This window comes from Canis aureus, chromosome 22 (genome assembly GCF_053574225.1).
Source record: "Canis aureus isolate CA01 chromosome 22, VMU_Caureus_v.1.0, whole genome shotgun sequence".
Classification (NCBI taxonomy): domain Eukaryota; kingdom Metazoa; phylum Chordata; class Mammalia; order Carnivora; family Canidae; genus Canis; species Canis aureus.
The window spans coordinates 21,604,669-22,158,759 of NC_135632.1; the positions used below are offsets into that span (position 1 = coordinate 21,604,669).

General features: G+C 43.0%; 6 protein-coding genes and 4 long non-coding RNA genes across 22 annotated transcripts; 7 read left to right on the forward strand and 3 right to left on the reverse strand.

The window, feature by feature from the left end:
* The first annotated feature begins 1,279 nt into the window (after window positions 1-1,279).
* RYK (receptor like tyrosine kinase) lies at window positions 1,280-90,099 on the forward strand. 4 transcript variants are annotated; one of them, XM_077865082.1, is made up of 15 exons: window positions 1,280-1,517; window positions 32,731-32,852; window positions 44,808-44,907; window positions 47,026-47,160; window positions 49,248-49,301; window positions 53,134-53,278; window positions 56,946-57,046; window positions 60,829-60,963; window positions 62,442-62,528; window positions 66,148-66,217; window positions 71,765-71,897; window positions 73,162-73,271; window positions 73,435-73,594; window positions 88,574-88,710; window positions 89,657-90,099. In XM_077865082.1, the coding sequence occupies exons 1-15, from the start codon at window positions 1,280-1,282 to the stop codon at window positions 89,766-89,768; spliced, it is 1,839 nt and encodes a 612-aa protein (XP_077721208.1). In that variant the 3' UTR covers window positions 89,769-90,099. The 4 variants fall into 4 exon arrangements, with proteins under 4 accessions (XP_077721208.1, XP_077721209.1, XP_077721211.1 ...); XM_077865083.1 differs by having other exon boundaries at window positions 60,838-60,963; XM_077865085.1 differs by lacking the exon at window positions 1,280-1,517 and adding an exon at window positions 7,558-7,612.
* Window positions 90,100-126,555: 36,456 nt separating this feature from the next.
* On the forward strand, window positions 126,556-134,415 carry LOC144293870 (uncharacterized). The gene is made up of 3 exons (XR_013361246.1): window positions 126,556-129,619; window positions 131,285-131,390; window positions 131,802-134,415. It is a non-coding gene; the product is annotated as an uncharacterized LOC144293870 (long non-coding RNA).
* A 28,136-nt stretch (window positions 134,416-162,551) lies between these two features.
* LOC144293872 (uncharacterized) lies at window positions 162,552-182,540 on the reverse strand. The gene is made up of 4 exons (XR_013361247.1): window positions 182,362-182,540; window positions 179,191-180,241; window positions 163,651-163,799; window positions 162,552-162,690 (listed from the first exon to the last, which is right to left on the reverse strand). It is a non-coding gene; the product is annotated as an uncharacterized LOC144293872 (long non-coding RNA).
* SLCO2A1 (solute carrier organic anion transporter family member 2A1) lies at window positions 181,140-261,989 on the forward strand. Of its 2 annotated transcripts, none has more exons than XM_077865088.1 (14): window positions 181,140-181,259; window positions 218,020-218,157; window positions 223,752-223,914; window positions 240,941-241,168; window positions 241,975-242,073; window positions 244,176-244,312; window positions 246,071-246,149; window positions 246,729-246,893; window positions 247,959-248,148; window positions 250,051-250,216; window positions 252,549-252,712; window positions 255,903-255,967; window positions 258,689-258,812; window positions 259,981-261,989. In XM_077865088.1, exons 1-14 carry the CDS (start codon window positions 181,164-181,166, stop codon window positions 260,099-260,101), a joined length of 1,935 nt encoding a protein of 644 aa, XP_077721214.1. In that variant the 5' UTR covers window positions 181,140-181,163; the 3' UTR covers window positions 260,102-261,989. The 2 variants fall into 2 exon arrangements, with proteins under 2 accessions (XP_077721214.1, XP_077721213.1); XM_077865087.1 differs by lacking the exon at window positions 181,140-181,259 and adding an exon at window positions 185,383-185,442.
* Window positions 261,990-282,745: 20,756 nt separating this feature from the next.
* Window positions 282,746-342,991, forward strand: RAB6B (RAB6B, member RAS oncogene family). The gene is made up of 8 exons (XM_077865089.1): window positions 282,746-282,925; window positions 308,976-309,034; window positions 330,581-330,634; window positions 330,826-330,931; window positions 332,666-332,777; window positions 333,878-333,971; window positions 336,803-336,869; window positions 338,512-342,991. Exons 1-8 carry the CDS (start codon window positions 282,856-282,858, stop codon window positions 338,574-338,576), a joined length of 627 nt encoding a protein of 208 aa, XP_077721215.1. The 5' UTR covers window positions 282,746-282,855; the 3' UTR covers window positions 338,577-342,991.
* Window positions 342,992-346,411: 3,420 nt separating this feature from the next.
* On the reverse strand, window positions 346,412-399,520 carry LOC144293874 (serotransferrin-like). Its single transcript, XM_077865090.1, is given in 24 exon segments — window positions 346,412-347,687; window positions 357,387-357,441; window positions 358,567-358,703; window positions 363,931-364,013; window positions 367,535-367,612; window positions 368,418-368,512; window positions 370,007-370,195; window positions 370,198-370,314; window positions 375,404-375,593; window positions 376,771-376,955; window positions 380,129-380,193; window positions 381,295-381,439; window positions 383,716-383,871; window positions 385,453-385,491; window positions 386,154-386,244; window positions 387,794-387,948; window positions 389,344-389,521; window positions 390,285-390,463; window positions 391,008-391,063; window positions 391,899-392,046; window positions 392,784-392,954; window positions 393,749-393,857; window positions 397,237-397,409; window positions 399,349-399,520. Coding segments are annotated over 24 exon segments (3,051 nt in total). The 5' UTR covers window positions 399,392-399,520; the 3' UTR covers window positions 346,412-347,473.
* LOC144293875 (uncharacterized) lies at window positions 370,152-374,278 on the forward strand. Its single transcript, XR_013361248.1, has 2 exons — window positions 370,152-370,384; window positions 373,963-374,278. It is a non-coding gene; the product is annotated as an uncharacterized LOC144293875 (long non-coding RNA).
* Window positions 399,521-423,278: 23,758 nt separating the features above from the next.
* LOC144293877 (inhibitor of carbonic anhydrase-like) lies at window positions 423,279-479,048 on the reverse strand. Of its 3 annotated transcripts, XM_077865101.1 has the most exons (18): window positions 478,806-479,048; window positions 477,882-477,923; window positions 454,347-454,519; window positions 450,635-450,743; window positions 449,565-449,726; window positions 448,175-448,334; window positions 447,315-447,370; window positions 445,293-445,471; window positions 443,556-443,727; window positions 442,504-442,646; window positions 439,709-439,799; window positions 438,496-438,537; window positions 435,473-435,628; window positions 432,477-432,618; window positions 426,639-426,703; window positions 425,915-426,099; window positions 424,459-424,645; window positions 423,279-423,485 (listed from the first exon to the last, which is right to left on the reverse strand). In XM_077865101.1, exons 3-18 carry the CDS (start codon window positions 454,428-454,430, stop codon window positions 423,451-423,453), a joined length of 1,968 nt encoding a protein of 655 aa, XP_077721227.1. In that variant the 5' UTR covers window positions 454,431-454,519; window positions 477,882-477,923; window positions 478,806-479,048; the 3' UTR covers window positions 423,279-423,450. The 3 variants fall into 3 exon arrangements, with proteins under 3 accessions (XP_077721227.1, XP_077721226.1, XP_077721225.1); XM_077865100.1 differs by lacking the exons at window positions 477,882-477,923; window positions 478,806-479,048 and adding an exon at window positions 462,023-462,169 and having other exon boundaries at window positions 448,175-448,331; XM_077865099.1 differs by lacking the exons at window positions 477,882-477,923; window positions 478,806-479,048 and adding an exon at window positions 462,023-462,169.
* LOC144293878 (uncharacterized) lies at window positions 438,731-453,384 on the forward strand. The gene is made up of 3 exons (XR_013361250.1): window positions 438,731-438,893; window positions 439,210-439,265; window positions 453,289-453,384. It is a non-coding gene; the product is annotated as an uncharacterized LOC144293878 (long non-coding RNA).
* Window positions 479,049-479,193: 145 nt separating the features above from the next.
* Window positions 479,194-540,009, forward strand: TOPBP1 (DNA topoisomerase II binding protein 1). Of its 7 annotated transcripts, none has more exons than XM_077865091.1 (28): window positions 479,194-479,344; window positions 479,924-480,014; window positions 482,114-482,248; window positions 483,695-483,838; window positions 484,902-485,083; window positions 486,176-486,372; window positions 487,803-487,982; window positions 488,659-488,828; window positions 490,474-490,637; window positions 490,785-491,032; window positions 501,640-501,956; window positions 502,615-502,787; window positions 506,084-506,295; window positions 508,115-508,401; window positions 515,811-515,984; window positions 516,075-516,184; window positions 520,619-520,742; window positions 521,296-521,442; window positions 521,565-521,667; window positions 522,784-522,976; window positions 524,595-524,815; window positions 525,861-526,027; window positions 526,251-526,362; window positions 529,657-529,820; window positions 530,807-530,944; window positions 532,627-532,716; window positions 532,890-533,051; window positions 539,271-540,009. In XM_077865091.1, the coding sequence occupies exons 2-28, from the start codon at window positions 479,931-479,933 to the stop codon at window positions 539,412-539,414; spliced, it is 4,542 nt and encodes a 1,513-aa protein (XP_077721217.1). In that variant the 5' UTR covers window positions 479,194-479,344; window positions 479,924-479,930; the 3' UTR covers window positions 539,415-540,009. The 7 variants fall into 7 exon arrangements, with proteins under 7 accessions (XP_077721217.1, XP_077721220.1, XP_077721221.1 ...); XM_077865094.1 differs by having other exon boundaries at window positions 488,674-488,828; XM_077865093.1 differs by having other exon boundaries at window positions 479,195-479,344; window positions 525,864-526,027.
* Window positions 540,010-554,091: the final 14,082 nt, after the last annotated feature.

Sequence of the window (554,091 nt, forward strand, 5' to 3'; positions counted from 1 at the left end):
TTTAAGAAATAAAAATTCGTAACGTGTAAGGATAAGGTCACTAAGCTTTGCTGAGCAGGATCTTTTTGGAGAATAAGTGCACGTAGTATTCTATCCATGGGATAGTGACACAGGAAGGTTAATGTGGACCTCCCGATGGTGGGATCAAAGGTGCTTTCTATTTTTCACCATTTTCTCAGTAAGAAGAAACAGGTTTGGCAAACTGATTTTTTTTTTAAGATTTTATTTATTTATTTATTTATTTATTCATGAGAGGCAGAGACACAGGCAGAGGGAGAAGCAGGCTCCATGCAGGGAGCCCGACGTGGGACTCGATCCCGGGTCTCCAGGGTCACGCCCTGGGCTGAAGGCGGCGTTAAACAGCTGAGCCACCCGGGCCGCCCTGGCAAACTGAATTTAAATAAAATATTAAAAAAGAAAGAAAGAGGGGATCCACCTGGGTGGCTCAGCGGTTGAGCGCCGGCCTTTGGCCCGGGGCGTGACCCTGGAGGCCCGGGATCCGATCCCATACCGGGCTCCTTGCATGGAGCCTGCTTCTCCCTCTGCCTGTGTCTCTGCCTCTCATGAATAAATAAATAAATAAAGTCTTTAAAAAAATAAAGTAAAAAATAAAAAAGAGAGAAAGGAGGGGAAAATAGTTTCCCTTTTGCTCCCGGAGCGGCTGCACGCAGGCAGTCCCTCGGCCCCCGCGGAGCCGGCTCGGCTGCAGCCGCGGCCCGGGCCTGCCGGTCTGGACTGTGTGTCGCGGGGAGCGGGGGTGCTGCAGACAATAGACGTGCAAACATCAGGTTGGTGACAACGAGGGGCGGGGACCGGCTCCTTTCGGAGGGTGCCCGGAGAGCCCCTAGCGCGCGCGGCAGCGCTCGGAAAATCAAAGCGCTCCCCTGCGGGCCCGGCCCCGCCCCGGCCCCGCCCCGCCCCGCCCCCGGCCCCGCCCCCGAGCGGACGGCGCGTGCGTGCGCGCTCTCGGGGGGGGGGGCGGCGTGCGCGCGCACGCGCTCGCCCCCGGGCCGCCCCCTCCCGTCCCCTCCGCTCCGCTCCGCTCCGCTCCCCTCCCCTCCCCTCCCTTCCCCTCCCCCGTGCAGCGGAGGATGCCGCCGAGGAGGAGGCGGCGGCGGCGGCGCGCTCCGGCGGTCTGAAGCGGCGTGCGGCTGCCACGGGCCGGCGGCGCGATGAGCTGGGCGGCCGCCCCCGGCTCGGAGCTGTGAGGGGCTCGGGGCCGGGGGTGGGTGGCGGCGGCGCGGCGGGCGGCCCGCGCTCCTCGGCGGCGGCGGCGGCCATGCGCGGGGCGGCGCGGCAGGGGCGGCGGGGCCGGGGCCGCCTCCCGGGGACCCGCGGCCTCAGGGCCCCGCCGCCGCCGCCGCTGCCGCTGCTGCTCCTGCTGGCGCTGCTGCCGCTGCTCCCCGCGCCCGGCGCCGCCGCCGCCCCGGCCCCGCGGCCTCCCGCGCTGTCGCCCGCGGCCGCGGGGCCCAGCGTGAGCGTCTACCTGAGCGAGGACGAGGTGCGCCGGCTCATCGGTGAGTGGGGCCGCCTGCGTCGCGACGGGCAGGTCGGGCCGACCCCGGGGCTTCCGGCCGCCCGCGGCCCAGTGCAGCCCGCGCCGCCGCCCTGCGGACCCGCCGCGGAGCCCGCGGCCACGCCGTGCCGCCTTCCCCGCGCACGGCCTCCAGCTGCCAGCTTCTCCGCCCCCCGCTTGTCATCCAGGGCCCCGGTCCCGGGCTCCTCCAGGTTTTACGCGGACCAAACCTGCAAGCCCTTTGCCCCAGTGCAGGCCAACGATGCTGTTGCTCTTGCTTTCTGGTTATCTTACCTTTCTTTTTTTTTTTTTTTTTTAAGTATTTATTTATTTATTCGTGGTGGACACAGAGAGAGAGGCAGAGACACAGGCAGAGGGAGAAGCAGGCTGCACGCAGAGAGCCCGACGCGGGATTCGATCCCAGGACCCCGGATCAGGCCCCGGGCCGGGCCGAAGGCAGGCGCTCAGCCGCTGAGCCCCCCCCCCCCCCCCCGGGCATCCCGTTATCAATACTTTTTAAAAACGAGATGGGGAGGAGCGAGAGGTTGGAAGGGCACACTAGGAGTTCGTGGCAGTCTCCAAACCTTGTGACAGATAAGCATATTTTTTAGATCGTGGGTGAATCTCCGGGTAGCAGACCTGTTAGCGTCGTTCGGTTATCTTTTTGGTTTCTTGTCTTGGATATGTTGGGCCGTGGGCCACCCTCGTATTCTGAATTCCTTGTAGGGAAAGGAGAACTTAGTTTTGGGTCAGTTGGTTGTTCCATTCCACCTAATTAGCTTTGTCGTTTGGGGGATTAATTTGAGAAATAATGGTGTCCTTGTACTGAGACTGGATTCTGGAAATGAGCCCTCAGAGGGAGGTCTGATAAAAATGGCCCCAAATGGGAAGTCTTTGGTAGTTAGGGGTATCTGGACATTCTTGGCGTGTTAGACTTTTGTATGTTGTGGCACTAAATATTATTCCTCCTCCTCTGAGTGATGGGAGGGGAAATTATTATTATTATTATTTTTTGATCACCCATTATCTATTTTTATTTTTATTTTTTAAGATTAGAAGACTTTCTTGAAGTCGATTCAGTGTTGAATGGTGTTGCTTTTAGCAGTCTGTTGAGACGTTGTTACATATATGGGTTTCTAGTCTATAATCAAAGGAGAATGCTGTGTTTTTGTAATGTCTTGCCCCTCTTAGTCCCCTTTTCCGTATAGCTGAATTAGCTAAATTTTGTTGAGATGAATTAAAACTGGAAATTAGGTTAGTACTCGGAACATAAAACTAAGGTTTAGGAACGATAATGAATGCTCACAGATAGACTTGTATCTCACGATTATTTTAAAAATATTAATGCATTCTGCATGATTTTAAAGGTTTTTTGGTTAAAAGCTTGTATATGATTTGTGACTTTGTTCATATGTAAGAGTACATGTTAGAAACCTGCCAGGTGGGGGTAGGGGGCTGGGAACAACCAGGCTGACATTGATTGAGTGCCTGCTATTTACCGGCCTCTGCATGTTTTATACGCATCATTTCCTCTCATTTTCTTGTGACCCAGTTAAGTAGATACCATTATTCCCATTTTATTAAAAACATTTTTTTTTCTTTTAAAGATTTTATTTATTTGACACACAGAGAGAAAGCACCAGCAAGGGGAGCAGCAGAAGGAGAGGAAGAAGTAGGCTCCCCTCTGAGCAGGGAGTCCAATCCAATGAGGTGCGGGCCTTCTCCCCAGGAAGGCAGGATCCTGACCTGAGCCCAAGGCAGACGCCTAACCGGCTGAGCCACTCCATTATTCCCATTTTAGAGTTGGAAGAAAGTGAGGCTTTATGTGACTTTCTCAAGGTCACACAATTCATAATCATTAAAGAAAAAAAATTAAACATAGTGTTGACATAGGCCACAAAGTTTTATTAATTGTAATGAAGATATTGTTTACATAGAAGTTTTATTACAGCGTGGTGGAAAAGAAGTCATTACTAATTAATACTTGAAATAATGTGTATGTATCTGTCACCTGACTGAAGAGGATCCAGTTTATGCCAGGAATGGGCTGTTGGGAGGAGGGGAAGGAGGAGTGCCTCACTGATCAACCTCTGGGGCAAGAGAGACCTCCAGTGGTATTTTTTCTAATGCAGAAGGAGTTGACCTGTTACAGTATGTCTTTTTGACTCCCCTTCTTGCCAGATTCAGGGGCATCTCCCTCATCCACTGTACCTTTAAAGTTTCTTGGCTGCTCCTGTTTGGGGAAGAACAAGTGGATAGGACTCAGATGTCTACCAGGCATCTTGAGTTCTCAGACTGCAGTTTCTCACAGAAACCCTTGCGGTGCTTAAGACTACTTGAAATAATAGTTTGTACTATATTTCTTTTTTTTTTAAATTTTTTATTTATTTATGATAGTCACAGAGAGAGAGAGAGAGAGAGAGAGGCAGAGACACACAGGCAGAGGGAGAAGCAGGCTCCATGCACCGGGAGCCCGACGTGGGATTCCATCCCGGGTCTCCAGGATCGCGCCCTGGGCCAAAGGCAGGCGCCAAACCGCTGCACCACCCAGGGATCCCTGTACTATATTTCTGTATCATTGTGGGTTAAATGCCTCTGAAAGCTGACTTGAGAAACTAATCATCATTTTAAAAATATTTCTAAGACCATGAGTTTGGAATTCCTAGTAAGAAAGTTATAAATGAACTTGATAGTGACGGCTTTATAAATTGAACTAATTACACTTGATATGAGAATAAGTTGTTGTTTTAATCCAATTAATATGTGCACACAGCTTAAAAATCAAATGGTGCTAAAAGGCTTAACATAAAACACAGCAGTGTCCTACCCTTGGCCCTTTTATCCTCTAGGTTCTACTTTCCAGTGGAAGCTACCATCTCATACTAGTTCTATTTATTTATTTTCCCATTTTTTACTTTCATATTTTGAAATTAATGTAGAATAAGCATTTGATTTCCTAGTATCATAATTCAGCACTTGCCCTGTTCTCTGGCCCAGTCCCTCAATATAGCTACATAACAATTTTTGGTAAAACCAACAATCAGTATTTACATTATTGCGTATATATGTATTGCTCACTTCTGAGTTAAATAGTGATGCCAGATTATGGGATTTTTCCTGTACTGTTTTGTTTTCACTGGAGCAAATAACTGCCTTCAACCTTTTGATTAGTTTTCATGTATCTATGGCTACGTTCCTTAAATACTCCCAAGAAATCTATTCAGTGCCTTTTGGTATTTTTTTTTCTAGGTAGCACAAATCATCTCTCAGTTCCTCTTAGAGACTCCCTACTTGGGAGCCTTCCATCCTCTTCTCCAGTCTGGACAGTAGGATTGTTTTTCCTGTGATTTCTGTTCCTTTCTCTCTTCCCTTGGAGCCTGTTTCCTGGATCACTTGCTTTCTTTTTCTTGGTTTGCTTCATTTTGCTAAAGGGTATCCTCAGTAGCTTCCTAAAAAGGGATCCATTGGAGGTAAATTATTTGAGGCCTTGTAGTCTGAAGGTGTCTACTGCTACCCTAGATACTTTATGGATGATTTATAAATGCTTATAGATGATTTGCCAACATTTAGAATAGTAGGCTGAAAAAATATTTTTTCCCATAATTTTGATGGCATTTTCACAGTTTCTGGATTTAAGGGTTTCTTTTCTTTTCTTCTTTTCTTTCTTGATTTTATTTATTTAATTATTTATTCATGAAAGACACACGGGGGTGGGGTGGGGAGGGGGGGATGTGCAGAGGCAGAGGGAGAAGTAGGCTCCATGCAGGGGGCCTGATGTGGGACTTGATCCTGGGACTGTGGGATCACGCCCTGAGCTGAAGGCAGATAATCTACTGCTAAGCCACCCAGGCATCCTGGATTTAAGAGTTTCAAATAAAAAATCCAAACTCATCTGACTTTTGTTTTTATTGAAGCTCAGAGTCTTTTTCTCTGGCATTCTGAATTTTTAAAAAGATTTTTAAAATTTATTTATTTATTTATTTGAGAGAGAGAGCACAGAGGAAGAGGGAGAAGCAAACTCCCCACTCAGCAGAGAACCCAGCAGGACTCAATCCCATGATCTTGAACCTGAGTCAAAGGCAGATGCTTAACTAACTGAGCCACCTGTTTGCCTGTTGTTTATTTTGTTTTAGTAGGCCCTTTGGATCTAGAAAATCATATTCTTTAGTTTAAAAAAATATCTGTTACTTTGATAATTTCCTACCCTTTGTTTTTTGTTTTTTCTTTCTGAGATATCTATTGGTTTGATTACTATATCTCCTGGAATTGATCTTCAGATACTCTTAACCTATGTTTCTTCTTGTTTATATCTTTGTGTTTGGAGATGGAAAGTGTGTGGGTGGGGATCTTCTTAATTTTGTCTTCTAAGCTTTTATTTTTAAAATTTTAATGATGTTTTTAAGTTACAGAAGCTCTTTTTGTTCTGTCTTCATTTCCATTTATTTTTTTTAATTTTTACTTTTTAAAGATTTTATTTATTTATTCATGAGAGACACAGAGAGACACAGGCAGAGACACAGGCAGAGGAAGAAGCAGGCTCCATGCAGGCAGCCTGATGTGGACTTGATCCCGGGACTCCAGGATCACGCCCTGGGCCAAAGGCAGATGCTTAACTGCTGAGCCACCCAGGCGTTCTACATTTCCATTTAATTGCATTTTCTGTTCCCATTTTATTCTTTATGGATGTATTATCTCTGAGGTGTGTGTTTATGTATTTTTCATTTTTTTGTATGTTTAATATGTTTTTAATGTTTCTTTGCTTTTTCAAGTGTGCTTGTTAATTTCAGAATTCTTTTTATAGTTTAGATCATAAACATCTGGTGATACTTGGCTGTCTGCAATTAAGAGTGAGATGCTAAAAAGTTGATCAGGAGAGTATTTGTGCTGGTGATCTAGTGACTTCTTTTGAGTACAGGTAGTCTTTTCATTGGGTGTCTACCCCACATGTCAGCACCTTCACATATCCCTTGAGAGCAGTCAGTGTCTGCAGAGAAGATACCTCCAGTAGCCTGCCTCTGGTATGTTCGGTAATACACTGGCTACCTAGGTTTGGGATATCAGGTTGAGGAGGGAGATGAAGGGTGCTACCATTCAAGCTGCAGACTTTGACTTCTTTTAAGAACCAAATTCTCCTTTTGAGAATTGAGAACCACAATTCTCTTGCCTCTGTGGTTCAGTTTCTTCAGAAAAAACTTAGGGTCTCTTGCTGGATCTGAAAGTCCATCTCTTTAGAGGCTCCCCCTTTGTCACTCCTAAGCCTCAGGCAGCCCTTTGGTTGCCTCAGGGTCCTGATGAGAAAAGACCATTTCAATCTATCTCCTCTTTTGGAAAAGTTTGTTGAAATGTCTATTGTGTTGTTGTCTTCTTTCCCTTTCTGTCTTTGTGGTTTAATGTCTTTGTGATTTCATTAGTATCATTCCCATGAGTTTGGGGGAGGAAATGGGAATAAAGGCTAGGGATCATTCCACACATGTAAATTACATTTAAGTTTGGGCTTTGACTATTGAAGAGCTGTGGATGTGTAACAGGAATTTTTTTTTTTTTTTTGGTAATAATATTTAGAAGAGTAGTAGTTGATACTTTTTAAAATGCTGCTGGCATGGGATCCCTGGGTGGTGCAGCGGTTTGGCGCCTGCCTTTGGCCCAGGGCGCGATCCTGGAGACCTGGGATTGAATCCCACGTCGGGCTCCCGGTGCGTGGAGCCTGCTTCTTCCTCTGCCTATGTCTCTGCCTCTCTCTCTCTCTCTCTGTGACTATCATAAATAAATAAAAATTAAAAAAAAATTAAATGCTGCTGGCATGGAGCAGTCCTTTGCTTCTGGCAGGCACAAAAGTAATTCCTGTTTTAAGTATATATTGTTTCCATTTTATAGTTGAAGAAACAGACTTGGAGGAAGTATGTAACTCACTCAGTTCCTTGATTGTAGGGCATACATTCCTGAGGAAGTCTTATCTGTACAGAGACTCCAAAAGCCTCAGGAAGCTTTACTCTCCATGTGGCATCCCTGTATCCCCCAGTCCAGTGAATGCTCTCATTTACTATTTACTCTTCATAATGGGCTGCAATGTAGACATCCACTTCTGCATTTTCACTGGTAAGGACTTTGATTTGGGGTCCTTTGGGCAGTGAGTAGAGGGTCAGGTCTTGACTCAGTTCTGCCTGAATCCAGAATCCATCTTGCCTCTTTGTTAGCTCTGGAGTTGTGATTAAACAAAAATACTCAAGAAGTAGAATTTGAAAGCCTGCTGCCATGTGTTTGTGCTTTTGACTATTATCTGCATTTTCCTATGTTCTCTCTCTAATTGATCTAATAGTATTGAGTTCCCTGAAAATCCAGGGCTTGTGAAACTGTTATATGGCTGGGGGCAGTGCTAGGAGTTTGTTCCTAGCAAAATCCTGAAGGGTAAGGGCTGTGGTATAAACTGGTTATGGCAGCAGTGGTGATAGTGATAGGGACTCTGTAAGGGTCTGGGGTTTTCTAAGAATAGACTGCCTTCTACCAATTAGACATTCACTTTGGGTAGCTTGCTTTTTCTGTTAAAATAAATATCTCTGGAAGATTTAAGCATTGTTCACATTTTATTTGGAATCAGTTGAATACAAGTTGAGATTGATGCTCCTCAAATCAGTCCAGTAAAAAATTTTGAAGCCCAACCAAGTACCATATATTGTAGTAGAAAATGGTGACTCAAAGTTATTAAATTGCTTTTCTGGAGGATCTCAGAATTTCATAGGGGAGACTAACCATTGTATCGAGGACTGTACCACTGAGATAAGAGTCATACTGCTGATTGACATAAGTTATTGTAGGAGTGATTACTTTGGACTTAAGAAAGGAGAAAGAACCTTAGAGAGTTTAGGGAAAGTGTTCCAGGAACGGAGACATTTGAGCCTCATCTGGAGGGTGAGTTTGATAAACAGAAAAGAGGAGCAGTTCTTGCCAGGTGAGAAAACAGCATGAAAAGCTATAGGTGTATGGAAGTGGGGTGTGAAATCAAGTAGGAAAAACCTAATGTGGCTAAAAATGAGAAAAATTGGCAAAGTCAGGGAATGGTAGGATATAAAGCTGGGAGGTAGGTTGAAATTGGAGTTGGAATTTGAACTTCATCTTGTAGATAATGAGCTGTTGAATTTAGGAGAGGAGAATGCACAAACAGGACTGGGTTATAGAAAAAATGACTTTGGCCCCAATGAAGGGCTTGGAGAAAGACAAGCTGGCTTTGGGATCAACTAGGGTAGTTGCAGGAGTGGGATGGATTTGTGCGAAATGTACAAGGAGTTTGGAAAAGACTTAGTGGAGGAGACCTGACGGTTAAAGAAAAGAGAAGTCGTTTTGGGCTGCTGAACCAAGGGACTCTTTCCATTTGGGAGGTAGTTGAGGAAAAGAAAAATAAGATGAGCCATGTGTTCCTCTCTTTCCTGTTAAACTTTATTTTTTTTTAATTTGTTTTTTGTTTTTTTAAAGACTTATTTATTTACTCATGACACACATACACACAGAGGCAGAGACACAGGCAGAGGGAGAAGCAGGCTCCTCGAAGGGAGCCCGATGCAGGACTCGATCCCGGATCCTGGGATCAGGCCCTGAGCTGAAGGCAGACGTTCAACCGCTGAGCCATCCAGGGATCCCTCCTGTTAAACTTTAGGCCAAGTGCTTGGGGTGGTGGTGAGGAGGGCAGTGACTGTTCTCTCTACTTCTGTGTCTGGCATAACCTGTGAGGTGTAGGGTGCTTGCTGGTGGAGTTGGGTTAGCATCCTGCAGCAAACTCTTAATCCTGGGCATTTTGGGTGGAGTTGGTGGCATTGATGGAGGATTAATTTGAGTCCATGTGTTCTTCATTGGGAGAGCAAGGCTGAGACATTGTGCAATTGTGGGTTTTGCGTTTTTTTTTTCCCCACTTCTTCATGCTACACATGTGGGAGAACTCTATCCAATTATGGCTAAACCTGTCCCCTATGAGTCACATCCTGAGTTGACTAGTCAGTTCTGAAGGTGCTGCCTAAAATACTATTTGGATTTTAAGGGTCACTTTAGAAACAAATGAAACATGAGGGTATTTTTTTGAGTGTCCTGAATTGCGAAGTTCCATAGCGTTACTTTTGTGGTTTTAATGCATTTATGCCAGTGTTGTGAAAAAAGTTGCCAGCTATACATACTAAAGCAAAACAAAAAGACTGGGGCATGAAACAGAGCCTTTAGCTACTCTGAACTTATATTACACTTAAAAGTACTTTTTTTTGTGTTATCCTTGTTGATGCAAATCAAGTACGATGTTTTCTGATCAAAATGTTTATTAAACAACTTTCATTTATGTGGGACCTCTTAAGATGTGATGTGCCAAAACAAACGTGTGTGTATTGCTGAGTTACATAATAAATACTTAGTGAATGATTGTTTTTACTATGCCCAGCAAATGTTACTGCTGAGTGGTAGAGTATTTCTGAAACGTAATGTAATATCATACATCTCATGCTTGTTCATAAGGTAAATATGTTATTATGTCTTGTTTATGAATAAATATGTTACTTAAATGTGTGTTTTATAGCAAGAAGTATACTTCTTGCTATATGCCAAGTATTTCACATGTGTTCTTTTTATTTTATCAACTATACAGAGTAGGTGGCATTGACATTTTTTTTTTAATAGATAAAGCTGAGGCTTTGGGAAATTACACAATTCACTGGAGGTCACAGAGATGTCTGGGGCTTTGTGACTCCAAAGTGCATGCTTTCTCTTTGCTGCTTCTGAAGATTAGCAGGTTACTTAGTCTTTATCTAACCAGAATCATCTGAGAGGCTTAAACAAAATATGGATTTCTCCTAGACTTATCCTGAGCAATTTATTTACGAGATCAGAAATGGGGCCCAACTCATGAACTTTTTGAGTGCCATGTTTCATTGATTATAAGATGTAGTTTTCCCATGTTTGAACATCTCTATAAAATTGGAACCATTTTATAATCAGTGGTGAGTCATCAGTTAATTGACAGTTTTTTTTTCTTTCTTAGTGGCACAAAAAATAATGTTACAGTTTAGACTAAATGAAATACAGTGTGGTAAAAGGATTGCCACCTTTCCTTTTTTTGAGGGGGGGGTACCTGTCAGCTCTCTTTCAGAGATGTAAAATTCACTAATGGTATTTATTATTTGCTTGTGGTAATGGCTGTGTAGTAATGATGGCAGTGAGATATTACCATTAAGTTTACAGACAATAGTAATAGTTTTCAGCTAGGAAGTTGCTGGCAAAAGAAATAATCAGCGGTTAAGGTTGAAATATCAACCTTATTTGTGAAAGTCTTCTGGCCTTTCCCTAGACAAAAACATGGATACTCAGTCTATTAAAGTTTTGCATACTGTGCTGACTTTGACTTTGGGGGCTTTGTAGGGACCTCTGATGAAAGCTTATGATGGTGCATCTTGTGTTCCACAAAAGCTGGCTCTGGAAGGGACATATTACATTCTGTATTTCATCCTGGTATTCCCCGACCTCCTTACATGAATTTTTAAAGATTTGCATATATTAAGATTCACTTTATTGTGTTATATGAATCTTGATGGATGTACAGTGTTAAGTATCCACCATAATATCATATAAAGTAGTTTTATCATCCCCCCAAAATCCCGATTTATTTTAAATAAATTTGCTTTTAAAAATGTATTTATTATGGAGAAATTCAAATATTCAAAAGTAGAATAGTATAATGAGCCTATGTGTACCCATCATCCAGTTTCAACAATGATCAACTAATGGCCAATTTTTTTTTTTTGGTCTGTACCTCTCTATACCCCATTCTACTCCTTTGCCCTTACTGCCCCGATTCCCTATTTGGATTATTTGAAGCAAACTCAAACACATAATTTTGTAAGAAAAATTTTAGTATGTACCTCTGAAAGATAGGGACTCTTTAAAAATGTACAGTAACCATTTTTACACCTAAGAAATTAACGGTTCATATGTATCAAATATCTGTATGTTCAGATCTTTTTGATTTATAGATGTTTATATGGAGACTCTTGCCTGCCACCTCTATCCTCTCTTAATCCCCTCCACCCTTCCATGTGTTTAGTTCCTCTGATTGCCAAGCTGTTTTTCACCTTAGGGTCTGCATTTGGTGGTTGCTTTGCCTCACATACTTTGCCCAGATTTTTACATGACTGGAGCCTTCCAAGTCTCAACTTAAAATGTCACACCTCAGAGAGCCTTGCCTTTCTAGGGTTGACCCCCCAGTGCCACTTTGTTCTTATCACCCTGTTTTATTTTAAGCATGTGATACTTTTGTTGTTTCTGTCTCCCTCTATATAAAAGTTTGTTCTGTTTGAGTAGAGACCTTTTATATTATTCCACTCTAGATCTCCAGTACCTAAAACAATATCTAGCATGTAGTAGATGTTCAGTAAAAGTTCAATGAATGAATAAATGAATAAATCATACTCTTTTTAGGGGAGATTCACTATCTTATGCCTTAGGGAGGTCATCATTCTCTTTATCATTTCCCATTACCTGCTGAGTTAGTATCCAAGAAGGGAGTTCAGCTGGACTTACTTATATTTATGAATGGGATTTTTTTTTTAAGATTTTATTTATTCATGAGAGAGAGAGAGAGAGAGAGAGAGGCAGACACAGGCCACAGGCAGAGGGAGAAGCAGGCTCTATGCTGGGAACCCAATGTGGGACTTGATCCCAGGTCTCCAGGATCACGCCCTAGGCTGAAGGCGGTGCTAAACCACCGAGCTAATGAGCTACCCGGGCTGCCCTGAATGGGAGTTTAAATAAATTAGTTTTTAATACCTTATTTTCTTTGAGGTTGCTTAATTTTCCCAAGTCTGTTCCTTGTAGCCCTCTTTCTGGTAAGGTGTCCCCCATGTTGGCTTCCATAGGTCTTACACTCTGACAAACAAATCAGTATTACTATACTCATAACATTCTGTCTTTCCCATATACTGCATTAAGGTCATCCCATGGGTTGACACATAGCAGGCTCCCAGCAGACTGTTGGTCTGCAGGACAGTTGAAAGCTGCAAAGTATTCAAGAGAGATTCTGGCAAAAGCCTTTTCCAGTTATTAAAAAATGGGAAGTGCAGTTTCTCATCCTTTCTTCTGAAATGCTTGAGCTACTGTTAGTTCTATCCAGTGCATTTTTTCATTATACACAATGTAGTTTTCACCTCTGGAAATTTGATTTGGGTCTCTTTATATCTTCCATGTCTCTATTTAACTTTTGACCGTGTGAAGTATAGTTCTAATAGTTGTTTAAACATTCTCATCTGCTAATTCTAACATCTGTGCTGGTTCTGAATTGATTTCAATTAATTTATCATCTATTTATTTATTTATTTTCCTTCCTTCCTTCCTTCCTTCCTTCCTTCCTTCCTTCCTTCCTTCCTTCCTTCCTTCCTTCCTTCCTTCCTTCCTTATTTTAGCATGCCTGATAGGGTTTGAGTGGATGGCAGGCACTGTGAATTTTACTCTGGTGGTACTGAATATTTTTGTATTCTTGGGTTTTGTTCTGAGACTCAGTTGAGTTACCTGGCAACAGTTTGACCCTTCTGATCTTGCTTTTTGGATTTGTTAGATAGGACAGGAGCAATGCTCAGTGTAGGGCTAATTATTCTCCCGGTACTGAGTTAAGAACCTTTTGTGTACTTTTCTCTGGTGACCTGTGTGAATCATGAGGTTTTCATGTCTGGCTAGTGGGAATAGTGGTGATATTCCAGATCCTACACAAGTAGAATTGTATATTTTATCCTTTCTCTGTCCTTGTGCAGCTCCTTTATCCATACTGTGAAAGACTGGAGGGCAACTGTTACATGCAGATCTTGGAGGTTTTCTGTGCTTTCTCCTCTCTGGTACTTCATCCCACTTACTCTAGCTGTCTTTGTCTGTCTGAACTCTCATATTTTGTATGGTTCTTGGTGATCTCAGACACGAGAGTTAGTCTGGTCTATCTTGTCTAGAAGTGGAAATAGGGATTATCTTTATGATTATTTGCATCTTTATGATTGTATCTATTCTAATTTAAATCATTTGTCAAAGGAGAATTTAGTTCAATTTAAAGAAAAAAGTTTTATTTTTTAAGATTTTATTTATTTATTCATGAGAGACACAGAGAGAGAGGCAGAAACATAGGCAGAGGGAGAAGCAGGCTCCCTGTGGGGAGCCGATGTGGGACTGGATCCAAGGACCCCGGGATTACGGGATTACAACCTGAGTTGAACGCAGATGCTCAACCACTGAGCCACCCAGGCGTCCCTAAAGAAAAAAGTTTTAGTTTGTATATGTGTGCATGCACATGTACACAAATGTGGGAATATAGTAGATAACATGGTATAGGACAGTACTGAATTCTGCATTTTTGAGTTTTAATTCCATTTTATGATATATGTGTTTATTAATGTGTTGGTTTCTTCATATATAAGACAAGATGCTTTTCAACTACAACAGGGTATCTTTTATCACGGTCGATATGATGTATATGAAAATGTTACATAATCTTCAAAACAACTTAGTTATTGGTGGGAGAGTTGCATGTTTTTGGATGAAAACTAAAATCATAGAAAGTTTGAAAGACAGGTCACTTAGATATTAACCTGGTTGATTGATCATCTTTATTAGCAACACTTAACTCATACTTCAAAGAGTTCTTTATTGAATGTTTACTAGGCCTTATTTTAGGGGCTTAATATATTTTAATAAATTAGATAATATTTTAATAAAATGGATAAATATCTCTCCCCTCATGGTTCTGAGTTCTAGCAAAGAGCTAAATGGCTTGCCTGAGAAGAGAATTTATATAGTTTTGGAACTGGACTTCAGATTAGGACTTTGCAGTGCCAGTTGCTGGCAGGAAGAAGTGATGTTTGTGAGTTCTTCATTATGCTTTCCTGGACATAACAGTCAATGCTAAGTTACTAGTGGCATCCATGGCTGGCTGAGATCAGAGATCATGTTCCTATTAGGAGTTGGCTATGAAGTTGAATGGTGATCATGTCAAATGGTAATTTATTCCATCTTTATTACAGAGCTGTACCTGCAATGCATGTTTGAGCTAGTCAGATTATCTTATTTAAATAGGACAGGAACTAATGACATTATTTTCCAGAGTATCTTTTGACCAGCTACTGGAGCATTGTAGTACTATGGCACCTCATGTTTCATATGTTATGCTATAGTGCTAGAGATTATGGGTTGTCACTTATTTTCCTTGGATAGGATTTGGGAAGAATTTTACGATCTCTGCAGTTGTGGCACAAATCACATCTTTGGGAGAATTCTTTTATGGATTTTGTTTTAGATGACAAGTATGTTAATTAGACCTGAAATCTTGTTCCTCTATTTCAGTGTCTAGCTCTCTTTATAATTTCTTATTCATCTACTGTAGTATTTTCAGATGGGGAAGGTGATAGTCCATCATTTGAGTCACCCACTTGAAATCAAAAGTGACCTTACTCTACCTTTGATTCTACACAGGTGATATCATCAAAGGTAGTAGAGAGATAAACCTGAGCACAGTATTTATGATGGATAGCTTTGGGTTTCCATTTTCAGGAATCACAGAATTACAGTGAAAGCTACTTTCTGAAAGTAATCTCTAAAGGATAGGGGAGGAGAGATGCTTAGTAAATGGATCTTTGCACCCTGTAGCTTCATGATGTGTTATAAATCAGTGGCAACAAATAGCCACTTCAGGGGATTGTTTTTAGGTAAACTGTTGATTTTGACCACATTGTCATGTTTTCTTCCTGAAGTGGCAAAATAAGGAAAGGTGCTCTGTGATTGCAGATGCCTGGCTTTTCCTTGGGAGGACCAGGAGATTCCCTTCCTTGAAGTTGACCATTTAGCTACCTCTTAGGGACGGAGAGGATGGGTCTGCTTTCCTTTCCTTCAAGCAGGCCAGTTTTAGGTAGGAGATGTGGGAGCAGCCTGGAGGAAGGGAATGGAGGGAGGGGGCATATTTACACTGTCTTCTGTTGTCCAATAGGCATATTGTTTTCTCTTCAAAGCTCACTTTTATTCTTTTTATACTCACTGTGTATCTATATATGCTCTCAGCTGTGTTCTATGGAGATGCTTAAGGTTGCAGGAGAAAGATTGGAGAAAAATGATGAATTGGTAGAGCATTACATGAAAAATCTTATTTAATCTGTAAGATTATGGTTTTAACCATTATAGAGATTGAGGATTTATATGCTTTTTCTTTTGTAATTATGAGGAAAGGATTCTCCTTTCCTATAGTCTAATATTTGTAAATTCATTGTCTTATAATGTAGTTAAATATTAGGTCTCAGCCAATTTTCTAGTTAAAATTTGACTATAGTTAGATTTATTAGATCTTGATGGACAAATTATTTTATTGTATCTATTTCCACTGACTAGTTTCTATAAACTAGGAATATTTGGAATATGATCTTACTTATTTTTTTTTAGAATTGATTAAAATGTATTTAGTGGTTTTATACCTAGTAAGTGATGTTGGCTTTTTTCCTCTGGCTCATGTACTGGACTGTACTCAGAACTTAAATTATCTTGACTAAATTTTTTACTTAAGTTTTGACTAGCATTTAGAAACTGGATGATATCATAGAATATAATAGAGGTTTGGCTGACATTTGGAAATCATAGATGATATCATAGAATAATAGAATTTTGTGGCTGGGGAGGGACATTAACATCATCTGGTTTAGCTCTCTTGCTTTATAGTTGAGAAAATTGATGCCTAGAGAAAGTGGTTAAATAATTGATTCCCAAAGTTCACTCAGTTACTTATTAGCAAAAACTCTGCTTTAATTCTGTTTCCACAACATTACTTTTGTTTTCCTCCCTTAACTGATTCCTGATGTTTTCTTTAAAATATCATTTCCCAGGACACCTGGGTGGCTCAGTGGTTGAGCATCTGCCTTGGACTCGGGTTGTGATACCGGGGTCCTGGGATCCAGTCCCTGCATCTGACTCTCTGCAGGGAGCCTGCTTCTCTCTCTGCCTCTGTCTCTGCCTCTCTCTGTGTCTCTTATAAATAAATTAAAAAAAATCATTTCCCTTAAAATTCATCTTTGATGTAGTTGATTTTTATCAACAGGCTGCCATTCATGCATCTAATATTTGAGTAGCTACAAATATTCGAAGACCCCAGTCCTGCTTGTGAGGTGTACACAGTACTGGGGAGTACAAATGCATGAACAGTTCTCTGGAATGTATTTTTTTTTTAAGATTTTATTTATTTATTCATCAGAGACACACAGAGAGGCAGAGACACAGGCAGAGGAAGAAGCAGGCTCCATGCAGGGAGCCCGACGTGGGACTTGATTCCGGGTCTCCAGGATTACGCCCTGGGCTGAAGGAGGCGCTAAACCGCTGAGCCACCAGAGCTGCCCCGGAATGTATTTTGTTAAGTGCTATAAGGTAGCTCTAGGGAAGCCTGGGTTGGCTCAGTGGTTGAGCATCTGCCTTCAGCCCAGGGCGTGATCCCAGGGTCCTGGGATCGAGTCCCACATCAGGCTCCCTCCAGGAAGCCTGCTTCTCCCTCTACCTATGTCTCTGCCTCTCTCTGTGTGTCTCCCATGAATTTTTTTTTTTTAAAGGTAGCTCTTTTTATAAAAGGAGATGGTTTGCTCATTGGCACTATTCAACTGTTGTTGTGGCCTTGAGAAACCAATTGTTAACCTTTAAAATTATTTGGAAAATTTTTTGAACTAGTGAATTATTTGAACATGAGCTAGACAGGGCAGATCATGTAGGACATAGGCCTTGATTAAAGTTTGAATTTAAGATTATATAGGGAAAAATTAAATTTTCTTGATGGGAGTTGAGAGTTTTGAGGAACAACTTTGGTTTCTTGGCTTGGAATTTAGTTTGTTTAAAAATAAAGTTTTGGACAAATGCCATAATTTCTAATAAGAGCAACATTCCTACTTTGCTGGAGTTGATAATGAAAAATTAAGTCTGGTTATTGTATCGAAAAACTGAAATATTTTTCGTTTTTTGTTAGAATAGAAAAGTTATACTTATTCAGATAACAAAATACCGCCTCTTTGGTTGATGGCTGTTTACTCTTGCTCCTATTTGCCTTCTAGCAGGGCCCCTTTACCCCTCTACTCACTCTACTTTGTCTGGTCTATCCTCTTTTCTGCTGGCCCTTTCACTTTATCTTGTGGAGCTCCAGTTCAGTTTTGAGGTCTCTTCTGACTCTTTTCATAGTCTCTTTATCTTTTCAGCTTAACTAAGACCTGGTTTTCTTTTGTAAGTGATAGTTTCCTCATAATTCTTTCCAGTCACTGAAAGCCAATTTTATTATACACCCTCCCCATTTATGGGGCAGAGGCTAGCTCTTTTTCTTTCCTTTTTAAGAAATAATAATTTGTTGAGGTGAAATCCATGTAACATAAAACTAACCACTTTAAAGTGAACAATTCAGTGACATTTAGTACATGTGCAATATTGTGCAACCACCACTTTTCATTCCAAAACATTTCCATTACTCCAGAGTAAAGACTCCTTACCCATTAAGCACTCTTCTCCCCACCCTCCTGCCCCCGTCAACAACCAATTTGTATTCTATCTCTCTAGATTTATTTATTCTGAATATTTCATATAAATGGAATCCTACAATGTGAAACTTTTGTGTCTGGCTTGTTTTATTTAGCATAATGTACTTCATTCCTTTCTGTGGCTGAATAATATTCCATTCTATATATGTATCAAAATTTATTTATCCATTTATCTGTTGATGGACATTTGGGCTGTTTTCACATTTATACTATTATGAATAGTGCTCTGTGAATGTGTGTGAGTGTACTTGATTGAGTGTCTTCAATTTTGGATGTATACCTAGAAGTGGTATTGTGAGTTATATGGTAGGTTCTATGTTTAACCTTTTTCTTTTAAGTTACCTCTACGCCCAACATGGGTCTTGAGCTCACAACTCCAAGATCAAGAGTTGCATATTCTACCAACTGAGTCAGCCAGGTGCCTCCATGTTTAACTTTTTGAGGAACCACCAAATTATTTTTCACAGTGGCTGAATCATTTTGCATTTCTATCAGCAATGTATGTAAGTTCCAATTCTCTACATCTTTGCTAACACTTTCTTTTTTCTTTTTTTTAATTAAAGCTGTCCTAGTAGGTGTGAAATGATACCTCATTGGGGTTTTGGTTTGCATTTCCCTAATAACTAACTAATGATGTCAAACATCTTTTTATATGTTTGTTGGCCAATTTTTATATCTTTAAAGAAATATCTACTAAAGTCCTTTGCTATTTTTGTATTGTCCTTTTGTTGTTGAGTTGTAAGTCCTTTATATGTTATGGATACTAGACCTTTATCAGACACATAATTTGCAATATTTTCCTTCATTCTGTAGGTTATCTTCATCTTTTTGATAATATCTTTTGATGCACAGAAGTTCTAAATTTTTATGAAGTCTAGTTTGCTTCTGTTGCTCATGCTTTTAGTGACATATCTAAGAATCCATTGACAAATTCAAGATCATAAAGATTTTCCCCATGTTTTAGTCTAAAAGTGTTATAGTTTTAGGTCTTATATTTAGGTTGCTGATCTATTTTGAATTTCTTTTATATATGGTATGAGGTAGGGGTTTAATTTCATTCTTTTGTGTATGGTTATCTAGTTGTCCCAGAATAATTTGTTGAAAAGGCTACGCTTTCCTCGTTAAATGGTCTTGGCATCTTTGTTAAAAATTAGTTGGCTAGAAAAATAGGTTTATTTCTGGATTCTCAGTTCTATTCCATGGGTCTACATGTCTGTTGATACCATACTGTTTTGGTTTCTGTGGGTATGTGGTGAGTTTTGAAATCAGGAATTGTGAATTCTTCGACTATGTTCTTCATCAAGATAGTTTTGACTGTCAGGAGCTATATGTGTGATTCTGTATTAATTTGAGAATCTGCTTTTCTATTTCTGAAAAAAAAAGAATTTTAATAGAGTTTGTACTGGTAGATCCATTTGGGTAGTATTACCACCTTAACAATAGTGAGTCTTCCAATCCATGAAAATGGGATGACTTACCATTTATTCAGATCTAATTTGTCTCAGCAATGTTTTATAGTTTTTGTTGTTAAGCCTTTGTTTAAATTTATTGTAAAGTATTTCATTCTTTTGGATGCTATTGTGAATGGAATTGTTTTCTTAATTTCCTTTTTTTTTTATTTTATTTTATTTATTTATGATAGTCACACAGAGAGAGAGAGAGAGAGAGAGAGAGAGAGAGGCAGAGACACAGGAGGAGGGAGAAGCAGGCTCCATGCACCGGGAACCCGACGTGGGATTCGATCCCGGGTCTCCAGGATCACGCCCTGGGCCAAAGGCAGGCGCTAAACCGCTGCGCCACCCAGGGATCCCTTAATTTCCTTTTTGGATTGTTATTAAGGCACCAGTTTTATCATGCATTACATCCTTCTTTTTCTATTTTTGATTGTTTTGCCCCAAGACCGTGACGCCACATCTTCCTTTTGATTCAGCGACAGAAAGGAATGATATTTACTTACCTTAGGGTTGTTGGACTCCCCTGCCCTCTATAAGATGATCCTTCATAACTTCAAACCTTGACTTGTTTTTATTTCCCTCTCTTTATCCCTGGATATTAAAACCTGCTGTGACTTTCTTCTCAACTATTACTCCTTTGTACGAGCTGGTATTCTAGTTCCCAGCTCTCTTTTCCTTTTTTTTTTTTTTTTTTTTTTTTTTTTTTTAATAATTTTTTTTTTATTTATGATAGGCACACAGTGAGAGAGAGAGAGGCAGAGACACAGGCAGAGGGAGAAGCAGGCTCCATGCACCGGGAGCCCGATGTGGGATTCGATCCCGGGTCTCCAGGATCGCGCTCTGGGCCAAAGGCAGGCGCCAAACCGCTGCGCCACCCAGGGATCCCCCGCCAGCTCTCTTTTCCAAATAAGGCGCTCATAGAAATGGCCACTTTAGACTTGGTCCTCTTAGCTCTTGGAACTTTTCTCACCAGGGCACACCAACCTTCTTTCTCAGTCACTTCCTTGTACTGAAACCAGGCTGTTTCTTCGTCTCTTAAAGAGTTACATAGTTTCTGGCTAGTTGTAGACTGGCTCAATAAAGTATTACTAAATAGATTGCTTCCCTCATTGCCTATCTAACCATTCCTCATTGCCCACCTTACCTCTATGGAACCTACCACATTACTTGCAGACAATGATAACTCTTGTTATCTGCTACCCCTGCTTTGAGACTGCATTTAATTGCTTTGTCATATTGACACACTAATAATAGCGATTAGAAAAGAGTGTATTATCTAGATTGCATCTTCATTTGTCTTTTTCTTAATTTTTTTTTTTTTTTTGTGAGCGTATGATGGGCAAGGAAAGAGAAAGAGTATATTCAAAAATAATGCATGATATTCTTGGGGCATCTGGGTGGCTCAGTTGGTTAAGCTTCTGCCTTTGGCTCAGGTCATGATTTGGAGCCCTGTGTTGGGCTGCCTGCTCAGTGGGAAGTCTGCTTCTCCCTCTCCCTTTACCCCTTCCCTTGCTTGTGCTTCCTCTTTCTCTGTCTCTGGAATAAATAAGTAAAATCTTTTTTTAAAAAATATTTTATTTTATTTATTTATTTATTTATTTATTTATTTATTTATTTATTTATTTATTTATTCATGAGAGACACAGAGAGAGAGACAGAGAGACAGAGACACAGGCAGAGGGAGAAGCAGGCTCCATGCAGGGAGCCTGATGTGGGACTCGATCCTGAGACCCCAGGACCACACCCTGGGCCAAAGGCAGGTGCTAAACTGCTGAGCCACCCAGGGATCCCCAGTAAGTAAAATCTTAAAAAAAAAAAAAAAGCATGATATTTACCACAGATTTTATCTTTTCCAAAAAATCAGCTTGTTGAAACTACTTTTTATCTTATTAATTTTATTTTCTGATTATGTGGGTAAAAATTTATTTAGGTTATTTGGAAAGGATATAAGACCATAAAGAAGAAAAGTATACATTATTTAACCAAGTATTGGTAATTTTTGGTAAATAACTTTACAGTATTTTTTACATGTTCTCATATTTTTTTAATGTAATTGAAGTCTTACAAAATAGGAATATAGATAACTTTTTGAGGTAGATAATACTTCAAAATTTGTAGTGTTAAGTTTTCCCTCCCTCTCTGCTTCCTTCCATTGGCCACCCTGTGGTCAGAAGGTAGCCTGCACATTTTCTACTTTAAGAAATTGATTGTGCTTTCTTTATGGCTGATCACTTTTTGTAACTCTTACAAAAGCTTTGAAAGAATTGAATTTCCTATAAAGTGCTGTCTTGATGTGTCAATATGTCTATCATATTAATCATAGCTACATATATGTAAATTATGTACTCCACATGCTAATATCAGTCATAGACTAATAGTTCCATACCATGATTATACTTAACATTGGGTTCTCTCCATATTTCTAATATTTGGGGATGATTGTGCTTCCATTGGATTCTCTTTGTATTTCTAATATTTGAGGGTTTTTGGATTCTTGACATTTTTTTAAAAAATTTTTATTTATTTATGATAGTCACAGAGAGAGAGAGAGAGAGGCAGAGGGAGAAGCAGGCTCCATGCACCGGGAGCCCGATGTGGGATTCGATCCCGGGTCTCCAGGATCGCGCCCTGGGCCAAAGGCAGGCGCCAAACCGCTGCGCCACCCAGGGATCCCTGATTCTTGACATTTTGATTTAGAGCTGTAAAGATTCAAGATTATAATACTTTCATCATGAGGTATATATCTTCCCAGTATACAAAGCTTCTTTATCGCCTGTTAAAAATAAAACTATTATTAATGTCTCAGAATATTTTGGAGTAATTTTGCAGGGAAGAATACATAATTGGTATATTTTCTGAAGCCTTCTGAGAATCTCATGTCTTTACATATGATTAGAATTTGTTTGGGATTAGAATTTCCTGGCCTGCTTGCTATTCCCTTGAAAAATGTTGCTTTATTGCATTCCCTGTCGTCTTCAGAATTTCCCGTATTATTGTCATTCAGATGGTGAGCCTGTGAGTATTCCAAGAATTGTCTTCTCATTTCAGCCCCACTGTTACCGGGGTTGTATGTGAAAATTCTTTGATCTTCTCTTTCCAGTTCTTAGTGCTTTGCCAAGTTTTACTTTTTGGTGTACCTGGATATTTGTAAGGGAAAGAGGAAGGTGTTTTAGTCAGTGATAATTTATCATTACTAGTATTAATACTGGTGTATCAGAGATTTATCCTTGCCAATGTGGTTTTTGTTGAATTTCATTGCTTGAGGGCCTTCTCGCTCTTACTAACCTTCATGGATTACTTTAGGCAGTTACTAGATTTTTGTTCAGTAAATTGCTGCAGATATATATGTATTTCTTTAAACATGTTTTTGAAAACCAGTTTCTTTTTTTTTCCGGTTTAACTTTCATAGGAAATTTAATAAAAAGAATAAAAGCATGCATAAAAATAATCCATAATCCATAATTTATGATCAACCACTATTAATATTTGTTGATATTTCCTTTCTTTTCTGAGAAATGGAGCACACACATCATGTATATACTTAAATATTTAACTTTAGTTCACTGAACATTTATCAAATACTTCTTACATTGAGGATGTATTCTAGGTGCCAGACACTGTTATAAAAATTTGCTGTATATAGTTTGTATCTTGCCTGTTTTTATTTTATGTTACAGTCTAAGCAAAACCCAGTTTATTAAAATTTATTTGTAACAACTCTATTCATGACTTTGTAGTCTTTTCCAGTGTTTTTTTTAGTTACTAAAACCTGTTCTCAAAAGGGGACCTCAGTATATCACATAGATGAATTGGGAGAGATTTGATTAAAGAGGTATAATGACTTACCACCTCTCGCCTTCTCCAAAGAAAGAAACTTTTGAAAACTATTCTCTGTTATGGATGTACAGTATTATAGTTTATTAATTGCTGCTTTATTGCTGGTCATTTATTTTGTTTCTTGAATTTAAAATATTACTTTGATTAATAACTTTATAAAGTTTTTTATCTACATTTGGTTTCCTTAGGGTGGATTTTTAGAAGTGGAATGACTGGATCAAAGAGTATAAATTTTATAAAACTTTGATATATATTCATAAACTGTTTGCTTGCTATACCCTAACATTCAGTATTACAGTTAAAGAATATAAACGTTTCTGTTACAACATCAAATGCATTCCTAAACAAAAACTCTTCAGGATTGCCTGTTCACTAAAAATAGTAGGACTTATGGGAAAAATAAGGTTAAAGGCAAACCACTCAAGACCTCTGCAGTTTTCAAACCAAGTACTAACAAAAGCATAATTGGTACCTTATGAGATAACTTGGACTGTGCAATCAAACTTAGCACAGCTGAGGCTGCTTTAGAGGAGAGTTAAAGATATTAAAATATAATAGGATGGAAATCACTGGCCTGCATAGTCTTGAGGTAATGCAGATGTAAGTAGATTTCTAAGCCAGTGGAGCTGCCATAGAGGTAGACACACAAGAGGAAGTTCAGCTTGCTGTGTTCTAGGAACTGTGTAGGCTGGTGGTGCTCCTCTGAGTAGGAAGCCCTGGGTGCAGGTGCTCATTTTTAGTTTTCTTAAAATAGGGCAGAGAGGGGGTGCCTGGGTGGTTCAGTGGTTGAGCATCGTCTGCCTTTGGCTTAGGTAGTGATCATGGGGTCCTGGGATCGAGTTCCCTATCAGGCTCCCCCCACGGAGAGCAGAGAGTAGAGAGTAGGGGAGAGAGGGCTCCTGCCTGGCAGGAATTGAGACTTGAGTGAGGGTCTTTTTCTTTTCCACAGAAAGTTATAATTCTTTACCTCCTATTCCAGTTCCCCTCGCCTGGGAAAATTCAAATGTGAACCATCATAATTTTTTGTGTTATAGTGGCATTGTTATTTTATTAACTAATCACTTATAAACTAATTGGTGTTATAGGAACCTGTCTTATGACAAAACAGACTTTTTGCTAATTTTATAGGCAAAAATTTGAATCTCATTTTAATGGTTTCTTCAAAAAAGTTAAAAGCCTTTCAAACTAGGAATTATTAACCTTGGTCAAAACAAATGTTTTCAAAATCTTTAGTCAGAAAATATCAACTCTGTGTAACTGTCACATTAGAATTTAAACACCTTAGGGTAGTAAATTTCCAATTTCCAATTTATTTTGATGGCCATTAAGTATTTATAGATATGGATCATAGGACTCCAAACTCTCAGCAGCTTATGAATATTAATTTATTTGTTGAGAGTAGAAGACATGGCTTTGTAGTGACTCTCATTTGTGGGAATGGCTTCATCCAGGATTATGCAGTGTTCACTCAAAGTACCAGAGAAGACAGAGGGTAGGGGAGTCAAGTCAGTTCAAGACTGCCTGGTTTCTAGGGTTGAGTGTACATGTCTACCATAGGCAGAAAGTGATGGGAGAAAGTTGAGGGTACTAGTAAGAAAGTGATTAAAGTAATTGGGGTTGAGGCCAGTAGGAAGAAAATGAGGAAACGATTGGTATAATAAAATGGGAGAAACAAGAAGATTTTGGATATGGGAGGTCTTATGAGCCCAGAAAACAGTTGTTATAATAATAAAGGGAAGGAGCTGAAGAGCTACTAGCTATTGAGACATTACATTTCAAGATTTTGGAGGTAGAGCTATTTACATATTGCTGCTGTCCATAGAAATGGGTTGCTTTGGTATAGGTGGAGGTTGTTGGGAGTTGAGGATCAAAAGGCACATTGAAGGACAGGTTGAGAGTGCATTGGTCTCAAGGACATTGGAAACCTGCTATAGTAAGTCACAGAATAAGTATGTACAGAAGTTTTATAAACTAGTTCTAGAGTCCTTAATGAATGAGGTAGCTAAGATACTGAGAAGATTAGAGAGTGGCATAGTTTGATAGTGTATGTCTGAAAGGAAACAGGACTTTTTTTTTTTTTTTTAAGATTTTATTTATTTATTCATAGGCACAGAAAGAGGGGCAGAGACACAGACAGAGGGAGAAGCAGGCTCTATGCAGGGAGCCCGATGTGGGACTCTATCCTGGGTCTCCAGGATCATACCGCAGGCTGCAGGCGGCGCCAAACCGCTGCGCCACCGGGGCTGCCCAGAAACAGGACTTTTAAAAAAAAAGATTTTATTTATTTGTTCATGAGAGACACAGAGAGAGAGGCAGAGACATAGGCAGAGGGAGAAGCAGGGTCCCTGGAGGTAGCCTGATGGGAGAATCCATCCCAGATCCTGGGATCACGACCTGGGCCAAGGCAGACACTCAACCACTGAGCCACCCGGTGCCCTGAAATAGGACTTTTAATAAGAATACTTAAGTAATCATCAGAAGTGGTTATAGAGATTCAGGGCAATACCCATTAAGGGGGTAGAATGGGTCTTTCAAGGCTCTACAAGGCCAGCTATGCCTCAAGGGGTGGAAGTTGGTTGAAGTTACAGTGGTACTGGGGGATGACAGTATAGAAAAGAGTCATTGAAGAGAAGGGGGGTCATGGATGGATGAACAGGTTAATAAGCATGCCAGCCAAGTTGAGGTCCAAATAGGCTTTAGAAGCTTGAGAAAGTTAGCAGTCCAGTCTTTGCTCAACCTTCTATTGGAATATTGTAGAGAATTTGCTCTCGTGTCTTCAAAGAGAATGTTTTCTAGTCAGGAACCTTGGTTTCTGTCTAGAGTTTGAATTGGTAGAGCTGGAGAGACCTTGAGCAATTTGGGAAGTACAGATGCCCCTAGGATGTTGGAAAGGGAATTGGCCATATCCCTCAGTCTCATCTTTTGAGAAGTTAAGAACTCAGAGAATTTTTAGTACGACTAAAATCACAAATTATTAAGGACTGCATGCATGGCTTGAGGATGTGCTTGCTTTTTTGTTTTTCTTTTCTGTGTTTATAGCTCGTTTTCATCTGGCTTTATAAGGAGTTGAATTTACAGAACCCCTAGACGTTTTTGATATTTTGAACTGTGTCTGGAAAACTTAAATATTTACACATTATTATTACTACTAGTAATAGCATCATAACTATTATTTATTAGGAACAGAGTTCTTTATTTCCCTGAAAGATGTTTTAAGTTTAAATTCGGAAGATGTTGATTACTTAAGATTATTTTTTTCTACAACTTTCTTGTTAGTGCTGATTATATACTATGGTCTGCAAGCTTTTTGAGATTAGAAAAGAAAGGTAAAACCTATTGACTTTTTTCTTCCTCTTTTGAAAAATTTAGGTTAACTTTACATACAATGATATTGCAAATTTTTTTATTTTTTATCTTATTTCTTTTTTTTTTGTTTTTTGTTTTGATATTGCAGATTTTAAATGTATAGTTGATTGGATTTTGAAAAACACATATACCTATGTATACACTGTCTCAGTTAGATCTAGAACATTTTTATTATCGGAATAATAAAAAGTTCCTGTGCCTCTTTGCAGTCAATTCACCGATCTCTCCCACCCTCTTTCCCAGACTATATGGTTTGATTCTATCACCATATAGTCTTCCTGCTCAAGGATTTTATGTAAATGAAATTATATAGTATGTAATCTTTCATACATAACTTCTTTTCCTCGTGTAGTCTGTGAGATTCATCCCTTTTGTTACAAAGTCTCAACAGTTTCTTTTTATTGCTGAGTATTTTGTTGTATGAATATACCACAATTAGTTGTTCATTCATCTGATGATAGACATTTGTATTATTTCCAGTTTCAGCTCTTCTGAATAAAAGTGTTATCAACATTCACATACAGATTTTTTTGTGGACATATGTTTTCATTTCTTTTGGGTAATGACCTAGGAATATAACTATGGGGTCATAGGCTATGTATATGTTAACTTTATATACAAAATTGCCAGTTTTGTAAAGTAATTTAACATTTTTACACTCCCAGCAATGTGTAAGAGATGCAAGTGCTCCAGCATGTTTGCCAACCTCTAATAGTTCTTGTAGGTAGAAATGATACCTCGTTGTTGTTTTAATTTGTATTTCTCTGATGACTAAGGATGTTTAGTCCCTTTTCATATGCTTATTTTCCATTTTCATGTATTTTCTTATAAGATGTGTGTTCACATCTTTTGCCTAACTTATTTAATTGGATTATCTCTTTATTTTTAGTTTGTAGGCGATCTTTATCCTAGAAACAAGTCCTTTTTTTAAGAATGATGTGCTGTGAGTGTTTTCTCCTGGTTTTTGACTTGAATTTCATTTACTTAACAGTGTCTTTTAGGAACAGTTTTTAATTTTGATGATGACCAGTCATCTATTTTTTTTTTGTCTTTTGGTTTATGTTTTGTGTGACCAGTCTAAGAAATCTTTATTTATCCTAGATTGTGAAGATATTCATTACATATTCTTTTAGAAGTTTTATAATGTTACCTTTTACATGTAGGTTTATAATTTATTGCAAATCAGTTTTTGTGTGATATGTAAGATAAGGGTGAAGATTCTTTTCCCCTTTACTTTTATCCAGTTGCCTTAGCATAACTTCAATTGAATTGCCTTGGTGCCTTTGTTGAAATTCCATTGACCCTATATTTGCAGGTTTGTTTTTGGATTCTGCTCTCTTGATACATGTCTTTTTATCAGTACCACACTGTCTTGATTACTGTAGTTCTCAATTATGTTGTGAAATCAGGTAATGTGAGTCTTCCAACATTATTTTTTCTTTTTCAAGATAGTTTTGGCATTTAAATTTCATTTTAGAATTAATTTGTTTCTTCAGAAAACTTTTGGAATTTTGCCTAGGATTACTTTAAATCTGTACATCAGTTTGAGAAACTTGACACCTTAAGAGTGTTGAGGCTTATCTAAAAGAATTATCTCTCTCCACTCATTTAGGTCACCTTTAATTTTTTCTTAGCCATGTTTGGTAGTTTTGTGTAGAGGTCTTATATCTTTAGATTTATTTCTAGGTACTGATATGTTTCGATGCTACAGTTTTGATTTTTAAATTTTATTTTCCAGTTGCTAATATATAGAAATACAGTGCATTTTTTTTTTATATTGGCCTTGTATTCTGAGACTTTGCTAAAGTCATGAATTGGTTTTAGTAGTTTTTTAGTAGATTTTATAGTGTTTTTTACACAAATAATCCTATCAGCTGTGAGTTTGAGTTCATCCACTCCAGTTTTTATGCTTTTTTGTCTTGTCCTTATACGTTGGTTAGGACCTCTAATTCAAGGTTGAATAGAAGTGGTGGAAGTAGACATCCTTGCCTTGTTTCTGATCTTAGAAATAAGAATTTGATAATTCACCATTGAGTATGATGCTAATTGCAGGGTTTTTTAAAAAAAATATTTTATTTAAATTCAGTTTGCCAACATGTAGTATAACACCCAGTGCTCATCCCATCAAATGTCCTCCTTAGTGCCCATCTGAGGGGTTTTTTATAGATGCTCTTTACCAGACTGAGAAAGTTTATGTCCATTCCTAGTTTGTGAACAGTTTTTGTCATTAATTTTACCAAGTGCTTTTTCCACATCTACTGAGATGATCCAGGTTTTTATCTTTTATTCCTTTAAGGTGATGAATTAATGATTTTTTTGAATTGGTTATTTTTCAAAATTAACTTCTCATATACACTTAATCATGATGTAATTATCCTTTGTGTATATTGCTGGCTTCAGTTTGCTAATATTTTACAGAAAATTTTATGTATATGTTCATGAAGGATGTCAGTCTGTAATTTTCTTATGTTTCTGTCTGGTTTTAATATCAATGTGATGCTGGCTTTATAAACTGAGTTAGGAAGTATTTTCTTTGACTATTTTCTGAAAGTTTATGCAAGGTTGATATTATATCTTCCTTAAATGTTTTATAGAATTCTTTTGGACCCAAGCTTTAGGGGGAGATTTTTATTATTTGGATTTTTAACTTCTTGTCAGTTTTGGTAAATTGTGTTTTTTCTTTTTTTTTTTAAATTTTTATTTATTTATGATAGTCACACACAGAGAGAGAGAGAGGCAGAGACACAGACAGAGGGAGAAGCAGGCTCCATGCACGGGGAGCCCGATGTGGGATTCGATTCCGGGTCTCCAGGATCGCGCCCTGGGCCAAAGGCAGGTGCTAAACCGCTGTGCCACCCAGGGATCCCTAACTTGTGTTTTTTCAAGGATTTTTCTAAGTTATTGAATTTATTGTCATAAAGTTGTTCATACTAAGTTGTTTTTAACATCTGTAGGATTTGTAGCAAAGTTCCTCTTCATTCTTAATATTGGTAATTTTCTCTTTTTTCTTAATCAGTCTTGCAAAGGATTTAATATTCATTTATCTTTTCAAATAATCATCTTTTGGCTTTATCCTTAACTTATAGTTAATTTCTTTATTATAACATTTGATGGAGAAGGTAGCCTTTATTATGTATAGTTAGAATCCATTTTTTAAAAATGTGTATGGTCTAACTCATGATTAACATCGTGATTAATACCCTGATGGGTGTTAATCGTATGGAGGGGCTACCAGTTGTGGGGCGTCCCAATTGGGTGGTGGTTGGCAGCGGGAGCGATGAGGTAATTCATTCAAGGCAGAACAGAAGAGATAGAAGTTTATTGAATACATGCAAGGGGGACAGTGAGGGTCATGACAGCAAAACTGAAACTGTCTGCCAGGAGGCAGTGGTGAAGGGCCACCGTGATGAGGGCAGAGTGAGGAAATGTAGGGACATAAAGAATTTCCCTTTTTGATAATCTGAGGAACTGTACTGTGCCTGTTTGTAATTGGTCAGTTAGGGCCTATGTCTATTTTGAGGTAGGTCGCTTAATAAGCCTGTGTACTTTGAGCTAAGTGGTCTCTGTGGGCCCTTTTCCTTGCTTAAGTTTCCATTGCTCAAACCTGCTGCTTAAAAGAGCCTCGATAACCCCCTTGTTTCCTGTCCCATAATTATATTGTTCAAAGAATATCATAACCAAAGTAACATTAGTTCGCACCTTGGTGAGGTAGAGACTACACCAGGTGGAGTTGTCAAGAAAGGAAACTATTTTTGCAGCAAATAAGGAGATCACGGGGAATAACTTCTAAAGCCGTGACTCCCCAAGCAAGGGTGAATGGTTCCTTTTATTTTGGGTTAGGATGAATATTCAGAAAGGGCAGCTTTGTCATCACCTTGTGGAGGTGAGCTTAAAATTGTGCCTGCACCTTAAGGAAACCTGCGTATACACACATTGCCTGTCTTGTTAATGAGGCTTGTGCCCATCCTGGGGTGAATTTTTAGCATTATAATGAGGTAAAAGTAACTGTCCCTTCGTGGCCACCTCCAATCTCTGCTGGTGTGAATTGGGGTTAAGCTCAACCTGGTCTGGGTGGTCTGGGCCTGCCAGAGCTTCCTTTGAGCAGTCATTTTTGCTTGAGGGGTAGTTTTGGTTTCCATCATGGGATGCTATGCCCATGGCATTCTTTGCCTGAGTTAGAAGCTGGAATGAAGAGCTTAAAAATGTGGGAAAAGGTGGGCAGTAGAGGTTAGGCTTTGGGAGTCCAGCTGGGGACAGAATAGCCACTCTAGATTTTTATGTTTTCTGAAATGATATTAGTCTCCAACTATGATTATGGATTTGTCTCTTTATTATTGATTTTTCCTGTTGTTTTTTGCTTTCTATATTTGAGATTCTTTTGTTAGTTACACAACTATAGCGTCCTGTTTTTTTTACTAATGCCTTTAATATAAAATCTTTTTACCTTGCTCTAGTTTATCTCATGTCAACACTGCTCATCTACTTTGTTTTTCTTCCTTTTTAAAAGTTTTGTTCCAGGTGTACTTCTTGTAAACAGCATCAGTCTCGACTAGAGTAAGACGTGACTTTTTTTTTTTTTTATAAGCACGTTTAAGCAGTTTACAATTATTGTGATTGCTGATGTTTTCTTTGTTCCCAGCTTTCTTGTTGCGTTCCCCCCCCACCCTTTCTCTCACCTTCTTAATTTTGTTTTCCTTTTCCCCTTTCTCCAATACCACCAGTCCTCCCTCCCCATGTCTGCAGCGCTACCTGTCCTGCCAGCAGGGAGGGTCTTTTGTAGAAAACCCCAGAGTTTGTCCCATTGCATTTGGTACCTCTATAGGATAACTAAAGCAATGCCACCCAAAAAGTGCAGCTTTCCCCTAGGTAAGCCTCAAATCTCATTTCTGAATTAATGATTTTAGATTCAGTTGAGAAATGAGAAAATTAATTTTACGGGAGAAATGCCTGTAGCAGAGTTATTTGTTTCTATATCTTAGGAGGTGTAAGATCTCCATCTTGACCTCTGCATACCGCAGGTTTTCAGGCTTATGGTATAGATTCAGTAAATAGGAGATTGATATTTTGATTGGTTCAGCCTGTACCCTTTCCTTCCAATGTGTGGAATATATATGTTACACATCACTAGAGGGACACCTAGATACATCTTTAAATACCAGCAAATCAGTTGAAAGAAAGAAAGTAATTCTACTTTTATTCATTCAGTTCTTTTGGATTATCATGGAGAAAGCCTCCATTTGATTCTTATATCAAATACAGGTAGGACGAAAGGGAATGACAGAATTAAAGAACATGGTATGTTTGGAGGTTGGATGTGGCCTTAATAGAAAAGGTATGGGAGTGAATGAAATTTGGAAATTGCTTCTCTAGCACTTCTTAGGTGTCTGGTTATTTCTGCTTTATCTGCAGAACTGACTTGTTTAACATATGTTTACTGAGCATCAGCAGAGAATTGTCCTGAGAATATGGGGAAAGAACATGTGTTGATGTGGCAACTAGTGTGAGTGTATGATGGTAAATGCTGTCGGAGTGGCCAGGATGTACTTGCCTATGAGGCAAAGGAGAGATCATCTCTGGCCTTGGGTCAGACTAATATTTTCACGAAACTACATGTCTTTCTCCCTTTTATTTTGAACCTCTCTTCCTAAATCTACGTCAGTTTTGGGGGAAGAAGGGGCTCTTGTTTATAGGTATTACTCTGAGAAGGACTGTGTCTGAAAGGAGAAGTCACATTGGTCCTCAGAAGACAGAGTGGCTCCCAGAGTTCTAGATCTAGCATACCTGTGTTTAGCTGGATAACTAAATTGTTTAGAATCCCAAGTTCTTCATCTTTATTGATGATGGTGAAACCCAGAGTCCTACCTGATTCATTAGATAGCATATGTGAGAGACATTTGTGATGTACTTTCGTACATCCTATTTTCACTCTCAACTTGTATTTGAAATATTGGTGGTTAATGATTTTGAGTGCATTTTAGATATTTAATTCTTTTTTTCTCTTTTTTCCCCCTAGGTCTTGATGCAGAACTTTATTATGTGAGAAATGACCTTATTAGTCACTACGCTCTATCCTTTAACCTGTTAGTACCCAGTGAGACAAATTTCCTGCACTTCACTTGGCATGCAAAGTCTAAGGTAAGAGAGTGGTCAACCAAAGATGCCAAGACAGAACCACTCAGGCCCTCTACGTGAGGGATGGTCTGCCCTCTGTACAAAAGGGTCTGTGGCTGGTGGGTTGTAGCAGTACTGGGTCTTTTCAGATTTATATTTTAAGTCTTTAGCCTATTCTGTTAGACTTTCTCAAGTCCTTTAAAATGAAGGTAGCCATCATTTATTTATGTGACTAGCTAATGACAGAACGCTTACATCCTTTCAGGCTTTTCAGGCAAGGATGCAGATCTGGTTTGAATAGGGAACAGTTGGATCTGCTAATGACTGCTGTTACTCTGAGCTGATAGGAGTGGTGGATAGGAAAATTGGTGAGATAGGTGTTTGGGGCATGTTTGATGTAATGGATACAGTTTTGCCATTTCTGGAGAAATGGTACAAGTGAGATACATCAGACACACGACACCCATGTGTGCTGTGGCTAAGCTCCTTTAACGGTAAGGAGCCTTCTGTCTGGCTACTTACTGATGAATTCTTCATACTTTCTCTAACTGACTGAACTCCATGAACATGGTAAGTTTTCTCACAAAGAGTGGGAGCTTGAGGGTAGAGCCCACCTCCTCCAGTCAACTTTAATTTCTTTTATTATCATTATATATAAACTGAGGAGGATTTTATTTGGGAAATAAAAATAGTTTTAATACTAAAATCTCTTCTAGAGTTTTTTTTTTTTTTAAGTATTGTAAATTGTTGTCTGTCCTGATATTTGTTGCAAGTCATTTAAATTTGATGACTTTAATATAGATATTTTTTTTTTAAACTTTATTTATTCATGAGAGACACAGAGAGAGAGAGGCAGAGACACGGGCAGAGGGAGAAGCAGGCTCCATGCAGGGAGCCCGACGTGGGACTCGATCCCGGGTCTCCAGGATCAGACTGAAGGCGGCACTAAACCGCTGAGCCACCCGGGCTGCCCCTAGATCATTTTATCTACTTAGAAAACAGTAATGAGTATTAGGAAACTTCAAGTATTCATAGAATTACTTTAAAAACTGTTGAGACTTTGTTTAGGTCTAAACCCCAAAATAATCATTGTTTATAGTTTGGTATACTTCAAACTCAGTTTTCTTTTTTTATGTTTTAAACAAAAAAGGGGAATTTATTCCCCTTACCTATTACTGTTTCCTGGCATCTTTCCATGTCTCTACTTATACATCTAACTTATTCTCTTTAATGGCAATATAGTATGATACTGTATGGATGTATGATTATTTTTTAAGTGCCTCATTGACACATGAATTTTTGATAGCATTTCACTATTTCAAACAATGCATCCTTTTATTGTTAGAGATAGTTTTCTTCACTTCATCTGGTAGGCAAGATCCATGGTACAGGGATAGCAAAAACAATTGGTAGTTCATATTTGTTGCTGTTTTTACCTTTGTTATTGATGAATATAGAAACGTAGAAATATATGTGCGCATATGTGTACTTGGGTGTATGTATATATGTGTGTACATTGAGAAGTTTTTGTGCACTTGTGGCATTATTTTTGAATCGTAAGTTATTGCCAAGTTGTGAAATGGCAGAGTCAGAGTGTGAATGTTTAAAATTTTGGTTGGACATTGTCAAATTATTTCTCCCTTCCTCTTCCAAGATGGTGCCAATGAACTAACATTCCTTACCAACCAAGTGAATAGGAGTGCTTATTTCTTCAATTCACTACTTAACACAAAATATTTTAAGTATAGTTGTTTGCTAACCAGATGAGCAAAAATGATTATGTAACTGTCCATATTTTCATATTATTACGGTTGACCCTTGAGTAATGTGAGGGTTATGGGGCATGCATGTCCCCCTGCAGTTGAAAATCCATTTATAACTTTTGACTCCCTCAAAGTATAATTACTGATTGTCAATTTTTTTTATTAAAGATTTATTTATTCATGAGACACAGAGAGAGAGAGAGAGAGAGAGAGAGGCAGAGACACAGGTAGAGGTAGAAGCAGGCTCCCTGCAGGGAACCCGATGTGGGACTTGATCCAGATTCCAGGATCATGCCCTGAGCCGAAGGCAGAGGCCTAACCCCTGAGCCACCCAGGCATCCCACTAATGGTCAATTAATGCATATTTTATGTGTTATATGTATTATATGCTGTAATTCTTACACTAAAGTAAGCTAGAGAAAAGAAAAATCATAAGGAAGAGAAAGAAAATCATAAGGAAGAGAAAATCCATTATAGTATATACAGTATATACAGTATTACACTATAAAAAAATTCATGTAAGTGGTCTTGTTCAGTTCAAAAACCATATTGTTCAAGGATCAGCTATATATATATATATATATATATATATATATATATATATATATATACTGAAGCATACATTTAGAGAAATGTGTACTGAATGTATACTAAATGCATACTGAAGCATACATTTAGAGAAACATTATATACACATATACAAACAGGCATTAAAATAGAGCTACAGTAGTGCAATTAATGTTGACTTAGCTTGGATTCTGGGTAAAACATATATGCCTTGTCATCTGGAGCACTTTGACTATCCAACATTGTTACCTTGGGGTATCCAGATACGGGGCTGCTTTTTTAGTGGTGGATTATCTCTTTAGGGTAAAAACTGCAAAACAGAGGTCAAGAAAGAAAATTCATGTGAAATAATTAAGAACATTTAAGAACATTGGCCACAGGTAAAAGAACATTTATCAACCTTCACTTGGTTGGTAAGGAATAATGGCAACATTATTGCCAAAGTAAATGGTAGAAATGATTCAGAAAAGGTTCATATGAGACATTTTCATCTGAGGTTCATCAGTATCAGTGAGTAGGACCTGAACTCTTCAAGGAAACTATGCTAACACATTTTTCAGTATTCTTACATAATATTATATGACCTTACTACTTAGGGATCAGGGTAACTTTTAATTTTGATATAATTTCAAATGTAAAGAAAAATTATAGTAGTACAGAGAATTCTCCTACATCCTTCATCCAGATTCACTGGTTGTTATTAGTTTTCTTCCTGTGCTTGCTTTATCATTCATTCTTTCTCCCCACCCTCATGCACGCATACTTTTTTCTTGAACTATATGAAAGTGAATTGCAAGCATCCTGTCCCTTTAGCCTTAAATACATCAATATATATTTTCTAAGAATAAGGGCATTCTTTACATAACCAGAGTACAATAATCAAAATGAAGAAACTTAACATTTATACAATATTATTATCTAATGTATAGGACTCACATTTCATCAGTTATCCTGATGATGATCTTTATAGTTCTTTTTTTCATCTGATTTAGAATCATACATGCAGTTGGGTGATGAAACTTTAGTCCTCTGTTAATCTGGAACATTTCTTTGGCCTTTCTTTGTGTGTCTTGACCATGACATTTTTGAAATGTCAGTTTTTTTGTAGAATGTTCCTCAATTTGAATTGTCTGAGGTTTCCTCATGATTGTCTCAGGAACGTCTCCTTGCTAGTAACACCCAAAAATACTGTCCTTCAGAGTGCACATGATGTTAACTTGTCCCATTACTGGTGATCTCTGATCACTCAGTTCACCAAGTTTCTCCACTGTAAAGGATTCTTCTTTCTAATGAATAAGAAATTGTGGGGAGATTTTGTGAATTACATTTTCAAAATATTCCTTATCATGCTTTCAACTACTAGTTTTTGCCTCTATGTTTAGAATTAGTTCTCACTTTTTAGCCAGTGCTGTCAAAGAGAATAGTATGTTCCCTCTCATTGGAAGAGGTCATCTCTACATTGGGTAAATATTTGGTGGGCATGTTGTAGAGGGAATGGGAATTTAAGCATTTGTGGAGTAATTGGTCTTTCATTTTAAGTTCCCTTGCAACTCTGAGTGTTTCTGTGAACATCTTTCAGGCAGAGAAACTTCTTATGTTCTCCAAAAAATTGATAATCTTTTGTAACTTTTCCTACTTTTAATGTTGATAAATATAAAAACAATACATGTATTTTGAAGTAGTGAAAAATCTAATGAAATAGTAGAGAATCTTCTGTAGTACTCTACTGACCTTGAATAGGGTATGATTATGTCTGGGCTCAGAAAAAATAATGATATATCATGAGAATGGTTCTTGGGCATGTATATGGGTAGGATTTGTGAATAAAAAGGCAGTGTGGCATGTGGCAGTTAGAACTGAACAGAATTAAACCTTCCCCTAAAATACATTCCCTTTTTAAAATATACATACATCGGATGTTTTTATTTGGAGTGAGTTTCAGGGATCTGATATTGCTGATAATGGATGTCTGAAGAATTTTAGGAGCCTGTCACAGGAAGAAGTTGGAGTGGAGGAGAGTAGAGAGAGGAAAGGGTTCAGATAAATATATACATTTGAATGGGAAGCAGCACTGGCCTGGGCACATGTTGGGTCAAGAGGAGCCCTGCTATTGCTCTAGGTCCTTCCATATTCTTCATGAATAATTTCTGAATTACTTCAGTGGCAGGTTTTAAATACCATCATTATTGCACATTTGAGCTACCATTGCTAGTATGATATTCCTGGTGAGGCAGAAAGAAGTTCTCTGACTTGTTGGAGGGCATCACCACTATTACACATCTAAGCCAGAATCCTAGAAGGGCCCCTATACTTCTCCTACATTTGCCAAGTCTAGTTGATTGTCTCTCATAATTATACTTTGAGTTCATCTTCTACCTCTCTCTGGACATAATATGCCATCTGTAGTTTAAGCCTTAGTTTTTTCTTAACAAGATATGGAAATAGTTTTATAACTGGTCTCCTTGCCTCGGGACTAACTGCTTGCTGCATTGCTGCCCCACCTCACCGCTTAATCTCTGCTCCCAAAAAACTGCTCTAGGGCTCTCAGTTGCCACCAGAATAAATTTCTGATTTCTTAGGAAGTCTGTATGATCTTGTCTCTGCCTTTCTTTTCTACTTTCTCTTCAGCTAGTTGTTTAGTCTCGTTTTGTTTGACAATTTTTTGAATGCCTTGGACTCTGTTACATTGCTGCCATTAGCAGTGCTAGAAATGCCCCTTCCCCATTGACTCCTGTTCATCTTATAAATCTCAAACCTGGTATCACCTCTCTTTTGGCTGTGCCAGGTGTTCCTTTCTGTACTGTGGCACCCTTCTCTTTTCTCCCTCATCACCATTGTCATACTCTTAAGAATATCATATGGTTGATCTTCCTTTCTATCTCCCTCTTAGATGCAAAGCCTTTCAAAGGAAGGAACTCCTTTTCGTCTTTGTGTTCCCTGTGCCTGGTATATAGCACAGTGTACTATACCGGGTACCTGGTACTTAGTTATAGGTGCTCTTTTACTGACTACAGAAGAGATGGAAGAAGATGGTGGAAGCCACAGGGCACAGCTCAACATACAGGGATCTTCTGAGTGGTTAGAGCTCTTTAAAGTTGGAATGTGGTGAACTTCCTGTTTCTAGAAGTGTGAAACATAAGTTGGGTACACTTGACACTGGTTGTCCACCTGGGATTTGTCAGGTATTTCACTGTGAATAAACTTATAAATTGGAAGAAATGAATGGGATTCATAGCTAAACTAATTTCACAAGTTCATCTGTAATAGGATTTAGAATTAGGGGAAAGTAATCATCTTCTATCTTAAAAGGTTTTACAATAAAAAACTAAGGAATATGTGTGTGTTAATCCAGTTTCAGGCTTTGGCTACCATTGCAACCCCTAATTCCAGTATTAGGTTATAATCTCTTTGGTAATTGTAGCACAGTTGAGTAATTGAACTTTGCTTATTTTAAAAATTAATCTTTTGAGCATTCAACATATGCATACGGTACAACACTCAAAAGGCATAAGGGATATACAGTGAAAAATAAGTCCCCTATACTTTCCTAGTACCATCCCCAATCAATCTAGACACTGAGTTGCCCTTCCAATGGCAACCACTGTTACTTGATTCCTGTCTCCCATTCTAAAGCTAGTCTGTACATGGATAAGCATCTGTGTGTGTGTGTGTGTATTTTAACAAGTAATATACTGCATACTTTGTGCAGTTTGCAGAGCACTGAATATATATTGGTAAAGGGTTTATAGAGTTGAATGCTTTCTCTTTCAAATCACTGAAAAATACATTATATGGTTGCAGTTTGGTTTACTGATCAGTTAGTTATTATGAGGGAAAAAAAAATAAGATCCAGATTTGGGAAGGGACTTGCTCAAGGTAATAGTAGAAGCAGAAGACATAGGTGGTAGAGGTGACTTGAAATGGGAAAGTCACACAAGGGGGCAAGAGAGACCTGGCTTCTTTACCTGAGAAGACACAGGATTCTTCAACTGATCATTTTGGCTCTAGGATGCAGTCATGAACTTTCTGGAGGAAGGCCACACCTCCTGAGCTCTAACTATTTATCAGAAATTCTCAGTTCTTACTTTTTTAAGGTATGCCAGGAGGTAAATAAAATGTTTGCTTCCAGAGATCTCCAGGCTCTCCTTGATATGCCCATTCACACTGTAGATATTTTAACATTGGTTTTCATGTATCAAAGCTTTTTGCTAATAGTGCTGTTTGTCAGTGTTTACTTGGTTGTTTTGTCTTGCCAAATAGACTGTGGTCTTCTCAGAAGTGAAGCTGTATCTTATTCTTGACATCTGTTGAGTAGTAGTTAAGTACCATTGGTTAATTGCATTTCCAGGTGGGATGAGAACTCTGGTATTTCTTTTCTTTCACAAGACCACATGGTCAGAAAAGCAAAAACTGCTGGGTGGTTTTAACAAAGAATTAGTTTCTTCTATATTCCAGAACATTCTCTGATATCTGGGGGAAAAGCATGCCACTGCATCTGTTAAATGTCAGTAGATATTTTAGATAGCTGGAAGGCAAAAATATACCAGAGTAGCAGAATACTCCCCCAACTCCCGTCCACTCTGTAGCTGTTCTCTGGTTTCAGGAATTCTTCATCATTGTCAGGAGGGTCTGCAGGGAACTTGTCCAGAGTTCCTACAGTATCTCCTGCAGAGTGGGATTTCCGTGAAGAAGGCAGCACTTTTGGTAAATTCAGAGAAATTAAAAGACTGTACGGCTGTAGGAAAATGTATTCACTTTAAATCTGTACTGTGTTCCAGAAGGAAATGGCTTTACTCATCAGCTGCCTATTTGGAATTGCCATTTGTTTCCAAGTAAGGGAAGATTACCAAAAATGTTTATTTTTTAGCTTATTCAAATATTTATATTTTCTCTAGCTTCTTTTCTGAAATATTTTGGCTTACTCTTTTCTGATAAACAACTGCTGTTCAGATTTCCTTTGTTCCATTAGGTTGTGAATGTTAGCTTTAGAACGGATCTGTTTTTTCAGAGGATCATGGGCAAGTGAGACTCCACATAGATCGGTACATGGCAGAGTAAAGAAAATTGTACTGTGACAACTGGCAGTTTGTTCTCTGACCCCCAAAACTACAATTTAAAAATTAATATTCTAAGAATTTCAGAGAGAGAAGAGAATGTCTTGTGAACATCTCGCATGTTTAGATAGTCCCTCAGAAAGGGAGCCAGCAAAGGGCAGGCTTCTTTCTGTACTTTCATACTCCTTATTCCTCTAGGTTGCTTTTCTAGTCAAAAGGTCAGCCTTCTCAAACCTCCCACCCAGCCCCTTCACCACCTCTCTCCAGCTCCATTTATAAGCTCATTTCCCTCCCCTTTGCATTTCTGAGATACTTGGATGCTCGTCTTGTCCCCTGCCTTCTGCATTGCAGTTAAGGCTTTTGACCCCATTTGCCATTCTCTGCTTTCCTAGAAATTCTGGTCTCTGGTTAGCTCTGCGTCTGCTTACAATAACTGAGACCTAGAATAAAAGAGCCAACAGGTGTGGGGAAACATACATTTGTCTTTGAATCTGTTAAGTTTTGAGAGCTGTAAGATTTATAATATACTTATGTTTAGTAAGTAATTTGGCATATGGGAGAGATTGAAGGTATAGGAGAGTGAGACCAGTGAATGATAAGAGATCCCATTGGTGGTGAAAATGGGCTAGAACCTTGTATAGTAGGAGAAGAGGATATCTTTCCTTGGGACCGTAGTACAGAGGTTAAGTGCTCTAACATCTGAAAACAATGACTTCAAAATGGGGTTCCTGTGGGCTAGCAGAAGAAGATGAGGACATTGTCTGAAGAGTGAGGAAGTGGGGAGGGCAGCAGATGGTGATGTCCTGTGACATTTGGAATGAGTAGACTAGGGAGGGAGAGGAATCTGTGAGGAAAGGCTTGCTGACAGCATTAAGGGCCTACCTACCCTGAGCCTGGAAGTCATCTTTGTGTAGAAGCACCCTTCTCTCCAGGGATGTGATTTCCTCCAGCAGTGCTGAGCAGCAGTAGAATGAGAGGTTAGGGTGCTGGTATGGCCCCCTGAGGGTATGGAGGGGAGTGAACCAATTGAGGGTACCAATATGACTGTCAGTAACATAGTCATCTCTGGGGCACAGGCTCTGGGAAAGTGAAACCAAGTCACAGAACTGGTTTTGTAGGAATCAAAGTTAGTGATGGGATCTTTGATAGGGTAGGATTTGTGCATTTGTTTTGGTTTTGGCGTAATTCTTTATCATTTAGCAATACTGAATACTTAATATTGAAGCTACCAGGAAGATGGCATGAGACAAAGTGAGCCAAGGGCCAAGGCCTCTGCAAAGTTTTTGTTTGTTGTTGATGTTGATGGTATGAGAAACAGCCATCGTGAGCTTTGGGGTATAGAGGATTTTGCACAAGGGAGGAATGTCTAGAGAGGACCTAATGATCCTAAAAGAATGCTGACCCTGCTGCCTAGGCCCTGGGGGTTAGGTATTGTAAGAACTGACTGATAGGCAGGGGAAGAGATGACTTCTGAGGAAAGCCAGGTTGCAGGAGAAGGTGGGGAAGACAGTTGTGAAAAGCTTAAGCATGTAGTAGGCTGTTTAGAATAGTGGGGGTCCCAAAATGGGGAACAGAACAGAGGGCTGCAGCAATGTCCTTAGCACAGCACAGAAGGCTTGTATCAGAATCTCTAGGGTCAGTAGTTAGCTGGTGCTTATGGGGAAATGCAGTGGGGCAGTAGGATAGTTATTCTGGAATGATGCCACCGGGGTCTGTGTTTACCAGGGGCCCTGTGCCAGACTGACAGATGTGTTGTATTAAGTATCCTATTTGATCCTTGTAATGTGTTGTGTTAGCCTCATTTTTCAAAAACTGAAACTCAGAAAAGTTAATAATTTACCTAAGGATCACAGTCTCATGGTTCCAGTCTACTTCTTGGTTAATTTCTTTCCTTTCCTTTCCTTTCCTTTCCTTTCCTTTCCTTTCCTTTTTCCTTTTTCCTTTTTCCTTTTTCCTTTTTCCTTTTTCCTTTTTCCTTTTTCCTTTTTCCTTTCCTTTCCTTTTTCCTTTCCTTTCCTTTTTCCTTTCCTTTCCTTTTTCCTTTCCTTTCCTTTTTCCTTTCCTTTCCTTTTTCCTTTCCTTTCCTTTTTCCTTTCCTTTCCTTTTTCCTTTCCTTTCCTTTTTCCTTTCCTTTCCTTTTTCCTTTCCTTTCCTTTCCTTTCCTTTCCTTTCTTTCCTCCTTTCCTTTTTCTCTTCTCTTCTCTTCTCTTCTCTTCTCTTCTCTTCTCTTCTCTTCTCTTCTCTTCTCTTCTCTTCTCTTCTCCTTCCTTCCTTCCTTCCTTCCTTCCTTCCTTCCTTCCTTCCTTCCTTCCTTCCTTCTTCCTTTCCTTCCTCCCTCCCTCCCTCCCTCCCTCCCTCCTTCCCTCTTTCCTTTCCTTTCCTTTTTCCTTTTTTCCTTTCCTTTTTCCTGACCTGACCTGACCTGACCTGACACAGAGAGAGGGGCAGAGACATAGGCAGCGGGAGAAACAGGCTCCATGCAGGAGCCTGATGCGGAACTTGATCCCGGGATTCCAGGATCACGCCCTGAGCCAGAGGCAGATGCCCAACTGCTGAGCCACTCAGACGTCCCCTTGCTTAATTTCTTTTGTGCACTTGCCCTTCGTGTATTGTCCTGTTCAAAGATAGTAGGAATATAGGAATATAGCTAATGTATTCTCTTAGTCAATGAGTATGGCTGCTTGCTCCTTGGCCCACACTTAGCCAGGCTGCTCTAGCACCCCCTGGTGGCATTGACAGTATTGCAGCATGCTAAGGTAAGTGAACACTGACAAGCCCAAAAGTACCACTAAGTCAGTGATATGCAGCAGCAAAAACATTTTCTTTGTCATGAACATAGCACTTACCAGATACAGACTTTAACAGTTGTTTGTATATGTATCTTAACTGTGAAGTAATACTATGATATTTGTATACCCCTAACAGTGTTCAGGGACATTCGAGTATGAAAGTGTGAAAAGAGATCCATAGGGAGAGTTAAATTCATTGGCATGATACTTACCATGGGTAGACAGACACCCTTTGCCCCAGACAGTCCCTTTTCTCATAAGCTAGGATGATACTCTCTTCCTGTTTACTTTAATCTTTATTACGTCCCATTTCATTGGCTTTTTTTTTTTTTATTTTTTTTTTTTATTTATGACAGTCACACAGAGAGAGAGAGGCAGAGACATAGGCAGAGGGAGAAGCAGGCTCCACGCACCGGGAGCCCGACGTGGGATTCGATCCCGGGTCTCCAGGATCGCGCCCCGGGCCAAAGGCAGGCGCTAAACCGCTGCGCCACCCAGGGATCCCTTCATTGGCTTTTTTCATTAGCATACAAACACATTATAATACCTCCCATTGAAGAAAGAAAGAAAAGCCTCAGAATCTGTCTCCTCGTCCCTCCAACCTGGCTCCATTTTTCCTAGTTAAGTTTCTTAAAGAATGGTTTCCTAAACCTCTTTTCTACCCCTCTTTTCCCATCCCACTGCCCCCTTGGCTTCCTCCAATTCTGGCTCTTCACCAAAACCACCCTTGTGACCACTAGATGGGAGAGAAGTACCATTTTTATCAAGACCCCTGCAGGCTATACAACGAGTGATATGAAATATAAAGCTTCATTAAAGGGGACAGCCCCGGTGACGCAGCAGTTTAGCGCCGCCTGCAGCCCAGGGTGTGATCCTGGAGACCCTGGATCGAGTCCCACGTCGGGCTCTCTGGATGGAGCCTGCTTCTCCCTCTGCCTGTGTCTCTGCCTCTCATTCTCTCTGTGTGTCTCTATGAATAAATAAATAAAATCTTTAAAAGAAATAAATAAAGCTTCATTAAAGGTCTTGAAGGTGGCAGCTATTCCAAATTTCAGCTATTGTTTTACGGTTTGAGCTATTTCTTCCATGACCATCAGTCTAATGATAGGGCTGTATTTATTGATGCTGGTTGGTTATGTTAAGCCACCTATGTAGGCCAGGTATTGATAGTTAATATTGCTGTCGATAGTTAATATTGGTGTTCTAGTGATATCTTCATAATCACCTCTTTTTCTTTCTGGATTCTTAATTACTTGAGAAGTAGATTCAGAAATTAGATGGGTTTCCAAACATAAACTTTATGGTGAAAGCTGGGCTAGAGTCATTCTATGAGAAGTTTGTGCTTTGTAATCTGCTTGTGGAGTGAGTGGATCTGTAGATCAGATTTTCATCCACTAGCCACATGGAAGCCCTCAGACCTGGCATTTATCAATCAGAGAAGACATTGGTGACTAGTCAGTGGTCTGTAAATTACACATGTCAACAACTTGGCTCTTCATATCTGTCTCTCCAGGGCCTGTCAGTGGCTGTGTAGTTCTCAGCAAGATTTCTGAATCTTAGAATACAGGTTTTACAGGAGAGTGGTGGTACTGTTCTGGACATGAAATAGAGAGTGGTTTACTGAGTTGAATTTTTATCCAGTTGAAATTCCTAGGACCGTTTCTAGCAATTTGGATTTTTTTATAGGTAGATTATTTGTACATATGAAAGGCTCATGCATTTACTAGTTAATGAGCTAATCAGTGAAGTCAGACTGTGTCCTTTCTGTTATCACAGATTCAGTTTGTTTATGTCTATATTTTACAGGTTGAATATAAGCTGGGATTCCAAGTAGACAATTTTGTGGCTATGGACATGCCCCAGGTCAACATTTCTGCTCAGGGGGAAGTTCCACGCACTTTATCAGGTGAGTCTGAAAGAATTAACAATCTGTTTTCAGTTGTGTTCCCCATGTCCAAAAAAGAATAGTTTTTTTTTTAAATTTTTTTATTGGAGTTCAATTTGTCAACATATAGCATAACACCCAGTGCTCATCCCACCAAGTGCCCCCCTCAGTGCCCATCACCCAGTCACCCGAACCCCCTGCCTACCTCCCCTTCCACTACCCCTTGTTCACAAAAAAGAATAGTTTAATAATTGATGTGTAGTGTATCTTAGTTGATAGGCATAAGATGTGTAAGTACTTTTAAAAATCGGATTATTTACACTGTGTTTTAAACCATTCCCTCTTCCATCCCTTCCAGAACTGTCTGTGCTCACTTCTTGTCTCCTTTTCTGCATTGCTGGCCTTGGCCTCCACGTGTGTCTCTGTGTCTGGTCTCGTTCCTTTGACTAATTCCTACACCGTGGCCTGGATCATCACTGAACATTCATATCTGACCAAATGACACCAGGTCCATTAGGGCCTCCTACCCCCATCAACTGCATACATTGTAGACTCTCCAGCCGTGTGCTGTATGTTTATCATCTGCCCCTGCCTGCCTGTCTGGCCTTGTTGCTGCATTTGCCCCAGCATTCCAGTGGTACCATACTACATGAAGTTTTGACATCCTTGCCTTTGCATGTGTTGGTCTGTGTATATGAAACTGCCTTTTCCTCTTTTCTGCTTATAAACTCTAATTCGTACTAAAGATTCTTCGAGATTCAGTATCTGCACTGTCCTTTTCTTGCTTCCTTCTGTCCAGTTGTTAACTCTTTCTTCTGCTTCCTATCCTGTAGGATCTTGTAATTTGACTGTTTTTGAACTAATTATGTTATCTTGTAATTCTTTGTGCTTGTCTCTCCTTGCTGGCCTGTGGCTACCTACCCTGAGCGCTGGAGCTGTCTTTTTTAGCTATCTGCCCTTGTTGCCTAGCACAGCATCTGCACAGGATAGTCATGTAATACATGTCTGACCAAATGATTAAAGGGTTATATTTACCCAAATTTAACGCCTGTTGAGTCAGCCTTTTGAGAAAGGCTCCTGAAGATATGAGATTTTAAGAAAGGCAAAACAAACTTCTTAAAACTTGAAAGCATAAGCTGTGTACTTTTCACAATATAGCAGTATTGTAGAACTCTTCCTGGCAGTCTTAACCATTGTTATTAGTGACATACATTAAGCTTTAGGAAAGCATAGGGGGCTTCCTCTTTTTTATGAGTCAATAAAGAAATTCAGAAATGCCCATATTTTTCATATACTCATACAGATGATAGAATGATACTCTAAATTTGTAAAAAAAAAGAATCTTAAACTGAAAGATTAAAAAAAAATGATGTGCACCCATGTCTGTTCTCTTGTTGCTATAGTAATTGTTTAAAGCAAGTTTCTGTTTAGAAAGGTTTTTATACTGTTAGATTCATAGTTACTTAATCTATCAGGTTTATCACTTTACAGCTTTATATTTAATCTCTTAATTAAGAGCAATACATAATTACATTTTGGTATAGTGAATTGTTTTTCCTTTTTATCAAGTAATCATTCTTATGCTGAAGTGACTGGTAAGGTAGCAGGGTTTGCCTTTTCTGTAGCTTTAGTATATAATAATAAGAGGACTTATGAGACAAAGTGATCTATTAAAAATCATGAGCAAAAAAAAAAAAATCATGAGCAAAAGTTGAAAGTAGGGACGCCTGGGTGGCTCAGCAGTTGAGTGTCTGCCTTTGGCTTGGTGTGATCCTGGAGTTCTGGGATTGAGTCCCACATCGGGCTCCCTGCATGGAGCCTGCTTTTCCCTCTGCCTATATCTCTGCCTTTCTCTTTCTGTGTCTCTCATGAATAAATAAATAAAATATTTTTTAAAAAGTTGACAGTAATCTTTTCCTTTATGTCTTGGTTTGTTCTTTAATGCTAACTTTTATATCTATAATGGATGAAAAAACATTAATGTCTAAAGCTGTGTAGTTTGAAGGTAAGTTCTTTGAAAATTTTTGTTTAGTGTTATGTAAATATTATTTTTAGTTTTAGGCAACAAAGAATTCTATAATACTAGAATGTTGATTTTTAGAAAATTAAAATATCTTTTCTTTTTTGTTTTTTAAACAGTGTTTCGGGTCGAGCTTTCCTGTACTGGCAAAGTAGATTCTGAGGTTATGATACTAATGCAGCTCAACTTGACAGTAAATTCTTCAAAAAACTTTACAGTCTTAAACTTTAAGCGAAGGAAAATGTGCTACAAAAGTAAGGAATTTATTTACCAAAGTTTGTTTTATATAGATGTGATAAGGTCAAAAATAAGTTTTGTCATTTTTCTACAGATTTGTGACCAAATCTTGATAATAGTTGCAAGTGAGAAAAAAAAGCACTAACAGATGAAATTCTAAGATAATCACCAAGTAGCCTGTTGTCAGGAATCTCCCTCAGGCTCTGCAGTCTCAAAATCTTTTATCAGAATTGCTAGGGTGTTTTCCATTAGGGATGTGAAATAGTACTCAAGTGGCTGGTCACATGATTCTGATAAGGGCCCCTAGTGTTGACTGTGTTTTCCTTATGGAGGTGGTGTTGCACAGAAGCATTACCTGGGGCCAGATAGACTGGGCTTGATATGGAGACAAGTCATTTAACCTAAGTTTCAGCTTTTTCATTTGTAAACAGGGCATAATAAACTTTTAAACTCTTTTAAATTTTCTTTTAGACTAATTGAATCAGACCTAAATCTCAGAATACCATGTGTGAGTACTTAATAGATGTTACTAGCTTTGGTTTTGAATAATCAGTTACTCAAGAAATTACAGTGGCTATGAGAATTCCTAGCACATAGGCTGTAGATGAAAGAATTTTAGAGTTCTCCTTAAAGGTTATCTAGTTCAACTTATTTTAAGTTGCACAAAGGTAAAATGATCTGAATTTGCACCGTCACTTTGGTTACTATCTAAGATAGGGAAAATAAAACCTTCTAAACTTATTGAGTGCGTACCATTGAATTCAGGTAACCTTTACAATGACTCTAGGTAGCAGTTCCCTCATTACTTCCATTTTCTCAGAGGGAAGCTGAGGCTGAGTGCATCTGACCAACTTGCCAAAGTCAGACAGGCAGGTGGTGCAGCTGGATGCAAACTGGTGCTCTTAGCTCCATTGTTAAACTCTCTCTTAACACATTTCCTAATTGAAGTTAGTGCTGAGTATTATGAAAGTACCTGAGGTCAGCAAGTGAGTTATAATGGCTGATGTCCAGATACATGCCAATAAAAAAACTGTACTGCATTAGAATGGACATTTTTTTAAATGGAAAGTTAGCAAGCACCTTTTAGCTCTAGTGTTTTGATATATTTTTCAGTTCTAGTATATTCAGTTATGTACCTAACTTTCATGTAATTTTAGAGCCAGAGTTGACTTTAGAGTCTCTCTAGTTCAACCTAGTCATTATATAATTGATATGAGGAGAGTGGGCCCAGAGAGACCACCTAAGCTGGCACAGCCAGTGAAGAGTGTCGAAAGCCTGGTTCCTGATCCCTAAAAAGAGGCTATGGCGGTACCATGGTCTAATGTCTAAAGGCAGGATCATGGCCAAATGTGATGTGATCGATGGAACCCACCCCTGTTAGTTAGCTGCTGAGTTTAATGATCAGCTGACATTCAGAATGATCCCATACTTTCTCTGTTTTCTATAATGTGTGTGTGAAAATTAACACTAAAATACAGCTGGTATAATTTTGATTCTGTTTTAGACCTAATATAGTGCCACCCTTTCCATTTGGTCGTCATACTTCTGGCCACCCCAATCATCCAGTTCATGACTCTTACTTTAATATGTCATCCTAATGCGTCTGTCTAAAAAATGTGTTTTTTACTCTACTACATTTAAAAAATTGCAACAGAAAACATCTGTCCTATATCGAATATTAATCGGTGTTACTGGCAAGAAAATATTCCTTTATGTGTGAGTGGGGACTGCTTGATTAGATATTTTTCATTACTTAAGAACTCCTTAGAGCCTTTATACTCTGCTAATGTGAATTATGTGTCTCCACAGAGGTTAAAATATTTCTTTTCCCCAAACTTCTAGACCACAGAAACCCTTTTTCATTGAACATCTATAAGCAACACTCATAGACTAGGGATTGGTGGTTATAGTGATCATTATCAGAGTAGCAACATAGTATTTATTATCTTGCAACAAATACCTTGTTACTTAGTTCAGGCAGTGTTCTAATAAAACACAAAACTATGTTAGAGAAAAACTCAGAAAAATGTGATTAAGGTATTTAAGGATTTACATGGAAAAGGAAGAATTTCTAAAATGTCTTTTTCTTTTTTTTTTAATTCAGAACTTGAAGAAGTTAAAACTTCAGCCTTGGACAAAAACACTAGCAGAACTATTTGTAAGTGTTACTGTTACCTTTTTCAATCTCCAGGGAAGAAAAATGGCTGATTGCAAATGCACATTATTGTATGACTTGAAGGTCTTGTAGTGTCCAGTTTGTCAAAAGATAAGTGAGGTCTTGCTATTTATTTCACTGATGTATTGTAGATTGGTATATATAGAGTCAGGTGAAATGATTAGAATATTGAAATTTTTGTGAAGCAAAACTCATACATATTTTATAACATGATCTATAAGCAAGAATTTATATCACATCATTTTGAATGGTTATAATTAAAGTATGAAAATGAAAACATGTATAAGATCCTTATCTCAATAGCAGAAGTTTAGAAAGTCTGATTTTTGGCTTGGACTGGTTAATTTCATCCAGCTGAAAAGTAAGGATACTTAAGATACTTATTTAAACCTACAGAGCAGAAACTCAAAAGTAAATTTTTATTTTTTTGGTAATGGTTATGTTTAAAAGGTGTAACTTAGACTTCTTTTTTCCTTTTCTGATATGGATGCATCATTGAGTCTTATACTTCTTTTTTTTTTTAATATTTTATTTTATTCATAAGAGAGACAGAGAGAGGCAGAGACATAGGCAGAGGGAGAAGCAGGCTCCCTGCAAGGAGCCCGATGTGGGACTCGATCCCAGATCCCGGGATCAGGACCTGAGCCAAAGGCAGACACTCAACCGCTGTGCCACCCAGGCATCCTGAGTCTTATACTTCTTGAGATACTTTTAATAGCACTATATTAAAAGGATATTAGATTCTCTTCATAGAAGTAAACTTAAAATTTGTGACTGGAGAATTTCAAATCTGCAAAAGATGACAGAGTGCACTGATGACACTGCATATGACCATTACCCTACTTCAGTAATAACGTTTTGCCAGTGTTGTTCCATTGATTTCTTCCTCCTTTTTTGGATGGATAGGTGGGTGGGGAGGGGTAGAGTATTTTAAAGCACAATCCAAGCATCCTTTCATCCATAAATATTCCAGTATGAATTTCTTTTTAAAAAGATAATTAAGGGGCGCCTGGGTGGTTCAGTCTGTTAAGTGTCTGCCTTGGGCTCAGGTTAGGATCTTGGCCCACACTGGGCTCCCAGCTCTGCAGGGAGCCTACTTTCCCTTTCCTTTTGCTCCTCCCCATTCTTGTTGTGCTCGTTCTCTGTCAAAATGGATAAATAAAATCTTTTTTTTTTTTTAAAGGTAATTAAAGAAATAACCCACAATCACCCAGGACCTGTTCACTTGTATTTGATATATTACATTTAAGAAAATTAACAGTAATTCCTTAATACTAATAGCTAGTTCTTGTTCATATTAACCTGATTATCTCAAAAATATCTTTTTATAGTTTCTCGTCTGTATTAGGATCCAAATAAAGCCCACACACTCTAGTTTGTTACAAATTTTTGTTTTAATTTATTTATTTATTTATGATAGTCACACACAGAGAGAGAGAGAGGCAGAGACACAGGCAGAGGGAGAAGCAGGCTCCATGCACCGGGAGCCCGACGTGGGATTTGATCCCAGGTCTCCAGGACTGCGCCCTGGGCCAAAGGCAGGCGCTAAACTGCTGCGCCACCCAGGGATCCCTGTTACAAATATTTTATATTAATCAGAAATCACACCCCCTTTTATATCACTTTTTTGTTGATGAAATTGAGTCATTTATCCCATCAGATTTCTTATATCTGCATCTTTGTGGTATTAATGTATTTTTCTTTCTCCTAGATTCTGTACTTGATTAGATTTAGGGCCAATTCTTGGCAGGAATAGTTCATAGATGAACTGAGGGACCTCCCTTTTCTGCCCCTTCCAAGATTGAACAGCCTGTGGCATCCTTGAGGAAAGTCCGGCCTTCATTCAGTCTGTAGTAAGGTCTAGCTGCCCTGGAATCTGTTTGGTCTCTTTGATTTAATCTGTTCTGATTTACTGTTTGTTGATCAGTTTAAATTTTAGAAAGCCATCTTTCAAGTTTTTAAAAGCTAATAGCTTTTATCTTTTGTCCTTAACCTATCCTCAGAAGTCCACATTTGTATTTCTGTCAACTTGATACCTCCATGTAGATGTATACTGGGTACTCTTAGATACAACACAACTGTTGATTCTCTTTCTTTTCCCAACCTCCCTTTTTCCCCCAGTTTTTGTAAAGGTACCATTAGCCACCTAATTCTTTAAGCCAAAGTTTTGATTCCTCTTTTCCTTTTACCCGAATATCATTCATTAGCAAGGTCTGTTGACTGTGCCTCCAGTCCGTTATACTCTTGCCCACATCCCTGCTGTCTCTTTTTTGGACTACTATAGTAATTTTCTAACTTGTTCCCTGCTCCTGTTCTTGCTCAATCCTCAAAGCATTCTTTACACAGCATGCAGTCAGTTTTGTTTTGTTTTTTTCAAGTCTCCTCATGTATATCATTCCTTTGCTTAATAACGATTTCCTGTCTTATGTAGGATAAAACCCAGATTCCTCAGGTTTTATTCAGTAGAATTATGATGTGAGTACTCATCATTAAAACTTACTTGATGCCTTGGTTACACCAGTTCTGCTTCTATTTCTCTGTCTTTGCCTGTGCTTGCTCAGATCGTATGTATCTCTATCTCTGTGCATCTAGATCTTCCTCAGTTTGTGTGTGTGTGTGTGTGTCTGTGTCTGTGTCTGTCTGCCTGCCTGCCTGCCTGCCTGCCTTTGAGTCACTTTCCTGATTGCCGAGGTTTGTTTTCTCTTTCCCTCTGTTTTGAATAATAGGAAGTTGAATAGTATTTCATGAATGGGGTTTTGTTATCTTGCCCTTACCTTTAAAAATAAATAAGCAAAATAATCTGTTACTCTCATAAGAGAAAACGACTAAAAGTTTGTTGCTTTTTAAAAATGTGTTGGTCACTCTGTTGTATATTTCTTCTGTGAGTCAGTGATTGGCAAAAAGATGTCTCACCTTTCCCCTCTAGATATCACTGTTGAAGAGATGTGAAGCATATATAGATCTGTGCTGTCGATTTTGGTAACTACTAGCCACTTATGGCTACTTAAATTAATTAAAATGAAATAAAATTAAAACTTCAGTTCCTCAGTAGTACTAGCTGCATTTCAAGGGCCTAATAGCCACAAGTGACCAGTGGCTACTCTATTGGACAACATACTACAGAACATTTCTGTAACTGCAGAGATTTGTTGGACAACACTGCTATACATACATCTAAGATTTGTGACTTTTGTACTCATTAATGAAAAGTTTTCTTTAAAACCCTTTTTAAAAGCTCCTTCAGGGATCCCTGGGTGGCGCAGCGGTTTAGCACCTGCCTTTGGCCCAGGGCGAGATCCTAGAGACCTGGGATCGAATCCCACGTCAGGCTCCCGGTGCATGGAGCCTGCTTCTCCCTCTCCCTCTGTCTGTATCTCTGCCTCTCTCTCTCTGTATCATAAATAAATACAAAAAAGACTTAAAAAAAAAAAAAAAAGCTCCTTCAAGGGAGCCTGGTTAGCTCAGTTAAGTGTCTTCCTTCAGCTCAGATCAGGATCCTAGAGTTCTGGGATTGAGCCCCATGTTGGGCTCCTTGCTCAGCAGGGAGTCTGCTTCTCCCTCTCCCTCTGCCCCTCCTCCTGCTCATGCTCTCTCTCAGATAAATGAATAAAATCTTAAAAAAGAAACCCTCCAACAATATTTTAAAAATTATGAGAACTTGTATCAATACACCACTGGTAACTCATCAAAGAGTGGGTACATGAGATGAAAGTATTTTTTTACAGAGAGTAGGATACCCATTGTTTATATTGGTCATAGAGAAATTGATAGTATTTGTTTAAAAAGCTTAATGTGCTTTTCATTTTTATTTCAGATGATCCTGTACATGCAGCTCCGACCACTTCTACTCGTGTGTTTTATATCAGCGTGGGAGTTTGCTGTGCAGTAATATTTCTTGTAGCAATAATATTAGCTGTTTTGCACCTTCATAGTATGAAAAGAATTGAACTGGATGACAGGTATTATATCTATTTGGGGAAAGGGAAAAAAGTAAAGGGTTATTTGCATTTACATGGGAGCCCATGCACACCCATGCATATGGTGCACAGGGGAAGAAGGAAGGATAATCAGGTCTTGCCAAAAGAAAAATGATTCTCTTTGGGATTACTGTCATTGTGTTTTTCTGATTTTATTTAAAATTTTTTTTGAACAGAAATTACAGTTTCTTAGTTGGTAGATCACATTTTGCTCCCATCCCCTTTAAAAAGTGATTTTATTCCAGACTCCTAGTACCTTTTTAAAATAGCCCTGTTTCTTCCTCCTCATTCATTCTTCTGTCATTATCCATTCATCTGTCCATCCATCCAGTAAACATTTATTGAGAACCTGCTGTGATTTAAACCATTGGTTCTCAACCTGGTTGCACATTATAATCATGGGTAAGCTTTTAAAACATGGGTGCCACCTTTCAGAGCTTCTGAAGTAATTGGTCTGGGGTGGTGTTGGGGCATCAGCATTTTTCTTAAAGTTTCCTGGATGGTTCTAATGTGTAGCCTTGGAGATATGCTGGGTTAGATATACTAAGTGCTGGGAATATAAAAAAATTAATGATATACTTTATAGCTTTAAGTATTCATCACTGACATTAACCTATAATTATAAAAGTTTATAAATTTGATGATTATGATTTGTGTAGTATACTGTCAAAATAGAAAAGGTGCTTGCCCCAGCCTAGATGGGTCAGAGATGATAGGGAGGACTTTATAGCCAAGATAGGGTGAGAGGTATAGATAGAATGACAGGTTTACTTTCCCAGTACATAATTCTCATTTTCCTCCTCAGTGATTCCCACTTGGTTACTGAAAGATTCCAGCTTCATGATTTGGCTTTCAAAGCCCTCCATTATGTGGAGAGGTATCTCCCATACTTGTTGAACCTTTCTTACTGTACCCCTACTTATGCTACAGTCACATGATTATGTGTTCCACACTTTTGCCCCATAATTTGCCCTTTAGGACTTTAGTCATGCTTTCCCCACAGAGGTCCCTGCATTTTCCACCAGTCCAAACATGTTCCTTCTTCAACTTTCAACTCCCTATTGCCATTTCTTTCATGAAGTCTTTTCTAAGCCTCCCAACTGCCCATTTGTTCCTTCTCTGTTTCTCTACCTCTCTCTCTCTCTCCTATCCTCTGCCTCTCCTTCTCCCTCTTTCCCTCTCTGTCTCTCTTTGGTACCAGTTATCGTACTTTATTCTCCTGTAATAATTTTTTGTGTACTTGTCTCTCCTACTAGACTGTAAGCCTTTTCCAGTTAGGAAGCCGAATGTCTTACTCATTGCTGAATCCCTAGGCCTACACAGTGTCATATGCACAGTGGATAGGCATATTTGTGGCATAAACAGAAACACAAGGAGACAGGGAACTTGGTTGGATTCAATACCTGCCCCTCTGTTTTACTTGCTTTATCTGAGCAGAGAAGGAAGAGAAAGGAGATAAGAATGAAAAGAGAAATACATGGGTGACATGTTTCAGAATAGGTTTTGTGTATATGATGGTGTTGAAGTTAGCATTGGGGTTTATAGAGGAAGAAATGGCATTTAGAAGCTTCTGAGTGGGAAGTAAGGGAACAGGAACATTTAGATAGAACTTTGAGAGGATACCAGTACAGTTAAAGGAGTCACTGAGGAGCATAGCATATAGAAGTTTAGATAGACACATTTTCCTTGAATGTTTACATGTGTGCTAGGGCTGTGAAGACACATAGGCCAGAGTTGTGCAAAAACTGTCAGATTCTATGGGACATGTACCTCAGCCCGCTAAAATAATCAGTTACCACTCATGCATTGGGGATTCTGGTTCTTTCCATTTTCAGGTAAAGTTTTCTAGACATTGCCTGAATGAAAGCAACTTACAATATTGCGTGTTTTCAGAGTATAACCTAGTGGATAAGACCATCAAAGAGCCAAAATGTCTCTGAATTCTCTAATCAGTTTTATGGCTTCTTGAAAAGGTACTCAACATCTTTGTAGGCACTTCAAGAATTCTGAGGTGGTACAAGAGTGCCATCTACTGTTCAGTTACTGGGGAGAAACAACCAGTAAATAGTTTTGAGTCTGGCCATTTATATCACCATCAGGGTCTATTGGTTGCAAGTAATTTTTAAGGAATAGTTTTACATTTATTATATAACTGGAGCCTCAGAAAAATCCTGGGAGGTAGATTTTCTTAGTCCTGTTTTATGGGTAAGTAAATTGAGGTCCTTTATTTTCCCCTTTTGCGGGGAAGTAATATTTCTCTTCCCTCCCCTGGACTTTTAATATTAATTTTTAGTCTGATCATTGAGTAGTACTTAGAACTCTGAAAACAGTTGCTCTTTAGTTCCTTATCATTTTAAGGATTGAGGATACATAATATTAGTAATAATAAAAGTAAATGATAATTTATTAATGTATGTTTGAAGCCAGTGTATTCTTCTAAATGCTTTACTTATATTATTTTTCACATATACCTTTTAGCAACCTTGTCAGGAGGTAGAATTAGGCTCATTCTAAGCATGAGGAATTTGAGGCTACAGAAGCATTAGTTTGCCTGAGGTCATACAGCTAGTAAAAGGTGATTTTGGCAGTTTTGATTTCAAGGTTTAAGCTCTTCACTGGACTGCTGCATACCCACTACATGTGTAGCCTCACATAGATCAGTTCTCAAATAGCAGCCTTTTGTCATTATGTGTTTTTTAATCACTGGGTTTTGAAAATTTAGAACAGTTCTGTGAGCTGTGGTCAGATAAAAGATTTTGCCTTTTTAAGAAAGTTGGGAGCCTTGAGTTGGACTTTGGTGATCCTATAGCTAAGACAGGCATGAGAAGCCTATCCTGACAGTCTGGTATGACTTCCTGCCATCTGATTTCATTCTTCATGCTGAATTTCTATCCTTCACTTCTCTACTACTACAAAATTAAGAGCTGAGGTAGTGAAACTCAAATATGGCCAAGTGTAACCTGGGATAAGGCTATTGCCCACTGAAGAGACAGAAGTACATACTTAAGAGGTATTAATTTGTGGTAATCTTGAGTAAAGGGTTAGCAATTACTTGAGCCTACCATCTTCCAGATCTCCCATATTATCTAAAGAATGTGGTGTAATGGAATGTTTCAAGTACTAGAGAATTCTGATAAGTTCCATAAATTCTAAAAAGGTAGGATTGAGGAAGAAGGAAAATGTATGTGATTCAATTAACTAGAGCTAGATACGATAGCTCTTGAGCATGTTGGCCTATTTGATTTTGGACCATTAGTGAAAGAGGCCTGTAATTCTCCTCCTTTTTAAAAAAGCAAACTAATTGGGATGGGTTCTTTTCCTAAGGGATGACCCATAGATCCCTAACATGTCTTTGTGTGAGGTTCAGGACTGCTGTCTATGGTGTCTGAGGACTAATACTTGCATTTCTGAATGACTGATAAGATGAAACTGCTTGATATTGTGGAGCTAGCAGAGAAAAAAAGCTCTACTTTATGGTATTAAAATTTCAACATGGAATGTTTGTGACGGACATCCATGCGTTATTGTGACTGCCATCAAGATTTTAAGCTGGTTATAATGGCTGCATGCATTTTTGAAGATACAGAAAAAGGAAATTTCTCACTGAAGCTGACTTATCAGTTATTTCTCTCTTAAAACTTGTTTGCAGCATCAGTGCCAGCAGTAGTTCCCAAGGGCTTTCTCAGCCATCTACCCAGACGACTCAGTATCTGAGAGCCGACACACCCAACAATGCAACTCCTATCACCAGTAAGAGTTAATTTAATTCTAAAGATGATATAGTAAAGTTGTCTGTGGTCTTTTTGCCAGCAGTACCTGTGTTGTTAGTAATTTGTGGGGCATGTGTACCATTCTGTGTAGTACATGCACAGGATTAGGCCTGATCTTCAACTTCTGCTTTCTAGAGCATTGAGGGGAACATTCTAAAATTGGAGTAGTAAAAATATAATTTATGTTTAATTGCTAGAATTAATTTGGGGGAGATTTCCATAGATTAATTACATTAAAAGGGATACTGAATCACTTCTAGAGAAATTCAGAAGGAATATTTTCAAGTAGTTAGAATATGCCATTGAGCTGTATGAAAACTGTTAGATTTTAATAAATTGTTTGATAATCTTAAGGGGTATGGACTTTACGTCATTGTTTAAAGATTTTATTTATTTGAGAGAAAGAGCATGAGGGGTAGGGAAGGGAGGGGCAGAAGGAATGGGAGAGGGACAAGCAGACTCTGTGCTGATAGCAGAGCCGACCGATCTCAAGACCCTGAAATCAAAAGACCCTGCTTAACTGAGCCAGCTAGGCACATTGTTTTTTGATTATGATAGGAAGCTAGCTGCCATTAGAATTGAGAACATGGAATCTGATTTTCTTTTAAAGATTTTATTTATTTATTTGACACAGAGAAAGAGAAAGCATGAGTCGGGGCAGGGGCAAAGGGAGAGAGAGCTCCCTGCTGACCAGGAAGCCTGATGCGGAACTTGATCCCAGGATCGTGGATCATGACCTGAGCTGAAGGGAGATGCTTAACCTTTTTTTGTTGTTTTCGAACAGGATTTTGGTGAAAGTTTTTATATTCTAACAGGTTGATGTTGGGGAAAATAATCATTCTTAGTAAACAAGTTAGACATAATGAAGAATCAGTCTTCACACAAATAAAACACAACATAATCATCAGGATAAACAGTGGACCACAAATCAGGGCTCAATTCAGTAGTGTTATTGATTAATTAGGTTCTTACAGGCAGTTATCTTCCTTGGGCTGGCATTTACTTTTAGGTAAACTAAGATTATCTGCCCTTCATCCAGTGCCCTCTTGTGGTCTTTCAGTACTGTTTCCCATTAAAAAGAACTAGGATTCTTTAGGGAAGTGGACGATTTCAGGACTAAGTCAGGAATGGACAAGATAAACCTGGGCCACGTAGAGATGGGTCATTTGAGCATCAAAAAGAATGACTGTAGTGGATTGAAACATTGAATATGTAAAAATCTGTAAGTTTGTAATGATAAAAGTTGATCATTATGAGAGGTAACTAAGGCACCAATAATACCTCATTCTGATGACTGGCTATATGAACTGTATTTCATATATCAGCAGTTTCAGTGTAACCGTGTAGTGCTGGTTGATGAGGGAAAATGCTTGCTTACAGAAGAATCCTACCTAGTAAATGTGAAAGGAGCGAAAGGATAGAATTAGAAAGTCAGGGACACCTGGGGAGCTCAGTCAGTTAAGCCATCTGCCTTTGGCTCATATCATGATCCCAGGGTCCTGAGATTGAGCCCCACATTGGGCTCTTGTGCTCAATGGGAAGCCTATTTCTCTCCCTCCTGTTCCCCTTGCTTATGCTTTCTTTCTCTCTGTCAAGTAAATCTTTTTTTTTTAAAGAAAATCATATTTGCAACTTCCGTTAAAATATTTGATTCAGGAAAAGATCATCAGTGTTTAAAATCCTGTGAACAAAGAGAAATCAGATTGTCACAGCCTGATTCTGCTAATGAAACTTTGCATCACTAACAGTAGGACAACTAGATATTTTGTACTCCGACATGTTATATACCACCCATGGAGTACTTTGTCTCCCCTCCCCACTCCAGGAGTTAACCTGGACCTAATCACGGCTGTGGAACTGACTGGCAGTTTGCAAGAAATTAAAGGGATATTTATTTGAGAGAGAGGGAGAGCATGAGCAGGGTGAAGGAGCGGGGGGGGGGGGGTCGGGTGGAGAAGCAGACTCCCCATTGAGCAGGGAGCCACATGCCCAGGATCCTGAGATCATGACTTCAGCTGAAGGCAGCCACTTAACCAACTGAGCCACCCAGACATCCCACGAAATACAGGGATAGAGGAACAAGTTAAATGATACTGGAAGAAGCAGATGTTAGACATTCCCCAGGATAACTGAGCTGGTTTCTTTAATAAGAGTGGCAAGAAAAAGAAAAGGGGGAAGAGGGAATGCTTAAGATTAAAGAATTTAAAAGAAATCATAATAGTAGTTAGCATCACTGCCAACGAAAGAAAGAATTATATGTTCTTCAGAAGATACGATCATAGTTATGAAAATAGTTCGGATTATTCAGAAGAAACACATCATTGCTTTTAGTGTGCAGATGTCAAGCTTTGCTCATTAGAGTCAATTTTTGATTGTTACTATAATCTTGAAGAAGTAGATTCGATTATTCTATGCTAAAAGCAAAATACTTTTCAAGACTCAGTTGAAATTATTTATTAAACTTTTTAGTTACTATCGATAAGAAATATACTTATTTTTTATGGACATTATCTTGAGATAGATCGTTCATTTATTTTATATGGCAAAAACAAACATTTTTAAAAAATAAAATGGAAATCCATTTTTGTACAAATAAAAAACGACAAAGAAAGGAGTAAAAAACTGTTTGAAGACATAATGACCAAGAATTTTCCAAAATAACAAAAGACAGCAGACCACAGATCCAAGAAACTCCGAGAATTCCAGGTAGGATTAAACATAGACAAATACAGACACACACCTGTAAGTATCCTGTTCAGACTGCTGATCGGTGGAATCAGGTGTTGTCAGCCTAATCTGTTGGTCACAAAGCTCCCAGGCCTATCATCTAGATTTTGTAGCAGCGTGTTGGTGACCATCATCTAGGTCTGCTAACTCTTTAGGGAGTTTTCTTCCCGTATGTTTACCAAAGTGCATAAATCTTAGAGGTACCATTCAATTTCTACTTGCTGATACGGAATCCTTTTATTCTAACATTTTTTTCTTGGAATGAAAAGTTTAAGTTATGGTTAGATTCTTTTGTTTTTGTTGTCATCATGGCAAGAATGAGAAATATGGGAGCTGAAAAACCAATGTATCTCACAGTGATACGACTAGGCTGTATAAATATGAGATTGATTAAGTTGATCAGGTGTTTTGTTAGAAAAGGTAGTTTTACGAGCATCTTTTCATTTGAAAAGTGTTTCCTAGGAGACTATACTAGAAACCCTTTGGAAGAAAACAGTCCATAAAAGGGATTGAGTTAAGTCCTGTGAGTCAGTGCTTATTTCTTTTCTTTTTTTTTTTTTTTTTAAGATTTATTTATTTATTCATGATAGACACAGAGAGAGAGAGAGAGAGAGGCAGAGACAGGCAGATGGAGAAGCAGGTTCCATACCGGGAGCCTGATGCGGGATTCAATCTTCAATCCCGGGACTCCAGGATTGCACCCTGGGCCAAAGGCAGGCGCTAAACTGCTGAGCCACCCAGGGATCCCCAATCAATGCTTATTTCATGGCTGAAAGGCAGCTGAAGTGGTGGTCATGGTAATATTCATTGTTTCATAGTGTTTCTTCTTTTAATTACTCATTTTAAGATTTTGGGGTAGGTGAAAGTGTTTCTTTAAAATTTAGTGTGGCCGTTTTAAGTTCATGTGCATGCCTTCTTCTTTTTATGATTCTTACATTTATTTATTCCTGTGACTTGAGTCCTGAGGTTTTGACTGAATTAGTTGACCCTGATGGCATAATAAGGGTATTTATATTTCTTGGTCTGGCTTTGTTGGCTCCTCAGGTTATCCTACCTTGCGGATAGAGAAGAACGACCTGAGAAGTGTCACTCTTTTGGAGGCCAAAGCTAAGGTGAAGGATATAGCAATATCCAGGGAGAGGATAACTTTAAAAGATGTACTCCAAGAAGGTATTTATTATCTCAAAATCAGTTTCTCAAGGAAAATTTAGACTATAAATTTTTTTTATTTCAATTTTTAAGAATTTTATCTCTTTGTGTCTAAGGATAGTTAGAAGTACACAATTTATTTCCTTTATAAAACTGATTTTCATTTTCTCTTTCTTTTGATCTTTAATTTGCCTTAATATAGCTTTGGCATAATTCTTAATTTTCAAGTATATTAAAGCATTCATGTTATATTAGCCTTTATTATCTTTAAATATATTTTTGTTCTTGTTTAAAGATATCACTACCTAGCAAACCTGTTTGCTGTGACAGATAGTATGGGGGCTCTAGCAGACAGAGCAAACATGGGTTTTGGTGTTACACCCAACTTCCAATCCTAGTCTCACAATTTATCATCTGTGTGACCTTGGAGAAATCATTTAGTGTCTTCCATGTCCAATTTCCTCTTCTCTAAATTTGGACTATGATGTCTGTTCTTGAACTGGTTGTGAAGATTAGATGAAATGATATACATTAAGTGAACTAACACACAGATGTTTGATAGATGTTATTACCCTCCCCTTCCCCAGTTGCTGGTCCTTGTTTTCTTTCTTGAGTTTTAGGTTATTAATTGAAGAGATGCTGACAGAAGAGTATAGAGATTAATGATAAAGTACCTCATTGAGCCCCTCAAATTGTTAAATAGAGAATTACCTTTTCTTTCCCCCTTCCACAAGCCAGTTTGGAATGTTTTGAATGCATATGAGTCACTCTGAATTCACCTCTTAGTTGAGATGCTTATAGGTCAATCACAGCAAAGAGAGAGGCTTGAACTACCACCCTCAGTGACAAATAGTAATTAAAGGAAGCACATTTTTTGGACTGTTTTTGAATATATGAGGGGAGTCCATTTTTCTCTTTGTTATTATTCGAAGCTAAGCCTAGAAATTCATAAATGCTTCTATGGATACCCCATTACTGATTTCCAGTGTTCCTGGCTATATCATTAGTTTATTTAGAATAATTCAGAAAGAATTTTCATATATTTAGTTTAAATATGGCATTTTAAAAGCACATTAAAGCATTAAAGTATTTCTTAGTTACAAAGAATTTTTCTTTTAAAAATTTATTTTATTTTTAAGTTTTTATTTATTTGGCAGAGGGGAAGCATAAATGGGGTGGGGGCAGAGGGAGAGGGGCAGAGAGCTGAGCAGAGAGCCCAATACAGGGGATGCTGGGTGGGTGAGGGGATGGCTCAATCCCAGGACCTTGGGATCATGACCTGAGCTAAAGGTAGACGTTTAACTGACTGAGCCACCCAGGTGCCCCAGTTACTAAGTATTTCTAATAGTCATTTAAAAAACAAAGATTGGTTAGAGTAAGGTTGTTGATCACGTATGCCCTTGTTATGTTTAAGTTATATTGTGCCAGGTAATTTCGTACTTAAAATTTTAGGAAGGTTGTCATACAATGGTCTCATTAATTATTATTTTTCCTTTTAGGTACTTTTGGACGTATTTTCCATGGGATTTTAGTAGATGAAAAGGATCCAAATAAAGAAAAACAAGCATTTGTAAAAACAGTTAAAGGTAGGATTTTTTCCATTTTAGAATGCTTTCCTAAGGTGAATCATGCCAGTGAAATTCTGTCTCAAATTCTCAGTCTTTCCCAGACCTTTAAGTCAGTCTATGTTAATTTAACTCAATAAGAGGAAATTTGAGTTGTTTTTGTAAGGTATAGAAAATAGAAGTCTAATAATTTAAGATGTTAAAACACTTACTAGGTATTGCCCAGGCTTGTAGTTTAATTATATCCATTTGACCTCATTGTTGCTATATTTAATATTGTATTTTTTTTCTAGGTAAAATTCTTTGTTTTTTCCCTCTTAAAAACATTGTTACTAGTTTTTCCTCCTTTCCTCTTTCCCTCTTTCCCTTCTTCCCACTCCCAATATTGCAGTCTAATAAAGGATTTTAAAAAATAAAAATAAGGTACTATGAGTCTGAAAGTTAGAAGGTGCATAGCCTTGCTTACCTTTCCCCCACTCCCCCTGCCTTTTTTCTGCTATTATATATAATGCTGCAGAAAATACCCATGTGTGTATATCTACTTCTTGGCTTAGTTTTGTAGGTATGACTAAGTTGGCATTGCTGCCCCAATTGTATTTACATTTAAGATTTTGATAGATATTGTCCAGTTGTTTGTTAAAGGGTAGCACTAGTTTATGTTATCATGAACAGAATACCTATTTTCACATAATATCCTTTTGGAGAAATATGATGTTTACTTTTTTACTTTATAATCGATATTTATTTATAAAAGCTTAAATCTTAGTTAAATCTGTTTATTCATTTTAAGAGAAAGAAAAATGTGGTAATTTATAGGGTGCTTAATGTCTGACAGTGTATGATATAGACTGAGATGACAAGATGTTAATTTTGGAAAAACAAATTTAGCATTTTGATGCAGAAATTGAGAGAAAAATTAAATTCAGTTTAACATGTAGGAGGTGACAATTTTATGAACTTTTTAAAGTTAATTTATAAGAACTTAGGTTTCTAAATCTTCTTAAATGAATTCATGGAAAGTATGAAGGATTTATGTTTATGGTTTCTAAAAAGTTGTACTAACCTAACAAAAAAATGTGGGGATCCCTGGGTGGCACAGCGGTTTGGCGCCTGCCTTTGGCCCAGGGTGCGATCCTGGAGACCCAGGATCGAATCCCACGTCAGGCTCCCGGTGCATGGAGCCTGCTTCTCCCTCTGCCTATGTCTCTGCCTCTCTCTCCCTCTCTCTCTGTATGACTATCATAAATAAATTAAAAAAAAAAATTAAAAAAAAAAATGTGGAAGTTGATTTCTTTTAATTTAGCAAATTGGTTCTTTAAGGATGCTGCAAATATATACACAAACACACACTCAACTTTTATGTTTTCTAAACAAATGGTTTAACTTACTATACTGTTCAGTATGTATTTTATTTACCTACTTCTTCTAGCCTGAAAGCACTTTTAAAGAGTAATATTTAAGTTAGGTCCACTAGGTTTTCTGACTAGTTTTGAAGGATATTTTACATATTAGTCTTTGAAAATGTAAAATTTGAACCCTCAGTTTAATAGCTGTTGACTTTTGTTACATTTTCCCCCATTTTTTTTTTCTTTTTTTTTTTTCTTTTTTTTTTTTATTGGTGTTCAATTTACTAACATACAGAATAACACCCAGTGCATTTTCCCCCATTTTTAAGGAAATATTTCTCTGTAATTTTAATATTTCTTCTGGGGTTTATACATAATCTATGGACAGTTTATAACCCAGCTGTTACTAATTTGTTCTGAATGAATCTTAAATTAGCAGAAGAGCTTTCTGTACAGAATTGGATTGATTTAAGGTTGGAAGGGGGGAAAAGGGGAAATAATAGTGATAAGAAAACACAATGCGGATACTGGAACTGTTTCACAAGATAAGATTTCCCCCTCCGGATACACTTGAAATTGTAGTCCCTTGGTTGTTTCTGTGCCTTACCACTGTAATTATAGTGTTCTTTCTGAGCTAGCCGGAAACAAGAGAAAGCACAGTGAGTCCTTAGCCAGGATATGGTTACGGTTTGCATGAGAAATAAAGAGGAAGTGCGCTGACCGCAGTCCTTGCCTCAACTCCATACAATTGAGTATCTATGAGATTTATTCTTTTGGAATTTTTTTTTTTTTTTGAAGCTATGTAGAGCTGACCAAGGTCGTTCACAAATCCATATACTTTGTTACATGCCACACAGAAGTGCAGCTTAAAATGCAAGAATTAAGTGTTTAGAAGATTATTGCCCTTTGCTTTTAGACATAAGCAAGAAATTACAGTTTGGCTTCTTAAAAAATTCATAAATTTGCAGACTTAATGGACATTCCAGTAGAAATGTACAGAGATTGAAATTAGGAATCTGAATTTCACACAGTGAATATTGTGAAATTGAATTCCATAAAATTAATTAATTTGAGGCTATTGGTGTTAAAGCCTTGTTTTATAGCTGCTAATATATTGCAGTTTAGAAATAAGTATTTTTTATTTCTTTTTTTCTTATAATTTTTGGAATGTAAACATTTTATAGTATATTTTTCAAATTTATACATCTTAAATCTTTCAATATTTAAAATTAAGACTTGAACTAGACTAGGAAAGCAATCCAGAAAAATGATTTTTTCTTACTAAATGGATACAATTATTTTTTTCTCCAATCCATAGTATTCTTAGATCATCATCCAGTTCAAGTGTCCTCTGCTTAATAGAATATGCTCTTTAAAGTTAAGAATTTGAAAAAAATTATACATAAAATGACATGCCCTAAAAAATTAACTTTTACTTCTGTCTTGGTACCAGTTGGCAAGAAAGTAAACAATTACTAACTTAGGTGTGGACTTCTAACTATTACTAGCTTGCAATCTGTAAAAGACCCTCCAGTTCTCAAATCGCCTTGGCCATAATTTAATTAAAATTTATTTAGATTACAGAAGGAGAAATAAGGACACATTCTGCCATTCCTAGATGATTCTAATTTTTGAGCAGTTTTTAGACAACTAGAGTTTATTCTAGTAGACATTGGTGTGAAGCACCTTTTCCAAAGAAGTACAAAGTCTTTCAAGTTCTTGCTCTTTGTCCACCCTTTTTACATTCTTTCAAAGGTTTTAAACTAAGTGAAGTTGTCTGGAAAAGTGGACCTGCTAGCAAGCATGGAATAGAGTGATTCCAGTTAGTTTTAGAATGAAATGAAATTTGTGATTTCTTAGCTTCAACAGCTCTACTTTTAAGGAGTGAATGTGACACAGACTCATAGTGCCTGACTGCAGTGTCCTGGATTTTACTCTTGGTTCAGTATTTTATTAGGTAGGCCTGGGATGTGGATCTTGGATCTGCCAATCTTTGTATCTTTTTCTCGGTCTTGTAGCATTGATCAGAACCTTTAGGGATCCCTGGGTGGCGCAGCGGTTTGGCGCCTGCCTTTGGCCCAGGGCGCGATCCTGGAGATCCGGGATCGAATCCCACGTCAGGCTCCCGGTGTATGGAGCCTGCTTCTCCCTCTGCCTGTGTCTCTACCTCTCTCTCTCTCACTGTGTGCCTATCATGAATAAATAAAAATTAAAAAAAAAAAAAGAACCTTTATAAAATATTATTACTACTGTTTTTACTGTTGACATACAAATTAGTCTTTTTCTTTGTATAGATCAAGCTTCTGAAATTCAGGTGACAATGATGCTCACAGAAAGTTGTAAGCTACGAGGTCTTCATCACAGGTGAGAGAAGAACCCTACCCAGCATTAAAGTGTTAAGCATGGTAACATTGTTTGCTACATTTTTATAATAAGAATGTTGTGATATGTTCTGAATTGAAAGCTTTTTGGAATAGCTTATTTTTTTTAGAATATTAAAGTGAAATGCATGCTCAGTGCACAAAATTTAAAAATGAAGTATAAAGAAGAAAATAAAGTAGAGTATGTAAGTCCACATCTGGATAAACATAGCTAAGCTTTCAAGAGAATTTTTACATATTTTGTGTACATGTTTTCCTTTAAAAAATAGAATAGTAAGATACATATATGTATATACTAAAAAATATCTATGAGATTTTTTTTTTTAACATAGAGTACCAAAGACAAGCATAATTAGCACCAGTAATCCCATTTCCTAAATTCAGTGATAGTTTTAACATTTTGCCTTTTCTGTTTGGTGTATATATGTATGTCCACTATCCATCCAGATGGTACATAGCTATTTATGAGTGTAGAAATATTTTAAAGTAAACTGGACATCTCAACATTTTCAATTCACTTCCAGCATGCAATCCTCCCTCCCCACAATGAGAATGTTTGCATAAATAATCATAACAGCATTATTATCTTTAACAAGGTTAATGGGCTTTTCAATATAACAAAACAATGTAGCTAACTCTTCATATAAGTCACTATGAATTCATGTTCTCATTTAAAAAAGATATATAGGGATCCCTGGGTGGCTCAGCAGTTTGGCACCTGCCTTTGGCCCAGAGCGCGATCCTGGAGTCCCCGGATCGAGTTCCGCATCGGGCTCCCTGCATGGAGCCTGCTTCTCCCTCTGCCTGTGTCTCTGCCTTTCTCTCTCTCTATGTCTATCGTGAATAAATAAATAAAATCTTTAAAAAAAAAATAAAATAAAAAAATAAAAAATAAAAAAATAAATTATATAGCAGTTCATTGAATGGATGTACTGCATTTTATTTAACCACTGTCTTGTCATTAAATCATGTTATGGTTTTGAAAAAATACTGTAGTTCCATATAAAGAGCTTTTTAAAAAAATCTTGATTATCAGTCCTCCTCACAGAGCTATAATGAAAGCTTCTACATTCTGAGACAAAAAGGGCTTAAATATAGTATTGCAGTATACAGCAGTATCAGTATTTTGGCAGGGCTTTTGTTGTTGTTTTTTTTAAACAGCATATAGAGTCAGCTTTGTTTATATGCTTATTACAGATTTGGTTGTGTATGTTTAAAAAAAATGGGACAGTGACCCATCCTTTTTGGAAGATATTTATAAACTTCTGGGGATAAAAGCACATGGAAAAGTGATGCATGCTGCCTTTTGCATGCATTTTAATTTCTGTGTACTTTGAGCAGTTACTTGGGTTCTGCCAAAAAATAAGATGACTGTGCAGAGTTTCATTTTTGAATTTTGTGTATACTTTGGTTCATATTTGAAAGAATTTGAGAACCTGAAAAGAAAGCAGCAGTAGTAAGATCAATAAAATGTTAATGAAAATCAGACTGAGTTTATGGCATTGTGATGATGTAAGAGGAAACAAGCCAGCAACAAAGATACAAATATTTTTGCTGTGATTGAACATAAAAATCTCTTAGCTTCTGAGCAATTAAGCTTGAATAACAATTAGAAGTTGTTAAATCTCAGTATTAAAAGGAAAGAAGTGTAAATGTTCCTTGGGGGAGGAAAAAAGGTTTTCTAGGGTCAAAGTCTGAGGCAGATGCCATTAAGCTTATACCTGGGACATTGATTAATATAATGAACAGATAAATTTTCTGGTTTCACTGAGCATAAGAAAGCCCAAGGACCTTTGAAAAAATTGAACATATAGTATTGAGAGACTGAAGATGTCCTGTTGAAGGGTTAAAGACAAGTGGTTGAAAAATGTTATCTTCCATTGGCCTGATTCAGTCCAAGTGTAGAACTTAACAGAGGAGAATGGATGGATAACTCATCCCTAAGATGGTATTTTCTATAAAAACACATTTTGTTTCCTCTGAGTAACAAAACAAGAAATAGGTAATGGTCATTTGGAAATCTCTTTGGCAATATTGGAAGTGCTTGAAATTCTTTTATGCTGACTCTATGGGGCAGAGCCAAAAGTGTTTAATATTAGTATGTGATGTCAACTTAGAACCTCTGTACCTACCTCGTATTCTTACCCTGGTAAAAGGTTCGCACCACTTCACAGAAGTGAGAGAAGGACAAATGTAGACAAAGCCAGGATTTTCCCAAGAAGCAGTTTTTTATGTACTGTAGCCCAAAGATGCTTTGGCTGGAAAATGTTCAGAGCAAGTATTCGCAGCATTTCTCATGTGACTTTCAGCTGTAGGGTTTTCCAGCATCATATCAGAATGAATTAGCAGCCCTAGAACACCCTTAGGTGATGGAATTCCACATGGTGAATGGGGTTGATACTGAACATTCAGTGATCAGGGAAAGTCTTCTAGAAGCAGATTATATAGTTTGGTCATAGTTAATTATTCTTCCTGCCTATACAGTAATACCAGGACTCTTAGGTTTTGGGGTTTTTGTTTGTTTGTTTTTGTTTTTGTTTTTTTTTTAGTAGGTGGCATGCTCAGTGTGGAGCCCAGTACAGGGCTTGAACTTGGAACCTTGAGATTAAGACCTGAGCTGAAATCTTGAGTTGGATGCTTAACCGACTGAGCCACCCAAGTGCCCTAGGACTCCTAGTTTTTAATGAGTAGAACACCTTGTCAGTTTATAGAAAAGTACATTATTGTTCTTTCCATTCATTGTAACAGTTTGTTTTATCTTTAAGAGGACTGAGGACTAGGGCCTATGATGCTTTACTTTTTGACCCCTGGTGTCATGGCTGTGTCTATAAATTTATTTGTTCATTCTCTTATTCTAAACCACGAGTGCCAGTTTTGCACTTGCAACTCTGCTAGGCCTGAGGGATAAAAATGAACTAATGAGCTTTAGTGTTCATGTTACAAAACTGATCAAGCAAATGTAATACAGTCAATTAGAAATAATACCTCGTTTCCGAATTTAATTTTTTAGAACTAGTTGTAGTATGTAATTCCACATGTGAAACATGTTTATTACTTCATGTTTCAACATTCCACAAGTAAGAATTGTAAAGTGTTGAAATACTTTAAATTATTTTGAAATTCTTTTTATTCCTTTTTCCACTGGAATTTGTGAGAATAATTTTTACTCTACATTAAAATAGCTGTGTAAACAAAATTTATTTTTATTTAAATTACATCAGAAGTACTTCGTAACAAAGGGCTCTTGAGTTATTTCTCCTTGTGGTTTGGCTCTCCACTGGCCCAAGTTTCCTGATGGCGACTTTCTGAACACTGAGTGCCTCCCAACTCTCTCTCTGCAAGGACACTGGGCAGGACAGGGAACTGGATGTAGTTCTTGTTCCTTATCGCCACAAAACCTTCCCTTCCTCTGCCTTGTTCTTGTCCACAGCACCAGTTTCTGCTCTCATCCACCCTACATCTAGGTCTCAGATCTTCCTCTTTATCTACTTTTTCTTTATGAAATGGGCAGAACGAAGACCAGCCACTTGTACTTTAAAATATGTTCATGCAGCTTGTTACTTCTTCTAGACAGCTTTTAATGATTTGATCTCAAACAGCACCAAAATACCTTTAACTCTGCTCAGTGGATTTCAGACATGAGGAGAGGAGCAGAGGAGTAATCTTGGGAGGGTTAAATTGGGTAACTTCACATTACTAAAATCATGGTGTGCTCAGTTGCCTCTAAAATGCAGACCTGCTATAATCATTTTATTGTGCGTGGGACGTGGTATGAAAAGAGGCTTTGTCACTTTTCATGTATTCCTTTTTTGCTCTCCTGGAAGAGCATATCCAGTGGTCCAGGGGAAAGCACAAGGGTTTCTGGAATCAGATGAAGCTTTGAATTTTTTTCTCTGTGCACTTTTTGTCCGTCCTTGGCAGATTACCTAACCTCTCTCTGCATGGGTTTCCTCACTAAGTGGCACTAATCAGCACTGCCACTGTTAGACTGTAATGCAAACAGAAGCTATACTAGAGGGGGTTACCTTGAGTCCTCATTTTCCAGCTTCTCAGGATCAGTGCTTTCCCTTTTAGTAACTCCTGTGTAGCATGAAGGGAGCCCCTAGCTTTCACTTGTGCATTGTTGGACCAGAATTGTGTGGGTGTGGTTTTAAAAGAGACATGCTTAGTTGAGACAATTTAGAAAATACAGAAAAGGCAAGGTAGAAATGGTCTAAAGCCCTGCAACTTAAAGACAACAACTTTTAATTCTTGTCATATTTTTGTGGAGTTTTACTATTTTTTTCCATGTTTGGAATTATCCTGCAAACATATATTAATTTTGTATCTTGCTATCCTATAAGATAAACATGTACTCCTGTTCTCTTTACATCTCTTTGTGACCATTTAATTGTCATATACTATCCTGTTATTTGAGTGTACTCTTTCCTTACATTTGCACGTTGAAGTTGTTTGCAACTTTTTGCTATTAATATTGTATTAACTATCCTTGTTCATGTAACTTTTTAATGTTTAATATTATTTTCTTATTAAATATCCTTAGAGGCAGAATTTGCTAAATTAAAGAGTAGGAATGTTTTTAAGCCATATTACTTGTGTTATCAAATATTTATTAAATGCTTATTTTTTCTGGCACAGAATGCAAAACATTGGGCGTAAAAATAAGAATTCATCTTAGTTTTTGTCTTCTAGAAATTTTCAGCATAGTGGGGAAAAATAAGATAATTATGTAAAAAGGTACGTAACCTTGGAGAAAATTAAATTATCTCCAGATATTAGTAGAAAGAGGTGTCATTAAGTGATAAGATGGAAGTATTTATGTGTGCTGTGGAAATTTCAAAAGAAACAAAACTGTTTACTACATGCTTTGGCTTTATTCATAACGAATTTTATGGTTGGTGTGATGCCATAAAGGTATGAGACTAAGGCCAGGAGAGAGTTGCACAGACTATCTATAAATGGTAAATTTAGGATTTAGAAATCAGATTCTGAGTCCCATATGACCAGCTAAGGACATCTTGCTTTTCTGACAGTTGCAGCCTCTTTGAGGCCTTCTTGATGATCATATTCTGGTCCATAGTCTGCATGGGTTTCCACCCCCTCCCCCATTGTATTGATGGACTAAAGGGCATGATATAATACACTCAGAATGTGTCAAGTCATTTTTTAAATGTCTCTGATTAACTCTTAATAGTAAAGATTTAGTGTGGCTAGAATGTATCTTCAGAGAATCCAGTCCATAGGAAACAACTTTGCGTTTACAGCTCTTCTCTATCAGGAAAGTGCATATGTGAAAAATATTCAAGTCTAGTTTCAAAGGGCATTTATAATTTTATTACATTTTTAATGGTAATCATTTTTAAGTATGTTTGAGATTTTCTTGTTTTGTTTTAGTTTACATTTTTAATGGTAATCATTTTTAAGTATGTTTGAGATTTTCTTGTTTTGTTTTAGGTTATAAAATAAGCCCTTGAGATTTTAGATTTCACTTCTTCCTGATTTCTTCTTCTTCTTTTTTTTTTTTTTTTAGAAATCTTCTTCCTATTACGCATGTATGTATAGAAGAAGGAGAAAAGCCCATGGTGATACTGCCTTACATGAATTGGGGGAATCTTAAATTGTTTTTACGGCAGTGCAAATTAGTAGAGGCCAATAATCCTCAGGTGAGAAAAATTTGCCCAAATATCAATAATTTACCAGGAACTTCTGATAGTTTCCTTGAAAGTAGATGTTAACTTTCTTATATATAAACTGTGTAAAACCCTGCAAAAAGGAACTCAAAATGAGCCAGAAGGTATTTATAACCTGTTGATTTAGAGGAAGATGATTTATGATACCTGTTTTGAAGGTTGCACTTTACTGATGCTGAAGTTTTTCCATTTTATCCATTATATGTTTATTTATAATTACCTCAGACTCTCTCTTAACACCATCTCAGTCATTTTCCTGATAACTCTTTGAAGGCACTGATACTAGATCTCCCTTCTAGGAGTGGAAACACACTTGTCTGAGTCATTTGGTTCATATTGTATCAAAAGCCGGTGGTGACTAGAAGTCTGAATTATGGGGATAATTGGATCTGTTTTTAATATCCTTGGCTATGTCAGTCATCTAAGAGTTTTCTTCTCTTTATTGCTTGTGTACATAGCTGTGGAGCATTTGGTTACATTCCAGGCACATGATGGTAGATGTCTTAAAGCCTAGCTGATGTTTTGTTGCCTATTGTAACTTGTAGCCACATTTAGTTTATTTTAGGGTTTATAATAATGTACTTACTACAGTTGCCAGGAGAAAGTGGCTTTGAAAGCTGTATTGAATATTTGACTTAATACATCAGGACACTTTGTAAATTGACAGGATTAAAGTCAGGTTTCCCAACAAGTTGTTGGAGGCTGTAGCCCATCAGCATCACCTGAGGAAGAATTTCATTCCCCAGCCCACAGACTGGCATGCTGACTCTAGAGGAGTATAGCAGTAGTGAGAGCTGTAGACCATTAGCTTGAAAATGGTCTCCAGAGATCATCTCCTAATCCAAACTATTAGCTTTTAAGAAAAGAACAGGTTATCAAATAATAAGCAATTAAATATTACCTTGAGAATTTGGCATTTATGGAACAGCTGAATTACAGAGCAGCTGCTGTATGTCCTGGGTGTTGGGGAGCTATTCCCAATATGAGATGAGAGAGGTGGTAAAGTAAATGGTAAGTTACATTGCAGAATGGTAAGACTATAGTAGATACAAATATAGGGAGCTATGAGAACGTATTCTTGTCGAAGAAGTAGCTTTTTAAAACTCTGTGTGTAGGTGTAAAGAAGTATTTTGGGATGGAGTAGGATTGTCGAATAAAATAAGCAGCTGGCTGCCATCATCATTTTTGTGCTAACTGCAAACAATGTCTTTTTTTTTTTTTTTTTTTTAAACCACAGGCAATTTCTCAACAAGACCTGGTACACATGGCAATTCAGATTGCCTGTGGAATGAGCTATCTGGCCAGAAGGGAAGTTATCCACAAAGACCTGGCTGCTAGAAACTGTGTGTAGGTGTTCTGAGCTCGTCATTGTCATTCATGTTTGGTTTTCTCTGGATTTGAGGTTGTCTCCAGGAGTTACAGTGGGCATTGTGTTGTATTTAAGAGTAACTGTGATCCAAATGTTTTAAATACTCTGATTGTATTTGATGTTCATGTCTTTACTTTTCAGCATTGATGACACACTTCAAGTTAAGATCACAGATAATGCTCTCTCCAGAGACTTGTTCCCCATGGACTATCATTGTCTAGGGGACAACGAAAACAGGCCAGTTCGGTGGATGGCTCTGGAAAGTCTGGTTAATAATGAGTTCTCCAGCGCTAGTGATGTGGTAAGTGCTGGGACTCTTGCATATCAGTAGAATGGAGAACAGGCTTTATGTTTTAACTATTTTTCTATTTGTTTTAATCTAGTAAGTGTACTTCCTTGCTTCTTCCAGCTTAAGGTGACTGTTTGCATCCCTCCTGGCTACATCTCTCTGCTTCATGTTCACATCACCTTCTCCTCGTTTATGTCTATCTCTTAAAACTCCTTCTGCTTGTCTCTGGTAAAGATACATATGATTGCATTTAGGACCCTCCTGTATAATCCAGGATAAGCTTTTTTGAGGGGAGGGAAGGGTTACATTTTTGTTTTTGATTTTTCTCAAGTAATATAAAAAGAGAAAGCAGAGTTTGATTTTAGGTTAGCACACAGCTGTAAATTGAGTATCATTAAGGACCAGTTGTACTATTATTGATATGGTACTAGTTTTGAGGAGTTGCCAGATCTTTATTTAGAAGTTCTGAATTGTAGCTGGAATTCTTTACCAGCTCCTACATTAAGCAAAGCTGTTTTCATGGGGTGCAAATGAGTTTAACTTTGGTTTTAGCACATAACTTTAAAACATAGTATCAGTTAAAGTAGAACTATATGGTTTTTCAAATCTACTAAGAGAGATAATCGTGGCAGAGATAGCAAGAGAAAGGACAAGCAGGGAGGAGAGGAAAAAGCAAGTTCCCCAGTGAACAGGGAGTCCAGTGTGGGGCTGGATCTCAGGACCCTCAGATCATGGTCTGAGCTAAAGGCAGATGCTTAATCAACTGAGCCACACAGGAACCCCAGCATTTAAAATGGCTGTGACCCAAATTCTTCTGGCTGTACTTAGAATGTGATGGTGAGAGTACCCATTGATTTACATTCAACATGGTTAACTCATAAAATGTTCAGATTTTTCTTCTTTAGATTCCTAGTAATTCATTTCTTTTAAAATATATGTGTGTATATATATTTTTTCCTTAAATATCTTTTGCCTTGGCTAATTAAGATTAAAGGAATGGGAACACTGTTCTGTTTCCAATGACTGATAAAAATATTAATGTAAAAATCCATTTTTCAGTTTTCTGGGATTGAATACTTTTTGAAATCTTTTTTTTTCTCTAAGATTTTATTTATTTATTTGAGAAAGAGGGAGAGCACAGGAGAGTGAGAGGGAGAAGCCGACTCCTCATTGAGCAGAGAGCCTGCCATGGGGCTCAATCCTAGGACCCTGAGATCATGACCTGAGCTGAAGGCAGATGCTTAACCATCTGAGCCATCTAGGCAGCTCTGCTTTTTGGAGTTCTTATATTAATACATAAATGTTTAAGATTGTGTTTTAATATTTGTATTAAAAATATGTATGTATAATCATTATTCTCTGTTCCTGCTTTTCCTTTATGGATGGAGTTGGGGGTTTAAAAGCTACAGTTAGGGATCCCTGGGTGGCGCAGCGGTTTGGCGCCTGCCTTTGGCCCAGGGCGCGATCCTGGAGACCCGGGATCGAATCCCACGTCGGGCTCCCGGTGCATGGAGCCTGCTTCTCCCTCTGCCTGTGTCTCTCTCTCTCTCTCTCTCTCTCTCTCTCTCTCTCTGTGACTATCATAAATAAATTAAAAAAATAATACTAATAAAAATAAAAGCTACAGTTAATATGCTATTTTGGGGCTGAGAAACTTTATACATAGTCATATGCAAAATAAGTAGTGTAATCCCACTCTCACCAGTCTCTGCACATGTAAAATAATTTCAGGTGTAAATATAGCACCTAACAAATGATATTATTGCCTTGGAGAGAGTATTTTCTTTGTTCTTTAAAAGATCGTTAACATTTTTGTATTTTTTTTATGGTTGAAAGTTCTATGTGATTTGTTTGGAAATACATTAATGTTTTCCATCTTAAAAGTAATACATTGCATCTCTTGCTTGTGTTTTCACAATTTTTACTGGAAGGATTCAGTACTTCAGTATGTCAAGATTCTTATAATGTTAATATCAGCTTTTAACTGTTGAACTTAGGAAATATGCACAACTAGATTTTGACTAGTTATAAATCTCTTTTATTATTCCAAGATATGACATCATCTTAGGCATTCTTAAGAATTTCTGGATATTGTTTTTATTGTTTTCATCACATGTAGGGTACCACCATAGATTTTTTTTGTGTAACTTTCTTTTCCTTTATTTGAAAATAGATTTCTTGATTTATATCTTCTTTCAATTATTTAGGTAATTATAGTAGCTAACATAATTCTGCTGTTAAGAGACTATATCCTATTAAGAGACTCAATGCAATCAGGAATGCACAATTAAGAGTTTCTTTCTTAGTGCTTTTTTGTCTTTACAGTGTTACATTGTGTTTAAAAAACATTTTCTTGGGAAAAACAAGTCAAGGAAATGATTTCCATGCTAATCTTATCAGTATGGCTTGTGGTAATGAGATTCTTTAAGGTATTTGAATAGTTTTTAGGGTGTAAAGTAAATTAAAATATGTTCCTGTGCCTTTACAGTATTTATTTTGTGAACATAAAAGATGACCTAGAAGAAGGAAAGAAATCTATAAAATTATCCAGCTGTTGTATCTACAGCAAAGTGCTTCTTACTACGCTTGTTTGCCCAGTGCCATGGGAGGTCATTGCCACACCCTGAGCAGACTTGAGCAGGAGAAACTCACATTCATAATATGCCCATGAAGAGTGGTCGTTTGAACTACTGTGTGATATCAAAGAGAAAGGTCCAGTTTTCAGAGAATGCTTCTTAGTTGTAAAAGTGTGGGAAAACTTTCTATTTTATATTGTTTCTTTATTAGTCATTTTAGAATAATGCTTAGGTTTCCAGCATTTATTTGCTTTCACTATGGTTGCAGGTTTTACACATCAACAAAATCTTAGACTAATTATTTAAACATAAAATTCACATTTTAAGAGAAATAGCATTGTATGGTGACAGATTGTAGCTAATACTTGGGAGTGTAGCATAATGTATAAACTTGCATAATGAATCGCTGTGTTGTACACCTGAAACTAATGTACCATTGTCAGCTATACTTCAATAAGAAATAACTAAATAAAAATTAGCATTTAGATGAATTACTGTAAAGACATTAAAGAAAAGCCAGAGAGGTGAAAGGATTATTCAGACATTAGGAAATAAAGATTTAAAGTTTAATATTACTAATATTAAAAAAGAATTTTTAATTGTTTAAAAATTTGGATCAGTTGCTGTCTTGTGATCAGGTATTGCCCTTGATGTATTTTCTGTATTAGACTCTCCTTAAGAATAGATGTTTTCCTCAAGAGATCTCGTGAACATCCCTTTTCCTTTCCTTTCTTGTACTTATCATTCTATTTAACATTACCTTCAGATAGCCTGTGTTCTGATGGAGCAGTGTCGAAGCATCTAGTGTAATAGAGGAAAAGTGTCATAGATAGATACATGTGATGGCCTGGTAGGTATCCAATATTTGTTCTTTTCTCTTTTCTAATCACAGATTCTAGGGTAGATACATAGCAGAAGTGGTCTCTCTCTCTCTCTTTTTTTTTTTTTAGAAGTGGTCTGTTTTCAATCATGTATGACACTCTGTGCCTAAAGATTGTTGACTTTTGAAGTTGAATTAGCAACATGTACTAAATTTTTTACCTGATGCAGTCAGTACATTTTATGTATAGTCATTCTATATCTAGGTTCATTTATTTAGCTGGAATAAAAAATATTTCCACAGTGATAAATCTGAGGAGTATTAAGATTTTTAGGTAATAGTTAACCTTGGAAGAACTGCTGAAAGATCCACTTTAAGGGTCATGAATATACATTTATTAATGAGGTCTTAAATTTTAAATAGTAAAGCTTTCTTAAAGTAATATACTCCTTCTTAAAGATGTATATTTCAGTTTTGGTTATTGAAAAAGCCTAGAAACTATGTCTGAAAACTTAAAATTCATAGGATAATAAAAGCTTTGAACATTGGATATTTAGGATGGGATATATATATAGTAAAAAAAAAAAAAATATATATATATATATATATATCAGTAAAGCCTGTACTTTGTGCACAGTGATGTCACTTTTAAAAACTTGTGAAAATCAATCAATGTTAGTTAGGTGAACTTAAGCTTTCACTGCTATGAATATTCCTCCATGATATTTTGATCTTCAAATTGAACTTTTTTTTTACTTCAATTTAGTTAACATATACTGTGTTATTAGTTGCAGAGATAGAATTTAATGATCCATTAGTTGCATACAACACCCAGTACTCATTACATCAAGTGCCCTCCTTAATGCTCATCACCCAATTGCCCCATTTCCCCGCCCACCAGCCCCGCCCAGTGACTGACTCCACTCAGTCACTGAGTGACTCTCAGTTTCCTATAGTTAGGAGTCTTTTATGATTGTCTTACTCTGTTTTCATCTTATTTTATTCTTCCTTCACTTCCCCTATTTTTCACCTGTTTTGTTTCTTAAATTCCACAAATGAGTAAAATCGTATGGTATCTGTCTTTCTCTGACTGACTTCTTTCATTTAGCATAATACCCTCTAGTTCTATCCACAATATTATAAATGGCAAGATTTAATTCTTTTTGATGGCTGAGTAATATTCCACGGTTGGGATATGTGTGTGTTTGTGTGTGTGTGTGTGTGTGTGTGTGTGTGTATACATCTTCTTAATCCATTCATCTGTTAGTGGACATCTGGGCTCTTTCCATATTTTGGCTATTATGGACATTGCTGCTGTAAACATTGGGGTGCATGTGCCCCTTCAAATCACTATGTGTGTATCCTTTGGATAAATACCTAATAGTGCAATTGCTGGGTTGTAGGGTAGCTCTATTTTTAACTTTTTGAGGAACTTCCATACTGTTTTCCAGAGTGACTGCACCAGTTTGCATTCCTATCAGTGGTGTAAAGAGGGTTCTTTTTTCTCCACATCCTTGCCAACATCTGTTGTTTCCTGAGTTGTTAATTTTCAAAGTGAACTTTTATTTATAGGGAGTTGATAAAGAAAGATCCATACTCCTTCCTCTGGTTTGCAAAGCCTTCTGTTTCTTACCTTACCTTCCTGTTTTAGCTTTATAATTTCCATTGTGCATTTCCTTATATTTTGCATTTCATCCAATCTGGAATTCCTCCTGGATCCAAAGACACAAGTTACTTTTTGCCCTTTGATTTGGTCTTCTTTGGACCCCCAGAGAATTTTGTACTTACCTAATGGCACCTACCACTGATGCCTTATATTTTTATGCATAAGTTATTCTTCCTAGAATGGGCAGTGGAAACTCTGCTTTCCTTCTTTTTTCTTTAGCAGGTGTTCCACAGTTACAGACTTGAAATTGATGTACATATATATACCTTTTGGGTCATTTATTTTAAGAACATTCACAGCCAGCTATGTTAATCTTATCCCTGCAGAGCTGTGTACTTGAATTTGTAAAAGGATCCTGAATGGCTCACACTGACCCCTTATCCTCTGTATTTCCATGCTGAATCTCACATTTCTCCTTGTCTTATTCCCACAGACTTGACTTCAGAGATTCCATCTTTTTTGACTATAGTTGTTATTTATGAGTAAATTTATTAATTGACCTTTGTGCACTGAGGCTCCCCTCTTACCTATTAGATATATTGCATAGATATCTACTCTGCCTTTCTTCCTGATGCCCATGTTTCTGAAAACTTCAGTGCAATCTTTGATCTGTACTTTTCTTTAGTTCTGTGGTTGGAGTAAATCTGTTTTTTTTTTTTTTTATTGGTGTTCAATTTGCCAACATATAGAATAACACCCAGTGCTCATCCCATCAAGTGCCCCCCTCAGTGCCTGTCACCCAGTCACCCCCACCCCCCGCCCACCTCCCTTTCTACACCCCTTGTTCCTTTCCCAGAGTGAGGAGTCTTATCATGTTCTGTCTCCCTTTCTGATATTTCCCACTCATTTTTTCTCCTTTCCCCTTTATTCCCTTTCACTATATTTTATATTCCCCAAATGAATGAGACCATATAATGTTTGTCCTTCTGCTTGGAGTAAATCTTAAGTTAGTGTGAAGATATAACACAGTTGAAGACAATAGGTAGAATATCTGGTTTGGGGAAAATAGGATTGATTTGATATGAGGCATATTGAATTCAGGATATTAATGGATGGAATGCAGGTCTGGAATTCTGGAAAAACATAGAAGCAGGATATTAGAAATTGGAGATCAGCTTCATTAAAGTGGAGATTGAATGAACAGAAGGGTTTGATCCCAGAGGTAGTGAATATATACAGAGGAGAAAGCCAAGGGAAGAATGTAGGGAATATGTAGTTTCAGTTAGTGAGAAAAGAATGATGAATGAAGAATTAAAACAAATTGAATGCTGTGTCATCGAAGCCAAGGAAAGAAATAATTTCAAAGAGACTTTAATTTGTAAACATACCTGCAGTGGTCAGAAAGGGTGAGGAAATCATTCAGGGCATTTGAATTAGTGGATTTAGTAAATCATTAAGGATAGATGTGATTGTGGGTTTTGTGGGAAATGTTCAAGGGAGGGCAATAAGTGGATTGTCCTTTGAAGAACAGCTATGAAGAGGAGTGAAATGATTTTAGTTTGATGGGATGGCAGGATTAAGTGAGGCTTAATTTTGTTACTTTTCTGGGGATTTTTTGTTTTGTTTTGTTTTTTAATTGGATCCATTTGGTTTGCTTTTTAGGCCAGGGAAACATGGGGAGAAAGATTGGATGTGTGGTTTTTGGAGAGGATGTCCAAGAGATAATAGGTGAATGGGCTCAAGAGGCCAGATAAAGGTGTAGTCTTGGCGTGGGAGGAAGAGTACTTTTCTTCCAGATGGGAGTAAAGCTCTTGAAGGAGAGAGAAGATACAGGAAATTCTTGAAGAAGGATCTCTCATTGGAACAACTTCACATTGCTGAATATATGTGCAGTTGGGGTTCACAGAATGAAGGGGAGGGATAGAAAAACTAAGAAAGACTGAGATGTTTCCACATTTGGTGAAAACTATAAACCCACAGATTTTAGAACTGAACAAACCCCAAATCCAAGAAGCAAAAAGAAACTAAACCACAGGGATCCCTGGGTGGCACAGCGGTTCGGCGCCTGCCTTTGCCCCAGGGCGCGATCTTGGAGACCCAGGATCGAATCCCACACCGGGCTCCCGGTGCATGGAGCCTGCTTCTCCCTCTGCCTATGTCTCTGCCTCTCTCTCTCTCTCTGTGACTATCATTAAAAAATAATAATAATAAAATAAAAAAAGAAAGAAACTAAAACACAGTGCATTATAATCAAATTGTTGAAAACTAGTGATAAAGAGAAAATCTTAGAAGCAGCTGGGAAAAAAATGTTAATATACAAAGGAAACAAAAAGGATGACAACAATTTTCTCATTGGAAGCAGTGCACAGGAGAAGACAGTTAAACATTTTTAAAGTAACTGTAAGAAAAACTCCTATAAACATAGAATTCTATATCCAGTGAAAATATCTTTAAAAAATGAAGGGGAAATAATGACTTTTTAAAGAAATACCAAAGCTGAAATAATTGTCATAAGCAAACCCACATATAAAAAATATTTTAAAAAGTCCTTTCAGAACCAACGATACTAGATGGAAATATGGAGCTATACAAAGGAACAGAGAGCACCAGAAATGGTAACTATATGCATAAATATGTACTTTTTCTTATTTAAATCTCTTTAAAATAATTGAACATATTTTAGTGCCCCCTCTCTCATTAATAAAATAGAAAATTGTTAAGGAGAATATTTATACTATTAAACCTCAATATTAGAAAAGAAGAAAAGTCTCAAATCAGGGACCTTAGTTTTTACCTTAAAAACTAGAAAAAGATGGGCAGCCTGGGTAGCTCAGCGGTTTAGCGCCGCCTTTAGACCAGGGTGTGATCCTGGAGACCCGGAATTGAGTCCCACATCGGGCTCCCTGCATGGAGCCTGCTTCTTCCTCTGCCTGTGTCTCTGCCTCTCTCTCTCTATGTGTCTCATGAATAAATAAATAAAATCTTTAAAAAAAAAAAAAAACCTAGAAGAAGAGCAAATTAAACCCCGGGTAAGTAGGTGAAAAAAAATAATATAGACAGAATTCAGTGCAATATGAAATAGAAAAACAATAGAGAAAATCAGTGAAACCAGTGCCTAAACTGTGAGAATACTTATGATAAATCTCTCACCAGACTAAACAGGAAAAAAGATGTTGCAAATTAACAATGTAGTGAATGAGAAAGGTGATAGCATTACAGATTCTCACAAGTATTTGGTAGTAAAAATATTATGAACTTTTTCCCAGTAAATTCATGCACTTAGGTGAAATGGACAAATTTTTTGAAAAATAACTTTCAGAGCTTAAGAAATTGATGATCTGAATAGCCATGTATCTATTAAGGAAATGGAATGTTTAGTTAAAAACCTGCCTGAAAGAGAAAACTCTGGGTCCAGAGAAATTTTAGGTCACTGGCATTCCAAACATTTAAAGAAGAAATAGTACAAATTCTATACACTCTCAGGAAATTGAGGAGAGAACATTTTCTAATTCATTATATGAATAATACTCCGTTGTGTATATGCCACATCTTTGTTATGCATTCATCAGTAGAGGGGCATTTAGGTTGTTTCCATATCTTGGCTGTTGTGAATAATGCTGCAGTCAACATAGGGGCGCATTTATCTCTTCAAAATACTATTTTCATTTCTTTCTTTTTTTAAAAAAATATTTTATTTATTCATGAGAGACAGAGAGAGGCAGAGACACAGGCAGAGAGAGAAGCAGGCTCCATGCAGGGAGCCCGACATGGGACTCGATCCCCAGGACTCCAGGATCACACCCTGGGCCAAAGGCGGCGCTAAACCACTGAGCCACCCAGGGATTCCCCCTATTTTCATTTCTTTTGGGTATACCTGGTAGTGGAATTACCAGATCTCATGTAGATCTATTTTTAATTTTTTGAGGAACCTCCATATTGTTTTCTTCCCCTAAGTTTTTAAAAAACATAAAAGGATCCAAAAATATGAAGTTCTTGGGAAATATCTGAAAAAAATATGAAATATCTACACAATGAAAACTATAAAACATTATTTGAAAGAAATTAAGGACCTATATAAATGGAGAGCTATCCCATTGTTTATTTATCAGAAATCTCAATATTAAGATGTTATCTCCAAGTTGATCTATAGATTTGACACAATCCCAAAGAAAAGTTTTGCAGGCTTTTAATTTTGAGGGTAAAAATTGACAGTTTGATTCTAAAATAGATAAAGAAATGCAGAGAACCTAGAATAGCCAAAAGAGCTTTAAAAAAAAAAGTTGGAGGTCTGATTTAAAGTTACAGTAATCAAGACAGTGTAATGTTAGCATTAAGATAGACAAGTTAAACAGAACAGAATACTTAAAAGTTGATCCGCATATGTATGGACAGTTAATTTGCAAAAAAGGGCAAAGGCAATTTGGTGGAGAAAGGATTGTCTTTTAAACAGTCCTAGAGCAGTTGGATATGCAGCTACAAAAAAAATGAATTTTGATCCATACCTAGCTCCATATATACAAAAATTAACTCAAAATAGATCAGAGATTTGAATGTAAAATCTAAAACTATAGCAATTTTAGAAGAGAACGTAGGTGAAAATCCTTTGGAACTTTGTGTTAAGGAAAGATTCCTTGGGACCAAATCAAAATCCCTGGGAGAATAAATCAAGCTATCAAAATTTTCAACTTGTGCTCTTTGAAATACAGTATCAAGAGAATGAAAAGACAAGTCACACTCAGAAAATATTTGCAAATCATACACATCTGATAAAGGAAATACATGAAAAATATATAAAGAATTCTTAAAACTTAGTAACAAAAATGGGCAAAATATTTGAAGATATGCTTCACCAATGAAGATATACAAATGTCAAATAAGCATATGAAAGTCAAATTCATTAGTCATCAGAATGCAAAGTAAAACCACAGTGAGATAGCATTACACACCCATTTGTATGGCTAAAATTGAAGACTGAAGTGTTAGCAAGGATATGGAGAAACATAGCTTTCTTATGCTGCTTGCTGGTGGGAATCTAAACATATGGTACATTCACTTTGGGAAATGGCTTGGCAGTTTCTTAAAAAGTAAAACATCTGAAGCACCTGGGTGGCCCAGTCAGTAAGCTTCTAACTGTTGATTTCGGCTCAGGGTCATGATCTCAGGATTGTGAGACCCAGCATGGAGCCTGCTTAAGATTCTCTCCCTCCCTCCCCCTCTGCTTCTCACCCCCCAGAAGCTGAATATACCTACCATATGCAATCACTTCGCTTCTAACTTAATGAAAGCATGTATCCTTACCAGTACTTGTACACAGATGTTTATAACAATTTTCAGTAACTAAACCTGGAAATAATCTAAATGTCCATCAGTAGGTAAATGGATAAACAAGCCACTGTATTCATATAATGGACTACTATTCAACAATGAAAAGAATGAACTGTCAATATATACTATGTCATAGATAAATGCCAGAATCATTATTCTAAGTGAAAGAAGCTAGGCAAAAAAGTATATTGTTTGAATGGTTTCCATTTATATAAAATTCTAGAAAATGCAAACTCATGACAGAAAGCAGATTAATGGTTACTTGGGGATGATAGGGGTGGCAATGGGGAGAGGCAGGAGGGAAGGATTCTAGAGGTGATGAATTTGTTCATTATCTTGATTTGGCGATGGTTGCAGGAATGTATACATAAACATATATGAGCTTACCAGATCAAGCACATTATGTGCATTTTATTGGATGTCAGCTATACTGCAATAAAAAATAAAAGCTATCTTTGTTATCTGACCACTGCTGCTAACACGTAGAAGATTAATTTCTAAATTTGCTAGATCTTAAGACAAAGATTTGTTTAAAACACACCTTAGATGATTCTTTTCATTAGTCAAGCTGGGAAAGCACTTGGCCCAGATTAAATTAATGGGTCTTTGGTCATCTGAATCCATTTCCATATGTGAGAAGGAAATGCTAGGTTTCTAGTATTAACAGAAAAGTCAGTCATAAAACACTTCATTGTGATGCTTTTATTGTGGTCAGATGGGAGACCCTTTAGAAAAGGATAAAATTCTTTTCTCAGCAGAGTATATAGTATACCGAGGTCAGCCTTGCCTTATAAGTTCCTGAAGTAACAGAATGGAAATCTCCTAATAGTCCCAGCATTAGTTAATATTCCATTAAAGAGTAAAAAAAGAATTTTATTTATATACTTTGACAACTCAATGAGTATATGTTGCTAGTGAAAAAAAGTTTCATATCCTACATATTAAGAAGCTATAAAATAACACAAATTGAGAGAAGAGGACTAAGATGAAAAAAAGAACGTTGTTATTCTCTAAATGTGCTTTAAACGGATGTAGCAGTAGCCTTTCATAAAACTCTGGAAAAAACAGCTTGACCTTCTTATTGCCCCTTTTCCAACGACGTCAAACAAAAGGAAATTATAGAATAAGTCTGTCTAAATTTTAAATGGCTTAGTTATCGGAAGACTTTGGAGAGCAGTTTTTCCACAAATCATCTTTTTGCTGTTTGGTCTTGATATTTTTTAAAGAGTTAGCGAGCCAACATATAATTAATCACTTTTGTTGGCTTTTAAGGAAATGAAACTGCAATGTACCCTTCGGGTTTATTGTTCTTTTTTGTGTGTGTTTATTAGGGTTGCAATATATAATAGACCTTAGGTGGGTGCTCAGTGTTAATAATGTGGACAAAACAGTGTGAAAAAAATAATTTTTTAAAGTCAGCTTATATACATTATACTATTTTCATACCTGTGTACCTTCCATATCTCAGATACCAGCAGCATTACTGTGAAAGTCCCTTATAGTCAGAAGTTGTCAGAGTGTACCTCCCTTGTCAGTGAATGGGGTTTGTCCACTGTGTACAATATGGCAGTACCCACTTTTTATTAATTCCCATTGTTTCTTCCTCCAAAATCTGGTTTGGACTGATTATTCCTTATCCATAGCTGCTGCCACAATCAGTGAATAAGAACAGATCCATCTCATTTCATGAAGAAGGGGTAGGAACACCCAGCCAGTTTTATTACTTTTTTCAACTCTATTTCATCAGAGTAGTGCACTATCTTCCATAAAGAAATTAGACATGATTTTTTAAATTAAGCATTACTAATCATTGTCATTATTAAATGTTTACCTAGAGTGTGCTTTTAAGATAGACAAATACCTGGATGTATGCAGGTACCTTCCTTTAACTTTTATTAATTTGAAATCATTTTCCATTTTTAAACCAGTAGTTTTAGGGAAAATTAGTAGGCTCTGTCTCCATGAGATTTTTTTTTTAAAGATTTATTATTTATCTCAAAGAGTGCGTGAGCACATTTTCAGGGGCAAAGGGAGAGGGAGAGAATCCCAAGCAGACTCTGCACTGAGTGCAGAGTGTGATGTGGGTCTCAATCCCAGGACCCTGTGATCACAACCTGAGCTGTAAGCAATACTCAGATGCTTAACTGACTTTGCTGCCTGGGTGCCCTTCTATGGAGATTTTAAAACTATACATCTGTCCCCATCTGTTCCTCTCTTCCTTTTCTCCCCCGCTCCTCTTCAAAAACAGAGACATCTGGGATGGGCATTGCTCCACCCTAATGATCTGTTAATGAAAAAGATACTAAATTCCAAAGGTTTAACTTTTGGATTTTGGTATTTAAGAGAATCCTGCCTTTAAATGGAGTTGGGGGATCCCTGGGTGGCGCAGCGGTTTGGCGCCTGCCTTTGGCCCAGGGCGCAATCCTGGAGACCCGGGATCGAATCCCACATCAGGCTCCTGGTGCATGGAGCCTGCTTCTCCCTCTGCCTGTGTCTCTGCCTCTCTCTCTCTCTGTGACTATCATAAATAAATAAAAATTTAAAAAAAATAAAAATAAAAAAATAAATGGAGTTGGGAGATATTTTTCTTGCCCTGTTTTTGAAAGAGTTTGTGTAGGATTGTGTTGAAAGTTGAACTGTGCCCTCTGTAAAAAATAGGTTGAAGTCCTAACTTCCAGTACCTTAGAATGTGACATTATTTGAAAATGAGGCTATTGCAGATATAATGTTAGGATGAGGTTATGCTCAATTAGGGTGGACCTTAATCCAGTATGACTAGTATCCTTATAAGAAGAGACACAGACATGTGAGGGAAGAATGTTCGTGAAAACAGAGGCAGAGAATGAAGTGCTGCTTCTACAAGCCAAGGCCACCATCAAAAGCTGGGGGATAAGCGAGGAAGGATCCTTCCCCATGAGTTTCAGAGGGTGCAAAGCCCTGGTGACACCTTGATTTTGAATTTCCAGACTCCAGAATTGTGGGATAATACATACTGTTGTTTAAGCCACCTAGTTTGTGGTGCTTCATTGTGGAAGCCTTAGGAAACTAATAAAAATTTGTCCTGTTTTTTTTTTTTTTTTTCTTTCAAGTTTGATGGAATTCACTCAGTGAAATACGATGCAGTTTTCTTCGTGGAAAGATTTTTAACTATGAATTCAATTTCTTTTCTTTCTTTTTTTTTTTTTTAATTATTTGAGAGAGAGCATGAGTGGAGGGGCAGGGGGAGAGGGAGAAGCAGGCTCCCCACTGAGCAGGGCTCGATTCCAGGACCCTGGGATCATGATCTGAGTCGAAGGCAGACACTCAGCTTACTGAGCTACCCAGGCACCCTGAATTCAGTTTCTTTAATAGATATGGGCTACATAAGTTTTCTACTTATTCTTATGTCTATTTTGGTAATTTGTGTCTTTTGAGAAATTTGTTCTTTTCATCTAAGTTACTGAATTTATTGTCATAAAGTTGAGTCTATTTTTTGATGTAATGATGTTCCCTCTTTCATTTCTGATAACAGTAATTTGTGTCCTTTATTTTCCTTGATTAGTCTAGCTTAGTGGTTCTCAAGGGACAGTTTTGTCCTCCCCATGAGGGAACATTAGGTAATACCTGGAGATATTCTCAGTTATCACACTTTTGGGGCATCTAGTAGATGCCAGGGATATTGCTAAACATCCCACAAGGTACAGGATAGCCTCTCACAACAAAGAATTTTGCAGCCCACAATATACATAGTGCTGAAGTTAAGAAACCTGTCCTAGACTTTACAATGTATACCTACTTCCCATTGTTGTGAAAATTAGATGGAGATAAAGGATTCAAAATGTCTAGAACAGAAGGGACTCGTAAACATGATACCTTCCTCCTCTTCCAGCTTCAGCTTTGTTGACTTCAGGTTCGTGAGTGGCAGTGGATCATCAGGAGTCTCTGCTCTGAGTCTTTTCTGGCTGCATGGCAGTAACTCTGTGTAGATACGTTGCCTGCCCTCTGCACAATCCCTGTGAGCGAGTGTAAGCACAGCTGGGCCAAAATGGGGAGCCCTGGTTGGACCATGAACAAATATTCTTGCCACAGCTTATGATTTCTGTTCTTACCAATAGTTCACATGCTGATTTTAAATAAATCTGATCTTTTACTCAAGCAAGGTTGGAAGGTATTTTTCCAGCTTACTTTCGTCTGGTAATATAAATTATTTGAATGTAGTAAAAACCCATGACATCTTATATTTTACGTATACATATTTAACTTACTCAGAATGTTCTTCCCTCCAGTTAGGCTAAATTTATACTCATTTTCCACTTCTCAATTTTGCAAACTAGCTATGGTTATTTAATGTAACAGATTTTTCATATTAGGAAAATCTTAGATATAATTAGCAGTTTTGGATGGTTGGTCTTGTAATCAATAGTAAAAACAGTTCTTTCCAAGGGATCTAATTACCTTAGAATATGTAAAATGATATTCATTTTAAACAGTGCCTTCATTAAGATGTTCTTTTCTGTTCCAACAAGAGAAACTAACTAGTTATGGTAGACTTTTTTTTTTTTTTGTAAATAATAACTTGCTTTCCTTGAGGGTTGAGTGCTATTTTTGGTTCATACCTGGTCATGGGAAGCAGCACTCTGACAACTGTTTTAAATCTTCCTTCATTGTGTTTCTCCTCTCCTCAGTGGGCCTTCGGAGTGACGCTGTGGGAGCTCATGACTCTGGGCCAGACGCCCTATGTGGACATTGATCCCTTTGAGATGGCTGCATACCTGAAGGATGGTTACCGAATAGCCCAACCAATCAACTGTCCTGATGAGCTGTGAGTTTCTCTGAGCTTAAAAGACATGGGTTTCATTCCCCTTTATGATAGAGGGATAAAAGAAGAAGAGCTAGTGCCCAATTTCATACAGAGACTTCCTTTGGAGAGTAATGACTCTTTGGATTTGAATTAGACTCATGGAGAACCAGAGTCAGCCAGACTCATTCACTCTTTAACACATTTGAAATTAGAACGTCTTGTAGTTCTTACATTTGTCATGCTTAGTCTAATCTGAGAGACCAGTAATGTACATAGTAAGAAAATATTGAATATTATGTCAGTTATTCTATGTAGAGTGAGTATCCAACTTTCATTTATACAGCCTTAGTTGTAGAAAGCCTTTCTCATTGTCATCTTTCTTTGCTATTTGGTGTCAACTGATAGGTTAAGGAAATGTTGCAGGCTGAGACAGTTCCTGTTTCCTGTCTTTATCATATAGCTAATCTTCCCATAAAAAGGGAGTAGGGTGGGCAGGAGGCTATTCAGGTGATTGAGTGCACAGATGACTGTGGTCTTGGTTCCTGAATCCCCTGAAGGTTTCTATACCATGGTGTGGTGGCAACTTTTGCACTAATTTTACTGTAGATCCAGGGTGCTTAGAGCTCAGATTAGATTAGTCATCCTCTTCCTCCAAGTTCTTTTGCTCCAAAATCATAGATTATTATTTTGTCTGTGTTTTAGGTATTTATGTGAAATTTCTGTATTTGCTGATGTATTTTGATATGACATCATGAAGAATTGAAATCCACACATAAAATCCAGAAAACCTGTTAGTTTTTTTTTTCTTTCATTTCAGAACTGCCAACATATAGTAATACTCATTCATTTTTAAGTCATTGTCCCCACGCCTACCTTTAGGGAGAGACATAACTGGCATCAAATTGACCAGAAGATTAGGAGTACTGAATCATCATTAGCCCAATTTCCCATTTTTGTCACTCTGCAGATTTGCTGTGATGGCTTGTTGCTGGGCCTTAGATCCGGAGGAGAGGCCCAAGTTCCAGCAGCTGGTACAGTGTCTCACGGAGTTCCACGCAGCCCTGGGGGCCTATGTCTGATTTTACTCTCACAGTCCCATGGCATCAGGAGTACGGTGCCTGTCGGGGCTCACTTGGAACCAGTCATGGATGCTTCGTACGTCATGCAACACCAGCAGAAGCACATTAAGTCTTCCAGAAGACCGTGCCTTAGGAATGCTTTAGAATCTGAGCTTTCTTTTAAAGACAGACTTAATAATGTGGAATATTTTCTAGATATCATTTTTATTAGGTTGAACTGAAAAAGTTTTTGTAAATTTTTTGGCCCCAAATTTTTTAAAACATAGTTACTTTGGACTAGGGGTACATTCTTACAAAATAAATAAACAGTTTTTAAAATTGTTTAAACACAGATACTTGGAATAGTTATCTTAGTGCCAACTGCTTTTTTATTTTTTTACTTCATCAAGGTAATGTAGGTGATTCACCTTTAAAGTTTTGGTGTTTTGCTTTTTTTTTTATATTTATCATTAGTCTTGGGATTGGTTTGTCTTCAAGATACATTTCTCTTTCTTAAGAAAAGGAAAACAGCATAAAAAGATGTCTGGTTTGCCTCGTGCAGGAAAAGGCAGTATTGGAGGAAGAAAACTTAAAGAAAAGCTGGGGGGAGAAACAACTTAGAAACAGAGGCTGTCCTTTCGTAGGAAACGGCTTCTTTTTTATTTTTTTAATGAAAGTTATTTCTGCTTTCTTATTTTGGGGGAAGTAGAAGCTGAGTTCGTTGAAACCTCTTAAACTTGACAGGAATTAATATATCCATAAGCCAGAAATAGGCTTGTGGCAGGTCAGTTGTAAACAATGGTGATCTAATTTATTTTTACTCTCTGGGAAAGGAGATAATACAATTTCAGAAAGTGAAATCATGCTTCTAAGGTTAAGAATCCCTTTTATTGCACCTAGAATAGTGCTATGCACAGAGTGGGTACTTGAGCTGTTCTGGGTAGTGTAAAAAAAAAAAAAGTAAACATAAATTTTGTGTTTATCTTAAAGTTGGCTTAAGTATAAAGTTCTTTTTTAAGACACTTGAAAAATTAAAGGATTTCTTTTATATTATAGTTTTGAAAATATTGGTCATAAAGAATGATTGGTTGTTTTGGTAAGTCTTTGAACATGTACCTGCTAGGTCAATACCCATGTAGTCAGGCTCCTAAGCCCTAACACAGTTATAGCTGACTCTACTCAACCTCCAAATTCTAGTAAGAAGTTGGGATTGTTGTTACAAGGAAGTGTTAAAACATTGAAACTTTTCTCCAGAGCCATTAAATGAGGGGTATATATGTATTTATGGTTGGTTGTAGTTGGCCTAAGGTAGAGTTGAATGGGCCTTCTAAATAGTTAGGCCCATTGGTGCCTGCCTCTGCTCCCGTCCTCATAGGTATATTAGGAAAAATGCATAGCAGTTGGAGGCTTTTGCCATTCTTAAAGAAGTTTTATGAATCAGAACATCTAGAAAAATTACTCACACAGCACTTGCTCTGTCAAAAGCAGGCCAAAAGCATGTTTTTTCTGAGTACCATTTATTAATAACACTGGTTCTTTGGTTTTATGAAATACTCAGCCCCTTGAATGTCTAGTTTTTTAAAAGCTCTTTGAACAATTTGTAAGTTACAAATGTTTTTGTTCACAACCTGTAATCTTAAAGAAGGCATTCAGTTAACAAATATTTATCTAGTTCTTATGTGTATTATACACAGAGAATGGTTCAATTCTAGTTCTAGCATCCCTTCCAACATTCAGTGCATTCTGTTTTGTGTTTGGGTTATTGCCTTGTTTAGAAATCACAGTTCTTTGTACAAGATCAGTTCAAAAGAAAAAGTGCTGACATCTGACTTCTAACCCCTAATTAGCAGTTGCTCTCAGAGGTGCCCTCAGTTTACTGGGATGTGTGATGCCTTTAACCTTATCTTTTTATGTTTGTAAGCTGTTTGTTTTATGTATGTGCATTTGTTTTAGTAGGTGACGTAAGTCTTTAAATAGATTTTTCTTGCTGAGCTACTTGGAGTCATTGACTTCAATGAAAAGAGCAGTTCTAAGATTTCTGTGGCTGGTCTTCCAATTGTTTTTGCTGTAGGGTGTGAATATTATTGAAGAGATTTTGCCGAAAATATACTTTTTATAGGAAAGAAGCAAATTAACAAAGCACTGATGTGGTATTATAAGCTGGCTCTAATGACCTAGAGCTCTATTACAGTCTTTCCTTCCTTATAACACCCCCGTTGTAAGAAAATTTTATTTGTAGAAACAAGGAGGATTGGGTTATTCATTCAATACATGTATATTTATTGAGTGCCTACTTGTATGTCTGGCTTTCAAGATATGCAGGAAGTAGGACAAATGAGGTTCCTCCCTTTCTAGTTTTATATTCTGGTTGGGAGAAACATATAATGAACATAAGTAAGATTGATAAGTGCTATGAAAAACAAAAAGAGCAGTATTATAGAGAAAAACTTTAGGTGTAACACTTAGCTTCTCTGAGCAGGTGGCATTTGAGCTGAGATCTGAATGACAAAAAGCTGTCTATGAGAAAATCCAAGTTGAAGGAACATAATTGCAGAGACCGTAAAGCAGGAACGAGCTGCCCTCTAGACTTGGCCGTACCTGCTCATTTTTCAGCTGCTGCTGCTGCTGCTGCTGCTGCTGCTGGAAGAAGAGGACAGAGACTGGTGTGGCTAGAATGTAGTTATGGATGGGAAGGTACCAGATGAGGTCTGAGAGACAAAGGAACAGAGAGCAGTAGGGCCTTGTAAGCCACGGTGCATATTTTATTCTAAATAAAATGGAATTTTTCATTCGGGATTTTTTAAAGTAAGGAGGTGACATGATCTGACTTGTCATTTAAGAAATACTATGCCAGGTCTTTTGTAAAGATTGAATTGTAGGGAGGCAAGGGGAAAGTAATAAGACTCTTCAAGAAACTATTGGATAGTTTTGGAAAGACAGTGGTTTGGGCCCAATTTAGGCAGTGTGGGCGATTGGAAGGGGCAGATTGGAGGCACGTTCTGACAGACAGGACCTAGATGGATGTTGGAGGGTTGGATCGAGAATGAAAGAGAATAATCGGATGACTAGTTGGTTTGGGGCTTGAGCATCTGGATGTATGGCCAAACTATATACTTAGATGGAAAAAAACTTCAGAAGGAACAGTATTTTGCTTTGGCAGAGGGAATGAATCAGTAATCTGTTATAGGCCATGTTTGAGTTGCCAGTTGGTTATCTAAGTAGAGAGATGAGAGTCTACACCCCAGGGAAGAGTTCTCATTGAACATATTAATGTAGGAGTGTGACATGTAGACTATCTTTAGAGTCATGGTACTGGGTAAACTTACCTCTGGAGAGAGTTTAGATGGAAGGGCATTTTAGGACTGAGTCCTATACTCTTTAATGAAGGAAGAAAAGATAACCAAAAAAAGGACTGAGAAGCCACTGTAGTTGGAAACAGCAACAACAAAAACAGAAAAAGAGGTGTCATGGAAGCCCAGGAAAGTAAGTATTTCAAAATCGAGAAAGAAGCCTCTATGGGATTTGGCATTATGGAGGTTATTGACAAAAGCAGTAGGAATTGGAGCAAGCTGAAATATGATACAAAGTGGGAAAGAAGAGACCTTCCCTGCTGTAGTCAGTGCTATTGAATAGTTCTGTGATGAAGGGAAATGGAGCTGTTAACTACAGATCAAAGAAGTATTTGGGGCTGTGGGTTGGGGGACTGGAAGGAGAGCATGTTTGTTTTCCAGGCGAAGATATAGCACCGCAAAACGTTTCCAAGGCTAATTGGAATGATCCAGTAAAGGGAAGAAATCCCTTTGGGGGTATAGGACACTTTTTTCTTGTCATTTGGTCTACAAAGTGTAAAAGACTCTCTACTCTAGCCCCAGTCCCTTTGGTTGTGGTAAAGGCTATGTTTTTATTGGGGGGAAAATGTGAAGGGACAGGGAGGTAGTACACAGATTTTAAATGTCTCCATTATATGAAAATCAGCCCCTGTTGAGTTCACTTCCTTAGGACTTCAGACCCAAGGTGGTCATCTTGCTTGCCACCATAATCTTTTGCCCCATTGCCTCCATAACTTCTGGACTTGCTTTGGCCCTTAACCAACCAACCCACCCACCCACCCAGCCAGCCTCTGCCAGAGTACTGCTTTTCTAACATAGAGCTACTATCCTGTTTACCCTCTTTAGCATTTTCCCAAAGCCTTCGGGATAGAATTCTGAACTGTCTAGAAGTCTCCATTCTTTGCAGTTTCACCTCCTGCTTCTTCACCAACTCACTGCTTTCTGTCTGCACGCAATGTGCCATTTCATGTGTCCTTTCCTTTGCATGTGCTGCTTTTAGAGTGCCACACTCCACTCCAGATCACCGAGGCGCCCAGAAGACTGTTCTGACACCTTACCCTGTTCCTCCAGGCTTTGTAGTTACTTTTCAGCCTTGTTCCTGGGTTTGTACTCAGACAAAGGTAAGATGTAAGCTTATTTTTACCACTTGGCTGTGCATTCCTTGAGGATAGCGATTTGTATGTCACTCATGTCTAAATCTCGTATTTGCTTAATTAGTGCTTGACACGTGGCAGGGCTGAATATTTAATGAATTGAGTAAAAACATCTTTTTGCATGCAAGCAATTAAGTTTTAAAAAAGTCTGCTGATTATTTAAAAGCATTATCTCTTATTTAAACTACTCTTATGTTATCAGTGTGGTATTTTGGTATTTATATGCAACTTTGAAGAGTTTAAGTTTTATGTAATACAAACCAATATAGCATAAAATAAAGAGACTGGTAGGGAAGGCTATATCACACCCCACTGGGGGCTTAAAAGGAATTCCCCCCATCCCTTGGCCACCTGTCACTTCATTTTTCCTGCTTTTTCTTTGGTCACAGGAATAATTAGCCCAATGGCATATTGTTTCACATTTCCACAAGGTCAACTTTATTTGGAGTTCTATATGAAAATAGTTATCCCAAAGGAAATAATCCATTGACTTTCGTGGTAGGATGTTTTCCGGGTCTGCCCCTCATGCTCATCACTTCATATAATAAAAAGGAGGTGATATAATATATGAAGCTAGAAAGGAAAAATACTTATTGCTTATTAAGCTAATAATTTTTGTTCCTACATTCATTTTTGTGCTTCATATTTTAGGGTAACATTGAACTTCAGAACACACGAACATCCTACATAAGGATGTATATATATTTTATATATAAGTGAGCTGAATCTGCAGGCCTCTGTTTGCTCTCTGAGTACTGTTCTTTAAGGGCTTAATAAGAAATGTCTCCTAACCTTTCAAAGAATAGATGTTAGAGACTTACTAAAAAAAAAGAAAAAAGAAAAAGAAATGGGAATGATATTTGAAATTATTTTTTGAGCAAATAATAATATGCCATTTGTTTATACTTGGTTTATCCCATATTTCAAAACTAAAGCATTTCTTCTTAGTGATTTATTTTTAGAGAGGGATAAGCACTCCTATGGGGATATATCAAGATTGGGGAAAACATGTATGGTTTGAAAATAAAATAACCATTTACCCTTAAAGAAAAAAAGAGAGATTAAATCTCACTTCGTGGTGCCTGAATGTTACATTTGGAATCAACTTTTTTGCACCTTTCTGAGTCTACTTTTATGCTTTTTGTCTTCTTAGCTTCAAGAATAAGCACAGGCTGATAGGAATGCATCATAAGGTATAGAATTTGGGGGATCCCTGGGTGGCGCAGCGGTTTGGCGCCTGCCTTTGGCCCAGGGAGTGATCCTGGAGACCCGGGATCGAATCCCACGTCGGGCTCCCGGTGCATGGAGCCTGCTTCTCCCTCTGCCTATGTCTCTGCCTCTCTCTCTCTCTCTCTCTCTCTGTGACTATCATAAATAAATAAAAAATTAAAAAAAAAATTAAAAAAAAAAAAAAAAAAAAAAAAGAATTTGGCTAGAAGTAATAGAAATCTAACTGTAATCACTTAACCAAATACACATTTGTTTCTTTCCCATAACAAATCCAGAGAGAGGTAAACCAAGCTGGTATAGTGATTCTAGGATATCATCTATTACCTGGTCTTCTCCGTTTTTGCCGCTCTGCCATCTTCAGCATGCTTTTGCTCTCAGCGGCCTCCCCACCCCAAGGCCTAGACCTAGTAAGAGGGCAAAAGGATAAAAGGCAAAAAGTCATGAGTTAGCTGAGTTCTTTTTATGACACTATTAACTTTTCCATGGTATATTTCCACCAACATCTTACTGGCCAGAATTGTAGCACATGGGCAGCAGTTAGGCATTGTGGGAAATTAGATTTTATTGGGCTTTTTTTCAACAGCTTTATTGAGGTATAAATCACATATCACCTATTTAAAGGATACATATTAATGATTTTCATTATATCCACACTTTTTTTTTTCATTTTTCATTCCAAACAGAAGCAGAATTCATTTTTACCATTCCAAACAGAAACTCCATACCCATTAGCATTTCCCACTCCTTGGCAACTACTAATCTACTTTCTGTCTCTACATTTGCCTATTCTGGACCTCTTTATAAATGGAGTCATGAAATATATAGCCTTTTGTTTGTAGCTTCTTTTACTCGACATAGTGTTTTTACAGTTCATGTCGCAGCATATATCAGTACTTACTTCCTTTTTATTGCCAAATAATATTCCATCACATAGATATATTCTCTTCATCATTGTGTGAGTGTATACTATTCATTCATGAGTTTATGCATATTTGAGGAAATTCTGTTTTTAATTGAGCATATTCTGACCCTGAGCAAAACTGGGTTTGCATTAGTACGGAAGCACCATCTAGTTGTCTATGGGCAGCTAGCAATGCCTGTCTCAATGCAGAAATGGAGTAATGGACTGGAATCTTGTCTCCTGTAACAATATATTTAATGCTTCAGAAGTTCTGTCAAGTATGAGAGGAAGCGCAGTAATTGGGAAGTTTTAATGAAGGGAATGCCCAATCAGCTTCTTTTAAGGTTGGTGAGTACTGCCGTGTTTGAGGAGAAAGCCTGATAGGGATTATTACCTAAACTTTTAACCTCTATGTCCTGAAAACCTGCTATTCTCTATGATTGCTGTTACTTTGTCCCCTGGCCCTACTGTTTTCCACCAGTCCATAATTCTGCTACCACTTTATAGATTTGAGCTTGCAAGGATATTTATTTGTAGTGAGTATTTAGCCTGCAGTATCTTCTACCAAGTGCCTTTCCTGTAGCTTCATGGTCTGATTACCTAGGGCCTTTGGAACTAAGTCAGAGATTGGCTACATGTTTCCATAAAAATTCTTATTAAAAGATCCTAAATAAACATTTATTTATTTAATGCTATATCACCTGAATTTATTGAACTATATTTTATATGCCTTTATTCAGAGTATTTGCATTCATATAAGATTTGTTAATTTTTGGAGCTAAACTATTTGGCCACCACATTACTTACTATATATACATTGAAAGAATGCCCTAGAAGTTGTTTGTATAAGTCAGGGGACAGGATACTCTGGATATTCTGATAGACTTGAGGAATTGGTCATAGGTCCTGGTTCTAGAAAAACACCAGAATTAGTATTTTGAATCAAGTTCCTTTAACTCTCACTTTGTTCAGAATGGGTATGACTTGACCAGAATTTCTTCATCAGGAAATGCAGTGTCTTGATAGACTGTGTTTTAAGTTTTGTGTTGGAATCTCTAGGCAGTGCCCCTCTGGCCTTTGCTCTTTTTGTTCCCCCAGAAATACCTACAGATGACTTAGCTGAAGAAAGGGCAGCTTTATTTGACCTGACAAGCATTCTTGGTCAGCTAAGCAGACTCTTGTCTTGTGATAAGTACTCCCTAGGGTTCTTCTTGCTTCTTCTGGGAAGGCAGGAAAAGGAAGAGACAGGAGGCTGCAGCCTGGTGCTGCCAGGCTTTGTGCAAACCTGGGACTGGCTCCTCCCTGAGGACCTCCCTGTCTCCACTGTCCTCTCTGGCTACTTTGGACCTCTTCCCATTTTCAGCATCCCTTTGTTACCAGCCTCACCATCTGGCTCTTGTATCATCTCTCCCTCTCAAAAGAGCCTCATTGCCTTTCCACAGGATGCAACATTTCAAGTGCATTTAAACAATATAATAAGATTTAAAAATAGATATAAAGATTGCTTTTTTCCCACAGCCATTTTAGATAGCATCACATTTTAGAGCTAAAAAGAGGGTAACCTAACTATATTATCTTACAAGGGAGGAAACTGAATTCAGTATCATTTCCCAGACCCAAGATGAAAAATAGGCTCTTTCACATGTTGGTGATTTTTAAGGAGATAGGCTTTTTCAGGAAGAGGAATTAACTAGAGTAGTTATTAATACTGCAAAGGTGGGCATTTTAGTATATATCGAATGAGTAAACATTGATTTTATTTTATTTTTTAGATCTGTGGGCAAGTTTGGTATCGGAGCATAGTGTTCAAGACAGAAAAGTAGGGGCACCTGGGTGGCTCAGTTGGTTGAACATCTGACTCTTGGTTTTGGCTCAGGTTATGATCTCAGTGTTGTGAGATTGAGCCTTGAGTTGGGCTCCATGATGGATGTGGAGTCTGCCTAATATTCTCTCTTTCCCTCTGCACTACCCTCCCCCCTGCCCCCCGCCACCACTGCCCATTCACTCTCATTTGCTTGCTCTTTTTCTCAAAAAAAGAGAGTGGCTAAAAAGAGATTCAAAGGGTAAATGGCTGATGTTGCATGAAGGGCCTCAGATTGAGAGGTTTGGATTTTGTTCTATAGGTGATAGAGATTGAGGGAAGGGCTTCCATGAAGTGATGTGGTCATCTTGTAACAGTATTATAGCAGGTGGCCATTGCTTACTGTATACTAGTGTGCTAGTGCCTTTATATGCATTATCATTTACTCATTTACTCATTTATTATAGCAGGTGGCCATTGCTTACTGTATACTAGTGTGCTAGTTCCTTTATATGCATTATCATTTACTCTCCACCATCCTGTCAGGTAGTATCATCTCCATTTTACTCCTGAGAAAAGGGAAACTGAGCTAGGTTCCAGAGATAGTATATAGTGGAGCTGTGATTTTAATCCAGGGAGTCTGACCAGAGCACAGAGAAAAGGACATCTCTACTGTTAGGGTAAGAGGAGAGGATTGCAGGGGTGGCTGGGACATGGTGGGAGACCCTGGTTGGTGGTCTTAGCATTTGTAGTGCCATTAAGAAACAGTATTGTTGATTGAAAATGAAAGGTTGGACAGAGCCCTGGTAAATATCATGAGAGTTTGTAGCCTTTACTGAGTGAATTTGTAAAGTTGCTGACCAACATCAGTTGGAAGTGGAACTTGGCTGAGGTTGGAGACAAGGGATTTATGGTGGTACTGTCCTAATTGGTGACGGCATTTTTCTCCACATATTTGATGATAGAATCTGCTGTAACAAAGAGTAGATTAAATAAATGTTTATTTCTCTCTCACATTACAGTCCAAAGGGAGGAACGTGGTCCAGGCTAGTGGAGTGGCTCATTTTCTAGGTCCACTCAGTGTTCTAGATCCCTTCTATCTTGTTCTGTCATTCTAGGCTGGGCTCATATGGCTGCATGGCCAGAGCTAGATCTCTACCACCTCAGTGTTCCTGCTCCTGAAAGGGGCTAAGAGCAGAAGTGGAAAGCAATAATTTCTTTTTAGGTAAGAGAAAGAGAAGTTATGCACATTACTTCTGCTCTCCTTTTATTGGTGAGAACTTAGGCACTGCAAGGAAGTCTGGGAAATGGATCCAGCTGGGCAGCCATGTTTCCAACTAAAACTCTTGTAATGTGGAAGAAGATACAGATTTAGGGGGCCAGACAGCAATGTGCCACAGAAGAGAAGGCTGAGTGTGAGGTTGATAAGGGAGTTGGGAGTTTTTCTAGACAGGTGGGAGAACAGCAGTGTGAGAGACTCTGGGGTTTTGATGAATGTAGTTCAGGTGGTCATTTGAGCTCTAGCTGGGCAAGTAAATTGAGGGTCTAGAGTCCTTGAGTCTAGGATGCTGCAGAAGATGTGAGACTAAAGGAGAGAATGGTTGGAATAGGAGTTCATGGTCTGGTTAGAATGGGACCTGGGTTTGGGTCTAGAGATGGCTTAGTTCTGAGAGATGACAGGACCTGTGGTAGAGCCAGGGATTTGGGAGGTGGTTGACAGGGTGAGATGGAGATTCCCAGATCTGAGATGGTCACAGAGTATGTTTGGTGTCCCCAGCACAGTGTTCAGACTTCTCATCCTAGCATACAGTAAGTACCCTTTACCATCTGGCCCCTAGCTCTCTTTCCCCTGCATCCCTTCTTTCTATCCAAGAATCTGTTTCTTGGAAAACAAATACTCCATTTCCCAGAGGTAAAAACCAAAAATGCCATCTTGTAGAAAGCTACATCATTTTATATCAAAGGAGATTCCTCTTCTCGGGTTCACGAAAGGAGTCTGGTCAGACCTCCAGGCCCAGACTGCCATGATGCACCCAGGCTGGGAGCTGGGAGAGGCTAGGAGGTCAGATCTGAGGTGGTCTGATAGAACCACCCACTGCCTCTCCAGAGCTGGCTCAGAGATTTTGGCCCTGGATCTTTTAGGAAGTCCCTGCAGATGCAGGCCATGAAAAGTGGCCCTCTCATATTCCCATTCCAGAGGCCCTGCCCACTCTCTACTCCCTCTCAGGAAAATGGTACACTTCCTCTCAGGAAGGGATATACTTGGAAGTCTGCTGTTCAGATGAGAACATTCAGTGCTCCTCAATATGAGACCAGCCTTGGTTCCTCTATTTCTCACCCCCATACTCCACCCACTCCTTCTAAATGTGTCTCTGTGCTCCTCACTTCTCTTTACTCCATCACCACCCATCTGGTCCAGGCTTCCATCACTTCTGGACGACTCTGACCCCTTCTTACTGGGACTGCCTTCTAGCCTCCCCAGTCCACTTTCACATCAGGATGTGAGATGAACTGATGTGAGGTCATCACACGATGGCCAGGATGTGAGCATTCCCCATCACAGGCTCGGGCCATCCTGTGATGGGGAATCCTCTCAAACAAGGGCCTGTCTGCATCCTCATAGTGGACAAATATGGCATGGCTTGATTCTCCAGAATAGCTGGAAACCCTATAAGCCTGGACAGGAATTTCAGAAGGAATTCTGAGGCATCACTGGAGGCATCTCCTCCCTCTCCTGGAAGCTGTGGGTGAAGGGAAGAAACTTCTAGAAACAAAGCAAGGCCAGGGTGGTTATACCAGACAGAAGGACTTCCTGGGCTAGGGGTGTGAATAATGTTCTCAGAAAAGAAACCACCACTGGTGGGGTGGTCACATGTAGTCCTTGAGATCCCTGGGGCTCAGGAAAAAGGAAGGCAACCTTGGACTTATTTTCTCTGCAGCAGACTAGGCCAGGGGCCCTCTCAGAATCTCCAGTGTTTGCTTGTCCTAAGTTGACTTTGTGCTGTGGCTTGGCCAGCTGGTATCCCACATACTGTCTTCACTGTGCCTGTCTTACTCTGACCTTCCTGTCCTCTTCATCCTTATCTTTAGCCTTCTTCTGATTCAGCCCTATTCAGCAGCTCTTTTCTCTCTCTTTTTTACAATTGTATTTTTTTATTCATGAGACACACAGAGAGAGAGAGAGAGGCTGAGACACAGGCAGAGGGAGATGCAGGCTTCACACAGGAAGCCCGCTGTGGGACTCAATTCCGAGACTCAAGACCATGCCGCGAGCCAAAGGCAGACGCTCAACCACTGAGCCACCCAGCCATCCCTCTTTTTTTCTTTCTCAAGTGCATCTTGGGCTCCTGGGACATGCCTCCCTTCTTTCAGAGAAGCTTTCTCATCTTACTCTCCCTCTTGCCAACACTACTATCCCCTCCCACCCTGGACCCCTTAGGCTGTATTCTATTTATGGCCCTCATTCCCTTTGATTTTCCCATCTTTGGTGGCTTACTCCTCTGTCTATATGATATGGACCACGACTTCCCTCTTCTCTTCATTCACTCTCTCCCCTGCCTGGTGCCATCACACCGCCCGAAAGAACTGATGGTTCAGCACCCCCTGGTTCATCTCTTGGCTTGCCTGGGGTGTCAGCAACCCCCAGCCTCAGACCAGTGTTCTTTCTGTACTTTCGTGTTTATTTTCTGGGGCTGCTCCCTCTGTAGGTCCTAAGACTCCCGGGGCTGCCAGATTCAGGGACCTTTGCTCTTACCTTCTATGCAGGCTTCCACCTCTCTCCCATACCCCCAAATGTGGGGGATCCCTAAGGTTCCTATCTCAGTCTTCTTTCTCCATCTTGCCCCTCAGTGACTCCATCTATGCTCAGATAACTGTGCACGGCACCCACAAACCTAGATCTCGGCCCATGCCTTTTTGGTTTTTTTTTTTGTTTTTTTTTTTAATTTTTATTTATTTATTTTATGATAGTCACAGAGAGAGAGAGAGAGAGAGAGGCAGAGACACAGGCAGAGGGAGAAGCAGGCTCCATGCACCAGGAGCCCGACGTGGGATTCGATCCCGGGTCTCCAGGATCCCGCCCTGGGCCAAAGGCAGGCGCCAAACCGCTGCGCCACCCAGGGATCCCGGCCCATGCCTTTTTGAATATCTCTTTCTGGATATCCCCACCAGCATGTCACACAGCCATCTCAACCCCGATACAACCAACACAAAACTCATCCTATCCCTTCTCAGCCTTTTCCGAGGGCCTCCCCAGGGAGCCACCTTCACTCCTCCTGTTGTGATTTTTATAAAGTTATCTAGGGGAAGAATTTTGGTTTTCTGACCAGGCTTCTCCAGTCCCTGGAGTTCTGCAGTCCTGAGAGTGTCTGCAGGGTAGGTTGGGTCAGACTCTTCTATTCTCTCTATACCCTTCCTCAGACTTGGGCAATAACATCCTGTTTGGGCCTCTTGACCCCATTTTCTTCCCAGTGATACCCTGACTACAGAAATTTCTTTTTCTTTTTCTTTTCTTTTTTTTTCTTTTCTTTTCTTTTCATTTCTTTTTTTTTTCTTTTCTTTCTTTCATTTGAAAAACACTCAAGCATTTATTCCAAACATTAAAAAATTATCATGAAATGTTTTCCTTCAACAGATGTGGATGCATAGAATCATATCGATATGAAAGAGGTTTATTTTTTTAATCTGTTCCATTGTAAGCCCCCCCCCCCAAGCAAAGAAGGACCATTCTACCCCCTTTTCTGCAACTTCTTCTAGCACTTAGGGTTTTTTAAATATAATGATTTCTTAGAGCAAAGAGTAATTTTATTGACAAAGGTAATCCTTCCGTTCCCCGCTGAAAAATATACACATACGGAATTCATTATTCCAAGAGTTTTTACTGGTAGAAAAAAACCTAAATATATTCAAAAGGCTTGGAGAAAGTTATGCCCAAGACAAGGTTACTTTCTAAGACACACATTCCTGAAAGAAACAGAGATGGACTTAATTGTTAATGTTATCTTCAGGGTAATAAGGGCGTGTGTAGGGAATTTTTACATGAACCTCATTGATGAGCTATCTTTCCCACAGTTATATCCCCATGGTATTGCTTAGTGTCTAGCTCATATGTTCTTGTATGCAGTCAACCTACATTTATGCATGTACACGATCCAGCTAAAGTCCCTGGAGTTTCTTTCAGCAGTGGTAACAACAATGGACCTGACCTCTAGACCCAGATCTGAGACCACAGGGCGCCTACTGGGGTTGGGCTCCAGCCTGTGGCTGTGAGCCACTAAGGAAATGACCCATGACCTAGACATCACCAACTCCCTGCTCTAATTCACCAGCATAAACACCACCTAGAATCTCAATCTGAAGAGTTGACACCGTTGGCTGATCTACCATGAAAGGGATGCCCTGGCAACTGCCATGGTGACTTCATGACAAATGACCTTCCCTCACTCCTTCCTGCCCCAGGAATTCAGTTCCTTGATCTTTTTTTTTTTTTTTTTTTTTTATTGTTATGCAGTGGAACTAGGAAGTGCATAGTACTTTCATTACAAATATACTTTCTCATTTAGGCAAAGGATACTCACAAGTGGCCTTGAAATTATTTTTGCAGATTTAAGAAAAAAATTTTTTTTAAAGATTTTATTTATTTATTCGTAGAAACACAGAGAGAGAATGAGAGGCAGAGACACAGGCAGAGGGAGAAGCAGGCTCCATGCAGAGAGCCTGACGTGGGACTTGATCCAGGATCTCCAGGATCATGCCCTGGGCTGCAGGCGGCGCTAAACCGCTGCACCACCGGGGCTGCCCAGGAAAATATGTTTTTATAACAAGTATACCTGTTATATAGTAGGCATTTGATTAGCTCTTTGTTGTCTGGGAGAAAATGCCAAGTGATGGGTATAGAACTAGATTTTGTAGTTGGATTAATTAAACCCTAAAATAAAAGGAGAAAAAAGTCTTTTTTTTAAAAAAAAAATGTTTATTTATTTTAGAGATAGTGTGTATGTGCAGAGGGAGAAGGGAAAGTCTTAAGAAGACTGTGCTGAGCATGGAACCTGATGCAGGGCTTGATATCATGATCCTGAGATCATAGCCTGAGCTGAAATCAAGAGTTGGATGCTTAACCCACTGCATCACCCAGGTACCCCCAAAAATGGTCTTTTTGAGAGCTAGTATTGCCTCTTCCTGTTCTATCTTCCATGTCTCTTCATCTCTCTTTACTTTTTCCCCCTTATTTTAACTTTCTATACTGCATTCTGAGTAGTTTTTTTTAACCTCCTTTCTGATTCACTAACTCTTCTTTAGTTGTGGTTCTGCTTAATGGATTTGGGTTTTAAATTTCAATGGATATGTTTTTTCATTTTTAAAGTCTTTCTTTTTTCTTATAAAAGTTTATCTCTTTTTACCTAAGTAATTGCTTATATATTTTTTATTGTATCTTTTGTTTCTTTAACCATTGTACACGTGCCTTTTTAATAATCTAGTTAGTTTAGTTCCATTAGTTCCACTTCTTGAAGTTCTTGGCAGTCTAAAGCTGCTAGTGCTTTACTGACTCTCATTTATTGTGTCTTCTATTTTCATATGGTCCATAAGTTTGGGTTCTGACCTCATGTTCTGCTTGACCTTCTTTGTCAAAATCCCGTGGGACAGTAAGACTTGAACAAAAAATAATATTGGGGGAGCAAAGATTATGATTATTTACAGATGATTTCATAATGTACCTAGAAAATACAGGAGATTCAGTGATAATTAGAATTAATAAAACTTGTAGACAAACTTAGAATTAATAAAAAAGCAAAAACAAGCAAGAAACAAAGAGGCCTAGTACAGAATAACTTACCAAAATCACTAGCCTTCCAACAAGCTAATAACCAAAATGTCCAAGGATATGAACAGAAAACTTGCAGAAGAGAACATATAGATGGTCAACAAACAAGAAGTCACCCCACCTAAAGTCTGATGCAGTGGAATGCAGCAAAAAGCATCTTTTATTTTTACCGACATTTATCAAGAATTAAACTCACTTAATACTATCAAGTATTGATGAGGGAAATTGGTATCTTCACACTGTTGGTAGAACTGAAACTTAGTATAGCATTATTTATAACTGTAAAAAAACAAGATGCAGATGAAGTATGGATAGTATATAGTAATTAAAGGAAATCTACAGTAAATGATTGGGAGAACTTCCTGTTAAACACAAAAGCTAAGTTGCAAAACATGGTGTACAGTAAGGTGAAATTTATGAGAAAAATAAGCCACAAACAAAACTATATTTATGCAGGTGTAGAGAACAGTCTGGAAGGATACATGCCAAACACAAAACAGTGATGAGGGTAAAAACAATTACTGAGTGCTTGCCTTGGGCTGTGAGTAGTTACAGATTTTTTTTACATCTATTAATTCAAATCTGCCCAGCAATTCTGAGGGGATAAAACTGAGGATCCTCAATCTAAAGATTTTATCTTTTTAAAAAGATTTTAATTAATTAATTAATTTGTTTGAGAGAGCAAGTGAGAGAGAGAAAAAACACAAGGGGAGGGGAGAGGCAGAAGGGAGAAGGCAGAAGGGAGAAGCAGATTCCCCGCTGAGCAGGGAGCCCGATGTGGGACTTGATCCCAGGGCCCCAGGATCATGACCTGAGCCAAAGGCAAATGCTTAACCAACTGAGCCACCCAGGTGCCCCTAACGATTTGTATCTTAAGTTGACATTTTCTGAAATCTGTATTTGATTGTGTTCTCCCTGTAAGTCTCTGTCTTTCCTTTCCATAGCTCTTCGTCAGCTGGTTCTCTGGGTTCTTAAATTTTTCTCTCATGTTTCTCACCTCTTTGTCTTTTTGTTTTATGTCTTAGGTCAGTGGTTCTCACACTTGAGGTGCATCCCAGTCTCCTGAAAGGCTTGTGAAAATGCAGTTTGCTGTGCCCCACCCCCAATTTAAGATTTATAAATTCAGACTGGAACCCAGGAATTCCCACTTTAAAAAGTTCCCAGATGATGCTAATGTTGCTGGTTGGGGGTCACATTTTTGAGAACCTCTGTTCTCAGTATTTCTTTCATTTATTTACAATTTTTTGTTTGATAGTTATATTTCTTAATTTCCAAGAACATTTTCTATTTTCTCTTTTCCAATGACTTTTTTTCTTGTTTTTTTTTTTTTTTTTTTTGTCTTTGGAAGAAAAGCCTCCTAGAATCTCACTTGAGGATTCTAAGTAAATTTTTTAAAAGATTTATTTATTTTTAAAAAAGATTTATTTATTTATTCATGAGAGACACAGAGAGAGAGGCAGAGACATGGGTAGAGGGAGAAGCAGGCTCCTCACAGGGAGGCCATTGCAGGACCCGATCCTGGATCCTGGGATCACACCCTGAGCCAAAGGTAGACGCTCAACTGCTGAGCCATCTAGGCATCCCTAAGTAGATTTTTTTTTTTTTTAAGGTTATTTCCTACTCTTCAAACTATGTCTATTTCTCTTGGATTTATTGTTTGTTTATCTTGGTTTATTTGGGGGCTGTTTTACTCAAAGATCTAGGAGTCATTGGCTATCTATTTTTATCTGTGAATGAAGGATTTGTAGTTTAACATAGGTAGTTGGTGTTGGTCTTCAGTACCATGGTGTGGATCTGTTTCTTCAACAACCCTCACCTCCAGGTGGGAGCCTTATGCATGTTGACTGGCCAGATGCCATTTGGGGGCCATTGCCAGGATACCATCCACCCTACTCCTTGCCCCAATAAAATGGGAAAGCCTTTTCTTATGATGCCAACACAGACACTAGGAGCCTCAACCTTCTCAGAGATCCTATCAAACTTCTTTTAGAGGGTACCCTCAGGTTCCATCTCAGCCTGTTGTTCTGCCTACACAAGACAGGCACGTATATGGTAGACGTGCTCTTGGACACCGCTCTTTCTAGATTGACCTAGGACTCCCCTTCATGTCTTCTCTCTACCAACTCTTTGCCCTCTGTGCCTGTACCTTCTGACCACAAAGTCTTCCCAGACCTCCCATTAGCAGTGGCTCTCATCCTAGACACCTACCTCTGTGTAGGTACCTCTGTGGCTTTCTCCTCTGCTCTTATTTGTCCATCAGAATAGTTCCACCTGATTTTATTCAAACTGCTGGTGGTCCCTTTTCATGGTTAGTGCTGTGATTTTTATTTCCTTTTGCCATTTTTAAACTAGTGTCATCAATGTTAAAATGGGATTCTTCTTGTCTCATTCAGTTTGAGTAAATCACTGGTGTGATAGATTCCTAGCAAGACTAGGAATACAGAGTTCATAAAGCCTACCACATGCAGAGTTTATTTAAAAAAATGTGCAAGGAGTGTTCCATTTCAAGAATATGAGGGAAGAGCAAGGAAGAAAGTGTTAGAGGGAGTTTCTTTGGAGATAGTCTTTTCAGAATCCTAACCCACTTGCCTGCAGGCCAGCCCTAGAAGTTCTGGGGCCATAATGTGCAAGTGGGAGGATGAGGAGCAGAGAAAGAGAAACTGACCAGCTCTCTAATCCTACTCCCTCTGTTTTCCTCCTACTGCTCAGTAGGAGGACCAGGAAACAGCTGACCTCCAGACACTTTGCTTTGTACTCTTTCATGGGAAGGCTGGGATCTGGAGAGCTTGCCCTTTGCCTTCTGTCCTCCACTGTGTTGTCTCCACTCTCCCTTTCTCTCCCACCCTGCCTCTTCCATTTCGCACTTGCATTCCTTGCCTCCCCCCACTGTTACTGCAGATAATGCAAACCTCACATTGGTAAATTCCACAATCATTTATAAAGGACCATTACATTCCTTTCTCTTTCTGCTTTTTTCAGCAAACAGCACTGCAGAATGTGATGGTGGATCTCAGGGGACAATAAGAACACACAAGCAAGCAGTGGGGTTAGGCTCCAAGAGAGAACAGCACAAAGGATGGGCCCCAAGTTCAGCACAGAGGTGCTAGGAGGTCTGCCCAGGAGCCACATTGTGAGGAAGAGTAGAGTTGGTCAGGGGAAGGGGATTTGGGGGGAGTTTGCAGGCCAGAGAGAACATTGTGTGCAAAGTTTAGAGACACACTCCAGGGCCACATATTCATGAAGTGACAAGCTCTGCCACTTTATCCCCCTTATTTTACATCTCAATCCTGTGAGATAAGCAGTGCAGTGTAAAGTAACTGTTTCAGGATCAGGAAATCTGCTCAGAGAATCCATTCCACAAGAACTTTTAGAACAGCACTATTTGCCAGGCTGTGCAGGAAAAGCTGACAGTAAAGAGAAGGATTTGATTACTGCACTAGATTGGTCATATGAATTCTAGGATCCTTGAGACTAGAAGCATGGGGCCTTTTGGAAGTTTATGGAGGGATAGGAATAAGATGGTTTCTGCTTATACTCTCTTTATTACCACTTGTTAAAAGTAAAGAAGAAATTCATTACAGTGAGTAAAAAAAATCCACTGAAAAGGATGCAATGCTCTGAGAACAAAAAATGGAATGACCCCACCCATGTCAGTGCGAGAATGTCTGGGGGCTACATTCTGGGTGGAGGGAACTGGGACTCTTGTCATGAAGCTGAGTTTATGTAGCAGGTGCTTTTTTCTTCCTTTGATATCACAGGTCCACAAAATAGCCAAGTTTCTAAAGGCATTTAGAGCCGTACCTTACAAAATACTGAGAAAACCTCCATTGTCATATGATTATCTCTGTTGGGATGGAGTGGGATGGTTTGTGGACGTGAGGAACTTAAGGCGTACCTGCAGCAGTGCCGTGTCTTCATGACCTGGAAAGGAGATGCCAGAAGAGCAGATGTGCCAGCCCATGAATCAAATGTGGGACCTAACCGTGGGTGGCATTGGGTCCTCTGTTGGAAGGAGGCTGGGCTGGGAGCCATATAGACTCCTGATTCCTGATAGCTCTGGGACCTTGGGAAAGTCCCATGGCCACCCCAAATATCTGCCCTGAGAGGGTATAGTGGTGCTAATGGCCTGGGTTTTTGATAGGCTTCAGTGTGATGATGTCTAACAACACACTTGCACTTTTCCATGGGAGCACCTGAGTACCCCCAGTGGAGTAAACCCTGGGGATCTGGAGGTATTTCCTAAGAGTCCCTAGAAAGCATGGGAATTCTCAGTCTCTTGGTGCATCTAAATTCAAGGAAGTTTGCTTTTGCTTTATATTACATTTGTGCTTAACATTAAAAGAAAAAGTTCTATTACCTAACTTTCCCCCTCTTAAATCTTTGAGCAAAACTGATGTCAGAATGGCACAGAGATGGAGCAGGGGCACAGGGCCCTGGGGGTTGCAAAGCTCAGTCTAGGAAGCCGAGTGATGAGAGAGCCTTGCTTGGGAAGCCACGAAACACTGGATGCCTGTTGCCAACTAGTTTATTGCTACAACCCAGAAGAGGGAAGGTGTGAGAGTGAGAGACTTACCAAGGTTTCTGAAGAAAGTGGAACAGGTGCCCAGATGGGTGGATCAATTAGGCTTCCTGAAGAGGTGTAGCCAGACCTTAGGAGATGGTACAGATCTCTTTTTCTGCCCACCCAGGATTCCCAGCCCTCCCAAAGCTGACATGACCCCCCTGGGCCTGCAGAATAACCTGGCAGTCTCACTTCCTGGTGATGAGAATGTTGTCACATCTGCTAGCCATCAAACCCTGGTACCAAAGTCATTTTTAGCTGCAGTGGCCTGCTCATGTGAGAGAGGCAGGCTGCTCTATGGCGTACGAGGGCTGAATTAGGTTCCTAGGAGCCATGCTTGGAGGCTGATTTGAGTTACCACAAGGTATATTTGCTCCAAGGGGTAATTAATGATCTTGTGGGGCAGGGCCTAGTCAGACCCTAGAATCTCCACCTGGCTTCCTCCCAGGTCCTTTAGATTATGAGGTCCCACCACGAGACACAGAAGAGGCATCAGGTATTCACGTTTCTTCCTCAGGCAAGTACCTATTGACCTCAGTGTAAAGAGTTCCTTTCCCTCTCCAGATCTTTCTATAAGCCTCCTGGCTAAGAGTTGGATTTCTAGCTGCAGAAAACTGTGGATTGGAAGACATTGAACCATGTAAGTGGAGGGATGCCACAGGGAGCTGGGTACCAGTGTGAGCAGTGATGGAGCAACACAGGGAAGGTATGAGGAGGAAGCACCTGCAGGGTATGGGGTGGATTGATTGGATGAGGGAGGAAAGAGGATGAATGTTGGAAAACCTCTCCTGCTCATCTGCTCTTGCCCAGGCTTTCATCATAATCCTGAGGACATTGCCCATTAATCCCACTTTCATGTTCTTTTAACACCTGACCAGAATAACTAACTTTGCAGTGTACAATTTGTGCCTTTTCTTGGACCAAACTTCCCATCCTGTGCTTGGCTCCCTGGCTCTAGAAGGGTCTTTCTGGGCTTCTTTTTCCCCAGCTGTCATAGCCTTGATGGGCCCAGCTACATTCTTTCTGTGAAGGACTTTTCATCAGCATCAGTGCTAATACCAACACCATCACCAACCATCTACCCTCACCAGCCTCCACTCCCCTAACCTGCTGTAGTCTCCCGCCATCTTTGTCATCAACACTGTCTACTCCACTAGCACCATTAACCATCACCATCACCATTGTACCACCACCACCCACCACACCACCCCCATTCTAAGGACCATTGGTACCATCATTATCACTGTTCATTACATTTAACCAATGCCTAAGTTGGCATTTCTCTGCTCTATTACCTGTTCTAGAATTCTGGGCCTCCTGTTGGTCTAAATCCCTGCCAGGAAGCCTGCATTTGTCCCTTGCTTCCAAAAGTAGGAAATCTCTCTCAGATTATTTGTTTCCTCCCACTTTTAGGAAGAGATAAGAATGTTCCAAATGCATGACAAGTTGCTTATTTGGATTAAAATGTAAAACAACTGATTCTACTTGTTCCTTTACAAATTGCCTTGGCATAACTAAAGGAACCATAGCCAGCCTTTCTCTCATATTTCAATTAGCAACAACCATTAATTCATCACACATATTGGGCAAGACTCTTTGTTAATTGGTTTTCACAGTTAATAAAAGGCTACCTTGTCCAATCTGCCTTCCCCTGTGAAAGGCCCACGTTAGTGCTTGAGGAAAAGGAGGAAAACTTTCTCTGATGTCAAGGGACGTTTTTTTTTTTAAAGATTTATTTATTTATTTATTTATTTATTTATTCATTCATTCATTCATTCATTCATGAGCGACACAGAGAGAGAGGCAGAGACACAGAAAGAGGGAGAAGCAGGCTCCATGCAGGGAGTCTGACGTGGGACTCGATCCCGGATCTCCAGGATCACGCCCTGGGCTGAAGGCAGCACTAAACCACTGAGCCACCTGGGCTGCACAAGGGACCTTTTTATACTCTTCATGAAGGATGAATCAATGGAAGGGAATTTCAGGCTCTCCACCTTAGCCTCCAAATGTTGTTCCCAAGAACTAGGCCAGTTCCTTGAAGTGCTGTTTACATTTGAATTTGCATTCACGTGGGATAACTGGCTCTCTGCAGTTGCTGGGCAGACTGGCTGTAAGCCAATGAGTTATTCCGGCATAGCCTTGATATTTCCCATAATAGGTTATCACTGTTTATTTGTTTAATATGTATTCTGTTCTGCAATTTGACCTTTTCGTATTCTGCTGTGCACTGGTAATCTTTCTGTCTCACTGGTCTTGTGAAACTTTTACATTTCAACCAGCCAGATGGGAGTATAGTGGTATCTCATTGTGGTGGTTACTAATGAGGTTGAATACCTTTTTAACTATTGGTCGTTTGGGTATCCCTTTCTAAATACCTGTTCAACCCTTATGCTATTCTTTAAAATTATTTCTCTGCCTTTGTCTTTATGAATTTTAGGAATTCTTTATATATCAGACAGGTAGCCCTTCGTCAGTTACATATTTTGCAAAGAGCTTCTCATACTCTGCTTGCCTCTTCACTGCCTTGATGGCATCTTTTGGTGAACAAAGTTTTTTCCTTAATGTAGTCAAATTTATTAATCTTTGCCTTTGTGGTAGTTTTTTGTTTTTTAAGATTTTATTTATTTATTCATGAGAAACAGAGAGAGAGAGAGAGAGGCAGAGACACAGGCAGAGGGAGAAGCAGGCTCCCCGTTGAGTAAGGATCCTGATGAGGGGCTTCATCCCAGGACCCTGGAATCATGACCTGAAGCTGAAGGCAAATGCTTAACTGAGCCACCTAGGTGCCCCTTTATGCCTTATTTTAGCATAAAATCTTTATCCTTCAGTTGAAATATATCTTCTATTTAATCTAAAATCTTCATTGTTTCGAATTTGACATTTAGGTCCATAGTCCACCTGGAATTGACTTTTGTGCATGATTTGATACAGGAGTTCAATTTCATATGGGTGTTTTATAGTTGCATGATAATTTATCAAAAGGCCATTCATTCTCCATTGTTTTGCAGCACAACTATTATCTTATATGTGTTAATGGGTTCCGTATTCACACTGTACAACTGCTTTGCAGTGTCTTAATATCTGATAGGGCACACTTTTCCACTTTAAGAGATCGTGTCTCTTAGACCTTTGCATTTGTCTATATATTTTGGAATCAGCTTATCAAGTTCCACAAAGAAAATTAAAAAAAAAGCATAGTGTACGTTTTGATTGGTAATGCATGAATCTTAAAATCAAATTGGAGGGATCCCTGGGTGGCACAGCGGTTTAGCGCCTGCCTTTGGCCCAGGGCGCGATCCTGGAGACCCGGGATCGAATCCCACATCGGGCTCCCGGTGCTTGGAGCCTGCTTCTCCCTCTGCCTGTGTCTCTGCCTCTCTCTCTCTCTCTCTGTGACTATCATAAATAAAAAATAAAATAAAATAAAATAAAATAAAATAAAATAAAATAAAATAAAATAAAATAAAATAAAATAATAAATAAAATTGGAGAGAATGGACATACTTTTACTTCCAATATTTCTTCTGTTTCTCTTCCCCATCAGGTATTCTCATTACATGTATGTTTTAACCTTTATGATTGTCTCACAATTCATGGATATTCTAGGGTGCTTTATTTTTCATTCTTTTTTTACTTTTTGCTTTTCATTTTAGGAAGTTTCTATTAATATATTTTCAAACCCACGGATTCTTTCCTTGGTCATGTCCAGTTTACTGATGAAGCCATCAAAAGCATTCTTCGTTTCTGTTAGAATGTTTTTGATTTTTTTTTTTTTCATTTATTTATGATAGTCACACAGAGAGAGAGAGAGGCAGAGACATAGGCAGAGGGAGAAGCAGGCTCCATGCACCGGGAGCCTGACGTGGGATTCGATCCCAGGTCTCCAGGATCGTGCCCTGGGCCAAAGGCAGGCGCTAAACCGCTGCGCCACCCAGGGATCCCTGTTAGAATGTTTTTGATTTCTTGCATTTCCTTTTGATTCTATCTTGGAGTTTCCATCTCTCTGCTCATGTTACCCTTCTTTTCTTACACGTTGTCCTTTTTCCATTAGAGCCTTTGGCGTATTAATCATCATTATTTTAAATTTCCAGTCTGATAATATCAAAATCTCTCCCATATCTGCGTCTTGTTCTGATGTTTTCTTTGTCTTTTCAGACCATGTTTTTGCCTTTTAGCATGACTTGGAATTGTTTTTGAAAGCCGGACATGATGCATTGTGTAAAAGGAACTGATAGGGCATTACTACGAGGTGTTATGTTTATCTGGCCAAGAGTTAGACTCTATTTACTGCTTGCTGTACTTGTGGTGTCAGAGGCTAAAATTTCTTCTAGCGTTCTTGTTTTTGTCTCCCCTGTTGTCTTTGGGTTTCTCTAGGATTCCTTCAGGAGGATCTGAGGCTTGCAGTCTTTTAGCTGTAATCTTGTTACTATATTAGGAGTTCTGTTGATGTGGTGGTAAGGTGTGGGGAAAGGGAGAACACTTTTTAGTCCTATGATTAGGTCTCAGTCTCAGTGGGTGTGTGGTCCTGGGTTTCACCAGTGTGTCTTAGCTCCCTTACACCTTAAGGGAGATAGGAATGGTAGAGGAACTGGCTTTGGGTATTTCCCTTTCCCCAAGTTAGTTAGACTTTGTCAAAACTCAAGTCATTAAGCTCTAGTAAAATAGTTTCTCTTGAGGGCAGACCATGTTAGGAGAAGAGAGAATTCTGGGCGTATTCCAGAATGGTTACTTTTCCTCTCTCCACTGCCAGAAGCACAAAGGGACCCTTCTCCAATGTTCATAGTGAGAGCCTGATAAGCACCAAGAGGTAAAACTCATGAAGGTGTTGTGTGGGGATCCCCAGACTTCCCTCTGCAGAGTTCTTAACTCTCCAGCTTGTCTCTGCTGAGCTTCCAGCAATTTGTCAATTATTGTTTAAGTGTTCCTAGCAGTACTGGCTCCAGCTGTGGACTTTTGCTGCTGAGATTCTTCTGGTAAGCTATGGTTCTCTGTATCTGTTTTTCCATTTTTCAGGGCAGTAGTTTACCCTATGAACCTCAATTCTCTGTGGATCTAAAAACAGTTGTTGATTTTTCAGCTTATTCAGCTTTTTTTCTTGTGTGAAGGTGGAGATGATGACTTCTAAACTCTGCACACCAAGCCATCCTTCCCATAGAATTTTTTAGCTAGTGATCATAACATTTCTTTTTTAGGTCTTTTGATAATCTTTTAGCAAATTTTTGTCATTTTGTATAGAGAACATCTTTCAAATACTCTGTTAGATTTATTCCTAGGTATCTGATATTTGTTCATGTTATTATAAATATGTCTTTCATTAAAATTTAATTTTCTAACTATTAACTGGTATAGAGAAATAATGATTTTTAACAACTTTATTGAGATATTTTTATAACAATATTCACTTGTTTAAATAATGAACATTATAACAGTTCAGTGATTTTGTGCAACCATTACCACAATCTAACTTTAGAACATATTCATAGTCCCAGAAAGAAACCCTGTACCCATTAACAGTCATTCCCCATTCTCTCTTCCACCCACATAGGCAACCACTAACTTTTGTCTCTACAGATTTGTCTATTCTTGACATTTCATATAAATGAGATCATATAACATGTAGTCTTCTGTGACTGGCTTCTGTCACATAACATGTTTTCCAGGTTCATAAATGTTGTATCATGTGTCAGTATCAGTATTTCATTCCTTTTTACAGCTAAATAATATTTTATTATATGGATATACCACATTTTGTTTATTAGGTCATTTTTTGGTGAATGTTTGGGTTATTTGCACTTTTGGATATTATAAATAGTGTTGCTACAAGCATTTGTGCACAAGTTTTTCTGTGGCCATTTTATGTCTCTTGCGTAGATACACAAGGAGCGGAATTGCTGGATCATGGGTGACTCTTTGTTCAGCATTTTGGAGAATTTCCAAACTGTTTTCTGAAGTGACTCCATCATGTTACGCCCAGTACCAATGCATGAGGATTTCAGTTTCTTTCTTTCTTTCTTCTTCTTCTTCTTTTTTTTTTTTTTTTTTAATTCATGATAGACATAGAGAGAGAGGTAGAGACACAGGCAGAGGGAGAACAGGCTCCATGCCGGGAGCCCGACATGGGACTCAATCCCGGGACTCCAGGCTCGCGCCCTGGGCCAAAGGCAGGAGCCAAACCGCTGAGCTACCCAGGGATCCCCGGATTTCAGTTTCTTCACATCCTCGTTATGGTCTTTCTTTTTGCCATTACTTTATTTTTTTAATTTTATTTATGTTATTTTTAAGATTTTAATTCTAGTATACTTAGCATACAGCATTGGTTTCAGGTGTACAATATAATGATTCATCAATTCTATTTGTTCGTTATTCGGTGCTCATCATGAGAAGTGAACTCTTAATCCCTGTCACCTGTTTCACCCATCCTCTACCTCCTTCCCCTCTGGTAACCATCAGTTTGTTCTCTATAGTTAACAGTCTGTTTTTTTGCTTTGTCTATTTTTTTCTTTGTTCATTTTTGTCTCTTAAATTCCACGTATGAGTAAAATCATATGGTCTTTGCTTTTTCTGATTGACTTTTCACTTAGCATTACACTCTCCAGATCCATTCATGTTGTTGCAAGTGACAAGAGTTTATTCTTTTCTATGGCTAAATTATATATGTATATATAATACACACACATATATATATCACATTTTCTTTATTCATCTATCAATGGACACTTGGGCTGTTTCCATAATTTGTCTATTGTAAATAATGCTTCAATAAACATAGGTGTGTATACATCTTTTTGAATTAGTGTTTTCGTATTCTCTGGGTAAATACACATTAGTGGAAGTAGTAGATCATATGATAATTCAATTTTTAATTTTTTGAGGAAACTCTATACTATTACGCATGGTAGCTGCATCAGTTTGCATTCTCACTAACAATGCATGAGGATTCCTTTTTCTCCATGTCCTTACCAACACTTATACTTCTGATTTTAGCCATTCTGACAGTTTTAAAGTGGTTTTGATTTGCATTTCCCTGATGTGTGTGATGTTGAACATCTTTTCATGTGTCTGTTGTCCATCTATACATCATCTTTAGAGAAATGTTCATTTATGTCTTTTGCCTAGTTTTAAATTAGATTATTTGTTTCTGGGGGTATTGTCTTGTAGGAGTTCTTTATTTATCCTGCATCCTCACCAATACTTGTTGTTTTCTGATTTTCTTCTTCTTTTTTTGATAGTCATCATTCTAATGGTTATGAGGTGATATCTCACTGTGGTTTTGATTTGCATTTCTCTGATGATTAATGATGTTAAACATCTTTTCATATGCTTGTTGGCTATTGTGCATTGTCTCTAGATAAATGTCTATTCAGATTCTTTTCCCATTTTCTAATAGGGTTATTTTATTTTTTTCATGTTGAATTGTATGAGTTCTTTATATGTTCTGAATAATAGCTCCTTATCAGATAATATGATTTGCAAATATTTCCTTTCATTCTGTACATTGTCTTTTCATTCTGTTGATTATGTCCATTGATGCATAAAAGTTTTAAACTTGGAGACAATCCCATTTGTCTATTTTTCCTTTTGTTGCCTGTTCTTTTGATGTCACATCTTAGAAATCATTGCCAAGTTCAATGTCATGTAGCTTTCCCTAATGTTTCCTTCTAGAATTTTTATAGTTTTAGGTCTTACATTTAGGTCTTTAATCTATTTTGGGTTATCTTTTTAATTTGATACACATTAAGGGTTCAACTTTATTTTTTTTGCATGTGGAGATTTCCACCACCATTTGTTGAATAAACTGTCCCTTCCCCACTGACTGGTCATAGCACCCTTGTCAAAGATCACTTGACTATATATATGAGCATTTATTTCTGGGATCGCTATTCTGTTCATTAGTTTATGTGTCTGAATTTATACTAGCATTACACTGTTTTGATTACTGTAGTTTTGTAATATGTTTTGAAATCAGGAAGTGTGAGAGCTCCAACTATGTTTTTCTTTTTCAGAATTGTTAAGCTACTCGTGGTCTCTTGAGATTATATATAAATTTAAGGTGTATTTTTCTATTTCTCCAAAATGCTGCTAGGATCTTGGTAGGGATTACATTGAATCTGTAGATTGCTTTGGGTAGTAAGAACATCTCAACAAGATTAAGTGTTCTAATTCATGAACATGGGTGTCTTTCCATTTATGTCATGTTTGTTTTTTGTTTTGTTTTGTTTTGTTTTTTTTATTTATGATAGGCACACAGTGAGAGAGAGAGAGGCAGAGAGAGAAGCAGGCTCCATGCACCGGGAGCCTGATGTGGGATTCGATCCCGGATCTCTAGGATCGCGCACTGGGCCAAAGGCAGGCGCTAAACCGCTGCGCCACCCAGGGATCCCTCATGTTTGTTTTTTTCAGCAATATTTTGTAGTTTACAGTATGCAAGTCTTTCACCTCCTTGGCTAGGTTTATTACTATATATTTTATTCTTTTTGATGCTACTGCAAAAGGAATTGTTTTTTAAATTTCTTTTGAGATTGCTCATTAGTATATAGAAATGCAACTGATTTTTGTGTGTTGGGGTTTGTATTCTACAACTCTGCTGAATTTATTCTAACTTTTTTGGGGAATGTACATTGAATGTTTAGGGTTTCTACACATAAAAACCTACACATATATATCATCTGGAACAAAGATAATTTTACTTCTTTCTTTCCACTTTGGATGCCTCTTATTTCTTTTTCTTGACTGATTGCTCTGGCCAAGACTTCCAATACTATGTTGAACAGATGTGGTCAGAGTGGGCATGCCTACTTTTTTCCTGGTCTTAGAGGAAAAGCTTTCAGTTTTTCACCAGTATGAGTATGATGTTTAGGTGGGCTTATAATAAATGGCCTTTGTCGTGTTGCAATAATTTCTTTCTATTCTTAGTTTGTTGCATATTTTTTCATCATGAAAAGGTGTCAAGCTTGTCAAATGTTTTTTTCTTTCAGTTGAGATGAGATAATACATTGTTTCTGTCCCTCATTTTGTTAATGTGATATATTACGTTGGTTGATTTTTTATATGTTGAACCATTCTTGCATTTAAGACATAAATCCTATTTGGTCATGATGTGTTATGCTCTTAATATGCTGTTGAATTCAGTTTGCTGCTATTTTGTTGGTCAGGAATAATTAATCTGTACTTATAGTGTGTTTGTCTGGCTTTGGTATCAGGATAATGCTGGCTTCGTAGAACAAACTTGGAAGTTTTCCCTCCTATTCAGTTGTTTGGAAGAGTTTCAGGAGAATTGGTGTTAATTTTTCCATAAGTATTTGGTAGAATTATCTACTGAGCCATCTGGTGCTTGCTTGGCTTTTCTTTTTGAGAAGGTTTTTGATTACTGATTTAATCTTTTTACTCATTACTGGTCTGCTCAGATTTTCTGTTTCTTCATGGTTCAGATTTGGTATGTTGTGTATTTCTAGGAATTAGTCTATTTCTTCTAAGTTCTCCAATTCACTGGTATACAATTAGTTTTTTATAACTCTTTTTATTTCTGTGACATCATTTGTAATATCCCCTTTTTCATTTCTTTTAGTTATTTGAGTCTTCTCTCTTTTTTCTTAGTTAATCCCCCTAAGATTTTTGTCAATTTTGTTAATCTTTCAAAAAACAAACTCTTAATTTCATTGATTTTTAAAATTACTTTTCTGTTCTCTATTTCATTTATCTCTTCTCAAACCTTTATTATTTCCTTGCTTCTCCTAGCTTTGGGTTTGGTTGTGGGGTTTGTTTGTTTGCTTACTTCTTTAGGTGTAAATTTAGGTTGTTGAATTGAGATCTTTTTAAATTAACATTTAAAACTAATTTCCCCCTTAGCACTGCTTTCACTGCATCCTGTATATTTTGTTATGTTGTGTTTGCATTTTTATTTATGTCAAGGTATTTTCTAACTTCTCCTGTGGCTTATTCTTTGGTAGTTTAAGATTATATTAATTTCCACACATTTTTGAAGTTTTCTGTTTCCCTTGTGCTCTTGATTTTTAGTTCCATTCTACTTGTATTGGAAAAGATATTTGTATAATTTCAATCTCAAATCTGCTAAGACTTGTTTTGTGGTCTAATAATGTGGTCTGTTGTGGAACATGTTCTATGTGCACTTGAGAAAAATGTCCATTCTCTTGTTATTGGGTGGAATGTTCTATATATGTCTGTTAGGTCTAATTGATCTATAGTGTGGTTTAAGTTCTGTTTTCTTTTTGACCTCTTTGTCATTGCTTTTTATTTTAAGCATCATGATCTGTCAATTTCTAAGAAATTTGAGAGAAACCAATGAATATTTCTGGGCTTTTATTACTTTTTATTTCATATATGGCAAAACACATTTTTAGTGCTTAGAGTCTAGTTCACAACTGCCATGTTTTCTTTTTAATAAGAGGTGCTATCCTCATATCATAACTCTTATCAAATATTCTTCCCTGTTCCAGTTTGTGATTTTTACTCTGAATTCTATTTTGACTGATGCTAATACTATATACCTGCTTTCTTCTTATAAGCATTTGTAAGATACATCTTTGCCCATACTTCTACTTTCTGCAGTGTTTTAGTATGCCATATTTTTAAAAAGAATACTTTCTTTTTTAAAGTGTAATCTGACAGACTTTTTAAAATCAGTGAACTTATTCTTGTTATATTTATCATTATTATTGAGAACTCATCACAGTTATTGATTCCTACCAGCCAAAGACCACCAGAAATACTTATGTGGTCAAACAAAGTTGTATTTATTGGTACTTGTTGCAATAAAGCCAGTGCCTCAAAGGTTCCGCATGATGTGTGGTCTCTCTTGTTGCAACAGACCAATAACTTTGTTCAACTAGCAATATGTTTCTGGTGGTCTTTGTCCTCAAGGTAAAGAGGTGTGTGTGTTTATCTTTCTCTCCTATCTCTACCCCATTTCTATCTCTTTCCCAAATCATGCTCTCTCTCCAAATGTGCCTTGCTATCTAGCTACCTTGAGTCTGTTTCAATTTCTTTGTCTCTACTCCCATAACTCTCTGTTTCTGTTTCTGTGTCTGTTTGTTATGCGTGCGCGTGCACACCCACAACTCGACTCTGCCACATTTACTAGCCAGAAAAATTTATTGGCCTGAAAAATGACTGCACTCTGAGCCTGGGACTAGGGGGAGAGCAAAGATGTATCAAGAGTTTTGCTGATTTAAAGAACAGAATGGTCACAAGTGCCATCTCTCATCCTGATTGTTTTTGATGGCTGATGAACCTGTAATAATATGGGTATTATCACATTTTTATTGCTTGGATTTGATTAATCTATATAACTAGGATAAAAAAAATACTGTTTGTACTTTCTTTCCTATCTTCTCTTCCTTCTGCAGCTCTAAATCTTATGTATTACAGAGCCAGGACTTTGACTTGTGATCTTTGGAACACCCTTTGCATGTTAGGTCATCAAGAGTCAGACTAGAAGGAAGAGTGTGGGGACTTGGGGAAGATGAGACTAGGCCTTGGACCAGAAGCCAGCATGGAGTGGCTTTGCTAATAAGCTCTCCTACCTATATCTAGTCATTATTAAAATGCCTTCCCTTTACACTGCGTACTCACAAATGATTAAATTATATGTCTCTCGCTTATTGAAACAACTCTGTGAAGTAGATAGGGAAATATCAGTGTATGCATTTTTTTGATCAGAGAAATGTGACTGGATGTACACCTTGTGCATTGACTGTGCACACCTACTGTGTGGCTCATTATGTGCCAAGCCTTAGTGTTCAGGGATGAATTGAGCATACTGGCTGTCTGGAAGAGCCAGGTAAGGGAAGCAGACCATCAAAGTCTACAGGAATGACCAAGGCTAACACAGCACAGGTTATGCTGGGAGTAGGGGGATGGCAGTGGAGGGTGGGCAGACTTACTGAGCCCCAATCCCTCTCTCAGGGATCCAGAAGGGCTGTGAGCAGGATTTTATTTTTTTTAATTTTTTAAAAGATTTTATTTATTTATTCATGAGAGACAAAGACAGAGACAGAGAGAGAGGCAAAGACACAGGCAGAGGGACAATTAGGCTCCATACAGGGAGCCTGACACGGGACTTGATCCCAGGTTTCCAGGATCACACCTTGGGCTGAAGGCGGCGCTAAACCACTGAGCCACCCGGGCTGCCCTGTGAGCAGGATTTTAAAGGGTGATATAGTATCACAAGAGAAAAGGAAGATGGGCAGGAAAATGTTTAGGCAGAGGAAACAGCAAATGTGGGATGGAATGGAGGTGGATCCAGGTGCTTTCTGACAGTGGTTGGAGATAGGGCAAAGAGGCTGAGGTCACCAAGCTGGTGAGCTACAGCGGATGCTGGAGCCCTAGGTGTCTGTCCCCATTCTTCTGGCCTATGCACTCTGATAGCCTCTGGCTTTAGGTGTGTTCAAAATGATTCCAGGTGTATTCTTCATTCACTCTCCATCCCCCTTTCTGTGCTCCCTCTCCCTGTCCTAGAGCTCTCGCCTAGTTCTAGGGCCAGTTCTGCCCCTCAGCATTTTATAATATAATAAAGTCCCTTGGATTATTTAAGCCCTATGAGTTAGATTTTTGTTTGCCTTTGTCACTTGCTACCAAGAGAGTCCCAAGAAACCTCTGGACAAGTACGTGATACCCTCTAGTGCAAGCCATTTTGAAAACAGCTATATGGAGAAGGAGGCCTAGGCCCCACAGTCCAAGTGAATCTAAGATATCTGTCAGGCAGAGCAGGCTCAGGTAACTCCCCAGCTCCACTGCAGGGATGGAAGAGATAAAACAGCACGGTATGGTCAGACCTACCTGAGGAGGAGGAAGAGGTGCCTGGGTATGCCTGAGGGAGTGGAGTGGGGGAGAGTATGGCCAAAGTTGACCTTGAAGACCAATGAATATTCTGAGTTCTGACCAGGCAGGATAAAAAGTCTCTCTTTGAGGAGCTAAAAATTAGGGAGGAGAAGCAGAAGGTTTAAAAACAAAACAAAACAAAACAAAACAAAAAACCCACAAAAAACAAAACACAGAAAAGTTCCCCAACCAGAATTTACTTTATTTATTTTTTTTATTTTTTATTTATGATAGTCACACAGAGAGAGAGAGAGAGAGGCAGAGACATAGGCAGAGGGAGAAGCAGGCTCCATGCACCGGGAGCCCGACGTGGGATTCGATCCTGGGTCTCCAGGATCGCGCCCTGGGCCAAAGGCAGGCGCCAAACTGCTGCGCCACCCAGGGATCCCCCAGAATTTACTTTAAAAGAAGGGATGTTGAGGGAACACCTGGCTGGCTTTGTAGGTGAAGCATGAGGTGTGCGACTCTTCATCTTGTAGTCATGAGTTCAAGCCCCACACTGAGTGTAGAGCATACTTAAAATAAAATATATATATATGTTAAGGGAAGGGAGTTTGGATCAGAGATCCTGAGAGGTGGTACAGATCTGGGTTCTGTGAGCACCAGGGCCAAGCCCCATGGAGAACACCTCTAAACAGGGAACTCTGGCCCCTTTGCCCCCGCTATAGCCCCATTGCCCACCATGGCATTTGGCTAAGCTCAGGGAAGGCCCTGCGTAGCCTTGTCTTTGGAGGGAGGCCATGCTGTGCTCCTTGCTGCCTGCTTTGCTATCTCACAGTGTGGTTTGTAGTCTGCTTCATCAGCATAACCTGAGAGTTCCAGAATCCGAATCTGCATTTTAACAAGAGCCACAGGTGATGTCTGCATGTTAAAATTCAGAAACACCAGTTGTCCCTTTGGGTTTTACTGCATGCAGCCCTGTCTTTGTCTTTGGGCAGGTTTTATTTGGTTGGTTTGTTTTAGCTCAGGTTTCCCATGGGAACCTTTGATCAGCAGGCTAAGATAGAATCAATCATTTTCCTATGTGTGTGCTAGAAGGTGTGTTTTCAGGGGCACCAGACTTTGAGGTGGGCCTTTGGAGGGGAGCAACAGATGCTTGCACCAGAACAAAACTGGCTGAGAGGTCAGAGATGGGTAAGGAAGGATGGTTGTGGGGAAAGGGCCATGGTCCTAGGGGCCAGAGTGATGGGCAGCCTCCCAGCTGCCACCTGCTCCCCCAGGAGTCACCCTGGGCCTCAGTCTGAGGACAGTCCCACCAAGCCCCGGGGCGGGGGGGTTTCAAACACAACTCCTTACCCTTGTTCAAGACCTTGGTCAGAGGTTGGGTGGCATGTAAGAGACAGAGGACAGAAGCCAGTCCAACTCATGATACTTGAGGAGATTTGATTGGTGTCCACCACCTCACAGTGGTAAAGCTGTAGTAGAGCTCTCATCTCAGGGGAGACCCTAAAGCTTATCTATATTACAAAAGCCCCTTCTCCACTGAGTCATATTGAAAACAGTTTCACCTCCATCATCATCACCACATCCCACAGGTATTACTGGGGAAATCTGTTAGGTCAAGCACACAAGAGCCACAGCCCCATGTGCCAGAGGAAAAATGAAAACACCAGTTGTGGGATCCCTGGGTGGCGCAGCGGTTTGGTGCCTGCCTTTGGCCCAGGGCGCGATCCTGGAGACCCGGGATCGAATCCCACGTCGGGCTCCCGGTGCATGGAGCCTGCTTCTCCCTCTGCCTGTGTCTCTGCCTCTCTCTCTCTCTCTCTCACTGTGTGCCTATCATAAATAAAGAAAAAAGAAAAAAAAAAAAAGAAACACCAGTTGTCCCTGTGATGGTGGCCCCTAGGTTGGAGAGTTTTGCCCTCAGGTGGTTCCTGTGAGCTCTTGGCATCTTGTACACACCCCAAGCAGCGAAAAAATTCCAGATCAGTCTAATCATGGCACTGAGGGACTTACAGGTCAGACACTAGAGAATTATTCTGGTGATTCCTTGGTTGTGCCCTTAACATTGGAAACCTTAGAGAAGAATGTGTTTCAATGGGGCCTTCTGAAGGGATAAGTACACACTTGGGAGTCTAGAATATGATGCCAACACTTTTCATCTTTCCTAAATCGTGTATTAGCCTTTGCCTATCCAAGACATTTTGAGAACAGCTGTGGGTAAGTTGGCTTATGGCTCATCCAAGCTTGGATGGGCATAAGATGCCACCGAGATTAGGTTTGTCAAAGCTATTGGTCCATCCTGACAGATACAGAAAGTGGGAAAGGAAGAGGTGTATTACTGGAATAAAATTGTACTATATGGCATTGGCTTAGAGTTAGGTGGTAAGCAGTGAGGAAGCTATATTGAGGGCTGGAGAAGTAGAGATTCATGTTGTTAGTGAAAAGCTATTTGATAAAATGATGTTTTTGTTTTTTTTTTTTAAATGTAAGAGGAAGACCACATACCTAATAAGTCCTCAGGTCCAGAGCAAAGAATGGAGAGTGGGGTCTTGGTTTGTGTGAATGTTATTGGCTGTGATGACATGGTACTGCAAGAATCCTGTGTGTTCAGGAAGGACTCAGCTGGTGTAAAAGTAAAAATGAAAGGAAGTTTCAGAGATTCCAGAAATGTGGCACCTTAAAGGGAGGGAAAGCCCAGTAATTGGAAGCCCCAACTAGGAAGAGATAAGATTTTTAAAAGATTTGACCTATAAAAGCTCAGTAGAACTTAGCTGGATAAAGCACTAAGGGCATACAGCTTCATTTTGGCCTTTTAGTTCAAGCTGGTAGCTGGTAGGCTGGTAACTGCCTTTACATCAAGAGAGAAGCAAGGGAAGGGGTGAGAAAGCACTTTGAGATTTGAGTATTAGGACCAGGAAAGAACCTTGATGATGATTAGTACATGGAACTGAAAGCAAATAGATTAGCAACATAGTATCTGGAGGAATTAAATTTTGTAAGGAACAGAAAACCTGGCCCAAAAACAGTTTTGACTGTTCAAGACTTAAACAGTTGTCAGAGTGGCAGTGGTGTGCAGTGGGAGGCAAGCTTAGGCCTCACGGTCTTCCATACACGAAACATCCTAGGAACTTGTCTTCTCTGTCAGCAGCCAAGCCATTTGCTAGTTCTCAGGAAATGGACACAATGAATTGAACAAATTGGATAACTAATAGACATTTCATTTCAGATTTACAATATCGAAAGGTGAACATTTGCAACTTCTGATTCTGACCAAAGTGGACTAATAGACCAGGTTTACTTCCACCCAAAACAACTAAAAAATTAGACAAATATATAAAACAATGTCATTAAATAATTGGCAATGAAGAAGCAATGAAGAAGGGTGATCCCTGAAGGATGAGAAGCAAATGAAATGCACCCTGTGATGGCCCCAGCCTTATGCCTGGAGGGGAAGACCCAGGGAGAGCTTGGCAGTCTCCTCAAGTTAAGGTGATAGAGCTAGGAGGCCAGAGTGGCTTGACTTTGCCAGGCCGATCATCAGAAAGGAACAGTTGCACAGAGAACTCTAGAAATCTAGAGAAGGTCCCTGGAGTGTTCAGCTGAGTACTGGCCATGCATGTGTATGAGGAAATTTCATAAGGCAGGGGAAAGTATCACCTGAAAAGGGCCAAAGAGAAAATCCCTGTAGTTCACACAGAGACAGACAATGCCTGTTCCCACAACCCAGAGAAGAAAGTTTCATAAGTCACAGGGCATCAGATAGAATGTACAGAAGAGTTTACTTCAGTTGGGAGGGGGGGGAAGTAGACCCATACTAAACACTACCTCTCTAACAAAGCTCAAACCAAGACCCAAAAGAATTAAACTGGTTTCAAGTAACTTAATCATGCCCAACAAGAATCAAACATATTTGTAGGAATACAAAAATATCTAGCACCCAAGAGGGTAAAATTCTAAATGTCTGGCATACACTCAAAGATTGCCAGGTCTGCAAAGCAGCAAAAATACGTGATCCATAATGAAGAGAAAAATCAATTAACAAAAACTAACCCAGAGATTATGTACATGATAGAATCAGTAGGTTGGGATTTTAACACAATTATCAGAACTATGATCCATATGTTCAGGAAGATAGATTAAAGCTTGAACATGTTAAATAGACATGGAAGATATAAAGAATAACCAAATTAAACTTAGAGCCATGAACACTTCAATGCCTGGGATGTAAAAAAGACACAGGATGTTACATAAGGTAGATACTGGAGGAGAGAAGATTAGTGAATTTGAAGACAGAGTGGTAGAAGTAACCCAATATAAAACACAAAGGAGAAATACTCCAAACAAAGCATCAGTGGACTCTAGGACATCAGGCATCCTACTATACATGTAACTAGAGTCGCTGAAGGAGTGGAGGGGAGAAAAGAGATGAAAAACATTTTTTTTCAGCTTTATTGAGATATAGTTAACATATAACATTATATAAGTTTGATGTGCTGTTTACAGTGTGTTGTTTTGATACACATAAGTATATCACATAAGTGTATACACATAAAGATATATTGCAACTGATTATTACCACCATAGCATTAGCTAATACCTCCATCACATTGTATGATTACTGTTTCTTTTTTTGTGCTGAGAATGTTTAAGATCTACTGTCTTAGTAACTTTCAAGCGTACAATACAGTACTGTCAACTATAATCACCATACTGTACATCAGATCCCCAGGATTTAACTTGAAGCTAGAAGTTTGTACCCTTCGACCAACATCTCCCCATTCCCCTACCCACCAGCCTCTGGTAACCATCATTCTGGCTTTTTATTTTTTAGATTCCACAAATGAAGGGTCATAAGTATTTGTCTTTCTCTGCCTGACTTATTTTACTTAGCATAATGCCTTCAAGGTCCATCCATGCAGGATTTCCTTCTTTCTCATGGCTAAATAATGTTCCACTGTATGTCGATACATACCCAGAAGTAGGATTGCTGGATCCTATTAGGATCATCTGGTAGTTTTGTTTTTTTTTGTTTGTTTTGTTTTTGTTGTTGTTGTTGTTGCCTTTTATTTTCCAAACTAGATGAAAACAATGAACTTAGATATCCAAGATACAGCAAATCTCATACAGAAGAATACACTAAGATGCTCCATAAATTGCTTAAAACGAAATAAAGAAAAAAAATCTTAAAAGTAGCTAGAGGGGGAAAAAGATGTATATTTCTCATTGCAATAAATGCAAAATAGAAATATAATCTAAAAACATTGTTTAAGTGCCGAAAAATAAGAACTGTCACCCTAGAATTTTTTACCTAGTGAAAATATCTTGATGTGATATAACACCATTTGAAAGTAGACTGACAAGTATTATATGTATGCTATAAACTCTAAAGCAACAACTAAAACAGCATAGAGTTATTGCTTATAAGCCAACGAAGGAGAAGGAGATAAAAAAAATCCTTGATTGATCCAAGAGTAGGCTGAAAAAGAGAGAAAAGAGAACAAAGGACAGATGAAATTTGGCACTGTTAGAACAGTGCCAAACTATTTACCCTATCCTAAGTAATACAGGTGAATAAGTAGGCAAAGAGGTGGATATGATATAGATGGTGGGAGTGGGTGGTAGGTAAGTAGATGGGTAAGTGAAAAGTTGAAGGTCATGGAGTGCATACATTTATCTCCAGGTCTTAGATTCTTCCGGAGTTTGGGGGGCCTTGACCTTGGTTCCTGATATACCTAGTGACTACTTAATTTCAGCCTATTTTCTTCCCTGGGAAAGACCTGTAAGGAGATGTATCATGAAAGATGGATTGAATTTAGACACCAAGAAAGAGAAGGGGATGGTTTTTCAGGAAAAGATAAAAGATAAGCAAAGATAGTAGAGAAAAAAAAATCAGAGACAGCTAGAATACCCATAGGAATTGAAAGAAGGTATAGGATCAGGAGGGTATGAAAGCAAAAAAAGTTGAATGCCTAACCCTAGTACAGTTACTTCAATGACTGCTATTACTGTTAGTTTATTGAGTAGTTACTATGTTCCATAAGGTTTGCTAGAGGTGGTACATATCTTGTAGCTACCCTCTGAAGTTGGTATTATTACCCTAATGTTATATGTAAGTATATTAACAAAAAGAGATAGATTAACATGGCTATGGACACATAGTGGGTAAATGTCTCAGCTGGAATTCAAACCTGGACGATTGGTGACCCCAATCTGGTCCTTTTGTTGCCTCATGGAAACAATCTTCTCCCTGGGTGGACTATGTAGTAGTTTGAGAGGTCTTACTATCTTCATAGGCCCTCCGCCTTGGGATGCTATATTTTCTTCAGGACTTGTGATCCTTAGAAATAAGTCCAAAAACATCGTTTGACCTGGGGTGGTCCTGGTACTGGGCCTCAGAAACTCAGGAAACAGAGAGTGAGTACCTTAAAGGGGGCACGGCTTTCTCTCATCAGTCTTGCTCACTCTGGGCAAGAGTCCCCCTCCTCTTAGGGACCCTGGAGATTGGGGGAGAGCTTTCTGTACTGGCTTTGAATCCCAGGTCTCACCAGATGTATGACCCCAGACTAATCCCTTTATTATTCTGAGCCTCAGTTTCTTATATATATATATATATATATATATATTGGTGTTCAATTTGCCAACATATAGAATAACACCCAGTGCTCATCCCATCAAGTTGAGCCTCAGTTTCTTTATTTGTAAAAAGAGAGTATAGGTCTTAGCTCTTGGATGAGCAGGTGTTATCAAATGCTCCACCAAGCTGGGTCATTTCTCCCTTAAACAAACAAACAGACAAACAAACAGACAAACAAAAACAGTGAGAGGCTGGGAGGGGTGGCTGGCATCATGCAGGGACTGGCTCTGGTTGCACTGAACTCAGGGTGCTAAGATAAAGTGAGAGGAGACAGGATAGGGACAGCCTTTAACCTCAGACAGTGCAGGGTTCTGTTCCCCGCTCTGCCACCTACTGGCTGTACTTGCACTTTGTATAAGTTCTGAACATTTCTGAGATGTGGTTTCCTCAGCTCTGAAGGGGGATAATCATGGGGCCTACCTCAAATGGAGTATCAGGAGAACTCAATGACAAGTGTCTGCCAGGGCCTGGCCTGGAGCTGGGGACACAGCTATTTTGTGCTATTTTTGGGACATTGTGCTATTTTTAGCACAGTAACACAAGGGGCCTGATGAGGGGTGGATTCCTGGCATACAGGGCAAGCAGCTCCTCTCCTTGCTCCTCCCAGCCTAGCGTTTGGCTAAACAATGTCAGGGTTGGCAACTAAAGACAGAAGCATGAGGGTAAGGCCTTTTTTCTTTTGTGACTAAAGCATGTTTACTAGAGAACAACCAAGGGTACCAAGGGTTAGGTTTCCCTAGCCCTGGGGAATGCTCTGGGGGTCTTGGAGGGAGCCCTGAAATTAGCAGTGCCTGGCTAGGTCTGAACCTCTCCCATGACCCTTGACCAACTCAACACTGCTTCCTGAACCTTCTTTGCCGCCTGTCTCCAGGGATCAGGGTTCCTAGGAGCTGCTGTTTTTGCTACTAAGAATCTTACTATTAAAACTTCTGGGGAATTGGGGGCTGGGCAGCACCTGGGTGGCTCAGTTAGTGAAGTATCTGCCTTCAGGTCATGATCCTGGGGTCCTGGAATTGAGCCCTGTATTGGGCTCCCTGCTCAATAGGAGCCTGCTTTTCCCTCTCCCTCTGCCTCTACCCCTGCTTGTGTTCTCTCTCTGTGTCAAATAAATAAATAAAATCATTTAAAAAATCAAAAACATTAAAAAAACTGTGGGACCCCAGAGGGTCCCTTTCCTAATCTGATAGATGAAGTATTGGTATATCAATGTTATCTAAATTTCAGATGTTTGCGTATTATCTGTGTGTTGGGCTGTATTTGTATAGAATCTGTTCCATTATTTACTTAACACTCTTCTTTAAAAAGACCTATTTAAAAAAAAACCCTTAAGTGTAATCATTTTATATATATATATTTTTTTAATTATTTATGATAGTCACAGAGAGAGAGAGAGAGGGGCAGAGACACAGGCAGAGGGAGAAGCAGGCTCCATGCACCGGGAGCCCGATGTGGGATTCGATCCCGGGTCTCCAGGATCGCGCCCCGGGCCAAAGGCAGGCGCCAAACCGCTGCGCCACCCAGGGATCCCAAGTGTAATCATTTTAAAAGGCAACTTAACATATGTCTATGATAAATAGAAAACCTGACATGACATGAGTAAGAAGTGTCATAAATATAAGTAATATGCTTAGAACAACAATGTGTGTCCCATCCTATATACAGTGATCCCACATATCACACTTAGAAAATGCAGGGCTAGATCCTATGGCTCCTCCCAGCTCCATGCTTCCCTGACCTCTGTCTCTTCCTCCTTTCCGGGAACACAGCCGAGTTGGGGAACACACCCCCACAGTCATTATTCTTTGCCCTGCTGTTATCTCTGTGGACCAGCAAATCCTCCTTGTGATTTTGCAGGGTAAGGGACAGAGGTCTGGAGCTCCTGTGTCCAGAGAGGCCTCTGATGTTGGGACAAGCAGTATAATCCAAAGAGGAAGTCCCCTTTGTTATTTAGTCCCACCTAAAGAATCTCAGACATTCTCTGAGAAGAATAACAGCAGAGATTACATCAGCAGCCTGTCCTCAGGCCCCAGGGGACACAGGCATCCCCTGGGCAGCCGCAAAGAGACAGATAGCACACCCTCACTTGGGGACTAAGAGCTGCTCTCACTTTCTGAGGCCAGCTCTTTCGAGAATGTCAGGAAGAGCAGGGCAGGAAGGTAGAAGCCAGGGACGTGTGTGTGCTTAGGTCATGTCCAGAGCAAAGAAGCGGCCAGAGGGCTCTATGGGGCTTCTTTGTTGCAAGTATGACATCTAATATTGATTGAGGCCTGGCATGTGTTCAGGCCTTGTCATGAATGATCTCATCAGGCTTTATCTCTTTCATTCAGAGATTGGTTTGAGGAGGAAGAGAGCTGGTGAGGGGCAGAGGAACTCCAACCCAGGACTGTTGGGACTGCAGCACTACTACCTTGCTTTCCTGAGTAATGTCTCTGGGTAACCTCTCTCTTCTCATCATTTCCTGTTATTCCTTCCTTCTCCATCACCTCTTGATTTATTAAAATAATTACTGACAATTTATTGTATGCTAATCCTGGACTTTGCATGAACCACAGAGAACTTCTCCCACTCTGTACTGTCTCTAGTTCTCCTATTCTCTCTTAATTTTTGAAAATCTATTTTATTAGAGTAATTTTTAGATACTATAGATTTACATACAATAAAATGTATCCTTTTTAAGTATTTTAAAAATGTATACACTTGAATAGCCAGAACTCAGACCAACATGTAGAACATGTGCATCACCCCCAGAAGTTCTTTCCAGTCCCTTTGTAAGCCAATCCCTCCCCCACCCCAGGAAAGTACCAGTCTATTTCTGTCATTATAGATTAGTTTTTCCTTTTCTAGGACTTCATATAAATGAAATCATACACAGGATCCCTGGGTGGCTCAGCGATTGAGAGTCTGCCTTTGGCTCAGCGCGTGATCCTGGGATCCAGAATTAAGTCCCACATCGGGCTCCCTGCATGGAGCCTGCTTTTCTCTCTGCCTATGTCTCTGCCTCTCTCTCTGTGTCTCTCATGAATAAATAATTAAATCTTAAAAACAAATAAATGAAATCATACAGTATATATTCTTTTATGTCCAGCTTTGTTTGCCCAGCATAATGTTTTAGAGATTTAGTCCATTTTTATTGCTGAGTAGTATTCCGTGGTGTGCATATACTACAATATGTTTACCCATTCATCTGTGGAATATATCTGGTTTGTTTCCAGTCTGGGGCCTATTCTGGTACAGCTGTCATGAATATTTGTGTACAAGTTTTTTTGTAGACATATGTTTTTATTTCTCCTAAAACCTTGGAGTGAGATTGCTAGGTCATATGGCAAGAATGTGTTTTACTTTATAAGAAACTGTATAAAACTGTTTTTTACCATTTTCATTCCCATGATGTATGAGCAATGTCTGAGAGTTTTGGTTGCTCCACATTCTCACCAACATTTTGTGTTGTCTGTTTTTAAATTTTAACCATTCTTGTGAGTCATTGCATATATAGTGGTTTCTCATTGTTGTTTTAATCCATTATTCACTGATTACTAATGGCTTGAGCATCCTTGCATGTGCTATTCATGTGCTATGTCATTCATAAGTTTTCTTTTATAAAGTATCTGTTGGAATCTTTTGCCCATTTAAAAAAATTGGGTTGTTTGTATTATTATTATGATTATTATCATAATCATTATTATTTTGAAAGAGAGAGCATGTGAACAGGGGGAGGGGCTGAGGGAGAGAATCCCACACAGGCCCCATGCCCAGTGTGGAGCCCAATGCAGGTTCCAATCCCATAACCCCAAGATCACGATCAAGCTGAAAACAAGAGTCAGATGCTCAACTGACTAAGCCATTCTGGATGCCCCTATTTGTCATCTTACTATTGAGTTGTGAAAGTTCTTTATATATTCTAGATGCAATTTTTTTTCTAACATGAATATTTTCTCTTGGTTTGTAGCTTCTCATTTTCTCAGTAGTATCTGTTGAGCAGAAGTTTTTAATTTTTATAAAATCTAAGTGATCACTTTTTCTCTTCTAGTTAGTGCTTTTTGTATCCTGTTTAAGAAATCTTTGCTTTTCCCTAGGTCACAAAGATTTAATCCTATATTCTAGAAATTTTATAGTTTTGGCTTTTACATTTAAGTCCATGCTCCAGTTCAAATTAATTTTTGTATATAATGTAAGGTAAGAATTGAGGAGCCTTTTTCCCTTTACAGATATTCAGTTGTTCCAGCATTACTGAAAAGATGATATCATTTGTGGAATATCAATTGACCATTTATGCATAGGTTTATTTCTATACCATCTAATCTGTCCATTGATCTTACACCTATAACACACTTTTTTGATTACTATAGCTTTCTAGTATATCTGAAAATCAAGTATAGTATAAGTTCTTCAAATTTGTTCTTCTCTTTCAAGATTATTTTGATTTTTACATCCTTAGTTATTTCCGTATAAATTTTTTTAAAAGATTTTATTTATTTATTCATAGAGACACACAGAGAGAGGCAGAGACACAGGCAGAGGGAGAAGCAGGCTCCATGCAGAGAGCCTGATGTGGGACTTGATCCAGGGTCTCCAGGATCACACCCTGGGCTGCAGGCAGTGCTAAACCGCTGCACCACCGGGGCTGCCCTCCATATAAATTTTCATATCAGTTTTCCTATTCCTATCAGAACTACCTTCTGGGATTTTGGTTGGAATAGTATTGAGTCTATAGTTCAAATTGAAGGAGAATTGACATCTTAACAATGTAGGGTCTTCCAACCATGAATATAGCATATCTCTTTGTTTTTTAAAGATTTTATTTAGTTTCTTTTAATAATATTTTATAATTTTTAGTGAACAGGATGTGTTCATACTTTGTGAAATTTATCTCTTTCATATATTTTGATATTATAATTGGTAGTTTTAGTTTCATTTTTCAGTTCATTGCTGGTATATAGAAATAAGATTGATTTTTATATATTGACTTTGTGTCCTACAAACTTTCTAAATTCTCTTATTTCTTCTAGTAACTTCTTTTGGTAGATTTCTTAAGATTTTTAACATATATGAGCATGTTGTCTGCAAAATAAAGACAGTTTGGCTTCTTCCTTTCCAATCCTTATCTTTTTATTTCTTTTTCTTGCCTTATTACCTAGGCTAGTACCTCCAGTATTCTGTTGAATAGAAGTGGTAAGAAATACATCTTAGGACCATTCTTGGTTTCTTTCTTGATTTCCCACATAATGCCATTATTAGATCTTATGATTCTTCTTTTGAAATATGTCCAGAGTCAGATGACCTCTTATATACTCTATATAGTGAGCTAGTTAAATGCACGGACTCTAGATCCAGAATGCCTGAATTAAAATCTTGACTTTACCAGCTACCTGCTCTGTATGTTTGGGCAGTTACCTAACCTCTTTGTCTCAGTTTTCTGATTTATATAAAGAGTATGTATAATTATACCTACTTCATAGTTTGTTTTTGTTGTTGTTGTTTTTTTGCTTTGCTTTGTTTCTTTGTGTAAGGATTAAGCCTTGGCTCATGGGAAGTGCACACTGAATATCAGTATCAAGTAGTTCTGTAAGTGATTTCACACTTCCAGCTCTGCCCCTACTTCAGGCTATTCTCAACGTAGAAACCAGATGGATCCTATTAAAAGGTAATTCAGAGCATGTCACTCTCCAGTTCAAAACCCTCTAGTGGTTCCCATTTCATTCATGGTAAAAGTCAAAGACTTTACAATAGCCTGCTAGTCTAGGTTATGTAGGCTTAATGAAACCCCACACCTCACTGTTCAGACACTCCCCTCTTCAGGGAGTGGACTACAGGAAGCATAGTAGCTCAGCCGGAAATTGCATGAGTGGTTAGGGGCAGGTAAGAGTAGCTGCCCACTCCCATTGTGGGGCTGCCCTGCCCTTCAGGAAGTGTATTCTTGCCCAGCCCAAACTCTTGTTCCCTCCCTGAGATAACAGGGACTTGTCACTGCACACAGGCTAAATGAATGAGTGAGCTTGAGAGGCTGGGGAGAACAGCAAGGTCAGCCTATTCAAGTTGACTAATTTCTTCTTTTTTTTTTTTTTTTTTAAAGATCTATTTATTTATTTTCGGGGAGGGGAGAGGGGCAGTGGGAGAGGGAGAGAGAAAATCTCAAGCACATTCCCTGCTGAGTGCAAAGCCCAATATGGGGCTCAATTCCATGACACCACCTGAGCCAAAACCAAGAGTCAGATGTTTAACTGACTGAGCCACCCAGGTTCCCCAAGCCTGATTTCTTAATGAGCTATGTATCATGCCTAGATGGTCATGGAGTCAGAGTAGTCCAGCTGTAGCCTCTTTGGCTTCTGAGAGGGAAGGGTATCTCTCTGTGCCATCTGGAGGACAGGGTCCAGCCTGATGTTTGAATGTTCTCATTCCTGTTTGAGGCCCAGTGATGGTACTGGAAGGTCCCTTGTGCTGGGTGCCAGTGATTCAGTGATGAACAAGACCCAGCCCTGCCCTCCCGGGGCTCATCATCTGGCAGGGAGACAGACGTGTAAATGCCCAGTGGGACAAGTATTAGAGCTGCAGAATTGTGAGGAGGGTACCGACACAAACCTGGGGGCATGACAGGCACTCAGAGAAGCCTTCCAGGGAAGAACACAACCCAATTTCTCAGAAATAAAAGCTGTACAAGTCTTCACTGATTTTTTTAGGAATGGAGACTCCAAGGATTGCCTTTCTAACAGATAAGGCAAGCACTGTCACCCACTTCTTACCACACCTGCACCGATGTCATCTAGCCATCTTGTGTGAGTCGGCATCCTTGGCTGGAAGCCAGGCCCAGGGTTGTGGTTGTCACATCCCTAGCAGAAGGGGATGAAAAGGGGTCCTGATGAGTGTTAAGCATCCACTGTATGCCCCACGCTGTGCTGGGCACATTGCATGCATGGTCTTGTTGTTTGTAGCACTGCTCTGTGAGATCAGTATCATTACTTCCATTTTATTTTATTTTTTTAATTTTTATTTATTTATGATAGTCACAGAGAGAGAGAGAGAGGCAGAGACATAGGCAGAGGGAAAAAAGCAGGCTCCATGCACCGGGAGCCCGACGTGGGATTCGATCCCGGGTCTCCAGGATCGCGCCCTGGGCCAAAGGCCCGCGCCAAACCGCTGCGCCACCCAGGGATCCCCATTACTTCCATTTTAGAGATGGAGAAACTGGTTCAGAGGGCTTTAGTTTTGTCCCAGCCATGCAGCTAAGAGGCCAAACCTGGATTTTTTTTTTTAAGATTTTATTTATTTATTTATTTATTTATTTATTTATTTATTTATTTATGAGAGTGAGAGACCATGAGTGGCGAGGGGGGAGAAGCAGGCTCCCCACTGAGCAGGGAGCTCAGGGCAGGGCTGTGTCCCAGGACCCTGGGATCATGTTCTGAGCTGAAGGGAGACACTTAACCAATTGGGCCAGGCGCCTGGATTTGCACACAGACCTGTCAGCCTTCAAGCATGAGTCCTCCCCACAGAACTCAGGATTTACCTTCATGCCCTCTAACACTCCTGAGAAAGGGGGAGAATAATATCTGCAGTGTCTCCTTCACAGCCTCCAGGCATTGGAAGTGTTGTAGAAGCCAGGGCTATGACCAGTAGGTTCTGTAACTATCTCCAAACTTCACCTCACTCAGACTTCTTACTCAGCCTCAAAGGGAGTCTTGGGCAGGGCAGTTCCCGTGACAGATAAAACTTTTCCCTTACCACCTGCCTAACAGGAACCAGCACTTTTGTTGCCCAGTCACAAGGAGACAGACTGACCAACACTCCCTCCCTAAAGATGGCTCCCCTCCTTATGCAAGTAACATGTTAGGGCCCACATTGATATTAATGACACTCTCCAGGTATCAAGCCCTTTCTGGGTGCCAGGCCACATTGGAGACCAATCATTATATCCCTCATCTCAAATCTCTGAGGCAGTCAGAATTTCCATCCTCATTTTGTAGAACAAGCATTTTTTTTTATAGGCTCAGAGAGGTTAAGTCATTTTTTCAAGGTCAGTATCTGATTTTAAACCAAACTGACCCAAAGTCAGTCCCTGATCTGCCCTAGAGAAACCAGAAGTATAAGGTGGGGAGAGGGTCAGAGATACACTAGAAATTCACGGGTGATTCTAAGTGTCTTTGAACAGATGTATTGGGGAGCTAGACTCACAGGGGCTCTTTCTTGGGGACCTAGTGCTCCTCGAGATCGCATCCACCCTGCCTATGCTGCCACTTTGGGGGTATTGCCAACTTGAAGATGGATGTTAGAGAGTCAAAAGCATTGGACTCTCTCCATGGCCAAGCTCTGCCAACTTTTTCACTCAGTCCCTCATCTAGGAGCATTTCCTATTTGATGGCTCTTCCTCTCTGCAGGGGCCCAGCTTGCCCAGCTGTTTGCCACAGACAGGAGTTCTGGGGAAGCCCTTCATTTCTTCTCATCTGTCCTGATATCACTGTATTTCCAGCCAAACTTTCCTAGACAGGAGTTTGATTGCTGGGAGAGGGGTCTATGGCCTTATTGTCAAGGTTTGGGAAGCCTGAAACACTGACAGGTGGCTTCTGACAAACCATGGAGCTCTTGGGGCCAGCCCCCAGGAGCTCTGAGCTCTAATGGAGGTCCCCCAGGCATCAGACTCTGTAACATCTTCTAAATAGGGAGGCTTTAGCTGTAGGACTACATCTCAGGCATTGCAATTCAGCCAGGGTCTCTCACAACATCTGCTTCCTGAATAATGAATCAGTAACTGACTGGCTCTCTTCCCCCAAGCTGTCCCTCCTTCTCCTTATTCCAGGATCCCCACATCCTTGCCCTAGCTTACTAACAGTCTCTGAGTGAGGGCCTGCGACTGTCGATCTGATCATTGTCTCCTGGACTCCTCTTTAACTCTATGAATATTAGCAGACTGTGCCTTCCTGAGAGGCCTTTACGCCCATCCTTCTCCTTTACCACATGCTCTCTTATGCTGACCTCTTCTCTGTCCCTTCCCACTCCATGTGCAATTCTTCATTTTTCATCAGGAGCAGAGCCCAAAGAGCACTGGGAAGGCTCAAGTGGCTCCAGCCTGGCCAACTTCCTAGGAAGCCACCATAACATTGGAGCTATTGTGGGCTTGCTGTTGGGCCCTAAGAACACACAGAAGGTTGCCTTTCTGGGTAGGGGTGAAGGAAGGTCTACCTGAAGACCCAAAGGAGGAAAAGTAAGGATGGAGGGGGAAGACATGCGGGGAGGAAGGGGTCAAAAATCATGGCCGTTCCCTGTAGTCTGGGAGGACTGAGTCTGCATCCTTGTGGGCAGATTTACAATAGGGCAAGAGGCTTCCCCTTTCCCATACCATGTCACATACGAAGGACTGCAGGCCTGGACACATTGGCTGTAGAGTGTTGGGCAAGCAGAGACAGAAGGGAGAAGGACCAACCTGAGTGAGCTGGGCCCAGGAGAGCCCAATGGCAGGTTTATGCCACAACCTGAGAGGCAGAGTAATGGTACCTAGTGGATTCAGGGATGGGGTGAGAAGTTGGGCTGGAGAAAGCTGACACATCTGAGAAGAGACATTTCTGCCTACTCCCAGTCCCATGGGTTCCAAGCTTTCCAAATGTGTGGACCCTTTTTGATATCCAAAAATCTGACGTCTTTCACATGATTGACAGTATTTTTACTTTTTCTTTATGGTAATAATTCCCAAAAAGTAAATTTAAAACAGGCTATCTATTTAGGTATGGGCTTGGGACAAAATGTTCCTGAATGCTGTTAAGCATTCTGCTCACAACCTTTAGAAAAGCAACTTCATTTCAATAGGATTAATTCCTTCTTCTCAGATTTGATGTACTGTTCTAATTCTGCCAAATACATAATTATTATGTATTTGGATTTCATTAGTTGCATTATTTAAGAAGCCTAAGAATAGTACCATTTTGCTTAAAAATACTTTTTCACTCTGGAAAATTTCAATCACAAAACTAAAGAAAATAGTAAAACAAATCCCCATGTGCCCATGACCTGCTTTAATAATGAACACATGATAGATCTTGTTTCATCTCCAACCTCTCCTCCCTCTCCTCCCCCTCTTCTCCTGCCTCTGGCCACTGGGTTATTTTAAAGCAAATTCCAGACTCATAACATTTCATCTGTGAACACTTCAGTCTCTAAGAAGGACTCCTCTAACACCTAGAAGTTAACAATTATTCCTTAATATCATCAAATATCCTATCTTATTTAAATTCCCCAATTGTCTCATGAATGGCTTTTTACCGAGATAGTTTGTTTAAATGAGGGCCCAGAGTTCACATATTGATTGCATTTGGTTCACATGTCTCTTAAATCTTTCAGTATCTAGTAGTTCTACCTCTTTTTTTTTCCCCTGGTCATTTGTTTATTGGAGAAACCAAGGCATCTGTTCTATAGTTTCCAATTTTCTAGACCTTGTGGTTTGCACCATCTTGGTGTCATTCATATGTTTCTCTGTTCTCTGTCTTTTCTGTGAATGGTAGTTAAGTCTGAAGGTTAACTCAGATTCATGGGCAATATTCTATAAGAACATTTCATAAATGGCATAATTTCCTATTTGATTACAGCAGGAGTCACATAATGTTTGTTATCTCTGTTTCCGTGAGACAGTTCTTTATAGATTGGTGCACTGTAGAGTTTTCTACCAACATTCTAGCTAGTGGTTTTAAAAGGCAGCCATTAGTGAACATTGCCTAAATTCATTATTACATTAAGGTATGCAAAGTGATGATTTTCAAATTCTTTCCACCTCTTCTGAACTTATTAGCTAAAATTCTCTAACAAAGATCTTTCCTACAGCAACTATTTAGTTACCCTGGAATATGGTTTGTGCAGGGATTATACTTTCTTTTCACTAATTTACAAAATAATAAGCTGATGTCCTAATAACTGCCAAAGGTGACAGGTGAGATGGGTGTCTAAGATCTTATGAAAATTCACCAAGTTAGCCTGCCACAGTCTCATGTCTCATGGATGTCAGCTTAAGACTGCAACTGCTAAGGTAGCCTGGGTGGCTCAGCGGTTTAGTGCTGCCTTCAGCCCAGTGCCTGATCCTGGAGACCCGGGATCGAGTCCCACATCGGGCTCCCTGCATGGAGCCTGCTTCTCCCTCTGCCTCTCTGTCTCTGTCTCTCATGAATAAATAAATAAAATCTTAAAAAAAAAAAAAAAAGGCTGCAACTGCTTGGTTAGAGACAAAGGACTTTATTATTCATGGCATGGCAAGGAACATGAACTTCATGTTCACTTCAGTTTCCTTGTCCCAAGTCCTATGGGGCAACATGGAGTGCCCCAAGTGGATGCTGTATATGCAGGAGGGTTGTATCACAGTAAGGAGTCACCTTTGTCCTAGAGGGAGAACTACTCATCCCCTTAAGGTTACTCGCTGCTAACATAACACTGATAAATGGCCTGGATATAGAATGATCAGGGCCTGGCATTCTTTGCATATCCAGCAAGAACATGCAGGGATGCTCAGGGCCCATCGCCTTTGTCTGACAGTGTTTTTGTTTCTGTATTATTATGCATGGGCATAATATTTTAATATATTTGATGTATTTTATCCCATTGCAGTCATTATTCTTTTTGATGCTTAAATTGTCCCATGTCTGGCCAGTGGCACTTGCCTCCTGTGATATTTGTCATGACCCCAGGACTCTTGGATAGCATCCTTGCTTTCTAGTTTGACAAAGTGGTGCAGCTCACCTTGTAAATTTCCTGCTTCAGACCTTCAGACATTTCCCCAAGAAGCTCTTTATTGGGAGACTGTAATTTAGAGACCATAATCTGAGTGCTAGAAGTGCTCATTGCTACTGAATGGATCATTACTTCTAGGTCTTTGCAGAGGACAGAGGTAGGAAATAGGTGTTTGTTTTAAAATATAAAAGTAAATTATGAGCCAATATTAATATTTTAGATTAAACTTTATAAAATTTGACTAAAATTTAAAATTTTATATTTGTATCTCCTTTCTCTTACACTGAAAATTTTGATTCCTATTAACACTAATGTAATTACTGATTTTTTCTCCTGCAGAATAGTTTCAAAATGATATTACTAATATTATCACCACAACATGATTACTGAACTAATCAACTTAAGATTTCTTTGCAGTTTATTTAGCATATGTCTTATTTGGAATATTTGGCCAAGTTACTGTATTTTAAAGTAACTCTAGGATGCCTGGGTGGCTCAGTGGTTGAGTGTCTGGCTTTGGTTCAGGTCGTGATACTGGGGTCCTAGGATCGAGTCCCATAGCGGGCTCCCCCTGGGAAGCCTGCTTCTCCCTCTACCTATGTCTCTGCCTCTCTCTCTGTGTCTCTCATGAATAAATAAAATCTTTAAAAAATTTTTTTAAAAGTCACTCTAATAATTCTGTATATGGTTAAGCCACCAATTTGATGTTTATTTAGGCTATTTGTTTTATTTTGTATTCAGTTTTTATGTATATTTTATTTTGTTCTAATTTTCTTCAATTCTTTATATTTTCATTTTAAAATTTTTAATTATTTAATTAAAACATCTACATGATTTCAAAGGCAAAACTATAAAGTAAGAGAAATTTAGAGAAATTCAGCTTTCATTGTCCTTTCCTAATTCTTTTACACTCCCCCATGTGGGAAACTTTTCATTTCCTCTTCAGCTGTTGTTGCATTTGTTTTGAAATGTAGACAAATATGAATTTATTTATTTACTTCTTTATATTTCCCTAGTTCACATAAAAAGTCGTGTCTTATACACATAATTCTACATTTTGCCTTTTTCATAAACAATATATGCCCTGTGGATTTTATCAAGAATGCAGAAACTCTCCTTATTTATTTTTATAACTATATAGAACTCCATTGTGGCTGGAGTGGCTTATTAAAACAGTCTCTGATAGCTAGAAATGTGGGTTTCTAGTATTTTGCTCTTATAAGGAGTGCTTCAGTGAGTAGTCTTACAACATGTCATTTTGGTTTTGCTAGTGTGTCTTTGGAATAGATTCCTAGAAGTAAGATTGCTGAGTAAAGGGGAAACAGTTATGTAATTTTGCCAGATATTACTAAATTTCCCTCCACAGAGTTTGTGCTATTTTGCATTCCTATCTTGCATACATTTTAAAGAGTAATGTGATAGTTTTGTTTAATATTTACAGTGTGTCAGAAATTATATATATTGAGGGGCTCCTGGGTGGCTCAGTCAGTTAAGCATCTGACTCTTGGTTTTGACTCAGGTCGTGATCTCAAGGTCGTGAGACTGAGCCCTTCGTGGAGTTCCACGCTGAGTGTGGAGTCTGCTTCAGATTCTCTCTTTGCCCTTTCCCACTGTGCATGAGCTCAATATCTCTCTCAAATAAGCATATTTTTTAAAAACTTTATATATATTGAGAGCAATTTAGACTTATGATAAAATAGAGTTAAATTTTGAGGGAGTACAGTATTTCAAAACATTTTAGGGTTTCTCAAGGAAAAAAGTGTTAAACTATTAGGTGATATAAGAGACTAAAGAATGATTGGTTTATAGTCATATTGTTCCCAGTATACCTTTGACATGAGGTACACCTGTGTCCCTATTCCTGCCTGTCCACCCATTATCTGGGTGACCCTGCACAAGTCACTTAACCTGTCTGGGCCTCGTGGGGAAGACATTTGTGGAAGGTGCCAGATGAGATAATATATGAAAAGCCTTTGGCACGGAGTCTGGGGTAGGTGGATGACCACGGGGGAGAAATTATTATTATTTGACTGTTCTTGCCAGGACCACGCTCCCCTTCCCTCTCCTTGTGGATCTGCATCGAGGAGGCAGCTATGAAAGGACTGAATGGGCCAGGGGTGGGCTGAACAACTTGTCCAGTTTGCCTCAGATTTTTCTGGTTTTAACTTTGAAAGTCCCATGCTCTGGGAATTCCCTCACTCCCAGGCAATCTGGAACAGCTGGTCACCCTCTTGGGGAGAGAGACCTGGCTTAAGGGCCAGAGAGTTAGAGACAGCTCTACCCCTCTGTTCTCAGTCACATAGCCGAACAAAACAAGCTACTCACATAAGGAACCAAGAGCTGTTTTGAAGTTAAAATAGGGACCTCAGCTTGAAAGGCTGAACCACCAGGGGAAATCAGGCATGCCCAGCTCCTTTCTCTTAGTCTGTAGTTGGGGATGGTTTTTTGTAAGGCCTTTGACCTTTTGGTGTCAACTGTAACTGAAAACCCCCTTACCTGTCTCAGAATGGTTGAAGGTAATATTTTATTGATAACAATTGTGAGGTGTATAGTTAGCCTATTGGCTATTATGAAATATGGATTTTAATGTAATAAGAAATCCTATGAAGCTGTATTTAATCTTCTGTATTCATTGGAGTAAGTCATTGTTTAATATTGATGAAGCGAGTAAGAACACTGGTATTTGGCAGCCTGAGCTTCAGGACTCACGGCAGGAATTTTCATGCCAGATTTATGTCACTCAGCTCCAATTATTCCAACATTTTCATGAAAGGAAAATGTCCTTCCATAGATTGCAGGGTGCCCCAAGATTGCCAAGAAGTAGGCCAGTCAGCTAGAGAGTTGAGGAATATGCTGGGATCTACTGACCCACCTCCAACCTCTCGGGCTGCGGAGCTTCCCAGGGAGCTCTCTGGTCCCTGCGAAGGGCCAAGGAACAGTCTCAGGGTGTGGCACCACAGGCGCTCTGAAGATTTAGCCCCATTGGGCTTATAACATGAGTCATACAACCAAATCCAGTTAATTGCCTCTGAAAGTGTAACTTTTGTCCAGAATAGTTTCCCAGTTTTCAAGACCCAGGATTCCTTTCTCTTAGCGGGTACTCTGTCAGTGCGAAATGTGGGCCATCTCCTGTGGCCAGTTACTCACTCTCATGCTTCCTTTGATCTGAACATCCACCATGCCATTTTTTTTAACCCTGTAGTTTCTTTTTTAATTTTAATTTTTATTTACTTATTTGAGAGAGAGCATGAACAGAGAGAGGGGCAGAGGGAGAGAGAGAAGCAGACTCCCCGCTAAGCAGGGAGCCCAACGTAGGGCTCGATCCCAGGACTTCGAGATGATGATCTGAGCTGAAGTCAGACACTTAGCCGACTGAGCCACCCAGGCACCCCTACCCTATAGTTTCAGGTGCATTGTGTTCCATCATCCCTGTGGGGATGTTCAGCCAGTTGTGGCAGCCTGGCATCTAACAGCTCCCAGTAAAGTGAATAAAGCCTCCTCACTGTGGGCAGCCCTAGTTAGGGGTGATCCCAGGGATGTGCAGGATGTCCACTCATAGCCCCAGGCACTTCCATTGTCACCCTGATGCAGCCTTCGGTAGGCACCAGACCAAAGATTGGTCAATGGGACTCCCTATTCTGGGACCTTGATTCTCCAAAAGAGCTCTGCAAGGACTGAGTGGACAACTGGACTTGAACCCATTCAGATGCAGCTTAGCTCTCCAGGCCCCAGCCTCTACAGGCTCCCATGTGTCTTCCTGCCTGGGTGCTCTGTGCACAGGCTGGAGCCTGTGGCCTGCCTGGGGCTACAGCACGCAAGTGGTACATAATGATGAGGAAGACCTATGAGCCACCATGCTTGGGGACTTGCCTACCAAACAGACTGCCTCCTCAGAGCTGGGGATTAAAACATTTTTAAATTAATTCCTCATTTTGATTAAGTAATACATAAATCTGATAATAAAATGCAATAAAAAAAGTTTCTCTCTGACTCCTGTCCTCCATCCTGTCCTGCCAGTGTCTTAGTTTCTGTCCAGAGCTAACTTACATGTCCTTTATTATGATGACTTTTAACATCACAAATAGAGTCCACCTACTTATAAACTGCCCTGCACCCCACTTTTTTCCACTAACATGTCTTAGAGTCTCAATATTTCTGATGGGAAGAAGTAATTGGGTGTCTTTGTTGGAAGGAACACGGACCTCTTCAAAGGATTTGTTTTAAAGTGAGAGGCTGGCCTCCAGGGAACCTCCAGACAGGAGCGGGGAGCAGCTCGAGTTGCTCTGCAGATCTTTTAGGACCACTGCCTATTCTCTGAAGAGAAACTTTTGACAAAGGCCATTGAACTATCTCCTCCCAGTATGCCTTCTTGTATGTGTGGGTGTACGTGTATGCACACGTGCATATTTCTAACGCCCACTGCCTTGTGTGGGATGTGATAGGATGGGGAAAATCAGCCCTTGTCCATCTTATAGCGCTGAGCACAGGGCCTGGTACATAGTGGATACCTGAGAAACAGCTGATGGTCTCCTCCTGGTCCCTCAGCCTAACTCCTATACTTTAGCCATGATACACCATTGTTTTCCCAGCTTCCCAGCCCCTGCTTAGGAAAAATTTTGTTGTTTCTTGTGATATTTCAACTCTTCTACCTGGAGTATCTTCCTGAGTTCGTTATCATCCATTGAGGTTGTGAACATGCATTCTGGGCACCCTTCTCTGGAAAGCTTTCTCTGACCAGCTGGGCCAGCCAAAGGCCACTGAAGGCATCCCTCTGTCTCACACAGGACTGCCCCAAACCCTAACACTTACTCACACACAGCAGCCCCACCCTTACCAGAATCCCAGCGCTAACATCAACACCAGTGACACGGTATCATACATGTGGAACAGTGCCTCACGGGGCCTGAAGGCTCTCAGTGGCACCTGGAACCAGAGAGTTCCCAACAGCCTAGGGTCCCATCTGTGGATCTGCCATCCTTCCAAGGTGAGCCATTGTCTCTTCAGCTGGGAGCCCTCAATGGGTAATTTCTTCTTCATGCTCTCTCTTGCCTATTCTTTTCTTTAAACTCCCGAGAAAGAGGAAGCTGGAGACAAATATGGGAACAGGTTGTACAAGCCACAGAAAGGACTTTAGATTTTGCTCCAGTGAACTGGGAAGGGTTCTTTGGACTCTGAAATGCTCTAGAAGAGTGACAACATCGGGCTCACATTTTAAAAGACCATTCCACAGCTGTGTAAAGAACACATTCTAGAGAGACAAAGGCAGAAGCAGGGAGACTGGTGAGGAGGCACGGCAGTAACTCAGGTAGGAGAAGATGGTGCTCGAACTGGGAGGCAGCCATGGAGTTGGTGGGGGAGGTGGTCTGGTTTGGTCTGGACAGAAAAGTGAAAGAAGAGCCAGCAGGAGATGTCAATGAATGGGGGACATGGAGGGAGACAGGCACCAGTAGAAGCCCAGGGTTTTTGTCTTGGGCTCCTGGAAGGTGGGATCGGTAAAGCTATGGGAGGGGCAAGTGCTGAGCAGCTTGACAGGGTCAGACCCTAGGATACCCACTGGGTCACCATCTGACCCAATAAAACAAATCTTCGCCACGACAGGCTTCAATTTCTTCTAAATAATCGGTGACTGGAGACACAGGCTTGCAGAAAACCCAGTGTGTTCCCCTTCTGGGGCCCACTGTGTAGTGCAGTGATGGTGTAAGGCCTTCCAGTAGGGTACAGAGCCCGGGGGGCTGCTCTTTCTACTCCAACAGCCTGATGACACCTGCTCCAGTCTTTGCAAGAACACCATCTGTGGCAAGTAAACTCAGTTATTGTGTTTAGGTCTATATCCTCCAATTCAATACTACAAGATAGTTTCTAGACTGCAAGCTGGCTACTTTGGTTAAGTGATGACTTTTGTTGTAAACAAATAGCGCAGCCAGGCAGCCTCAACCGCAAGGCATGAGGAATTCTGACCCCATCCCACCATTGTTGTGGGAAATGTCCACTCTGTGTCTTTTGAAACAATAGAGCCCTCTGAAATGTAAACAGTGCCTTTCCCCTTGGATGTCCCTCCTGGGCCATCCTCCCCTCCCCCTGGGTCTCCGCAAGTGAGTAACTTCTGCAAGGAGACTCTCCCTCTGGGAGGTCAGGGCTGAGCCTAGAGCTCCTGTGTTCTTCCCGGGCAGGACTCGGGCTTTCAGTGAGAAGTGGGAAGACCTCTCTGGGTCTCTGCATCTGTAAGTTTGGGTAAGCAGATCATCAAGCGTCTGAGTTTCTGGACATTGTTGCTTGAGGCTCTGTTCCGGGCACCTGGCAATGCCTCCCAAGAAGGTGTCCATTGCATGGTGGAGGCACTTCCATGTTCTTCCTTTAAGAAGTCATGACAGGGGGATCCCTGGGTGGCGCAGCGGTTTAGCGCCTGCCTTTGGCCCAGGGCGCGATCCTGGAGACCCGGGATGGAGTCCCACGTCGGGCTCCCGGTGCATGGGGCCTGCTTCTCCCTCTGCCTGTGTCTCTGCCTCTCTCTCTCCCTATGTGACTATCATAAATAAATAAAAATTTTAAAAAAAAGAAGTCATGACAGGGCTCTGACCTATGAGGGGGAATAAGGACCCAATAACCAAGAGGCAAGTAGGTGTCCTCCAACCCGTTCTGGCGTGCAGGCTCCTGGACACTGCAGGAAGATAATGATGGTGGTGGCTAACATTTATTGAGGGGCTTGCTCTATACATGACACTGTTCTAAGCACTCGATATAGATGATCGTATCGTCTAATCCTCACAGCTACCAAACGAGGTGGGTGATGTTATTGTTGCCATTTTGCAGTTGAGGAAATCTAGGCTTGGCAAAATTAGGCAAGGTGACTGGGTCACACAGCCTGGGAGGGCTGGGGCTAGGGGGGAAGCCCGTGTAGCCCAGTTCAAGAGCCTTCATGGTGATGGCTGCTCTTAGGCAGGGTAAGAGAGTACCTTCACACAGTGGGTACGGGATCGCCAGTCACCATAGCATAGAGGCCTTGCAAACACATGTAAGCTTGCTTTGGGGGTTCAGAAATGAATGGGACAAAGTTCCTGCCATTAGGGAACTTACGGCTTTGCAGAGCAAGGACCATGTGCAAAGCCCACCACCCTGACCAGTGCCCCTGCCCAGTCATTGTTTTATAATGTTCCCTGGGTAATGGGTAAAAATACAGAACCTTGCTCTGCTGGGATGCTAGTGTTACTGGGCTGAGACACCTGCCTTTGGGGGCTTAGACACTATAACACACTTCCTTACAATGTTAATGGTGAATTTCAGTGGGGGTGAACCATGAGGCCAGTGTCTATTGTGTTCATGGGTCTAGCACGGGGCTTGGCACATTGTAGGTAACCTGGTGAGGCTCCAGTTAACAAAGAGTGTAGATTGTTGAGAGGAGAGAGGCTGCTGCACCATCAGCACGGCAGAGCCGGCACCCGGGTCACCCGATGAGGCTCCCGAAGTCACAGGTGGATTCTGTGGATGACTCCCCAGGGCCCTATCCTGTGCCCTGGGAAGTGATAGTGCTTTGGAAATATTCTTTAGCCTTAGGAGCTGTCGGTGAGTGTGCCATGGAGGACCAGCCCCAAGGAGGCCTGAGTAAGGCTCTTCGTGGAGTGCACGGGAGGCTGGGAGGAGCCTTCAGAGATGGATGGGAAGAGTAGAGGCCCGCTGCATGCTGGGTCCAGACTGTCACTCCCTGACCAGAGGATTTGGAGAAGGGAGGTGTGCCGGGAACGTCCAGATCCTCCTTTGAAGGAGCCAATCTCCCATGAATGGGTGTCCAGGACTTCCTCAGGTGGGAGATGACCAGCCAGACCAAGAGCAGCGTAGCAGCACAAGGCAGGGGCTCCCAGGAGAGTTACCCACCTTCCTGCCCTCCAAAAGGTCAGAAAGAACTTTCAGCCCCTCAAAGACATTGGGCATAAGTGTCACTTTCATTCGGTGAATATTTAATGAGCACCTGCTTTTGTACCAAACCCCTTCTTCCATAGAGCCCACGCCCCACTGGGATGATGAGCCCTCTTTCCCATACACTGAGAATTCTCACTTAGAGAGGCCTGCGCCTCTCCCTGAAGCCAAGAGGGTGGCCGAATGGCATGGACTGGAGCTGGAAAGTCAGGCTGTCAGAAGCATCAGGAGTAGCAACTAGGCCAACTGGTTGCAGACTTTCTTAGCTACGGATTTTTTTTTTTTTAAATATATCACCTGGAATCCCACATAAAGTGTTTTACTAAGCATAACTTTATTTGTTGCCTTCCTGTTTGCGGTGTGTGCTTACTAAACCAATCGGTGAGAACAATAAGACAGATTTGATCAACATAACCACTTGAAATCCAGGGTTATGGAAATCAATTGGAATCATGCCAACCTAGGCATCTAGCGCCTTCCCACATATCAGGGATTCTCCACCTCAGCACTGTTGACATGTATAATTAGATATTTCTTCATTGAAGAAATGCTCAGGGCCTGTCCTGAGCATTGTAGGATGCTTACCACTCTCCCTAGTCTCTACCTACTAGATGCAAGTAGTAACACTCCCCTCAGTAGTGAAAACCAAAAATATCTCCAGATATCGTCAAGTGTCCCCAAGTGGGGAAGGGGAGCGCAAAATCACCCCATCTGAGAACCACTGCCATCTATTTTAATTGAATATCAAGAAAATCCTGTTTCACATGGGGAAGTACTTGTATTTGGGAAGAGTGTATTTTGGGTTTTTTTTTTTAAATCAGCTCGCTGGACTCTCCTAGGACCACATTTAATTAATGTTTTATTCTAAGGTCCGTACCAAAAACAAAAAAAGTTGAAAAGCAGCAGCTCAAGTTAATGTGTTGGTAGTTTTCAATGTACTAAAATTTGTATGTAACACATTTGTGTGGGTGTGTTGTTTTTATTACAATTTTGAAGAATAGGAAAATCTTCATATTAAAAACATTCAGACCAAATGTTGGCAGGTCCCCTAAGCCCTCTGGGAGGCACGTTCAGAGATGCTGGTTTCACATTAGGAGGCAGCTGTGGAGAGGCCAGGTTGGGCAGTAGGGCAGGGTCATGGTGCCCCTCTGCTGCCCCAGAGACCCCAAGACTTCATTGGGCGATGCTTGGAGGAGGTAGGAACGGTGTGTGGAGGCCTGGGGGCCTCTCAAGATCTAGAATTGAAGAGAAGAAAAAATAAAGATTGAGTTAGGGGTGAAGCCTCTCAGTTCTAAGAAAGGGCCCCCTAATCTTGGTGACGCAGGGCCAGGAGGTTAAACCCAGAGCAATCATAATGAAAACAATCTGTTTGCACCATTTGATGCTTCCAGAAATTTTCAGGAGCAAGTCCAAGGTGGAGAACCCAAGTGGAAGCGCTGCTGGTTGGAACTGAGCAGGCGGTAGTGAATTAAAGGCTGGGGGACAGCATCTCTCCCAGCTCCCAAGGAGGAGGGCACTGGCCACCCGGGGATGACAGGGTGGGGGCCCACAGGCTGCAGGAACAACAGCTGGCTTTAATGTTCTGGCAAAAATAGGCCTTCCCTGGAATCAGTGTTTTCTCCCTCCTCTGAAATTGGGAGCCAATTTCGGGGCTTGCTCCTGGGAAATCCGTCTCAAAGGCGATGGGACAACTGACCACAGGCTAGAACTCACTACCCCTGTGGGGACTGAGAGGGAAACGTGGCAAAGGCTTGGCGAGGGGGCTCATGACCCTTGTTGCTGTGTCCTCAGCTTCCGCTGGGGCTCTTGGGGGCAGACTTGCTGCCCGGGGACCCGCTGGAGCCTGGGGTGCAGAGGCACGGTCAGGGTGCCCTGAGCTCCCTCCTCCCCTTTCCCTGCCCCACGGTCACTCTGGGGAACTTGGTTCTTACGCCCCAACTGGCCACTTGCAGGGTGCTCAGCCCCAGCGCCACCGCCAGAGCGCCTGTCGTCCCGCTGTGCCTCAGTTGCTGACCGTGGGGCTGCGGTCAGGGCGAGGGCCGGGCCTGGCAAGGTGAGCGCTGGGGCAGCCCCGGGGTCTGAGGAAGGTGCCCGGAGGCTCGGGACACGAGGTCCATGCGGGATGCTCAGACTGTCGGGGTGAAGAGAGCCCGCGGGAAGGGGCCTGGGCGGCTGGAAGACCAGGGGGCGCTTGGCCAAGGCCGATGGTGCGTGTTGACGGGGCGGGCTGATCCGGGGCACCGGTGGTCCGCTGCCAGACATTATGAAGCGCCAGCTGTGTACAGGAGCTGTCCTGGGGTCTAGTGACAAAGGTCCAGGGGACTTGAGAGTTGACCAAGAGATGATTCTGGTCCTTTCCCAATACCCTGGGAGGCCCCACCTGGTGGCGTGCACAGTGACTCCCCAGAGCCTGGAGTCCCTCCCTGGGACCTGCCACAGGGAGGCCATGGGGGGGGGAGAGTGACCACAAGACGCAGTTGCGAGGGCCTTGCGGCTGCCTGGGAGGGGCTCCTGCCTCGTTCTCAGCGCCTTGCCTAGTCCTGGCTCCTAGACCCCAGCCCAGGAGGCCTGCAGGGCTCCTGTGCACCCCCACCCCGGGGGCTCTGAGCTCCCAGCACCTGCGGGTGTGCATCCCCTGGCCCCCTGAGACTGTCAGGGACCTCCAGCGAGGAACCACTGGCCCCCACGAGCCCACGGCTTGCTGTGCAGCGTGCAGAGCTCAGTCAGGGGACAAGAACCCCGGGACCTGTACTTCAAAATCACGGATGCAAAGAAAGGCCCTTCTGCACCCCAGCTCCTCATTCTGTGGGGCCCCTTCCCGCTGTGCCCTTGGAAGCCCCGCAACTCTGCGCTCTCCGCTGAGCGCTGTCCCTGGCTCGCCTCCATGTCTCTCCCCTGGGATGACTGGACCCTGAGGAGTCTCACGTCGGAGAAGCACCTCACGGCCTCCTGTGACCTCAAACCTCTCTCGGCGTTGGCGGAGCAACGGCGGCTTCCATTTACAGTGGAGGTCGTGGAAGCTTGGAGAAGGTGAGTATGGTGCTTGAGAGTGGGCTGCCCCCGAAGCCGATTGCCCTTCCCAGGCCTAGGCCCGGCCCCGCAGCTTTGCTCGCAGCCCCTGCTCCTTCCAGGACAGCAGGCCGCTGCCCTCAGCACACAGGCCACGTGGGCTCTGCTCCTGTGCAACTGGAGGGACTTCCCAAACCAACTGTGAAGTTTCCTGAAAGGTGCTGCGGGGCCACCAGCCTCAAGGGTTCGGCAGAGCCCTGCCCAGGAAGCACCGAGCGCCCTCCCCGGGCCGTGTACTTGTGCTAACCCTGGCCTCAGGGGCCTTGCTCTCCTCATTCAGGAAGGATGCTGGGGAGGCGGACGGAGGCTCTGGGGAAGGCCCAGCCCTTCTGGGAACCATCCTGAGGGAAGTGGAAGCTCCTGGGTGGTCCTGCCCAGCACTGGACCGCACCCGCCCTTGGCTTCAGGCGAGCTTTGGCGCTGGAAGGACCTGGAAGGACAGGGGCTCAGCTCCTGGGCCGGGCAGGAGGCAGAGGTCAGCACACTCCAGGCTTTACCTTTCCACCCAGAAAGCTCCCTGTGGATGGAAGGCCCGGGCCCCTCCCAGGCCGTGCTGGAAGGCTGAAGGGCGTGGAGCGTGGGGACCAGGAGCCTCTGCTCTGCCAGCAGCGCTCTTGGGGCTCCTGGCCTCTGCTGAGTGGGAACTGAGCTGGGAACTGTCCTACCCGAGGGCATTTCTGGACCCCAGACCACTGCCCACTCCCAGTGTCTGGGTCCCAGGCGTTGATCCAGTGAAGGAATGGGCCTCTTTCTTTGCTGGTGGATGAGACACACCAATTAGAATCCTGCCTTTCTCTCCAGACTTCCTAAGCCCCTACCTGGTCTCCCCTCGAGGCACACAGGCCTTCTCTGTCCTCACATCTCTGCCCCACTCTCTGCCAGGAATGCTTTGTCCTCATGTCTCCCCTTACTGACTCCTGCTCATCCATCAGCCCCATCTTTCCCCTATATCCCCAGATGCCTTCACGGACCCGGTCCCTCTATCCCATGCCCAGGCCTTTCCCTCCAGAGTGCACCATGTGGTCACAGTTAGTGACCTGAAACTGAGCCCTTGACTTCCCTTCCCCAGCCGCAGGAGGACTAACGTAGTGCCTGTCACTTGTGTGCCAGACCAGACACAGTGGGAGCTGTCTAGCTGTGTTTATGGGGCAAACTGAATGTCCTAGCAGGATTGGGGTTGTCAGAAAGTACTGTTATGTGAGCCTGTACACACCTGCAGTAGGAAGAGGCGTGCATGGCCCAGAGAAGATTCTTTAGGACAGGGCAGGGCAGGAAGCATTACAGGGTTCATACTGAGAGGGCAGGCCAGGACAGGGTGCCAAGGTTGGTGCTGGGCTGGAGGATTAGGGGGGATGGCAAGTCTTATCACAGGTTTGCAGAGGAAGAAGAGACCTGTAGGGGATAGCCAAAGGCAGATCCCCTTAAGCCTTCGGGCAATGTCACCAAGGGGTCCCCCCTGACAATAGAACTTCCTCCTTGTAGGGAGGCAGCAGTGGATTCAGGGGCAATGGGCTCAGACCTACTCCTTGCCATGTCTTTCGATCCCCACTCTCCTCATCTGTAAAGTGGGAAGGGTAAGACCTAACTGATGGGGTTCTTGGAAAGTCAGCTGAGGGAAAGGTGAATCAAATGTCATTTTGCTTTTCCCATCTCTGCAGAATCACGGGCCAGAGGTGAGGGCCAGAGGAAGGGAGTCCTCCTGGCTTGTGGGAAGCAGTCCTGCTCCTGTGACTCACGGCTCTGGGAAAAAAGCAGAAGTGGATTCCTGTGACTTTGCAGAGTTGGGGAGAGTTTTTCTTGCCCTTTCCAGCCCCATTGGTCAACAAACACGTACCAAGCTTTTACCAGGGGCTGGGCACTGTGCAGGTACCTGCAAACGCAGATGGAACGACACATCTCTGCCTTAGAGGGCTCCTTCTCTAGGGCTCAGGGAGGCCTGACCCAGGCCTGAATGAGGGACAGATTTGGGAACCAGGGTTCATTTTCTAGAGAGCCCAGTGGCCTGTTAGTGTGAGGGAGCCAGGGCCTGGCTGTCACCTACACTCACTCCTTAGGAATCTGTCCACAGTTCCTGGCTTTCAGTGCTCTGTGTGTCTCGGCCCAAATGTTCTGGAATGCCAGCTTCACATGGCCAACTACCACCAATCCTTTCCCACATGGGGGCTATTTGACAGCTCGAAAACTTGTCCAAACCTGAGCTCTGGAAGCCCTTTCCAACTTTGTTCCACCCTGATCTCGAATGATGGCAACTCTGGCCTTCTAGCCCTCAGGCTAAAATCTTGATCACCCTCCCTTTTTCCCACAGCCTACCCCCAATCTGTCAACAGTCCTGTGACTTCTACCTGAAGTAGAGCAAAACCTAATCCATAGCTGTAGAAAGCTGACTATGGTTGCCTGGAGTTGGGGGTGAGGGAGATGACAAAGGGACACAAGGACACTTCTGGAGGTGATGGTTTAATGGGTATGTACGTATTTTAAAATGCACCAAATCATACATTTTGTATGCGTATGATTAATATGTATGCCAAGTATACTTTAATAAAGATGTTTGTTGTTTATTTAAAAAAAAACAACAGATGTTTCCAGTGACTTCTGCAAGTCCTTCTATAAGACCCTTCCCTCTTATAGACTCAGTTTCCCCACCTGTGAAAGGAGGGTCTCTAAGGGACCTTCCATCTGGACCGTCCATCTGGACCTCCTACCACTGTAATCACCTCCCTCATCTCCCTTAGAGGCATCACACATCTTGAGGAGACAGAGTAAGGCTGTGTGGCCTGGGTTTGCCCCAGGACTCTGATCGCAGCTCAGATCGCCAGTGCTCCATGTAGAGTTGGCTCAGACCAAAATAAGAGCTTAGTTAGGGAGAAGTGGATGCCAGGAAATAGGGCCAAGTCATGTAGGAAAATAAGGAAATGAGTAAATCCATGACTCTATCACTGCTCGGGTTCTTTTCAGGCCCAGAAAACTTCCAGAAAGCTGGACAGAAGTACAGACATTTTGCCAACATCTGCATTTGATGGATGCAGAAACTAAGACCCCGAGAAAAATCTTTTTTCAAGTATACTGAGCTGGAAACTGGCAGAGCTGTTACAGAAATGCAGGTTGCTGTTAACTGGACTTACTGTGGTGATCATTTTGCAGTATATACAAAAATGAAATCATTAGGTTGCACACCTAATACTAATATAATAGTTTATGTCAACTATATCTCAAAAAAAGAAATACAGGTTGTTGGACTCCTAATCCAGTGCTCATTCCAGCCCCTCCCCTGGGGGTCAGAAGACATGAAGTTCATCCACAGGTCCCTGAGCCTCTCTAGGCTGGCTCCCCCTGTGGCCTCGGCCTCTGCCCCTCCACATCACCCCCCAGGGCCTCACGGAGGGCTGCACCCATTTGTGAGCACCCCCCCCCCAACAGGGGGAGAGATCGCACAGTGCCACGTGCCCCGAAGTGCTTCTGTTCAGAGAATTATCTGTACCTGCCTCCTTTGGGGGCAGGAGGGCAGGGGCTGAGAGCCCTAATCTGAGGCAGGTCTCAGGTGTGGAGTCCGGAGGGCCTGCAGAGAACCATCTGGAACTGAGCACCTGTTACCCGCTCAGCACCTCGCATCCATCATCAGAGGTGGTTCCCAAACCGCCCTGTGAGGCTGGTACTGTTAACTCCATTTTGCCCTGTTTTCTAAATGAGAAAACTGATGTTTGGACAGCCAAAGCAGCTTCCTCTGGCCTCCGAGCTGCGACCTGGGAACACCAGGGCTGGACCGAAGTAAGCCCCATTCCCCAGACTTTCCAGAAAGGAGGAAGAGGAGGAGACACAGCAGCAGCGGCAGCAGAGTCTGGCACTTCCTGCGCCAGGCCCACCTTGTCCAAGCCACTGGACCTTTTCAAAAGCCTCTTAACTGGTCTCTGCGTCCTCTTTGTTCCTTGCAGTCAGCTCTCAGCACAGTAGCTAGAGTGATACGATAGGAAGGCCACACCCTGCCCCCCTCTGCTCGGAGCCCTCTGGTGGTCCCATTTCTGAGAAGAAAGCCCAAGCCTTGGCCGTGGGCTGTGAACCCAACACCAGCCGGCCACGCTATTCTCAACTGGTTTCATCCCCTGCACTCCCCTCCCCTTCTCAGTCACTCAGCCTCCTTGCCTTCCCGCAGTGCATCAGACACACTCCTGCCCCAGGGCCTTTGCACTTGTTCTCTGCCTGGAATGCTCTTCTCCAAACATCCACATTGCTTAATTCTTTCATTCCTTTGAGTCTTTGTTTAAACATCACCCTCTCCCTGAGGCTCTCCCTGACTACCCTAGTTAATACTACAGCTTATGCTCTCTCCAGCCCAGGATTCCTGATCATCCTACCCTACACCTTTTCTTTTTCCATAGTACTTCTCACTTTCTAATGTATAACACGATTTACTTATTTATTGTATTTATTGTTTGTCTCCTTCGGAAGACTATAAGCTCCATAAAGCCAGGGATCAGTGTCTGTTTTGTAAGCTGATGAATGTCAAGCATATAGAACAGCACACTGAACAGCGCCTGGGGAAAAGTGGGCCCTTAATAAACACATGAAGAAGTTTTGGGGAGGTCACGACCCTGGAAAGAGCACGAGCCTCTGCATTACCTTGATCTGGTTTCAGAGCACTCCTCCAGCACTGGAATAGCTGCTTACTTTTATCTCCTTAAGCCTCCACTTTCTCATCTCCAAAATATGATTTATTTTGAGATATAATGCACATGAGTTGCCCAGCGGAGTGCCTGGCCCACAATAGCCATATGAGAGCCAACTGCAGGGAGAAGTGACTTTATTTAGCAAATAAATGTTATGAGATGAAGCTCTGGCAAATTAAATAGGACAAGTAGAGCGGGCTCCCACAAACTTGATTGGAGTGTGAGGCTCTTCTCAGAGGAGATATTTTCTTCTCTCCTTGGAGAGAGAACACTTGGAAGTGTTCTGGTCCCAAACAGTGAGTTTGAGAGAACGCTACAGAGGAGTGAGGGGACCAAGTCTCAGCCCCGCTCACTCACTTCCTGGCAGGGGCACTTAGGACCTCTGGCTTTGCTTTCAGGCATTTCATTTATAAAATAAGATGAGAATGCCTTTTGTGCTGACTTTGGGGGGAATTAAAGGGATTGAAGGAGAAAGCGTGTGTGAGCATGCTTTGTGGGCAATGCAGGATTGCCTTTATGAGAGGGGTGCACAGCTGCTTATATGGGATACGATGCTGGCTGCTTTCAGAAGGTGTTATGGGCTGGATTGTGCCCTCCCAAATTCATGTGTTGAAGTCCTGACCCCGAGTATACCACAGAATGGAACTGTACTTGGAGATAGGGTCTTTAAAGAGGCAATTAAACTAAAATGAGGTCATTAGGGTGGGTTCTAATCCTATGTGGCTGGTGCCTTCTAAGAAGAGGCATCTTAGACATAGACACATACAGATGGAAGATGACGTGGAGACACAGGGAGAAGATGGTCATCTACAAGTGATGGAGAGAGGCCTCCAAAGAAACCAACCCTGCTGACACCTTGATCTTGGACTTCTAGCCTCCCGAGCTATGAGACAGTCCATAGGTGTGATGTAAGCCTCCTAGCCTGTGGTGCTTGTTACAGCGGCCCTGGGACACCAATGGATTAGGTCTGGATGGGACTCCCTGAATATTAGCAAGCTCAGGGAACCATGCTGCTCTGCTCCTTTCCCGCTCACACACATACTAGTCCCAAACATCAGTTTCCAGAGTGCTCCATGGTCCACTCCTGCCTCCCTGGGTCCCAGAGATGTCTAATTAGGTCTTTCAGCCTGAAGAACCTAGTCACTCAAGAGGAGTCCCGATAGTACCATGGGGGCCATCACTGGGCAAAGACCCTCGAGAACATACACTGTTGCGATTCCATGAGGAGGGGGTTTCTGGAAGGGTTGGTCCCGTTGATTGGGATGGAAAGTGCAGTGTCTTCTTTCCTTTTTTTCCTGTTGGCAGAGGAGAGAAAAATATCTATTCTCCAGAAAGGGCTGGGCATACATCCAGGGCCCTGTGCCCAAACCCCCTCGTCCCTCTACATGCTCCCAAAGTCCTGTCTGGACATGCTGGGCTGTTGGGGTTGGAAGATCTGTTTGTGTCACGCGGTTGCCTCTAAGCTATGGTGTCTCAGATCCTCTCAGCGAGAGCCCAGGGCTCCGGGAAGCTGCCGGCGGATGGCCTTCCCGTCTCCTCTCCTCTCCTGCACTAGGTTTATTAAGTCACGAGATGTGGTGGGGTCCACTTGCCTTCCCCAGAATCACCTCGCCCTATCCCCCTTTCAGGACAGGTGGCCCCTGTATTTTTTTTTTATTATTTTAAAATTTTATTTAAATTCAAATGAATTAACATAGAGTGTAGTATTGGTTTCAGGAGTAGAGTTTAGTGATTCCTCACTTACATACAACACGCAGCACTCAGGGGTCCCTTAAACTGCTTTGGTCAACAGTACAGGCCAAAGGCCAAGGGAATGAGACCCACATATCAGTGAGGTGAATGCTGACCCTCTTGGAGGAGTTTCCAAGTCGGGTGCTAGGGTACAAATCCTATTAAAACTTCATAGGAAGTGTCATTTCTTCTGCAGAGTAACAGGAAAAAATAGACAAAACATGGGTTTTCTCGGCAAAACAAGGCCACCCACATATACTCCCCTTAAATCTAGCCCTGCCTGGTGTAACTGCGAATGTTGGTCTGTTGTCATGTAATGGTCACACTGCAGCACGTGGTCTGAGGCAATTTCCTCATTTGACTGGCTTCTGACTTCAGAAAACGGGAGCTCCCAGGCCCCTCCCTGGCTGACGCACCCTCGGGCCTACCGGGAGAAAGCTCTGAACTCCAGCCCCATAGCCCTGGTTCCGGTTGCCTCTGAATTGAAGGCTAAAGTTCAGCTGCCCTTGGTCAGCTGGGGTGTCGAGCCCCAGAGGAACAAACTGTCCTGTAGAAGCTTGGCTTCACAGTAGCTACTGGCATGTGGTGTTTCAGATCCACAGGGAATCCTGTTTGACATTGGACAGAGCTCAGAATCCACACTGTAGCTTTGGGTGTGAATATTCAGTCCTGACCAAGTATTTTCAATGAAGGGTTTTGGACTTTTGCTCCATCCTTCATGCCTCTCCATAAATATGGATGCTTTCCCACAGAAGCTGGACAACATGCAGATGTCAAGTTCTATGGCCTCTAATCTATTTGTGCAAAGGATCAAACTAAAATGGGCTTTTCTTGACAGTTCCAAGAGTGGATTAGCAGCCTGTGCTTGTGGGTGTTATGAGGCCAGAGTGACCTGAGACCCCCACCTTCTGTCCTTCTGTCAGGAGAGGAGCCTCCTGGGAAAGGAGATGACTGAGGAGCTGGCCCAGGTCCCTACATGTCTGAGGAGTCCCTGAAGGCCCTCAGCAGCCTGAGCTGGAAGGTCCTGGAAGGAGGAAGCTTCATCCCATGGGGCCTGCCTACATTTGCAGCTAAGAGCATGATGCCTGATTTCACGCGAACCCAATGCCAGGGAATTTCCTTCTCATTGTTGCCTCCACATTGAGGTGAAGGCAAATAACCAATCAGGAATGTATTTTTTAAAGATGTTTAGGGAGTTTCCTGGCTGTGGCCACACATTCTCTCTCTATACCTCCTACTTTTGCAGCCTGATCCAGTTGGAATTCAGAATGAGATGAAGCCTCAGGAATCATAAAATCCTGACTGATTTCTTTTTAAGTCAAACTATGCCTACTAGATGATTCTTACAAAGTCAGGAAATGAGAACTATGTTTAGTAAAGATTTCCAATAAACCACACTGGACAATCTGTGGTTGGTAGAGTGCCTACTCCGCCCACAGGGATTCCTATGTTGACCGACTGTGATCAGCCGCCCTGACCATAGCTGACTGTCCTCCACCCGAAGGCAGCTGCTCATTGGTGACAAAGAAAGGAGCCTGGTACCTGGGGTCAGTTCAGCAACACTTTGCCTTCAGAGCAATTCCACACTGGCTGGATTCCAACTGCCCCTGAAGTTCCTCTCTCAAGGAATCTTGAGTTGGACACACAGAGCAAGAAGCAGGAAGAAATATTTGAGAAAGAGAGAGACTGAGAAAGAGAGAAAGCAAGAGACACAGAGATGTGGGCAAGCCATCTCGAGACAATGGCAGATCCACCAGGGCAGGAGAGCATCAAGATAAGGGGGACACCTGGGCAGAGTGGTTCTCCTGTGCTACAGTGCTGGGTTCCTGGCTTGGGTTTGCATCCCAGCCCTGCAGGTACTGGCTGTAAGATTCCCAACAAATCACAAATCTCTCTAAGCCTCAATACCCTCCTCCTCAAATGGCAACAATGGGACTCTATACTATAAGGCTGTTGTGAGCACCACATGATAATGGGTGCAGAGCATCTAGTGTCATGTCTGGGACCCAGGTGGGACAGTAGATGCTCACAATTGTCAATATTGAAGCTGCCTTAGTATTAACCCCAAACCATGATGCTGACTGCAGGGTACTGCTGGGGTCCTGCCCCAGTATCTCTCTGTCCGTCCTTTCTCTTCATTTCCAATAAGCAGCCACCACTCCAACTAACTGGACAATGTCTGTGTTTGCAGCTTGAAATAGTTTCTTTAATGCAGAAATAAAAAGAACTGTATCAATTTGCTAGAGCGCGGTGGCCAGGATGCCCAGTTCCTCCAGCACGCCACGTTATCCACGTGGGAAAAGCAGCTGCTGGGCAGTGGCTTGGCCTTTGAAGGACTAGGTCTTGAGCGTCCTTTGCGTCAGTGCGAGCACAGTGAAACACAGGGATGGGGCAGGGCCTTGGCTCAGGGAGGGAGAGGTAGTGGAGGCCATTTCAAGCCTGGAGTGGAAGGAGGGAGCGGATATCCTGGCCTGTCCAGAGGAGGAAGGGCAGCACTCCAGGGGTCTGATGTCCCTCAGCAGCGAGGCCATGCCCTTGCCTGTGTATGTGTGTGAAGTGTGTATGGACAGGGGTGGGAGGAGAGGCAAGAGTGCAGTGTATCCCGAATCCATTGACGCATCTGTGTTTGCCGGGGTGGATGTGTGAGGGCAGGCTGCAGGAAGGGGTGTGCGTGTGCAGTCTTGTCCCCGGGGAGCACTGTGGTCAGCAGTCCTGAGTGTGTGTACCTGAGGATGGGTCACATGCTCAGGTGTGAGTGTGGCCCCAGGTGTGGATGAGCGCGGGGTCAGCAGTGGGCTTCGTGGATGGGTGATGGTGGTGCGTGCCCAAGTGTGCGTGCAATTCTGTGCATGTAGCCCTCTGCCTTCAGGGCCCTAATGCAGGCCCTAATGCAGGATGGGGCAGGGCAGGCTGCCGGGCCACCAGGCTGACTGGGCTGTAATGACAGCCTTTATGGGGCCTGCTGAGTCCCAGGAACCAGAGGCATTGAGGAGCTGCTGACAGAAGACAAGGAATGAGGAAGTCCCAAAGGCTTCTCTGGGTTTGCATTTCAAGAGGCATGGAGTGACCTTCGCCTCCACTGCTTGGGCAGGTGTCTCCCTCAGAGAAGGGGAAAGGTCAAGTTTCACTTTTCTTCTAGTTGTTTTCACTTTCAGATCTTGATGAAACACCAGGAAAGGTGCAGGTAGTGATGACAGGATGTGTGCCTGGCTTCGGTGCCTTCATGAGGGCCCCAGCAAGGTGGCCATGCTGCACAGACTCAGGAAGAGGGATGCTGTGCCTCCCAGAGCACCCCCCCTCCCGGAGCCGTCTGGGCCTCCTCATTCGGACTGCTGAGAACATAGCTCCTGAGAGCAGGCGTGGTTGTCCACGGTCGCACGGGGCCTGGTGGTGGAGCAGAGGCCAGAACCAGCTATCAGGCCCGGGATTGGTAGAGCACAGCTGACTGGCCAGCAGCAGATGAAGGCAGGAGTCGAATTCCCGACCCATGTTCCAACAATCTGTGCCAGACAGTGTGGCTCCCAACACCTCTGTCCAACTCTGGGGTCCCCCCCAATACTTCTCCTCAGCCTGAGTCTCCCATCCTTCAGGAAGGTTCCTCCCATGAGACTGGACATGAACAGCCCAGCTTTCTCTCTGGGTTACCAATCCCTGGCTCCCCATGTCCTCTCCCACTTGGGGTGTGTCTGCTTTGCCCTGGACCACCGCCCTCCCAGGTCCTGGGGCAGAGCCGGATGGTCACTGTGGGCTCTCTATTCTCCAGAGTTCCCCCAACAGCAACAACTCACATGAACACACAGGCACAGACACTGCGCATCCTTAGGAACACGTCTCCCCATCGCACACTGCTTGCCCGCCCACAGCTGGCCCCTCTCCGCTCTCGTGGCCCCTGTAAACCAGTCCCGTTCCTCCTGAGGCTTACTCTCCCGGCCCCTCACCCCTCGCTCTTCAGGGGCTCCACCCGTGTTGTTTGTGTCTTGGTGGATCTTTGACATTCCTCAGGAATATGTATGTTCTTCATTTCAAATAAAATAATGATAGTCTTTTCCCAATTCACAGAACAAGTCAAGAGTGAGAACTCTCTCTAAGTCTTTTTCTCATTAAACGTTTGACATCTAAGACCTCAAACAGAGAAACAATAACATGTTTGATGGAAAACATCTAGATTCAGTTTCTCACCCTCAATCTTCACATTAACTTTGGCTGTTGCTTATTTTTATCTCACTGAGATGCTGCATGTGTCTGAGATGAAATGCCGGTACAAGGACACCTGCCTGTAGAATGGATTAAATGGACTCATTCTCTGGGAGGTCACTCAAGAGTGGCTTTGCTGCCACCCGACCGTGGGCACCCCCGACCTGCACTTGCTTATGTAGTCTGGAGAGGCCTGACCAGGCTGGATGCTTGTCACCACCTGGACTTGGCCCCTCATGGCCCTCAGCCACCTTGTGTCGGCTTGCTAAATTTATCAAGTAAAAATAAAGATCACCCAGTTAAATGTGAATTTTCGATAAATGACCAGTAATTCTTTTTTTAGTGAGAGTCTGTTCCTGCAATATTTGTTGTTTTTCAGAGATTCACGTTGAACTGGACACCCAGCATTTTATCTGACGACGCTAACCTGGTGCTTATATCCACTGCGTGTGCTGTCCACTTCAGAGGCCCTGCAAGGGTAAAGAACCGAGGTTTGTCAAAGATCTACACATGAGGGCAGATTCTGTCCTCTCCTGGCGTAATGCTCCTCTCTCACACAGCCTTTGGCCGGTCTCACTGATGCCCAGACCCCCAGAGCTCACGTCAGTGTTTTAGCTTATATGGCAGTTACCAGCAGCATAGTGCTCTGGGCTTATACTTCTGTGGTCTCTTTTTATTTTCATTCTCTTCTTTTCCCATTCTAAACACTGAATGTTTGTGTCTCCTCCACCCCTAATTCATATGTTGTCACCTAATCCCCAGTGCGATGGTGTTGGGAAGTGAGACTTTTGGGAGGAGACTTAAGTCCTGAGGGGGAAGCCTTCAAGAATAGGGTAGGTGTCCTTATGGAAGGGACTCCAGAAAGCTCCTCCATCCCTTCCTCTTTGTGAGGACACAGTGAGAAGACAGCAACCTGTGAACCAGGAAGTGGGTTATCACCAGACACAGAACCTGCCAGCGCCTTGACCTTGGGCCTCCAGCCTTTAGAACTGTGAGAAATAAATTTCTATTGTTTCTAAGCCAGGCTATTCTGTTATAACAGCCTGAATGGACTAAGATACTCATGGACACTTTTTTTTTTTAATTGAGGTGAGGTGACATACAGTATTAGGTTAGTTTCAAGTGTACAATATAGTGTTTTGACATCTATATATACATGATGTAAGGCTAGTTAACCATCCGTCACCAAAGTTACGACAGTATAATTGGCTATATTCCCTGTGTTGTACTTTACATGGGGGTGGCTTATTTATTTTATAACTGGAAGTTTGTACCTCTTAATCCCTTTCACCTATGGCAACCACCAGTCTGTCCTCTGTCACTTATGAGTCTGCTTTTGTTGTTTTGTTAGTTCATTTGCTTTGGTTTTTAGATTCCACATAGGAGTGAAATCATATGGTACTTGTCTTTCTCTGACTTATTTTGCTTACCGTAAGGCCCTGGAGGTCCACCCATGAACATGCTTTTGGAAAGAAGGAAGGCAAACCCGATGAAGATACCACCTCCACATTGCACTCAGGCGAGGATGACGCAGGGAACATCTGCGTGAGTGATTCCCACTTGAGAGCAGAGCTGGATTCTGCTATGACATTATCCAGGTTAACACCATTATGCACATTTGTAAAATAAATAATATGATTTTTTTATGCTTAGAGTTCAATAACACTTCTAAGCCCTACTAATAATACTTCTGGATTGGAGATACAGCAACAAAATCAATATTTATTACAAAATATTCGATATTTGAAAACAGATTAATCTTGTTCATTTATCTGGTAAAGTATCACATTTTAGGCTGATTTATTCATTTATATGCTTGTGAAACGCTTTGGGATGAACATTGCTTTCAAATACAATGTCCGGAACACGCTCTGCTTTGCTTCTCTGCACAGCATTTTGGGGATGTGTCAACACCTCTGCTGGCCCTGTGAGGGAGTCACGGATTGGGCTCCTGCTCACCACCCCCCAGCTTAAGCGGGTCAGCAGCCACATTTCCCACCACATCAGCATTGGCTGAAATAACTGGCAGGTTGACGCAAAAACCTGCTAGGATCTCATATTTCTTCTTGTCATGGTTTCCCTACAGATGCCAGGTCACGAGCTAGATATGATGTTGAAAGAACTAGCAGGAAAGAGGGGAGTTGCACTGCTTTTGATTTGTGCAGACAAAGGGCCAAGAGAAGGGGCAGCAGGCAGACCCCAGCCTTGGCAGTCTTAAGGAGCAGACTTCCTGCTTGCTCTGCTCCCAGGAGTTCTGCTCCAAGAAGTCATTTTGGCATCTGAGCCCAGAGACAGAAACCTGGAGCTCTGACTTCAGGTCACGTAGCCCAGACTGGCAGCACTGTCCAACCCCAAGCCAGCATGAACTGGCAGGACCTGGGCAGGGGCTGAGGGTCTGGGGACAACGGTCATCTGCTGGAGCAACCCAGGAGGAGTCTCCCCTGGCCAGGGGCCTGAGCAACATTGACCAAGGAAAGGAGTATATTCCATGGGGGTGCTTGAAATGATCTTAGGTACATGAACTTTAGCATTTTTGTAAATGGTTATGAGTTATTTCAATCTAAACTAGAAAAATATGATATCAAATTCAATAATCATTTATTATACGGTGATATGCCATAGGCTGACTTCTTTAACTTGGGCCACATTATCACATTATTTGGCCATTTAGGTAAGATGTCTTTGCCCAGCAAGATTGACTTCCCTAAGGAAGGGCCTATGCCCAAATTTCTGCAGGCCTGGCTCTGAGAGCCCCATCCACCAGGAGAGCCAGACATAAAAAGAAGCCCAGCTGTGAACAGATCTTCCCAAATCTTGGCTCCAGGCAAGATAGGTTTGTTTATATCTGGTAATCGAATCAATTCTTTAAAAAACAATCTTTCATTTGCCTTTTATTGAGCTTTGACTCCATCCCCGGCCCTTCTTGGTTCTTTAGTCCTCCTTCAAGGACCCAAATCTGAGGCCTGGGAATTAGGGACATCACTCAATGAGGAATCTACAAGGGGAGGGATGCCCTCAAATAATCAGAGGACATCTTGCCCTTGTGGATTTCTGGGCCTTTCATCTCCAGAGAAGGGCAGGCAGCCCTGAATGCTGCCCCAGTTTGAGGACCATCAGAAGGTGGTTGGGGCTCCTTCTGGGGTGAGGCCAGTGAAGGGGACCGCCAGGTTGGCCAAGTGGACAGGGAGCCTGTGGCCAGGAGATTTTCATTTCTGAGCTGCTGAGTGACCAATTCATTGTTCCTGGGCAGCCAGCTGCAGGATGAAAGAAGATTTGCTTAATGCCCCATCTGAGAACTTTAAAAAGGGAAGGATTAAAAGAAACAGGAAAAACTCAAGTCTAGATGAGAGTAGCCAGGATCGCATCAGATGTTTAGGAAAGGACAGATTATGCTAGAATGAATGCAGTTCATTCAACAAATATTTATTGAGCATCTTTTGAGTGCCAGGCAATGATCCAGGCACTGCTCCACTGGTTTTATTAAAATATGGCTATTTTAAATTGGATCTGCGTCTTGGTAAGGAAGTGAGTACCATTTTATTACAGTATTTGCCAAAGAAAATATCAAATATTTTTAGGCTTCATCCAAAGAAACTCAACCCCCGCCTCGGCAGCTTCATATGCTCATGAGTACATACATACACCTCAGTCCTCTGAGCATGAGTGCCCTTCTTCCTGTGCAGATACAATCAGCCCTTGGTAGCTGAGGGAAACAGGGCAGACATTTGGCTGGGGGCTCAAGGTACAGGCTGTTTATTCAGTCCCTCTTGCAGACAGAGGGCAGAGAGGAAGGAGACGGCGTGGCTCTGAGGCTTAGCCCCTGGGGAGCGATGCTGGCTTGTGTTGAGGCTGTGCTCAAGGTCCACATCAGCAAATGTGTTCATTGCATTTCCTTTCCAGAGCTGGCATCTGCTGTGCATGGAAAGTCCTTCTGTGGGTGCTGCTTGGGTAACTCAGGGTCCTAGAGGAAATCGAGTATCCCGAATGTGATTGATAACATTTTTCAGCCTTTGCAGAGGCATGGCTTTGTGTCCTCTTAAAACTCACATGGATGAGGCATAGAGAAAATGCAACAGTCTGAAAGGAATATCCGAGTCTAACTTGGAAACAGCAGAGCAGCCTCTGATGGCCATCAGTACCACCTACCTATGCCTTGCACACCATTAATGGCCATTAATTTCTACTTCCTGCTCTCCAGCCAATGAAATGGACCAAGAATGAGTCCAGGCACAGAAACAAGCTGATGTTGAGGGGTTCGCCATCATCAGCTGAGCCAAAGTGGAAAGCCGAAACCATCCCTCCAGCTTTGATGGGAGTGGCCCACATTTATGTGAGCCTGCTGTATTCATTGAGGGTTTCAGGAGAAGGCAATTTCCTCTAAGACAGTGATTCTCAAAGCATGGTTGCTGGACCCACAGCAGAATTACCTGGGAACTTGTTAGAAATGCCTGTTCTCAGGCCTCACCCCTAACCTTTTACATCAGAAGCTCCAAGAGCAGGGCCCAGTGATCTGTGTTTCTGGTACACACTCAAATATGAGAATCACTGCTCTACACGAACCACCTAAATTTATCTTCTTTGCATCTGCACAGGCCAGGCAAGTATTGTCACATATTGTCTACAGGTGAGAACACAGATCCCACTGTTTATTGAGGGGCCCGTGGGTCTGGCCTTCCCAGTGCCCACCTGCTGGCCACTGGCCTCTCTCTTCAACTTCTACTAAAACGCCTCGGTGGTGGGGAAGGCAGAGCAGCAGAGGTGAACGGAACCAAAATGTGCTGTCGTAGAGGCCAGGTAGGCCATGCTTCTATATGACCTGTGACACTGTCTCTCAGGGAGAAGTGGACGAAGAGATGTTTTGCAAGGTAACCTGAGGTCAGGAAAGGGACAGATGGTCTGTTTGCAAGGTAAGAGCAGTTAGGCTAGCCAAGGGTATGAATCTCACATAACTAGCAAAGGATGAACTCTGGCACTTGAACTACATTGAGTGTTTTAGGTCTTCAGACGTACCAAAGAGGAGAGAAGCAAGTTGCAGCTGGAGCAGAGGACGTTCTGACAGTCTTCCACCCTCTTCCATCACTGTGGGCCTAAACGCCTCCTCCCCTCTGCCACAGTGAAGCTTTTGTACCAAGAGAGAATGGCCAAGACTCACATCCCATGGAAGAGTCAGTGGAAGTTTACAAGGGCATGAAAACATGAAGCCTTGCTAACTTCTGAAGGGTAATGGGACCTTGAGGGAGACAGAAACAGTTTTAAAAGACAGAATGGGGGGAGGGAGTGGAGTGATTGAGGGTGGCATGAGGTTCAGAGCAGTGGCCCAGGTGGTCACATGATGCCCTCGGTGGGGACATCTTTGCCGTCTGAGTGCCAAGACTCCATACTCTTCACACTTTAGCCTGGTTCCAGAGAGTGAATTATCATAATCTGGATGAACAATGGCGTTATCCTTACTATTTGCTGCTATTGCAACTGCTTGGCTGTCAGAAGTGAGAAAGACGTCTAGCAAGACTCGGAGATTGCTGCCTCAGAGTTGGTGGGTAACAGATGAGCAGGAAGATGAAGAGGTTTGGGGGAAAAGATAGATGCACTCAGCTGAGTTCCAGGCATCTGTGGGCGGTCCGGATTAGAAGTCAGGGGCCACAGGGTGCGTGGGTTGGAGGTCAGACAGGATCCAGGTTAGAGAACGCTAGTGTGACTCACAGCAGCAGGAGGCAACTGAGTTCACGGGGTCAGAGTGAGGAGAGGATCTGAGCACTAGAGTGCTGGCATTTGAGAGGGGTGCACCTCGAGAGAGTGCCATGGAAGAGCCTGAGAAACAGGCAAGGAGGGGACAGGAGAGGCAGCATGAGTGGGGTGTGTAGGCTCAGTAGAGAGAGAGTGGGTGAGGCTGACGAGAAGCGGCCAAGAGCAGAGCCCAGCCCCTGGTGATCCCACTATGATGGTGAAATCTCCAAGCCAGCTTAGTAGTGGGTTGAGCTGTGAATGGTGAGTGAGAAAAATAGAGACGATTTCAGGAAGCCTGACCGTAAAGGAGAACAAAAAACCCAGGACAGTGGCAAGAGGAAGTCAAGGAGTTGCTCTATTATTAATGTGGGGATAGCATGAGAACCAAGCAATTTTTCTGCAGGGAGAGAAGAAAAAGAGACCGTAGGGGAAGACCTCAGGGTGAGGAGGAAACTGGAAGGAAAGAATATCCTGCCTGAGAAAGCTGAAGGCGATGGACCCGGAGCACATCCAAGGGGTTAGTCACTCTTAGTCAAGAAGAGTGACAGCTCTTCCATGGAATTCTCTAGGCTATAGGCTAGAAAGAAGTGGAAATAGGTGGGGACAGACAGATGGGAGGATTGAAGGAGCTAAAGCACTGCGCATCTCTGTGTAGGGCAAGGCCAAGGCCAGATGGTTGGGATATGGCCAGAGTAGAACATGGGTGTCCAGAGGTAGAGCAGCTCCTGGTGGAGGCGACATCCAGGTGTGTGCACAGATGACTGATGTGGCTGAGAGGCAGAAGCCACCCGAGTGGAGGAGGTCGGGCACTGAGGACATGGGGACGGGAGGGCGGTCGTGGGATGGGAGTGGAAGCGAGAGGAAAAGCTCTTGAAGAAGGAAGAAAGGGACCAGCGGGGGAGACGGGCTGAGCACTTGCTGGGTTGGCTATGTGAGCCTCATGGTAGGAAGGGCCCAAGAGACAGAAGCGCCGCAGGGACCCATGAACAATGGCGTTATCCTTACTATTTGCTGCTATTGCAACTGCTTGGCTGTCAGAAGTGAGAAAGACGTTTTGGAGAAACGTCACCCTTTTGGCCCTGGGTTTCGGAGAATGAGCAGCTTCACTCAGAAGGGCATAGGTAGGTCCTTGGAGGAAGCCAGTTCCACCAAAAGGCAGAAGGGAGCAGAGGGGGGCAGAGGCTGAGGAGGTGGGTGGTGGGGACCACAGACCCAGGGCTCAAGGCAGGCTGAGAGGAGCTGGAAGGGTGGGGCAGTGGGAGCAGTTAGGTCTGGGGGGAATCAGAGGGGACTGAGGGTGGAGGAGTCAAAGGATCTGGAGCCAAAGGTCTTGAGTTTGAGCACACCCCATGCCAGGGTGGGGGGCCTGGCTGCTGGGGTGCTTGGCAGGGTTCGCTGATGTTCTTCAGGCACCAAGGCTGAGGGAGGAGGCAGGGACGGGGGGGGGGGGGGGCAGTGATCACGTTCCCTGAGTTATGCCGGGCGCACTCTCAAATCTAGCTGGGGCTGGTGAGGTTCGCTTACTGCCTTTGACGCCTGCCTTTCTCTCTCTCTGCCTGGATAGAGCCTACTCACCCTAAAGTGGCTCCCACCTTTTCTACAAGCCCTTCCCGATCATCTTTGGCCTCTGAGCTCTTACCACATTCATTGTTTTCTCATTTTAATCCTCAAATAACCTTGAATTTTTATTTTATAGCTGCACATCTATAGCCTCATTAATATAATTGGTGAGTCTTTGCTGATTGCACACCAATCAAAGGTTGATTGATTTTTTTTCTTGGAAAGCATGCATTGGGGTGAGAGGCAGAGGGAGACAGATAATCTCTAGCAGACTTCCTGCTGACTGTAGAGCCTGGTGGGGCTCAATCTCATGACCCTGAGATCATGACCTGAGCTGAAATCAAGGTAGATACCCAACCAGCTGAGCCTCCCAGACACCCTGATTTTTTTATGTGGATGTTACTATATCAAGATATCATGCATGTTATAAGCACATAAAAATAGGAATTAAAAATCATGAGACAGAAATATCTATAAATAGTTGTGATATATTTGTCCTTACTGCCCTTGGGGTGGTCCCAGGCCCCCACCAGTGTGCACACACTCCCCTTGAGGTCACAGATCTGTGTTATGAGCTGGAGGGATATGCTGGTGTCTTATACCTCCTCCATGTCTCCTTTGTGAACAGGAATCATGTCATGTGCATAACAGGTGCTTAGTAAATATTTATGAAAGGGACAAATAAGTCATCCAGGAATGTTTTGGAATAGAGGTGGCATCACGGTATGGCCAGTGGCTTGGACTTTAGCATGAGATGGTTTGCATTTCAGGTTCCAACTCTGCTCCTTTCTAGCCCTATTGTCAAGGCAGGTTCTGGGGCTCCCAGAGTCTCAGTTCTCCCCATGAAAAGGGGCACAATGACCAGAACTCCCTGACTGGATGTGGATTTTGACAAAGGTCAGTGACTGAAACATTAACACTTGGAAGCACCTCAAAGTCACCGGCACACCATCTCATTTTGCAGAGGTGGTGAGGAGCAGCGACCCCTCCCTCCCCTAAGACCACAAGGTCAAAGCAGGGCTGGACCAACACCCATCTAGGCAACAGATTGATGGAGATTTGGTTTCAATTCTGAAAATGGTGCTTATGGAAAATGGTTATGTGGTCCAGTGATTCTTCTCTCTCTCTCTCTCTCTCTTTTTTTTTTTTAGATTTTATTTATTTATTCACGATAGATACACACAGAGAGGCAGAGATACAGGCAGAGGGAGAGGCAAGCTCCTCACAGGGAGCCTGATCCGGGACTCGATCCCTGGGCCCGGGGATCACATCCTGAGCTGAAGGCAGATGCTCAACTGCTGAGCCACAGAGACATCCCTCTTCTTTTGTTTTTCAAAAAGCTTATTTTTATTTACTTCATCATAAAGTAATATTTATCATTAAAATCAGAAAGATGTAGAAAAAGATAAAAAAAAAAAACACCTCACATTCCCACCATGGAAAGATTATTAACATTTTGCTATCATTTCTTTTACTCTTGCCTGGTGTTATCCAAACCTTGGTTTCCTGGATTTATCTAATATGCCAGCAACAGGAAATCCAGCTCCACAAAACCTAAACCATAAAGAGAATCTACCAGCTCACAGGACTGCAAAGTCCAGATGCAGAGGCCTCGTGGCAGAGCATGAAGGGCACGGTTACAGGGCTCAATGACCTACCTCTGTCCCACATTCTCACTCCTCCTTAGAATGCCCCAGACCCCAACACTGAGGGAGGTGCCCCCACTGCTGGCAGTGTTGGGAGAAAGCATGCTGTCCTGAGGGACTGTCCAGCAGAGGGCCCAAGTGGATAGGCCTGGCTCCCATGTTCCCACCCTGGTGGGTTCCCACCAGAACTCCCCGACTGGCTGTTATGAAAATGGGGCATGCAGCACAGAGTCTGGGTTCATGATGAGGGGGTCACCGCCAGACAACAGTGCTTTCTGGCTGTCTGATGTGGGCACTTGGAAGCAGCTGAGCTCTCCTGTGAGTGTGTATGGATGTGGATTTTGACAAAGGTCAGTGACTGAAACATTAACACTTGGAAGCGCTTCAAAGCACCTCCCACCAGGGTGGGAACCCACCAGGGCTCATAACCTGAGAGCTTGGAGGGGTGGTACCCCAGAGGAATGTCAGGTGCTTCCACAAGAAGTGGGACAGATTCTGGAGGAGGCCAACAGCAGATATCTACTCCTTGGCCGTCATCCTACTACTGTGGCCAGAGGGAGGTTCTTAGGCCTGGAGTCCCCTCAAGGATCAGTCTCTGCATGCCAGGGTGAAAGAGCTATGGTCTCTCCATCTTCCCATCCAAGCCACCCGCCCCGACACCCTCCTCAGCCTCCTCTCCTGCTGGCTTCACAGAGGAGCAGTGAACATTCTCTTCCTGAATGCCCAGCAAGGTACTCCCTCCCTGTGACCCATGACCAGGGAGGAGGCCTGACTTCCACTGACCTCATCAGGTGACTCAGTGCACAGCGAACACAGCCCAGGGTGTGTTAGGGACCCCAGGCCCAGGTGAAGAGCCCCACAGAGCTTTACAGGCCCCAAAGTTTACAGCTGAGAAAGCAGTAGATGCTGCCTGGAAGAGCCAGGCTCGGGGCGGGGCATGGGGCAGGGACAGCCCAGCAGAATAGGTCGTAATCAGAGCAATCACTGGCTGCCAGCACCCTCAGCCCAAGTGCTGTTCAACTGGGAAATAAGGTACACGATAAGCACGTCCCCACTAGTCCCTCCTGACGGAGAGGTGGGGAGAGGCAGGCTCTTCCGACAGTCATCCCTGCTCTGTCTCCTGTGGGTGGCATCCTGCTATCTGCGCTTGTGTTTGTACTTGGTCCCTGCCCCGAAGGCTCACAATCCACTGATACAGGATCAGTCCAAACAGTGCAGGGAGGGTGTGTGCCTGGCAAGGCAGGACGCCCATTCCCTTTCCCCGAGTGAAGGAAACAGGCCCTGGGAGACGGGGAGGCTGTGCTGAGGTGCATGAGGGAGGGGAACAGGGAGCAGAGGCCTTTCCTGTAAGCGGGGAGGCTGCAGACCTGGACAACTGAAGGAAAAGTAGAAGAGGCAAGGGCAAGAAGCAAGGCAGAGGGAAGAGGAGATGATCCCTTCTGGAAGCGAGGGTGGGTCAGGTGGGAGCAGGAGCCCAGACCTAGATTCAGAACCAGGGAGAGGGCACAGGGTGCGGGGAGGAAGGTGGCCCCGAGTGGAACAAAGGACTACCATGGGAAATGTAGAACGTGGGAAGATGCTCAACGTACTTCCCTCACGAGAGCTTCCATGGACTGACCCTGCCGTAGACAAGGTGAGGGGGCGGTGAGGAAGGGAGGGGCACCTCCAACCAGGAAATGCCAAGAAGGCTTTAAGGAGGCCTGTCTTTGAGGGTGTGTGTGTGTGTGTGCGCGTGCGTGCGTGTGCTATAGCCATGATGGAGCCCAAGACTTGGGCTCCCAGGGAAGAAGACTGAAAGCCAGGAATGGGACTGGGACCCCCAGACTCTCCCATGTGAATGTAGAGGGGAAGACCCGGGGAGGACAGAGGCGGCAGGGCCTGGGAGGACACCTAATCCTGTGGCCCCCTCCTGGACCCAACATTAGGGGAGGATGGGGCTCCAGACAAGCCTACTTAGGGGGCTCGATCGTCTCCCAGGCTCTACTGAGCAGAAGCCTTTAAGAAGAAGGCTGTTACGGAGAAAGCAAGGCCTCCTAAGGAGAAAAGCTGGGAACAGGTGAGGAGGGAACAGGGACCCAGGAGGGAAGCCCTGCTGAGTTAGAAGAAAACAATCATTAGTGAAGTCCTGTGAGTCAAGTTCGCTCCTCATGCCGCTCTAAGTGGCAAGTGCCACCAAGAGGTTAAATGACTTGCCGTAGGTCACACAACTAGTAAGTTGACAGAGCAGGGAAAGAACAAGAAGATAACCCCCCTTTGGACTGTGAAGTCCAATACCTCGATTATACGGTGAGGGATCCAGTACTCCCCAGGAGGGTGCCCATCTACCTATAGTCCTGGGTGCTGAGCTCCTTCTCCAGAGCTAGGGGCAGGGAACAGGATTTTGGATCATGGTAGCATCACTCCATGGCATCCTTGGATCAGCCCTAGGTTGGCTCCCTGAGCTGAGTTTTCTGGGCTGTTGGGAATAAGAAAGACCCCCGATCCCCAGGGCCTAGGTGGACTCTCCAGCTAGATTAGCCATGCCATTCCCTCTGGGGCGCTGGTCTCCCCCTACAGGGGCTAAGAGGGATATCAGGGAGGGAGAAGGGACTGAAGTAGAAATGCAGCCTGAGGACTGATTTTGAATATCATAGAGAAAAATATCTAAATGTGTTAAATTACGCTGCTTGCAAACAGTCTTGAGGCAAACTTTTTTTTTTTAATAAAAAATTACTCAAGGGACACCTGGGTGGCTCAGCGGTTGAGCATCTACCTTCGGTTCAGGGCGTGATCCTGCGGTCCTGGAATCGAGTCCCACATCAGGCTCCCTGCATGGAGCCTGCTTCTCCCTCTTCCTATATCTCTGCCTCACTCTCTGTGTCTCTCATGAATAAATAAATAAAATCTTCTTTAAAAAAAAGTTACTCAAGTTGTTATTTGTAAAAGACAAAACTTAGAGACACCCCGACCATTCAACACCAGGGCAGGGTTTAAAAAACTCCTCGTTGGCACTCAGAGGGATGGTGATGAGCCCTTCTCAACACGGGAACGAGGCTTATTGTCAAAGAGGAGGAGACAAATGGCAAATGGTGAGTTTTCTTTTCTTTCTTTTAACGGTGAGTTTTCTAAGTGAAAACATACTCGTTGGGGAGAATTAGAAAAAATAGAAATTTAGCAAAGCTTAAATAGTGGTATGGAATGATAGGTGAATGAAACAAATATTTTCTCTCTCCCAGTAGAGTTAGGACAGAGTTATTTTTCAAAGAGTATAATGTAAAGATTAACAAAGTTTAAAAACAAGCATCATGGCAGAGACAAGGCACTGGTTTTCTGTTTACTCAGTAACATTCAGATGACAGGATCCCCTGGGTCCTGGGCCACACGGGGCCAAGGATGATGTAGGTGCTCACGGACTGCGTGGTGTGTGAGCCCAGCAGGGCAAGAGCAGAGGTAAAGCATGAGCTCTCCGGCAGTGGCTGATTATCACCCAGGCGTGGTGATGAGCCGGCCCAGGATAACAGGCTGTGATAAGCATCCCTCCATGTGACCCGAGGTGGGTGGGGTGCAGCCGCTGGGGACAGGCTGGGGCTCCTCACCCACAGGGAACGGACATGGGAGGGATGCAGGGTGAGGCCTATTTAGGTTTCTCCTTTTCCTGCTCCTGCTGTGCTTCCTGCCATAGCAGAGAGTGACCTCCACCGAGTCAGACTCAGAGAGAAGAGCACAGCCAGGCCTTCAAAAGTCTTTCCTGGAAGCACATGGAAATCCCATCTCTGTGTGTCCCAAGCATTGCTGCACCCCAGGTGACATGTCGAGAGGCTGGGGTTCCATGAGGCAGGACACCCGGGTGCTGCAGCACCCTCCCCTCTTGTCACTCGGAAAGGGAGGGCAAAGTTGGCCTCCAGGCCGGAGAGGGAGATGTGGGGCTGTAGGAGTGCAGGGTGGGCCACATGCCACGGCGGAAGAGAGACTGGAATGCAGTAGGTGTGTGGGAATGGGAATGGGATGTGCACAGTAGAGCAGAGCAGAATGGAGTGGGGTGCTGGAGCTGGATCCAGGAGGGCCCCAGCGGCCAGGCTCTGCCCGGACCTCATTTCAGGCCAGTGGTGCTGGCAACAGGGGTGCAAAGGGGGCAAGGACGGGCCAGGCACCAACATGGGCTCCAGACCCCTACCGGGCCATCCTCTGGGTGTGGGTCCGACTTGACCTGCCTGCATGCTGTGACTCAGTCTCTGTGAGCAAGGGTCCCAAGGAGCCGGGGCTTGGTACAGGGCTGCCAGGGTCTAGATCCTGGCTCTGCCACTTACTAGCTATGTGTCCTCAAGTTAAGTTATTTTCTCTCTCTGTGCCTCAGATTCTCCAAACATAAAGTAGCGCTAATAAAAGTAACCCCTTCCATTGGGCTGTTTTAAGGATTAAATGAGTCAACATTGTTTTGGTGCCAGGTATGGACTGTCTACACTGTGTGTTTGTTAAATAAAAATATAAGCTAGTGGCCAAGGTGGTCCACAGGGGAGCAGGCTGCCCCACTGGTGACCGTGACAAAGTGGTAGAGCACTGACTGCAGACGTGCCCTCCACCTGCCGTGGGGGGGGCAGTCCCTGGGGGACGTCCCCCTCCGTGCCTGTACGTGCACAAGGAGCCAGGCAGCCAGAGTTAATTCATGATCACACTTGAGTATTCAAATTGCCAGGAGACCCTCATCAGCTGCTGCAGGAGTAGGGGGCACGTGGCCCAGGGAACCGTGCCAGCCACCAGGGAGGACAAGGTGGACAACAAGGAGCCTGGGGGTGAGCGGTGGGCAGAAGGGATTGCCCCAGGCGGTAGGGCCTTGACAAAGATGGCTTGGAGGCTGCAGGACAATGAGGCCTTCCCCGGTCACTGGGTCGTTTTGGAATTCAGTTCAGTTCAGCTCAATTCTATTATTTATTTGTTTGTTTGTTTGTTTATTTATTTATTTATTTTAAAGATTAATTTTTTTAATTTTTATTTATTTATGATAGTCACAGAGAGAGAGAGAGAGAGAGGCAGAGACACAGGCAGAGGGAGAAGCAGGCTCCATGCACCGGGAGCCCGACGTGGAATTTGATCCCGGGTTTCCAAGATCGCGCCCTGGGCCAAAGGCAGGTGCTAAACCACTGCGCCACCCAGGGATCCCTTATTTATTTATTTATTTATTTATTTATTTATTTATTTATTTATTTATGATTTTATTTATTTATGATTTTATTTATTTATGATTTTATTTATTTATTCATGAGAGACAACACACACACACACACACACACACACACACACACACACACACAGGCAGAGGGAGAAGCAGGCTCCATGCAGGGAGCCCAACGTGGGACTTGATCCCAGGACTCCAGGATCACACCCTGGGCCAAAGGCAGGCACTAAACCACTGAGCCACCCAGGGATCCCTCAATTCTATTTAATAAACATTTTTAAGCATCAGCGTATGCTGGACCAAATGAGGGATTTAGTGCAGAAGCTCCCAAGGAGCTCACAGCTGAGTTAGAAAAAGAGACTTAGATGCACACTTGTTCCCATCAGCACTGCCAAGCATAACGACAGCTGGCAGCCCTGAGACCTCACGCGCTGCACACCTTAGGATAGCCTGGGGAGGTGCGCATTCGTATCTTCAGCTTAAAGAGAGGGCACTGGGCGGCTGGGAGGTTAAGCAGGCCGCCTAATGTAACCCAGCTGAACAGAAGGGTGGTCAGCATCTAGGTCTGACGGTAAAGTCACGTATTGTCTCTGCTATCACCTACGATAATAAAGGCAGAGACACATTGTGTGTGCTAGGGAAGGGCCCTGATTCTTATTCACCTCTAAAATGGGAATAATGACATCTAGTTTCCTGAGAGACAAGGGATAGATAATGAATGTGGCAGGTCTACACCAGTTTCTCCTCTTGCTGTGGAGGCCCAGAAACAGGTAGTAACAGGAGCTGCTCTGGAAGGGTAGAAGCCAAGCTCTCTGCAGCAGGCAGTGCAGGAAGGGGGAACAGAATGAGCAAAAGGCCGGAGGTGTGAGCATGCAACAGGTCCGGCATGAAAACTGAGAAAGCAAGAGATTCAGGCAGAGGGGAGAGCCCAAAGCTCGTTCCTCTCTTTCTTCCCTTGGCAACCCCAGAAAAGCTGCTGAAAGCTCTTTTCCAGTTCCTCCTCAACCCACATAATCTGACCTCTGCACACATTACCCACTGGAAACACTCTTGCCAAGGGCCTCAATGCCAGCCTTTTGCCAGCCCACTGGCCATTCTTAGATCTTACCCTCCCTCCTCCACAACCTGATGTGTTCCTTACCTTCTCTTTGAAACACCACTTCTCGGCTGGTCTACTTCTCTGTGTGCTGGGCTCTCCCCTCTGTCTCCTTTGCTGGCTCCTTCCCCTGTGCCCCCCCGAATGTTGCTGTGGCCAGTCATAGGCCTACTCCTTGTCAATGCATTCTCATTGGGAGACTCATTTGTTCCCAAGGCTTACCCACCACCTCCATGTGGGATGGTCCAAGACCCGATCTCTTGCCCAGCGCCCACCCTGAGCACTGGACTCATATAACTCCCCGCTGGGCATCTAGACCTGCATGTACTCCAGGAAGTTTGACTCAAAATGATCCCACAGGGGATCATTCCCCAATAGCTGCTGCTCTTTCTGGGTTCTCTCTTCCAGGGGTTGGTATCACTAATGCAAGTCAGATCCTGGAGTTCGTCCCTAACATTCCCTCACTAACATCTGGGTGCCATCTCCTAGCAATGTGTCTCACATTTTTCTGGCTCATCCTTCCCTACAACATCTCCACTGCTGCAGAAAACATCTTCATCATAGCTCCTGGGGTTCCACAACCTGTCCCATTGCATTCCTACCCGGCTGCCAGAGAGGTCTCTGTGAAATGCAAATCTGCCCAGGGCACCCCCTGTCCAAGAGCCTTATCCCCATTGTGTCAGGGATAAGGCCCACACTTCACAGCATGCCAGTCAATGTTCCAGCCTCTTTACCACACATTCCCACCGTCCCTGGGTCTCCGGACAGACTGAAACCATGGAGCAGATAGATTAGGTCCCAATCTTTCTAGTCTCTAGGCCTCAGCTTGAGGCTTCCTTCCTCCAGAAAGCCTTCCTGCTGCCTTAGGATGAATTAGGGCCCCTCTTCTGTGCCCCCATAGTAGTTGTGCACAACAGAGAGCTATGGTCTCTTTCTACAACACATTCAGGCTTTCTCTTCTTGCTCCCCACCTGAGGCCATGGAGTCTTTGAAGCCAAGGCCTGTCCTTGCGCTATATTTTTCTATGGTGCTAAAAAGTATTTGCTGAAATCAAAGAATTTGGGAAGGGTCTTGGAAACAGACCCTGGGGGTGCTTATAGGAAATGGGTTACTCTTTGTGCAGACACCTAGAGCTGAATACCCAGTATCCTTTCTCCCCTTTTCCCTAACAGAAACCCAATTTTGTTCAGGAGAAAGCAACAACATAAACTACACTTCAGGGTCTCTTTTGCAGAGGGTATAGCCATGTGGCCTCGTCTTAATCAACAAGACTTAAGGAAAAGTGTCTAAGCATGTATGGGAGAGATTTGTTTCCCTGATGTGAGCACAACCCTTTCCTGTTTCCTGTCTTCCACTTGGAATTAAGAGAAGAGGCTAGAGGTGGAGCAGCTATCTCATGACAATGAGCAAGCCACACACTAAGGAATCTGTAGGGGTCTAGGTCATGACCCCTAATTATATTCTAGCAGGCTTCTTTTTTTTAAAAAAAAAAAAAAATTATTTATTCATTTGACAGAGAGAGAGAACAAGCAGGGGAAGTGGCTGGCAGAGGGAGAGGGAAAAGAATCCTCCCAAAGAGCAGGGAGCCTGACGCGGGTCCTCGGTTCATGACCTGAGCTGAAGGCAACCACTTAACCGACTGAACCACCCAGGTGCCCACCTGGCAAGCTTTTTATTATGAGACAAAGAAATCTCACTGAAGCCACTTTGGTTAGGTCTCCACTACATTTAGCTAACGTAAGAGCAGATAAAAGCAGATAATCATTGGTGAGCATTTCTGACTAGGCCTTACCTTTGGAGATGATGCTGGTCTTGAAGTAGGCAGAGGGCAAGGTTAATGGAATGAGATGAAATGAGGATTGGAGAAGCTGACTTTCCCTGGATTTCTATCAGAGGACCATGACAAGGCCTTGCTCAGGGTTTGAGGAGGATGCTCCAGACATCACAGCCTCAGTGTGCCCATGACCTGAGCCTTCACTGCTCTCTGTGAAATGAGATGCTCCGATGGAAATGTTATCTTCTTTCTCTGCTCCTCATGAAATGAGGCTGCTGGAATAGATAACTTTTCAAAGGGGATAGTGCTCCAAGTCTGGGCTTTGGAGTCAGGCAGAGCTGGGTTTGGTTCTAGCTCCGTCACTTACTGGTTGTGTGTCTTTTGGTCATTTTATTTATTTATTTTAGTTGACCTCTCTAGCATCATCATCTATAAAAATCCAGATTGTAATAGAACCTATAACTGTTGGGCTAATGCTGGGGTTCTATGGAATCATGCATTTGAGTACCCAACAGAATGCCTGGACAATACACCATGGGTACTGCAGCGTGTGTTGAATGCTCTGGGTGGCAGCCGTCCTTGTGTTCCAAGTTCTCTGCAAGGGGAGCCTGGCGCCCCGGAGCTTCCTGCCTATTCTAGGTCTGGGGCTGCTGCAGGGCTGCGGAAAGCAAGCCTCCCGAGATGCCCTTTACTCTGTGAATGAGTGAGGTGGCCCACCGCCCAACGGCTTTTCTTCCAGCACCGTGTGCTGTTGTATCTGGAATTCTTGGACTGCAGGTGGATAGGGGAAGCCCACAGACAGAGGACGGCCCAGCCCAGGCCCAGAAAGGCATTGTCCTGTGAGTCCTTGTCTTACCCAAAGTTTCCTGGGTCTTGAAGGTGGCCCTGTGCTTCTCCTAGCAGTCGAGTGGGCTTGCACGGGGGACTACGGGAATCACGGAGCTGGAAAAATACCTCCAGAACTGGATTCCTCACCGCAGCTGCTTTTGGCATAACTTCTCTTAGCCTTCCCTTGAAAAGCCTCACCTTCTTTCTCTTCTGTGCAGTAGGAATCCTAGTGGAAAAAAATCTTGGGGAAGAAAAAAAAAAAAAAAGCCGATGTTCTATTCCAGCCTGAGAAGGAGGTCAGTGGGGTGCGTCCCTAACGTCCACGGGGGGCCCCCTCTCTTGGCTGCTGTCGCTCAGGCCAGACCCAGCCATGCTGACACTTGACAGCGCCTGCAGTTTACCTTGGCTCGGCTCCAGGGAGTTCGGGCCCTGCCCGGGGCGGCCCCCTCTGCAGCGCAAAGAGCAGTTTAAATATAAATCAGTCCTCGACACAAACAGCCTCGGCGCGTCAGTCCCGGAGCCATCCCCGGAACTGGGAGCCCCGGTTCTCGGCGAGCGCAAACAAGCAGAGACCCGCTCGGCCCATCCCCCCGAGGGAGGGCGTCGGGAGGGCGGGGGCCCCGCTCCGGACGCCCCGGCCCCGTCTAGCCCCCGGGTCCCGCTCGCCGCCCCAGCGCCTCTCGGTTCCCCGCCCGCCTCCTCCTGCCCCCGGAGCGCCGCCAGCCCCCTCCTCCGGGCCCCTCGGGCCGCCCGCCCGTCGGTCCCCGCTGCACCCCTCGGGCTCCCCCGACGCCCCAGCGCTGCCTCCCCTCCCCGGGCCCGGCGCCCGGCAGGCGGGACCTCCCCGGGGCGCCCGAGCCCGCGGGTCCCAGCCGCGCTCCGGCAGCTCCGGCGGCTCCGGCGGCTCCGGCGGCCCCGGGGCGCGCGGCGAGGTCACGCGCGGGCGCCCGGCGCGTCACACCTGTCGGGGGGCGGGGGGCGGCCGCGGGGGGCGGGGGCTCGCGGCGCCTCCGACCGCCGAGGGAAGGAGGGAGGAGGGAGAGCGCGTTTCATCATCGGCGACCGCGCGGCGGCCGCTATAAGAGTCCTGGGCGCGCACCCGCTGGCGCAGTCTCCGCGCCGCCCTCCCGCCCGCCGCCCGCCGCCCGCCGCCCGCCGCCTCCATGGGGCTCTGGCCCGAGCCCGACGCGCGCCGCGGCAGCGACGCCTCTCCCGGCCGGCCCCGCCGCTGTCCGCGCTCCGTCTTCAGCAACATTAAGGTGAGCGCGGACGCCGCGACCCGTCGGGGCCCGAGCGGCGGGGGCGCACCTGGGGCGGGGGCGCCGCCGTCCACCCTCCGTGCCGCGCGGGGCCGCCTCCGCGGGGCCTGGCGGGGCGAGGGGCGCCCGGGCCGCGCGTGTGTGTGCGCGCGTGTGTGCGCGTGTGTGCGCGTGTGTGCGCGTGTGTGCGCGTGTGTGCGGACCTCTGCGCGCTCGCACGCCTTCATGGGGTAGCAGACGGGACGCTGGCGGCCCCGACGGTGCCCTCGGAGGGTGACCAACCGGCCCTTTGACAAAGAACCTCGTGGAGCGGCGCCTCTCCGTGCGCGGGAGCTCACTTGGAGAAGGGATGAGCTGGGGGGGGCGGGGGGTGACGGGCCGTGGTTCCTTGGAGACGATCAGAGCCGAAGGCATGGGGGGGGGGGGGCGGAAGGGATGTTCTCCTTCCCCTAAAGCAGCAGTGCCCGGCTCTGCTGCCTCGCTGCTGCGCTGCTGCCGGCGAAGTTCAGAATCCCCCCACCCCCCACCCCTGCCCCCCACCCCTGCGTGCTTCCTGGGCTGGAAATGGCCCCAGGAAAGCAGCAGGCCCTCGCGGTGTGTTCAGGAACTTCGAAGCAGGTGCCTCTCTCCCGGCAAGTTATGGGAAGTGGGTGAACAGAAGATGGGGGTGTAGCTGGCCTTAGGGTGAGGACACTTTCTTCCCGAGGGCAGAGCTGCTGCGATGAGGACTGCAGAGCCCCCAGGGAGGCTCCTCGAGGGTAGTGGAGGCGGGAGTGGGGGGAGCAAGGCGCAGAGAGGTTGTTTCCAACAATCCTACAGTTAGATGGGGCTAGGTAAAGCCTCCGGCGCTGCAATTCAAGGGAAAATAGGGGAAGGGTGTCGCTGTGGACCGGTTAGGTGTTCAACAGGAGAGTTGAACCGCGTTCAACAGAAAGCCCGCCTATCCTTATTCGTATTGTTAGCAGGGGAGCTGGGATCCCCACTCCTGCTTCTGCTCCATCCCCACAACACAATAAATAGAGGCTGAGTTGATTCCATGGTTGGGTGTAAATAAGACACAGAAATTTTGAGACAGTTTCAGATAATTCTCAAATTGCCTCACCTTTGGCCAGACCTGGATGAGAACGCTGTGTGCGGTTGGTTTTGGTCCCACCATTCAGAAGAGTCTTGGAGAAGTTTCAGCAGAGAACTATAGAAAATTTGGTGTTTATAAATTAGGGATTGGGAGGAAAGGGTGGGAGCAACTGCTGGGTGGTCCGGAAAGAAGGAGGCCCAGGAGAGAGTCAGGGTGGGGGCAGCTCTCCCTATTTTACCAACAAGGGCAAGAAGGGTAGCTTGTCCCGGAACAGTTTCCTGACAGTGAAGGTTCCCCTCCCCCTCCCTCCCCAGCAAGATTGATCCATTTAGACCTGCCCTGAGTCCCTAAAATTAGTTTATGGTAGCAGTTTCTTTGAAGATCTGTAGAAATGAGATAATTGTTCACATGTTGATGATTTTACCGCATGTGCCTGAGGCCTGGACCCAGGCCAATTGGCCTCCTAAAGGTTCACACCAGTTAAGAGTTTTTCTTAACTCTAAAAATCAGATTCTCTTAATTATCACCTCCACTGATCCATAGCAACTCTGAAACCAGAGTGTAGAGAGACTCCCACTTAGCGGCACTTAACCTGAAACCAGGTACAATTTGAATATCTCAAGGCAAATCTGGGACCTAGAATTCCCTTAGTTAAGCTCACATAACCCTTTTTTTTTACGGGGGGGTTGTCAGGGGATTGCAGTTTGTCGGGAGATTCCCTCGTAGTGAGAGGCTGGGTGACTCCTCTGCCCTCTCCCACTGGGTGATGGACTGCATGTGTCTTATGACATGGGTGACATGGGTGCAAACAGGGAACACCCAGCCTAAGGACCCATCATTTTCATGGGTTCCTCACTGCTGGAACAGACTAACCAATTGGGTTTATGACTTTCCTGCAAAACCCCACATACCATATGGTTTAGGGGAAGGGGATGAGGCCAGGAGACATCCAAGTCTAAGTCTAACCTCTTACTAACTAGGTGACACATGGGAAATTTCTCACCTTCCCTGGCAGCAGAGTCCTTATGTTAAAACAACAAACAAAAATGGGTACTATGAATGATCCCCACGTCATGGAGCTCCTTAAGGATTATATGGGAGGAGACATAGTAAAAGGGTTTTGTAAACCATGCAGGACTCTCCAGGATTGGCTTCAAGAAGATGTCAGTTCTTTCCTCAACAAACAGGACTGCACATTTAAACACCATTTAGGACCTGCTGGTCTACCAATTATGCCTTACAGGAGGCGTAGTTAATCGTTAAGAGAAACTATAGTTAGCAATAACGTCCAAAGGAAAAGTAATAGTAGCTGACACTAATGGAGCTCTCTGGATGGACCAAGAACTTTGGACATATTTCACCCATATTTAATCCTCACTACAACTCTGTCTAGTGGATACTATTACTATCCTATTAATGATGAGGAAAACAAGGCTTAGTGAGGTGTGGACACATAGCCAGAAAGGGGTGGAATATCTAACTGGGTGTGTGAAACCCCAGGGTCAGAGACTGACCGCCGTGCACCCTGCCCTCACCATCACACAGTACTGCTCAATTTTGGTTTGGCACTTGGGGATCCAGTAGGTATGCTTGTTCCGAGGGGTCAGTGCTTTCTTCAGGCCCTCCTGACACTCACATCCCAGCCATGAGCAGGGGTCACTGTCACAGCTACAGGGTGGATGTTCCCAGTCAATAACAGGGTCACCACACCTTTTCACTCCACAACTCTCCCCTAAAGAGCCTGGTGACTCTTATTTATGGGATGAGGTTTTTGTACTCTCTCCTGTAGGAGTAAATGCAATTGTATTTATTCTGGAGATGTCTCTATTGCTTCTGGCTTACAGGATTCTTAAGAAGCAGAAGACCTGCTCACCAGTCATTGTCAGAGAGAACACTTCAACATCCAGGACTCTAAATTAAAAACAGTTCATTCAGCGAATGTGGGGGTGGGGAGGCAGGAGAGAGCCTTTGTGGCCAACTCATCCTGGCAGCCTCAAAGAGATCTGTTTCTTTTTAAAATGAAATTGGGGGGGGGGGGCAAACGTAGATTATCTTATAAGAGGAGTAGACCATTGGTAATTGCTGTCCAAATTTCAGAAACTCCCACACCTCAGGCCCCAGCATAGGGAAATAGTATATATCTATCTAGTCAGTGAGGGAGAGTCCAGTGGGGATGGTGGGCAGGGGACACACGGTGAGAAGAAAGGGAGAGACAGATCTCACAGCTTGGCCTGAGTGGCCCAGTGACCTCTGACCTGGGAGGGAAGCCCCAAAATGAGGGAGAGATACTTTATCCTAGCCTGTGTCTGTAACTTCCTAAGGCCTCTGACACCTAACTTTGGGGAGACATCTTGGGCTTAACGTCTTGGTTTTCAGAGGTGAGTACTATATCCCACCAATCTGACTGTTCATGCCTCTCAAGAGAATACCCGGGAACAAAGAATTCCTTAACTGACCTCACGGATTACGAGGTGTCCACTTCTCCTGCCCTGGGTTAATGGGTATGTCTCTGATATTCAGGACAGCATTATCCATCCTCTGAGAGATCCTGGCTTGCCCTGCTTATATGTGGGGGTTGGGGGGAACTGGTTGGGTAGGGGTCACAGGTCACATCTTTCCTCTTATAATGATACTCAAAGCCCTTCTCCTGGTGATGAATTGTGACCTACGGAACAAAGAGAAGAGTGATTTATGTCTCACAAAATGGATAGCTCGTCTTACCTCCTTCTGATCATTCTCCTGTGTCTGTAATAGTAACTTTTTTTCCATTCAAGTAGACCCAGATATGATGTTGAGATATTGGGTTGGGAGCATGGCTTCCCCACATCCTCTTTTGCTCTGTTTGTGGAATGAAGAGGAGTGTGGGTGGTCCTCTGTGCAGACCTCGTCCCTCCTTGTTCTCCCTCTTCACACCTCTGCTTGGTTTTATCCCATTCCATGGGTTTAACCACTTCTAGCCCTTGCTTCACCCTGCTTTCTGCTTGTGGCGGTGCTGGCCTGAGAAGAGCTCCATTTATGTGCCAAAGCCAGAAAGCTGTGCATGGTGAAGCTAAGAAGCTTGGGATGCTCCAGGCTGTGGACCCATCAGAGGACCTTGCTTGGGGCTGGGTGAGTCTGGCCTCCATTTAATATCCTAAGTTCATTACCATGTGGGCATTGCACTCACAGTTTCTATTGAAGAAGGACATAAAGAAATAGCTGTGTGAATGTACACTTGTCTGTACCACATAGGACCAGCACAGATGGGTTGTAACCATGGTCTTTGGTGGGAGAACCAAAGGGAACATGGGAGAAGAACATGGGAGAGAGCTGAGTTCTTAGTACCAGACAAAGCTTGATTTATTTTGAGTTTTTAAAATACTTTTTATTTTGAAACAATCATGTATTCATAGGAAAAATAGTATGGAGAGGTACTATGTACCCTTTACCCGGTTTCTCCCAATGGGTCCATATGACATATTGCGCTATAATACCAAATGCAGAGAGTTGACATTGCAGTAATGTGTATAGTTCCATGCCATTTTGTCATAAAGATTCATGAAACTACCACCCCACTGCCTCAAGACACAAAACTGTTTCTATCGCCACCAAGATCTCTGTTGTGCTACTCCTTTGTAGTCATGCCTGCCCGCTTCCGACTGACTACCATCACAACCACTAATCTGTTCGCCATCACTATAATTTGTCATTTTGAGAATGTCACATAAATGGAACCATGAGATATGTAACTGTTTAAAATTGGCTTTTCTTGTTTAACATAATACCTTTGAGATCTGTCCAGGATGTTGCTTGTATCGATAGTTTGTTCCTTTTTATTGCTGAGTTGTATTCCATGGTATGGATGTACTGTGATTTACCTGATCGTTCACCTATTGAGGCACATTTGGGTTGTTTCCAGTGTGGGGCTATACAAGTAAAGCTGCTGCTATAAACAATCATGTACAGGTTTTTGCGTGGACATAGACTTTCATTTCTCTAGAATAAATGCCTAGGAGTGCATTTGCTGGGTTGGATGGTGGTTGCTTGTTGATTTTTTTTTTTCTTAAGAACCTACCAAACTTTTTTCCAAAGTGGCCGTACAATTTTACATTTGCACCAGCTATGTAGGAGAGATTCAGTTTCTCTACATCTTTGCCAGCATTTGGTGTTGTCACTAATTTTTATTGTGGCTATTCAAATAGGTGTGAAGTGACATCTCAGCATGGTCTTCATTTGCATTTCCCTAATGGCCGGTGATGTTGAACATCTTTTCATGTTCTTATTTGCCATGTGTGTGTGCTCTTCATTGAAACGTCTGTTCATATAGTTTGTCCTTTTTGTAACCAGATTTTTTACTATTGTTTTGAGAGCTGCTTATATATATGAGATACAGGTCCTTTTTGGGGCATGTAGTTTGCAAATATTTTCTCCCAGTCTGTGGCTTAAGATCCTCTTAATAGGATCTTTCACAGAAAAAAAAAGTTTGGATTCTGATGAAATCTAATTAATCAATTCTTAATTTTCTGGATCCTGCTTTTGGTGTATGTCTTAAGAACTCCTCACCAAACCTAGTTCCTGAAAGTTTTCTCTTACGTCTTCTTTTAAAAGTTTTATAGCCTTGCATTTAAATCTGTGATCCATTTTGAGTTAATTTTTGTATAGGTGTGAGGTTCTTTTTTTTTTTTTTTTTTGCCTATAGTTATCCAATTGCTCCCGCATCATTTGTTGAGAAGACTATCATTTCTCTATTGAATTGCCTTTGCTCCTTTGTCAAAAACCAGTTGGCCATGCTTATGTGGATCTATTCTGGGTTTTCTGTTGTGTTTCACTGATGTATGTGTACATCTCTCTGCTAATACCACACCGCCTTGATTACTGTAATGGTATAGCAAGTCCTGATAACAGGTAGAAGCTTGATTTTTAGTCTGCAGTGGTATATGTTTATGTTATGGTTACCATACTTTATAACCAATTCAGTTTCCCTTCTACTTTGCCTTTAAGGAGACTTAAAGACAAATTTGAAGCTTGCTTTTTAGTAGCTGGATGGGATCTTATGTATTTCTGTGCTCCAGCTTTTCTTCTAGGCTTAGCTGAATAGTTGTATTTTTCCTTTGAACTTGATTTGTTAATCTATGTTCCTAAACTTTTTCTATTCTCAACAACAGTCTTGCAAAGGAGGTGTCAGCATCTCTATTTCACAGTTGAGGAAATGGAGGCTCATTCAAGACCACCTGTCCAATACATGGCAAGCAGGAATTCCTTCTCGGGGTCAGCTTAATTCCAAGCCCTCTTCCTTTCAGGGCCACAGAATGCCTCTCAGTTCTGAATTCTCTCATCCTTGAACATTTGGGCCTGAGCTCAGTGATCTCTGAGGTCCTTGCAAGTTCTCAGATCCTCATCTCATGCTGTTAAGTTGCTGATGGAGATGAGACTGGGAGCAGGGCCAGTTAGGTCTGAGCTTTGCTGAGAGACCTGCTATGAAACCTGGCAGAAGCTGAGGGTATAGGCTGGCTGGCTGGCTTTGATCAATCCCCAGCTCTCTCAGTTTAGAAGATCTTGATTCCTGGGGTGTGGCCTCCTGTTTGGGATGGATTACATTTGATCAGGGTGGGGAACGAAACCAAGACAGGGAGTGTCAGGCTACACCATGAGGTTGAAGGATGGGTGGATACTCCAGTGAGCAGCCCTCTCCCAGCACCGGTCCTCCGAACCCCTTTGCCCCGTTGGGATGCTCAGGAGGCTCAGGGGAAATGCTGGAGGCTCTGACATGGCTGGAGGGAAGAGCACCAGCCTTCCCTCCAGGGAAGGACATTTGGGACAGTAACCCCAAATGAACTTGGGGATATTCAGTCTGGTCAGCATTGGTGCTGACTCCCACAGGGTTGCTCCCTGCCTCCCAGAAAGTAGGCACACGAACCCTTTGGTAGAAATTCAGGGGATCCCTGGGTGGCTCAGGGGTTTAGTGCCTGCCTTTGGCCCAGGGCGTGATCCTGGAGTCCCAGGATCAAGTCCCATGTTGGGCTCCCTGCATGCAGCCTGCTTCTCCCTCTGCCTGTGTCTCTGCCTCTCTTTCTCTCTGTGTGTCTCTCATGAATGAATACATAAAATCTTTAAAAAGAAAGAAAGAAAGAAAGAAAGAAAGAAAGAAAGAAAGAAAGAAAGAAAGAGAGAGAAAGAAAAGAAAGAAAGAAAGAAAGAAAGAAAGAAAGAAAGAAAGAAAGAAAGAAAGAATTAATTCAGTGTGCACCTGAGTCCTATAGGAACCTGGGAGTCTGGTAACAAACATCAGTAATACCTATTTTTGTTCCTCAGAATGCTCTTACATCCCTGAGAGATGCTGGCCTAGAGCACAGAAAGCCTCAGTTAAAATGCAGGTGTCATTGGGGAGGGCCTCAGTAAGCCAGTGTTTGTCCAACCAACCCGCCAAGATGCCCTGAGTTCTAGGAGAGAGTGAACAGGTTTCCACATAGGAGTAGACAAGAGGATGAGTGGATGAACCATGAGTATTATATTTCTGGAATCTTTTATGTTTTATCTTAAAATCAAGTGAATTTTAGGTTTTCCTACAGAGTATAGTGTATGTTTCCAAATAATGTATTTCCCCCTAAATCTTGGAGTAACAGTGATGCTCTAGGAAGCTATGCTGCATCTAGCTCGAGTCTCCCAAATGTGACTCCCAGGTGGAGCATAGCAAGTTTGGGAAACACAGCACAGGTAGACCTCACGCCAGAACTAGTTTATCCAGTTAGTTCACTCAGCCAGCTTGGTACGTGCAGAGGGACCGGTACCTAGAAAGTTTAAGTGGGACAGGTACGGGGTGTGGATGTCAGACAATTCCTGGGCTGGTCTCTGCGACGCCCCAGGAGATGAGCCAGCTAGAGAATGCACTGAGGTCCCTATGGGCCCGGAGGAAAGGGGTAGTAGCCAAGGGAAGGGCGGGGAGGACAGCAGGCTTCCAGAGTCACCCTTGCCTTGCATAATGGGCTGCCAATGAGTTTGCAGGATGGGATTAAACAGACCACTTTCTCAGTCGTTTTACATCATTCTTGCCTCATGCCTCAGGGCCTTTTGAAAGCTTCCTGCTTTGCCTTTGATTCTCAGAGCATTTGAGGGGAGTAGAGTGGCAGCTAAGCATTGGTGCAGGAGCCCTGGGCTCACTCACTCATAAGCCTTTACTGAGCATCCACCACGTGGGGCTCTGTACCAGGTATTACTGTTTGTACTTGGCTCCCTAAGAGGCTCCCAATCTTCCAAGAAACAATAATCTGTAAATTCCCTGCCTCTCAGCATGACCAACAGCCTTGATTTGTCCAGGACTGAGGCAGTTTCTGGGACACAGGACTTTCAGTTTTCAAACTGGAAAAGTTCTGGACAGGTTGGGACAAGTTGGTCACCCTACTGCTTCCCTTGCTGTGACATTGTACAAGAAAGGACTTCGACCCTCTGCTGATGGAGGGTCAGGGATGGTGCCCAGTGATGGAAATAAACCTCAAGGATCTATGGCAGGAAGGGATTGTAGTCTTCCAGAGAGAAGATGAGCATGAGCCAGGACACTGGTGGTGGGGCTCATGGAGCAACGAGCTCTATTACTCCTTCTCATTTGTATGCAGAAGCCTGTCTTCGTTGTTCATCATGATTGCTACAGCATTTTTAACTTCTCATGGTATAGAATCCATACAAGTGATGATATAACTGACCTGTAGAAAGATGGTGCTTCTTGGCTTATAGAATTAGTTGAATTTCAGAGTTGAACGAGACAAGAAAGATCATCTGCTCAAAGAGGCAGGAATCCTCTTGATGTCCTTACCTCTTTTGCATAGCCCTAGTAACGGGGAACTCACCACCTCACAAGGAAGGCCCAGGAGCTGGTAGCAACACAGGCTTTATTTTTTTATTGTTTTTAAAAGATTTTATTTATTTATTTATGAGAGACACACACAGAGAGAGAGAAAGAGACAGGCAGAGACACAGGCAGGGGGAGAAGCAGGATCCATGCAGGGAGCCTGATGCGAGACTCAATCCCAGGACTCCAGGATCACACCTTGGGCCAAAGGCAGGCGCTAAACCACTGAGCCACCCAGGGATCCCTGCAGCACAGGCTTTAAATCTCTCCTATGTTGAATTGAAATCTCCCCTGCTTTTCCATGTACATCCCTAGAGGGAAGCTAGCAGAATCCCCTCTTCCTGGTTACTGCCCTCGATATTTCCAGTAGAAAACAGTCTCCTCTCTCCCATAAGTCCCTGTAACTGGGGAGCAGCTTGGCAGGGTTGAAATGGAAAGCCAGGTGGTCTGGGCTACTCTCCTCTGAAAGCTGAACCAGGCTCTGAAGTTGGGCGTTGCTAAGGGGTGTGTGTGGTTCCCGACTCTTGCTGTCCCTGATCACAAAAGTTTTCTTGCTAGTTTCAGTCACTGCAAGGAGTGTGGTCCCCACTCATGAGGGGGCCTCCGGCTTTGTGGAGGCCGGTGGGCTCCGAGTTTCCAGGAACCAGCAGAGATCTTCTCATCATGGGGACCTTCACCCCATCAGATCCTGCAAATTTGTTATGCCTTCATGAGCTGCAAGGCCTGCCCCAACCCATTATTCCTCCTTACCCCCAACTTCCTCTGTTCTCACTCTCAGCTCCTCACTTCCTCTGACTCTGCAGGCCTTCATGGAGTGTCCATGCCAAGCCTGGAAAAGCTCTGAATAAGTCATTGAGTCTATCATCTAGTCTCCAAGTAGATGGCATCTCTCAGGAGGCTCACTGGGGACAAGAGGCTCACTGGGGACTCCATCCTGACTCTATCACCAGAAGGCCTAGCAGAGACCCTCACAGAGGGATCTGACCTAGTGCTAGCAGGAACATACCTGTGGGATGTACTCCAGGGATACACCTCACACATCCCTCCCATCCTAAAGTGGCAGGACCAAATTATTGTAGAACCAGCTTTGTCTATTGGACCATCTCCACCCCTAGGCCTTGTCACTGACTTGGAAAGTAAGCCTGCAGGGCCCTGTGGTTGTCCATTTCATTTCACATTGCCCTGCTGTCAGGAGGATGTCCTCCTAGGCTCACTGCAGCCTGGGGCTCCTCCTTTGTACTCAGTGTCCCAGCAAAGCACTGTTCCACTGAATCAACATGAAAATTTAACATTTAACATGTAAAACTAGCAAGGAGTGGGGACAAGCTTGTTTGGGTTGCTTAAATTAACAAATATTCAGAATTCCCACCCTCAGCAACACATTTTTATTGGTAACAATTATGATATGGTTTTCAATCGTCACACAGATGGATACATTTTATGAGGGCAAGTATGTATGGGAAAATATATGAGGGCATATGGATATTTAATTGTGATATTTAATTTGGATATTTAATTTGGGGGAACCCATTATGCGATAAATTTAGTGAAATAGTAAGTGGGCCTTTCAGAAATGCTATCTGACTAATCTTACCATGCTCCGAGGTGTATATTATCCACCTTTTATGGTGGAGACTAGCAGGCAGCTCACGGGAATTGCCATATCACACAGTGACAGAGCTGGTATTTGGGGACTCTTTCCTCTATGGCTGCTTCCTGCATCCCACCATAATTCCACCAGCTGAGCCAGAGCTTTGCTACTTCAGTCCTTCGTACCAACAGACACAAGCAGAGCTATTTATTTATATTTATTATTTTATTTTTCTAAGCCAGATTTGACAATGGTAGCCCTGTAAGTCTTTATTCCTCAGCTTTGCTCTTTTGTTGCACATCCCCTCCCCTCTGCTCATAAGGCTAGACAGATGCTCCAGCTGTATGGCACACAAGCACTTAGACCAGAGACCCCAGCCTGAAGTGGGGGAAGCCATCAGGTGAGTTGGAAACACTTCCTAAAGAATAAATGGAACCCCAGTCAGCTGAACAACATTTTATTATATGACTCATATGCTTAAAGGCTTATAATGAGGAAATGACTCGCATATCTAGCAATCGGATATGCATTCAGGTACACCAGGGGACATCCATCTATGGAATATTTACGAATTATTATTAAAAGTTTTCTTGAGAGGGGTGCCTGGGTAGCTCAGTCAGTTAAGCATCTGCCTTCAGCTCAGGTCATGATCCCAGGCTCCAGGGATTGAGCTCAATGTCAGGCTACCTGCTCCTTGGGGAGCCTGCTTCTCCCTCTCCCTCTGTCTGCTGCTCCCTCTGTCAAATGAATAAATAAATAAACAAATAAATATTTTCTTGAGAATAGTTTGGGGGTAAGGGTTTGTTCTATAATCGAAAGCAGAAGCTGCAGGATAGGCAACTATATGTAGAGATGATCCAAATTTTTAAGTCACAAGAAGACTTGAAAAGTATATACCTAAACAGATAGTTCTCTGTGTGAGAAGCCCACAGATGATTTTTGTCTTCCTTCTTTGTGACTTCCTATGTTTTCCATTTTTCTGCGGTAAACATGTCCTCTACTTATAATTAGAAAAACCTGCCAATTAAAATGCCCTAAAGCCTGTGGGGACCCCACACCCCCCTTTGTTGGATGCAGTGAGACATGTGTTGTGGAATATGAAATGTGATATAAGATGGGAGGTGTCTGGTCTCCAGGTACCTGAGGATGGACCAAAGATGAAATCAAGATGGCAGGTGGGGGTGTGGGCTTCTCTAGAAGACCATTCCCATGGTTCCCATCACTGTTCTCATGGCATTATTATGTTTGTTATTGCATTTGAGTCTTATATCTCTTCAGAGTTGGGGGTAAAGTTGAATAATAATACTCCAATTCTATTTTTTTTAATTTTTATTTATTTATGATAGTCACACACACACAGAGAGAGAGAGAGGCAGAGACACAGGCAGAGGGAGAAGCAGGCTCCATGCACCGGGATCCCCACGTGGGATTTGATCCCGGGTCTTCAGGATCGTGCCCTTGGCCAAAGGCAGGTGTCAAACCGCTGCGCCACCCAGGGATCCCTCCAATTCTTTTTAAAAAAGATTTTAGTTATTTATTTGAGAGAGAGAGAGAGAGAGAGAGAGAGAGAGAGAGAATACAAGCAGGAAGGAGGGGCAGAGGGAGAAGTAGACTCACAGTGGAGCAGGGAGCCCAGTGTGGGACTCCATCCTAGCATCATGACCTGAGCCAAAGGCAGACGCTTAACTGACTGAGTCATCCAGGTGCCCCAACAATACTTTAATTCTTAAAGAGAGGTAAAACTATGGAACATTTTCTTCTCTGAGAATATTTGAGAGGCATTTCTCTGCTTTTCTCTCTGCTCTTCTGGTGCCCATTCCCAGGGACTGGCTCAGAGCTTGGGAATCTAGCCCTAAGGTTGGCCAAGCATCTTAGGGAAGTGAGTGTATCTGATGGGCTCCATGCCATGAAGGAAGAGTGTGCCTGAGGGAGAGGCAGTGAGGATAGAATAGAGGCTGAGACAGGAACTGCTAAGTGCTGCCTGGAGTCTGGTCCTGAGCTTGGACTTTTACACCTGGAAGGATGTGGGAACATCCTGGGTGGGTTTTACCTAGTCATTTGGTAAGCCTTGATTTAAAAAAAAAAGAAAAAAAGCCTTGCTTAACTACCCCCTGTTTATAAGATAGCACTCTGCAAGTGTTTCTATTCAGCAGGGGTTTCAAAACTCTAAGGCCAGGAATGGTGTCAGGATGGCTGCCTGAGATGCATTCATTTTGTTCATTCATTCATGTGACATGTCATTATTGATCACCTATCATCAACCATTAAAGATACAATGATGAACAAGAAAGAATGGGCTATGCCTTCTCCAGAGATATAAACAATGGGTAGATACACAAATAAACGTAGTTACAAAGTGTGTCACGAAGGAAAAGAGGGGCACCTGGGTGACTCAGTGGTTGAACATCTGCCTTTGCCTCAGGTCATGATCCTGGGGTCCTAGGATCAAGTCCTATATCAGGCTCCCTGCAGGGAGCCTGCTTCTCCATCTGCCTATGTTTCTGCCTCTCTGTCTGTGTCTCTCATGAATAAATGAATAAAATCTTTTTAAAAATAGAAGGAAAAGAAGTGGGTTTTATAAAGGAGAAGGGAGTAGAGACAACTGGATTTTGCTTAATACATGTGGGGCCATGAACTCTGGATTCTAAAAAGTCACCTTCATGCTTCTGATATATAACCTCTGCATAGAGAACACTGCTGTGCTTCAGACAAGGTACCTATCTTGCAAAGGCTCTGGTTAGTTAGGATAAGATGGATTATAGAAAACTATAATGAATTATGGGTTCCATCAACATGTTAGGTTTACATAACAAGGGGCTTCATACTACAAATACTTACAGATACTTCTTAAATAAAACACCAAATATTTTAAAATGGAGCCAAGCTTGTGAGAAAGAAAGTGAAATTTTCAGGTGCAAGAAATGAAGAATGAGTTGAACCAAAACAACGAGTACCCACAGACCCTGCAGTAGGGATAGAGGGGAAAATTGTGTGTGGTATGACTAGACCAGTGAAGAAACCCTAAAGAAACTCCTAATGGAGTTTGGGTATTCCTGTGCTCCTTTGGGAGCAAAGATGGCGTGGGGAGTTGGGCCTCAGACTTATGCATAAAGCTGCCCCCCTAGTGAGAAGGGAACTAATGAAACTCTGCCCACCGCCCTAGGGACAGCAAAGAGGCTTATCTCTAACAGGACCTCTGGGTGAAATAATTCCTCTAAGAAATTATAACCCCCAGTCTGTGCTCCATAGAATTGAAAACAGAATTTATACTATCCACGTAGTATGGGAATCTCTAAGCAGATAAGTTAGCATAAAAATTGTTTTGGGGCTGGTGATAACTCTTTGCCATCTGGTAGACACAAGAGTAAAACCACTTTGGAACGATGTTTCTATAATCTAGACCAACCAGAATCCCCAAGAGAAGACAATGCCCTTGGAAGAGGAGCCTAAAAAACAATTACACAAGGAAATGATCTACCATAAGCAACAGGCAGCAGATATATCGATGAGGAAGATTAGCACCTCAAGATTTTGAGATAATGGGGCATTCTGAAAGAAATTATAAAACCATATTAAAAATGTTTAAAGAGATATAAGAAGAAATAGAAAATAGCAGGAAAGAACAAACTGTGAAAAGGGAATGGGCAGTTTTGAGAAATATGTGGGGATTCTAGAGATGAAAAATATAGATATGAAAATTTAAAATTCAGCGAATGGTTAAATAGCAGATTAGAGAATTTCCCAATTTCAGACCCTTAACTTAGTAACATCTGCACTTAATGATAATTAGTAAGTGGAAGATAGGATTGAATAAGTTAGTCTGAATATAGCACAGAGGAATAAAGAAGTGGAAACTGTGAAAGATATTAAGACATTAAGGGCAGGGTCCAATAAAAGTCTGAAATGAGTGCCAAAGAAGAGAATAAAATGAATAGATGACAGTATTGAAGAAATGACAGAGTTTTCAGAATTGAGAAAATGTATTGTACCATGATATAAAAAAAGTATAGTAGATTCCTGCAGGAATTTATAGGAAGAGCCCAACCTCTACATATTATAGTGAAATTGCAGAACAGTAAACAGTAAAATTTTAAGAACTCTAGGGTGAAATTGCAGATTACTTATAAGAATCAGTAATTAGATCAACACTAGTCTTCTCGAAATAAATAATAGATACTAGAAAATAATGGAATAGTTTTCAGAATGCTAAAAGAAAATCATCACCAAATTCAAATTTTATAACTAAAAGATAATTCAAGAAGACAAATTAGAGATTTTCAAACAAAAGCAGAGAATTTACCAATCATCAGTCCTCACTAAAACAAAGAAGGGTGAAATTCATAAAGCAAGAAAAAAAAAAAACAGAAGAAAAGGTTAGTATGCAAAAAGTGGGAGTAATTATTAATTGTAGGTAGACAAAAATAATAATCATTAATGGAGGGTGGAAAAGATGGAAATAGGAGAATACATGCCATTCATATGAAAAATTAGAAGGGAAAATTGGAATTAAATCTTAAGTCTTGGGCCACCTGAGTGGCTCAGCGGTTAAGCTCTGCCTTCAGTCCAGGGCATGATCCTGGAGTTCCAGGATCGAGTCTCGCATCAGGCTCCCCGCATGGAGCCTGCTTCTCCCTCTGCCTGTGTCTCTGCCTCTCTCTCTCTCTCTGTCTCTCATGAATAAATAAATAATCTTTTAAAAAATAATAAATAAATAAATCTTAAGTCCTTAGCTTGTTTGGGAGGAGAGGGGAAAAATTTACTCTTTAAGTCAATTATGTATGTTAAAATGTATATGTAATTTAACAGAAAAGATGCTGAATCTATACCATCCAAAGCAGAAGAAAGTAAAAAGTTGAAACCTAATCCAATCAATAAAAGGCTAGAAAAGTGAGAATGAAAGGCAAAAAATAAAAATAAATACAAATAAAAACATCATGGAAGTAGAGCATGATAAAATGAGGTAGATATAAATCTCAATTTGTCAGAAATTACAACGCATGAAAATGGATCACTCTCACCATTTCAGGGCTAGAGAATTTCAGGCCAGATTGAGCCAGAAACAGAAAGAAACAGAGACAGAGAGAGAGAGGGAGAGGGAGTGAGAGAGAGAGAGGAGGGAGAGATGGAGGGAGGGGAAAGGAGGAAGAGAATTAAAAAGATAATTCCCCCTGAATAGGATCTTTGGCCCAATGTCTATGATCATCTTTTCCTGATCACCTGCCCTGTAAATTTCCGATTCACTTGTCCAGCCCCCACAATTGTATAAGTCAATTCCTTGAAACATATATACATATACATACATGTATGTATATCTTCTGTTGTCTCTGGCTTGATCAAACCCTGAAGTAGACAAAACAATGGCCTCCCCAGTGTCTGAGTACCCTAATACCCAGAACCTGTGAATCCATTACTTTACGTGGCAGAAAGGACTTAGCAGAAGTAATTACATTTTTTAGAATAGATTGTCTGGGTGGCCCAATGTAATCACAGGGTCTTTATAAGAGGGAGGTGGGAAGGTCAGAGTCAGCCACAAAGGTAAGAGGGAGAGAGATTTCAAGATGCTCAACAGCTGATTCTGAGGAGGAAGGAGCCACAAGCTAAGGAGGTCTCTAGCAGCTAGGAAAGGCAAGGAAGCAGATTCTCCGCTAAAGCTTCCAGAAGGACCACAGGCCTACCGTCACCTTGATCGTAGGTCTTCTGTCCTCCAGAACTGTAAGACAGTAAATTTGTGTTGTTTTAAGCCACTGAGTTTTTTTTTTAAGATTTTATTTATTTATTCATGATAGTCACACACACAGAGAGAGAGAGAGAGAGAGAGAGGCAGAGACACAGGCAGAGGGAGAAGCAGGCTCCATGCAGGGAGCCCGACATGGGATTCGATCCCGGGTCTCCAGGATCGCGCCCTGGGCCAAAGGCAGGTGCTAAACCGCTGCGCCACCCAGGGATCCCTAAGCCACTAAGTTTTATGGTGATTTGTTCCAATAGGGGTAAAAAACTAATACAAATATTGATTCATTCAGGACCCTTCCCTTCTTCCCCAGTAGCGATGCCTTCATTCAGGCTACTTCTTGTCCCTCAGCAGGACCACTTCTCCTGCTTTTCATTGTCTCCCAGAGGTATGTTCTCTGCCTCTCCATAGGAAGTCTCAATTGTCTCTCCTTCCCTCCTTCCTTCCTTCCCTCCTTCCCTCCCTCCCTCCCTCTTTCTTTCTCTCTCCCTCTCACACCTGCTTTTAAGGACTTCTGATTAATTGAGTCAGGTCCACCCAGATTATGTAGGATAATCCTCCTTACTTAAAGTCAACTCATTATATATTGTAATGACATCTGCAAATTTCCTCCACAGCAACACCTACTTTACTTTGATTGAATAAAAAAAGAAAAAAGAATAACTGGGGACTGTAGCCTAGGCAAACTGACACATCAAAAACATTGCCAAAGGGCAGTGACAGGACCTGTATATGGCAGGATGTGGGAGCAGCAGGCAGAGGGCTCCAGGAGAGGTGAGCACCACTGGGCAATAGACAACCCTCCAAAAAGGGCTGCAGGGGCCAGAGGGGCTTTGCTGAAGTCACTGAAGGGAGGAAGGCGTATTTTGGGGTGAGCTGCTGCAAGGAGGCCTAGAATGGGGCATTCCGTCCACTTCTTCCCATGACTGGAGTCTCCTTCCATCCTCCCCACAGATCAGATGCCCAGCATATCGCCAGTGCCTAGATGCCCCTTCCTTATGTTGTTTATCGGTATTTGTTCTGTGATCTGCTGCAGAGGTCACCTGCCCCTGGGCTGCAGACATGAATGGGTAGCGGTATTGGGGAAGTGGGTGAGCTCATGTCTGCTCCTCCTAGGCTGTAGCTGGTAGGCGTCAAGTATTTGCTTAGCTAATCTTTTCCCGTCTAAAGATGCTTATTGGTGATTTCATTCATGAGTCTTAAACCTGCAGGTAGAAATCTCAGCCAAAACAAACCAGGTGTGGATGATGAAACCACATTCCCTTGCACTTGCCTTCAACTCTCTAAGTGAGGCAGCGTGGGATAGTCAAAGGAACTGAGAGGTGGGCAGAAGTATGCAGCCAGGGGTAGACTGCGGCCTCCATCAGCAGCACAGCCAGACCCTCAGCATGTGAAGAGACCACGTGTCCAGATAGGCAGATGGCCAAGGGAAGTGCTGAGAAATCATGAGATTGCCTCAGTTTTGTAATGGATTTGCACACGGAGGTTGGGCCTTATCTCTAGGAAAGAGATACCTGGAAAGGTATAGGTTAAAGCTCAGGAGGACATACCTGAGTCTGAGATGGTGGTTCCCTAAGCATAGTCCCTGTTCTAGCAGCACTGGCATCACGTGGGATAAATGCAGATTCCTGGGCAATCCCAGAGCTTCCGAATCTGGGGCCCAGCCAGCTGTTTCAGCAAGCCCTCTATGTAATTCTGATGCACCCTGAAATTCTAGAACCTCTGCTCTGAAGCCAGGTACATATCGGGACACTGATTCACTTGCAGAGGTCACCGGGGTGTCTGGGATATCATTGTCCCCAAGCCACTGGTGGGAAGTAATCAATTAAATTGAAATGGTGGCCAGGGAATGTGGGTCTCTAATGTGGAGTCATAGTTGATGGGAGGAACTTTGGGGACTTCCTGCTCCATGTAGCCTGGGGCAAAGCCAAGGGCCATGCATGTCAGGCCCTGAGACCTGCCCCTGGACCAGGAGAAAGGAGGCTGAGAAGGGTGCAAGAGGGCAGTGTCTTCTCAGCCTGGAGGACCGTGGCTGGCCACCTGTTGGAATTTAGAGAATCTCCACAAGTGCTCTGAGCCCACACACTTGCTGTGCTAGGCTGAGTTCCGTTTCAATCTCTCTTTCTCTTTTTTTTACCCAGGTAGTTTGGAGATGGCAAATGTTCTCAGGTCAGAAGTATTCAAACTAATGATATTTATAGCTTAAAATTAAATACTGTAGGTAAACAGAGAATTTGAGAAATTGGCTTGCTTTCCCCTTGCTCCCACTTCTCCCCTCATTTCCTGTGTTTAGACAGGACATGCCATAGTGCACAGAAGACCTTGACGCCCTGAGCGAGCCCTCCCAGCAGCAGTGGAGATCCCTGTGGCCTAGTCCCCTTGTCACTCCCTGGGGTCCTGGGCAGTGGGTGTGGGAGGGAGTGCCAGAGGGTGTGGGTAGCAGGGAAGGATGTTCTGATTGCCTTTATCTAAACATGGCTTTCCTATAGGAAAGAAGTGAGCATGCTTTCTTGACTTCCTGCCTTGACCTCCCATGTAACAGTTTCCTTTCCTCTCAAACACCAGCCTAGGACCTGAGGAAATTTTCCAAGAGAGGCTTTGGGCATTTTCTGCAGTGCTGACTTGAAGCCCTCTCTTCTCTCTGCCTGAGACCCACCCAGTTTCTTCCATCTTTCCCCAGGCAGGCTTGCCAAGGAGGGTGTCCCTCTTCGCCCTCCTTGCTGAACTGAGGAGTGGAACTGGGAGGAAGGCAGAGGGAGGAGAGAGGGTAGGGAACACCTTGGGAGACACAGGAAAGTCAAAGAGACGAGGTTAGAGAAGTAGCTGCCCTCTGTCTGCAAAGTCCAGAAATGAGTTTGAAGCAATGGAGAGAGTAGAGCTGGAATAGATGCTGGCGGGGATGACTGCAGAAGACCACCTCCATCCTGGTGCGGACTTTGTTGATAAGGCTGCCCGCCCCTGGAGATAGTCAGGGTGGGGACCAGATGGGCAGACTTCTACCCATCTGGAGACTAGACAAAAGGTTGAACTTGGACCAAAACGCATATGTTGTTAGCAACCAACCTGCCTCTGTCAAGCTCCAGATCATCTTTCAGAGTTCCTATGTCCCAGAGAGCCCCGTGTCGTCCTGATTCTTCCACAAATTTAGCAAGTGAAGTTCTGTTAGGAAGCATTCCTGGGGGCTCCATTTCAGGCCAACACCCATCTCACAGATGGTGACTTGCAACTGTGTGGAGTCTAACAAGACATAGAGCTCTTCTGGCCTCAGGGAGAAGGAGCAAAGGTAACAGAAATAATGGGACAAGACATCTTCCCACAGCGGAGGTATTGCTCATGGAGTGTGGTGTCAACAAAAAGCCCAAGGGGGATTTATTTCAAAACCCAACATGTAGGGTACCTAGGTGACTCAGTGGTTGAGCGTCTACCTTTGGCTCAGGTTGTGATCCTGGGGTCCTGGGATTGAGTCCCACATCAGGCTCCCCGCAGGGAGCCTGCTTCTCCCTCTGCCTATGTCTCTGTGTCTCTCTGTCACTCACTCATAAATAAATAGATAAATAAATAAATTAATTAAATAAATAAATAAATAAAATATTTTTAAAAACCAAGTAGCAACCAAGTTACCATTTTATTTTGGAGATTAGTCCAAAGGATCTCATCCTTTCTTCTTGGGTGTGAGGTTGAATAACTGTCACCATTCACTCTTGGTCCCATTTTCTTTTGAGTTCCTTCCTTCCCTTTCCTTGGTCTCTTACCACCTTCCACTTCCACGTAGTCATCTAGGCACTGTCTTCCCTGGAGCTTTTCTCCTGCTGACATCCCCTGGTCCATGGCCACCCCCTGACTGGAGGCTCTTCCACTACCTGTTCCAAGACCTTGTATGGACCTACCTGCCTCTGGCCTTCCTTTTCTGTCCTCTATTCCTTGTCTTGTTACTGGTTAACCAAATGGTTGACAAGCATTATCCCTGCCAACAAGTATTCAGTGACAGCCAAAGAGAGAAAATTCTGTGGCTCTCCTTGGGCACCAATCCTCTTTCCTGACTTGGTTTTCTCCTCTCACCTATCCAGAACTTTCTCAGACTAACCAGATCATTTCCTAACCCCTAGTCCTGTCAGGCTTGCATTGTTCCGCTCCTCACCTTGTCTCCCAGGCTAGGATGACCCCTTTGCTCCTCTCTGCATTCTGACATTCTTGTCCTTAAAAACCCAGCTCTGATCTCATTTTCTCCAGGGCCCTCTTCCTTACCTTCTCATATTCTGAGTGCCCGTGGCACCATTATCTGTATGGCTGCTCTAGCATCTGCCCTATCGCCTTGAGAGTAGTTACTACTATTGTATACATATGCCTCATCTTATTACCAAACTGCCCCCAAAGGGGTCTGGCTCTGCTTGGCCCTTGGTCACCCCTGGAATATGCTTGGCCCATGATGCTATTCAATAAATATCTGCTTATCATAGTATTTTTAATGTTCCCTCTGGGCAAAACTAACAATGCCCACCCCCCCCCACACACACACACTCATAGCCCCCAATAAAATCTATCTGAGCTGGCAGGCCAAAGGAATCATAAAGTGTTTCTGCCCCTTTGTCAGAGGGAGGCGCTGTTTCAGTCATCATAGGGAGATCCACATTCAGTGAAGGGTAGCTCTTGTGTGTGTTTTGAGCTAAGGGAGGTCTTTAGGAGTGACCAACCCCCCCCCCACCCCTTCCCATATAACCGTGACTGCCCTGGCATCACACGTGTGATGGCATTAAAGTGATGTTCAAACAGAGCTTGATGGGGAAATCAGAGTTAGGCCGACAAGGAGTCAAGGGAGGGCAGGGTACAGGAGAGTGTGCTAGGCTGAGAACAGCATGTCTGGGGGGCAGAACCCACATGAGGAGAGGTGTGTTTAAGGAAGAGACACAAGTGCAGTGCAGTGCACTGCTGCTGCCTCCCAAAGCCAGCCACGCAAAGGAAGGAGGCCTCCTACAGGTGTGCATGCTGGCAGGCACAGGTTCATGGTGAGTCTGGAAAAGGAAAAGGCTGGAAAAGCAAGTCAATATGGAGCTGCATCCTTTATAGGATCTAGAAAAAATGGTGAGTAGATACCATTCTCTGGCCTGTGGCAAAATGTAGACGGATTCTCTGATACTTGTGAGAATTGGCCATCAGTCAGGAAGACAAGTCATTCTATGTAACAGCTTTAAAAGGCACAAGGGGACACAGATTCAGCTGGAGGAGAGAAGGAATCCCTCCCCGCATTTTGCATGGGCTTCCCATGTCTATTGGCTCACATGGAAAAAAGGTCTGCGTATTTGGGGAGAATTCTCATGGACCCTCCAGCTGTGGATAGAAGGCAGAGGCACCTGAAAATGAGTAAGGAGACACTCAGTGTAAGGGAGCAGAGCCTAAAGGCAAGACAGACCAAGGATGGGAATAGGGGTGAGGCAGGAAATGGGTGCCCAGTACAGGAGGCCTTGGCTGTTACTTGTTCGTCCATAGTGGCCAATAAGTGAGTAATAGAGGAATTAAGGACATAGCTGGGTGAATTTGGAGGGACTCAGAAATTAAAAAATAAAGCAACCTGCTTTCTCAGGCACCTGGAAAACAAGTGAGAAGACTCTCCCTGGAGCTGGAGGGGGAAATGTGGTGGCCTAGGGAAGGTGAAACAGGTTTCTGCAAGGGTCAGCTGAGGCCAGCTGGGCCAGGGGGACAGGAGTCTATCACTGAGCTTAGGGCATGTCCCCTGTACTTCTAGTGATTGACAGAAGTCCTTGGTATTCTTTGGCTTGTAGACACATCAGTCTGTTCTGTGCCTCCATTGTCTTGTGTATCTCTATATCCAATTTCTTCTTCTTCCCATAAGGATAGCAGTCATTGAATGAAGGCCCGCCCTATTCCTGTCTGACCTCACCTTAACTTGATTACATCTTTGAAGAGCCTATTTCCAAGTAAGGTCACATTCACAGGTATCAGGAGTTAGGGCTTTGACCCTTACACAATCCAAGGACACAGTTAAACCCATCATCCCTAGCAAGGAGGCGGCGGGGGGGGGGGGGGGCAGCATAGGTGGTAGAGAATGTCCTTAGCATTTTACTGTGAGTTTCAGAGGCAGAGGGAGTTGGGTGTAGAGAGACGTGAGATCAGTTATGAGGATCATAACAAAGAGTGTTGGAGGACCAGCACTTTAGGTGGTGTAGTCCTTTGGGTCCATATCTTTGATATTTTCACTCTCATGGATCAGTGGGGAAACAGACTACCAGGTTACATGCCCCTCTTAAGATCTCCAGGAGGTCAAGTGGAAAAATCTGGAATCATGGTCATGACTTAGCACTTAGGGAAGACATTTTATCCCCTTGAGGTATCTGATGGGACAGAGAGATTCGAGTCTGAAACCAAGAGTCCTTTCCTCCTGCCATCCTTCCACCTGCCACCAGAAGAACAGAGAGACAGAATAACTACAGAAGTGTGGTGATTTTCCTATGTAGGAACTATCAATTCACTCTGTTGCAGGTTGTGTTTCCTCCCTCTCTGCCCCCCAAACATCTTATCCTGGCTGCCAAGGGCCTGCTCCATCTGGTGCCAAGTTTTAAGGGGGGCTGCATCTCTTTTAGAGTGATGGGATCTTGGAAGGCTGTGGGTGTCTGTGACAACAACCCGAGGCTGTAAATTCTGGGTCCCTCAGCATGCAGGGGAATGCCCAGGTGATCAGAATGGGGTGTGACACTGTTCCCATGCAGGAAAGCATGTCTCTGCCACTGACAGGCCTGTTGTAGGGGAGTCCCCACCTGTGTGAGTGCACGTGATGGGAGTGGCGGCCTGAGCATGCCTGTCCAGTGCATGTGTGTGCATGTGTGCATGTGTGCTTCTGCAGTAGCCTCAGGAGGCACCGTGACACCAGAGCAGCAGGCGGGAGAGTGCTGACAAGGAACACCCAGCACCAGCTGGGTCTGGGCCAATGGGCAGCCACACATACATGTCAGTGCCTTGGCTTCTCAGGCTGGGCAGCCGCTCACCCTTCTCTCAAGCACCTGCTATGTTTGACTCTCTTGTAGGTTCTTGATACTTTGTTCTCAGTCCTCCAATGTGGCTTTGATGGGCTGAGCATGCTGTGGTTTATCAGGAACTCGGCAGCCTACGAGGGAGGCTGTAGGATGGTCTCAGCGGGTAGTGCGTGGGGACGAGCTGCCTGCAGAGGGGGTTTCCCTGGGCAAGGGCTCCTTCCTTATCCTGCCAGAATACCCACTCATTTCCACCAAACCTTCTTAGGCTTCACACGCTGGCCCAAGTCATGCTCAAAGACTCACACACTGCTCCCTCCTCGCCGCTCAGGGCAAGCCTCCAGTCTCTGGTCTGCTACCACACTTGGCAGGGTCAAGAGGCAAAGATGGGTCCAAGCTTTCATTTCTACAAATGGAGATGCTTGGGAGCTCTGATAGGGAGCTGGTCCAGGGTGAAACCCTAAGGAAAGTGGAAGAAGTTATAAGGGCTTGCTAAGCAACTTACCGGCCTCCAGAACTTTTTTGAGAGAGAAACAGGTACAATAGGAGGGAAAAAAATATGCATTTGTGCAAGGAATTTACAATCCCTCTGCATCATTTCAATTCCACTTACTTATGCCTTATGGGCACCCCGGGAACCAGTGGTGCCATTCACTGAAATGCATTCCTTCGCATTGATTTATTCCTTATCAAGCACTGGCCAAGCCATCGCCTCTTCTCATCAAGTAGCAGCCTGGCTTCTGTGGCCAGTTCCTTCCCCTACTCTGCTGGCTGGTGACAGGTATACATGCAAGGTGCCAGGATTGCCAAAAGGCCCAAAGTACTCCAGGTGATTGTAATTGCAGCCTGAGCTCAGTGCCCCGAATGAACAATGGACAGTGTGTAACAGGAGGGACATTCTTTGCCACCGGAGAAGCTAACCAGGGGAGGAGACAGGAGTAAAGAGCCCCCAGGGAGAATGAGTGGCCCCCACCCCCCAAAGGCTCGGTGGTGGGTAACACAGGGAGAGAAGGTGCACAGGGCTAGAAGAGGGAGGACCCTGGAGGCTGGGGCACTTCACTTGTTTCTAATCTGAGCTGGTGGGAATCTGCTGGAAGGGTTTTTACAGGGTCATGACAGGCTCTGATCTCCATTTTCAGAAGATCATACTGACATAGTACGTGATTGTATTTTCATAAAGTACAAAACAGGCAGCCTAACCTGTGCCACTAGAAGTCAGGAGAGTCATTCCCCTGGAGGTGGAGAGTGGCTGAGAAGGGCACAAGGGGCTTCTGGGAACCAAGGCACGTTCTGTTCTTTGATCTGGATACTGGTTCCTTAAGGGTCCTCAGTTTCTGAAATTTTATCAAGGCACACTCTGTGACTTATGCCTTTTTTGTGTGAATGTTATACTTAAAGTTTCTTAGAAGATTACTACTGGCCAACCAACAGATTGGAAGGAGGAAGGAGTGGGTTTAGGAGAAGGGTGGGAACCTGTGACCATGGCCAGGTGGGATCTGACAGTGACTGGATAGAGGGTGGTGGTGGAGCTGGAGAGCAGGGTGTGGATCTGAGTCTTGGTTTGGAGGTTGAAGTCCCAGGGCAAGAACTGAAACTGAGAAGAGGAGACGATGCAGGGTAAGATCATGGTTTGGGGCATGAATTTCAGATACTGGCAGAGAGTCAAAGCTGCAATGTGTGGAATGCAGTTCACTGCATGGCCCAGGCTGGAGGAGGGGCGTCTACCCTCCAGTGGCAGCAGGAGGCTTCAGTGTGAGTCCAGGGTGGGCCTGTGCAGGGGTGTGTGGGGTGCCCAGGGCCAGCATGTGTAGGAAGATGAACAAAGGGGCCGAAGATGGAGAACATCCTCATCAGGTGGGGAGCCAGAAAAGGGCTCCCCCATGCATTTCTAAGAAGGGACAGAGGGGCAGAAAGCAAGAGCACTGGGATGGCAAGTAACATCATAAAGGTGAGGGAAACCAAATGTGTCGAATGCTGCAGAACTTAGGTAAAGCCACCTTTGGAGGCCACTGGATTGGCAATTATATAGCCAGTAATCTTTTTTTTTTTTTTTAAGATTGATGAATTGATTGATTGATTGATTTGAAGGAGAGCGCAGGAGTGGGGTAAGGGTCAGAGAGAGAAGCAAACTCCCCATTGAGCAGGGAGCCTGATTTGGGGCTTGATCCCAAGACTCTGGGATTATGACCAGAGCCAATGGCAGACACTTAACTGACGAGCCACCAGGTGCCCCCTCCCCTTTTTAAAAAGATTTATTTATTTGAGAGAGAGCACTCATGATGGGGGAGGGGCAGAGGGAGAGAACCCCAAGCAGAACAAGGAGCCCGACGCGACATGGGACTGAATCTCATGACCCTGAAATCATGACCTGAGCCGCTGAAATCAGCAGTCAGACTCTTAACCGACTGAGTCACCCAGGTGCCCCAATAGCTGTCAGTCTTGATACAAACAATTTTGGGGATGCCTCCTTCCCCCAAATTCTCATAAAATTGGGCAGCAGGATGATGGCCTGATTTGGTGTCAAATGGCTGCTATCATTCACCAGCTTTGTAATATGAGACAATTGTGTAAGCTTCCCTGACCTTCCATTTCCTCATCCATAAACAAAAGGAATCATACCTACCTTTCAGGGTCGTAGGAAGATTAACTTAATGAAGCAAATATTTGTTGGACATTTATTATGTGCCAGATAGCCAGATGCAAAAGATACAGGGTGACCAAGGCTGACAAATGGGGAAAGACAAAATAAATAAACAAAATGATGTGAAGAAAATAGCCCCTTGGAGCTTCCCCATGGCCACAAGCCAGCCTTCCTCCTGGCCAGCTTCCTGGGGATCAGCTCTCAGGGTGCTGAGCTCTTCTGATACCGTATCCCCGGTCCCCCCTTTTTCTCTCTCTCTCTGAAAAACTAGCTTCCTCTTCCTTGAGGGTTTAATCTTCAAACCCTTCAGGGAAGTGAGGGGAAAATATTAACAACTTATCTTGTTACTACAAAAAATAGGAAGAATATAAAATGTGGTGAAGCCTCCTTGTTAATACAGCCTGAATGTTCTTTTCCTGCCATAAGCGGATTCAAAGCAGTTTCCCTAATGGTGCCTTATGTCAATCTAACAAATAACTCGTGTGCCAACCTCTGAAGAAGACAAATGGCACTTGTATTCCATGAAGGAAAGCTTTTCTTTTCTTTTCTTTTCTTTTTTTTTCTTTTCTTTTCTTTTCTTTTCTTTTCTTTTCTTTTCTTTTCTTTTCTTCTCTTTCTCTTTCTCTCTCTCTCTCTCTTTCTCTTTCTTTCTTTCTTTCTTTCTTTCTTTCTTTCTTTCTTTCAAGATTTTACTTATTTATTCATGAGAGACACAGAGAGAGGCAAAGACATAGGCAGAGGGAGAAGCTCCCTGTAGGGAGCCCCATGTGGGACCTGATCCCAGGACCCCAGGATCGCGACTTGAGCCAAAGGTAGATGCTCAACCGCTGAGCTACTCAGACATCCCAAGCTTTTCTATATTAAAAAAAATAATTTCTGGGGAAGAATTTGGACATATATTCACATAGATGTCAATGATAGGCTTGTTTCAAAGTTTTTATTTTTCTGAGAACCCTTGAGTACCATGCTCCTAGCTAATCTGATAAATTAATGTAGTCTCATATGCTCATGTTTCATCTCTTCTAGACTTTTCTTTTTAATCTATGATTTCTAAAGCCCAGGCTGCAGGTCCTTATCATCCCAGGCAGTCTCTTACCCACTCTTCTTCATTTTATCTTCCCTCACAAATGCTATCAGATCAATTCAGCCACCTGCCTTCTCCCTCCGTGGAGTTGAGCATCAGACAGGAAAAAAACCTAAACAACCACAGTCCAAAGTGTTTGTGGATCACCAGTGTTATGAGCTAGAGGGCTCACATACCTCCTTTTCTGTGCCCTGTGTCCCTTCAGACAAGGATGCCACAATGGCAAGATGGTTTTGACCTATATACTTGCAAGGCCCCTAGGACTCTGGCTTTATCAAAGGCCTTTTCCAACTCATAATAATATTAAATACAAAACACAAAATAGTAACAAAAACTAAAAGAATTATGCAGGTTGGGACTTTCAGTATCCATTCTAATTTTATCTTACATAGAGGCCTTCAGGTGAGATTTTTATCTAAGCTGAATAGACTAAACCAAAAAGTAGCCAGAAGATCTTATCTAATTCAATTCACCGGGGACCTGGTTCCCACCTCTGGGAGCCAGGACCCACCAGGCAGTTTGAAAATGGGAGAGGGTCCACTTAGACGTGATGCTCCTCTGTGCCTGCTGTGGTTTCCTGTGGCCTCCTGGCCTCCGCTGTGCCTCCATCCTCCCTGAAGCAGCTCTCACAGGCCTTTCTCGGTTATATTAGAAACACCCTGCTATACAGTAAGGCTTCTCTGTGGACAGTAGAGGCTGGCAAGGGAGCACTGGAGAAACTGGTCAGGGGCCTGGCTTGACTGGTCTCCTCTCCCAGGCAAGACTCCAGTTGAATTCTCCAGCCTGGCTACTTCCCTCTTAAGGAAGAAAGAAGCTGTAGTGGAAATCATGGGGTTTTTATTGTTTGTTTTGTTTTGTTTTTTGTTTTTTTAGACTATCTTGATTTTTATACTTCCAAGGGCTCCCAGGACCCTGTCATATCAGAGGCTTTTTCCAGTTCATAATAATACTAAAGATACCTTTTATTATTGCCACTACAAATACCACCAACTTTGTCCCAACACTGACTGTTTTGAATCTCTGAGCTTTATCTTGTTCAGACATTCTTCCTGAATGGGAAAAAATTTGATTTCCTGAATCACTTCTTGAAAGAGACATTCCCCTTTGGGGCCACGGGACCATGGTTTAGATCCAAAGCCACACCCTGGAGAAGGTATAGAAGGGGTAAGCAAGCCAATTGGCGAAGGGGGCCTTTCACATCTGAGTCCTTGCTTTGCTTCCTTATCTTTCTTTTGTCAAGACAGGGAAAAAGATCCCTGTCTCCCATCCAGCTCTGAGGGGCCTCTCAGGTGGGCCTCAGAGGAACTAACCCAGACATCCTCCTCCCCTTTCAGATGTCTACATCTCTCAAGTCCCCAGGAAACAGCCAGGAGTTACCCTTCTGGGTGGCCTTCTTTGTCTGCATTTGCACTATGGCCTCTTTTGGCCAGAGTCTCACCTCCTAGGTCTTTCCCATGTGGTGAACTGCCGGCCAGGACTGACAATGGGCTATGAGGGTAGAGACACTGAAAGACACATATACAAGTGGAGATGGGCAACACTCAGAGCCAGCACTGGTCTCTGGCCATCTGCCTTCTGTTGGAGACACACCAACCACTTTGGAAGATTCTGGTCAAATAAATGAGGTTTCAGAATGGATGAGTGTAGTAGGGAGGTCATGGAAGAGAGTTGTAGAGAAAGACCTGAGTACACGTTTTGGTTTGACTACTTAGTCCACTGACTGACAAGTGTATACTATTCTTTTCCCCATTAGAAAAGTGGGCATGGAATTATCACTTTGTTTGCTAGACTAGCATCAGGAAAGACATTGGGTTTATGATTCAAGATGGCAGACTGCACACATTTTTCTCCCCTCATCTCCATCACCCTCATTATAATGAGAGTAATGAATGAAAGAATGGTGAAAGCCAGTCACAGAAAAAAGAGGAGAAAAGGGAAAGAGATTATGAATGGATGAATAGTTGCAATAATTTTAGCAAGATGGAGGTAGTTGGGAATGTCGAAGGACCAAGGAAGGACCACTCTCATGGGCGTGCATGCATGGGGCCTACAGTGTGGGTAGCCAGTGGACTGGGCATGGCCCTAGAGAGCAACAGATTTAGAACAAGGAGATGTGGCAGAGACAGAAATGAGAAGTGGGGCTGAACCCCAAGGGGTTATAGAGCAATCCCTTTACCCCTGGGAAGCGTAGATAACCTTCTCCTTGAGCTGAGGAACCATCAGCTAGCATGGGTATGCACTGGGAAGGGAGGCCCTGTTCCTTCTGGCTCCCAGCTGGTTTGTCACAGAGTGAAGTGATCCAGTATTAACGCAAATATGCATAGAACCATTACAAGTTGGGAGGAACAGGGAGAGGGGTGGGAGATGCGAGAACAAGTGATACAAGTTCTCCCCTATAATGGCTTGCAGTCTAAAGTGACAAATCAGGAAACTGCAGAACAAGCGTGTTATTTTGATACGTGTGGAGATAATCCTTGGAAAAGCTAAACCCAGAGGTGGCTGTCCCTGAGGTGCTGCACTGGTGGTGGGCTTGAGCTGAGTGCAGGCCTGGGCCTCGGCATTCTAAGCCCTTCTGTGTTACTTGATTTTTTAAAACATATGCACATAATACATTGATTCAAAATGAAGGGGGAAAGTGAAAAAGAGAAAAGAAATGTAAATGGATTTATGATTACATAGGAGAGATTCCAGCTGACTGTGAAAAGGGGTTTCTGATTGCCTAGTGTTGCTCAAACCCCATTGGGTTGTCAGCATGGCTGTGCAGTTCTGGTGCTTCCTGAGAGATGTGTGAGCCTGTCTGGGGCTCCAGCATAGAGATGGGAGCAACAGAATGGACTCTGGGGTCAGATTTTGACTCCCAGATGTTGGAAGAACAAAAAAGCAAGTGGCACCGTGGGGTCTCCTCCCTAACTCAGAGAACTGTAGAGTGGCCCTCAGCACACCCCTGAACTCTCCCCAAATTGCTGGCGAAAGTGAAAATAAGGTCTTACTATGCTCTTCTTTTCTTTCTCCTCCCTCCCTCCCTCCGTCATCCTGGTTTTCCTTTCCTCCTTCCCTCTATTTCTTCTCTCCCCTCCCTTCCTCCCTCCCTCCCACCTCCACCTCCCTTCCTTCCATCCTTCTTCCAAAAAATAGTTCCATTTAGATTGCTGGCAGCTGCCACTTGTGGAGCAAAGCAGTTGTTCAAACTGGGAGGTCACAGCCTATGTCTCAATCAGGCCCCACTTCCTGCTCCTGATGGTTTTCTTCCCACTCTTAGGCTCCCTCAGTGTACTAAATTATCTCAGAGATATCCCATCCTTGTGGACGTCAGGCATCAAGTGAATTTAGAGTTTTGCCTTCCCCAGAATATATGTGGACAAAATCAGAAGTGGTTGACAGCAGAGTCAGTGATCAAACAGGTAGCAATTTCTTACACATTTTAGAACTTCTACCCAATGTCCCTATAATAAATGAGTGGATGCCTCAGATCATAGCCCTAACACTTAGTTTGGAAAAGAGGGTAATGAACAGATAAAGGATACCACGTCTTGGCTGTACTTTGACCCTGTCTCACTCATCCTGAGCTGCAGAGGTTTCCCTCCTTGTCCTTCTGGTTCACCCTTTATGGCTGTATTACTTACATCTTCAAGCTTGGCTGGAGCCCCGGGCCCCACTCTGAACCTTCACTTGGCATCGCAGCATCTCATCAGCCTTTAGCAGCTCTTTGGCACAGGTAGCAAAAAGAGTTCTCTTCATTAGGAGAAAGATCTTCATGACCACCCCAGTTTCCCCAGTTGCCTCCTCTCCAAGCTTCCTCTTCATGTTTGTTAGGGTTGAGAGGAGGAATGAAGCTATGGGTGTAAGCATTTGGGTCTTAGAGCTTCCTGCCTGCCAAACCCTGCCATCCCCTGCCTTAGCCTTTTCCTCGAGCTTCCTTCTACAAGATGTGCCTAAAGACATGTACAGTTTTACACACTAGCTGTTTATATTGGCACACCACACAAACTTAGCCATTTACATGGCTTCTGACCCTTTCAAAGTGGGCTCCTTGGATAAATAAATGTATTCCAATGACACTGCCAGTGCTCATAATATTAATAAAACAAAATGGGGCACCTGGAGGGCTCAGTTGGTTAAGTGTCCAACTCTTGATTTCAGCTCAAGTCATGATCTCAGGGTCCTGGGATCGAGCCCTGTGTTGGTTTCCATGCTGGATGTGGAACCTGCTTGAGATTCTCTCTCTCTCTCCTCTCTCTCTCCCTCCCTCCCTATCCCCCTCTGCCCCTCCTTCCTCCCCCTAAAAAACAAAACTGTGGAATTCCTTTCAAAAGCCTCAGAACACTATTTTGAATCCTTTCATGGTTGCAAGTCTATTTAAAAATTAGTTTCCCTTAAATCAACTCTATTGAAAGATAGCTTACATATAATCAAGTATTCAGATTGATTGATGAGTTTTGACAGATGTATACACCTGTGTAAATACTGCCACAATCAAGATATAAAATATTTCTACCACCCCAGAAAGCCCCTTCAGACCAATGCAAATGTTGAACTTTTTTATTTGGGTTTAGAAATAACCAACAATCATTTAGCATTGAGCCAAGTAAATGAGAGGGGCAGGGGAACAGACACATGCAGCTTTGTGCCTTGTGACCTTTGTGGCCTGTGGACTGACCTAGGGGAGGACTGAAGGTTTGGATTCATCCATCACTGAGGACAGACCATTGGAATGAACCTGCAGCTTCCTGAATGGCTGCTCTGATGGACAAGTTCCTGGAGCAAGGACTCATGAGTTAAGAGTGTTTAAAGACACATTCATTTACCTGACAACAAGTGAGCCCAGCTACAGACCAGACATCGTCCCAGGCAATGGGGAAGTGGCACCCTAAAAACCATTCATCATCATTCCTCCGTGCAGTCTCTGGTGGGGGAAGGTGCTGATAAACGAGAATGATATAATTTTAGGAAGCAGGAAGCACCATGAAGAAGAATAAAAGCCGAGTGAGGGGATAGAAAATCATGGTTTGCTATTTTAAGAACAATAATATGGCCCATATAATATGTCTTTATTTTATTTTTGTTTTGTGAAGAAATCACAAGGCTGATTCTACTGTAAGCCACTTTCTAAAAGGGACATGGGATCTTCCTTAAAGTATATTTTGCAAAGTGCTAGTACCTGTTATACAAATATATATATATTTATATATACACACACACACACGTGTGTGTGTGTGTGTGTGTTAAAGTGTATGTGGTGGGAGGGGCATCCATGGTTGGAGAAGTATGGAGAAAGTTGGATAAAACAGTTAAGCAGTTTTTTACCGAAGACTTTTCTCAGAGTCTTTTTTTTTTTTAATTTTTATTTATTTATGATAGTCACACACACACACACACACAGAGAGAGAGAGAGAGAAAGGCAGAGACACAGGCAGAGGGAGAAGCAGGCTCCATGCACTGGGAACCTGATGTGGGATTCGATCCCGGGTCTCCAGGATCGCGCCCTGGGCCAAAGGCAGGCGCCAAACCGCTGCGCCACCCAGGGATCCCTCTCAGAGTCTTTAATATGCTAAATGATTTGTGAATATTCAAGAGGCAGGATGATAGTAAGCACAATTTTCCACACTTTTTCCTCCTGAGAATGCTTTCAACTCCAAGCATCTCGAGTGAATAGTGTTCTGCAGGGCACCTTGTGGGAAATTCTGCTCTAGAGTTCTCATGCTGCAGGAGGATGGAAAGCAACAGAGAGGCTCAGTTACTTGGGCAAGTGAGGCAGTGGGAGAAATCTCCACTTACTGAATATCCCTCATATGTGTGACACTCGCTGTGGCCCAGGGGGGTGCCAGGTGCTTAAACATGCCTCTGTGGATGCTTCCCAACAGCCCCATGAACAGCAATCATCAGAGTTCCTATTTCGTAGCAGGGAAGCTGCTATCAGAGAGGTAAGATAAGGAGCCAAGGGTCATGCCATTCCTTGCAGAGTCAAGATTGAAACGTACACTGGTTTGACTCTGAATCCAAACTGTCCAAACCCGTAGCACCGTGTTGTCTAAAGGATGGTGGAGGGTGATGGCAATTCAACTAGCAAACTTCTTCCTTCTCCCACCAGGGCATCCACATGGTTTCTTAAACCCTATGTTCTATTTCTCTTGCAAGTATCAAGTGTTTGGTGCTTCATCTCATGCTGGCCATGGAGTGGGTTCTTGGTAAGGTCAAGCAGCCTGGGTGGTGGTCCCAGGGTCCAGTCTGCATAAGCTCAGGGTGGTCCTGGCCAGAAGGCTCTGCTGGAACCATCCATCTACATCTTTCCCTTGCTGGCACTCCCTTCCCTGCAGCCATGTATCTTCTCATTCTTCTCCATCTGCTAAATCCATTGGAATGAGAGGCCTGCATATATGCCAGCACTTTTATCAGGATACCCATAAAGCACCCAGACCTGCAGGGCTGCAGTGGCCAAAAGCTGGTGATGAAGTTGGCTCTGTGAGGGGGCATAGGATGTGAAAAGGTGCCGGCCGGCTCTAGGTGGAGTCTGCTATCTAGTATCAAGGGGGAAAAAACGGGGGATTTCTGTATTTACTGGAAAAAGAACAAAGGCATACCTTTCAGGAAAGACATGAGACAGATTTTTTTCTCCCACTGTCCTCACCTTCCTCTCATGAGACTGCTGGGGAATTTGGTAGAGGTTAGTCACGCCTATTAATTCATTACTAATTTGGCTAGAGGGAGACTGGTCTTTTCTGAGCTTTATGAGCAGAAACTCGGGTGTTCTAAAACTGAACTCCTGTCCTCCCCCTCTGTATACAGCCCCCCACCTGGAGCCCCTGTCTCCCACACATTGCCTTGCTCCCTTCCTGGCCCTGAGGCTGGAAACTCTGCCCCTTTTCTTCCACCTTGAATCGGTGACAGCCGTATCAGTTCAACCTCTACAGGTACCTCCCTGCATCCCCACTGCCCATTGTTTGGTCCAGACCTCGTACTCTCTCAGGCTGCTATGACAGCCCTCACACCTGCTGGGTGTTCCCTCTAATGCCAGCCATGTGCCAAGCCATCAAGAGGCCTCTGCAGCAACAGGGTACTGGGGTTTTTAGAAGCAACTTTGAACTAGACACATAACTGAGCCCCACGCTGGGCAAGACATGCCAAGAATTAGTTTTCCAGACAAGAAGGGGGAGATAATTCTGTCCAGATTGTGAGCAGAGACACAGATAATGAATGTGTGCTGTGGGAAACTTGAGTAGTTTGACCTCGGTGAAGTTTGAAGGGCAAGGTTGTGGCAGCAGGTGTTACAAGCAATCTAGTGCTGCATTGCAAAGCAACCAAAAACTTTGTGCTTCAAACAATGCCAGCATTCGGTTTGTTCACAGATCTGCCATCTATATAAGGCTTGGTGGGATAGCTCATTTCTGCCCCATTTGGCATGAAGGCTGGGGCTGGAATCCTCCGAAGGCTCTTTCAGTAATATGTCTGGCAGTTGATGCTGGTTGCAGATTGAAACTTTAGCTGGAGTTGGCGGGAACAGCAATACGTGACCGCTCCATGAGCAGGGAAGATTGGACTTCCTTACAATGTGAGGTCTGGCTTCTAAGGGTCCCAAGGGGGAAGAAGCTAATCGGATCCTCTATCAGTGTCAGGACTCATCTTCAGAGGCCACATAGCATCACTTCTGCTTCATTCTCTTCATTAGAAGGAAGTAACAAAGATCAGCCCTGATTGAAGGGGAGGGAGACTCCACCTCTTGATGAGAAGGAATGTCATTGTCACAGTGGAAGAGATGCATGTGGGATGGGAGATACTGGTTTAGCCATCTTCATAAAATACGTCAGTCACAGCAGGGCATGGATCCAGAGGCACGCAAGGTCTGGGATCTGTAGCATCTTAAATATCATGCCAAGGGCATTGGCTTTTATCTTATAGGAAGTGAGGGGGCCAGTGAGCGGTGTTAATTTGGGGATAGCCTGCTCACATTTGAGTTTGAGAAAGTTGTCTCTGGGGTGGTGGGATGGAGGGCTTTTAGGGGGCAGGCAGGAGGCTCGTGAGAGATTGCTGCAGTAATCCAGGGTGAGAGGTGAGCCTGGGGCAGGGCATGACTGGCACACAGAGAGCACGTCAAGTAGGAGAGGCACCAAGGAGAAATCAGGGGGCTTCCACCAATTTATTTCAGGAGGCCTGGGTTTGGGCCTGACTTCTATATTTCAAAGGCACCACCACCTCCTACCAGGTGATTATGGATCAAAACTGAGTTAAGAACCACCAATTTAGCCCAATTACCTCACAGGGAAATAAGGGCCCAAGAGGGCGGGAACTGGCTAAGGTTGCACTGTGAAGTGAGAGACAGGCCCCAAACTGGTTCACCCCAGGCATCTCAAGGGCCTGGCACATAAGCCCAATGGGCCAGCTGCATGCAGTATGCTAGGCAGGCACTTTGGATCCCCCTCTCTGGACTTCAGTTCCCTGTTTGTAAAAGCCCTTAGACTGCTTTCAAAAACACCTTTATCATGAAATCTTAAGAATTCTGATGTATGAAGCAAAGCAGAGCAAAGGCTCCCTAGGGACACAGGGAGGGCGTGCTACCTCTACTTCCTTCTGTCCCTGGTGAGGAGCTGGGTGGCCGCGGGCTCAGACAGGAGACAATTTGGAGAGGCATGTGATTTTGTGGCTGTAATGGCCTCCTCAGATTTGGAGACCGTGAGCATGGTGCGTGGGTGGCAGCCAGTGACGGGCCCTGTCAGAAGCCCCAGGCTGGCCTCATGAAGGCTCTGCCCTAGCAGGTAGGAGAGGGAATGTCAGCTCTGGCCCACAGCCTGGAGAGGGGCCCCTGCACGGAGGGTGGGCTTGGCTGTGTGAGGAAACGGAAATGAAGGTGGAGTCCCAGTTGCTGTCCTAAGATGCCAGCCCTTCAATTAAGGAAAGAACTTTGGCAGCCTGTGAAACATCAGGGCGCCCCGCCCATCCCTGAAGGAAAAGTGCAATCTCCAGAAAGGGGCACCTTACAGGGGATGTGGGACTTCTGGTGCTGAGCCTGCTCTGGCCCAACCCACCAGCTGAGAACCCAGGAAATCCCAGCGCTCAGCCTGGAGCCAACTACAGATGTTACAAACCACTGTCCACCCTCCCAGCTGTATCTGTCCCATCAACCCAAACCTCACATTCATGTTTACTCATACCCACAGGACAGGCATATGGGGTGGGGTAGGATGCAGAGACAATGCCCTGGGGCCTTCCCCAGGGCCCCATCACCCATCCAGGACCCCCAATAAGAGGTGATGACAAGCTGGGGGATACCCACTCAAACCGGGTAGCTTAAGAGCCCATTGTGGTGCCTTAGAGGTGAGCCTCGGAGAATAGGTGTTGATGGTGGAGAGGGAAGTGGAGGACAGGTCAAGAAGAGTGAAGCAATGTGACTTGGGGTGTGTCATGCCCCTGGGAGTAACCGGGACCAGTTGGAGAGTAGCCTCCAGGCCTCCCAGGACACAGGAGGGAGGGCACAGTGGTACAGTGAGAGAGCAAATCAAGGTGCTGAGTGCCCCGGGTGTGGGGCTGAAGAGTCAGGCCTTTGCCTTGGGGGCGCTTCTCCAGCCCTGTGGTTTTGTGGCACCATTTATGCTGACGGTGATAGGAGTGGCGGGCATGAAGGCAATGGGGGACAGCACCGAGCGAGGCCATGGGGGAGAGCCCCGGTGTGGCCGTGGTACGGTTTCACCCTCAGGACCATCCCATGAGGGAGGTGTTCCCAAGTAACAGGCGAGGAAACAGGCCAGGCTGTGGACCTCCTGCCACGGAGGTCCCACAGCGGAAGGCCAAGGTCATAGGCAGGGCTCCCGTCCAGGGGCCTCACCAGCCGGCGTGTCTTCCCCCAGGTGTTCGTGCTCTGCCATGGCCTCCTGCAGCTGTGCCAGCTCCTGTACAGCGCCTACTTCAAGAGCAGCCTCACCACCATCGAGAAGCGCTTTGGCCTCTCCAGTTCCTCCTCAGGTCTCATCTCCAGCTTGAATGAGGTAAGCAGGAGGTTCTGGTCCCTCAGACTTCACTTGCGCACCACCCCCCATCACAGGGTCTGGTTAGGGGCTCTAGGAGGGGCAGGGGAACGGGGACCCAGGCTGTGCACATGGGGAATGTGTTCTAGGGACTACTAGCTACATTGCCTGAGGCTTCCCTGCACTCGACTCTGAGCCAAGAGCCTCTGGCAGCGCCTGACCTTGGGGCCTAGTCACAGCAGCCCTGTGAGCAGGTGCTCTACTCCTTCCCACCTGATGGATGAGGGCACCACGGCTGAGGGTGTGCAGCAGCTCGCCCCAGGTATGCAGGGCCATCTGCCTCCAAACCCTGGGTCTCTCTAATTGAGTTGTGTGGCCGCCCACAAGTGTACGTGGCCTCTACTCATCCTCAGTTTCTGGAGGGGGATTGGTGATGAGTCTCAGGGATGCAGGTGGAGAAGTGGCCCCAGGCCTGGTGGCTCCTGTCTTATGAGGATCACAGCAGCCAGAGCTGCTCAATGGCCCTGACTCCCAAACAAGGTCAGATCTCTGTGACCTGTCAGCAACGTGGGTTTCACATGTCCCTCCGTGACTGCTCATCAAGGTCAGAGGAAGGTGGGGTGGCCTCAGAGATCGGGAATGGGAGGTCAGAGGACAGGGCTAGCTAGGAGTCACTGGAAACCAGGGAGGAAGAGGCCAAGGAGGCAGCAGAGCCCCCTCCATTGTGGCTGCAACACCAGTGGCTCCGGGTAAGGAGGCAGGTCTCCCTGGCCTGGCTTCTCTCTTCTCTTTCCACAAGGCCCACCGTTCTGGGGTGGAGGCAGTGGCCTCCCCCTCCCAGAGCAAAATTAGATCTTCCCTTGACTTAGTGGAATTCAGGCTGATATGGTAATCCAGAGCCTGGCCCCCACCAGGGCAGCTTCTAAGACGGAGCCGCAAAAGAAGGTGGGTTGCCTCCTGGCACCACCCTCAGCCACTACCTTTCAGTTTCCCTGTCCTCCATCCTGCTCCCAGCTGGAAGTGCTCTTTGCCCTTCACTCCTTTGCCCTCGATGGCCTACACAGCAGTGCCCTCAGGAACCTCTGCCCTGTGCCAGATCCCCCTTTCAGTCCTAGGAGTGGGGATGTCTCTGCCTAGCCGTGTTATCCAGAGGAGGAAACTTGCATCTAAAGCCTAAGTGCCCCATCCAGGCTGGCCACGTACACGCACACAGTGCAGCCAGCATCTGAGCCTGGGTCTGTCTCATGGCCTCTCTGAACCCCCAACCGCCTCTTCGACCAATCCTCCCTGCTCCCTTGTCCACAGCCCTGCTCTGCTCCAAATGCTCTCCTCCAAACACATCGCCAGAAGAATCTCTCTTGCCTCCCCTCTCTGCACGTATTCCTGCATCGTGGGCTGTCTCCCACACCTGGGGCACCCGCATACCTGCCCACATGCAGCCCTGTGGCCCATCAGTCAGCTCTACTGGCCTCAGACCCTGTCCTCTGAACTCCCTCCCAGAGCCACTGCTTACTCTGCCTGCATCTGTGTCTGTGTGTTTTAGTGTGTATGCATGTGTGTGTGCACACCCGTGTTTTGGCTTCCTGGTGCCACCGGTGACCGGTCTACCTCTCCACGTGGGTTGTGCTCCTGCAGCGCTGCGAGCTCCCACACAGCGCTGATCACAGCACCCATCACATGGAATGCACCTTCTTCATGTTGGCCTAGGACTTTAACAATACGCCTGGCACATGTTGTCCTCACTCATGGAGGGAAGACAGCCTCTCTGGCATTTGTGTCACTGCAGTCCTATCCCAAGACCCTGGCAGGCATCAGTAGTCAGAGTCCTCTTTCATGCTAAGTCCAGACTCTGAATCCTCCTCAACATGGTGTTCTAGGCACACTATTAATCAGTGTCAGATTAGTATCAGGCTGCCCAGTCTCAGAGCTTTCCAGACTGATGGGTGAGTGAAGGGGAGAGGAGGGCTGGGCACAAAAGGCCAACGGCAAGACCAGGAACTTGGCTTATGGGAGAAGACATGGGCATCTTGGTCTGTGAAGCAGCCGCTTCTCCTACCCACTGCTAAAGGCCAGGTCTGAGCAGACAAAATCAGAGGGAGCCCTGGAGGCCCCAGCCTGAATGTCTCCCACCAGTTTGCCCTGGGGCCCCCTGGGTTTGGGACCCTGATGGGCAGGGATGTGTTACAACAGGGCTTGGTAACAGACTTTCCAATAATCTAACAGAAAGTCTACAGAGCTGTTGTAGGGGCCGCTGAGGGGGTGAGGTGTGGACTGTGGAGGCCCTCCTCTCCTCAGCTAGAACAGCTTTATTTATATATATACAATGATATATTATATTGTATTATAGTATAGTACATTATGGAAAAACTTTTTGCAAAGGGACTCCACTGCTGAAGAAAAGTTTGGGGACCAAAGACTTAAGCCAGCATCAGCTATAACAGGTGTGGAGGTCCCACTTTCTTCCAAAAAAAATGAGTGCATGCCCTGGGAATGCTGGAAGGGCCAGCCCAGATGCATGGGGCCTGGGCACCCCAGGCCTCCTTGGCCTTTGGGGTGCTCTGTCATCCCTCACCCAGACCTTTTAAAGTCAGCTTCAGTTAGCCTAGCAGACATAGTCTGACACTTATAATCAGTTCTTGAAAAAATGCTGGAGAAATAAAAACATGAGGGAGATGAGCTCTAAGAAGCATAAGAATAAAGCTTTACTTCCAGGTACGGGTTTCAGAATCTCCTGGATCAGGCTAGGCTGCCTCCCTACACCCCCTCACACCCTCTTTTTGTATATATTATAAACCATATTACTCTTTTCCACAAAGGAGGGATCTTCTGGGCAATTGTGTCCTCTTGAAAAAGCCAATCATTTGTTCATTCATTTACTTAGTCAACAAATATTTAATGAATACCACCTATGTGTCAAATATTGCTCTAGGTGCAGGGAGCAGGAATGAACAGACAGATAAACATCTCTGTTCATATATCATTCTAATGATAAATATGACATTTGTTTATATAAATAAACAATATTAATTATTTAATTTATTTATTTAAATAAATAAAACTTGGTAGATTGGGTTACAACAAATGCTATGAAGAAAAATAAAGCCACGGAGGAGAATAGTGGTTGTATTTTAAAATATATTTAAATATAACTAAAGTGGGATCCCTGGGTGGCGCAGCGGTTTGGCGCCTGCCTTTGGCCCAGGGCGCGATCCTGGAGACCCGGGATCGAATCCCACATCGGGCTCCCGGTGCATGGAGCCTGCTTCTCCCTCTGCCTGTGTCTCTGCCTCTCTCTCTCTCTCTCTGTGACTATCATGAATAAATAAATAAAATCTTTAAAAAAAATATATAACTAAAGTTTTAAGTGGTATTTAATTGTTATAAATGTAAGTTTTACCTAACTCCTTTTTTTATTGAGATATAATTGACACTTAACATGATATTAGTTTTAGGTATACAACATAATGTTTGGGCCTTTGTATGTATTGCAAAATGACCACCACAATAAGTCTACATCCAGCACCTCACATGGTTACAACTTCTCTTGGTGAGCTCATCCGGTCCCATGGTGTTGTTTAACTATAGTCACCATGCTTGGCATTATATCCCAGTACTTGCTTATTTATAACTGAAGTTTGTACCTTTTGAGCACCTTCACTCGTTTCACCCACTTTACCTCCTTATTTCTCAGAGAAGCCCTTAGTAAGAAGTTACCATCTGAGCAGAGGTTTAAAGTAGGTTAGATGTCAAGGGAGTCCTGTGGACAGATGAGGGAAGGAGCAGCAAGTACAAAGGCTCAGAGGAGGGTATGTGTGTGAGTTAGGAGAACAGCTAGAGGCAGAGCAGCTGGGATGAAGGGAAGGAGAAGGTGGAGGAGCACAGATCAGAGCCTTCACAGAGAAGGGGTGCAGGCTCTAGAGGGCTTGGGAGGCTCTGGGACAGACTTTGCCCTTTATTGTTTGGGGTTTAAACGGAGGGAACATGGTCTGACTTGACCACTCTGTCTGACTCTGTCTGCTGGGTGAATAGGCTACTGGGAGGCAAGAGTGGAGGCAAGGAGCCCAGGATGGAGGCTACCATAATAGTTCAGATAGCATATGGTGGTTGCTTAGACTAGGAGATAGCGATAAAGGTAGAGAGAAGCAGCTTCCAGGTGGCTGCTGAAGGTCCAGTTGGTGGGATTGCTGATGGCTGCATGTGAGTGTGAAAGAGCAGTCAGGGATGGTGCTCAGGTGTTTCGCTTGAGCCACTGATTGGTAGGATGCAGGTGCCATTGAGATGAGGACTGGGGTGGGGCGGCCAGGTTTTTGAGGGGAAGATGAGACATGAGGTTTGGGTGTGCTAAGCCTGTGAGAATTAGAAGCACACACACAGCATGTAAAGCCATGGGACCGGATGAGCTCACCAAGAGAAGAGTGGAGGTTCAGGGAGTGAGCTATGAGAGTTGAGAGTTCAGGGAGGTGAGGAGGAACCATCCAAGGAAATGGAGAAGAAGCCATCAGGGGAAGAAAATGAAGAAACTGAGAAACTCAGTAAAAGAAGTATTTCAGGAAGGAAGGAATGGCCACCTGAATCACATGGTGCCTAGAGATCAAGTAAGAAGAAAACTGAGGATTGGCCAGTTGATGATCTTGATGAGAACCACATACCAAGACTTTGGTTCCTGTTTCCTGAGACAGGGCAGTTGCTTTTCCAGCCGGAAGGAGGCTATGTTGTGGACAGGGCAGGGCTGTGGGTACTGACATCCAGGGCTCCTCCAGTCCAGATGAGCTTACATTCTGGGGCAGAGGATCATCTCTTTGGAGGAGTTGTAGTCAGAAGATCTGCCAACACCCCGTTTTATCATTTTGGACCTTGCTCCCTAGGGTGGGCCTCCAGTTCCCTCCCCTGGCACAGGGTGGGGCTCAGAGACCAGGCCTCCCAGGGAGCACCAAGGACACAGAGTTACTGATGTTTGCAGCCAGAAAAGGAACTTAGGGGTGGCTTAGTCCTCCTCCCTCACTGCCAGGAGTGGAAGGAAGCCTAACGGGCAGGTCAGGAGCAGAGCTGCTGGGGCAGAGACCCGCTTCTCCAAGAGGCAGTAGACCAGTCCAGTTAAGACTGGGTGCTTTAAACCCAGGCATTCCCCATTCCAGCTGCCTCCTAGCCTCATAGCAAGGGCAAGTTCCCTACTATTTTGAGTCCCAGTGTTGTCATAAAAAGAGAGCTGTTGCTTGATGAAATGAGATAGTACCCATTGCTTGGTGGTTATCCTGACTACCAGGCGGCATCCTTAGGGCATTTAGTTAGAGAGCATGTGATGTTCCTAGGCTTCCTTGGACTTTGCCCCAAAAGGTTTGGACCTAAGATGTTTGAAATTGAGGCTATGAGCTTTTCACGGTTTCTAGATACTTCCCTTTGTCTGGTCCAGGAGGCTGAGACTGGGAAGGGATTCTGACATAGGGGAGGACGGAAACAGCACATCTTGGGCCCACGGTGAGGCTGTCTGGGCAAGGCTGACAGTGGGCGGCCTCTTGCCTCTCTGCTTTTCCTGGAGCAGGTATAGTCAGGTCTCCTCTGTGGGTGAGTAGGGACAAAGTTTCTGGTCTCACTCGGCCCCTCTGCTCTCTCTGCAGATCAGCAATGCCATCCTCATCATCTTTGTCAGCTACTTTGGCAGCCGGGTGCACCGTCCACGGCTGATTGGCATTGGGGGTCTCCTCCTAGCTTCGGGTGCCTTCATCCTCACCCTCCCACACTTCCTGTCAGAGCCCTACCAGTACACCTTGGCCAGCGTTGGTAAGTGGCCTCAACTCCTGCTTCAAGGGCATAAGGAAAGAATGGGCATCTCACCAAAGTTGGTGGGGATGCTTCTGGGGCAGTGGCTACCACTCCAGGCTATGCTATGTTCTCTTACCAGAAAGTGTCGTTGGCTTTTATTGTTTTGCTTCTCCTCGAAGCATATCTGAAAGTGAAAACGTGTGGAATTATGCAGAGCTTTGGAGCAGCCCTGGCTTGCTGAGGTCGGAGCATGCAGCTGGTGGCTCACCTCCCCCTGTGATTCCCTATAATTCCCTGTGCTTCATGCAAGGAATGATCCAGTGCACACAAGTGGGGATGCCTCCGAGCAGTGCCTGTGATGGGCTTGGCAGAGGGTCAAAAGCATTGCCCACGATGAGATCTGTGGATTTTCTGCATGTTTAATCCTGTGTTTAATACTTCCTGACATTTGTACATTCATCCATCATTCTTTAGGTTACAGTGCACTTAAACTGTGATCTCATTTGATTCTCCTGGACACCTGTGAAAGGAAGAGAAAAGGTCTAAGATGAGAACTTGGCACTCAAAGTTGTCCAGTAACTTTCCCAGGGGCACCAGTCAGTTAGGGAGAAACAGACCCAGGTCTCCTCATTCTTACGCAAATGGTCCTCCTGTAGCACAGAGTCCCTTGTTCTTAGTGACATGCCCTGTGGTAGAGAGAGATGTATGACGATTTTACCTAAGTAATAAACAAGGAATTAAATAACACAATATTGCCTGGTGAGAGTTCCCTTTTCTTTAAAAATTGTTTTATTTTTTTAATATGAAAAAATCAAAATATAGCAAAGTAAAGAAAAAATACAACAAACACGTACTGATCATTAAGATATATCTGTTTTCCTTCAGATACTTCTTTTATTTTTTCTTTTCTCTTTAAACAGATTTATTGAGACATAATTCACATACTATATGTGTAGCTTACCCAATTAAGGTGTACAGTGGTTTTGGTATATTAACTTTTGGTTTGTGTGCGTGTGTGTGTGTGTGTGTATGTGTGTGTGTGTTTAAGTAGGCTCCACACTACTTAAGTAGGGATGGAGCCCTACATGGAGCTTGAACTCATAACCCTGAGATCAAGACCTGAGCTGAGATCAAGAGTTGGACACTTAACTCACTGAGCCACTGAGGTGCCCCGATTATGTTATTTTTTTAATGTGGTAAAGTATACATAAAACATAAAAGTTGCCATCTTAACTCATGGAAGTATACAATTCAGTGGTATTCATTATATTCATGATACTGTGCAATTATCACCACTATTTCCAGAATTTTTCCATTAACACCAAGCAGACACTACCCGTTAAGCAATCACTCCCCATTATTCCCTCCCCAGCCTCTGGTTATCTCTAATCTTCCTTCTGTGTCTATAAATTTGCCCATTCTAGATATTTCATTTAAGTGGAATCATACAGTATGTGTCCTTTTGTATCTAGCTTATTTCACATTGCATCATGTTTTCAAAGATCATCCATATTGTAACATGTATCTGAATTTCACTTCTTTGTGGCTGAATAATATACCATTGTATGGATATGGCACATTTTATGTATCCACTCACCTGTTGATGGATACTTGGGTTGCCAGATACCTTTTTTAAAAAAAGGAATAAGACAAGGGCATTATGCTAAGTGAGATAAGTCAGAGAAAGACAAATACCATATGATTTCACTCGTATGTGAAATTTAAGAAACAAAACAAAGAGTCATAGGGGAAGGGAGGGAAAAATAAAATAAGATGAAATCAGAGAGGGAGGCAAACCATAAAGGACTCTTAGCTCTAGGAAACAAACTAAAGGTTGCTGGAGGAGAGGTGGGTGGGGGGATGGAATAACTGAGTGATGGCATTAAGAAGGGCACTTAATGTAATGAGCACTGGGTGTTTTTTTTTTTTTTTAGCACTGGGTGTTATATGCACGTGATGAATCACTAGATTCTACCCCTCAAACTAATAATAAACTGTATGTTGACTAAATTGAATTTAAATAAAGATTTTTTTTAAAGTTTTTTTAAAAGAAAGAAAGAAGATATTAACTTCCTCTTGGCTCATCACTTCCTCCCTAACAGGAGGTGGCCACTCACCTGTAGTTGGTGTGCTTAATAAGCTCATTGCATATCTGTATACTTTTCTTCCTTCTAGTGTTAGGTCTTATTTCTTTAGTCTTATTTTTTTTTCTTCTACTGGTTTGGAAGTTATACATTCCTAGTTATCCTTATATTGAAACACTTAAAAAATTATTAGAGAACAAAATTGACTTTTTGTTGGGGGTGAAACACAGTCCTATAAATTTGAACACATCTATAGATTTGGATAAACACCACAATCAGGATATAGAACAGTTCCATCACTCCCAACACATCCATCATGCAATTCCTTCATAGTCACACTCTCCCCATCCACCCAGCCATTAGCCCATTTCCAACATTATAGTTTTGTGGCTCTGAGAATAACACAGAACTAGAAACATAAACGTCTTGAACTGGATTCTTTCCTGCACTATAGGCCTTTGAAATTCACTGAAGTTGTTGCATGTATCTGTAGTTCATTCTTTTTTCTTGCATAGTAGTATTCCATTATATGGACATAACACAGTTGACCCATTCATCCATCAAAAGACATTTGATTTGTAATGATGTGGATGGAACTAGAGGGTATTATGCTAAGTGAAATAAGTCAATCAGAGAAAGACAATTATCATATGATCTCACTCATGTGGAATTTAAGAAAAAAAAACAGGATCATAGGGGAAGGGAGGAAAAAAATAAAATAAGACAAAATCAGAGAGATAAACCATAAAGGACTCTTTTTTAAAGGTTTTATTTATTTATTTGAGAGAGAGAGAGAGAGGGAAAGAGAGCACAGACAGGGAGATGGAGAAGCAGGCTCCCCGCTGAGCAGGAAGCCTGATGCAAGGCTCAATCCCAGGATCCTGAGATTATGACCTGACCTGAAGGCAAATGCTTAACTGACTGAGCTCCCCAGTTGCCCTCCCATAAGAGACTCTTAACCATAGGAAACAAACTGAGGGTTGCCGGAGGGGAGGGGGGCGGATGGGGTAACTGGGTGATAACATTTAGGAGGGCAATGATACAATGAGCACTGGGTGTTATATAAGGCTGATGAATCACTGACCTCTACCTCTGAAGCCAATAATGTATTATATGTTAATTGAATTTAAATAAAATTTTTTAAATGCCAAAGGAAAGACATTTGAATTGTTTCCAACTTGTACAAAAAACAAGGTTGCTGTAAATATTTGTGTATAGACAGGTTTTTTTGTAAATATAACTTTATGATGTTGAACATCTTTTCATGTGTTTGTCATGCATGTATTCTCCTTGGCAAGGTGTTTGTTCAAGCCTTCTGCCCATTTTGTAATCGGATTGTTTTCTTACTGTTGAATTTGAGAGTTCTTTATAAATTCTGGATACAAATTATTAATTGGATGGAAGGTTTGTAAATATTTTCTCCCAGTCCTTAGCTTATCTTTTACATTCTTTTAAGTGTCATTTGCAAAGCAAAAATTGTTCATTTTAATGAAATATAATTTATAATTCTTTTTTCTTTAACGTATCGTGCTTTTAGTGCACATATAAGAACTGTGCTTAATCCCACATCAGGAAGATTATCTCCTATGTGTGCAGTTCTGTTTTTTGTTTTTTATTCTTAAGTTTTACAGCTTTCCACTTACATTTCGATCTATGATCCATTTGAGTTAATTTTTATAGGACTCTTTTTCTTCTCTTGCATATGGATATTAAATAGTTTTAGCATCATTTGTCAAAAAGACTATCTTTTCTCCATTAAATATTTTTTGTACCATTATTAAAAATCAACTGGTCATACTTGTGTGGGTCTTTTTCTAGACTTTCTATTCTTTTCCATTAGTCTATGTGTCTGTTCTATCACACTGTCATGATTCCTGCAGCTTTACAGTTAAGGCCTAAAATTGGTTACTGTGATTCTTCCAACTTTATTCTTTTTCAAATTGTTATATCTATTCTTATTCATTTGCCCTCCCATATAAATTTTATAGTCAGCTTGTCTCTGAAAAAAAATCCTTCTGGAATTTTTATTCGAATTGCATTAAATTCATAGATCAATTTGGGGGCGCCGAACACATTTATTCAGTCTACCAATCCATGAACACAGTATGCCTCACCCTTACCCTTACATTTTAACACTGACCTACAATTTAACAAACTCTAAAGCTGACGAATGTCTCTATTCTTCAACAAAGTAAGGATGCTAGGATGTTTTACTACTCGATATCCTCTTCCATCTTCCATGTTTTTGTTGACCACTGGCAGGTTCTGCCAGTACCTATTATTATTATAGTCATTGTTAGTTATAAATAAGTTAGCACTTATGCATATTTACCCACAAGTTTGCTTCATTCTTTGCTTCTTGCATTTCACCTGCTCTTGTTGGTTTAATTTCCTTTTTCCTGAAATACATTCATTAGCATTACTTTCAGGTGGGACCATGGATGAGAAAATCTCTAAAACTATGTCTTAAAATGTAAGTTTTACCCTTGTCCTTGCCTCGTGGCTTGGCTGCAAGCAGGATTTTAGTTATTTCCTCTCAATGCTTTGAAGATACCAGGCCTCTATCTTCTGGCTCCTCTTTCTAGTATTGGGACTTCTACCTCAGTCTCATCATCATTCCTTTCTGAGAATTCCATTTTTTCTCTGTAGTTGACTTTAAGATTTCCTTCTCTTCCTTGAGATCTTACATGTCTACTATAATGGTTTCTAAATATAGGTTAATTTTTACTTATCTGTTTGGAAGTTCAGTATGCTATTTCTTTTGAAGATTAAGGTTTTTCTTTGATTCTGAAAAACTCTCAGCCAAAAATGTTCCCAATATTGCATAGCCCTATTTTCTCCCTTCTTTCTTATAAAAATGCACATGATATATATATATATATATATATATATATATATATATATATATTTTCATGTCTGGCCTCCTTGTCTCCTGTCTTTCATAGTTTTGGGTGCTTTATTCATCCAAGCTGCCTCCTGGGTGATTTCCTCAGGCAGGAAATCTTGCTGCTCACTTTGTCTCCCCCAGCTCTCTCAGTTGGATCCAACTCATACTCTACATTGTACATTTTAATGGCTCTCTATATTTTGCTAATTTCTAAAAGTTATTATGATAGTTTTCCAAATCTGTCTGCCCTATTTTCATGTTTTTGATGGTGTCTTATGATTTCTATTTTTACTTTGGTCTCTTCAATTATCTTAAACATTTATTTATTTTATAGTATTTTTCTGTTTGCTCCCATAACTAAAGTTTGGGGAATGTTAAGCCTCCCATGTTTTGTGTTTGCTTGCTCTTGCTTAGGGTGGATTATTTACTGTATGTTTTACAATGTTTGACTGTGGGATCATTTGCAGTGGGATTTTTTCCCCTGTAGAAATTTTATGTGATCTGGGTTGAGGATATAGCCTTACAAAGTGGTTTTACATTTGTATTCACTCAGCATCTCAGGAACAACACTGCTTTGGAGATAATTTTATGATAATTTATTGGCTTGGGATAAACTTGTACATGTTTTAAAGGATGTAAGAAGAGGCAGTGGTTTTGTGATGAGCAGCAATGAGAGGCTCAGTCCACACATGCTCATCCTTGGCCTACTATATTGGAATTGAAGATGTCTGAGAGTCAGTGAGCCACCAAAGACTATACTAAGGGAATAACTGATTCTGATTTTTGTTTACCTGTTTACTGAAATGTCAGGCATTTTGGGAGGGGTCATATGTAGAAGTTAGTTTTAAGAGTTGAAACAGAATGACTAAACAAACTCCAAATTCTTTTTTTTTTTTAAAGATTTTATTTTTTATTTATTCACAGAGAGAGAGAGAGAGAGAGAGAGAGAGGCAGAGTCACAGGCAGAGAGAGAAGCAGGCTCCATGCAGGGAGCCGACGTGGGACTCGATCCCGGTCTCCAGGATCACACCCTGGGCTTCAGGTGGAGCTAAACCACAGGGGCTGCCTGACTAAAGGGGTTCTTAAAAATAGATTTTATTTATTTATTTGAGAGAGAGAGGGAGAGAGCATGAGCGGGAGAGGGGCAGAGGGAGAAGCAGGGTCCCCGCTGAGCAGGGAGCCCCACATGGGACTCAATCCCAGGACCCTGGGATCATGACCTGAGCTGAAGGCAGATGCTTAGCTGGCTGAACCACCCAGGCAACCCAAAGGGATTCATTCCTTTATAGGTTGTGAGACCTCTGGTAGGGAGAGACAGGTGGCTGGAATGGAAAAAGAACAGAGCCAGAGTAGCAGTATCTAATGGTGAAATGTCTGTTGGGTCTGATCATGGGAATCTTTTGCATTGTGGCCTTGTATATGTGTGGACTATGTAGAGACTAAATCCTTCCTCAAGTAGCTCCAGGAGGAAGACAGACCCAAAGCTAGGGGCCCTGCCATGCTCTTTCTCCTCCTCAGTCTAGACAAGGGATTTGAGGCCAGTTCTGAAGGAGAGTTGGGTATTGCTGGCCACCCTCCCAGAGAGCCCTGTGCCAAGTCCACTCCAGACCCAGGGCCCCTGCCCTTCCCCAGCAGCATGAGGACTGGGTTAATGAAATCAGCAAGGGAGCCTGGGGCACTGGGGTCAGGCTGAGGGGAGGGCATCCTGCCAGGCACCACACACTATGGGTCGGTGGTTTGGCTCTCCGCAGCGTGGGCCACATACCAATGGCATTTGCTTCGCACAGAGCAGCCACCACAGAGGGTGGTTAGAGATGGGCGGGCCTCTGAAAATAATCACTCTGCTCCTTGTTAGGGATGGTCCATTGGCTGGGGTTCAGCCCACCACAATCCTCCCTGCTCAGAGGGAAACACTCTGCCATTCCCTCCTCGACCCCGGTGCTCTTAGCCAAACTCCAGTGAGAGGGAACTGAAGGGGACTGGGACAGGGACCACGGCTAGCCTCTCAACCTGCCCGGGGAACTGCAGACCAGGAGAGGAAACTTTTTCGTTGCTGTTGCTCTATCTGTGTAAATTCTATTTGCAACAATGAGGCACAGCAGTCTTTCTTACTCTGGCTGGGGTCAGAGCAGCAGCTGGAAGTGCTCAGGGCTGAGCCACCTTCAGAGCATTTTCCCAGTGCCAGGGGTAGGATGAGGAGGACTTTGGCCCAGGAGCCACATCGGTGGGATCCATCTGGGGCTGTGTGCAGGGTACCAGTACAGCATGGGCATGTGCTATGCTAATATGTGCAAGTAAAAATATCCAGAAAGTCTCACTTCATGGGAAAAGTTTGAAATGCAACTCCTATTTCAAGTATATTCCTACGGGAACTTTAGTTTTGAATTATGCAAGGCAATCAGGAACAAATGAATTTTATTAAATGCACCGCCCTGAGTCGTGTTCTGGAGTCAAGCAGTCCTTGGGAATTGAGACTCACAGTGCAGCCTCGGGGCCATCTCCTCCTCAGCTGAGTGTCAGTTCCTCCCTGTATGAAATGGACACTTGCTCACAGGGGTACAAGGGCTGGGAGAATGCATGCTCAGAATTTAGACTGTTAAATGTTGACTTTTATAACTGGAAGTGGTGCGGTGGGGCACCTGGGTGGCTCAGTCAGGTAAGTGTCTGACTTCAGTTCAGGTCATGACCTTGGGGTCCTGGGATTGAGCCCCATGCAGGGTCCACACTCATGGGGAGTCTGGTACTTCCTCTGCCCCTCCCTCAGCTCATGCTCACGCATGCTCTCTCTCTCTCTCTCTCCCAAATAAATAAATAAAATCTTTGAAAAAATATTGGCAGTAGTGGGGACAAGATATGTATTATGCTGGGTAAAGCAGGGTCCCAAATGAGGAAGCACCCTGCTTCCCATAGCAAGTTGAGTCTCACAGCTCTCGGCTGTGGGTTGGGCATCCTGGGGGCATCTAAAGGCAATTTCTTCTTGATCCTCACTATAGGTGTTCTGCTCCACTCAGGAGCAGGGCTCCTCCCTCAACAGAGTCCCTGCTGCATCCTCCTTATGTGAGTCCATAGGATTTCTCTCAGTTGAAGCATGGGCTGCTCTTCTGCTCCAACAGGAGTTGCAGCAGCCTGGTATGATGGGTAGAGCATGGACTTCAGCATTCAAATGAATCTCAGCCATTTACTTGCCAAGGCCCCTTAAGCAAGCTACTACCTTACTCTTCTAACCCTGTTTCCTTATCTGTAAAATGGGACCCATAATAACTTCACTTTCAGGGTGTTCTGAGGGCAAAATTAACACAATATAGTATAGGTAAAGTGTCTGGCCCATGTTACCTGTCCAGCACATTTTTCTTTGTCTGCCCTTGTGACATTTGAAATCTGTTACTCGTAAGTAGTGACCCCCAGACCTATTATATCTTGATTTCGTCCCCTTGGAGCAAAGCTACTCCAGAAATGAACATGGGAAATGAAGAGTAACTGTGTATTTTAGGAAAAAAATAAAGAGGGGCTGAACATTGTGGGAATCATGGAGACCTTTAACAACTAATTGCTAATTTTAAAAAGGCCAGGCAGACATTTATGAATGTTTAGATTTTCTAAATGTCAGAGGGGTCCGGAAATGTGCCGTGGCGCCTTTAGAGAAAAGACTAAGCTACCCAGCCAAGCTTCCAAGATCACTTCTGGAAGGCTCAGAGAGGTTTCAGTAGATGGGAAACAGGCCAACATGACACCAGTTCCCTTAGGAGATAAGGGAAGGGTCTTCGGAAACCAATGTCTGGCAGGACTAGGTGTAACCCGTGAATGCTTCTAAGCCAAGGCCAGAGGGAAGTTGGCCCCTACACAGACAATGGATGCGCACAGGCAGGGAGCTTCCTGTAAGATAAGAAGTGGGGGTTGGATTGTATTTTTGAAACAGTTGGGAAAAGAAAGGGAAGAGTCGCTTTCTAGTCATTTATTCATAAATGTGCCAGCTTACCCATGCTCATTCATCCCAAGGGTGTCCCTGGGAAGGAGGGTGTAAGGAGGCATAAGGAGGGGAAGCCTCAAGCTCCTGGGTGACTGGGTCCCTTCCTCAGTGGATAACACACAGGGCCTGGAATCAGCGCCCCAACCCCCAGAGCAGAACCCACTCCGCTAAACTGTGGAAGCCATTCAGGGTCCTTCACTGAGAGAACTGCTCATGACAGATAAGCTCAGGGCTGTTCAGTAGTGAACACCCTGCCATGGTGTAAGATGGGTTTGCTCAGAAGTTGTGCAGGGGGACAGGGGAAGTGTGAGTGTGTCTGTGGGGTAATTATGTATAGGTGTATGTGTGAGGGAAGTATTTTATGTGTAGGAAGTTTATGGGGATCCCTGGATAGCTCAGCGGTTTAGTGCCTGCCTTCAGCCCAGGGCATGGCCCCGAAGTCTTGGGATCGAGTCCTGCATCAGGCTCCCTGCACGGAGCCTGCTTCTCCCTCTGCCTGTGTCTCTGCCTCTCTCTCTCTCTCTCTCTCTCTTCCTGAATGGATGAATAAAATCTTAAAAAAAAGAAAATAGTGGACCGTCAGGCTCTCTTAACATCTGTTTTGTGGGCAAGCCACAGTCTCCCACCTTGACGAGCCTGGAAATGAGACCCCATGTTCTCCTAAGTCTCCAGCTGAAGTCTGAGCAGAGAGACCTGAGCATGGCTCCCCCTTCCAGTCAGGCCCCCAGGGCTTGTTTAGTCATTTCCTCTGTTCAGAAATGAGGCTGGGGTGGCAGCCCTGCTTGGGTCTGGGCGGGGGGCAGGGGGTAGGCAGTGCTAGGCAGCAAGCTGCATCCTGCAAGTTGTGTTCTGCACTCTGCTCCCCTGGGGAGAGTCACTTCTCCAGCATCCCTGGCTGACTGTATGTCTCAGGCATGGTGGGAGGTTCTGGGAGGTGGTGGTGGTGGGGTCTCCTTGGGAGAGTCAGCACACAGGGTGGAAAAGAAAGAGTGGTGACTATTCCACTGGCTTTGGGCACAGTTGGGAGTGAGGGATAGCCCCACAGAAACAGAGTCTGGGTCCTTGTTCCACTGGAGAATATGGTTTGAAGCTCTCCTGTAGGAGGCCTGGGGCTCCCTGAAGATCCCTGGAGAACACGGAGGAACTTTCTACTAATCTTCTTGCCACACCTGGTAGAGCAGAACTGCTGGCTGTGCCCAGACACCTTCTGCGACCCAAAGGTTTGGAATGGGAACCACCAGGCACATTTGGGCAGTGTGCTCCCCACCGGGAGGCAGGAAACCTGCAAGAGCAGTTTCTTTCTCTCGGGGGCAGAAGGATTCTTCAGGGTCAAGAACTTGGATTGGCCACCATCCAAGGATGTGAGGCTCAGAGCTAAAGGGAGAAAACTGCAAAGAGAAGTCAGGACCCACGTAATGGTGTTAGGAGATGGGGACTTTGGGAGGTGATTAGGGCACCAGGGTTGTGCCCTCATGAATAGGATCAGAGCCCTTATAAGAGATCAAAGAGCTCCCTCACTCTATTTCTGCCTTGTGAGGACATAAGAAGTCTTCAGTCTGCCACCCAGAAGAGGCTCTCATCAGAACCTCTGTGTGCTGGCTCCCTGATCTCAGACTCCCAGCTTCTAGAACTGTGAGAACATAGATTTCTGTCATTTACAAACATTCAGTCTATGATACTTTGGTATGGTAGCCCAGACCGATTCTATTAGATTCATTCTCCTTGATTGGAGCCCCTCCTTAGAGCCTCATGCCTAATTTTGAGTTTTCAGGTTTGGACTGTCTTATTAACTATTCCTCTCAGCTTTGTCATTTGTGCCATTCACAAATTTTCACCCAAGCCTGTGACAATAGCATTGGGTGGTGTGCAATTAGGGCCACCATCTTCTGGGTCACACTGGCCCCTTGATGCCAGCCCTTGATGTGCTTTGAGCCAGTTCTCCTCAAAGGACTTTCTAGCCACATGTCCGCATCTTGTCTACCAGGATATCATGACAGGCTTTGTCTAAAAGACTTCCTCCGGTCAAGTAACACCATGTTACAACTTCCTGCTGGTCTGCAAGCCGCACTAACAAAGGAAATGAGGTTGGTTTGGCATGACTGGCTCTTAATGAACTCATGTTGGCTCAGCTAATCACTTTTTTTTTTTTCAAAGAGCTCCTCATCAGCCTGTTGAATAAATCTGTGAAGAATAAGTTCTGCTTCACTACCAATTGGGGTGTGTGTGTATATTAAGCTCACATCTCTTCCGATATTAAAATTAAATGGCTCTGAACCACCATCCAAGTATATCTTCCTTCACTCCTGTCCACTGAGAAACTATTTTGTTGATGAGCCAAGCCAGGCGATGCCTCCTTCCTTGGCCTGGTGGCAATTCCCCAGGGTTCAGGGGCAAGATGTGAGTGGGGCAAACCCCTTGCTGGCAGTGTAACGTCCAGTGTCGTTTCACCATGCACAGTGCACCTGCCCTCTCACATCTGGCTCATTGGTCACCTGGCCTCCTCAATACAAGTAGGCATTTTCGCTGGGACCCCCTCTAGGGCGGGGTGATGGTGTGAGAAGGGGTGTCCAGCCTCAGCCTCAAAACTAGTCTTGCAAACTCAGTCTGAGAGCAGAACACAGGAACACACTCCTTCTACTCCCCTGAGCTCACTCTTTTCTCTCAAAGATATGAACCCTTCTAAGCAGCTCCTTTATTCTAATCCATCCTCTGCTGGTGATCTACACTGATCTTACTTGTCTCTAGTTTCTAGACCCAGTCCCTAAGTTCTTAGAAACCTGGGCTCTATTGCCTATCTCTAGGATTCCACCATCTTCCTTCTCCATTTAAATTTCTCAAAGTTTCTAGCCTCTTTGGATGATGTTTTTATTTGATCACTATGTCCCATGTTATAAGATACTCACTATTTTTAATCCTAATAAGAATATTGTAAGGTAGATATTATTATATCGTTTTGGGATGAAGACATTGAGGTTCTGAGAGGCCCCCAATCAGTGAGCAGTAGAACCGAGATTTGAACTTGATTTATCTGGCTTCAAAATGTGAATTCCTTTCACTACCCCATGATGTGTCTCAGGCTGTCAAACCTAATTCTGTTGGGTTTCTGCTGGTACAGACTCTTTTCTCCTAGTTTCCCAAAATAAAACACATTTTGGGATATGCATGTGCCCATAGAAATTATTTTGTAAGTGGAGACTTAGTCTAGTTGGAATAGACCACATATTATTAGCGGGACGTTATGGAGTATCAGGGTTTTGTGAACTGCACTGAGAATCCAATCACTTCTGATGTGTGAACAACCTACTTTGCAAACCACTTTGAGATCTCAAATCACGACTGAGTTTGGGACAGTTTGTTCCAAGCCTGCTGGTGGGTGTTGCCAGAGTTTCGGGAAGAACTGTTGAGAAGCTGAATTTAGGAGGATGAGGAAATAGGTCCTTCAGAATGGAACATTCTGAATGAGGTTCCCGGGGTTTGCTGATAGCCTGAGGGTTTGGCACCTTGGCCATGTTTCCAAAAAACTCTCCAGAAGCACCCCCTCCCCAGCCTTTTCCTATTATTCTCTAATGAATTGCTTCTGAGGCTTGGGTCTTGCCTCACTTGACCCTACTCACCCACAAACCATGCCCCCTTCTGAGCAGGGAGGTGTGTGTGGCTTTCAAGGAACGTAACTTGAAGAAGGACTCACTGCTGCCCTTCTGTTCCCTAAAAGACCTCTCTTTCCTCTACCAAAATGATGAGCATGACTAGTCAAAGGAAAGCCCCATTTGCTGTGGCCTTCTTATGTTGCTTGACCCTTCTAGGGTCCTCTCTCAGACCCCGTTTCAGATCTTTGTGTAGAGACCTCTTATACCGTTGGGCCCCCTCCAGCTGGCTTCAGCCTGGCCACACATGGAATGTGTGTCCTTGAACAATGGAGTGGCTAGACCTTAGTTTGCCCAGATTTGCCCTGTCTCTGTAGGTACCCTTCTAAGGAAGTCAACCTTCCTGCCACAAAGTCCTCTATCTTTCTAAACCCACTGAGGGGTCCAGAAATTAGAACTGAATCTCTGAATTTAAACTGTGGAATGAGTCAGAGGGTTGACTCACGTGCAGCTGGGGTGGTGCTGGGGTAGCTGGAGGAGGAGAGAGGTCCCAGCCTGTTTCTGGTTAGCATTTCACAGCCCTGTGAAAACTGGCACAGTCAGACTTCTGGTGTCTTGTGGGAAAAGAATGTGTTCTGATGAGCTTGAGCCTTCCAGAAGTCTGCCTCAGGGAAGATGAGAAACAGACTGACATCCCTCTAATGAACAGACTCCCCTACCTCCTTTTCCCAGGGCCCTCCAAGATGGAGGAAAGAGACCTTGGGTGGGCAGGCACCCTCTGGAGTCTGTGGTGGCTGGACTAAGCAGGCATTTCTCTGACCTTACCACAGGATTTGATACGGTGGGAAGGTCAGAGCTAGCAACATCAGAAGACAAGGTTGATGTGCTTCCATAAGTCAATGGAGAGTAACTGGGTACAGGCCCCTTGCTGAAATGCTTGAGAAATGGGGAGAGGTTGTTCTGTCTCCTTCAGATGGGCCTGAGCTCCTAAAAGAAGCTGAGAAATCCACTCCAGGGAGAAGGGTGGAGTGGGGCAAAGAAAGCCAAGTTCCCCACCTCCCCACTGGTTTTGCCAAAGTCTTCTGATAGAAGGTCTTTTCCTCTCCATCCTTCTAGCCCTTAGACTCACCGATCCCTGTCCTCTAGATTTTTAGCGGAAGATCCTAATGGTCTAACGGTTTAAATTCTAGAAGACTCCACTGTCACCAGAGGAAGCCGGCCATGGCCACCCACTGCAGGAGTCTCAGGTGTGAATTCTTAGGAAGCCTACACTATGTTTGTCTCTGGCATAAACACCTGTGCCCACATCAAGCCAGGGAGCAGCAGGTCCTACCCATTGTTGCACCCTGCTCTTCCTGGCTTCAGGGCTGCCTGCCTCCAGGACAGCCAGGTGCTACATCACTGAGGGCAGTGCTACCTGGTGAAAGAAGCCTTGTCTTCTGCAGGTGAATTTCGTATGAGTCATGGCCTGGGCCAGAGTGGATTTGGCCCCAGTCAGGCCTGGCATAAGGAAAAGAGAGTTCATGAAGAGATCTTGGATCGATTTGGAATGCAGAAGAGCCAAAGAGGAACATCAGAGACTTGCAGTTGAGGCCAATTTTAAAATACACATTTTAGTAAAGGCAGTTCTTGACACGGAATTGACATTCTAAAAGTTAATAATAACAAATGACCCCCAGAGGGTTTTGCCTCCTGGACATTTCATTAGGTGGAATTTTGTGAGGATTTTTGTGGCACTGGCATACCATGCAATGTGCCATATGAGGATTTAATAAGCTGGTCAACATTTCTATGATCTTTGATGACCATTAAATGTCCCACAAAAAAAATAATTTTACCAACCAAGCCAGCAACAGTGTTCTAATAGATGTGACTGTCGAAAAATAATAAGAGATCAGAGAAATTAAGAACTAGACTCTTAGGGAGCCCTGGGTGGCACAGCGGTTTAGCGCCTGCCCTTGGCCCAGGGCGCGATCCTGGAGACCCGGGATCGAATCCCACGTCGGGCTCCCGGTGCATGGGGCCTGCTTCTCCCTCTGCCTGTGTCTCTGCCTCTCTCTCTCTCTCTATGTGACTATCATAAATAAATTAAAAAATTAAAAAAAAAGAACTAGACTCTTAAAAGAAACACTTACTCTTTAGGCCTTCATCTACCATGTGCCTGTGCTCCAGCAGCTAGCCTGCCCTCGTGTGTCCCACACACGTGCCTCTGGGCTGTGCATCACAGTCTGCAAAGCCGGCCAGCCCTCCCCGTCCCTCGTGCAATGCACCACCTCATCTATTTTGCTATCAAAATACCTCTTTACTGGGTCAATTCCACTCCCTGCACATAGGCCTTGCAATCGGTCTTAATGCTTCCAGTGTGTTCGTTGCACTGCTCCCGTCATGATCTTCAACCCTCCGGGATTCTCCTTAGGATACAATCCAAACCCCTTCCCAGGACACACAAGCCCTCCAGGAGTGGCCATGCCTCACCCTGCTTAGACCTGCATGCTGGTCATACTGAACTTTATTTTGTGCCATTCAGTCCCCCTCCCCCACCAGCCCCTGATAACCACCATTCTACTCTCTTTCTCTCTATGAATTTGTCTATTCTAGTTTCTTCATATAAGTGGAGTCATGCAATGTTTGTACCTTTGTGTCTGGCTTTTTTCGGTTAGCATAATGTCTTCAGGGTTCTTCCATTTTGTATGTAGCAGGTATCAGAATTTCCTTCCTTTTTAAGGCTCAGTAATATTCCATTTTATGTGTCTATCACATTTTGTTTATCCATTCATTTGTTGATGGACATTTGGATTGTTTCCACCTTTTGGCTATTATGAATAGCCCTGCTATGAATGCTGGTGTACAAGTCCTGCTTTAAATTATTTGGGGTGTATACCCAGAAATGTAAATGTTGAATCTTATGGTGGTTGTATTTAAGTTTTTTGAAGGAACTGCCATACCATCTTCCATCATGGCCGCACCATTTTGCATTCCTTCCAGCAATGTACAAAGGGCTCTAACTTTTTCTTCGTCTTATACAAACAACACTTGATGTTTTCTGTTTGTTGTCATTGTTATTGATAATAGCCATCCTGACGAATGTGAAAGGATATCTCATTGTGGTTAGGATTGGAACAGTACTGTGGTTGCTTCTTCAATGAACTGTGTGCCACAGTAGGCTGAAGTTTGTGAAGGCAACACTCATGCCTTTGTCTCTGTCACCTCCCTGTCCCCTACCCCAGCAGAGTGCCTGCCCACAGTCACTATTGGCCAAATAACTGACCAACTGAGGATGAATAAAATTTGGTCCAGGAGGTTTTTCAGGACTCAGCATCCAAGTTTTCCCCTGTCTGGATGACCTTAACAAGAAGACACCTTATCCTTCCTTGGTGTTCCTGGGACAGGCCTCCTGTTCATTCCATGGGGGAGTTCTGTAGGCCAGGAGTTTTCAAATGTGCCCTATACAAACATCAGTGTAGAGGACAGGTAGGGGTGGGACTAGGGGGACCAAGCATGTGTGCCTGGGGAAGAGAGAGAGCAATGAGGAGGGCAGACCCTTACCCCACCATCCAGGGCAGGCTGGGGCACAGTTGAGCATGAGGGGCAGATCTGGTCCACAGCCCTCATATTTCCTCTCTTTGGGATTTGAGGCCAACATAGATCAGTGCTTTACCCTCTCTGGCAGTACCCCAAATGAGAATTAAAGGGAATTATGTTAGTGTGAAATGACAATCTCATAGAGCAAGATCAGTGATGTTAGTGGTGTCCATTGGCTTGGACAAGGTATGAGAAAAAGGGATCTTCTGGAAGGGACCCCTCAAGAGCTCTTGAGGCCTTGGAGAGCTGACAGTGCTGATTGGTTAGTGTGGGCCAAGTTAAAAACAATGGCATGGAAGTGGCAGTCACAGGCAGCATGGTGCTTACAGCATGCTGGGAGTCTCTGGGACCCTCCCAGAAAGGAGGGATTGAACTTGAAGGTCTCAAGTCCTTTCCAGCTCCCCAGATTGTAGGATTCTTGGTTGCTGCCCACATTCAGTAAGGACATTAAATGCCTTTGTGTGACACAGTGCCAGGCTTCTCCAGGAATCAGGTTCCAGGGGTCATGACACAGGAGGGATGCATCCCAAGTGGGGATGACACTATCCTCTGTGTCTTCTGTGAGCCTTTGTTCTGCTAAAGAGAACCACACCCCAGGGACCCCAAGTCCGAGGCTGAGCACAGAGCGTTTCAGTCCAGCAGGCCTGGATTTTGATCCTGGATCCCCCTTTTTCAACTGAGCAACCCTTTCCTCTGGGAATGCCGGTATCAACCTCCATGATCAGCTCCCTGCCTGTACTCACAGAGGACAAAGAATGGATAGCCATGGGTGGAAGATTCCTCTCACCCAAGAAGGGCTGCTCCTGGAACAGGGAGCCCATACTCTGACCTTTGTGTCTACAGTCACTTCCCAAAGGCCTGAGAGAAAGGCCAGATTTGGAGGCCAGCTGGTGGAACTAGAAGACCAGGTGGTGGTTACTGGCGTGCTCTCTCATTACAGGGAACAGCAGCCACTTCCAAGCTGAGCTCTGTCAGAAGCACTGGCAGGACCTTCCCCCCAGTAAGTGCCATAGCACCACCCAGGACTCCCGGAAGGAGACCAGCAGCATGTGGGGTCTCATGGTGGTCGCCCAGCTGCTGGCAGGCGTCGGGACGGTGCCCATTCAGCCATTCGGAATCTCCTACGTGGATGACTTCTCTGAGCCCAACAACTCACCCCTGTACATCTGTGAGTCACAGGCTTGAGGAGGGCTACGGGGATGTGGCCGCGTCCTGAAGTGGCACTCGCTCAGGTTTGGGGGGAAGACATGTGGTTTGAATGCCAGCTCTATTACCTAGCAACTGTGTGATCCTGGGCAGGTGACTGGACCCCAGGGCCCCAGGTTCCTCTCCTGCAGAGCGGTATCTGCATTGGGCAGCTGTGGGATTACATAAGTAATGTATGTAACCACTTAGGCCCACACTGGGCATGGGGGAGCTCCTTTAACAGCCCCTGAAAATGCTGCTGTCCAATCCTCCAGGTATAGGCCGGGGTACACATGTCTTCCCAAACTGTCCACTTAGGCCTCAAAGAAGCACAAGCAAAGCAGATAACAAATGACCATCTCACTGCCCCCATCCTTCCCTTAAAACAAGCCGCAATGAGCATTCTTGAGGCCCACACCTCCAACAAGACAGAGCACACCCACTGGCTCCGTGGCCCCACAGCTCCTGCCAGGGTTCCCAGCATTGTACTTGCAGGGAGCTTCGCCCACCAGCACACCCAGCAGGAATCGTTAAATGCTGGGGAGGCTTTCCCTCCTGGCAAGTGGGTCTCTTTGGTAGCTGGCTGGAGGAGAAACAGCCTTGGTTCCACACATCTCAGGATCTTGGGTGATTCTAGTCTTGTCTATGGGAAATGCCCTCGATGTGGACTTGTGAAGGCCAGGAGACAGATGGGGTGACATCTCAGGAATCCCTCAGCTAGGGAAAGAACCCGGGGCTGCCACACCCTCTCAAGCTCCCTCAGCCTCCTTTTCCTTCCCTGCTTTCCAGCCATCTTATTTGCCATCTCTGTGTTTGGACCGGCCTTCGGATACCTGCTGGGCTCCGTCATGCTGCAGATCTTTGTGGACTATGGCCGAGTGGACACAGGTGAGCGTGTGCAAGGATGCCCATCCCACCACTGGTTCCAGGGGACAGCCTCCCCAAGCCCCAGCCAGGCAGGGCAGAAGGTGAGCTTTAACTCCAGATGCTTGGGCTTCCTCTTTCCCTCACTCATTCGCTCCTGCAGAGCCTCAGGCAGCCGGGAGCAAACTGCGTGCTTCCTCTTGCACAGGACACTTTCTGTCCTCGAGAAGTGTGTAGCAGGAAACCTAGAAACTTGGGACAGGGCTTCAGCTGTTGCTACCATAGCTGCCCATCTTGGTAGTGGTATTAAAAATAGTTTTACCGTTCTTGGATTCAAAGATGGCGTTGATTATTCAAAAAAAAAAGATTTAATAAGAGCTCTTTTGAGGATAAAGAGGCACTACGTAAAATATACACATGGATTATGATTCACATCATGTTTAACTCTGTGAACACTGGTAGTAAACAAGCTGTGTCTAATCCTGGTTCTACCTCTTACTGGGTGAGTGATCTATATCTTTCTGTGCCTCAGTTTCCTCACCTGTAAAATGGGGCTAATGGTAGTAAAATAAAGTTGTTGTAAGGATTAGAACATGCCTGATATATATATTTAGAGGTTAATAGGTTTGAGCTCTTATTCTTCACAAAATGGTATGGACTAAATTGCTGTATGTCTTAGAATGAGGAAATATGGTCCGTAGACCAGGACACATGAGGTGTCCACAGGTCGCTGAGGTGACCACCCATGGAGCCAGCCTCCCAGTGAATCCTGCAAGGGCTCATGGCCTTTGTAAGCTTGTCCTATGCCACCCAGCCTCCCAGAGGGCAGGGAGAGCCAGCACTGTCACAGAGGGGCAGGCAAAGTGCTTTGGAAGGTCCAAGGCAGGAGACAGTGCTCCTGCCTGAGGTGGTCAGGGAGGGCTTCCTAGGCAGCTGACATCTGCATGCATCCCCATTGGTGGGTGGGATTTCTGCAGGTAGTACTGGGAAGGAAGGCCTTCCAAGGGGAGAAAAACACCTGGACAAAGGCAAGAGATGGAAGATGTGTGGAATGTGGGGATGAAACAGAAAGTTCCCACCCACCAGAAGATGTGACTAGGTGGCAGGTCTGAGCCAGACACGCGGGAATAATACTCCCACCAGTTCCTGGCACACAGACCGGAGTTTGCCTATTACACAAAGAATATGGACAGACATTAAAGCCACCATCCTGCCAGAGTCCACAGATTCCTGTTCCTGGGTACTGTCAGACCATGATGTCTTCATTGAGGTGTCACCTGCCTTTACTTCACATGACAAGGAAAAGCCAGGAGGAGCTTTCTGCCTCAGAGTCAAGCCATCTTTGCCCTTTTCCTGGCACTTCCTGAATCAGTTCCTGCCTCTTGGTTGCCCAAGGAGACTTGCAGCTGAGCTCCCAGGACCAAGGACGGTGCCCAGAGATGCCTGGCATGTTGGACTGAGGGCCATTCTGCTACCTTCTCCCTCCCTCCCTCCATGCCCACATGGTTTCTTTACAGCAAGAGGCACAATGGCAGACTCTCAGATGCAGATGGGAGACATTGGCTGGGTGAAGCATCTCCTTTGGAGGCCAAGCAGCTCACTCTGATGATAGTTGTTCCCTCAGGCTCTTAAGGATTATTAGTTCTCCTTTCTTAGGGATCAGTAAAGTGGGGAGGCAGTAGCATTCAGTGATTAGGAATGGGTTTGGATACCAGGGAGACATGGGTTTAAAATCGACCAGTGAAATAGTACTTACTAGCCCTAACCTTGGATCAGGGCAAAGCTAATATCTCTGATCCTCAGTCTTCTGATTGGTTGGAGGTGGGTGGATACAGCCTCCTTCATTGATATACCTACCAAAGGTTGGGAATAAAATAAGATGAGGTCCAGGTTCTGATTCCTTCAGCCTGGGGATTATCTCATGATCTGCTTCATGCACAGTGGCCACCATGCTCTGGAGACCAGATGGCCTGGAGAGGGAATGCTGTCTTGACCCAGATTCTAGCTCATGCCTTACCTCTTCTGCATCATGGGAAGACAGCCCCCCTGATCAGAGGCCCTCTTTCCAGTAGAATGAGATCCCGCATTCACTCAGAAAGCACTTGTTCTCTTTGCTTTCTTTCTAGCTGCGGTTAACCTGAGCCCTGGAGATCCCCGGTGGATTGGAGCATGGTGGCTGGGCCTGCTCATCTCCTCAGCCTCCTTGGTTCTTACCTCTTTCCCCTTTTTCTTCTTTCCTCGAGCAATGCTCAGGGAAGCAGAGGTAAGGTTCTGAGAGCCTATGACTCTGCCTCTTAGAGTTCAAGAAAGGGAGGTATGGGGAAAAAATAAACTGAACTGAGAAACTGCAGCATGTTAAGCAAATTCTGGGTGAAATCTAAACAAGTTGCATGACACAGGACTTCTCAGAGGCTTTGAGAGGTGAGAGTGTTGGTGAATTTCCAGACAGCCTCTCACCAGAGTACCCTTTCCACGTCAGACATCAGGAGGGTTCCAGGGAGCATAGTTTGGGAAACACCAAATTCATAGTAAAGAGCCAGGAAAAGCCAAATATATGGACTGGCACAGTTGGCCCCTCATGTGTGAACCTGCAGGACTGAGTGGGAAGGAAAGCTCTAGAGCTGAAGAGCATGAGGGTGGGCTGAGAATGAGTTGACTGTGCGTGGATGGACCTTCTGTGTGTCTGCCAGCCCTGCCTCCTGGGAAAGAAGTCAGGAAAGGATGCGAATGGAAAACAGAGACAAGAAGGCTGGGTGGGACTTTGATGTTAGGCTCTAAAACTTGTTCTGATCCCATGAAGTTCCTGGGGCACTGCAGTGACTGGGTGACCACATAGGTGGCATCATGGCAGCTGGGTTGAGGTCAGGAAGTCAGGAAGGAGGGAAGGCTGGCCATCTGAAGAAGTCTGTGTAGAGATGAAGGATGGGGCTGAGTGCCAGCCAGTGGTTGCCAAACAGCTGAGGCAGGACACGGAGAGATGTTCTTGGAGGGGGTGCCAAGTACTCAGCAGTGGGCAGATTGGAGGAGAAGCAGACGAAGTTGGCACCAAGGTTTCAAGCCAGAGCCCGAGCTCAACATCTGGCAGTGAGGTGTGTGAGATCTAGGCCCAGCTGTGGGAGGAGTGGCAAGGGTGGGAGAGCCTCCACCTGTCTTAGGGAAGAACTTCAGAGGTTGTCAGTGCATTGTGGTGGTTTGGGGGTCAGCGAACCTGAGCCTGAGTGCCACTTAAAACCTAGCAGAGTGATCTTGGGCAAGTTGCCCTGTTTCTACATTTCCTTTAAAATACTGGAGATAGAGCACCTGTCTCAGAGGAGGCTGTGAGGAGTGGAGATGTGTGTGGAAGGCTGGGCACGGTGCCCGATGTGGAGTGTGCTCGCAGTACATGGAGCTCCTGGGCCTGGTGGTGTGTTCCCCTGGGAAGCCCTAATGGCGTCAGAGCGCGGGGGCCTTGCACTCCTCGTGTAGGGGTTCAGAGCTACAGCTGACAAGTTCACAAGAGGTAGGTGAGCTCACTGAGGTGGTATGCATAAAAGCGTGGGCCAGGGGCCAGGACGCAGCCTGGAGTGGGACTCAACTTTGGGACCAGAATGAAGCAGGGACTCCATAGAGGAGATGAAAAGAAAGAGCTGGAAGCAGAGGTCATTGTGGACCAGTGTATCCCAGAAGCCTGCCAGCCCTGGAATCTGAGGACAGCGAGGAAGTGTAGCCATGACAGACAAGATCTAATCAGTCATCTTTTGGCATCAGTCAAGAGAAAGCTAGATATGAATAACATGCCCAGAGGGATCCCAGGAGGCATTGGCATAGATGTGTTCTGGCCAGCAGCCACCGCACTGGGCTCACTGACATGCAGGTGGCACTGGCTTCCAGCGAGCATTCTCTGGGCGCCCTCCCCCACACACCTGGGGCAGCTCACAGCTGCCCATCCCTGAGCCACCGACACCAGGAGGGGCAGGGGCCCAGGGTAGGGCCACCACAGGGAGTTTGGACCATTAACGCTTGCCCCCTTTGCTGCCTTCAGAGGTCTCCTGCCATAGTGGATGAAGCAAGGAAGATGGATGAGGCCAAGCCAAGAAGCTCCCTGGTGGATTTCATTAAACGTAACTAACTGCCCCAGCAAATCCCTGGGCAGGGCGGGGGGTGGGGTGGGGCATGTAGCACTGGCTTGAGGTGGGGGCAGGGAGTACCCCAGCCCATGCAGTGTTGTGCATAGGAAGGGGCAGCTAAAGCAGGTGGTCTGTAACTGGCCCATCTCCCAGGAGCGGTTCTGCTAGAGGCTCTGGTGACTGCTGCTGTGCAGGTTCCAGGAGACTCAGATTTAAGCAGAGTCAGCCCTGCCTCCATGGTGTGGCCCCCATGTTCTCTCCCTCGTTTCACATGGAGGTGGCTGTCATGTGTCATGCTTAACACCACGTTCCCAGTGTTAGCCCCTTTTCTATCCAGCCCCCGCCTGATATCTTCTAGGCACATCCTCACTTTGCTTAGCCTGTGAACATGTTGAGTGGGAGTTGAGAGGCTATGTGCCCCTGGACTGGCCACTGAACATCTTGGTGCCTCAGATCTGCCCCGAGGAAGAGAGGAGAGCTGCCTAGAGGAGGAGGAAGGGCAGTGACTAGTCCCAAGGCACCCCTGTGGTGACCGCCACGAGGGCCCGGCCCCTGACAACCATCTGTTGACAGGGTTTCCTCGCATCTTCCTGAAGCTGCTGATGAACCCACTCTTCATGCTGGTGGTTCTGGCCCAGTGCACCTTCTCCTCGGTCATTGCTGGCCTCTCCACATTCCTCAACAAGTTTTTGGAGAAGCAGTATGGTGCCTCCGCAGCCTATGCCAACTTCCTCATCGGTGAGTCTGGAGGGTGAGGGCGCTGCAGGAGCTGGAGAGCCCTGCCTAGGCCCTTGCCTGAGGGAGCAGCCGGGCCCTCCGCTGCCCATCCAGGGACGGGAGAGGCCAGACCGGACACAGACAAGAGCCAGAGGAGGACTGGCCCAAAGGAAAGAATTTTAAGGACATTTTTCCTGGTTAGCAATCTAGAATGTTCTTAGCAGATCTCTGGGGTTCCTATCATTCCAGGCAGGGGTGGGCAGAGGATAGGATCTGTCTTCCTCTCTGTCAGAGGGGCTGGAAGACTGACAGCCTCCCAAAGGCCCTGACACCATCAGAGGCAACAGAGAAAAGAGAAAAGGTAGAAATTGGGGTTAGGGATAATGCCTCCTGTTTTTTTTTCCCTTTTTCACCAAGGACTTGAATACCCACTTGGGTAAGGAGTATGTGGCCCAGTGATTCTCCACCCTGGCTGCACTTTAGGATCCCCTGGACAGCTTTAAAAAAAATACAGATACCCAGGCTGCTTGCTCAGCCAATAAAAGCAGACTCTCTGGGTGGGCCCAGCATTGGTATTTTGTGCAGCTGAGATTGAGGAGCACTGATGTGGTCCCACCAAGTACCAAAGTGAACTACTGAGCCCAATCCACAGGTGAGCCTGGTCATCTGGAGATGGCAAGATGGTCGGGGCCTTAGCTGTGACCTCATCCCTTTAGCTTCAGTCACTAGCTAGCACATGAAATAGGGGCACCACCGTGTGATCCAGCTGGTATAATGAGGATGCAATGAGGGGCCAGGTAATGAAAGGCACCTAATAAATGCACCTTCAACCCATATCCCTCTGGCTGCAAGGGTTCCACTTATTTCTTTATTCTTTGCATAAGCAGGGCAATCTGCTATGTCAGGGTAACTCTGTGGATATGCCTGGCAAACAGTAAATGCTCAATTAATGTCATTTATTACCATTAAAGTTGAATGTATCGAATGTTCCTTCAAGCAGCCATGCCCCCTTGCCCATGGTTCAGCTCAGTGTCTACCCCCAACTCCCAGTCCTTTGCACTCAGACCGGCTTCTCTTTGTTTGTAGGTGCCGTGAACCTCCCAGCTGCAGCACTGGGAATGCTGTTCGGAGGAATCCTCATGAAGCGTTTTGTTTTCTCTCTGCAAACCATTCCCCGCGTGGCTGCCACCATCATCACCATCTCCATGATTCTCTGCGCCCCTCTCTTCTTCATGGGATGCTCCACCCCCACGGTAGCGGAGGTCTATCCCCCCAGGTAATGGGAACGAGAGGTGAGAAGATCCCCTTTGCTGAGGCCAGAGCCTAGATCTGGCTACCATACATCTTCCTTTCTGCTTCTTCAACTCTTTTCTCTCCTTTTTTACTTTTTGATCTAATCTCTTATGTGGCAACTTAGAAAATGGGCTCTTGAATCATATGCTTAATTATGAGAAGAAATCAGAGGTCCTAGCGAGCCCCACCAATCAGGGTCAGGGTTCTGTTTCTTAAGAAGCACCAAAAACTAATTAGTCTGGTTTCAGGATGAATCTGTAGGGCAGTGAGTCTCAGGAACCAGGAAATAAGCTATGTTTAGCATCAACTCTGTGCCGGCTACAATTACAAAGTCTCCTTGAGCTGCTGAAGAAAGATGAGAGGAGGGGACTTGAAAAGATCTGGGAAAGAACAATGGAAGTGATGACAGACTCAAAAAATTGGGGCAGGTGAGGCAGAGGGCAGGTAAAGTATACCTGTCAGTTTGCATAAAGCAACCTGGTCCCAAGGTTTAAGTCTGGCTTCGTGTTCAGGAAGAGCTTTAGAGGCCCATGAGAGGAGGGTGCTGAGTGAAGGGCATTTATTTTTTCCTGGGTGCCCCTTCCAACCACCTCTTCTTTTAGGTTTTGCCTAATGAAGTTGCAATGTTTGGAGAAACTGTACCTTTCAGGCTTGGTGTTTTCTCTTTTTCTTTAAGATACTGTCTTTTGTCTTTGGTGGGTGATGGAGAGAAGGGGTAGGAGGGAAGGGAGGCTGGCCCAGGGCAGGAACCTCCATTGAATTTGTATTGTTCTGCAGGCAGACTATGGATTAAGAGAAGCTGAGAGAGCTTTGAGCCTTTGGGTGGCTCTTACTAGGAGTGTTTGGGTTTTTTTAAGATTTATTTATTTATTTGAGAGAGAGAGCAGGGGAAAGGGTGGGGTGGGGAGAGAATCTCAAGCAGACTCCCCGCTGAGTGCAATGCCCAACGCAGGGCTGGATCCCACGACCCTGAGATCATGACCTAAGTTGAAATCACGAGCTGGATGCCTAACTGACTGAACCACCCAGGCGCCTCTCACCAGGAGTATTTAGCACAGGGCTTTGTCATCAGACTAGGGTGAGCTCTGGCACAGTTCTTTGTAGTTGGCAAAAGTTACTTATCTAATCTTCAGTTTTCTCTCATGAAAGGAATGTGATTAATTGTAGAGGTGTTGTGAGGGCAGCATAAAAAGTCTTGGGCACTGTGCCTGGCACCAAAGATATATCCCATTAATATTAACCATCAGCAGTGTAATTATTTCAGCAGAGTCCTGGTCTGTGGTTTGTCAGTTTATCCCAAACCTCAGAGAAATGAAAATCAGATGTGGTGGTCGGGGGGTGGGAATGGTGAGATCAGCTGGTGGAACCCCCTGGGTTGAAGCACAGGGGTGGAGGTTCAGTGACCTGGGCAACATCTACATAGACCCAGAGACAGGAGCCCTCCAGACCCCAGATGCCCTCCAGGGGCCCCAGCCTTCTCTCAACCAGAGCCCAGGTGGAGGGGGAGGGAAGGGAAATATTGCCTATGACTCTGGCATAGCATCTGCCATTTCTTTCATCAGAGTCCTGGTTGGTTGGTTGGTTGGTGGGTTGGTTGGTTGGTTGGTGGGTTGGTTGGTTAGTTGTCTTGATGCTCTTCTGCAGCACGGGGTTTGCTGACCGAGTCTTTCTGACCAGCAGTTGGCGGTGCCACGGGCACTGACCAAGCAGTCAATTCACCACTGGCTCCAATAGGCATAACTCCGATCCCAGGGTGGCACTGGCCCAAGACAAACAGAGACTCACAGGCATACTAACCAGGCGGGGAACTCACCCTGGGCTGGCGCGGGGAGGTTCTTCTTTGGTCTCGCTTTGTTTGATTCCCCATTTCCTGTTTTGCTGGCAGGACATCAAGTCCTATACATCCGCAGCCTCCTGCCTGCCGCAGGCACTGCTCGTGCCCAGACTCCATCTTCCACCCAGTGTGTGGAGACAACGGAGTAGAGTACCTCTCGCCGTGCCACGCGGGCTGCAGCGAAATCAACGTCACCTCCATAGCCTCCAAGCAGCTGGTAAGGGCATGAGAAGCCCTGTGCGGTCTCTGTGCTCAGCTTGTGCCCTCGCAGGCTGCTCCTCGGCTCCAGGATGGATGAATGCCACCCACGCCACACTAGTTCCCAGCCTCCTGGCCCCTGGGCCACACCCGCTCCCTCTCCGCCTCTCCTTCCCTAAGGTCATGACCAGATGCCTACAGCCCAGAGTCAATTAAAGATTGGCTAATGTTCAAAAAAATCACATTCCTGAGGCCCAACAATGCTCAGAGTAGAAACAAGCCAAAGCATTCCTTCAGCTGAGGCCTTTGAGTATCATCCTGACGGATCCTAAGGGGCATCTCTGGGTCCTGCATCCTGGCTGTATGGGAAGCCACAAGGACAGGCCCAGAGAAATTGCGGGCACAGGGCCTTCTGTGATCTGAACTCAGAAGGTTAGAACTAGAAATACAATCTAGGGTATTTGGTTGAACCCCTCAGCCCCGACATATGGCTACACAACTGGCCTGAGGTCATACAGCTATTTAGGGGCAGATCTGGGACTGGAACCCAGGATCCTGCCTCAGTTTCAGACATACCTGGTCAAGGCCATGTATCTCCTGGCCACCAGCCTTCCACTTGTGCAGCCCACGTTCACTGTGCCCACGCGGTGAGGTTCTACTAGCCCTCTGAGTGCTCTGGCTCCTGGCTTCTGCATCAGCAAGCAGCAAACCAAGTCAAGACGTTTGTTCAATTATTCAACAAATACTTAGTGAACGTCCAGCACAGCCGTGGGTGTTGAAGACTCAGTGGAGAACCCATCAGACAAAGGCCCTGCTCTTGTCGAGTTTGCATTCTATCAAATAAATGCACAAGATAGTTTTAGAATGTAATCTGTGCCACAGAGATACTTAATGACTAGACTCTCTAGTTCCTGGGGGCCTCCCTAAGATGACATTAGAAGTGAACAACCAGAAGAAGAAAACCCTAGGAAGTTCTGGAAGTGAGGCATTCCAGGTAAAGTAACAGCAAGTGGAAGGCCCGAGGGCATGGAGAAAGCACAGAAGGCTAGGGTTGGCACTGAGAGGCATGTCATACCCAGGCCAAGGCTGGGCAGGCCAGGCCTAGGAGCCAGATGTGCCTTCTCCTAAAAGCAATGGGAAGTCTGTGCAGTTCTGCTAAGGATGCTCTAAGGAGGGGAATGCACCCCATTCCCTTAAGCCCATATGGAGGGCATGGATAAGGCTAGCCCCCACTTAGCATCCTCCTCCAAGGGCACAGGGAAGTGCTGCTCCCACAGCCACCTCCGTGGGCAAAGGGAGACAAAGCATGCAAACAAGATGGTCTCTCCATTGCCTTCTAATTGGAGGAGTCTCTGGTGGCTTCTGTGGTTTTCTTATCTTTATTTACTTACCTCTGATTCATCTACTTCCAGAAATCATCTTGACATATTTTCAACAACAGCACAAATCCATTAGCGTAATATCAAGAAAAGACAATAAATTATAAGGGGAAAAATCTATGTGAAAAAATGCAGACTGAGGGAAGTAACAGTCATATTATATATAACTTACTTCTGAGCTTCCTGGGAGCCAAAATAAAGAGGGTACCGAGTTCCTGCTGTCTTCCAGAAGGAAGCATCCTGGCTCATTAGTTCCAGTCCTAGCCTTGTAACTGCTATGACATTTAAATGACCATATGCTAGTCCATCAGGTGCTGTGAGAAGTAAGGTGAAGACCACCTGACATGGGCAGTGGCCACCAAGACCAGTTATGTAAGAGTGCTGAACCATATGGACTTGTAGACTGGAGACAGGGACCTCTTTCCCTAGAGTCCTTCACAGACAGGAGGCATTCCTCTCTGGTAGGAAGCTCTGGCAAAGGCCTGACAGATGAAGAGCTCAGTGGATTCCACTGGGTTCCCACTGCTGTCTCCTCCTGTCTATACCTTTCTTACCTTCCCCGGCAAAAAGGAGCATCCACAAAACCACTGCTCCAAGGCACAGGGCAGCCTGGCCCCAAAGAGAGCCCTCCAGACCCTGGTCCCATGCTGGGTAGGCCTTGACTAGCAACAGGATCCTGCATGTCGTGATGTGGGTGGAACTGCAGGAGGGGCCCGGCCCATTCTAGATGACCAGTTTTGGTGAAGACGATTGCCCAAACAGTGGTCAGAGGTGGTATCTGTGGGACACCTTGAAAACCTCACCAGGTCTGCTCTCCAGCCTCCACACGCATCATCGCCCAGCTCCCCAAGGCAGGAGTCCAAACCTGGGGGACTCTTTGGCTAGAGCTGGTACCGGTGACAGCATTTGAAGTGTGTGGTGGGTGAGAGGATGACAGGGTGTCTCCCTCTCCCCCTCCCTCTCCTTTCCAAGATGTATCTGAACTGCAGCTGTGTGACCGGGGCATCTGCTTCAGCCAAGACGGGATCGTGCCCCATCCCCTGTGCCCACTTCCTGCTCCCAGCCATCTTCCTCATCTCCTTCGTGGCCCTCATAGCCTGCATCTCACACAACCCACTCTACATGATGGTTCTGCGGTGAGTGCACCTTGGCCCCCACGCTGCCTGCTTCTGTCTCTCCTCCTTTCCTGGCACTGAAAGACCCCAGCCTCGGAAGGGCAGAGCCACGAATGGCTGAGCCACGATGAAGCCAGGCTGCCTCGCTCCACACTGTGGAAATACCTATAGATTCACTTATGTTTAAGTCCTGAAAGAACTAAAAGGAAGGAGGAGAATTCAGCTAGATGAAAGAAATCAAGGGAGAAAAATCTGGAAAGTTCCAGAGACTTGAGAGTGAAGCTATGAGAAAGGATGAAAACAAGAGCAACCCAGTGTGCTAGGAGCCAGGACCAAGTTCTCAGGTCAGAAGGGAAAGGCTGGCCACGCGGGAGGGGAGAGCAGAGGTGTCCCATTACAGTAGCGGTGGAATGCCTCTGAGGTTTTGAGAGGGAATTGACCCTTCCTTCACCTCGCCCTCTGCAAAGAGAAAACAACATTTCAACCAGTTCACCCAACCCACCCCTGCCCGCCTCTTTCCTGTCCTCACCCACCTTGAAAAACATAGGATCTGGATATCCAGTGCTAGGGTCAAAGGCCCAGCTATGCCATACACTGGCTGGATGTCTTGGGTTGTTGCCAACCTCACTGAGTCTCAGTTTCCTCAGTTATGAAAAGACATTAATGATATTGACCACAAAGGACTGGTGTCAGGATTACCTGATAAATTGCTTTGTAAATCTAAGGTACTTTACATATTGGTTAATTATCCCTATTAACCAAATTCTAAGAATTACTAATAGCTAGCTAGGTGCCAGTGACCTGTTTTTCCCAAAAGGCTAGGAGATGAAGAACTGAAGCAGCCACTTCTCAGGGCCTGCGGTTTTATGAGTTAGCTTGCAAACTACCAAGCTCCTATTTTTGTTACCGTTTCAAGAACGTTGGCAGGAGACAGGAGACTCCTGGTTCAAAGACAAAGGACTGTTACTCACAGGAGCATGCAAAGAGCAGGAACCTTGCATCATTTATCCTTGTGCCCCTCATCCCATGGAGTGACCTGAAATACCTACGTGTATGCTTCACGTGCAGTGAGCTTATGTCACAGTGAAGAATGCTGGGCTGGGAAGAGCCACCCACTGTGTAGACCAAGGCTGCTCTTGGTGTAGGGTAAGGTTTTACCCCATGCCCCAAGGTCACTCATCGCAACCACAACCCTGAGAAATGGCCCAGGAAAATAGCAGTCAGAACCTTGTGTTCTTAGTATGTTCCACAGAAACCTGCGGGGATGCTCAGAACCACAGCGTATTCCCCTCCCAACACCATCAGCACCCAGTTTCTACCACCCCCCACCCTGTGCATTTGAAGCACCAGTGCTTTCATTGAAGGCCCTTGAGTGGGATGACCTCTTGTACCAGGGCCAAATGGGCCATGGTGGGCCCTCTAACCCTGAGAAATATTTGTGGGTGGCCATGATGAGCAGAGGGAACAGAATAAGGAAACTTCACAGGGAAGTCCCTGAGCAGTAGGTAGGGACCAGTCCCAGTCAGTCTGCCTCCCAGAGGACTCCATCAAGCCCCAGGGTTAGGGAGGCTGCAGAAGAGGAGCATCATTTCAACCACAGGAGGGGCTTTCCTAGAAAACCTCTCCCTTCCAAGTCTTATCAGCAGCTGGAGCAAAACTAAAGAGGCCCCAGGATCCCAAAATTGTTTAAAGATAAATCCCACTAAGAAAGATGAGAGAATAGATGCTATTTAGTGCAAAGAAGGTGAGGCTTAAAGGTGACTTTGTAGGTGACCCACATGTTGTTTGTACCCTAGCCCCCAACTAGGTGTGGAAATACAGGCTGGGAGGGAAGGTTCACCAGAAATGTGGAAGGAGAGGGTGGTCCAAACATCAGAGTTAGTTCACGGCCAATGAGGGCAGAGACCAAAAGGGGCTTAAGCTGTCAGAAACCAAACTGTGGTGCCCAACCCCATTTGCTCCAGAATCTAGAGTAGTCTTTCCCAGGGACAATAACCAGGACTATTTAGGAATGAGCACTGTAGGGACCTGTGGACATAAAGGGAGTATCCATTAGATTGAGATTTGAGGTACTTTCCATTGGGGAGAGGGGGTCGTAAGTGGGTGCCTCAAGCCTGTAAGTATTGCTTTCACTGGGCCATCCTGCAGAGGAACTGGAATAGAGCCCCTTTCCACTTTGCTAGCTGGACTGTGGGGCCATTGGTTCTGAGTTCCCTTCCTTGATGTCCCCTCCGCCCCCAGAAGGGTGGGTGTTCAGAACACAGAGAAGCCTGGTGCCTCTGCAGGCTACCTCCTGGCTCCCCACCTTGTGGATGGGGTGTCCTCCCTCTCTGCCCCATGCCCAGCTGGGATGGCAGGGCCTGGCAATACCACCACTTGAAAGCTTCCCCCCATCTCCCTCTGAATCTCTTTCCTCAGCCAAATGCTTGTCTTCTCTTGAGGGAAAAAAGGTAGCAGCAAGACTGGCTATATAATTTGTAGGACCCAGTGCAAAATGAAAATGGGAGGCTCCTGGTTCCAAAATTATTGAGAATTTCAAGACAGCCACAGCAAAGCATTAAATCAAACCAGGAACCTTTCTGAGGGTAGGGCCCTGGGAGGCTGCACAGGCCATACGCCCACGATGCTGGCCCTAGGTAAAGGATTCTTCTAGTTGCACACAGAAGCCTATGGCCCAGGGGCCCTAATTACACTGTCATCAGGGCTGTCTTTATTGCTATTCACACTCTATGGGAGTTGTTCAGACCTGCTGCTGTGAACACACCCTTCCCCATGCTTCTCTCCATTCCCAGCCTCTTCTGCCCTCTGCCTCTTGAAGGGGGCACTGGGCAGCCCTGAAAATCAGAGACTAGTGGTTCCCAAATTTGAGTGTGCAACAGAATCTCCTGGAGGACTTCCTAACGCACAGATGGCTGCCCGCCCCCCCCCCCCACTCAGTGTACCTGATTCTTAGGGCCTGAGGTAGGGCCTGGGAACCTGCATTTCTAATGAGTTCCCAGGGGTGGGGACTCATGCAGCTGGTCCAGTGATGGTGCTTTGAGAACTACTGATATAAATGACAGGAGCTCTTGGCCAGGTGAATCCAGTCAGCCAGGTGGCTGTCAGGCCACTTGAGGGTAGGATCTGGCATGTTCTAAGGCTGGCTGCCCCTGACTGAGTAAAGGCACAGCCCTGGGTCCTCTGGCTACTGACTTCCTATTTTCCTTTTCAGTGTGGTGAACCAGGAAGAAAAGTCATTTGCCATTGGGGTACAGTTCTTGCTGATGCGCCTGCTGGGTAAGTGCCTGAGATGCCCCCTTCCCTCCTGAGGGATGGCACCAGGGCATCAGAGGGCTAAGAGGTGCAGGGTGGGGCTGAGGGAAGCCTTGTCTCATCTCTACTCTAAAGGGAGGCCATGCATAATCAAATCAACACATCAGCAAGGGCCAAGACCCTATATGGGCGGTTTCCCCGTACTTGAGGTTAGGAAAGATTCCATCTATGGCATTAACTCCAAACAAAACTATGTAAGAAAAATGAAAAGTGGACACAGCTGAGAATACCTAATAAAGAACTGAAGGCAGGTATTTTTTTCATCTCTCTCCAAGAACTGGCTGTAGGAACAAAACCCTGCATTCCTGTCCCAGCCAGAACAGCAGCTGAGCCCAGCCCTGGCTTCTCTCCCATCTCACAAAACTCATTCCTCTTGCCTCTCTTCTGCAATTGTTTCTCAGTGCGGGGCCCTCTGCTGGCAAACCCTGCCTACGCTCAAGCAGCCTGAGCCTTCAGAGAAAAGGAGCCAGTGCACAAATGACCAGTAATGCTCCGTAGGAGGGCAGGCTGCCCTGGGGAGCAGGGAACACCTGGCTCTCCCTGGGGGCGTGGGCTGGGGGGGTGGGAGATGTGTGCACCTCACCCGCCCTTTCCCTGAGCCTCATGCTGGACCATCCCTTCTTGACACATCCAGGCAGTAATATGCAGATCATTGCTGTGAAAGGTAAACCGAGTAAAGGGACTACCTTCAACTGAGTGTTTTTTTTTTAGACTTTATTTATTTATTCATTGAGAGAGAGAGAGAGAGAATGGCCGGGACACAGGCAGAGGGAGAAGCAGGCTCCATGCAGGGAGCACGACGTGGGACTCAATCCCGGATCTCCAGGATCACACCCCAGGCTGCAGGCGGTGCCAAACCGCTGCGCCACCGGGGCTGCCCTCAACTGAGTATTGATTAAGGACCCAGTGGGTGCACACTGCAGTGGGGAGTATGGCAGTTGCAGTGGAGGGACGTTAGCCGCTATCAGATTGTACTTTCTGACCTCAAATGCTGAAATTCCTGCAGAGCCTACTGTGCCTTATTATCTGGGAGCCCGGCTACACGTGACTGACCTTCCAGCGGCTTCCATTATCGTTCTGGGGTGGGTTGGTGATGTCCCTCCTGGGGCCTACCGAGCAAGAAGCTTTGCAGGGACCTCTCCCACAAAGATTGGGAGAGGAGTGCAGATGATGAGGAACAAACCAGCCTTTTCCATGGGATTTCTCCATGTTGGGCCACTTGCTCTCCTCGTCCCAGCACTGCCCCTTCAGAGCCTGCTCCTCAGGCCTGTATTAGCAGCATGGAAGGATGCAGGGCATGGAGGATGCAGGGCAGCGGGGCCTCCCTGTCCTGGTGGCAGAGGCACTGCCGTCATCATAGCTGCTTCCTATCATGCATAATTCACATGGGGCTTGCTGTGAAACCTCTGCTGGGAAGGAAGCCCCAAGTTCTGTCCAGCGCAGCCAGCGGCCAGGATGGGCTCTGAAGAGCTTCTCCCAGCCACCTGGAAAACAACCACTATCCCACTGCTCAAAGCACCTGCTGCCTTTGTTTTGTCACTTGAGCTCAGACAACTTGATATGGGATCACAGAAAATCCGGGCTGGAGGCATTCCATTCATCACCCAAGAACACAATCGCACTCTGGGATAGAAGGAAGGCCTTCACGTGGATAAAACCCAGCAAGTTTAAAATTACCCACTGGGACTTGGTTGAAAATTTCTCTGGACTTCATTTCTATTTAGGGTAGTAGCATCCTTGGTGGACCATCCCTGTGGCCAGTTTCCATCCCCTGCTTAGCTGGAGACTTGGAAGCAAGCAGGGTCTGAGTAGACAGGCTGGTTTTCCAAAGTTCCCAATTATGGGTGGAGCCACAAGCAGATCTCTCTCTTTCCTCCTGACGCAGCTTCTCACAGAGCCCTCAACAGAGCGAGGCTATTCTGAGCACAGTGGTTCAGGGCGTGGATCCTGGACAAATCCCTTCCCGGTTGGTTCAGTGACTGCCTAGAACTATAGCTAACAATACGGGGGTCATCTGGAATATTTTGCAGCAGGAAGACATAGCTTCTGCTGGATCGGGTCTCACCACCCAGCTGTGGGGAAGTTCAGGCGGCTGGGGTAGAGGCTCTGAGCAGCCAGGGTGTTGGGGGTCTTCTGGGGGTGTTGTCTAAGCCAGCAGGGCAACCTAGTACAGTAGAAGAGCATGGGCTTTGAGGAAACTAGGGTTCACAGTCCAGCCCTGACCCTCTTGGCTACACAAGCATGATGTAGCCGTGCCCACCTTCTTCCTCCTTAAAACAAGAGCACCCAGCCATCTCCAGTCCCTATGAGGACTTGAGGGTTTCCATGTCCTCAGGAGACTCCTGCCACACCGTAGAGGTCAGCATATCTCCACTTGAGGCCCTTCCAAGTGTTGCCTGTCTGAGCTGGCATCAGGGTGACCTCTGTGACTCACTGCTCTGAAAGGATGGCTCCGGTCCCTTTTCTCTTCTAAGCCTCTAGTGAAAGAGGAGCTCAGGTTTCCCAGAAAGCTATTTGGCTTTCCAAAGTCACTGTGGTTCCCAGGGGTGAGGCAGAGCTGTTCTCATTCATGGGAAACACACAGGGGCACTGGGGAGAGGGAGCTCACTCCCCACCCTGCCGGGCACCTCTGCCTGCAGCTCCATGTAACCTGGGCTCTCTGAATTCTCTTCCTGCTTATGCCAGCCTGGCTGCCGTCTCCAGCCCTCTACGGCCTCACCATCGACTACTCCTGCATCAAGTGGAACTTTCAGTGCTCAGGGAGGCGCGGGGCCTGTGCCTACTATGACAATGATGCTCTCCGAGACAGGTGAGGACCCAGCATGACCCTGTGGTCCAGGGGGTGTCAGGCCCCAGGCCAGAGCAGAGGGCAGCCATCTGCTCTGGTGACTTTTGTGGGGTTAAAGGCAAGGACCAGAGGGGTGTTGCCATGGACAGAGAGCAGGGTCACTGATGACAGAGAACCATCTGGCTAATAGAGAGAGAGAGTGTGTGTGTGTGTGGTGTATGTGTGGTGTGTGTGGTGTGGTGTGTTTGGGGTGTGAGGTGTGAGGTGTGATGTGTAGTGTGAGGTATGTGTGAGGTGTGTGTGTGGGGGTGTGTGGGGGATATGAGGTGTGAGATGTGTGTGGGTGTAGGGTGTGAGGTGTGTGTGGGGGGTGTGAGGTGTGGTGTGTGTGCAGTGTGAGGTGTGTGTGAGGTGTGTGTGTGTGGGGTGTGTGGGGGATATGAGGTGTGAGATGTGTGTGGGTGTAGGGTGTGAGGTGTGTGTGTGGGGGGTGTGAGGTGTGAGGTGTGGTGTGTGTGCGGTGTGAGGTGTGTGGTGTGGCGGGACCTGGGGCGAGGCCGTGCCTCTGGAAGGATGCCAGGCCAGCTCCCACTGCTTGGAGAGAGGGGCCCGCGCGCTCGCGGCCGAGGTCGAGGGCAGGTGGCCCTAACCTGCCTCAGTGGACCCAGGCCCAGCTGCACGTCAGTAGTTCTGCACCCTTCCGGCCACCTCACCTGCCGCCATTGGCACGTAGACCAGAGACCGTGGGCTTGAGGGGTCTGAGCAGGATCTGGAAACTGGGGGGTGGCCTAGAAGGCCGGGAGAGGGGTGTACCCAGAGGGCGGCGAGCAGATCCCCTCTCCTCCTGGCTGTACTGGGAGGACTGGAGCCTCCAGACTGGCTGGGGCTGCGGCGTTGCCTCTGGCCCATGCTGGGATGAGGACCACTGGGCTGGAAGCCCGAGCCCTCTCCCCGGGAGGCTGGTGCCCTGTGCGTCAGAGGGTTGAAGGAAGTGAGCCCCCCACCCCGGCCCCGGTGGTAACGGATCCTTACCTGAGTGGTGACGACAGATTCCCTGGGCCATTGTGAAAGCGATGCTCTCTTCCTGATGGCCCAAGCCCCAGCCCCAACCCCCCCGACCCCCAACCCCACCCCTGGGCCACAGAGCCTCCATACCCCCTGACTGGTCCCGCCCCCTCCTGCCCCACAGGTACCTGGGCCTGCAGGTGGGCTACAAGGCGCTGGGTGCGCTGCTGCTCCTATTCATCAGCTGGCGGGTGAAGAAGAGCAAGGAGTACAATGTGCAGGAGAAGGCCGCAGGCCTCATCTGACCCCTGACCCTCGGCCCAGCCGCTGCCCTGCTCCAGAAAGTGGACCCTGCCCCTCCACACCTGCCTGTATTTACTAATGTTAACACATCATTTCCGTTTAGTTTTTTAAATAAGAGAAAACCCCAGGCAGCATTTGCCCTCCCTGCCTCCTACACCCCCCTCCCCGCCAGGATTCCTTAGGTCCACTGTGTACCTGGGCTGGATGGGGACTGAGCTGGAAAGCTAGGTCTTCCCTGGCTCCGTGGGAGGCACCCCCATGTGCCCAGGCGCTCCTCAGTGTTGGGTCCCCCAGCAAGGATGCCCACTGAGGCAGCCTTCCCGCCCCCCCCACCCCCGCTGCCACCGCCCCAGCCTTGTGGGTGGGTTGGTTTCCTAAGTGGAGAGAGCAAAGGGGTATCTTCCCAGAGGAAAAAAGGAGAGCGCTGGGTTATGGTTAATGGCCAGAGGCAGGCCTAGGGGAGGGAGAGCCTGGCTGTAGCCCCCTTTGTGCCTCAGTTCAGCATCAGAACCCAGGAAGGACTGACCTCCTTCCACTCAAAAGGCCATTTTGGAAGCTGCCATGTTGGGAAGTAGGGCCAACTGGCCCCCTCTCAGTTACCCTACACTCAGGCACCAGAGCAGGGACCAAGACACCCCAAGGGCGGGTCATCCAGATGTTGTTCCTGTTAACTCTAGATCCTTCTGAGCTAAGAAAGCTGCACTGTGGTGAAGACCTGAGGAGGGCTGTGAAGTGGTCAATAGCCCAACCTCCCACAACCTCCATGTGAGGATGAGACCACTCAACTCAGAGTGTTGGGAAAACCCTCCCCAAGTTGCCTTGGGAGCAGATGAGGTGGCCGCACGTGGGCATCCCTGTCTGGATGGACCTCACCCTGTGTGCCAAAAAGACAGGCGGTCCAAGATGTCAGCAGAGCAAGTGCTGAAGCTGAGAGGGTACCAAGGGCAGCCAAGCTGGATGGTGAGCTGCAGCCCACAAGAGAGAGGCCAGTGTGGTCAGCTTCCCTGGCTCCAGACATGCCTGTATTCATCAAAAAGATCTCGCCTCTTCTCACTGCCCTTCCTGGGGCCTGGGTTGAGCGACCTCACTGTTGTGTGGTGAAGCTTGAGAGACGTCTGCAATGGAGGCCTTTCATCAACAAGTATTATATTTATCGCAGACCAGCTTTGTGCAAGGCAGCACTAGTACATGGCTCTCCACCGAGCTTGCCTACGATCTCCCTCACCTCCCTCCGTCCACACTGGGCCTTCTCCCAGAGTGTGCTCAGTAGGCAACAGCAGGGAGGCACAGCACAAACCCAGAGATTGTCAACAGGATCTTGACCATCTATGTCCCACCAGATGGCCCCTGCACTTGGCCCTTTGCCAGACAGAGACCTGGCTCACTGTGTCCTCTGGAGCAGCTAGGAACTGGTTATGGCCATACACGGCTCTCTTGAGTTCCAGTCCTCTTGGAAGAGCCCTCCAGAAGCATATCAGAAGCCATCTCTGGAAAGGGGTCCTATGGTGGTAAGCCAAAAAAATGCCAGTGGCAGTGGCCAAACTGCCATGAGACCGAAGTCTTCGTGAAAGCCACTGCTACACATGGCCTTGTTTCCAGAGCCACCATGCTTATTTCCAAAGATCTCACTCAGGAAGGGAGAGGCTCCGTGCAACCTCAGGGGCCAGTTTCAGCGTTTAAGTTGGTTCTGCTTGGAAAATGATTCCCTGCAACTAATCCTGGTCCTTCTCTCTGTGATTTAACCAAATCCTGGAGGCACTGCCCTTCAGCTGAGCTCACGAACAATGAGTGCCAACCTGCAGATCTTGGAAGATTGGTTGCCCTCCCAAGGCTTTATTCTATTGTGATATTGCTATTAATATATTATAATTTTGCTATTGATGTAACTTAGTCATGAATTTGTACTGTCATCTGTATTTGTCAGAGAATGATAGATCCTATATTTTCTGGCCAGAGGAGATGCTCATGCCACATCCACAGGGGCCCATGGCCATGGGTATTGGAGGTAATACGACTCTCAACCCATCAGTCTAGTACGGAGCAGGTGGCAGGTGCTTCTTGTTCCTTCAGTAAAGTTCTACAGGTAACTGTCAAAGACCCACAGTGCTGGACTGTCAGGAGGACTGATCCCTGCCTTGAGTTTATATCCATAAGTAGAGTGAAATACCAAATCTTGGATCTTTGGAAATAGCTAAATCCATGATACAAATCAGAATTAGGATCATAATCATCGTTGGTCACTTGGTCACAGCCATACTACCACTCCCACAGCAAACCTTTCCTCCTGATGGCCAGCAGAGAATATAATGGTGTCACCTTCATTTCACTTCTAGAGCAAACACTTCTAAAGCTGAACAAACTTCCTTGAGTGCTGGACATTCATAGAGGGTGTGATTAAAATACAGATTCTCAACCCCTCCAGCCAGCCCCCAGGGCTATGGGAGTGGCCCCTGTAACTGACCGTTGTGAGTGGTCCCTAATCCCTTGTGGGGTGTCATCGGTACAGCAGAACCTTGGGGACACCCCCTTATGCTTAGGCCATTGAGAAATTTACAGACTCTGTAGGCCTTTGGTAAGTAAAAGATGACAAGGGAAGGGGGGCCAGTTAATCTGATTTCCTGGGTGGCTACAGTCAGGAGCCAGCGGGCATGAAGAACAGCCCAAGAGCTCGCTGTACCGTATGAAGTTCATACCACGTACTGAAAGTGGAACCCTCACTCTCCAAGCTTGAATGTGCAAAAAATGTCACAAGTGTTCTCTAAATTAGTTATGTTTGATTTCTCGCTGTCATCCTGTTGACTGGCTGGAGATTTAGCATCAGCCATCCTCAAGGCTAGTCCCCAAAGCCATCCACAGTCCCGTGGGTCCTGCTAGTATGAGTCTCTGGTCCTTTCCCAGGCTGAGGCTCCCTGCTTCCCTGTGAGCCTGGAAACCCTGCAGAGGCTGGTTAGGGGAGGGCCCAGCCCTAGAAAGCCCACCCCTCTGCTCCATTCCCTCTGCCAGCATAATCCAGCCCCTCAAGGGCTGAACAGAAAAAGCCATAAAAGGAAGGGTCTGTAGGCACTTTTTATCTCATTCTTCCTGGAACCTCCTTAGCATAGGAGTGGGAAAATGCAGTGGAAATCAAATACCATATCTCCACAAATTATGGCCCCATAAGGGAGGCCAGACTGGTCCTAAGACCCCTTTGAGGATGAGGAATCTGAAACTGAGGAAAGCGTTGTGGCTGACTTCACCCAAATGACACCTGGCTGGGTCTGGACGTAAACCAGGCCGTCTAGATCGTTCCATTCCAGCCCCAGCTGCAGCCTCAGCCTCCCTGCTGAGATAATCTGAAATAGGGGGAGGTCCCTCTATTCCCACTGGACTTCCTGGCGGCAGGTGGGGGAATCTACTGAGGGCTCTCTCAGGTGGGAGTGCAGGTGGGAAGGACCAGGTGCTGCTTCATTTACCCGCCTTCTGTTCAAGTAGCAAGAACATCACATGTGCTCATTAAGCAGGGCCGATTTAGCCCCATAGCACCATGAGTTACAGGAGAGTCTCGGAGAAAATGGACAAAGAGGAAACAGCTTTCAGGAGTAAAGGCCAGGAGAGCTGCACACAGACAAACCCTGAAGGGTGACACCTGGTGACGGGTTAGCAGATCCTCGCTTAGGAAACAAAGCCATTTTGTGATTTTCTCCAACCGCTCGCAGAGGTGGAGAGGGACAGCTAAGCTGCGGGCTGAAGCCAGTCAGTCTGACTGTTATTAAAATATCCTATTACAGATTCCCAAAGTGATGAGGTTGGCAGGAGCTCTGTGTGTGTGCGTGTGTGTATGTGAGAGAGAGACCCCGCGAATCCAAAGGAGAAATCCTGTCTTTCCCAACCACGGGAACTACATACCTGGGGAAAATACCCATCCCCTGCCAGTAGCACCCCATCCATTGTAACCTTTCCTCAGAGATTAAATATGTAAACAGGTCCCGGGCAAGCCCTTGGCAAATCACAAGTGAGAGAAAGCTTTTCTCCCTTGACACGCCCTGCCATTCCTCCCCACGTGACACAGGTCGCCCCAGCTTGCCAAAGCCCCTGCCCCCCAGGCACCTGCCGCCCCTCGATGTCAACAACAGTGACTAAAACGCACAGGGATCCGTACAGCTCACAAAGCCGCCCAGCCACTCATCTAGCAAGCTCCCCTAATTGCAACTGGGTCAGGACAGGCTGGGCCGGGCTGCGGTAACCTCAGCGAGGTGCCACGTGACATAACAGGAGGTCATATCTTGCTCACCTAGAGTCTACTGTGGGTCTAGGTAGCTCTCCGGGGCAGGGGCTCAGTAATGCAGTCGGCTTGGGGGCCGAGGTCTCTCTGTTTCATCACATGCCACCCCAAACTGACAGGGCAGGGGCAGCAAGTCCCCAAAGGTCTCATGCTGGTAAGTGGATATTCTGGAAGTAATACGCTCCACCTCTGCTCCCAGCCTGTTGGTCAGAACTTGCATGTCCCTGCCACCCCTGTGTGCCACACAGCTGGGGAAAGATGAGCCTGTGAGCTCAGAAGAAACAAAAAGCAGGTATGGACAACAGTGCTAGCATCCTCTACCACTACGGATGAGCCGGGGACATGGGTGCTCCCAGGACACTTAAGCCAGCTTTGTCAGGCTTTGTCAGGGGGCGGGAAATGTTTTCTGAAGGAGGCAGCATCAGTGCTGGCTCTGGAGAGGTGAGGAGATGATCTCCAGGCAAGGCCCAGCCCACAGGCAGTTGGCAGAGGGATGGAGAGGTGGGGAAGGAAGCAGAGCTGGGGTGGCAGCTGAGAGAGATGCAGGGAGCCAGGAAAGGTTCTCTTGAGGTGGGAGGGATTTTCTAGGGAGGCTGAAGAGCCAAAGAGAAGTACAGCTGTCTCCTTCCTTAGGGAAGGAGGAGGGGATGAGGCAATGTGCACTAGAGGAACCTCACCCAGAGCTTCCACCAGCCCTGGGAGGCCAGTATGGCCAGTCGTATCCTCTGAATGGAGAAAATGAGACCCCTTCTAGTTGTCACTTGTGCCTCCATTTATTCATTTAGTACCTGATACAGATGACGGCCAGAGATGACAAACGCATGGTCCCCAGCCTTCGGGGACATATTAGGAGCCAGAAACAGAGGGCAGAGTTCAAGTGCTATGAGCTCATTTGGTTGAGAGATCAGAGAAGGGGGTTGATCCCAGTCTTGCAGGATGGACTGGATCTCAAGAGACCACATGGTCCAGAGACATTCCAGGCAGAGGGAAAGGAGCAGGAAAACCTGGGCAAGCTCTGAGAAACCATGGACACAGGACCCACCAAGGAGATAAGATATAAGGCCTGGAGAGGCAGTTGGATCCAGGCTTAGAGGCTGCTGGAGGGTGTTGAGAGCTGGCTTACACCAGGCTGTTGGCGGTAGGGCCAGCTAGGTCCCAGGGCCTGGGTCAGGGCCTGGGAGGGGCGCCTCAGAGCCCCAGCCAACCAATCCCAGGAAGGTGTTTCTAGCACAGGGTCTCTTCCCAGAGTCTACACTGGAAAGGAGCTCCTGAGTGGACCCTGCCATACCTGCAGGGGGCTGTCCTTTCCATAATCCCAGGGCACACTGGCCCTGCCCAACACACTCAGACGGAGCCTCCACCTCATGTGCTTGAAGGAGCCACCCACGTGCAGCCTTCCTCTTGCCCAATGCTCCGAGGCTGCCCCAGCCCAGGGTGGCGTGGAAGCCACTCTCTCCCCATCCTTCCCCTCCCACCTCCTCTCTATGCCCATCTAGGTCCTGGAGCCCCACGCCTGGAGCTGGGAATTGGAGAGGCTCAGTGTCAGGGCCAAATAGGGCAACTAGTTTAAGTCTCCCAGTGTTGCCAACCCCCTCCTCTTTACCCTGTGGTCCATCAGTGTGAGAAAGTCTGTCCCCTTTACAGACACCAAATCCATAGAAGTGACCTCAGAGGTCCGAGATTGGAACCAATATTTGTTTAAACCTTGGTCCTCATTACACCTCACTACCCCTAGCTTCCAGAAGAGGAACAGCGACGGCTGGATGAGACGGAAGCTCTCCCTTTGGGTCCCCACTGGGAAAGGCCCCAGGCCAATTTCACACCGTCCCCAGCTGGCTCCTTGACCCAAGTGGCCTCTCCAGACGCACTGAGGTTTCAGAAGGGCTCTTGAAGCGCAGAGTTTCAGCAGCTCAGGTGTGTTGAGCGCTCAGGCCACTGTCCCAGGTGCTTCAGACAGGTTTGCTCCCTGAGTCAGCGCTGCAGCCCTGCAAGATGCAATCAGCGTGCCGCTTCTCAGACGCGGATCCTGAGACGCGGCGCTGCCCTTCTCAGCGAGGGGGCGCGCGGGGAAGGCGGGCGCCGGCCGAGGGGCGGTCGGCCACCAGGGGGCGCGCCCGTCCCGTCCCCGTCCCCGTCCCCGTCCCCGTCCCGTCCCCGTCCCCGTCCCGTCCCCGTCCTCGTCCCGTCCCCGTCCCCGTCCCGTCCCCGTCCCGTCCCCGTCCGCGTCCCCGTCCCGTCCCCGGGCCCTGCCGGAGCCGCGGGAGCCCCGGGGACGCAAGGGTCGCGCGCCCTCCCGCTCCGCGCGCCGAGGAGCACTCTGCAGGGGTGCGGGCCGCCCAGCCGCCCCCTCCCGCCGCGCGCTGGGTCCTGCGGCGCTCCTCACGCCGGCCCCGCTCCCGCACCGCCTGCACCGGCCGCCCCAGAGCATCCCGGGGTCTGGGCCCCTGCTCAGGGGCGTGGCCTTGAGATGTCCCTCTGTCCCGCTCCGCGACAAGGCACCAGGTAGTCTGTTTATCTGTATGTTCAGTACGAAGGTGTAGTGAACCCATTAAAGAACAAGGAAAGCGTGGTTTGTCTCCCTCCCTAATGTTTCCCACTCAGTTCCCCTCCTTTCCCTTATAATCCTTTTCACTATGTCTTATATTCCATGTATAAGTGAAACCCCACATGGTGATTGTCCTTCTCTGATTGACTTATTTTACTCAGCATCATACCCCCCAGTTCCACCCACTATGAAGCAAATGGTAGGTATTCCTGTCTTCTGATGGCTGAGTAATACGCTCCTAACTCTGGGAAACAAAGGGTTGCAGAAGGGGAGGTGGGGGTGGGGGATGGGGTAGCTGGGTGACCGGAGGGCACTTGATGGGATGAGCACTGGGTATTATACTATATGTTGGTAAATTGAATTTAAATTTTAAACACATGTAAAAATAGATAGATGACAGATAGATAAATTTTAAAAAGGAAAGCAAAGAAGAAGCCAGAAGCACCAAAACGCACACAGGACTTCCTGACACTCTCTGACCTGTTGCTGGCAGAGGGGCCACCCAGCCCGCAATATGGGGTTCCCACAGCCTCTCCCCAGCATCGCCCTCTGGAGACCACCCTTCTGTGGCTTCAGGGGGCTCAGATCCCTCTGACTCCTCTTTCCTCCAGTTCCCAGAGCACCTTGTAGGGCCTGGCCCTGAAATAGTAGCAGGCATCAGAGAAAAAGCTATGTCTGCCTGTATCCTGGGCATCTCCACTTGGGGAGTGTCCCAACTGCCCATCCTATGCATTTAGGCATCTGGAAAGTGCTGGACACCAGTCCTGTGGAGTGAACAAGACAGACCGAACCCCATCTCCCTTGGAATTTACAATTTGGGAAGCAAGACAGACATAATCAAGAAGGCCCACAAATTGTGTGGCAATTGGCTAATAATCTATCACAGGTGCAGCCATGCTGTGAAGCAGGAGTGCAAACACACAGATGGATACCTGCATGGGAACGCAGTGGGGTGAGCAGGTATGCGGTGGACCCAAAGGGGAGAAAGGCCAGTTCCCTAGCAGATGGGGTGGGGGGACAGGTAGGAGTGAAGGCAGTGAACTTCAGCTGAATCTTGAAGGGTAGGGCACGTTTGTTGAGCAGGGCCTCAGAATGGAGGTGTTCTGTGCAGAGGGGGCTGCAGGAGTGAAGGCTCAGAGGTGAGAAAGCTTGGGATACGTTTGCATGAAAAGCAGGGGCAGGTTGCATAGTTACGAGCTGCCGGAGTGTAATGAGTGGTGGTGTACCACGCACACCTCCCATTGTAACTGGCTGCTGCCTGTGGGAATGGGAAGGCACTGACAGCTTTTTAACAGGCGGATGCAACCCGGTTTCTGGGTTTAATAAAAGGTCACTTTTTAAATGGGCTGCGGGTGTACCTGGCTGGCGAAGGTGGGCTCTACAGAAGGAGGCTTCCTTCTTGTCATTATGGCTGCTGGGGGAACTGGCCCTGGAAAAGATCAGAGCTGGGGTGCTCCAATGGGGCCAGAGCTGGGGGAAGGACCAGTGAGCAGCAGAGCACCCCAGGCCCCCACAGGCTCCCAGCAGCCAGGCTGTGTGCTGCCCAGAGTTCTGGGGCTGATCCCTGGGCCAGAATGCGCCTCCCAAGCACATGCTGGAACCGGCTGTCTCTGGGCCCAGCATATGGGTTCTAATAGGTCCACATGACATTTATGTTTTAAAGTTAGCTGCATATATCGGGAGAGTTTGAATTTTGGATTTCCTCTTGAAAAACCCTGGGCCAGCACTCCTGCCGGATGACAAGGGACTGGAGCTGAGTACAGAGCACCTTTGGATGGTCCCTGTACTCTTAGCGGGGGCTGCACTTCCCACTCACTAGCTTGGTCCTTGTGGGTATTTAAATTTTCACACATACACATGCCCTTAGAGAGTCCAGCTAAGCCACTGAAAATCTAGGTGAATGTGGGAAAAGGCCTGGAGGAGGACAGAGGGGCTGTGTTTGAGAAATAACAAGCAGGTGGATGACTACCCAGTAGAAGATGAGAGGAATCAGTGTGGACTGCTGGGCGGCTAGAGAGTCAAGTCGGAACTGAACTCCCCACCTCTCTGCCCAAACCTCCTCTCACTGGCTTTCCCACCTCACTTAATGGCAATCCAGCCTTCAAGCTGATCAGACCAGAAACTGGGAGACAGAAAAAAATAAGAGAAGACAGCTTAGTAACTGGGGAGGCACGAGGGGAGGCTTCATAGTTGCAGGAATGCTCTACTTCTTAAATTCGTGCTGGGTAGCTGGTTTTGTGAGAATGCATTGAGCTCTCTGTGCTTCCGTGTATTGTAGTTTACAGAATAAAGTGTCAACATGTCATGCATGTGTCTCAGTTGGGCACCGCTATAACCACACCATCACCCCAGGGAAAAAACAGACTTGTCCTTAAAATAAAACACACTTAAGATTTGATTTTCCAAAGGCTTGTTTAATCAGTGATTCTGAGTAAATGTTAGATTTACACTCATGGTTTTATTGTACAATAACATTTTACCTTCTTTTTAGGTAAATAGTCTGTGTATTGAAATGCCCTCAAATGAAAAGCATTTCCCATTGTAAAACTTGTACCAATTTACTTTTATATTTGTGATTTGTTTTTAACGAGGGCCGATATTACCATGTTGCAAGCACCACCTGGCCTGCAATGTATTTGAGACAGAGGGACGGCTCCAAGCCAAAAGTCTGATTTTTTTTAACTTAATAAAATAAAGAAGTGACTTTTTTATGCTCTGCTTTCTCAGTGTGCATTGTCTGATAGGGTAGAAAACAAATTATGTGAGGAAAAAAATAGGATTATCAGTTTTAACAGTCAGCATAAATTGTGATAACATTTTAATCTTTATTGTTTGAAATTCATCTGGAACTTAAAATGTTATTATTAATAGCCTTTTACTCGAAAATGCCTGCAAGTATTTGTTCTCTCTTGTCAGAGCATAATATTTACTTGTTAAATGGAAGCTTAATTTTTAATACATAGTTTAATTTTATACACACAAGCTACCTAGTTCAAGAACAAAGTTTTTGTTTTTTTTTTTTTATAAAGTCCATTCTCTATCCATGAATTTTTAAAACTCATTTAATATGCTTACACACATCTTAAGAGTTTTAAAATCACACTCTTTCGCTGGGCTTGCCTTAAGATTGCAGAGATGGGTGGGCCCCCTCGGGCTGCTGGGACACAGTGGGGGCCAAGGGGAATGAACAAAATGTTCACCAAGTCTTTGGTTTTTAAGACAACAAGTCAGGAAGCCATGAGTCACTGTACTGTTTACCTGAATACCCCTGGAATATTATTGCACATCTTTGGGTGGGTAACCTCGTGTGGCCACAATTCCTACTTGCTGAGTGAGAATCCCTAGAGACACAGCCTCCTGTCGTCTCCCACTTCACTCTGTTCATGGGGAACATCTTTCACACTTAAACAATGGGACAGAGGTACTCGATCCAGTGCCAGAAGGGCATCTCAACCCTCATGGCTTAGTATGGAGATTTCCTGGAGTGCAAAGCAGAAGGTGCAATCCAGGGTGGAGACTACACATCCTGACACATACACAGCAAGCACCTCCTTTTTGCTCTGGCCCCATTGTTGAAATGTGAAGGATTCTCCATATAAATGCCCCGTGCACAGTTAAGAAAAAGAAAGGGACGACGTGGTGGGAACTGACTCTTGTTGACGTAAGTTGGAGCTAGAAGCATGAAAGCCCTAGACTGGCCCTTTGTGGATCAGTTCACCCCCTTCTGCCTTCCTGTCCTTACCAAGGGTCCCAAACAGCAAATAGTCAAGCCAGCCAGTACGGGGATCTTCTCCGACTCAGGCTTTATCCTCTAAAGGCAGAAAGACCTCCGGAAGGGTGGCTGGTGGGTGCCCAGAAGCCCTGAGGAAAGCCTCAACCTCTGCTTTGGCCTGGGGTAGTGAGGAAAACCTCCCGGGGTGGGGTGGGGTGGGGTGGGGGGGATTCACAATTCAGATCAGAGTACAGTCATGCATTCCCAGCTTTGGGATGGAAACCTTCATTTCTACAGTGTGAGGACAGAGAACTTTCTCCAGCTTTCTTAATCTTATCACCTGTGGTAGGCTGAACATTGGGCCCCAAAGATATGTCCATGCCCCAATCCCTTAGAATCTGTGAATGTTACTTTATATGGCAAAGATTCTGCAGATGTAATTTAAGGATCTTAAAATGGGGAGATTATCCTGGATTACCTGCATGGACCCTAAATACAATCACAAGTGTCTGTGCAAGAGAGAGGCAGAGGAAGACCACACACAGAAGAGAAGGCCATGGGAAAAAGCCAGGAATGATTCTCCCTAGAATCTCCAGAGACAGCATAGCCCTACCGACGTCCTAATTTCAACCCAGTGATCCTACTTCCAGACTTCTGGTCCCTAGAACCCTAAGAATACATTTTGGTTATCTTCTGTTGGTCAGAATGAAGTCTGACCAAAGTGGTGGTCATTTGTCACAGCAGCCTCAGGAAGCTAGAAAAACACCTTCTCAGCCAGAACCCTACATTCTCCTTGTGACCAAGTCTGTAAAATTTTGGTCCTCAACCCAGGACTGGCAGGCAGGCATTTCCTTTCTACATGTGATTTAGTGATTATTCGGCAAAATCAGCCTTCCTTGCTGTGAGCTGGCAGGGAAGTGTTGCATCCTCGGCATCCCACAAGATAAAGCTCCATGCCAGGGAGGCCAGGCATCCTATCCCTCTGGCTAGGATTCCATAATTGTTATAAAAGACTGTATGTTTTTTAAAATAAATATGCTACAAATTCTTGCCTAAATATTTTTAAGGAAGAAATCTTATCTTTAATTTTGTATTCCCCAGAGACTCTCCTTAGTTTAACAACACTCAGATTAATTATAACAAGGTCAGAGGGGATATAGTCAAGGATTACTCATCAAGTGGTTGTGAGCAAATGAATTTCTACCACAAATATAGTTTGCAACTCCAGGCGAACATTCATACTTTTTTATAACAAGCATCTTGATAACTACTTTGCTCTACCGAACATACAAAAAAATAATAATAACACTTTTCTCTACCAAACATACAAAATAAAAGCATTGCGGTTTCTAAAGCCTTGAGATGAGAGGTTACATTCCAAAGAAAATTAATGGTAATTCTAAAGGTAGACTGCAGAAGATCACAGTGCACTCCTGCAAATAAACTACTTAAGGTAATGATGACAAGATTCAAATAAGCAGGTAATTTTTTAAAATTTTTCTCTTGTATATGAAAGAAAACCAGTAGGAGTTTTGTAAAGAGAATGCATACTTATTATGAATTATTCAAGCACTGCATGGAGGTGAAAAAAATTCAAATGCCACTGCTCATAAATAATTATCATTTACATTAGGAGAGTCTTTTCTTATGTGTGTTCCAGAAAGGCAAAATAGATATACCAAAAGGTTTTGATAAATATGTGATTATTTTGTATATGCTAGTTGTAATATTACATTTGATTTCATTTGTATTTAAAACTTGAAAAAGAAATCAAAAGGAATCTAAAAGATTATATCTAACTCTAATTAGTATATCTAATAGTATCTAATGTGCATAATTATCATATAAGTATACATGACATAATAATTATATGTATTAGATATATTAAATACTAGATTTTTTATTAGATAGCTTTTTTAGATATTAGATATATTTTTTATTAGTTACATTAAATATTAGATTTTTTAAAAAGATCTTTTTATAACTACAAAGAGATTTGGAGGGAAAAACATTGAGACTAGAGAAATTGTTTTTATATTCCGTATTTCAATTTAGGCAAATCCTTTGACTCCTTGATGTGAAAAATGAGGACATTGATCTAGAGCCTCCTTTCCCTCCCCCATATCCTTACATACTGTGATACAAATATCTTACATACACAACATTTATATTTTAGCTCATGACTATAATTTGTAAATTTTTTTATTAATATTAGTTCATAGTTAAATGTTTCTGAATCTTACCACAGCTTCTCTACCCCTGAAATCTTCATTTTGATTTATAGAAATTTATTTTTTAAAAATTTTTTTTTATTTATTTATGATAGTCACAGAGAGAGGGAGAGAAAGAGAGACAGGCAGAGGGAGAAGCAGGCTCCATGCCGGGAGCCCGATGTGGGATTCGATCCCGGGTCTCCAGGATCGCGCCCTGGGCCAAAGGCAGGCGCCAAACCGCTGCGCCACCCAGGGATCCCGATTTATAGAAATTTAACTTCAAATAAGACCTTTTCCCCCTCTCAGCTAATGATATTTATTGCTTGGATGTTTATATTTTCAAAAATACTTATTTTCAACAATATTTCCCCTTAACTTTTTTACTCTAACTTACAACTTATACTTTTCTGAATATTTAAATTTTTCTCAAGGCTTAGAGAAATTAAAAGCTTTTACCCAATGTCACACAGCTAGTGTGCAAAGTCAGGACGCCAATGCAGGCCTAATTTCAAAGCTCACCGTGTTGTCATCTATCCATCATCCACTGTTCCCATTCAGTTACACACTTGCTCATTATCTATCACTCCTCACCTATGTAGCTCTGTATCTATCCGTTACCTCCATTCATCCTTCAGACATCCATTTACCTACTTCATTATTCCATTCATTCATATATGATACCAATGCAAGCATACATACATAGTCATTCATCTATCCAGACATTCCATCTATTCCATCTGTCAATCAGCCCATCATCCTTCCATTTACCTATCTATTTATCTACATTAATTTACTTTAACATCCATTCATCCACCTATACATGGATACATAGATACAACCACTCATCCAGACATTCATCTATCCAACTATTCATCCACAAAGCCACCCTTTCATAAATCAGTCCATTCCATTTCCTATGGATCCTTTTATCTTTTCTATTAATTCATCTGCTCATCCAACCAGTCTATCAATTTATCCAGTCACTGATAACTCTGAAAACGAGAACTTTGGTAGAATAGGGAATTGTCTTCTTCTAAGAGTCTGTTGTGTTCTCATTCCATTTCCCAGCCATCAAGAGAAGACCATAGTATTTCATGAGACAATAAGGAGGTCTGTGAGCCCTTGACTGTCTCTCACCCATATGAAAATTCTTGCAAGAGAGACTGTGGGTCTTATGGTCTTAAATATGGATGCCTTCGGTAATCTACCCAATGACTGAACCTTCTAATGTTTGTGCAGTAACGAATCCTCTCTTTATGGAAGAGTCATCAGCAAAGATTACAACCTAAGACTATGAGGCAGAAATTTTGCCCATTTAGACCTCCTCTGTCATTGGCCTGGTATTTTTATTGCAGTCACAACCTTCCATCAACCGACCCACTGCTTAGTTCTCTGGCCATCCACATGGAGTCACTGAATGTGACTTGTCAATTTACACCTAGTTTAACATCACTTTCTTTCCCTACCCCACTGTAGTGAAGCAGCCTGGAGGCACCACTCGGGTGGACCTCAGTAAGAGCTTGATGTGAAAGAAGCTCAGTTTCTCACTCAGATGAGTGATTCACAGTTAACATGATTGAATCAAGGCTATTCGTGACAAATACAAGTCAAAACAAATCAAGAGGAAAGAGTAGAGACGTAAAAATAAATTTTGAAGCCTCTCTTGCAGGGTATTTTGCAAAATCGAGAAAGAAACTATAATCAAACTTAGAGCAGAAAAAGAAAAAGAGTAAGAGGAAGAAGGAGAAAGAAGAGGGCATTTGCGATAGTGACAAGGAGTTCTATGAGGAGGAGGAGGGAGAAGAAAGAGAGAGAGTAGTGCCCTACAATCTAGAGAGCTAGACTTGTCTTCTGGTTGCCTCCAGAACAATCAATGATAAAGAAATTACAGAAATGAGACAGAGAAGTTATTATAAGAACTGTGACTGGTTCCTGGGGAGACTAAAGCCAGGGTGAACTCATATGAAACGTTAACAGCAGTCCCAGGTGGGGGTGGGGCAGCAGGTATAGAGAGGGGAAGAAAACTGTGAGGAGAAACTTCCAGTTCTGTTCATTCTTCTCTCCCATATTTCCCAGGGAAGATGACTGGTGGCCTGGTGGCCTCTGTCACTGGAAGAAAGAAATCAGTGGTAATAGCTTGGCTATTACCCTTGCTCAGGAATGCCAGGGTAACATCACAGCTGGGCCCAGTTGAGATTCTGATGAAAACACATGCAGGCTGACCAGATGCCCAGGCATTTACTCCTCTGTCTCAGTCTCCTCAAAACCCTCATGGGATGGCAGGTGACCATTTCAAGAACAGTGGCTGAGCTCCTTGTGAATGGAGCCAACCATTCTAAAGATCTTGTTTTCTTTCAGTGCTGTTTTTTTTTTCAAATAAATTAAAGAGGAAACCCTGAATAAAGAAATTTCTCTGTGAAATGAAAGCAAAAAGGGATGTTGAGTGGCAATCCTGGAGTACCTGAGGCTCTCCATTCCAGGGCTCGTTCCTGCTCCTTCCTTCATACTCATTGGAAGGACAAAAGCAGACCTCTATTGCATCCCTTTCCATTATTGGACTGGGCAGCTGATAACCACAAGAGAAACATGATAGTATAAACAAGATAAGTATAAAAAATATAACAAAGATATTCAAAGATATGAGAGAGAATATTGGTAAAGTTAAGAAGGAATAAGAAATGGTGCCTGAGTGATGCAATTGGTTAAGCATCAGACTCTTGGTTTCAGCTCAGGGGTCCTGGGATCAAGCCCCACAGGACTCCATGCTCTGCTTCTCCCTCTGCCTCTGCCCCTTCTCACCACTCATGCTCCCTCTCTTGTTCTCTCTCAAAAAAAATAAATAATCTTTTTTTTTTTAAAAAAAAAAAAGGAACAAGAAGCAATAAAAGAAGACAAACATGTGCCTCTTCTGATAGAAAAATAGGAAATTCTTTCAGGACAGCAAGAGAAACTAGGCACAGTTTTATAAAATATACTTAAGGATAACAAAGAGAGAACAAGGTAGTAAAGAAGTGGCTTTACCCCAGATCTTGAAGAAAACAGGGATCTAGAAAAGCATGCTTGACATTTGGACTACTTCTGCCCAGGAAGCATGTACTGATTCTGCACAAGTCAGCAATATCTGTAATAACCAAACACTGGAAACAACCAACATGTCCCTTACAATAGGTGGATAAATAAACGGACACAACCCCTTGTTCGTTTCTCAGAGTTAGGAGTCTCTCATGTTGGTGGTGGAAAGGGAGGTGGGCAGGGGGTTGGGGTGACTGGTGACTGGGTGACAGGCACTGAGGGGGGCACTTGACCGGATGAGCACTGGGTGATATGCTATATGTTGGCAAATTGAATTCCAATAAAAATAATAATAAAATAAATAAAGAAACTGACACATTCACACAATGCAATACTACATAGCCGTGAAATGGATCAACTACAATTACATGCAACACCATGAGTGCATCTCAAAGACTCAATATCTAATGAAAGCAGCTAGATGCAAAAGAGTACATATTGTTTGATTCAATTTATAGACAGCTCAAATATGGGCACAACCAATCCATACTGACATACCTGAATAGTCATTTCCTTTGTGGGAGTAACATAATGACTAGGGATGAGGTGATGAAGATTTCTAGGGTACTGGTAATATGCAGGTAGGAAGGTGAGCACATATACTTTTCCCTATTCCTCCTGCTAAATACAACTTAATGCCCTAGATATTGTGTATAAAACAAACATGAGAAAACTCTGAAAGGTGGAGAGAAGAAAACAGACCAGCATTGGACCTTGGGATCCAAGGAATGACACAGTGATGAGTTCCCTATATTTTCTTTTTACTTATATATTCTGGACTTGGAGCACAAGAAGGTAGTGATAAAAAGACCACTGAATACAGACAAATATAAAGAATCAAACAAAGCCTGCTCTCTCTAGTCAATGGATGGAGAAAAGGATAGCCTAACAAGACAGAGAACTTTAGTCAACAACTGCTGTGCTCCAATCGAATACCACAGGTAAAAAAACTATGAGGTTTCCCCTATCATCTACCTACCCCAGCAAAGTCCAAGTGATGAGTACAACCTTCCACCATTACTAAGCTGTATCAAAGCTGGGATGGAGCATCAAGGAAGGCCAAGATGGGAGCCGGCCCTTTCATCCCCACGGGGCAGTACTGAGGCCTCCCACCCACACTCTCAGTGGAGACCATGCAGCGAGTCTTCACATTCATCCCCTCTCCCACCTTAACAAGACCCAACTGATTTTTTATAAAGGTGCAAAGGTAATTCAATAGAGAAAAGATAGCCTTTCCAAAAAGAAAGAAAAGAAAAAGAGACCACCTCCAACACACCCCACACAAATCTAACTCAAACTCTATCATAGACTGAAATGTAAAACTTAAACCTATTTTTAAACTTTTAGAAAAAACATAGGAGAAAATCTCTGGGACTTAGGACTTATTGAAGAATTCTTGGACATGACACCAAAAACACAATTCTTAAAGGAGAAAAGTCAATAAGTGGGCTTCGTCAAAAGTAAAAACTTTTACTCTGCAAAAAACCCTGTTAAGAGGTTGAAAAGACAAGCTGCAAGATGGGAGAAAATATTTGCAAACCACACATCTGATAAAGGACTAGTATCTATAATATCTATATTGTATCTACAATATACAGAGAATTCTCAAAACTCAAATAATCCAATTTAAAAAATGGACAAAGGACATGAGCAGACAATTCACCAAGGAGGATATACAGATGGCAAATAAGCACATGAAAAGATGTTCAGCATTGTTAGTGGTTAGGGAAATAAGGATTAAAACCACAATGAAATATCACTAGATAGATACCTCTCAGAATGGCTTAAAAAATTTAAAAAAAAAATGACAAAACCAAAGGCTGTGAGGATGTGGGAATGTAAAATGGTACAGTTACTCTGAAAAACAGTTTGGCAGTTGCTTTAAAAAAAAATAATAAAACCTGCCATATGACCCAGTAGTGCACCTCAGGCCTAGAGGAAAAAAAAAAACTTACGTTCACATAAAATACTTGTACATGGTTGTTCATAGCAGCTCTATTGGTAGTGGCCAAAACCTGGAAATAACCCAGATGCCCTTTAATAGGTAAATGCTTAAATAACCTGGGGTAATCCATACCATGGGATAATATAAAACAGTGAAAAGGGAGCTGATTATTGATACATACAACCTGAATGAATCACCATAGAATTATGCTGAGTGAAAACCAATCCCAAAGGGTTATATACTGTATAATTCCACTTACATAACATTCTTGAAATGACAAAATTATTGAAAAGAAAAATAGCTGTGGGACGCCTGGGTGGCTCAGCGGTTGAGTGTCTGCCTTCAGCTCAGGGCGTGATGCTGGTCCAGGGATCGAGTTCCGCATCAGGCTTCCTGCAAGGAGCCTCCTTCTCCCTGTCTATCTCTATCTCTCTGCCTCTGTGTGTGTGTCTCTAATGAATAAGTAAATAAATAAAGTCTAAAAAAATAAAAAGAAAAATAGTTGACTGGTTGCTAGAAGTTAGGAAGGGGGTGGGGCATGAGGGACCCTTGTGGTGATGGAAATGTCCTGTATATTGACTTTATCAGTGACAACACCGTAGCTGTGTCATTGCACTACAGTTTCGCAAGATGTTATGACTGGAGGAATCTGGATAAATTATACACAGGATCTGTCTTATTTCTTTCAGCTGCTTGTGAATCTACAATGATCTCAAAGAGAAAGTTTAATTTAAAAAAGTATATATAGTAGCAAAGGGCTGAAAATAGCCAAGATTTTCTTTTTTTATTTTAAATTCAATTAATTAACATATAGTGTTTTATTCGTTTCAGAGGTAGAGTTCAGTGATTCATCAGTCTTTTTTTTTAATTTTTTTTATTTATTTATGATAGTCACAGAGAGAGAGAGAGAGAGAGAGAGAGGCAGAGGGAGAAGCAGGCTCCATGCACTGAGAGCCCGACGTGGGATTCGATCCCGGGTCTCCAGGATCGTGCCCTGGGCCAAAGGCAGGCGCCAAACCACTGCGCCACCCAGGGATCCCAATTCATCAGTCTTATATAACACCCAATGCTCATTACATCCTGTGCCCTCCTTAATGTCCACTACCCAGTTACCCCATCCTCCCATCCTCTCCCCTGCAGCAACCCTCAGTTTGTTTCCTATGATTGAGAGTCTCTGATGGTTTGTCTCCCTTTCTGAGTTTGTCTTGTTTTATTTTTCCCTCCCTTCTCCTATGATCCTTTGTTTTGTTTCTTAAATTCCACATGAGTGAGACCATATGATAATCCCACATATGAGTGAGATATATAATTGTCTTTCTCTGATTGATTTATTTCGCTTAACATAATACCCTCTTGTTCCATCCACGTCATTGCAAATGGCAAGATTTCTTTTTTTATTTTTTTTATTTTTTGGATGGCTGAGTTGTATTTCAACATGTATGTGTGTGTGTCTGTGTGTGTACCACATCTTCATCTGTCCATGAATATCTGGGCTCTTTCCATAGTTTGGCTATTGTGGACATTGATGCTATAAGCATTGGGGTCCAAGTGCCCCTTTGGATTGTTATATTTGTATCTTTGGGGTAAATACCTGGTAATGCAATTGCTAGGTTATAGGGTAGCTCTATTTTCAACTTTTTGAGGAAACTCCAAACTGTTTTCCAGAGTTAGCCAAGACTTTCTTTCTTTCTTCTTTTTTTTTTTTTTTTTTTTTTTTTAGCCAAGACTTTCTTAAAGAAAATTTAAAAATATAGGGAAGATGTAGAAGTACATCTAGATTGACCAGAGGACATTTTCTGGAAAACAGTTTGGCTTAAAATCAAACATATTTGGTTCTATACACCAATGTATCTACTCGATACATATCTTAGAAAAACTTCTCTCAGGTGCATGAGGAAGCATATAAAGAATGTTCATAGCAGCATTTGTAGTAGCACAAAGAATACTGTGCATTTTCCAATGTTAATTTCCTGGTTTTACTAATGTATGATGGCAATGGAAGATATTATCATTATAAATCTAAAATTATTTTAAACTTAAAAACATCTTTTATCTTGGACACATTTTACCGAAAATGATTTAAAAACTGGAGCATACACGTCAGTATTCACTAAACAGCAGTGCAAACAAAAGAACCGCTACTATATGCATCAACAAACACATCTTAGGAATATAATGTTAAGAAAACTGCAAGTCATAACAGAGACCATACCTTACATAAAGTTCACAAGATGCAAAGAAAACAAAGTATTGTTCAAGGACACATCAAAAAATGTGATAAAACTCAAAGAAAAACCAGAGTTGTGCATTTCTGCAAATAGGGAGGAAGGAGAAAGGATGCACGGGAGGGAAACAACTGGAGACCTTAGAAGTATTGTAACATTTGATTTCTCCAGCTGGGTGGAGGGTCAATGGGCATTCACAATGAAAAATTTTCTTTACAACTTACACAGACATCAAACTTATGCAATAAGAAGCTTTACCTAATTAAAATAATAAATAAAATAAAGGAACACAAAGACAGCAGACCCTCAAGTTTTCAGAAACTTATTCTGGTGGGTTTACCAAACCCAAACTGAGTGACCCAGGGGCCACATTTCCCCTTTTTTTTTTTGAACCTGGAGAAAGCCTATTTCTTCCAGGGCAGGTTAAGGACAAGAGCCCAAATGAGGAGAGACAAGCAATGACAAAAGGTGGAGAAGGAGGGAGACATGGAGCAGAGCAAACTCAGACTTCCACAGCACAATGACCACATTCTGTGAGCAACAGCAGTTATTACCTCCAGCTACATGAGCCAACCTGTCGTGCTGTGCTTGAAGTAGGTAGGGTTTTTGTCATCTGAACTGGAATAATCCTGACAGAGTCCCATAGGTGTCCTGGCCCATGGGTCTGACTTTGAGGCTTATAGGTGGCCAGAGGGGCCTGGGTCCCACCCATCCCTCCCCTACTGTCATACTGCCTTTCGTGTGGAGGACCGGGTGATCAGAGAAGGTGTAGGACTTGCCCAGGCTTACCTAACTTCCTGCCAGTAGCTTACCTGACTTTCTATCACAATTCAACTGCTTTGTCTTGACAGTGACAATGTCCTCAGTACAGGAGGATGAGAGGGTGCAGGAAGACAGCACCAGGTGGCATCTGGAATATTGGTGGAGGGACCACTCAGAGGTAGGAAGTGCTGCAGCACTGGAATAGTCTCTCCTTCTGGAGCTTCCTTCAGCCCCATGCTGGATACAATCTCCTGAGAGAGCAAGAGCCCCAGAGCAGAAGTAGAGTGGGAGTTTGGAGGGTGCCCCTGAGCCTGATGCCAGGCACAGTGGGGCAGGTATCCTAGACTGCTGGCCCTACAATCTCTGAGGCTCCAAACCAAAGGCAACTCGGAGAAATAAAACAGTTGTTTTGATTTGCATTCTAGACATTCATTCAAACATTCAACAACTATTTACTGAGTTCTCATTTAGGTCCTTGAGATCCTGTGATGGAGCTTCAACAGCTGCTTTCATGGAACTCACTTTCTAGTTTTTAAACAAGCAATGAGAGAGGGATCCAGCTGGGTTGACTATGGGCCAGGATGCCTATGGGGCTGATAAACAAACCAGAGACAGACAGGAAGACACCCCAATCAAGCCATGTAAGTCAGAAAGAGGATGACAAATGTCCCTTGGTAATCTCTAGGGGTTGAGCTTGCTTCTCTTCTCTCTGTACACACACACACACACACACACACACACACACACATACATACACACAGGGCTTGCTCCCAAATGTTCTTTGAACCACAGTAAAGAAGGAGACCATGTGGTGGTTGAACAGTAGGAGGCAGCTTCATGAAACCTCCATTAACTGGAATGCCTTACCATCCGGCTGTCCTGGGAGTCCTTCTAACACTTGGGTTCCTTGCTCTCACCCACTCACAACTTGTCCCACGGGCCTCGCTGGGCCAGAGGAATACAGAGGGGAATGGGAAGCAACCCTCCTGTCCCCGGGAAGCTCCTTGTCCAGATACAACTAATTGCCAGGGCAAGCAGAGGCCTCGGAAGCCTGGTGGCCCCAGAGTCAAGAACTGCTGCAGGGCACTGTCCAGAGACAGCCGTGCTGATATTCGGGTGTCTGCTCCTTCGCTCTCATGGGACAGCAGATCCAGGATAAAATTACCTGTAGGAGCGGTTGGCTTGAGATTGGCAGGCACCCTTTCCTGGTCCTCCTCTCTTGCTGGCCAGCTCTGAGGTGACACCGCTGACCCCAGAGAGGAGCCCAGGGGAGGGAGGGCTAGAGCCACCCACACAGGGTCGCGGCCGGGCCGGCCAAGCCCCCTGGCCCACCGCCCCTGGCTCTCCCCCGACCTCCTCTCCTTCCCCTCTCGGCGTCGCGGGAGGTGGAGGAAGGGACCCGCATCTAGGTTCTGGAAGACTAGAAACAGATGTCCCCTGGCAATTTCGTGTCATTTTTCTGGATTCAAAGGAGGGGTCGCGTTAGAGCGGGGAAGGCAGGCAGCCGCGGGGCGGGGGGCGACGAGGGGCGGCGAGGCCCGGGGGTCTCGGAGGCCGGGCGCGGGCACCCGGGCCCCGCATGACATCAGAGGCGGGGAGCGCGCAGAGCGCAGGCGCGGGCCGCGGAGGGCGGACGGGAGGGGGCGGCGCGCGGCTCGCGGCTCGAGGCTCGCGGCTCCGGAGAGCGCTCCTCCGCCTCCGCCCCCGCCGTCCCCGCGCCGTCCCTGCGCCCCGCGCCTCGGGCGTCCAGAGCGCGCCCCGCGCCCCGCGCCCCGCAGCAGCCCAGCCGCAGCCGCAGCCGCAGCCGCAGCCGCAGCCCCAGCCCCAGCCCCAGCCCCAGCCCCAGCCGCCGCCGCCGCCGGACACGCCGCCGCAGGCCGGGGCCGGGCGCACCGGGGAGCCAGGGACGCGCGCACCCGCCCTTCCCCCTCCGGCTCCCGCACCGCCGCCGCCTCCCCCGCCCTCCCCCTCCGGCTCCTTCGCCTCGCCGCCGCCTCCTGCACGGCCCGGCCGCCAGCACCATGTCCGCAGGGGGAGATTTTGGGAACCCGCTGAGGAAATTCAAGTTGGTGTTCCTGGGGGAGCAGAGCGGTAAGTGCCCCCCGGTTCTGGCTGGGCGCCGAGTCACCCCCGCCGCCCCCCTCGTCCGCCCGGTGAGGCCCCGGCCCCGGCGCGGAAGGGCCCCTCCGAGCCCGGGCGGAGGGAGGCCCCGGGGAGGGCCGCGGGGGGCGCCGGGCCCGGGGAGGGGTGCGGGGCTGCAGCGGCGGGAGGCCGAGGGCGCGGCTGCTCGGCGGCGGGGCTCGCGGGCTCCTCGCAATGCGGCAGCGGCGGCGGCTGCGGGCGAGCGCGCAGGGGGCCGGGCGCGGGGCGCGGGGCGCGGGCGGGGGCCGGGGCCGGGGGGGCCGGGGCCGGGGGGGCCGGGGCCGGGGGCGGGGGGCGGGGGCCGGAGCCCCTCTCCCGAGCACGAGGCGGGCCGGCGGGGGCTCCCTGCGGACCCTGCCCCGACAGATGTTTAGTGCTGGGCACGTCCAGGCCCCGGAGCCGGCGGCCTCGGGGGAAGCCGACACCTGTCTCCCGCGGAAAGGGCGGGCGCCGCTGTAGGGGAACGGGGCGCCCACCTCCCCCGGCCTCACGTCCGACTGGGCGCGGAAGGTTCTAGACGCTGCCCGGTGCCCGCGTGTGGGAGCGCCCCTCGGGCGCGGGGTCTGGGCGAGGACAGCGAGGGGTCCCCGGTGCGAGGCGGATTGGGGGATGGTGCGGGGGTGCCTCGCCCCGAGACGCGGCGAAGCCCGGCGCTGGGCAGAGAAAGGACCGGGCGGCACGCCCTGCCTGGCTGCCCAGCACCCTCCGGGGAGCGGGGGGGAGCGAGAGCGCTGAACGCAGACGAGGCTTCCCACCCCCACCTCCCGGCTCTCCGCCCGTCTTGGGGGAGGGGAGGTCACCGAGGCAGCCGGCCAGGGGCGGGGGAGCGGGAGCGGGGGAGGGGGAGACCGCGGCCTCCCTGCCACCCAGCAGCCTCTCGGGGACAGCATCTCAGAAACCCCGGTTGGCCCCGAGGTGAGAGGACCAGATGGAAGAGCGAGGATCCCGCTGACACCTGTAGGAAGGAGTGGTTCTCAGAGCATCTCCCCAGAGGCCTCTCACCTGGGGCTGCAGAGAGACAGGCTGGGCCTTGCCCAGCTCACCTCAGGAAGAAGGCGGTCACTGGGGACAGGATCCCCAGCCCTAGCTCTGCACACCAGTCCAGGTCACGTGCTTTGATGCCTGTCTGTCCAAGGGGCCAAGACGCAGGCAACCTTAGGAGGACCTGATGGGCTCAGGGAGCAGTGCTACCCTGCTGTGTGTACAAGTGGGTTGTGAAGGTCACATGGCAGGCTTCTGTGTTGCTGCTCATTCCCTGGGGTGGATGGTTCAGAGAAGGATGTCAGAAGGTGGTCAGGCCCTAACGTGGGGATGGATCCTGGGGCCAGGCTGTGGGCATTTCAGAACAGAATCAACTCAGCCAGCCAGCCCTGGGTCCTGGACTGTGAGTTTCTGATCTTAACAGAGTCCAGCTTCTGAGCTCACTATGCCTGTAGGGATTTCAGGAGTCTTCACATCCCAGTGCTACTCTTACCCAGCCTGAAGCCCTGGGAGAGAACTCTGATCAGACAGCCTCGGACTTGAATTCCTGCTTGTGTTGTCTCGAGCAGATTTCCAGGCCTCTCTGGACCTCAGTTTCTGTCTCTGCGAAATGGTTGCCTGAGGGCAGTTCTCTTAGTCCTTCACATTTCCCCAGTGCTTCTCAAAGGGCCTTAGCTCTGTTAAGTTAGTTCTCAAGAAACATTTTTTTATTCCCAGTCTGAACATGTTTCCGCCCATCAGACCAGGGCTCTGATGAGGAGAATGCCTCTTGTGAATTTGAGTGAAAACTCTGGACTCCCTCAGAATCTCTGATGGGCTGAGGTCCCTGAGGCGCCATGCAAACCCCCTTTGTTCCTAAATCACAGAAACTTAAGAGCTTAAGGCCTCAGAGATGGAGTCCCCATTCTGCATGTGTAGATAAGAAGTCTGATCCCCAGGGAGGAGGAGGACTTATGGAGAGTCCCAGGGTGAGTTGCTAGTACTTCAGGGGCTGGAACCAACATCTCCTGTTCCCAGTTGTCAGCATGTCATTGGGAATTAAGATGACCTTGAATCAGGGAGATAGAGAATTGGGGAGCCCTCCTGAGTTGGGGTAAGGATTGTCACCCTCTGGCCAGCCTTGTGGCCGTGTTGGATGACCTGGGGGGAATGCTGAGCTGTTTGGGCTGGGGGCAGGGTTTGTAGGCCCACCCTTGGAACACAGGTCATTAGAGATGAAAGGCTCTGCCATCAATGGGATTGGCTATTGGCCACTCTGGTCCCTTCTGGCTGGGAGCCTTAGGGCCCTGAGAAGCCTTCTCCCACTAGACTGTGTAGTGGATTGCATACTTCATATTCTACACGGCTTTTGGGGCCCTGAAATTAGGTGGGGGACATAGGCATCCCAGAGCCTGGTACGATGGGGAACTGCCTTTGGAGATACTGCTTCTGTCTTGCCTGCACACAGTTTTGTCTGTATTGGTCCTTTGTGTCACTGTAGCCTATGCAGTGTAGGGAGCCCCTGAGTTCTGGCCCTCCCTCTACCCTGGCTCTCCCTCCCTATGTGACTTCAGAGGTCCTTCACCTTCTCTAGCTGAGACACTTGGGTCAGCTGAGCTTGACAGAAGCCATCTAGAGAAGCATACCTATATGAGCTGACTACCCTGGATAGAAGGCAGGGGAAGGGGCTGGAGGAATGTGGCCTTTTCTTGTTTCTTGTGGGTGGTATAATGGTGCTATCTCCCTAGGCTAGTGGAGGAGGACACCTGGATTCCAAAAAGGAGTACCTGACCTGGAGCCCAGTGATGAGGAGGACACCTGGAACAGATAATTCTAGGAGGGTATCAACCCTTCAAAGATACCAGGATCTGGTTTGAGTGGGAAGCCCTTAAGGAACCACGCTAGAGAGAATACCTCTAGCCCATAAGAAAGCCCTCCTCTTGGCAGCAGAATGACTGCTGTCCCCTAGACCATGGAATACAGGCTGGCTGGCAATGTCAGCCTGGCAGGGAGTGGGACTGTGGAGAGGGCTGTGGTTCCAGAATGAGGGGAAGGCTGTGCAGTACTGCTGGTGTTCAGATGGCTGTCACTGGGCCTGATGGCCATGCTCTTAATGCTGATGGCAGTGGTGGGGGATTCGATGGAGGTTGAGGCACACTGGTCCCAACTGCAACACTTGGTGACATCCAGAGAAGACAGGCATGAACTGGTGTCTTAGGAAGGAGAGGAGGTCTTCCTCCTCTGGGGGGACGCATCTTCCTCCTAAGTTCTGATAGTGTTCTGCGGGGGTGGGAGTGGGGCATTAGGCCTTCCTCGGGTGCATCTGGGTGTGTCATGGGGACTAGGGATGTGGCGGATAGGCCTGTCCAGTGTTCTGGCCCCTTCTGATCTCCATTCTCTGAGACTACTCTGCCCAAAGCAGAAAGATTGAGGGCCCGCCACAAGTTTGATCTGCTTTCTCAGGTTGAGGTCACCAGACAGCGTGTCCCTCTAACCTGCCTCCTCTCTGTCTTGTCCCTGGCAATTGTGCTGCTCACCATAGTGAGCACCATGTGAATGGCGTCCCCAGAGTTGTGCAACACAGTGACTGTGCACAGCTGCCTTTGACTATTTAGTCATTTGTTCACTTATCCCTCTCTCTCCCACCACATCCCTCTTTCCCTTCCTCCTTCCATCATCCATTTATTCATTTAGTCAGGTCTTTGAGTGTATTCCTGCATCATAGAACTTATGGTCCACTGGGGAGTTCAGACATTTGTGGCTATAATTATAGTAAAGGTCTATGCAAGCTATGACAAGAGAAGAACAGCTGCTGTGAAAGCACATAGCAGGGCGTCCCACCCACCTTTGTGGGCAGGTGTCAGAGATGGCTCCTAAGACTTCAGAGGAGGAGATGCTTCTCTAGGCAGCCGTCTGGTAATCCGGTGGGCTGAGTGCAGGGGCCCACCCTCTCCAGGGAGCTTTGTCTGTTCTTCATCCTGCTCTGGAGAAAAAAAGGCTGGGATGGGGAGCAGGAGGATGAGGGTGTCTGGCTTCCTAGTGCTGAGAAGGGGCTTTCCCCCACTGTCATCTCATTCCTCTGGGTTAAGGAGTGGTTGTTTCCCCTACACACACACACTGCCCAGAAGGCTTGCCCTGCCTTGCCTAGGGCCTGGCCCAGCCTGACCCCTGACATCCCACCACACACCATCCATAACCACATGGGGAGCCCTTTGCTGACCTGGGCATTGCACCTGAATCCCATCCCGGAAGTCTGCTCCCTGCTACCTCCCAGATCTACTCATTCTGCTGTGCCTGGCCCATCTGGACACTCACCATGGCATAGCTTTGGTTTCTTTCTGAGTATTTGAAAAACACAATCACATGCTGCTCCATGACCTCTCTGTTGTTTCAGTTATTCTGGATTTTTAAGTGTTTATTAGCTCTTTCAGATACAAAACCCCTAACTGAATTTTTAAACCCCTTAAAGGAAATTTAAGCGCCTAAGAGGACAAGGTCTTAGCTCCTTTCCCCTCTTCCCTTTTGCAGGGAGTTTGTGCTCCTTAAATATCTGTATTTGAAAATGATGAGATTATCCTCACTGTGTGATATGTCCTGATAGTCCCTCAGTAGATTAAAAGCAAGGGGAGTCAAGGCAGCTTTGAAACAGGATTCTTCATCCTGACACCTGCTGCTTTCCCAAGCCTGGAGATTTTTACCAGAAACACTTAATCTTTCACAGAGGGGGGATCGCTGGGTGGCGCAGCGGTTTGGCGCCTGCCTTTGGCCCAGGGCATGATCCTGGAGACCCAGGATCGAATCCCACATCAGGCTTCCGGTGCATGGAGCCTGCTTCTCCCTCTGCCTATGTCTCTGCCTGTCTCTCTCTCTCTGATGACTGTCATAAATAAATAAAAATTATTAAAAAAAAAATCTTTCACAGAGGGTTGGAGCATTTAGCCTTGATCGTGCCCAATCCATAGTTCATCTCACAGAAGCTGACATTCTCAGGGTACCCACCTCCCACCACCTTTTCTAAAGAAATAGAAGAAAGCAGCAGGGCCACCAGAGGTGGGAAGGAAGGGATGCGCCCAAACCGGATGTTGCCAGAGCTCACTTGGAGATCTGAGGTAAATCACCAAGTCATCCTGTGTCTCAGCTTCTTGGTCTTGTTTTCTCTCCTCCCAATTTTTTCCCTCCCTTCCGCAGTGGCTGGAATGATGGGGGGAACCTTGGGTGTTGGGTATGGACCCAGAATATTGGCTTTATTTGTGTAAGGAAGGTGTGCATGAGATGAGAGAATCAGATGAGACCCCAAGGTGAGAATTAACCTGTACTTGGCATAAGACAAGCATGGCACCCTCTATGCTGAGGTCAGAGACAAGAGAACTAACCAGAAGAGAAAAATGAGACCATTAGAATACACCCTGGTTCTATATGATCTGATAATCATCATTTGCAGCCCCCAAATTATAATGAATCCCATTAAAATACAACCAAATAACCTCATCGTCCTTTTGTTATTTATCACATCCCTAAAGTCAGCCCAGGAATATTTACCCTTATAGGTGTTCCCCTGACCTTGCAAACTGGCCCGGGGCAGACCTGCGAATGGTACCGTCTGCGTCCACCCCGGCTGCAGTGTCTTCCAGTCCTCTGCCTTCTGTGTCTTCCACTGTTGCTGAATGAATGAACCATTGAATGTGCAGGGCTGTTTGGTCTCAGTGTAAATAAGTTAGAGAAATTGCTGGGCAGAACCATTGATCAAGGTGAGAAGAGATTAGGGTGAGCAGCAAAATCTATAGACATCAGGGGTGGACTGCCGGAAAAACTGGGCTGGGCACCTTCCTCAACTGCCTGTCTGTCATCCTTTTCCATTTGTCAGCACAGAGTAGAGGAGATGGGGGAGGTTGTCAGGGAGAAGTACCAGCCACGCCCTGAGATGAGCAGCTTTTGTTAGAGCCAAAAAGATGTGCACCAGGAAATGGGGCCCCCAGCAGAGCCCCTGCTTCATGAGAGAGGAAAGGAGAGGATAAAGATTCATAATGCCCTGTGAACTCCTAGGAGGAGTTCATTGCTGTATCTTAAGGCTTGAAACTTCCATTTTTCCTATTTCTGTAACTATTGCCCTAAACTAAGTGGGATCTTTTAAAAAGTAAATGTTTACTGCTGTGAATACTTTGTCATGTTAGTGAAGTGATTTATTTTTAGTTTTTAAAAAAGCATATTTATCCTGGTCTCTTGGTAACAAGACCAGTGGGAGCCCAGGTAATTCAACCACATGTCCCAGGCCAGGCACCACCTATTCCCAGGTAGGGACATATCCAAGGGACAGGCTAGGATCCAGGAGAAAACAGATGATACCCTGCTCCTTTGGGCAGAAGAGAGTCTTAAAAGCAAAGGTTACTCCCAGGAAACACACTGAAGACTGGCAGCCTAAGGCACCAGCAGGTGCTGTGGACAGTGAGAGAGGAAGACTTGAGTTGTGTGCCTTCTGTGCTAGAGACCACAGCTTTCTTCCAGGACCCGGAAGGATAGTTGGTGAAGGGGCATGATGTCTTGGGATTTCACCAGAGAAAGGAGCTTCCAATATTGGGTTAACTGGCTTACCCGATTTCCCCCGTGACTAGAAATGAGATAAAGGCAAGTCACAGAGATTGGCCATGAGCTGGGACTTTATTCTGAGGGAATCACATCCACACCTAGGAAGGATTCTTCATTCTAAGGGCATAGAGAGGGTAATAGATGGGTAGGGGTCCAGAACAAGTCTGTCTTTCCTAGAAAATGGAGCTGACCTTCTTGGGTTTCTGTGTTTTTCCTCCAGTTAATCTCAGGTGGCATTTAGGCTCTACATGGGGTACTTTCTCCCCAGTATGTTAAGATAGATATGGAATTCTCCCTGTTTTGCAGGTCAGGAGACAGAGGCTCAGGCAGAGCTGGTCATGGCCACAGACTCACAATGCTGCTAATGTGGCAGCATTGAATTTGAACCCAGGTCACTGTGAGAAACCCAGAGTGATCTGTTGGGCCTCATGCCTCACAGGCAGTTTCAGGCCCTGTTATAGGGTAAGAGGACAGAAGAACACTGAGGCCTTATAGACATGAGGTCTGCTGTAAATATTTCCTGTGGAATTATGTGCCAAGCTCTTTGCTGAGGATGAGCCAGTGGATCACAGCATGGGGGAGCATTGGAAGAGGCCCTGGATTCCCCTAGGCTGGTGAGGAGGGCAGGGAGATTGCTCTAAGAAGCAGGCAGGGTCTCCACGTGGGAGTCTACTGGAGCTGGATTGCATATCAGACACTCCTTTCTTACACAGAATGAACTACTTATTTGAGGTGGTTTGAAAGGAGTTGATTATAGAGATTGTAGGGATAGCTAAAGCCTTCCCAAGTCATCCCTGCACTGTCATGGAGGCAGATGCCATCCCAGTTTTAGCAGAGAACTAATTCCTAAGCAGGGAGAACCAGTCAGACTAAGCAGCTTGTTCCCACCTGCTCTGGGGCAGCCCTTCTCCTGGCTTCAGCCCTCTCCCTTCAGACCTGGAGATATCAGGGCCCTGGAGATCCTGATTCTGTTCTGGGTCAGCCACCAGCAGCCTCTGTGGTTGGTTAAGCCCCAGCCCTTCTCTGGCTTTCCCAATATATTCTCAAGGGCTGCTGGACTAGATGGCCACTCAGGCCAATGAAGCTCTAACTCTGGTCCTGTAATTCAACGCCAGCTCAGGGTATGAAGCTAGTAACACTCCCAGCCTGGAGATAACACTGCTGGCTAGTAAGGTCAGAGGGGCTGCAGAGATGAAGGTATGTAATCAGGGCCTCTGCTAACTGTTCCCCCAGAACTTCCCTCGCCAGGCCTCAGTGCAGGGTCCTCTCCAACCAGCTGCCTCTTCTCCTGGGAGAAGAGCATTGTTGGCCCTCCTTCCTGGTATGCCCCCAGGGTGCTGTGGCTCATCTCTTCTCACGGTGTGTTTGACTCAGGTTGCCAGGCAACAGGGAGGGGGCTGTCCTGCCCTTCCTGCTGGCATGCGTTTTATTCCATACAGAGAGGACCTTTGATGGGGACAGCAGAACAGGTGACAGCTCCCAGGTACTTCTACTCCAGGATTCTTCTTTCTGAGGTCAGGTGGGTGGGTGGTAAGCAGGGAGGGCTGGGAAAGGGCTACTGCCAAGTGGGATATGCAGTATCCCCACCAGACCAACCTTAGCTCCTGCTCCAGGCCCATCACTTACTTGGTGCTCCTGAGCCGTATACTTCCACTCCAGGCCCACTCCTCACTCCCTGGGTGGTGCTGAGATATAACAGGACCACCCCAAGCTCATTTTCCTTTCCAGACAGCAGGGTAATCCTTACCTTGTTGGAGTTGCACAAAGATCAAATATGTCAATACATGGCACGTGGTAACTGCTCGAGTGATAGGTAATTTTGTTAGTGAACCAGTGACAGCAGCCCCCCCCCTCTCTTTTGTAGATGAATGAAGGAGAAAGAGGTAGGGGTAGAGTGGAGGTTTTTGAGACTCACTGATGGGTCATTTTTGTGTAGTGAGCTGCAGAGTCCACATCCTTGTGATGTGATGAGTGGAGCTGCATAACCATTTTAAAGATGAAGGAAAGTGCATCTCTGAGAGGGGAAGGCTTTTGCATGGATTGCAGGACTCAGACTGCTTACTGCTGAGCTGGGAATAGCTCCTAGGCTTTTGACTCTCTAGTTGGCATTTTTCCACTGCCCATCCCAGTAGGAAGTAGGACAGATTCACCCAGCCTTGCTCTGCTGGGCCCCCACAGCTGCTCACAGGAAGAGTACCTCTTCTTCACAGCTCTGTAACTTCCCCAAGGACAAGGAGCAGAGCCTGGGTAGATGACAGGGGCAGAGGCTTTGCCATGTTGTGATTACAGCAGTAGTTAGTGAGGTAAGCAGGTAATAAATCTCAGCTAGTGGTAACATGACTATTAAGCACACAAATAAGGCTGTGTGCATGGTCTGCTGGTGCCTTGGGGTTGGGGGCAGTCAGGGAAGGCTTCCCAGAGGAGGTTTTGCACAGTGAGCAGGAATTCATAGGCACACAAGGAAAGCATCTTAAGCAGATGGCCTGACTATGCCAGGGCTAGGGGGCTGGGAGGAGCTTGGAGCTTGGGAAGTGGGGGGAGTTGCACATACTTCAGGGTGGCTGGACTCTGGCATAGATGTTGGGGGCGAGGTAGTGAGCATGGTTGGAAAAAGCATTGAGCCTGAGGAAGTGAGCAGGGTCAGGCCCCAGAGAACCTTGCTTCCATACACAGGGTCTCGTTCTTCCCTAAAGGTAATGGGGACACATTTAGGGGTTTTGACTAAGGAGGGACATGCTCATGGATTAGAAGACAAAAGTGGAGTATGGGCCTGATTGGAGGCAAGAGATGCAGGCAGCCTGAACCAGGCCATGCGGAGAAGAGTCAGAGGATGGAATATAGAGGAGGTTTGTGTGCCTGAGATTTAGACCTCTGGGCACATAGATTTTCCTGGTTCTTTATAGGGTGAGAACTCCAGGATATTGGAAGGTGGCAGGGGAGGAGCTCTTGTCCTTCTCTACAATGCTATACTATGCTCAGATGTACCCAAACCAGTCACCTTGACCTCCTCTGCCCTTCCTGCTTCTACAATGCTCTGGGTGTCCTGACTGCTTCTGTCCAGCCAAAGGGAATGCTCCAGGGCTGCTGGTATCCCTTCCAGACTCTTCACCTGTGCTACCTGCTCAGGGCATGATGTACTACCTGCTGTGAAGTTGTTTATTAGTTGTCTGTGCCCCCAGCCACCTGGTTATTGGGTGTGTGAGCTCCCCCTGCCCCCTGGTCATTTGGTTTGTGAGCTCCCCTAGCCCTTTATGCAACCTCTTATCACTCCTTCCCTGGCTGGGCTCCTCTTCCAATAGATGCTTGACCCACCATCATTGTTTTCTCCCATGATTCATTTGCTCTTCTTTTTGGAATTATATCTAGCTGCCCAACAACTTAGGGGTGCCTGAGAACTTGAGGGAGGACAGCACTGTATAAGGGAGAGCCCCACTTCCTATCTTAGAGACAAAAACCCAATCTCAAGCTGGCCGGCTACACAGAAAATAGAGGGCAAGAGCCAGGGAGCCAGAGTAGAATCAGCAGACCGCCATCCTGAACCCAGGCCTGGCTCAGAGAGGGTGGCCTGTTCAGATCAATGGGTGCAGTCCCCTGCCCATGAGTTAGCTCATGGTCTCTTTTCAAGGGCTGCAGCTTCACCCTGCAAAGCCCTGGTGACCTCTGCTCCCTGTCCTTCCTGTCTTCTGCCTAGGCAGTGCCCATGGAAGTTACAAAGCATCTTTGTTAGTGTGACTGCTGAGTGAAGAATATTCTAATTATCAGTAATCAAGCACATTTTAGTCACTGCCTATGGTCCCGGTAAGCAGTGCCAAATTGTCTGTGAAGTCAGGATGGGTAAGGAGACCTATTCCTTTGCTCGGCACTCAGCAGAGGTGTCTTCCCTGCATGGAGTTGCTAGCCTGGAAAAAAATGGTCCCAGAAGCTGGCCAAAAGCAGCTCAGTGCAGCTCTGACCATTTGAACCCCCTCTGTTCCCTCCTCATTGCCCCAGCTCCTGGGGCAGAGGCAGGACCGAGAGACCCGTCATCCCTGGTACAGGACTGGAGAACTATTACTGTGCCCTTTACACAAGAGACAGGTCCCTCTGAGGATGGTGTACTAATTCAGAGACATGGAGAAAATGTTCTATTCTGATCCTGTTGATGAGTAGGGAGTAAACACTGTGCAGCCTGAAGAGAGTAAAGCAAAGCATCTCAAACAAGTGTTTCTTGTTTGTTTCCTGTCCAGTGACAGGAGAGGGCTAGGAGGAAAGAATAGAGAAGGGAGAGCCGTGGAAGCACTGAGACAGAGTGGGGAGGCACTCCCAGCAGACACAGGCAGACACAGGTGTGCCAGGCACAGAGCTTCTGGGCCAGCACCAGGCCTTGGGAGAGCCGGGGTGCTTTGCAGCTCTAGATGGTGGGGCCGTCCGTCCCAGGTTCTGTCCAAATGGAATGAAAGACTGGAATGCCTTTCAGTGGAGGCACTGATGTGTGCTGGGCACAGGAGTGAGGGGACCTGTCCTGTGTTGGGTCGAGGACAAGGTAAGGAGCAGGGACTGCTGCTGCAGAAGGCTGATGACCTCCAGCGAGGCGGAGCAGCCGAGGAGAGAAGGGCCCTTACCTTGTCATGGAGGATGAGAGAGGATGCCCAGCAGCAGCACTGCCACTCAGCTTTGTCCCTCCCTCTCTGAGGTGGGGTGCCTCTGCCCCACTGGGGCGCTGCAGTTCCCAGATTGGGCGGCTGTGAGTAGGGACTAGTCTTGGGACCAGGAGATCTTTGTTTAGTTCTGCTCTTCTCTGAGTAGAGAGAACCTCTGAGAATGGTTTCCTTTTAGGGAGGGGAAAAAAGCACCCCCCCCCCAAAATTAGCCAAACTTTTAGAATATTAACAGATCTTACCTATAGCACCAGGATCCAGAAATTCTCTGATTCTAATTCATTAAGGCCCTCCTTGCCTCCCCCACACCCAGCCAAAGTGCTGCAGGTCGCTGCCCAGATCAGAATCTGAAATGCAGGCCTGAAAACATGCCCCCGAGAGACCGACCACCCACCTTGGTTCTCTCCCACCTATGTCAGAAGAGGGTAGAGTCCACATGGGGGGCCAGAACCCAGCTGTCTCCTGCTCTCAATGTGCAGCAGAAGGGCTACTTTTTTTTTTTTATTAAGATTTTTAAAATTTATTTATTCATAGAGACAGAGAGAGAGAGAGAGAGAGAGGCAGAGACACAGGCAGAGGGAGAAGCGGGCTCCATGCAGGGAGCCCGACGTGGGACTCGATCCTGGGTCTCCAGGATCACGCCCCTGGCCGCAGGCAGCACTAAACCGCTGCACTACTGGGGCTGCTCTAGAAGGACTACTGTGAGCCAGCTTTCTGATCCGGACAGCGTCAGCTCATCCATGCACCTTGGCTTGGGAGGGCTGGATGTAGTGTGCAAGAACTCTGCAGAGCAGTATGCAAATGCATGGTGCAGTAGATGCCACAAGGGGCTGCCGATTCCAACCCCCACCCAAGACTCTGTTCAGGCCTGCTGGTAGCTTCTGTCTTAGGCAGAGAGGCCCATGAGGTTCTGTTGCAGGTGACCAGCCATTTTACCACTGTAGGAGAGGAGGCAGAGACTTAGTAAAGAGTAGGGGTGGTGTCTCTTAGAAATGTGTGAATATGAGATAGTAGATCACATGTGACCTCAGGTGACCCCGAGTGAGGCATGCCCTTGCATAGCCCCTCACCTTGAGTGCACATGGAAACGAAGGCTTGCTTCTACTTAGTATGGTATGGCAGAGGTGATGGATGTCCTTCCCATGGTTGTTCCTGTAGAAGATTCCTCTTGCTGGCCTTGAAAGAAGCAAGCTACCACATGTGAGAAGGCCTGTGAGGGGTCATGTGGTGTTGAACCTCCAAGAGGTGGCCTCTAGGAGATAAGAGCAGCCTCTAGCTGGCAGCCCCAACAAAATGGGGGCCTCAGCCCTCCAGCTTCAAGGAACTGAATTCTATCAGCAATCACAGGCGCTTGGAAGAGCTTGGATGCCAAGCCCCAGAAAAAAGTGTTGATACCATGCTCATACCTGATTGTAGCCTTGTGAGACCTGGAGCAGAGGACCCACATAAGCCATGCCCAGACTCCTGCCCACAGAAACTGTGAGATAATGAAGGGCTGGGATTGTGCCCATTGCCCTCTTGTCAAAGCAGCAAGTTGAGCAGCAGTGAGCAGGCTGTGTGAGGGTTTACATAGGAGAGCAGGAGAAGAAGGAGTGCCAAGGACAGGAGAGCAAGAAAAGGAGTGTCAAGAACAGTTCCCTATGCTCATGGAGACCTCAAAGACAGCACCCATGGATGTCCAGCCCAGGGTCCTCTGACAGACTCTGGATGCCACCCTCCATCTGCCTGAGTGAGCTTGCTCTCTTGGCCAGACCATATCAATGAATGACCCCATGGATGGGGACTTTGGGTCTACTATCACAGGGCCCCTCTGACTGGGCCTCAGCTGACAACCTGGGTAACATAAGCCATGCCTATCAACACTGCCTTCTTATTCTCACTGCCCTACTCTTCCTTCCCTGTTAATGAGGCTTTTGCCCTTGATGACACCAGCAGTTTGCTTCTGGAAGAAAGGATAAACATGAGCATGTATGTGACTTTGCCAAACTCCATGCTGTGGATGGGCCAAGAGTTCCTATGAGTTAAATAAACTACCAAATTGCATTAACACCAGCCTAGTCAAAAGATCAGCTGGTGGTGGGAATTTAGCATTTGCTTCCTCCTGCTTTCAAACAAACATACATATCCTTACTATGAATTCATTTTTCACAGCACCCATGCAGCTACTCAGGCATGTGAACATGACTGGCCTGTGTAGGGTGTGAGTGGGATTGGGCTGAGCCACAGGCCATTCTGCCCATCCTGGTCTGGCTAACAAGGGAAGCCATGCCAGAGGGTCACTGTGTGCGCTGGCGGTGGGGGCTCCTGACCTGAGCAGGGAGTGGAGGGTGGCTAGTACTCAAAGCTAGCAGGTACTGGTGCAGCTGGTGCAGCTCCTCTCCTGGAGGGGAGACCCTGCACCTTTTTGAAGCTGACAGGAGTGTTTGAGATGACTCCGGCAGAGAAGGTCCAAATAGTAGGTGTACTAGTTGTGGTTGGGATGAGCTCTATAGTCTACACACACTATCTGGCCAGGTCCCAGGTGATTGTCAAGAAAGTCCTGCAGATGTTGTCTTAATAGGGTTCTCAGTTTCACAGCTAAGGCACCAGAAGGATCAGAGAGTTCCTACACACATTGGTCCCTAACTGGATTGAGTGTGTGTGTGTATTTGCATGGATCTCCATGCACCTGCACACGTGGTGGTTACACATGGGCTCTGCCCACTGAGCTCATTTGTCCAGGCTTGCTCAGTCTCCTGGCCCATGGTTAGGAGGGCTCACAGCAGCTTCCCAGTTAGATTCTGGTTTTCTATAAAAGACTAGGTTGATGTCAAGCACAGTTATATTCTGGTTTCTTAGGAAAACTTCATGTTAACCGGTATGTTTAATAAATCAGAATAAGCCATTTTCTGAAGGTGCCAGCAATCTGAGAGACATGGGTGTGTGTGTGTGTGTGTGTGTGTGTGTGTGTGTGTATGTGTGTATGTGCATAATTTTTAAAAATCACCATATTTTTCTTCCTTTAACTTTTTATTTTGACATAATTTTAGGCCTTTAGAAAAGTTGCAAGAATAGTACAGACTTCTCAAATGCCTTTCACCCAGAATGTTAACTTTTTACTGCTCTCATAGAATTCATAATATGAGAGGTGAGGCTAGGCATTTCTGCCTACATTGTACATATGAGGAAGCTGAGCCTCAGAGAGGATAGTAACTAACTTAAGATCACACAGCAAAGAAGTGGCAGAGACAAGATTCAAATCTAGATCTGTCAGACTTTAAGCACATGTACTATGTGTGATGTAAACATGAGTGTGAGTGTCCTCCTCTGCCCAAAGCACTTTCTTTCTTGTGTTGTAGGTCTGCTAGTGGCAAATTGTTTGGGCATTTGATTCCTTTCTTCCACCTTCATTTTTAAAAGATTTTTGTTGGGTATACAATTCTGTGTTGACAATATTTTTCTTTCAGTACTTCAAAAATATTACTTCATTTTCTTCTAGTTTGCATGGTTTCTGACAAGGTAACAAAAAACTTTTTCTTCAGTGTTTTCATAGGTCTGTTATCCAACACAGGGTTGTTATTTGTGTTTGCAAAGTCAATGATCTTTTAAAGATTTTTTTTTTAAGATTTTATTTTTAAGTAATTTCTGTGCTCACCCTGGGGCTCAAACTCACAATCCTGAGATCAAGAGTTACATGCTCCACCAACTGAGATTGCCAGGTGCCCTAAAGATTTTTAAATAATATGAAATAAATATTACATATTTTACCATATATTAACCATTCCTCACGTTCATCGTCCCATTGTGCAGATCCACATTTCCATCTGATGTCATTTCACTTTCTCCTAGAGGACTTCTTTTAACATTTCTCATCGTGAGCATCTGTGGGTGATGAAATCGATCAGTATTTGAATGTTTGAGAAGGTCTTTATTTCATCTTTGGTTTTGACAGATGTTAAATAATATATACCTGAAAGTATAGGGTTTTATTTTTAAAAAATATTTATTCGTTCATGAGAGACAGAGAGAGAGAGAGAGAGAGAGAGAGAGAGAGAGAGGCAGAGACACAGGCAGAGGGAGAAGCAGGCTCCATGCAGGGAACCTGATGTGGGACTCGATCCTGGGTCCCCAGGATCATGCCCTGGGCTGAAGGCGGCACTAAACCGCTGAGCCACCCAGGCTGCCCAGTTACAGAGTTTTAGGTTAATAGGTTTCTTTCAGTACTTTATAACTATTGCTCCATTGTCTTCCTGCATGCATTCTTTCTGAGGAGAACCTGTTCTTATCTTTGTTTCTGTGTATCTAACGTGTCTTTTTTCTCTTGCTACCTTTATGATTTTCTCTTTATCACTGAATCTGTGCAAATGCATTATGATGTGCCTTGATGTGGTTTCTTTTACATTTCCTTTGCCTGGGATGCATTGAACTTTTTGTATCTGTGTGTTTACATTTTTCTTCAAATTTCATATATTTTCAGTAATTATTTTTTCAAATATTTTTCTCTTTCACTACTCCCCCACAACCAATCTTTTGAGACTTTTTTTTTTTAAATTCATGAGACACAGAAAGAAAGAGAGGTAGAGACACAGGCAGAGGGAGAAGCAGGCTCCATGCAGAGAGCCCGACACGGGGCTCCATCCTGGGTCTCCAGGATCACTCCCCTGGCCGACAGCAGCGCCAAACTGCTAAGCCACTGGGGCTGCCTCTTTTGAGACTTTAATTACATATATGTTAGTCCACTAGACATCATTCCACAATTAACTGGGGTTCCAGCCATTTATTTCTATACTTTTTTTCTTTGTTTCATTTTAGATATTACTGTGTCTTCAAATTCATTGATCCTTTCTTCTGCAGTTAATCTGGGATTCATCTCTTGTTAATCCCATATGATGTATTTATAAGTCTCATACTTCTATACATTGTGTCTTTTTAAATGTTTTCTACATCTCTATTTAACTTTTTGAACACATAAAATAGATTTGAGAGCTTGTTTGGAGGTTCTAGCAGGGGAGCGCAGCTACTCGTATACCCTTGACTGAAGAACGGTCCTCCTCTATTGGGGATGGTTGTCCTCTTTGACTGAGAGCGCAACTTCGGGAGGGACGCACATTGAGCGGTGAAGGAGGAAGGGGACGCCCGCCTAGCCAGCCAGATCAGCTGAATCAACCCTGGCAATCAATGGGGTGACAGATGTTGCAGCCAGATCGCCCTCACATCCCATAAAATGGAGTTGTAACAATTTTTTAATGTCTTTGCTGATTCTAACATCTGTGTCAGTTTGAGGCTGGTTTTGATGGATTGGTTTTTCTTCTTCATCAGAGATCTATTTTATTGGTTCTTTGCACACCTAGTGATTTTTTTAATTAGGTCTTAGACATTGTGAATTTTGCCATGGTGGATATTGGATAGTTTTTTGTATTCCTATAAATATTCTAAGATTTGTTAGCTGGGACCGGAATGGTGCTCACCACAGTGGGGCTGATTATTTTTTATTTTTTTTTTTTATTGGTGTTCAATTTACTAACATACAGAATAACACCCAGTGCCCGTCAACCATTCACTCCCACCCCCCGCCCTCCTCCCTTCTACCACCCCTAGTTCGTTTCCCAGAGTTAGCAGTCTTTACGTTCTGTCTCCCTTTCTGATATTTCCCACACATTTCTTCTATTAGAAATGACAAATACCCACCATTTGCTTCAACGTGGATGGAACTGGAGGGTATTATGCTGAGTGAAGTAAATAAGGGAAGGGAGTGGGGCTGATTATTGCCCAGTACTGAGGCACAGCCCAGTGTCCCATAATGGTGAGGCTTTCCACTCTGGCTGGTAAGAACACGTACTTTCCCCAGCCTTGGGTAGTTTCCCTACATTTGCTGATCCATCCTTAGCTGAAGACTGAGGATGTTCAGGAGTTCTCTGTCTCTCCATGCATCTCACTCTTCTTAGGCACTCTGTCCTGTGAACTCTAGCTGCCTTGTTTTTCTGGACTCTCAGCACTACCTCTTCAACTCAGGGAGTCCACCTGGCTCCATCCTTCCTGTGCTGTGGCCTGAAATGTCCTCACAGCAACAATATGAGGATAGTTGTGGGGCTCACGTCATTTGTTTTGTGTATCCCAAGGTTTCCTGTCCTTCATTGTCTGCTGTACGATGTCTTAGAAGTCATCATTTCATGTATTTTGTCTTTCTTTTGATTGTTTCAAGTGGAAGGATAAGTCTGGTCCCTGTTATTCCATCTTGATCAGAAGCTGAAGTCCCAGGCCCTTGGTTTTTCATTTAATCATTTATTTGTAGGAGACATTGGTCTGGGCTTATGACTGTGATCACTGAATTGGGCAGGTGGTGTTGGGGCTGGTTAGCATCCTTGATTTTCATCAGTGATGTTCATCTAGTTGATTGTATTAGCATGTAAATTTAACTGGCTACATGATTTATGCCCTCTAGACTCTTCAGGAACTTTCTGTTGTCCAACTCTTATAAAAAGTGCAGTATTAACAATTGGTTTGGTTTATCTCATAAATACAGTGAATCTTACAGTTGGTCATGAGTTTTGTTTGTTTTTATTTTTTTGGTCTGAGGGGGCTTATGTTTTGTTGTTGTTTTTTGCTTTGACTGCCAAGGAGCTCAGGTAATTTTTTGGTCTGACTTCTGGAGTTGGGTAAGATGTTATGGTTTTGGTTTTTTTTTTTGTTGTTGTTGTTGTTGTTTTTAACAAACTCTTCATTCCAGCCTTATCTTTTTAGCTTATTTATCTTTTGCCTTATAATGCTCTCAGAATTATTAGTTGCAAAACAGAGATATCTGTTCTTACTATCCAGCTGATTTGAGCAGAGCAGACAATGAACGTGAGCAGTGATTGGGAAGTTCAGAGTCTCTGAGAGGGTTAGAGAACCAGGCCTGGAGCAGCAGTCTGAGTCAACCAGGACTGATCTAGGAGGAGGCATGGTTCCTGTGCTGAGTTCTGGCAAGAGCTGATGTTGAAACCCACATCAGGCTGCCTGCATGTGCAGAACCCAGAGGGAGTCCTCCCCACTCAGATTCATGTTGGTCATTTCTGGTAAAGTCTCACATGAGGGTCTGATGGGAGAGCCTAGGTCATGTGCCTACAACATGGCTGCAAGAAAGACTCCTACACTGGGGCGGATGGCTTTGGACCTCCTCAAACAGAGGAAGGATATTCAGAAAGATTCGAGGCTATTCAATATTATTATTGATACTTAACTACTGAATCCTGATATTTTAAACAGTTATATTTCCAAAAGTAACCAGTAAATCCTTTTGGAAGAAAAAAGGTGGGGGGATTAGCCCAGGCAAGTGCTTCTTGTACACAGCAGTCACATGCCAGGCAGCACAGCCTCTTCCTCCATGCCAGTGCACTGTCCCTAGCTCCAGTGCCTCTCGGCTCTCCTGCCAGAGTAGACAGCCAGGGAACAACCCCTTTTTAGGCTCTCAGGGCTCCTGGCTGGTTGGGGTTGGCAGTGGCGATGGGATGAAAAGTTTGAAGGTTGACAAAGCGCAAAGGTTGGAAGGACTCTGGCCAAACAGGAAAGGAGCCCATGTTATGCTTCCATCAAGCTGTACTTCAGGCTTGGTGAGCCTTTGTCACCAGCCCCAAAGTAGAAGCAGGCCTTTAATAGCCTGGCCTCACTGGAGTAATGACCTCTTAGCCTAGTGAATGGCAGAGCTGAGATGTATGTTGGTAGGGGCTAAGGGAGGGGATGACACCCCATGCCCCTGACTCAGAGTGGGCTTTCCTAGGATTGCTGGGCTTGCACAGAGAAGACAGGGAGGGATGGAGGACAGTGGGTAAGTGAGAGGGTCAGGAACAGGTCAGGTTCCCAGCTGACCAGGAGAAAAGGCCTCGGCCAAGCCAGCCCCTGGCACTGTCCTGCCAACCCCTCCACCCACTCCCTTCTTCCTCCTCCTCCTCTGTTCTGTCTTCCCTGGGTCCCTTAGTGAGGCCCAGGTGGTTGAGCAGCCTCTGTCAGAGGGAATTAACACACTTAATTAAAGTGTCCAATGAAGAGCTTTGCATATTTCTTAATTACTGTCTGAGTCTTTTGGGGGACGGTTTGAAATGGGATTTTTCACATTTCCTCATTTAGCCTACAGTGAGCCAGCTGGCCCCTCAAGGCTTAGGTAGAGGCTGGCAAAGCCCTGGTTTGGAGCTGCCTTTCTGAACACGGGGTGGCAGGGTGGGTGTGGGTGGGGGGGCCTGGCCCCTAGCCCTCCAGGCTTGTCAACCTTATGGGAAGGTTAGAGCAGGCTTTTCTGTTCTGTGAAAACAGCACAAAAGGAAACAAGGGTCAGACAATAACTGGTGTCTCACAGGTTCCTCTCATCATCGTAGAGCCCCGAGGCTGTGTACCTCATGTCAGGCCAGAATGGGGAACTATATGGGTATGGGGGTGCAGAGGGACAGCGGAGTCCTCTCCCCAGGCCCCTGCAGAGCAGGGATACTGGCCCAGGATAGCCTGGCCTCCTTTCTAGCTGCTGGGCAGGGATGGTTCCCTTCAGCAGGAGGTCCACACCAGCACTCATACAGTTTTTCCTGCTTGTGTTCTGGAAACTGAACCACCAGAATACCTGAGTCACCTGGGCCCAACCTCAGCCTTGGGAAGCAGATGTGCCTTTTTAGTCCCAAGGGCCACCTTCTGACAGCTGCAGACATTCTCTGACCTAGACCTGCTATGGGCCAAGGATGCAGGGACCCTTTCCCTGGCATGAGGACTGCTCTCCTAAAAACACATGGATCAAAGAGGCGGGCAGCCTGCCATGTAGCCAAGAAATGGCAGGAGGTTCTTCCTAAGTCTTTCCTGCCTCCACCCTCCCACTCTGGGCCTAGCTCTCTGGCCCCAAGGAGGACCAGATGGAACCCCACTGTCTGTCCAGCAGGGTCCTATACCTGGTGTGGGCAGTAAATGTGGTTGTGTCACTTAGAACAGATTATGGGCCAAGGTTCTGGCTTAACCCAGCAAGAGGGCTACCCGGTGCACAGTTCATGCTCTTCAGGTCTTGCCAGACCTTCCACAAAGTCTCCAGCTAACTTTTTGTGCCCTCCCTCATATTCTTCCCCATTTCTAGCCCTCTCAGCAATCTCTCCACCACACCCACACCTGCTGTGGAAATGACAGGATGGAGAGGGGTCCTTCCTGGAGGGAGACAGTGTTAGAGCAAGAGTCTGGGGGCTCAGGGCCCATTCAGCTGTCAGCATGTTGCCTGGGCACAAGCCAAGCCCAGGAGCCCTCATAGCCACTGACCCCAAAGCCGTGGAAGAGTTTGGCTTCACGTGGCAGCCTTGGAGAAGTGTGAGTGACCGCTCTATGCAGAGGATACCTCAGCCTTGCATGACCAGCTCCATTCAGTCCCTCCCCTGGGGACACTGATCCCCCTGACGCTCCATCCCCGTTAATCAGCCCAAATGGCCACCTCCTTCAGGAGACCATTGAGTTTGCCAGTGGAGTGACCTTGCCTTCTGGTTGGTTCTCAGCAGCCCCTCCCAAGTTGCTTGGCACTTTTAGAGTCTGCACTCGAATAGCTCCACCATGGGAGCAGGGCTGCTGGGGAGAGCAGAGGAGCACTGCTGTCTCTCTGAGAATTCTGTGCCCAGCATGGGCCTGGCACAGAGTAAGCCCCTAATGGCTGTTTGTTGAGTGGGTAGAGAGACCTCTGTGGCTACCTGGAAGCCACCCAAATGTAAAGCAGGCATATCGTTACTGAGCTCTTCTCACTGCTCACGGCTCAGCAATATCTTCTGGTAGTTTAGTCCCACATGATTAAACAGGGAGATGCATTTTTCCTCTTTCAACCAAATGAGGGTGAGTGCTTGGAAGGCCCCCTCGCCCACAGGTCTGCTGCTGGTGGGGACCTCCATTTCTTGCCAGGTCGGTGTCTCTGTGTGGTCCTTCCTCACATTGGCTGCCTTGGGCCTCCTCACAGAATGGCACGGCTGGGTTGAAGGGACATCGTCCAGAGTGTGAGGGAGCAGAAGCACTCCAGATAGGCTGTGCCACCTTTCCTAACCTAGCCCTTGAGAGTCACAGCACCATCCATTTCTGCCCTAGTCACAGGCCTTCCCCTAGACAAGTATCAGTGGCACATTATAAAAAGAGCGTGAGGATGGGGAGTACCATTATGGAAGTTATGAATGGCCACACCTGTTTCTACCATCTCTCTACTTAAGACCCTTCAGAAGCTGCCACCACCCTTGGGAGAGAGTCCATGGTCCTTGGTGTGTTCCCTGCCCTGCTGGCTTTGCCTCTCTCTGCCTTCCCTTCTTTCTTTCCCTCTCTCCACAGCTGGTGCCAGAGATAGAGTCTGGCTTAAATCAACCTGCTGGCCACAAGGAGCTTCCTTGAACAGTGTTTGCCACTCGGGCCTCTCTTCACACACTGGTCGGGCTCCATTTTCCCTGAGATAAAACTCAGATGTGGAGACCTCCACATGTATTCCCCATGGCTCCTAGACACGTTTCTGCTCTCCCTGGACTATTGCCTCCTGTCCCTTATCATGGCCTTGTGTCTCTGCCTCTGTGCCTTTCCTCACACTGTTCCCTCTGCCTGGAATACCCATTCTCTCTCACCTCACCCTCCCACAGCTCAGTGACTGCCCTGCCTCCTCCCTGTGGCCTTTCTGACTGCCCAGCCACCTGGGCCCCTGACTTTTGTGATCTCCTGCTTTGCTGCTGGTCAGACCTTTCCATAAACCAGCATAGCGTTGTGCATGCAGCATGGACAGTGGCGTCAGATCTGGGTTTATACGCCAGCTCCAGTGCTTACCAGCCCTGTGACCTTGTTGACAATAACTAACTCATTGGATCGTGATGAGGATTCAATGAGGGAACCTAAGTTAAGCACCAGTAAGTGCTTGTCTGGCATCGAGTAGAAGCCCAGTAAGAGAGTCCATCTCCTTCTTTGTAAGGACTCCTGCTCAGTAATGAATTTTCTCACCCTCATTTGGTTGAAAGAGGAAAAAATGCATCTCCCTGTTTAATCATGTGGGACTAAACTACCAGAAGATATTGCTGAGCCGTGAGCAGTGAGAAGAGCTCAGTAACGATATGCCTGCTTATTTAATCTAATCCTGCCGGTGGAGCTGAATCTTTGTCCTCAGAAAAAGCTCTGCGTTGCTGCAGTGGTGTCCAAGAGCTGCTGTTAGAAGGCATGTGGGACAGCATGACCTTGAGAACAGAGCTGTGAGGGGAGGGCAGCTCCCAGAGGCAGCAGGAGCTGCTCGACTGCACGACTGCACGATGCCGCTGCCCCTCTCCGGCCTCCCCCGCCTTTGGCGCAGTGGTAGTACCCAGTCAGGTGATGGCTGCAGCTGTCCTGCCACCCTTCACAATGAGACTGAGGTGGGCGATGCGAGCTCTCCGTTTGCAGGTTCCCAGACCTTTCCCCACCAACCCTCCCGCCCCCCGGGCGGTTGTGGAAGGTCTGAGCCACATTATCCTGGCAGCTGTGGACAGAGTGAGGGTGGTCTTGGAGAAGCTCTCAGGAAGGGAAGAGGGCGGGCTTCTGCTCTGAGAAATGAGAAAGATGGGTCTGGAGGAAGAGTAGGAAATTACTCTTGTTTGCAGGGAATCAGTAATGAACCTGTCATTCGGTCCAGGCCTCGGTTGGGGTGCTGGGCCCCAGGTGTTCAAGCCCACTCACGCGTACATTCTGAGCCCTGCCTTGTGTCCCTCACTTCCCAGTTTCTGACCTTCCAGATTGGGTCAGACATGGCCCCAGTGGGGAAAAGGCCCCTGCCTTTATCTAGTCCCAAGGAAAAGGTGCTGTGGTTTGGTGGGGCCATTTCCAGAGTCCTGTGACATCCATAGTGGTGGTGGCAGCAATGACTTATAAGAATCTGGAGACCCAGTGGGACCCCAAGATGCTGAAGAGAGTCAGGGAGAGGAGCTTGTTCCCTTGTCAGACCACCCCTCTACCTGGCCCCACTCAGTCGGGCCCTGGGCAAATAGCTGTCAACTCCTGTCTCCTTGCATATATAAAATGAGGATGATGTGAGCACCTGCTTCAGAGTTGAGGCCTAAACCATGTTATGGTTAGTGCAGGGATGCTGCAAGCACAAAATTCCCACAAGCTTCTGGTGGGTAAGGGTCTCATGTCTTCTGCTCACTGCTGTCAAGCAAATCTGTGCCTGGCACGTACCAGGAACACACTCTGTAAGTACAAAAGGCATGTGCTGCCCATCATGGTTATCGTGGGAATGCTCAGGAAATACTGGCAGGACTGCACACCTAAAAGTTCCTCCTGCACAGCCCCAGTGAACAACTTGTTGTCCTGGAACCTCCTTTTTCCACCTAGTAGTCACCCTGCGAGCCAGTGCTCACCCACTGCCAGTGGATGTTGTCTCGAGATGGGGTAACTTGGCCGTAGAAACCCTTGCAGGGATTTCTAAGTTCTCAGCCACTCCATGGACCTCCTGCCCCTCTAGTTACTTTTAGCAATTCTGTGGTCTCACCTCCCTGCCTGCTCAGCTGTCCCGGGGAAGAACTCATCACAGGAAGAGAACTGGTGTCATCCCTCCTTCTCCCTATTCTGCTCCCTGATGCTTGCCCCTCACCGAGATATGAGATGCAGTGTGTCACCACCTGAAGAAATTACTAGTGGACCCTGTGATCCCTCTTCCTGAGGAGGTGATAATTTTCCACTATCTTTTGGAAACGGAGGATGCTGTGTTGTCTTAAATTTTGTCTGCCTCTTGCTGGCTCAGGATTTCACTCTGTGGTCCCCTTAGCACTTTGCAGCGAGGCCTTTCTGTGTGGCAAACCTCTACTTCTCACCTTCATGTGAAAGTTAAGAGGAGATTTAAAGCATTTGGAAAGCACTTAACAGATTAATACCTATCAGTTTCCAAGTTAGATTAGAATAGATTGTGGCTGTGTTACTGCTCACCCCAGAGATGTTCAGAATAGAAATGTGGCTATTGTGACGCCAGCTGGTATATGACCTGGCACTACTGCATCAGACCCCCGGTTTAAGGGCATGGCCCCCCCACTTAGGTGCCAGCTACAAGTGGGCTCCCAAGGACACCGCATTTTGGGCCAACTGGCTGCAAATTCAGGGGGTTCCCATGACCCTCCTCAGGTTCTGTAATTTACCAGAACAACTCAGAGGACTCAGGAAAGTGTTCTACTTATGCTTTTAGTTTTATTTTAAAGGATGCAAATCAGAGACAGCCAAATGAAGAGACATGATGGACAAGGTCAAGCCAGTGGCTATGGTAGTTTTTTTTGTTTTTGTTTTTGTTTTAAATCTGATCTTCTGGAAATTATCTCAGTATGTCAGTTACCTGCCACCTCCTTCCACTTTTAAGCGTTTCCTTTGTGCCTGGCACTTTTATTTAATTCTTATCACTGTTCTTTGAAGGCTTTGATGTTATTATACCCATTTTAAAATGAGGAACAGAGGTCCAGAGGAGCGGTCATGACCACCTCAAAATGACACAGCTAAACAGCACCTCAGCTAGGATTTGAATCCAGCTAGTCAGATCTGGGTCAGAGGTGGGGCCTTCTAAGTTTTGCCATAGGCAGTCTGTCAGATGTCCCTTTTGGCTAGAAGATGATTGTCTTTCCCTTAGAAATGTGGCTTTTGGAAGACAGTTGCTTGTCTCTTAAATGGTGTACTACTAAGGCTTCACAGCTGGTAAAGGACCTTTCCCAGAGTTGCCAAATTGGGTTGCCCTGCTCCATCCACAGAGTGACCACAGCCACGCCACTAAGTCCAGCCTGTGGACATCCCATCCAAGAATCAAGGGGCTGCAGGCTGGAGAACCTGCAGGTGCTGGCTCTTTTGTTTTCCCTGCCAAGGTTGTCTGTCTCCAGCAGCGCAGATCGGGAGGGCTCTGAGCCAATCTCAGCTGGGCCAGTCTCTGTCTGAGCCTCCCAGACCCATGGCAGAGACTTGATGGGACAGTGTAGAGAAGCACTCCTCCCTGGGCCTGACCCAACAGATGTTCTTTGGTCACCCTTCTTCCCCTCCCAGATAATGGGAAATGCTGCGGTAGGCATTTCCCTTACTTCTGGGCCCCAGGGGACCTGCACAGGGTTAGGTTAGAAGGCAAGTCCTGCAGTTTGGGAAATTAGCAGCATTTGTGGAATTCCCAAGAGACTGCCTCGTTTCTCTCACCTATGCCAGTGGTTCTTGTTTGGGGGTGATACTGCCCCTTAGAGGGCATTTGCAAATGTGGGAGGGGGGTCCTGGGTTGATACAGTGACTAGGGATCCTGCCAGCATTCATCTGGCAAGGTCCAAGGATGTTAAACCTCCTGCAAGGAGCTAGACTGTCAGGCACACACTACAAAAAATACTCCTGCCCTTGACACATTAGGGGATAGCCCATTTCCTTCCACTTCCCCCCAGTTCCTTGGAAAGCCACTCTCCTTACTAGTCCCCAGGCTGAGTGAATGGGAAGAAAAGAGCATGCCACCATCCCAGTGTGTGGCCAGTGGCAAGGCAGTATTTCCAGGTGAACATGGGCCCAAGCTAGAGGAGCATCTTGTGTTACACTCTGACTTGCTCTGATTCTTCATATATGGTTCTTGCTTTATTCAGACTCTTGGAGATCAAGGAAGACCCCGTGTGGGTGGTGAGAATTCTCGGGATGGGAGAGGCCTCCTGCTTGTTCCTGGACAAGAATTCCCCTACAGCCCACCCAGTGGAGACTTGGCCACCTCTCCTCAGGGTCCCTGTCCAGGGGTCTGTCTCCTGTTTCTGTTTCCACTTTTCATCTTTTCCTCTAGGCTTTTTCGTTTCCTTATCTGTTTGCTTCACATGACATGTGTTTAGAGGAGTCTAGCATACCTGTTACAGCTGAACCCCTCTCTTCTTGTTTTGCAGTTGGGAAGACGTCTCTGATCACACGGTTCATGTATGACAGCTTCGACAACACATACCAGGTGAGGTTCTGGGTGCTCATGCCTCCCCCACCATGTCTGCAGCCAGGATGGCTGCCCAGAGACTATGCTGGCCTCTCTCGAGGTCTTCTAATGCTGGACGTGTGCACAATGGTCCTGGGGTCCCTGGGCATCTGTTCTGCTTGGAAGACCTTTCCATCTGTGCACTGGCCTCAGTTCAGTAAAGACCCAAAGCCCTTTTGAAAATCCAAACGTTGGTAAAAGAAACACTTTCAAGAGGAAAATTGTAAAAATAGAGAGAAGACACATTTCAGTCTCTGTTCTCTTGCTCCCCATGGGCACTGTTTGGTTATGTGCAGGGTCATCATGTAGAGGAGAGTGGATAGGTAAGGTGTAAAATGAGGGAGATGAAAATTAGAGCAGTAAGAGAACTTGCTCCTCAAGCATGGTTATGTTTGCTAGACCCTGCACGCATGCACTGTTGCTAAGGCACTTCCTTCCTGGAGAGGCTAGTTCCACTGCTGTGCATGGGCAGGAGGCTGGACAGAGTGAGCTCCATGGCTTCTGGCTCTCAGGAGTGGTTTGGGGCCAACCAGTGGCCCAGAGGTGGCTCCAGCTGGCCCAAAGACTGAGCTCCTCGGTGTCAATAACATTTCACTCTCCTGAAATTACTGGTGAGTCAGGAGGTATGTGCAGATGAAATGAATTTCCCCTGCAACTATAGCTTTTTGCAGAAGGCACCAAATTTAATCATCTCAACTATGTTTAAGGAATAAAAAAAGATATTGTCTTCCATAACAAAGGGACAAATAATAATTTTTCTAAGCTAGTGAATTCTGTAAGATACTAGTTCCAAGACATGTTAGCTGGTGTTACTCCAGAAGAAAAGATAGGTATGAAGGCTCAGTGCTTATACAGATTTAGGAAACACTGGTAAACTAAAGCCAATCGACTTTTCCATTGCAGGATTTCTCAAGACTTTTACTACATCGATACATGGTTTTGATTTGCTGAAAGAGGGATATGGGTGTCAGGATCTCCCAGATGTGTTTGATCATGGAATCCTTTTGTTCCTGAGTCCTCAGAGGACAAGTATTTACAGCACAAACTGGGGACCTCTGTGCTAAGAGGTCCCTCTGCTTCCCTGGCTTTACAGAGGATGCAGAGCACAGCTCAGTGCAGATTACCGTTCTGTGTCTGCTCTTTGGTCTTGTCTCCTCTGGACCAATCATTGTTTTTGCCTCCAATACAGCCACTCTTTCTGCCCCCTCCCATTCCCTGCTTTTCCTCTGCTGTGTCTGAAATACCAGACAACTAGCGGCCTTGGGAACAGTGGGTAAGAACGTGCGGCTGAAGCCAGGACCTGTCAGATCTGCTCCTCCATTCACAGGCCCAGCACAGGGCCTGGCCATAGCTGGTGGTATCAGGTGCCTACTGGCACCAGAGTGGCTTGGAGAGGCATCCTCTGCCTTGGTTTTCAGACCCCACTAGGCTCTCTGGGAGAGGGGCTCTGAACTCTCTGCACGACCCAGGTCATAGGCTGTAGAGTGTCTATCTTGGCCACACTTTGTCTTCGTTGTGTTCTCTCTGCAGGCCAGGGCTTTGTATGACTTTGTACGACAGCAGGCTTGCCAGGGGCCTCCTCCCCATAAGGGGGCCTCTTCCCATATCAGTCTTCCTTCGAGATTATTTCTAACAGACTTTAGTTCTGAAAGCCTGGGTATTCATTTATTTGTGTATGTGCATGTGTTTGTGTGTGAATGACCTCCAGATATTATTTTGATTATTTGATTTTTAAAAAAATTCTAAGTTATTTATAATGCCTCTTGTTGGTGTCCCATTGAAAACAATGGGACTCTTAGCTGACTACTGTTCTTGACAGTAGGTAGCAGCATATATGGCTTTTGCAGTGACTGGTGATTCTCATGGGCATGGATCAAGGCCTCAACTCCCCTTCATGTCCTTCGAGTTTCTCAGAATCTCCTCCTACCTCCATCTCCAGTGTCCTCTCCCACTGCCTCCGCTTGCCCCGCATCCTGTGGTCCAGCAGGCGTCTCTGCTAGCTGCTCCCCACACGGGCAAACAGTCACGCCCTCCACACTTTGGCTCATAGTGTCGCCTCTGCTGGAATGACCTTCCTTCTCCTCTCCTTAGCTGTGAAAAATTCTTCTGACTCATCAAGGCTCTGAGCACTTGATTGCTCTGCATATGGGGTCCTCTCTCTTCTCTCTGCCACGGCCCTGTCTGCCCTGGCACATTGTCCTCAGGTCTCCTTTAGTCTCCCAGTTCCACAGGAACTCCAGTGTGCTCTGGCTCCTTGGACGGTCTCTGTGTTTGGCTGAAGCCAGGACCTGTCAGATCTGCTCCTCCATTCATAGACCCAGCACAGGGCCTGGCCATAGCTGGTGGTGTCAAGTGCCTGCTGGTACCAGAGTGGCTTGGAGAGGCATCCTCTGCCTTGGTTTTCAGACCCCACCAGGCTGAGAAGCCTCAGGGGCCAGATGTCTTGGTGAGAAGGGGAGAAAACCCAAAGGGAAGCAAGACCTTCACCACCGTGGACTTTTTTGACTTTGTTATTGCAGCAGATAGAATTTCTTTCCCAATGCTCTTTAAGATGGTAATTAGGCTGGGAGGCCAGGGATCCAATTCTGTGTACACATAGGCCATTTTAATGAACTCTCTGGAGAAAGAGAGGGGGAAATGGTATTGTTTATTTTGTTTTTCTTAACATGGTGGCAGAGACATTTGGGAAGTAGACAAGATCCCCAAGGGCTCTGGGGAATGTTCCTAGTTGTCCCTGACCACTCCTCACCAACCCCCTCAAACATCTACTCCATTAGCCGGCAGGGCCCCTCACTTTCGCATAGCTAAGATGCTCAGTTCCCCAGACAGAATCCTTCCTCCCTTTCTCCCATCCCTTTGTGTGCCTCAGGCGCTGTCTCTCATCCTCCGTGTCCCTCATTTACTCATTCTGACAACAGATGTCTGTCACATGCCTTCTCTGTGTTTGGAGGGACAGTGAGAGAAGATGACCTGGCTGCAGAATCTGGCCCTGCCTTCAGCCAGGGCATGGAGGGCAGAGGGTGTCAAATCTCATCCTGGGTGGCAGTCAGTGAGCCCTCTCTCCATCTGGGGCTGAACAAGCCTGAGGCCCTAAGGGGCTGGCGTGAGGTCTTGTGAAGACCAGGGTCATGCAGAGTTGGATTTCCTTGTTCCACCTCTTGGAAGGGTCCTGTCTGCCTGGCAGGCCATGGAGAGAGGCCACCTTGTCAGCTGGCAGGCCTCAGGAGAGCAGGTCCCCTGCCACCTCTTGCCTGGCACTACCCCTGCTACATACACACATGTACATCCTTGTTCTCCTCATGGCATGTTTACTAACCAGTCTCTCACCACCCCTCCCTTTACCTCATCTAAATCTACTCACCTGAAGAAGCCAAAAATCAAGACTTTCAGCCTGGTGAGATTAACGTCTACAATAATTCTCTTGTATAAAACACCAACTAAAACATTGCTTTCAAAAGTAGTTGTAGAAGACACCTTTTGGTACCTGCACTGTGATGAGACTTGATCTTCTGTGTAGGCCACATGAAACACATCTGCAGCTTAGTCCTTAGGCTACCTGTTTAAAACCTGCACTAGCACCATGATGGGAGGTTTCCTGCATCTGCAGGTGGCCACTGGGATGAGAGGCCAGGATTTGGAAGCAGCACTCATCTGGGGCTTCTCATAGGTCCTTCATGGGCTCTCTGTCTTGGCCATATATTAGCATCACCTACAGGGGAGATGGCCTAGAGATTCACAGGATGGGTCAGACAGTAGCATTTTTTAAATCTCTGAGGTGATTTAAATGAACTTTTAGCCAAGGCCTGAGCCAGTGGCCCATTCCTAGATCTCCTACCGCAGCACAACCTAGGAGACACTGACCTAAGGGGCTGCTCCTGGGAGAGGCCCCCACCTGCCAGAGCTTACTCAGCTGCTCCAGGAGTACAGGACCACTCCTAAGGGACTGGGAGGCTTTGCCTGTGCTGGGTCACTCCGAGGATCCCACGGAACCTCTGGGCAAGGAACAGAACAGGTGTGTCCGCTGTGCCGGCACAGGCCAAGGGGTTGCCTGAGGGACCCGCACCCCCTCAGTGATCTGCACCTTAGTTGCCAACTGCTCTGCCCCGAGGCTTTCCTCTCACTTCTGGGCTCTGGGTTGGTTTTCTGGGTTTTGCCATAGCAAATTGTCACAAACTGAGTGCTTTTATACAACAGAATTTTGTTTCTCACTGTTCTGGAGGCCAGAAGTCTAGGACCAAGGCTGAAGGCTCTGGGTTCCTCTGAAGGGACCCTGAAGGCTCCTCTGAGGCTCTGGGAGAACAGTCCTTCCTTGGGCCTCCCCCCAGCTTCTGGCAGCTGTGGCTGCAGCCCCTGTTATGAGGCTGCAGAGCTAGAGTCTCTGCCTCTGTCTTCATGTGGCCTTCTTACTGGGCTTCTGTGTAGTCTGCTCTTCTTGTGGGGACACCAGTCGTTAGATTTAGGGCCCTACCCTAAATACAGAATGATTTTTCATCTTGAGATTCTTAACTAATTCCATTTATAAAGACCCTATTTCCAGATGTCATGTTCTGAGGTTCCAAGTGGGCATGAATTTGGGGTGGATCATTATTTTCAACCCATTATGGCACCCCCAGTCTGATCCCATCGGGGACCAGAGCTTCTGGCCTGGGCCTCAGCACCATCTGGAGCTTCAGACAAAGCAGGGATCAGTGGCCGTTCTAGTGGGCACAGAAGTCTTCCTGGAGAGAGTGAGGGATGATTGGACTGTAGCTGCGCTGGAGGGAGGAATGATTACGTGCTGAAGGAGAAGCATTTGTGGAAGTCCAAAGTGTGATGGTCCAGCACTGTGTGTGTGTATGACGGGGAGGGGCCTGCCCACTGCAGTGGAAGGGAAGAGTGGGGCCTTTGGATGGATTATCGGCAGGCTGCATTTTCATGTTCATGGGCCTTACACACTATTGTCTTTATGGGTGCTTTGTTATTTCCTTCATTAAATATATATATATGAAGTTATATTTAATAACTTGTTAAAAGAACATATAATCCAGACTAGATTCATTATTATATATTTATTATTATTATATTCATTTTTATCTTGATTTTAAAAGGAATTAAAATTTAAAAGTTAAATATTTTCGTGGCCCCTGAAAGTACCATAGGCCCTAGGCTCTTAGCCTGCCATGCCTCGTGGATAAGCGGGTACAGATGGTTGGGATTGTGGCAGGCCCTGGAAGCTCAGAGGGGCTTGGGCTTGTAAGGCAGGAAACAAAGCTGTTGAGGGTTCCTACTATAGGCACTGATGGGATTGAAGATTTCAAACTTTGTAGGAGACAGATGTGGAGCACTGGGCTTGGGCGGAGGGGACAGTTGCAGGCGGGGCCCACATAGACCTGGATGCAGCTGCGTGTGACAGGGCAGGGCATAGAGAAGTGTGATGGAGCAGTTAATGCAGGGCTGCATGGGAGCTAAGTGAGGAGCCTGGGCTGAGGACAGTGGAAGGAATGAGTGAACCGAGGGTCTTAGGGTGCAGAAGAGGGAGAGGCCGGGGTGGGTCTTAGGTTTCTGTCCAGACACCCTGGAAGACTCTCAGTGCCATCAGCACAAATGAAAATGAAGAGTTGAGTAGGAAGGGCTGATGGAACAGCCAAGTGAAAGTGTTTGAGAATGTTACATGGGGCAGACCCTCCAGTGGTTGCACAGAATCTGGATCCCCAGAGTCCTAGGAACTGATGAGTCTTGTGGGTTGGTATACAGAAAGGAGGAGCAGACAGAGGGGCCTTTCTCCACAGAGTCTAAGATGCCACATGTCCCCGTGTGGTGTTCAGGTAACCACGCAATACCTGGGGGAGACAGGGATAGGATCTTCTGCCCCTGGTTGAGGTGGTCAGAGTGAGGTCACATACCAAGGACAAGGATTCAACATGTTTCTTTTACCTCAACTCTTTCTTTCTCCTTCAGAATGATGCCACATGCAGAGGAGGCCTGGGTTCCAATCCCAGGTTTGTCACTTAGCTCAGAGACCTTGGACCAGCATCCCCATTTTTTAGTACTGCATTCTCTTTTACCCTGGGAATTATTTGGATAGGATTTAACCCCTATTTCATCTAGACCAGTTGCCTCAAACTTTAGCAGTAAAAATGTGGTTAAATTGTATTTAGACCATAGCTCGCATCAGTCTTAAAATCTAGATGATGGAAAATCATAGGCCAGAAGTACTGTTGACACAGATGTACATTACTATACACTATATAGAGAAGCAGAACAGAAAATTGAGGGACACCTGGTGGCTCAGTGGTTGAGCGTCTGCCTTTTGGCTCAGGTTGTGATCCCGGGGTCCTGGGATCGAGTCCTGCATCGGGCTCCCTGCAGGGAGCCTGCTTCCCCCTCTGCTTATGTCTCTGCCTCTCTCTTTGTGTCTCTCATGGATAAATAAAATCTTTAAAAAAATCCAAAACACAGAAAACTGAAGGCAATAGCAGCAACTCTCCTGCCAACTAGGTCGATAGTGATGAAATGAAGCTGACAAGAGCTTACTAACAAAGTGTCCTGCTAGGAAATCATGGGCCTCCCAGCCATCCCTGTGCTTACACCTGGGCAGTATTTGGCGACTCTGCCAGATGCTGCTGTGCTTCTGGCAAAACATTGAACTCTAGTCCTAACTTAATTCTAGCAACATGATGATTTTATTTTCATAGAGTAGAGTTCCACCTTTGCAGACATTAAGTTCTGTGGTCAAAATATGAGGCGACAGTCATACAGTGAAATCCCCCTGAATGCCAGGCATCTTGGCAAGATGACCTGGCCCTCTGAGACCCACCGGAGTACCGCTGGTCATCCACGTGCTCCTTCTGGAGTTCTGGACTGAGGGCAGACCTGGTCTTGCTCTAACATCTTTTCCTTCTCTCCACCTCTCCTCTGCCCTTTCTCTCTCTCATCTGTTGAGCATATAACAAATTAGGAATGTGGTTACCTCCTAGTACAGAAAACTGACTAATGGTGGCTTGAGAAGAGAGGGTGAGGTTTTCCAGGTACAAGCGGTCACAGTGGGACTTGAGGTGGTACAGCTGCACAGTGATGCTGTCACTCCCTGTGCTCTTGCTCTCACTCTGTTCCTCTTTCTGGTGTGTGGGTTCTTATCTGCATGTGGGCTGGCTGTTGCTCCAGACATCATCTCTGCATTCAAGGCAGGAAAAGAAAGCAAGAACTTTCTTAGGATCTCCTCCCCCTCCGGCAGACTGCAGCTTATGTCTTAACCAGCCAGAACTAGGTCGCCCAGTCACCCTTAACCCCTGGAGAGGCTAGAAAAGCAGAATTTCACTTTTACTGTCTTTAGGCCAGCAAGAGGTGGAGTAAGAGGTGGCTGGGGGTTATTGGGTGAGCTCACCAGCAGCAACTGCTATGTTTCATAGATTAATGGAACTCATAGTGCAATTATCTGCCCTAGAGTCAGGAGTCCATCCTGTTCACTTTGCAGGTTACCCTTATATGGTTCTTAGACACCCTCAAAAGTCCACCACTTTTGGAGGAGCATCTTTCGCCCCGTTAAGGAGAGGGCAAAAGATCCTCTGTGCTTGGATCCTTCCATGACCCTTTGAGAAGCCTCCAAGGGAGCATCAGGCCACACACATCACTGAGAATCTCTGTGGCTTTTGAAGGGATCGACCGATTTGGATGAAATTTAACATTTAATCCCTTAGTTAAAGGCAGGAGGTGCATACTCCTTGGTTGACCTTTCAGACCATAGGAGATAAAAGAGCAATTGATAAGTACTTAAATTGGGTGGTGACAGGCACAAGCCACATTCCACTGGGAGGAAAGTGACTGTGCAGGCTTTGAGGCCGAAGTGGCTGAAAGGAGCCTGGTACCTGTGCCGTGACCTCCTGAGTCAGCATCCCCTCCCCCAGAGCACTCTGCTGAGCAACTGGCACAGACAGACCCTGCCCAGCATGTTTTCCCAAGGCTGCCGCCTCCTTCCCCCACAGTGCCCACTTGCCAGTCTGAATCCTAAAGTTTTGCCAGCCTCATTTGCATGCTAATTTGCATGACTCTACCCTGTACTCTCATCTGATGGTCAGTGCAGAGCACAAACAGCCGCTTCATTGTTGAGGGCTCGTCATGCCCAGCTGCTTTCTGCCACTTATGGATGCTTCCCCAGCCATGGGCCAAGGCCTGGCCAAGGCTAGAAAAAGACACACATACACTCTTTTTCGTGAGTTCTCTTCCTGAGAAGAGTCTTGAGTCAATTTATGCAAATCATCATGCAGATTTCCACTGCGGACTTTATTACTGTGTCTTGTCAGAAAGTGGATGCAAAATTATATTTCATAATAAATGCACACAGCGAAAAAGATTCCAACGAGTGCTTCAGGAGACATCTCTTTTCTTGGAGATCCACTGGGCTGATGGTGGTCTCGTACAGAGGGAGGTGGGCAATGTCATTCTGCGCTCTGTGTCTGAGCCCCCATGGACACTGTGATACCACCTTCAGGACAAAGTGGATGTAGATGTGGCTATGAAACCTGTGCTTGTTAAGATTCCTCATGTTTTGTATAAAATGAAATGCTTGCCCTTTTTCATAAGCAGTGCAGTGTGTAAGCACGGTATTAAAGGAGTAAATAGTGGAGTGTAGAGTGCAGCCCAGCCTCCTGGGAAGGGGCATCGGGCAACACAGCTGAGGAGGGGAGGGAGGATCCGGGGAACCGTGGACTGGCAGGAGGGCCCCCCATATCAAGCCTGCTGCTCATGTGTCTTGATATCCTGCTTACATTCCTGTGGCATAGTTACCAGCAAGACTTATTTATAAGAGGAAACAAAGTACAGAGAATGAATACTTTGATTCAGACTCCATGCCAAGCTAGAAGAGGGATGTGGTCTCCTTTAGAACTCAGCCAGCCTTTCCTGAAGCCCTGGGAACACTAGTTTATTGATAAAGGATGTTATGAGGATTACAAGCCCAAAGTTTCCTAGAGCAAGGAAGCTTGGGAAATGTTGGGTTCCATGTAATTGTTCGTGTTTCTTTCGTGCAGGACTTCTCAGAGTGTTTACTGCACCAGTGTGTTTTATGGCTCTCCCCTAGGAGTTAGAATATGCAACCTTTCTCAGAAACGTTTGATTACAGTTTACCTTTATCCTGTAGATTGCCGCATGGGGATGCATTTCCCATAACCAGTCTGAGAAACTTGGGAGGGTCTTCTGTGGAGTGGGTTTCTAGAGCTTCTCCTGGAAATCCTCTGGTGGGTTGGTCATTTGTGTTTTTACAGAGTACCTTTGCATAGTCTAACACACGTGATCTGCAGTCCTTAACGGAGGCTATGAATATACCCATTTCAGAGAGGAGGGGCTCCCAATCCAGTGCTCTTCCAAGCCCATCACAGAGTACTCAGATCCTGCAGAGCACTGGGAGAGGTCACTTAAAACAGCCCGTGATCCACCCGGTCCATTTGGCAAAGGTGCTAGCAGCATCCTCTGGGCCTGGCCATGGTCAGCCTCAGGGAGTCATTGAAGGAAGCCTACATTTGCTGGTAGAAGTCTGACCTTTCCCTCTCCCCAAAGGCCCATGAACTTCTGGTCTCCTCAGCCTCTTAGCCTCCTGGCATCACCAGGCTATGTGTATCTCATGGATCTGGGCTTTGCCTTCAAAGCAGAAGTGACTCCCTCCGCACCCCACACTCAACCCACACAAGCACCATGTTCCTGTCAACACACACCCCCCTTTATGAGGCATGCTGGCCTTTAAGAGGGAGTGTGGGGGTGGCAGGTAAGAGGGAATCACTGAGGTTTCTACCTGGGTGGCTCGTTCTTTTTGCTTGCTGTCCTCCTATTGTTGTGTCGCGTTGTGTCCTATTTCTGTTGATCTGTTTTCACATTCACTGTTTATGTGCTGTCAAGCCCATGAGTGATTTTAAAATTTCAGATATCTGTTTTTTAGTTCTAAGTTTGTATTTCGTTTTTCTTTATAGTTTCTCTTTCTCTGCTGAGATTTTTAAAATCTGTGCCTTGGTTATGAGCGTATCTCTATATATTTGAGCATAATCCTATTAGCTACTTTAAACGACTTGCTACCTTCAGTAGCTGGGTCACCTCAGCGTTGGTCTCCACCTGTTTTTTTTCTTGAACATGGTTGGCACTTCATATGCTGAATAAATCAAGATTTATCCTACACGTTGTGATTAAGACTGTGAATTCTGTTTGTTTCTTTGGAAGAGTATTGGTTGAATCCAAATTCTTCATTGTCTTCCCTGTAGGCAGTAGGTAGGCAGCAAATTAAAGTTTTGTTCAGGGATGCCTGGGTGGCTCAGTGGTTGAGCGTCTGCCTTTGGCTCAGGTTGTGATCCCTGGGTCCTGGGATCGAGTCCCACGTCAGGCTCCCCATAGGGAGCCTGCTTCTCTCTCTGCCTGTGTCTGTGCCTCTCTCTGTGTGTCTCTCGTGAATAAATAAATAAAATCTTAAAAAAAAATAAAGTTCTGTTCAGATTTGTTTTGTTTTTAGTTTTAGGTAGGCTGCTTGGGGTCTGCACAAGCAGGGGTAGTGGCAGAGGGAGAGGAAGAAACAGGCTCCCCACTGAACATGGACCCTGGGATCATGACCTAAGCCGAAGGCAGACACTTAACCAACTGAACCAACCAGGCGCCCCTTGGGCAGCTTTTGTATATAGAATTTGGAGTGCCCTTTCTGTGGCTTTCTTGTGGTTAAGATTTTGCACATTTTCTGGCTGTTGTGGTAGCTTTGGGATCTGACTTGTTTCTCAAAAAGCAGACTCTGGGTTTCTTGCCAAATTTTAGCAACCCCTGTGCTCCAGCCAGGGCTCCCCTCAAGTGAGCAAGAAGTCATAAAAACAGGAGCTTCACCCAAGGCTGTTCCCCGCCCCCCTTTTTTAAGTTGACTCCCCTCCAATTCCTACCTGCTTTTGGTCACTTGGCAGTGCTTTCAGATAGTTGTTTGTTGTGTTTTGTTCAGAGTTTATAATAGTAATCTGCAAGAGGGTTGGTCTAATAAGAGCTCTGCCATTAAGGAAATCAGAACTGTCTCATTCCCTCCATCTGGGCTTCCCCCTCCACACACGTTTCCCATCCTCCACTGCACCCCCTTTTTCACCTGCTAGAAAGTTAGTATTCACTTCAGGACTTGCATAATTCCCTCATCTTGCCTCAGGAAATCAGTTAGAAGCTGGGTCCCTCTCCTCTTCGTGTTCTTCTCACTACACACTGGTCCTTTCCATCGTCAAGGAGCACAGTCCTGTGTGCTAATGTTAGCTCCTCTACAGGTTGGAAGTTCAGCTCTGAATAGGTATTAACCATGTGAAAGAGCATTCCAGGGGAGCATTCCAGCTCCTCATGGGCAGGGACAAGGGCTCATTCTGCTCTGTGACTAACACATAGTAGGTATTCGAGGATGAGAAGGTGAAGGAGTATTACTTACTTGCAGTGTTTGCCAGAAAGGAGCTGCCCAGGGCCTGACAGAGATGGGCTCCAGCTGGCAGTGCTGTGGGGCCAACTGCTTGTGCCTTGTGTCTGGGAAAATAGATGATGCCAAGGAGCTAGAAATTTCCTGGTAACCAAGGCTCAGCCAAGGCCATCTTAAAAGTTCTTGTTTTTGCTCTGTCTTTAGAGAGCGGACTTTAGTTGTCCTTGTTAAAATGCAAATGAATTTCCTCTGAAGTGGGCTCTGCAGAGCTATTATGGCTAATGACCATAAGAGTCTGACAATAGGAAGCCAGACAGGATGTGACCCCCACGTAGACCCAATGACAGCTTCAGGGCACAGTGACAGCTTCAGAAGCGAAGGGATTTCAGGAAGCAGAGGAAATACAGCGGAATAGTCAAAAGCAGAGGCTTTGCAGTAAATGAGACCTGGGTTCAAATCCTGCTTCCGCCTCCTATGTGACCTTGGTATCTGAGTGAGCCTTGATTTCTGAGTGAGCCTTGATTTCCTCATGAATAGCACCTTCTGCATACGTGGGCATCTCCCTCTGTCTCTCAGCCCAGGTAGGGAATCTGCCCCTCCTTCTGGACCACAGCCTCCTCCCGCTGATTATAGCACAAGCTCAGAGTCTAGGCAGTTGCTTGCAGACTGTACCACACAAATGAATTATCTGCAGGCTTACCTGGAATTCTGGTTCCTAGACTGACACCCCAGAGATTGTGATTCTGTGTATCTCGATGGGGCTCTGGAAGCTGCATGTTTAACAAGCTCCTGATGTGTCTCTGAAGCAAGTGGTCTCTACACTACATGTTGAGAATCACTGGGCCGTAGGAGAGACTGACCAGCCTGAGATCTTTCCAGTTCCCTGTAGAAACTGTTAAATGAGGGGCCCTGAGGCCAGCCATAGGGCTTAGAAAATGACTTGTAGGGCAGCCCCAGTGGCGCAGCGGTTTAGTGCCGCCTGCAGCCCAGGGCGTGATCCTGGAGACCTGGGATCGAGTCCCACATTGAGCTTCCTGCATGGAGCCTGCTTCTCCCTCTGCCTGTGTCTCTGCCTCTCTCTCTTTCTCTCTCTCTCTCTGTGTGTCTCTATGAGTAAGTAAATTTTTAAAAATCTTAAAAAAAAAAAAAGCAAATGACTTGGAGATCATGACTTGCAGAGTGGCTGAATCTGAATTTTAACTACATGGAAGAACAATTCCAAAGGAGGGAACAGCATTAAATAAGGCACAGAAACACAAAGTGATTCGTGTGTGTAGTGTCTTAACCAGAACACTATTACTATAGTATAAAGTCAAAGCTGAATGTGATGGAAATGAGACCAGAGGAAGTGAAAGGCAGGCCCTGAGCAATTTGTAGACCAAGTGAAGTGTTTAGACTATTTATTAGGGACAGTGGGAGAGTGAAATGACCAGATTTATGTTTTAGAAAGATAACTCTGGTCCTGGATGACAGGTTAGTTGTAAGAGGAGAGCCTGAGGGCAGATAAACCAGTCAGGAAGCTGTTGAGGTTATTCAGATAAAAGAAGTTGGAGATCTTAACTGGGGCAGTGCTGGTGGGGATGCTGAGAATGGAGAGACAAAATGCTCAGGGGGCAAAGTCATCAGCTCAGTGATTCTTCTGAGGTAAGAGAGTGGATGAGAGAGCAGGTGAAGAGCAGGGACTCAAGAGGGCTTCTGGAGGCTAGGGCATATGGGGTGGTAGAGATGCCATTCAAGGAGGGAGGAAAGTACCCACTTTGGAGGGAGATGATGGGCTCCGTGTGGGACACACTGTCTAGTGAGATGCCTAGTAAACAGTTGGATACCTGGATCTGGGGTCAGGACAGAGGCAAGGCTTGGGATATAGATTGGAAGCCATCAGTACATCCTATTTGAAGCTGTGAGAGTAATGAGGTCCCCTGACACAGGATAGGAAAGACCAAGCAACATTTTAGGAACAGAGAAAGGAAGAAGTTCCTTTAAGAGATCAATAAGAAACAGCAGTTAGAGAGGCAGAGAAGCCAGAAACAAGCAGTGTCATGAATAGCAAAGGAAGGAAGGGTGTCAAGAAGAGGATGGGTCATCAGGGTCAAGTGCATCAAATAGAGCTTGGCCTAAGAATGTTCTTACAGTGGAGAGGTGAAATGTCTCCTGGTTAGCAAGAGCAGCCTCGGTTGGACAGAGGACAGACCCTGGACCACCCTGGTCAAGCAGCAGGTGGGAGGAGAGGAAGTAGAGACTGGGTTGGGGATCCTTTTCCAAAAAGCATACCATTTGAAGAGAGGTGAGAGCTTGCTAGATAGCTAGCAAGCTACTTAGTGATGGAGACATGAGAATTTTGAGGATGGTTTCTGGACAAAAGTAAAGAGTGAGTAGAGCATGAAAGCTTGAAAATGAGCCATCTCATTTCATCTCCTTGGAAAGGAGATGGCAATAGAGCATCACCTGAGAGGAGGGGACCAGGAACAAGGGACCCACAGGGAGAGGCTTGCTTCAAACAGGGAGAGCAAACCCTCAGAGCTGAGAGGGATGTGGGGATGATGATGGACACTGGTAGACAACTTGGCAAATATTCTTTTTAGTCTTGGCTCTGCCACTTCAGCTGCTGACCCTGGGCAAGTAACTTAAGCATCTTACACTCCATTTTCTTAGCATGATGTACAAGTACTAAAGAATGTTGCTCTTAACAGAGGTTATCAGGAGTAAATTAAGGCATGTAAAGCACTCGGCACAACTGCTGGCAAAGAATAAGTACTCAGATGCTTAGTCATTATTACTGTGCTTACACATTGTCATATGAAGGGTAAACACAAGGAATTGAAGTGCTTTATATCTAATGTTGAAAAGTAAGATTTGAGGCTGTCTCCTGAGAGGGAGCCACACTGAAGATGGAAGAACAGGGGAGAATGTTATGAACTCTTGCTGATGTGGGTGGAGGTAGGAGGTGATCAAGGACAAGTCACATGTTTTTATGTTTACTCATAGATTTACCATTTGTGGTGCTCTTATATTCCTTCTTTAAAGATGCAAATTGCCATCTGTAAAATTTGCCTAAAGCATTTCTTATAATTAGGGCCCACTGGTGACAGATTATCACAGCTTTCCCTTACTTGAAAATGTTTTGCCTTCATTTTTTAAGAAAAGTTTCACTGGCTGTGGAATTCTAGGCTGCCATGATCATGGTGGTGGTGATGCTCTTTCTTTGGAACTTGAAAGATGCTTTTCCACGGTCTTCTGTCCTCCATTGTTTCTGCTAAGAAATCAACCGTCATTCTTGCCATTCTTGCCATTATTCCCTGGTGTATAAAGTGTTTTTCTGTTTTCTCCCTGCTATCAAGGTTTTCTCTGTATCTTTGGTTTCAGCAGTTTGACTCTGACGTGCCCAGGGTGATTTTCTTTGTATTTATTATGATTTAGGTTCACCGAGCTACTTGGTACCCTGGGTTGATGTTTCTAACCAAATTGGATAAAACTTTAGCTATTATTTTTTCAAAAATCTTTTTGCTCAATCTGTCTGTTGTTTTCATGAGGCCCCAGTTGCAAGTATAGCAGATTCTTGATATTGTTCAAGCAGTTCTGGAGACTGTGTTCATGTATTTATTTATTTATTGTATCTTTTTTCTCCGTGCTCCATTTTATTTTGGCCTCTCTTCACTGACCTTTCTTCTGCAGTGTTCTAGCTGTTGTTATACAAATGCCGTGTGGTTTTGTTTCAGATATTGTATTTTGTAGTGTTGAGATTTTCAGTTTTTGTTTTTAGAATTTCCATTTATCTCTTGAAATTCATCATTCATCTTTTCCTTTACATTTTTACCATATTTATAGCAGTCATTTTTAAATCCTTCTCTGCTAATCCAACATCTGGTTCACTTGGGGGTCTGTTTTCTTGATTATGGCTTCAATTTCCTTCTCCTTCGTATGTCTAAACCTTTTTTTATTGTGTAGTGGACACTGTGAAGACAGGCATACCTTGGAGATACTGCAGGTTTGGTTCCAGACCATGTGATAAAATGAAACATGAATTTTTTGGTTTCTTAGTGCATATAAAAGTTATATTTATACCACATTGTAGTCTATTAAGCATATAATAACATTGGGTCTAAAAAATAACATACATACCTTAACTTAAAAAACTTTATTGTTGGAGTGTCTGGTCAGTTAAGCGTCTGCCTTCAGCTCAGGTCATGATCTCAGGGTCCTGGGATTGAGCCCCACATCAGGCTCCCTGCTCAGAGAGGAGCCTGCTACTCCCCTTGCTTGTGCTCATTCTCTCTCTCTCTCTCTCTCTCTCTCTCTGTCAGATAAATAAACAAAAGCTTTAAAAGAAAATAAAAAGGACTTTATTGTTATGACATGTTAACCATCATCTGAGCTTTCAGCAAGTTGTAATCATTTTGCTGGTGGGAGGGTCTTACCTCAGTGTTGGTGGCTGCTGACTGATCAGAGTGACAATTGCTAAAGGTTGGGGTGGCTCTTAAAATAAGACAACAATGAAGTTTGTCATAATTGACTCTTTCACAAAGGAATTATCTGTAGGATGTATGCTGCTTGATAGCATTTTACCTGCAGTGGAACTTCTTTCAAAATTGGAGTCAGTCCTCTCAACCCTGCCACTACTTTATCAGCTAAGTTATGTGATGTTATCAATCTTTATTGTCATTTCAACAGTCTTCATAGCATCTTTACCAGGAATAGATTCTATCTTAAGAAACCCTTTTTTTTGCTAATCCATAAGAAGCAAGTCCTCAACCATTCAAGTTTTATCATGAGATTGCAGCAAGTCAGTCCCATCTTCAGGCTTCACTTCTAGATCTCTTGCTGTCTCCATCACATCTGCAGTTAACTACCACCTGAAGTCTTAAACCCTTCAAAGTCATCCATGAGTGCTGGAATCAACTTCCAGACTCTTCTTAATGTTTATATTTTGATCTCTTCCCATGAATCACAAATTGTCCTAGTGGCTTATAGAGTGGTTAATACTTTCCAAAAGGTTTCAATTTACTTTGCCCAGATCCATCAGAGGACTCACTATCTTTGGTAGTGATTTACAAATGTAATTTACAAAATGTATTTCTTAAATAATAAGACTTAATAGAATTATAACTTGATCCTTGGCTGCAGGGTGACTGCTGTGTTAGCAGACACAAAAACAACATTAATCTCATTGTACATCTCTATCAGAGCTCTTGGATGACTGGGTGCATTGTCAACGAGCAATAATATTTTGAAAAGAGTCCTTTTTGCCGAGCAGTAGGTCCCAACAGTGGGCTTAAAATATTCAGTAAACCATGTTGTGAATAATGTGCTATCCTCCAGGCTTTATTGTTCCATTTATAGAGCACGGCAGAGTAGATTTAGCATAATTTTTTAGGACTGTAGGAGTTGGGAATGGTATATAAGTACTGGCTTCAACTTAAAGTGACCAGCTGTACTGGCGCCTAACAAGAGAGTCAGCCTGTCTTTCAGAGCTTCCAAGCTAGGCATTGACTTCTCCTCTCTAGCAATGAAAGTCCTAGGGGTACCTGGGTGGCTCAGTCATTGAAGCATCTGCCTTTGGCTCAGGTCATGATCTCAGGGTCCTGGGATGGATGGAGCCTCGCGTTGGGCTCTCTGCTCAGAGGGGAGCCTGCTTCTCCCTCTTCCTCTGCTCCACCCCACCGCTTGTGCTCTCTCTCTCTCTCAAATCAGTCAATCAATCAACTGCTACCTAGCTAGCTATGAAAAAGTCCAAGATGGCATCTTCTTCCAACATACGGCTGTTTTGTCTTCATTGAAAATCTGTTGTTTAGTGTAGCCACCTTCATTAGTTATCTTAGTTAGATCTTCTGGATAATTTGCTGCAGCTTCTACATTGCTGCTTCATGTTGCACTTTGATGTTATGGAGGATGGCTTCTTCCCTTAAACCTCATGAACCTCTACTGAATTCAAGCTTTTCCTCTACAGCTTCCTCACCTTTCAGTCCTCACAGAACTGAAGAGTCTGGACCTTGCTCTGGACCAGGCTTTAGCTTAAGGGAATGTTGTGGCTGGTTTGTTCTTCTACTCAGACCACTAACACTTTCTCCGATTCAGCAATAAGGTGGTTTCATTTTCTTACTGTATATGGGTTCACTGGAGCAGCACTTTGAATTTTCTTCAAGAACTTTTCCTTTGGATTCACAATTTGGCTAACTGTGTGGTGCATGAGGCCCACCTTTCAGCCTTTCTCAGCTTTTGACACCTTTCATCCCTAAGCTTAATCATTTCTAGCTTTTGATGTAAGAGATGTGCAGCCCTTCCTTTCACATAACACTTAAGGCCATTGTGAGTTATTAATTGGCCTGATTTCCACCCTGTGGTGTCTCAGGGAATAGGGAGACCTGAGGAGAGGGAGAGATGGAAGAATGGCCAGTTGATTGGATACTCAGAATACACACAACATTTATCGATTAGGTTCACTGTCTTTTCTGGGTGCAGTTCATGGCACTCCAAAATAATAACAGTTGCAACAGCAAAGATTACTCACTGATCATAGATCACCATAAAAAATATAATAATGAAAATTTTGAAACATGAGAATTATCAAAATGTGACACAAAGACACAAAGTGAGCAAATGCCATTGGAAAAATGGCCCCAATGGACTTGCTCTACACAGAGTTGCCACAGACTTTTAATTTGTTTAAAAAAAAAAAAGAGTTATCTGCAAAGTACAGTAAAGCAAAGCACGGGACAATGAGGTATGCCTACAATAAATTATAGAGATTCTTGGATTCTGTTACCTTCCTCTGAAGAGTGTTTGAGTTTTATTTTAATAGGCAGTTAAATTATGGAGAGCTAATCTTTTTGGGAGGATGGGGCAGGATTACTTACCATGTTTAAATTTTGTTAAGATAGGTCTCTCTTGGTTTTTCCCTCAGTCCTCTGGTGTGACCCTCAGTCCTGCGATGATACCTTTCCTCCCAACGCCAGCCCTTCTGGGTTTCCCGTGGAAAGCCTGAGGTGTTTACCAAGCCCCTCTAACTTATAGGACTAGGAAGTTACCTCCGGAAAAATTGGTTAAATGTTGGATCTCACTTCGTTCTCTTGCCTTCCTTCAAAGCTTGTAACCCCTCCATTTTTCTGTCTGCTTTTGCTCACTCTTCAGTGCTTAAAAATTATTTCTTGTATTTTTCCACAGTTTATAATAGTTATCTGTAGGAGGGTTAGTTCGATAAAAACTACTCAGCCATTATTGGAAACCAATCATAGGAATATATTTTGGGGCAAAGCTGATGGTTCAGCCACTCCCAGGAACAATGCCTGTGCTTTGGCAAAAATGTGTACAGTTATGGGAAGGTCTGCTGTAGCTCAGTGGCCTGGCTTGTTGGAGACAGAGTAGTCAGTTAAGAAACCAGATATTTCTCTGATGTGCAAGAAGCATGAAAGTAGGACTAAAGGTGGGAGACAGCTGGAAAGGGAGGAGGTAGAGAGGAGGTTGGCCCCTTCCAGACTTAGTTCTTCAATACCGATGATGTGGTCAGGCTTTTGCGGGGCGGGGAGGGGGGCAATGGAGATAAAATATGTGGGTGTCCAGTAATGGCAGTTATGATTGCAGAGGCCACTGAGTTGAGCTTTGCCAAGGCTTGATCCAGATGGCACAATTCTTGTCATGTCATCTGGTGACTTCTCAGTCCTCCATGGAAGCAGAAGTGGCTTGTGCCCACATGAGATGCATTGGGGTTGTTATTGTTACACTATCATCAGTAATATCAGCATTGCCATCTGTGCTGCTTACCTTTGAGGGGTATGTTTCTCCAAGGTTCTTTGCTCTATTAGTTAGACTATTGTTAATCTGTGTTAAAAGAAACCCAAAATAACAGTAGCTTAAGCAAAATTGAAATTCCATTCTCTCTCGCACAATAGTCTGGATGTAAGCAGTCTAGGACACTGAGGTGGGTCCCCTAGGTCAGGGACTCAGGCTTCCTCCATCTGGTTGCTCTGTCATCACTACTATATCACCTTCATCTGGATGGGCCAGCATGACTCACCACTACCTGTCTTCATTCCAAGCTGCAGGAAAGGGAAAGAGGGCAGCTGTGAGCATGTCACCTGCCCCCCATCATCCCAGAAGATGCATACATCACCTTTACATCCCACTGACCAGAATTTAGCCATCTCCCTGCAAAGGAAGCTGGGAAATACCATCTTTATGGGGGTAGCCATTGATCCATTTACATATCTAGAATCCTATTACTGTCGAAAGGGAGACTGCATATGGGAGGATAGCCAGCAGTCCCTGCCACCAATCCTGAGGTCACACACCTGGTTTTCAGCTCAGGGGTCACTTTACAGAGGCGCTTGGCACTCCTGGGGCACTGATGAAGGGAGAGATTTCCACGTGGTCTGCACAATTCTTCTTAAGGGTATCTGGAAACAAGGACTGTCACACTTCATTGATGAGTGAACATTGTGTGACTTAAGGAACAAGGCTGGTTCCACAAGCCACCTGTCAATTCCAGACTTGTTCCCCAGTGACTACACCATGTAGGAAAGATGTGCACGCTGGGCTACAAAGAGCCCAAGTGATACCGAACTTGTAGTGTTGACCCTTCCAGCTCTGCCTCTGACTCATGAAGTCACCCCAGACGTGCCCTCTAACTTCCCTGATCTTTCATCTCCAATGTAAGGGCTTGGATGGAGGTTATGTCTAAGGTGTATGTTTTAACACCCGTGTTCTAGGATTGTAAGATTCCTCGACACTCCAGGACTCTGCATTAGGGCAGACTTCCAGGGGGGATACAGTTTAACTCCTTTGTGGAATGATTTGGACGTCTGAATGTACATGAACATGCTTGCAGACAGCCTGGGACCTGCAAACATGGGTTTTTCTATCTCCTTGTGCTTCCCTCCATCGTGGTTTTTGCAATCAGAAGTAACTGCAGTTTCCCATACAACTAAGGTTACTTTTTAATCTTATGTTTTTGTTTTAAAATATTCTATTTCTGCTTCTAGAACTATTACACATTAATTGAAGAAAATGGAGAAAATAGAGGAAATTATAAGGAAGGAAGCAAAAAGAACTGCCCATACTGTCGTCATTCACACTGGTGTTTAGTGTGTTCCTTTCATTTTAGTATCCAAGAAAATATGAAAAATACTTCTCCCTACTTAAGTGCATCCTGTTGGGATTATGCTACACATGATATTTACAACCTGCTCTTTTCTGCCTGATGACCGATTCCTCAGGTCCTTAAATATTTTTTGAGAACATGATTTTAAATGGCTGCTAAGGATTCTAACCACATGGGTGTACCACGCTGTACTTTATCATTTATCAGTGCCCTGGACATCCAGGCTATGTCATCAGGCATTATTATTAACTGCATAGCAGTGACATCTCCATATCACACTGATAGTGTCTTAGTTCCTATCCTAGATGCTGTGGGGCAGGTGAGCCTAGAGAGGTTGGGTGGCCTGTCCAAGGCCACACAGTGAGTGGTGGGTCCCAGCCATCTGGCCACAAGGCTGACTATATCCTGCCCAGTCACCTCTCCCCACTGCCAGAAAAGAGAGGGCACAGGGGTGTGCTGGGGACAGTTGGCTCCTAATATGTTGGTTTGGAAGAAAAGAGTCAGTGTGGTTTCCCAGGGAGATGCTGCTCTGGATGGTTTGTTGTGTCCCTGAGGAAACCCAGCTGCTCTCTTCTGCCCACACGGCAGCAAGCCTTGCTCCTGCTCCCCACTCCACCCCTGCCTGCTGGGGGCAGTGGTGGACCAAGCCTGGGGGCCGGAGTTCCAGGAGCCCAGAGGGGAGGCTGTGAGAGAAAGGAGGCAGGTGAGGTCAAGCAGGCTTGGGCCAGGAGACCACCCAGCTTCTGCTCCTCGAGGCTCCCACCTGAGGAAGGCAGGGGATACACCTATCAGGGTGGGGAAGTCTCCTCGCCTGGTTCTCTTGTCCCCTTCACAGAGCAGTTTTGTCACTCCCGAAAACCTGTCCTCATCCTTACTTAGCCCCAACCCACTTCCTCTGAGAGGCACAACTGGCTTCACTGTTGGCAGGGGGAAGCAGGGACAGCAGGGCAGGACTTGCCTTAGGCTCGGCATGGGTGTCTCTTCTTTTGCTGGCTATCACTGCCTGCCTGAGGCATTTCAATTTTAACCTTTCCCTGTTTTTCTCTAATAGGCAACCATTGGGATTGACTTCTTGTCAAAAACCATGTACTTGGAAGATCGTACGGTGAGTACCTGACTTTAGAACTAGAAGGACAGGGAGGGCTCCTTTGGACTTATCAGCTGGGGCCATTAGCTGGGCAGCACTGAGAGAGCCCATGTCTACTGCAGAGCTGGCAGGGCCGGCATCCCAGAGCCAGGGCCTTCCTCCAGCCCCCAGTGAGGATCACACTGACCTCCCTGCCCTCCGTGTGACAGGTACGGCTGCAGCTCTGGGACACAGCCGGCCAGGAGAGGTTCCGCAGCCTGATTCCCAGCTACATCCGGGACTCTACAGTGGCTGTGGTGGTGTACGACATCACAAGTGAGTGTGGGTCCAGGGTGCCAGAGGGAGGGTGGCTCATAGAGGCTCTGGGGCCTGTGTGCATGCTCATGTGTGCACACGTGTATGCTGTGTATGCTTGTCTTCTGACTGCAAGAAGATGGGTCCTTGGTGGTGGGGGGTGAGTTGCCTTTGAATACCAGCATGTTTTCCACCTTCCCCCACCATCCTGTGACAGGCATGGGTATACAGGATTGAGCTGGGCCTGCTCAGAGCAGGGGGCTGTGTGTAGAGGTAAGCAGAGGTGCCCATGAGGCTGGCCCTGCTCCTATCCCTCTGTGTCTTCATTGGCCCTGATGGCCAGAGAGACCCCTGTGGAGCCACTTCAGTATGTATATATGGGAGAAGACACTGGTCTCTGGGCCAGCCTTGAACCAGCAGCCATGGTTTTGTCAGCTGACATCCCAGCTCCTCAAAGGGTCTCCTCTGAGGGGAGGCCAAGCAGGTCTGGGAGAGCCATGGGTGGGCTGCATTTCCCACACAGTGTGGCTCCTCTGGCCAGGGCAGCTGTTCTTGAAAGGAAGACTTATTGCAGGGAGAAGGAGTGGGGCCTGGTGCAGAGCCTCAGCTGCCCAGACAAGTTAACAGAACACACCTGATAAGCCCTGGTGCCATGGTCACACCTGGGGTGGGAGGACACCCGGGTGCTGTCCACAGTACTGAAATCACATGGGGAGGCATGTGTGCTCCACTGCTTTGAGCCTGCTGCCCTTGGCCCTGCCCAGCTCCTCTTTCCACCCCTCCGTCTGACCACAGGCTCCCCCCACACCTGAGTAAGGTGGGAGCTGGGTCCTTCGGCCTGGGTTTGTGCAGCCTGACACAAGCAGGATGCAGCGCAGGCTGGGAGCAACCGAGGCTTCCTGGGATAGGCCGTCTCCCCTGCCTTCAAGTGTATGGGTGTTGCCCTGCGACCACTCCCCAAGGTCTGTCACATCTTTTTTTTTTTTTTTTTTAAAGATTTTATTTATTTACTCATGAGAGAGAGAGAGACAGAGACACAGGCAGAGGGAGGAACAGGCTCCATGCAGGGAGCCCAACATGGGACTCGATCCCAGGTCTCCAGGATCAGGCCCTGGGCCAAAGGCAGGCGCTAAACCGCTGAGCCACTGGGCTGGCCACATCTTCTGAGAAAAAGCCTGCCTTCAAATGGCCTTACCTTTTGTGGCCATTGTCTCTCTTGGGGCCACCTCTCTCCTCCTCCTACTTGCAGATCCTGAGAGTTCTCTTTGGAAACTCTGGCCCTTCCTGAGCACCACCCCCCTCGGTCAGAGCCCACTGTGTAGGGCCCGCTTCCCCCAGGGGCTGTTGTGGCTCTTCACCAACACTCACACACGCACACACGTTTCCAAGCTCAGCCAAGTCCAGTGTACCCATTTCTCACTCTCTGTTCTGCACCTACAAAGTCAGGTCTGATTCTCAGGTGGGCTCCTAAAACCACTAGTCTCTGTAGCAAATCATGACAATGACCTTCCAACAGGAGGACTCCCACCCTGCCCCAGGGGGTGGTTCAGCAACACAAGGTTTCTCCAAGGCCCTGGGGCAGCAGCTCCACAGACACCCATGGGCCCCCCACTAGAAGGCCCAGACCCACTGGTCTGGGTGTGAGGATGCACAGCCCTCCTCCCTCCTGCTCCTGGTCTCATGCCCCCTCCCACTTTGCCCTCTGTCTGCTCAGGTGGACTCTCATTCTGTTGTCTCCCCACTTTTCCCACCCAGATCTCAACTCCTTCCAGCAGACCTCTAAGTGGATCGACGATGTCAGGACAGAGCGGGGTAGTGATGTTATCATCATGCTGGTGGGCAACAAGACGGACCTGGCCGACAAGAGGTAGGTGTGAGGGTGCAAGGTGCGGGGTGCTGGCAGGCCCGGCCCACCCTCTCCTCTGCGGCTCCTCCTGGCGAAGGAGTTCTTGGATGCGTGAGTGGTGAGTCTGTGCTTCTGATGTGTCCCCATGCATCTGAGAAAGGCGCCTTGGGGCCACTGGAGGCTGTGAGAGCCCTGGGAGACCCTTGTGTACAGTGTCTCAACTCTGCACCCTACCTCGCACTGTCTGCAGGGACGCTTCTCCATGAGAGGTCTATGGAACCCTATGTGCCTGGCCGTGCGCAGCAGTGGGTGGTCTGGGGCCCGGCACGGCCACAGCCCAGCTGCAGATGGCAGTCCCTCAGGCCCCAGTTGGCTTCTGCTTCTGCATGTATCTCTGCCCCCACGAAATACTTGCACTGGTGTGAGGGTACTGATCCCCAGGAGTGAACGTGCAGAATTTCCCATCTGTGGCTGTGTCTGGGTGGTCGTGATGCTTCCTCCGGAGACGCTGCTCCATGGCTGCCTTCACAGACAGGGCTCACTTCAGTGAGGATACACTTTGTCCTACATATATACTTTGTCCACTCATCCCGTGGGACCCAGCTTGGTCAGATAGAGCAGCAGGTCCTGGACGGCGGGCTTCCTCCAGTGTGCTCTGACCATCTACAGAATTATCTGCCTTCGAGCCCACTCTAATAGAGTCCTGTCTTTCAACTAAGGGAAATGGGGCTCAAAGCCCAGTTCCATCACTCAGTAGCTCTAAGTACAACCTTGAGGCAGTCACTTTTAACCTCACCATCTGCCTGTGGAAAAGGAGACTGCTGACACCACCCAGAGAGGCAATATGTGGCCCAAAGTGCTTTCTAGACACAGACACATGAGATGGTTGATTGTTAGGAAGGGCAGGCATGGGAAGGTCCCCAACCTTCCACAGAGGTCTCTTCCTGAGCTGGGAAGCACCACAGAAGGAAAAGTGGGGATGCTGATACCCTGCTGTGGCCCTGTGCCCTTCATCCTGGACGGGAGCCCTTCCTCAGCTGACTCGTGGGCGAGGCCCTCATCTCAGGCTGCTCCCTCCACCTCTACCAGGGGCTCATTTTGCCCTCTCCCCTCACTCACAGGCAGATAACCATCGAGGAAGGGGAGCAGCGTGCCAAAGAACTGAGTGTCATGTTCATCGAGACAAGCGCAAAGACTGGCTACAACGTGAAGCAGGTAGGATGCACCTGGCGCTGGTGCCAGCCAGCCTGGCCAGGGAGCCACGTGTGGCTTCCAGCCTGGTTAGTCATGGGCCTGGCTCTGCCTTGCCCTGAGGGGCTAGTGAGCAGGTTGGGGCAGGCCACCAGAGCACCATCAACCCCACTTCATGGGAAACGAGCTAACCTCTAGAGCTGGTAAAGCACATGAGAGAGGGTAAGAGCACTCACTCTCTGGGGGTGTCTCGAGCATGTCATCCTTAGCCACCTTACCAGACTCATGGCCATGTAACATGCTGAGTGTCCGGCCACCAACTTCCAGGTGACAGCAGCAACATTTCCCTAACATCTTACCTCACTTGGGATGGAGGAGTGGGAAATTGAATCTGACCAGCATTTTGGGGTACATGCATTGTGCTTGACAAGTGCTCAGGGCTGTGGAGGGCCAGGTGGGCTTGGAGCTTACAGAGGAAGAGGCCTGGGGAATCAGGATGGTCAGAGAAGCCCTGGAGGAGGTTACTGCTGAGCCTCGCAGCAGGGGGCTTCCCTAGGACCATGGACCTCTAAGGGTGGGGATCCACAGGTCAACAGACTTGGGTTGGCAAGGGCTACCCCTCCAGTCTTCATACACCTCCTCAGACATGAACGTAGGCAGGACAACTCTGTGGTGGTGGCAGCACCTGTGACTTTATCACCGTACAGATCACAACCGTTCTCTTGTCCGCCTGCCATGTTATGGGTCTCTTGGCCTCTACGTGCATCACTGCTCCAGTTCACGGGGTGACTAGACCTGCTGCCAGCTCTCGCTGTTTAACATGTCCACGGGGAAGCACAAATGCAGCTGCATAACCACCTAGTGTCTTTAAAGACTTTAGAAGTGTATTTCAGTCCTGAATGATTTCCTTTATACCCCTATGTAACCGAGGTCACACGCTTATAAGGAGCCCATTGGCTTCAGCTGGCTGCCAGAGAGGTCTTTGGTTCACAAAAGGTTAGGAGCCCCTGTCTTCAAGGAAGAGAGGGCTTGAAGAGGTGAAGAGGAAAGGTGTTCTCTGCAGACAAGGGTAATGTGTAAGCAGAGATGCGGCTGGAGGGGTGCGTGACCTGGGGAGGGGACTCTGAGTGAGGAGCGTGGCTTGGCAGGGGTGTTACTTCTGCCGTGCCACCCCTAGCAGTGCCTGGGAGCATTACACAAGCTGCCCATCAGCTGTTGGCCTGGATACAGTGATGGTTCATCCCACATGGACAGTGCCCATGGCAGAGGAATGGAGAGAGACAGAGTGAGGGACCCCGAACCCTTCCTCCCCAATTAGAGCCCCCTCAGCATGGCTGTGTTCATGCCCATGCCCTTCCCAGTGCTGTTGTGGTGTCTCTTGGAGCAAGAGCTGCCTATCCCAGGAGGCATGGAGGTGGCCCTGGGTTGCTGCTCTGTGTGGCCCTGATGGAAATTCACAGGATGCAGGGAAGCAATGGGCAGTAGCCCATGAGGCAGGTCATTTCTGCCCTAGTGGTCAGGGGCAGGGAGACGCTGATGTCTCCCTTTTTAGAATGCTCTGGAAGCCACTTGATGGTCTAAGCATGAATTAAATGTGGTCCGTTCAAACTCTGTGGTTCAGAGGAATCTTCATGTAGCGCAGACTCCTGGATTCTAAGGCTGATCATATCTGCTCTCGGAGACCCACGTGTGACCCCAGGAGTTTCCGTCTAACTGGCAGTTTGGCCACCAGCAGGCAGGACACGGCTGCGTGGGCAAGGCCGTGATGGAAAGCTCAAGAGTGACTGGGCCTTTGCACCCTCACTCACTTCTTGCTGCCCCACTTTGGAACCCCCTCTGCATTTGCCCACGGGCTCCCTTACCCTGCCAGGCCCACCAGTGACTTCCCCACTCAGGCCCTCCTCACCCTTGGCCCTGTCACTTGGCTTGGGTGCTCCCATAGAGCTGGGCTCTAGGGTGAGACCATGAACAAGACTCGCCCTGTCTTTAGAGAGCTCACTGAGTGCCTGGAGTTGGAGTATATGGCGGGGGCTGCGGGGGGCGGTGGTGGGGGGGATGTTCAGAATCATCTGGTGCATTATACTTCTGCTTTGTACTTGTCACCTGCTAGGTTCCACGTCTGCCCTGCCTGACGTCCCCACCACACGGTCCTCCCTGTCTACCTACAGACACAGACACCCCACATGTGTGCAGCCTACACACTTCTCCCCCCACACTTACACAAATTCACACACAGACAGTCCACATGTGCATTTTCCACACATGCGCCTCTACACACAACATACGCATCACCCTAACACCCATACCCAAACAAACCTACAGCATCACACTCACTCTCCTGTATGCTTTTTCTCTCAGAAGTCTTGTTTTCCATGATGTGATTGTATGGCCCTGGCTCCCAGCACCCTGCTGCCCTGATGCCTGTGGACTCACAGAACCCCCTCCCCCCGCCCGCCCTGCATGAAGAGAGGGTCAGAGAGGGTCATTTGTCTCAAGGGCAGGTTGAGAGTTGGTTCCCCATCCAGGCGGTGGGACAGAAGCCTGCCTAAGGGCTTGTCTCCCAGGGCCTAGATCATTTTCTCCACTAGGGTAGGTAGGTCCCTTACAGTCACCAGGACACATGCTGCGCTCCTGGGGACCCGTGGTCAGCCTGCCTGAGTGAGAGGCCTGCCGGGGCGCAGACCTGTGACAGGCACTAGGGCAAGGGAGGGGGCAGTTCGGTGCAGCGCTGGCCCTTCAGGGCACAGTTGGTGGGCCAGACAGGAGAACAAGGCCCAGGGTCAGGACAAAGAGGCAAGAGGGTGGAGAGGCAGGATGGGGCCAGGGGCTCACGCTGCGTCTCCCCCTCTCTCCAGCTCTTCCGACGTGTGGCATCAGCTCTGCCTGGAATGGAGAATGTCCAGGAGAAAAGCAAAGAAGGGAGTATCCTTTTCCTTTATTAAGTGAGTGAAAGATGTGCTGGAGAAGCCATTTATCCACTGGTGGATCCCCTTAGTGTTTTAGAACAGTGGGTGAGCCCTCGCCTGGTCTCCAGCCCATCCTTCCCTGCTGAGTATGGCGTGGGCCCTCCTCTGTACCGGGGCGAGGCTGGACTCCAGAGGCTTTAGGAACTCGTCCAGCTCAAACCGTCCTAAAGCCTCTATTTCCAAAGCAGTGGGGGTACTAGGTGGATGTGAAGGACAGTGTGGGGCAAGTGAGAAATAGGAGCTCTGCCCATGTTTACAGTGAACACCACTTGTATTTCACGGGTACAAGTAGACTCTCCACTGCACGGAAGGCTTCTGCACCCAGAACATGGTCCAACCTATTCTACGTGGGAGTTTCCCCAACAGATCCCTCCTCCCGTGTCCTGCCTGCTTCCCTGGCCCAGCCCTGCACAGCCCCAGAGCTCTCTCTGCTCTGTGGGACGAGGTCTGCACGCGGCCACTCACAGAGCCCACCCCAAACCTCAGATGACACCCAGAAGCTGAAATTGAGGCTCAGAGAGGTAGTCTGATCTGCCCAATGGGAAGGAAGGCAGTTGTTCATCCTCTACCATGTTACCAAAAATGTGTTTATGTAGATATATACCAGAAAAATGTTATTTTTGTAGGTGTGGGGAAAATAAAAGGAAGAAAAGTCAGAAAGTCCTACTCAAAATACAGGCCATGGCCAGAAAGTGGCATGGAGGGAAAATGTGATCTTTGGGAGAAGCATAGCTCTTTGTAGTACTCAGAGCCAAAAGAGTCTCTCCCAGAGTCCTTAAACAGGGGCCACAAAAACATCCCTAGGACACCCACAGCAGGACCCACAGCAGGTCCCACAGCAGCACTTATGCTTCCGCCCCGTCCACTGCCCCAGCTCAGTCCTCCAGAGGGGCCCACAGCCCTGCCCGGGAAGAGCCATTCCGTGCTGTGCCGACGGCCTGGCCGTCAGCTGTGTTCAAGCCTGGTGTGAGGGGCTGTCAGCTTGGTGAGGGCAGAGGAGCAGCCTGGCTATGCGTTTTGAACCCATTCCTCTGGTGGAGCTCTGACTGGGGCTCCTCCAGCCCAGTCCCCAGGGCACCAGTGGAAAGGGCTGGAGGCATTTCCCAGGGATGCGGCTTCCCCCGGCAGCCCTCTCAGAGTCTAAGCGACACACTGGGACTAGAGCTTGAGGCGTCACTTGCTGTGAGTGGTGAGGGCAGGGCCCACGTAGCCCTGTGCTAAGATGTGGGATCCATGCCTGACCAGCAGGATGTCCACTTCCAGTGCACCCAGAGGGTGGGATTGCCTGGTAACCAGGCTGAGGCACTGCTTACCAAGAAGGCTTCTAAGGAAGGGCCTGTCCTGCCTGTGTTTACATGGTCATCCCACAGCCCAGGACCAGCTTTGCTTCAGGTCGATGAAGGGGAGGGGTCGTGGGAAGGAGGGGGGTGGGAACTGGTGACCCTGCCTCCTTCCTGCCCAGGCCAAGCAAAGACCTGAGTAGGTATTTGTGGAAGGACAGAGGATCTACGTGCATAGGGCAGATGAAGGGTGCACAGGGACAGGAGCCAGGGAGCAGCTTCTCCGTCAGTCATCTTCCTTAGCCCAGGCCCCTGCAGTGATCGACATCAAGCTGGACAAACCCCAGGAGCCCCCAGCCAGTGAGGGCGGCTGCTCCTGCTAATGCAGCCTGACCTGCCAGCTTCCTTTGACACTACTCGCTTGTTGTGTTGCTTCCTATTGGTTAGCTTCCTAAGGGGGGTGGGAAATGAGCTTATCAAGATGGGAGGATTTTTCTTTTCTCTCTGTCTCTAGGAGTAGGGTGGGGTGGGGAGGGAGGCTGGGCATCAGGGATCACGTCACTCTTAACAGCTGTTACTTAAACAACTATTTTTTGGTTTGGTTGTAATATATTGTACTTTATTAAGATTGCCAAAAACTGTTAAAATTTAAAAAAATTTAAATCATGTGTATACAACTTTTTGCCAGATAAAAATGTAGTCATTTTTATTTAAAAGATGTGCTTTTTGTTTTTGTATATTTGTAAACTTACAGAGAACCTTTTCCACACACCTCCTCCTTCCTGCCCTCTTTGAACCATTCATCACCTCTGCCCTCCTTCCACCCCGGCCCGATAAATTACAATTAATGGGGCAACTTAATTAGGTTCCAATCCCAGGCCCCACCCACCAAGCAGGCCCTCTCTGGTTAAATCAAACACTGAACACAGCCGCCTCTGAAGAGGCAACCTTTAACTCTGTCCTTCTTCCGTGGCCAGAGTGGGACATCAGCCATGGCCCTGAGCTGAAATTAAGGCCTTGTGGACGGCAGGGAGCCCGGCAGCAGGCCTCACTGGAATTCCTCCTGCCTCTCCCTTCCCCTCTCCGATAAGCCTAGAAGGGCGTGGAGGGCACGTGCCACAGGCAACCTGTGTTCTCTGTGGTCCACTCAGTGGTTGGCAGAGAGGTCACTGGAAGGAAGGACGGGGTGCTGTTGGCTACTGGGGCTTGTGTCGATGTGTGGTTCATAGCCTTGGGGCACCATGTGGTTCTGAAAATGTTCTAATCAGCCTTCCCAGCAATCAGCACACATGTCTGGGTTAAATCTAAGGGAAGGGCAGAAGGAAACGCAGTGTGTGCCGCCCCGAAGCCCTCGTCCTCGCACCTCAGCAGAGCTAGAGCCTGTATCGCACGGTGTCCGTCTGTGATTGGGGCGGGGGGGTCAGCTGCTGTACCGCCACCTTGAAGATGCAAGTTCAGATCCTTGGCTGCTAGTTCTATGGAGTGCTGTTCTGGAAAGGCTGACCTCTTGATGTGTTTGCCCCACTGGCATAATGCAGTTGTAATTATTGTGCACTTACCTTTGAGGGTTTTGTGGCAGCACTCTGGTTGCTGGAAGGTGCTGCTGAGGTGGGGTCTCTAGAAGGCTGCCCAGAGAGAGCCATCCTTGCCATTTTGACTCATTTCTGAGAAGGGCTTGGTCCGAGGACCTCTAAAATCTCTGAAGATAATTCTAAGTGATGGAGCCCATTTGGCCAGCGTTCCAAATAGACCTAGACTTACCGACCCTGAGCCCGCACAGAGCCAGGCAGTGGGCTTGGCAACTCCGGCCAAGACACAGTAAACCCTGCTCTCCAAGCTGGGCTTGAGTCTGCCTCCAGGCTGCTGTTGGGCATGTCTTAAGGGAGCTAAATGACCATCTGGGAGTGGTAGGGGCTGAATTCCTCCACAAAGCAGGACTCCAGTAAGTTATTGCAATGAACTTTGGAACTTCTCAGAAACTAATCCAAAATGGCAGCAGTAAGTAGACAGGATTCACTGGTATTTGTCCAGTGGGCCTGTCACACACTCTCAGCTTAAGGAGACGGTCAGAGCTGATGTTTAGAGAGGAATTTATCTTCAGGTGAAGAAGAGAGGAAGCAGGATTTTTCACTGAGCTCTTCTTCCAGAAAGCAAAGACTGATGTACGAACGTTAATTCCAGTGTCATGTGTTTAGTTTTTATATGTGTGTACATAATTATATATAGAGATAGACTTGTGTATACACCTTCCACACACATTCTCACAGAGATACATGTGCTCAATGTATATTCTTGTTTTTCCTGCTCTCAAGTTGGAACTTGCATTGTGATAACAGTTTTGGAAATTCAAAAGTACTGCAACGTGTTGAAATAAGAAATACTTAATATTGTCAAAAAACTTGTGATTGTCTTGCCATCAATAAACTAATGCATAGATGTGTTAAACTACAGGCAAAAATAGCCACGGGAATATGTGCACCGTTTCTCTCTATACTTACATGCATAGGTGTGCATGCCCATGTGGGCCAGTACCCCCCCACCATGGCACACCCCCAAGTGGTGCTTGTTGGAAGAGTGCTTACTTACCTCGTGAGGATTGATAGAGTCCATGTTACAGTATCAGCCTGGTTGGCAGTGAGGCCCATTGCTTTTGGCCTTGGGGACAGCCCCATTTGCTGGGATCTGCACTGGGTCCCAGGGAATGAATGTATGGTGGATTTTAATATTCTTGGTACTAAGCGTAGCTTTTCTTAAACATTCCTGTAAAAACAAAGCAGAAACTCAGTTCCCTTCTCATGTGCACACGTAAGTTAAGGCACCATGGACATTTCTTTCCATCACAGCCCAAGAGCAGTAAGAGATGCAGATGTCATTTGGCTTGATGTGGCCTCGGGGAGCCCTGCCTTCCTAGCATGTACACAAGGTCCTCTCTCGAGTCCAGGCTCTCCCGAGCGGCTTCTTCTGAGGTGAGGGCAGTTGTCTCCTCTTGTCCTTCCAGCCTAGTGGTGCCATGCCATTCCATGACCCTCCTTCTCTCAGGCCTGATTTCTGCCCCTCACTTCCTGGTCTGTTGGGGCAGCCGGATCTCTTGCACAGAATTGGGTTGGTTCCTTGGCTCTCATTTTGAGCAGGTGCCATCACTGACTCTTGGTTATAGGTAGTATCTAGACTTGGAGCTGAGGTTTAGTAATAAAATGATCAGGTTCCTTTGAAGAGGGGGTGAAATTGCCACCACTTCCCCAGTGAGTGTTCCATCCCTGCCAAATCCAGATGGGCTAGCATGAGGCAGAGCCATCGTTCAGTCCCTCTCCCTACGGACTAGCCCTTACCTGGGAGATGGCCGGGGTCCTCTTCTTCAGGCCCCCTTTTTTTTTCTTTGAGGGGAAGTGTCAAAGAAAAGTTGTCAGTAAAGCTCCTATTCTAGAGGCATCTGAAAAAGCATAAGATACAGGAAGCAGATAGCATAGTTATAAATGCACACACGTGCCAGAACGAAGGTCGGCGGCAGGTGTGAGAAGTGCAGCGTTTAGTCCACGGCTAGCAAGCGGACTGGTTATGAGCAATCCCTCTCAGTCAGAGCCCTCTCTGCCATTACTCTCACCACTCTCTTCCTGTCAGCATCCTCAGACATTCTGGAGCACTCCTGGGTCTGAGGAGCAACCAGATCACTTCAAGTGTCTCAGGCAACAGAAACGAGAATTAAAATGCCGGTAGCTAAGCGTACAGACATATCTTTGAGTGCACACGTCTCTGACCTTCCAATGGCAAGCCGGTGCTGGGAGCCCCTGCCCTCAAGCACCAGGTGTGACAAAATGGCACCGCTGGCTTCGGTGTCCTTCGGGCAGAGCAGCCGCATTCCTTCATATGGCAGAAGGCAGGTGAGAATGTCAGGATGTGAGAACAGGTGGCCAAGGACGGAGTCCCAATCTGAGCCACGTGAGGGGCAGCTGAACAGAAGTCATTGTGCATCAACCAAGCAGGGCCGCATGCTCACTAGTTTCCAAACTACCTCTCCCCCAAGCATGTGATGAGGTGTCACCACCTGGCTACGGCAGCACGATGCGGAGGTCTCCCGTCCTTCCTGTCTCCGAGACAGGAAGACTGAGGCAGAGAAGGGCCACTTGCTTGTGAGCACCCGGCAAGTCGGAAGCGCTCAGAGCCGAGGTGTTTCCATTCTTCATCCATCGCCAACCTGCGCGAACCAGTGTGACTGTGCGCCCGTATGGAAGGGGCTGCTGTGCGCGGCTGCTCCTCAGACCACCTCTACTCTGGTTAGGATAGAAGGTTCTGGCCAGCGTACCTGAGCGAGCTGGGAAAGAACGCATGTCCATTTCACGCTCCTCCATTGCTAAGAAGGGCCAGTCCCCAAGTCCACTCTGTCATGGGCACCCACAGACCAGGGCATCCTTTGAGTTTTTGTTTGAAATGAACTATTTAGATGTTCCAAAACCTTGGGCTCTCGAGTGTACGCTCTCCAGCGCCACAGCCCTGCGTGGCTGACACTCCCCGCAGGGCATGGCTTATCCTTGCAGTGGGGTTTGGAAGCTTCCTTCCACTGGGAAGCCTCCATACACGGAAGGCCAGCCTGCATCGTGTGGTGTGTCGACTTGTCCCCTCACTTTCCCTCACCCATCCCCTTCAAAGTGATTGGCCACGAGGAGCACAGAGGGTGGCATTTCCATCTTTACTGGCTCAGCAGGCATAAATGGCCACGTTGACTTTACATGAAACTGTGTAAAATGTGGAAGACTCAGCATGTTGATCAAACAATAAACTGTCCTGATTCTCTAACACAAAACCTCTGTCTACTGTCTCTAAGTGGTGCAGTCATATATGGCGGGTGGGGGCGCAAAAATGTATTTCTTCAAGTGCCTGCTCCACAAAGCCCCTCGTCTCCTGTCTGGTGCGAGGTCTTCCACCCAGAGCCTTGTTTCTTCCTCTTCACCCGGGCCCTCCACATACTCAGACATACGAATGAGGGGAAGGGTGCCCTCATTTCCATCACCTCCGCTCTGCCTAAAGGCTGATGGGAAGGGAAGCCCCGGGGAAGAACGGAGACTCGGGGGTGTGTAGTAACTTCTGTCAGCCCTGGTCTCCACAAGTCATGGCTGGAGGTCCTGAAAGGCAGGTACAGGGACCGAATCTCTCCTCCTCCTGGTGATCTCCAAAAAGCCATTTAAATAATTTAGGGTGAACCGTAATCATCCTCCAGGTGACACCACCAAGCAGCCACATACCACCTCCCCTTCCCCCACACTAATTAGAGAACATCCCCTGAGAGGCCCCTCAGGTCTCTGTCATCTCCAGACTAAAAGCTGCCATAAAGGCCAGGACAACTGTGGGGCCAATCCGGAGAGGACGCAAAGGCCAAGATCAGGCCCAGAACTGCCCTGGCCTGGGAATGCTGGAGTCCTGGAGCTATGGAGTAAGCCAGGTTCACCAGATCTCCCTCTTCTTCAAGTTCAACTTTACATTATCTTTCCCCTTCAAAGTTTCTAAAGTTTCTGGAACACCCTCCAATCTGCCACCTCAGGGAAGCCACCTCTAAATTAGGAGGGACAGGAAATAGATGTCTCTGCCCACCAAGCCTAACCTTTGTGGCTGCCAGATGTAAAATGTGAGGTAGAGGAGGTACTGGGGATGACAAGGGGCAGAGGAGGCCTGACGACCAAAGTACACGCGCTGGTACAAACCAGACTGAAGCCAGAGCCAAGCTATTCCAAGACGGGGAGGGCATAACCTTGCCGAGGAGGACAGCATTTATACACACGACTGTCCAGCAGCCCCTCCTCCTGCCAGATGAAGGGAGTAGCACCCTGGACTCCCCAGACTCAGATGTGAAGATAACAGAGGGTTGGTGAGTAACCTGTCCCAGGTGCCCCGTGTGGCGCTGACGGATGCTGCTCAAGGTGGCCAGTGAGCAAGAGTGGAGAAAGGAGCTTTGATAATCCTATGCTAACCTCAAACTTAGAAATGCCACAATAAGTATACTGATAAGCATATCACAAATACCACAAACAAAAACATACATTTCAGTTGAGACACAATCAGCTTAAGTCAATGGAACACTAAATGTCTTACACATAACAGGACCACAGGGGGACACTGGGATCCCAGGAGGTGCTGAGACAGAAGCCACGGGGAAAAGGTAAGTGGTGCTCTCCATGAACGGCAGCTGTTGTTGCTACGACCGCAGCAAACTGGCAGATGCCTGGCAGTGGAGGGGCTACCGAGGCCCCAGAACCCTAGGGAGAGGGCTTGAAAAATGACCTGGAATAAGAACCGTATGGCCAGCACCTTAACCCCTCAGTCTGTATGTGTGCTCCATACCGTGTGGAAGGCCCCATTCCAGAAGCAGTGGCATGCCCAGGCATATTCACTGCAGCCACCCACCTACCAAGGCATCTCCCCACATCCCGAACCTCTCCCTTAGCCAGGAATGGGTGATTCGTACCAGGTGGCAGCTGGCCTGTGAGGAGGTCTCGGGACCCAAACACACCCAGTGGCTCAGACACTGCTATGTTCCCAAGAAGGAGCGGTTTCAAGCCATGACGGTCTCTAGGACATACAGCTGTGCCTTATATGCCCGTCACCACTGACCTGTCTCTCCATTCTGGCCACACTTGCCTCCTGTCTCATGAAGAAACGGGACTACTGTGGCTGGATGGCTTCAGGGCCACAAGAAGACACCAACAGAGTAGAGCATACATGTGACCTCTTGAAGCCCTTCCCAGCACCCAAGGACTGGTCACCATGGTCTCTTCCTGGCCCAAACACAAGAATGGGATAACTGTAGCACAGAAGTAGGAAGCAGGATGAGAGTGCCCAGGAGGGACTCTGTAACCTGCTGCTTACACACCCTGTCAGAAAAACTAAACAGGGCTGTGGCCCCCAAAGTAGTTACACACAAAGCCTACTGAAGGCACACCTGATTCTCCAGGGCAGGTGACGTCTGACGGTGCTCCAAGGAGCCCCCCGTACCTGGTACAGGACACACTGAGCCCGTGGATGCCTGAGACCACGCCCAATCTGCCATTGAACTGAATGTTTAGGAGCAGGGTCCTCAGAAGAGCTGACGGGCCTCACAGATCATTCTGATGCACACCAGCATCCGAGAATCATTGTTGGAGAGAGAACTCCTTTTTCAGAAGATCTTTAAGCCCTGAAGATAATTCAACCTTGCTCCCCTTGTCATTTTTTTGTGTATTGCTTTCTCCAGTAAAGAAAATAATTAACCAGGAGAAAAAAAAAAGAAAACCTGAGAGAACATATATGCCTTTTTTTTTTAAGATTTATTTATTTTTATTATTTTATTATTTTATTTATTTATTTATTTTTTAAGATTTATTTATTCATGAGACAGAGAGAGAGCGAGAGAGGCAGAGACAGAGGCAGAGGGAGAAGCAGGCTCCATGCTGGGAGCCTGACATGGGACTCGATCCCGGGTCTCCAGAATCACACCCTGGGCCAAAGGCAGACGCTTAACCGCTGAGCCACCCAGGGATTCCCCATATATGTCTTTTAACAGAAGCATCAAGCCACTGATTTTTATTCACATGCGCACCTACTCTGATTATGTGAACATGTCACATTCAACACATTCTCTTTTGATTTTAGTTCATTATTCTTACCTATTTCCTTAAATTACTGTTGGCTAACAAGGAAAGGACAAAAACTAAGAATCCAAAGGACGGTAAGGACATGATCAGCAATGAGGCTTTTGAGTAAGAACTCTGCCAGGGGCGAGGCCCACTGTCTTCTCCATTTCAGCCTGGGCTTCCTCCACATTCGAGCAGCAAGTGCTCTCACGCAGAGCTAGGGTGACCAGAAGGAAGGAGTGACAGGCAGAGGCTCACGCTGTAGCGCATACGGGGACCACACTCACTGGGATCTTACCAGTTCATGCTTCTCTTGACTCTCCCTGACACCCTACCCCCCCAACCCCCGCCAGGTGAGATGCCCCTCCTGCAGGTCTGCAGAACAGCCCGTGTCTCTCTTGTCGTGGCTCTTGACCACACTGTTCTGGGATTAGAGTCTCATGACCCACAGCTCCCCTTATCTCCTCTGAAGCTGCAGCTGGGCTTGCCCCTGAGTGTGTGAAAAGTAGGGACAGTAGTTGGTTCTGGTGTATACTGCCGTCTTCAGGCCCTGGGAACGTGCAACCAACCAGGCCTGCACCCTAACACAGGCCCCTGTTTGTACACACTATACCATTCCATTTAATTGCTTTGAGCCAGACAGGTTGCTTTATTTAACCAAAAAATGCATTAATAATTTATAAAAGCCATAAAAAAGCCACCATACAAGATAATGAAGAGTGTCACTTTGAAAAGGCTAACTTTTCTTTTAACCACCTGTGACTATGGGCTTTAAGTAACTACAGAGAAGTGTTTTCATTCACACGTGGTCCACGGCATTCTAGCTCTGAGTACAGGATAGGGGCTGCTCAAACGCACATGAACATATAGCCCAGGAGCCCTCAGCCATCCAAAAACCCACAACAGTTTGGAAATCTTCATGTTCTCCTCTGTTAAGGAAAACCACAAGAACACACTAGACCGTTGGCATGTGGGGATTTAGCATTTATAGTTCTATCACCTGGGAATGACTCCAAGGGTTCAGGGCAAGTTTTTGAGACCTAAGTGCTATGAGGCTGGAGTGCGGACAAGTCACCAAGCTGATGAAGAACAGACCCGCCATCGGCACAGCCTTGCTGTTTTCTACTGTCTTCACATGTCGAGGGACTGCACTGTAACTACACTCACACCTCTGAGAATTCACAAAGAACTAGACGATATACTGCCCATGAATGTCAAGGGCAAATGGAATCAACTGACTCCAAACAGACAAATCTGTTTTCAGGAAAAGGGACTAATGCACAGAAGCAGAGGATAAGAGACTTCTCAGATGATAACCATACTCTCATGACAATATCCTCTCTCTGTGGATCCACTCCTTAGGGTCACAAAGACCCTGACCCTCCGTCATGTATATACTAAAGGGACACAACATACATCTTAACCAAGGGAAGACACATAGGCAGGTAAGTGACTAGAAAGCACCGAGGGAGAACTAAACTTAAAAACAAAAATTCCAAGTTACTTTCAACAATAATTTCTTTCCAGAACAAGAAAATGTTTTCTAATTACATTTTGTACCCCTTCTTTATCAACTCCAGACTACCACACCCTTTTCCAAAACTGTCAGACACACACACACACACACACACACACACACACACACACACACACATTCATGTCCTGCGCTTTGCCTCTGCCCCTCAGGCGATTTTAGCCAGCCACTTCTCCAGGTCCTGGATGTCAGCGGAGCCAGTGTCCCCTCTTCCGCCCTTGGCGCTGCACTCCAGAAACTCCACTTTGAGGGGCAATTGTGAGAACTCAAATTCTTTGCCTTTCTTTCCTAGCTGAGCAGGGGCAGTGCTGGAACTGTCCAGTGTGCTGGGGGCCGCAGAACGAGTGACCCGTAAAGTGTTGCTGTGAAACAAAAGAAGAACAAGTCAGGAAGAAGAGAGTAATAACTTTTAAAGAGCAACTAAAGGCCTTTACGAAGCCAAACTCATTCCTAAACATTTCAGCATTCGTTTACATATTAATCATAAAACTGTCAATTATGCTATTAAGACAGCTGAATAATCGTTTGCATTCACAGATTGCTCTCAGACAGCAGAGATGGTGGTCCAGCCTGACTTGGCTTGATAAGAGTAGGTCAATAATGTGCCCAGGTCACACCTTCTCTCAGCCTGGGGCCCCCTTATCCTCTACCACTAGGATCATCTACATGATGCTAGTTTTGAAGTTTTTTTAAAATATGCTGTGTCATAATAACTTAAGTCTCTGCAAGTTATGTGTGGGAAGATACAGTATTTATATTTGTCACGAGTCTATTTGGATACAGAGCTTAGTAAATCCACAAACTCCAGATTCTCAAATCCAGTTTGGGCTCTTTGCCCATGAAAACGTTCCTGATTTAAGCTGTTTTACTGCCACCTGCTGGCCCCAAAACAGCGTGCACAGCAATGCTCATGTGTCTACTTCTCCCACCCTTTCTGCTTTCCAGAAGCAGAGGAATACATGCTCCCAATGTGCTTCCTTACAAAATAAAGCATTTATTGGAGCTGTAGGACTACATGAAAATTAGTGAAGAATCTGCAGAAAAAAATAAATAATACCTTGTCTAGAAAGAAACCTTCACACATGGAAAAATATTTTTAAAAAACAATCAATATAAAATTCAAGATATTAGGGAGGAGCCTATAGGGCCTTCTAAGCAAGGTGGTGGGTCCATGGATATTCATTTTAATATTCTTTAAATTCAACATATGTATCCCTTTATATGTAAAATATTTTACAATAAAAAAAAAAACTTTAAAAGGAAGGAAAAACTCTTTAAAAGGAAAAGCTCTTGTCATAAGTCCATGTGAACATCGTTATTAGCCTTGTTATTCAGAAGACTCTGAAATGCTTCAGGGCTGATAGGACCTGATTCTCACAAACACAGGATTAATCTAAAATCAGACTCCTGGGGCACCTTGCTGGCTCAATCAGAAAGGCATGTGACTCTTGAGCTCAGGGTTGTGAGTTTAAGCCCCACGCTGAGTGTAGAGATTACTAACAAAAATAAACTAAATTTTAAAAATAAAATGTGACTCCTAATTTGATACTAACCTTTCCAACTTCTAACATTTTCCTTCACTAACTTTAATAGTCTATATTGCTTTTTTATGGATCTTCAGAGTGAAAAACAACTGGACTAAGGAAAATATATGTTTAGAACATAGGAAAAGTTCGACCATACTGCTTAAAAGAAAAAACCAAAATGGACGCATAAGTTATGATCATATTTCCCCCCTTCAACAACTGCAACAGAGTTTCTATAAAAAACAAATTATCTAATTGTTCCAATTTCCTTAGCCTAACAAGCAACTTATAGTCTCAAGAGAGTGAACATCAGGACTAAGGGAAGAAATGATAAAGATACAATTTCAAAAGGAACAAAAGACACTTACACTGACATCAGCAAGATGGGAGAATAGGAATTTCTAGCATAAGCCTTCTCATAGAACCATTAATTTGAATAACCACCCATGCGTTAGAGAGAAGCAATGCAGATCTCAGATTACAGCACCTGAGTGTTATACAGAAATATAAAAAGATGCATGGAAGAGAGTAGGAAGGACAATTTCACATTATCCACATTATTTCTCCTGCAAGCACGAAGAGATATGTTTCACTTAGTGGTAGGACAATGAAGTAAGCACTCACTACATCACAGAATCCAACACCAGGCTAGACCCGTGGCCGCAGCCCACTCCTGTGGGACCAAGCTCCAGGACCACCACCATGGACCATAGCACCAGGCCTGCCCCAAGAGATCCAGTTCTAGGCCACCGAAATGGACCCTGGTGCAGGGCCCACTTCTATGAACCCAGGCAGTAGGCCCACACACCCATGGACCTAGGAGCCGGGCCAGTCTGCCCAAGGACTCCAGCAGCCTATCAAAGGCACAGAGTAAAGCACCAATAACTGACCTTAAAGAAATGGAAATCTATTAAATGCCTGACAAAGAATTCAAACTAATAGTTTGAAAGTTCATTGAGCTATAGAAGAGGACAACTCAACAAAATGAGAAAAATAATGAATGAATAAAAATGAAATTTGGGGCCCTTCACTGGCTCAGTTGGTAGAGAATGAGACTCTTGATCTCAGGTTTGTGAGTTCTAGCCCAACGGTGAGCATGGAGCCTACTTTAAAAAAAAAAAAAAGAAAAGAAAAGAAAAAATGAGAAGCTCAACAAAGAGGAGGCCATAAACATTTTTTGATATTCTGGAGCTAAAGAACATAATGACTGATGTGAAATATTCAGAGATCCTTAACAGCAGACAATCAAGCAGAAGAAAGACTCAGAGAGCTTGAATGCAGGTAATTTGAAGTCGTTATCTAATGAGAAGGACAACAAAAAAGAAAGAGTAAAGAGAGACTACATAACTTGTAACACATCATTAAAGGAATCAAGTACAATCATTATGGCAGTCCCAGAAGGAAGAGAGAAAGACAAACAAAGAAAGCTTATTTATAAAGAAATAATACAGAAAATACCAAAATCTGGACAGGGAAATGAACATCCAGGTCCATTAAGCCCAAAGAATCCCAAATAGATTAAACATAGAGTTTCACCAAGACACACTACAATTGACAAAAAGTCAAAGACAGAGAATTTTGAAAGCAGCAAGAGAAAAGCCAATGGTCACAAATATGGAAACCCCACATGAGCAACTTTCTTAGTCTTAGCAGAAACTCTGTATGCCAATAAAGAACAGAATGATATATTCAAAGTGCTGAAAGAAAAAAACCGCCACTAACAATAGTATACCCAGCAAAACTGTCCTTCTGACATGAATGAGAAAAAAATTTCCCAGACACACAAACTCCGAGAGAGTTCATAACCACTACCCCCACCTTGCAAGAAATGCTAAAGGCAGTTCTTCAAGGTGAAACAAAAGGACACTAACAACATGAAAACACATGAAAGTATAAAACTCACTATAACAGTAAGAGTACATTCAAATTCAGAATACTCTAACTCCATAATGGTGACACATAAATCACTTCACTCAAAAGTTAGAGACAAAATATTAAAGGTAACTATGGCTACAATAATTTATTAAAGGGGTGCTTGGGTGGCTCAGTGGTTGAGTGTCTGCCTTTGGCTCCGGTCATGATCCCAGAGTCCTGGGATCGAGTGCCGCATCAGGCTCCCCATAAGGAGCCTGCTTCTCCCTCTGCTTATGTCTCTGTGTCTCTCATGAATAAATAAATAAAATCTAAAAAATATATATATATGTATCAATGGATATACAATATAAAAATGTGAACTGTGGATAAAAATGTGAATTGTGGAATCAATAGTATAAACTGAAGGGGAAGAACTTAATGAATATAATTTTTGTATGCAGTGGAAGCTATCCACTTAAAATAAGATTGCCAATACTATGTTTTATAAAAGTCTCATTGTAATCACAAAGAAAAAAACTTATAGATACACAAATAAAGAGAAAGGAATCAAAGCATAACACCACAAACAAATCATTAAAGAAAGAGAAGAAGAAAGGGGCAAAGGAATTATAAAACAGAACACAACAAAACTAAGTCCTTACCTATCAGTAATTCTTTAAATGTAAATGGTTTAAATTCTCTAATCAAAACAGAGTAGATGAACGTATTAAAAAAAAAAACAAGCTGTCTCCAGGAGACAGACTTTAAAGTTCTAAGTAAAGGGACAGAAAAAGATATACCAAGCAAATGATAAACAAAAGAATAGAGCTGGCTATAGTTATTTCAATAAAACAGACTTTAAGTCAAAAATTGTCATGAAAGACAAAAAAAAGTCATTAAATAATAATAAAGGGTCAATTCATCAAGAGGATTTTGTAACCAAATATGCACCTAACATCGGAGAACCTAAATATATAAAGCAAAGAGTAATAGAACTAAGGAGAGAAATAGATATCAATACAGTAATAGCAGGGGATTTCAATACCACACTTCCAACAATGAATAGATCATCCAGAGAATCAATAAGAAAACAACATATACCAAATATACCTAACAGACAAATACAGAATATTCCATCCAACAACTGCAGAATGCATTCTCTTTAAGTGTACAAAGAACAGTCTCCAGGATAGATAGTATGTTAGGCCACAAACAAGTCAACAAATTTAAGAAGACTGAAATCACATCAAGTATCTTTTCTGACCACAAAGGTATGAACCTAGAAATCAGTAACAGAAGGAATACTGGAAAATTTACAAATATGAGGGGAGTAAATAACACATTTCTGAATAATTTATAGGTCAAGGAAGAATCCAAAGCCAAATAAAAAATAACAAATGAAAATAGAAACCCAACACATCAAACTTATAGGATACAGCAAAAGGCAGTTCTGAGAGGGAAATTTATAGCAATAAACATCTACTCTAAGAAAAAAGAAAGATCTCAGATAAACAACCTAACTTGACACCTCCAGGAACTAGAAAAAGAACAAACTAACCCCAAAATGACCAGAAGGAAGGAAAAAATAAAAGCAGAAACCAATGAAATACAGACTAGAAAACAATAGAAAATATCAGTGAAACAAAGAGTTGTTTTTTCGAAAGATAAACAAAATTGACAAACCTTTAGCAGAGAGAAAGACGGCTAAAATTAATAAAATCAGAAATGAAAAGGGGTAACTTATACTACAGAAATACAAAGGGTAAGAGACTACTGTTAACAAATTAGACATCCAGACAGCCCGGGTGGCTCAGCGGTTTAGCGCCGCCTCTGGTTCAGGGCCTGATCTCGGAGATCCGGGATCAAGTCCCGCGTAGGGCTCCCTGCATGGAGCCTCCTTCTCCCTCTGTCTGTGTATCTGCCTCTCTCTGTCTCTCTCTCTCTCTCTCTCTGTCTCTCATGCATAAATAAATAAAATCTTAAAAAAAAAAAAACAAATTAGACATCCTAGAAGAAATGGATAAATTTCTAGAAACAGACAATATACCAAACTGAATCATGAAAAAACAGAAAATCTGAACAGACCAATAACAAGGAAAGAGACTGAATCAGCAATCAAAAACCATCAACAAAGAAAAGCCCAGGACCAGATGGCTCACTGGTGAATTCTACCAAACATTTCAAGAAGAATCAACACCAATTTTTCTCAAATTCTTCCTAATTAAAGTGGAGGTAACACTTCCAAACTCATTTTACAAGGCCAGCATTACCCTGATATCCAAACCAAATAAGGATACTACAAGAAAAATATAGGCTAATATTCCTAATGAACACGGATGCAAAAGTCCTCAACAAAATACTGGCAAACCAAATTCAACAGTACACACATTAAATGAATTGTACACTATGATCAAATGGGATTTTCTCAAGATAGATAGTTCAACATATACAAACCAATAAAGGTGATACACCTTTACTTTATGATCATCACATTATTGATGATCATCTCAACAGATACAGAAAATCACCTGACAAAGTTCAACATACTTTCATGATCAAAAGTCAGCAAAATGGACACATTTGCTACACATAGCAAAATGTAGCTGAAAATAATGAGGGCCATATATGACAAGCCCACAGAAAGTATCTTATTCAACAGTGAAAAGCTGGAAGCTTTTCCTCTATCATCAAGACAAGGATGCCCACTCTCACCACTTCTATTCAGGGTAGCACTGGAAGTCCTAGATAGACTAATTAGGCAAAGAAAGAAAGAAAAAGCATGAAAATCTGAAAAGAAAATGATTATCTGTTCACAGATGACTTCATCTCATATATATAAATCCGTAAAGACAGCACCAAAAAAAACATAACTACTAAACAAATTCAGTAAAGTTGCAGGATACAAAATCAACATACAAAAATCAGTTATGTTTTATACACTACTAACGAACTATCAGAAATTAAGAATTACCAGTTCTATTTACGGTAGCATCAAAAATATAACACTTAGGCATAAATGTAATGAAGTAGGCAAAAGATCTATATACTGAAAACTTTAAGACATTCATGAAAGAAATTGAAGACATGAATAAAGGAAAAGATATCCCTTATTTTCTTAGATTGGAATAATTAGATATTGTTAAAATCGCCATATGATGCAAAGCCCTCTACAGATGCAATGCAATACTTATCAATACTCCAATGGAATTTTTTACAGAAATAAAAGAAACAATGATAAAATTCATATGGAACCACAAAAGACCCATAATAGCCAAAGTAATCTTGAGTAAAAACACTTAAGCCAGAGGCATCACACTTTCAGATTTCAAATTGTGTAACAAAGCCATAGTAACAAAAACAGTATGATACTGACATAAGAAGACATACGACCAACAGAATAGAATAGATGGGCCAGAAATAAACCCACACATATGGTCCGTTAACCTTTTATGACAAGGATGATGACAAGAAATAGAATTAGTAAAGGATAGTCTCTTCAATAAATGGTGCTAGGAAAACTGAATATCTATATGCAAAAGAATAAAATTAGACCTTTACCTTACACCATACACAAAAATCAACTCAAAATGGATTAAAGACTTACATATAAGACCTAAAACCATAAAAATCCAAGAAGAAAATACAGGGGAGAAGCTCAGTGACCTTGATTGTGGCAATGAATTTTTGGATATGACACCAACAGAAGAAAACATAAATGTGATTGCTAAATTAAATAACTTCTGCAGAGCAAAGGAAACAATCAGTAAAATAGAAAAATAACCTGGAACTGGAAAACATATCTACAAACCATATAGCTGGTAAGGGTTAATATCCAAAATATATAAGGAACTCATACAAGTCAGTAACAAACCCCTAATAATCCAATTGAAAAATGAACAAAGGACAGACATTTCTGAATAGACATTTCTCCAAAGAGGACAAATAGCCAAGAAGTACATGAAAAAGTATGCAACATAACTATCAGGGAAATGCAAATCAAAACCACCATGAGATATCACCTCACATCTGAGGTAATGACTGATAAACACACTAAGTTGTCTGTGGAGATGCAGACAAGGCCAATCCTGGTACATTGTTGGCAGAAATGTAAACTGGTACAGTCACTACAGAAAACAGAATGAAGATTCTTCAAAAAAATTACAAATAAAACTACCACCATATGGTCCAACAATCCCACTTCTGGGTATTTATCCAAAGAAATTAAAATCAGAATCTTGAAAAGGTACTTGCACCACCATGTTCACTGTCACATTATTACAACAGACAATATATGGAAGCAACCTAAGTCCATCAAAGGATGAATGGATAAAGAAAATATAGAACATACACACAATGGAATATTATTCAGCCCTGAAAAAAGAAGGAAATCCTACTATTTACAACAACATGGATGAACCTAAAGGACATTATGCTAAGTGATATAACAAGCACAGACACAGTAAGACTAATAATATATGATCACACTTATATATGGAATCTAAAGCAAACACATGGAAGCAGAGTAGAATAGTGCTTACTAGGATGGGAAGAGGGAGAAATAGAGAGCCTCTGACCATCAAGTCAAAGGTTATAAAGTTTCAGATATGCAGGGGTGCCTGGGTGGCTCAGTCAGTTAAGTGTCTGCCTTTTCAGCACTTGCCTAAGCAGCTCAGGCCATTACCTCAGGGTCCTGGGATGGAGCCCCACCTCGGTCTCCCTGCTTAGTAGAGAGCCAGCTTTTCCTTTTCTGAAACTCTTCTTCTGTCTCGACCCCTCACTCATGCTCACACACACTCTCTCTCTCGCAAGTAAAATCTTTTTGAAAAGGTTTCAGTTATGCAAATAAGTATGTACTAGAGATCTACTACACATCTATAGCTAACAATATTGCATTATATACTTAAAATCTGTAATATGGTAAATCTTAAGTATTCTCATGAAACATTCTCTCTCTCACACACATACACACACGCATACACAAATAATAAAGAGAGTAGGAGGAAACTGAAAAGTAATGGATACTTTTACGGCCTCAATGGTGGTGATGTTTCAAAGGTGGATACTTATCCCCAAAGGCATGGAGTTGTATACATTAACTATGCACAGCTTTTTACATATTGATATTACCCCTCCATAAAAGGGTTTAAAAAAAAATCTCTTTGATATTCATTCAGCTTGAAGGCATGAGGTCTTTGATAAGTCTGATTAAACAGCTAACTTTACTCTTCTATTCATATATTAAAAAGTTTAAAGCATATGGAATTAACTATATCATTCTCAATTAAAAGAAAAAAAAAAAAAAAAAGAGGGATGCCTAGGTGGCTCAGCAGTTAAGCGTCTGCCTTCAGCTCAGGGTGTGATCCTGGAGTTCTGGGATCAGGTCCCACATCAGGCTCCCTACATGGAGCCCGCTTCTCCCTCTGCCTGTCTCTGCCTCTCTCTGTGTGTCTCTCATGAATAAACAAATAAAATCTTTAAAAAATTAAAATTAAAAAAGAAAAGAAACCACAGAAAATAAACAGACCAGGCCTGGTAAAATTTTTCTGTAAAGAGCCATAAATTAAATGTTTATGTAAATTAAATGTGTGTGACACTTAGCTTCTGTCACATATTTTTTCTTATTTTTTTTACCTGCCCTTTAAAAATGTAAAACTATACCTTCTTTGCACACCCTGAGCAGCAGTTTGTCAACCCTAAGCTCCTGAATATAGGAACCACACAACATTTTCCCCTATGGCCATATCCTAAATGCAGTGTTTGCCATCTACTAGATGAATTATATAGGTGCTTGTTAAATGTATAAATGAGTTAGTAAATTCTAGTGGGGAAGAAATGTGCTCAAAGTTGAAATGTTTTTTTAAAGATTTTATTTATTTATTTGAGAGAGCATGAGCAGGGAGCAGGACAGAGGAAGAAGCAAACTCTCCACTGAGCAAGGAGCCCAACTCGAAAAGGGGCTCAATCCCAGGACACTGGGATCATGACTTGAGCCGAAGGCAGACACTTAACCAACTGAGTCACCCAGGCACCCCTCAAAGTTGAATTTATACAATTTTTCCTCATCAGATTCTTTAATAAAAAATAAAAAGTCCTATACGACAGCAACAAGAAAACATAACTTGATTCCTCAAGATGTTGATGGTAGCTCTGAGTAAGCAAGCTATTAGCTAGCTCTTACAAATCGGTAGAGTACAGACATGCTGGATTCCTTAAAATTCAGAAGGTTATTGCTCAACTTACAAATTTTTAAACACTAAAATCAAGCTAAATAATACTACAAAATAGCTGGAAAACAATAAATTAAGTCATAAAATAGTATAATAGACTTTTTAATGCTTTGGAAGCATTCATTTCTCATTCTGGCAACAAAAATTTCCATGGCTTTCAAATTTTTTAGTTTCTAAAACCTTTCTTATCTACTATAAATGAACTAGAAACAGTAGGAAAATAATTGAGCTTACAGTCTCAATAAACCGAGATCTTTCTATAAATTTGTAAAGTATCCCATCCCATTGATGCTTTTTAGAATTCCATTAATTCTTTTGCCAATTATTTAACAAATATATTTCACACTATTCTTTAGACTGTGGTAATCATACACAACCAAAGATCTTAAGTGATATATTCATATTTCCTAAGTTTTAAGATATACATTAATCAATATGACTTATTCATACTCACAGTTCTTTCTCAAGCTGTTGCTGAATTAACTTTGCGGATTTTGCCATTGTAATGTCTGTTAAAAAATAAAGACACCGTTATAGTTTAAACAGAAAGGGTCTTTTCCCAAGACTTACACATATGGAAAGTTCCAATTTAAACTAAGAAATTTCTTTTTTTTTTTTTAAGAGCTTTTTACCATTAGTGGCTTCACTATCAAAGTAAGCTTTATATTTGCATGTATGGGATATCCCACAATAATGCTTACAAGTACATTAAGCTTGTGACCCTAAAACTGACTAGCTCTTTCATCAAAGTTTTCTACATCTTACAGACCTTCTAAATCAACATATAGAGAAGTCCAGCCCGTGTAACAGAAAGAAAACCTACCAGCTTCTTATTTGTAACAAAAGCCTTCACTCTCAACAGAAATATCCTACTTGTCATATTAAAGTAAACCAAGCACATTTCCAGCTGGTACTAAGACAGTATGTCACTCAGGTGCACCTTGGAAAGAGAGAAACACTGGTTTGGCACACAGCAAAAGTCAAATATTTATTACCTTTTATCCTCATACTGAATAGAAGAAAACAGGTCAGGTAATGATCCTAAGATCAATTCCTGATTAGGCATTGTTAGGGTTATTACTACTCGATCACTTCTGAGAAATGTATTGGGTTCTCCATAGGATCAGAATTTTAATCTGAAAGAAGACTGTAAAATCAACTGGTTTTACCCTAAGTTAGAGGTAATGAAACTGAAGCCTCGTTTTATTGGGTGTGACAAAAAAAATATTAATGGTTACGGGGTTAAAGAAACACAACTTGTGTAAACTCCCCTTGATGAAATGTGCTGGAAGGTAAGCTTGTTCGAAAGGAGAGCTTCCCCCCAGCCCTCCACAACTGTGTCAATACTGTCAATCTGACAAACTTAACTTGGTAAATGAAGTAAAATGATTTATGATTTCAAGAAATGCAAACACTGTATCAAAGAAAAGTTGGTAGTAGAACAGGTGTTCCTTAGAACAGCCTGGTAAAATTAATGAAGATGCAGGTATATAAATGATCTTAAGATTTAAAATCCTTCATAGTTCATTAATAATTGCCTGTCATCTCAATAATAACTGTAGATAACTATATTAGCTCCTAGTAGCATTCCCAGAAAAAATCTCAATTATTATTGCTGGAAAACATGATGGCACCTTGCTTATTGCAGGCAATTAAAAATGACGGTGTGTTCTTCAGACTCATGCTGTCAATGAGGACTTGATACAGGAACTCGGCCACATCTTTTACCTCTCGCTGGAAGGCTGCACTATCCACAACAAACACAATAGCCCTGGAGGGGGAGAAAGAAAAGCCACCATAGAAGCATGAGGTACTGCAGCATTATATTGAAAAATCATATCCTTAATTTCATCGAATTCAATCCTAATGAATAACACACAACAGACTCACATGCAAGCATGCACACATATAATCACACCATACAAATACTCACTTAACAAAGGACTACTGAGATGTCAAGTGAAGTGTGTGCATTTTTAATGACTGTGTACTTCTGGTGACTGTACAGTTTGAAATACTATTTATCAAGTTTTATAAGACAACCAAAAACAAAGGACTACTGAGTGTTACTGTCTACCAATGACTGATCTAAAAAGACAAGAAGAAATCATGCCTTCCATCAAAGACCAGGAAATCATTATATACAATACTGTGATAAAATGCTAAAACAGACATATATACCTGCTATAACAGGAACAAAGAGGAAGACCATTCACATGAGAACAAGTCAAGAGGACTTAAAGGAGGATGTCAAGCTGAGCTGGATTTTAGCCAAACAACTGGAACACAGTCTCTCTGGAAAGTAGTATGTGCCGAGCACAAAGGAGTGGGACAACATGGCCTAGAGAACTCAAGGTAGGCTGGTACACAGGGAGGAAACCGGGTCAGGCAGCAAAGGGCAATGACCCACTCATCTACAGTTTTTACTTTTCTGTTACAAAGAATTTTGGTGCTGAATGAAAGACAGATAATTCTAAGAGGGTAATCAAACTAGAAGCATAGTGATCCAACAGGGCCCAATCTAAGGCAGCAACGGTGAGAATCTTCATGTGCCAGAAATAAAGAGGTATCAAAGCTAAAGCAAAGCAATCCAGGAAAAACAGCAGATAACAGACTGTAGGGACCAGGGTCTGAATGCTCATTCATCGCCAGAAATGTGCGATGGCCAACATGCAGCTGTGGAAGTAAACACCCTGCACAAAGCTTACACCTTAAAATCTAGTGGAGGGTGGTATGGGAAAATAATCCAAGAGGAACTGAAATACCAGACCTCCTGTGCCGCACAGATGGGGGGTGGGTATGAATTTAAACTCTTTCATGGTGTATGATGCAGAAAGATTTATATAAAACTGGGGCAAGACTCAATGAACCCCAAGGGCCCCCAGGAGAAGGAAATATGAGCCCTTTCTGGAGAGAGGCTTTCATAGCCTACAGCAGTAAAAAACAGCAATTATAACAACAAAATATTAAAAACACAATACCATTTATATTATCATCCCCCCAAAAATGAAACTTTGATATAAATCTAATAAAATATGTATAAGAACTATATAAGGAAAACTATAAAACTCATCAACAGAATCAAAGCAGAACTAGATATACAGAAATATTCCATCCACAATCATGGATAAGACTAAACAACTTCAAAATATCAGTTCTTCCCAACTTGATCTATAGATTACAATAAAATCCAATCAAAACCTCAGCAACTTAATCTGTGGATGTTGAAAAACTGATTCTGTAGTTTATATAGAGAGGCAAAAGACTCAGAAGAGCCAACACTAAACTAAAGAGCAAAGCTGGAGGACACTGCCCAACTTAGTATGAAGCTTTAGTGAACAAGACAGCATGGTCCTGATGGAAAAAGAGACGAGCAGAACAGAATAAAGTCCAGAAAGAGACTCCTATCTATGTAGTTAGGTGATCTTTGACAAAGGAGGAAAGGCAAATACACATGGTCCCCAACTTACAATACCAACTTAGAACTTTACTTTACAACAATGCAAAAGCAATACACATTCAATAGATTTTGAATTATAATACCTCAGATTTTGAATTTTAATCTTTTCCTGGGCTAGTAATATGCAGTAAAATCGCTCATGATACTGGGCAGCAGAAGAAGCCACTACTCCCAGTCAGGCACTGGGTCAGGAGGGTAAGCAACTGATACACAGAACTATTCTGGTTTTTACTTGTAGTACAGTATTCAACAAATTACACAGAGATATTCAACACTTTATTATAAAATAGACTTTGTGTTAGATAATTTGCCCAACTGTAGGTTAATATAAGTGTTCTGAACACATTTAAGGTAGGCTAATAAGCTAAGTTATGATATTTGGTAGGTGTATTAAATGCATTTTCAACTTCAGATATTTTCAACTTACTATGGGTTTATCAGGATGTAACCCCATCGTAAATCGAGTAAGATCTGTACAACAGAACAAAGATAGCCTTTTCAAATAATGCCAGAATGGCTAAACATCCACATGCAAAAAAATGAATACACATAACAAACAGATACAGACCATATCCTTTTCATAAAAATTAAATCAAAATGTATCACATAAATGTTAACCACAAAATTTTAAAACTCCTGAGAGAGAACACAGGAGAGATTCTAAATATCTTGGGTCTGGCAATGATTTTTTTTAAATGCAACACTAAAGGTACAATCCATGAAAAAGAAAATCAATAAAGTAAGACTTTATTAAAGATAAAAATTTCTGCTCTACAAGAGTCACCATCAAAAGAATGAGAAGATGAACCAAAGACTGGGAGAAAATATTTGCAAAAGATATATTTGACAACAAACTGTTATCCAAAATATATAAAGAACTCTTAAAAACAAACAACCCAATTAAAAAATGGGTCAAAGATCTTTACAGACACCTCACCAAACAAGATCTATAGACAGCAAATATGTCTATGAAGAGATGTTCCACATCCTGTCAATGTCATCAGGGAAATGCAACTTACGGCAGTTAGTTATCACTGCATATCTATTAGAACACCTGAAATCCAGAACACGGACAACACTAAATGCTGGTGAGGATACAGAGCAAGAGGAACTCTTATTGATGGTGGGAATGCAAAATGGTACAGCCACTTTGGAAGACGGTTTGGCAATTTCTCACAAAACTAAACATATTCCTACCATGTGAGTCCTCAACTGCACTCCTTGATATTCACCCAAAAACATGTCCACACAAAAACCTGCATGTGGATGCTTAAAGCAGCTTTCTTCAGAACTGCCAAAACTTGGAAGCAACCAAGAAGTCCTTAAGTAGGTGAATGGATAAACTGTGGTACGTCCAAAGACATATCATTAAGCACTAAAAAGAAATGAGCTATCAAACAATGAAAAAATATGGAAGTAACTTGAATGCATATTAGTAAGTAAAAGAAGTCAGTCTAACAGGCTACATATTATATGATTCCAACTATTTGACATTCTGAAAAAGGCAAAATATGAGGACTATAAAAAGGTGAATAGTTGTCAGGGGTTAGGGAACAAATGGATGAATTAGCAGAACACAGAATTTTTAGGACAGTGAAAATTGTTTAATGCTATAAATTCTGAATACATGTCATTATACACTGGTTCAAATCCGCAGAATGTACAACACCAAGAGTGAATCCTAATGTAAAAAACAGATTCAGAATGATTATGGTGTGTCAGTGTAGGTTCATCAATTATAACAAAGGAATCATTCTGGTGAAGGATGCTTATAATAGGGAAGGCTAACCATGTTGTGTGGGGCGGGGAGTAATACAGGAAATCTTTGGACCTGTTGCTTAAGTTTGCTACGAAGCTAAAACTGCTCTAAAAAATATTGTACTTTTTTAAAAAATCCACACAATAGACAGACTGCTCATCACCCCCATCTCGTGGGCAGGAAAGCAACAACAAAATAAAAGTTAAGACCTCTTCAAAAATAAGGAAAGACAACTGGGCTCTTTCCATAGTTTGGCTATTGTGGACATTGCTACTATAAACATTGGGGTGTAGATGCCCCTTCGAATCATGTTTATATTCTTTGGGTAAATACCTAGTAGTGCAATTGCTGGGTCATAGGATAGTTCTATTTTTAACTTCTTGAGGAACTTCTGTACTGTCTTCCAGAATGGCTTTACCAGCCTGCACTTCCACCAAGAGTGTAAGAGAGTTCCACTTTCTCTGCATTCTTGCCAATGTTTGGTGATTCCTGACTTGTTAATCTTAGCCATTCTGAGGTTGTATCTCACTGTGGTTTTAAGGAGAGCATGTGATGTAATGAGCGCTGGGTATTATATGCAGTGGATGAATAACTGAACTCTATAGCTACATAATGATACACTATTTGTTTTTTTGTTTTAAGATTTTATTTATTCATGAGAGACAGAGAGAGAAATAGAGAGAGGCAGAGACATAGGCAGAGGGAGAAGCAGGCCCCATGCAGGGAACCTGACGTGGAACTCGATCCCGGGTCTCCAGGATCATGCCCTGGGCTAAAGGTGGCGCTAAACCTCTAAGCCACCAAGGTATCCCCCGATACACTATTTGTTGACTAACTGAATTTAAATAAGTTAAATAAGGAAAGAAACAAGTACCTCATTTAATCAAACCTAAGATTCCATCAATTAAAAGACAATTATCTCAGATACAACTAAGAAAGGGAAAATATTGCCAACTTAACTATGACACAAACAACTATAACTAGCATTCTAATTTCACAGATATGAAAATGTCTTAAAATCAATGAAATGTGATATACTGATTTTCCTCTTAAGTTCATATCTGTGTTAGAGACAAAACAAGGGCAGCCCGGGTGGCTCAGCGGTTTAGCACTGCCTTCAGCCCAGGGCGTGATCCTGGAGACCCGGGATCAGGTCCTGTGTTGGGCTCCCTGCATGGAGCCTGCCTCTCCCTCTGCCTGTGCCTCTGCCTCTCTTTCTGTATGTCTCATGATTAAATAAATAAGAAATCTTAAAAAAAAAAAAAAAAAAAGAAAGAAAGGGGAGAGACAAAACAAGAATCAAGCATTTTCAACTGCAGCACCAGAATTTTAAATAACAGTAACATTAGAACAATACTAAAAGAAATATGAAAATATTGTTCTGTTCTTTTGAGGCACTAAATTTAGGTAATTTAAGAACAGAAATATATAATGTTGAATTTAAATAACTTCTAAGATTTCACCTGGCTTTCAAATTCCTGTTTTGGATTTTAAAAGTTCTACACATTATTAAAATTTGTACTCAAAGAAAACGAAAACTTTACTAAGATGGTTACGGTTAACACTTTCTGAACACTCTTGAGAAACACTTTCAAATGTTATCTCATATAATCTCCATAAAATCCTAGTAAAGGTGGGCTTGCAACCCAGAACTGGTTGACCTCAGGATCCATGCTCTTTTCCCTATAGGGCACCAGGCTGCCTCCTGAATACCACCACTGCAAGCATGAGTGGCCTTGATATACAGATTCAGGCAAGTTGACACCAAATCCTACTTACCTGGCTGAAGCCTTAAAACGCTCTAGGAACTGAAGTCTCAAGCTCTCATGGCCAGGGAGATCAATCAAAGTCAGGCTAGTGGCCTACAGATGACAGTAATGACATTAAATAAATGTTTTGGTCCTTATTCACGTTCACAACATGAACTTTTCATATGAGATTTCAGGTACAAGAGTGTCCATAATCAAAAAAATGTTCACCATAATTAATTAATCAATCAAATAAATGTTCACACAGCATCTTCTATTTATAAATCACTAGTAGGGGCTCCTGGGATTTAACAGTGAGCAAAAACAGACATGATCCCTGTTCCAACAGGGTTTATAATATAATCAGAAAGATCAACACAATGTAAAATTACAAATAAATGTAAAATTACAACTTTGATAAGTGTTCTGAGGGTACATAAAAAACCTGACCCTGTCTGGGGGAGTCAGAGAAGTAAGATCCATCTGAGGTTGGGGAAATATACTAGTATGAATAAAAACAAAAACATGTGAATGTGAAAATAGTAGTGAACATTCACAAACTAAATAATGTAATTGGAGATCTACACTTTATCATATAGCATGTTATCATTACAGGGACCCCCCAATCTTTGTTAACAACAAAACATTCCTTTACGTGTCTACTATAATTTTTTAAATATTTGTCAACTAGACATACTGTTTATTTGTTCCAACTGTCAATATTTTGTGTCAATCACTGAAACAGGGAGGCAATGTGCCCATTCTGAGCTGACTCACTAAGCACCCACTTAAGTGCTGTTCATTCCAGGCCTTCTTCCTTAAGCTCAGAGTCAATCTGGATATGGCTATGCTCAGTAAGACTCTCTGGTATAATTCTAGTAAGTTTATCAGACCCTTGAACGTGTTCCCGATTTTCTACCTTATCCATAGCCAGCCCTAACCACTGTTCAGCAGGAGCAAGTCAGCAATATGCACGGATCTGACATAATTACAACTGGATTCATTATGACCTGTCACTGAGTCTGCATAGTCTTTTATGGGCAAAAATATGATGTATGCAAAACAAACAAACAAAGATGTATGCTAGCTTTTAAAGAAAAAACCACACTGGTAAGAGTCTGGAGATTTCAGGTTAGGATCGATTACCGTATTTCATAATCAGCAGTACACCACTATAAGGAATTTAAAAAGACACATTAATAGATACATTACTAACTTGAGAGAGACTAGATCTAAAACATAGGAGGGTGGGAAGGTGGGAGGAGTTTAAAAAGGGAGGAATGTTCTACATTTTTCTCTCTCTCTCTTTTTTTTTTTAGAGAGAGCATACATGGAATGGGGGCAGAGGGAGAGGTAAAGACAATCTCAAGCAGGCTCCATGCCTAGCACAGAGCCCTATGCAGGGCTTGATCTCATAACTCTGAGATCATGACCTGAGCCAAAATCAAGAGTCAGCTCCTTAACCGAGCTGAGCCACCCAGGCGCCCCTACATCTTCAATAAAAATATGCAAGTCTCATATGTAAAGTTTTCCAAAAGCCATATTAAAAAAGTAAAAAGATATAAAGTTAAATTAATAATATATATGATTTAACCCAATATATCTAAGAAATGTTTTTAACAAGTAAAAAAAAATGTCAAGGGGACGCTTGGGTGGCTCAGCGATTGAGGGTTCGCCTTCAGCTCAGGTCATGATCCTGGAGTCCTGGGATCGAGTCCCACATCAGGTTCCCTGCATGGAGCCTGCTTCTCCCTCTGCCTGTGTCTCTGCCTCTCTCTCTCTCGCTCATGAATAAATAAATTTTTTTAAAAAATCAAGAAATGGTTGGTATTTTACTTTTCATTCCAAGTTCAAGATCTGTTGTATACTTTACACTTCTAGCACCCCTCAATTTGGACTAGTCACATTTCAGGTGCTCAATAGTCACACAGAGCCAAGTATACCCTGGAATATCCAGGTCTAAAGTATACCCTGGAATATCCCACTTAAAAAAATCTGGCACAAGTCCCTCAAGAATTAAAGATCTCTCAAACCTGAACCTCCAAAACCTAAAATCTTGGGAGTTTAAAAAAGACTGGGCTAGGGCCTGATCCTGGAGACCCGGACCCTGCATGGAGCTTGCTTCTCCCTCTGCCTGTGTCTCTGCCTCTCTCTCTCCCTCTCTCTCATGAATAAATAAATAAAATCTTTAAAAAATAATAATAAAAAAAAGGACTGGGCTAGAAAGAGCACATTATTGAAAAAAGCAAAAAGTATTTGTAAGACATTTAGAAGAATGTCTCTTTATCTCTGTTTACAATATTTAATTCTGGAGGCACCAGAAAAGGGGGCAGGAGGCAAAGAAAAGGAGAAAAGCTCTCTAAGATAACTATTTTCATTCATCTCTCTATACATCCACCCCTCAACCAGCCCCCACCCTTTCTTCCACTCATCAAATACTTATTTTGCATTATAATTGACTTAGCAGTCACTATCCACATTCTGGAGCTACATAGGTATATAAAATGTCCTTCTGGTGATTCCTAACTGGTATCTCAAATGTCACATGCATGCTCTTTAAGATATTCACCACAACAATGTATAACCAAAAGATTTTAACAAACTAAATGTTTGTTAATAGAGCTCTAATTAAATAAGAACTTAATTGAATGGTACAGTCACATAATGGAATACTATGTAGTTCACAAATCAATCAGGGTGTACTATGTGTACAAATGAGGGAAAAACAAAACAACTCAACTCTATCAGTCATACTGTTAAAAAACAAAAGAAAACATGGGGCACTTGGGTGGCTCAGTGGATTGAGCACCCAACTCTTGGTTTCAGCTCAGGTCCTGATCTCAGGGTCCTGGGATGGAGCCACAGGTCAGGCTCAATGCTGTGCTCGCAGGGAGTCTGAAGACTGTCTCTCCCCCTACCCCTCTCCTGGCCTGTGCACATGGTCTCTCTCTCTCTAATAAATAAACAAATCTTTAAAAAAACAAAAACAGTGGGCAAAGGAAACATTAAAAAAAACAACAACAACAACAAAAAAAAACTGGGGTGCCTGGCTGGTTCAGCTGATGGAACACAGGACTTCTGCTCTCCCGGTTGTGGGACTGAGCCTCATGCTGCATGAAGAGATTACTTAAAAATAAAATCTTAAAAAAATTTAACAGATACACAGATATGTTTGCATATGCACAGACTATCTGAAGGGTACACAGGAAAATGGTTAAGTTATTGCCTCTAAGGAGAAGACCTAGTAGGGACAGGAAAGGCAAAATTTTCACTGAATATTCTTCTTAACCTTTTGAATTTTCGTTCCATATACATATATTACCTATGCAAAATATAAGAAAGGCTTAATGCTCACCCTCTAGAACTCATGGTAAAGTTGGAAAGACATAGAAACAAAAACTAGTAAAATGTAATGTAACATCTGTGTGCATGAAGTACAACAAAACAGGATGGCATGATTACATCTGCTGCTTGGATGGCCAAAAGCAGAATTTGTCACATGGATTCTATTATCCATAAAAATAAGCTATGAATGGTACCTACACCCTTAGACTAATTTATCCTACAAATGTCTTTCATGAAACACCAAAGTAAAGTAAAATTCTCAGATTCCCAACATTCCATGAACCCCTTACCCTGGTATTGTTGACCCTGTACATAGCAGAGCTGTCGGTGATAGAAGTCTGAGTGTCCCTATAAAGGCCAGTTAACAACTGTAAAAAAAACAATATAAAGGAGATCAGAGTAAATACATAAATAGCAAATCTAAAGAGAGCAATTTTATTCTAACTCTCCAATGGGCCAGGTCAAATAAATGAATGTTGCTTGCAACAACTGAAAAAGACTATATTGTTTTTTTTCCTTGTAGAAAAATCTGATTCATTGCATCTTCATTCCCCTTTCCACAATGAAAAAAAAAAAACAACCTAGTTTCAAATGGTTTGGTGGCCAAATTTACCAAACTTCTACAAATATTTTTAATTATCACAAATCATTATAAATTATATTTCTGTAGTGGAAGGGAAGTAATTTATCCTCTCAAAAGGAAGAATAAAAGGTAGTTCATAAAACTGCCCCCAAAACGGGATAAGGACTAAATAACAGTATCTGGCAGGTGCAAGAAAATAGAAAAGGTCAAGAAATTCCAGTTCACAAATTTTTCAAGAGTCTTTTCAAGTTTTTCAAGTCTTCAAGTGAGTCAAGAATTAACTCCCCAGGGATGCCTGGATGGCTTAGTGGTAGAGCATCTGTCTGCCTTTGGCTCAGTTGTGATTCCAGGGTCCTGGGATGGAATCCTGCGTCAGGCTCCCCACTGGGAGCCTGCTTCTCCCTCTGCTCATGTCTCTGCCTCTCTCTATCTCTCATGAATAAATAAATAAAATCTTTAAAAAAAAATTTAACTCCCCAAATTGTGAGCATCAGCTCCCTTTTCCAAAATGAACTATGACTTCGCAGGGATAATGGGATGGCCTAACATTTCCTATCAACTTTAGAAGAGGTGTAAATCAAAGCATTTACCCTGACAAACAGTAATGTTTTCCCAGAGTTGCAGAGGCCAACAAGAAGAACAGCTCTTTGACTGCTCCTTCTGCTCCGGATGAACTTCCAGAACACTGTGGAATAGAGAGAAACAACCAAAATTATGCCTTTTTCCCCAACATAAATAACACAAGCTATTCTAAATGTTTTACATTTATTTCAGTGCACATTTCCAAACATTAAATGGAATGAAATTATATTAAATGGTTATATCATATTTGAGCATATTATGGAATCTATATCACACAAATCAATTCCCATCAATACCGTAATTCACTCTAAAAGAATGTTTATTAGACAAACTTAGGAGCGCTTAACTTCCTTACACAGGACAGGTGAAAATGACATTTGGGCTGTTCTATACTATGAACCATTTGTAAATGTCTTACTCTTGATGTAAACATCTCTGAAACAAGATAGAAGGTTTTTTAACCTTCAAGTAGCCCTAAACAGGAGATTGACAACCGCATCTGATTCACAGAGGGTAGCTGGTTTTTTAACCTCTTCTGAACGTTTGATGATCTAAATCGTAGGGTGCATATTAAAAACACTATGTTGATCTAAAAGGAAACTGGAGTTATAGATACCTGTCATTAGACACCCAAAAGCCCAGTATTTGGGGGACATCTTGGTGCTTGACTATAAAACCTTTATTTTAATAACTTTTCCCCCTGTGTAAGTTACTATTAATGGTTTGTCATTCTCTAGGATATTAAGCGGAAGCAGATGCTCCCTACTTTTCATGTGGAAGTGGACCAAGGTCTATAAAGAGTGACAAAGTTAATGACTCAAAAAAAAATTATATATATGTAATATATATGCCTTGATCATCAATAGTATGCCTGAATGGTCGGGGTAGAGAAATTAACAGAAGTCTCTCACAGAACCCCTCATTCGGCTGGAACTTCCCTGGTATTTTCGCCGCCGTTATAATCATTACCGTTGTTAGTGTTCCCAGCGGGAAGGTATGTGCTGAGTGAATGGAGGGCTGGTTCTTGGATTCCCCATAAACGTGGGGGTGTTGTGCCCCCAGGCTTCTAACGTGGAGCCTATTTATCACCGTCCTTCCCTCCGGCTCGGCTCGGCTCGAGTCTGGCCGCCTACTCGGTCATTAGGCCCTTCACGGAGTGCCAGCCACTATCAACTGTCAACCCTGCTGTGTCTGCACCCCCACCCCCCGACTGTGGACTCCTCAAGTGCAACCTTGTCTTATGCACTGTGTATCCGCAGCGCCCAGGAAGCAAACTTGGAGTTAAAGACCTGCGAGTCTAGGTAGAAAGAGCAAAGAAAAGGGGGGGGAGGGGAGGGGGGTCGGGGGAGGACCGCGCGCTCCAGGCGTAGCAGGGGCAGAAAAAGGAAAAGTAACCCGCGCCCCCAAGGACCAGGACGTCACTCCAAGGTCCGCAGGAGAGCCTCTTTATTGCAGCGCTACTCCCGCGGCTGCAGGCAGCAAGGCAGGTAGATGTGAAGCGGCGAGTCTCCGCCCGGCGTCCGCGGTCTCCACGAGCCCGTCCAAGCCCGGAACTGCGCCTGCCTACACCCGCCCAAACCACCGGCCGCCTGTTTACCCAGCGTCAGCAGCACCGCCAGAACCGCCACCACGACTGACAGCAACGTCGGGTCCCTCTGCTGCAGCTCCTGCCGCAAGGAGTCTAGGTAGGGCTGGAAGGCTCCCCCCACACCACCACCGTCCCCCATCCGCCGGGACTCCGCGGCAGCCATGGCTGAGATGCGTGGTCTCCAGCGCCGCGAGAGCGACGTGGCCCTGGACTCTGCGCAGGCGCCCGAAGCGGAGCATCACGGGAGTTGTAGTTCCCACGTTGTATTTCCCCCTTCAGGGGCGGGGTTCCGGGAGGTCCCGAAGGCAGTGGCGATGCTCTGGGACGCTGTCCGCCGAGCGAGCGGCGTTGCACGGTATTTCACGAGTGACACGCTTATCCCTTAAGGTAGGAGTTAAATGTCGCCGCCCTCTTCATGGGTGTTGACGGAATGATGGATGCATAAAATGAATGGCTTGAGAAATCTTCTCGGAGGCTTTCCAGTCGCCCCCTTAGAGAGGGGAGTCTTGCGAGGAACTCAGGCATTACACAAACATTTCATCTGAGTGCAATCCGGCGTGGGGTGTGACAGAGGATGTATACATCAATTCATGTATGATGCGATACGGGGATACAGAAAGGGACGCTTAGTACCCATCATAGGTTCAGAGACCAGCTCCTGGAGGAAAATGACGGGAGCTGAGGCCACGAGGGATGATGGGTGAGCCTCTGCAGGTGCAAAAGGACAAAGAGCGCCTGAGTAGCAGAAAACGAGCAATTCAGTGTAAATCCAGGGCTGCAGCTGAGATTTTTGACATTGACGGGAGCAGCTGGGAAAATCAGTGCGCGGGGTAGTGGTGTTGAAAACTGCAGCTGTCATTCCTGCCTGGAGTGGACAGCCCCCGCTATGCCAGGCACGTAGGTGAGACCAAAGTAGCCAGTCCTTCCAGTTTTCGCAAAGAAGCCAGAAAGGGAAATGTTCCCCTTTTCAAATTTCGGCAAGTAATGAAAAACAAACAAAAACACCCAACAACTTATCACCCAAATAAAACACCCTAGGGAGCCCGAAGTGGCCTGCCTAGGGACTGCAGAGTTGCAGCCTGTCACGAAACTGGTGTCCTTTCCGCAGAAGTGGCAAGAGATGAAGCAGGAAAGGTTGGCAGGAACGACCTGAAGGGATTTTGTGCTATGCTAAGGAACCTAGACTTTATCCAGATTATATATATATATATAAAATCCAGAATGGGATAAGAAGTTTCAGTTGGGGGTAACATAGATGACTGGCAGATAGAGAACTGTGATTGGAGAAAGACTAAGGTAGGGAGGCCAGCTGGGGGTTGTTGCAGTGTTTTGGCAAAAAATGCACGGGGTGTGAACCAGGAACAGAGGTAGTAGTGGAAAGGAGGCCACAGATTTGAAAGATATGTAGGAGGAAAACGTATAGGATGCGGTGACTAATTGGATATGCTGAGTTCAGATAGAGAGTTATCAAGCCTGCATCTGAAGCAGCTGGTGTGGAGTCCTGAAAAGATCAAAGTTCATAAAGTGAATTAGGGAGGGACTTTGGGGCTGAGGGCATAACCAGAATGAAAACCTCTCTCTTCTGTATAGTGAGTTTCAGGTGCCTCTAGGAGTTCTAAAATCTTATATTAAGCAGGCGATAGAGTAAACAAATGTAAAGCTTCAGCAATAGGCACTATATTTTCATCTGAGTTTCAGACATAGATAAGTGGTCATTAAAATCAGGGACAGAATGAAAAGTGAGGAGGAAGAAACCCACAAAGATACCTAAAAAGGAAGAGTCGGTGATGCAGGAGTAAAACGTGTCCTGGAAGTGGTCAGCAACATCTCTTGTTTCAAAGGGGCTCCCGTGATGAGGGCTTGAATGACAAGTGAGCTCAGAAGGAACGGTGAGGTAAGGGTGGGGCACGGGTATGGAAGCAAGGCTGGTAGATGGAAGGGAGGGTAAATAGTGAGGATAATCGCTAACATTAATGAGTGCTTGTTGATACCAGGCACTGTTTTAAATAATTTTAATTTATAACTTTGCATAATCTTCACCTATTATTCCAATTTTGCAGAGGCAAACTGAGGTAACTTATCCATTAAGCCCAGGCAGTTGGGCTTTTTTATGCTTAACTGTATGCTCTAACATAGTACAATTCATTTTCCTGGCCTTTCATCGATAAATGTAGGCAATAGGGAGTCCAGATTAAGAAAGGATGTTTAGGAGGTGAGGTTAAAGAGGGTTAACCAACTACTTTTATTTTTATTTTATTTTATTTTATTTTATTTTTATTAGTGTCAACTACTTTATTTTAAATTAGCATTGTCAATTAAAATGATCAGAACTGACAGTAATTTTACCATATTCTCTCTTTCTTTCTTTCTTAAGGTCCTGGCCCCTGCTCTGTATCCATCACCCAGCGCATGTACACACAGACATACACATCACTCCTTTCTAATAACCATTGATTCCTCTGCTAGGAGCTAAAAATTCAGGGAAGGAAGAAGGGCCAAACAGGAAAACACCTACCATAACTGCCCCAACTGTATACGAATTTTTAGTCAGAGCTATGTGAATGAGAAAGTTCTGCCATGGTGGTAAAGTTTGGGAATGATGAAAGGTTTTAACAAGAGACAGACTTTTTTTTTTCAACAGGTTTCCTGGGTAAAGGCAGGAGAAATGTGCACACCTTCCACACTCAAGTGAGAAAGTGGTGCCATTCTCAGGAATGAGAGCAGGAGAAGATCAGCTGCTTCCTATCCTTTCACATCTCCACCAACACACACTTCCAGGAGGTGAGCCCAGAGGAAGGGGAGGCAGATATTGACTGCTGCTTACTGAAAGTGTTCTCTCCTTCATTCAAATAGCAAGTGGAGAGTTACAATGAAATAAATGTAGTGACACAATTTTTCCTCTCTTGCATTAATTAAAATGTCTCATTCACCAGACACTTTTTTCCATCTTCTATTCCCAGTAGCTCCAAAGTACAGTAGACACAATCTCAGACCCAGGGACACCAGTCACATGATTGGTGAATGATCAGCCCTATCAAGTGCAGTAAACAGACTCAGGAATGAGAGAATTACAATTAAAACTAAAATTTTCACAGTTGGGGGACGCCTGGGTGGCTCAGCAGTTGAGCATCTGCCTTTGGCTAAGGGCGTGATCCTGGAGTCCTGGGATCTAGTCCCACATTAGGCTTCCTGCAGGGAACCTGCTTCTCCCTCTGCCTGTGTTTCTGCCTCTCTCTCTGTGTCTTTCATGAATGAATAAATAAAGTCTTTCAAAAAAAAAAAAGAATAAAAATAAATAAAATAAAATTTTCACAGTTGGCAGATGGGAAGTGACTTTGGCCAGGGTAGCTTCAGGGAATTGAGTGGAGCAGAAAACTGGTTTCTGTGTGTTCAGCCATTAATAAGTAAGGCGTGGAAAGAGTGAGCCTCCATCTTTCAGAAGAAGGAGAGGAGACAGGGCAGTGACTACTGTGGGAATCAGGGTAAAGCAATAATTTTCAGATGTTCCAGTGGTTCATTTTTCCAACCCCCTAGAATCAGGACCTGACTCAAGTATACCTGATGAAATTAATTTAAAATATTGGTAAAATATGTAAGTCTTCTGTATTCTTTTTCTGTACTCCTTGAACACTCCATCTCAGTAACTCACTCAGCATCCTCCTTCCTGCCTCTTCCCCAGCAACACACACACACACAGAGCCACATACACTTGATTCTATTATGATGATCATGCAGACACTTTTCAGAAAGAATTCCTACTTGAACTGTACCCAGGGTGGCTGTGGCACCATGACCAAAGCTGTGAAAGAGGTCAGTTGAACATTGAGCTCTGAAGGAAAGGTTCAGATGCACAAGTCTTTAGTCAGATCGTATTTTTAAAAAAATCCTTTCAGGCCAAACATTTAGAAAACAATGACGTTTTTAAAAGATAACACCAATAATAATGTTTATTTAATGTTCTACAGAGGTTCCACCGCTGAACTGTGAAACCAGACAAACCACCCAGGCCAGTGAGGCCCCGAGGGAACTTATGGGTCACGTGAGCTCCCATCACCATCTGGTGTGTCTCCGCCTCTTGGATTTTAAGATGTATGGAAAGTGCAGGCCTCCAGGAGTTCTGTGGGACAGAGAAGAGAAGTAGGACAGTCAAAAATCTACCTATATTTATTTTCTGTTGAATGAATGAATAGTTAAGCCTGATAATAAAAGCACTCAGACCCATTGGGGTCTGATGGGTGGACCAGGCCCTTCTCTCAGTGGCCTTCTCCACTTGCCTGTACAGCTCCTGTCTTTCTGGGTAGTACTGTATACCAAACATGGTTTCCCTGCCCTGCATCATCCCCCACCTTGTGTCTCATAGGCAGAGCTCCCACATCTAAATCCATATAGCTGGGAGGAGCCTGGTAGGACTGTCCTCTCTGATCCCCTTAGACAGGTGAGGAACTAATACAAGCACCCAGAACATGCCACTTTCCATGCTAGGATCTGGAAAAGGAGCAGAGAATGCAGAGCCAGACTTTCTCCCCTTATGGAGGATGTAGGGTAGGTGACTGTAACCTAGGTGCTCACAGCAGTGACTGTGGATAAGCACGTTCCTTACATTGGAATTAAGGGACCCTGGTACAGACTTGCTAAATCAATATTCCCCAGCCTGGGAATCAGTATTTTAAGGACCATGGCTCACTTACATTCGCACAAAACTTAGAGCATAACTTCCCTCCATCACATGTTCTTTTCTCACATCTTCCAAATGACTTCACGTGATTAGATGATGTCCAACATAATTATAGTGCAAAAATGTATTTTATTGTACTGTAATGCTTAGAAAACTGGTGTTCTGGATGAGCAGTACGTACAGCAACTTTATGGTTATAAAACTTGTCATTGTTCAAGCTCGCAAGAGTAGCGCTGTATAAAAGAACCTTCTGCAATGGTGGAAGTGTTTTGTCTGCTCACCTGTCTGGAGCTACATGAATTGTGGCTGGTGTGGCTGAGGAACTAGATTTTTAATTTTGTTTAATTTTAATTAATTTAAACTTAAATTGACTTAGGTAATTAGAGGCTACTGTATTGGCTGATGCAGCTCTGTATAAAAATGAGTTTACTGCACATGGGCATAGACACATACAACCTCTTCCTTTTCTTAGTAATAACATGGAATTATTCATGTCGGGACAGTTCATGACCTTAGTGCCCTGAGCGTGTGTCCATCTTATCATCTGCCCATACAAGTAGCCTTTTACACTTTCTTGATTACAGTGTTCTCTTATCATCTCATCTTGCCCATTTCCATTGTTCATCCCCAGAGGGCCACAGCCCACTCCTCTTTGCCCACCACCCAGAACTGCTTGCTCCTTGCCTCCCTTGTTGCTTGGTAGCTTCCCCCATGCTGTTCCTCCTACTCACTCGAGGTGGAGCATTGTCTCAGGTTAGCAACAGCCGTGATATACTCTGCTCCTAAGTATGATTTATATGTTGTGTCCTCTGGAAGTTTGGCCAAACATTGTGTGTCGTCCCTGAACAGAAGGTCCTTGGTTGCTGAGTGGAACAAGCAAAACTTGCCCGAGCAGTCATTTCCATTTCTTCCAAACAAAAGCTGTCAAATGGATGGAAGATGCATAAGGACTTGTGGCAGTGAGCAGCTAGGAATACAAAGATGGGGTTGAGGAGGATAAAAGCTAGGAACCAGCCCCTGGAAGAAAGAGAGCTCCAGAGGATGCCTCAAGATGTTTCCATATCCTTCACCTGGAATTCACCCATTTCATGCCCCAGCTTCATGCTTTCTTTAGCATCCTCTGTAGGCTCCATCCTGGTCTCACCAACTCTAGGAAGTCCCTCCTACCCACCCAGTTACTCCTTCCCCATTTCATTGGCTATAGCCTTGGGGACTGCTTCCAGGAAATGGGAAGACAGAAACATGTCCCTTCCAAGTATCAGTGTGAAAAAAGATATAAAATGTGAGCCCTCCCGAGAGGGTGGTATGGGTAGTTGTGAAATCTCATGTTTGACTAGATCTTTGATCCTATGTTGGGCAAGAGGCTTAACTCCAGGTCTTGGAGGATTATAAGTGAAATGATGAGTATGAAAGTTTAACATTCCATCTAGTACCTAAGAAATGTTCATCAAATGATAATTATTGTTATCATTTACCTTAGGACTTGCAAAGATATGCTATTTTAATTTTAAAAAAGAGGAAAAGAAAACAAATGGTAGGCAGGAAGCTGTTATTGAGGGCGAAGTAGTATTTGTGGGTAAAGGACTCTTAGAATTAGAGTATTCAGGCAGCCTCCCCGCCTACATACACACAAGGCTGACTCTGGGGCAGTTGTTCTCCCCAGAGGACGAGCACCCTGAGGATAGGGATCCTGTGTTTTTCTGGCTGTTGGAAGGTTCTCAGTCTCTCTAAACAAAAGAAATATAGTCCACATTTCATGACTTATATCATGGAGAGCTGACACACAGGATCACTTGCCTTCATTTTCAAAAAAGATAGAGGTGGAGAAAATGAGGGTACCACAGAGCAAGGTCACAGGCAAGCAAGAAAGCAGAGGTGTGGACCCAAAAGCAGATGAATCACATGGGAACTAACCTCCAGTAACCTGGAAATATAAGCAGAGCTGGGCCTGAGAAATCCAGTTCCGCAATCCTTGGCCTCTCAATTCTAGTTTCCAGAAAAAGAATGCTGGAGCATGGGCTTTACTGATCACTAAACTCGCCCGAATAATCCACACCCTCCCAGGAGGAAAGAATGGGAGGCCCTAGCTGGTCCATACCTGCTGGTCAAGTAACATTTTGCTAACACAAGATGCCTTGTCTTTCCTTGAGACCACAGCATGATTTGGGGCTTTGGCTAGGAAGCACTCAGGAGCCTTGTCCACAGACTTCCTTTGGCCATCAGGGCACAGCAGCTCAAAGTCCTCTTTCTTCAGATCCTTAGCCCAATCTTCAGTGTTCTTTCCTGGGGACAGAGAAGGTGGGTCAGCTACACCTGACAGGTTTGGTCAAGGTGCCCTCACTGAGAGGATGTGACTGACTGGCCCACTGACATGTGAAGGGCCTGGGGCCATTGGCTAGCAGAAGTACACACACTGGGGTCACTGTGATGTGGAAAAGAAGAGATGCTCCCAAGTACATAGGTCAGATTCAAGTCAAACTCAATTCCTAGCAACCACCCCTTCCAACCTGCCCCACCCAAACAGGAGAAAGTGAGCGAGCTACATTCTTGGATGATGTTCAAAAACATTTTTATTTCTACTAAATTCTAAAGCATCTGGATTTATTACTCTAGAATAGGAAGAATGTGACCCTCTAAGCAGGCTGATAATCTCTGTGCAATACCATCTGGCATTAGCAAGCAAAAGAAGTTTCCCAGAGGCCCTTAGGCCCTTTTGCAAACTGGACCAGTGTTCTTAATCTAATACACTCATACTGGTTCTACATGAAAATGTGCACATGCCTCTGTGCATACAGATCCATATCCTGTTCTCAGCCCCTAGCTTCACCATTTCTGTATTCTCCCTAAAAAAAAAAAAAAAAAAAAGAAAAGAAAAGAAAAGAAAAGAAAGAAAATCTCACCCATTTTCAGGGTTTCAACTCCTTCTGCCAGAGGCAATTCTCAAGTATGTTTTCCCAGTTTTTAGTTCTCATCTAAAAGGCGGGATTGTAAATCTTTTTCTTAATTTATTTTTCATTTAATTCTTTAGTTGAATATCTAATAAATGACTTTACTATCATAAAATTGTATGTTATTTATATATAAAATAAAAATACCTCTTTTCCTACTCTTCCCAAATAAATACTTACAGTTTTAATAGAAAACTTAAAATTGCCTGTGTCTCTCCCACAACTACACACATCTTTGTTCGCCTAACATTTCTCCTTCCCTTTCTTACCAGTACCTCCAACCCAGCTCCTTCCAAATGAAATCCACCATCATTCTCTCCAAACCAATTCTGTTCCACTTCATAATGTAAGAATTTCCTCAACACTATGTTGCACGCTGTCTATAAGCTGCAGTCTTATTGGAGGGAGAAAATAGGATACATACCAAAAGCAATAATTCTGGATCCAGATAATAACACTTTATATTTTGTGGACCACACTGTAAATGCTGTGGGAGCTGAACCAGCTTGGTGAGACCATATTCATCAGGGAAAGCTGGCTGGAGGAGGCATGGTTTTAGGTGTGTAACATGTGTTACATGTACTGACCACTGAGAGACTAATCTAGGCCTGACTGACTCGGCATATGATGAAGTCCCCAATAGGACAGAGGCCATGAGAAGAGGAGTGGATTTGGTGAGAAATATGAGGAGTTTGGACTTAACAGAGGTTGAGGTTGCAGTGCCAGTGAGTTTTGTATATAAAAATCACCAATGGCAAATAGAGGCTCCAGGATGTTATTTAGATAGGACGTTAGGCCTCTGCTCTATATTCCTGCCAGGGGGGTAAGGCTTTTGGTAAGCTTTTGGCTGCAGGGTAGAGAGGTGAGGTCAAGAGAGAGATGCCCTACTCAGAGGAGTTAAAAAAATAGGGGATCCCTGGATGGCTCAACAGTCTAGCACCTGCCTTCAGCCCAGGATGTGACTGGGGACCCAGGATCGAGTCCCACGTCAGGTTCCCTCCATGGAGCCTGCTTCTCCTTCTGCCTGTGTCTCTACCTCTCTCTCTCTCTCTCTCTCTCTCTCTCTCTCTCTGTCTCTCATGAATAAATAAATAAAATCTTAAAATATATCTCAAGGGATGACAAAAAACAATCTTAGGGTAACACTCAGGTAGTAGGAAAAAGGGAAGGCTTTAAAGGAAAAAGCCAAAAATAATAGAAGAGAATAAAGAAAGAAAAATTAGCCAACACAGTATTCCTTCAAGTATTCCTTAGCAACTTCTGTGTGCCACTTATATAGTTAATTTTGGGATATAAGAGGAGGAAAAAAGAACTCAAATAGTTTCTGTGGCCACAGTTTATTACAGCATGAGATGAACTCAATAATACTACCCACAGGGACAGAAGGTTCCATTGTAGGATGGTGGCATGCCATCTGGGAAGGCTTCTCAGAGGAGTTGGTACTGAGCGAGTTCACTCTAGATGAGTTGCTGGGAAGAGCTGAGGTTGGGAGAAGGGACATGAGAAAGAACGTGAACTAATATCTGCCTGGCCTAAAGCAGGTTCTCTAAGCGGTTAGTGATACAGACAGGATAGGTGGAGTGCTAATTCTTACCAACTAAACAACTTTTTGTATGGGTTTTCAGTGCCACAGCATCTAATATTCACCCACTAGTTTTAGTACACATTGATGCTTCTTGCTTGAAACAATTATTACTATATTATTTACCCACTGATAGTTTTTAAACTTTGTAAGTATTGCTACATTTATTCATGTTCTACAATAAGGAAGATCTTTCCCTTCACCTTCATTTGTTTAATCAGGATAGACTCATGTATTCCTATTTTATTCTTACTACCATTATTTCTTTTAGTGCCCAAAATGTCCCAGATTTGGCTGGTAGAAGGGCTTTAAAGATGGCTTCTGTATATTTTGACCTATCCCAACATCTTCAACATGATGTTCCAGGCTCACCTTATATTTTTCCTGCCCCAGCCCTAGAATCAGCTATTTTCCCAAAGGGCCTTGGCTCCTTCTATTAGAGAATGGTTCTAGAATCCAAGATCTTCATTCCCACTGGTGCACTATTGTCTCTAAGTGTTTTCAGTGATCTAGAATATATATATGATATAGGAAATATAGGAAATAGTTTAAAAGGACTTTTTGGGGATTATTCACAAAGACTGAATGTGGACATAATGAGTATTAAATCCATGTTAGGATAAATTTCCTGATCTTGGTAATTAAACTGTAGGTATGTAAGAAAATATGCACTGAAGTATTTAAGGGAAAGGCAATGTCTGCACCCATGGGAAGGTTCCTGGGAGAGAGTTCAGGACCACCAGAACTTCACAGTTCCTACTGTTCTGCCTACCCAGATAAACACTTCTCTGTTCACTGAACAAACAGGTTGAGAATCAGAGCTCTGGAGCCTATAACAGAGACCATAATACTTCCACAAAGGCATCATGAGTATAAGTGAACCCAGAAACCCCAATTTGTGGGGACAGAGGAGCAAGTGAACATACCCCCAGTGTTCTGCAAGACAGTCTGGTCTTTCACAAAGGCCACATCTCCCTTCTCAACCAGACACCTGCAGAGTGCCAGACAGGGAGAAAGAAGAGAGGAGGTCAGAGACACATCTGTCATTCATGAGGGTCACCTTGTAGAGATAACCAATTGATATCAGCAATTGTGACTCCCATTCAATCACTAATCTTACAATTACTTATATAAGTAACACGGAAAAAGAAAAAAAAAAACCTCCAATTTGCTTTGTGGTTATACAATCTCAGTTCTACACACTGAATGCTAAATTCTGGCACAGTTTCTCCAGTAGAGCTACAGCATTTCCCTACCATAAGTAGAGATATTAGATGGGAATCACCAATAAGGTGATTCCTGACTCACAGTCTGCTTTGTAGAAATTGGGAACTTGTGGACTGTGAATTATATTTGCACTAACTTGCAAGGTAGTTCTAATTGGAGAATTAGAATAATCTTTCTTTTCTCCTTCACTACTGAGAACTTCAGCTACAGTATCACTATGCGATTGACAGACTCCTGAACTACTAACACAAGCCTGAGTCAGAAAATACAGTTAAAAAGTAATAAGGTCATAAGGTGCACAGGTGTCTTTATAAAAGCAATAAACACTCATAAAATAGAATTGCAGCTGGGAATGTAGAAATCATGTATTTTATTTTTCTATATTACCAGGTGAGTAAATGGCTGTAGGTTCACCAGAGATGCTTGGAAGAGCATGAGCCAGACTCCTGACTCCTGTATTCAACCAAGGCAGGTTTTCCTTACCTTGGCAATAGTAACATTTTGAGCCAGACAATTCTTTCTGTAGAGTGCTTCCCTATGCATGTAAGATGTTTTAGCAGCTTCTACCAATTAGATACCAGTAGCACCCATCCCATTCAATAATCAAAAACATCTCTAGACACTGCCAAAATTCCCCCTAAGGGGAAAATCGCCCCCTCTTGAGAACTAATCTGCTCTGTACTGCCGTTCTGAAGAGAGTGTCTTGGAGGGGCTTGGATGCTCCTTCATGCAGGGTTCTGCATATGGTTGCTAAATGTGACACACTAACAGGCCAGGAACATAAGAACCTCACCTTAGTTCCTAAAAAGGAATCTTGTAAAGGCTAGATTTATTATTATGTTTGTGTTAGGGTTAAAAGACTCACCTGAAAGCCCCTGTGTAGCCATAGTATCTCTCATGGTTATTGGGAACACACTCCTTTCCTGGAACATTTGCTGAGCCAATACACAGAGCACAGAGACTGGAATTCCGCATAGATCCAGGGGCACAGCCTTGAGAGAAAAATTTATCTGGACAGAAAGACAAGAGGAAGTCAGCTCCTCCTGAGTCAATATGAGTAGCCCTTATCTAACACATAACAGGTGTGTATGGCCCAGGCTAGGTGAAATATATTCAATGACCAGCCACTAATGAGGACCTGCCAGGCTGGAGGCTTTAAAAGGAAATTTAATTGAGGCTGGAAATAGAAGTTAGTAGACCACTACAGTTCAAGTAGAGAGGATTCCATGGGCACCGTGATAGTGTCACCATTTATCTAAAGAGACAAGAAAGGGAAATTACATGAAAATTGACCTAAAAGAGATAAAATTGGAGGTCTCACTCCCCAGGCTGTGCCACCTGTATCCAGAAGTTCCCTTCCCTTGCTATTTTTTTCAGAAGAGACTTTAATAGAACTTAAAACTCCAAACTCAATTAAAGGCTGGGGGATTTTACTCCCAGTTCAGCTGCTCTCCCATGGCTGTGAAACTGCCAGGAGGCTCAGAAAAGCAGAGGTAGTGCCCTTGCTGGTAGGGAGCCAGAGCTTTCTGGATATCACCCCCAGCCATACTTTGCTTCCTCTCAAATTGGTGTCAGAGAACACCCCAGTGCAGAAATGTGGTCTCATCTCCAAGTCCCCACACACAGGACTTGTCTGGTTCATAACTGCCTTTAAAAGCCTCTCTTTTTAAAGCAGTTGCACATATTTGGGGGTGGCAAGGAGGAAGTTGATGTTAATAACCATTAGAAAACATTTGTCTGTGGTTAACTTAAACATATATTTTTTACATACCTGAAGATATTCAGAGGACACAGAAAATAAACTGATTCCCATCCCTTTGAAGGGGCCTAAGGGCTGGGAAGTCACTCAGTGAGACTGCCAAGACCTTAAAGAGATCCAAGGATCCCAAACACTCACATTACCTAGAAAGCCTGTAGGAAGGATTGCCCACCCAACAGCCATTTCCCCTTGTCCCTTAGTAACAAAGACCTAGTTGTTTTATTCTTTTAATTTTTTCTCCATTTTTTATTGATATACAACTGAGCTATAATATTGTATCCGTTTCAGGTGTTCAACATGATTTGATGTTGCAATATATTGCAAAATGGTCCCCACAAAAAGTCTGGTTAGCATCCATCACCACACATCCTTATAAAATATTTTTCTTGTGATGAGAACTTTTAAGATCGACTTTCTTAGCAACTTTGAAATATGCAATACAGTATTATTAAATATAGTCCCCATGCTGTACACTACATCCCCAGGACTTATTTAGTTTACTGGAAATTTGTACCTTTTGCCCCTTCACCTATTTCGCCCATCCCCCCACCCCACATCTGGCAACTATCAGTCTGTTCTCTGTATCTTGGAGTTTGGGGTTTTTTAAAATTCCACATGTAAGTGAGATTATACAATATTTGTCTTTCTCTGCCTGATATATTTCACTTAGCATAATAACCTCAAGGTCCATCCATGTTGTCGCAAATGGCAAGGTTTCTTCCCTTTTTATGGCTGAGTAAAAGCCTATTTTATTATTTTCTTTATCCATTCATTCATCAGTGGACACTCAGGCTGGTTCCATATCTTGGCTTTAGTAAATACTGCTGCATGAACATAAGGATGCATATATCTTTTTCAGTTAGTGCTTTCATTTCCTTTTGATAAATACCCATAAGTGAAATTGCTAAATCATATGGTAGTTCTATTTTAAATTTTTGAACAAAGATCTAGTTTTATTTGGGACAGAGACACACCCAAATAAAAGATGACATTCCCAAACCTCTTTTACAACTAAGTGGGACTATGTGCCTGAGTTTTTAGCAATGAAATGTTACCTGAAGTAACTGATTTAGATTTCCTGAATAGCTCCTTAATAGAATGACTGCAGATGGCATATACTTCAAGTTGCCCTTATTCCTTGCTCCTTGAGGCTACCTGAGTCATGGATGTGATGGCAACCATAGTTGACCTTGAAGATAAAGGCCTCATGCTCAGAATGTTAGAGGAGAAAGAAGGAGCCTGAGCTTCTTGTGACCCTATCAGTCACGGACTGCTCACCTGGTCCTTTTCATAAGAGATCAAAGTAAATATATATTTCACTTAAGCCACATATGCATCCAAAAAGAACCATTCTGATTCAGCTGTCCAGCCCTACCATCTCTTTTAGATAGCTCCTTGAGGTTCATTTTAACCAAATTTCACTACTGTAGAACCAGAGCCACAGCATTTTGTACCATACTACTCTTTTCCCAGAATACCTCTTTCCAGCCAGGTCCTGATCACAGTACCCTCCCAGGATTCGCTTACCAAATTCACAGTGGTTGATCCTGTTGTAGAGCAGGCCCATGGGAATGTTCCAGCCTGCAGTTCTCTCTACTGCAGTGTGGCAGGACTTCCTGCCTTGCAGATTATTCCAAGAGATGGTTTTATCTAATTCCTTAACTACGGCCACAGCAAGATACCCTACAAGAAAGACATCACAAAAAGAAAATATTAACGCCCTCCAGAATATATGTCTGCAATCAAAGCCTGCCATCTCTTTGTGAAAGCAAAATTATCCTGAATCATTCCTTCTATCTTTGAAAGGGTCTTCCCAATAACTGACTGAGATAAGGTACCAGTCACTCTTGTCAGATGGAGATGATTCTGAACTTTAAAAACAAAATAGTAAGAAAACGTCATCAACAGAGCAATGGCTGGTATATAATCCTTCCTTAAATGCATAAAACTACTAAAGTTATAAACCAGCAACTCAGCCTTCACTGTGGAATATCCCAGGAATGGATACTGAAGAGCACATGTGACTCTCAACATTTTATACAGTAACAATTAGGAAAGAGTAGTAAATGACCAGTAAACTACAGGGAATATTCTGACCAGGTGCCTTGGATATGGGGAATACAGGTTTGCATGAAAATAAGTATGTGAAGCAGAAATTCAAAAATCAAGACAGCTGCCATCTTTAGCAGAAAATACATGCTGCTCCTTAAAACTGCAGAGAGATCAACCCATGATTTCAGCTTTTTAATTTAGTTAATTCAGTCAGCTGTTTACAGCAGAAAACAGAGAAGCACTAGCATCCATGGAGTAAGAGCAGGTCTTTCCATTTTCAGCTAAAGAGCCTGGCTCCTAGAATGGGGGGGAGAGGATGAGAGGTTGTAATAGGGGAAGTTACAAGAATAGACTTGCCCACAAGTGGCTGGAAAATAACCAGAGAGGTCTAACTGAGTACTGGGGCTCTGGGACCCAGTGATCATCCTGGCAAGGTTTCCTGTCTTGTTCCTGCCCCATCTTTCCAGAACCACCCCTTACTAGAGCACTGGCTCAGAGCCAGATTGGCTTCCTGGGTCCAGCCCTGGGTGGGAGGCTGGGTAATTTCATGCTCTTAGACATCTGCCTGTGTGAGCCTCTCTGCTGCGCCCTGCTGGGCATAAGCAAGATTCCTTGGCTGGGGTAACTCTCATCTAAAACTGTGTAGGCCTTATGTAATGTGCAATTGGGAGTGGTGGGGAGGGTGTGAATTTGTTTGCTGTATATAGGAGCCTAAATAACTTGTAACCTCTGTGAGCTGTTGGTTCTCTTAGGTATCCTTAAAGGATGACAGTACCACTTATAGTACTTCTTACAGTACCACTTATGGTACCACTTACAGGATTAAATGAGAAATCCTGTGTACAAGTCATGGTAAGTGTAAAAGAGTAACCATTATTATTAATCATCATCTTTCTATGGTTCTTTTGCATTCTAAAATTGCATCTCTTCCATTGCCTTATTTAAGCATACCTCATCCAGGACGCCTGGGTGGATCAGCAGTTAAGTGTCTGCCTTTGGCCCAGGGCATGATCATGGAGTCCCGGGATCGAGTCTCACATCAGGCTCCCTGCATGGAGCCTCCTTCTTTCTCTGCCTATGTCTCTGCCTCTCTCTCTCTCTCTTTGTGTCTCTCATGAGTAGATAAATAAGATCTTTAAAAATAAACATACCTTACCCTTTCCCCCAAAGCAATTAAGAATTAAACTCATGAGGTTACCAAACCCAACTCACCTTCCTCTGCTGTGTTGCTACATGTAGAGCCCTGAGTTTCTGGAGGAGAAAATGAAGAAGTCATTAAACATTCATTCTTTGGAAGTCATGCCATTCCCATGTGCAGCTCAGAATAAAAAGAGCCGGGAAGACCATCTAGATTTCACCAACTCCTAAACAGTCCAGGCTGTCTGGATTACACAAATTTACTTTTGCTCATTGGTCTCTGGAATTTAGTCCAAAATTGTGAATTTCAAGCTTCTTCCCCTGTTTGACCTGTGGCCACAGTGGTCCCTGCCAACTGTACTTGAATCTCTGCACCAAGGCAACAGGAGAAGTGTGAGCTTGGGAAGCAAGAAGACCTGCCAGGAATCCCAGCTGAAAAACCCAGCAGTCCTCTGCAGAGAGGTCACTTTTAGCTGGAACTTTTTAGCACAAAGCCTCCAATCCCCCTGGTGGAAGGTGTGATAGAAGATTCTGCTGTATGTTGGCAAATTGAACACCAATAAAAAATAAATTTATTAAAAAAAAAAAGAAGATTCTGTCCTTCGAGATGACTGTGGGGATTAGAGATCAGGGAGCCCAGAGCCTAGGAAGTAAGAGGTGCTCAGTAAGCAAGAACTTTCTGGCCAATGTGGTGCAAATTATGCTATGATTTTCCCATCTTCTCTCTCCCTACCATCAGAGGAAGTAAAACACAGAGAGGGACCCCTTCCACTCACTGTAGTTCTCTGCCAGGACAGGCACCAGACCGCACTGGCCCGCTATGTAGATATAGCCTCCATCCAAGCTCATGGCATCAGCCTCTCCTTTCTGCCAAGACACAGCACATTACAGCAGGTTAAAAGAGGCCATCTCCTGTCCTTACCTGCTCTTCCAGTCATTTCCTTGAGGCAGCCTTCCCCGCACAGGCCACAAAGGCCCCTAGAGATAGCAGGTGCTGTACCAGACCTCCATATCAGGCAGGAACACCCAGCAGAGAAAATAAAATGTACTCTCATTTTCACCCAAATCATAATGAACTAAGGATCAATTTGGGATGCCTTGCATAGTTTCTTTAGGAGCGAAGACCCACAGTTAGTCCTCCTGTCCTCTCATAGGATACACTGTCCCAGAGACATTTCCACAACAACTTCCTGACACCAAGAGGTCTGATTTGTAAGACAGATGAATGGAGTCAGGGACACAAGGCCATGTCTGTGGCATAGAGCGCCCCTCATGGGGCTCTAGCCCTAAATCATGACCTTGTGGCTGAGTGCTATTCAGTGCTTGGTGTGGACAAAATGAATGAGTAAAATATTCTTGAATGACTTAATTCCCAGTTTATAGGTCCTGAATTATAGAGATGCTTAAATTCCACAAGACTGCCAAGCTTTCCATGGAGCCTGGAAATATACTTTCTAGGAATACACCCTGAAGAAGTAACCAAATCTGTGGGAAACTATATGGATAAAAAGTACAAGTGCAAGTGCAATTCATACAATGTGTAAAACAACAGCAAAAAAGACAGAAACACACTAAATGATGTTATAGATAATATGGATAAATGGCTAAATAGATTGCATCATATCCATACCATGAAATATATTATAACATTAAAAGATCATATTTTCAGGGCACCTGGGTGGCTCGGTCAGTTAAGTGTCTGCCTTTAACTCAGGTCATGATCAGAGTCCTGGGATTTAACCCCACATCAGGCTCTCTGCTTAGCAGGGAGCCTGCTTCTCCCTCCCTCTCTTCTTCACTCTCTGCCACTCCTGCCTATTCATGTGCTCTTTCTCTCTCTCAAATTAAAAAAAAAAATTAATTAAAAAAAATAAAAGACATGTTTTCAAAAAATGATTTGTGACATGGAAAAAGCTAACTAGATATCAGGTGAAAAAAGTGTAGTAAATTATGTATATTATATGATCCCATTTAACAGAATTTTCTATGAGTTAGAAGATTACAAGTACTTCTCATTTTCTTTTTTATATCATTCAGGACCTTCAAAACTCTAAAAACGAACATGGACATGTTTTAAACTTCTACCTGCTTGTACAACCAGCACAGCCCTATCACACCTGTCATTGCACACCCTGGGTCTCAGGCACACCCACACCATGGTCCAGCCTCTGATAAGCAGACACAGCTCTGGGTGCCCTACACCATGTGCTAACACTGGGTAAAACAGAGCCCTAAGGAACCCTTCAGATCCTTAAGTTCAAAAGTACTGAAGCTCCTGTGGGGCTGGGCTCCCACATGAGGGAAGGTTCCTGGGAACATGGGTTTTAATATCATTCCTAAGAACACTCACTCAGCCTTAGGGACAGGCAGGCAGCAGTGGCAAAAACACTGCCCTACTGTGGCAGGAGTGACATACCGCAATCTTGGCAATACAGTCTTCAGTAGACTCTGCTGATTCACACTCTATTTTCCCTTCGCTGTTTACACTCCACTCATCACACTTGGCAATCTCATGGTGACCTACTGCACACCATTTCACCTTCTTGCATTCATCCCTTGGGGTATCTGGGCCTAGGGCATAAGAAAGAGAACCAGATTTCGGAGGAGGCCCCAGAAGTTCCTGGTGATTATGAATGCTACTATCCTCCTGAAAATGCTTGGATTTGCTAGCAATATACAGAGCCCATTTCAGGAATTCATCATAGAAAACAAAGGCAGTAACAATCTCTTTGTTGGCGTCTTATCATTTAGATATGACTTAAAATAATTTCTTCCAAGAAGCCAACTTTCTTCCCAACCCCTCTATCAATTCAGGCTGTTTTGGGGGTTGTCGTCGTCGTCGTCGTCGTGGTCCTCCTCCTCCTCCTCCTCTTCTTCTTTCTTCTTTCTTCTTCTTCTTCTTCTTCTTCTTCTTCTTCTTCTTCTTCTTCTTCTTCTTCTTCTTCTTCTTCTATTTCTTCTTCTTCCTTCTCCTCCTCCTCCTCCCCTTCTTCTTTTCTTCCTCTTCTTTTTCTTCTTTTTCTTTCTTCTTTTTGAAATAACAGCCACCTGAGTTGTTCTTATTTATTTGTTCATTGTTTTTTGTCTGTTCTCTGCAGGAGAACAAAAGCTCAGCCAGAGCAAGGGCTATGCCTGTCTTACTCTCCATGGCACTCTTGTTGTTCAAAGGCAGTGCCTGGGTCATTGTCAGTGCAATAAATGTCTGCTGAATGGATGGACATCTATTCAACAGTCAGGCTCAGTTCAAATCACTCCCTTAAAGTAGCCTTATAGCAGCTCCAGTATCTATTTTTCTTTATTTTCATGGTCTGATGAGACCTATTCAAAATTCCTATTTTGTTTTGTTGTGTTTGTTTCCCCTTCTGAGCAAATCTCTCATTTTTAATCATTCAACAGAGTGAATATTCATTGAACATTTGTCTTCTCCACTGGTGAGAAGGTTCCATGACAACAGAAGCTAGCATATATTTGTCTTACCATTGCATGCCTAGCACCCAGCACAACTTATGGCTAGATGATGACTAAATTCTGTTGAATGAATGAATAATCAAGCAAATGCCCAATGACCCAAGGAAATTCAGGGGCAGGATCAACTGGTCCAGGGCTCCAGCTTTACTGGGGCACATGTTGATTATAATACTGGGTATAGATGTACAAGTCTAGCAATTTTATTCTATTTTACTTTGTGCCAGGCTAATTGGCTTCACAAAGTGGGCAGAGTGGCCCTGATTTATACAAGGAAAATAATGCTAGTAGTAATCCAAGTCATGTTAAGCATGAATTTCCTTTAATGCCTTTTGGTGATGTCCAGGCGCATCTCATGATGATGACAACCATTTAGCATCAGTCTGACACTGGGCAGCAAGGCAGAGTGAATTTCAGTACCTGGAAAGAATCTTTTGCTGGTCCCTGCCCCCACCAAGTTTCCAGATTCCTAGGGTCACATGATCCTTCCCCAATACTTACGCACATCTTCCCTTAGGTTCCGAAGAGCAGTGACATACTCATATCCCAGGTACAGCCAGGTGTCCATTTTAGGAGGAATCCTAAAAAACCCTTCGGCAGAGTCTTTAAACAGCAGGTCCTTCCCCAAAGGTGAGCTGAAGAGCTGGAAGACTTTAGATTTGTCTTTGCCATAATGTTCCTGTATATAGTAAAACACAATAGTGAATGGCTACAGCAACAAGGAATACTGCAAAAGGGGATTGAGGAAAAACAAAAACCCCAGAAAATGAAATTAAAACCATGACATTCTTAGATTCCAGGAGAGAGGGCAGTCAGGCCTACTTTTTCCCACCCAGCACCATCATTCCTACTCCAGCCCTCTTGCGGTCATGCAAGAACCTATTTCACAGGATAGGTTTCTGTGCCTGTCTCCCTGGTTGGGTTAACAGCTCACTGAGTCTAAGAAATACAAACTCCTTCAGAGGCTGACACTGTGTGGTTACCACTTAAACTCTTGATAGATAGATGGGAGGGCTGGATGCATTCTGCTGCTCTAGGGAAGTAAAGTTGGCTGTGTGTGGATTCCTTGCAGTCAGGCTGAGGGACATTAGGAAGAAGATCATTTCCTTCCGGGGAAGTCATGGAAGGCCTGATGGAGGATGGGGTATTTCCCTTGGCCTAGGAGCCCTGGTTTAGATGGAAAGGAATAGAATTAAGCATTAAGGAGCATCTCCATGTCACTAGTCCAAAATGTAAGGGTCTGACAGGCAATAATGCAGGACTAAGCTCTGTGCAACTCTGAGTCCCTATTGAGTACTTTTAGACAAGTGGATGATGTGTGGCACAGTTCCCACTATGTCCTAAAAACAAGGAATTCCATAGTGACAAGAAGGGAATGTAGGAAAATGCCCCAAATCCAATCAGAGACCACTAAGCAGGAGGGAGGACAGTGAATTCAGTACCTGGGCCTGGTTTAGAAGCTCCCAGATCAAGTCTTCCTTGCCCCCCACACTTCGGGCCACAACAGCATGGGAAGGGACCTTGGCCAGGTAGCACTGCTTATATTCCTCCACTGGCTTTCGTTTGTTGTCTGGGCAGAGCAGCTCATACTGGTCCAGGTCAGCTTTGTTTGGCAGGTTCTCTGAGGGAAGAAAGCCTAGATGAGCCAACTGCAGATAGGACAGTTAGGAGCTATAGTCCCTCTCCCCATCCCTTGCAATCCCAATGCATCATAACATGCGAGCTGAGATACCTAGAGCATTGAGGGCCAGAGCACATAAGGGAACTGACTTGATCAAGATCCGACAACCAGTTATAGGCAAAAAAGCTTCTGGTGCCTGGTACAGAGGTGCCTGCCCCACCACAGGTCTCATCTCAGTAGACCAACTGCAGGCCAAGGTCAGCCTAACCTGCCCATGCCCACAATCCCTTGCTGTGGCAACATTGACCAGGATGCAGGATCCCCGTGTCAAGGAGGTTGAGTGATGGAAAGAGGCCCAGGAGTCCAGGTGGGGACCGTATAGGCACACAACTCTGCACAAGTAGAAACCCAAGCAATGATAAAGGAGGAATACAGTTTGCTCATATCTGACTACTGCCTGTGGAAAGGGGTGCAGGAGAAAACAAACAAAAACAAGAGAAAGTCTACTGCCTGGAGGGGATGTGCAGATCCTCCTGTCACTCACCCAACACTGTTGAATGCTTGACAAAGGCCACTTCCCCAGCGTCCTCCATCAGACACCTGTGGGAAAGAAATACATTGGGATTCCTGCATGGCAGGCCCTTCTTCTCAGGCTTTAGGGTCCATCTAATCACACTGTCCAGCCCTAGAACAAGGGCAGAGACTGGTGGAGGCTCCTGTGCCAACCCACAGCTGAGGAAGCACTATGGGGCACCGATACGCCACTAAAATGGGGGGGGGGGCTAAAGGGGGGTGGTGCGAGCTCACAGGAACTAGAAATCCCTCATTTGTGCCCAAAAGTCGCAAAAAAAAATCACTGAAGATATTTTAATACAGAAAAGAGTTTTCAAATTTCTGAAAGGGAAGATAAAAAGAGTCTCCTGAGAGAGGCAATGTCCCTTGGCTGGTTGTCAAACTTTAGGATATAACCAAGGTTAAAGAGGGAGTGAAAAATTAATCACATGGGCTGTCTGCACAGGTCATGAGAGGGGCAATGAGAGAAGGCAGGAGAGAGGCCACTGCATTGAACAGGAGACACTGCTAGAATAGAAAGCAGAGGGGCAGTCAGTCATTGAAGAGTGGACTAGACACTAAGGATGTGCCTGTTCCCTTAGACTCTGCCCCAATCCAGTGAGAGGACACACTGGACAGGTTCAAGGGCTCTGGGGAGATAGAAAAGATCTCCAGGAGAGGGGCTCTCTTGTCAAATGTCACATGAAAGGCATTTGCACTGGCCTGGCCTAGAGAGTCCCAGTTGGATCACTGAGTCACTGTGAGGGGACTGTCTCCTGGACACCTTTTGTAGTCTGGGCTCTGCTGTGGGCTAGGTAGGGTCTCCCTGCCTGAGGACTTTGGACACTTTGGCCACCATGGAGCAGCAGCTGGTCTCACTCACTTGAAGGCACCCGAGTAGCCGAAGTATGGCTCATGGTTGGAGCAGGCACACTTGTCCGTCCCTTTCCCCACACACAGTTGACACAGTTTGGGGAAAGCTGTCCGATCCACACAGGGAACACAGCTGGCCGTGAAGAAACTGGACGCTGCTGCTCAATATAAGACATGTAGTGCAGTCCATGAGCCACCCTGGACACAGGCAATTGCAGCTCCTAGTCTAGACTCATTAGGGAACAGAGAGTGACTAACGCAAAACCAGCATACCCAGTTTCAGCACACCCTTATGTGTGTTCACTGATCAAGATCAAGGTTTTCCAAAAAGGAACAAGTTAACCTTTATCACCCCACTTCCCTCCCCAGGCCTATCTCAGGTCACTGTCAGACTGGACAGCTCTCAGCTCAGAGAGAGAGTTCCTCTGGGAGTTATATCTGAGAGATGGGAGGCCCACATAGAGAGGTACAGGCTAAGCTCATGGCCAAAAGATAGCCACCAGAAAAGCTCTAGCAGAATGGGAAACACATAGGCCACAGACAGGAAAGAACCCCAGGAAAGTGAACAGAAGTGCCCAGCAAACTCAGTCCTGACTGAAGCCCTCCAATGGGCTTGATGCCCTTCCCCCTATTCCTCAGGATAGCCTCTGGTTGGGTGTTAGAGAAGAAAAAACTCAGCTGACACTGCTCAAGGGCAGCTGGTATCACAGAACTGACCAGTTGTTTTGTTTGTTTATTTGTTTGTTTTGTTTTTAGAACTGACCAGTTTAAAGCTGATGTACCACCCACCTCCACCTCCAGACTCATCACACATGATCACCTGATAGTGTCTGAGTGACCCCCAGTGTGGCCTATCTAGGTCCGCTTGATAGGACTCACTCTCTTGCCCACTTACCCTTCTGAAGAGATTCACGTGGCTCTGGCAACTTCCAATAAAGTAAGCCCATGGGGATGTTCCACCCAGCAGACCTGCCAAGGCCTGTGTGGCAGGATTTCTTGCCTTGGAGCTGATTCAGATTGAACGTACTGCTCTTCTTCACCACAGCCACAGCATAATAGCGGGTTTCTTTAATTGCAAAGAGATGGTGTGAATAAAGGACCCTTATCCTGGGCCATAGGGAAATATTGCTCATCACCACTGGGCTGCTGAGTAGAGAAAGGGAATCCACAGGGCACATTTATGTTGGGTTGGGTCCCAAAGAGAGAAATCAGGAAAACCTGATTTGCATGAGGAAGAAAGGACTGCAGAAAGAATGTTTGTAATAACGGTCCAAGTAAACACAAGGGCAAGAAGGCCACATGCACATATGGCCCAAATGCTTTTTGCCCACCATGGCCCTGCAGGGTGTTTGCCTACGCCTACCAACTCAAGCCCACCAGGAAATTGGAGTTGTGGCACAGAGACCACAATCATTCTAAGTATTTCCTGTTCCCTGACACAGGCCCAGGGATAGTTGATTGCTCTCAGAGGAGATACAAGGCTGTTAGGGCTCCAAGTATGTACTGTAGTGTGATCTTTTCCCTGTGTGTGGCACCTGTGGTTCTTGGAGGGCTTCTTTACAGAGCTCTAAACCCCAGTGGTTCAGGCCAGGTTGCACACAGTCTGCTCTGTTTCTCCAGGGAGCACATTTCCTGGCCCAGAAGTGTCAGGAGCACCAGTCCTCAACCCCAACATCAAGCCCCAGAGGCATTGAGTTGTGCCTGTGGTGGCTGATATATTGGGCCTCTCGTTCCCCACTGACACCCAATGGGGAATGTTCATTAGTATTTAATCTCCATTACCTGCCTGAACAAGACAAACTCAACATCTACAGGAGAGAAAAAGAGCCACAAAATCCTGGGTCCCCAGGAAGAACTTACGCTTATCTTTCCCATAGAACTCTGCCACTACAGGCTTTAGGTTGTAGGGGTTCAGGCCTGCCTCAAACACCAAACCTGCATCAAGTGTCACAGCATCTGCTTCATTTGCCTGAAAGGAAACAGACCAAACCCTGATGAAGTCCTTACTTTTGAGGAAGGTCCAAGGACAAGTGAGTGACTAGCAGGGCTTCTTGGACCTGGGGCCAGGAGAACCCTCAACTTGGCCCAACCACACACCACACCATGGGCTTCAGTTGACTCCACCTCCCTGGTGATTTGGCCACCATATTCCTATTCCTCCCATATAGAGAAAGGAATGGATTATGTTTCTCTTTCCCCTGGTAAGGAGTCTGGATCTTGCCCCAGAAACTTATGTGTGATCTTTCAAGATCAATATGAATTAGAGAAGCTTTTCCTGAGTGCCTGGGTTGCCCAGTGGTTGAGCATCTTGCCTTTGGCTCAGGGGGTGATCCCGGGGTCCTGGGATCGAGTTGTGCATCAGGCTCCCATGCAGGGTGCCTGCTTCTCCCTCTGCCTATGTCCCTGCCTCTCTGTGTGTCTCTCATGAATAAATAAATAAAATCTTTAAAGAGAGAGAGAGAAGCTTTCTTCCTGGCACATCTCATGGGAGAAAGCTGTCCCCCAACCCTGGACTGGACATACTGCCCAAGCACAACAGATACTGAAGGAAGTTGCAGTCATGCTCTTACACATATTTACATTGTGAGCCCAGTTGCTTTTGTTTGGTAATCTTTTTATCTTGGGACTTCGCCTGAGATCTTATTCAGGTACTCTGTGAAACCCTCCTTATGGAGGAGGGGAGCCTTGAAAACACTATCTCCACTCTGATTTAGTACTCAGAACTTTTGCTTCTACTGGGAACCAATAACTGCAAGAGTCTTGTTCAAGAATTTGGCACTTCCTCTAGGCTTTACCTCTCACTTATACTATGAACTAAGGGTTAAAGGCTGATTATTATTTCTATTATGGCTCATTTTTTGTTTAATGGACTACTCAGACATGTCACAAGTCACCACTATTCAACTCAGCTCCATTTTGTAGATTAAAAAACAAAGGCACAGAAAGTTTGTCACTTCCCCCGTTTACTGAGCTAATAAGTCATGGAGCTGGGATTTAAATTCAGGTCATCTGGGTTTGTTTGTTTGTTTGTTTGTTTGTTTTTAAGAAATAAAAGTAACTACATGGATAAATATTTTTTTTTAAAAAAGAACCACATTGAATTCATTGAATTGGCTTCCAGATTAAACACTGCTGGTGGGAATATAAGCTGGTACAGCCACTCTGGAAAACAGTATGGAGTTTCCTCAAAAAGTTAAAAATAGAGCTACCCTACAACCCAGCAATTGTACTACTAGGTATTTACCCAAAGGATATAAACATAGTGATCTGAAGGGGTATCTGCACCCCAATGTTTGTAGCAACAATGTCCACAATAGCCAAAATGTGGAAAGAGCCCAGATTTCCTTCAACAGAAGAATAGATAAAGAAGATGTGCATACACACACACACACACACACACACACACACACACAATGGAATATTACTCAGCCATCAAAAAAATGAAATCTTGCCATTTGCAACGACCTGGATGGAACTAGAGGTATTATGCTAAGCAAAATAAGTCAATCAGAAAAAGACAATTATTATATGATTTCACTCATATGTGCAAATTAAGAAACAAGACAGAGGATTATAGGGGAAGGGAGTGTAGAATAAAATCAGTTGAAATCAGAGAGGGAAACAAACCATAAGAAACATTTAACTATAGGAAATAAACTGAGGGCTGCTGGAGGGGAGGTGGGTAGATGGGATAATTGGGTGATGGGCATTAAGGAGGGCACTTAATGTAATAATCACTGGGTATTATTGCGTGTAATAAGCACGCAACTGATGAATCACTAAACTCTACCTCTGAAACTAATAATACACTGTATGTTAATTACATTTTAATTCTTTAAAAAATCAAACATAGTTGTCATTGTCTTAAAAGGCAAATACAGATCCCATGGCACAACATATATATGTATGTTCCTATATACATATATTCAAGAGAAACTATTAATATTTGTGCTGCAGGAGATTTGTATAAAAATATTTGTCAAGCCCTGATTAGAATAACAAAAAGCTGGAAACAGCCCAAATGCCTGATGACAAGAAAAGAAAAAATAAATTGTGTTATACTAACATAATGGGCTATTGTAGAACTCTGAAAATGAATGAACAATAGCTATATTCAACAATGTGGGTAAATCTTAGCATGACATTGAGGAGGGAAAAACAAGAAGACAACACATAGTAATGCCATGTTTATGAAATTTTTATGAATCACAATTGTGCAGTCATTCACACATGCCTATATACATCCTAAAATTCAAATAAAGGGCAAGAAAGTTGTAGGATTCAGTTTGTTTAGGACAGAGAGACACTCGGTAGTTGTAAGTAGGGTCAGTGGGTTATACCACGCTAAATGGTTGCCATTCCCATAAAATCCAGTGCTGCCACACAGCAGCCCTAGAAGTAAGCTACTGGCACTGATGAAGTTTTGAGAACCTGTGTTAGGTTCATAGATAATACTATTTTATATTATCAACATTTAAAAATAAAAAGGGGGCATGCATGGACTAAAACTGAACAAATATCATAATTCAAGGCTTATAATTTAAAGCATGAGGTCCAGTTAAAAACACACACACAGACCAGTTGTTTTTACCAAACCACCATTCCTTCAGTGACTCATGTTCCATCTGGCTGAGTCTATCTCTCCCACCTCATTACTCCTTCCAGTCTCCCGCCTGCTCTAACTCCTGTCACCCCGACCTCCCTAAAGTGACTTCAAAAAGCCTAGCTCTCCTGTCTCAGGCCCTTTGCATAAAGTTTTCTTCACTACCTGCCGTATTCTACCCATGGCACCCAGCAGGCTTACCATGCTCATCCTCGGTGTCTTAGTGTCATTGCTTCCCTCTCGGGGAGACTGTGCCTGACACCCAGGCCAAAACAACTTTTCTTCTGAAAGTCTCTGTCAAAGCATTCTACTCTTTCCTTTCATAGTACATCCACACAATTTGAAATTACAGTTTACTTGTTTGCATGTTTTTCTTCTCTCCTGACTAGACTGTAAGCTCCTCAAGAGTAAGGACCACGTGTGTTTAGATTCACCACTGCAGCCCCACTGCTCAGCACAGGGTCTGACCCACATTATGATGTGCAGAGACAACAATGAAGGAGTGAAGTGTTTTTGGAAAGTGTTGGATTTTGCTTTAAGACTGCTTAAGGATAACCACTCCAATTTCCCTTTCTGAAATACTTTTATTAGCATTGGGGCTTGACTGTCCCACACACTAGCCTCCTACCTGTGAGTAAAGAGTTGTTCCAAAAAAAAAAAAAAAAAAAAGAGTTGTTCCAAAATGACAGAAGAGAAGGGGAAGTATGGATTTTCTTCCACTCCCTTTTAGAAAACAGTAACTTACCCAAATAGCCTTGATGCACTCAAGGTAGGAGGTTCTCTTCACACAGCTGACAAAAGGACCATTTTCAAGGACAGTTTTCATATTTTCCATGAAACTGGAACACTTACTGGCCTCATGATTTGAGACAGTGCACCATCTCACAGTTTTCTCAGGGGAGACAGCCAGACACAGCCCTAGGAGAGAGGCCAGAGGTCATACTCGTGAGAGAAGCAGAGCACCCTCTGGAGGCTCCTGAAGTCTCCATCCACTTCCTTCTGTCCTCTTCCCACTCCTCCCATTAACATTCCAGAGCACAGATTCCATTGCTTTCTGAGGCTGGGGACAAGAGAAGAAACCCTGATGCCTCCTAGTCACCTGCTAACTAGCCTGTGCTAGCCAGAGCAATGCTGGCTTGACCATCAGCTCTCAACTGGAGACCACAGTAATCTCCTTTTCTCTGTTTTCTCTACCTCCATATCTTACCATCATGGGACTGCCACGGGACATAAGCCTTATCAGTGTGACAGGGTATTTTCAGCCACTTGAAGGTGTTGGCTCCATAAGACAATTTGGGGAAGCTGGCAAGGTAGGAATTACCATCTTAAAGATGATGGAAACTGGGCTCAGAGAGTGATGCTTTTACCCAAGGTCACCCAGTCTGTTAGTAGCAGAGACTGGCCTAGGCCCTGGGCCTAGAGACTGGCCCAGACTTTCATCTCTGCCCAGGGAACAAAAGATGACATTCTGAGTTATTTTCCATCTGCCTGGTCATTAGGTAGGGGTAGATGATTGATGAGATAATGAATTTGCCAGTGATACTCATCTATCATCCTCTGTTCCAGGAATAACTAGAACTCCATATATTCAGTGGCTGTTTCTGTTTCCAGTGACCCTTCCTTCAATTTTCATCAGTCTTTTGGGCTGCCATTTAGGAGAAGCTAAAGTGAGCCGTGTCTGTAGCTATTAAAATCATGTAGTTGCTCTGCTCCCAAAGACCTCTGTCATCTCCACTTTCTGTGGATAACAGCACAGGGCTAACTCAGGGAAGCTAATGAACATCCACAAAGCACAAAGCAGGAAAAGGAAAGGGCATAGTTCTCCAGGACGCATAAGGAGGGGCCACAGGGAGATCACCGCCCCATCCACCCTTTATCCCCTCTCTGCCCATGAGAAGTCACGGGAAGCATCAGGATTCAGTGGCAGACCCTCCCTAACCTGCCCCTCCTGAGGTCTCATGGGCAGGAATTTGTTCTGAGTCCTGCATTTACCTTGCACAGCCTTAAGAGATGCTTTGAGAGTGGGAGGGGACTGGGGGCAAAGGCAAGTAATGCAGGGCCAACTCTCAAGGGTAAACTTTTCCAGGAGAGACAAATAACTAAACCCAAGGTTCCAAAGGTGCAACAAATGCACCAGGAGTGGCAGGCAAAAGTTAAAGGACAAAGGGAGCTAATCTCAGGATGGGCATGGCCCAGACCATCCAGTGACAGGTCCCATAGCACAGATGTGTGCCACAAACTCCCACTCGACTGGGGCCTGGATCCTTGGTCTCATCTACCCTCACCTGACCCTCCCAGGCTAGGAATACTGCCCTTCTCACTGGTGAGGACCCAAGAAGCCAGACTTCAATAAGTTCTGAACCTCCCAGCGGCTCTGCTTCTTGTCAGGACATCTTCAGCGCCAAGGGCACCCATGGGGCATCAGATTGCCAAGGGTGGGGGCGCCCTCAGATCCCAGAGGCCTTAAATGCCAAGTTCAGCAGTTCAGGCTGGACTCAGGAGGCCTCATAGAAGGGATCTGATAAACCATGACGGAAGTGCTCTAGCGGTTATTCTAATACTACAAGACTTACTGGACAATGAGGAAGAGGAAAGCGAGAAAAGGAAGCAAGGAAGCGCGGAGGGCACGGAAAGGCGGCAGAGGCAAGAGCGGGAGCAGCGGCTGCGCACCGGCGGCGCAGAGCTGAACCTAAGGCAATGCTGAACCAGGTGCAGGGATGCGACGGGCAAGGGAGGAGGAAATGCTCTGGCTTCCAGGCTGAGCGCGGAACCTGGGAGCCCGTGTGGCAGAGCGGAGGGTGCAAAGAGCTGCGGGGCTGGCGACTGTGCGCGCTTGCCCGCGCCCGCCCGCACTCACCCAGGACCGCGCAGGCCAGCAGAGCGCGGACGGCGAGCCTCATCTTCCTGGGCCTGTGGCTAGGAGCCTGGAGCACAGACCTGTGGGCTTCTGCGCCGCCGCCCGGCGTCCCGGGCCCCTTTATCTCCGGCCCAGCTGGCAAGCGGAATCTTTGACCTCCTGTGTTTGCGCAGCCCTCTTGCCCAATCACCCTCATCCACCACCACCACCCCCTTCATTCCTTCCCCAGGCCGATCACCTCATTTCCTGAGCTCTGGAAAGACCCACGGATGGAATCCAGCACAAAAATGCTGATTGTAAGGGAATTAAAGAAAAATCAACCCTTTGTTAATGCTGCGCGCTCAGTGCCAGGAGCAGGGCTGCTGCGGACAGGGACGGGGAGGAGGGGTTGGAGTGGGTGGCTCTGCTCCTGAATCTCAGGATGCCAGACAGAGCTAGTCCTGCACCAGTCCTGTGTTCATTCCACGGATAAAAGAGGGAAGGAACTACCCCAGATCCAGCCTACACGCTCAGAATGACAGGCAAAGACCTTCCTGGGAGAGGGTGTCAGAGAAGAAAAAAGCTGGCCTCAAATCAAAGATAAATTCAACACCCTTTACTCGTTCCCAGGTGTCCCCAGCAACCCTGTTCCTGGGCTGTCAAAGGCCCTCCCAACTGAGGAACTGCTCTCTCCCCATATGACTGGCTGAACACAGACTCCTGGACTGCAAACCTTCCTTCCCTCCATGCAGCCAGCTGGACACCTTGGCCTAAGGACAGAGTCACAGAGGAGACAAACTCTCTTCCACAAGAAGTTACCCAGGAATGTGATCAAGACTTTGGAGACCCAGAACAAAGTGACACACAGGTTCAAAGCAAGGGAAGGGGACTATGAGAGGATGTGGCTTGGTCTCAATGCTCTGGGTCATCGCTGGCTCCCTCCAGCTAAATGGTTTCCAATTGGCTTTGATTGTGCACCTCCAGGAAATATAGTGAGCTTGTACACTCTGAGTGTGTACTTTTTAAGCTAATATATCGTGTATGTTTCAACCATGTGAGGAACAGAAATGTATACAGCAGTGCACCAAAGATGAAACATTCTTTTTGAAAATGTTCCTTTGTTTAATCTGGCTTTGTATATACCCTCAATATCTCAAGGCAAAATATTACACCTGGGGAAAGAGCAAGTGTTCTGATAGTAGATAAAAATCAATGCTCCAGAAAACAATCAAGATAATTTTAGGGTTCTCCAAAAGTTACCTGATCAGATGATTGTGGTTTTGGGCTCTATCTCCATTAATTTATACCAGGTCTAGAAGATGTCAGTATTGTCATTTTATTTTTGTTCACCTGTGTTTGTGTTATCAGAATCATCTTCTAATTCTAGTTTGTTTTTGTTTTTTGCGGAAAAGTTTTTAAGGCATTTGTGCGTTTAATGAGGTTTGGTGAGTTAAACCCCATCATGTAATCTGTACATCCAGTTTCCTGGCACGTGAAAACCACAAAAGCCAAAAGGAAAGGATACGGCCGAGAGTCACAAGTATCCAGGACCCCCTTTTCCACCCCACCCTTTTTGAGGTGTTCCTCATCTTCCCACAGGATACTTCAGAGGCTCTGCAAGACCTGTGTCTCTCTGGCCTACAGACCAGTGGGAAACAGTGCCAATCCTCATACAAAATAGTAGTGAATGTTCATTTGTTAATCTTTTGCATTAACAATAAATATTCTTATTTATTGACTGGGTGGGTGGCCCAGTCCATTGAACATCTGCTTTCGGCTCTGGTCCTGATTCTGGGGTTCCGGGATCAAGCCCCGCATCAGGCTCCCTACTCAGCAAAGAGTCTGCTTCTCCCTCTGCCCCTCATCCCACTCATGTGCTCTCTTTCTCTCTCTCTCAAATAAATAAATAAATAAAATCTTTAAAAAAAGGATAAATATAACTGGAAGTTAGGTTTCTTCTCCCACACTGCAATAGATTGTCTCATATACAAGTGGTTATACACATCCCACTTCAGAGAGCATTGCTATAGTAGGGACTTTGTTTACACTGGAGACATACAAGCCTAGCCAGCCAAACACCTGCCTCACCAATGAGGAAGAGTAGCTGCTGCTGCCCTCCATCTGTCTCTGCCTCTCATGGGCCCTCTTGCTTAAACCAGAATCATGGCAGGAAGGGCACATACCTACTTCCCCCTGCAGCAGACATTAGGCGGTGGTCTGACTTTATGTGGAAGACCTTGTGGTACAGAGATGAAGATGGAGGGAGAAAGTCAGGGGGACAGGCTGGCTGGGAGGAGACTCCACTCAACTAATGACTCCTTAGGCCATCCAGTGAGCTTTCAGGATCTACCCACAAGGAGAAAGGAGAGTTGTACAATGTTGAATAATCCACAAACTCAGGGAAGCTCTGTGGAGGGTATGGAAGGCAAATGGACCATGATTCTTGCCCCCAGGCCCCTACTGCTCTTACTCTCATACCAGAGGGGTTAGTGAGCCTTTCCTGAGGCAACTCTTCCAGGGACAGGCCCACAGCCAAGCCTTGAGCACCTCAGAGGGAGCACCTTCTGGCCAGTGTGCTAGAATCCCCATTTTAAAGATAAGAGAAGGAAACTGAGGCCCTGAGGGGTTAATAACTTGTCCAAAATCAACTGGTGAGTCAGATGCAAAATCAAGCAGTCTGGTTCCAGAGTGCATGTACTCATCCGCCAGGGACACGGCCCCTCCCAGGAAATAAGGCTCATCTGGGCTCACACTGAGAGGGACAGATAGGGCACTCTGAGCCCTGCCATTCCTTCACAGACACACAACTCCACATTTCAGTTTACAGAGGGGCTTGTCCCTTTGGGAGTTGGCTAAATACCACTCTGCAGAACCTCAGGCATGTACCAGTTTATTATGCTCACATGGAGGGAAAGTATCACATTTCCAGTTCTTCCAGGTGCCAGGCACTGTTCTGGGGCAAGATCTCTGTGATCTTGACCAACTACCTTGAGAGATGAGATCAGTTCTCCATTTTTCAAATATGAACACCACACTAAAATGACAGGTCTCCTTCACAGAGCTCTGGGACCTGAACTCAAATCTCTGAAATCCCAGCCTTCTCTAGATCACAGCTACCCTCTGGATATTCATCTTCTCTTTATCCAGAAAAGGAAGGGAGCAATGAAGGGAAGAAGGGAAGGAAGGAGATAAGGGGCGGTGGGGATGAAGAGAGCTTCCAGTTATAGACCAAACCAAGTCATGACACAAATCTTCCACCATAAACTAATAAAACTTTTAAATTTCAGTGGGATTTGCTCTCTTATAGAAAGAGCTGAACTTGTGTGTACGTGCCGGGGGGGAGGGGGGGTAGGATTGCTGACCTAAAGGGATGGGCAGGAATGCATTGGCTCTCTGAACCAATATTTGTTGTTTCCAAATATTGCCTCATTTACAAAGAAGCAGAGCAAACAAAGAACTTCTGTCTGGTTGAAACAGTCCCTCTTCCCCTTCCCCCCCTCCTTGCTTTCTTCCCAACACCAAGGCTTCTCCTCTAAAAGACCTGAGTCTGGGTCTTTGGGAAGGTGGGATCCAGTAGCCTGAGAACGATGCTCATAGACAGACAATCCCTCAGAACTACTGCTCAGAAAAGAGTGTGGTGTGAGAGGTGAGAACCAAAGGAACTGTCCTTTTAGGAAAATGTCAGGCCACTTGAAATGCCACACACATACCCCAACTCTATCTCACTTATACCCCTCAGAAGTCCCTGGACAAGGGAAGATTCTCTGGCTTTCCATTCTTTTCCCAGAGGAGTCCATAAAAATATTCTTTTTGCGAATAGTCCAGGGCCAGACAGCATCACCAATGAATTCTACCAAACATTTAAGAAGAATTATAACAATCTTACATGTACTCTTTCGGGAATAGAAAAAGAAGAAGCACTCCCTAACTGATTTTTGAGGCCGATAAGTATAGTTTGAAAGCAAAAACCATCAAGGACATCATGACAAAGATAAAAAAAAATACCTTTTATGAACACAGATGCAAAGATCCTAAGCAAAATATTAGCAAATTGAACACAGCAATATCTAAAAAAGGATACTAAATCATTAGCAGGTTGGATTTATTCCAGGAATGCAAGTTATATTTTGAAAAATCAACCAGTGTAATTGATCACATTAACAGAATAAAGGAGAAAAATTATATGACCATATCAGTCAGTACAGGAACAGCATTTTTTAAAAGATTTTATTTATTCATTCATGAGAGACAGAGAGAGAGAGAGGCAGAGACATAGGCAGAGGGAGAAGCAGGCTCCATGCAGGGATTCTGATGTGGGACTCAATCCCAGGACTCCACGATCAAGCCCTGGGCCGAAGGCAGGCGCTAAACCACTGAGCTACCCAGGGATCCCAAGGTACAGTATTTGGTAAAATTCAGCAACCATTCTTTTTTGTAAAGGTTTCATTTATTTATTTACAGAGAGAGAGAGAGAGAGTACACGAGCAGAGGGGTAGGAGAAGCAGGCTCCCCACTGAGCATGGAGCCTGATGCTGGACTAGATCCCAGAACCCCAGGATCATGACATGGCCTTAGCCAAAGGCAGATGCTTAACTGACAGTCACCCAGGTGTCCTGCAACCATTATTTTTAAAAGCTCTTAGCAAAGTTATCCTAGGAAACATGTTTAATCCCATTGTATGTGTTTTAATAATAATAAATACATAAAATAAATGTTATATATTATATGAAATCATCATACTCAGTGGTGGGATGGTGAATGAAAGCTTTCCCTTTGAGATCCAGAAAAAGGCCTACTATTATCATTTCTATTCAACATTTTACTTGTGGACCTTGCCAGTCTAGTCAACTACAAAAAATATATAATAGGTAAAACAATTGAAAAGGAAAAAATAAAACTTTCATTTTCTTCTCAGGTTATTGCATTAGAAGGAGCACAAAAGCAATTTGTCTCATCATCAATTCTATTAAGTTTGCTTGGTTAAGGTGGTGTCTGACAGGTTTCTATACTGTAAATTTCCCTTTTAATTAATGAGTAGTTTGTGGGAAGATATGTTGAGACTATTTAATATTTTATTCTTCATTAGACATATACCGCCTAGTTTTGGCATCCATTGATGTTTCTTGTGTAGATCAGTTATTACTATACTGATTGCCAAATAGTGATTTTCTGATTATATCATTCTTTGTACATTTATGAATTGGCATTCTAAAATAAATAAGTGCTTCCTGTTCTCCATTTATTTATTTATTTCATTTTATTTTTATCAGCATGGATTCAAGGGTTTCCTCTTTCTCAGTGAGTTATAATCCTTTGCTATAATTTTTTTCAATTTTTTATTGTGGTAAAATACACATTACCTAAAATTTATCATATTAACCATTTTTAAATGTATGATTCATGCATATTGTTGTGACTATGACTATCCATTTCCAGAACTTCTTTTACCTTGCAAAACTGAAACTCTATGCCTAGTAAAAAAAATTCCTCATTTTCCTCTATCCCTAACCCCAGGTTAGGGGGTTATTTTCTGTCCTGTGATTTTGACCACTCTAAATACTTGATTTGAGTGGAATCACACAATATTTGTCTTTGTGATTGACTTACTTTGTTTGCTGTAATGTCAGCATTTCATACATGTTATAGCATATGTCAATAATTTCACTCTTTTTTAAGGCTGAATAATATTGTGTTCTATATATTTACCATATTTATTTATCTATTCATCTATCAGTGAACACTTGGGTTGCTTCCACATTTTAGCAATTGCAAATAATACATCTATAAACATAAGTGTATGAATATTACTTCAAGACCTTGCTTTCTTATACTCAGAAGTGGAATTTCTGGATCATGTGGTAATTCTTTTTTTTTAAGTTTTTATTTAAATTCCAGTTAGTTAACATACAGTGTAATATTCATTTCAGGCGTACAATATAATGATTCAACACTTCCCTACAGCACCTGGTGCTCATCACAACAAATGCACTCTTTAATCTCCATCACCTATTTCACTCATCCTCCCACCCACTTCCATTCTGCTAATCATCAGTTTGTTTTCTATAGATAAGAGTCTGTTTCTTGCTTTGCCTCTCCCTCTCCTTCTTTTCCCCTTTGCTCATTTGTTTTGTTCTTAAATTCCACATAGGAGTATGATCATATGGTATTTGTCTTTCCCTGACAGATTTATTTCACTTGGCATTATACTCTCTAGCTCCAACCATGGTGGCAAGATTCTAAAAAAGAATGAACTGGCAAGATTTCATTCTTTTTTATGGTTGAATAATGTTCCATTGTATATATACACCACACCTTCTTTGTCCATTGGTCAGTCAAGGGACACATGGGCCGTTTCCATGCTTTGGCTATTGCAGATAATGCTGCTATTAACATCAGGGTGCTGTATCCCTTTGAATTAGTATTTTCGTATTCTTTGAGTCAATACTTAGTAGTGTAACTGTTGGATCATAAGTTAGTTCTATTTTTAACTTCTTGAGGAAACTCCATACTGTATTCCACAATGGCTTCATTAGTTTGCATTCCTATCAACAGTGCAAGAGGATTCCCCTTCCTTCACATCCTTGCCAACACCTGTTGTTTCTTGTTTTTATTTTAGCCTTTCTGATAGGTGTGAGGTGATATCTCATTGCAGTTTTGATTTGTATTTCCCTGGTTATGAGTGATGTTGAGCATCTTTTCATGTGTCTGTTGGCCATCTGGATGCCTTCTTTGGAAAAAATGTCTATTCATGTCTTCTACCCATTTTTTAACTGGATTGTTTGTTTTTTGGGTTTGAGTTTTATAAGTTCTTTATGTATTTTGGATACTAACTTTTTATCAAATATGTCACTTGCAAATAATTTATCCCATTCTGTAAGTTGCCTTTTAGTTTTGCTGATTGTTTCCTTCACTGTGCAGAAGCTTTTTATTTTTATGTAGTCTCAATAGTTAATTTTTGCTTTTGTTTCCCTTATCTCAGAAGACGGATCTAGAAAGAGGTTGCTATGGCTGATGTCAGTTACTGCCTGTGGATTTTATGGTTTCAGGCCTCACATTTAGTTAATCCATTTGGAATTTTTGTGTGTGTATATTGTGTAAGAAGTTGATCCAGTTTCATTCTTTTGCATGTTGCTGTCCAGTTTTCCCAACACCATTGATGATATGGTAATTCTATGTTTAATTTTTTGAAGAATCTTCATACTGTTTTCTACAATAGCTGTACCATTTTACATACCCACTAGTGGTGCACAGGGTTCTAATTTCTCCATATCCTCGTCAACATTTACTACCTTCTGGGTATTTTTTTTTTTTAACGGTAGCCATCCCAGTGGTATGAGATAGTATCTCCTTATAGATTTGATTTCCATTTCCCTAATGATTAGTGATGTTGGGCATCTTTTCATGTGCCTATGGCCATTTGTATAATTTCTTTTCAGGAGAGTCTCTTCAAGTTTTTTGCCAGCTTTTTAATTGGTTATTTGTTTTTCTGTTGAATTTTAGGAGTTCTCTATATATTCTGGATGCTAATCCCTTATCAGTTACCTAATACGCAAATATGTTTTTGCATTCTGTGGGTTGCCTTTCACTCTGCTCATAGTGTCTTTTGTTGCACAAAAGTTTTAATTCTCATTAAGTTCAATTTGTCTACTTTTGCTTTTATTGCCTGTGTCTTGATGTCATATCCAAGAAATCATTGCCAAATCCAATACTATAAGGCTTATGCCCTATGTTTTCTTCTAAGATTTTTTTTTCTTTTTTTGAACTTTTAAGTCTCAAGTTTAGGTCTTTAAATGATTTTCAGTCAATTCTTGTATATGATATTGAGACTCCAACTTCATTCTTTTATTTTGTTATATCCAGTTTTCCCAGCCCAGTTTGTTGAAAAGACTTGTCTTTTTAACCCATTGAATGTCCTTAGCCTCCTTGTGGAGAATAATTTAACCATATATGCAAGTATTTATTTCCGGGTTCTCTATTCTATTCCTTCAGTCTATATGTCTGTCTTCCTAGCACCATACTCTTGATACCTGTAACATATGGCAAGTCTTGAAACCAGGAAGTATGAGTCCTCCAGCTTTGTTCTGTCAAGACATTGTAGCTATTCAGGATCACTTGAGATTCCGGATGAATTTTTGGACTTTTTGCTTATGAAAAAAAGAAAACTTGTTGGGATTTTGATAGCATTCAACCTGTAGGCTGTTTGGAGTAGTATTTACATCACAACAGTATTAAGTCTTCTATTCCATAAACACGGGATATCATAGCATTTATTTGTGTCTTCTTTAATTTCTTTCAGCAATATTTTGTAGTTTTCATTGCACAAGTATTTCACCTCTTTGATTAAGATAATTTCTAAACATCTTTGTGATACTATCATGAATAGAATTGTTTTTCTTAAATTCCTTTTCGGACTGTTTATTGTTAGTATATAGAAGAGCAACTGATTTTTGTTTGTTGATTTTGTATCCTATTACTTTGCTAAATTTGTTAATGAGTTCTAACAAAAAATTTGAGGGAGAATCATTAGAGTTTTCTACATATAAGATCATACCATCTGCCAACAGAGATAATTTTACTTGTTCCAGTTTGGATGCCTTTACTTTTATTTCTTGCCTAATTGCTCTGGATGGAACTTCCAATACTGTGTTGAACAGAAGAGGTAAAAGTGAACTTCCTTGCCTTGTTCCTGATCATGAAGGAAAAGCTTTCAGTCTTTCACTGTTGAATATGACTTCTGCTTTGGGTTCTTCATATATGGCTTTTACTATGTTGAGGTAGTTCCCTTCCACTCCTAGTTTGTTGAGTGATTTTTTTTTTGTCATGAAAGACAGTTGGATTTTGCCAAAAGCCTTTTCTGCATCAATTTAGATGATCATGTGCAGTTTTTCCTCCATTCTGTTAATTTGGTGTATTACATTAATTGGTTTTCATATATAGAGAATCATCTTTGCATTCCTGAAATAAATACCACTTGGTCATGGTGTATAATTCTTTTAATATGTTGCTAATTCAGTTCGTCAGTATTTTGTTCAGGATTTCTGAATCAAAGTTCATAGGGATATTGATTTATAGTTTTCTTTTCCTGCAGTTTCTTTTCCCAGCTTTTCTATTCTATACTCTATTTCATTCATTTCTACTTTAGTATTTCCTTCCTTTTACCAGCTGAGTTTAGTTTGTTATTCTTTTTTTTTTTTTTTTTTAGTTCCTTAAGTTGTGAAACGAGGCTGTTGATTTGAGAACTTTCATCTTTTTAAATGTTTTTTTATAGCTATATATTCCCCCCTTAGGACTGCTTATAAGTTGTGTTATGTTTTCATTTAATTTATATCTAAGTATTTTCCAATTTCACTTGTTATCTTTTTCTTTGATCCATTGGTTGCTTAACAATGGATTGTCTAACTTCCACAAATTTGTGAATTTTCCGTTTTCCTTTTGCTATTGGTTTCTGACTTCATCCTACTATTATCAGAGAAGAATCTTGGTATTGTATCTATCTTTTAAAATCTACTGAGACCCAATGTGTGGCTTAACATATGGACTGTCCTGGAAAATGTCCCATGTGCACTTGAGAAAAATTTGTATTCTGTTGTTATTGGGTAGAGTGTCTATTTCTGGAGTGCCTGGGGGGATGACTCTGGATTTCAGCTCAAATCATAATCTTGGGGTCTTGGGATTGAGCCCTGCATCAGGCTCCATGCTCAGTAGGGAGTCTGCTTGAGAAGTCTGTCTCCCTCTCTCTCTGCCCCTCCCTCCTCTCTCTCTCTCTCAAATAAATAGATAAACTTTTAAAAATTTTTTAATTAAATAAAATTTTTAAAAGGAGTTATTTCTCCTTTCAATCCTATCAATTTTTACTTCATATATTCTGATGGTCTGTTATTAGCTTTATAATTATTGTATATTCTTGATGTATTGAACTTTTTATTAATATATAATGTCCTTCTTTGCCTCCTATAAACTCTTTTGGTTTAAACTCTATTTTATCTGATATTATTATAGCCAATGCTGCTCTCTTTTAGAATATCTTCTCTATACTTCACTTTTTAATCTGTTTGTGTCTTTAGATCAAAGTAAGTCTCTTGTCCTGTATATAGTTAGATAGTATGCTTTTTTTTTTCCATTATGCTAAGTTCTGTTTTTTTTTAAAGGACTTTATGTATCTTCTTCTTTTTTAATTTTTTTTATTTTATTTATGATAGTCATACAGAGAGAGAGAGAGAGAGGCAGAGACATAGGCAGAGGGAGAAGCAGGCTCCATGCACTGGGAGCCTGATGTGGGATTCGATCCTGGGTCTCCAGGATCGCGCCCTGGGCCAAAGGCAGGCGCCAAACGGCTGTGCCACCCAGGGATCCCTAAGTTCTGTTTTTTTTACTGAAGTTTAATTCATTTACATTTAAAGTAGCTACCTCATAAGGAGGGACTTACTTCTGTTAACATATTATTTGTTTTCTATATGCCTTATAGCTTTTTTGTTCCTCATTTCCTGCATTAACATCTTCATTTCTGTGTAGGTGATTTTTTTTTTTTTTTTAGTGAAACATTTCGATTCCCTTCTCATTTCCTTTTGGATATATTCTATAGCTATTTTCCTTGTAGTTGCCATGGAGATTACATTTAACATCCTAGAGTTATAACACTCATTTGAATTTATATAATCTTGACTTCAATAACATAAAAAACCCTGCTTTTTCATAGCTTCATTGCCCACTGCTTTCAGTTGTTGATGTCATAAAATTACATCTTTATACATCATGTGTCTAAAAACGAATGGGGGCTCCTGGGTGGCTCAGTTGGATAAGCAGTTGGCTCTTGATTTCAGCTCAGGTCAAGATCTCAGAGTCCTGGGATTGAGTTTGCACTAGGCTCTGGACTCAGTGGGGAGTCTGCTTGAGGATTCTCTCTTTCCTTCTGCCCCTCCCCCCAGTTGTGCATATCTACTCACTCTCTTTCTCTCTTTCCAAATAAATAAAATAAATAAGTGGATCTTTAAATTAATAAAATAAAATAAAAACAAATGAATAATTGGTTTAACGCATTAGTTTCATATATATATAAAACAAAATGTAAAGTTACATTGTTATAATACTAGCTTTTACAAGAGCCCATTTATTTTCCTTTACTGTGATCTTTGTTTCTGCATAAAATTTCACATTATCATCTAGTGTCGTTTGTTCTCAATCTGCAGGACTCCTTTTAGCATTTCTTGTATGTCTAGTAATAACAGACTTCCCCAGCTTTTATTCATCTGGGAACATCTTAATTTTTCCCTCATTTTTGAAGAACAATTTTGCTTTGGATACGGGATTCTTGGTTGACAGGGTTTTTTTTCTTTTAGCACTTTAAATATATTAGCCCACTACTTTCTGGCTTCCAAAGTTTAAGGATGAATATGCTATTAATCTTATCAAAGATCTCTTATATGTGATAAAACACTTCTCTCTTGCTATGATCAAGATTCTCTTTTTATCTTTGGCTTTTAACAGTTTGGTTATTAAAAAATAAAAAATAAAATAAAAAAACAGTTTGGTTATTATATGTCTTCGTATGAGTCCCTACTTGGTGTTCATTTAGCTTCTTGGATATTTATATTTACGTATTTCATCAAATCTGGGACGTTTTTTGGCCATTTACTTCTTCAAATACTTTCTCTACTCCTTTCTCCTTTCTTTCTGTGACTCCCACAATGTATATAATGTACTGCATTTGATGTCCCACAGGCCCCTTAGGCTCTGTTCACTTTTCTTCCATCTTTTTTCTTTCCATTCCACACTATAACTTCAATTATACCATCTTTGAATTCACTGATTCTTTCTTTTGCCTACTCAAACATACCTTTGAATCTCTCAGTGAATTTTTACTTCAATCATTGTACATTTTTTAGCTTCAGAATTTCTTTTTGGTTTCTTTTTAAGTTTTTTTATTAATATTTCAATTTTGTTTATAAATTGTTTTCTTCACTTTCTCCACTTCTTTTAGTTCTTTGAACATTTTTAGGACAGTTGTTTTGAAGTTTTTGTCTACTAGATCCATCATTAGGTCCTTTTCAAGGACAATTTCTGTTGGTTTATTTTTTTTCCATTGAATGAGCTATACTTTACTGTTTCATGATATGCCTGTGATTTTCTGTTGAAAACTAGACATTTGAATCTAATAACATAGTAACTCTGGAAACAAAATCCCCCTTCTTCCCCAATGTTCCCAGGTTTGTTTTGTTTTTGTTTTTGTTTTTTATTGCTGTAGGCTGTTTCTGTACCAAGGATCAGAAAACTTAAGGTCCTTTTCGATCTTATTCCTTTCCCTGAATTTTCGCGGTAACTTTCTAATTTCTCTGGAACATATCATTGCTTTTGAATGCCCTAATCTTAAGTGTATGGCTCTCAAAAGGGAGAAAAAGAGAAATATGAAAGGGGAAAAAGGTGCTAGTCCTTCAAATTCTCTGGAAGTCACTTGGAGGAAGAAACACTTGCAACAATGAGGGGAGGTGCAATAAAAAAGGCTTCCGTCCTCTGTAACTGCACCTCCATGTTTAGAAGCAACAATCAGTGACCATAACATAGATACTTGATGTTTGCATGACAGGATGCTTTTTGCCCACCCAGGCCCCACAGCTGGGTGCAAGGTTCTCCTGAACTATGTGCAAAGCTGCCTGACTCAGAGTGGGAAGAAGGGGATGGGTAGCCAAAGTAAGAACTGAAATTAATTTTCAGTTTATCTTCCTTGCAAGACTTTCCCTAGTTGTTGAAAACCTTCAATAGCTTCCATAATTCCAGAGTAGCTACATCAAACAGATCTTACCAGTGTAATTGTTGTCTGGGTGGGGAGATAGATTCCTGGTGCTTCCTACTCTGTCATCTTCCCAGAATATTACTCCTCATTTATTTTGATGTTCAAATTTTTGCAAATTTGGCCACTGGGTGGCCCTTCAAGCTTGTTCTGGTGTATATTTCACAAGCCCCAATATTTTTTAAGCACTTCACTTTCTGACAGAATAAGACAGGCCTCTCTTATAGTTTCTGTACCAGCTCTGGAATATGTTTCTGGAATCTCATTTCTCTACAAAACTTTATCCTTTTAGTATAGAGTGGTATTTAGGAACCAAAATCTGGGTGCCACAAATGGTAACTGCTTTGGAAAGAAATTAATACTAGGATCTTTCAACAAATAGAGCTAGGAATACACACACACACACACACACACCATAACATACATCTCCATCTATTTCCCTCTTTCCCTCTCCAACCATGAGTTCATTACTGATTCCTCTAATTCCAACTGAACACCACAGCAAATCTTCTAATTTTCTTCTCCATGTTTGCAACTTCCTTCTCTGAGAGAGAAACCTAGATCCCAATAGTCTCAATATTTTTTTAGCTCTTTGCTAACACTTCCTCCATACATAATCAATCTACTGATCTCCAGCTGCCTCTTTGCCCCAGTCTCTCAGGCTCCACTGCCCCTAGCCATCTCAAGGACAGGAAAGGGTAGAGAACAGATACTTATTTTTTAACTGAAGAAAAGAACAAAAAAAAAAAAAAAAAAAAAGAAGAAGAAGGAAAGAGAGAAAGGTAAGAAAAAGGAAGAGTAAAAGGGGAGCCTTTTTATCTGTCTCCACAGTCACATACTTTGAAGGGCACATAGCAGGATGTTGTGCAGACTGAGGAATAATTGAGCAGAGATGGTCAGCATTGTTCATTGTTACAAAGTTCTGGGCTTCTTTTCCTCAACTCAGTCATTCTTCTATAATATACTGGGAAAGACTGCAGACTATCTTCATTTCAAAATCTAGAAATATCCATTCTGCAAGCAAAAGAACTTCCTAAGAAAACCCTTTCCTTTTCAGTATAATGTTCAACTTAACCCAGCTGTACCTGACCTCTAGGCCAACAGGTGCAAAGGCCACTGACCCTGGAGGTAAGTAGACTCTGGTAACTGTCATGTGTAAAGGAACAAAAGTCCCTGGTCAAAGGTAGGCATTCAGGGAAAGCTGGTCTTCTCTAGCATGCCATTTGCAGGACACCTGGTCAGGCTTGGCAAAGATAGGAATAGGATTAGAGGTCAGGGCCAGGGGCATAGTTTAGAGCTCCATGGCAGGGCTGGTTTCAGGCAAAATTGTGAAACAGGTAATATGTTACAGAAGCTGCTTCAGTTCTCACTCCAGGGCCCCTCTGACAATTGACTTCTCCTTGACCATAAAGTGGGTTACTAGGGAGGAGGAAGAAAGGGTGGCAGTGAATTTTGAGAGCATGGTATAAAGTGGGGCAGGACACCAGAATGTCAAGGAGTCTGGATTTTAAAATAAGGGAAGGATCTCAGGTATAGGAATCTGTTCCCAGAAGTAGAGTTTATTCCCAGATTTGTATTTGGAGATCATCTACCCATACAAAGCAGGAATGTAGTGATGATAAAAGTATCATTAGATAATTATAAAAGTAAGTATGAGAAATGATCGCAACTGCAAAGATTAGGACAAGAAAAGAACATGGCTCTGGTTCTCCCTGACTGGGAACATGACTAAAGCTAGTGTGCTTTGGACATTTACTTCTATAGAATAAGACTTTCAGTTATTTAGTGAATTAAGCAGGTTACTTAACTCTCGGTGTCTGTTTCCCATCTAGAAAGTGGGAATAATAATACCTACTTCATAGGCTTGTTATGAGAACTAAATTAGCAATTAAAGTAAATCACCGAGTATAGTACCCAGCACATTATTCTCCTTCTTATTTTTATTTGTATCATGACCAATATCTTTCCCCCTTTAAGTCCTGTGTACACAGCACTGTGAGCCTAGCCCCTCAGGTCACATCACATCAGGAAATCCTACAAGCATGCTGACCTCTATATCCTAGACAATGTAGCATAGGCAATACCCCAGGCAGAGCCTGGCAGCATTATTTTGTCTGTATACCAGTTACCTGTATGCTCCTTCTTATTCACCTGTCCATTCTTGAGGGCCGGTACTAAGTATTAATATGCACAGTCTGTGGAATAAAATGGGTATGAAATTGGGGCCAGAGATCCCTGGGTTTAAATCATAAACCACTTAAAAGCTACATGATATTGAACAAGTTTTTTCCAGTTTTACTACTGGACTCTGTTTTCTCATTAGCAATAAGAATACGAATACGGGGATCCCTGGGTGGCGCAGCGGTTTGGCACCTGCCTTTGGCCCAGGGCGCGATCCTGGAGACCCGGGATCGAATCCCACATCGGGCTCCCGGTGCATGGAGCCTGCTTCTCCCTCTGCCTGTGTCTCTGCCTCTCTCTCTCTCTGTGACTATCATAAATAAATAAAAATTAAAAAAAAAAAGAATACGAATACGTATCTTCCAGGGCCATTTTGAAGATTACTCCCAGTGCTATTAAAGTGCTGGCCTTGCCAGCAGATGGTAATGATTATCATTATTATTAAATAGCTAGTGTGGACTAAATACTACCAACATGTTCAGTGACTTAATGAAGTGACCCCACATAATTTCTTAATGGCTTTGTCTATTGTTGATGGACCCTTCAGCAAAACATACTCTGCAAGACCATTTAGTACAATGACCTCATTTTATGGAGAGAAAAACTGAGGCCCAACTAGAAGGCATAACTGGTAAGGTGTCCAGCAGCGCAGGCAAAGCTAGAACCTACTTTGGACTCAACATCCTGAGCTATCTTCATCATCCTGTAACTCACTGTACTAGAGGGTCATTCATACTTTCTCCCAGGATTATTTAGGTATTTCATTTCCCATTGCTTTTTCATCAGGAGAAGCCCAGTCCTGAGATGTTCAGGTGGGCCCATGAAACGTGACTAGTTAAGCAGAGCAGAGTCTAGTACTTGTGGGGCAAAACAAACAGATCACTGGTCCCTCTACTGCCCCACAGCAAACGCCTCTGTTTGATGTCCTACTCTCCATGGGAAGAGAAGAGCAAAGTTTACCTATTTCTCAGCTGTTCCAAAGTAAACCTCTGGCCTATACAGATCTATATAAAATTGGTATCAACTGTTGGATTCTACAGTTGAATGATTTTACTTTTTTTAATTGTTCTAAACATTCCTACAGATAGGCCTTATACATAAATATGTACAGCTTGTCTATATGTGTAATTTAGTAAGACTTCTTAGCACCATAGGGTTGCATCTGCCTGAAAACAGATTAAATAGCTACTAACCTCACTCCTTCACCTCAGAGGAAAGTGGTATGAGGTCACAGAAAAATCACTGAACTGAAGCTATGAATACACAAAAATTGTAGGTCAAGTAGTGTGTGTGTGTGTGTGTGTGTGTGTGTGTGTGTGTGTTACTAAGGTTAGAGTCCCAGGATCTTATTATATCTGAAACAAGTCCAATGGTATCCTAAATATGTTGAAATGTGAAACACTAATTATCTGCTCTGGTCATCTTTCCAAGTTCTTAAAATTCAAAGAAAAGTAGGTAGGGTACTTGATAACTCTTACCTGGTGTCAGATCTCTGTTGGTCCAGGATCTTTGAGCTCCTTCCTCAAGGTTATACCACCAAAGACTGCAGGTTTGGCTCTCCTGGTGGGGAAAACTGGCAGCAGAAATCTAAGCCCCTCGGAGCCAACAGTCTCTGAGGCTTTGGTCAAGAGACCTTGAGAACTTTGTAGGAAATGAAATGCTAGGAGCCTTCTGGAAGCACCAACATAAAAGATAAACATGCAGGTGGCTTCCTGGGGGCAGCCTGGAGGGAGATGACCTAGGAGTAGATGTGAAAATACCTTTCCTAAGAAGGACCAAAGTGTCTGGAACAATCTGGAGCTAAAAGTGGAATCAAAATCGCACAGAAAAGGGACAATAAGGATGAAGAAACAAACAAGGTCTAGACCAAAGTAGACAAGAGAATAAAACCAAGAAGCCCTAGAAAGCAAGTTACTATGTTTTTAAATAATGCAAAAAATGAAAGAAGAAGGAGCTCTATGAAGTAAGAAACACTTTTCTAAAAACAGCCTTATTATAAAAGTTCAGGGAAACAAATTTAACCTAAGTTGAACAACAGAAAGTACCACGGTCAAATATCATATTGTTAGTACACAAAAATAAAAAATAATATGTCTACAGACAATGAGACTTTGCCAGAAAGATTTGCCCACTAAATACCCAAAACCTGCAATCTGCACAAAGGTATAAAGAGAGCTGGAAACAATAAAGATTTGGGTAGATACTAAAGATTTCTTTTTATCACTTAAAAATGTCACTAAAAGATAATTGATGCTTGATGTAAAAATAATAAAAGTTATTGCAAGTTTCTAATGTATGTGGAAGTAAAATATGTGATAGTAAGAATACACAAATTAAAGAGAATAATCAGGGATCCCTGGGTGGCGCAGCGGTTTAGCACCTGCCTTTGGCCCAGGGCGCGATCCCGGAGACCCGGATCGAATCCCGCGTCTGGCTCCTGGTGCATGGAGCCTGCTTCTCCCTCTGCCTGTGTCTCTGCCTCTCTCTCTGTGTGTGACTATCATAAATAAATAAAATTTTAAAAAATTTTTTAAAAATAAAATAAAGAGGATAATCAGTGGGGTAGTGCAGTCAGCTTGTGCTAGCTTGCAAAAACTGATTGCATATATCTCTTCTAAATGCTGTATTCGGGATCCCTGGAGGGCTCAGCGGTTTGACACCTGCCTTCGGCCCAGGATGTGATCCTGGAGTCCCAGGATCGAGTCCCCGCGTCGGGCTCCTTGCATGGAGCCTGCTTCTGCCATTGCCTGTGTCTCTGCCTCTCTCTCTGTGTGTGTCTCTCATGAATAAATAAATAAAATCTTAAAAAAAAAACCGTTGTATTAATTGACAACACTTTGGTAGCTTGAAATCATCCATGGTAAAAGTACTTACTTCAGGAAATTGGCAAGTGATACAAATCAGGGCCTTTTCTTTTTACCTTGAAGACCTTGTTGTTGAAAGTTTATACAGAAATCACTGACAAAAGAGGAACTATAATATTACAGGATCTTACATTATACACGAAGTGATATGACATTAAATTTATTTTTATTGATGTGTAATTAACATACAGTATTATATTAGGTGTATAATATAATCATTAAACAATTCTATACATGACTCAGTGCTCATCAGGATAAGTGTACTCTTAATCTCCTTGATCTATTTCACCCCTTCCCCCACCCAGATCCCCTCTGGCAACTATCAGTTTGTTTTCTGTATTTAAGAGTCTGGTTTTTTGTCTCTTTTTTTCTTTGTTCATTCATTCTTTTTCTTAAATTCCATATATGAGTTAAATCATATGGTGTTTGTCTTTCTCTGACTTATTTCACTTAGCATTATACCCTCTAGGTTCAACCATGTTGTTGCAAATGGCAACATCTAATTCTTTTTTAGGGCTGAGTAATATTCCATTATACACATACAAACACCATGCTTTCTTTATCCATTCATCTATTGATTAACACTTGGGTTGCTTCTGTATCTTGACTATTTCAAATAATGCTGCAATAAACATAGGGTTGCATGTATCCTTTCAAATTATCATTTTCATTTTCTTTGGGTAAGTACCCAATAATAGAATTACTAGATCATATGGTAATTCTATTTTTAATTTTTTGAGGAACCTACATTGTTTTCCACAGTGACTGTAACAATTTGCATTCCCACCAACAGTACATAAAGATTCCCTTTTCTCCACATCCTTGCCAACATTTGTTATTTCTTGACTTTTTAATTTTAGCCATTCTGACAGGTATAAAGTGATATCTCACTGTTGTTTTGATTCACATTTCCCTGATGATTAGTGATATTGAACATCTTTTTAAAGACATTAAAAATAAAAGAAAAATAGCTAAAAGCCAATAGAGAAGATAAAAAGTAATATTTTAAAAATGTAAGCCAATAAAAGGCAGAAAAGAGGAAGCAAGAAATAAAGAACACAGGAGACAGAAAACAAATATTAATAATTACGTTATATATAAATGAACTAAACACATCCTTTACAAGGGTAGAGATTGGGGTACCTGCGTGGCTTAGATGGATAAGTGTCTGTCTTCAGCTTAGGTCATGGTCTCAGGATCCTGAGATTGAGCCCTGCTTTGGGTTCCCTACTCAGTGGGGAACCTGCTTCTTCCTCTTCTTCTGTCCCTGCCCCCTGCTCATGCTCTGTCTCTCATTCTCTCTCAATAAATAAAACCCTTTTTAAAAGTTAAAAAACAAAAAATAAATAAAAGGGTAGAGATTGTCATACTGAATGAAAAAATAAAGACCCAACCACGTGCTCTTTATAAGAAGCTCTCCTGGGATCCCTGGGTGGCGCAGCGGTTTGGCGCCTGCCTTTGGCCCAGGGCGCGATCCTGGAGACCCGGGATCGAATCCCACGTCGGGCTCCCGGTGCATGGAGCCTGCTTCTCCCTCTGCCTGTGTCTCTGCCTCTCTCTCTCTCTCCCTGTGTGACTATCATAAATAAATAAAAATTTAAAAAAAATAAGAAGCTCTCCTTAATATAAACAGATGGATTAAAGTAAAAGATTGGAAAACAATATTCCCAAGCACATACCAGTCAAAAGAAAGATAGAGTGGTCAATTAATATCCAATGAATTAGACTTAAGAAGTACTACCAGGGACAATAGGGACTTTTCATAATGACGAAGCAGTCAATTCATTAAGAAAGCCTAACATCCTAAATGTGTATGTACCTAACAGAACAAAATAATATAAAGCAAAATCTGACTGAACTAGAAGGAGAAATGAGCAAATCCATACTTACAGTTGAGTATCTCAATCCTCTTCTGTTGGAAATTAATGCAAAAAAGTGACAGAAAATGAGTCCAGATGGAGAATTTGAACAATAACATTAACCAATTTGACCTAATTGCTATTTATAGAGCCACACTACATGTACTACATGTTACAGATCTATACATTACAGAACTACACCCCCAAAATACAGATTACATTTTTTTCCAAGTGTGCATGGGACAACCACCAAGATAGACCATAGTCTGGCCATTAAAAATAACTCAATAAGTTTAAGGGGATTGAAGTTATACAGAATATATTCTCTGACCACAAAGGAATTAAATTAGAAATCAATTAACAAAAGGCTATCTGGGAAATCATCAAGTATTTGGAAATCAAAAATAACTTTTAAGGGATCCCTGGGTGGCGCAGCGGTTTGGCGCCTGCCTTTGGCCCAGGGCGTGATCCTGGAGACCTGGGATTGAATCCCACGTCAGGCTCCCGGTGCATGGAGCCTGCTTCTCCCTCTGCCTGTGTCTCTGCCTCTCTCTCTCTCTCTCTCTCTCTCTCTCTCTCTGTGTGACTATCATAAGTAAATAATAAAAAAATAAAATAACTTTTAAGTAATCAACAGATCTAACAAGAAATCTTTGGGAAATTAGAAAAAATGTTACCTGAATGGTAAAGAAAACATAACATACCAAAACTTTAGGAATGCAGCCCAAATAGTACTTAGAAGGAAATTTATAATTTTAAATGTCTATATTAGAAGACTGTTCTAAACTGATCTAAACTTGTACCTTAAGAATCTAAGAAAAAAGCAAATTAAATGACAAGTAAATAGGAGACAGGAAATAAGGGCAAGAACAGAAAATGAGATAGAAAATACACAAATAGTGAAAATTAAAAAAAAAAATTTGTTCTTTGAAAAGTTCAATAAAATTTATAAAGTAACTAGACTGATCAAGAAAAATGAAGGGATAGAACACAAATTACCAATATGGAAAGTAGAAGAATAGATGTCATTTATATCCTATAGATATTAAAAGATAATAAGGAAATATTTTTGGACAAGTTTATGGCAAAAATAGACCATTTTGATAAAATAGACAAATTCCTTGAAAAACACAAATTTACAGTTTTATATTTTCACTGGGTCTTCTTTAAGCCTTACACTTTTTTCTTTGTTATGCTTATGTTTTCTTTTAAATCCTGGGGAATGTTTATAACAACTGTTTTAAAGTTAATTGACTGTATCTGATAAAGGCTTAATATCCAAGACCTATAAAGAATGTATCAAACTCAACACTCCAAAAATGAATAATCCAGTTAAGAAATGGACAGAAGACATGAATAGACATTTTTCCAAAGACGATATCCAGATGGCTAACAGACACATGAAAAGATGCTCAACGTCACTCATCATCAGAGAAATACAAATCAAAACCACAATGAAGGACACCTGGGTGGCTCAGCAGTTAAGTATCTGCTTTTGGATCAGGGCATGATCCCAGGATCTGGGATGAAGTCCCACATCGGGCTCCCTGCGGCGAGCCTGCTTCTCCCTCTGCCTTTGTCTCTGCTTCTCTGTGTGTGTGTGTCTCTCTCATGAATAAATAAATAAATCTTTTTTTAAGAAAAAAGTTTTTTAAAAAACACGATGAGACACCTGTCAGAATGGCTAAAATAACAGCACAAGAAACAACAGGGGTTGGCGAGGATATGGAGACAGAGGAACCCTCTTACACTGTTGGTGGGAATGCAAACTGGTGAAGCCACTGTGGAAACCAATATGGAATTTCCTCAAAAAGTTAAAAATAGAACTATCCCATGATCCAGCAACTGTACTACTAGGTAATTACCCACTGGATACAGAAATACAGATTTGAAGGGGTATATGCACCCTGATGTATGTAGCATTATCAACAATAACAATAAGCATTATTTCCATAACAATATAGAAAGAGGCCAAATGTCCGTCAACTAATGAATGAATAAAGAAGATATATGTACAATGGAATATTAACCATCAGAAAGAATGAAATCTTGCCATTTTAGCAATATGGATGGACTTAGTCAATTATGCTAAGCAAAATAAGTCAGTCAGGAAAGACAAATACCATATGATTTTAGTCATGTGGAATTTAAGAAACAAAACATATGAACATGTGGGAAGGGAGGGGAAGGAAAAAGAGAGAGAGGGAAACAAACCATACGGGATTCTTAACAATAGAACAAACTGAGGGTTGATGGGGGGGTTGGGGATGGGCTAGATGTGTGATGGGTATTAAGCAGGGCACTAGTGGTGAGCACTGGGTGTTGTAAGTGATGAATCACTGAATTCTTCTCTGGAAACCAATATTGCACTGTATGTTAACTAACAAGAATTTAAATAAAAATTTGAAGAAAAAAGTTTTTTAAGTTCATTATCTAAATACTATCATCTCCTTGGTTTTTAGGTCTGTGGAGGCTTAAAAAAAAAAGCTTTCATTTATTATTTGAGAGAGAGGGAAGAGAGGCAGAGGGAATCTCAAGTAGATTCTTAAGCATACTCTGCACTGAGCACAGAGCCCCACACAGGAATCAATCTCATGACCCTGAAATCATGACCTGAGCCAAAGTTGTGATTCTGGTGCTTAACCGACTCAGCCACCCAGGCGCCCCTCTAAGTATGCTTTTATAGAATGATTTTTCTTTTGATTCTGAGTCAAATTTTATGCTTCTTTGCATATCTGGTAATTTTTGCATACAATGCTGGATATTACATATACTGCATTTTCAACGTATTTAGATTTAGTTGTCTTCCTTTAATAGGTATTGAAGTTTATTTTATTATTTTATTATTTTAAGATCTTATTTATTTATTCATGACAGACACAGAGAAAGAGAGAGAGAAAGAGAGGCAGAGGGAGAAGCAGGCACCATGCAGGGAGCCCGACACGGGACTCGATCCCGGGTCTCCATGATCACACTCCGGGCCAAAAGCAGCGCTAAACTGCAGGGCCACTGGGGCTGCCCTGAAGTTTATTTTAGAAGGCAGTTAAGTTACTTATAGATCAGCTGGATCCTACCAAGGCTAGTTTCATTTTCAGGGCAGTTATGGAGCTCCTTCAGTCTACAGCTACTTTATTTATCCTCACATCCAAGATCTAACCTTCAGTGGAATCCTTAGGTGTTTGATTAGGTCTCTTCACTCTGATTAGGAACACAAATGACTCCTAGCTCTGTGTGGGTGCTGGGAATTATTCAGCTTATAGTTTTCTCTCAGTTATTCTTTGTCTAGTTGGATGGATTTCAATTTCATCCTATACTCATGTGGATTTGTATTTCACCAAACATTCAAGGAGACTCTTCTACAGATTTCCTCTGTATACAAACTCCAGTCATTTTGCTTCTCTATGCTCCTCTCTCTGTTTCCTCAGCTCAGTGAGACAGGCTTTCTTGGGTTTCCCCTCCTTGTGCCATCATCTGGAAACTTCCTCTAGACAAAAAGTAGGGTCACCATTCTGCTTACCTCTTTTCTTTCCCTTCTTTCAAGGACCAGAGTCCTGTGCTGCTATTGTCCAATGTTTGAAAACAGTTGTTTCATACACTTTGTCTAATCTTTTAGTTGTTTATGGAAAGAGGGCAAGTCCTGTACTGGTTGCTCTTTCACAGACAGAAGCAGAAGTCCTACACTCATAAAACTAACAGTTAACAATATATACCTTAGGGTCCCATTCAGTATTTATTGAGGCACTACCATAAGCTGCAATTATGGTAATACTAGATAGAGCAAAATCTCTGATAAGAAACTGACTTAAATGAGTGTAAATCATACTTTCAGGAAATTGACTGTAAAAAGGGAGTAGGGTTAGATTTTTGCAGTAATTTTAGTGTTTTCCAATTAATCTGAGTCATGATTTTGATTCCACTTTATGAATTTTAAATGTTCAAATATATTTTTAAATAGACAAGCTCATTACTTATCCTTTGTTTTTATTACGTAAGTCCTTGATACTGCACACACAGATGCTTTTTTTTTTTCACACTTGTAATCACCACTCAGACTCCCTTCAGATAGATTTATTGCTTAAATTCTATTTAAGTGATTTGACTCTTGGGTAAAATAAAGAATAGGGAGGGAAGATGAGCTAGTATTATATAGTTCTTTTAAAAGGTACAATTTAATAGATACTAAATTTGGAAGCATAACTCTATAACTCTAGTATAAAGACATAGTTTTCTCCCCTTAAAAAAATCTGAGGACATTTAATGAAGTTTTCTGAGAAAACACAATAGTTTTTATTCATTTTAATTTTTGTATCAGTTATAACATGTAATTCTAAAACAACTGAGGTTAATAGAGGCCCACATGCAGACAAGCAAGGATGTGTCTCCATCGTATTTGTGGTCGCTGAGCATCTCTGTAGTTGCCCACTTTGATCAGTTTTTAATGTACATGGAATGTACAGGCGTCCTGAAGTTCTGTGAAGCAAAACATAACAGAAAGACTTTCAGGTACTTCCTGTGCTTACTCAACAAGTCTGTTCCTGTTTTCTGAAAGTAAATGCTAGGTAATAATAGTTTTTTTTTTAAGATTTTATTTATTTATTCATGAGAGACACAGAGAGAATTCTCGATCCCAGAATTCTGGGATCACGCCCTGAGCCAAAGACAGACACTCAACCTCTGAGCCACCCAGGAGTCCCAGTAATAATTCTTTAAAATTCTTTCATTCTCTTCTCTTCTCTCTCTCTCTCTCCCCTAACTAACATCAGTGCTATCCTTAAATAACTACATTTTCCTTTCCTCCTGCTCTCATCATCTTCAACACACAATATAATTCAACAAAACTTTAGGCACACTCCCAGAAATTTGATTATCCTAGCTCAATTTTATTTCTTCAACTTAATCCTTTTTGAGGCAACTATGTTATTGTAAAACACACATATACACACACACATACACATAAATTATGCCATATATGTATATAAAAAACTAGAAAGGGTACACTATTGTACTAACTTCATTTTGTTTGTATTGATATTATTTATACATTTTACTTATAATCTTTGAAAGTTGATCCTTTATGAGTGATATATAGGAGTCATTTCCCAACCTTCTCCCTACACTGAAGGGCTCACATATGTGTACCTTTTCATTTTGTTATGAAAAAAATGGAAAAGCACAATTAAACAAGTCTAACTTCCAAATGTCAATTACACTCTCTGTCTCCTTCAAATGATTTGGTCTTTTTTTTCAGGTAGCCTCTTACTTGTTGTCTAATTGAGCTGCCTCACTGCTAAGTCTGCATCCTCCTGCAGGGCCAGGAGCAAGCCCTCTCCATCTATGTGTTCCTATCAGTCCTGGCCCAGGGCTTGGCATACGACGGTCCTTAATACAAACATGTTTACCTTGATTCCCATGGTATTGTTCCTCAGTGTTTTATTCTACTCACCAGAGTGTAAGCATTGTCCCATGTTATCAAGAGCCTTAAGATACTCTGGTCCTAAGTATTTTCGATAAGTTGTTCCATCCTGAAGGTTAGCCAAACATGCCGTGTCATCACTGAAGAGCAGGTCCTTGGATGAGGATTGAAACATCTGGAACATCCTGTATTCAAACCCATTTCTTCCAAAGAGCTCCTGAGTTAGACAGACAGACATACAGACAGTGAGCACAGTGCCAGGGAGCACGAGGCTGTGCTTCTGAGGCTTCTTCTGCTCAGATCTGAGTCTGCTGTGCTGCTCAGCTCCAGCCCCTGGGAGACTTGGGACACACAGCACTATTAAGGCAAAAATTATGGGCTCTGGGTTCAAATCCTGGCCCTAGCTTTGCCTTGTCATGTGACTTTAGGAAACTTCTTGAGCTCAGTGAACCTCAGATTACTCATTGGTAAATGGAGATAACACTAAATAGTGAGATAATGTATGTGAAGTAATTGCTAAATGGAAAAAAAAGCTTCGAGTTTTGTGGCCAGTGTATCACACTACTCCAATCACTGCTGGATATTTTCAACTTTCCGGGTCATACTACCTTTCCTCTTGCTGCCCAAAGCCCTTGCTGTCTTGCCTCTTCTCTAGGTCTGCCCCAGGCACCTGACCGTTTCCATCTCTTCCTTCTCCTCTTTTTCTTTGTTCAGGGGCAGCTTGCCTTTTGGGAGACACATCCCTTCAGAAGTACCTGACCAAGAGCCCTTTGTCTTGCCGGTTCTCCCTGGGTTGTAGTCCTTTAACTGGTATGTGTGGCCAGAATATACTCATCTGGGGCTCTTCCAGGAAGGGGATGTGTGAGTGCAAAAGGCAGATGAGGCTTTGGGTTTTCCTTAAGATCATTTGGTTTAGGCATCCTGCTACTTCATAGCCTTTGTTGGCTGCCTGTAGAGGTCATGAGTTGTCTGAATGTTGGCTCTTGAACTTTCATGAAGCCTAAAATGGTGCTCAGTCTGCCCAGGTTCAGCAATGCATTGGGACCCAACCTAAGTCAGGTAGAGTAGCCTCCATTCTGCTTTTTCCACATATACCTCCTCACCTTAGTGTGAAAGGCACTGAGCCAATTCCCTTATTTCTGTGACAGAAGAAGAAAGAGACAACTCTCATGGAGGAACTGAACAAGTCCACGAGGTACCAGGAGTATGCTCAGAAAGGCAAGTGGGTCTCAGGGAGACCCTTCAGATACTCATGTGTCCGAGGCTTTTTCAGTCCACTTGAATATCCTAGATAACCCCAAAGCACAAAGTAAACATAGCCACCAGCTAGCTTTTTGCTTTCATCAGAGGCAGGGCTGCAAGAATCTAGTTCCACTGCCCAGGGAGAGAGGGTATGAGACTGGGCTAGGTGTGTCAGTCAGTTCTGAAGGTGCCTGAGCACTCAGTTGGGGGGAATGTGTGGACAGGACCTCCTCTGTGCCTATACCTGTTGATTGAAGAGCATTCTGCGAACAGAAGCTGCCTTATCTTTCCTTGAGACCACAGCATGATTTGGGACTATGGCCAGGTGGCACCTGTGAGCTTCAGTCACAGGCCTCCTGGTACCATCAAGGCACAGCAGCTCAAAGTCTTCTTGCTTCAGATCTTTAGCCCATGCTTCAGGGTTCTTTCCTGTGGAGAAGGAAGGTCAGTCAGCCACAGCTTCAGTCAAGGTGCCCTCCCCCGGGGGCTGTGACCTAACTAACGATGTCTGGGAGAATCACAGACATAGGAAAATGAAATAAAACTTTAAAAATAAAACAGAAGAGAAAAATTCATGGTTATAAATTCATAGCCTCTCTGGTTAATGCCTTTTCAGTCCTGTTAAAGGGCAAAGATTTCTTAAACAGGTCTGACAAAGCACTAGCTAGAAAGAAGGCTGATTAAAAAAAAAAAAAAAAGAAGGCTGATAAATTGAACCACATTAAATATTAAAATGTTCATCATTAAGACATCATTAAGAAAATGAAAAGGTAAGCCTTTCAGAGAGAAACAAGATATTGTCAATACATGTAGCTGACAAAAACTTGTATCCAAAATATATAAGGAATGCCAATAAATTAAGAGAACCAGACATGCTTTAATAAGTTTCCTGGTTGCCCAACTGGGGAGTGACTTCCCGGCAAACTCAGATTTTTTCCAAGGGAGGAAATGACAGCACAAGCACACACCTTCAGTGTTCTGGAAGACGGTCGTCTCCTTCACAAAGGCAACATCTCCCTTCTCAACCAGACACCTGTACAGCAAGGGTTAGGTCAGGGAGGATCAATAGGAGTGGGAGATGGAGACACCCAGGGAGAACCACCGAGAAGATCACAACCCCTCCACCGGAGCCCCCAGGCACACTGCACACTGACCACATCCACACACACAACTAACACTCAGCTGTCCCTGAGAATTAGAGGGGAACAGTAATAGAAAAAGAAACCTGCTTATTTTTGTTTCTATTGTCGATAACCACTGTTTGGTTCCTTATTTTAAATACTGATTGGTTTCTCCAAAGAAGAAGTTTGTGTTCTCCTATTAACAGGCATATTCAAGGATGACTCTCATCAGAGATTAAAATCAGCGTGGGAGACATGATCTTGACGTAGTCTTTTCACATCCATATGTCTAGTCAGCCTTAATGATCACTAGTTAATATGCATCACTAGATATGTGTTCACACTTAATACCCAGAAAAACATTTCTCTGTGTTTAAAGTCCATTCCTTATGAGAAATGTTGAATACAACATTAACAATCAGTTCTACGACATCCAGTCAGTTGGCAGTTGACATTAATGATTCATTTTCAGGAACACCTCTCTGGTTTTCTCTCTCTCCTAACTTCAGGTCTCTCTATACTTAGCTAGGATCAATTACTCTCATTCAATTTTCCTAAATTCCCTTTGCCCTGTTTCTTTCCTCTTCCTGCTCTTCATCTAATTCCAGGCCTGAATATGGATGACCGTCCGCCTCAGGTGTGTCTGCACCTCAGCAGGGAGGCAGCAGACCAGACACCTTCGTGATCGTTAACTTCTAGGCCTTCCTGCTTTCCTTGCTCTACTCTAGATCTGTGATTCTCACATATGGGCTGGGATCAGCAGCATCGGCACCAGCTGCGAACCTGTCAGAATTGCACATTGTTGGGCCCCACCCCAGACCTACTAGATCAGAAACTTCTTGGGTGCGGCCCAGCAAGCTGTGTTTTAACAAGCCCCCTGAGAGATTTGGTGCCCTAATGGTGAGAACCACTGTTTGAGAGGGCCACCTCCCTATTCTATAGAGCAATGACCAAAATGTTTTCCAGATTCCTGCATGCCTCTGTCTCTCCACATACCCTCTCAGCAGCACTCACTCTGACAGGTGCTCCTGCTTCCCAGAGAAAACAGATATCATTACATAGGCTTTCTTTCAGCCTCCCTCTGCCAAATCTGTCCGCCCAAGTCTCCAGTGCTCTTCTCCTGCTCTCTAGGCACAAAGAAGGAGTGGAGGTCTCCCTCCCAACAAAAGTGTCTTTCCCAGGTACCCTGCATCCCATCCCCACCCACACTCTTAGGCACCTTCCCATAGTTACCCTCTTTACCTTGTGTAATTGGAGTCTTTCTCCATTCACTGGGCTCTTTTTATCAGCATTCATACTTCTTTTCTTTTTTAAAAAGCAATAATCTCTATCTTGATCCCACACTGCTCTTAGTGATGGGCCTCCCTCCCCCACTCATCCAAACACTTGAAAGGAATCATTGCACTTTCGATCAGCACCCCTTCACACCACCCTCACTGACTCCTGCCAGTCAGCTTATGGGACTGACTGTTGAATCTGCTCCCACCAAATCCAGGGGCCAGTTTGCCATACTCATTTTATTTGACCTCTCAAGGTCATCCTTTCCCAATTTGAAATATCATCTTTGTTATACACCAAATATAATGTATCCATGTATAAATAAGTCTTTGAAGTCTATTCTCTCCCACTGGTTTGTCATTCTTGCATGCAAACCAGTATGTACTGATCATAGTATTACAGTATTACATTGTATTATAATGTGATTTTTATATCTAGGAAAACAAAATTCCCCTTGTATAATTTCATTTAAAAATTCTTGACTCTTGTTTGGTCTTACTTTGAGAACTGACTCCTTCCCCCCACACTCCCCAATCCATCTGGTCACAGCTAAAACTAAAACTAAAACTTTACAATGCAGCTTTGCTGCATGAGTTATGTCAACACGAAGCCTTCACTGGAACTGGGCTGACAGTCCCATTTCCTGAGAATTGGGATTTTTTACATTGTGGTCTGTGTTTGACTGCTTCTTTATAACTGAGAAGCTAATAATAATGCTAGTCACAGACATTTTCTTTCATGTAGACTGAGAAATAGAGAAAACTATCCTGCAGGAAAAGAGAAAATGAGGCAGATGTGAAGAGGGAGAGAAGGAGGAGGAGGAAGAGAGAGAAAAAGAGGAGAAGTAGAGAAGGACAAAGAAGGAAAAGTGTGTTTTCTTATGCTAAACATTCATTCTGGAATTCTAATTTAACTAGGTGTCCTCAATTTCATCTGGCAACTCTCACCTTGAAGTATCTTGGCTGATTTCTGAGGCTCAAGTCTCAGGCCTTATAAAGAGTAAGCACCTTCGGTTTTTTCACTTTCAACAAAGAAGACTTTGTTCATTTTATTAAAGGGAAAAGACATTAAACAAGTAGATAAAATATATAGTATTCTAAAGAGTGAAAATGCTTTAAAAATATAAAGCAAGAAAGAGGGATATGAAATATTGGCAAAGGCATATGTGTGTGTATGTGAAATTATAGTGGCTAGGAAAGACTCCCTGAGAAACCCTAAAGGAAATGAGGGAACTAGCTATGACATGAGTAGGAAGAGCACTCCCGATGAGGTAAGACCACGAGCAAAGGCCCTGAGGCAGGAGAGTTGATAAAATCACTGAGGCCATAGAGAGAAGTTCAAGGACAGAGCCTTGGAACACACCAACATGCTGAGGGTAGGAAAGTAAGGTGGAACCAGCAAAGAGACTGGAGTGTAGTAGCAGGAGAAGGAGGAGGGAATCCAAAGACTGTGGTGTCCTGAAGCCAAGGAGGAAAATGCATCCATGGGGAGGAAGTGATCCATGGTGCCAATAATGCTGGTAGATGAAGCATTGCAAGGACCGAGAAGTGGTCATTAGATTTATTTACCAACACAGAGGTCATTGGTGATTTAGAAGTGCAGCTGGCAGATGGTGATGAACCAAAGGGGGTGTGTGGTGGGAATATGCACCAGCAATGAGAAGGAATGAATTCTGTAGGTAATTTTAAAACAATAATAAAACCAACTCCACTAGTTGGGGGTGAGAGAGAGGAATAGACTCTTAAACTGGGTTCTGAGGAGACTGAAAGGAGAGAAATTGGAGCGAGGATATTAAACTCCTTCAAGGAATTTTATTTTTGTTTTTTACTTTTTTTAAGATTTTATTTATTTATTCATGAGACACAGAGAGAGAGAGATTGAGAAAGAGAGAGGCAGAGACACAGGCAGAGGGAGAAGCAGGCCCCATGCAGGGAGCCCCACGTGGGACTCGATCCCGGGTATCCAGGATCATGCCCTGGGCTGATCTAAACAGTTGAGCCACCTGGACTGCCCAAGGAATTTTATTGTAAAGAGAAGAAGAGAAATGGGAAGTTGTCGGAGAGGAAAGTGAAATCAAAGAAAGATTTTACTTATGTATTTATGTTTAAGATGAACAAAACAGCAGCACATGTAGATGCTGGTGGAAATGACCTAGTAAAGAAGATGTGATGGTGCAGGAGCAAGAGGGAAGAAGTGCCAAGCAATGTCTTTGGATGGGTTGGAGGAGAGGCTGGTGCAGGTCCAGGACAGGGCTGAGTGAGGTGACCCAAGCAAGCGGAGGGAGGGCAGTGTCTGTGGGCACAGATGCCATATAGGGGTAGATGTGGCAGTGAGACACTGTGGCATTTCTTTGGACTGCTCCAGTTTTCTCAGGTAAAATAGGAAACAAAGGAATGACAGATGGAGGGAGATGTGTTGGAAGACTGAGGCAAGGAGAGAGTATGGACTCATCTTCTAGAAGAGTGCCTGGGGAAGGGACTAGGCACATGTGCACATTTGAGGTGGGTTCTCCTTTCTTTAATAGGGGGGGAGAGGGTTGGGTCAGGCATCCCAGCAGTGAAGACACCAAGGAGTGGAACTTCGGACCTAACCAATGCCCTGCTTCAGCCAGGAGATCTCGGGCAGGCATTTGAGGCTATGCACGGGGGAATGATTACTGTGGTTGGCTGTGGAATGGACGCTGGGTGTGGAGAGGAAAAGGACATGAAGGGGAGACAGAATGGAGAAGAGTTTACAGGATCTGTAGGTCACAAATCTGTAGGAATGAAGAGCTGTTGGAGTCAGGAAACCCAAGGGAGTGAAAAGGCAGGCAGGAGGTAGTGGGGGGAATGAGCCATCAGAAGCTAAGGTGGTTCTGTGGGTATCCAACCTCATTTAGGGAAGAGGGCAAGTTGTGTTTCAAGACAGAGTTCTGACCTTTCTGGGTCCTCTGTGATATCATATTAGTACCTATAAGACCATCAACCCTAATACCAATGCACTTTCTGATGTAAAAAAACAAAACCAAGAAACAACCCCCCCACACACACACATGCTACTTTAGCCTAAGTTTCATGTTTAGCATACATGTAGTGGGATCTGTGGAAATACATCATTATGTATGGCTTATGAGAGATAAAACTTTGGTGATGGCAGGACAAAGTCATCTGGCAGTGTGACAAATAAAGGGGTCCTTCCTAGATGCGTACACATTCTCTACACAGCAGCCAGAAAACCCTGATCCACACCACATGCTTACTGCCTCAAAGTGTCCCATGCTGCTCAGCATCCGTAGAAGTAAATCTATCTCCTTGGTCAGGCTGATAGGGCACTGAGACATGTCCAATGCCACAGCTCCGGCCTCTGTACCCGCACAATCCACTCCCTCCCATGCCCCACTTCAGGGCCTTCTTTTCTGGCCTCACACACAGCATGATTTGTCCCACCTCATGCCTTTGTCCTTGCTGTTCCTTCTTCCTTGATACTCTTCCTCTGTATTTTGTCAGGTCTGATTCCCTCTCCATATTTAATTCTCAGGTCACATGGTCCCTTCTGCTTGCTGAGGCTTTCCCTGGCCACCATTTTCAAAACTTTCCCCTACCCAAGTCACTACTACACCAGCCCCCTTGGTTCCTCTGTAGCACTTACCACAGTCAGGAAGTGAATGGCCCTCATGGCCCTCATTTATATGTTTATTGTCCTGCTCTCCCCATGAGACAAGTGCAGGGGAGCTACATGTGTCTTGTTGCTGCTACCCCTCTACCTAGACCAGTACCGGTCACATAGTAGGTGCTCAATAAAGGTTTCTTGAATGGCCGGAGGAGCACAGGAATACCTATTTTTAAAAATGTACTCATTAGGGACTCCTGGGTAGCTCAGTGGTTGAGTGTTGCCTTTGGCTCAGGTCGTGATCCCAGGGTCCTGGGATTGAATCCTGCATCAGGGTCCCCAGAGGGACCATGCTTCTCCTTCTGCCTGTGTCTCTGCCTCTCTTTGTGGGTCTCTCATGAATAAATAAAATCTTAAAAAAATAAATTTTAAAAATAAAATAAAATTTACTCATCAGCCAGGTGTAAGAAGCACATGTCCAATACTCCTCCTCTAACTTTAAACTGGAACTCTGAAAGGTTCTGTGACTTGTTCACATCATACAGAAGAAAAGAACAAAAGTAGAACCAGGGTCATGACCCTGCACCCGTTATTCTTGCCTCTCCTCAGGTGCCCTAAGTCAGCTGGTCTGCAGAAAAGTGTTCCAGAAAGGAGCTGGTCTTGAGTCCTTGGGGCTAGTGGGAATTTGCAGTTCTGTTTTCTAATTCTGGTTCCTCCTATATGCAGCACCCAGATTCTGGGGCGGTAGAAAAGGTGAAAAGGACAAGAAGTTCACTGGATTGGTGCCAAAGAGAAAGGTGCTGCACGGATACTACTCACCTGAATGCTCCACTGAAGCCATAGTATCTCTCATGGTTGTTGGGAGCACATGTGTGGGCTGGGTCGCTTCCACCACTGCACAGAGCACAGAGATTTGAATTTGGATCAGATCCAGGGGCACAGCTTTGACTGAAGAATTCATCTGTGCAGAAAAACACAAGAGGTCAGCTCTTCTTGCCCGTGTTAGCAAGAAAGCTGCAGAATTTGTCTCTAGAACTACCAGAATGGTGTAAAGACACATTCAGGTGTTTGGTACCATATTATTACAAATAAGAACCTTTTGCAACTAGAGTAAAAGGGGACTGGCTGAAGTTGGCACAAGGGTCTATGGGATAGAAGTGACACAGGGTGGAAGTATGGAAGGACAGACACAGATGTGATCCTAAGAGAGTAAACAAAACCAAAAGCCCTACCTGGTTGATACCCACATTTTTCCTGACCTCTGCTATCCTTACCCTCCCTTATAAGTTATCCCATCTTGATCCAAATCCAGGAAGGGGCCTGAGAGGCCCAGCTGCCAAGCCCTGGCTGGACCCCAGGGCACTGTGGTGAGGACATCACATAGGCCCCACGCTCCTGGAACTCAAGTCCATGAGCAACAGTCATAACTCAAGAAGCCACGCCAGTGAATCTGTACCCCCACCCCCTACTCCAGCTTGCAATGGGAAAGACGAATATGGTTCTCTAGAGCTACAGGTAAAGGAATCTGGTACAGGCCTGGAAATCAGGGAGAGGCCTCAAGTCGAGAGATGAAGAATGAATAGCAATTACTTAAGTGATGGGTGAAGGGACAAGAGTTTTCCAGACAGGGAGGAGCATATGTAACGGCCTAGGGGAGGCATTGGGGTGGGGGGCAAAGGCACAGAAAGGTTAGTAAGAGTTTATTGGGCTAGGCCCAAGAGTGAGTTGGGAGGAGGCAAGGTCCAGACCTGCTTTTGCTCCTTTGTGTAAGTTTTGTTCTTTATCCTTAGAGAAATGGGGAGCTTCTGAAGGGCTACAGCAATGCTGGACCAAGGGTAGTGGGCAGGATATTTCCAGAACTGCACTTTGTAAAGATTGGTCTACCAGTGGGAATGGAATGGAATGGAATGGAATGGAATGGAATGGAATGGAATGGAATGGAATGGAATCCAGGGAAGATATGGGGTGCAGGCAGCAGGTTACTGTAATAGTCCAGGGGAGATGAGGGCAGTTTGGACTAGAACAGCACACATTGGGAGGGAGACAGTGGAGGGACTCATCACTGCTAATGGATTGGTGCATGGAGGATGACAGCTTGGTTTCTAGCTGGGGCTAATGGATGGACCGTAGGGTCCTCCACCAAGCTAGGCAGCTCTGGAGCAGGCTCAGCAGAAATTATGCATTCTATTTAGAGCTTAATTGCTTTTGAGATATCCAACTAGATAGCATTAATAGGCAGTTCAATATACACAGGTGTGAAGGTCAAGCAGGGATCTGTGCTAGGGATAAAGACACAATAGTTATCAACATATAGATACAATAGTAATAATAGCAAACATTTATCTAGTGCTGGCTATATGCCTAGTTTTGTATATATAATATTATTTGTTTAGATGGCAAATGAGGCTGTAGTCATGGATGTGAGTGCCTGTGGAGGAAAAAGTTGCTTTAAGGAAGTGAAACATGTATTAACCAGACTGGGAAAGGGGACTTTGAAGGGGCAGGAGAAAAATCAATCCAGTGTGTTTTCACAAAAGCCAGAAGATAGTGTTTTGGGGTTATCTGAAGAAAGAGAAGCCATGGAGTAATGGACTGGAGCATGACATTCCAATTCAGCAACATGGAGGTTACCGGTAGCCTTGACCAGAGTCCTTCTATGGAAGGACACAGAGAAGCCAGAGGACAGGAGTGGAGGGGTGAGTGGGAGAAGAGTGGCTCAGACCACGCTGTTAAGAAGCCTGGCAGGAAAGGAGGAGGAGAAACAAGTCAGAAGCTGGAGGAGACTGCTGAGCAAGGGAGGACTTTTAAAGATGGAAAACACTGGATGTGTTTAATGTTGAAAGAAATTATTGGCTACACTAGAGAGAGAAGTAGTAACCCAAGGTATGAGGCACTCGGGAGGGAACCAGGGGATGGGCCCACACCCAAAGTACAGGTGGAGGGAGGCTGAGCAGGTACAGCCATGAAGAAGCCCTCAGCTTTGGCCAGGGGATGGTGACGGGGAAACTTTCTGACCATTTCAGTTGTCTCTTGCTGCTGAGATGAATCATCTGCTGAGAAAGGATGGTAAATGGGAGTGGGTTGGAAATGTGTGGACAGTGAGGACATTAGGGTGATTATTGGGAAGTGTGGGGGTGTGGAGTGGCGACACAGTGAGGGTATGACTCTGAGGGGCCCACTGAGGCCAGCAACTGGGGCATTTCCAGCGGAATGAACCACTCTGCCCCATGACTTCTCCAGCCATGTTTAGCTGCAAAGGTACAGAGAGTGAAGAGAGCAGGTAATAGGGTTCATGCAAATTCCCCAGAGATTTGTCAGATGCCTGGGGAAAGCAGGGGACCAGGAGCCTTTTAGGTATTGGCAAGAGTGCTGCTAAAATGATCAGTATGAGAATCTAAGGGAGATAAGGATGCAAGTGAAAAGGCACCCAAGGACTTGCTGGTACATGATTTTCAGTCCTCACAAAGCAGCCAGTCTGGTTTCTATGGGAAAACAAAACACACACACACACACACACACCACTCTTGCTCTACAACTGACTTGTTCCCGGAGCCAGTTGTAACACGTAAAGGCTAGGGTATTTCCCTGATATCTGCCCTCTAGGCCAAGCCACTCTCAGAAGGAAGGAGGTTAGGGGAAAGGGGAGCACCTGCTCATAGAGAGATACAGCTCACCTGTAATAGCTGCCCAACTCTTGACCCCACTACCCGTTTATGCCATCCTTTGGCTTTCCGTGCCATTGAACTGATTCCTGTCCTACACAGGCATAGGCGCAAGGAAGGGGCTGGCCACATCGCCTCCCAGAACACACTTACCAAATTTGCAGGACCCAGTTTTGTTGTATATTAAACCCATGGGGATGATCCAGCCTGCAGAAGTACCAACTGCAGGGTGGCAGGACTTCTTGCCTTGCAGAGAGTACCAAGTGAGGGAGGGATCTGATTTCTTAATCACTGCCACGACGTAATGACCTTGCAAGAGAGATAGCGAAATGCAAGTTGAGTAGCTCCAGGACCCTCTGAAAATGTATTCTAGGGCTGCTACAGTTAGTGCCTGCCTGCCACTCTCCCAGGGGAGGGGGAAGCTTGAGTCCCTCCCAATAACTATCATTATTAGGTATGGGGCCAAAAAGTCTGACACTACTGCTCTCCAGGCATGTCTACATACATATATCCAGAAATATTTACACACATACTTCATACTTTTTCATTGGAATCCTGTTATACATTCTTTACAGCAAGATGCTTTGTAATCCCTCTACTGGTGGGCATTTATGTTGTGACCCACTTTGCCATATTACAAATAATCTACATAAATCCTTGTACATATAAGTGTGCTTCTGTTGAAATCCAAAAGAAAGAACTTTAATAACTTCTTTTTTATTTTATTTTTTTAACTTCTTTTTTAAAGTTAAGTCTGGGCACTTGGATGGCTCTGCCTTTGGCTCAGGTTGTGATCCCTGGTCCTTGGGAGAGGGAGTCTACTTCTCCCTCTGCCTAGGTCTCTGCCTCTCTCTGTGTGTATATCTCACGAATAAATAAAGAAAATCTTAAAAACTAAAATTAAGTCTGATTTTCTAGATTTATGATAACATCATTTTCTAATAGTGGCGATTGACTCTCTTTTTTCTCCAATATTAGAGATATTTTTCTAATCTTTTAAATCATACTGCATTCATTTCCAAAGCGATACCAAGTGTCTTTGTTGGGAGTGGGCCTTTCTTCTCTTATTCTTGATTCTATTGGGAACACCACTGATACTTCGTATATTCTTATCCCAAAACTCTACAACTGAATTGTGCTTATTGAGTGAGGCCTAAACAGCAAAGCTGAATTTATAAGAAGATTAGAATCTTAAATCTTCAGAATTAGAAGATAATGTGATCCTCCACCACCACTCCGAACCCCCCTCCCTACTACACTCCCTTTCTTGCCATTGTGGTTTAGGTTTCTACATATTCAAGCCTGGAAAAATTGGAAGTCTGCATTGCAGGTGGAAGACCTGCCTTGCCAGTTACTTCCTGAATAACCTCAGACAAGCCACTTATATCTAGGATCCTCAATTTCTCCTCAGTAAAATGGTGACAATGATACCCATCGGGAAGGGGGGTTATTTGGGGGATCAGATGTCCTAATATGGGCACACTGTACAGTATTAGGATAGTATGGGGGGAGGTTACATTGCTGGGTTTCAGTGGTGCTGCTAGTGGCACAAACCGCACCAGAGCCCCTCTCTCAGTGCAGCAAATTCTCCTAAGGCCACAGCAAACCCTTGCTTGCCAAACTGTGCTCTGTTACACCATTCCAGCAGCCAAATACATGAATAGTGCCTTTCTGGATGTGTAACTATTCCTGCACAAATGGCATTAATTATTACCATCCTGTGTGTGTGTGTGTGTGTGTGTGTGTGTGTGTGTGTGTGTGTTTGGGGTTGATCCCTCTCTGTCTCTACTCAAATCTAACCTTCTCCATCACAGCCAGTCACCCTAAACTGTCTTCTAAGCATCTTTGCTGACCTGCATTTGCCTATTACTGCAGTTCCTGGAAATTTCAACCATTCTTGAAGCAGAGTTCTTTCTGACTTCATGTATTCTATAATCGATATAGGGCATGGCTTATGAAATACCAGCCCTTAGTGTTGGGGATAAGACACAAGTCACTGAAGACTGTTAGCCATAAAAGCAGAGGGGAAGAGAGACAGCATATCATAGGGCTTGACTCCTGTTGCACATGGAGGGGAGCTGCTGCAGGGGAGCAGCTTTGCACTCTAGAGGCCTTGGTGGAGTGTGGGGCTGCAGGGCCTCTGTGACCCTGTGCTCAGCAGGGAACAGAGATGTTGCTGGTGCTGTGGTGGTCCAAACCCAACCACCTCTCCCAGTCCACCTGTCTCATAAGAAACTCCAAACCCAAGGATGCACTTGTTTTCATCTCAGGGTCCTCTACCACAGTTGTTTTTCAGCCTCCATGTGCATCAGAATCAGCTGGAAGGCTTGTTAAAACAGAGCAGTGGCCTCATCCTTGGAGTTTCTGACTCAGTAGATTTGGGACGGAGCCCATGAATTTGCATTTCTCACAAGTTCTCAGGTGATGCTGATGCAGCCAGTCCAAGCACCACACTAGATTGAGAAACACTGCTCTGTTTTCCAAAATTAAGTACTTCGGGGACAGATACAGACCCTCCCTGCTATGTAGAGATACAAATGGGAAAACTTGTCACCTAGTCTATTCTAAGGACAAGACCAATTCCTCTGTCAAAATCAGCTGGCTAAGAGCCAAAGGGTTGAGTTCATTTTCCTCCTCCTCTTCATTAGAGCATCTATGACTCTCCTCTCATGAAGCCTCCACTTGGCCCAGAAGTGCTAGGGATGGGCTCCTGCCTCCTGGTACAGAGAAGGCAGGCAGCATGTGACAAGGATAGGGTGGTGTGGGACGGGCAAGGGGCTTCCAGTCACACTACCTCTTATCAAGCCTGGGTGCAGCCACTCCCCAGCTGTGTGGCTCTGGGACTCACTTTTCCCATCTACACAACACGGGATGATGATGCCCACATCCTAGAAGATTGCTGAGGAGAGTAGACGGGAATAGTGCAAGCAGGGGTCCTTTGTTGACTGTAAAGTACCCCACAAACAGTAATTATTGCCACAGCTTGTGACAGATTTGCTCCTTAACAATAACCTGTAGTGGTAGTGGCTCATTCTCCCGGTTTCTTTTTTTTCTTTTTTTTCTTTTTTTTTTTTTTTTACAACTCTAGTAACTTTGGTTCATTTTTAAGACTTCCCTCACCTCTCCCCAACCATGGCCTGTACCTCTGAGCCCCAATGTTACTGATTCTGACTCACCTTGTGCAGGTGTATTTACACATGTAGACTCATCCTTGGGCACTAAAAGGAAAAACAGTCAGGGTTCATGGCATTAAACTGTCATATTGCTCAACCCAAAGTCATGAGTTTCTTAATCTCAAGAGTGAGGAGTAAAATAAGAAACATTAGCTAAGCAGTTTATCACTGGTTGTCAACAAGCCAGGATTCTGCAGCTATTAAACCCTTCTCATCCCTGTCCTTTGCCATATGAACATCAGGTTCCACCTCAGAATCTCCCCAACCCTCAGGGAGTTAGAGAAAGAAAATGAGATGTCCTTCGAAGAGGATCAGAGACCACTGAAGATCTTGACCCAGATCCTTTTGCATTGGCTAAGTGACTCAAGTCATCCTGACATCTTTCTTCCCTCTGGACTGTGGTAGGCAATCATTATATTCTTGTTATGTTGGAGGGGCAAAAGCCAGTCCATGGAGTCAGAAAAACCTGGATACGATCTTCATTCTACCATGGAACATCACGTAACTTCTCTAAGCTGCAGTTTTTATATCAGTAAAACGGAGTTATCATTATTTACTTCACAGAGTTTTTTTTTTTTTTTTTGAAGGATAGTGTATGGTTTCCTTCTCACTGCCTAGCAGATAAGGTGCCTAATAAATTATATTGGTGAAATCCTCTTTTCCCCAGATTTATTTGTTTTTTTTTTTGTTGTTGTTTTGTTTTTGTTTTTGTAAAAGGATCTCCACTGAAGAATATGACCTTCCCCAACCCTTAACCTTCCAGTGCAGCTATGGTAAGTTAATTTTGGACTAGTGAATTTGGCAAAAGTTTCAAGCGAGGCACGTGTGGCTTAGCCCCTACTTTCTTTATTGAAGAGAGTGGGGAGAGGATGGTTTAGATCTTTTCAATGAAGCTCTATGACAATACATGTTCTCCTCTGCCTTCAGCCTGGGGTAAGCCAACAGACCTGAACTAGTGGGTAACTCTAACTCAGTGGCAATTTGGAGAGCCCTGCAGCCAGTTCTGTACCATGCCCTCTAATATCACCCTTTAAGTAATAAAAATTTCTTTTGATCTCTTTCTGTCTAACTCTGGGGAAGGAGGATATTATCTGCTAGCCTTTCCAGTTCACCAGTAGTTGATTCTTATCTCAACAATGAACTAGATCATTTCCCCTTCTTTCTACATCCATAGCCCAGAGAAAATAAAACACTGAGAGGCACCCCTTCCACTTACTGTAGTTCTCTGCCAGGACAGGCACTAGACGGCACTGGCCTGCTGTGTAGATGAAGCCTCCATCCAAAGTCATGGCATCAGCCTCTCCTTTCTGAAGTTAAGAAATAAATCAGTAGCACAACCCTGAGACCATTTCCTGTCTCACTGACCCTCAGAGGTTTCTATTTCATTGGCTTTATGTCACATGTCCTTTGGATTAATCAACTCATGGATCACCAAAAACTTCTGCCACTTAAACACAGGGTTTAGAAAACTGGACATGTTGGGGCACCTGGGTGGCTCAGTGATTGAGCACCTGCCTTTGGCTCTGGTTGTGATCCTGGAGTCTTGGGATTGAGTTCCACATCAGGTTCCTATGAGGAGCCTGCTTCTCCCTCTGCCTCTCTCTGTGTGTCTCTCATTAATAAATAAATCAAGTCTTAAAAAAAAAACACTGGATGTGTTGACCCACGAACAAGTGCCCAACCCAGATCATGCTCCTTGGCAACTCTGACCTCTCATTAGACCAATGTTGAGTATTGGATATGCCCTCACCACATTTTCTTTATGACCACTGTCACTCAGCAATCTATATGGCCAGACTCAGGGATTGAATTTACTGTTTCTTTTTTATAAGATTTCAAAATTTTATTTATTTGTTTGTTTATTTATATATTTATTTATTTGAGAGAGAGAGGGTGCAAATAGGGAGGAGCTGAGGGCGAGGGAGGGGGAAACCATCTCAAGCAGACTCTCAAGCTGTGCTTGGGCTCGACACAATGGCTCAATCTCACCACCCTTAGATCCTGACCTCAGCCAAAACCAAGAGCTGGATGCTCAACCAACTGAGCCATTTACTATGTTTCTATGCAACTTGTTTTCTTCTGTATGGTGGAGTTCAATTCTGTTCCCACAATCCCATTAGCACTATATTCAGAGCCCTGGCACAAAAAAGACTTTCAATAAACAATTTTTATAATTCAATAATTCATTAATAATTAACCTATTAGTTCAATCAATGAAATTTTCCAGCAACAGAGCAATAAATGTATACTTACAGTGACAGATAAGATCTCTGAAATAAAAACACAGATACATACTCTCTCTTGGCTTTTGACCTATGAACTGCCCTTCTAGAAATCTATCTTAAAACAGTAGCAACTATACAAACAAAAAGTTACCAAGCCTTTACTATGTGCCTGCCAGGCCACTTCTAAACACCTTACAGTGGTTACCTCATGTATTCCCCACAGAATCCAATAAGGTAGGTCCTATAATTCTTCCCCTTTCATACATTAGGGAAGTAAAGAAGAGGGAAGTTAAATAATTTCTCCAATAGATGGTCACTAAAACTAAAACTTTAGTTAATTTTAATTAACTTTAATTTAGTTAACTTTAACTTAGTTTAATTACTTAGCTTCTGCTTATAACCACTATATCACATAGCCTCCCGGATCTGATATATATTCCAAAGGACATATACCTAAAAACTATTCTATACACATTTTTTTCATCCATAAGATGGGCTCATAAGCTCATTGTGAGGATTCAAGGAATTAATGCAGGAGTTAATTCAAGGAGTTCATAAACATGCTTGGCATGTAGTAAGTAATTTCCAAAATATTAGCTATTATTACTATTAAAGATAAACCCAGAAATGTTGGTTATAGAACAAAAATCTTCATTTTTATATTGTCTACAATAGTAAAGGATTTGGGAATAATTCAAATGTAGACATTTAGAAATCAGTGAAATAAATTAAGGCAGAAATACTTGGTGGAATATTGAAAAGCCATTGAAAAGCCATTGAAAAGATTTTAAATGAATATTTCATTACTTAAAAAAGTGAACCTACTGTACTGACTTTAAATACTAATAACAGATAACATTTATCAGGTGTTTACTATATGCTAGGCAATAACCTGAGCACTCAAATTCATTTAATCCTTAACATTGACAAATTTAAGAGACTATATAAATTGCAAGATCTTATGGTATGGGTTAGTCCCAGGAAAGTTTATCAAAATAAAGGTCTTCTTTTTTTTTTTTTTTTTTTAAGATTTTATTTATTTATTCATGAGAGACACAGAGAGAGAGGCAGAGACACAGGCAGAGGGAGAAGCAGGCTCCATGCAGGGAGCCTGATGTGGGACTTGATCCCAGGTCTCCAGGATCAGGCCCGGGGTTGAAGGTGGCGCTAAACCGCTGAGCCACCCGGGCTGCCCCAAAATAAAGGTCTTCTTAAAGAAGAATGTGTGTCTCCTGAGTTTGTCAATTTTTTAGTCCCTTATTTATAAATTTATTTTTTCTAATCACAAAAATATTATCTGCCCATAGAGAAATGGAAAGTTAATAACAATACAACTTCGTAACTCAGAAATTATGTGGCAATAATTTCTGAGTTATAAAGTTGTGAATGATTTTATTTATTTTTAATTTCTCTTCCAACATAATTTTTATCACCAGAAAAAAAAATTATGCTTACAATTCAAGAACCGAAAAGGTTGATTTGCTTTCACAATCCATAGGGGCCCTGACCACCCCCTGGGATGTCACCCCACTTCCCACAGCTCTAGGCAGGACAAAACTCAGAGCTCCCAGGACTCCAGAGCTGAGCACCTGAGAAGTCTGTGCCTTGGGCCAGCCTGAGCTGCAGGGGCACATTGAGTAGAGTTGGGTTGGGCTTTGGAGGGTGGGGGCAGCACACAACAGGTGCATCTTAGCCTCATGGCCAACAGGAAGACATATGAGAAGAGGACAGAGAGGCCACATGTCTGGGTGTCCAAGCCCAGCTGTGGAGATGGGGCCCTCCTTACTGCGATGGCAGCGATGCAGTCCTCAGTTGTCTCCTCTGTGGTGCACTCTAAGGCACCTCCACTTAGGACACTCCACTCATCACACTTGACCCTCTCATGGTGACCCACTGCACACCACCGCACCCTCGGGGAGTCTTCCACACCTAGGACAGATGGAGAAAAACCAGGGATCCAAAAGAAGTCCCAATATGAATCTGGGAGCTTAGTGCCACTGGCTACAGAATGGCTACCCACTGGGGCCCTCAATCACAGCAGCAGAGTGGCCACATCTCATGCCCATATCACCATTCATTCCTACCTATCATCCTCCAGGAGAAATGGAGAACTCAGTACTCAGAAAGAGCAGTGTAGGCAGAGCAGTTCCCCACCCTCGTTACCCCACCTCCTTGGGTATATCCTCCTGAGGGAAGGCCTTTCTGAGCACCTGCCCACATTAGGACCTTTCAGAGTTTTCTCTGACAGGAATGGGTTCTCCCACCCAGTAGCATTCCCCCGGTGATAGTCATGTGCTCTCTTTTGGGTGGGCCTGATGGCTCTCCCCCTTACCCAATGTCTGCGCACCACAGGATGCCCACAGCTAACACAGTGGCTTTTGTAGATGCTCAGTAACTATTGGTTGACTAAATGAAGACAAAAGTAAGGAAAGTAGAAGGAAGTAATGAACCACAGGGATCCAGAGGAAGGCAAGAGCTGGATTAACACCCTCCGAAATTCTAATTCCACTCCTAATAGTGGCAGAGGCCACATTCCCACTTAGGTTGTCAATGTGCTAGTTTCCCTGTCATATAGACCTAACACTGGGTGGGGTAATCCTGGTTAATACACAGGAGCAAGAACCATCATTACTTCAAGTTGACTGTAATCTGAAGATCTTCAAAACCCTTTTGTAATCTCATAATTCAGGCCTTTCCCCCAGCTCAGCAGAAAATCCCCCCACTAACCCAGTGCATTTGGTAGCTCCACAGGCCAGTGAAGGTTGCATGAGGTGAGGCTTGCGGGCACTGGGAAAGCCCCTCTGGCTTTCCTGCTCTGCTGTCCTCATAGGCCCTTACCTATCTTTAGATGCTGAATGGCAGAAAAATATTCGTATCCCACGTATAGCTTGGCGTCCATCTTGGGAGGGACTCTTAAAAACCCATCGGTAGCATCTGTAAAGAGCAAGTCCTTCCCATGAGGAGAGGCAAAGAGCTGGAATTCTGTTGACTTGCCTTTTCCAAAATGTTCCTGTTCAAAGGATAAAAGAAACAGAGGAGGGAAGCTGGTATAGCAAGGGAAAGGGAAAACAAATCCAAAACCAGACAAGGACAACTGGAAGGGAGAAAATATGAGCACCTGAGAGTGAAGACAAAGCACCCAGGGATGCCTGGGTGGCTCAGTGGTTAAGCATTTGCCTTTGGCTCAGGTCATGATCCCAGAATCCTGAGATCAAGTCCTGCATGAGCCTCCCTGTAGGGAGCCTGCTTCTCCCTCTGCCTGTCTCTGCCTCTCTCTCTATGTCTATCATGAATAAATAAATAAAATCTTAAAAAAAAAAAAAAAAGACAAAGCACCCAGCCCACCAAAGTCCCTGTAGTTCCCGGAGTTCTCATGCCTCTCTCCAGGGAATGCTTTACCCAAATCCCAGCCAGTCTACTGGGTGGAGCTTCAGGGAAACTGCTAGAGGCTGTTCCCCAAGATCCACACCAAGAGGTATGGGTTGCTATATGCCAGGCAGCTGCCTTTCTCCAATAGTCCCATGGGGCAGGCAGCAAAGGCTGTCTCATTGCTGGCCATCCCACTGTCCCCAGTAGCTCTGGTGGTCTTCATCCCGGAACTGCTGATGGTCCAGTGCCTGCCACTGAGCCTGGAGGTCAGGAGTCCTGGGTTTTTCTCTGACCTCAAGCCTACCTGGGAATTTTCTGCCTCCAAAAAATGGAAGGGCCCTTTCTTTGCCTACAACTCCCACTAACTGGCCCAAAGCCATTTCTGACTATAGCACCTACCTCCCAAGCTCTTTCCAATGTCTGTCTGCTTTTTGCTTTTGCAATGGCAAAATGTGAAATGTCACCTGCTGCCCTCTTTGGCAAACTGCCCCCTCCTTCCTAGAGGTATGCACAGCTTCCTTCCCAGGGCTCAAGAATCCCACTACATTTGCCCTGCAAACCAGTTCCTCTGTCCTCTACAAAGTACACAATCCATGCCCCCAAGGTTGTACCATTTCATCTGATGATAATTTGTATGTGTACTCATCATGTCCCTCACACTTGTCGGGGAGCAACTCAAGGGAAAGTCATTGTCCACTCATCTCTGAATCTTCAATGCTAAGCAGAGAGCACCAACAGAGAGGGGCTGGGGAATGAATGAGGGTTGGCTAGGAGAGGCTGCTACCAACACCAGATGGAGAGAACACTCATGGCCAGGGAACCTGCCACTGAGGGAAGTCAGGAGGACAGGAGCACATGCCAGCAAGGTAATAGGGGAAAACTCCATGGAGGAGGAGTTTTCTCCCCTACATCTTGAGGACCCCTCTAGAACTGAAAAGGAAAAACAAAGCAATGAGGCACTTCTACGGAGTCTGGTCCATGGAGTTGATGATGCCAGATGAGGGGTTCATGGCCTCTGTTGTCTATAACATTTACAGACTGAGTGGCTTTTCAGCAAAGCAAATGATGCGTGGCATGGTTCCTGTCCTATGCCCAAAAGAACTTTCAGAGTGGCTACAATGGAGTGTAGGAGAATGCCCCAAATCCAAACAGGGACACTCCCCCTCCCACTGCTAAGCAGGAGGTGAGGATGGAGGGTGGGAATACCTGGGCCTGGTTGAGAAGCTCCCAGATCAAGTCTTCCTTGCCCCCTATGTTTCGAGCCATGACAGCATGAGAAGGGAAGAGGGCCAGGTGGCACTCCCTGTATTTGTCCACAGACTTCCGGCTGTTGTCCAGGCAGAGCAAATCATAGTGGTCACTGTCAGTCATGTTTGCCAGGTTCTCTGGAGGAGGAAACCCCAAATGAGCCAACTGCAGACAGAGCCATGAGCTGTGGTCTCTGCTCTTCCCTGAATTGCAAACTATTTGACCTTGTTGTAATAACTTTCTAGGCTCAAGATGGAGTGGCTGCTGGGCAGGTGCCACATAAGCAAGCCAAAATTTAGATAGTTTTTGTGTCCCTGTCAGTCAGCCAGTCCCCAAACACAAGGCCCACTCTGGGCCCTCTCATCCCATACAAGGTTGACTGTGTGGTCCCAGCCAATCAGAAGCAAGGAACCTCCAAAAGGAACCAACCAACCCATACCTTGATCTTGAACTTCTAGTCTCTGGAACTGTGAGACAATAAATTGCTGTTGCTTAAGCTACCCAGTTTGTGGTACTTTGTGATAGCAGCCCTAGCAAACTCATAGAGGTCTTTGGGGTTCATAAATTCTCATACTGAAAGAGGAGGAGTACAATTAGAGTTCTTGTGAATGGCTTAATTAGGTATGTTGTAGAGAAAACACACTCTACATCTTGATATTGAAAGAAAAAATTTTAAATGATTTAGTAATGTCAGAATTAAATCAAGACTCAATATGATAAAAAAAAAAAGACTCAATATGATTTAATAGCTTCAAGAAGACAGAACTTCTCTACATGAATCACTCAGGGGCCCAGTGGTGGTAGCAGCTCCACACCAGTACTCGTTTGTACCCCCAGAAGCCTGATGGATAGTCATAACCTTCTACTTATAAAACGGTGAGTGATCTTATATATCAGCAGACAAAGGACTTTCAGCAAAAATAAACCATAATGTCCTGGGACCACCTGTTGTTTCCAGAAAGTGAAGATGTCTTCAAATACTTCAGAGTGAGAGTTAGAAGCTGCTGCCCACTGCAGCAACTAGAGGAAATAACAAGACAATTATCCGGAACAACTTGATTCCAAGAGTAGAAACCCACATATGACCCCACTAATTAAATTTACCATAATAAGACAGGCATCAATTCCCAAAATACCAACAAACCGGGTCAGTGTGTGATAATGAAGGGACAGTGAATTGTGAATGGCTGAACAAAGGAACAAACAACACCGAGCTCCTATTTCATGCTAGAGAAAGGCATGAGGTTATAGGGATCTAAGGCCCATGTACAAAGCAAGGACTTAAAATTCCCTGAGGTAGCCAACATCAATCTTCAAAAAGACCCTAGCATCCTGAATATACGTCTGCTTTAAACATCCTGAGTGATACAAGTATATTCTGTATATGATAGAAATATAATTGGTTACAAAACAAAACCCAGATTCTATAACTTCAACTTGTCTGAAATTTATGTTGTTTCTTTTTTGTTTCTTTCTGATTCGTTGTTCAAAACTGTTAAAAATTGTTTTTTTTTAATGTAGAAACAAAAAAGAAATATATTTTTGTCTACAGTAGTAATGCTTTTGCAACACATCTAGTTGTAGATGTGCTAAGAAGTTCTGAAACTGTTATAATAATTTGTGTGTTTGTTTAAGGTATTTATAGCATTTAGGAACCATATTTACACTGAAGCATTCGGGAGAGTGTGATTACATTTGAAATGGACATTGCAGTGGCTAAGATAATTATTAAAACCTCTTTCATCTTATTAATTGGTAAATACCATTTAAATGTTCAGAAAATTTGTTTAGTAGATTTACAGACTGCACAAATTGAACACTAAACAAAGTATAGCAGAAATGGGTTTTATACAGAAACTCTCCTATTTCATTAACAGTCTTGTCATTACCCATCTCTAGACGTAGGGAAACTTTCAGGCAAGAGCCAGTTCCCCCGGCCAGGGTATGGCTCACGTGATTCTTCCTCCATCCAGAACTTACCAAACACTGTCACATGCCTTAGGAAGGCCACATCCCCTACACCGTCCTGCAGACACCTGAGGAACAGGACAGCAGTAGTCAGGCCAGTCTCCGTGATTTGGGCTCACCTCTGCCCAGTGCAACCCCTCTGAGGCTCTGCCCTGACCACTGGCTCACAGGGCTTTGCCCACAGTTTCCCAGGCTTCCACGTGTCCTCACAGAGGCCATGGCCCTGAGGGGACTTTATACCTCGACAGCCAACCCGAGTCTGAAGCAAGCAGGAGCTCTGTACCACAACACGGGTAACTCTGGTGAGGAATCATGTGGAGTCACCTTCTATTTCAAAGGTAGCCTAAAGTGACTGACTTTTTTTTTTTTTTTTTAATAAAGGCTTAAAGCCTAATATAGAGGATAAAAACTCAGGATAGTCTTGGGTTCCTGGACAGTTTCATTCTGGTTTTGAGTAGTAGCTTTGTCTCTTATAGACATACAGAGGTGCCTGCAGGGGGCTGAGATGGAGTTGGGAAGAGGCAGGCACATGACACAGGGAGAAGCTCAGACAGAAAGAAGCAAGCTGGGAGATCCTGGCCTTTGGCCCAATGGACGCCCAAGCCTGTGTCTATGAATCCCAGAGTCCCAGATATAGCTTGGACCCTTCAACGAGTCCCAGAGACCTTGTTGGTCCAGGAGGGTAGCACACAGACCCTACGCTCCTCAGGACGTTAGGAGTGAGGGCAGGCCATGGGAGGCACTCAGGACCCTGGGTTTCACACTGACACCCTAGGTGATCTGAGAAGGTCCTATCCACTCCCTGTACATTAGTTTCTCTGTCATCAGAGTAAGGAAGAATGGCAGGGGCGGGGAGGGGGCCCCCCACTCACTTGAAGGCGCCCGAGTAGCCAAAGTACGGTTCCTGGAAGGAGCAGGCACATTTGTCTGTCCCTTCCCCCACACACAGTTGACACAGCCTGGGGAACTCCATCCTGTTTGCACAGGGGACACAGCTGCCGACGAAGAACTGGGCCATTTCTGCTGTGGCTGCTTAACACAGACACAAGGACCTAAGGACACGAACCAGCAACCTCCAGGTTGCACGTGTGTGTGAGCGAGTGGCCCTAGGTGAGAGCCCACGAGGCTGCACACACTTCCCAGAACTGTCTCAAGGAAGCAGATGTGCAGAGGTGGCTGATAGTGCCCATGGCTGAGGAGACGGATGCCCCAAGGTCCCCACTGTTCAGGCATCACCCTAATGCGTGGGCCTGGGGCTCCAGCCCACCAGATGCTTCCTAGCTTGTCCACTCAAGACACAAGGGCGGCTGACCTACACTGAGCCGAGCTGCAATCCCAGTACCACTTGTTAACTCACCGCCATGGAGGCCCTAGGTGTGGTAAGCAGAACTCCAGACACCACAGGACCTCCGACAGTCCCTCCTCACCTCAGAACTCGGTCCCACCCACCCCTCTCCCCTTTGGATCCAGGGGCTGTGGTAGCTTATAGGGATTCGTCTTCCAGGAATCCATGGAAAGGTGTTGGGATAACTTGCCTGGTGGTTGGTAGGGGACATGCCAACAGCCACACAGACATGCATCAGTGTCTGACACTGAGGCGAGGAAGACCCCAAGAGAGGGCAAACATGGTCAGAGCTGTGGCCCCGGCTATAGTACTCTATCTGGCCCCAGTGGCCCCTTGTCCCTATCACAGGCAAAACGTGAATGCTACAGAGTTGGCAGGCCTCAAAAGTGCAGAAAGACTGGGCCATCATCTTCCAAGGGCTAAAGAGGCACCCTAGGCTCCCTTGGCTCATCATAACTGTACAAGAAGTATCAAAAAAAAAAATCATGCCTCAGGTCCACTCGTCTCTTCTTGCCCCCATCCCAAACCCTTCCCCCAAGCCCTTACTCTGAGACCTGCCTTCTGGTGCCTATAATCTCTAGTGAGCCTTCCTGAGAAGCCAGAAGGAAGTGCCCCTTTCTCAACGAGCCTCAACCTGGCCCTTGTTGAGCCAAATTGCTGGGATTACAACAAGTATGTGGTGGTGGGGAGCTTAGAGACCAAGGCACCTTTGCTGAGAGAAGATTCAGCTGTCAGTTCCCAAGGGTTGCTGCTGCAGCAACCCCAGCTGATGACATTTTACTCAGGGTATCCTCACCCCATCTTGCTGTTTGTGAAACTGGTGTACCTTATACAGTGATTGTATGGCCCCAGTACAATCCACGTGGGCGACTGGAGTAGGAGTCCTGCCTGAGGGCACCCGGCCTTAGCCAGCTTACCTTCTTCAACAGAGACAGAAGGAAAAAATATCCTAATGGGGATGTTCCACCCAGCAGACCATCCTAGGCCCGGGTGACAGGACTTCTTGCCTTGGAGCCCTTTCAGCTGGATGTTGCTGTCCTTCTTCACCACGGCCACAGCATAATGAAGGGTTTGTGGATCTGCAAAGAAGCAGAAAGAAAGAAGGGCTAAAGAAAGGTACCACGTGGTCACTAACTCATCTTGCAGAGTGTGTGCAATGGGCAGCTTTAGGGGATCCTAGGATCTGTACCATCCCCCGGTGAACAGATAGAAAAGAAAAAGAAAAAGCCTTTGATTAGCAGGAGCGGGGACAGTCCCTTTTCAAGGCAATGAACACTGGTGCCTTTCTGTCAGCGCCTCTAAGCCAGTGGAGACATGGCGCTGGGGGCCACCAGCTACTACAGGGCCTGCAGGGCTTGCTCGGGGAGATCTTCAGCTGCCAGTCATTGTTATGTTACTGTTGGCTTTTCTCCCTTCTCTGCTTCTCTGTCTGCAGCCCAGACACAAGGGTGAAGATCTTAGAGGAAGGGTGCAGGGGGACCCCAGGATCTTGCCAGAGCCCCGCAAGTTGGAGTCTGATTGAGGTGGGCAGGTCTCATGCACACAGTGGTGACACTAATGGATAAAAATGGAGAGGAGGCAAAGCCTTATTCTCCGACTCCCCCCAAACCTCTCATCACAGCATTCACAGACTCCTGCTCTGTAGCACCTGCAGGGGACTCAGCACAGGGGAGAGGCTGTCCAGGTCTGTGTGTCTCCAGAGGCAGGCCTCCCAGGGGTGTCATCCCACTGGGTAGGCGATGAACCCCAGACAGCACTGCCCCCTCTCATCCAGCAGTACCAAGGGTACTTCCATTGGGATGCACACAGCTCATGGCTTTCCAGGGAGAATCCACATTCCAGGCCTTGTGGGTCAGTGTAGATGACAGCCTCCTTCAATCCAAAGAGCTCGGGCAATTCTCTTCAGGTGTAATGTTGACAGAGACCCCGCCTTCCCCCCATGGCTGCAGTGTCAAACCAGAGACCTGGGGCCCCGGGGAGAACGCACTGTTTTTTGACCCATGGAATTCGGCCACGATGGGCTTCAGGTTGAAGGGGGGCAGGCCCGCCTCAAACACCAAACCTGCTTCAACGGTCACAGCATCTGCTTCGTTTGCCTGAAAGAAAAGAGACCAGACCGTGAATGGAGCTCCCAACTCAGCCCTCTGCAGGGATGTTTGACCCATAGATACTTGCGTGGGTCAGACCTCCTTCCCTCCCTAGCATCCACTCAAATGTCACCTCAGTGAGGCTCTCTCCAACCACATCTTAGAACTCCCACCTCATGCATAAATGCTAGACTCCTCTTTGTTTTTTCCTTAGCCCTTATCAACTACCTGACAAACTTTTGTTGTTTATTCCATGGTCTCCCCTTTGGAATGTAAGCTCCACCAAGATGGGTGTGTGTGTGTGTGTGTGTGTGTGTGTGTGTGTTTTCCTACTACAGGTAGATGTTCAATAAATGTTTGCTGGATAAGTGAGTGAATTGTCGTAATTGTGACAGAAATTGTGAATTTCTATCTGTAAGTCATGGTTTGCACTCACAGATCTGGATTCCCTGTTAAGTATCTGTCAGCCCAGCATTCCTTCCTTCTTGTGAGAGGCAGCAACTTCACAGCCTTTTCTCAGAAATGAGATTGGATCATTTCTCAACGCATCATGGAAATCATTTTTTAAATTCATTGATTACTTAACGTTTGAAGTAACTTGACTTTATCTGAATTTATGTATTTATTATTCTTTTAGAGATTTTACTTATTTATTCATGAGAGACACACAGGGAGAGGCAGAGACATAGGCAGAGGGAGAAGCAGGCTCCCTCCGGGTAGCCTTACTTGGGGTCTGATCCCAGGACCCCGGGATCATGACCTGGGCCAAGGGCAGAACCTCAACCACTGAGCCACCAAGGGGCCCCAACTTTATCTGAATTTATTATTGCATTTCTATATATTTTCTTCCTTTTTCCCCATCCTGTCTTCCTTACATACATACTCATATATTTATATATACAGGTGTTGTATATAATTAACACTGTGCTGATTGTATGTATCAGAACCCAACTTAAATTAACTTGAGAAAAGGAGGAATTTAGTATAAAGGTAAAAGGACAAGAAGGCCACTGGGCCTAGTGAACACCGTCAAGGTCAGAAGCAATTATAGACATAGGTTTCAGTTCGTAGCCATGGGCTCCAGGTTGTGACTATGGTTCCAGATTGTTCTTGCTCTTCCCTCGCTTTACATACACCTTCCTTTCTTGGCTGCCTCTTCCTTAAGCTCCAAGAGCAGGTGCAAAGACAGTAGTGTCATAGAGACTATTTAACCTGCTCCCACAATTGCACAGGGTCAAATTCTTGTGACAAATCATTCCCCTCACTCGTAAATGGATTAGAGAAAAATAAATAAATAAAAGTTTGTGTGAATGCTTATGATGCCAATTGAGCATTTCCAAATTATTTTCCAGAAATGACACAAAATTTATCATTTATAATGCCAATAGCAATGCATCCTAATGTCACAGAAACCTACCAGCAAGAAATGCTATCATTTAAAAAATGTTATTACATTTCTAGGTATAAACTGTTACTTTAAGAAATGGCCTTATTGGGCAGCCCAGGTGGCTCAGCGGTTTGGCGCCTGCCTTCAGCCCAGGGTGTGATCCTGGAAACCTCCCACATCGAGCTCCCTGCATGGAGCTTGCTTCTCCCTCTGCCTGTGTCTCTACCTCTTTCTCTCTCTCTGTGTCTCTCATGAATAAATAAATAAAATATTTTTAAGTGGCTTTATTTGCATTTATTTGCATTTGATTATCAAAAAGGATGAATATTTTTTCCTTTGTTTATATCATTTATTAGTTATAAATTCTTTTCTGTGAGTGGTTTGTTCATAGCTTATTATTTTTTAAATATTTCTCATACATCTTGTTTTTTTTTTAAGATTTTATTTATTTACTTGACATACACAGAAAGAGAGAGGAGCCCAAGCAGGGGGAGTGGCAGGCAGAGGGAGAGGGAGAAACAGGCTCCCTGCTAAGCAGAGAGCCCAACGCAGGGCTCAATCCCAGGACCCTGTAATCACGACCTGAGCTGATGGCAGAAGCTTAACTAACTGAGCCACCCAGGCATCCCAAGCATTTCTTATAAATTTAAATGATATCTTTATCTAGTTTTTATATTATGCTGTTTTGTCACACTTGGTGTGAATATATTTTCATATGCTTAAGGCTTTAAAAAAATTTTGTCAGAGATTTATAATTTTTACATTTCCAAGGTTATCTACCTCTATGATTTATATTGTTATGTCTAATCTGTATTAGTCAAATTCAGTCAAACTGAGATCTTGTTTTGGTGAATGAATTAAACATTTCATTTGATTTTTTTTTTTTTTTTTTTTTTTTTTGCTAAATAGCTACCCAATTGTCCAGTTAAAGAATCTTTTCTCAAAAAAAAAATCTTTTCTCAGCCATTTATTTAGAAAGTTTGCCTTATCATACAAATCTATGTAAATCTACACATATCTTACCTAAACTTAATAAACCTAGGGCCCTAGTGCCCTAATGTTGGATACTGATCATAGTTGGCATCTGTATCATAGCACGTAGACAACTAGATAGGTGGATGTATATAAAGAAAGCTGTTAATGTGTGTGGATTTTGTTCTCTTCCAGGTCTCTTACATCTACACCTACAAAGACGCTGGTCTTTGTAACACTGCTATTTTAATATTTTATAGTTTCAGGTAGGTCTCAGCCACTCCTTTACTGCTGATTTTCTTTTTATAATACTATTTATATTCTCATCCATGTGCTTCTTCTTAGGATTTTATAATTATTTAATTGATTCTTTTTAAGAGATTATATTTAGATGAAAATTATGTTAAACTTACTAACTTTGGGAAAATATGCAAGTATATGATATTTAGTCTTCCCATCTAGGAATATGGCATGTTTTAATTTATTAATAAATATTGCTCATTTGTCCTAGACTTTTGTATTATAACAATCTTGCACATCTCTCATATGATTGTTTTTCCTGGAATGTTTTTTTATTATATTATAGTAGAATATATTATAGTATACTAGAATTATAGTTTATTATTTTAAATGAACATGTGTCACAATTTTAGTGTACTTCCCAGCTAATGACCGTTAAATATGAAAATGACATTGTGATATGTTTCTTTTGCCAAACTAATTTATTCATTAATAATGAATTATAGTAGTATTTTTCTTGATCCCACTGTACTTTCCAGGCATGCAATCAACTGTAAATATTGATATTTTGTTTCTTTCTATCTCATAGGCATTTGTATCTTATATCTTTCCTGGGAAATTCTAAAAACAAATTTAAGTAATAATGGTGATACTTATTGTATCATCATCACTTATTGTACTAAAATACAGTACTTCTTGTTTATTTCTGGCTGTTTATGGATTTCTCTTCCAGTGCAATTCTGGCCTTGCTTTACTGCAGGCATCTTCACTGAATCCTTCTCTATTAGTTGTTTCATTACTATTATTGTCTTACTATTAGTGAATGTTGAGCACTTGTATTGTTTTCTACACATAGTCCCTGTACTTTCACGTCTTCAGCTTACTTCTTTCTCCTATAAAGCATAGTCTAGTTCCCGCAGGAAGAAAACTCTTCTGAAGCAATAGATAATAACAAGCACAGAGAAAAGAAGTATGAATTTTCTTCCACTCTCCTGTAGGCAGCTGTAACTTACCGTAATGGCCTTGATGCACTCAAGGTGAGAAGTTCTCTTCACACAGGTGACATGAGGACCATCCTCTGGAAGGACTCTTTTCATATTGTCACTGAAACTGGAGCACTTCCTGGCCTCATGATTTGAGATAGTGCACCACCTCACAGTTTTCCCAGGAACAGCCAGACACAGCCCTAGGGGACAGAGGCCAGAGGTATGAAGAAAACACAGTTCTCATCTTTCTCTGCTGAAAGAAGAGTTTAAAGACAGGTAAAGGTGGGCAGCCTGGGTGGCTCAGTGGTTTAGCACCACCTTCAGCCCAGGGAGTGATCCTGGAGACCCGGGACCGAGGCCCACGTCAGGTTCCCTGCGTGGAGCCTGCTTCTTCCTCTGCCTATGTCTCTGTCTCTGTCGGTGTCTCTCATGAATAAATTAAAAATCTTAAATAAAAATAAAAATAAAGACAGGTAAAGGGTTGGCTGAGTGGGATAGAGAAAATTTGGGTTGGCTGCATGGCTCACATGAATTCTCAGATCCCATTTCTCTGATTGTGCCTTTCCTCTTGGAGAAAAAAAAGCATCTCCCAAAAGTCAAACATAGAATTATATAACCCAGAAATCCCACTCCTCAGTATATATCCCAAAGAATTGGAAAAGGGTACTCAAATACACATACACAAATATTCATAGCAGCACTGTTGCCAATGGTCAAAAGCAGAAAAAAACCCAAAAGAACCTCAATGGATGAATGGATAAACAAAATACGGTATATCCATTCCATGGAATATTATTCTGCCATAAAAAGAATGAAATCCTTCTATATGCTCCACATTGATGAACCCCAAAAATATGTCAAGTGAAAGAAGCCAAATATAAAAAGCTACACATTATATGATTCATCTTACATGAAATATGTAAAATAGGTAAAAAAATATAGAGAGAGAGACAGAAAACAAACTGGTGGTTTCCAGGGACTGGAAGACAGGAGAATGGGTACTGACTGCTTAATGGGAACAGGTTTTTCTTTGGGGGTGATGAAACTATTTTGGAATTAGACAGAGATAATAGTCGCAAAACACTGTGAGTATATTAGATGCCACTGCATTGTACACTTTTAAGTAACTGATCGGACGTTAGTGAACATCACCTCAGAAAAGAAAAAGAAGGGATCCCTGGGTGGCGCAGCGGTTTGGCGCCTGCCTTTGGCCCAGGGCGCGATTCTGGAGACCTGGGATTGAATCCCACCCACATCGGGCTCCCGGTGCATGAAGCCTGCTTCTCACTCTGCCTATGTCTCTGCCTCTCTCTCTCTGTGACTATCATAAGTAAATAAAATTTTTTTAAAAATTATTAAAAAAAAAAGAAAAGAAAAAGAAAAAAGAAACCTATGGGAAGGAATCTTGAGCCTACTTATTTACTCTTTCTTTTGACATTGGGTACTCTGACCTCACATGGTACTATTTGCTGGAGCATTAAAATCAGTGCATGTTTATTTCACTGGCATTTTAAGCTATATTAATAAGTGTAGAGAATATTACAAAGGCAAAATGCTCTTTACAAACCTGTAGTACTAATTTGAGCCAAACGTTATTTTAAATAAAATCTAGAAGATGAAAGTTACAACAGTAGCAGCTCCTCATTTTTTTTAATATTTATTTATTTATTTTTCATGATAGTCACAGAGAGAGAGAGAGAGAGGCAGAGACACAGGCAGAGGGAGAAGCAGGCTCCATGCACCGGGAGCCCGATGTGGGATTCGATCCCGGGTCTCCAGGATCGCGCCCTGGGCCAAGGGCAGGCGCCAAACTGCTGCGCCACCCAGGGATCCCGCAGCTCCTCATTTTTTATGAAGTCCAGGGTATTGAACTACCCAAGTCTGTTTGACTCCAAAATCTGTACTGCCTTTTAACTGTCCGTAAGTAGGAAATATCAAAAGAAAGAGGACAGGAGATGCCAAATTACCTTTGACAGAATTCCATATGAAAGACAGAATGACACATGGAGCCCCTCAACTCTATCCGAAAAAGTCTTTGATAGTAGCAACCCAGGGAAGGGAGAGCAAACTAGGAATGGAACTATAGAGGCCACGCGCCCTTGTGCAACATAGTTTGGAGTCAATTAGCTTACATTTGCATTTTGAGCCTTTCAAAGCATGTTTACTCTGCTTGCTAATCTAGATTGCTGAAACATTTTGTGCTCAGAAATAACTGATAGCAGTAGAGACAATACAACTCTATAAATGAAAATAGCTTTGTAAGCAGGCTAAATTATACAAAGAGCTACTGTATCCAACTACATACAGTTTTTTTTTTCCTTTTTCAAAGGTATACACTTTTGGGGAAAGCCTTTTTAAAAGCCTATGTTTTTAATCACCACCATGCTTATGTCCAAATGATTAAAACTAGTTTCTGCCCTTCTAGTTTCTTTTTTAAGTGTAAAAGAGGCAAAGATAATACTTTCATTATTTCTGTTTAACATAGTCTTAGCCATTTTAATAAGATGCAAAAGAGAAATAAAAGGGATACAGATTGGAAAAGAAGACAAAATTGTTTTTATTCACAGATAACCTGTTTGTCTATATAGAAAGTTTTAAGGACTCTACAAAAAAGCCACTAGAATAAATAAGTTTAATAAGTTCACAGGGGAAAAAAAAAAGAAAGTTCACAGGGTTTGACTTGATATACTAAAATCAATTAAATTTCTATAATACTAAAAAGAAAAAATGTAAAATGAAAGATTTTTAAATACTACTTACAATGGCATCCAAAAAATATGAAACATCTGGGGATAAATTTAATAAATTATTTTTAGTTTTTATTTTTATTTTTTTAGAGAGAGGGACACATGGAGGATCAGAGGAAGAGGGAGAGAGAGAATCTTAAGTAGGCTCCATGCCCAGGGTGGAGCCCAAAATGGGGCTGATCTCACAACCCTAAGATCATGACCTGACCCAAAATCAGGAGTCAGATACTTTAACTGATGAGCCACCTGGGCACTCAAAATATAACAAATTATTGATAAGACTTGCACAATAAAAACTACAAAATATTCCTAAGATGAATGAAAGAAGACTAAATAAATACATACAGAGTGCTCATAGACTACAAAACTCAACACTCCTGTGAGTGTTGCCAATTCTGTGAAACTGAGTAAAGAAAACCTCATTTAAATTATAGCAGGGGTGGCTCAGTTAGTTAAGCATTCAACTCTTGATTTCAGCTCAAGTCATGATCTTGTGGTCCTGAGATCAATCCCCACATAGGGATCTGCGCTCAGTGGGGAGTCTGCTTGTCCCTATCCCTCTGCTACTCTCCCCTCCTCAAATAAATGACTAAAATTTTTAAAAAATAAAATAAAATAAAATAAAATAAAATAAAATAAAATAAAATAAAATAAAAAAGCAGGAAGGCTAGAAGTGACAGTTCCCATATCCTGACTAACACTCCTTGTCAATCGCAAACCCCAGTAGGAAGAGAGGTACCCTAAATTCCTAACAGGAAGAAGCCTATACTTTACTACCCCAGCAGGAGGAAGAAATTTTCTCCTTGCCAGGCAACAGCCCAGCCAATGAGAGACTGTCACAACTCAGCCAATGAAAACACACTACACTCAGAATTCCCAGTTTACTTCATCGGACTTTTTGTTTATTATAGCCTTAACCAACTTCTCCCTTTCTCTCTCTCTCTCTCTAAAAAAAACAAATTTACCTGTCTTTTGTTCTCTAGTCTTGCCTATGGTTTTGCTGTAGCTTGCATGTCCTGAAATGTAACTTTCTGCTATTCCCAAATAATCCCATTTTTGCTGGTAAAATAATTGACAGGGTTTTGTTTTGTTTTTGAGGTTAACACTTCTCAAAATGATCTATAATTTAATGCAAACTCTACAATATTTCAAGACTAAATGCCCTTTTTATAGTCATTAATAAGCCAATTCAAAAACATATATGGACACACAAAATATCTAAATGGCCAAATCAACACTGAAGTAGTATCATAGAGTTGGAGGGCTTATTCTACCTAGAAATCAGGTATTTTATATTTATTTATATTTATAAGAAATCAGCTTAGGGACCCCTGGTTGGCTCAGTTGAGCATCTGCCTTTGGCTCAGGGAGTGATCCCAGGGTCCTGGGATTGAGTCCCGCATCAGGCTCACCACAGGATGCCTGCTTCTCCCTCTTCCTATGTCTCAGCCTCTCTCTCTGTGTCTTTTGTGAATAAATAAGTAAAGTCTTTAAAAAAAAAAAAAACAGAAAGAAATCAGCTTATTATAAAGATGCTGTAATCAAGACAGTGTGATATTGGTACAAGGAGAGACATAGAGCTTAATAAAACAGAACAGAGTCTAGAAATTAAGCTACATTTATAGGGTCAGTAGATTTCCAACAAAGCTACTAAGGTAATTCAGCGGAGAAAGAATATCCTTTTCAAAAACAAGTCCTAGAATAACCGGATATTCATGTGAGAAAAATGAATCTCATCCTTTACTTCAACCATACACAATAACTACAAATGTAGCATAGACCAAAACACAAAAGCTGAAGCTATAAAACTTCTAAAATAAAACAAAAGACAATATTGCAACTTCGGGGGTTGCCAAACATATTTTTAGAGAGGACACAGAACATACAAATCAAAAAATTAAATTTGTTAATTGAATCAAAATGTAAAACATTTGCTCTTCAGATGATAGCATTCAGAAAATGGAAAGCTAAGCCATAAACTTGGAAAAAAATAATTGCAATACATCTGTGTGACCAAGGACTTGTATCCAGAATATATAAAGAGCTTTTAAATTCAATAATAAGTCAAATAACCCAATTTAAAAATGGGACAAGATTTGAATACATAATTCATAAAAGATATATGAGTAACCAGTAAGAACATAGAAAAATGCTCAACATCATTGTTCATCAAAGAAATGCAAAGCAAAACCATAGTTATATACCATAACATACCTATTAAAAGGGTTAAATGTTAAAAGACTAACAATACAAAGTGTGGGTGGGATGTGGAGGAAATGAAATTCTCCTACATTGCTGGCAGGAATGTAAAACAGTACAACTACTCAAAAAAGTTTGGTATTTTCTTAACTAGTTTAAGAAAATTTTACTCCTAGAAATTTGCCTGAAAGAAATGAAAATGTATGTCTACCCAAAGACTTGTACACTAATGTTCACAGCAGCTTTATTCATAATATCCCCAACCTGGAGACAAGCTAAAAATCAGTCAACAAGTGGAGAGGTAAACAAACTATGGTGAAACCATACAATGGAACACGGCTTATCAATAAAAAAAAAATGAACTTTGATATATGCAACAATGTGAATGAGTCTCTAAACGATTGTGCTGAGACCAGACACAACAGACTGTGTACTGTATGATTCCATTTCTTTGAAATGGCAAAACTTACCTATAGTGGCAGAAAGTGGGAATGACTGGAAAGAGGACAGTTTGGGAGTGATGAAAATGTTCTGTACCTTGATCGTGGTGGTAGTTACATGGATAGGTATAGTTGTCAAAATTCACTAGACCACATGTATACTTAAAATGAGTGTGTTTTATTATATGTGAATTATACTCCAGTAAAAATTATTTTAAAAAAGAGAGACTGCAAGCCAGCTAGACTATGCCAATTCAATAACACTCCATGCCAGCCATGTGACAATTTCAAGAAAGGGTGATCAGCACCCACTCTGGATTTTTCAGATTGATCCTGGTAGTGGTCACATGCTCACTGTGTGGAGAAATCTCTTAAGCTCCAGAGAGGCTGAGGTAGGAGGTGGAGGCCAAAGTGGACATACAGGCTGTCTGGGAACCTTTGGTCCTTGGCTCTTGCAAGGTCTACTAATGACAAACGCCCTTCTTTTGATCTTAATCTTAAACTATTTTGGTTGCATTTCTGTCATTTGCCATCAGAAGAGTTTTTGTTTTGTCAAAAGAAAACACTGACTTTTGAAGAAAGCACATCCTAGACTCTAGCCTGATCCACATCCAGTGCCCAGTAGGAAGGACTGTGGGCAGTGGAGATGAGGGGAGGCAGGCAGCTCTTGTCTCTGGCTTGTAAATACAGAGCCGATTGGGAAATGAGCTACTGGGCAGTGCCTGGCATTGCCAGGAGAGGAGATGGAGGAAGAAAAAACAACATGCATCCTATCCAGAAGGAACCGGGAGCAAGCAGGGGGCTTCACTCTGGATTTGCTGGTGGCTGTAGTTGGAACGCAGCTGTACACTACGTTCCCAGCCTTCCCCAGCCCCAGTAGGGCTCACTCTGTGGCCCTATGTGGCAGCATAGGCCTGGGAGGACCCACCATGGCACAGCTTGCCCTTCCTGCCTGTCCTTCTCATGTTCCCAAGTTAGTCCTCTCCTCAGGTAAGACACCTGACCACTCCAGAAGTTATTTAAGACATCCTGAGGCCAGACAGAACCAGGGCAAGAACCGATAGCTGTTGAACCATGCCGGTTGGTTTGCTTGTTTTTTTTTTTAAGATTTTATTTATTTATTCATGAGAGACACACAGAGAGAGGCAGAGACACAGGCAGAGGGAGAAGCAGGCTTCCAGAGGGGAGCCTGATACGAGACTCGATCCCAGGACCCCAGGATCATTCCCTGAGCCAGAGGCAGACGCTCAACCACTGAGCCACCCAGGTGCCCCTGCGGCGTTTTCCACGTGCATGAGCTCATTAACTGTGTACCATTACCTACCTTACCCAGCCAAGAACCCTGGCTCCCCCTGCCCAACACAGGAAGGGGCCACCTACATTTATGTGCAGGATTTTTACCAGTGATAACTCACCTGTGTCTAGAGCTCTGTCATTAGGTACATTATCTCATTCTACTTTCACAGTGTTGGTTATGAAAAAGCAATTCTTACCCAACCGAGGAGGAAACCAGTTCAGAGAGTTCAAGGGATGGCCCAGAGTCACACCAAACTGGGTGGCAGGGGGATCCTATTCTAGAATGATTACTTTTCCCATACATTCCTCATTGTTGTATGATAAGGATGGGAGATGCTGTACAGTTCCAAGCAGGAAAAACTCTTCTCCTTAGATACCAGACAGGTCAAGCATACCTGACATTAAGCCCCTCCCCCGCCTAATACCAACACAGAGCCATGAGCCCTTGGGGAAAATCCCTTCCCTCTTCTAATCCTGTTTCCTTGGCTGTGAACAGGATCAGTAGCTTCCAGGCCAAGTGTCATAAATCTTGTCAGCAATGGGCTAATAAGTATTTTTGGCTTTGTGGGCTATGCGGTCTCGGTAGCAATGACTCAGTTCTGTCCCCAAAGTGGGAAAGCAACCACAGACAATACTTAACCTGAATAAGCATGACTGTGTTCCAATAAAATTTTATTTATGGATACTGACATTTTAAATTCCTGTAATTTTCATGTGTCAAAACAGTCGTTCTTTTTATTTCCTTTCAACCATTTAGAGATGTAAAAATCATCTTTCGCTCGTCCAGCTGCACAACATCAGGTGGGCAAGCTGGATCCGGCCCCCTGCTGTAGGCTACAGAAGTTTGTCAGGTGCTTGTCTACACCACAAGCCGAAGCATTTTGGGACCAGCCAGGTGCTGGGTTGCTTGTGGACCCCTTAGACCCAGGCTGTGCAGGGTCCCGCTGCGGCCGACCCTCCGCTGACACCCAGTCCAGGTCCTGAAGGGCAAGACCCCACCGGGCTCCCAGTGCGCACTCACCCAGGGTCCCCGCACACAGCAGGGCGCAGATGGGGAGCCTCATCATCGCGGCGGCCACCGGACACTGACACAGCTCCCGGCGCCCAGGCAGGCTCTGCGTGCCCGGGGGGTGGGTAGGGGCGGATCCGCCTACTAACGGGGTAGCCTTTGGGCGGGTCACCCTTGCCACACCTCCGAGCTCTCCCGGGCCCTCCACGGCTGCAGGGCGGCAAGTCTGCGCGCTATGCTGCCGCCGGCCCGAGGCCGCCCCCTGGGGCCCCGCCGGGAGCTGCGCGGCTGCACCTCTGCTCTCGGGATGCGGGGTCGGGGGGCCACAGGTGGGAGCGGAAGCCACCTGGGAGCCCGCGGGACTGAGCGCCTAGAACAGAAGTCCCCTGATCTTCACCTAGCCCAAGCAGCTTAGATGTTTGGAAATCACAGGCTCCAGAGGAATGGGGTGGGGGGCAGTCTACAGGGTGAAACTTGGGGACTCTCCCCCCAAGAAAGCATGTGTGCACGTACACACAATGTTTTGCACACAGTTTTCAGGGATCCTCAGACTCTACCCCCTACAGCACCTCGGTTGCCCACTCCAACTCCCTGCCGGAAGCCCTCTACCACCCCCACCACCCCACCACCCCCACCCCCGCCCAAAAGACAGGGTTTCCTATAACCCTCTGCTGAAGGCTTAAAGTCAGGTGAAATGCTGAACCCCAGAGGGCTGCTTCCGCTTGGTCCTGCGGCCTGCAGCCCAGTCCTTCTGAAGTCTGTGAGCTCCACCTGGGGAAAATTTAAAGTTTAACAACTTTTGTTTAAGTATAGTAAACATACCTAAAACTTCACACACCCTAAGTGTACAACTTGATGAATTATCGCCAGGTGAACATAGCCTTATAACCAGCACCCACATCATGGAACAGAACATTGACAAGGCCGGGATGGCCCCCCGGTGACTCCTTCCACTTGCCTCCCATCTCCCCCCACAAAGATATACTTTACCTTGACTTCTAACAACGAAGATGAACTCGGTGGATTTTTGAATGTGATAGAGATGGAATCATACAATACATACAATTTTGTGTCTGGCTTCTTTCACTCAAGGTTGTATTCGTGAGATTCCTCTATGATGTCGTGTATAGCTGTCCTTTACGAGTTCTTGGTGCTGCATATTATCCTGTACTTTAATCGTTCCTGTTGGTAATTGTAGTTTCTTGTTTGGGCTCTTCTAAAGAGCCAGTGAGTGCTGCAATGAACATTCTAGCACATGTCTTTTAGACATGTAGGTACGCATTTCTGCAGGATATTTCTGGGAAGAGTAATTGCTTGGTCATAAAGTAGAAGTATGTCTGACTTTAATATATACTGCCAAACAGTTTTCCAAAATGAAACCAATTTATACTCCCAAGAGTATGAGATTTTGGTTGCTCCACATTTTTAATATTTTAATGGGAATGTTACTGGTTTTGCACTGTAATTTTGAGTTTCTCTAATGATTAATGAGATTGAGCATCTTTTTATAAGCATATTGGCTATTTGGGTGCCCTCTTGTATAAAGTATTGGTTCAAGTCTTTTGCACTAAATACATTTTAAATAGACTTTCCTTGAATTAAGTTTGGGGACTGGCAATACAATTAGTCAAACTACGAACCGAGGCTTGTGTAATAAAGCATCCTCAGAATTGGGCCTTAAGAACATAAAACTGGGGCACCTGGGTAACTCAGTGGTTGAGTGTCTGCCTTTGGCTCAGGTCATGATCCAAGGGTCCTGGAATCAAGTCCCACAGCAGGCTCCCTGTGCCTATATCTCCCTCTGCCTGTCTCTCCCTCTCTCTGTGTCTCTCATGAATAAATAATAAAACTTTTTAAAAAGTGTACACTAGCATTATGTTTATAAAAATGTACATACTTTAATTAAAAATACTTTATTGCTAAAAAATGCCAGCCATCACCTGAACTTTTAGTGAGTCATAATCACTGATCCTAGATGACTGTAACAAATATGACAATAAAGAAAAAGTCTGAAATATTGTGGGAATTGCCAAAATGACACACAGAGACCCATCGCAAGCAAATGCTGTTGCAGAAAATAGTACCTATTGGCTTTTTTGACATAGAGTTGTCACAAACATTCAGTTTGTAAAATAAGACATACAGTATCTGCAAAATACAATAAAGCAAGGTGCAATAAAATGAGGCATGCCTTTATTACAATTCTCATTGCTCTGTGGTATTTCAATGGTGAATATATCATTGAGTACTGACGGAAATTTGGTTGTTGTTTTCTTTTTTTTCCAATTTAAGGCTATTACGGAGTAATAACTGCCATAACAATTCTTGTACCTGTCTGTTGGTGAACATGTGTATGCATTTCTAATGATATATAAACAGGATGCAATTGCTGAATTACAGGGTACACCTATATTCTGCTTTTAATATCTGCATTTTTTGACGTGGTTGTACAACTTCCACTCTCCTTCTACTTCCAACAGTGTATGAAAGTGCCAGTTGCCCCATATCCTTGTTAATATTCAGTTTGGGATGAAATATAAATTTAAATTTTATTTAAATTTTAGCTATTCTGAAGCACATGAAGTTCATTATTAATATTGTTTTAATATTAATTACCCTGATAACTAATAAAGCTGAATACTTTTTTTTTTAAGCTGAATACTTCTTAATGTTTATTGGTAAATTAGATATCTTCTTTTGTGATGTGCCCTTTTTCCTATTGGATTGTTTGCTTATTTTTTATTGAGTTGTAGTAGTTCTTTATATATTATAGCTACGAGAACTTTGTTGGATGTATTTCAAATATTTGCTCACATTTTGTGGCTTGCCTTTCACTCTCTTAATGGTGTCTTTGGTAAGCAGAAATTTTAAATATTTCTGAATCCAATTTCAACATATTCCTTTATGTTTAGCACTTCTTGTATATGGTTTAAAAAATCTTTGCCTGTACCAAGTTCATGAAAATGTTTTCTTCTGAAAGCTTCATAGTTTTTACCCCTCATATTTAGATCTAGAATCCACCTGGAACTGATTTTTTTTTTTTTTTATCCATAGACATTTATTTTCCATTCATGTTAGAAAGAAATTAGGTTAAAAGAAGCAGATGATTTCTTGTTGTGCCTTTTTTTTTTTTTTAAGATTTCATTTATTTATTCATGAGAGACAGAGAGAGAGAGAGGCAGAGACACAGGCAGAGGGAGAAGCAGGCTCCATGCAGGAAGCCTTACGTGAGACTCGATCCCGGGACTCCAGGATCACACCCTGGACTGAAGGCAGCGTTAAACTGCTGAGCCACCTGGGCTGCCCTGACTTTTTTTTTTTTTTTTTTGCTTCCAATAGTCACTCATTAGGTCTCCTCAAATTTAACAAATGATTTATAAGCCCTTTAATTTGTGCTATAAAACTGTAGTTATAAACTAAATAACTTGGTGAGGTAGCATAATGTCATAGAAGAAAAAACTAAGCCACATAGCCTAGATGTTTTTTCGGAATTGATGTTTGTAAATGGTGTGAGACAGGAGCCTATATTCATTTTTTCTCTCATGTATATGTCCAATGGACCCAGCACCATTACCAGAAAGCTGATTTCTTTCTCACTGTACTTTAGTACAAGTTTTTTTATAAATCAAGCAATTGTGTATGTGTTTCAGAACTCTCTAATTTGTTCATTGATCAATCCTTCCACTTATATCTCACTGTCTCAATTTCTATAGCTTTATTAAATCTTGATATCTCATAATGTAAGTCCTTGGTTTGTTCTTCTTCAGGATGGACTGGGTTTCATTGTTGTTATTGTTTTGGCTTTTGGAGTTCCATGTAAATTTTAGAATTGACATGTCAATTTCCAGAAACAAAAAAACCTGCAGAGATTTTATTGAACTATACAAAAATATAGATCAATTTGGAGGGATTTGACTTCTCCACAATATTAAGCCTTGCAATTCATGAATATGGCATATCCCTGCAATTATTTAGGCCTTCTTTACTAGCTCTTCTCCTGATAACATTTTATAGTGTTCAGTTTAGAGCCCTTGAACATCCTTACTATATTTGTTCCCAGTTATCAACTGGTTTTGGGTGATATTATAAATAGGACCATGATTTCAATTTCCCATTTGTTTGTTGCTGGAATATGAAAAAAACAACTTCTTTTTATATTGATCTTGAGTCTAATGACTGTACTGTTATTAATTATAAATTATTCTTTTGGATTTTCTGTGTATATCCTGGTGCCTTCGTGAATAATGTCTTTGTTTCCTTTTTTTCAGTTCTTATAATTTTTTTTCTTCCTTTACTGCACTGACTAAAAGTTCCAGTACATCACTATATAGAAGTAGTGAATGAGGAAGAGAGTTTTCAATAATTCACCATGAGGTAAAATGTTTGCTGGTGTTTTGTTTTGTTTTAGGTATTATTTACCAGATTAAAGAAGCTCCTTTTCTTCCTGGTTTGGTTAATTTTTTTCCTTAAATCATGAATGGGTGCTGAATTTTTATCAAGTTTTTTTCTGTACTATGGAGATTATCACATGATTTCTCCTCCTTTTTCTGTTGATGTGATGAACTACTCCAACTGTTATATGTTAAACCACTATTACATTCCTGGAATAAACCCCACTTGATTGTTACGTATAACGCTTTTAATATACAACTAAATTTGAATTTCCAACATTTTGTTTAGGATATTTTGCATCTGTCTCATCTTTTTTCATGAGAGAAATTATTCTTCAATTTTACTCTTATTTTAATATCCCATAAGCTTGGCTTTAAAGTTATGTTAGCTCATAAAATAAATTGGAAAATGTCACTTTTCTTATTCTTTGGAATACATTGCATAAGAGTAATGTTATTTTCTTCTTAAATCTTTGGAACAGTCCACCAGTGAAGCCACTCATGTCTAGAGTTTTATTAGTAGAAAGGTTTTCAATTACAGATTAAATTTCAGTAATGCCTAGAAAAATGTTCAGATTTTCTGTTTCTTCAAGTTTTTTCAAGTATTGGTAATTTTGTTTTTCAAAAAATGTCTCCAATTCATCTAAATTTCCAACTTATTGATGTAAAGTTTTCTCAATATTATCTTTATGCCTTTTTAATGTTTATCACAAAGAACATTATAAAGGGTACAGATAAGCAGCCAGATGATGAGGCTCATAGGTGAGGTCTGAAAGGGTCTCAAGCACAGGAACTTCTGTCCTTGAGGAATTGGAGTGTAGCACCTTCTCAGCACATACATGCATTCACCAACCTGAAAACTCTTAAACATTTTTAATGTGGGGAGATTTTTGCTACAATCCTCTTTTTCATTGCTGATATTGGTAATTCTTATTTTCTCCTTTTTCTTGATTCTTACTGCCAAGGTTTTATCTATTTTATTAATCTTCGTGAAGAGCCAACTTTTGGTTTTGTTGATTTTCTTCATTGTAAATGCATTTATTATTTCATTAATTTTCATTATCTTGATTTTCTTTTGGTTTTGTTCTAGTTTTTATGAAAGGAAGTTAAAAATATTGATTTTCAGGCTCTCTTCCATTCTAATATATGCATCAAAGGCTATAAATATCCCTATAAGCACTCTTTTTCTGAATATATCTTTATGATTATCCAAAATATTTTAAAAATACATATTCTAATTCAATATAGATTCTAATTTTCGTTGTGGTTTCTTACTGGACTCATAATTTATTTAGAAGTGTATTGCCTGATTTCCAGTGTTTATAATTTCCAAGCTAACTTTTGTTGTTTATGTCTAGTGTAGTTCCATTATAGTAAGATAACATGTTCTGAATTAAGTTATCTTTTGAAATGTATTGAAGATTGTTTGATGGCCCAGATTACAGTCACTTTTTATTGTTTAGTGTGCATTTAAAAATAATAAGTATTCTATAGTTGTTGGGAAAAGTGTACTTGTATATATAATACATAAACATTTATATATAATTTATAGTACATATAAAGCATTTTCATAAATACATTATGGATATATATGACAATTGTGTTGTTTCCTTTTTGATTTTTTTATCTGATTTTTCTTTAAGATTTTATTTATTTATTCATGAGAGACAGAGAGAGAGAGAGAGGGATCCCTGGGTGGCGCAGCGGTTTAGTGCCTGCCTTTGGCCCAGGGCGCGATCCTGGAGACCTGGGATCGAGTCCCACGTCGGGCTTCCGGTGCATGGAGCCTGCTTCTCCCTCTGCCTGTGTCTCTGCCTGTGTCTCTGCCTCTCTCTCTGTGTGACTATCATAAATAAATAAAAAATTAAAAAAAAAAGAGAGAGAGAGAGAGGCAGAAACACAGGCAGAGGGAGAAGCAGGCTCCATGCACCGGGAGCCCGACTCGGGAACTCGATCCCAGGACTCCAGGATCACGCCCTAAGCCGAAGGCAGACGCTAAACTGCTGAGCCACCCAGGCATCCCCTTACCTGATTTTTCTATTAGCACTAGAGAAAGGTGTGTTATTGTTCCCTACTCTGATTGTGGATTTGTCTACTTATTCTTTTAATTCTGTCAGCTTTTGCTTTACATATTTTAAATTTTTAATTGTTTTTTAAAGATTTTATTTATTTATTCATGAGAGAGAGACAGAGAGAGAGGCAGAGACATAGGCAGAGGCAGAAGCAGGCTCCATGCAGGGAGCCCAAAGATGTGGGACTCGATCCTGGGTCTCCAGGATCATGCCCTGGGCCAAAGGCAGGCACTAAACCACTGAGCCACTCCGGCTTCCCTAAAATTTTATTTTTGAGTGCATACCTATTTGGAATTGTGGTATCTTCCTGGTGGGTTAGTGCTTTTATACTTACGATCACTATGAAAAGCCTCTTTTTATCTCTAGTAATGTTTCTGCCTTAAAGTATCGTCTAATATTGGTATTAGTTACACTAGCTTTCCTTTAGGTATTGTATGCATGGCATATATTTTAATCCTTTTGTGTTCAGTGTTGTGTCCTTATATTTAAAGAGTGTCTTCTATAAATAGTAAATATTTTTAAAATTCCACCTGACAATCTTAGACTTTACTTGGCATACATAATTCGTTGGTATTTAATGTAATTACGGATATATTATTATCTAGACCTTACTATTTGTTTTCTATTTGGCTAACCTGATTTATGTTCTTTATTTTCTTTTACTTTTTAAAAGATCTTATTTCTTTGAGAGAGAGACATAGAGAGTAGGGGTGGGGTGTGGGGGCCTCTGGGGCAGAGGTTTCAGGAGAAACAGACTCTCTGCTGAGAGAGCCCAATTTGGGGCCTGATTCCAGGACCCTGAGATCATGACCTGAGCCCAAGGCAGCTGCTTAACTGACTGAACCACCCAGTCACTCCTAATTAATTTTTAAATTACCCCATCTTTTCCTCTCTTATTCACTTGTTAGTTACACATTCTTTTCTTATTCTTTTGTGAATACCCAATAGATTACAATATTTATTATAGTGTAAGGAACATTATCACTCCTCTAACTTCCTTGCTAATCCTAGGAACTTTATAAAATTTAAGTTCAATTACTCCCTTTTGTCTGTTGTGTTGTTACATACTTTTAATTACATTTATAGTTTAGAATGTCATAATATCAATAAGTCAATATTTACAAATATCGTCAGTATTTATATTTCACCACATATTTACTCTCTTTATTCATTCCCTCCTCAATTTCTGTGTTTCCATTTGGGATCATTTTCATTCTGTCTAAATAATTTCTTTCCCTTAGTACAAATCTTCTGGCAAAGAATTTTCTCAGGATTTTGAGTATTTTTAACTAATAGCTTTATAAGATTTTTCCCCACTGAGTATGTTTCACTCTGTTATTTTCTTCTACAAATTCAATAATGTCATTTTACGGTTTTCTTTTACCCATAATTCCTGTTGAGAAGTCAACCAAAGTCAACAGTTGTTCCTTTGAAGGTAACAGGTCTTTTTTTCTCTGGCTGCTTTAAAATAGCCTCCTTATCTTCTTTATACTCTTTGGTTTGACTATGCTTTGCCTAATTATGATTTTACCCTAGTTGTGGGCTGTTTTACAGCACTTTTGGAAAATTCTCATTGTTTAAATATTCTTTCTGCTTGTTTTCTGTTGCTTTTTTGCTTCTATAATTGTATATTAATGTTTTAAAACTACACACATGTATCATGGTTTTTCTCTATATTTCCATTCTTTTATTCTCACCGTGCTTCAGTTGGATATTTTATACTGACCTGCCTTTCAGTTTACTAATCCTCTCTTCTGTGTATCTATTGTGCGGTTAAATCCATCTATCGAGAAATTGCCAACAATTATTGCCTTTTCGTGTAAAATCACATAGATTGTTTTTTGCAGTAAGAAAATCTTTTTGCCATTTACAAGGTTATTTCTGAGTTGCAAAAATTCTTTCCATATTTTTGTAATTCTGTATTTTGCCACACAATTTTGGCTGCTCCGATCAGACAGATTGAAAGCATGAAGACACTTTTTCTTGCATCCATAATGGAATAACTTCCTGCCTCTTTCACTTCTAGAATTTCCACTTGATTTCTCTTCATAGATTTTAGTTCTCCAATGGAATTCTCCATCTCTTCCATTATTTTCACCATCTTTTCCTCTGTTGTCACCAAATTTTTCTTTTTTTTTTTTCTTTTGCCCTAATTATCATAGTTTTTAAAGGTCCATGTCTGCCTGCTAACTACAATATCTGGATTACTTGTAAATGTATTTATATTGTGTGTTTTTCTGTTAGTTTCTTAATTCACTTGGCATGCCTTTTAATTTTTGCTGGAATAACTAGACATGTTCCTAAGTTTTTTTTAGAGGCTCCAGATGATATACCATCATTTCCAAAGTGTATTCACTCCTTTATCCTGCTAAGAAGATAGAATGAGGACTGATCACTTTCAACCAGTCGAGGCTGGGCTGAATCAAGACTAGGTTGTTTCCAATTGAAAGCCTGGTATGGTAGGCAGAAAAATGGCCTCCCAGAGATATCCATGTCCTAACCTCATAAACTGTGAATATGTTACATGGCAAGGGAAGATGAAAGTTATAGATATAGAATTAAAATTGCTAATCAGGCGACTTCAGGATAAAGTGATTAGCCTGGATTATCTAGCTGGGTGGGCCACTGTAATCGCAAGGTCTTTTAACTGTGGAAGGGAGAAGGGAAGAGTTGGTGTCTGAGTGAGGCAATGTAAGAAAGACTCTGCCATCGCTGGCTTTGAAGATGGAAGGGAATGGAGCCATGAGCCAAGAAATGTAACTCCACTGCTGGAAAAGGCAAGAAAATGGATTCTCCTGTCAAGCCTTTAGAAACACAGCCTTGCTGACACCTTGGTTTTAGCCAATGAGACCCACTTCAGACTTCTGACCTACAGAACTATAATAAGCATGTTATTTTAAGCCACTAAGTTTGTGGCAATGGTTACAGCAGCAATAAGAAATTAACCTGGTGGATTCTTTGGGCCCACTCTTAGGTGTGGGGTTGTTTTCTTTGCCTCCTGTTCCATGAAGCTTCAATTTGTGCCAATATCTTAAGGGGAAAACTGGTCAGTTGTCAGACAGCTCTCTGCACCTCCTTTCTTAATGGGATTTTTCCTCTATTTCTGTTTCTCCAGCCCGGAGACGGCCATAAATTCTGCCAGCAGTGGCCCTCTGCTCAGACAAATCCAGATAGAAGTGCCCAGAAGTGGCCAGAAGTGGCAAATTCTTGCTTTGTGCCCAGAAGTGGCAAATTCCCCTGAAGAAATGTGGTTGTATAATGTCATCTCACCCCTCTGTTATCCCCTCCCTTTTCTATAAATTTGGCACCTCTAAGTTTCTAAAGCTCTTAAACAGATGTTTTATGGTGCTTTATTCACACCTTCTAGATACACTCAACAAGAGAACAATTCCTGCATAAGCTACTTCTTCATAAAAGAGGCACAAGTGAAAACTATGTTAGCTGCTAATTTTTCATCTTTATTTTTTAAAACTCTAGTGTATTATTACTGGATTAATGAGTTTTATGGATTATTGTGCTCATTTATAACTGCTCCAGCTCTTCCTTCATTTATCCATATCTTTGAAAGGAAATAGGGTCTATTATTAAGAGCAGACATCACATTTTTGTTGTTCAACACACTAATCCTAAGTTTGGAAAATAGTGCCTGGGAGGGCACCCGGATGGTTCAGTCAGCTAAGCATCTGATTTTGGCTGAGGTCATGGTTTCAGGGTCCTAAGATCAAGCCCTGCATCAGGCTTCTCACTCAGCAGGGAGTCTGCTTGGCCTTCTGCTCCTCCACCTGCTTGTACTCTCTCTCTCTCTCAAATAAATGAAAAAGAAGGAAGGAAGGAAGGAAGGAAGGAAGGAAGGAAGGAAGGAAGGAAGGAAGGAAGAGAGAGAGAGAGAGAGAGAAAGAAAGAAAGAAAGAAAGAAAGAAAGAAAGAAAGAGAAAGAAAGAAAGAAAGAGAAAAAGAAAATAGTGCCTGGTATTATATAGGGCTAAAAAAAATTATCAAATAGATGAATAAATGCACATAAATGGTTGTCTTAAAAGTGGATTGATGGCAGCCCAGGTAGCTTAGCAATTTAGCGCCGCCTTCAGCCCAGGGTGTGACCCTAGAGACTCAGGATCGAGTCCCACGTTGGGCTCCCCTGCATGGAGCCTGCTTCTCCCTCTGCCTATGTCTCTGCCCCTCTCCCTCCCTCTGTGTGTGTGTGTGTGTGTGTGTGTGTGTCTCTTATGAATAAATAAAATCTTTAAAAAAAAAGTGGATTGAGCAATCTTCTCTATAGGCCTGTGGACAAAAACCAAATAGGGTTAAGAGGTGAACATTTCTCCTAACGTTAATGATCTACCTAAAGCTAACACAGCCTGTATCCAATAGGGCAGAGATGCCCTCTGACCTCTGAGTGGAGCAAACTCTGAAAATGTTATGTACAGGAACAAAGTCATACTGCAAAGGAGGAACATCCAAAGTGCTAAAGCCATCTCTGTTTCTTTGGCACAACTCTCACAATAGCAGAGCAGAAGGTTAGAAAATTATATTGTGGAAAATAATTTAAAGACTTCATGATGGCCTTTGGAAAATTAGGAATTTGTAAATTTATCATTGACTGTGTACCAGGCGCTGAAATAAGTGCTTTCCAAATATTAATTTATAGTAACTCTATGAGTAGATGCTATTATTATTCCTATTTCATACACGGGAAAGAGAAAGAAATTAAGTAACTTGCTCAAGGTCAGTACCTGTTAGAGCCAGCATTCAAACTAGGCAGCCCACTTCCACAGTCCATGCTCTTCCCCATGTGACCTCTGACTTTTGCCTCGGGAACAGTTTTACTCTTTCCTCTTTCCAAGGGCCTTTGTGGTAATAAAAACAACTTCTGAAGTAGCTACACATCTGTTTAAACTTTGCCAAGTTTACATTGATTAGGTGGATATTAGTTGCCATAAAAGATGAAGCTCCAAATCTCAATGACTTCACAAAATAAAGCCCAAATGGCAGCAGTGGTGGTGATTTGTTAGAGAAGCAGGGGTGGGAGTTCAACTGCATAGCTCTGGTCAGTCATTCAGAGATCAAGATTCAGAGAGGCTCTGCCATTTTCAACATATGGCTTCCAAGATTGCCCTGTGTGCTGACACCCAGAATAAGGAATTATGGAAGACAGTACAAGAGGTTTTCATGGACGACTTCTACCTATATTCTGTTGGCTATAACTCAGTCACATGACCTCACCTAGATGCAAAGAGGATGGGAACTTCAATCCCTGGCTGGACAACTTTCCAGCAACAACACACACTATGAAAGGGAACACATGTCTTGGGTCTGTTTTTGTTTTGTTTTAAGATTTTATTTATGAGAGACACACATAGAAAGCGGCAGAGACATAGGCAGAGAGAGAAGCAGGCTCCATGCAGGGAGCCCGATGTGGGACCGATCCCGGGACTCCAGGATCACACCCTGGGCAGAAGGCAGACGCTCAACCGCTGAGCCACCCAGGCTTCCCCTGTCTTGGGTCTTTTGTCTCAGTTTGAGTTTCCCCAGAAAATCGACTCTTAAATAAGACTTTTCAAATGTCATATTTGGTAAGTAAAGAAACATGGATAAGAGGATGAGAGAATAAGGCAGGGAAAATAAGCATCCAAAGCACCTACTAACAAATCAGTTACCCTGGGGAAACGCTGGGAACCAGGGTAGAGTATCCCATTCAAAAATCTTGCAAACTGGGGGATCCCTGGGTGGCGCAGCGGTTTAGCGCCTGCCTTTGGCCCAGGGCGCGATCCTGGAGACCCGGGATCAAATCCCACATCGGGCTCCCGGTGCATGGAGCCTGCTTCTCCCTCTGCCTATGTCTCTGCCTCTCTCTCTCTGTGACTATCATAAATAAATAAAAATTTTAAAAAAAATCTTGCAAACTAAGAGTCTATGTATATCTGTCAGTCATGGGTCATAATCTCACCCTCTAGCGTACTGTGTAGGTGGTAGAGCAGACTCCTGGCATCACAGAATGCCATTATACAAAGAAACACAGATGCTGGCAGTTGGAAGTTTGACAGGGTGCTTAAGTGTTGAAGGGATATGCCTGGAACACTACAGGTCTGCTGCAGTCTCTGCCAGAATCTACCTCCTGGTCTGGTGACATATGGACATATGGACATATGGTGACAAAAGACAAGTTGCTTCCCCCTCCTCAGCCCTGCCCAATAACATACCTGATATGCAATGGAGCAGGAACAGAATAACTAATAAAACTCCCTTTCCAAAAGGGGAGGGGTAGAGACCCACAGCTCTTGCTAGTCAGTATCATCTTTGAAGATGCACCGGGGTGGCTCAGCGGTTAAGTCTCTGCCTTTGGCTCAGGTCCTGATCCCGGGGTCCTGGGATTGAGTCCTGCATCGGGCTCCCTGCAGGGAGTCTGCTTCTCCCTCTCCCTATGTCTCTACCTCTTTCTCTGTGTCTCTCATGAATAAATAAATAAAATCTTCAAGTCCTACTAGGCAGGTATCAGGTGGTTCTTCTGCCCAATTAGGCTCAGATTCTACTCTCTGAAAGTAAATTCTTTGTTCATTACCCTCCAAGGTCTCTGGCATCTCCCTCTGGGAGGATCTTCCTCCTCCATTGTCCTCTCTAGCCACATCTGGATTGGGTATTGAGGAGTTTGTGCTCCTTGGGGGCGATAGGAACTTTTCACCCATTTCCTATTGTGCAAGCTTGAAGATTGTGTCAAAATTTGAATACTTCAGAATTCTGGCTGCCTTCACAAAGCAATTATCTCAAAACCTTAGTACCTTAGTATCCTTCATATATCCATTTGCTTCCAATCAGTTTCACGTGCTAGTCATCAACCTCACACACATAGAGCAAGGGGAAGGCCTGACTGATTAGCTTGGTGAAGATACACGAGACACTTTTAGATCATTTACTATTTCACAGATAGTAAAAAAAGAATAATCCAAAGGTGCCATGGCGTTCCTTTTGTCCCATACACCAAAAGGGAGGACCATAACTTGAATTGTGGGGAACCCCATCACCAAGGAGCCAAACCTAGACAGCAGCCAAGTGGTTCTGATCTGAGGGGGAGTGCAGAAAACTCCATACATCATCAGAATCTGGGAAGCCATAAGAAACTATCTGACCACAGCCTGCTAAGGGAGGCAGGAAGGCAAGTGGGAGGTAGCCTCTGAGCTAGCAGCTCCTTTGAAGCTTCCCATCCTCTCATGTTCTAGCGGATCACAAGGTCTGGATGAAGCACCACCAAATATGCTGCAATTCCAAACCCTTCCATATATGAACGTCCAAGTTTGCCAGAAGTCATGGTAGAGCTGTCCCCCCTACAGTAGTGGCCACACACACAATTTTCCCCTAGACTAATATTCAAGCCTGATTGCTATCTTGGCCACACATTTCTCTCTCAGTTGAGGGTGCCTATCCAGCCTGGCTGGGACAACCATACTCTCAACTAGATCTTTCCCACATGGATAGGTTGTAATAAACATTTCTTGGGCAAAACCTCCCTCCGGTGCATCTCTTGTTTTTAGGGCCTGGATGTACTCAGCTTTTCCAACCTTGCAAAACCTTACATTTTTGGATTTTTAAATTCTCTTTTATCTTTTTGCATACAAACAAGCCAATTCTTCTCTCTTTCTTGTCACCTGAAAGAAACTTGTCACCTGGTCTATTCTAAGGACAAGACCAACTCCTCTGTTAAAATACCTAATTAGTACCTAATTAAGTGCAACCAGTAGCAACACATGCCACTAACACTATTTTATTTCCTTTTCCCTGCACCTCAGTAGACTCAGTATGCTTATGCTTTACTTTCTAGGTCACTACATACAACAATTTAAACAAATGTTTTGCCACTGCAAAGATGGTTTCTGCAGCAATAAAGATCATTTACTAACCTCATTTTTAAGTTATAATCCCTACATTTATCCATTTACAGCACTAGAAACTTAAATATAAACTCTTTCATTCGAAAAATACTAAAAATATTTTTAGTTTTCAGAAATCTTATCTATGTAGCAAAATATAACAAGAAATACTCATATTCCCTACACCTATATTTTAAAAGATAATTTTAATTTCTAATTTGTTATATTTGTTTCTTGTGTTTTTTCATTCTACAGTTAAATATCAAGTTCCTGGGATCCCTGGGTGGCTCAGCAGTTTAGCATCTGCCTTCGGCCCAGGGCATGATCCTGGATTCCTGGGATGGAGCCTGCTCCTCCCTCTGCCTGTGTCTCTGCCTCTCTCTGTGTGTCTCTCATGAATAAATAAATAAAATCTTAAAAAGAATTTTTTTTTGTAAACATCAAGTTCCCTTTAATCCTATTTCAAGCAGAGTTTGGAGTGTCTGACTACTGATGACAGAAATGCCAAAGAAACAAGACGGTGACCCTGAATGCCAGTGAAGACAAACTTAATTCTGAACTCCATCTTCTGAGGCAGCTGTCCGTAGGGAAATCACAGCTGTTCCCCCTTTTCACCAAAACCTTCATGGACCACAACCCATATCACCACTTTCACCCTTCCCTCAGAGATGCTGTTTGGGCAAACTTTTGTGTGTATCAGAATCAGCTGGAGGGCTTACTAAAATGGAATGCCAGGACCCACACGCAGAGTTCCTGACTAAGCAAGTCTGAGATTAGGCCCGAGAATTTTCATTTCCAACAAATTCCTAGTTCATGCTGATGCAGCTGGTGCAGGCACTACACTAGATTGAGAAACACTGCTCTGTTTTCCAAGACTAGGTACTTAGGGGACAGATACAGACCTTCCTTGCCTACCTGGAGACACAGATGGGAGAACTTGTCACCTGGTCTATTCTAAGGACAAGACCAACTCCTCAGTTATTAAAATCAGCTGGCTAAGAGCTAAAGGGGTGAGTTCATTTTCCTCCTCCTCTTCATTAGAGCATCTATGACTCTCCTCTCATGAAGCCTCCACTTGGCCCAGAAGTGTTAGGGATGGGCTCCTGCCTCCTGGTACAGAGAAGGCAGGCAGCATGTGACAAGGATAGGGTGGTGTGGGAAGGGCAAGGGGCTTCCAGTCACACTACCTCTTATCAAGCCTGGGTGCAGCCACTCCCCAGCTGTGTGGCTCTGGGACTCACTTTCCCCATCTACACAACACGGGATGATGATGCCCACATCCTAGAAGATTGCTGAGGAGAGTAGACAGGAATAGTGCAAGCAGGGGTCCTTTGTTGACTGTAAAGTACCCCACAAACAGTAATTATTGCCACAGCTTGTGACAGATTTGCTCCTTAACAATAACCTGTAGCAGTGGTGGCTCATTCTCCTGGTTTTTATTTTTTTATTTTTTACAACTCTAGTAACTTTGGTTTATTTTTAAGACTCTCCTCACCCTCTCCCCAACAACCTGTACCTCTGAGCCCCAGTGTTACTGATTCTGACTCACCTTGCACAGGTGTATTTACACACGTAGACTCATCCTTGGGCACTAAAAGGAAAAACAGTTGGGGTTAAACTGTCATATTGCTCAACCCAAAGTCATGAGCTGCTTCTTTTTTTAAGATTTTATTTATTTATTTATTTATTTATTTATTTATTTATTTATTTATTTATTTATTTATGAGACAGAGAGAGAGAGATTGAGAGGCAGACACACAGGCAGAGGGAGAAGCAGGCTCCATGCAGGGAGCCCAATGTGGGACTAGATCCCAGAACTCTGGGATCACGCCCTGGGCTGATCAACCTCTGAGCCCCCCGGGCTGCCCCTTAGCTAGTGTTTTTTATTTTATTCCTCACTCTTGAGATTAAGAAGCTCATGACTGGGGGATCCCTGGGTGGCTCAGCGGTTGAGCGCCTGCCTTCGGCCCAGGGAGCGATCCCGGGATCGAGTCCCACCCAGGTCGGGCTCCCTGCATGGAGCCTGCCTCTCTCCCTGTGTCTCATGAATAAACAAAAAAAAAAAAAAAAAAAAAAAAAAAGGAAAAAGAAAAGAAACACTAGCTAAGCAATTTGTCACGGGTCAACAAGCCAGGATTCCGCAGGTCCATTAAACCCTTCTCATCCCTGTCCTTTGCCATTTGAACACCAGGCTCCACCCCCAGAATCTCCCCAACCCTCAGGGAGTTAAAGGAAATGAGACAGCCTTGGAAGAGGAGCAGAGACCACTAAAGATCTTGACCCAGACCCTCTTCCTCGGCTAAGTGACTCAAGTCATCCTGACATCTTTCTTTCCTTGGGGAGGCCATATTCCTCCGGAAGGCTCACATTCCTCCGACATTGGAGGAAAAAGGACCCTTCTATGGAGTCAAAGAGCCTTGGACGCAGTTTTAAGGCTACCATTTACCACGTGACCTTACATCGCTTAACTTACCGAAGACTCTGTTTTCACATCTGTAAAACGCAAATAGATGCGACACTATGTGCCTCAGAAAATTGTTTGGGGCGATAATACACGTTTTCTCACACACTACCCTGCATACGGTAGTATTTTACTGATCGGGGAAACCTGATTTTCCCCGGGGCTTATTTCGCCAGGTCGTCCCGGCCTGCTACCCCACGCCCCGAGCTGTGCACGCCCGGCCAACTCCCGACGGAGCCAGGGCCCGCCTTCCAAGCCCTACACCCCGGCACCCCCCCAGCCGACAGGCAGCAGCGCCACTCCCGCCGCCGTCGCCGCCACCCTGCCGCGGCGGCGGCTGGCACTTCCGCCGGAAGAGGCGGGCGCGTCCGCGCGGTTGGCGCGAAAGTCGGTTCGCCGCCTCGGCAATTTCCGGGTTCTGCGTCGGCTTCGGGTCGGGGGCGCCGCGGGCTGCGGCGGGTGTGCGCCGGGCTGGCGCCCGACCCCAGCCGCCGTCTGGCAGGCCGCGCGCCCCTCCGCTCCCCGCCCGAAGGCCCGCAGGCTCCCCCGAGGTGAGTGAGGCACGGGGGGCGGACCTGGCTCCCTCCCCACCCCGGTTGGGGGGTCGCGGCACCTCCGCCGGCCTACGGGGCCCTCGGACCGGCGGGCGGGACCCTGACGCCGTAGAGGATGGGGCCGCGGTTGGACCGAGAGCCGGGCCCATCTGTGGCAAGAGGCAGGCAGGAGCGCTCGGCCTTCTGGGGCATGACCTCGCTAACCGGCTTCCTTGTTTATATTCAAGTCCGTTTACTGAGTGAACAAGCGTGGACAGTCTGGTTCTGTGTATCCTTAAGTGCAGTTGAATTGCTCCTTGGCTTAGGGGTCGTAGAGCCCCAGAGGCCCTGAACGTATTCAATTTAAAGACTTTCATTTCATTCTCTGACGTGCAAGGATTGATGTTGTCCTCTTTTTCCTTGACTTTGCCCACATTCCAGCGTTTCTTAGAAACTAATGAACGAGTTCATGGGCAAGGCCAGAACGTCTCTATCCTTGGGCATTGCTGTTCTGCACAGAAAAAATAGGTGCTTTTAACATGTAACTTCATACGTGATGTGTTTTTGTCCTTGTTAATGGTTCCTCTATTTTGACAGTTCAAAAATGTCCAGAAATGACAAAGAACCGTTTCTTGTGAAGTTTTTAAAGTCTTCAGACAATTCCGAATGTTTTTTTAAAGCTCTGGAGGTAAGAATAGTTTGAAAATGGCCGTGAATTCATTTCCTCCGTTTTAGTGTTTTTGATTTGTTGGGCTTTTTATGTCTTAGTAATGTTTTATTTTCACTCTAGTTTTACTGTAGTGTACATCAACACGGATGTGTCATTACATAGTTTTGGATTGGGGTAATAAATAGTTCATTATTATATATTTTGGGGGGCATGAAATCTATCGCTTTTCTTTTTTTTTAAGATTTTTATTTATTTATTTGACAGCACAAAGCAGAGAAAGAAGCAGACTCCCCATGGAGCAGGCAGCCCGATGCGGGGCTGGATCCCAGGACCGTGGGATCATGACCTGAGCTGAAGGCAGACACTTAACCAACTGAGCCAGGGCACCCTATTATGACATTTTTATTTAAAGTAGCAGAGCTGCTATTCTTGAAAATTACATTGCTTTCTTTGTCTACTAGCCAGAGTAGACCTTTGTATGTTGAAGAAATTTGAGTCTGTTTTGTACTGGTTACACTTCATTTTTTGGTAATTAGAAGTAGGTTTCACCATGTACACTGTAATATGGGAAGGTGTGGGGGGGTGTTGTAGAGCCTTGCTACTTAGAGACCCCGGCCACATCAGTAGAGTTGGAAATGGAGAACGTTGGGCCCAACTCAGACTGACCAATTAGAATCTGCATTTTAAAAAGATCCTCAGGGCAGCCCAGAGCCGCCTGTAGCCCAGGGTGTGATCCTGGACACCCCAGATCGAGTCCTGCGTCAGGCTCCCTGCATGGAGCCTGCTTCTCCCTCTGCCTGTGTCTCTGCCTCTCTCTCTCTCTCTCTCAATCTGTCTCTTATGAATAAATAAATAAAATCTTTAAAAAATAAAAAGATCCTCAGTGTGATTCCAAAGTTTAAGAAGCACTATTGTAGCAGATTTTTTTTAATATATATTTTTTAAGATTTTATTTATTTATTCATGAGAGACAGAGAGAGAGGCAGAGACACAGGCAGAGAGAGAAGCAGGCTCCATGCAGGGAACCCGACGTGGGACTCGATCCTGGATCTCCAGGATCACGCCCTGGGCTGAAGGCAGCGCTAAACAGCTGAGCCACCAAGGCTGCCGTGTAGCAGATTTCTCTTAAAGTTCATTCAGCAAATAATTATTCAGTGTCATGACCTGTTAAGCACTATTGTAGTACTTGGGATACACAAGTGATTACAGCAAGCAAAGATCCATACTTTCTCAGAACTTACATTCTATTTTAGCAATAAGAACTAGACATGAATCAGTAAATGAGTAAACTGTACGGTATGTTAATAGGGTGCTATGTGTTACGGAAAGAGAAAAGAACAAAACAGATTAAGGAGTTCTAGAGAATGTTGAGAGGAGAAGGGAAGGTTACAATCTTTAGAGTGTGATTGGTGAAGGCTTTATAGAGAAGATAATTGAGTACACTTGAAGGAGGTGAGATGGTTGGCCATGTGGATGTCTGGGAAGAAGCTTTCAGGCAGAGAGAACAGCCATATACAGGCCCCTGAGAAAGTACTTGGAAGTGCCTATCCAACAGTAGTATGGCTGTAGTATAGTGAACGGGGGATGGGGGAAGAATATTAAAAAGTACCTTAGAGAGTAAGGGTACAGAGGTCATGTAATGGGCCTTAAGGACTATTGTAAGGACTTTGACTTTCTCTTTTTCATTTGAACAGATCTGAAGTGAGGGAGCAAGTCAGATGAAGACTGGGAGGGTATTCCAGGTAGCAGGAACAATAGCAGAGCCTCTAATTAGGTCATGCTTGGCTTGTTTCAGGCCTAGCAAGAAAGTAGGAGTGGCTAGAGAAGAGTAGGAGAGGTGAGAGGTAGAGGGTTAAGAGTGAGGAGATAGACAGGGGACAGACTCATGACCTGATTTGTATTGTTAGAGATCGATCACTAGTTGCTGTACGGAGAAGAGATTTAGGGCCAAGAAAGGAGAAGGAACCACTTTGTAGACTTCTGCAGAGGTCTAAGTGAGAGATGATAGTAGCTTTCAATGGGGGAAAAGATTGGATGGATTTTGAAGGTAGAACTCATAGGACTTAAATACAGGTGAAAAATTTTATGTGCATTCTTTCTTTTTTTTTTTCTTTCAGTCAATAAAAGAATTTCAATCAGAAGAATATCTTCAGATTATTACAGAAGAAGAGGCATTGAAGATACAGGAAAATGATAGGTCACTTTATATCTGTGACCCTTTTAGTGGCGTTGTCTTTGATCACCTCAAAAAGGTTTGCTAACTTTTCATGTGTTCCTTCCATAGTCTGATTTTTGTTTTTGCTTCAGTGGACATAAGTTCTTTACTGACCGTGAGATATTATACAGATTATGAATATAGAGGAATCCTTTGGTTTTAGGAAACCAGACTAGTATTTTTAAAGGCTAATCATGTTACAACAAGCTTTTGTTGTATGTAATTTTTATATTACAGGAGATTTAACTTCTCTGAGCTTAAGTGAACTGTATAGTAATGAAACATTTTAATGACAGAGTTCTACTGTACTTAAACTCAGATTTTCAGTAAAGAGTAGGAAAAGATCTCAACATAACGCTTGGTTACTTACTGTCTTTCCTATGTGCACTTGCACGCAGAATTTTAGTACCTGTACCTTGTAGAGGGTCTGAAACATTATATGCCTAAAGGAAACATTTTGGGGATGAGTATTGCTAATATACCAATGAGCCATCTTATCTCTCTTTGTTGATTCCAGAGTCTACTGACTCATTACTTTTTTGGTGTCTGGACAAGCGAGAAGCATTGAAATAAAAGTAAACTGGCTGTAATTCCATCCAGATTACAAAGAAGTGATTCTTGTTTGAAGGAGAAGAAAACATAGAAGAGTAGGTAGATGCAGTATCTGCACAATTTATGGAAGGTCTGTGCCCACCTTTGCCAAAAGCATTGTTGGTCTTACCCTCCTTTTGGAAATAACACTCCTTGTCAGATAGAGTCAATAGCATTAAAAACTCAAATTTTCTTGGCTGAACAAAAAGATAGCAGTAGTCATTTACCATGTAGATCTTTTAAATCAGTCATGACTTAATGACTTTGGCATCCGTATCCTTTTTAGATCTGGCTTGAATATGCTGATGTTGAGCAAGACTCAACTTTTCTAAACTCAAGTTATCAATGAAAATGAAAGGCCATATTTTTAATAACCTGTAATATCTTTGAGAAATACTTACTTGGAAAGACATTGAGTTGAAGACAAAGTATTTAAAACACAAATGTAGACACTGCCTGGGATTTTTTTATGTGTGACAGAATAGGTATTTTAGAAGGGGTTAATTAGGCTCTTAAACTTTTAAACTGCTTGATTGGATACTTCATTTAAAAAGTATATATGGATGTTTCCTATAATTATTATAGCATAAGATTGTTAGTCCTGTACCCTCTCACTTAGACTATGTTTGTTTCAGATACTAAAATTTGTTGGCTGTTGTGACTAAATGTGGCTCTTGGGGCATATATCTTTTGATAGACTGCATTGTTTGATTTGCATGTGTGTTTATTTAATGTGTCTCTGAGAAATTATAATGGTCTTTATTTTTTTTATAATAATTTAGTGATTTTTCTGCAGTGGTTCAACTGTATAGAATCGGTAAATATTACAAAATGTAATTTTATAAGCAGGAGGTCTTTTCCAACATACTGAACTTTCTCCCCTTTTTTGTAGCTTGGCTGCAGAATTGTTGGCCCTCAAGTAGTCATATTTTGTATGCACCACCAACGATGTGTCCCAAGAGCTGAACATCCAGTCTATAATATGGTTATGTCTGATGTAACTATATCTTGTACAAGCCTGGAAAAAGACAAAAGGGTAGGTGCTGAGAAGAATATGATCAATATATTTATCTCCATAGTTAATCTTTTACTGCAGAGGAGACACTTTGAAAGACCTTGTACTTGGTGTTCATGACTTAATGTCAGTATACACCAATGAACAGCTCTTCTATTTTAATGAATACAGTGGAATCTGTTTTATTGAGAACTGACTACTTGAAAGAAAACATCCTTTTCCCCCTATGCAGTTGATGAGTTAGAGTCACATTTTTCCACTATAGATAGTTTATCTTAAAAAAAAAAAAAAAAATGATAGGGTGCCTGTGTGGCTCAGTTCATGATCTCAGCGTCCTGGGGTTATTGGGCTCTGAGCTCAGCAGGGAGTCTGCCTCTCCCTCTCCTCCTACTTGTGCTTGTACTCCTTCTCTCTCACTCTTTAATGGATAAATAAACCTTTTTTAAAAAATAATTTAAAGGAGCATTGATAGAATGGGCTGTGAGTTTAGCATCAGCTGTTAGGTAAGAAATGCTTTAATAATGCTCCCTAAGATAAAATATATATTTTTATATATGTATATAATTTATATTTTTAAATATGTATATGCACAAAGTATATTATAGAAGCAACATAGGTTAATAAAGTCATGGAGTTGAAAGAAACAACTATAGAAAATAATATGCAAAGGTAATTATTTTTGAATTTGTTGTAATTCATATTTATCTTTATCCAAAAAGCAATTTGATTAATTATTTAGCTTTATAGTGGTGAGAAATATTTGTGTCTTCAAGCTAACAACAAAAGGTATTTTGGTTTTTGTATAAAAAAATGGAAGAGATAGTGGATCCCTGGGTGGCTCAGCAGTTTAGCGCCTGCCTTAGGCCCAGGGCAGGATCCTGGAGTCCCAGGATCGAGTCCCACGTCAGGCTCCCGGCATGGAGCCTGCTTCTTCTTCCTCCTGTGTCTCTGCCTCTCTCTCTGTCTCTCTGTCTCTCTCTCTCTCTCTCCATGTCTATCATAAGTAAATAAATAAATCTTTTTTTAAAAAGTGGAAGGGATATTGTTTGCTTTAATATTAATGTACTTTCTTTTGGGTTTACAGGAAGAAGTTCATAAATATGTACAAATGATGGGTGGACGTGTATATAGAGATCTTAATATATCAGTAACTCATCTTATTGCAGGAGAAGTTGGCAGCAAAAAATACTTAGTTGCTGCAAACCTAAAGAAACCGATTTTGCTTCCTTCTTGGATTAAAACACTTTGGGAAAAGTCACAAGAGAAGTAAGAAAGACATTTATGTGTTTTCTAGATTTGAAAAAAAATGATATGTTCAATCATTTTGGCATATTGTGGGTTTTTACAGGGGAGGTTTTATGTTGTCCTCTTGGGATTTGTTATTCAGGGACAAAAGATGGGGTTATTATTCCTCAGTGAAAATAAGCACCATCTGCAAGCTCTTATCAAGATATACCTTATCAGGGTATAAGATGGTAGGTAGAATAGGCTATTGATTTAATATTAGCTATAAGTAAGAAATAAACATTGTTTTCAGCAATAAATTCTTGTTAAATAGTTGAGAAGATCACGGTAGCAACTACAGCTCTTAAGTTACATTATCCTTCCACTACTCTACCCATATGTTAAGATGGAGAGTGAAGTAGCCATTTTGACAGCCATCATCCTTCTCAGAGGTATCTGTGTGAAGTTGAATGTAAACATATGTAAGCCATTAACTAAGATGTAGTCATTCAGTAAATGGTAATCAATCTCATTTTATATACCTAGCCTGGAGCGAGGCATTTACCATGCACACTAACCAAACCAAAATAGCATCCCTGCCGTTGTGAACCTCAGGGTTGGACATTTTTCCAGTCTTCCTTTCAACACTATCCGCATCCTAAATGTGTCTCCACATGGGTACCTTCATTCCTAGCACATCTCTCTTACATGGTAAAAGAATGATGATATTTTTGTTAGTATTCTGCCAAAAATCATTGCTTATTATTTATTTGATATAATGGACGGATAAAAAGTCCATTTTTCTAGTAAGTAACCAAGATCCTTTGAGTTTTTAAGTAAATTCACAATTAAAATATTGGAAAATACACCACTTTGACCAGCATGGACTTACAGAGTTAATGAAATGCATTTTACTTAAAACAGTTTTATTTGGGAAACCATCTGAAATATTTTTTTTACCAGTGACATGGTTGAGCTAGATGAGCAATTAGTGTAATTTTTTTTTAAGTGTCAGTTCCCTTTTTTCTAAAAAAATGAGGAAAGCATTAATGATTTCTTTTGTTTGTCATTATTCGTCTAAGTTTTAAACAATCTAGTGTATTAATATGTTAATTTTTCCTTTGTTTTCCCCAGAAAAATATCTAGATATACTGATGTAAACATGGAAGACTTCAAGTGCCCAATTTTTCTTGGTTGCATAATCTGTGTGACTGGGTTGTGTAGCTTAGATAGGAAGGCAGTTCAGCAACTCACAGTTAAGCATGGAGGTCAATATATGGGACAACTGAAAATGAATGAATGTACACACCTCATTGTGCAAGAACCAAAAGGTAAAAACTGTGTTTTCCAAATGGAAAAAAACGGAAAATTTTCTATAGCATTTAAAATTAAAAATCTTTACAGAATAGGTTTTTTATCTGATATGTTATAAATCTGGTAATTTTTGCTCCCTTAAAGTCTTAAAAAGATAGTTTGGGTCACAATCTTTAGAAAAATTACATGACTATCCAGGTTTGCCCAGGTCTCTGAAAAGTATTTTTTTCTGTTTCCAGTGGTTTTTATTGTTTGATATGTTTTTTGTAAGGAAAAAAGTTTCCTATATAATTACCAAAAACAAAACAAGAAATTTGGATGAATAACACAAAGGCTAATAGATGTAGCTAAATTACATATCTTTCTAATGATAAGTTTAAAAGGCTTGGCTTAAAAAAAAAAAGGCTTGGCTTAGTTTTTAATCAGCTTTATTGAATGAATTACAAGTTGTAACTTGAAGATACGCCTTGCCAACATGAGGCAGGTAAAGAAAAAAAATAACACTACCAATAAAAATTCCTTAAAATTGTGTTTAATTTTGGTGTCCTGTGACCTTTATATCTATTTTGGAAGTGGTGTTTTGGGTTTGTGTTTTGTTTTGTTTTTTTACACCAATACCCTTAAAATATATACAAATTGATGTAAGAATTTTGTTAATGTTTTTGTTCTCTTTATAGTGTTTTATTAAGCTACCTGGATAACAAAATTAGAAAAAAAAAATAAACCCTGCTAAAATTAATTAGTAATTGTCCTTAAATCAAAACTTTTGGGTATGGCCAATTGTGACATTATAATTGTGAGTGGAGTTGGTAACTACTGTTGAATTTCTAAATCTGAAGTCTGTTCATCAACTCTCAATGTCCAAAAAAATCCTTCTTGTGTTGTTGTTTACTACATATTGATCTCAGTTTCTCTAGGACACTCTTTCAAAATACATTGTGTTAGAAGTTGTTTAAGGCAATAAAGATATATTTCTTATATACCTATTTATTTTGACTTCAGGTTGAATCCTATTGACATTGGAGTGGTCTATTCAAAGCTGGTATTTTTTTTATATTACAGACATTTACAATCTTAACAGTTGTTTTAAGTAGTCTTATTAAATCCACATAATTAAAAAAATAAAATATAAAATAAAAATAAATAAATAAAGCCATATAATTCTGTGAGTTATTCCCATGTTATAGATTAAGAAATTGGTTTAAAGAAATTAAGCAGTGGAGGCTATACTCAAACTAAGTCTAATATTTCAATTATCCCACATAAATTATGCAATCTTAAAAGATACCCCCACACATACACTGTATAGCCTACTGTTTGTGTAAGATTAATTACTGGTAACTTTAATTTTGTTGATTTTTTTTTTCCCCATTACCTATCATGCTTCGAATATTTCTAGAGATAGAATTTAATGTTTTACATTTCTGTTTCCTAATGAACATGATAGGTCAAAAATATGAATGTGCCAAGAGATGGAATGTACACTGTGTGACCACACAGTGGTTTTTTGACAGTGTTGACAAAGGTTTTTGTCAGGATGAATCCATATACAAGACAGAGCCTAGACCAGAAACAAAGACTATGCCTGATACTTCAACTCCTACTGGCCAGATCCACACAGTTGACAGTAAGTTTCAGTGGGATTAAAGTAGACATTTTTAACCACCATTTTCTGTGTTAGAATTGATTTGTAAATAGAATCAGTGAGATATAGTAGGGAATTCCATCCTTTCTTGCTCTGCTTCCAGGCACAATTGTATAACTAAATTGTATGAAAATTAGTCTAGAACTCCAGGTATTTCCTTTTATAATAGATGAATATTTTCTTTCATACCTTGATTTAATGCAAAAGATGATTAAAGAAATCAAGAGTATTAATAAAGACTTAAAAGAATAAATTTTTCCAAGCCTGACTGGTGGGCAAATGTTAATACATTTTTGCTACAATTGTTATAGACCATCTGCATTCATAGAAAATTGAAAACTATTTCAATTTTGTAGGTGCCACATTGGCAATTTAGCAGGTGTTATACTTTTTTCTTTCCCAGACCCGACAGTCAGCAACTTCAGAATTTTAATGGAAGCAAACCACTATTAAAATGTATTAAGTGTATTTTTATTTGAATAATATACGAACTTTAATTTATTTCAATTTCCTTTGATACTTGACCACCAAGATTTCAATTAAACCATTTAAAGCTTAATTTGGAAATTGTTCACAGCTCTTTGTGTATAAGAAAAATAGTAGGAAAATAGGTAATCGCAATTTTATCTCCATAAATTTCCATATCTTTGATATGTAGGTCGTACTCTTTCAGATGTCAGCCATATTTCCAACATCAATGCAAGTTGCATAAATGAATCAATGTGTAATTCAGTGCTTAATAGCAAAGTGGAGCCTACCCTTGAAAATCTAGAAAATTTGGATGTCAGTGCATTTCAAGCACCTGAAGATTTATTAGATGGTTGTCGGGTATGTCTTGATTATGTTATATATGCAGTGATCCTAGTCTGACTTTGAGGACCCCTCAGAGTTGGGCTTACTCCTTATCCATATAAAATAAGCCTTTCACTCTAGGGGAGCAGATGCAAGCATTAGGCCACATCTGTCCGTAATTGTCATTTATTGTTTGTAAGATGCTAGACTGTGCTAATCAATTCATATATATTGTTAATATGTTGTAAATAATCTCATTTAATTCCCACAAATAACTAAAATGGATATGATGCTGAGGTTTAGCAGATTAAAATTCTTACTCAAATTCACACAAACATTAAGTAGATAGCTATCTACTGCAAATCCTATATTCCTAACCGTTAGACTCTCTGCTTTGTTTAATGACTCTTGGGCTCCTTAACTTTTTAGTGTATGAATAAACTATCTTATAAGCGCTTTGGTGGAAACATCATATGCTATAAATTTCCTAGAGCTGATTACTTATCTAACAATATTTATTTTATTTTGTTAGAGAATGAGACAGCACGGGAGAGGGGAGAAAGGATCTCAAGCAGACACTGCACAGAGTGCAGAGCCCAACATGGAGCGCAATTTCAGGACCTTGAGATCATGACCTGAGCCAAAACCTAGAGTTGGACACCTAACCAACTGAGCCCCTTAGATGCCCGTGACTTTAGGTTATTCTTATAGGAAGTTTATGATTCCTGATTTTTGTTACAATATCTTCTAATATGGAGGTTACTTAGTTTGGGATATAAATGCAGTTAGGAGTAGATTTGCCAGTCTTAAATTTTTTTAAAGATGATGTGAAATAAAGATGAAAAGTCTTTTTATATTTATTAAATTGGTTTAAATACATACATACTTAATAAAGATGTTATTGTGTGTGTTTTATCCTCAAAGCACCGTCCTCAGTTCAACTTAAATTTTCTTGTGTAATCAACTATGTAAAAGGTATCTCAATTTATAGGTAAGAAAATTGGTTTAAATATCCTGAGTAACTTATCATGGTCAGGTAGTTAATTATTGGCCTCTGAACCAAAATTTAAACCCAGGTTTTCTGAATTCAGATATATGTGAACTCCAGTTTATTTCTATAATTTAAATTTACAAGTAGTAAGATCTTTAGAATTCAAGAAGCTACTTATATTTTAGACATTGCTTTACAGTAATATCTAGCTTCTATTTTATTTAAAGCCTCAAAATACTTACCAAGTATCTATTGTGGATAGCAATGCTATGGGACTGTGAAGAAGTAATAAAAAATTAAAATTTCAGAATTGTTGGGATGCCTGGGTGGCTCAGTTGGTTAAGTGTGTACCTTCAGCTCTGGTCATGATCTCAGGGTCCTGGGATCAAGCCCATGTTGGGCTCCCTACTCAGTGGGGAGTCCTATTCTTCCTTCCTCTCTAACCCTCTCCCCGGCTCCTCCTCTCACTCCCTCGTGCGCTGTCTCTCGAATAAATTTTAACAATCTAATTAAAGGAATTGTTAAAATCAGTTTCAGAATATACTCCATTCATAATGTATTTTAAATATGCACAGAGCTGTCTTGTTTACACACAGTGCATTTAGATACATATTTTTAGTATGTTTCTGTTGGGAGAAAGAAATCATCTTAAATGCATTAATCTAAAGTAAATATTTTCTTTCTTTGCAGATCTATCTTTGCGGTTTTAGTGGCAGAAGGCTAGATAAACTAAGAAGGCTTATTAACAGTGGAGGTGGAGTTCGTTTTAATCAGCTCAATGAAGATGTAACTCATGTTATAGTGGGAGATTATGATGATGAATTGAAGCAGTTTTGGGATAAATCGGCCCACAGGTTTTGTCGGTTTTTAATTCAAAGCAGTTTCTACTCTGTAATGATTTTCCTTAAAATTGCATATCCATGCAATTATGGAAATTACATGGCAAGTGGGATGATGGTCTGTAGCTTAAACTAATACATAATTATGTATTATTTTTATAGGCCTCATGTAGTAGGAGCAAAATGGTTGCTGGAGTGTTTTAGTAAAGGTTATATGCTTCCTGAAGAAACATATATCCATGCTAACTACCAGCCAGTGGAAATTCCAGTTTCAGATCAACCTGAAAATAAAACAGCCCTTTTAAAAAAGAACAACAGCTTTTCTAAGAAAGACTTTGCTTCTGATGAAAAGCATGAACAAGCTGATGAAGATCTGCTCTCTCAATATGTAAATAATAACCCGACAGTAGGTAAGAAATAGTTGATTAGTATTTACAGTCATTAAACATTTTAGTAGTAGAATGTTTCTGCCAGGTTTCCTAGATTTTAAGTTAAACCTTTTTCTTTCCTTAATGTTTTGTTACTTTTTCTAAGCAAGCAAGGCCAAGAGGGCTGAACCCTCTGACTCTCTTCAACTCACTGGCTCTACTTTGATCTGTTTTATATACCAGCATCACTTCTTTACTGTGAGTTTGTAACAGCATAAACACTTTTTTTAAAGACTATTTATTTATTAGAGTGCACATGGTGGGGTAAGGGATGGGCAAAGTGAGAGGGAGAGGCAGACTCCCTGCTGAACAGAGAGCCCAACTTGGGGCTCCATCCCAGGACCCTGAGATGATGACCTGAGTCAAAGGCAGGTGCTTAACCAGCTGAGCCACCCAGGTGCCCCATGTAACAGTATGAACTTTTATTTTAAGCTTGTAATTACCTCTTACTTGGTTATTAGGATCTTTAGTGCATCAGTATTGCACTGTGGACCACAGCCTCTGTATGTGGTCTTCCCATTGTGGGAAGAACTATTGCCGGTGAAGAGTTATGAGGAGCATTTCTTCTGTTTTAAGAAAAAGTTTTTGTGAAATATTTAATACATTGAAAGAGATGTCAATAATGTAATGAGGGGATGCCTGGGTGCCTCAGTCGCTGAGCATCTGCCTTTGGCTCAAGTTGTGATCCCAGGGTCCTGGGATCAAATCCCACATTAGGCTCCCTTTGAAGAGTCTGCTTCTCTCTCTATGTCTCTGCCTCTCTCTGTGTGTCTTTCATGAATCAATAAATAAAATCTTAAAAAAAAAAAGAATACTGTGATGAATAACCATATACTACTAGCTAGGTATAAAAAAATAGATTACTGCACTGTACAAAATATATATACTCTAATTTTGTGTATGTTTTAGCTTATGTGAATGATATATGGTATGTACTATTTTGCTGCTCTCCTCTGACCATGAGAGAGATTTTATTTAATCCCAGTAACTGGTTGAGTATACCACAGTTTATCTATTTTCCTATCTATAGAAATTTTTTTTTTCTTTTTTTTGCCAGTGCAAACAGTACTGCTGAGATTGTTCTTACCCATGTCTCTGATTGCTTGGGATTTCTTTACATTTACATAATATCAAATTTGGTGTGCTGTATATGGATTAATAGATGTGTTAAATTCTTCCACTGTAATGGTGGCTTTGACAGTTTCTCCATGTAGTTCTGTCAAATTAATTTTTTAATATATTTTGATCTATTACATGATCCTCATTTTTCTAATTTTTTTTTTTCTTTAAACTCTGTTTTGTCTGATATTAATAGAATTATCTCTGCCTTGTGTGAGTCAGTAGTGATCTGGTATGACTGACTTTTTCTTTTAACTGCAAATTTGGTCAATTTACACGTTTTTTTACTTGTGATATATTTTTATTATTTTATACCATCTTATTTTGTGCTTTCTGTTTGTCCCATTTTTCTGTGCTTCCTTGTTTAATATTTTGCCTCCTTTAGGATAGCCTGAGCTTGCCCCCACTTACCCCTATCTCCCAAGTCCCTGTCTTCCCTCTACTGATGTGGAAGTTACATCTTTTTGTATTTTTGTATTCCTTGGAACATGAATGTGCATCAAAACTTGAAATCTAAAGTTAATCAGAATTTTTATCTTCATCTTGAATAATACAAAAACTTTATGACACTAACTTCAACATCATTGCTAATCACACTCCCCTACATACACTAATACAGTCAATTTATGTGCTTTGGACTAGTATTTTCATTGTCCTTTTAATTTCACAATCAGACACACTGTTTTATGTGGTCCATACTTATTTTGATTTACCAACATGTTTAGCAATTTCTTTGCTTCCCATCCCTTGTTGTATCTGAGACCTCTTCTGGAATCATTTTCTTTCCTCTTATTAAATGATATCCTTTAGAAATTCCTTCAGTTTCTGTTAATGTCTTTACTTTTACCCTTGTTCTTAAAAAGTAGTTATGCTAAGAATATAGTTCTAGACAGTTACTTTGAGCTCCTTTAGATGTTGTTTCATTGTCCTATTTCCATGGCTGCTGGATAAGAAGTCATTTAGTCTAATTGTTATTCGTTTGTAGGAATTCGTTTTTTTCTGGCTGTTTTTAATATCTCCCTTTTATTGCTCATTTCTAGAGTTTTACCATGTACTTGTCCTACTTAGAATTCATTGTGTTTTCTAAATCTGAGGATTAGTGAGGGGTTTTGTTTTTTTCATTCCAAAAAAAATTTCATCTGTTATCTCTTTGAAGATTGCTTCTTCCCCATTCTCTATATTCTCTCCCATTAGCTCTGTGTGTGGATTGCTTAACCTGCCCTTCAAATTTCATCTTTTTGTCTTTCTATGATTTATTATGGATTTCCTTCCACATCACTGTTTCTCTGTTCACCTGTTGACTAATGTTGTTAACCTATCCATTAAATGTTTTATTTCAATAATTATTTTTTCAGTTCCTGGAAGTTCTAGTTCTTTTAATAATCTATTACTCTATATTTATGTCTTGTTACTTATTTCTTGAAATACATTAAAGATACTGCCACACCTGAATGGAGAGGAGAGGTAAATCTCTTTATTGTTCATGGCCCCTAGATTCTTGATGTTTTTGTGATATTGTAAACTCATTCTTACTAGGACTGTGGGAATTCTGAGAAGCTTAAGGTGAGGATTTGTTTCTTTAGAAAAGATTCATGTTTAAATCTGTCAGAACTCTAGTTTTCCAACTCATGACATGTCTCAGTTTATTAGCTGAATGTTTTTTGGACCATTGGGGTAGTGTAAATTGATAACCTAACCTAACCTACATCATAGGACCAAGCCTATGATGACAAATTGTCAGGAGAGAAGTTTTTCCCTCTTGACCCAAAGTCAAAGTCAAGTGTACTTGTCAGCTCTTTTACAGGGTAGATTGTTGTTGTTGTATTTGTTTGGTTGATTTTGGACTACATTGTAACAAAGGCATTTCCCTTTAGAGTTTCTGGGTTTGTTTCCTGAGGGTATGCTCTGCCCCACCTCTAATTTGTGTGAGACTGAAGACTTGACTCTGTTTCCCTTGATATGATGTCCTTAAGTTCTGAGGGTTTGAGTTTCTGCCAAGATAGATTAAGATTCAGGGTAACCATTAGTTTTAGTAACCACTTAATGCTCTGTATTCATACTACTACATTTTCAGTCCTTGAGGATCTCCCTTATTTTCCTACAAATTCAGTGTGCATTTGTACTGATGCCTTGTATTTTATATTTTCAAGTATTTGATTGTGAGAGGGTTTCAAATGTCTAGCTACCATATTTCTAGAAGGGAATTTCCAGTATTTCCTTTTTTTTAATGACTTACATTAACTCCAGTTAATATACAGTGCTGTATTAGTTTCAGATGTATAATATATTGATTGAACAATTCCATACATCACCTGGTGCTTATCATGGCAAGTGCACTCCTTAATCCACATCACCTACTAAACCCATACCATACCTCCTCCCTTCTGGTTACTATTAGATTGTTCTCCGTAATTAGGAATTTGTTTTTCTCTCTCTCATTTTATTCCCTTTGTTTGTTTTCTTTCTTAAATTCCACATAAATGAGATCATTGGGTATTTGTCTTTCTCTGATTTATTTTGTTTAGTGTTATACTCTCTACCTCCATCCATGTCCTTGCAAATGGCAAGATTTCATTCTTATGGCTAAATAATATTCCTCTGTGTGTGTGTGTGTGTGTGTGTATGTACACATACAGCACATCTTCCTTACCCATTCATTTGTTGAATACTTGGCCTGCTTCCGTATCTTAGCTATTGTAAATAATGCTGCTGTAAACATAGGGGTACATGTATCCCTTTCAATTAGTGTTCTTGTATTCTTTGGGTAAATACCTAGTAGTGAGATTGCTGGATCACAGGGTAGTTCATTTTTCACTTTTTGAGGAACCTCCATACTATTTTCCAGAGTGGCTGGACCAGTTTGCATTCCTGCCAGCAATGCACAAGGGTTCCTTTTTTCCCAGATCCTTGCCAGTGCTTGTCATCTAGGGTTTTTATTTTAGCCATTAGACATGTTTGTGGTGATAGCACATTGTAATTTTGATTTCCATTTCCCTGATGATGAGTCATGTTGAGCATCTTTTCATGTGTCTGTTGTCCATCTCTGTCTTTTTTGGAGAAATGACTGTTCATTTTTTAACTGGCTTATTTGTGTTTTTGGTGTTGAGTTGTATAAATTCTTTATAGATTTTGGAGACTAACCCTTTATCAGATACATCATTTGCAAATATCTCCTCCCATTCTATAGGTTGCCTTTTAATTTTGTTGTTTCCTTTGCTGTGCAGTAGCTTTTTATTTTTATGTAGTCCCAATAGCTTATTTTTGCTTTTGTTTCCCTTGCCTCCAGAGGCCTATCTAGAAAAAAGTTGTTGTGGCCTATGTCAAAGAAGTTACTGCCTGTGTTTTCTTCTAGGATTTTTATGGTTTCAGGTCTCAAATTTGAATCTCATCCTTTTTTATGTATGGTGTAAGAAAGTGATCCAGTTTTATTCTTTCCCATGTAGTTGTCTAGTTTTCCCAACTCTAATTTATTAAAGAGACTAACCTTTTCCCATTGGATATTCTTTCTTGCTTTGTCAAATATTAATTGACCATATAGTTGTGGGTTTATTTCTGGGTTTTCTATTCTGTTGCGTTGATCTGTGTGTCTTTTTTTGTGCCAGTATCATCCTGTTTTGATTAATACAGCTTTGTAATATAACTTAAAGTCTGGAATTGTGATGCCTTCAGCTTTGCTTTTCTTTCTCAAGATGCTTTGGCTTTTTGGGGTCTTGTGTGGTTCCATACAAATTTTAGAAAGGTTTGTTTTAGTTCTGTGAAAAATGCTGTTGATATTTTGATAGGAATTACATTAAATATGTAGATTGCTTTGGGTATTAGAGACTTTAATGGTATTTTTTCTTCCAGTCCATAAGCATGCAATGTATTTCCATTTCTTTGTGTCATATTCAATTTCTGTAATCAGTATTTTACAGTTTTCAGAGTACAGGTCTTTGACCTCTTTGGTTAGGCTTGTTCCTAGGTATCTTATTTTTGGTTTAATTATAAATGGGATTGTTTCCTTAATTTTTTTTTCTGCTGCTTCATTATTGGTATAGAAATGCAACACGTTACATTGATTTTGTTGTTGTTGTTGTTGTTGTTGTTTGAAGGGGGAGGGTTGTATTTTATATTTCTTTTAAGTAGGCTCTACAGCCAACATGAGGCTTGAACTCACGACCCTGAGCTTAAGGGTCACATGCTCTACTAACTGAGCCAGCTAGGCACCCTGTATATTGATTTTGTATCCTGTGATTACCGAATTGTTTATCAGTTCTAGCAGTTTTTTGGTGGAGTCTTTAGGATTTTCTTTCTTTCTTTCTTTCTTTCTTTCTTTCTTTCTTTCTTTCTTTCTTTCTTTCTCTCTCTCTCTCTCTCTTTCTCTCTCTTTCTTTCTTTCTTTCTTTCTTTCTTTCTTTCTTTCTTTCTTTTTCTTTCTTTCTTTCTGATTTTATTTATTCATGAGAGACACAGATCGAGAGAGAGGCAGAGACACAGGCAAAGGGAGAAGCAAGCTCCATGCAGGGAGCCCGATGTGGGACTCAACCTTGAGTCTCCAGGATCAGACCCTGGGCTGGAGGTGGCGCTAAACCGCTGGGCCACCCGGGCTGCCCTAGGATTTTCTTTCTTTCTTTTTTTTTTTTAAGATTTTATTTATTTATTCATGAGAGACACAGATCCATAGAGAGGCAGACACACAGGCAGAGGGAGAAGCAGGCTCCATGCAGGGAGCCCAACGTGGGACTCGATCCTGGGTCTCCAGGATCACTCCCTAGGCTGTAGGTGGCGCTAAACCGCTGAGCCACCGGGGCTGCCTGGATTTTCTATATATCTGCAAATAGTGAAAATAATTCTTCCTTAACCAATTTGGATGCATTTTCTTTCTTTTTGTCTGATTGCTATGGCTAGGACTTCTAGTATTATGTTGAATAAAAGTGGTGAGAGTGGACATCCTTCTTCTTTTCCTGACCTTACAGGAAAGGCTCTCAGTGTTTTCCCCATTGAGTATGCTCTTTGCTGTGGGTTTTTCATATATGGCCTTTATTATGTTTTTGTTTTTTGGGGTTTTTTTGCTTGTTTGTTTGTTTAAGATTTTATTTATTTATTTATGAGAGACAGAGAGAAGGCAGAGACATAGGCAGAGGGAGAAGCAGGCTCCATGCAGGGAGCCCGATGCGGGACTCAATCCTGGGTCTCCAGGATCACGCCCTGGGCTGAAGGCAGCGCTAAACCACTGAGCCACCTGGGCTGCCCTTATTTATAAAGCTTTATAAGTTTTATTTTATGTGGCAAGAATTAGTTTAAAAATTAAAATGTTGGGATCCTTGGGTGGCGCAGCGGTTTGGCGCCTGCCTTGGGCCCAGGGCGCGATCCTGGAGACCCAGGATCGAATCCCACGTCGGGCTCCCGGTGCATGGAGCCTGCTTCTCCCTCTGCCTGTGTCTCTGCCTCTCTCTCTCTCTCTCTCTCTCTGTGTGACTATCATAAATAAATAAAATTAAAAAAAAAATTAAAATGTTAATTCTCTTGCAGATGAGGATAGAAATAATAAAGAATAATAAAGTGGCACTTATATAACAATGTTATGGGCTCTGAAGTCGGACAGCCTTTGGTTTATATCTCATTTCTGCAACATAACTGTATGACGTTAGGCAAGTTACTTAACCACTTAAGCCTGAGATATCCCTTGAAGAAAAGGTATAGATACACCAGTAGTGGAGTGCTGGGGTGGCTCAGTTCGTTAAGTATCTGACTCTTGATTTCAGCTCAGGTCATGATACCAGGGTCTTGAGGTTAAGCCCTATGTCAGGCTCCACACTCAGCAGGGAGTCTGCTTCTCTCCCTCTCCCTTTCCCTCTGCCTTTCTCCATGTCTCATGTGTATACTCTGTCTCTCACTCTCTCAAATAAAAAATAAATCTTAAATATAGATATACCAGTAGCATCAACATCATAGTATCACAAACACTAATTTTGTGCATGTAAAGCACCTAGGCACACTGTCTGTATTGGTGAATAAATGAAGAATCCTTGAATAGCTTCCAGGTTTGTTGAGATCTCATAAAGCAGGGATTGACAAACTTCTTTTTCAAAGGACTAGACAGTAAATACTTCAGGCTTTATCAGCCACATTCTGTCTCTGAATGTATTCTATTTCGTTTGGGTTCTGCTTTTTGCAACCACTTAAATATGTAAAAACAATTATTTTTTATTTTAAGATTTCATTTATATGAGAGAGCAGAGGGAGTGGGAGAAACAGACTCCCCAGTGAGCACAGAGCCCAACTTGGGCCTTAATCCCCAGACTCAAGGATCATGACCTGAGCTGAAGGCAGACACTTCACCAACAGAGCCACCCAGGTGCCCTGTAAAAACAATTCTTAACTCATAGGCTGCAGGCTCAGTTTGGCCCATAGGCTGTAGTTTGCCAGTCCCTGTACATAGCACTACTAGAGTTTTCAAAAACTTACTAAGTTGTTACCTTTTTTTAAAATTTAAATTTTAGTGAACATACAGTGCAATATTGGCTTCAGGAGTAGAATTCAGTGATTCATCCTTACAACACCCAGTGTTTATCATAGGTGCTCTCCTTAATACCCATCACCCATCTAGCCCGTCTGCTACCGACTTTCCTCCATCAACTTTCAGTTTGTTCTCTGTCCTTAAGAGTCTCTCATGGCTTGTTTCTCTTTGTCTTTTTTTTTTTTTCTTGTCCCTGTTCCCATATGTATATTTGTTTTCTTAAATTCCACGAGTAAGATTATATGGTGTTTGTCTTTCTCTAATTTAATTCACTTAGTGTAATACACTATATAGCTCCATTCACATCATTGTAAATGACAAGATTTCATTTTTTTGATGGTTAATACTCCATTGTGTATATATACCACATCTTTATCCATTCACCAATTGATGGACATTTGGGCTCTCTCCATAGTTTGGCTATCGTGACTACCATAAACATCAGTGTGCATGTGCTCCTTCAGCTCTGTATGTTTGTATCCTTTGGGTGAATACCTACTAGTGCAATTGTTGGATTATAGGGTAGTTCTATTTTTAACTTCTTAAGAAACTTCCATACTGTTCTCTAAGTTCTTTAATAGATTTTGGATACTAACCCTTTATCTGATATGTCATTTGCCTATATCTTCCTTCCATAGGCTGCCTTTTAGTTTTGTTGATTGTTTCCTTTGCTGTGCAGAAGCTTTTCACCTTGAAGTTCCAGTAGTTCATTTTTGCTTTTGTTGCCTCCAGCAGTGTGTCCAGTAAGAACTGGCCAGGCCAAGGTTAAGGAGGTTTCTGCCTGTGTTCTCTAGGATTTTGATGGTCTCCTGTCTCGCATTTAGATCTTTTATCCATTTTGGATTTATTTTTGTGAATGGTGTAAGAAAGTGGCCCGGTTTCATTCTTCTGCATATAGCTGTCCAGTTTTCCCAACACCATTTTTTGAAGAGACTGTCTTTTTTTTCATTGGATATTCTTTATTGCTTTGTCAGAGATCAGTTGACCATGTAGTTGTAGGTCCATTTCTGGGTTCTCTGTTGTGTTCTGTTGATTTATGTTTCTGTTTTTGTGCCAGGACCATACTGCCTTGATTACTGCAGCTTTGTCATATAGCTTAAAATCTGGAATTGTGATGCCTCCAGATTTTTTTTCTTTTTTTCACGGTTGGGTTTGGCTATTTGGCATCTTTTGTGGTTCCTTGCAAATTTTAGGATTGTTTGTTCTAGCTCCGTGAAAACTGCTGGTGGTCTTTTGATAAGAGATTGCATTAAATGGATAGATTGCTTTGGGTAGTATGGACATTTTAACAATGTTTGTTCTTACAATTCCTGAGCATGGAATGCTTTTCCATTTCTTTGTGTCATCTTTCTTTCATAAATGTTCTTTTTTTTTTTTTTTTTTTTAAGATTTTTATTTACTTATTCATGAGAGACACAAAGAGAGAGAGGCAGAGGGAGAAGCAGGCTCCATGCAGGGAGCCTGACGTGGGACTCGATCCCAGGACTCCAGGATCACGCCCTGGGCCAAAGGCAGGCACTAAACCGCTGAGCTACCCAGGGATCCCCATTTATGGATCCCCATAAATGGTCTGTGGTTTTTCAGAGTACATATCTTTTACCTCTTTAGTTAGGCTTATTCCTAGGTATCTTTTGGTTTTGGGTGCAGTTGCAAATGGGATCTTAGATTTCTTTTTCTTCTACTTTATTGGTGTATAGACATGCAACATATTTCTGCACTTTGGTTTTACATCCTGCAACTTGCTGAATTCATGTTTCAGTTCTAGCAATTTTTTTGGTGTAGTCTTTCAGGTTTTCTACATACTCTATTATGTCGTCTGCCAATAGTGACAGTTTGACTTCTTCCTTGATGTTTTGGAGCCTTTATTTCTTTTTGTTGTGTGATTACTGAGGCTAAGACTTCCAGTACTTTGTTTTTACCTTTTAAACTTTTAGCTTTGATTCACCAGTTTATTGCATATTAGGGGTTATATATTTTAGTTGCTAACATTTGTGTTTTTATATAGCTATGTTTTTTCTCCTACTCATCAGCCAACTTGCTTTTAAAATATAGTAGTTGAGACCATTTGCTTGGGTTCTTCATCAGTTATTCTCTTAAGTCCATATTGTAGTAGCTAAGCAGCTGTAATCTAATATGAAACTTTTAGGAGTTTTTGAAAGATAAGTAACCATAAAAAGCAGTAACCATAATTATCTTATTTATATAGTTATTTCCATGTGGGCTTGAGCACTTAGGCCTATTCTGTTTTTATCCTTAATAATATTTTCTCAAAATTTTTTAGGGTATGTATGTATGTATTTATTTATTTATTTATTTAATAGAGAAAGTGAGAGTATGTATGCAAGCATGAGCAGGGGGAGGGGAAAGGGAGAAGCAGACTCCCTGCTGAGCAGAGAGCCTGATGCAGGGCTCAATCATGACCCAAGCCGAAGGCAGACACTTACCTGATTGAGCCACCCAGACGCCCCAATATTTTCTCAGTTTCTTTTGTGAATAGCACAACCGGTTTTGAGGGATGCCTAGGTGGCTCAGCGGTTAAGTGCGTCTGCCTTTGGCTCAGGGCATGATCCTGGAATACTGGTATCAAGTCCCACATCAGGCTCCCTACATGGAGCCTGCTTGTGTCTCTGCCTCTCTCTTTCTGTGTCTTTCATGAATAAATAAATAAAATTTTTAAGAAAAGGTTTTGGGACTTAGACAAGCCTGGGGAGTTATTGGAGCATCGTAATTTTCAATTAATTGGAGTTTACTCAGAATACTTAAAACCCTGACATGATTTCTGTTGTCATTCCTAATGTAAGATAGAAATAATGACAATACTTCTGGTGGCCAAGAAGATGAGATAGGTTCATATCCTTTCTTCATTGTGTACCTACAGTTTTTGTGAATGTGGGCATTATTCTCAGGCTTCATGTTACCTTTAAGTATAAGATAAATTATCTGCTAGAAAATACTTATTTTTCTCTTTCAGGTGAAGCTGTGAAGTCTGAAGTTGAGCCCTTTAATGACTCTACTCATATTTCTCCGCAAAAAGAAAACCAGTCTTCTGCCACTCATTGCCTCCCTGATGCTTCTACAACTACTGAAGAAGGTTTATTTAGCCAAAAGAGTTTCCTTGTTTTGGGGTTTAGTAATGAAAATGAATCTAATATTGCAAATATCATAAGAGAAAATGCTGGAAAAGTCGTGTCCCTTCAGAGCAGAATTGTTGCTGATTATGCTGTGGTTCCTCTGCTGGGGTGTGAAGTAGAAGCAACTGTAGGAGAAGTCGTCACAAATACATGGCTGGTAAGAAAACCCTGTAGCAGTTGAAATGTAGTGTTGAAGGATATCAAATGCCGAAAATGTTAATGTTTATTTCCTGGACATTTGAGTTTAGGTAAATTGGTGTTTGTGTTTGAGCACGATTTAGGTTTTGTTTTTAGCAAAGTAAATTGTAAGATAGGAAAATGCATAAGCTTCTTGGGCCCAATCCTGGTCGAGTAGAGCATATTGTTTCCCCAGGGCCACAGCAGCAGCATTACTTCATAAGAAGTTACTCCAGGTCATCTCCTACTATTTCAGTCTTCCCTGTTTTCACACAACCAAAGCATGCGTGCACTTTTGTATTACTCTTTGTTATTGGCTAAACACTGGGAACTTCACCAGTTTTTTTTAAACTTTCCAAGAATTAAGAGGAAAATTTATAAACTAATACTTGGGAAGAAATTAAATTTACGGCAATATTTAGTAAGTTAAATGATTAACCTGATTGATCTTAATATCCTGTATAATGAGTTGATTTCTTTAATATAATGTGAAATGTACTGAAAATGAGTATGTGTGAGGTTATGTTAAAGTAAAACTGCTTTTTATCTAAACTAAATTTACTGCTTCTGTAACTAAAAGTGTTAGCCACTGGTTGGTTATTTCAGGTTGCTGTTTTTGTTTCTCTTGTTTTTAAAAGGTAACTTGTATAGACTATCAGACTTTAATTGATCCAAAGTCAAATCCTCTCTTCATGCCAGTTCCATTTATGGCAGGAATGACTCCTTTAGAGGATTGTGTTATTTCATTCAGCCAGTGTGCAGGAGCAGAAAAAGATTCATTGACATTCTTAGCAAATCGCCTTGGAGCTAGGTACGTAGTATTTTTCTGTGCACCTGTTCTCATGGTGTACCTTTTATCTGTTTTGGCGTATTGGTGAACATTCAAATTGGAATTGGCCAGGGGATATCTTTATAATGTTTATGGGTAGTGTGTAATGTACCTGTGTGATGGCTCAGTACTACTAGATGAATACTTAGCAGAGATTAAGACCATGGGCATTAGTGCTTACCTACCAGGAAAGGGGATGTTTAAAGCTAATACAAGGGCCATTATTGAATATTGCACATCTAAGCACTATTCCCTTCCACGGCCCATATGGGCGATTTATTCTTTTTCAGTAATGAAGATTTGGGAAGGGGAAAAAAATGAACTTGAAGGTTACTTCCAAAATCCAAATTAGCCCAACCCTTAAGTGTACCTTAGGTGGGGACTATTTTAAACGGGAAGTAGAAACTATTATATCAGTAAATGTAAATGAACTCAACTTTTATATTTAAAAAAAAAAGTTCTTGTGGGTTAGATCTTGAAGCAACACCTAAAATCATTTTAAACAGGAGACACACCTAAAACATTGATTCAGAACAGCTGGGGGGAAAAAAAAAGATGGGCAAAGGTATGTCAAAGAACTGTAAACAGAAAGGAGGGATTCCACTTCTAATGTCAGACAAATTTGGATTCAAATGAAAAGGCATTAAATAAGAAAAAGAAGAGCAATGTAAATACAGAACTATTCACACTACATTTAAAACATATACCAAAAAGAGCATGACTGTTGTTCATAAGATAAAATAGGAAATACAAGGGTGGAATCAATAGAAATACATTATTTGTAGGAGACATTAATTCCCATCTTTTACTTGATGAGAGGTCAACATAGAAAACAGGGAAGGATCTAGATTTCAGTAGCATAGTCATCTACCCTGAAACAGTGAACATACCTTTTTGAGTGCCTGTAGAGCACTTATAAACATTGCCTATAAAGAAATTGGCCACAAAGAAACCTTAATAAATTCCTTAAAGTAGAAAGAGTACAGGCAATACTCTCTAATCATGATGCAGAAAGACTAGAAATGAGTAGTAATAAATAGAAAACTGGACATTTTAGAACTATTTCATAACCCCTTGTTCCAAGAGGAATTCAAACCCATTTATAAGCCTAGAAATCATTATCAACCCAATGGTAATAAGGAATCCCAGTGCCCAGACTATGATACTAAAATACCATTTTCTGCTAAAAGAAACTAAAATGTAAAGAAATGATTAATTCCAGATCTGGGGCAGGAAAGGTGCCAATGAGTCTGGGACACTTGTTGGACCAGATAGCAAGGACTATTGAGGAATTTGTGTCAAAAGGACCTCCACTGGTCAAAGACAGGAAAAATTTTAAGAATCACTAGAGAAAATAATGGCAGTGTTTCCAAACACATCAAATAATGTTTAAATCATGATTTCATAATAACACCAAGCAAAGCGAATCAGTCATGTTTGAAAGATGTTGGGAAACCAGGCCATTATTTTGAAAGCTGTTTAGATAAAGAGAAAGGATCAAGTATTTATCTTGCCTTCTCCATGTAATCTGTATCATAGTACCATAATATTGGATAAGACCGTTTCCCTTTAAGAGATCTTCCAACAAATAAATGAAATAAGATAGGATTATAACTCCTAATGAATGAAAACATCTAGGCCTTGAAAATCAGTAATCACATGATACAGAGGAAAACATTATATGCCTTGTGCTGAAGAACACACTACCACCTAAAGTGGCCTTACCGAAATGATAAAACCTCAATCTGATGAAGCCTCTACATTCAACTACCGATTTATAGGAAATAGAATAATATGTTAAACTATAGTACAGGAATGCAGTTAGCAAAATCCAGACTCAGATAATTTTATGTTATAAATAATAGCAGTGGATAGTGAAAGAGGATGAAGCCTATAAGCCAGAAGACATTTTTAAAAAACTGTAGTGCCTAAGAATGCACTATGTGATAAAACTAAAGAAAGATAAGGAACTGATTGCCATAAATATCCAAATAGTGGCTAGTATTAAGAAGGGAGGTAAGGCAGGCTTGCAATTGAATAAGGGACACATAGGAGAGGTTCTGAAGTGGCTGACAAGATTCTGTTGTCTGATGTAAGTGATAGATACAAGGGTTTTCACCTTAATTCACTAAATTGTGTATTTCCTTTATTGCTGTGTTCTGTATTTGAATTATACTAAACAATAAAAAACTTTTTAGAAAAAAACTGAAGTTGCAGGAAATCTAGAAAGTAACAGAAGTGTGACACCAGATCCCACATAAGCAATGCTTGCAGAAAAATTCAGCAAAGTGACTGTATAAAAAACAGTAAATTTTACAGTATAAATTTCTGTATTTACTATACAGAAATCATTGACCTTCATACAACCTATTAGAAAAGCTAATGAAAACTAAGTTTATAATAAGAGATAAAATACTTAACAGGTTTAACATGAAACTTGGAAGAGCTGCAGAAGCTTATAAGATGCTAGTAAGAGAGTTTTTTGAATATATTTTGTAAAACCTCACTAAATAAGTGTGGCTTTAATAAGTTGCAGAAAGTTCAGTGAACAAAGTCTAGAAATAGACCCAAATACACACAAGAATTTTTGTGTATGATAAAAGTGATATTCCAATCATTGAAGAAGAGAGATGGCTATTCTATTTAGTAAATAGGATTAAAAAAATTTGGAGTTCCGTCTCATACCAAATAAATACCAAATGGATCAATGAGTTAAATGTGAAAAATGAAATCATTAAAGTACGAGGAAAAATGTGGGAAATTTAAAGAATCTTAAAAGTGGGGACTTAGAGTATAAAACCCAGAAGTTATTACCAAAAAAAATTCTAAATGTATGTCAAGTGATGGACATCTCTCCCCACACCGCATGTTCTCTGTGTTTAACATTCTGTGATCTTGAGCAAGTCACATAATTCTATCTTTTCCCAGGTTTCTTTACAATATTTTGTAAGATATTGGTATTACACAAATATAAAGAGTACCAAATAAGATTATGTGTGAAAATGCTTAGGGGAGACACAGTGGGCTAGAAAGGTACAATGTGTTATTCATACCATTGCTATGCTTCCTAGCTGTTCCATGCTTCCTTTTGGGAAGAAAGGCCAGAGTAGGTTGATGATGACTAATTAAGGAGGTAAATTTCAATATATCAACTTTTTATCAGTGAGTATTATCTTATACTTAGAACTCTTAACAACAGTTTTATCAGAAACTTCCTTCTTAACTTGCTCACTAGTTGTGTATATGACCATTTGCTTTTATTTAAATATAATTTTCAGCGTTCAAGAATTCTTTGTTCGCAAATCCAATGCAAAGAAAGGCATGTTTGCCAGTACACATCTTGTATTGAAAGAACCAGGTGGTTCAAAATATGAAGCTGCAAAGAAGTGGAATTTGCCAGCAGTCACCATATCTTGGCTGTTGGAGACTGCTAGAATGGGAAAGAGAGCAAATGAAAACCATTTTCTGATTGAAAAGTCAACTAAAGAAGGTTAACACTTTTATTTGTTCTTTTATATGTAGCTTTACAATCTGATGGTTTCTGGGACATGAATATATCAAAGCTTGTTTTCCATTTTTCACGTACAGTGTCATGCACTGCTGTTGAACATTCCTTATTGGGTGGCAAAATAAATGTGTTTATAGCACAGATATTTAATTTATATCTGCTTTCTACTGCAGGCACTGTCTGAAAGCTGGAAGATACGAAACAATCTAGGAGGATTCTGGGGTCTAAGCGTTTGAGGTCTTAAGATGCGGGCTAGGACTCTGTTTACCTTTTCTTCTGTGTCATATGCTGACACCATGTCATTCATGTGCTCTCTGGTCCTCTCATCTTTGGACTTCTGCGTTTTTCCTGTAACCCACATCAAGCTTGCCTCTTCATCCCTATCTTTCAGTTCTCAGCTTGAATGTTACTTTCCATGTGGGAAATCTTCCTTAACTCACCAAGTATGGCCTTTGTCTTGCCAGAATTCCCTGCGTTATCTCTTTTATACCTCTGATCCCAGTGGTCTAATTCTAGTTTGCTTTCATGTCTTCCCTACTCAGGTACAAGCTTTGAAAGGGCAAAGAATACTCGTGTCTTGTGCATTATATATTTCTGTTGTCTAGCATTGGACCTGGTGTGGCATAGCCATCTAATAAGTGTTTTTGTTAAATGTTGAAAAGGGAGGATCCCTGGGTGGCGCAGTGGTTTGGCGCCTGCCTTTGGCCCAGGGCGCGATCCTGGAGACCCGGGATCAAATCCCACGTCGGGCTCCCTGCATGGAGCCTGCTTCTCCCTCTGCCTGTGTCTCTGCCTCTCTCTCTCTTTCTCTCTCTCTCTCTCTGTGTGACTATCATGAATAAATAAATAAAATCTTAAAAAAAAATAAAAATAAAAAAATGTTGAAAAGGTAGGCAGGTGAGAGGACAGTTGCTCTTCTTCTAAGATAATGGCACCCCAGGGCAAACTTCAGGGACAAGTCAGTAGCTTGGGAACAGGTCTCAGAACCATTACTTACCCAGACAGACTAGAAATTTTACAACTGAAGCAAAGTGATATTTATAGATCATATTAAAATTTTATTAAGAACTTTGCAGAAACATCACTGTAGTTGTTAACTTGGAATATATGTAATTGGGATTTTTTTTTTAAGCCTGCCGTTGACTAAAATGACAATTTTTGGCAAATTGTGAGGTTTATTGAAAATATTTCAAGTTAAGATGAAACAGGAAATCTAATTTCATTTGTTTCAGTTGACATGGTTTGTCTGATTTAACATGTATTTTAACACATTGTTTGATTTGTTTTTTGTAAAGTAGGTATATAACTTTGTGATTTAAAGTGCACTTGTGGGACACGTGGTTGAACGTCTGCCTTTGATTCAGGGCATGATCCCAGGGTCCGGGACCAAGTCCCACATCAGGCTCCTGCAGAGAGCCTACTTCTCCCTCTGCCTATGTCTCTGCCTCTCTCTCTCTCTCTGTGTCTCTCATGAATAAATAAAATCTTTAAAAAATAAAAGTAAAGTGCATTGTGAGGGTTCAGTCAGTTAAACATCTGCCTTCAGTTCAAGTCATGATCCCAGGGTCCTGGAATCAAGCCCCACATTGGTTCCATGCTCTGTGAGGAACCTACTTCTCCCTCAGCCTCTGCTGCTCCCCCTGCTTGTGTGCTTTCTCTCCCTCTCTATTTCTCAAAGTCTTAAAGTGCATTTGAGAATTCATATGAAAACTAACAATACGATATAAAAATGTCAGCCTCTTTAGAGACAAAAGATGGCCTTAGTGGTTCACGTTTCTTTCTTGTCATTTTAAATCTCTAGAACAAAGTTTGGAAACTGAAATAACAAACAAGGTGAATCTAAATCCAGATACTCCAGAGCATCCTGTTGCACACCTGGAAACTCAGAGGAAAACAGCTGTTACACCTTTAGATATGAACCGCTTTCAGAGTAGAGCTTTCCATGCTGTGATCTCACAACACACCAAACAGGTTTCGACCTCCTCGCCAGTGGGACAGCCACTTCAGAAGGAGCCCTCCTTACATCTGGACACACCATCAAAGTTTCTGTCCAAGGACAAACTCTTCAAGCCTTCCTTTGATGTGAAGGTAAGGTTTATAGAAAATGGCCCTGGAGTTAACAATTTTGTAGTATATAAAGTTAAAGCTCTACATTCTGCATCACTTTTAAAGTTTATAATAGTAAGTTTTCCAGAGATATTGGCAGGTAGATTCATTTTACCGAGTCCTATCATATACTTAGTGTTGAGATAAGAGCCGGAGATAAAATAGTGTGAAATCAGGACTGGGGGCTGGGGCGTGTGGGTGGCTCAGTGGTTGAGCATCTGCCTTTGGCTCAGGTTGTGATCCCAGGGTCCTGGGATCAAGTTCCACATCAGGCTTCCCACAGGGAGCCTGTGTCTCTCAGGAATAAATAAATAAAATCTTAAAAAAAAAAATCAGGACTGGGTTCAAGTCCTAGACTGTCACGAACAGTATGATTCCAGACAGATCATTTAACATATACAGGTATAGGCTTTTTCTTTTGTACAGAGAGGATATCACTTGCTCTGAAAACTCACAGATTTATCATAAGGATCAAATGAAATGATCTGATGAAATAATCTTATAAACTATGATATAAACCCATTGCTACTTCTTTTTTTATTGTAACAGTATACTTAGTGCTAAATCTTGAAGAATGTGTCTATTACCTTATTTTGTAGTCATTTCCTTTGAAAAATGAGTTAAGTCTGCATCTTTGTTTGATCTCCTGAGCACTGGACTATGGCTCCCTTTCTAAGAAATGTATTCACAAATCAAGAACTCATTTGACAATAAATGGTTTCCTTTTTTCCCCAAAAAATTATTTTCTTCACTATTCCTTTAGTAGATGTTTCAAATGGCTATTCAAATCATTGATCATGAAAGAAAAAATGCACAATTGCAGTACTAGTCCTCTATTGGAGTTTTGCTGATAGGGTAATAAGCAGTATTCTGGGGTACCTGGGTGGCTCAGTTGATAAAGTGACTCTTGATCTCAGGGTCAGGAAAGTTCAAGCTCAGTGTTAGGCTTTAAAAAATAAAGCAACATTCTAATAATTTTTACTGGTGTGTTTTGGAGTAGGGTTATAAAATTTACAGACTATTCATCTTCAGAAAATAAATATGAATTAATATTTGGGACATTTTTTACCAAGTGAAACCTTGCTCACATCTTTTTCTAAAGTAATAATTTTATACTATGGTTAACGCTGCTCACTATGCCTTAAGAAATAGAGAAAAACCATTAGTTTGAAAACTGAGATCTAGAATCAGGCTTTGCTTTTTGCTGCCTTTTAAGGCAGGTCAACCTCTTTGGGCTCCATGATCCCCATCTATAAAATTGTAGAATATATTTAGATGATCTCTAAGGTCTCATTGCTCACAGACTCTTTGAATAGTAAATGAGATGATACTAGAAGGCAAGAAAATAGCAAAAATATTCCCAGTCATTGACACCATTCTTCTTTAAGATACCTTGCAGAAAGTTGATAGTTCTGAAATGGTCTCAGTGAAAGGCACAAGACACACTTAAAAATTTTCTCGTTTATTTTTATTTTATTTTATTTTATTTTATTTTATTTTATTTTATTTTATTTTTAATTTATGATAGTCATACAGAGAGAGAGAGAGAGAAGCAGAGACACAGGCAGAGGGAGAAGCAGGCTCCATGCACCGGGAGCCTGACGTGGGACTCGATCCCGGGTCTCTAGGATCACGCCCTGGGCCAAAGGCAGGCACCAAACCGCTGCGCCACCCAGGGATCCCAAATTTTCTTGTTTAGAAGCAAGTTTACTTAGCAGTGTTGTTTGTTCTTTTTGTTTTGAGGTTTTTGGTTGGGGTTTTGTTTGGGTTTTTTTTGTGTGTGTGTTTTGGGGTTATTTTTTTGGTTTTTGGTGATGCATAAAATGGTACTTCATCTTACAATCAGTGGTTCTTCAAATTGATGTAATATGGTATATTGAATGTTTTCTCTGAAAACAGAAGAGCCCATGAAATAATCACAAAATTGAACATCTGTTAGGCCTTACATTTTTAAAAAAATCTCCTGTTTAGGGGCAGCCCGGGTGACTCAGCGGTTTAGCGCCGACTTCAGCCCAGGGCCTCATCCCAGGGACCCGGGATCAAGTTCCCACCTAGGGTTCCCTGCATAGAGCCTGCTTCTCCCTCTGCCTGTGTCTCTGCCTTTCTCTCTCTCTCTCTCTCTCTCTCTCTCTTTCTCTCATGAATAAATAAATAAAATCTTTTAAAAAATCTGTTTAAACTTAATTTTTAATTGGCATACATCAGAAAAGTACAAACGTGCTGCTAAATGAAATGTTAGTTAACAGTTAGAAGGCCACTGTACATGTTCAGAAAGAGATCATTGCCAGTGCCACAGAGCCTTCCTCCTGTCTCATCACTGTTTCCTCCTCCCAATACCAGAGATAACACTCGTGACTTCTAACACTGTAGGTTTGTTATGCTTGTTTTTTAACTTTGAAACATGTGGAATAATATGCATTTTTCTGAGTCATTTTTGTTCAGCCTTTGTTTGAAAGCTGTGTCCATGTACCTGTAACTTTAGTTTATTGATTTCATTCCTGCATAATCTATTACATGGGTATATAGACATTCTTGTGCATGTCTCTTGGAATATGTGTGCATGCATTTCTTTTTGGTATATGCCTAAAAGTAAAATTGCCGGGTCATATTTCAACTTTAGTAGAGACTAACAAACTGTCAAAATGGTCGTATCAATTTATACTCCTACTAATAATTTGTTGAGCAGCCAGTGTCCCCCATTCTTGCCAACAAGGAATTAAAAGTTTTTTTTTTTAACTTTTCACTTGGAAATAATTCTTAACTTATAAAAAGTTACAAAATAAAAATACTAGAAGGAACATTTGCCCACCCTTTATTCAGAAATAGTTTTCATTACTTTCCAGATGGAAAGACTTTGTGTTTTTTGATTTCTTGTTTTATTAGAAAGAGTGATCTATCTAATCAGAGTGTTTATAATATTTCTATTCCATAGAACTTACTGATCTTTGTGGCCTGTAATGTGATCAGTTTTTGAGAACATTTTATGAAAAGATATATTCTCTATCACAGATAGTCCTTGCCCCGCCCCACCCCCCATACACAGAAGATCATTTTTTGTTTTAACTCATCTCATACTAAATGGTGTTTTCAAGTTTTCTAATATAGTATGTTTCTGGTTCTTGCATCACATATGGTTTTGTTTTAGGTGGGTGATTGCTATATTAGTGCATAGATACTCATAACTATTAATGTTACTTGAAATGTGTCCTTCATCTCATTTAATACTTCTTGGCTTGTAGTCAACTTTAAGTATCAGGATTTCAATCTCTTCTATCTTATGACTTTTATTTGCCTTATAACTCTGTTCATTATCTTATTTTAGCCTTTTGGGATTGCTGTATTTTAAATGTAGAATTGAGTTTTACTTTATGAGTCATTCTAAAGAGCTTTTTCTTTCAACGAGGTGACTTAAGCCCATTCACATTTAATACGATTTATATGTGGTCTCAATTCTGTCGTATGTTGTAATTACACATGCATGTATGTTACATGTTTCTTCACATATTGTGTCCTCTGTTTGGGAGGGTTTTTTCCTTTTTCATATTTAGGGAAGGGTTTGTTAGTTTTATTCTTAGGGTGTCCTTAACCCCCTTCTTAACTTTTTGTCAATTGTAAATTATGTTTTGACCCCTACTTATTATTGCTTCTGTTGCAGTCAGTGGTCTTACTCTGTTTCTCCATTTTCTCTCTTCCACTCTTTTTAATTAATTTATCTACTTTGTCAGAAAATAGTGTTTATATATACTTTAAACCCATGGACCTCACCCTTGTTTTAGTCTCTTTTTTTAAAACTTTTTTTTTTATTGTTTGTTTAAAGATTTTATTTATTTAACAGAGAGCACACAAGGAATGGGAGAGGGAGAGGGTGAAGTAGAGAGCCCAATATGGGACCCTATTCCAGGACCCTGGGATCATGACCTGAGCCAAAGGCAGATGCTTAACTAACTGAGCCACCTAGGCACCCCACCCTTGTTTTAGTCTTAACTCTAAGGTCAAATATGTGAAATGCTCAGTTCTTGTCTTTTGTGAAATTTCACTGTCATCTGTTGGTAGGATAAAGGCATCCTCTAGAATACTCGGGAAAGACACGTGTACAATATTTCCTGAGTTCAGCACATTCAAAGCCTTTACCACGGCCGTGATTCTTTGACAGATTGCATGGATATACTGTTCTCAGTTTGCTTTTTTTTTTCCCCTTGAGTTTCCTAAAAATGCTACTCCACTGCTGCCTTTCTTTGTGTATATTTTTGAAAATTCTGATGCCAATCTAACTATGTTGTTTTTTTATGATATTTCATCTTTTTTTTTTTTTTTTTTTTTTGGCCTGAGGACCATGTGGAGTTTTCTTTTATCTTTAAAGTCTAATTTTACAAAAATATGCTTAGATATTGATTATTCTCCATCATTTTTCCCTGATACATGGCAGTTGTTTAAATGTTTGGAATTTAGATCCTTCTCCAAATTTTTGGTCTGAGAGATGAGAAGAATGGAGCTGCCAGTCAACTGAGTTGAATGGAACGGGTTGGGATCAATACCTCAGAGCAAGAGTTTGTATTTTGGGTACATAGATATCCAAGTACCGTTGTCAAATAGACAGTTACGTATATAACTTGAAGTTTGGGCAATGATTTGGGCTAGAGAAAGAAATTTGGGGATTAGAGTTTGTAGGTGATATTTAAAGCCATATGGGAATAGATGCCAAGAGGGCAGTAGAAAAAATGTCCAAGGAACACTCTGAGGGGTTCACATTTAGAGGAGGAACCAGCAGGAGAGACTGAGAAGGAACCACCCATGAGGGAAGAGAAAGCCTTAGACATTCTTAGAAGCCACATAAGAAAGTATTTGAGGAAGGAATAGTTAACTGTGTCACATGCTGCTGAAAGTCAAGAAAGGTGAGGACAGAAAATTGACCACTGGATTTAGCATTATGGTAGGTTGTTGGTGATCTTAACAGAAAGGGTTTTGAGGACATGGTGGAAATGGAAAGCAGTGTAGACTCAAAAGGGAATGTGAGAAGTTTATAGACATTGAATATAAACAATGCTTTTGAGGGGCAGCCCCGGTGGCACAGTGGTTTAGCACCGCCTGCAGCCCAGGGTGTGATCCTGGAGACCCGGGATTAAGTCCCACGTCGGGCTTCCTGCATGGAGCCTACTTCTCCCTCTGCCTGTGTCTCTGCCTCTCTCTCTCTCGCTCTCTCTGAATGAATAAATAAATAAATCTTTAAAAAAAAAACAACAATGCATTTGAGGAATCTTACCTGTAAAGGGGAACCAAGAAATGGAGTCATTGCCATAGAAGAGTCAAAAGAAGGTTGTTTTGTTTCAAAATAGAAAAAATTAATTATATACCATTGTGGCCAGTCTAGTAGAGATTCAGTTGATGATGCAGACAAGAGGGGAGAATTGCTGAAGCCACATCCCTTGAATTGGTGAGTAAGGGTGGGATCTAGTGCTTAACTGGAGGGAAAGCAGTGTTAACAATGGCACAGGTGCAGAAGGCAGGTAGATGTGGTATGGGAGGTTCTGATTTCTTTTTTGTTTGAAGAATCTTTTTAAATGCTGTATAGAAATGTTTAAAAAAAATTAGCAAATAGAAAGCCTTACCATGTCCTCACAAAAAAGATTAAACATCATAAGGATCTATAAAGGTAATGTAGATCCTACTAAAAATGCAAGCAAAAAGTTTTTTTTTTTTTTTAAGATATTATTTATTTATTCATGAGAAACACAGAGAGAGAGGCAGAGACACAGGCAGAGGGAGAAGCAGGCTTCCTGAGGGGAAGGCAGGACTCCCATCTCAGGATCCCAGGATCATGACTTGAGCCAAAGCCAGACGCTCAACTGCTGAACCACCCAGGTGCCCCAAAAATAGTATTAAAAATATGAAAAGAATGATTGATGATAGGCACTAGCCCTACTAGTTATTCAAACATCATGTGAAGTTGCAGTCATTGAAGCCGTCAGTGTGTCATCAAATGAGCACTCAAATTGATACACTCCATACATAGGAGAATGTATTATATGATGAAGGTGGCATTCAAACCAGGCAACTGGGTAACCATCTGAGGAAACAGTTGGGATGAAAACTCACCCTTTACATCAGAATACATTTCAGGGGATATTTATTTCAATACAAAAAGTGAAGGCATAAAAATTACACAACAGGCCGTGAGTTAGTTTTTCAATAATCCCACCATTAGAAAGACCTTTCTACCTGTAACATACACCCTAAAAGAAATAAGAGAGTCATATGAATCTGACAGCATTAAAAAAATTCTCCACATTCAATTGCAGATTTTATAAATGTGCGTTATAAAAGTCTTTAAAAATTCTCCCTGGCAAAAACTTGACAAATGACAAATTTGGAACAAATGTGTATATATCTCAGTGGATATGTGTACATATAAATTCATACAAATATATTCAGTGAATAAAAAAAAGAGAGAAACCAATGGGAAAAATGGCAAAAAATAGGAAGACATAACTGTCACAAAAAATTAAATAGAAATGTTATATATGCATAAAGATGTTTAATCTCATTTAGTATTAAAGGGTGGGAAATTAACCTATCAGGCAAAAAAGAAAAATCTGATTACCCACTGTGCCGTCAAGCATGTTGAAAAATACTACTGCTTTGCTCATGAGAATGCCAACACTGTTACATAGATTTTGCTTAAATGTTTCCGTTTACTCTTACATGTGCAAAATGGTGTGTGTACAATGGTGGTGGTCTGTTGCATTATACTGGCAAAAGATTAATCTAAATATTCATCAGTTGAACAGTGGTAAATACAGTCAGCTGTGTGTATGGAATACTGTTAATACAGATTGAAAAGAGAATGAGCAGCAGTGGCCTGGATAGTGGTGGCCCCTTCTCATGAGGGAGCTGTGAGTGGCTCGGGAACAGGAATATATCTTGTGCTTTTCAGGTTTTTCACAATTCTCAGATCTGTCTGACTGATTAACCTTACAGTTCAGATCTTGCTTATAAGCCATCCCTGATTGTTTCCATCTGTGTTTATTACTCTTTGTTCATTTTGCTTTTTGATGTTCTTCATTTTAACTGTACCTCCCACTCTAAGATTCAGCCAAATATGATGAGCAGAGCTGAAAATATAAGTGTGCTACTTTCTTTGAACCCATTTGCCGGACAGTATGAAATTTTTTTATTATGTTTAGATACAGATAATATTTCATTTCTTTTATTGTTTGGAGGACACTAAAGCTGTAATCCAATTAGTTTTGAAAATTATGTCTCTTCTCTCTCTCCTTTTTTCTCTTTCCATGTACTCTTGACCTCCCTTTTCCCTTCTCTCCCTTCTCTTCTGTCATTTCCTCCTCTTCTACTTTTCTTTCCCCCCCTTTCTGTCTCCCCTGCCATACATATAGGATGCACTTGCAGCCTTGGAAACTCCAGGAGGTCCCAGCCAGCAGAAAAGGAAACTGAGTACACCACTTTCAGAAGTCATTGTCAGAAACTTGAAACTTGCTTTAGCAAATAGCTCTCGAAATGCTGTTGCTCTTTCTGCCAGCCCTCGGCTGAAGGATGCCCAATCAGAGAAGGTAGAATTAGATCACTTATTAAAAGCAAGTTGTAGGTAAAATATTTCTGACAATAAGAGTTGATCTGTTTCTTTTATTCTCCATGGACAGGATGAAGCTCCAAAGCCACTTCATAAGGTAGTGGTATGTGTGAGTAAGAAACTCAGTAAGAAGCAGAGTGAACTGAATGGGATCGCAGCCTCTTTAGGAGCAGATTACAGGTAGTTGGCCCATCTTTCTGTTTGGTACTGATACTGTCTAAACGTATAGGAAAACCTAAAGTTAATTGTGAGTATCCACAAAGGAACATTTACTTTGCCTTTTAGTGTGTCATTGTCTACAGTATCTCCAGTTGATTTTTCATTTACTCTACATCCGTGAAAAATGCCCTCTCCTGTATCAATTCATGTTGATATATATATATTCTTTAAGATATATACAACCAATATTTGAAAACCTATTTTGTGCCACTCACTATTCTAGAAACTTGGGTTCTGTGAATTTAATAAGTACAGTCTAGAAGAATCCTGACGAAATACATTTAATAAGAGTCCTAGGACAGTCACTCATATGAGGTATGAAATTAAGCATATTTGTACCTTAGTGACTTTCAGAGTAGAGTCCTTTTGTGAGCAGTACTAGAGAACTGCAGCCTTCCTGTATTCCAGTGGTCTTTTTGTAGGATGGTTTAATTTCTATTCATTTTCACTACTTTGGAGACATAGATGATCAGATCTGCCCTCCACCTGACTGCCAAGCTAGAGACAGGCCTCTAGCATAGATGTCATATGTGCCAGGGATTGAAGGAGCCTTACCCATGCCAGCCAATCCTGAATCAATCATACTCTGCAGTGCTAGCTTCCTTGATCATTTGTATTCAGCTATTTGTAGATTAGCATAATGATTGGTTCTACAAGTAACAGTTTGAGAAGTATGTTTGGCTTTATCTTCCCCTTTGGTAAGTCTTATTTTGGTTAGCATTCTATTTGATAAATTAGATCAGGAGAATATAAAAATAAAATGTATCTGGAATAGTTATAAGTATCTTAATGTGTTTAATGTATCTGTTGTAGAAAATCTTTTTACTTGTTTAGACTAATATTTGTATTACCTGTTTTATATATATTATTATATAATAACTACTATATGATTATGTATTATTATACTCCTATTACCTTTTACCACTTTCTGGCTCTTAGTATGAACCAAGCTTTATCTTGTTTCATTCCCACAAGAGTCCTTTGATGAGAATATATACTTTTGTCAAAATTGAATGCTTTATTGTTGATTGTTTTTGGATGTGAACTTGATGTAAGACGTAAAAGGAGGGGATCCCTGGGTGGCTCAGTGGTTTAGAGCCTGCCTTCGGCCCAGGGCGTGATCCTGGAGTCCTGGAATCAAGTCCCACATCAGGCTCCCTGCGTGGAGCCTGCTTCTCCCTCCCTCTGCCTGTGTCTCTGCCTCTCTCTGTGTCTCTCATGAATAAATAATAAAATGTTAAAAAAAAAAAAAAAAAGGCATAAAAGGAACCTCTAGGACTTGAATTTTAACAAGACTTAAAATTCCCATCTTCTTGGTGTGAAAAATAGAATCTGAAATTCCTGAATAAGATTTTAACTGATTAAAAGTTTGCATTCAGTCAGTTCCTTGGGGTGCCTGGGTGGTGCAGTCAGTTAAGCATCTAACTCTTGGTTTTGGCTCAGGGTCATGAGATTGGACCCTATGTCAGGCTCTGCACTCAGCAAGGAGTCTGCTTGAGACTTCTCTCTGTCCACCCCCCAACTCTCGCACTCATGCTACTCTAAATAAATAGATAGATGATAGATAGATAGATAGATAGATAGATAGATAGATAGATAGATAGATCGATCGATCAATCTTTAGGGGGAAAAAATCTATTCCTGAAAGGGATTTCTCAGGCTTGGTGATACATGGAGGGAAGAACACTTTAATATGTGCAGGTTACAATATTCATATGTTCATAGGGCAGTCTGTCCTCAAATGAAACTGTCCCACTTGTTCCCATCCATAAGCTAGAACCAGAACATCCTGAAGAGATCATCTGACACTGCCCCCCCACTTCTCACAGTTAAACATTGAGACCAGATCTCCTCAGCATGTCATAGCATTACCTCTTCTAAAAGGATTTCACAAATATAACAACTACTTTTTTTTTTTTTTTTTTTTTTTTTTAAGTAGGCACCATGCCTAGTGTGTAACCCAATGCAGGGCTTGAACTCACCACCCTGAGATCAAGACCTAAGCTGAGATCAAGAGTCAGACACTTAACCAGCTGAGCCACCTCATAACTTAACTATTTTTATAATTTTAAAAAATGAAAATCATCAGAAGGCTCGTAATCATAGAGTATATGTTTAGTGTGCAGATGCCTGTGCCTGATGACACTGGAAGAAAACGGTGTATTCATATGTTTGCATATGTATGTAAAATCACTTAAAATGCTGCAGCCACAAGGCTGAAACAGATAAAGAGACCTAGATACCATGAGCAGCATTACCAAGAGTTGTTCACAATTTAGCAAAGTTACAAATTAAGCAAAGTCTAGTCTTCCGTCAATTACTTAGTAGTTGGATGTTCAATATATTAGTGTATATTTAAACTGAAAAAAACCCCACTTATGTTTGAGGGTAAAACAGGCTTCTAGACTCCTCTAATTTTATAAAGAGACTTTTTTTTACCTCTGAATTTGTGTCAGAACATTAGAAAATCATGTAAGATACGGGATAATTGTATGTAAAACTGTTCCTCAGAATTTCTAGCATCCTTTGACCTTACTAAGTGCTAATAGCACTCCTCATCTTATAAACATATACTGTAACAACCAAAATCACTCCCACAAATTTACAAAGTAGCTTGTAAAGTAAATTAACAATTTTGCTGAAAGCACTGTTGTAGACTAGAGAGTGGGCAGGTTAACCATCTGTTTTTGTAAGTGAGGTTTTATTGGAACAGAGCTCTGCCTCTTCATTTCCATATTATCTATGGCTGCTTTCATACAAGGCAAGTATTGAGTAGTTGTAACTTTTTACAGTTGAAACTATAACAACTTTCTGCCCTGAAAAGCCTAAAATACTTATCATTTGGCCTTTGAAGAAAAAGTTTGCTAATTCCTGATCTAAACCATTTATGAAGGTTGACAGTCTATGAAGGATCTCTGAGGACTGAAACTCAGTTTCCATATCATCACAGTGAGGAGTGAAGCAAGATGAATCGGGCAGAAATGTTCCTCTATTTTTTAAATTATCTTTATAATTTATGTAAGTTTGTATTGTTTTCCCTAACATCAGAAGTAGAAACTATTAGAAAGACTTTAACAACTAAATTAGGCAAGATGTTCTTTACTATTATTTTTAAGGAAACAGACAATAGAATAGGAAATAGAGATGTTTATAATATAATTTAGAAGGATATATGCGTGCCTTCTTAATTTGTTAAACTTGGCTATTTAAAAAGTTTGGATATATTTCTTATTTAGGAAGTGGAAAGTATATTCAGTGTCCTTAATGAGAAACCTCTATTTATTTTGGTGATTATATTCAGAAATACAATTTTTACTTTCTCTTTGTTTTTACTTGATTTTCTGAAGGATGGCATATATTTTATAATTTTTGGATTATTTTCCTAGGTCAGAAAACTATTACAGGGGAAGAATTGAGAGATTGTAGCATAATATAATTGTGTAGGTTTTTTTTTTTTTTAATTATTTATTTATTTATTTATTTATTTATTTATGATAGTCACAGAGAGAGAGAGAGAGAGGCGGACACACAGGCAGAGGGAGAAGCAGGCTCCATGCAACGGGAGCCCGATGCGGGATTCGATCCCGGGTCTCCAGGATCGTGCCCTGGGCCAAAGGCAGGCGCCAAACCACTGCGCCACCCAGGGATCCCAATTGTGTAGGTTTTTAAGTAAAAACTGGCCCTACCACTTACTGAAAGGCCTTAAATGTGTTACTTAACCTTCAGTTTCCTTATCAGTAAAGTGGATATAATATCAGTGTGTTAGGATTGTTGAGAGGAGTAGGTGAGATGTTGTGTAAAGTACATAATTTATTATGGCATAGAGCAAATGTACAATGATTAGTGACTGCCAATAACCAGAGGACAGATTGGATACTTTGCCTGTTTTATTATTTGAAAATAATGTTACTATAAAGTGATACTCATTGTAAAAAAGAAAATTTAAACAATTCAGAAAAGTATAAAGAAGGAAATAATATTTTTAAAGAATACCTTTCCAGGGTAGCCCTGGTGGCGCAGCAGTTTAGCGCCACCTGCAGCCCGGGGTGTGATCCTGGAGACCTGGGATCGAGTCCCGCATTGGGCTTCCTGCGTGGAGCCTGCTTCTCCCTCTGCCTGTGTCTCTGCCTCTCTCTCGCTCTCTCTGAATGAATAAATTTAAAAAAAAAAAAAAAGAATACCTTTCCAGATATCTTTCTGCACTTACATACCTAGAGATATATGTGTAAAATTTGACGACCCCCCCCCCAAAAAATGGAGCCTGTCATTTAATGTCCATGTTTACTCTAGATTGTGAATGTTTTTGAAGGTGAATATATTCTATTGATAGAGAGTAATGATCACCTTCAACTCAGGTATTTCTCTTAGTTACGTGTTTTTTAAAATTTGTTTCAGATGGAGTTTTGATGAAACCGTGACTCATTTCATTTATCAAGGCCGACCAAATGACACTAACCGAGAGTATAAATCTGTAAAAGAAAGAGGAGTACACATTGTTTCAGAGCACTGGCTTTTAGAAGTAAGCAGTACTTTTTTCCTTCCCTATCTATTAAATGAAAATGAATACAAACACTATTTCAAGACACAAGCCAGTTTCCATGTATGTAAACAAGTTCGATAACCTTAGTTAACAGTGCACATTTCATGTCTTTGGCATTAAAAACTTAGCTCAGTCCCTAAGTACTTAACAAGTCTTTTAATTTCTCTCTGATTCTTTTCACTAATTAAAAATGATGTGAAGGGTAATGTTATGATAATTTAAGGAGAATTAATTTAGCATGCTAATGCAGTTTAGAACTTTTCTAAGTATTCCCAGGAGTATGAATGATACCTTGACAAAAGCATAGGAGTGAGATCTTACTCTTCAGTGTACATAACATTAAAAAGTGAGAACAATTTTGTCACTTGTATGATGGACATTTCAGTGTCACCTACTTTTCAGAACTTTAATTCTGCAAAATTTTGCCATCTTAGGACATAATATATTTGTTTGTTGTCCTTATTCTACTTAATGTAATTTATTCACTAAGAGGTTTTTCAGTCCTGTTTTAAAGCATGCCATTATATTGCAGTGTGCCCAAGAGTATAAACATCTTCCTGAATCTCTTTATCCACATACTTATAATCCCAAAATGAGCTTGGATATCAGTACAGTGCAAGATGGCAGAATCTCTAATAGTCGACTGCTCTCAGCTGATTCAACGACAAAGGATGATGAGGTAGATGATACGGATAACACATTTACCGTCTCCTTAACCTGAATGGATAATCATATCATACAGTGCTATGGAACTTATGCAGTGACTTGGTTTAAGAAATTGTAACTTTTCTCCTTGAATAGCCAGATCATTTGCCTGGAGAAGAAAACGATATAGACAATATGACCACCAGTAATAAAGAATCCGCAACATCAAATGGAGATGGAAGGAATGACTCTAAAGGAGGTAAAATATTTTAAATTGCAAAAAAAAAAAAAAAAATTTATACATATATATCTTCCATACGAAATGCTTCCTTTGCATGGAAAAACAAAGTTGTTTTTCATTCACTATAAAGCATATATTTGAGGATTGAATTGAAGTTCCATGCCAATCATTAAGTAATGATATGCAGAGCTTTAGTGATTTATTAAGTGTCAAACTTGTGAAATCTGTGGGACTAGGTATTTTACAGAGTTAGTGAGATACAGCCCTATTCTATTAAAGGTAGGTGGAGTTGGTAGTTTTGTAAAAATTTGGTTTTTGGTTCAGTTCTTTTTAGTAACTTTCAAAAAGCTTTAGTATATATATAATATATTGTAACAGTTTATGGTGTTAGAAGAATTAAAACACGAGATACATTCACCCTACTTCCTCAGTGTCCTTTGACTCTGTTTTGAGTGACTCTTAGCAGTGCTTCATTTTGAATCATCTTTCACAATTGCATGAATGGCAATTTAGCCCATCGCTTTTATGGGCGTCCAGGCTATTTCTGATTTCTTAGTATTAACAAAGAGTGCTGCAATGAGTAACTTTGTATCTATAGATGTCCTATTTTTAATGGATTAATATTTTCTGTTTTCTTAACTCATCTTACCCTACTGGAGCTTTCCCGATGACTTACCTATTTAGTCCCACTCAGTTCATTCCAAAAGTGTTTATTTCATACCTATTTTTGTGTTCGATCTATAAGAAAAGATAAATACATTGTGGTCTGTTTTCAGGGACCACAGGGGGAAATCACATATAATAATTCCTGTAATGCATCTGAGTATGGTACATAACACAGGAGAGAGTCAGAAGCAAGCAGAGAGCTCTACAACAGGGATAATTACCAGGTCTTAGCAGTGTGTCTTGGAAGGGCTTCTTGTTTTTTTTTTTCCCCCCCACATACAGTTGTCCTGGTAAGGACTGCCTTTATGTTCTGCAGTATTCCTAGTCTTAGTACATTACTGTAGCCTGTAGTAAGAATTCAATAAATATCACGTTAATAAATTTATGTCTATCCAAATCTAGATGAAATAGTTAATGTGAATGAGATACGATAAAAAGAAATCTAATTGGTATAATTTGTGTTTCAAGCTCTGACACAGACTTTGGAGATGAGAGAGAATTTTCAAAAGCAGCTGCAAGAGATAATGTCTGCAACATCAATAGTGAAACCTCAGGGACCAAGGGCTTCCCTTTCAAGAAGTGGTTGTAACAGTGCTTCTTCAACCCCTGATAGCACTCGCTCTGCCCGCAGTGGGCGAAGTAGAGTCCTGGAGGCACTGAGGTATGTATTTGTCACTGATGGCAGAAGGAAGTGACCAGCGGACTTGAGAGAAGGGAACTCATTTAGGCTCCTGCTGGCTCAGTTCCATGAGTTAAGCCTAATTTTGCATCCCTCCCTCTTTTCTTTGTCAGCAAAGCAGATTAGAATATCAGGACGAGGAAAAGAGTAATATTACTGGGCTTTTATTTAGCCCAAACTTATGTACGTTGTATATAGATACTATATTGGTTGTGCAACCTTTGACTGGCTAGCTTTTCCCCCTTCCCCTACTTCTAGCTTTTTCTCCTTCCCTCCCTTGTTCCAAGCGGTTCTAGAATTCTTCTTTGAGGTAGAAGCAGACACAGGTTTGTTCCATACTAAGCAACTGCTTCATTGTGGTGTGATTAATATTTTTTATTGCCTCCCCTGAAAAAGAAATGATTTTAAGATCCAGTTTGCTTCATTTAAAATGAATTCAATGAAAAAAAAAAAATAAAAAAATTAAAAAAATTAAAAAAAAATAAAATGAATTCAATGGGCAATTCTCTCTGTTCTTTCATGTTAGTATTAATATTAGTTCTAAATTAAAGGTATTTCTTATTAGAACTACATGTATTTTATTTTCTTTTTACAAATTTATCCTTTAGGAAATGTTGATCACAGTTCTCAGTGTGATATGACTTAAGTTCAGTAGCATAACTTCATCTTTTTCCTGATAGAATCTCCAATTGTATGATGAACGTTAGGGGACTTGTATCTTAAATTGATTGCTAGAACTATGTATCTATCTTAAGCTACATATGTATTTCATGAGGCCAATTCTGTATCTGCATACTGAGTGAAAGTGGCTTTTTTTTTTTTTTAATATACTTTAGGTCATGTTTTGTCATTACAGAGAGCCTAAATTTTGTGCCAAGTCAGAGTAGATAAATACATTCAGAATAAAAGAATGAGGCGAATGAACTCTGGGATACCATCAGCTTTCATAAATTATTTTTGCTAAGATTCCTTTTATATATTTATACATAGAAGGAAAATTGTTGGTATTATATTTACTTTCTAGTGGAATTGGTACAATTATGACACAAAACACACTTTATTCTAGTTCGGAATATAGCTGATCTTAGACTCTGAGAGGTTTGGTTACCAAGAGCCAAAGGGACTTTCTTTTAAAGCAGTTTTTATAGTACCCTTCCTGTGTAATTACAGTTCTTATTATTTCAAGTGATAAAAATACAACCACTGGTAAGCAAAGTAACTAGTTTTCTAAACATTACCATGTTTCCCTAAGCCTATATAATTAAGAGAAATTCTATTTTTAAATGTAGCAATCATTTTAGAATTTTAAAACAATTTCCTGACAGTAAACTTTCCCTTTTGAAGTTTTAAATATATGGACGTTTAGTTAAAATAGATGTTTTCTTTTCTAACTAAAGCATTTTTGTAAGTTTCTGGAAGAAATATTTTAAAAAGAAAAAATGTCCCCACAGTTCATTTATTCAATACTTTGAGGTGCTTACTCTGCTAGATAGTGGGTATATAAAGGTGAGCCTCAAATTTGCAGTCTAATTTACAAATTTATGAGTGTAGATTTTGTTATAGCTATATTTTTATTAAAATTGTCACTTGTATTCTTTAGGCAGTCTCGTCAAACGGTACCTGATATCAACACAGAGCCCTCCCAGAATGAACAGATCATTTGGGATGACCCGACAGCCAGGGAAGAGAGAGCAAGGCTTGCCAGCAATCTGCAGTGGCCTAGTTGTCCCACACAGTATTCTGAGCTTCAGGTTGACATTAAAAAATTGGAGGATTCTCCTTTCCAGGAGCCTTTACATGATCCAGAAATTGCTGAACAGGGTAATGAGAAGAAATCTATACATTTGTTTGCATTAAGTGTATGTTGACTTCTTAAAACTAGATAAGCACTTGGGGTTCTCTGAATTTAACACATGTAAACAAAAAACTTACTAGATATTTCTGATTTGAGTTTAATGTAAGAGTCAGAGAAATAATTATAAATTGAGGCAACTCTGTATCAGTAAAATTGAAGAATATTTTTGGCTCTTAAATATGGAAATTGAGGATTGGACAGTTTTTTCCAGACATAGTTTTCACTATTGTTCTTTCTCTCATTCCTTTGTACATTTGTATCCTTAATGTTTGTCTTTTTCTCAGTCCTCTTATTTTCACTAAGCCTTCTAAATTCCACCCAGCAGGTACCTAGATTTGTTCCTTGGATTTGTAGGTGTTCCTTTCTAAATTCTCCTAGTTTTTTCCCTTGGGCTTTACCTTGAAGACAAAATGATTCCTGTCTTTCATCTTTGGTCATCTTTTTCCCCATTTTCTCGTATCACTTGAGCATGCATCTGCACTAGCTAGATTTTCTTCAAGTAGAGCACTGCTTTCATTTTATAAGTTTGGGTTACATTTTACTGTTGAAACCTTAGTATTTAAAGAAAGGGTTGGCAGAAGCCCACAGATAACACTATTTGCCTTTTAAAAAGCTAATTAAGGGCAGTTCGGGTGGCTCAGCGGTTTAGCGCCGCCTTCAGCCCAGGGCGTGATCCTGGAGACTCAGGATCGAGTCCCACGTCGGGCTCTCTTCATGGAGCCTGCTTCTTCCTCTGCCTGTGTCTCTGCCTCTCTCTCTCTCTCTCCTCTCTGTGTATTCTAATGAATAAATAAATAAAATCTTTAAAAAAAATAAAAATAAAAAATAAAAAGCTAATTAATTACATTTATTTAAAAGCTCTAGAAATAGGCTACTTCTTTTGCATGTACTTTTTACATTCCAGAATTTGTGTTTAATTTCATCTTGGTTAAGACAGATGAGAATATTTGCCCGAATTTGTTCTTAGTCGTATTTGGATAACATCACACTGCAGCATTTTATTGCCCTCAGCAGTCTGTGATCCCGGAAACGTGTGTGTGACTGAAGCCCCAAAACACCCGACCTCTGAAGAACTGGAAACACCAGTAAAAGACAGCCACCTGATCCCTACACCTCAAGCTCCCAGTATTGCCTTCCCCCTAGCCAACCCACCTGTGGCTCCACACCCTAGAGAAAAGGTTAGTTTATCCTTTTATGATTGCCTTTTTGATATTACTATTATGCTGCATTAAAAATTTGCTGTCAGTATGAAGAGTTCGCAAATGTTGAAACCTGCATTTCTTCATGTTATTATTTCTGTATTTGAGAAAAGATTAAAAATGTCACTTTAAAAAGCCCATATACCTGATTGATAACCTTTTTAATGTTAATTCTTTCTAAAATAAAACTCTTCCATTTCAGATTATAACAATAGAGGAAACCCATGAAGACTTGAAAAAACAGTACATATTTCAGTTGTCGTCTCTGAATCCTCAAGAACGTATTGATTATTGTCATCTGATTGAAAAACTAGGTACAAGTGTTTTTTTAAGTCAAAAATGTAACCTTATTTGGAAGGCAGTATAGTAGCATTTCTAAGATCTACAAATTGAGAGGAAAAAAGATGGGTGGGGCACCTGACTCAGGTAGAGCACGCCACTCTTAGTCTTGGGGCCATAAATCATTGAAATTACAGACTTAAAATAAAACTGTATTTTAATGAAGTTGAAGGTATGGTAATACCTGGAGAGGAGCTCCTTTTTATGTAACATTCTTATTCTACTGTTGTCAACCTCTCCACCTGATGTCATTCTGGTGCTCTATAGTAGGACTATCCAATAGAAAGAGAGCCACATACAGAATTTTAAACTTAGTGGTAGTCACATTTTATTTTATTGTTTTTTTAAAGATTGATTTATTTATTTATTCATGAGAGACACAGAGAGAGAAAGAGAAGCAGAGACATAGGCAGAGGGAGAAGCAGGCTCCATGCAGGGAGCCCGATGCAGGACTTGATCCCAGGTCTCCAGGATCACACCCTGGACTGCAGGCGGCGCCAAACCGCTGTGCCACCGGGGCTGCCCAGTAGCCATATTTTAAAAAGTAAAAAATCAAGTAAAATTAATAAAACATTTTATTTAACCTGCTGTACACAAAATATTATATTCAACATGTAATCAGTATAAAATATCAGTGAGATCTTACTTTTTTTCCTAAGTAGTTTTTGAAATCTGATATATATTTTGCACTTTTAGCACATCTCAATTTGGGCTATGCTGCAAGTGTTTGATAGCCACATGTGACTAGCTGTTACTGTATTAGAGCAACTCTACAGAATTAAGAAAAGTATAGGAAGAGAACTTAATCTGACAGGTTGATACAGAGAAAACATTAGGAAATAATGGTTGTTTTTAATAATAGCCCTGAGTCATCAAGAAAAGATTAAATGTTAGTGCTGTCCTTTTAAGAATGTGGTAAATTATGATAGATGTTTTTGGGTTTTGTTTTGTTTTATTTAGATTTTATTTATTCATGAGAGAGGCAGAGACAGAGGCAGAGGGAGAAGCAGGCTCCATGCAGGGAGCCCGATGTGGGACTCAATCCTAGAACTCCAGGATCATGCCCTGGGCCAAAGGCAGGCGCTACCACTGAGCCACCCAGGGATCCCCGATAGAAATCTTAAAAAAGATTTCTGTCAAATAGAGTTGAGACGCTATGTTTCTTAGAAACTGGACTCACGTGGAACACTGTTTCCCAGTCACCTAGCAAATGAGATGGAGTTCTAAATCAAGATTTTTTTTTAATATTTATTTATTTGAAAGAGAAAGCATGAGCGGAGGAATGGGGAGGAACAGAGGGAGGGGGAGAAGCAGATGTCTTGCTGAGCAGAAAGCCCAATGCAGGGCTCAATTCCAGGACCCCAGGATTACAGCTTGAGCTAGGGGCAGACACTTAACCGACTGAGCCACCCAGGCACCCCATAAATCAAGATTGTTAAGCTTTATCTGGAGCTCTCAGAATGGAAGAAGATGCTCCAAGCATCTGTCCTCCTGTATTTTATTCCATCTCTGTAAACTCTGGCAAGAGAATGGTCTAGAAGAGAGGCAAATGAGGACAGATTGTACTGGAATGGAGTCTGAGTGGGAAGTTTTTGATACCAGAATGCAAAGAGACCCTTCATCTTATAAATGAAGCAACTGTGGCCAGTTGATTTACATAAGTAAATCTATTATGTTGTCTGGGTTACCGAATAAATTTGTTAAATAGAATTAGATCTCAATATAATATGGAATTTTCACCTTGTTTTTTTGTCATTCTTTTTTTTTTTTTTTTTTTTTTTTAATTTTTATTTATTTATGATAGGCACACAGTGAGAGAGAGAGAGGCAGAGACACAGGCAGAGGGAGAAGCAGGCTCCATGCACCGGGAGCCTGACGTGGGATTTGATCCTGGGTCTCCAGGATCGCGCCCTGGGCCAAAGGCAGGCGCTAAACCGCTGCGCCACCCAGGGATCCCTTTTTTGTCATTCTGATCCTGAGTGAGTTATTGTGTACTTGTGTCATCATGGGTAGATGGCAGATAATCATAGTAACCTACCTTCAGAGAGTTGTGAAGATTAATTAGTTAATAATCCTGAGTACTTTCCACAATCCCTGGCATATAGTATGTGGTCAAACAATATTGCTTCCTTTATTAGTTATCTGTAAAGCATGAGTAGAGCTCTGATGTTTTGTTGAATTCTTACAAAGTCTTTAATACAACTTTGCCTAACCAATAATCAAGTTAACTTCTGAAGTGTAAATCAAAAATCGATCAGTCAAAAGCCATGCTTTACATAAGCTTTTAAGCCTTCTTTCCTCAAAATCGGACATCATACATCTGTGAGAAGAGGGTTCAGCTTCTGCCTGCTGCTTCATGTTTCCCTAGGGTGTGTGTTTTCCTCCCTAGCTTCTGTGTTGTTGAGCTATTGACCTTATTTCCACTCAAAAAATTTTCTGCTTTTACTCTTTAGAAGCCGTTTCTTGACTTCCATCTCCCTGGTTACCAATACTCAGTGGTTGGAAATTGCAAAAGTAGTTGAGACTTAAAAGCTATAACAGTAGTAAATGGACTCTGTTTATATTGGGTTTTTTTTGTTTTTAATATCTTAATTGTAACAAGCCAAGTACAGACAAACAGAAAAGTTTGAATAAGGATTTAGTATTGAAATAGCAAAGAATTTTTGTTAATTTTGGTCTGATAATGGCATTGTGGCTGTGTAAGAAAATTACCATGTATTGCAGAGATGCATACTGAATGGGGAGGGGTAGAGTAACATGATGTCTGGAATTTACTTTAAAATAGTTAATGGGCAGCCTGGGTGGCTCAGCGGTTTAGCGCCGCCTTAGGCCCAGGGCGTGATCCTGGAGACCCGGGATTGAGTCCCACGTTGGGCTCCCTGCATGGAGCCTGCTTCTACCTCTGCCTGTGTCTCTGCCTCTCACTCTCTCTCTCTCTCTCTCTCATGAATAAATAAAATCTTTAAAATAAATTAATTAATTAAATAGTTAAGCCAAAAAGAGGGTAGACTGAAGTAAGGATGGCAAAATTTTGGTAATTTTGGAATCTAGGTGGCCAGTGTGTAGGGTTTCATTTTACTATTTCTTTCTATTTTAATTTTTCATTAAAAAATATTATTTTATAAAAATATATGTATGTGAAGTAAAATAATTGTCAAAGTTTTTTGGTTTATTTGGTGCATTTTATTTATAAATAATTTGTAGAGTTGACGTTTTTTCTAGGAAGAAGTTAAGAATTTCAATAAAGTATCAATTTTTCTTTACTTTAGGTGGATTAGTAATAGAGAAGCAATGCTTTGATCCCAACTGTACACACATTGTTGTGGGACATCCTCTTCGAAACGAGAAGTATTTAGCTTCAGTGGCAGCTGGGAAGTGGGTACTTCATCGCTCCTACCTGGAAGCATGCCGGACTGCTGGGCACTTCGTGCTGGTGTGTATTCAAATTAATATGAAGAATCATTTTTCTTTAAAAGCATCTGCCTCAGGTCATGATCTCAGTCAGGGTCCTGGGAATCGAGCCTCAGCGGGGAGTCTGTAAGTCTTAATAATTGATTCCAGTATCCACATAATCATTCATATAATGGAAATAACCAAATATGTCTAGTTAGATTATACCGATTTTATAAGGTCCACATTAACAAAGTAAAAAAAAAAATTTTTAAGAGATTACAGACCCAGATTCTTAGTTATATCAGTTTTGTTTAATTTGAATGTGGACTTAGTTTTTTTCTCTTTGGAATAACATTAGAAAATGTGAAGATTATCTCATCATAAGCTTTATCTTTACTGCCAGCCCCTTAAATATTAAGTTGTCTGAAATATTTTGGCTCCTAACTAACCATCACAGTAATATCTGTCATGCAATTTTTGAAGTTTTCAATCAATATCCCTTAGGGATCTGATTTCTATGGACAGGTAGTCAAGCTATTAACACATACCTCCACTGAGAACATGTCCTTCTATGAAGTTCATCTTATAATAGATGAAGCCTAGTAATCTGTATATTACTAATTACTAAGGTGTAGTTACTATATTTCTTAGAAATGTAGCAGTATTTTTCTGATTTCTAATTAAAAGCCAGATATACTTAGGGTGCCTGGGTGGCTTAGTTGGTTGAGCATCTGCCTTTGAGGTGGCAGGGAGTCTGCTGCTCCCTCTCCCTACCACTCCCCCTGTTTGTGTGTGCTCACGCTCGCTGTCTCTCTCTCTCAAATAAATAAAATCGTTAAAAATATATATATATACATGACCCTTCTATGAATTAAAGTACATATTCTTCCTCTGTGCTCATAAACTGATATTTAGTGCTCTGTATTTATAACAATTGAATGTATAGCTTTTAACTCTTATGAGATCATGGACTTCTTGAGGACATACTGTAGGACTACTCTGAAGTTTATTGTACTAATTGTCTAGGAAGAAGACTATGAATGGGGAAGTAGTTCCATACTTGATGTTTTGACTGGAATCAATGTACAGCAACGAAGACTAGCACTTGCAGCAATGAGATGGAGGAAAAAAATCCAGCAAAGACAAGAATCAGGCATTGTTGAGGTATTGACAAATGTGGTGATATGAACGGCATTCAGTTTGATGATTATTAACAGATTTTAATTTTAAGAGAATGTGCTTATTAACAAAATATAGTTGTCTTTTATGCCTTGGTTGATATACTTAGTTTGAGCATTCTAAATAGGGCTAATGTTAATTCCTAATTCCTTTAATTATGATCAAGAGGAAGGTATATATAATGTTGATGTCTCTTTTAAAAATATGTGTATATGGGATACCTGGGTGGCTCACTCAGTTAGGCATCCAACTCTTGATTTCAGCTCAGGTCATGATCTCAGAGTGGTGAGATCCAGCCCTGCATCAGACTCCTCGCTTAGCCAGGAGTCTGCTAGAGATTCTCTCTCTCCCTCTGCCACTCCCCTCACCACGTATGCATGAATGCACACTCTCAAATACATAAATCTTTTTTAAAAAAGTAAAAAGGAATGGTAAAAATAATTTTAAAATGTGACCCATGCTATATTTCTTCCAAAGACCCTTCAGCATCTACCTTCAGGGTTTCTTAACATGGGGTCCACAGACTCTCCCAAAGGAGTTGTAGATAAAATTCACTGTTTATACACTTTGGATGGAGCATTGGAATACATCTTTATTTTTACTAACCTCCAATTGGAAGCATTTCTTTTCATTATAGAAGTCTAGGTAACCAATCACAACATTTAACAGTACTTGTGATTTTACCCCAAGAGAAGAGAGACATTTTTGCATTATAGTTGCAAGTATTTCGAGATACTGCTTATGTTTATCATCTTTTTTTAATTGAAATATAGTTGATGCACAGTATTACATTAGTTTCACATATGTAACAGCGATTTGACAACTATACATTATGCTCAGAAGTGTAGCTAACCATCTGTCTTAACTACTTTGAAATTGTAATAGCTCCAGTCACCACTAGGTCTTTTGATTTAATTCATTAATACAGAAGGGCATCTATTATGTTACAAATTTGCAAATATTTTGACAGTTTTCAATAAAATGGTTTTTTGTAATCTTTTATAGTTTATGTTAAAATTAATATTTTAAAACATTGTTCATATGGCACAGAAATCACATTTCAATAAAGCTTTTGTTTTAAAAGAATGAGAAAACAGGGCCAGAGGTTTCACTGGACTGTCAAAGGAGTCCATGGTCACAAAAGTTAGAAACCCAAATTAAATAATCTTGTGTGTTGTATTCTGAGCTCTCTACTGTATCCCATGCCCTTGTTAGCCTTAATTCCCTTCTTTTAGAGTAATTCTACTGGCTTTTGTTGATAGTTATTCCCTAGTGAAATATTTAATATTTCTGATTTGCAAACATTTTCAAGAGAAATATAATAGAGACTTCATCTAATCTAAGAACTTGTACAATAAGTTCTACCGTGGATTAATTATAAGGAAAAAATACAAGACTAAATAAAAGCCAAGTTGCTTTGTTTTCATGTTAATTAATCATCAAAACATTTTCCTTCATTTTTCAAGTACTTATTGATAGCCTACTGTGTGCCAAACACCATAGCTATGTGTTTCAGAGTATTCTGACCAGAGACAATTACCACTGTGGCAGAAGTAAAGGTTATAAGATTATTTGTTGACGTAAAACTACATTTACAGATAAAATGATGTATTATTTGCATTTAATTTCCCAAATAATTTCAACACTTATTATTTTTTCATTTGTAGGGGGCATTTAGTGGGTGGAAGGTTATCTTACATGTTGACCAGTCCCGAGAAGCAGGATTCAAACGCCTTCTTCAGTCAGGAGGAGCAAAGGTTTGTATTGAGTCAACTTACAGAGTTTTTTATGTGAATTTTTTTTTGACCAAGGTTGCTGTGATCAGTTCTTGATTTTCTCTACTTTGTGAGATGACAGTCCTTAAGTACAGATTATACTTGAACTACTTTGGGACACTGATAGATTGTGATGCTTATTATTTGTTCTTTAGGTACTACCTGGTCATTCTGTACCTTTATTTAAAGAAGCTACACATCTCTTTTCTGACTTCAATAAACTGAAACCAGATGACTCAGGAGTTAATATAGCAGAAGCTGCTGCCCAAAATGTGTACTGCTTGAAAACAGAGTACATTGCTGATTATCTGATGCAGGTGTGTAAGATTTTTGTCCTTGACCTCCTCATCACCAGAGATAGACTTATATGCATAGGGTTGTAACTGCACGACAAAACCTTTGACTAGTTTATTAGTAGAATGTTTGGCTCCTCCTATTCTGTATGCAATCCCTTTCAGTTTCATTCTATTTTTTTATAATGAACACATACGTAAACATTTAGCTTGGAGTTAAATAGAGCAGGTATAAAAATCTGGGTTACCTAAAAGCATTAAAAATGCCCTTTCTTAGTGTTGGAATAGTGCTATTCACAATTAGCCTAAGTTTTTATTTGGGCAAAGAAAAATCTTTGTGATACCAGAGCACCTGAAATGCCATCAGAAATCAGCAAGATATGACACATGATAATGCCTTACTACCAAGGATTTCAAATAGAATGGTATAGAACTAAGGGGAAGCCAAAACTCACCATGCTGTGTAATTTTTGCTGTTTGTGTTTCGGAGTTGCTCAGGATATATAGAAAAAAATGGCTAAAACATAAACATGAAACCTTTATTATAAAGCAGTGGGATGTACTAATTAGGAATTAATAAGCCAGTATTAACTCCTAGAAACACCTAAGTAACTTTTTAAAAAGCTCAAGCCTTCTTACTCACTGCTTTTCTCAGGGTTACATTGTGTATCAGGCAGTAGATGTCTGGAGGAATGCAGTTGGGCGGAGTAGGCTGCTGTGTATTTCTATGTCTAAGCTCATCATTGCCAACCTAGCTCTCAGAAGTAGGTCAAGACAGAACACTTCAGGGAAGCAAAGCAGCAGACTAGGGAGGGAGAGTCAAGCAGACTTGACTTCAAGTTCATGATCAAGATAAGCCAAGCACAAGTAAGACTCTTGAGATAGGCTTACCCCAATGTTCTGACCTCAGGTTAAAAGCTGGTGGTGGGGTGAGGTATTAATTCATTAAAAAGCTGGGTGCAGTGGCCACGGGGATCTTGGTGATGACGTGTCCTTAGCTACCTTGCTCCACTCTGGATGGTCACCCTCTACTACACAGTGCTGTCCTCCCAGGATCTCCATTCACCACCATCCTTTCTCTTCTCTGTTGGATCTCCTATTTCTATATCCCTTGTCATCCTAATCTCTCATTTTGTCAAAGGTCATTTTATAGTAACTTGAGAAAGCACATGGGGATAAACAGATTTTCTGTATGTGAAAATTCTTTTTTCTGTGCTCAAATTTCTCAGTTTGGATGGACATCAAATTCTAGGTTGAAACATTTTCTTCTTAATCTCCTTGCTTTTAGTATTGTATTTTGATTCATAATCTGTTTTAAGTAACTTATGATTTAGTAGGAAGCTCTTTTTGTCCCTAGTTTTCTAAAATTTCAAAATGATAGGCTCTCAGGGTCTGTTTTTATTATGCTGCACATGACAGGCCTCTTCTGGCCTGGTAATTTGTGTCTTTCATTTCTAGAAAATCTTGAGTTATTTCAGCAAGGATATTTTGTCTCCACTTTCTGTTCTCATTTTCTAGTACTTCTACTTGTACACTTGATAATCTTACTTCATAACTATTTTTATTTTATTATTTATTTATTCATGAGAGGCACAGACATAGGCAGAGGAAGAACCAGGCTCCCTGTCGGGAGCCTGATGCAGGACTCAATCCCAGGACCCCAGGACCACAATCTGAGCCAAAGGCAGACTGTAAACCACTGAGCCACCCAGGTGCCCCATAAAATGGCTTTCTTTTAAACAGAGTATTGTTGGGTCTTGCTTTTTTATTCTTTGGAATGTTTAGTCCATCATGTAATTATTGATATGATTGGATTTAGGGTTTTTTGCAGTTTGTCTTCAGTTTGTCTCCTTTGTTTCTGTGTTCTTCCTTTCTTGCCTTTTTTTGGTTGGGGACAGGATGTGTTTTGCTCTACAGATTACAGTATACTTCCTTAACTTTCCATAGTGTAGCTGGAATGATATTGTGCCACTTCACACAGAATGTAGAAAGCTTGCAGTCATAGAGGTTCCTTTACTTCCCCTATCCTTTTTAAACCAGGGGCTGATAAACTGTAGCCCACAGGCCAAACCCTGCCCACTGCCTATTTTATAAGGTTTTACTGGAACACACAGCTCCAGCCATTTATATGTTCTCTCTTCTGCACTACAGTAGCTGGGGTGAGTAGTTGCAACAGGGACCATCTGTTCCCCACAGCCTGAAATATTTAATGTCTGGTCGTTTAACATAAAGCAGGGGCCAGCAAACTTTCTGTAGAGTTGTCATATATTTTACATTGGTCTAATACAGCTCCACAGAACAGTGTTCTGCCTTCAAGTAAAAATTGCTTAAACAATCCTATGTTTTGAGAAAATTAAAAGGAAGAATACAGTCTTATATTTATCCTACTGGTATCACTTTTCCTTCAGCCCGAAAAACTGGTTTGTACTACAAGTCGGATGGGACCAATTCTAGTTAATTATTTGAGTGTCTATTTTACCTTTATGCTTGAAGATTCTTTTTGAAGGCTATAGAATTTGGGAGTTGATATCTGTTTTTCCTTATATTTTAAAGAGTCCACTTTCTGTTGGCCTCTATTGTTTCTGATAAGAAGTCAGTGGTAATTTGAATTCTTCTCCTATATTGCAGTGCTCTTTGTCATTGTGTGTGGGGTATGTGTCTTGCTGTTCAGAATTTTCATCTTTGGTTTTCACCATTTAGGATATTGCCAGGTGTGGTTTCTTTATGTTAATGTAATCCTGGTTGGTGTCTGCAAAGCTTCTTTACTCTTTTTATTTTTTTTTATTTTTTATTTTATTTTTTTTTTTAATTTATTTATTTATGATAGTCACAGAGAGAGAGAGAGAGAGAGGCAGAGACACAGGCAGAGGGAGAAGCAGGCTCCAGGCACCGGGAGCCCGATGTGGGATTCGATCCCGGGTCTCCAGGATCGCGCCCTGGGCCAAAGGCAGGCGCCAAACCACTGCGCCACCCAGGGATCCCTGCAGAGCTTCTTTAGTCTGTAAACTTCTTTCACCACATTAAAGAAATTTTGGCCATTACTTCTCCATTCTTTCATCTAGTTATGGGAATTTAATCACTCATACCTTTGGATATTGTCCCACAGGTCCTTCAGACTATGTTTACTCTGCAGTTTTTCTGTTTTTCTGATTAACTAAATCCTGTTTATCTGCTTCCAACTTCACTGATTTTTTTTCTGTATTTTCATTCTGTTCTTAACCCTACTCCATGAGATTTTTTATTTAGATATTAAATTTTTTTATACATAGAATTCTTTGGTTCTTTTTTTATAGTTTCTATTTTTCTGCTTTTTCATTTCAAGGATAAGAGCAGCTATGGTGTGTCTACTACTTCCAACATCTGGGTCATGAGCAAGATATACTGTTTTTATTTTGAGGGAATTGTAGATTTACATATAGTTGTAAGAAATAACAGTTTCCCCCAGTGGATAACATCTTGCAAAAATCTAGCAGTATTACACAGTATTACAGCCGAGATATTGACGTGATGCAATCCACACTTACTCCAATTTCTCCATTTCTACTTGATGTGTCTGCCACCACAGTCAAGATATAGAACAGTCTATCACTACAGCAACCCTTCATTTTGAGTTTTCTTTTTTCTTTTTTTATTTTTTTTTTATTTATGATAGTCACAGAGAGAGAGAGAGAGAGGCAGAGACACAGGCAGAGGGAGAAGCAGGCTCCATGCACCGGGAGCCCGACGTGGGATTTGATCCCGGGTCTCCAGGATCACGCCCTGGGCCAAAGGCAGGCGCCATACTGCTGCGCCACCCAGGGATCCCTTGAGTTTTCTTAACTAGACCCATCCTTCCCTTCATTCTCTTCTTCCAGGGGTCTCACACCTGGCAACCACTAATCTGTTGTTTAAATTTTAAGTGGAATCAATATAGTATGTAATCTTTTTGGATTGTTTTTTTTTTCTCTTGAGAATCATTCATGTGTTGCTTGTATCAGTAATTTTATTACTACTTATTGCTGAGTAGTTCAGATATACTATAGCTTAACCATTAACCTATTGAAGGACATCTGGGTTGTTTCTACTTTGGGGCTATTATTGAAAAAAGCTACTGTGAACATTTGTACACATATTTTGTGTGAAAATAAGATTTCATTGCACTGAGATAAATCCAAAAAGACAAAATGAAGGATCACTGCGGAGATATAGACTGTTCTGAGATAAATGCTTCAGTGTGTTTCCAGAATAGTCACATTATACGTTCCTACCAATGAGATGAGCAATCCGGTTTTTTCTGTATCCTCATTGGCATGTTTACTTCATTATTTTAGCCTTTTCATTTGGTATGTAGTAATCCCTTGCTGTGGTTTTAATTTGCAGGTCCTTAATGGCTAGTCAGAGTGAACATCTTTGGTATACTTCATAAATGTATGAGGTGTGAGGTTTCATATAAGGTGTGAAGTTTAGGTAAAAAAAAAAATCTGTTTCAGAAGGTCTATAAAAGAACTATCCTCCATCTAGTTGCTTTGGCCCTTTGTCATAATTCAGTTGGGTATATTGTGGGGGTCTATTGATCTAGGTATCTTTTCTTCTACAATAGCATCTTATTTATGATTTATGTATTAAGCCCTGATATTAGTGATTCCTCTTTATTTTTCTTTTTCAAGACCATTTTAGCCATTCCGGAGCCTATACCTTTTATGTAAGTTTTAGGATAACCGTATTTATATGCCTACAGAAACCTCTTGCTATGATTGATATGAATCACATTAAGCCTACAGATTAATTTGAGTGAACTGACATCTTTACTATGTTCAGTCTTTTGATCCCGGAACTTACTGATTTAGGGCATCTTTAAGTTCTTTCATGAACATTTTGTAATTTTCAATACATGTGTTTTAAGTTTTGTATCTTTTTTGTGGTTTTGGATTCAGATTTTTTTCTTGAGAATGGGTCATGTTCTTCAGATGTTGTATAATTTTATATGCATCCTAGACATTTTAAGTTGTAAAAATTAGATTCTATTATGTTCCTCAGGGGGATGCCATTCTGTTTGCTTAACAGGCACCGGCTGCTGTGAGTGAGAGCTCAAGTCTTTAAGCTTAAGCCTCCTCTGCCTTTCCATGGTGAGAGGGCAAAGATTGAGGCAGAGTTCATGACCGAGTTTGGGGCTTCTCCTGCTCCTTCCTGGGATTTCCCACCTCATTTTTCAGTGGCTGTGGTTTCAGGCCATTAATACTACCTGCTTTCTGTTGAGGCTTAGTTTAGCCAGCCCACATGACACTTCTCCTCAGACCGGACCCCCTACCAAGTGTCAACCCTTCTGATATTGCCTAATCTTATTTCCTCTCCAGTGTCTTGTGATAGTTGCCTTTAATATATTTGGGTTGGAAGTTGTCATCCAGGGAAGAGTTGAATCAAAAGGCACTTACCCAGTGTTTTATGGTGATTCATTTTCATGTTATCCAGTCTGCCACTTGGAGGGAAAGCTCATTTTAATTGGAATATGGTTGTTGCAAGGATTTTGGAGGCAGTGTTGTAATGATTTTGGCTTTGCCACCTGCTAGTTATATAATGTTATTTAGCCTTTTTTATCTTATCTGTAAAATGGGGAATATGAAACACCTATCTCACATGTTTACAGATTAAAAATATTTTTTAAAATTGACAATAAGGGGGGTGCCTGGGTAACTCAGTGGTTGAGCATCTGCCTTTGGCTCAGGGTGTGATCCTGGTCCAGGGATCAAGTCTCACATCTGGCTCTGCTTCTCCCTCTCCCTATGTCTCTGCCTCTCTCTGTCTCATGATTAAATAAAATCTTTGAAAATAAAAGTTGACACTGGGATCCCTGGGTGGCGCAGTGGTTTGGCGCCTGCCTTTGGCCCAGGGCGCGATCCTGGAGACCCAGGATCGAATCCCGTGTCGGGCTCCCGGTGCATGGAGCCTGCTTCTCCCTCTGCCTATGTCTCTGCCTCTCTCTCTCTCTCTGTGTGTGACTATCATAAATAAAATAAAAATTAAAAAAAAAAAAAAAGTTGACACTAAGTATAAGGTGTCACTTCTTAACCTTACTCTACAAATGACACCATTATCAAGGTCTGAGCGTGCCCTATTCCACCTGAGCTATAAATTTTTCTGATAAAAGGTGAGATTTTGTCATGTATGGTCTATTCCTAGCATACCTTAAAATACAAATTTTAAGTCTTTCTGGCTAAAAAGCATAGTCAAGGAAAAAAATGAACAATGTATTTTCTTCTTTTATAGGAATCACCTCCTCCAGTAGAAAATTACTGTCTACCAGAAGCAGTTTCGTTTCTTCAGAATAATAAGGAACCTGGGCCTGGATTATCACAGAAGAGGAAAGCTCCTACAGAGAAAAATAAAATCAAACGACCTAGAGTAAACTAATCATGTTTGCTCTTTAGTCACCAAACATTAGTATTTTAATTATAAAGCCTGAATGTTACGGTCATGGATTTGCATAGTAATTTAAAGACAAGTGTCTGAAACATTCAGCTTCAGAGTATAATGATGATCTTGCTTGTAGTTAGTTTTTAACATCTGAAATTTTAATCACTGAAACATTAACTGTTTTTACCTGAAATAACAACAAAACACAACTCCTTGGCTGGCTTGTCATTAAACCACACTGTAGTGTGTAAGGGGCTGTTTATTTATTTTCTTGTAAATATCTGAGTCTATAGCTTAGTGAAGTTTTAGCAAGGTAATGGATTTTGCCTTAAAATGCCTGCTTTAATTTGTAACAATAAGGAGCTTGTAGATTGGGATTTATTCGTGTTTTCCCTGATTCTTCTCACCACTTTCCCTCTTTTTAACAGGAGCCTGAGTACAAGGTTTAATGAGAAACTGAGGCTTTAAACTTAAATATGTGTTAGTGTATATATGTATATGCATGTTTGTACAGATCTCCATGATGTTTGCCAAGTTTGGGAGCCAAAACTTGGAAAATAAAGACAATAAAGAATAAAAGTAGTGACTGAAATTAGTTGTTCAGATAAGTTTTTGAACAGAGCATCCTAGTATTCATTGTCTTGTTGAAGCAATAAATGATTTGTAAAATTAAGCTTAAAAAGCAAATCGCAAAAAAAAAAAAAAAAAAAAAAAAATCGCTGGGGTACCTGGGTGGTACAGGTAGTTAAGCATCAGACTCTTGATTTTCTCAGGGTCGTTGGTTCAAGCTCTGAGTGGGGGCTCCAGGCTCAGCTTCTTCCTTTTCTTGCCCCTCTGCCCATTCTCTAAAATAAGTAACTTTAGGGATCCCTGGTGGCGCAGCGGTTTGGCGCCTGCCTTTGGCCCAGGGCGCGATCCTGGAGACCCGGGGTTGAATCCCATGTCAGGCTTGCTGCATGGAGCCTGCTTCTCCCTCTGCCTGTGTCTCTGCCTCTCTCTCTCTCTCTGGGTGACTATCATAAATAAATTAAAAATAAAATAAAATAAGTAACTTTAAAAAAAAATTTATTACTAGTTATGTTTCTGATGTTTGTTACTTTAGAATATTGTATTACTGTGTTTAAAAAAAAAGTTTATTGGAACTACAAAACTGCATTAGCCTTTATTAAGCTACACCTAAACACCCTGCTACATGTGTTACCACAGTCTTCTAAATGTAAAGCTACCTCATTTTGCTGAAAGGAGGAACCAGATATAAATGGTCCCCATTTCATAGATTCTTTTTTTTTTTTCATTTCCTAGATTCTTTGAAGGCAAACTCAAATGGTGACGGTCGAAAGTCTTAACCTGAACACAAAACTCCTTTTTTTCAAAGTCTTCCTCTGTAGGGAAATAGTAGGGTTATCACAGCCCCTCATAAATGGCCCTTCAAAGTTTTTGGCCTTGATCTAAATTCCCAGCTCAAAACAAAAATTCCTGTACAGCCAAATGGATAGATAGCATTGTCATGTAAACATGTCCCTCCCCAAACAAAATCACATGGCCTGGTTCTACCAGGGCAATTTTGTGTGAGTAGAATCTTTCCAGTGGCATCTTGCAGTATGTTTCCCTGAATTTCATCACTTAAATTTTTCGTTAAAGTAAATGTTAGATCCTGTTTCTCTCTAGCCCAGATAAAATTATATAATGTACGCTTTTCTGCCAAAATTATGAACTGTTTTTTCGGTAAATAAATACATACTTTAAAACTTTAAGGCTCCAGATCTCAACTGTTCCTCCTGATTCTCCAAAATCTTTATATCAACTATTTCAACTTTGGCTTTCCCTCTTAGACTATAAATGTCCTAAATCCAGCAAGACCATACATACAAATAATTTCTTTAAGATTTTATTAGAGAAAGGGCATGAGTGAGGGGGGAGCACAGAGAGAGAAGCAGGCTCCTCCCTGAACAAGGGAGCCCAATATGGGGCTTGATCCCAGAACCCTGAGATCATGACCTGACCTATAAATGCAGACACTTAACCAACTGAGCCATGCAGGTAGGCACCGCATGCAAATAATCTAAGCACAGATTTCCTTCATTTTAAGGAAAACAAAAAAGCTTTCCTTGATTATTCTTAGTTTCTCCTCAGAATTGCTATAGTATTTTAATATGACACTTAAATTAGAATCTTCCATTCCTCCATGAATTTTCTAGTGCATCAGCCTGATGGCCAGCATTCATTTATTCAACAGCTATTCCTTAGCATATAACAAGTACATGGGGACGCCTGGGTGGCTCAGCGGTTTAGCGCCTGCCTTCGGCCCAGGGCATGATCCTGGAGTCCCCGGATCGAGTCCCGCATCAGGCTCCCTGCGTGGAGCCTGCTTCTCCCTCTGCCCATGTCTCTGCCTCTGTGTGTGTGTCTCTCATGAATAAATAAAATCTTAAAAAAAAAAAAAAAAAAAAAAAAAACAACTAGTACATGGGATCCAGGAGCAAACCACCTAGAAAGCATGCTTCCTCGTGGAGATTGAAGAGGCCGGATTGTGTGAATTGTTTCACACACATACACATTCAGAGATTGAAGCCTAACCCCTAAAGTGACCACTTGGGAGATAAGGCTTTCAAGGAGGTAATTAGGTTAAACAGGATCCTATGGCTGGGGGCCATAATGGCTGGAATGGATATGGGCACAATCTGGTCTGTGCATTTTTAGGGCAGAGCTCATAGTTCTAGAACTCAGATCTGTGACTTCACATCCAAAAACTACGAACCACTGTCGTAATCTAAACCTATTTCACAGGTACATCTTTAATCCAAAGGTGTTTTAATACACTTTGCTTTATATCAGAGATTGGCAAACTTTTGTGTGTAAGTCCAGATAGTAAACATTTTAAGTTTTGTAGGCTGGGTCTCTGGGGGTCATTTTTCCCCAACTTTAAAAGCCTCTTAAAATTGTAGGGACCATTCCTAGCTCAAAGCCATACAAACGTAGGCAATGGGCCATAGTGTGTTGATGCCCACTGTATAGTCCTAAAAAGCTTTATCTAGATCTGTCAACAAAGCAAGGCTCGTTTTTCCATATCTTATCATAAACCTCACTTCCGATGCAGCAGTCCACAATTGGGAGGGACACTCATGACACCAAGCTTCTCCCTAAAGGGTGAAGGGTTTGAACTCCATATCTGATGCCTCAGCTTTTAAGACCTGCACCTGAAATGAGCCCCCAGAACAACTAGCTTTGAAAGTCAAAGGAGCTTTCATCCATGGGACCCCCAAGGCTCCAGCAATCTGAAAAACAGCTCTAAGAGGACTGAAGGACACTCATCCACTCCAGGGCCCAGAACAGATGCAGCTGACTGAAAAGCACCCAGACATTTTGTGAGAAAGGCCTAGTTGTTCATCAGCTTCAACTGGAGGGGTAGGCATCCAATTTAAAACCAGAACGCCCTACTGAAACACTTTTTTTTTTTTTACTTTATTTATTTATTCATAGAGAGAGGCAGAGGCAGAGGCAGAGGGAGAAGCAGGCTCCATGCAGGGAACCTGACGCAGGACTCGATCCCGGGTCTCCAGGATCACACCCCGGGCTGCAGGCGGCGCTAAACCGCTGCGCCCCCGGGGCTGCCCCTGAAACACTTTCTGAAGTCAGGTGCCATCTTGCGCTCTCCCTCTGTCACAGCCACCACTCTCCCAGAAAGCAGCTCATGCACACATCTGGTGCCCTGCTTTTATGTCTGGTGGCCCAGCTTTTCCAGCAGCTGCCACCCAGGGGACACCTCTGGCATAAGTGGCTTATATTTGTGGATCCCATGGGACTGTAACCAAAGCAGAATTTTTTTTTTTTTTTTAAGATTTATTCATGAGAGACAGAGAGGCAGAGACACAGGCAGAGGGAGAAGCAGGCTTCCGCAGGAGCCTGGGATCATGCCCTGCGCCAGAGGCAGAGGCTCCACCACTGAGTTGCAGAAATGGTTCTTAACTGGCTTTGCCCCCAAGGCAGAGTGCAGAGCCAGTGAAGACTAAAACCCAGCCCCAAGCTTCGTGTGAAGGAGGCCTGGTTGCTTCTCTTACGGCTTCAGCCTGAAGGGCAGGCTTCTGATCTATCACATCTGCGGCCACTGTTCCTGCCCCACTCCAGGTCACTGGCAGCTCGGAGGAAGGAGCTTGTGCACACATGGGTCCAGAGGACATCCCTGGTCGCCTGGCTCTGGTGGCCAGCTGGGCTTACATTCATTCACAGATCCCATATTATAACAAATAGAGAAAGAGTTCTTCACTGGCTACTCCTGGGGCACAGCATGGGGACAGCAGGGTGAAACATACCTGTCTTTCTGTGACAGCTCCATTAGCTTAGCTTTATAGCTGTGGCCTGAGGGACTGGCTTCTATAATGTATCTAAGACCCAAGGACAATCATCCCCAGAGACCGCAAGAGTGCAGTGCTATTTTCACACTCCCTTTGCCTTGCTCCAGGTCACTAGCATCTCCTAAAAAGAAGCTTGTGCACACATCTGATGCCTTTCTTTTTGCAACTACTCCCTGGGAGACACCTCTTGACCACTTGGGTCTGGTGGCCAGCAGGGCTAACATTCACAGGTCCCATAGGGCCTTAACAATCCAAGAAACAGGTTTTGGGTTTTTTTTGTACCTTTGTTTTTACTGAAGTTCGATTTGCCAACAAGTAACACCCAGTTCTCATCCTATCAAATGCCCTTCTCAGTGCCCATCACCCAGTTACCCCCACACCCACCTCCCCTTCTGCAACCCTTTGTTTCCCAGAGTTAGGAGCCTCTCATGGTTTGTCTCCCTCTCTAATTTTTCCCCACTCAGTTCCCCTCCTTTCCCTTATAGCCCCTTTCACTATTTCTTATATTCTACATGAGGGAAACCATATGATGATCTATTCCAACTGACTTACTTCACTCAGCATAATACCCTCCAGTTCCATCCACGTTGAAGCAAATGGTGGGTATTTGTCATTTCTAATGGCTGAGTAATATTCCACTGTATACGTAGCCCACATCTTCTTATCCATTCATCTTTCAACGGACACCGAGGCTCCTTCCACAGTTTGGCTATTGTGGACATTGCTGCTAGAAACATTGGATGTTTCACTGCATCTGTATCTTTGGGGTAAATCCCCAGCAGTGCAAATGCTGGATCATAGGGTAGCTCTTTTGTTAACTCTTTGAGGAACTTCCACACTGTCTTCCAGAGTGGCTGCACCAGTTCACATTCCCACCAACAGTGCAAGAGGGTTCCCCTTTCTCCACATCCTCTCCAACATTTGTGGTTTCCTGCCTTGTTAATTTTCCCCATTCTCACTGGGTGAGGTGGTATCTCATTGTGGTTTTGATTTGTATTTCCCTGATGGCAAGTGATGGGGGGCATTTTCTCATGTGCTTGTTGGCCATGTCTATGTCTTCTTTGGATAAATTTCTGTCCATGTCTTTTGCCCATTTCATGATTGGATTGTTTGTTCAAGAAACAGTTCTTAACTGGCGACTACCCTCAAGGCACAGCACAGACACAGCAGGCTGAAATATACCTTCAGTCTTACTGTGAAGCCAATTAGCTTTCTGCCTAGCTGTGGCCTGAGGGCCTGGCTTCTAATTAAACACACATCTGGGGGTGCCTACGTAGCTCAGTGGTTGAGTGTCTGCCTTTGGCCCAGGTCATGATCCTGGGGTCCTGGGATCGAGTCCTGTATCTGGCTCCCCACAGCAAGCCTGCTTCTCCCTCTGCCTATGTCTCTGCATCCCTCTATGTGTCTCTTGGAATAAATAAATAAAATCTAAAAAAATAAAAAATAAACATACAGGGATCCCTGGGTGGCGCAGCGGTTTGGCGCCTGCCTTTGGCCCAGGGCGCGATCCTGGAGACCCGGGATCGAATCCCACATCAGGCTCCCGGTGCATGGAGCCTGCTTCTCCCTCTGCCTGTGTCTCTGCCTCTCTCTCTCTCTCTCTGTGACTATCATAAATAAATAAAAAAAAATTTTTTTTTAAAATAAATAAACATACATCTGGAGGCCAACCACCATCTTTTGCGGAGCCCAGGAAGGGGGCCCAGTGGGCACCATATTTTCATTCTCCCTCCGTCCCACCCCAGGTCACTGGTGTCTTTGAGAAGGGAATGTGTATATATGTCGAATGCTCCAGCATTTATCGCTTCCACCCAGATCTGCCCCTTTATAGCCTGGCTCTGGTGGCTGGTGGGGCTTCCATTCATAAGTTCAATGGGACAGAAGCAAATAAACAAAAAATAGTTTTCAACTGGCTATCATGCCAGGACTCAGTGCAGTTACAGCAGACAGAAATGCCCATTTCCCAGTCTTCCCCTGAAAAAGGAATGTCTGCATACTTTAAAAGCTACTCCATGAGGTTCTGGCTTCTAATCAGCCTGCTACTACTAGGTGCTGACCAAGATCCTACCCTTGGGGACACTGATAGGTCTTGGCACACTTCAACTCCTGGGAGTCACCGATAATCAAGTAGCCTGATCGGATGATCACAAAGGTTCAAGAGACACCCAAGAGCTAGGGCAGGGTTGAGCAATAAAGATCATCTCCCACATAAGATCACTCCTTCGGAGCACCTGGGTGGCTCAGTCGGTTAAGCATCTGCCTTCGGCTTGTGTCATGATCCCAGGATCCTGGGATCAAGCCCTGCATCAGGCTCCCTGCTCCACGGGGAGCCTGTTTCTCCTTCTCCCTCTGCTTGTGCATTCTCTCATGATCTCTGTATCTCTCTCTCTCAAATAAATAAAATCTTAAAAAAAAAATCACTTCTGGGCAGCCCGGGTGGCTCAGTGGTTTAGCACCACCTTCAGCCCAGGGCATGATTCTGGAGATCCAGGATCGAGTCCCATGTCAGGCTCCCTGCATGGAGCCTGCTTCTCCCTCTGCCTGTGTCTCTGCCTGTGTGTGTGTGTGTGTGTGTGTGTGTCATTAATAAATAAATAAAACCTTAAAAAAAATCACTCCTTCAAATTTGAAAGAGGTAGCTGTGTTATCTAATGCACAGAAACCAACATGGAAAGTCAAGAAAAATGAAGAGGAAGAATGCATTCCCAAAGAAAGAACAAGATAAAAACTTCAGAATAAGATTATAATGAAATGGAGATAAGTGATTTACCTTATAAAGAGTTCAAAATAATGGTCACAAAGATGCTTACACCAAGCTCAAAATAATGATTGAACAAAGTGAAAATTTCAAAGAGAAAATAAAGTACCAAATAAAAGCCACAGACCTGAAGAATACAATAACTGAACTAAAAAGAAACCATCCATCGGTTAAGGATCTGACTCTTGACTATGCTTGGGTCACGATCCCGGGATTGTGGGATGGAGCCATGTGTCTGGCTCCGCACTGGGTATGAAGCCTCCTTAGGATTCTCCCTCTCCCTCTACTCCTCCCCTAATGTCTCCCTCTCTAAAAACAAACAAAATAAATGTATAATAGAGGGACTCAACAGAAGGCTAGATGAAACAAAAGAAAGGATCAGTGGACTCAAAGACAGGGCAGTGGAACTCACTGAATCAGAAGAGCAAAAAGAAAAAAGATGGAAAAAAAGTGAATACAGCTTAAGGGACTTAGAGGACATCATCAAGAAAACCAACATATATATGCATTACAGGGCTAACAGAAGGAGAAAAAGACAGGGGGACAGAAAACATATATGAAGAAATAATAATGAAAACTTCTCTAACATGGGGGAGGAAACAGACATCTGGACAGAGGAAGCCCAGAGTTCCAAATAAGAGGAACCCAAAGAGACCCACACTGAGACACATTATAGTTCAAGTGTCAGAAGTTAGAGACAAGGGGGAACTGGAAAAGATGGTAGAGTAAAAGGATCCTGAGCTCACTTCCCCCCATAGACACATTAAGGCTGCACCTAAATATAGTGCAACTCACTCTGAAAGTGACACAAAGATGGTAGAATAGCTTTTCTACAGCCAAAGACATCAAGAGAAAGCCACATCAGGAGGGTAGGAGGGCGGAGATATGGCTAGGAATGAAACTCCCAGTGTGGCAACCCACAGGTTAGGAACTGCAAACAGGGATCCCTGGGTGGCGCAGCGGTTTGGCGCCTGCCTTTGGCCCGGGGCGCGATCCTGGAGAACGGGGATCGAGTCCCACGTCGGGCTCCCGGTGCGTGGAGTCTGCTTCTCCCTCTGCCTGTGTCTCTGCCTCTCTCTCTGTGTGTGACTATCATAAATAAATAAAAATTAAAAAAAAAAAAAGGAACTGCAAACAGGAGGATTCTCATGGGTACAAAGATACTCCCTGAGAAATGAGGGGACCAGGCCCCACGTCCAGCATACCCTACCCTGGGGATCTGCACTTGGGAAGATAAGCCCCCATAATCTCTGGCTTTGAAAGTCAGCAGGGCTAAATTCTAGGAGACCCAGAGGAATATAGGAAAGCGAAACTCCACTCTTAAAGGGCAAACACACTATATCACTCACTCCAAGACCCATCACAGAGACCGCAGTTTCAAAAGCACCTGGGTTATATATGAAGGAGATTGACTGACTATAGGGCATCTGCCACAGGGGTAGAAATCTGTAAGAACTTTCTCCAAGGATAGAAGTACTGACACACACCATTTTTCTTGCCCTCCTTTAACCTAACTGCTCCAATGCTGATGTGAGCCAATTCTGACACTCTGCATCTACCTAGCTAGCACTACTCACCCTACCCCAGCATTTCCCTCCAGACCCAACCCACTCACCCTGGAAGGTGTCCCTCCAAAGGGACTTCTGCCCAGCCACACCCAGCTGACAGCTTTGGTTGAGACCAACATCCTGACACACACAAGAGACAGCCCTTGCCAGGACCAGCAAGGAGGGGAAGGCAGCCCTGCCCATGAGCACATCAGCAAGAGTTGTGGCAAGGAATCTCAGTGAACTTCACTGGAGACTAACCCCACCCAACATCACACTGCAGCTGCAGCAGGGCCTCTCAGAAGGCTGTGCTGGAAGCCAGCCCTACCCACCAGCCTGTCTGCAGCAGTTACAGCCAAGTCACAACAGAAGGACACACACAGTCCACACATGGGAAACCATGGAGTGCCTGGTTCTAGTGACAAGGAGGATGGAGCTACTGGGTACCACAGATGCTTTCTACATAAGGCCACTACCTTCAAGACCAGGAATGTAGCTGACCTATCTAATGCACAGAAATACAGAGTCAAAGTGAGAAGACAAAAAAAAAAAAAAAAAAAAAAAAACAAAGTGAGAAGACAGAGGAGTCTGTTCCAAATGAAAGAACAAGACAGAACATCAAAAGAGAACAAAACAAAACTAAGATAACCAAAGGACCTGATGAAGATTTCAGTAATGGTCATAAAGATGCTCATCAGACTTGAGAGAAGAGTGGATGAACTCAGTGAGAACTTCAACAAAGACATAAAAATATAAGAACCAATCAGAGCTGAAGAATACACTAAGTAAAAATGAAAACTACATTAGAGGGAATTAACAGCAGATTAAAGGATGAAACACAGATTCATGATCTGGAAGACAAGGCAGTAGAAAGCAGCCAAATTAAACAGCAAAAATAAAGTTTCTAAAGATAAGGATAGGGGGCAGCCCCGGTGGCTCAGCGGTTTAGCGCCACCTTCAGCCCAGGGCGTGATCCTGGAGACCCAGGATCGAGTCCCACATCTGGTTCCCTGCATGGAGCCTGCTTCTCCCTCTGCCTGTGTCTCTGTCTCTCTCTCTCTCTCTTTCTGTGTCTCATGAATAAATAAATAAAATCTTTTAAAAATTTTAAAAAATAAAGATAAGGATAGGTTAAGGGACTTCTGTGACACCATAGAATATACTGACATCCCATTATATAAGTCCTAGCAAGAGAAGAGTGAAAGGGGGCCAGGAAAGGTATTTGAAAAAATAGGAGCTGAAAACTTCCTGAATCTGGGAAAAGAAATCACAGATCCAGATTCAGAAGGCAGAGAGATGCCCCCAATAAATTCAGCCCAAGGAGGTCCACACCAAGACACAGTAAATAAAATGGGGGGGGGGGGGGAAGGTGAAAATGAAAGAATTTAAAAGATTACAAGAGTTATATACTAAGGCTATCAGCTGATTTTTCAGCAGAAATTTTCAAGACAGAAGAAAATGGCATGATGTTTTCAAAGTACTAAAAGGGACAGATCTGGAGCCCAGAACATTCTATCCAGCAAGACTATCATTCAGAATGATAACAACTAAATGAGCCTTACAAGAAATGTTAAGGGGGACTCTGAGTAGAAAGCTAAATCATAAGTAACAGTAAGAAAAATAGAAGTATAAAAGCAAAAAAAATTAAGTATACTTGTAAAAATCAGTCAAGAGGAGCACAAATAAACAATGTAAAATATGGTAACAAGTATCAAAATTTGGAGAGGAGTACAGAATGAGTTCAAAATTAAGTGATCATCAGCTTAATATAGACTGCTCTCTGCAGATGTTATATATAAACTGAATGGTAACCACAAATCAAAAAAGAGTAATAGATATGCAAAAAATAAAGAGTAAGGAATCCAAATATATCACTAAAGAAAATCAGTAAACCATGAAAGAGAGAAAAAGAAGGATCAGAGAAAAATTACAAAAACCACAAAACAAGTAACAGAATGGCAATAAATACATATCTATCAATAATTACTTTGAATATAAATGGTCTAAATGCTCCAAGCAAAAGACATATGGTGATAGTGGATTTAAAAAAAAAAATCAAGACCCATCTGTATGCTGCCTACAAAAGAGTCATTTCAGGGCACCTGAGTGGCTCAGACAATTAAGCATTGGCCTTTGGCTCAGGTCATGATCCATGGTTCTGGGATTAAACCTGCATTAGGCTCTCTGCTCAGCAGGGAGTCTGCTTCTCCTTCTACCCCTACCCCCTGCTTGTGCTCCCTCTCGCTCATGCTCTCTCTCAAAAAAGTAAGTAAAACCCTTAAAATAATAATAATTTTAAAAGACTCATTTCAGACCTAAAGACACCAGAAGATTGAAAGTGAGGGGATAGAGAAACATTTATCATGCAAATGGGTGTCAAAAGGAAGCCAAGAAGCAGGGCACCTGGCTGGCTCAGTCAGTGGAACATGCAACTCTTGATCTCAGGGTAAGGAGTTTGAGCCCCATGTTGGATGTAGAAATTAGTTAAAAATAAAATCTTAAAAAAATAAAATAAAATAAAAAATAAAATCTTAAAAAAAAAGAAAGTAACAATATTTATATCAGACAAAACAGACTTTAAAACAAAGTCTGTAAAAAGAGACAAAGAAGAACATATATAATAATAAAGGGGACAACCCAACAAGAATAGGTAACAATTATAAATACTTATGCACCCAACATGAAAGCACCCAAATACATAATACAATTAATAACAAACATAAAGGAATTAATCAATAGTAATACAATAATAGGCAGGGACTTTAATATATCACTTACATTGATGGACAGATAATCCGGACAGATAATCCAGACAGATCAACAAGGAAACAGTGGCTTTGAATGACATACTGGACCAGATGGGTTTAACAGACACATTCAAAACATTCCATCCTAAAACAGCAGAATACACATTCTTTTCAAGTGCTCATGGAACATTCTCCAGAATAGATCACATATTAGGCTACAAAACAAACCTAGGCAATTTCAGAAAGATCAAAGCTGCACCATGTGTCTTTTCTGACCACATGCTCTGAACCTAGAAATCAACCACAAGAAAAAATCTGGAAATACTATAAATACATGGAGGTTAAATAACATGTAGTTGAACAATGAATGAGTCAACTAAGAAATCAAAGAAAAAATAAAAAACTATATGCAAACAAATGAAAATGAAAACAGCCCAAAACCTTTGAGATGCAGCAAAAGCTGTTCTAAAAGGAAAGTTTATAGCAATATAGGCCTATGTCTAGAAGTAAGAAAAATCTCAAACAACTTAACTTTATACCTACATGACTAGAAAAAGAACAGACAAAACCCCAAGATTAGAGCAGAAATAAATGATATAGGAAGTAAAAAAGCAGAACAGATCAATGAAACCATGACTGGTTCTCTGAAAAGATCAACAAAATTGAAAAACCCTCTAGCCGGACTCATCAAAAAACAAAGACAGAAAAACAAAACCAAATAAAAACAGAAAGAGACAAAGTACTCAAAATAACAAATGAAGTGAAAAATAACATCACAGAAACACAAGCAACTTTATATAAAAAACTATATGACAAAAACGTAGACACGCTAGAAAAATGGATAAATTTCTATAAACATAAACATATAAAGTACCAAAACTGAAGAAGGAAGAAATAGAAAGTTTGAATAGACAAATTGCCAGCAAGGAGATGGAGTTAGTCATCAAAAAATTCCCAAAAAGAAAGAAGTCCAGGACCAGAAGTTTTCACAGGTGAATTCAACCAAACATTTAAAAAAGGAGTTCATACCCAGTCTTCTCAAACAACTCAAAAAAAAAAAAAATAGAAGAGTAAGGAAAACTTCTAAATTCATTCTATTAGTCCAGCATTACCCTGATACTGAAGTCAGATAAAGACATCACCAAAAAAAGAGAACTACAGGCCAATATCTCTGATTAACATAAATGCAAAAATCTTCAACAAAATACTAGCAAACTGAATCCAACAATACGTTTAAAAAAAAAAATCATTCACCATAATCAAGTGGTATTTATTCCTGGGATGCAAGGGCAGTTCAATATTCCCAAATCAATCAACGGGATACATCACATCTCAATAAGAGAAAGAATAAAAATCATGTGATCATTTTAATAAACACAGAAAAAGCTATTTAACAAAGTACAATATTCATTCATGATAAAACCCTCAACAAAGTAGATTTAGAGGCAGCATACCTCAACATAATAAAAGCCATACATGAGAAAACCACAGCAGACATTATACTCGATGGAAAAACTGAGAGCTTTTCCCCTAAGGTCAGGAAGAAGACTAGGATGTCCACTCTCACCACATTTATTCAACACAGTACTAGAAGTTCTAGCCACAGCCATCAGACAACAACAACAAAATAGAAGGAATCCAAGTTGGTAAGAAAGAAGTAAAACTTTCACTATTTGCAGATGACATACTATATATAAAAAACCTTAAAGACTCTACCAAAAAATTACTAAAACTCACAAATGAATTCAGTAAAATTGCAGGATACAAACCAATGTGCAGAAATCTGTTGTATTTCTATACATTAATAATATAAGCACTAGAAAGAGAAATTAAGAAAACAATACCACTTACAATTAAACCAAAAATAACAGTATACATAGGATAAACCTAACCAAAGAGGTGAAAGACCTATATTTTGAAAAATATAAAACATTAATGAAATAAATTGAAGTCACAAAGAAATAGACATTCCATGCTCATGGATTCAAAGAACAAATATTGTTAAATATCTATACTAACCGAAGCAATCTACAGATTTCATGCAATCCCTATCAAAATAACCAATCATAGGGCAGCCCCGGTGGCTTAGTGGTTTAGCGCTGCCTTCAGTCTGGGGCATGATCCCGGAGATCTGGGATCCAGTCCCATGTCAGGCTCCCTGCATGGAGCCTGCTTCTCCCTCTGCCTGTGTCTCTGCCTCTCTCTCTCTATGTGTGTCTCTCATTAATTAAAAAGAAAAACTTTAAAAAAAGAATTTAAAAAATAACTAATCATATAGTTTCATGGAACTAGAACAAACAATCCTAAGATTTATATGAAACCACCAAAGTAATTTTGAAAAGGAAAAGCAAAGCTGGAATAGAACTATCCTATGATCCAGTAATTGTACTACTGGGTATTTACCCCCCCAAAATACAAAAACATTAATTCAAAGGGATACATGTACCTCTATGCTTATCATAGCATTATTTACAATAGCCAAGAAAATGTAGTATGTATGTGTGTACATACACACTGGGATATTATTCAGCCACAAAAAAATGAAATCTTGTCATTTGCAACAACATGAATAGACAAAGAAAGTGTAATGCTAAGAGAAATAAGCCAGTCAGAGAAAGACAAATACTGTATGGTCTCACTCATATATGGAATTTAAGAAACAAAATAAACAAGGGGGTAAAGGGACAAAGCAAGAAGCGGACTCTTAACTATAGAGAACAAACTGGTGGTTACCAGGGGTGGGGGAGTGGGGAGATGAGTAGAATAGGAGAGAGGGATTAAAGAGTACACATACTATGATGGGGAAAAAAAAGTAACTAAATTATCCTAAAGTGATACAAAATAAAACAAAACAATTTTCCTTTTGTTTGGGCTTTTGATTCTTTCATCACTTTGGTCTGCAATTGGCATATATTTAATCTTTTTTTTAGAGTTTGCAATGATTTTGGAGAATAGCATTGGCAAAATTTCCATTACAAACTCAGGCAGCACATTTTAACTTTTTCCTATGAAAAAGTAAATCATTTAGCTTTGAGAATTTTACATTTGAAACTCTAAAATTTGCATGCTATAAAATTACTTTAGGTTTTTAAATTATTCTAATATAACAATATTTATAGATTGTTAGTTAACTCTCATGTTAACATGTTTGAAATTGCTATTGAATTTTCCTAGCTTTGGAAACACACATACATCCGTATACAGAGATTAAGATCAGCAAGTCTTTGATGTTGCTAATATTTTTTCCATGATTTTTTTTTTGCTCATTAT

Bases quoted from the DNA above. Each gene is read 5' to 3' on its own strand.
- RYK (XM_077865082.1), top strand. From the start codon at position 1,280: ATGCGCGGGGCGGCGCGGCAGGGGCGGCGGGGCCGGGGCCGCCTCCCG. The intron at 44,908-47,025 runs GTGAGTCTGAAA...TTTTTTAAACAG, and splicing joins AGTTCCACGCACTTTATCAG to TGTTTCGGGTCGAGCTTTCC. The intron at 49,302-53,133 runs GTAAGTGTTACT...TTTTTATTTCAG, and splicing joins AAACACTAGCAGAACTATTT to ATGATCCTGTACATGCAGCT.
- SLCO2A1 (XM_077865088.1), top strand. From the start codon at position 181,164: ATGGGGCTCTGGCCCGAGCCCGACGCGCGCCGCGGCAGCGACGCCTCT. The intron at 250,217-252,548 runs GTAAGGGCATGA...CTCCTTTCCAAG, and splicing joins CCATAGCCTCCAAGCAGCTG to ATGTATCTGAACTGCAGCTG. The intron at 252,713-255,902 runs GTGAGTGCACCT...TTTCCTTTTCAG, and splicing joins CTCTACATGATGGTTCTGCG to TGTGGTGAACCAGGAAGAAA.
- RAB6B (XM_077865089.1), top strand. From the start codon at position 282,856: ATGTCCGCAGGGGGAGATTTTGGGAACCCGCTGAGGAAATTCAAGTTG. The intron at 282,926-308,975 runs GTAAGTGCCCCC...CTTGTTTTGCAG, and splicing joins GTTCCTGGGGGAGCAGAGCG to TTGGGAAGACGTCTCTGATC. The intron at 309,035-330,580 runs GTGAGGTTCTGG...TTTCTCTAATAG, and splicing joins GCTTCGACAACACATACCAG to GCAACCATTGGGATTGACTT.
- LOC144293877 (XM_077865099.1), bottom strand. From the start codon at position 462,068: ATGATGAGGCTCCCCATCTGCGCCCTGCTGTGTGCGGGGACCCTGG. The intron at 445,472-447,314 runs GTAAGTTCTGGA...TTCCTCCTCCAG, and splicing joins AAGGCATGTGACAGTGTTTG to AGAACCTGGCAAACATGACT. The intron at 423,486-424,458 runs GTGAGTAGAATA...TTTGCTTCACAG, and splicing joins GGGACAATGCTTACACTCTG to AACTTCAGGACGCCTGTACA.
- TOPBP1 (XM_077865091.1), top strand. From the start codon at position 479,931: ATGTCCAGAAATGACAAAGAACCGTTTCTTGTGAAGTTTTTAAAGTCT. The intron at 490,638-490,784 runs GTTTTGTCGGTT...TTATTTTTATAG, and splicing joins TGGGATAAATCGGCCCACAG to GCCTCATGTAGTAGGAGCAA. The intron at 530,945-532,626 runs GTATTGACAAAT...TTTCATTTGTAG, and splicing joins AAGAATCAGGCATTGTTGAG to GGGGCATTTAGTGGGTGGAA.